Source organism: Panthera tigris, chromosome F3 (assembly GCF_018350195.1).
Source record: "Panthera tigris isolate Pti1 chromosome F3, P.tigris_Pti1_mat1.1, whole genome shotgun sequence".
Taxonomy (NCBI): domain Eukaryota; kingdom Metazoa; phylum Chordata; class Mammalia; order Carnivora; family Felidae; genus Panthera; species Panthera tigris.
The window spans coordinates 26,442,321-27,019,036 of record NC_056678.1 but is presented as its reverse complement, the minus strand read 5'-3'; the positions used below and the strand labels follow the sequence as shown (position 1 = coordinate 27,019,036).

Sequence of the window (576,716 nt, the reverse complement as noted above, 5' to 3'; positions counted from 1 at the left end):
CTTTCTTTAAATACACAATCATGGACTGCAAAAGAAAGAAAGAAAGAAAGAAAGAAAAGAAAGAAGAGAGAAAGAAAGAGAGAGAGGTGGTACTGTCCACTTCCATTAGAAGTGATGTGATATTTAATTGTCTTTGTGTAATATTAGTAGCCCTTAATGATCAGTACTCATATTTAATTCATTAGAACTTGCAAATTTAAGATATCCTAAAATTTCTCTTTCTTTCTTTCTTTCTTTCTTTCTTTCTTTCTTTCTTTCTTTCTTTCTTTCTTCTTTCTTTCTTTCTTTTGCAGTCCATGATTGTGTATTTAACTTTCCACACAGGTTTGTCTAGATGGAGTGAAGATACCAAAATGGAGTAGGAGACAGATCAGAAACCTCAAGAGGGGAAGCTCAAGGCATATAGGAGCGAATTATGGTGAGAACTTGCCTAGTTTCCAAGAGGTGGATAGGAATGGGAGAAGGCATGCTAATGTTGCACAGAGAGGGCTACATGGGGACCCCAGTTAGTTTCCCTACACATTGATCTGTTCAGTTGAAAGCTCTTGTCATGCCCTCAAATAGCTCTTCCCATGGAATCATTATGAACCCAAAGATGGCTTTGGCCTCTTGCCCACCCTCCCAGCAATGAACACACACAGCCTGTTGGTCAGTGTTGTGAGAGAGACTCCCATACTTGAGACCTGGACTCAGTGTGTGGGTTGTGCTTCTCCAGGCACTGCCTGTGACCAGATAGCACCAGACCTAGACATTGGGCATCTGCTCCTGCTGGGTCTGCAGATGAAGATAGGACAGTAGAAGGTGAGATGTACCCTGCTCTGAATCAGAGTACAATGACAGGCAGATAAACACATGTAAAATGAAACCATCAAACCCACTCCTACTTCTGATCACTGAGCAGCCACCTCAGAAATGTAATAGGAAAATTATTTGGAAGCTAGTTCTCTGGATCAAGACAGATTTGTATGAGGAGAATGGAGTTAGGGTGTCATCTCCTGGTTCTGTGGTCTCCCTGTATTTCCTTGGCCAACAACACTTTTAGCCTTTGCTTCTTCACTTCCTCTTTCTTTTGGTTTGCCTTTCATCCCCCAATGCTTGATCTCCAATTGGGGTTCTCTGAGTTTCAGTTTTGCATCCCAGTAAAAAATGGGATTCTCCCTCCAGAGGAGGACCTAGGTTTTTCTTTGTAATTTACTATATCTTTATAAAGTTCAGAGAACATCCTCAGATCCTAGACTGTTTATAACTTCTGAGTTTCACTTTCTCTCAGCAGGTTTTCTTATGGAGCAGGTTTGTTAGAATAGAATGAGCTGCTGATAGATAAGTGAAATATGCAGAAAGATTTCACATATTAACAGGATTGATTAATCCATGTGTAGATACCATGACATCAGGGTTCTGAGGGAACAGTATGAAGTTTGGAAAAGTTTTTATGGGGCTTAGCCTCTAATAGGTGATAATAGGACCCAGGAGGCTCTCAGATACACTAATTATAATTACAATGCTAATGAACATGTTACATATAACTTCCTGAATTACTTTTTGAATGGATAGCCATGATCTTTTATTTTTATACATGTATTTTATTTCTGTAATTTGGGGGAGAGGGCTTCAGGTTTAGAGAGTTGCATTAATTACCCTCCTCTGTTTGTGGAATATAATTATCATCACTCATTGCATTTACTTTCTTATATTATTATTTTTATTACATATTATTTATAACATATTATGTTGTATTACACAACATTGACATTTGTGCTGGAATGCTCAATCTATGACTATAAGAATGCACATATCTATGAGGAATAGGATGTTTTGTTTATGTTTCTTTAAAAAAATTATTATGGAGAATTTAAAACATTTACTGAAAAAGACAGATGGCCTAATGAATCCCCTACTATTATCCTTATCCTACCTATCCTGCCTATCCCTTATCCTACCTATCACTCAGCTTGAATGTTTATAAATGCATGGCTCCTATTTTCCCCTACTATATTGTTCCTTTCCATCTCCTCATTTTTTTAAGGCAATCCCAGGTGTACAATTTAATCTATATATTTCAGTATCTCTTTCTGAAAGACAAAGACTTCCCTTTTTAAACATGACCATAATGCCATTGTCGGACCTCAAAAATCATCAATAACCTGTAATAGTACCAAGTATCCAGTCATTGTCCACAATTTCCTGATTGTACTATAAATGTTCTTTTCTTTTGTTTATTTTTATTTGTTTATACTATGTTTGAATCAAGATCCAAACAAGGTCTATGTATGGTAATTGGTGACTATGTTTCTTAAATTTCTTTTAAGCTATAGTTTCCATTCCATTTCTTTTTGTCCTTGGCAGTTTTTGTTGTTGATGAGATGCAGTGGTTTCCTAGTAAGAGTTTCCCACCACTTTTTGTTGTTTTTGTTGTTGATTGCATCCTTTGATAGTGTTTATTTAACATGTTCCTCTGTCTCTGGTATTTCTACAAATTATATATTAGATCTAGAGGTTTGATCAGATTCAAGTTTGATTTTGGAAAAGGACTGACTACTTCATAGGTGGTACTGTGCACTTCCATTAGAAGTGATGTGATATTTAATTGTCTTTGTGTAATATTAGTAGCCCTTAATGATCAGTACTCATATTTAATTCATTAGAACTTGCAAATTTAAGATATCCTAATTCTATGATTTCTTTTTCAACATTACTTTGGCTATTCGGGGTCTTTTCTGGTTCCATACAAATTTTAGAATTGTTTGTTTTAGCTCTGTGAAGAATGCTGGTGTTATTTTGATAAGGATTGCATTAAATGTGTAGATTGCTTTGGTTAGTATAGACATTTTAACAATATTTGTTCTTCCAATCCATGAGCATGGAATGTTTTTCCATTTCTTTGTGTCTTCTTCAATTTCTTTCATAAGCATTCCATAGTTTTCAGTATACAGATCTTTTACCTTTTTGATTAGGTTTATTCCTATGTATCTCATGTTTGTTTGTGTGCGTGTGTGTGTGTGCAATTGTACATGGGATCAATTCCTTGATTTCTCTTTCTGCTGCTTCATTATTGGTGTGTAGAAATGCAACAGATTTCTACAGGCAACACAATGGCACTAAATTCATGTCTTTCAATAATCACTCTAAATGTAAATGGACCAAATGCTCCAATCAGAAGACATAGGGTATCAGAATGGATAAAAAACAAGATCCATCTATATGCTGCCTACAAGAGACTCAGTTTAGACCTAAAGACACCTGCAGATTGAAAGTGAGGGGATGGGGAAAAATCTTTCATGATAATGGATGTCAAAAGAAAGCAAGAGTAGCCATACTTATATCAGACAAACTAGATTTTAAAACAAAGACTGTAACAAGAAATGAAGAAGGGCATTGTATCATAATTAGGGGGTCTATCCACCAAGATCTAACAATTGTAAATATTTATGACCTCAATTTGAAAGCATCCAAATATTTAAATCAACTAATAACAAAAATAAAGAAGTTCAGTGATAATAATACAATTAAAATAGGGGACTTTAACATCCCACTTACAACAATGGACAGATCATCTAAGCAGAAAATTAACAAGGAAACAATGGCTTTGAATGACACACTGGACCAGATAGACTTAACAGATATATTCAGAACATTTCATCCTAAAGCAGCAGAATACACATTCTTCTTGAGTACACATGGAACATTCTCCAGAATAGACTACATACTGGGTCACAAGTCAGCCCTCAGCAAGTACAAAAACACTGAGATCATACAGTGTGTATTTTCAGACCACAACTCTATGAAACTTGAAATCAACAAGAAGAAAAAATTTGGAAAGACCACAAATACTTGGAGGTTAAAGAACATCTCACTAAAAAATGAATGGGTTAACCAAGAAATTGAAGAGGAAATTAAAAAGTACATGGGAGCCAATGAAAATGATAACACCACAGCCCCAAACCTCTGGGACGCAGCAAAGGTGGTCATAAGAGGAAGTATATAGTGCTCCAGGCCTTCCTAAAGAAGGAAGAAATGTCTCAAATACACAACTAACCTTATAGCTAAAGGAGCTGGAAAAAGAACAGCAAATAAAGCCTAAAGCCAGAAGAAGAAGGGAAATAATAAGGATTAGAGCAGATATCAATCAAAATAATAATAAAAAATACCAGAACAGATCAATGAAACTAGGAGCTGGTTCTTTGAAAGACTTCACAAAATTGGTAAACCCTTAGCTAAACCTATGAAAAAGAAAAGTAAAGGACCCAAATAAATAAAGTCACAAATGAAAGAGGAGAGATCACAACCAACACTGCAGAAATACAAACAATAATACAAGAATATTATAAGCAATTATATGCCATCAAATTGGGTAATCTGGAAGAAATGGATAAATTCCTAGAAACATATAAACTACCAAACTGAAACAAGAAGAAATAGAAACTTTGAACAGACCCATGATCAGTAAAGAAATTGAATCAGTAATCAAAAATCTCCCAATAAACAAGACTCCAGGGCCAGATGGCATCCCAGGAGAATTCTATAAACCATTAAAGAAGAGTTAATACTTATTATTTTGAAACTGTTCCAAAAAATAGAAATGGAAAGGAAACTTCCAAACTCATTCTGTGAGGCCTGCATTACCTTGATTCCAAAACTAGACAGAGACCCCACTAAAAAGGCAAACTACAGACCAATTTCCCTGATGAACATGGATGCAAAAATCCTTAAAAAGATACTAGCAAACAGAATCCAACAGTATATTAAAAGAATTATTCACTATGATTGAGAGGGATTTCTTCCTCAGCTGCAAGGGTGGTTCAATCTCTGCAAATCAATCAATGTGACACACCACATTAATAAATGAAATAATAAGAACTACATGATCCTCTCGATAGATGCAGAAAAGGCATTTGACAAAATACAGCATCTTTTCTTGATAAAGACCCTCAAGAAAGTAGGCATAGAAGGAACACACTTCAACATCGTAAAGGTCATATATGGAAGACCCACAGCTAATATCATCCTCAGTGGGGAAAAACTGAGTTTCCCCCTAGGGTCAGGAACACGACAGGGATGTCTACTCTCATCACTGTTGTTTCACATAGTACTGGAAGTCCTAGCCTCAGCAATAAGACAACAAAAAGAAAGAAAAGGCATCCAAATTGACAAGGAAGAAGTCAAACTTTCACTCTTCACAGACATGATACTTCACATGGAAAATTCAAAAGACTCCACCAAAAAACTGTTAGAACTGATATGTGAATGCATGAAGTGAAGTAAGTCACAGATCCATTTGAAATTTATTCTGGAATGCAGTATGAACAATAGATTTGATCTTATCTTTTCCTATATTACTATATAGTTATACTAAGTTTTTCCACTGATTTGAGATGCTGTCATTACCATATACTAAATGCTTGTGTCATATATGTTAATATCTAGGTCATTTTCCAGGTTTTATTTTATGTTCATATAAGAATACCAAACATATGTAAAAAAAAAATATATATATATATATATATAAATTTGTGATACATATATATTTATTTTTTTTTGTAACTAACATGCAGTGTTATATTAGCATCATGTGTACAATATAATGATTCAACAATTCTATACATTGCTCATTGCTCCAGATATTTTATTAGAGAGGTTTATTGTAGAGTTGAATTCCGACAGGACTATTCCCCTTACTCTGACATAGTCATTTCTCCTCATTTTAAGGCTTTTTTCCTGGTGATTCTTGCTTGTTTGTTCTTCTAAATGAACTTCATAATCAATGTGTCTGACCCAAAAGAGAATTAGCTGATGGCACTTTTTATTGAGATTGCATTACACTTAGAAAATATCTTATAAAAAACAGACATCTTTGGGGGCACCTGGGTGGGTCAATCAGTTAAGCATCCAACTCTTGGTTTGGGGTAGGTCACGATCTCATGGTTTGTGAGTTCAAGCCCCACACTGGGCTCGGCACTGACAGCACGGAGCCTGCTTGGGAATCTCTCTTTCTCCCTCTCTCTCTGCTCCTCCTACTCTTCCTCTCTCAAAATAAATAAATAAAAATTTAAAAAGTGTATAGAAAATAAAACCCTGACATCTTTGAGATGCTGATCCTTCCTATCCCCACACATGGTATTTCATTTCATTTGTTCAAATCTACATTTGTTTTTTTCTGAATGTTTTATGGTTTTCCTTGTACAGATTTTGGGCATTTCTTGTAGGTTTATGGCTAGGTATTTTATTTTATTTTTGCTACAATGAAAGGGGTTTTAAAGAGAAAAACCTCTTCCTTTAGCCTTCTAACTGGGTCTCTTGGTTTATGATAATTTTAATGCCTGCTATTTTACTAAGTTTTCTTATTATTTGTAGTAGTTTTCTCAGGGATGCTTTTCAAATTTTTAGATAATATTATATACAGGTGAAGAGTTTTTACCTCTTTTGTTCCAATTCTTTTTCCTCTAGATGCTTTCTCTCATCTAATTAAATTAGTTCTAAGACAGTGTGAAATATAGGAAGAGATAGTGCTTGTGTTGTTCCTGAATTTAGCAGAGAAGCTTTTGGTGTTTCCTTATTTGTAAGACGTTGGATTTGGGACTTTTTGTTTTTTGGTTTCTTTTTATGTCTATTGGGTCAGCATTGATATTAGCTAATAATCTCTTCTTTCCCCTCCCTTTCCTTCCACTCAATCTATTTTGAAATAGCCTCCTTTTAGTCCTAATTAATTCCCAATCAGTGAGCTTATTTTACTCTTCACATATTCTTTCCGGCCTCCCTCTGTTTTTTCATGGTTATACTGCACAGGAGTTGTCAAAACATATAGCTCTAACATATCACCTTATGTATCTTACATACCCTCCTTTGTAACTATAGCTTAGTCTTAGATTTACCAATTAATATACACTTAATGTTAAAAAATTCATTTTTAGTTGTTTGTCCCTAGTGTATAAAAGTGGAATTAATTTTTGTAAATTGACCTTGTAACCTGCAACCTTGCTATAACTTATTTATTAGTTCTAGGGAGTATTTGTGGCTTCCTGGGGACTTTTTTACATATATAATGTAAAAAATGTCTATTTCATTGTAGATATTTCCTACCTTTTAATTCATTGCAAGTCTATTTCCTTTACCTCCCTCAGCATATTTATACTAGTTGCTTTAAAGTGTTTGAGAATTCTAACATCTGGGTCATCTCAGGGTTGGCATATATTGATTACCTTTTTCTTTGAGAGTGGGTCACATTTTCCTGAGTCTTCCTTTGTTGCATAACTTGGGATTGTACACTGGACATTGTGAATGTTATATTGCAGAAACTCTGCATTCTGTTATGTTTCTCTGAGGAGAGCTGGTGTTTTGTTTTGTTTTAGCAGATGATTAATTCAGTTTAGACTCAGATCGCCAGCTGTCATGCCTGTGCTGCGTGGTAGTTCAGATCTTACCTCAGTTCTTCACAATTTACTTTCAGTTTGTTCCACGTATGCATGGTTCAAGTGTCAGCCAGAGACTTGGGCTGGGTTTATATGTAGAGTTTGAGATTCTCCTTTTCTTAATCTGTCTCTTTTCTTGGGTTCCCCCTTACTTTCTGGCAGCCCCGGTTGTCCTGGCTTTTTTGCATGGGTCCCATGGTCAGAAAGATGGTGGACCTGCTACCAGAATGTCAGCTAGCTCACACCAGCATTGCTGCAACTGTGTTTTCCCTCAGGGAAAAGCCACCATAGGCACAGAACTCATTCTGTACTGGTCACTTGCTTCAATTTTTACTCTTCTCCAAATAGGCCTGCCTCCGTTCAGTCTTCAGAGTTCCCTGAATTTTTTGTTGTACTTTTTCTCAGGGTTTATAGCTGTTATTTGGTAAGGTAAGTGTTTACTCCTCCTCCCCGGAAGCAGCACTTCTTTTAGTACTTGAAAAGGCTTTGAAAGGGAATCTAGCCTGGGGCAGGCCCAGTGGGGATTATTTTTGGTCATAAGAGTCTTTCAACAATGATTTCTCCACTCCGTCTATGGCAAAGCCTGCCTTCTCTGGATTGAGGCTGTTCACTGTTTTAACAAGTCTCCAAAGGAGTATTTCCTGCCTCTTATGTTCTGAGCCTCACAGTGACCTTTGCCAGCCGTGGAGCATGATGAAATCAGGACAGTAGCAGGTGTCATATCTCCCACCTCTGAGCTTACAGGCTTAGCAAGCATCCCAGTTTTCAGAGCAGGTGTAGAGTCAATATGAACAATATCTCTTTAAATCTTCCATGTATGGCAGTGAGAGGATCACCTTGCCTCCATAGGGGAATGACGTGTACAAAAGCACAGAGAAAGGGAATCAGGAGTAGGGCTCCATTTCTTCAATCTTGAGAAATGCAGTAACTGGATTGGCACATTTGTTGTTGTTGTTGTTGTATTTTTGTATGATGTTCATGCTATATTATGGTCTCTTTCACATCCCACTTTTTTTTCATAAAGCCTTTTTAAATCATCACTAACCTCATTCTTTTCAAGTCTCTTAAAGAAAGGAGTGTCTGTGGACTAGATTGCCTTTGCATTGTCTTTTAATAATTTCACATGTGCAAGTCCTGGTTTTTCTACCAGTCTGTAATAATTTTGAGGGCTGGGTCACATTTCTTAAACAATTGATCCACCTAGCAGTGCCTAGCCTAAGACATGTTGTCCCTGTAGAGTTGAACTGAGTCTGAAACCAGGAACCAATTTTGACAGCTCAGAGCTCTGGGTTTGTGGCAGAAAATAATGTCAGTAAATTTCAAAGTAAGTGGCCTTAAAACTGTGTTGAGAATGCAGCATGAAGGACAGGCCAATTTTGCCAGTTGGGTACTGAGCATGCAGTGCAGGATATTAGAAATGAAGCTTTAAAATATAAGTAAATGATAGTTTCGTGTATCTGAAGTTTTCAAGTTAAAAGGCTTAAAGCCAAGATGAGAATTATCAAGGAAGTAAACATGGCTATTTCAACAGTTTAGGGATTTAACAAAATTAAATCTTGGGCCATGATCCTGACACTTTAATTGAAATTAAAATTTAACATCAATAAAATAATCACAGCACTGAAAAAGAGCAACACTTTATTGTCATTCTGAACACTGGCAACTTGACTTTTTTTTATCCAAAAGATTTGGTGAGTCCAAGGAATTCTCCAAGCAGGCCACCTCAAGATCAGCAATTATAGTTACATTATTGTTATTCTCACCATAGTGGTTTTTGGACATTCTGTCTGACTTATTGCTTCCTGACCCAATGGGATATACTCTTTAAATTGTTTTGCCAGGAGTGTTATTGGCTTTGTTTTATTCCATATGTTTTTTCTCCTGATCCATCTTATGAATAAACCTCACTGATTTCTCCCTCCTCTGAAATCCCAACACTTATTGTCCATTCTGCCCATAGACTCAAGTCATTTTGTCCTTGATACTCAACTTGCTCAACTCAGTCACATTATGCATGAGAAAACCAATGTCCAGAGTGCCATAGTTAGTTTCCCAATGTCACATAGTAATTTGATGGCAAAACTGTGATGAGAATCTAAGCCTTTCATGAATAAAGAAGATGTGTTATATACATGTACATATATGTATATATCATGCATATTACTCAGTCATCAAGATGAATGAAATCTTGCCATTTGCAATGACATGGATGGAACTACAGTGTATTATGCTAAGCAAAATGTCAGAGAAAGACAAATACCATATGATTTCACTCATTTGTGGAATTTAAGAAACAAAACAGATGAACATATGAGGGGGGTGGAACAAAAAAGAGAGAGAGAGAAACAAATCACAAGAGACTCTTAGAGAACAAACTGAGGATTGATGGAGGGGTGTGGGTGGGTGATGGGTGTTAAGGAGTGCACTTGTTGGGATGAGCACTGGGTGTTATATATAAGGGATAAATCACTGAATTCTATTCCTGAAGCCAATATTGCACTGTGTGTTAACTAACTGGAATTTAAATAAAAATTTGGAAAGAAAAAAAGAATCTAAGTCTTTACAGATGACTCAGTATGCTTCACCTGTATGGCACTACCCACACTTGTTGTTACAAACATTTAATAATAATAACAACAATAATAATGTGATACTTCTGTAAAAAGCATTATGCTTTATTTCTGTTTTTTTTTAAGGCTGAATATTATTCCATTGTATGGGCATACCACATTTTCTTTATCCATTCATAACTTGGAGGATTTTAAGCAAGTGTGTAACACAGTCTGTGATTTAGGACAATCACTCTGAGGATGCAGGGTGCAGTGTGGTTCTAGAATGAGGTGGAGGGGATAGAGGAGCAGCAGGGAGACCAGACAGGGGCTGGTGGAGTTGTCCAGGCAAGATGATGGTGGTCTGACCTCAGGCATCATAGAAGACTTGGATTCCAGAGACATTTAAGAGGTAGAATTGGTGGGATTTGTAAAAGTGACAAGATATTTGTCCTAGCTTTAGAACTCCAGAGGTATCTTTGTGCTTAAAGTTTATGCTTTATTTCTTAAACTAAAATTAAAATTTTTTTAATTAAGATAATTTGGTTAGAGTGCTAGCCCCTAAGATGGCTAACACTATACCAATATTTGGTACTAGAATCAAGCTCTGTTTTTGGATGGGGATACTTATTAGGATATTCCATGGCCTGGATAAAATGCACCTACCCTGTCCTTCTTTCTTTGCTATGATTCTGCGCTCACCAAATAGCTTCTGATGACTAATTTGGTCTTGCAGATACACTGATAACAAGAAGGAGGTATGCTGGCTACAGAATTTGTGTATATTACTCCAGGCCCCAGGCAGGACAACCTCCTGTATAAATTGATAAACTGGCATTCTGGTTTTTCAGTCTCTAGAGCTTTGGTTTATGTGATACCCCACACCCTGAAACTGGTTAATTTTGAGGGAAGTAACAAAACTGAGTTACTGAAACTGCCCAGCTGAGGTCAGATTCTAAATGGAGGTGATTCTGCTGAGCTGTGAGTGCCTGGTGGGGTCCACCTCAGGCAGTAGCCAGCCTCCCTCTGCCATTTATAAAGATGTGTTGAACTGTAGCAGCCAAGAATCACAGCCTTCCAAAGAGTTACTTAGTTGATGTTTTCTGTTCAGAATGTTCTATTTTATGCCTAGCTAAGATTCTTTCACAGGCTGGGTTTGGTACTAACAAGGCCTGAGGACAGGGTCAGTTAGAGAACAGACTCAGAGGGCCTGGCCAATATCCTAGAGAGCTGGGAGATAGGGAGATGCCTGGTTTTTAATTCAGATTAGGGTGTATTTAAAATTTTTTTAATGTTTATTTTTGACAGAGAGAGAGACAGAGCATGAGTGGGGGAGGGGCAGAGAGAGAGAGGAAAACAGAATCCGAAGCAGGCTCCAGGCTCTGGGCTGGCAGCACAGAGCCCGACACAGGGCTAGAACTCACAGACTGCAAGATCATGACCTGAGCCGAAGTCGGATGTTCAACCGACTGAGCCACCCAGGCGCCCACAGATTAGGGCATATTAAAAAAAAAATCTTGGAGCCATGAGATTCCTATACTGATTACCAACTCTCCAGAAATTTCATTCTCACTGACATTTAGGATAAGGAAGAGATGGGCCTGTACTTATACTGGCAACTTTGCCATAACAACACTCTGTCCTAAGCCACCCTCCAAATCAGAATAATTTCTTTTCAAAGAGCAGCATATCAGCTGAGCCAGCTTTGCTTCAGTTTGCAGTAACTGGGCTAGATCTGCATCCAGGGTCTCCTCTCTTCCTCCTGGGACCAGTGGGCCAAGCAAGGCACGTTCTCTTCACAGTGGTAGTAGAGAGGCAGCCTAATGCGAGCACATTTCAAGCTTCTGCTTGTATCACAACTGCTGGCATCCCATTGGCGAAACCAAGTCACATGTCTGAGCCAATTTCATTGGGCAGGGAGGGGAGTTCCCTGCCTTCTTGTGGGAGGGGCCACCAAGCTACCGAGCAAGCTACAGCAAAGGGTATGGATATGGGAGGGGCCAAGGACTGAGGACGTTAAGGCAGTCTACCCCAGACCCAGTTTGGTATTCTTGGAAACGTGATGTTGTTTATGTCCCTGGGAGAGATTTTTCTGCAGATTAGAACCTTTTAAAAGAGACTGTGGTAACAATTAGGTGGGGCCTCGAAAAGTTAAACATAGAATTGCCATTTGATCCAGCAATTTCACTCTTAGGTATAGATCCAAAAGACTTAAAAGCAGGGTCTCAAATCAGTGTTCATAGCAGCATCATTCACAATAGCCCAAAGGGGGAATAATCCAAATGTCCATCAATACAGATGAATGGGAAAATAAAATATGGTATATATGTACATTGGAATGTTAGTGATAAAAAATGACATTTTGACACATGCTACAAATGGATGAACCTTGAGGACATTCTATTAAGTGAAAAAAGCCAGATACAAAGGACAAATATTATATGACTCCACTTATATGAAGCACTGAGAGTAGGTAAATCCATCAAGGTGAATATTTGATGGAAAGATGCCCAAATCTTCCTATTGTGATGATTGGGCTATTAATATGTTTCCTGGGAAGAAACAGTGAATGGGTGTCTCAGTAACTACCAGTGGACAGGGAACTAGATTCATCCATCAAAATATTTGTGTATTCCTTTTTTTCCTTCCCATAAAAGCTCTTTGAAAATATGCCAATATCATTGATATCAGTGTGGTGAGAAAAGCAAGGTGGCATTTGTCTTGTTCATTAACAACCGAGGAGGTCTTCCCTTGTACAAAGATATCATGCCTTTTTCATTTTCTCTTTCTTCCTCTCTCTCCGGCCCCTCACCTCCATGGACTTGGAAAGCCATAGGTTCTAAATTGCCGTCTTTGCATGTAACATTTTAAGAGTGTCCACCTGGAAAGACAGGGTTGGCACATCCCAGGGAAGCAGTGCACCGTCTGATTAGCTATACCTGCTGTCAGGCTCCAGGGAAGCATGCACTATGGGCCTAGGAAAGCATTTTTAACTCTCCCTCTGATAACTCATTAGCTCTTTGTTCAAGGATCCCAGGCCTTGATAACTTGGATACTGCTGAGTTCTCTGAATGGACAAATTGCCGTTTTTGGACATTCCCTGAAGATGTGAAACTAAATGTTGTCTCTTTAGCCTTGGACTCTTCCTTAGGCAGATATGGTGCATAGAAGTCTGGGTATTACCAGAATCCCAAGGACTGTAAGTCTGGGTTTCCTGCCATGTTTCCTAAGTGCAACAGAGGCTAAAGAGATTGTAGAACAGAACCAGCAGCAACTAAATCAAAATTCCCAAAGTGGATAATTAACTGGGTGGCCTGGGGTCCAGGTGATGGAAAGAGAGGAGACATTTGGTGAGTTATTGTCAGAGTGTGATGCTCAAGCAGAGGCTGTTGGGAGCACACCACCTGCTCTTTTTAGGACCTTTTAACCACCATCCATACCTGATCCATGGAAATGAACCCGCTTGTGCTATTCTAGTGTCATTAAGTGAAATGCCCAGTCCCAGTCCCCCTTCCTGCCCCCCAACCTCTAAACATCCCACAGACACAGAGTGGAGAATAAATCAGATCAGTTGTCCTTGGAGTGGAGAGAGCTGGAGGGATCTGTAAGGGATAATATGTTCACAGGGAGGGAAAATGAAAATCTGAGAAGCCTTGAGTGGGCTCTAGAGGAGGAATGAGTGCATCTGTGGGGAATAGTTTACAGACTGTGATGTTTTGAAAAATTATGGCTAATTCTGGTTTAGTGATCCTTTCTAAAGTAATCTATATGTGTAGGATTTAGGGATTAAAATCTGCAGCCTTCCCTGAAAGGTAGCAAGTGGTTCTCAGACTTCTGTGTGATTTCAGAGCTAGGAGGGTGCCTGATAAGTTATGTTATCCATTTCCTTGTCCTCAGGCAGGACCAACCCAGATACTTGACTTAATTCCAGCTTTTTGAGGAAACAAAAAAAGACCCATCCCCCTTCCCCCCAAAAACCCTTCAATTAAAACATTACTTGGCTGTCTCTGTAATAATGAATATAATATTTATTGAGTATAGGTAAATAATATTTATTGCATATTTTCTTTTTAAAACTTTTTAAATTTTTTAAATTTTTTAAATTTATATCCAACTTAGTTAGCATATAGTGCAATCATGATTTCAGGAATAGATTCCAGTGACTCATACGCTATGTATAACACCCAGTGCTCATCCCAACAAGTGTCTTCCTTAATGCCCCTTCCCCATTAAGCCCATCCTCCCAAACAACCCCTCCAGCAACCTTCAGTTTATTCTCTGTACTTAAGAGTCTTATTGAGTATTTTCTATGTTCCAGGCAGTGTTCTAAGTACTTGACAGACAATATCTCCTAGAATCCTCACGATCACCCTCACGATCACGTATGAAGGTTACGTAGATGAGGAACCCAGATACACCCTATTATCCAGTTACGTAGATGAGGAAACTGAGGCATAGAGAGGTCACATGTTATTTAGTTAGTAGGCAGTGAGTGGGGAGTGAACTGCAGGTTCTGACTCCAGAGCCCGCGGTCTGGATCACTGTTTGGGAGACATTCCTCACGGTCTCATTTCAGCGCACCTGGTCTTAGCTTGTATTAATTTGCTTCGGCTACTATAACAGAGTACCATAGACTGTGTGGCTTACACAACAGAAATTTATTTTCTCACAACTCTGGGAGCTAGAAGTCTGAGATCAAGGTATTGGTGGGGTTGGTTTCTTCTGAGGCCTGTCTCCCTGGCTTGTAGAGGGCCATCTTCTCCTTCTGTCTTCAGTGGTCTTCTCTCTGTGTATGTCTGTGTCCTAGTCTCTTTTTTATAAGGACATCAGTCATATTAGATTAAGGTCCACCCTAATTACCTCATGTAACCTTAATGACCTCTTTACAGATCCTATCTCCAAAAATACAGTCATATTCTGAGGTACTATGGGTTATGACTCCAATATGTGAATTTTGGGAGGGGATACAATTCAGCCCATAACACAGGAGGATGGACAGTGTAGGTCCCATTGAGGTCCACAATGATTAAATTGTTTCTTGCCCTTCTCTTCTGGATGGGGGAATAGTTCCTACCTCTGCTGTTTGCTTTCTCTTTCCAACTGGTTAATTATGTACACGGTTCTTTTCTCCACTGAGTGCATCAAGTTTCATGTCCTGCTTCATAAGTACTTGGATTCAAATTGAAAGCATGCTATACCATTTAAACTTAATTTTCCTCTTCCCTCCTACTGATTCATAGAGAATGCCCATTCTGAGTTGGAGGAGAAAATTCAGGGTGGAAATGCAGGAGATAGGCGAGTATAAAAGAATGTGGGCATTCAGAAAAGTGTTCTTTTCTACCTTTACCTATCATTCAGGTGCCCCCTTAACTGGGTCCTTTCTGCCCTATATCACATGTTGAATTACCAAGCCAAAGGGTTTGTCCCATATGTGGCAAACTGTTTAGGACCTCTAGAAACCAGGAATCATAGGCACACAAGATGCTGAGACTGAGGGAAGCTAAGAGGATTGCTTGGGGGCCTCCAGGCTGGCAATGGATGAAATGAGACAGGAAATTAGGCTCCTATACTACTAAATGATTTTCCCTCTTCTTGTCTATCACTTGAGCCTTACTGTATTACTCTGTTGATTAAATGAAATTATGTTTTTTCTTTACTCCTTTAGGTAATCAAAGTCTGAAGAAGAATCTGGCAATTACTTCCCAATAGGTTTTGTTTGTCTTTTTAGACTCATTGGAGGAAATGAGACATTAGCATATGAATTGTGTTGAAGTATTTTATCTGACAATCCAATTTGGGCAGTTTCATGTATACATGTGTGTATGTATATATATATACACACACACACACACACACACACACATATATATATACACACCTACATATATATATGTACACATATATGTGTACATATATATACATACATATATACGTATATATGTATGTATATATACATACATATATACGTATATATACATACATATATATATATATATATATATATATATAGACAGGTTCTATCTATCTATACATATATATACATATCTATGGATAGATAAATAGGACCATGTCTGAGGCTAATACTATCCTGAGAAGTTATTTTGCCTCAAATTGATATAATATAACCATTGTATTTTATTTTTTTGAGGGAGAGAGCATGTGAGAGTGTGAATGGGGGAAGAGCAGAGGAGGAGGGAGAGAGAATCTTAAGTAGGCTCCACACCCAGCATGAAATCTGACTTGAGACTTGATCTCATGACAGTGAGATCATGACCTGAGCCAAAATCAAGAGTCAGATACTTAACAGGCTGGGCCACCCAGGAGCCCCTATAAGATAACTATTTTAGAGGGGCCTCCTGGAAAGGGCTGTGGAAAGGAGAGAAAACACCAGTGTTGGAGCCCTGACCCCATTCCTGTGGTTAATGCTGGCCCTTAGAGTTTATTCTCTTAGAGCTTTTTATTAATTAGTAAATATGGTTTTATTCACCCATGCTGGAATGGTTATCTTTCCTGTATGATAAGAAAGGGTGGGTGTGACCCACCTTGGCTTGACCTTGGCTGCCCCTAGACCCTAGTTAGTCTGAGACCTTTTGAGGGTAACCTATATACTGCAGTCAGAGTTTTCAATACTCTCCTTCCAAGGTAAAGCCAGAGCCTCAGGAAGGTTTGACTCTGTTACAGTGTACTTGACTTGAAACTGTAACTAAACAGTGATGGTGCTGGAATGCAGACAAAGCATGCCAGTGAGCGAGTGAGTGAGCGTGTGAGTGAGTGTGCAGGACTGAGCAAGCCGCATCTGTTGAATGGTGAACCCCAAGAGTTCAATTACCCCAGTTCCCTCCACAGAAGGTAACCATGGAAACCTCATAATCCAAAGCATCACCAGTCTCCAAGCATCATACACACACACACTCACTCACGCCCCGGGAGGGCAGTGTGTGTGTGTGTGTGTATGTGTGTGTGTGTGTGTGTGTATATATATATATATATATATATATATATATATGGATGACTATGTCTGCATGTGCTCATGTTTTCCTTATTCTGTATGTGGGGTGTGTTTGTGTGATGGCTTGGCAGTTTGTGTGTGTGTGTGCATCAAATGGAATTAGCATGGGCGTTTGCTGCCACATGCTTTCCGGTTCTGCTCTCAGGGGTGGTGAGAGAGTGTAGGTTTGTCCTAATGTTTGGGTGGTGCGCTCGGAGCTGGTTAGAAGACACGCATTTTCAATTTAGTGGAGGGCGATGTAGTGGCGTGATTGAGGCATACAGGAAGGTTTTTAACTTATTTTTCCCATATCAGATTTCTATTGCACAAAAGTGTACAGGAGGTGGATTTTTCACCAGCTGGGAGGTATTATTCCCCCAGGATGGGAAAACTCAGCTTGGATCCATATTAAGCTGCTCAAACAATCTAGTGTGGATGCAGATTCAGGTTTGGGAAACAGTGTCTCCCCCACCCCCCACCCCCCACCCCCCACCCAGGGTATGTGTTGGCCTTTTATTTATTCTCTTCTAGCTTCCTGCTATAAACCTTTCCCTTTTTCTGAAGCTTGGGCTAGCCTGATTATGGCAACAGGAGTATGAGAATGTGGCACTTGGGGAGCGGGTGGTGAGGACAACTCACGGAAGTCTGCTAATGAAATGTGTCATTCAGTATGTGCATGATATCGAGAAGATTGTGTGTCACTTGGCAGATCTTTGAGGGTAAGGCAGCTCCATCTGGATTAAGGATTATTTGGGGGAAAAGCTATATGAAGCCTGGGGCTTCAGAGAGGCATGCCTGGGTCTCTGAGCTATGATTGAGGTCTTCATACTGCGTGAAGCCTGACCCCGGGCTTGAGGCTGTCCTGACTTCACTGGGCTCTGGGCACGCAAGTGTGAGAGCCTGCACGTCTGTGTGCTTATCAGCTCTATCCCTTCTTTATGTAATGTATAAACAAAGAGAATTCTCCAGGGAATGTTGAGAAGAAACCCTTGTCTTCTGAATTTTTGCCTTTCTTTCACATTTGCAGCTACGGTTTCCCAAATGGAGAGGTCTTGTTTGTCTATTAAAAAACGCCTATCAAAAGAATATTTTCTTTTCTCCTTTGAAAATAGCCACTTCCCGGATGACAGAAATCCACACTGGCATCTCCCAGCAGGGGCCTGAAACACTGCCCATGTCCTCTGACTCCTCAGCCCATGGCCCGTGTGCTTCTGGCATCACCATCTCAGCCTCCGTCTGCTTTCCCCATGGCTCTGCTCCCAGAAGGAAGGAGTCAGGCTAAAAGGCTACGAGATGTTTGATGTCAGGCAGTTGCCTGAAGCACTGACACCTTGGACGGAACTTCTTATTACTGCGTGGGCAGAGTTCCTTGTTGACTTTGCCCAAATGGTGGCATAGCGCCCTCAGAGATGAGCTGAAGGGAACCACCCACTTGGTGCTGTTCACTTTCCCCACTCCTGCTGGAGCCCATTTCAGGCCCCCTGGAAGCTACTGCCATAATGGATCATCCCCACCAACGTGGCTGAAAGATCCCATCGCTGTTGGCTCACCACCTCATCAAAACAGTTTGGGAAGGATGTCTCCTTCACCCCATCTATGGTAGTAGAGGGGAGGCTGCGACTTGAATGGTTCCCCCTCTTGCTTCCTCACCCTGTGCCCTTTTTGGGGGGTATGTTGAGTTTCTCACAAGCAGTGATTCAGAAACCTGTGGTTTGAGGCTTTTCCATCCTGTCATCCAACCACTACTTGTTAAATGCCGCTGGGCATATGGCAATGAACGAGACACTATTTTGGCCCTTAGCAAGCTCACTGGTGGAGAGGTATCAGCCTCCCAGCAGTGAGATAAGACACAACAGGGGCTAACCCAGAACACAGATAAGGGGGGCGGGGCAGGAGGCTTCTTAGAGAAACTGGTATCTGATCTGCAACCTGAAGGATGAGGGAAAGCTAGCTAGGTAAAGCGGGGTGATGACACCACTTCAGGCAAGAGGGAATGAAATATTTGTTAAAAAATAACTGCTTCACAGGTGAAACCTCATGGAAAGTGATATTCATGAGAGAGAAAAATGGAGGGGGGAGAGAGAGAGAGAGAGAGGCAGGCATAGGAAACAAAGAGACAAAGAGAAGGAGAAACAGAGACAGCTGGACAAGACAAAAGGCTGAAAGGTGGACAGGTGCCAGAGACAGAGGGATGACCATAGACTCATGGATTGTTAGAGCTGGAAGGAACCATAGTGAACGGACAAGGAATAATTTCACAGATATGGAAACTGAGGCAAAGAAAGTCGTTTGCCAGAGTCACAAAGATATTTCATCTGAGTGCTGAGTCAGGAAGCTAGATCTTGGCTTCCAGGAGGTTGGAGAGAAGAGCTGGGGAAGGAGAAGATGGGGAGAGTGGGAAGTCAGAGATGGAGGTCAGGGAGCTTGGGAGAGGCACAGAGAGATGATATTCACTGATACCACATAGTCAGGTTCACCGGAGTGAATGCAGGGAAAGTTTAGATGAAATCTGAACTGGCTTTCTTTTTCCTCTCTCCTTTACCTTCCTATTTCTCTCCTTCTCTTTTTCCTTCCAACCATATCCTGCCTACAACCAGATATCAGAGAACTGGTTGCCATGGCTACTAAATGGCATTCAAGCAGGCTGAATTATTAAACCAGGGTCTTTTCTTTGAAGCCAAGGCCCCAGTGTGAAGTACCGTTAGGGGGCGCAGTATGGGGTATAGGTTGGCATCCGGGCTGTCCTAGGTGCTCCCTTGCTGGTCTGGCTCAGAGAGGACTGCGGTGGTCTTGAGCACTGAACCTTCTCCCCACCGCTGGGTATTATAGAGGGTTGGGAGTGGGGAGGAGGTGCGTCTGCTGGGGAGGGGGACAGCCCTGTGTGCCCAACCGAATCCCTACATCCAAGAGTATCTCCCCCACCTGCTCTGCCTAGAGCAAAAGGCACTGGGCAACAGCCACAACTCATTCAAATGGGATAAGAACCAAAGCCAATATTTTTGTTATATCTGCAATGACAGCATATTGTTCTAATTAGTTGTTACTGGTAGCCAGAGAGGCAAGAAATAAAATGGCAGGTATGTCCAAGGGGTCATACTTGGGCATCTGGGCTTATGATGCCTCCTTGGACAGGTTAAGGAAATCTGTCATGGAACATTCCAGTTGGTGGGCATGGCCTTATCCCAATAGTATCAGTGGGCTATCAAGGAGAATCTTGTTTGTGGGTACAATTGTTGTTTGTTTTGATGATGGCTTCCAAGCCAGGAAAACCATCAGCCTTCTGGTATCCTAGCTCTTTAAACTTTTTCATTATAAAAAGAAAACCAAACGTTGTCCTGTCGATGCTCCTGCCTATGGAGTAGCTGGTAACTGCCCTCTATGTATGCGTATGCTGGGGTGGGGTGGGGGGCATGAAGGGCACATTTTGGAGTTAATGGAGTCATTCTCCTTTCCTCTAACAGATTCAATAGGTTCTGAGGTTAATTTCCCACAGTGGGAAAATTTCTCCCTCTTCCTCTCCACTTGGTGGTTTTTCTCCCTTGAAAGGAGGGCTGCTGATTTCCCAGGCCTAGGATTCTGACCTCCCTTAGACCTTAGATCTCCTCAAGAGAGGCTCCCACTGCACTCTGATGCTTGCACTGAAAAAGAAAAAGAATTCTTAATGGGGGAAACTAGACTTGTAAGACTTTCTCAAAATCTATCAGCCTCAGAAAAACCGATGTGTAGCCCTGATTCCCCCCTCCCCTTCCCCCAATGCCCTGCGTGAGCAGTTTTTAACATCAGGCCTAAAGTCCTGGTTTTCTGAAAGTCTAGTTCATAGAGACCAGACTCCCTTCTTTTCAGTGTTGGCGATAATTTTCACGACTTACCTGACTCTGGGGTTGAAGTTGGGTCCTCACAGAGTGACCCTCCTGAATAGACCTTTAGAGGGGGGTAGGGGGGGAGTGAGAAAAAGCCAAGGAGGCCGCAAAGCCCTTGGTCTTCACTTCCTTTCCCTGCCCTAAACTAAAGGGAGAGGGACAGGAGTCATCAGCCTTGTGGCTATTTTGTTCCCTTCAGTGAACGTTTTCTAAGAAGTGTCAGGTCCTTGGGTGGGTGGGGTGTACAGGGTGCAAAGTTGACTAAGTAGAATCCCTGCTCTTGGCCATGGGACACTCCTAGCTAAGTAGGAATGGCCGACTGTCCTCATTCAAAGATGGAAACACCCAAAGCAAGCCTCAGAGGACTTGCCGCACCTGTGCCAAGGACAGGCCCAAGGAACAAGAGCAGTGAGGGAGAGAACCCTCCCCTTTCTCCTCCTCCTCCTCCCCTACTTCTTCCTCAATCCTACTGCCTTTCTGGGGGGGGGGGGGGGCGGGTGCCCTTCTGTGCTCTGATTCTGAGCCTTTGGTGGAGGGTGGGCATTTGCTTATAGCTAGCCAGCAAAGCCCCCCTGGGGACCTACTTGGACTGAAGAGATGAGCTGCCGGAGCCCAACGTCGTCACCAGCAATGGCTCTGGGAGGCATTTCTGTTAATTCTTGAGGAAACATAACAGCAGAGAGCCGGAGAAATAGGGGAAGAAAGAGCCCTCCGAGAGATTCAGATCTAGAAAATCTTCCAAATGACAGTTCGACTGGCTTTTCGGGCTGTTTGTGTGTTCCTTAACTCCCCCAGGGGGCAGGGTCTTCCTTGGAGCCCTCACCTGGCCCCTGGCAGCACTCGCAGAGGACCTGTAGGCCCCTCCAGGGGCAGCGAGAGACTTCCCCCCGCGGCCGGGGCCCCCTGTCCTTGGGCAGCTTCTGGCTCAGAAACTGGCCCCTCCACACTTTCCCCTCCCCCTTACTCCTTAAAGCCCTCGATTCGCTTCTGTTTCTTTTGGGATATAATCCTACTCTCGCATCACCGTTCCCCCAGGCCTGGCAACGGAGACTCCTGCCCACAAACCCGGAGGGTGTTCTTGGAGTGGAATCGCCTGGGGGAAAGTTCGAGGTCCCTGAACTTTTCCGCAGGAACCCTGACCTGGATTTCTCGCCCCCAAGCCGTTTACTACCCCGAGCGCCGCGTCACCAACCTGCTCCCCGCTGCCCCCCCTGCCCCGCCCCATCGGCCCCGCCGCCCAGCCCCGCCCGCAGCCCCCGGAGTGCGCGCGCCCGCCGGCGCGCCGTCGCCGCGCCTCCCCGCCCGCTCCCTCGCCGACCTGCGCGCGCTGCCCGAGCCGGACCGCCGCCGCTTCCCCGGGAGCCGGCTCCGGGCCGCCCTGCTCCTTTGTTTCCCCCCGTCTGGCCTCTCTGGGGGGCATGTGTGCGAGTTGTCTCGCTGTCAGAAATTTCCTTTCCACGGTGTGGGCAGGAGGCAGATTTTTCCCCCCTGTTAACTGCTTCCCTTCTGTTTTATCGATTTTATTTTCCGTTTCTCCCCCTTACCTCCTCCTGCCTGCCTTCCCCCTTCTTTCTTTGGGTTGCTCCTTCGGCCCCCTTCCATTTCACCGTCTTTCCTCCCCGCCCCCCTCTCTCGGGGCCCCTCCCCCCACCCGTTTGCTCTTTTAAAATAATTCAGGGATGCTTCGGGAATACTAGCACGCCCTGCCCATTCAGCCGAGCGCGGGACCCTGCGTGAATTCCAGGTAAGCCCGGGGTCCGGCCGCCGCGGGAACAGTGGTCCGCGCCGGTGCCGGCTGCTGCCTGCCGCGCTGCCCGCTCCTGCCCGGCGGCGGGGGCGCCGCGCCTCGCTCCCGGCGCTGCTACCTGTTGGGGGATGATGGACCGCGGGGATTCCTAGTTTGCCCAGACCTTCTCGGAATCTGGCTCTCCGCCGGCTTTGCCTCTCTACACGCTACCCTTTCCTGGCAACTTCGGTGGCGACTTCCCGGGCGTGAGAAAGCCCGTGCCGTCCCGCGTTTCGGGGTGTGAGTGGTGTGCCCCTGCCAGGCGCCCGGCCGGCGTCTCGCTGGCCCAGCCCGCAGCCAGGGAGGCTCGCGCGCCCCGGGAGCGCCGCCAGGCTCGGTGCAGGTGCCGGCCGCGGGGTCTTAGCGAGCCTCCCCGGACCCTGCCGCGCGTTCGCCAGCCACCGCCCCCCGTACCGGGCATTTTTGTGCGCGGGAGACCCCCTCGATGGGAGGGGCTTGCCGAGCAAGGACGGAGCTTCCAGCGAAGTTTCTGTGAAGGAAGCTGCGTGCACCCTTGGAGGCGTCCCGGGAACGGTAGGCTGGGTGGCCGGAGCCGCGGGTTGGGCGGGTGGCCGGCAGACCCACTCCTGGGAGAGGGCTGACAGTTGGGCTCAGAGGAGGGAGGGGAGTGCGGAGAAGAAGTCAGGCTTCTTAGAGTGACTTGCTTTTTGACAGAATTTGGGTCTCCCGGTGTGAGAGTGGCTGTGCGTTCTTTTCCTGGGATGGAGCTCCCAGTTCTCTGAGCCTCTTTGTTTTGAGTCCTTGCCTGGGAGAGAATGATGGGAAACACTACCCCTTCTGGTTTCTCTGAGATTGAGGCATCCACCTCACCCTGGGGGTCAGGGTGGCAGTTTGGCCACTTGCCCCAGGAGGGGATCCTCCCTCACGCTGGGTCTGTGACTCTGGCGGCTCAGAGCGCGAGATTCAGGCTGAATGGGTGGGCTGGTGACCAAAATCTGGGGGCTTGTGATGATTCACCAGCTCTTCCCTTTGGAGGCCATGGTGGTGGATTCGTACTCTTGGGCGCCCAGAGCTGCACATGTCACAGAGGCATCATGGTTAGAAGAAAAGCTGGAGGAGTCAGGATGGCTAGGTCCAGAGAAGAGTCTTCCTGAAAGGATAGGATGTTTGTGATGCTTAAATAAAGGCATGACTTTATCTTCACCAACATCAGAGCCGGAGAAAAGGGGCTCTCTTTACTGGGCTGGGAATGAGGGTAGATGCCAGGGGAAAAGTTCCAGTTGACAGTTCCAAGAGGAATCACCAACGGAAAATATAGAAGTTCGTTTCTGCAAGTGTATAGATCTTGTAGGATTGTGCGGCTGTCTCGAGAGCCTAGAAGAAGGCAATCTTTTCTTGTTTGATTCCATTCTAGAGTTTTCTTCACACGCTGAGTCTCTGGCCTGGTAAGAGGTTTTCTTTTGTTTTTGTTTATTTACTTATTTTTTAATACCACTTGGTAGTAATGGGTGATCATGTAATTTATTGTTCAAGCCAGGGCACTTTTGAAAGTGGACAGAGACATTAGTAATGGTTATGTAGGGACAATAGAGGCTGTCCAGACAGGGATGAATGATTGCCCTAAGAGTGACTATATGGTCAGAGGTAGGGACAGTTGATGACATAATATGTGTTACTTTCATGTCATTTGGATCTTGCATGTTCCCTCCTGGCATGGTTCTTTCTGACTCAGATCTCAGATGGACTTTATTTCAGTTCCATCTAAGAGTCCAGCTCTGAATACGAATCTCTTGCCCTTGATGAACTTTTTCCCCCCAGCTCCATCAGTCCCTCTGAAAATCCCATTCCCAGCATGGGACTTCATGCTTTGACTTCAGGGATTGCAAGCAGAGGGTGATTTACATGGAACTGTTTCTATCCCTCTGTCTGCTTCTCTGTGGTATTTATGAGCATGGGGATCCAAGGAGGTGATCCATCTGCCAGGAATTCAAGTGTTGTGTTGACGGCAGTGTGATATACAGTGACCCTCAGAATCACATAGTTGAGTCATTGGATTACTGCCGTCATACCTCCTTGGCTCTCCTGCAACTGGGAATGAGGTGTGTGTGCTTTGGTTTCAAACTGAGAAACCTGTGTTCAGGAAATGTCCTGTTACAGGGTAATACCTGGCTTTGACTTCTCTCGCTTGTGTGCAGGAGTGATGGGGATTCTTAGGGGGATTCTTCATTCCTCTGGGGGCCCATGGGTCTTTCAGGCAGCCAAGTCCTTGCAGGGCTTCAAAAACTTGGCCACCGCTTATTAAGTGCTTATTATTTTCCAAGCAATTTCTAGACTTTATCATAATTAATCCTTATTCAACCTTGTTCAGGAGGTATCTCCATTTTATAGATGAGGAAACTGAAGCTCAGAAAAGTTAGTAACTTGCTCAAGTTCACGCAGATAGTAGGGGGCAGAGCTGGGATTCAAACCCAAAGCTAGCTGACTCCCTCCATGCAGTGGTGCTTTTTTGTGACTTTGATGTGGTCAGTGTTTGGCTCACAGAAATAATCCCACCTATTTGGGGTTTGGGGGGTGAGGGGCAATTCTAGAGTGGGGTGGATAGGGCAGTGCATTTGTCCATCCTGCCTGGTTCTTGACTCATGTTGCCCCTGTCCTTTCTGTCAGCGTTGTTCTTTCTTGGTCTCCATGAAGTTTGTGTCTCTTGTTACCTGCGTTGCTGCTTAGACCATCACTGGAGGGGTCTCTTTCCTGGATCCTACTGCAGTGAACTCATGATTACCTGGGATGGTAGGATTGTTTCTTGGAAAGATAGAACATGTCACCATCTGGTTTTTAGGGTCTGTCTACACCTTAGTTATTAAAGCCTAAGGTCTCTCACTGTCACAGTTCACTGAGTCCAGTTTTTTTCAGAGATTGACCATGACCTGGGCTTGGAGAGATCATCACTACTCAGAAGTAATTCTACAGATTAGCAAAGGAATGGTTGCCCCGAAGTAATTTTATAGATCAGCAAGGAAAGCTGACCATACCCGCTGGCAGTGTCTTGGCCAGGTCCCTCAGATTCTTTCTCTATCATATGGGTGAAAATATACCATTAAGTAGATAGTCCCAGACATTGTTTACACCTAGTCATCATTCTTATTGACCTTGTAGCACCACAGTCAGCCAGACCAAGAACAGCATGCTTGGGGGGAAGGAGGGCATTATCAGGTGGGGGGGGGGTAGATAAAAAAAGCACTGCTCTGGAAGACTTGATTTCTAGCCTTGGCTCAGCCCCATTAAGTAGCCATGTGACCTTGGGCAAATCATTCACCTCCCTGGGCCTCTTTTACCTTGCCTGAAAATGGAGGTTGGGCAGATGCTCCCCAGGTATGTCCTTGTTCAACCATCTAAGATCTCACAGTTCAGGAGGGCTTTGTGCTCTGTGCTCGCTCTGCAAATCCTAGGCAGAGCCCTCCTTCCTTCTCCTCTCTTGGTGAGGCTAGGGGTGGGTGGGTGGGGTTGATGGATAGGTGTTAGATGGAGGGGCTATGAAAGAGGCATCCTGGGGAGGAACAGAAACAGTGACTGCCCTTGGCCTCTTGTGGGCAGGCCTGAGTCCAGTTTGTGTCTGGAGAAATGAGGTGGTTTATCTGGCCAGGGGAGACTCTTTGCTCCCGCCTTGTGTTACCTTGGCATCCCGAATAAGTTATATTACCTTGCATCCTCAATAAGTGGCAGAGAATTGAGAAGAGCAGGAAATACAACACTTTACTAACCAACATCTACAATATGCCCTGAATGATGAGCTAAGCACTGAAGGAGGAGTGGGTTAGGGAGCAGGACAGTGGGAGATGGTCTACCAAAAAAAGGTGGAGGGGGCACAGTTTTTGTTCTCATGGCACTTATAGTGTGGTGGGGAGCCTGCATCTAGGCCATTGGATGAAGTATACATGTGACAAATTATAAAGCCATGTGGAACCAAAAGGCTCATTTAAAACTATTTGTTACAGTAGATAGTTGGTTATGTGCATGTCAGGTATCTTCCTGGTGGAAGCAAAGGTATGTGGTACCTTTCTCACTGTCACCTGGAAAACATATACCAGGCTATAATCCTCATCTCTGACAGGAGGATTCTAAAGGGTTCTGTTGTCTCCTTACATGCATGGACATGGAGGAACCACAGTGAATGAGATTCTAGAACAGAATTGGGCTTTACCAAGGAAAGGCCTTCCCATTTACATTCCCATGGTATTATTGGAAAGATTCATCCTGTGGAATCACAGAGCCTCTGTAACTACTTTGATCACACTTGAAAAAAACATTTTCTCCCTATAAATGCTAGCCTGGGACTGGAGTAAAGAGAGAGTGCTCTAGATTATTAATATGGAGTTAGTGTTGGCAGCAGCTCCTAAATGGGTTTTCCGGAAGGGCATAGAACTGGGGAGCACCAGGAGGAAGGCGTGATGCTGTCTTGGGCACAGTCCAGGCACCACGGCCTGTGGCAGGGCAGTGAATCTATCCCTGTGACTTTTTACGTAATTTCTAACCTGGGTAACAAAGTCTAGGGCTGTACTCACGGACATATCTGTCAGCGATGGAAGTATCACTGTTGTTGCAAAAATCCAACTTGATGCCAAAGTAGTTCTTTGTGTCTTCTGTACTACAGAGGCTATATTTATTCTCTCGTATATCTTTTGGGGTTTCCCCCCTTTCTCATGAACCACATGTGTACATGGCCTTTTTCTAGGAGGAGTGGGAAAAAAAGATGAAAATGACATGGTTCTCACTTTCAAATAATTGGTTTCTAGCTCTCAGTACAGTACTTTGAAGAAGTCTTTTTTCTTTTACTAAATTGTATGTTATCTGGCCATGATGTAGGGGATCTGGTCTTGCTCCAGTCCTTACTGGCTGTAGACCACAGACAAATCACTTAACCCCTTGGGCCTCAGCTATGTTATCACTACACAGGCCCAGTACCCCACCTTACAGAGAAGGGGCCTGGAGCCTGTGGTTGCTGGAGATTCCTGCCCATTTTAAGAGTAATGACTGTTCTATGATTTTGTCTCCCATCCCTTTTCTCCTCCTCTCTTTGTTCTTTGTCTCTCCCTCTTACCCTGACACATAATAGAATTTTTTTTTGTTTGCTCTATTTACTGAATAGGAATTTTATTCTTTTTCCTTAATTTAAAAAGTGACGAAGAACATTTTATATTTCTGCCTCTTAAAAGAAGGTAAATTGAATCTCTGTTGACTTATTTGGTTCTTGATTGATGTTTTCTTGAGTATAATGAACCTAGATACAAAGTTTCATGCCTTCCTTAGTGAAGGGATTTGTAATGACAGGTGAACACGTATCCAACAACTTGCTTCTCTTTTTGTCGCATCTCAGACTCTGGGTTAATGAGCTGTTCAGCGCTGATGTCTGAGTCCTGGATACATCTGCCTCTGTACCCAGGCAAGGAAAGTCAGCCTGCCAACCTCAGAACCTGGGCACTGGCCCAGAGTGGTCCCCAAGGTGTGTGGAGGGGAAGGAGTCTGGGCTGGGGAGGGGATAAACCCCCAGATGTAAGCCTCATCTCTGTTATTCTCTGCTGTTAAGCAGCCTCTCTCTGCTTGCCCCCTCCCTCCCTTCTCTTTTCCCACCCTCTCTCCCCACCCTCTTTCCTTTTGCAAATATATCCCGAGTGCCTGTTCTGGGCCAGGCAGTGATTTGGGTACTGGGAATATAGCAGTGCACGAGGCAGAAAAATCTCCTACTTTTGTGAAATTTATATTCTGTTGCAGGGAGAGAGGGGGAGGGGGAGGGAGGGAGGGGGAGAGAGAGAGAGAGAGAGAGAGAGAGAGAGAGAGAGAGAGAGAAAATAGACAAGTAAATTTAAAAAAATGTGGTAAATGTCACCCAGAAAATTAGTATAGGGTGACGTGGCAGTGACTGAGTAGCTCTTTAGATTGGAATGTCAGGGAAGGCTTCCGAGGACGTAATATTTAAGTGGAAGATCAGAATGACAAAAAACGAGATAGGATCCATATCACTGATTCTCTGTGGCCATTATGAGGAATAACTACCACTGCACAAGAAAGTGTTCTGTAGACTATAAAATAAATGCAGCACATTTTATATCTCATTAGCGAAATTCCTTAAGGGCAAGCATTGTGATTAATTAATATTTGCAATCTCAGTACCTAGCATGGTAGTAAATGTGAATTGAAAAAATTTAGGCTTATAAAATTGGGAGTTCAGAGGGGATTTTTAAGAAATAAAATAAGGTGGTGTCTGTGGCAGGCCTTTGTTAAAAGAAAATTCCTTCTGCTCTTGCAATGCCTGGGATTTCCTGGAGATTTCTATACACACTGCTCTGGGGAGAATGGAGAATTTCTCAGAGAAGGGCATCCCCAGGGCAGAGAGGGATGGGCAATACTGAGGAAGTAGACTTCTTGAGGAGATTCCATGTTGCTTTTCTTGCTTTTCGTGGTCTTCTTGACCCAGAGCCGAGGTTAATTTATTTGAAATTGGGAAAAGATGCCATAGGCTCACTCTTGCCCTCCATGTCTGGGAGGAAGACTTCCTTTCCCACACATCTGCATCCTTTGTCTTCCTCCAGTCCTGGAGCCTGGCTTGTTAGGTGCCCAGAAGACCTCAGGCCATTCTGCTGATTGTTGGCTGTGACTCTATAGACCTGCTCCCCTCTCTGCCACCCTCTCTGAGACTTGAGTCAATGTAGCCCACCTACTGTATCCAGTGAGTCATGGCTTTCAAACACCCAGGTATGAATCACTCAACTTGTAGCCTTTGAGATGTCTTGGGTGACAGCTGAGGGAGAAGACTGTGTGCCTGCCCGTTCCTCACCTTGCTGTTGCTTTATCACACTTCCTGTACTTAGAACCTAGAGCTCTAATCCCACAGCCCAACTCAACGAGACCAGTTGTTGGGGTATGTGGGCTATTCACTGACATGGTAGAGGTCCTTCAGGGAGACCATCTTGTCCCAAAGTATGGTTCCTGGACTAGCAGGATCAGCATCAGCCCGGACATCCTGAATCAGAAACTTGGGTTGAGACAAACCTTCCAGGTGAGTCTGACTCATGTTAAAGTTTGAGAACCACAGTTAGAGGTATTGGTGAAGGGATGTACCAGAAACATGACATATGTTACACCTGTCTGAGATATAGGAATTGTTGTTCTCGTTTTATAGGAGCAAAACCCTCCAGAATCCAAGATCACCAGAGGTGGTAGAGCCCAAATTTGACTAAAGTCTTGGTTCCAAAGCCATAATTACTATGAGGTTTAGATGATAATATTTCTAGAGACTTCTGTTACTAACCATTAAACACTTTAGTGCTGATTGCTTTATTATCCATTTACTATAGGCTTCTAAGAAGAGATCTGGAGCAACCCAGGTATCATTGGTATTTCCTGGGTGCTTTAGCTGCTTGGTAATTTCACTTCTGATTAGCTCTGCCTGGGTTCCTCTTCCAGATGGGAACTGAGAGACTGCTTCTTAAAGGTAGGTCCTGCTGGTCCCAACCTGGGTCCTTTCCACTTCTTATGATATACACTCTTCCAGAGGGATTTTCTCCCCTCCCTTTGCTTGAGCCATCACCCATATACTGATGACTTTCCAACTCAGGATTGTCTTTTGAGTTTCAGAATTTCCCTCTAACTGACTACTGGACATTTCTACTTCAACACTCCATAGTATCTCAAGCTTACCTTGCCCCAAACTGAACCCATTATTATTTACAATATCTTGTCTTCTGCTTGTGTCACATTTGCTGTCGTTTCATTGGCTAAAGCAAGTCACAGGGCCAAGCTCAGTTTCAGTGTGCAAAGCTCCTCCAAGAAGCAGACACCAAGATGGGATTCAATATACAAGGACTTTATTAGGGGAAATACCTACGAAAGGTAGTGGGCAACGCTGGAAGAGCTATCAGGGCACCAAATGAATCTGACCCTGAGTGATGAGTAGAGGGAAGGAAGATTGAGTGCAAGGATCCCAGCCTGCTGTAAATCTAAGAAGGCTCAGCAAGGCTTCTGGGAAGCCCTTGGACCAAAGTCAGTCATTAGATGGGTTTCATGTCTTCTAGGAGTGGCCTGCCTTAGTGTGCTTGCCCTGTTCCTCTGTGCAAATGCAGTGATGGATTTCAGAGCCCAGAAGCTGGGGCTCTTGGTTAATTAAGTGTCCTATAGTTACACGTCTGCCAGGCACATTCTTATGTCCTGCTGCATAGCCATTAGTCAAATGGTTTCTCATATGTCCCATATTTACACTTGTAGCTCAGACCTCTGTGATAAGCTCCAGACATCCTTATCCAACAACTTTCCTTATTTTTAATACTTATTTATTTTTGGGGGGGGCGAGGGGCAGAGAGAGGAGGACAGAGGATCCAAAGCAGGCTCCGAGCTGTCAGCGCAGAGCCCGATGCTAGGCTTGAACTCATGAACGATGAGATTGTGACCTGAGCCGAAGTTTGACGCTTAACCGACTGAGCCACCCAGGCGTCCATCCAAAAGCTTTCTTAATGTCTCCACTTGGCTGTCTTAGGGGCATCTCAAACTTATGATAGGACTCAATTCTTGATCTCTGCCACCAAATGCTTCTCCTCCAGCTTTCTTTGTCTTGGTGAATGGTGTCTTCATCCACCTAACAGTTCAGGGGACACTGTTGATACTTGCACCTCTCTATACCCTTAGGCAATCCATTATGAAATCCTGCCAGTCTAACTACCTGAATGCTGTTTGACCCTGTACTCTCTTCTCCACTCCTACTGCCACAACCTAGACCAAGCCCTCATCATCTTGTACTTAGATGACCATAAGAGCCTCCTAACTGATCTCTCCACTTCCTGTCTTGTCCCTGTTGCAGCTCTCTGCTCTACCTGGTAGCTCATATAATGTTGGATAATAAACATGATCATGCCACTTCTCAGCTAGAAATCCAAGATCTTAGTGATGGCCCATGTGCCATGCATGTTTTAGATCTCTACTTTCTTCAGCTTGAACTCCTACATCTCCTTCACCTACCACTCTGTAGCCATATTGGACTCCTTTGGAATATGCCAAGCTCTCTCAGGGCCTTTGTACATGCTGTTCCCTCTCTTTGTAATTCTTCCAACCTCTAACTCTCCAGTTACCTGGTGAATGGCTGTTCATCATTCCGTTCATCATTCATACCTACTCATCATTCTATTCTCAATTTGATGTCATTTCTTCAGTGAGATCTTCCCAGACAACTGTCCTCCCCCACAGTCTAATTTAGACTCTTCCATTGCACACTTTTATAGCATCCTACACTTTTATAGAACTCATCCCAGTTTATGTGTGTACACTTAATATCTGTGTCCCCAAGGCAGAAAGTTTCTTGAGGATTGGGACCATGTCCCTGTTGTCCACTGCTGTGTCCCAGAGCTCAGCACAGTGCTGGCACATAGCAGTAGCTTAGTAACCCTCACTCTTGGTTGAATGGATACAGGTCCAAGAGAGGGAAGGAGGTAGGGGAGACTGGGTCTTATGGTGATTCACCCCTCCTAGCCCCTGGCTCAGGGTTGGGAAGGACCTGGGTTGCCCAGGAAGAATTGAATGCTCTGATTCTAGACTGTGAGTTCCTTAAGGGGAAATTGTGTTTCTTCTTGCATACTGCTTCCCTTCCTTCTTCATCCTCTCCTCTCCCTCACCCCCCCTTTCGCCACTGGACTGAGGATGCTTCCATGCTGAACAACCAGCTTCCAAAAAGATAGTGTTGATCAGCTGCTCTGGGATGACCCAGTGAAGCTGCGGCCTCTTTCTTAGCCTACCCTCTAACCTGTGAGGGTCTCCTGGTGTTAGGTCTGCATTATGCCTCCAGCTTCCTCTGGCTTTTGCCCATCCTGTCTCCCTGCTATGGCCACCACTTCCCAGCCCTCTATCTTTCCCTCTTCTCTGCCTGCTTCCAGTTCATTATGGCTGAAACTAAAGGCCAAAGCACCTCCAAAATGTCCTAAGTGGCTTTGCATAGGTGACTTGTTTTCTCTGAATCTCAGCTTCCTTGGATATGTGTAGGAGTAGTCCCTCCCTCACAGGATTTGTGTGAAGTTTGAATCACTATAAGCAATGAACAGATATTAGCTACAGATTATTGAGACTTGTTTTGGGTCAGAGGAGGTGGTGGTGAGCTCTCAGGGGAGGGGACAGAAGGCACAATGGTAGGAAGATCTGGCTGGGCACTGCCATAGTGCACTTGGGCCGCCCTCTTAATGTGCCATATTATAGCATCTCAGAACCTCGAGCCCGTAGGTATCCAGTAAACACTGACTAAATGAGCATATATAAAGTATTTGAGGGAGAGAGTCAGAGCATGTTAATCTCACATCCTGTTAGGCATGGCTTTTGTAGGCGTGTATAGTTGTGAGGGTTTGGGGATGCTTATTTGTAGAGGCCATTCAAACCATTAAGACAAACACAATTCAATTAAAAAAATACAGATTGCACCCGCATTTTATTCCTTCATTCTGCTTTTTAAAGTTTTCATAGCAAAATTCTCAAAGCCCAAATATGAAGTGCCAATGAAATTATTTGCCTTGTAAACTGTAGGGCTTGAAAAATAGGTATAATTGTAGTGGTTATGTGGGAAATGGCTCCTGGTAGTTTTGCTATTTTGTTCTGCCTATAAAGGTAGAGGTTGCTTGAGGTTTGCATTGCTGTTAGCCTGACATTGAGGAATTGCAATTAAAAATTGAAGAATTTTAACTTTTGTTTTCACTGATCCCGATTTCTATTTTGAGGGGTGGGAGGACCTTGGAGGGAGCCCTAGCAGATGTGATTAGACCCCAGACATTACCCAAAATCTAATACATCAAAAAATTGTTAAACTCCTACTACAGTGATTCTTAGGCTTTGCCATCATAGAATCCTTTGAACATTTGATGAAGGCTGTGGACTCAACTTGGTGAAATGCACATCTCAAATATTCATACAATATCAGGGGACCCCAGAACCTCATGAAGCACTTCCTACTTACCCCAGGTTGAGAATATTCTTAGCATCGTGAATCAGCCACAAGAGGACTGGGCAGAGCTCAGAGGACAGAGATGCCAGGTGGAGAGGCAGGTCTGGGCCTTGCCCTCACCGGAGCTTCTGGTGTACAGGACTCATGCAGAGAAGTTTCCATCCTCAGCATGCAAACTTGACCTCCCTGAGGATGCTTCCTGCACCTCACCTGGACAGAGGTTCCCTTCTGCAATTGTGAGCCCTGACGCTGTCTAGAAGGCTGGCTGTGGGTCAGCTTGGCCCATAGGAAATGATCCATAGTGACACAGCAAAGGGTGGCCTGGAGGGTGGATGACAACATTTCTCAGCCCCTTCCAACATGAGCTCTGTAAATAGTCTGTGGAAGAGGTTTCCCTTGGGACTTAGCCTTAGCTTGAATTCCTTTCATTCCTAAAATGCCCTGCTCTTTCCTCTTTGCCCATCTTCCAGAGGCTCATCTCCTCTGGGAAACATTTGGCATCTCTCCCAGGTGGCCCCTGTCCATCACTGCTGTGAACCCCAATATAATTATGGTCCTCCCATCCTCTGTGCTATGTGTTCCCATATTCCTTGCCATTTTTGGTTAACCTTTCAGCTGTAGGACTTGACTTAGCAGTTAGAGGGCAGTTTCTCAAAGTCAGAGACTATACCTTCTGCCTGGCTACCTGGAGGCTCAGAGTGGGAAGTTTAAGAAGAAACCAAATATGTTATTTAGGAGAGCAGCCGGGAGAAGCAATAGAGCTCCAGTGACAGCTGCAGGGGCTGTGAAGGGCGAGTCTGCTGGAAATGACTGCGTTTTTGAAACTCCTCCTTCCTCCCCCAGAAATGGCTTCATTTCTCTTCTCAATGCAGTACGATTCCTCCAAAGAGTTACCTGTACTTGTTGGGTCTAAATTCTCTCCCTTTATTTTCTCCTTTTCCTTTCCTCTTCCTCCTTTTCCTCCTCCTTTTCCTCTTTCTTTTTCTTTAGTTTTTTTTTAATTGAAGTATAATTAATATATAACATATATATTGATTCAATATAATGATTCAACAATTCTATACATTACTCAGTGTTCATTACAATAAGTATATCCTCTTCTTATTGATTAGTTAATTCTATTGAATTAGCTTCTTATTGTGGAAAATTTCACCCAAACATATACTAGAGAGAATAGTATAATAATCCCTCAAATACCCACTACTCAGCTTCAGTAATTATTGACTCATTTGTTTTCACCTGAATCTCCCCACTGGATTATTTTGAAGCGAATTCCAGTCCTCCCATAATTTGATAAATATTTAGGTGCCAATCTCCAAAAGATAATGGACTAGAAGAATAACCAGCATTATCACACTCCTCCAAGTTAATTAATAATAATTTCTTCCGGGTATCTAGTTGGTATTCAAATTTCTCCAATTGTGTCTTCTTCTTCTTGTTATTATGTATATTATTATTATTTTTTTGTTTGAATCAGAATTCAGGGGCGCCTGGGTGGCTCAGTCGGTTAAAGCGTCTGACTTTGGCTCAGGTCATGATCTCACAGTTTGTGGGTTTGAGCCCTGCATTGGGCTCTATGCTGACAGCTCGGAGCCTGGAGCCTGCTTCTGATTCTGTGTCTCCCTCTCTCTCTGCTCCTCCCCTGCTCACGCTGTCTGTCTCTGTCTCTCAAAAATAAATAAATGTGAAAAAAAAAAAGAATTCAAAGAAGGGTCACACATTATATTTGATTTAAAGGTTCCTTGGGGCGCCTGGGTAGCTCAGTCAGTTGAGCGTCCGACTTCAGCTCAGGTCACCATCCCGCGGTCCGAGAGTTCGAGCCCCGCATCTGGCTCTGTGCTGATGGCTCAGAGCCTGGAGCCTGCTTCCGATTCTGTGTCTCACTCGCTCTCTGCCCCTCCCCCGCTCATGCTCTGTCTCTCTCTGTCTCAAAAATAAATAAACGTTAAAAAAAAAAAATAAAGGTTCCTTAAGTCAAAATCTGTATGTTTCCTCCCCCACTTTGTTTTTGGCTTTATAGTTGATTTGTTGACAAAACTCGGTTGCTTTTCTATAGATCTTTCCATTCTTGCATCTCCATTGTGTTGTTGAATGTTTTTGTTTCCTGTATTTCCTATAAACTGGCGCTGATTTAGATTTGATTTTTTACTGTTTTGTAAGTAGACTTCCTAGGGAGTAGTACGCACTTCCATCAGAGGTTGTTTCTCTTCTTATGACATTAGCAACTACCGAGGATCATTATCTAGATCAGGGTTGGAAAACCTTTTCTATGAAGGTCAGAAAATATTTTAGTCCGGACGCCATGCAGTCTCTATCACAGTTTTTTAACACTGCCACTATAGTGCATCGGCAGCCATGGCCAATATGTAGACAAATGAGCATACTTGAGTTCCGATAAAACTTTGTATACAAAACCAAGCAGGCCACAGATAGCCCAAGGTCCATGGTTTGCTGACCCCTGCCTAGATTGTTTATTTCATTAGGGGCTTGCAAAATATTATTATAATCCTCTTATTCCTTCTTCATTTATTAGTTGGAATAACTTTTTTTTTTTTTGGAGATTTAAAAAAATTTAAATCCAAGTTAGTTAGCATTTAGAATAATAATGATTTCAGAAATAGGATTTAGTGATTCATCACTTACATATAACACCCAGTGCTCATTCCAACAAGTGCCCTCCTTAAAGACCCTTGCCCATTTAGCCAGTTCCCCTACCCAGACCCCTCCAGCAACCCTGTTTGTTCTCTGTATTTAAGAGTCTCTTCTGGTTTGTCTCCCTCTCTGTTTTTATATTATTTTTGCTTCCCTTCCCTTATGTTCATCTGTTTTGCATCTTAAATTCCACTTATGAGTGAAATTATATATTTGTCTTTCTCTGATTGACTTATTTCACTTAGCATTATACACTCTAGTTCCATCCACGTTGTTGCAAATGGCAAGATTTCATTTTTATCACTGAGTAATATTCCATTGTATATATACACCACATCTTTTTTAAAAAAATTATTATTATTATTTTTTTAGTTTTGAGAGAGAGAGAGTGCAAGCAGGGGAAGGACAGAGAGAGACGGAGGCAGAATCCAAAGCAGGCTCCAGGCTCTGAGCTGTCAGCACAGAGCCCAATGTGGGGCTTGAACTTATGAGCCGTGAGATCATGATCTGAGCTGAAGTTGGACGCTTACTTGACTGAGCCATCCAGGTACCCCTACCACATCTTCTTTATCCATTCATCAGTTAATGGATATTTGGGCTCTTTTCATACTTTGGCTATTGGTGATAGTGCTTCTATGAACATTGGGGTACATGTGCCCCTTCGAAACAGCAGGCCTGTATCCTTTGGATAAATACCTAGTAGTGCAGTTGCTGGGTCATAGGGTAGTTCTATTTTAAATTTTTTGAGGAACTTCCATACAGTTGTCTAGAGTGGCTGCACCAGTTTGCATTTCCACCAGCAGTGTAAAAGCATTCCTCTTTCTCTTCATTCTCACCAACATCTGTTGTTTACTGAATTGTTAATTTTAGCCATTCTGACAGGTGTGAGGTAATATCTCATTGTGGTTTTGATTTGTATTTCCCTGATAATGAATGATGTTGAGCATTTTTTTTTTCATGTGTCTTTAGCCATCTGAATGTCTTCTTTGGAGAAGTGTCTTTTCATGCGTTTTGCCCATTTCTTTACTGGAGTATTTTTTGGGTGTTGAGTTTGATAAATTCTTTATAGATTTTGGATACTAACCCTTTATCTGATATGTCATTTGCAAATATCTTCTCCCATTCCATTCGTTACCTTTTAGTTTTGCTGATTGTTTCCTTCACTGTGCAGAAGCTTTTTGTCTTGATAAAGTCCCAGTAGTTCATTTTTGCATTTGTTTCCCTTGCTTCTGGAGACATGTCAAGTAAGAAGTTGCTAGTGCTGAGGCCAAAGAGGTTGTTGCCTGTTTTCTCCTTTAGTATTTTGATGGCTTCCTGTCTTACATTGAGGTCTTTCATCCATTTTGAGTTTATTTTTGTGTGTGGTGTAAGAAAGTGGTCCAGGTTCATTCTTCTGCATGTTGCCGTCCAGTTTTCCCAACACCATTTGCTGAAGAGACTGTCTTATTCCATTGGATATTCTTTCCTGCTTTGTCAAAGATTAGTTGGCCATAGTTTTGTGGGGACATTTCTGGGTTCTCTATTCTGTTCCATTGATCTATGTGTCTGTTTTTGTGCCAGTACCATACTGTCTTGATGATTATAGCTTTGTAATACATCTTGAAGTCTGGAATTATGATGCCTTCAGCTTTGGTTTTCTTTTTCAAGATCACTTTTGCTATTCAGGGTCTTTTCTGGTTCCATACAAATTTTATGATTGTTCTAGCTCTGTGAAGAATACTGCTGTCATTTTTATAGAGATTGCATTGAATATGTAGATTGCTTTGAGTAGTATTGACATTTTAAGAACAATATTTGTTTTTGCAATCCATAAGCATGGAATGTTTTTCCATTTTTTTTATGAGTCATCTTCACTTTCTTTCATAAACTTTCTGTGGTTTTCAGTGTATATATTTTTCACCTCTTTGGTTAGGTTTATTCCTAGGTATTTTATATTTTTTTTGGTGCAATTGTGAATGGGGATGATTCCTTGATTTCTCTTTCTGCTGCTTCATTGTTGGTGTATAGAAATGCAACTGATTTCTATGCATTGATTTTATATCCTGCGACTTTGCTGAATTCATGTATCAGTTCTAGCAGTTTTTTGGTGGAGTCTTTTGGGTTTTCCACATAGAGTATCATGTCGTCTGTAAAGAGTGAAAGTTTGACTTCCTCCTTGCTGATCTGGATTGCCTCCTTGCCTTTTATTTCTTTGTGTTGTCTGATTGTTGAGGCTAGGACTTCCAACACTATGTTGAATAACAGTGGTGAGAGTGGACATTAGTTGGAATAACTTATAAAGAGAGATTTTCTCTGCATTATTTGGCTCCCTCCATTCTTTTTGAATCTTCTTTAATGAGGCTCTCCCTTGCCCTCACTCTACCAAAATTGTTCCAAGGTCATCAATGGCTATCCTGTTGCTACATCCAGTGGTTAATTTTCAGTTCTCATCTGGACATACTTGACCTAACAGCAGTGTCTGACAAAGCTATTACTCCCTCTTCCTTGAAATGCTTCACTTGGCTTTCAGGATGTACATCCTTTCCCAGTATTCTTTCCATGTTATTGGTAACTCCTTCTCGGTGGCTTTGTTAATTTTTCCTCATTAGCCAACCTGTAAGTGTTGGATATCCTAGGTTTAGTTCTCAGACCTCTTCTTTATGCACATTCTTTTATCCAGGACCCTATATGCAGAGGATTTCTAAATATATAAACGTATAGCTACATGTAGGTACATATTAAGCATCATATTAATAGTATATTAAATATATAGCTTTAGCCTGGCCTTCTCTCTGAACACTACATCCAGTTGCATGAGACATTTCCACATGGATGTCTAATGAGACACGCCAAACGTTACTCATTCAAATATTAAGTTGATCTTCATAAAACCTTTTTCTTCTTCAGTCTTCTCTGTCTTGGTGAATGACTCCACCCTTTTAGCTGCTTAGGCCAAAAAAATATGAGCATCATCGTTGATACCTCTCTTTCTTTCACTCCCCACATCCAATCTGTCAGCAGTTCCTCTTGGCTGAATCGTCAAATATATCCACGTCTCACCAAGCTGTCAGCCTGGTTCAAGCTATTGTCACTCCTCTCCAGGATTGTTGCAGTAGGCTACTACTAACTGAGGGTGGTCAGGTGGTCATGCTTCCCTACTTGGAGTAAATTCTGAACCTGGCAGCTTTTGAGGATCTTTTGAAATCTGTGTCAGTATATCTCATTCTTTTGCTCAAAACCCTCCAGTGGCTTCCCATCTCATTAAAAGTAGAAGCCAGCATCCTTAAAATGGCCTATAGAACCCTACAAGGTCTGAAAGTCACCCCCATCCCTTACCTCTCTGACTTCCTGTCTTGTAACTTCCCATACCTCTCTGCTCCAATCACACGAACTCCTGATAGGCCAGGCACACTCTTTGTCTCTGGCTCTTTGCACTTGCTGTTTCCTCTGCTTAGAATTCTCTTCTGCAGGTATTAGCATGGCTTGCCCCTTACCACCTTCAGGTCTTTGCTCAAATGTCACCTTGTCAAGGAGGCCTTTCCTAGGTTATTCCCCTGACCCCTGCACTCCAGGGAAGAAGAAAGTCAGGATCTCCAGCAAAGAGAAGCCGGGCTGAAGTCAGGATCTCCAGCAAAGAGAAGCTGGGCTATTTTTCTCTGGGACCCTTAGGGAACTGACTGGCTGAGATCATGTAGCAGTTTCTTCCTGCCCATTCTTTTCATCAGCCCTGAGTTGGCCCTGCAACTGATGTGTGGACTGCAGATGAAGCCTCAAGACTGAAAGGGGAGTCCTGCCTTTCTCTCTCTCTCTCCATGCAGGACACCCTGAAACACCTCAGAAAGAGAACTTTTGCGCTTTATTTAAAAACCTGACTCTCAGAATCCTCTGGGTTGCTGGACTAGCTGTGGTTCCCAGAGCTTGGGGCTTGTGTAGAGGTACCATCTTTGGATTCACAGACAACCTTGGGGTGTTTTCTTCTTGATCTTCACTCATGAATTCTGTTGCAATGTTTTATTCCTAGACCTGGATCCTGCAGCTTGTGCTGGCCCAGAAAAAAGCTGTGGTGGCCTTCTCTTAGGGCCTTTCTGCCCTTCTCTCTGTCTTCTGGGGATGATTGTGCTTTGGTTCCTCTCCATTCATCTATGAGAAAATCGTGTCTGTCATTTTGACTTTGAGTCCACACCAGACATATGGACACTTCTGGCCCCTGCTGGGGGGAATTTGGATGATGTCATGAAGCAGATATGTCTGCAAGGCTGAAACCCTGGAGCCTTTCCCCAGCCAAGCTGCTCATAGTCTAGTCCTTGGCCCTCACCTTATAGCATCACAGACTCTCTGAACCAGATGGGGTCATAGTGATCACCTAGTCTAACCCTCTGAATCTCTTCTGCAACGTATCTGATAAGTAGTTATCCAGACTACTTACTACTTTTAAAGATAGCCCATTCTGTTTTCAGACAGGTCTAATCGTTAGAAAGCAATTTAGACTTTCACCCTAATTGAGTCTTTTATGTATCTTCTTGAGGAATACTTCCATAATGGCTTTTTAAACACTTATTCCTAAAGTGAGGGCTTGAGTGAAGATGGAATCAGTTAAGGTCTCATTTACTTAGTGGTGAGGCTTTTAAAGGCAGGAACCCATTCTGTTGATCTCTGTATGCCCAGCACTTGGCATAGTGCCTGAATATAGTAGGTACTCAATAAATATTTGTTAAAGATAATAATAAGTGAGGAACCACTACTTATGAAGCACATACAGTGTGGCAGTTACTATTCTAAAGGGCTTTATGTTCCTCAGACCAGCCCAGTGTAGTAGGTAGTGCTATTATTTTCATTTTATGGATGAGGAAACTGAGGTGTAGAAAGGCTAAGTACCTTACCAAGTATGTTAAACGAAGGTGACATAGCTCTGAAAAGGAGAGTATGTATATCAATATATATACAATATACATATTGTATATATATCAATATATATACTTATATATGTCAGTATATTCCACCTTTTGGCTATTGTGAATGATACTGCTATGAATATGAGTGTACAAATATCTGTTCTAGTCTCTGCTTTAATTCTTTTGGGTATATACCCGGAAATGGCATTGCTGTATTATATGGTAATTCTATGTTTAATTGTTTTGAGGAACTCTTTTACAATTTTCCACAGTGGCTATACCATTTTACATTACTACTGGCAATGTACAAGGGTTCCAATTTCTCCACATCCTCACCTATTTATTTATTTATTTGTTTGTTTATTGGCCATCTTAATGGGTATAAAATGGTATCTCATTGTGGCTTTGATTTGCATTTCCCTAATGATTAGTGATATTGAGAATCTTTTCATGTGTTTATTGGTTATTTGCATATCTTCTTTGGAGAAATGTCTATTCAAGTTTTTTGCCCATTAAAAAAATTTATTTATTTAAAAAATGTTTCTTTTTAGAGAGAGAGAGAGCAAGGGAGGGGCGGAGAGAGAGGGAGAGAGAGAATCTCCAACATGCTCTGTGCTGCCAGTGCAGAGCCTGATGCAGGGCTCCATCTCATGAACTATGAGATCATGCCCTGAGCTGAAATCAAGAGTTGGACGCTTAACCCACTGAGCCACACAAGCGCCCCTCTGTCCATTTTTAAATTGTGCTGTTTGAGTTTTTTGTTGTTGAGTCATAGGGGTGCTTTAGATATTTTGGATATTAACCCCATATCAGATATATGATTTGCAAATATTTTCTCCCATTCCATAGATTGCTTTTTCACTCTGTTGATACTGTCCCTCGGTGTCCAACAGTTTTAAATTTTGATGAAGTTGACTTTTCCTTTTTTTTCATTTATTGCTTGTGCTTTTGGTGTCATATCCAAGAAATCATTGTAAAATCCAATGTCATGAAGTTTTTCTCTTATGTTTTCTTCTAAGAGTGTTATGATTTTAGCTCCTACTTTTAGGTCCTTTTTTTTTTTTTGAGTTAATTTTTATATGGTGTAAGATAAGGGTCCAGATTTATTCTCTTACATGTGAATTTCCAGTTTTTCTAATACCATTTGAAGAGACTATTCTTTCCCCATTGAATGGTCTTGGGACCCTTGTGAAAATCATTTGATCATATACATGAGGGTTTATTTCTGGGCTCTTTAATATATTCCATTTAGCTATATGTCTGTTTTTAAGTTGTACCACATTTGCAATAAATTTTGAAATTAGAAAGTGTGAGACCTCTAACTTTGTTCTTTTTAAAGATTGTTTTGGCTATTTCAGGTCTCTTAAGTTTCCGTGTGAAGTTTAGGCCTGAATTTTCTATTTCTGCAAAAACTGTAGTTGGGATTTTGATAGGGATTTCATTGAATTTGTAGGTTATTTTAGATAGCATCAACATCTTAAGAATGTTACGTCAGGGTGCCTGGGGACCTCAGTCGGCTAAGTGCCTAACCCTTGGTTTCTGCTCAGGTCATGATCTCATGGTTCATGGGATGGAGCCCTGTGTCAGGGTCTGTGCTGATAGCATGGAGCCTGCTTGGGATTCTCTCTCTCCTGTTCTCTCTGCCCCTCCACTGTGCTCGTGCATGCTCTCTCTCTCTCTCTCTCTCTCTCAAAATAAATAAATAAATAAACACTAAAAAAAGAATATCAAGTCTTTCAGTTTCTGAACACAGGATGTGTTTCCATTTTTTACTATCTTCTTTAATTTCTTTAAGCAGTGTTTTGCAGTTTTCAGGGTCTATTCTTAAAATTTCTCTTTATTTTGAAAATTTCCCCTAGCTACCTACCTCCCCTCCTAGAAGACAAGTACTATTACCATTTCTTGTGTATCCTTCCATTTCTAGATACATAAATAAAAGTATAATGTTTAGCGTTTTAAAAACCAAATAGTAACATACATAATTTAGCTGTTATGTGCTTAGATATTTTTCCACTTAATAATTAATCTTGGAGATCCTTCCAAATCAGGGCACTGAGATTTGTCTCAATCTTTTTAAAGGCTGTATATATTTTATAATTTATTTAGTGGATCCCTGCTTAATGGATATGTAATGCTTCTTTTTTTGTAATATTTCACTATTATATTAATGCTTCAATAGATAAACATATAAATGAATAAACATATATGTGCACCTATAAAAACATATATTTGCATACATGCAAATATATATATGATGGAAATTTTCCTACAAGTAGAATTGTGGAGCCAAAGAGTGAATTTAGAATTTTGCAGTATAGTCCCAAATTACCTCTCATGGAAGTACCAGTTTATCAATCTAGTAGTACAGTGCCTGTTTCCTTGCATTTTTGCCAACACAGTGTGTATTAGGCCATTGACTATCTAAGGGATTAAAGTGGTATCTCCTAGTTTCAATGTGTCTTTCTCTTATTATGAGATTAAACATCTTTCAGATAAATTAGAGTCATTGATATTTCCCTTTCTGTCAATTGATTGTTCATATCCTTTATATATTTTCTTATTGATTTGTAGAAGTTCTTTATATATTAAGAAAATTAGCCTTTTGTCTATAGTATAGATGCAGAAAATATTTTCCTAATTTGTAATTTGCCTTTTGAAGTTATGCTTTTATGGTAGTATTTACATTTTTATGTAATTAAATGCATCAGTCTTTTTTATTTTATTACTATGTTTTGGTTTTATATTATACTAACAAAGACCTTCACAACTACAAAATTTATACTTTTTTTACTTTTAGAATTTTTAGGGTTTCATGTAGATCTTTGATTCATTGATAATTTTTTTTAAATATAATTCATTGTCAAATTGGCTTACATACAACACCTAGTGCTCATCCCAACAAGTGCCCTCCTCAATGCCCATCACCCGTTTTCCCTCTCCCCCACCCCCCATCCACCTACAGTATGTTCTCTGTATTTAAGAATCTCTTGTGGTTTGCCTCCCTTCCTCTCCATTTGTATCTATTTTTTCCCCCCTCTCCTCTCTCCTGGTCTTCTGTTAAGTTTTTCAAGATCCACGTATGAGTGAAAAACATATGATATCTGTCCTTTTCTGACTGACTTATTTCACTACAAAGGCAAGGGAATTAAAAGCAAAAATGAACTGTTGGGACCTCATCAAGATAAACGCTTCTGCACTGCAGAGGATTCATTGATAATTTATTTTAGTGTAAGACTTGTGGGAAGGATCCTACTTAATTTTTTCCTGTATGTTTATGCAGTTGTCCCAATATCATTTTTTCAATATTCATCTTTTCCTCAATGATCTTTATTCTTCCTCCATTGTTCTCAAAAGTATTCACTGCTCTCTATTCTGCTTCCTCCATCTAACTACCACTAGATTGGTTATGCTGACATCTTTCCTGGTGCATTCATTCATCATTCATTCATTCGTTCATTCATCCAACAAGCTTTTATTGAATGCCCACTCTATGTCAGACATGGTTCCAGGTGCAGGCAATACAGAAGTGAACAAGACAGTGTCCCTGAGCTCAGGGGGGTTGGAGGAGACAGAGTAAGCGACTAACCAGACGTTTAGATAAGATGGCTTTCCATAGTAAAGGGTACCATTAGAAAACAAAACAAAGGGATGTGTGAGAGCGTGCATTGAGGGTGTCTTCCAAAGTAGGTGGTCAAAGGAGTTGTCTGAAGAGGTGATATTTGACTCAAAACTTGAACGACAGAAGCCGGCTATACAAGATCTGCATTCTAGGCAAAGGGAAGAGTTAAGTGTGAGGGCCCTGAGGTAGATGCTAGTATAGTGTGTTCCAGCAGTAGAAAGACTGATGAGGTGGGAACATTGTGAGTAGGGGTGTGAGAGAGAGAAGAGGATGTCAAAGAAGGAAGACCTTATAGGCCATGATAAGGAGTTTGGATTTGAAGTAGGGCAGGAGGCTTTTGGAGAGTTTTAAACAGAGGAGTGATGTCTGATTTGTGAGTTAAGACTATTGTGGCATCAAGAGACAAATAAACTGTTTGTAGCAACCTTACTCATATTATCTGAAAAACTAGAAGCATTCCAATGAGTGAAGAGAGTAGGAGGCATAGGTTCCCAGTTATGGAATGAATGAGCCACAGGAATAAAAGGTACAACAAGGGGAATATGGTCACTGGTATTGTAATGGTGTTGTATGGTGACAGATGGTAGCTACCCTTGTGGTGAGCAGAGCATAACATATAGAGATACGGAATCACTCTGTTGTACACCTAAAGCTGATGTAGCATTGTGTGTCAACTGTACTTCAATTAAAAAAAACAGAAGCAATCCAAATGCCCATCAACAGTAGAATGGATAAATAATGGGCTGCCATAAAACAATAAAAATAAGCAAACTAGAGCTACCCACACAACATGAATGAATCTCATAAACATAATGCTGAATGAAAGAAGTCCCGTACAAAATAACAAATGCAGTAGGATTCCATTTATATAGAGCTAAAACATTAGCCAAAACCTAAACTATTGCTTTTAGAGATTTGTGCTTAGTAAACTTTAAGGAAAGTCAAAGAAGGGATCACCTTAAAAGGTAGGATAGTGAGAAGGAGGAGCAGTGATAGGGAGAGAGGACAAGGAGGGCTTCAGGGTAGAACTGCTAATGCTTTATTCCTTGACCTTGGGGATGAGTTCATGTACGTTTACTTTGTGATAAACCATTGATTTATACACTTGGTTTTTGTACTTTACTGCATATGTGTTATATTTCACAATAAAAATGTATAAAAGCGTCCTTTGGCTGCCATGTGGCAAGTGTGTTGAGGGGAATGAAGAGTGGAGGGAGGACCATTACTTAGGTGACTGCATACATCTAGGTGAATGGTGAGACATCCAGAGTCTGGAACTGTGTTAGTTTTGATGGATTGGATTTGGGATGTGTTTTGGAGATAAAGTCTGCAGGGCTTGTTGATAGATTGGTTACAGTTAGAGTTCGTGATGAGGGAAGCAGCAATCAGGATGCCTCCGGGATATTTGGCTTGAGCGTCTAGTACCATTTACTGAGAAACAGAGGACTTTGGAGGGGCAGTCTTGAAGGGGAGATAAAGAATTCTGCTTCAGTTCTATAAAGCTTGAGATGCTTATATGCATGTAAGTGGAGAAATCAATTAGACACCAGCTTCCTACCTGGCTAGTTGGCCTCCAGGAGGCTGGCTTCATTGTATTCTTGCCCCCATGGTTCAGGTAGTATATCCAAAAAGTAAATCTGGAATGCTGCTTCTCTTCTCAAAAATTCCCCAGTGACTGTTGCTCAGTGGCTACAGGCTGAATTCATCATTGTTGTCCCAAACCTGTGTCTGGCTGGGTCCTGCCTTTCCAGCTTTGTCTCTCCCAGCCGCTCCTCTGTCACTCAGGTCATGTAAAAGATGGCATGCTTTTCCTTGGGCTGTCTTCTTTCTCTTCAGCTTCTTCCCTCACCCTTCATCTATCACCTAGGTGACTGCAGACAACCGGGTGAGTGATGAGGGGACTGGGGCTCATTCTTCAAGTCTCACCTGAAATACTTGTTCCTCTAGGAAGCCTTTCAGCACTTCTGAGCCCCCAGGACTGGGTGAGGTGCCTGCCTATGTGCTCCCAACCCCGACTTCACCTGCTCTTCTGTTAGCAGTCATTCCATTGCCCTACAGGTATCCCTTCTTTTTCTTTTTTGTTCAACCGCAAGCTATTTGAGGGCAGTGACTGGGCCCTGTTCACAGTTACGTCCCAAGCAGTTGCACCACACCTGTTGAGGCAAACTCTGAACAAACACCTCTTGATATTAGTATTTAATATACACCCTGCCCCGCACACATTCCAGGCATGTGCTCTTTCTCTTCTACCAGCACAACTTCCTTTTGGACTGTCTCCATGCTGAGGCACACTTCATACTGCTCCTTTCACAAGAGTCCTGTCTTGGGCTAAACCACTGAGGCTCTAAGGCAGACCTTCAAGGAGAGAGAACACTGGGAACTTGGTGTCATCCCCTGAAGTCTTCTGAGAGTGCAGATGCTTTTCTGCCTAAGGGCTTGGAGGGTCCCTAAGGAGGAGGCAAGGATGTTATCGGAGCAGCTGCAAAGAAGAGAAGGGAGAACAGAACTCAGCTTTTCTGGTGTCCTCCCGAACAAAATGACTGAAAAATTGCCTCCGGGGGAAAACCTGGGTCTAAGTGGTTGAAAATGCTGTCTGTCCTAGGAAGAGATCTGGCAAGGGCAGTTGAATTATATTATGTGTATCTACCCTGCTTAACACCCCCACTTCCGTTTAGCTTGAATTCTGCAGGAGTCATTAAGTGGAAGAAGAGCCACACAGAGTGCACAATACAGGTTGGCCTTTTGTGGGCTGATAGTGATAAGGTTTCTGGGCTTGCTGTTTGTCTGGGAACCTGAAGTATTTTTTTTAAAGAACCTGTTGGCAGAGCCCTGGTTGCCCCTGCAGTTCATACTGACCAAGTCAGCCTAGGGATTTTGCCAGATCTGAGGTCATTCTTGCAATTATACTATGTCCCTCCTCTGGCTCCACTGCTACCTGCCATCCATAGGTGGCCCAGGTATGATAAACTGAGAAAAAGGTGAGCCACCCCAAACCCTAGAGTGAACGACAGTGGAGTAGGGCTGTCTCAGTGTCAGCTAGCTCCCCATTACCCACTTCAACCGAGGTGCCTGGGCAGGGAGCCCCCGCCTCAGCCTAGATGCACAGACTGCAGAGTCAGCTGCTCAGCTCTCCGTGCACGGAGCTGTGGCGAAGCTGCCTCACAGGGTGAGCTGTCACCTGCCGTGCTGATTGACGATGACTGCCTTGGAGTGCTGGTGGCTCATTTCCTTGTAAAGCCTTTTCATGAGAGTCCGCAGACCCTGGGATTGGAGGCTCTCATGGTCGGTGTGAGCCTTGGCAATGAAAACACTGGCTGATGAAGGGTCTCTCTACATGGAATCGCTTCATTACTCCTCATTGTTTGGCGTGGCCACACACTAAGGGGCTGGGCTGGGTGGCTGTGCTTGTGGTGTGAGGGGCCACTGAGAAGGTCATGGGCTTAAAACAAAAGCCCCCTGGCCTGCTGGCTTCAGAGCCTCCCTTGGGCACCTGGCCATGTGACGTAGGGCCACTGTTAGCATGTCGGCTCGTGGCCTGAGAGGAGACGCAGATGAACACACTGGCAAGGAGGGGTTTATCGGCACAGCGTAGGGCTCACCAAGGGCTAGAAGAGGTATTAGAGGTAAGCAACGCAATGTTCTCATTTTACAACGAACAAGCTGAGGCTGGGAAGGTCTGATGGCTTGCTGAGCCCAGATCTTCTACCTAGCCAAGGACCCTCTCGACACTTTTGGGCTCTGACAGAGGGAGGAGTGGGCTCCTGGGCACTGAGTGCTACTGGAGGAGGGGCTGGAGGCACTGAGGGCAAGCTTCACCTGCCCCACGGCTGTGAGAGGCTGCACTCCTCATCACACCTCCCGCTCACGTAGGGCAAGGTGTTCCCAACATTTCACATGGGCAGTTGGGTGTGGAAGGCTAAGCCCAAGACTTTCCCAAAGTAGGTGAGCCCTGGAAGGGTAGGTAATCGAGACCCCTGCATGGCTGGAGTGGGCAGCAGGATGTCAGGAGAACTGGGAGGAGGGTCACTGAAGGTCAGTGGGGGCCACGAGCCTGTCTTCCCTCACCCCGTCACTTAGCTCTCCTTGACCTTCCCTCTGCTTCAGCCAGCAGCCTCCTCCTGTCTCTCACCTCTCTCCTAGGTCTGCTTTCTCAGGGTACCTGCATAGCTCTTCCCTTTGTCTGGAATGTACTTCCTCAGATATTTCCATGGTTCCATCCTCTACACCCTTCAGATCTTTACTCAGAAGTAACCTTCTCTAGAAGAGCTTCCTTGGTTATCTTTTCTAAAAATGTAGGCCAGTATATCTCCCTCCTTTATTTTTACTCCTTAACTCTTACCACCATCTAAAATGCCATTTGTTGTGCTTGAAACAAAATCTTGGATATTGTCTGTATACCTCATTCAAAGCAGGCGATAGGAAGACAGGGATCTCGGTAGGGTTTGTTGCTTGCTATCAGCCAGGATGCCAGGCAGCCCCCTGTTAGAGGGAGGGGGCCACTGTGGGGTCACCAACCATAGCTGCTATAGGGTGCTTTTGTAGGTCCCTGTTATCCCTAATTAGTGCAGGTTACTTTAACCTTCCCTAAATCCCTCCTCACAGCTCTCTGGGCAGGGATCCATTTTCCTCAGGGCGCTTCCCGACAGAGAGTCAGACAGTCTGAGGTGTGGGTTATTGCCTTTACCTTCTGTTGGCTTTTTTATTTTTTTTTATTTTTTTTTATTTTTGAGACAGAGAGAGACAGAGCATGAACAGGGGAGGGGCAGAGAGAGAGGGAGACACAGAATCTGAAGCAGGCTCCAGGCTCTGAGCTGTCAGCACAGAGCCCGACGCGGGGCTCGAACTCACGGACCGCGAGATCGTGACCTGAGCCGAAGTCGGCCGCTCAACCGACTGAGCCACCCAGGCGCCCCTACCTTCTGTTGGCTTTTAACAGAAGGCTCTTGGGACCACATTTCCTTTATGCAAAGGGCATTCCAAGCATGCTAACAGGGACAGGGCCCTCTTGACCCCAGGCCTCCAGGGGTTGCCTCTCATACCGGGGCAAGTGCTGGTTGTCGCCACCTGTCACAGGACCACTGTTTGGACCTTCAGGGAAGTCCTTTTATGGAAACAAACCCTGGGCAGGGCACTCTGAGGGCAGCCTGCCCTATGCCTGGCGTACAGAGTTCCTTGTAGACTTGCTGAGAATAGAGCCAGGCACACAAGAAATACTTGTTGCTTGAATGTCCTGGGCTAATCAGGGAGGACCACAGCACTTAATAGGAAAATCTTAGCATTGCTTTATTAGGAATAAGGAAATTGCTTAGTTAGGAATAAGGAAATCTTTATTCTCCCACATTCCTTTATTTGGATCCCTTGTCTTTGAAGAATGGCCACCACCTTCCTGCACGTTCACCAAGGTCACAGAAGTGAAGCATACCATAGGCTTATTTCAGCTCTCACCTGATTTTTATTAGGACTGGTCTCCTTATCTGTAAAGCATGATTGTTCATGAAGCCAGAAGGTCCCAGAATCTTCCCAAGCTGAAGAGATACAAAATGGGGAGTAAACAATAAAATAAGGATATATTTGCAATTCTTCTCTTCTTTGTTTTTTCTTCATTCCTCCCATCCCCAGATGGTCGTTTGGTGTTTTTGCCCATGAATAATGTGTGGCTTGCTTTTGCATGGTAAGGCAGGCAGGCTTCCTCTTCAAGAAGGCTCCCATCCAAATTCAGAGCCCTTCCTTCATCTCCAACCCCAAACTAAAAATTCACAGGTTCAGGGATGGTAGGTAGTAGGATCTGTACCTACTTCTGCACCTGATTCTCCTCCATTTGTGACTCTGGGGCTTCCCAGGCTCAGGCCTTAATTCATTTTGCTTTAGTCATTTGTGGGGCCAGTGGCAATCTGAACTCAATGATGGTGTCTGCTTTCCCTGGTGACAGAGTTGTGGACAGCAAAAGGGCCTCCGCCTGTTAGGTGGGGCTGGGAGTGGCCCCTTCCACAAAGGGCTTTTCCCCTTATTGTGCTCTGTGGGGATTCCAGTCAGAGTGTTTTAAGATCATAAATATTTTCCCTTCTTGTCAAGAAATAATATCCCAGCTGGAAACATAAAAGGCACTTTGCATACTGTTAATTATTGACACTGCACGACAGTTCACCTTAGGGTGCCAGTGCAGAGGTGGCTGCCCCCCTTACAGTCAGGAGCACAAAAGCAATCCCTGGGAGAGCCCATCCGGGGCCAACCTGGGCTAGGATGTGAGCTGAGCTCTGTACCCTCACCTGCTCAGGTGACTGGTAGGTGACATTTGGGCACTATTGAGGTGGGCCGACTTTCTGCTGGATCACGCCTTTGTTTTGTTTTGTTTTTAAAGTGTATTTATTTATTTTGAGGGATGGGAGGGGCTGAGAGAGAGAGGGAGAGAGAATCCCAAGTAGGTTCCATGCTGTTAGCCCAGAGCCCGACTCGGGGCTTGATTGCACAAACTGTGAGATCACAACCTGAACCGAGATCAAGGGTTGGATGCTTAACTGACTGAGCCACCCAGGCACCCCCGGATCATACCTTGGGATTGCCACAATCTGGTCATTGATATGGACGTCTGTGGGGGTTGGAGTATGGGAAGGAGATGGGCAGGGTCATCTTCTCCAGATGCCTTCTACCTGGTGACTTGTAGTTTTAAAGTGACGAGTTGGCATGACAGGTGTAGCAATGGACTCAACCCTGTTCCTTGAAGTCATTTGTTTTGGGGGTGGGGTGTTAATGTGCCCCAGCACTAAGCTATCGTCTGGGGTCTAGGCAGATAGGATGGCCTTTAGTGGAGATGAAGGGTCATATTTGGGCACAGTTGATCACCAGAGGAAAGCAAGGGTCATATATAATGTGGGACTTCCAAACCTAAAGTCTTTGAGGGTTCCCCACGTCTGAGCCTCCTGTGAGGTTCCCCCACATCTAGTTCATTCCTCCTCATCCCTCCTTTTACAGTCAAAGAAAACATCTGTTACCTGAGGAGCTGACTTAGAGGGCCAGTGTGGTTTGTTTAATAGCAGTTCTGCTTGTTACTGTCTTAGTGATGAGCCTTGGTACAAGTTGCTGGGCCACAGATCTAATTAACCATTGCCACGCTCCTGGGAAGCTGTGTGCGGTGGTGATCGAGTGTGTGTGTATCAGGTGGGTGTATTGTTGCCTCAGAGGTTTCCGTGCCTTCTAGTGTTTACTGCACATTCTCTTCTGGGAAAAGCAAGCCAGATTTCCAGGAAAAGGGCTAATTTTCCTCCTTCTCTTCTTCCATACGTCAGACTTTTAAAGCTACGTTGTGCTCTCAGCTGCTCTGCTTGTCATTTGTGCACAGAGACATTGCTGTCTAATTAAGACTTTAAAAAGTATAAGGCAGTGAACCTTTAGGGAGCAGCAGTGACCTGTAACACCCTCATTTAACAGACAAGAACCCGCAGTGAGTGAACAAGGGCATGTGGCACTGGTCCCCTTTGTTCCACTCCCCACCCCTGTCAGGCAGGCAGGAGTGGGGAGTGGAACAAAACCCGGGACCCAGCCCAGAGCTCCCCATCCAGTGCTCTTCACACCAGCCACACTGCTCCTCTTCATCTCCAGGGCAGATCCAGAGAGAACACAGAATATGGGCAGGGAAGCAAGGCAGTTGTTGAATGTGCTGTAATGGAGTTCCTTAGACAGCAGTATCCTGGGGGTGCTTTGGGGGACATGCAGAGAAAGCAAGGATGTGGCAGGACTGGGCTGGCTGTTAGAAGGTGCAGAGAGACATCATAATGTGGAATAAAGTTGGTCCTTGGTTGAGTACATGTCCATTGTTTGGGTGGGGGTGGAGACACAGGTCTACTGTGGGGCTTATCCAAGGCTGCAGAAGGCAACAAAACCTGGACCGGCCTTGAATCTCTGATTTTCAAGGAGCAGACAGTGATGGTGCTCTCAATGTGTGCTGGGCTGCGGGTGGGGAGGTTGGGTAGGGGGCTGCTGAGAGAAAATCTGCATGAAATTTGCTGTCTTGTTCAGAATACGAGGTGAAACAGCTCTGCACCATATGAAACAGGGTAGAATTCAGGGCTAACGTCCAAGTGCTAGAGTTGTTCAAAGAAGGGAATGAAGGATATTAAAAGGGAAGACAGTGGAGAAGAGTGGTCTTCAACTAAGGCCTCAAGGATGGGTGAAATTGGGATGGGATGGCAGTGAAGGTGTAAGGGCTCCAAGTTCAGGGAGCATCTTGAACAAAAGCATGTAGTTACTGAGTGACATTGGGGAGACAGCTTGTATAGAAAGGATTCACACATGTGAGGGCTTGTGGGTGCATGTATGTGTGTGTGTGTGTGTGTGTGTGTGTGTGTATGCGTGCATGTGTGTGGGGGTTTTATGGATGAAGCTCCAAGAAGTGTGTGATGTAACAAGGTTGGAATAGGTATTATCCTGATAGCAAGACATTTGAATACTGGTCTCCACTCTTTCTTTCTTTCTTTCTTTCTTTCTTTCTTTCTTTCTTTCTTTCTTTCTTTCTTTCTTAACGTTTTATTTATTTTTGAGACAGGGAGAGACAGAGCATGAACAGGGGAGGGTCAGAGAGAGGGAGACACAGAATCTGAAACAGGCTCCAGGCTCTGAGCTGTCAGCACAGAGCCCGACGCGGGGCTCAAACTCACGGACCGTGAGATCATGACCTGAGCCAAAGTTGGCCGCTTAACCGACTAAGCCACCCAAGCACCCCTCCACTCTTTCTTACCAACAGCTATGTGACCTTAAGCAAGTCACTTACCTTTTTCCACCTTGGTTTCCTGGTGCATAGTTCTTTCCAGACCTTCCAGACCTAACTTTGAAGAGGGACATTTTGAGTGAAGACCCTCAACTCCCTGACTTTATCACCTCTGGATATTTCCCCAAGGATGACAGGTAGAGACCTGGAGGGAAGGCGTCTTTTATGACTCTGCACCCTGGCTGGAAGACCGCCTCAGAGCCATCAGTATTTATTGGGAGAGATTTAATGGAGCTCTCAGAAGCCTGTTGCTCTCAGGCAAACCAGAGGCTGAATTAATGCTTTAATTATCCAGACAGCCTTCCCAAAGGCCCTATTCTCCATTTTAATTTTGGAAAACTCATGTATGTGATATTCTTCTTCTCTTGATCTTCCATCAGTCAGGCTGAAAACACTCCCTGGTTCCTGAGTGGAAGTGATCAACATTTCACATCAGTGCCCAAAGGGGTTCTGAACTGGGCCCAAGAGCATCTGATGAGTGGGGATATTACAGCAAGAGTTTCTAGATGGTGCCATGCTTATCAGGTAGAGGTGAGTATGTACAGATGCCGTGGGTCCTGTGGTTGGACAGCTATCTGGATTGGAGCAGGACAGGGGCTAATAGGCAAATCAGGAAGTGGACGCAGCCTTAGGAATTATACAAATCTAGCTAGGGAAGAGGGTAGTCTGCCAGTCCAGAGAGCCTGTGAGGCCAACCTTGAGCATGTAAGTCCTTGGTCTTACAGTGGCCCCATTCTGCACGGGATGAAGTTGCTGGGGTCTTTGCAGGCATGGCTGAGGCTGTAGGAGACAGGCTGAAGGTGCTGGAAGAGGACCTTGGGGGGACCCCTTGGGGACTGATGGACCTTGAAGGATGGTGGAGAGGGGAGAGAGGAAGTATAGAAAGGCACAGTCAGAACAAGCAAGGGTCAGTGAGCACACACACCGTTAGCCATTCAGGCTGGGCTTCTGTCTCAACAGGGCCATCCCCCGTGACTCATACTTGGAAATGGTTGGATATGCCTCCCTACCTCCTTTGCCTCATATATCCCCATTTTTTTCATCCCTAACGTCTGCAGTTAAGGGATTAACTAAGTAATTTTACAAGTATTTATTAGGTGCCTACCATTTACCAGGCACTGTGTTGGTGCTGAGGATATAGGAGGGAACAGGACAAATGCAAACCCCTGCATTGTGGGAGGGAGGTAACCCCAAATTAAAAAAAAATCAAATAAATAATTATAAAAGGTGGTAAATCCTGTGAAGAAAGCAAACAGGAAGATGGCAGAGAACAACCAGGAGGAGAACTCTTTTTGATGCTGTGTTAGGAAAGGATTCTCTAAGAATCATTTTAGTTTAGATCTGAGGAAGGAGCCAGCCACTTGGAGAGCAGGAGGAGCAGAATTCCAGCTAGAGGGAGTGGCAGGGAACTTCAGAATAACTGAAGGAGGATTGATGTGTCTGGATTCCTCACTCATGAACAGTGATGGAGTTAAGGTTGAAGGGGTGGTGGTTTATATAGGGGTGAGCAAAGCATGGGGTTTCAGCCTGGGCAACTCCCAGTGCTGAGGTCCCAAGGTCCACAAAAAGTGTTCAGGGTCCATGTATATGTCATGGAACATGGCGGGTACCCTGGACTCTTCAAGATTGAGGAATATGGCTTCAAGTTCCTGGGAATTGCAGAACTTTGGGTTTCTACTATGGAGAAAGACTGATTTGGATGTTGTATCTGTCTTTTTTTTTTTTTGGTGGCAATTGTATCCAATTACCATGCACTCAGTGTATGGTAAGAAACAGAAATTTATTCTCTTATAATTTTGGAAGAAGTCATAAATCAGTATCATGGAGCCAAAATCAAGGTGCTGTCAGGGCCAAGCTCCTTCTGGAAGCTCTAGAGAAGAATCTGTTCCTTGCCTCTTCTGGCTTTGGTGGCTACTGGCATTCCTTAGCCGTGGTTGCATCACCCTGATTTCTATTTCTGTGGTCACATTGCTTTCTTCTTTCTTGCCTTCTGTGTCCAGTATCCCTTTGCCTCTTTTTTTATAAGGATGCTTGTCATTGCATGGGGGACTACCCAGATAATTCTGGATATCTACCCGTCTCAAGATCTGTAATCACATCTGCAAAGTCCCTTTTGCCATATAAGGCAACATCCACAGGCCCTGGGAATATTGGAGTGTGGACATATTTGGGGCCTATTATTCCGCCTACCACAGATGTGCTTGTAAAGGAGTGGGGGGAGGAGTGAGGCAGGATCCACATACCAGCTTCTGGAGTAGATGATTCTTGGGGCTTGGTTGAAGCCCCAGTAAGCACTGGTAAAAATACTTGAGGCCATCTGCAGCTATGATATTTTAATTTTTCATTACATCTTAATCCTGTTATTCCCAGAAGAGAATTTGACCAGCAGGATGGAGGGATGAGAAGTTTGGGGTGGCAGAAACCCTGGGCCTTTCAGCTTTATCAACTCTTTGTGTTTTTAACAGAAAGCCTCCTGACACAGGGTAAAATGGCACAGAGCAGTGGGAAATGATGGTGTCCATGTGAGTGGGGGTGGCAGAGGGTGGCAGAGGGTTGGGACTTCCATTGGCATTAACAGGGTCCTTTGCTGACTTCAGTTCTGAGTTACTTATGGTTAGATTTTAAGAATTTATGGACTTAAATAATTATATGAGACAAGATTAAGTAAATAAGAGAATACTGTATTTCCTAGATCTGTCAAAGAAACGTTAAGGTCTCCTACCTAGACAGTCTTTTCAGAAATATTGAATTTCTTTTTATTATTCCTGAAGTTAAACAAGAATAAATTTGAATAATTAATGCATTGGTCTCCCTCTTCACCGCCTCCTCTGCCACTTGTTAGCATCTATATCATCTTAAGGTGCTGAGAGGAAAGAAATAGATCAAAGATGTGGCAGTGCAATTTGTAGGCATCAGCTAAATTGCTCACTGGGCTGTGGGTGGAGGTGGTGGTTATGATTAGAGGGTGAGGGGTCTTGGCTATAAGCTCCAGGGGGACTGTGCCAAGGTCTGCTGTCACTGATCTATCTCACTATAGGACTTGGGTTGGTAAGCCTGTTAAAATAAGACTTTCTGGGGTGCCTGGGTGGCTCAGTCAGGTGAGCATCCAGCTTTGGCTCAGGTCACGATCTTGCGGTTTGTGAGTTCGAGCCCTGTGTCGGGCTCTGTGCTGACAGCTCAGAGCCTGGAACCTGCTTTGGATTCTGTGTTTCCCTCTCTCTCTGCCCCTCCCCTGCTCATGCTCTGTCTCTTAAAAATAAATAAATCTTAAAAAAAATTTAAAAAAAAGACTTTCTCTTTAATTGTTTTTTATTTTTGGGAGAGAGAGAGAGCGAGCGAGTGCATGAGCCAGGGAGGGAGTCAGAGGGAGAGAGAGAGAATCCCAAACAGGCTCCACACACGCTCAGTGTGGAGCCCGACACAGGGCTTGATGCAGGCTTGATCTCATGACCCTGGGATCATGACTTAAGCCAAAATCAAAAGTCGAACACTCAACCAACTGAGCCACTCAGGCACCCCAAGACTTTCTTTCTGATTGGGTTGGAGAATGGAGCTAAGTGTGGGCCAGGGAAGATGAACAGATGGGTTGGTGCCACCCAGGATCTGAGGGAGGGCAGGACAAGGTCTTGGATTGACCCTGAATGTCCCCTTCAAGGGGGGCTTCTATCATGCTGCCTTGGCTTCTGGACAACTGCTGATTATTGGCTGTGCCAATGCCTGCTGTATCTAATGCAGGTCATTGCCAGCTATACATATTGGGAATTAATGAGATGGCCACTGTTCGGCTTTTGATGAACTGATGGCTTCCTCCACTAACCTAGAAGGGCATGTGGTATATCATTTCTCTGGGGTCCTGCAATAGGCCTTTATTTATATATCCCACAAGCATTTAATGGGAGTCTACTATGGGTCAGGCTGTGGGTATACCACAAGCCTTGGTACAAGCTTGGTCATACCACAAGCTTGGCCCTAAGTAGCTTACATCTGTCACCTTGGCGGAGATGGCTGGAAGTCCAGGCTCAGCTCAGACTCTCCAAGAAAGCTGTCTAAAGGTGGCTGAGCTTCCGGCGTGGAAGCTCAGGATTTCCAGATTGAATATATTCCATGAGAGAAGAATTAGAAATTGTCAGTGTCTCAAGGCAGGGGCTCAGAAACTAGCACTGTATTATTTCCAGTGCATTCTGTTGATGAAAGCAGTCACAAAACCATTCATCGAGATTCAAGGCTAGGGGCGGAGACTATGTTTTGATAGAGGAGTGTCCTATTTGTCAAATTTGTGGCCGCCATACTAAGGAAGGAAGGCATTGGAAGGCTGTAGGAGAAAAGGCTATCCTTATTTATAGGCAAGAAGTTGGAAGAGATTCCTTGACTATTAGTTGATAATTTGTATGCACCAGTACTGCTATATTGGGTTGTCAACAATGAAATATTATTATACATATTTGATAAATAGCCACTGCCCTGAGCTCCTGAGTGTTGTCTAACTGCCCTGGAGGACTTGGTCCTTCTGCTACACAGAAATTGGAATTTTACTTTATTTTTTTATTATTTACATTTAATATTTATCTCCATATCAGACTGTAAGATGAGTAAGTGAAGAAGAGTAATATCTTCTTTTCTTTTTTTAAACCAATGTCCACTGTAATGTGCTTGCCACATAGTAGGCACTCAATCAGTGTTCGCTCAATGAATAAATGAGTGAAATGTGTATTGAATATCTGCTATGTCCCAGGCATGTTCTGGGCGTAGAGACAGACAGAACGTAAACAAAATAAATAGGTGAAATCCATAGTATTTATGTTTATAGTATCTATGTTGATAAGTGCTGTGGAGAAAATCCAGGCAGGAGTACAGGGAGCACAAGGGAGAAGTTGCTATTTAAATTGGGCTCTCAGGGAAGCCCTTAATGAGAAGGTAAATTTTGAGAGAAGATCTGAAGGAATGAATGAACAGGTTTTGGGGCCCTGGGAATCGACCTCATCAAAATCCAGACCTTCCTGGGTCAGAAATGTTATAAGTAGAGATCCCTTCCTGTGGTTTGGGTTGTCTGTATTTCAGCCTGTCTTTCTTTCTTTCTTTCTTTCTTTCTTTCTTTCTTTCTTTCTTTCTTTCTTTCTTTCTTTCTTTCTTTCTTTCTTTCTCTTTCTCTCTCTCTCTCTCTCTCTCTCTCTCTTTCTTTCTTTCTTTCTTTCTTTCTTTCTTTCTTTCTTTCTTATGTTTATTTTTGAGAGAGACAGAGTGTGAATGGGGAAGGGGCAGAGAGGGAGAGGGAGTTACAGAATCTGAAACAGGCTCCAGGCTCTGAGCTGTCAGCACAGAGCCGGATGCAGGACTCGAACTCGGGGAACGGGGAGATCATGCCGTAGGCTGAAGTCAGATGCTTAAGCACCTGAGCTGCCCAGGCGCCCCTCAGCCTGTTTCTTTAGAGGGAGACTGAGCCGCAGGTATAGTTAGAGCTTCACTGTGGAAGATGTGGCTGAAGCCACCCCAAGAGTAGGTTTTCATAGAGTGAGAAGGAAAGAGCCGTAAGGCGCTGGCTGCCTCACAGGGTTCTGAGGAGTAGAGGGTCTAATCGATAGGGTATAGGAGGACAGGGCAGCTCACATTCCTTTCTGGAAAGAGGAAGAGGGAAGAGGGGAAAAGGAAGATTTGTCCATGAAGAACCCCAAACAGAAAAATAAATATGGCTAACCTAAAGCCTAGTGAATGGTATTAACAAGTGAGGTTCTGGATCTTACAACCTTCTGTGCAAGACTCCCAGGAAGTGTGTTCAGTTGTGTGAAGAAAGATGACCAGGGTCTCATGGAGCCCTGCTCCATGAGGAGAGAGAAGTCTCACTGGGAGAAAAACCACAGAGGAAGGGGTGCACTTGACAAAGTAGACTAGTCCTTAGGGGAAAGAGTCCAATGGGGTGGTTAAGCTGGCCCTGACTGCTTGGGTTCGAATCCGGACCCTGCCACACACTAGCTGGTGGCCTTCGGCAAGATTATTCCCCTTTCCCTATCAGTTTCCTCATCTGAAAAATGTGGAAAAATAATGAGACCTACCTCACAGGGTGGAGGTGGGGGTTACATGAGGCATGGTGTGGGGACTTATTAGCCCTGGACATCCTATGATGCTTATTTTACTAATGATTAGAAATTAAATCCACCTTGAAGGCCTCCTTTAAAAGAGAGCTCCCAACCACAATGCTTGTTTACAGACCAGTAACTGCTTGACAGTTGCTGGAGGATAGAGATTAAAGCTAAATTGACAGAAGGCATTGCCAAGTATGGAGACATCAGGGACGGGGGACTGTGAGGCAAGCCATCAGATCACTGAGACCCACTTTATAAGACAGTGTCCACACTACTTTGTGATCCAAAATTTCATGCCGTGTTGTTTTAGTGGCTTATTTCCCCCTCTCCTTTTCTGCAGAACCCCTCTTGTACCTTATGTTGACAGGGCATCTCTTCCCACGTCCACAACCGGATGTACCTGGGATGGGGTCCTATTACATAATCCATATTGTGGGGAGAGCTCGCAGGTGTTTCTGGTGAGATGTGGACTGATAACCTGAGCTAACCCCACTGTGCTGTGGTTAAGATAATGCTTTTAGGACAACCTGCCAGCCTGTGAGCCCTACAAAAGGAGGTACAGGTAGATGTGTTGAGAAGCTAGAGCTGGTGTGAATTAAGAATATGCATATTATGACCTGCTGTGTGAGAAGGCACGAGTTACCCACCCAGGGTAGGCAGGTAGCTCTCTTAGCATCCAAGGTCTCACTTGGGGGAAATGAACCATCCCCCCCGCCACCAGGATTGTATTGGTTAAAGGTGCACTTTCAATACACCCACATAAAGGAATTCATGTCACAAGATTTATTACTTCCAGATCCCAGAAACCAGGGGGTTAGGGGCTGTAATGAGCCCTCTGTCCTGGGTCACCAGTGAGCAGGAGATAGAGAGCAGGCTAGCAAGCATTTGTTACTTATAACAAAGTTGGGGTGGAAGTCACTAACTTCTCTCAACTCTAAGTGGTTATTTTAAAAGGTGCCCTGGGGGAAAAGCAAAGTGAGGATTTGGGGCAGGAATCCTAAGCTTAGGTCTTTATCTAAGTATGCGTACTTTGAATGTGAGCAGGGTTGCTATGCTGTAAAATGCCAAGGCTGTGAAAGTCTTCTCACCTTTGCATCCCCAGGCCTGTGTGGTGCCTGGTGCCAGTGGGAGCAGGCACATTGAAAATGCTTGGTTGGTCTTGGTACATGGCCAACATGTGACTTCCTTGACTCATGTGGTTGCTCCTGTGGGCAGATATATAGGGAATGTCCTAGATGGCTTGGAGGTGTCATGGCTGAGTTACTTTCCTTGAACTGTTGAGAAGTGGAGCATGAGGACATAGGGATGGAGAAGGGTAGTGGGACTCTCTCTAGCCACTCTATTCCCTGGCTGTTGCTTTCCAATTGTGTATGTGTGCGTATGCGTGTGTCTAGGTTGATTGTGACCTAATAGAAGGTGGCTCCTATATCATCTATTTGCTCTCTATCTAATCCACACCATCTCCTCTTTCCCTAGTTTAACCTATGGCTTTGTGCCTAGTGCTTGGGACACAATGATGCTTGATAGACTCCTGGTCTGACCTTGTCCCTTAGTGGCTGGACCCACCCCAGCACCGTGCCCTCCCTAGAAGACATGCATGCCCTGGCCTCTGTACCATCTGTCACCAGGCCTTGCTACCAGAAGAGACTTGGAGCCTGCAGGCCTCAGCCTTATTTAGACCCCTCTGCCATCAGCTTCAGAGCCAGAGCCATCTCTGAGGCTGTTCCAGACTCCTCTGCTGTACTCTGTTCCTGCCAGGGTGGGCTCCTGCTGTACCCTGGGAGTTTCCTTGTCCTGGGGCTTGAAGTGGGGGAAGGCTAACTTCTTTACACCCTTGTCTCTTCCTCCTCCCTCCTCCCAAGCCCTGGTAGGAGCCCTTAGAATATTCTTTGGCTCCAGTAGACAAAATAAGTAGTTGCTTAAATAGGTTCTAAATATAACCAGTGCAGCAAAGAAGCTCAGTTAGAGGGTATGGAGAAGTTGTACTTGGGTAAATGACTATTTATTTCTGATTATTTTACCAGTAATTGGACCTGCCCTCTCCCAGGCATCCTCTTTGCCTGTTTTAGCAGCAAATGTATTTGTTTCCATTGAAGCTGTTCCCCTCCTCCCTTTCCACCTGCTGCTTCCTCACCCACCCACTGTTAGAAAGGAGTCTTTACTCTTGTTCTTGTTCTTGGATGAACCCCAACAGCTCAATGAGCAGAAAGATGGGCTGGGGAAAGTCTCTGGGAGCCGTGGCTGATGGAGCTAAGCCCACTCTTGCGTGGCTCACAGCCCTCGGGAATGGGCGTGACCTCACATTGCTATGCTCAGAAGTCCTCTATCAGGCACTTTGGGGACTTCTAAACATCAAAACCACTACTTCTTCCTACCTCCATATGAGAAAACTGAAGTAGGTGCATAATTCTGACTCTTTTTGGGCTCCCTGGTGAGTAGAACTGGTGCCTGCATCCTTGTCCTGGGCCACTAGCCTCTGTAGTGGGGACGGACTTCTGTTCTTGTTTCCCTACTTTCATTTTTCTTGTTTGGAAATAAGGGATGCTGCCAGGCACCCTGTGCGAGCTCAGTAGGAGTAGGCCAATGATGGTAATTCATGGATAGCATTGCCTGGGTATTGCCCAAAGGAAACCTCCCCCTGCTCTACAGGGAAATGCAGCCCTGCCTAACCCATCACTGTTCAATTTGAGGCCAATAAAAGAGTATCTGGTTTTTCCTAGATTTCAAAGCTATATGGATTAACCCCCAAACATCTGAATGACATTTGGTATCGAGATGCTGTGGATATTTGGTGTTTAGATGCCCAGCCCCTGAGGGAGCCTGGGGGGCCCACACTGGTTGGACACCAAACCTGGAATCTCTGCCTCTTGGAGTTATGAATGAGGGCCGCAGGGAGGTCATGTCTACTCCCTGAGGGATTTTTTTCCTGCTGCTCTTTCATTGTGGGCAGAGGAAACGGTGGTGGGCTACTGACATTTGCCATGCAAGGGAGTAAGAGATTTGCTACTGGAGGGTTCTGTTGGTGAGAAAGCAGAGGTCTGGTCATCTGATGAGTATACGGGGAGGGGAGGCAGAGTAGAGAGACCTGAGATGCCTTTCACGAGAACAGGAGAGTGCTGGCTATAGGAACAGACCGGACTGTGTCTGATGGAGGCTCGCTGTCTGTGTGGAGGATGCCATGTCTTCTTCAGAGCAGTGTTAACACTCCTCAGATTTTGAGGGGGACTAGGTGGAAGTAGCCTTTCTTTTGTTTGGAGCGGGTTTTACCAACTACTCCTGTTCGGTGGTCAGAAGCTATTTCTGACTTAGCTAAGACCTTGGAAGCGTGCAGAAACAACTCAGTTTTGTTTTGCTGCAAGATGTAACAATGGGGTTTGTAATGATTTCTCTTCCAGTGTATAAAGGAACATTTTAAAGAGTATCTGGTGAAATCGTATTCAATGTGTAATCTTACGAGAGTTTACAAGGCTGCAGAGGGATTTATTTTGGATAGTAGAAAGAGCTTTGTTATTGTAGGCTGGTGATCCAATGAACTAAGGAACATTCAGGCTTGTCCTTCCATGGAGATTACTCAGAAAAGCCTGGACAGCTGCTCTCTTGTAATGGGTTAAATGTGAATATTCTGTTTTGCAGGAGGAGTGTTGCTGAGTGGGGAATCTGGCTATTGCAGAGCTGTGTGTTATGGCTGATTTATTCATCATGAACTATCATTTCACATCAATGTAAAGCAGACTTCTAGAAACTGTCCTCCCTCAGAAGTACACCCAGCACACTACATAATGTCCTTGTAACATTTCCCCCATATGTCTCTTCCTCAAATGCCAGTCTAATGCATATGCCAGCAATGTTCCCCACTTGTAACACTCTTTACTTCTATCATTTTATCAGAAACTCAGGAAAGCAATTGTGGGATCAACAGGAATTTTGGATGACACCAAAATTGAATGAGAAAGTATTCATTTGGATGCAACTTCATTTGGAAAGCACTCTGGATGTGCTGGGTTCGAGCACTGGCTCAGCCATACATTAACTGTCAGAATCTTTGATAAGTCTCTTACCTTTCTTGGCCTTGGGCCCCTATTTATATAATAGAGGGTTGGCCTGATTAATTCACTTAATAGGTATTTATGGAACACCAGCTCTGTGCTAAAAAGCATGGGATGTGTAGTCCAATAAGATACAGCTCTTTAGCTGGAGGGACTCAGAGGGGCTTTGGACAGAAGACAGAGACAGATAAACAAATTACAATGCCAAGTGTGTAACATGCTGAGAGGCATTAATGAGAGATGGATTAATTCTGCCTGAGAGGTCAGGAAACAACTCATTGATGGAAGAGACATTTGCACTTGGCCTTGACAGGGGAAGACAGAAAGAACAGCATGGGCATAGACATAGAGGTTCAAACATGCACCATGGATGTGGGGAAGAGCAAGCAGTCCATTGTGGCTGAAGGGGGAGGTGATGCTGGAAAGGAACTTGGACACCAGCTAAAATGGGTCCAGTTGGCCATTCTAAGGAACACAGGCTTGCACTCCCACTAACGGCCTTCTAGTTCTGATATTCTGCAGATGTGTGCATTTTAAAATGGTGCATATTATGTGATGTGAATTTTATCTCTATTTTGAAGATTGCAGAGAGAGAGAGAGAGAGAAACCCACTATCTCCATGGACACACCACACAATTATTTCTTCTCTGAGATCTTGTTGCCTCTCTAGGGCTCTACTGGGTAAAGGGGGCAAGGACCCTTAGTGCTCAGATCTCCTAAACCTGTGAGGAGGGTGGTTCTAGTGTCCTCCATGGGTGGGGGGACAGGACATAACATTCCCCTTTCTTAGAGGCTCACTACACTTCTCCACTCCTTGCTTCAGTACTGATGGCTCCCCACTCCCCGGGGGGTGAGAACCTGTGAACTTCTTCATGTTGTCTCCTGGGTCTGCCATCTGGGCACTGAATCTTCTCTGCTTCTTCCTGAGGGCTGAACTCTGGAAACCGCAAGCTAGGAACTGACTCTTTTTCTTCCTCCGCGATTTTTCTGTGTCGTCCTTCCTGAGGCCACGCCCACAGACTGTCTTGGCAGACCCAGTGCGGGAAGGACAGAAACATGGAGGTGGGTTTGAAAAGTTGGGTTTGGAAATTTCAGAATATTATCCTACCACATGCATCCTGACCTTCTGCTTCATACAGGGCCTCTCCCCCAAGTAGCAGAGAAGGTCTCAGAAGTTTTGTGGGCCAGGAGATTTGCCTGCTTCACTCCTTTTCCCAGGACCCTCTGGGAACACTGGAGGACTGCCATTAGAAGTGAGGGACTGACTCCAGAGAGAGGCAGCATGAAAAGGGGCTTTTCAATACCCTTGAAACCACCCACGGAGGCAGCTGTTTGCTGTCCTGCTCTGTCACCTGCAAATGTATCTTCCCCAGCTGCCTGTCCCCTCCTGCAGGTGCATGCCTTGGTGCCCGCCAGTCAGCCTCTGGCCAACCACTGCTCCACTGTGGATCTGAGGATGTTATAGGGAAGGAGACTCAGCTTGATCTTGAAACCTTCAAGATGGCTCCGTTACCCAAAGACTACACGGCCTTGAGCAAATTGACGAGACTCAGTATCCACATCTGTGAACAGTGACATGATTACTTAATGCATTCGGCCTTCAGTCTATGAATTAAGGATCATTAGGATTAAGTGCGTATGTTACTCAGCACAGTGCCTGGAGTGAGGCGGGAGCTCTGTAAATGGCTGAGACCGTATTGACTGTTACCACTGGATGTGTGATCTTGATCGTCACTTACCCTCTCTGAGCTTGTTTTCTCATCTGTCAAGTGGGGCCATTGTTACCTTCTTTACAGGGCTGTTTGGAAGACTAGTTACATGTGGCATTCAGTAGGTAGGTGTTAGACAATCCTTAATCTGCCCCCACATGTTTTCTCCAGCAGCTCTGTCCCTTCCTCTTCAGAGACCAAAAGGGGAGGTGCCTTGTCCCCATCATGACCTCACAACTCTGGGTCTGTTTTACTGACTCTGTTTTTCCCAGAGGCCTAGAGCCCCATGTATTTTCCCAGTGGGTACAGAGATAAAAGGATAGACTCATTTGTGTGCCTGTCTGCCGTGGCTGACAGCAAGACTTCCTCATTATGGGAATGAGCCTTCGCCTTTGTTGCTGTTGCTGACATGGTACCCTCCTTATCTAGCCTTGTCTTTGCTGCTTAGTAGGTATGTGGTCTTGGGCGAGGTACTCCCCCTCTTTAGACCTCAGTTTCCTTGTCTGTAGGATGGGGATAATGGTACTATTTGCGTCACCCATCTTATAGGATTACCGGCACCTCATGGAATGTGAAGGTGAAAAGTATTTTGTAAAGTGTTGGGCAGTTGTAGGGGATTAGTGTTCTGGACTCCCTGACGACCTAAAGTGTTGCCATCCCTCTTGAAACACAAGTGTCTCCCAGAAGTGGCTCATAGCAGTGCTTATAGCAGTAGGATTGAGAGCAAAGGCTGGGAGTAAGATTTAGACATGCACATCAAGGAAGGGAAATGGGTGGGGGCGTTGGGGAGAAATGTGAAAGATAGATCTTTTGACCTTATACTTTGTCTCTGGATGACCTAGCGCCTTTGCTGGAACCTTCACCCTGGGGCATCCTCAGGAGCACCATTATGGGTTCACTGAAGAGGCTGAAGGGGAGACTGACAGGGTATAAACATTCCAGCCCAGCTCTGACATCCTGCCTCTTACAGCTCCCCAAAGGCCTTAGGGGCACAGTCTCCGGAGGGTCAAAGCTGCGTGCTGTGGATGGTCATCTGTCATTGCCTTCTTTGAAGCCCCTATTCCAGGTTGCTGTGCTACATACAGGACACAGATAAGCATGCATTCATTTCAGGTTTCATTCTGTAGGTCTTGAAAACATATTTTGTGCCTAGTCTGGTGCAGAAGGTTATAAAGAAGCCAAAAGATCCATCGCTGTTCTCAGGGTAGCCTGATCTCATTAGGAAGGTAAGAAATAGATCTATGAGGAGCGCCTGGGTGGCTCAGTCGGTTGAGCGGCCGACTTCGGCTCAGGTCATGATCTCGCGGTCCGTGAGTTCGAGCCCCGCGTCGGGCTCTGTGCTGACAGCTCAGAGCCTGGAGCCTGTTTCAGATTCTGTGTCTCCCTCTCTCTGACCCTCCCCTGTTCATGCTCTGTCTCTCCCTGTCTCAAAAATAAATAAAAACGTTAAAAAATTAAAAAAAAAAGAAATAGATCTATGAAAACCATGAGCAAACCCAAACCCAAACCAACCCCCTTGTGAACACTTGCCAAAATGTGTGTGAGATGTCTATTGCTATAATTCAGAGAGTGCTGCCAGAGTGGCTGAGGGAGGAAGGAGGGAATCTGTGTTTGGCAGTGGTAGAAGCTAAATTTGGACAGTGTCTTAGGTCATTTTTCTGGAAGTAGATCCTGCAATAAAGACTGGTATGCAAGTGATTTGTCAAGGAAGTGCTTCCAGGAGAAACGAGTGAGGGGCCAGGGGGAGCAGGACAGGGCAGGGAAGACACCAAGCAAGGCTGACATTCCAGGTGATGTTGCAGCCTCCATCTGCTCCCTCTGGGAATTCTGGGTCATAAATGACATGGCCGACTTTGTCCAACCTCTAGGCAAGGCTTTTATAGTCCTGCTCATTGTCTGCAGGGTGGGAGACACAGACCCTGAGCATTTCTGGCTCTCTGCATAGCAGTGGCAGGGCTCACAGGTGCCAGGGGTTGGGAAAAAGGCACGCAGAACGGAGGGCGGTGCACAGAAGCGGGGAGAGAAATTCAGGTATGGCTGCCAGCAGTGCTCACTATGTAGACAGAGGGGTGGGGGCTAGGGTTAGAAGTCAGTACCAGGGTTAGAAGTCTAGACTGGGTCCTCTGTTAACTATAAGCCCTCATAAATTCCTGAGTAGGTGATTGGCACAAGGAAAGCATAGATTAATCCAGTGGCAAAGTTCAAGGGGATGGGGGGTGTAGGGCAGAGCCTAGAGGCTGGGCAGGCCAGGCATGCACTTTCCTTTGGGGCCTTTGCACTGGCTTTTCCCCAGTGCCTGGATCCTTCACTTCCCATGGACTTGACTGGTGAACTCCCTCACTTCCTTCAGGTTTTTGTTCAGAGTATCTCTCACCAACGCCCATCCTGCGCCTTCCCCTGAATCCTGCGCCGTGCTCTCCTTGCAGCTCACACTCCTAATTCCCTTTCTCCTGCTCTGCATTTTCCTTTTTCAGTAACACGGACCAGTTTCCAACGTACTTTATAACCTGTCTAATTATTACAACTTTTGTTGCTGGTCTCCCCTTCTTAGAAAATGTGAGCTCCATGTGGGCAAGGCTCTCTGTTTTGCTCACTGATTCATCTTGAGTGGGCGAGTGGCGGCTGGCCCACGGCACGTATGCAGCACACATTTCATATAATGGATTGTTGTGAGCCAGAGGTGGGTGGAGGCTGGCAGGGAAAGAGCTAGGTGGGGAGGCCTGGACCTCAGTGATACTTGGGGGGATGATGCAATAGGGTGGGTCGACACGGGGGTCGAGTGGAAGGAGGGAGCAGGCATGCTCATGAAGATTTGGACCAGGGAAAGCAGGATGATGCTGTGTCATTGGTGAATCGCTGTACCCTAGGACAGAGTTCTGGCTGGAGCAGCATTGTTGGAGCAACAGGCACAGTGAGGTTCCAGGGGGAAGATTTTCCCTGGAGGGGGCTGTGGGGTGTGGGAGGGGGAAGTATCTGTTCTGAGATTCGTTTGGGCCTGAGTCTGACGCCTGTGGTGGGGAAAGCCAGGTGCCACAGTGGGGGCAGACGGGAGACCTTTCCTGCTCTCCTGCCTGTGGCCTCCTTCCTGCTGACAGGGCTGCTAGGATAATGAGTGGTTCCCCAGGCCTTCCCTCTGCACAAAGGCCTTGGCATATGTTCATCAGCCAAGCTTTGCCACTCCCACTGAGTGGCCCTGGGTAGGTTTCATTTACTGCTGGCATGGTTGAGTAGCAGCGTTGAGCTTGCACTTTGGTGAGGTCAAGCTGTTTAATAGTGCATGTGTGAGCGTGGAGGCAGGTGGGGACAGCCCTACTGTGATGGGGATCCCAGACTGTAGAGCTACCTGGAGTTCAGAAGCACCAGGGTCAATCTGAGGAGCTGGGGTGGGGCGGCCACAGCCTGTGGGTATGATTTGTTGTTGTTGCACTGAAAAGTCAGCAAGGGAAGAGCTGGGCTGGGACAGCCGCTTCTCCCTTCCCACCCCAAACGCAGGGACACGTGATCTGGGCAGCACTGGGAAGGGAGCCTTGGCAGGAGCTTGAGGACTTGAATTTGCCTTGGTGGGCAGGAAAGGGCCTTCCCCTTGTGGACCCCCTCGCGCCCTGACATTTAGCAGGAAATGCCTCACCAGCCTGTTTGCGAGCACCCCCTTGTGAGGAAGTGGGTGAGGGGGGCAGAGTGGGAGAGCAAGACCGGGGCAGATGCTCTGTGGAAACTGGCTGGTGAGCGCATGTGACTTGCTCCTTGGAGATTGTCTCCTGTGATTGGGGATGGCTTGCCAGAGCCTGTGAACTTGGGGTTACTACCTTGTCCCTCCGCCTCCACACCCCCAGGCTGGTGAGAGCTGGAGACAGGCTGTCAAAAGGAACTAGGATCAGAGCCCCCAGAGGATCTGGTTGTCACATGATGATCCAGCCATCCTCTGGATGGCTGTTCCACCTTACTCCTTCTGTTTCAGAGTTGGAGGAAAAGATTGGCACACTTGCACATATTACATCCTCCCTCTCCAGCGTAATCTGGTCATTTGCCTCTGCTTTCCCCATCTGTCCCTTTTGTCCCTGGCCACACGAGAGGCGAGCTGCCAGCCTGTCAAGTCCAAGCCTGCTGGGATGGCATTCACAGGAGCTGCTGCAGAAGGAGAGAGCATCCCCGCATATGGGTGTACTAAGTCGCAGACTGCAAATGCAAGGAGCAGCAGCGTGAACCCTGACCCCACCACCCGTTTGCTGTGTGACCCCAGACAACGTGTATCACTTCTCTGAATTTTAGACTTTTCTTCAAAGATGGGAGAGGAAACCTGTGCCTTTATGTCAGCCAACTAAAGAGATGATCGATCATTATTAATAATAATAGTAGCTACTGTCCCTTGAGGCCTGTTTTGTGCCAGGTGCTTACTTATATGATCTGTAATCTTCTCAACTGGCATCTGCGTTTTATAAGTGGAAGGACAATGTCTTGGAGGCTTGCTTGTTTTAAAACTTGCTTCTCTTTCCATCATGTGATCCTGTGTCTGTATTGAAAGAGGTGTTCCCTCCCCCCAGCCTAACATATCCTGTTAGCTCCTTTTGGGGCTACCACAGGTGTGGGCCCCAACTGGGCCCTGGACACCCCAGCTTCCTGGGACAGCACTGCACCTCCTGCTCCCCCATCCTGGAAGAGTTGCCATTCAAAAGAGTATTGTCATAGCACCTTTTACATTTGGGGACACTACTGCTCCTTGGGATCAAGGCAATTTTTAGCACAATTCATAATTTGTCAAAGATCTTTGGCCTGGTGGCTGATCCAAAGTGCTGCTTAAGAAGCTCTTTTTTGAATTGAATTGGCACCTTCTCATCTCTCCTTTTAAATTTTCTTTTTCCCATCTCAGGCCTCAGGAGTTACTTTCTTAGTTTGTCCCAGGGTCACCTGGACATTCATGTTTGTTGTGCACCACAATCTTGAAAAACATTTAGGATGCTTGCCATATTGAATGCACATTGTAGAAAAAAATAATAAAATACCCCGAAGCTTGAAGCTTTCCAGGTGAAGTTGATTTGGGTTAATAATTATGTTTATAATTTAGTTACAAGTGAAAATAGCAAAGGGTAACTAGTAGACTACTTAAAAGATTATTTCATAAGGGATGAGTAAGATATGGTAAATTTGCTTTTATCTTTTCATTATTTTCCAATGTAACATATAGAATTCTGTTCTAGAACCATGAGAAATATGCCAGCTTATTTGTTTTATATATATATATATGTGTGTGTGTGTGTGTGTATACACACACATATATATGTACACACACACACACACATATATATACACACACACACACATATATATATATATATATATATATATATATATATATATATATATATAAAAGTCAAGTTAGCTAACATACAGTGTATACAGTGTGCTCTTGGTTTTGGGGGTAGATTCCTGTGGTTCATTGCTTATATACAACATCCAGTGCTCATCCCAACAAGTGCCCTCCTCAATGCCCATCACCCATTTTCCCCTCCTGCCCACCCCCCCATCAACCCTCAGTTTGTTCTCTGTATTTAAGAGTCTCTTATGGTTTGCCTCCCTCTCTGTTTGAAACTAATTTTTCCCCTTCCCTCCCCCCATGGTCTTCTGTTAAGTTTCTCAAGTTCCACATATGAATATGCCAGCTTCTTTGTAATTTACTCTGCTTCCCTTGAACATGATGCCTTATTTCTCATATAGCATTTCGAATAACCTTACCAGTCCTTTTGATAGATAGCCATGTGAAGTGGTTGGCAAAGAGAAAATGCATCACAGATCTACCAGAATAACTGAAATGAAGATATTTATAACTAGGTGACAAATGAAAACTGTCTCCACAGAGAACCTGTGGTACAAATTTTGTTATCAAAAGGATCTCTAAAAAATTGTTAAAGATACCTGAATTAGAAATAATAAAAGCAGTTGAAAATCAAAATTAGCCAGAAATAAGAATATCAGTTTTAATGGGAAAAAAGGTTGTTTGGTTGTGTGACAGAAACTCTTCAGACATCCTTATGGGGCTTTAGTAAAATTGCTTTTCAAAATTTACATCTGACATTTTCCCTCTTTTGTTTTGTGAAGACAGAGAAAAGCAGATAGTGGTGGAGGATAGGCAGTGAGGAGGGTAGTGGCATTTGCCCCACACTCAGCATGAAGACAAGTGGCCGTGGAACTAATTTTGAAAAAAGATTTGTATAAAGAAAGCAAGAAAAAAAGGAAAACCTTAAAAAAATTCTATTTACACTGAATTTGTTTCCAGCTTTCCAAAGGGAGAAAAGAAATATGTTAGAGGCAGTCAGTGTGAATGCACATGGGTTTTGGAATCAGATTGCTCAGTCCCACAGCTATAGAATGGATCTAATAATACTCTCCCTGTGGATTCTTAAAGGAGTGGAGAACATGTGTGTAAGCACTCAGGATACAGTAGGCTCATTTTAAATTACCATCAGGATTTGTATTGATGCTGACTTATCAAGATGATGACTCCGCTAAAAGAAGCATAATCAAGAAGTACATGCTGTAGAAGAGAGCGGATTCTTTTGTCTAAGTGACTCCACTAGTTCAGGTTGGGATATTTCCTCACTTAATTATGCAGGAGGACAAGCACACCAGTGAATAGTTGCATGTCAGCATTTCAAAGCTAGTTGACTTTAAGGTATTTCTAGCTTGGAAATTTCCACTAATTCAAGCCTTGCACAAAATGCAGTGTGGAGGCTGAAAACTGGAGAAATTACCTGGCTCGCTCCCAAGTCTTTTTAATGGCAGCATTCTTCAGTCTCTGTTTCCCAGTCTGACTGGGCCACAGGAGAAAATGAATACCTGTTGTGTCATAAACCTTGCTATGACTATCAATCAAAGTTCCCCTCAGAGGGAATGTAATTCTCTACCCATTAACTAAAGTGTTCTGGGACATGCCACAGTCACAGAACTTTCTCTCAAATGAATTTCTGAAAGTCGTCCTATAGTTCCAGTACATTGACCTCAAAGATGGGGACCTCATGCCTGGAGGTAGTTCCTTAGCAATTGGTGCCGGCATGAAATATGACAGCCAGAAGAGCCAAGGAGTTTCAGGTCCCTGGGGCCAGGCTGAACCAGTCACACTGCACTGAAGATCTGGGAAAACCTTGGTCCCTTCTGCAATGCCATCAACATGCCTGAGTGTCTCCTGAGACTCTAACATCACTTAATTAGTAGAAACAGTCTTGGTAGGAAATTCAACTCTGAATTGATTCAATTTTTGCCCCTAGAAGCCTGAGATAATCTAAAAGAAACTCTTTTAGGTCAATAGAGTCTAAAATAACTTGAAACAGCAAGCTTACATTCCCCACTACTACTCAAGGAATCAGGGCTCAAAAATAAAAATGAATTTGGCTTTAAAAAGAAAGGTATGTTTTTACATATCTGAGTTGTGAATATAATTTTTGCATCTCTATGTATATCAAGTAATAAAGATAAAAGACACCAAAGGATGACTACAGTGAAGGGAAAGTAATACAACATAGTTCAGGTCAAACAAAAAGCTGGCACACTGTGCACTATAAATGCCTTCATAGGACTATAAAAGTCCATCAAATGGACTTCAGATTTGGCTCTGAGCTCCTCTGCAGTCAGAATAAGAAGAAAAGCACAATTAGTCCCAGGTGTCACATTTTCATAAGGTCAGAGAAAAAGTTACTTTGGAGAAGATTTCCAGACACCAAAGATGGAGAGACCAGAGGTGTTGAGTTATATAGGGGATGCATAACAATACAATGGACATTTGTTACTTCACTCAACCAATATTTATAGAATGTGAACAGTTTGCTTACCATGTCAGGTGCTGGGGATGGAACAATATGTAAGACTCAGGCATTACCCTCATACAACATACAGCCTAGTGGATTTCCAGGTAGTTGTTTTCTGTAGGTTCGTCATGCAGACTGGGAGCATAAACCTGAAAAGCCATTCTGGCAGAAGAGGTTTCGTTAGGGGTCATATTCATCTCAGTTGGGTTTGTAGCTATTATTAGTCTTGTCTGTGTATTTATATTTTAATAGGCATCTCTTTAAAACTTAAATGGAATTCATTTGTTCCTTAAATATTAGCACTTATTTGTGCCAGTTACCAGGAGAGGCACTGAGAGCACAAAGATGAATATCAGATGTTGTCAAGGCTTCCTAGAACCTCAAATGACAGTGAGGGTAACACACACAGGCAAGCAAATCAGAGTGGAGCATGGCAGATGCTGTTATAGATATGTGAACTGAGATTTCTGGAGATGTCTGACTCTTCCAAAGGGAGTCAAGGAGGGTCTTCCAAGAGGAGGAACTTGAGCTCCTTCCTGAAGGATCAAGAACAACCACAAGGACAATAGCAAACACTTGGTACTTATCTTTTTCAGGAACTATTCTAAACCCTTTGTACATATAATATGTGTTGAATTAACTCATTTTAATCTTCACAACAGCTCTGTGAAGTAGGCACAAAGAACTTAAGCATCATGCCCTGGCTCACCTTGCTGGTAAATGATGGAGCCTCAAGCATGGAGCCTCTCATTCTTCTTGCCTCCTCTGAGTGACCTCTCCTGAGACCCAAATGAAGCCGGGTTTCCTGGTTGCATGCTGCAATGACACTGTATTTTCTTTCTTAGAACTTACTATGTTGTGTAATTACATGCTTATCTGTGCCATTATTCATTTAATGTCTACTTCGTGTAGACTACTATCTCCATTGGGGCTAGAAACTGTGTGAGCATTTTCTTTCTATTTAATCACCAGAGCAAGAATTTGGCACATAGAGGGCACTCAGCAAATACTCATTGAGTGAGTGCAGCCAGGGAAGGACAATGTGAAGAATGTACAGTGGAAACCTAGGTGGCAGAGAAGTGAGAGTGGGGTTTAGAGATGTTTGGGGCAAACTTCCTACAAATGAGGTCATCTGTGTAGATACCGTTGTTCTTGTTTTTGTTCTTGTTGCTGTTTGATTTAGAATAAACCTTGACTGGGGTGCCTGGGTGGCTCAGTCAGTAGAGTATCTGACTCTTGATCTCGGCTCAGGTCTTGATCTCAGGGTTGTGAGTTTGGGCCTTACATTGGGCTCTGTGCTGGGCATAAAGCCTACTTAAAAAATAAAAATAAAAAATAAATAAAACAAATCTTGACTAGGATTGCTCACCCAGGAAGGTAAGCCATTTACTTTCCTGGAGCAGAGACAAGAAATAGGGAAGGAGGTTGGGCAGTGCCAGTTTGCATTCTTTGACGGCATTGGCCTACCTGATGCTTCCTGAGCTAGGTAGGGGCACAGAACCTGCAAGGATGGGTTTTTATATCCTAATTCTCTGTTCCTCCCTCACTCTCTGAGAGACAGAGGCAGAGAACACCTCATGGTGGGAGGTAGCTTGTGACATGCCTTATTTGTTCTCTCTTTTCCCAACCTTTTGGGAAGGCCCCTCAGAGCTTGGGAAGTGGGAAGTGGTTCCCATCCATGGTTTCTCTCTTGCTCACTGCAGGGCTGGCAGGAATAGGCTGGTTCCCACCCTGTGACATCATGTCAATCTTCCTTTGCATCTTGAGCTTCTGCTGCCTCCCAGTTTCTATTTCCAGGGGAACATGGCGGCTGAGTCTATATTTGGTGGGATGTTCTGCTTCCCTTTGGCACATTTGACTCAGGCTGTGTTAATTAGACAAATTCAAGAGCCTGGAAACTGGAAACTGGAGTTCTGTAGCCTTTGCTACTTGTGTACCCCTGAGGCTGCCAGGGATAATGTGGCTGTTTTGGGCATAGTTCTTCCTGCCATTTGCATGATGAGGAATTCATCTTCTTCCAGGAAAAACTGTCTTAGTAAAGAATTTATTGTATGGTCTTTTGCCTTGAATGGCCTCATGAGTCTTCTGAGTCAAATTTATTTGTTCATTGAGTAGATATTTATTGAGTACTGGGTACACAGGTCTCTGATAACAAGTACTAATAAAGGAAGTAAATAAGAGTCATGTGAAAACCATAGATAGTTGTTTCCAAGGGTGTTGAGAGGATATAGAGATTATATTTTGAAAGTGATCAGTATGGGCTTTATAAGAAGGTGGAGTTTGAGTTGGACTCTCAAGGGTAGGATTTTGATTGGGGGCAGACTTGGGTGGAGGGGGGCTATAAAATGGAATTCCAGGTAGAGGAGATTGTGTGAGCAAAGGTGGGAGAAGGATGTATATGGGATCTGGCAAATGGATCAATATTATTTGAGCAAAGGATTTGTGTGGTGATGTGGTGGTAAGATGAATTCAGAAATGAAGGCTGGGGCTAGACAGTGGGAGCACTTTGGGGGTTACATGGGGCACCACAGAAGGTTTTACAGCAGGGATGTAGTAGATGAAATTTGGATTTTAGGAAGCATCTTCTAAAAGAGCTATCTCCTGGAGGATAAATTAAAGGGAGGAGAAACTGAAAGCAAGGAGACCAGTTCAGCTCAAGTCAATAATATATGCTAATATTTATTTCACATAGGTTAAATCATTTAATTTGCACAGCAATCCTCTGAGGTTGATACTATTATTACCTCTCTGTTTTAGCCGAGAAAATGAATGCATAGTGAGGTTAGATGACTTATCCAATGTTATATAGCTGGTGAACCATGTCACTAGGATTTGCACTGAGGCAGTCTGGCTCTAGCATTTACATGCTCTTTACACTGCATGATACATTTTTCTGTATGTGTTGAACCCAAACCACGTGGAAGGAGCTACTAGCAACACAGACATGTCAATAAAACACAGTAAAACACATATAGTTTTGTCTTTCATCACTTAGTTGAGAGGTAATTATTTGGATAGTTCGAATGATAATTAAGTCTTGAACTATGGTGATAGTAACAGAAAAAGGGGAATGATTGACAGAATATGGTGCATCTCTGTGAGATGCATCTCTTAAAGATTACTTACGGTCCTTTTTTTTTTTTGCCTGATGTCCTGTGTCTTACAAACCATTATTTCATATGTTGTGTCTAATTTATGGCATTTCAAATGGTAGTTTAAATATGCTCCCTTTTGTTTCATCTTGGCCAGAAGCCAAATCTCTGTCATTTTTATTACACCTATATTTCAAATGAGTAAATTGAATAAAGAGCCAGCCCAAGATTCCAAATTGTAAGTGTCCTTAAACCTAATAGCAAGCAAAAAAAAAAAAAAAAAAAAAACACAAAAAAAACACAAAAAAAAACCTAATAGCAAGCAGTCTTTAAGCACGTTCTGGTAGTTATTCTGCTTTTCTGTTACCATCACCGTAGTTCAAAATTTAATTATCATCTGAACTGTCCAAATAATGGCTTAATTATTAAGAAGGACAAAACTATGTGTATTTTGTTTACACTTACGTGTTTACATGAAGTGAACTCTATGCTTGTCCCAGTTTATTATCTTGAAAATTTCCAGGCCACACTGCAGAGAAGGGAAAATCAAATAGATGTCAGACTCCTTGAAATGAGGGGACAAAGCTGAGAGTCTGGTCAGTTGTAGTTCTCAGGACAGAATAGCAGAGAGGGGAGAGTTGCATATAGATCTCCAGAGATTTTTAGGTCCCTTTTGAGGATTCAGCTGAGTACTTATGAGTGCCTGTGTGTGAGAAAACTACCTAAGCCTGGATAAAGAACTGCCTGAAAGGATTAGAGGTAACAGCCCTTACACAGAGTCAGAAATAGTGCCTATTCCCAATAGCCACACTAGAAACCTCAAGGTTCAAGGGCATTGAGTGGAGTACACAAAAGAGTTTTCTTCAGCGCTTGGGATTAATGAGCTCTAGATTGGGGCGCCTGGGTGGCGCAGTCGGTTAAGCGTCCGACTTCAGCCAGGTCACGATCTCGCGGTCCGTGAGTTCCAGCCCCGCGTCAGGCTCTGGGCTGATGGCTCGGAGCCTGGAGCCTGTTTCTGATTCTGTGTCTCCCTCTCTCTCTCTGCCCCTCCCCCGTTCATGCTCTGTCTCTCTCTGTCCCAAAAATAAATAAAAAACGTTGAAAAAAAATTAAAAAAAAAATGAGCTCTAGATTAGATACTACTCTGGTTCTGCATAACAAATGTTAAAAGCAGGACACAAAAGGACTGAATTGTTTCCAAGAAACTGCATCAAAAACAAAGATCACAAATACTTGTGGGTAAAAATTTTAGCAAAGAGTAAGATAAAATTTACAGTGTCAGCTATCCAATCAAAAATGATCAGCCATGCAAAGAAGATACAGTCTGTAATGAGATGAGTCAATCAACTGACATTGAATCAGAATTGACCCAGATGTTAGAATTAGCAGACAAGGCCATTAAAAATAATTACAACAGTATGCCATATGTTAAAAAAGTTAAGACACGGAAGATATAAAAGGCCAGATTCAACTTTTAAAAATGAGAATTACAATGTGTGGATAATACACTGGATGAGACTAGTGGTAGGTAAGACTTTGCAGAAGGAAAGTTTGGTGAACTTAAAGTCATAGCAACAGAAAATATCCAGAAAGAAAGAAAGAAAGAAAGAAAGAAAGAAAGAAAGAAAGAAAGAAAGAAAGAAAGAAAACGAACGAATGGAGGGAGGAAAAGAAACAAAGAAAAAGAAAGAAAGAATAAAAGAAAGAAGAAAGAAAGGAAGGAAGAAGGGAGGGAGGGAGGAAAAGAAAGAAAAAGAAAGAAAGAATGAAAGAAATAAAAGAAAGAAAAAGAAAAAAGGAAGGGAGAATTTTAAGAATGAATAAAGCATTAGTAAGCTGTGGAGCAACTTCAAGTGACCTAATATGCATGTAATTGGAGTTTTACAAAGGAGAAGAGAGAGAGAGAGAGAGAGAGAGAGGACAGAAAAAATTATTTGGAGAAATAATGGGTGAAATTTCTAAATTTGTTGAAAACTATAAACTCTCAGCTCCAAGAAGCTCACAAACTCCAAGCACAAGGAACCTGAAGAAAACTACACCAAGTCACATGACAAGCAAGTTGCTCAAAACCATCAGTAAAGAGAAAATCTGAAAAGCAGCCAGAGGAAGGAGACACATATGTACAGAGTTGGGACAAAGATAAGGATGAGAGCAGATTTCTTTTGGAAAAACAAGCAAATTAAAGGAAGAAGTACTGAAAGACAAGTACCCCTGTCAACCTAGAATTTTATGTCCAAAGAACATATCTTTCAAATATGAAGGAAAAATGAAGATTTTTCAGACATGGAAAAGACATACTTATTATTAAAAACTCTTTAAATTCTTTAAGAGAAAGTAAACTGTTTAAACAAAAGCAGTAACAGTGTAGTGTAGTGTGGGATTTGTAGTATATATAAAAATGATAGGTAGGAGAGCAGCAAAACAAGGGTTAGGAAGAGAAAATAGAAATGCACAATTATAATGTTCTTACACTATATGAAGTAGTATGCTCTCACTTTACTGCATAAGGTAAATATGCATACTATAAACCCTAAAGCAACCATGAAAATAACAAAGCAAAGAGTTATAGAGTAAACTGTGTATAAAATGGAAATAAAATAGAATCATACAAATATTCAACTTATCCAAGATAAGGCAGAAAAAGAAGAGGGAAAGAACTACTAGAATGGACAAATAGAAAGATAAAAAGATAATAGATTAATACAACCATATCCATAAATACCCCAATTAAACAACAGAGATTGTCAGGTTGGAAAAAAACTATATATACTGCCTATAGGAAATACACTGAATATAAAGACACAAACTTTATAGCACTAAAAACCTATATTAGAAAAAAAAAAAGTCTCAGATCAGTGACTCAGATTTTGTCCTAAGAAACTAGAAAGAGCAAAGTAAACCCCAAGTAAGTAGGAAAGAAAGAATAAGAGCAGAAATAAATTAGAAAACAGAAAAATAGAAAAAAATTAATGAAACCAAAAGCTAGTTCTTTGAGAAGGCCAATAAAATTGATAAACTTCTAGCCAGACTGATCAGGGAAACAATGAGGGAACATACAATTACCAGTTTCAGGAGAGGTGACATCACTGTAGATTTTACAGGTGTTAAAAAAAGAATAAGGATAATGTTATGAACAATTTTTTACCAGTAAATTCTACAATTTAGATCAAATTGACAAATTCCTTGAAAGATAGAAGCTAACAAAGCTAGCTTAGAAAGAGACAACCTGAATAGCTGCATTATGTATTTAATTTTTGGCTGAAAACGTTTCTACAAAGACAATTCTAGGGCCAGATAATGTCACCAGTGAATTTTACCAAACATTTAAATAGGAAACTTACACAAACTCTTCCCAGAAAATTGAAGAGGAAGGAATACTTCCCAACTCATTTTATAAGGCCAGCATTGCACTGATAACCGAAAACAGACAAAAACACCGGAAGGAAAGAACATTACAAACCATTATCCCTCATGGACATAATTGCAAACATTCTGAACAAAATTTTAACAAACTGAATTCAAAAAGGTGGTAGATAAACCATGAAAATATGCTCAGCGTCATCAGTCATTTGAGAAAGACAAAACTTCTGTATGTCTACCAGAATGACTAAAATTAAAAATGCTGATGATATGAAGTATTGGGAGGTGTGTGGAAGAATTGGAGCTCTTAAATGTTGGTGGTGGGAATGCAAAATGGCACACCACACTGAAAGACAGTTTAGCAATTTTTTAAAAAAGCTAATCATATATCTGCAATATGATACTGGCATTTCACCCATTACTCACCCAAGAACAATGAAAGCATATGCTTATACAATGACTTGTACACAAATGTTCACTGAGGCTTTTTTTTTGGAATAGCCCCAAACTGGAAACAACCCAAATACCCATCAACTAAAGAATGGACAAACTGTTACATCAGTACAATGGAATACTACACAGTAATAAAAAGGAACAAACTATTGATATAAGCTATAACATGGGGTGAATCTCAAAATAATTATGCTGAGTAGAAAAACAGACAAAAATGAGTATATAATGTGTGATTCTATAGATCTCCATTCTAGGAGATACACACTGATGTATAGTGGCAGGAAACAGTGCTTTCCAGGAGAGAATGGAGAAGTGGGGAAGGATGAGGGGGAGATTACCAAGGGGCACAAGAAAACCATTTGGGTCAATGGATATGTTCATTGTCTTGATTTTGGTAATAGTTTGATATCTTATTCAATTATACTTCAGTAGAGCTCTTAAAAAATAATAATGACAACCTCAATGATTAAGAAGATATTGTGTGAAAACTGTATACTACACAGTGCTCCAGAAAAGTTAGTCATTAATTATATATAAGGGATTAAAGATGATATGTGATTGTAAGATTAGGAAATTGTAAGGATGGTGGTAGAAGTAATAGAAATAAAGGATAGGAAATGATTTGCAAAAGATGGTGATTCTGTTTTCCCAACTGTGACATATTGGTGGAATACCCAGAAGCTAGTTGGGAATGTGGAACCACAGCTGCAGAGATGTGAGTGTGGCCACAAATACGTGCAAATGTTCACAGAGGTGAGGCTGGAGGCAGGAGGGTAGAGGAGATATTTGCAAGGACAGCATAGGGCAAGGGGAGAGTAGAAGTCTGTGGACACTCCTAGCAGATTGTATAGCAGTAATTGGGGTACTGTTGATAGAGTAATTAGAGGTTATCTGAAATGACGACATTGGAGTTGAGCCAGCCATGTAGAGATAAAAAAGAAAAGTGTTCCAGGCTGAGGAACAACTGGAGAGACCTAGAGATGGGAAAGACTTTGATGTGTTTTAGCAACTGTTTAGGAGGCCAGCGTGGCTAGAGTTGGTAAAGGAGGAAGAAAGTAGTTTAAGCCTTGGTTAGGTTGATAGGATGTAATGAGTTTAGATTTTATCTTCAGGGTAAAATCTATGATGTGTTTTTAGAAAGGTCATTATGGATAAGTTGCAGGTGGATAAGTACTTGTGGAGGAGACAAGTGAGAAGTTTCTTTCAGTAGTTCAGATGGGGAATGGTAGTGACTTGGACTAGGATCACCATGGAGTGGATAGATTAAAGGTAGAAAGATCAGGGCTTGATAAAAACCAAGGTCAGGAATCTTGCCAGTGACAAAATCATCGGGCCTTAAAATATTAGAGTTGGAAGTGGTATTAAGGATTGCTCGGTAGAACTCCTTAACCAACTACCATGTTTCCCATTTTGCTCTGGACACATACCTTAGCACATAGCAATAATTATCTTTCAAATTAGTGTGGTCCTTCAAAGTTTCCAATGTGTGTTCATATATGGTGTTTCCTTCAAGGGCATGGTCCTACCCTCCCTTTATCTCAGCTCGTTGCTCTGGTGTTCTGCTCCAGCCTATTTGGTCATAGCTTGGTACTCAGGTGCAGGGAATGGTGGTTCTTGTGTTATAAAGTGGGACCTGGGGAAGGGTAGGAGATACAGATGATGGAACAGAAGCTGAGGGAAGCAATTCCTCTCGAGACTGACTTCCAAGTACACAACCAGCCATCTTGTCTTCAGAGAAAGGCTAGCACTGCCTCCCTCTCTTCTTCGAAGCTTCTCCTTACATCCCAACCTATTGAAACCAGTCTCAGCATTCAGAAAGCATGCTATACTGTCTTCTCTTCTAGGGAGTCTTTCCCTGCTTCCCTTATCTGTTCTCATCTCACATTGTTTTGAACTCTCACTTTTGTATCTCTCTGGGCATTTGTCTCAGCTCAACATATTATTAATTATTTCAAACTTTCCCTGAGTGATTGTGTCTTTCACCTTTTTTTATGCCCTATGATCCTTACTGCATATAACTCATGCATATAGCAGGGACCTGGTGAAGGATGTTGAATTGAACCCATTCAAGTTCAAATACAAGCTTCAGACATGGTAGGTACAGAGAAAAGTTAGAAGGGAACTAAGATTCCTATGTGAATGTTTGTTGATTCGAGAGAGAAAGAGAGAGTGCAAGCAGGAGGGAGGGAGGGAGGAAGGGAGAGAGGGAGAGGGAGAGGGAGAGGGAGAGGGAGAGGGAGAGAGAGAGAGAGAGAGAGAGAGAGAGAGAGAGAGAGAGAATGAATCCCAAGCAGGCTCCACACTCAGCATAGAACCTGACATGGGGCTTGATCCCATGACCCTGGGATCATGACCTGAGCCAAAATTAAGAGTCAGATGCTCAACCAACTGAGCAACCCAGGTGCTTCTGAATGTTTATTTTTTTAATTAAAGTTTTTCTGGCTGAGATATAATTGACACATATCATTGTATTAGTTTTAGGTGTGCAACATAATGATTTGATATATCTATATACTGCAAAATGATTATCACAGTAAGTTTATTACTATCTGTCACCACATATAGTTACAATTTTTTTTTTCTGGAGATGAGACTTTTAAGATAGATCTATTCTTTTAACAACTTTCAAATATACAATACGATATTGGTAATTATAGTCTTCATGTTGTCCATCGCATTCCCAAGGCTTATTTATCTTATAACTGGAAGTTTGTGCTTTTACACCACCTTCCTTCATTTCACCCACCCCCCACTCCCTGCCTCTGGAAACCAAGAGTCTGTTCTCTGTAGCTATGAGTTTGTTTTGTTTTAGATTCTACATATAAGTGAAATCATATGATATTTGTCTTTCTCTGTTTGACTTATTTCACTTAGCATAACATCCTGTAGTTCCATTCGTTGTTGCAAATGGCAAGATCTCATTCCAATGTGTATAGAATATTGGAATGTTCCAATGTACACACACACACACACACACACACACACACACACACGCACCACATCTTCTTTATCCATTCATCTACTGATGGACACTGGGGTGGCTTCCATATCTTGACTATTGTAAATGATGCTACAATAAACCTATGTCTTTTCAAGTTAGTGTTTTCATTTCTTTGGGTAAATAACCCAGTAGTGGCAGTAGTAGAATTACTGGGTCATATGGTATTTCTATTTTTAATTTTTGAGGAACCTCCATTCTGTTTTCCACAGTGGCTGCACCAGTTTATGTTCCCACCAACAATGCACAAGGATTCCCTTTTCTCCACATTCTCACCAACACTTGTTATTTCTTGTCATTTGATGATGGACATTCTAACTGGTGTGAGGTGATATCTCATTGTGGTTTTGATTTTCATTTCCCTGTTGATTAATGATGTTCAGCATCTTTTTCATGTATCCGTTGACCATCTGTATGTCATTTTTGAAAAAATGTCTATGTAGATCCTCTGCTCATTTTTAAATCATATATATGTGTGTATATACATATGTGTGTGTCTGCGCGTGTGTGAGTGTGCACGCGTGTGTGCACACACATATTTTTGGTGTTGAGTTGTATTAGTTCTTTATATATTTTGGATATTAATCCAGTATAAGATATATCATTAGCAAATATCATCTCCCATTTAGTAGGTTGCTCTTTCAATTTGTTGATGGTTTCCCTCCCTGTGCAAAAGCTTTTATTTTGGTGTAGTATTTCCCTTGCCTAGAAGACATATCTAGAAAAATGTTGCTAAGGCTAATGTTAAAGACATTACTACCTATGTTTTCTTCTAGGAGTTTTGTGTCTTCATGTCTAACAATTAGGGGTTTAATCCATTTTGAGTTCATTTTTGTGTATGGTATATAAAAATGATCTAGTCTCATTCTTTTGCATGTAGCTATCCAGTTTTCCCAACACCATTTATTGAAGAGACTGTCTTTTCCCCATTGTATATTCTTACCTCTTTTATTATGGATTAGTTGACCAAATAAACAGGTTTATTTCTGGGTTCTGTATTCTGTCCCATTCATCTGTATGTCTGTTTTTGTCAGCACCATACTTTTCTTTATTACTATAGCTTTGTAGTATATACTGAAATCTGGGATTGTGATACCTTAAGTTTCATTCTTCTTTCTCAAGATTGTTTTGATAATTTGTGGTCTTTTGTGGTTCCATAGAAATTTTAGGATTATTTTTTCTAGTTCTGTGAAAACTGTTGTTGGTGTTTTGATAGGGAATGCATTGAATCTGTAGATTTCTTTGGGTAGTATGGACATTTTAACAATATTGATTATTCCAATCCATGGACATGGTAGGTCTTTCCATTTGTTTATATTCTCTTCAGTGTCTTTCATAGTTTTAAGAGTACAGGTCTTTCACCTCCTTGGTTAACTTATTCCTAGGTATTTTATTCCTTTTGATGCAATTTTAAATGGAATTGTTTTCTTAATTTCTCTTTCTGATAGTTTGTTATTAGTTTATGGAAAAGCAACAAATTTTTGTATATTAGTTTTATATCCTGCAGCTTGGCTAAATTAATTACTTCTAATAGTTTTTTTTTGTAGTCTTTAGGGTTTCCTATGTGTAGAATCATGTCATCTGCAAATAGTGACAAATAAGGACAGTCTAACTTATCCTTTCCCAACTTGGATTCCTTTTATTTCTTTTTCTTGTGTGATGGTTGTGGCCAGGACTTCCAGGACCATGTTGAATAAAAGTGAGAATGGACATCCATATCTTGTTCTAATCTCAGAGGAAAAGCTCTCAGTTTCTCACCACTGAATATGATGTTAGCTATGAGTTTCTCATTTATGGCCTTTATTATGTTAAAGTATGTTCCCTCTAAACCCATTTTGTTGAGAGTTCTTACCATGAACAGATATTGCTTTTCTTAAATACTTTCTCAGTATCTATTTATATGATCATATGATTTTTATCTTTCATTTTGTTAATGTGTATCATATTGATTGATTTATGGATATTGAATCATTTTGCATCCCTGAAATAAATCTCACTTGATTGTGGTGAATGGTCCTTTTAATTTATTGTTGAATGTGGTTTGCTAATATTTTGTTGAGGATTTTTGCATATGTGCTCATCAGAGATATTGGCCTGTAGTTTTCTATCTCTCCCTCCCTCCCTCCCTCCCTCCCTCCCTCCCTCCCTCCCTCCCTCCTTTCTTTCTTTCTTTCTTTCTTTCTTTCTTTCTTTCTTTCTTTCTTTCTTTCTTTCTTTCCTATCAGGGTAATGCTGGCCTCATAGAATGCATTTATTTGGAAGCTTTTTTTTACCTCTGCTATATTTTGGAATAGTTTGAGGAGAATAGGTATTAACTCTTCTTGAAATGTTTGGTAGAATTTATCTATGAATCCCTCTGGTCCTGAACTGTTGTTTGTTGGGAGTGTTTTGATTACCAGTTCAATTTTGTTACTAGGCCAATTGGCCTGTTCATATTTTTTATTTCTCTTGATTCAGTTTTGGAAGATTGTATGCTTCTAGGATTTTATCCATTTCTTCTAGGTTGTTCAATTTGTTGGCATATAATTTTTCATTGTAGTCTCCTATAGCCTTTTATGTTTCTGTGGTGTTGGTTATTTCTCTTCTTTGATTTCTCATTTTATTTATTTGGGTTCTCTCTCTTTTTTTCTTGATGAGTCTGGTAAAAGATTTATCAACTTTATCTTTTCAAAGAACCAGCTCTTGGTTTCATTGATTTTTTCTATTGTTTTTTTAAATCTCCATTTCATTTATTTCTGCTCTTACATTTATTATTTGCTTCCTTCTGCTAACTTTGGGTTTTGTTTGTTCTTTTCTAGTTCCTTGAAGTGTAGGGTTAGCTTGTTTATTTGAGATTTTTCTTGTTTCTTGAGGCAGGCCTATATCACTACACATTTTTCTCTTAGAACTACTTTTGCTGTGTCCCAAAGATGTTGGACTATACTGTTTTCATTTTCATTTATCTTCATGTATTTTTTCTTTCCTCTTTGATTTCTTCATTGACTCACTGGTTGCTTAGTAGCATGTTGTTTAACTTGCATGTGCTTGTGTTTTTTTCCAGTTTTTTTTTCTTGTTTCCAACACCGTTGTAGTTGGAAAAAATGTGTGATATGATTTCAGTTTTCTTAAATTTAGTGAGATTTATTTTGCGGCCTAACATATGATTTATCCTGGTGACTGTTTCATGTACAGTTGAAATGAATTAGTATTATGTTGTTTTGGGATATATACCCGTATATACCTGTTAAGTTCACCTTGTCTAATGTGATATTCACAGACTGTACCCTTATTGATTTTTTTGTCTGAATGATGTATCCATTGATGTGAGTTAAAGTTTCCTTCTATTATTGTAATACTGTCAATTTTCTCCTTTATGTCTATTAGTATTTGCTTTATGTGTGTTTAGGTTCTCCAGTATTGGGTACATAGATATTTACAACTGTTATATCCTCTTGTTGTGTAATAATTTTATTATTCCTAATTATAGCCTTTTCTTTTCCACTTAAAGAAGTCTGTTTCACACTTCCTATAAGGCCAGTTTAGTGGTGATAAACTCCTTTAACTTTTGTTTGGGAAACTCTTTACTTCTCCTTCAATTGTCATAGATAACCTTGTCAGGTGGAGTATTCTTAGTTGTAGGTTTTTTTTTTCCTTTCAGCACTTTGATATATCATGCCATTCCCTTCTGGCCTGCAAAGTTTCTGCTGAAAACCTAACTGATAGCCTTATGGGGTTTTCCTTGTGGTTTACTAGTTGCTTCTTTCTTGATGCTTTAAAAATTCTCTTTATCTTTAACTTTGACATTTTCATTAAAATGTATTGTGGTGTGGACCTGCTTGGGTTCATATTGTTTGGAACTCTCTGTACTTCCAGAATCTGGATGTTCGTTTCCTTCCCCAGGTTAGGGAGGTTTTTAGCTATTATTTTTTCAAAGAACTTTTTTTTTTCTTTGCCACTTTTTCTTTTTCTTTTTTCTCTGGGACACCTGTAATGCAAATGTTTGTTTGCTTGATGTTCAAGAGATCTATTCTTATTTTGTTTTATTCTTTTCTCTTTTTGCTGTTAAGCTTGGGTGATTCTTATTACCCTGTTTTCCAGATCACTGATCTGTTTCTGCATCCTCTAATCTACTGTTGAGTCCCTTTAGTGTATTTTTCATTTCAGTTTTTGTATCCTTCAACTACTATTGGTTCTTTTTTATATGTTTTTTGTCTTTTTTGAAGTACTCACTATGTTCATCTACTCTTCCCTCCACTCCAGTGAGCATCTTTATGACCATTATTTTGAAATCTTTGTCAGGTAAGTTGGTTGTCTCCATTTCATTTAGCTTATTTTCTGAGGTTTTGTCTTGTTTTTTTTTTTTTCCATTTGGTATGTATTCTTCTGTCTCATTTTGCTTGACTTTCTGTGTTTGTTTCTATTAATTAGGCAGAAGAGCTACTTCTCCTAAACTTGAAGAAATTGTCTGGTGTATGGTCACCCCTGTGCAGACTGTGTGTGCCTGGTAATTTTGGCTGGCTGGCTGGAGTTGTGGCTGACTTGGGTTGTGGGTCCTGGGGCACTTCATGCTGTGGTTGCCCTGGTAGGATGACTAGAGTTGAAGTGGGCATGGGCCAGGGTGGCCCGAGGGTTCCCTGGCAGGACAGCTGAACTTGAAGTGGGTACATGCTGGTGGAGTGCTGGGGCTCTCCATGAAGAAGATATCCTGGGAGGACAGTTGAAGCTGACATAGGTACAGGCTAGGGTGTTGTGTGGCACCCTGTGCATGGGGAGTCCTGGTGGGGTAGCTGGAGGTGAAGTAGAGTGTGGGTTGAGGGGTCCTGGCACTCTGTACTGAAGATGTCCTTGTTACTTGTCTGGAGCTGAAGTGGTATGAGCTAGGAGTGGTTCTGGAATGCTTTGTGCCTGGGTCATCTTGGTGATCTGGCTGGAGCTGTAGAGAGCACTGACCAGGGGTTTCCTGCACTGGGGCCACTGTGATAGGAGGATTGGGTTAGTGTGGCCTAGAGGCCTGTGGCTCACTGAGGTGCTAGGCTGGCTGGTCTCTGCTCCCATCCATACTGTCAAGGTAGAGGGGAAATGTAAACTGTGGCTCCCACCAACTTCTTCAACCTGAAGAGAGTTCTAGCAGCTACCCCACATTTGGCAGAGTTCTAGGGCTGGTTCTGTTATATTTTAGTTGCCCTTTTATTTTCTTTTATTCCCCCCCCCAAATTTATATTTAAATTCCAGTTAGTTTCAGGTGTAGAATTTAATGATTAACACTTACATACAATACCCAGTGCTCATCGCAAGTACCCTTCTTAATACCCATTGCCTATTTAACTGGTCTCCCTGACCACCTCCTCTCCAACAACCCTCAGTTTGTTCTCTATAGTTAAGAGTCTGTTTCCTGATTTGCATCTTTTGTTTCCCCCTCACTATGTTCATCTGTTTTGTTTCTTAAATTCAAACTGCGGCATTTTTTTTTCTGTGCCCTGGGGCAAATGAATCTACTCACAGTCTCTTAGTACTATTCCTCCCTACTGCAGTTTGCAATGTTGGGGATGAAGGTTTCCTTTGTTACCTCTGTCTCTTTTGCCATTCTCTCTGTAGTCTGTCTTTCATTGTACAGAAGCTATTAAGTCAGCCCTCTGTTCTTCAGGAGGAACTGTTCTATATATAGGTGTGGATTTGGTATGTCTATGGAGAAGGTGAGTTCAGGGTTTTCTTATGTCACCATCTTGGCTCAGAAGTCCATATTTTATTTATTTATTCATCTGTTGATGGACACTTGAGTTATTTCCATGTTTGGTTATTGTAAACAATGCTGCAGTGAACATGAAGGTGTAGATATGTTTTCAAAAGAGTGATTTCATTCCATTGGGATAAATACCCAGTAGTGTAGTTGCTGGATCATATGGTAATTATATTTTTAATATTTTGAGGAACCTCCATTCTATTTTCCATGCTGGCTACTCCAATTTACATTACCACCAACTTCGTACAAAGGTTACCTTTTCTCCACATGCTTGCCAAGGCTTATTATTTCTTGTTATTTTAATGATAACCATTTTAACAGGTGTGAGGTGATAGCTCATTGTGGTTTTGATTTGCATTTCCCAAATGATTAGTGAGGTTGAGCACCTTTTCATTTACCTGTTGGCCATTTTGTGTATCTCCTTTGGAAAAATTCCTGTTTAGATCCTCTGCTCATTTTTTGGTTAGAGTGGTTTCTTTTTTCCTTTTGAGTTGTATGAGTTTTTTTTTTATATTTTTGATATTAACCCCTTATCAGATATATGATTTATAAATATTTTCTCCTATTCAGTGTGTTGCCTTTTCATTTTGTTGGTGGTTTTCTTTAATGTGCAGAAGCTTTTTAGTGTGATGTAGTCCTACTTGTTTATCTTTTCTTTGTTGCCTCTGTAAGGGTTAAATTGTAGTGTAGGGCTAATGCTTAGCTCGAAAAATAACAGCTTTGTGTTGACACTGAAGGTTAAGAGATAACAGCCTTGCTTTGCTCTGGTAAACTACGCCTCATACTCTTGTAAATTAGGCTTCACCAATTAAGGAAACAAAAGTTCAAAGAAAAGAGCTTCAGAGGCAGGGTCAAGGAGATCCACTGGTTGCAACTTAGAGGCAGAAAGTCTAAAGTAAACACCTCATTAGGCAACTGTTTCTAACTCATCTGGAAACTGTTTCTTTGTTCTGTTCCCAGGTGATGATAAAACGATGTGATCGGTTATAAAAACTCTGTACCCCGGCTGTTCGAGGCTGCACTCTTATCAAGAGTGTTGGTCCTGATCGGTCGGCCTTGCCTCTCATTGTAATAAACTTTGTTGTGACTGTCACTGGTGCCTGTAGCATTCTGTTTCAGGAGTCGTGTGGATGCAACAGCCTCCCCTGTGAATTTTGATTATAGTATCTCTACGCCAGGTATAAATGATGGAGTAGGAGTGGAGGTGGGGACAGAAAGGAAATAAAGGGAATAAATGGAGCACTTGGGGGTGCTAGAATTAGGAAAGTATGTATGTGGCAAAATGCCCTTAGAGAACTACAATTCTGAGTATGAGCCTGACCACCATCCTAACTCTTCCTTGTTTAAAATTTAAAATAGTCTATGGGGAGATATTCTCTTTTTAGGATCATTATTCTGATTTTATTACAGAGCTCAGTTGGGAAATTAATTTTTTATTTTAGGAATTTGCTAGAATATATCTGTGGCAGAAACTGGTAAATACTCAATAAGCTCATTTCCTCCTCTTCCTGGGCATATAGCTTGACTACATTTCTCTGTCTTTCTTCTCCCTTGTAGTTAGGTATGGATGTAAAATGGAGCCCTGGCCAGTGGAATATGGGCAAAAGTAATGGCTGGCTAGGTCTGGCCCTTCCTGCATTATCATCTATGCTTTTTCTCTTCTTGTGTGCTGGCTGAATGCCAGAGATCCAGTCTAGAGGAGCACTATCCAGTAGAACTTTTGTGGTGATGAAATGTTCTAGAGCTCTGCTATCCAATATGGTAGCCATGCATTTACTGTGCACGTCAAATACAGCTAACAGGACTGGGGTACTGAATTTTTAATTTTATTTAATTTTAGTTAATTTAAATGGCTACAAGTAGCGAGTAGCCACCATGCTGGATAGCACAGCTTTTAATGGAAGGAGTCTGGTCTCTGAGTGACTGGATTGAGCAGAGTTCTTGGCCTACCTGCACAACATGGTAAAGTGCATGAGAAATACATATTTACTGTGTTAAGACACTGAGATATAATATCTGTTCCATAAAATGAGGGATACCTGCTGATATACCTACACTAAAAATTCATATGGTATGCATCTTCAACTGGAAAGCAATGTGGCTGGACAACCCAATATCTAATATCAAACCTAATTATCTAGTGTCATTCCTAAATAGACAATTTAATCTTATTTCACCTCCCTTAAGCTCCCAGTTTTGCCCCCCATCCTATTTTCTTGGAGGGAAGTGATGAACAAAAGGCCATGAGGCAAACACTACCTCCTTTTCCTACTCAGGGTAGAAGAAACTGCTCAGGGTTCTGGTTTCCTCTCCATCCTAGCTCACTGTGTAGGCTTGGGCAAATCACTTGTTATTATCTCTTGTTATTGACTTCCTTACCTATAAAATTATGATTTCAGAATTTGCTTTTTTTTTTTTTTTTTTTTAAATATATGCTCTCTTCAGCATCCTGTTTCTTCTTCTTTGCTTGGGTGATCCTTACTCCAAGTGCTTCTGGCTCAGGGCCCTTCCAGGCCTTTCTAAGTTCTATTCTGTGCCTCTGTCTTCACACCTTCATGTCTTTCCTCTTTGTCATTGATTATGCCCATACCTGTTAATACTGCCTCACACCTCACTCACTTTCAGCCTCTCCAGCCTCATTTCCATGTCAAACTCTGCTCAGATGGCTTTTAGGAATATCACTATAATGCCCTTCTGTTCATCTTCAAAAGGGTGGGATCTGGGAACAGATGAGTCTCCCCTGTCTGAGTACTTAATCCTGTGACATGGTTTTTCTCCCATATCTATAAATTCTAGGCTTTTACTTCCTTCACTCCCAGAGTGTCTGAAGAATTAAAAGTTTGTAAATTGCCTTGAATTCCTTGGGGATAACTAGCAAGTGTAAAGAATAAAAATCATTTCATATAAAGCTGTTGAAAAACAGGCAGTGAATTGATTCACAGTCTCCCCCATTGGGCTATGATTATGAGTGTCTCAGATGAAATATCACATTTCAGCAAGACAGGTGATGCCTGTGTTAGGCTGCTAATTGTAATAAAAAGCTTAATTTGCACTTCTGTTTCTCATTCCAGTGGGTTGGGGAGTGGGGGTGGCAAGGATGGGGCTATTCAGGGAGTCTTTATAAGCTTGTCCTTGAGTTGGTGATGGGAAAATGATTGTTCCAGCATTGTACAGTCAAAGCTTGACTGCTGTGTGCCATTAGCTCCCCAGCTATTCTGTTTCTCAATAACATTATCATTTTTCCTGTCTCCTAAGGTATAAGCTTTGCATTCATCACTTACTCACCTACCTCTTCCTTTTATTTTCCTTACGCTTGTCCTCCCCTCCTTTCTCCTTTTCTTGTACCCCCCTTTCTCTTTTCTTTCCTTCCTTTCTTTTACCATAATTCCTTAATAATTTTGATTATCTGTTATATTGAAGAGACTGAAATAAGGTGATGAATGAGATAAAAAAGTTCCCTGCCATTGTGTAATTGCAAACTATGATGGTTGACAAACAATGATACAAGGAATTCTGACAAAGAGTTATTTAGTTGTTCATTCAACAAATAATTAAAGAGAGCTTACTGTGAGCCAGGCAGTGTTCTACAGACTTAGGATACACCAGTGAACAACTGATAGTGGGGATATGATGGGCAAAGCACAGCCTTCTCTGAGATTGCAAAGCAGGTAATCTTGTCTCACCTAAAGGGTCGAGAGGGTCCGCAGAGAAGAGGTGCTTTGATTGAACCCAGCAGGATGAGAAGAAATTAGGTTGGCCAAAAGGGTCAGGGGAAATGGTTCGGCTAGCTGTTGCAGGGGAGGAGCTTGTGAGAAAGAAGGAAAAGAGTTTCTTCACTGCTAGTGCATATGGTGTATGGGTCCAGGGTGGCAAAAATGAGTCCTGAGACCCAGGCAGGGACCAATCCATAACGGCCATCTAAGCCACCGCAGTGAGTCCAGAATTCATTCAGGGCATTTGAAGACCACTGAAGGTAAGGACAATTTGTATTGGAACTGTCCAACAGAACTTTCTGTGATGGTGGAGATTCTGCGATGCCCAATATGGTAGCAACTAAGCATGGTAACTTTTGCACACTTGAAATATGGACTATTGTGCCTAAGGAACTGAATTTTATTTATTTTATTTTATTTTATTTAAATTTAAATGGCCACACGTGGCTAAAAGCTACCTTATTGGACAGTGCATATCTGAATCATCTTTTCAAATCATATCCAGAATTACAACCACATGTTTTCTGCACTGCACCGCCGTGTGGCCTTCTGCTCCTGTGAAGCCTTTCCCAACCACTGAGGCCCGAGGTACCAATCAAATCTCCCAGTTAATTGGATAGCAACTTCCTACAGGTTCTTATGTGTGTCTGCCTTCTTCCTTCACACTCTCAGACTGAGGACTACTCTTGGCTTTTGTTGTTATCCTATGGCAGGGCACATAGCCTCTGTTCACTGAGTAATTTTTGTTTCGGGATTGACTCTTGTTTTCCTTCCTGGGCTGATTATGCGTAAAAAGCTCAAGGATGCAGACACTAGCTTGGTCTATGGGCTGCCCCATTAGATTTGTATATCCCAGCCCCCTGAATGTGCATGGGGGACATCTGCCTGAGAAGCCAACCTGCATGGCCTCTCAGAGTCCTGCCAGAATCTCTCACTTGTCCACCCCTTGGACATTTCAATTCTGTGAATGAAGTGAGGTAGAGGGATTCTCTGCTTCTTCATGGAAAGGCAAGATGTCACTTCATGGCGCCTTGTTGCCACCCAGAAGAACTGTTGGGTTGCTCTTCTAAAAGCCTTATGGTGACAGGGGGCTTGCTTTCCATTCCTGTATTTTCTCTTGACAGTCAAATCACTTTCCCACTGGGGTTTACAGCCTAAAACTGATTGGGAAAGGGTCTTATTTCCACGCTTATGTTTTCAGCTTGAAGCATAAAAGAAACTGTTCTTATGCTTTCAATTGATTTGGGGATAATCAATGATCCACCACTTTTCTTGCTTCCCTCAGTCACCAGAGCCAAAGATGTGTGAAGCTCCCACCTGAGTTCTCTCATGTGATTAGCCCAGGGCTAGTTCTTCTCTCTCTGGAAGTACAGATAGTGTTGCCCCATTTTCAGAGTACATAGAAGATAAGGGACGTGGTAATTTTAGTGATGGCATGAAGATTTTGCCCTGGCAGAGTCTCAGTTCCCACTTGGAGAATGTATCTTCATAGAATTAACAACAGACTGTTGCAAATATCATTTAGTCAGTGCTTATATTTTCTCAGTGTCCCTTCGGTTGTTGTCACCTGCAGTGACGGGGCCTCATTGCCACTTGAGGCTGTCCTCCTGTCCTCAGGCCCTTCTGACTATTGGAACATACTTCACTGGGCTGAACTAAAATCTGCCCATGGGAGCTTTCACTCCTGGCTTCTGGCCTTCCTCTGGGGACCTGATAAGCCCAGCCTCATCATCCCTCCTTCACATGAATACCCCTGAGTATTTGATGATAGCCCAGTCTTCTCTTCTCTACTAGGCTCCCAGAGTTCTTTTAATGATTTCTTAGCGGATGGGATATCAAGCCCCAGTCCTCTTGGCTGACCATTTTTAGTTTCTCCTCAGAGCAAGCACCCAGAAAAAAACAGATCAGCTTTATGTAGAGATGTGGAGAATTAGCATCCTGGGCAGAAATGGCATGAAATCTTGTGTAGTTGTGTATCACAGGGAGGCCCAAAGTAGTGGTCCTGCCTGCATAGTGAGGGAATCTTACTTTTTGTCCTGTGTCCTCAGACAGACTCAGCTGTGGGAGGATATGTCTCTCATTTGCATCAACACTGTCTGGCACAGTGTCTCATCCAGAGTGGGTACTTGGTGAATATTTGCTGTTGGGCTGTGGGGATGATATCAGTCCTGCTTTAGAGCAGAGGGCGTCCAGAGAGAGAATGAAATGAGATGGGATGCATGTAGGATCTAAAGAGCACTTAAAGTGAGGACACAGAGCTTACAATTAATTCAAAAAATAAATGAAGAGGCAGTGGAAGGAACTGAAGGAAGAGACTGAAGTGGCTGCAGCCACAAGAAAGATGATATTAGGAGAGGCAGACTCTGTATTGGGATGGGAGAGGTGAGAAGCAGAATGCTTGTTTTCCATTTCTCCAGGAGACTCCTTGAGGCCTCCCCCTCTGCATAAATGATGGCCACTCCTTACAGTGGCTCTCAGAAGCAGGAGACAGGGCAGGACTGTTGTGTTCTTTGTTCAGATGAGCAAAGGGCCCAGGGGATTTGCCTCACCTTCCCAAGGGAACAGGATCAGTTATGGACCCAGCGTTCCTGCGGCCATTCATGTCACTGTGGGGATTGGCTTCAGTGAATTCAGGAATGGCCAGAAATGAGAGGTTAGGAAACTGGAGAAAGTTGAGAGAGCTTTTAAAAGAAGCCATGCTGTTCGTGGTGTTTGGTGGTGCCAGTTTGATTCAGTTCAGTAGCTATTTGTTGAGTCTCTGTGTGTCCTTCCTGCTGGAAAGAATAGTCATGCGCTCTATTCCTTCAGAAAAGCAATATGGGCATGAAGGTCAGTGACAGCTACCCATCAACAGGGAAATGCGTTTAATTTATGAGTTGGGGAAAGATGTAACAGGCTCAAAGTGGTTGCTGAAAGCCATACCCTTTTGTATAATAAGAGATTAGAACTTGGTGTCTCTGGCTTAGAGGTGATTCTCTTAGGCTGCCAGCTCAGTGCTTGGCCCTGTGGCTCCACGTCTGAGAGCCCTAGGTCCTGGGGAAGTCACAAAGATGAACAAGATATGGTGAGCCACAACAAATTACAATCTAGCAAGGGAAGTAAGTCAAATGGACATGTAGCTATATAATTGTATTATTCCACTATGCTGTTTTTACAAGGGAGGGAGAAATTGCTTCCTACTGAGAGGATAACTAGAAGCTTCATGAAGCAGGAGATAATTTGACATGCTGTTTGACCTCCAAACTTCCCCTGCCCTTATCTTTCCATCTCTATACTTTCCACCCAGGTAGTCAAACCAAAATTCCAGAGGAGTCATTACTGATGCTTCTCTTTTTCCTCTTCTCTGACATCCAATCTGTTGCTGGTTTGCTTAGCATCTGTCTCCAGCATAGAACTTGATTCTATCCATTTCACTCTATTCACTGTCATCACTGAAACCCTGGACACAACCACCTGTTGCTGGGATTGTTGAAAGAACTTTCTAGGTGGCTTAAAATTCTGCTCATTTTCTTAGCCTATCAACAGTTTTTTTTCAGCAGCCAGAGTAATCTCCCCAAAAGGTAATTCAAGATCCTGGCACTACTCTGCTCACAAAACCTATGTGGCTTCTTATATTAGTCAGTGAAATATTTTTTCACAGGTTTTTTTTTCCAGTTTGCATTTTATTGATGTCAGTTTTCAGACCTTGACCACATATTCCTGCAGTGGGAACAGCTTCTCCTCCTCCTGTTGCTGCTTCTTGGTCTTCAGGTTCTCCTTGTGCTTGGTCAGCTGGCAGCACCTGGCATATGTCTTCCTGGGCTGCAGATCCAGGGGCTTTTACTTCTTCTTCTTCTAATGTTTCTTTATTTTTGAGAGGGAGGGAGGGAGAGAGAGAGAGAGAGGGAGAGAGAGAGGGGGGGAGAGAGAGAAAGAGAGAAAGTGGGGGGGGGGACAGAGAGAGAGGGAGACAGATCCCAAGCAGGCCCCTTGCTGTCAGTGCAGATCCTGATGTGGGTCTCAAACCTGAGCCAAACTGTGAGATCATGACCTGAGCCAAAACCAAGAATTGGATGCTTAACTGACTGAACTAGCCAGGTGCCCCAGTGGCTTGTACTTCTTTCCCTTGTACACTTTCCTGAGGTTCCCTTTCTGAGTCTGGTTAATGACAGTGAGAACATGGGCAATAGATTTGCTAACAACTCAGATCTTGGAGAGTTTGGAAGGAAGCTGTGTGGCCTGTCACTTTGGTGACATACAGCTGGGACAGTTCCATCTTCAGGTTTTCTAGCTGTTTAGACAGCTCCCTCTTCTTGCTATGAAGGTATTGAGCCTTAATCCTGGCCATGGCTACACAAGCTGCTGCCACCTGCTCCTTGGGGAAGAGAGCAATTTTAGATATTTCAAATAAGGAATATTAATATAAGATTTTGTTGCATAGATGAAATAGAGGATGGGAGGCAACCAGAGAAGGAAACCGCTTCTAACTCTAGGTTGGTAGGACCCAAACCCCAGAACCTAGAAGCTGCTCAAACCATGATGCATCCTGCCTGGTGGGAGCTGTGACCTTAGAGGAAGGGGATGTCTTGTGGGAAGCTGCAAGGACAAAGGAGATGCCACCATTGTTGTAAAATGCCAATTGAAACCAAGAAGAGGGGAATACTCCGGCCTCTCTCTTCTTCCTGTATATTAGTCTTCCATTATCAAGACACCTTGAGAAAGGCTGAATGGTAGAAATAGATTGACAGAAAGTAGGTGAAGACTGGCATACTCCCAGCTCTCTGCCATTGCCTGCAGGGCCTCACCTGATCTGCCCCTGACCACCTGTCCATCCTTGCCTTGTACCAACCTGTTTTCCTCCTGCTCTGCCAGGCCTGCTCTGCCAGTCTCCTTTCTGGTCCTGGAGTATCCCAGGCTCTTCTTTCCATACTCCTTTGGATAATGTTCTCTCTTTCTGGAATGGGCATCCCTTGGTCACTTTCATGGTTGGCTCCTTCTTTGCATCCTTCAGTCTTAGCTCAAATGGTATCTCCCCAGGGGGCCTTACCTGACCACTTTATTTATTTATTTATTTATTTATTTATTTATTTAAAGTTTATTTATTTTTTAGAGAGAGAGAGAGAGAACAGGGGAGGGGAGAGAGAGAGGGAGACACAGAATCCGAAACAGGCTCCAGGCTCTGAGCTGTCAGCACAGAGCCTGACGCGGGGCTTGAACCCATGACTCATGAGATGATGACCTGAACCAAAGTCAGATGCTCAACCAACTGAGCCACCCAGGTGCCACCCCATTTAAAGTATCTGCCCTCACCTTACAAATGACTACTCTGTGATATCACCCTGGCATTTTGTTGTGGTGCTTATCATAATCAAACTTATTTATTTGTTTGCTATTTATTAGTTGTCTTTCCTGAGTTCATTCAGGTCTGTGCTCAAATATCACCTCCACAGGAAGGCCCTCTATGACCACCCAAGCTGAGGAGTGCCCCTTTCCTATCACATTCTATTTCACTACACAGCTTAATCAATATTCTTTTTTATATAGTTAGTCATTGCTTGGCAAACACACCCACTCCTCTCAGCCCCACCCCAACCCATACATTTTTCTTCCCCACTAGATTATAAACTCTGTGAAAGCAGTGTGTAGATATTCACTTGAAAGGAAAGCCCCATGAAGGAAGGGGACTTAGGTGTCCCATTCAGCTGCATGAACTGTTATAAACGTCTCCAGCACTTAGAATGATGCCAGACGTGGTACACACTTAGTGAATACCTGTGGCATGAACGAATAAATAGTGTTGAAGTTGAGTAGAATCTCAAAAAGCAGTGATGGGAGAGAAGAAAGAAGATTCTCAACCAATGGAAAAGCAGAGATATTGGAAAGTGTACATTTTGGGAAAGACGAGAACTTGGTTTGTTGGAATGTAAAGACCGTGATGGGTGTTAGGTAGGGGTTAAGTCAAAAAAAGGCAGGTTGAGGCCAGATTATGGAAGACCTTAAAGGCTGTTCATGAGTTTATTCAGTTAGGTATGAGGGAGCTGTGAAATATTCAGACTAAGCCCTGAAATACACATAGAAAGTGTCTGAAGATTTACTTCACTTTTAACACCAGTGACAATTCTGTGGCTTTCTGAGAGTCATAATTGGTTTAGACAGAGGGATGCCATTAGCAAAGATTGGTGAGCTTAAGAGGAATTCTAGTTTGGTTAATTGGTTGAATCATTTATTCATCAAGGATTGAGATACCTGGTAATAACCAAGTTCTGTGCAAGGGAAGAGACATTTAAATGTAAAGCAGGATATTAATGTAAATGTAGAAATGGGATCCCTTCCCTTGGGCTCACTGTCTAATAAGGGAGGTAAACCTGTAAACAGGTCATTAATGCACTGTGATATGTGCTGTTAGAACTCTGTGTACCATGGGTGGGCGCAGAGCAGGGGGTAGCAGCCAGCTCTTCCTGGGGCTGTTAGGAAGGCTGTTCACATCCCAGGCCAAGCTTGGAAGGTGAGCAGGCAATGGCAGGAGAACAAAAGTGTGAAGGGAAATGAAAACAGAGGGGGCAGTATAAAACGTAGAGGGGTACAAGAGCCTGGCTGTCTGGGAAACAGGAAGCAGCAGTTTTGTGTGCAGAGTGTATGGGGGCTGGGCAAGTGACCAGGGCACCATGGATTGGATGTGATGAAATGTGTGAGGTCAGAAATATGGGAGGGGCCAGGTAATGAAGACCTTTATCACCTTGAGGTAAGGAGTTTGAAGAAGAGGTCTGTTTCCTCCCACTCCCTGACTTCTTCTTATAGCAGAAATGCTCTCTTTGTGGCCCCATCATACCCAATTTACACTCATTCGTGTTCAGTTTTTTGCTAAAAGTATTGAATAAGTTTCTATTATATGCCAGACACTATTGTATACATTGAAGATACGGTGGTGAATAAGGTAAACAAGTTGCCCTCATGGAGTTTATAGTCTAATGGGGAAGGTACATACATCTATATGTGTGTATGTACATATTGTGTATATTTATTTGTTACCAAGTAATGATCAATTTTGTGAAAATAACATTTATGTGTGTATATGTGTATACATTATTTTGCCAAGTGAATTATTAGTTCTTGGAAAAATAAAACTCTGTAAAGAAATAAAACACAATGAAAGGGGGTGTTTAAGTTTTGGAAGGTATTTCTGTTCTGTGGAAGTGACATGAAAAAGATCTGAATAGAGGAGCAAGCCAGGTATCATGGGGAAGAGTGTTTTAGTCAGAGAAGACAGCAAGTGCAAAGGCCCTGAGGCAGGAGGTGTTCCAGGAAGAGCAAGGAGGACAGTGTAGCTGAAGTACAGTGAATAAAGAAAGAGGGATAGCAATAAAGGAAGCAGTTAGCAACCAATCATGGTGGGCTTGCAGGTGATGGATGAAGTTACAGATTTTATTCTAAATGTGATGAGAAGTCATTGGAAAGTTTTGAACAATACATTATGAAAGAATCATGCTAATTGTTTGTAAGTAATAGCCTTTAGTGGGACAGGGGTGGAAGCCAAGAGGTAGGTTGGGAGGCTGTTGCAGTAGTGTAGGTGAGAGATGATGGTGGCTTGTTGCAGCTTAGCATTGATGCTGTTGTTGAGAAATGGTCAGATTCTAGATATATTTGAAGATGGAGCCAGTAAGTTTGCTGATGGATTGAATGTGGGGTGTTAAGGAAAGAAAGAGGGAAATCAAGGATGATTCCCATGGTTTTTGACTTGAGCACCTGGGTGAACAGCGGTGCCATTTACTGAGACAAGAGACAGTGATGGAAAAGCAGATTTGTAAGAATGTAAAGAGCAGGGAAGTCAAAAGTGTTAATTTGGAGATGCCTATCAGGCACCCAAGTGGAGATGCCGTGTGGGTAGCTGGATGCACAAATCAGAAGTTAAGGGGCAAAGTCAGAGGTGGAGGTAGAGTTTTGGGAGCATGTACATGTTGGGGTTAAATGCTGTCCCTGTGGTCCTGACCATTTTTCCAGCACAGAGCAGTGCTGCTCCTTCCATGAAGCCTTCCTTGACTGTCCTGGGCCTTTCCTTTGCCTTTCTGTTATTTCCTTTAAGCTGAAGACTTTCATTTGGGCAAGCTGTGCCTTCACCTTTGATTTATATCTCTTGAAGCTTCACAGGACCTTGAATGGGGTGCTTAGGCTGAGGGGTGCCGACCTTTTATGTCTAGAGGCAGGTGGGCCATGTTTCCCAAGGTTGTCTATGGCTGATATTTGGGTCTATCAGACACGCATAAAGACAGATTCAAAACATCATCATAGAAACTAAAGGCAAAAGGACACATACTGTATGATTCTGTTTATATGAAATACCCAAAATAGGCAAATCTGTAGAGACCGAAAGCACATTAGTGGTTGCAGGAGCTGGGGCAGGGGGATTGGCAAAAGCCTGCTTAATGAGTAGAGTTTCCTCTGAAGTAATGAGAAAGTTCTGTAAGTTGGTGATGGTTGCACAACATTGTGAATATGCTTAATGCTGTTGAATTGTATACTTTTAAGTGGTGAATTTTATGTATGTCAATGTTACCAAAATGAAAACAAAAATACCCCAACTATGTCATCAGGGATGGTTTCCACAAGACTCCTCATTGTCTTCCCTTTGAGGAAGCTTCCCCACTCACCCTGACTCCCTGTACTTAGGTAGGGATGGAGGCTAGGGGCTAGGCACTGGGGATGGGGGAGGTTGGATGTGTGTGGCTGGGGGCTGGCACTGATCTGCTTCAAAGGGCAATCTGTCTATTTATAGAGAGAAGTGGAGGAAGGCAAGGTCAGGATTACAGAGCAGGGTCAATTTATTCCTACCCAGTCTGAGGTCTGGTATGCACATGGGGTGGGATAAGGGCTGGCCACAGGGGCTAACAAGCTGGCAGCTGTGATGGCCAGTCATTTGTGGCCCACCAGTACATATCAGGGTGGTTACTGACACCCTTTCTTGCTAAGTCCTTGCTGCCAGAGGTATCTGGGAAGCTCTGGGTGACTTGTGTTGCTGTTTGCAAAGTCTGGCCTTTCTCTTTCCAAGCTGGGGAAGGAGCCCACTAGAGAACCCCATGAGAGAAGCTGGAAAAACCAAGACATTCCTAATGATCTGATTGCCCATCCCCCTATTGGGTGATCACCTTTAGATTTTTAGGGCAAGGTTCTGTGGGCTGTGCTTTGGGGTTTCCTAAGGAACCATTAGCTTGTCAAGCACCTGAAATTACCAGGTAAAATGTAAGATGTTTTTATTTTCGGGCATATATAGTGTTGCCTTTGGTAGACTCTTAGCATATGTGTTACTTGGGAGGAAGAACTTACTAGCTATTGCATTAGCACGGATGAGTGAATCAGTCCAGGGACAGTCACAGGGGGCACCAATGGATTTGAATGAGGAGGGTGGTGATATTTCCAGAGATAGAAGTGGAGGACAGAGATGGAGATCCAGAAAAGTTTGAGACCATGTGGAGTCTTCAATGAAAATAAGCAAAATAAGGGAAATTGTATAAAGATATCTGGTATGCTGATATTTCCAGCATTACTATATTAGGACTGGGTGTTTGCAGCCCCAGGTCTGTAACTTGGGTGTGACTCTGGAAATAGGAGTTGTCTTAGTCAGCTTGGGCTGCCATGACAAAACACCTTAGGCTGGGTGGCTTAAACAACATACATGTACTTCTCACAGTTCTGGAGCTGGAAGTCTAAGACGAAAGTGCTGGCAGAATTGGTGTCTGGTGAGAGCTCTCTTCCTGGCTTGCAGACAGCCACCTTCTTGCTGTGGCCTCACATGGCAGAAAGAGAGGGAGAGAGAGAAAGAGAGCAAGAGCTCTCTGGTGTCTTTTCTTAAAAGGTAACTAATCCTATCAGACCAGCACTCCACTTTATGATCTCATCCTTTCTGACACCTTAATTACTTCCTAATGACCCTATCTCCCAGTGTAGTCACATTGAGAGATAGGACTTCATCATATGAACCAGAGCGGGACAAACTCAGCCCATGGCAGGAGTGATAACCACACAGCCCCAGGAATGCTCTCTGGCAGGGTCCAGAAGTCTAGAGATGAGGCCCAGTGGCCTGGGTTCAGAAACCCACTCTAGGGATTGTGAGTTGTATCCTGGGGTGTTCTTTGTGAAAACCAGCTCAGCTTAGGACTCACCATGTAGATGAAAACTGAGGAGACCGCAGACCTGGAGACCCTGTGTCTCAGGGATGAGTCACAGGTGGACCAAGCTCCCCCTGGTATTCTGAAACACCTTGTAGGGGTCGGGACACACGTGGGGCTAGGGGCCAAGGCAGTCCTGTAGTGAACTGTGTCTGGAAAATAGAGTGCAGTAAATTCTTGGCTTATGGAATGTCTTTAAGGCTCTGGTTGAATAATATATGCAGACTGGGTTTGACTCCTAGGTGGAACAGAAAGCTGCTGAAATTGTCTGTCAGAAAGTGCCATAGCCCAGGAATCTGGTTAATGATTACAGGTGTGTGTGTGTGTGTGTGTGTGTGTGTGTGTGTGTGGTGGAGAGACAGATCTATCCTGGGCCAAGTGCTGGGTAAATGAAGGAGAGCCTCTTGTTGACCCTAGGATGATAGGCACAGAATATTATTCTTAAGAAAATTACATGGCAGGTCAGCACAGAAGGCGTAAAGCCCAGGCAGTTTGGTGCTTCCAGAATACAATCTCAGTGTCTTTTCATTCGACATTAAGATGATCTGATCTTCTGATCTTACCTCCCATTTTTCTCTACAGGGAAAATCTTTAAAAATGTTTATTTATTTATTTGAGAGAGAGAGAGGGAGAGAGAGAGAAAACAGGTGAGTGTGGGGAGGGGCAGAGAGAGAGGGCAAGAGTCCCAAGCAAGCTCCGTGCTGTCAGTACTGAGCCCCACGTGGGGCTCAATCTCATGAGCCTGTGAGATCATGACCGGAGCTTAAATTAAGAGTCAGGCGCTTAACTGACTGAACCACCCAGGTGCCTTGCCACTGGAAATCTGTTTTCTGATACTTGACTAAACCTTACTAACTTCAACCTTCTTACCTTTGCATATAAGCTTCCTTTTGGCCAAATCCGACCTTCCTATTCTTTCTATTCTTTAAGAACATCTCAATCCTCACCTCCTCCATCCTTCTGATTCCTCTAGCCCACAGGGATCACTCTCTCTTTAGACATCTTAAAAGGTTTAAAATTGCTTTCACTTCTTGGTAAAATCATAGCTTTTCCAAAAAGAGAGATTTCAGAGATGTCACCACTATAGTCAGCGACAGAGTGGATGACCGACCAACATCCACTGAATGGCAATTTATGCAATCCTAAAACTCAAGCAGTCAGTGTTTAAAAAAGAAGGAAAAGCTAGGCAGGTGGAAATATGTGTGATCAATGATTAATGAGCCTCCTGAAAGGGAGTGCTTTAGGAATAAGAGCAGTACCATCACTGGAAGCAAATATGAAATTGTGGCTCTTGGAGCAAAAGAAAGCTTCCCTTAATTAATGGGTAGCTGGCAAAAAATAAAGAAAACCAGTCATGAGAGGGGCTGAAATGGGGAGCAGACTGAGAAAGGATAGCTTGAAGATGTAGGTAGGTGATGGTGGCAATTTTGAAATGTCATGTTTATCAATGAATAATAAATGACTGATGTAGTGGAAGATGGAGGGCTGGTTCTTTAGAAAGGTAAGGATGGGGTTTGTGAAATGATAAGGGAGTTAAGTGTAGATAGCTCTATTAGAAGATATGTCAGTTTGCTTCCATTCTAGGTGTTGTCTGTGAGCATGAATGGATTTGCTCTGTGGAGTGCTGGAGGCTTCAACAGCTGCAGGTGTTGTTTACATGTTCCGCTCGCTTTCATGCTGAAGTGTGGTGTATCTGTTAAATACAGGCTGTGGGGGTAGGCTGTTTGGGCTCAAATTCTGGCTCTATTACTTACTAATTATGGTTCCTTAGGAATGTTACCAAACCTCCCCATGCCTCAGTTTTTCTCGTCTATAAAATGGGACTAATAATAGTAACCCCCTCATAGTGTTTTTGTGAAGATTATAAGAAGTGTAATGTATGTAAGCATTCAGGAAGGTCTGGGATGTTGAAAGAGCCAGTACAGCGTTAATTCTTATTACCATTGGTTGTGAGTGACTTCACTGATTTTATGCTGTCTTCACGTCTTTGAGGATTGGACTGATAAAGGGCTAGTGCTCTTTTTTGGTGGAGGCATTAAGAAGTTGTGGGCCAGTGTGTACTCATCTGGCCTTAAAGGCTTTGAAAGCCCTGATATTTCAAATGTTTGAAAAAAATGTTTACAACTTTTGAAAAGCGAATACCAAGAACCTCTTCCCAGGTTTGTGGGTTTGAGGGGCTGGAGCTGTTTGTGTCTCTGTCAGTCACCATGTGTCACAGGGGGGACTGGTGCCTGCACCTGGGGACAGAAAGTAAGGTAGAGATTGACTGTTGGCCTTCAGACAGGACCCTTAAGGGATGCCATGGATTGTGATATGGTGGATTCTCTGGGCCAAAGACAGTTGTTTCATGTGACTTTTGATCCCTGACCAGTCTAGGGTATGGGGAGTGTTTACTGAAAGAATGGTATCCTCAGGGGCTTGAATTCACATCAGGAATTGACTCCTCACCACTTGTGTGACTTTAGACAGCTACCTAACTTCTCTGGGCCTTGAAAAATAGGCGGAATAAATAAGATAATGTATGTAGAGTGTCTGGCACATAGTAAGACTGAGAAATGTTAATTCCCTTTTCCTCAGTGTCCTCATCTCTAAAATGTGGATAATAAAAAATTCTGAGGCTTTAATAATAATTATAGATAGTAGGTATAAATTCATTCATTCAACAAGGTTTTTTTGTGTGTGTGTGTCATCTATATGTCAGGCACCATCTTAAGGGCTTAGGACATAACAGTGAATTAAAGATACTTGCCCTTTGTAGTTTAAATTTTAGAAAGAGAAGATAGACAATAATACAAATGAATAAAGTTTCTAGTGTGTTAAAAGATGCTAAGTGCTGTGGAAAAAATAAAGGTAGGATAAGGAGGCTTGGGGCCGCTAGGGGTGGGGGCAGTGTGCAGTATTAAATAGGATGGCCAAGACAGGCTTCATTGACAAGGTGGTATTTGTGCAAAGACTTAAGATGAGGAACTGAATCATAATGATATTTAGGGGAAGAGCACTCCATGCAGAAGAAAGAGCAGTGCAGATGCTGTGGGAGTGTGTGTGGCATATTCCAAGAACAGCATGGAGGTCAGTGTGGCTGGAGCAGAGTAAGGGGAGAATAGAAGGAGACCAATTCAGGGGAGTAAGAGAGAGCCAGACCATGTAGGGCTTTGCTGGCTGTTGGGAGGGCTTTGGCTTTTACTCTAAATAAAATGAGGATATGTCGCAGGATTTTGAGTAGAGAGGAATGATTATATCTGCCTATTTAAGGGAATCACACTGCACACTAGCTACTGTATCCAAAACTGACTGCAGAAAGGCAAGGGTGGAAACAGGGAGACCAGTTAGAAGGCTATTGCTGTGTCCAGGTGAGAGATGATGGTGGCTTGAACCAAAATGGTAGCAATGGTAGGTGAGAAGCAACTGGATCTCATATTCTTGAAGGTGGAGTCAATAGGATTCATTGATGATTGGATATGGGGTATGAGAGAAAGATAGGAATCAAGGATAGTCTGAATAACTAGGAGAATGCCATCAATGAAGAAGAATATGGAATCAGTTTGGGTGGGGAAAATTAGGAGTTTACTTTTGATCAGGTTGAATTTGTGCTAATATTAAATATCTAAGTGGAAAAGTCATACAGATAATTGGTTATATGAGTCAGAAATTTGGGAGCGAGAAATGGGCCAAAATATACATTTTGGAATTGACAACATATAATTGGTGATAATTAAAGTCATGAAGCTGGATGAGGTCACCAAGAAAGTGAGTGTAGACATAGAAGAAAAGGTACCCAGGGCTAGCTCTGGGCCTCCTTAACTTAAAAAAGTTGGGCAGAAGTACAAGAATCAGCGAAGGAAGTTGAGGGGAAGTGATCCATGAGTTAGAAGGAAAACCAAGGGTGGTTTAATGGAAGCTGAACTTAAGAAAGTGTTTCAAGGAGGGAGGAGTGATCAACTGTGTCAAATGATGTGACAGGTCAAGTATATTAGTAACCTATTGTGTAACAAATCACTACAAAACTTAGTAGCTTAAAATAATAAACATTTACTGTATCACAGAGTTTCTGAGGGTCAGAAATCTGGGAGTGGCTAAATTGGGTGCCTCTGACACAAGATCTCTTACAAGGTTGTGGTCAAGCTCTCATCTGGGGCTTCTGTCATCTCAAGTCTAGACTGGGGCTGGAGAATCCTACTCCAAATTCTTATAGTTTTTGGAAGTCCTCAGTTCCTCATTGGCTGTTGTCCAGATATCTCAGTTCCTCACCATGTGGGCTCTTCCATAGGCTGTCTGAGTGGCCTCATGACATAGTAGCAGCTTCTTCTCATGTGATCCAAGAGAAATAGAGAGAGTGTAAAAGAGCACCTAAGAGGGTAGTAATGGTCTTCTGTAACCTACTTTTAGAAGTGTTATACCATCACCTCTGGATGTTCTTGGGAAGAGAGGACACAAGAGCATGAGTACCAGAGGGTGGGGAGTCATTTTGGAAGTTGATTACCACACCAAGTATGACAAGAGGAATTGATCATTGGGTTTAGCAATGTGGAGATTATTGGTGACCTTAACAAAATCTGTGAAGAGAAATGTTTGATTGAAGTTGATGTGAGAAATATTGGGAAGAGGAGTACTGGGACAATGAGTATAGACAACTCTTTTGAAGAGTTTTCTGCAGCGAGGAGAAAAGAAATGGGGTAATAGCTGGAGAAGGAAGTGTTTTTTCCTAGGATGAGAGAATAACACTATGCTTGTATGTTGATGGGAATAGTCCAATAGAGAGTAGAAAATAGATTACATAGAAGAGAAAGTACTGTCCTTGAGTGGGAGAGATAAGAACTTGTGTCAGGAAGGAGGGGTTGACTTTAATGTATTTTTATTTTTATTTTTATTTTTATTTTTTTTTATTTTTATTTTTTTTTTTAACGTTTATTTATTTTTGGGACAGAGAGAGACAGAACATGAATGGGGGAGGGGCAGAGAGAGAGGGAGACACAGAATCAGAAGCAGGCTCCAGGTTCTGAGCCATCAGCCCAGAGCCCGACGCGGGGCTCGAACTCACGAACCGCGAGATCGTGACCTGAGCCGAAGTCGGACGCTCAACCGACTGAGCCACCCAGGCGCCCCATCTTTAATGTATTTTTAAATGTTTATTTGTTTTTGAGAGAGTGCAAGCAAGAGAGGGGCAGAGAGAAGGGGACAGAGGGTCAGAAGTGGGCTGTGCACTGACAGGCTGACAGCAGCGAGCCTGATGTGGGGCTCAAACTCACGAATTGCAAGGTCATGACCTGAACTGAAGTCAGTCGCTCAACTGACTGAGCCACCCAGGTGCCCCTAGGAGGGGTTGACTTTAGATGGAGGCAGGCTGGATTTTATCTATAGCGTTATTTGGGAAGATAACTATGTGGTATGTGGGCAGATATGGTTATGAGAGTTTGTGGAATTATCTTCTGGTTGCTCCATGTTTCTCAGTGAAGTATCATCAGTTGGGCTTGTTAGATAGTGTGTGTGTGTGTGTGTGTGTGTGTGTGTGTGTGTGTATACATATATAAATATAAATATAAATATAAATATAAATATATATATATAATTTTTGAGAGAGAGAGAGGCAAAAGAGAGAGAGAGAGAGAGAGAGAGAGAGGAGGAGGAGGGATAGATGGAAAGGGAGAAAGAGAGTCTTAGGCTCCATGCCCAGCACAGAGCCCCATGTGCATTGACTGTGGCATCATGACCTGAGCCAAAATCGAGAGTCAGACACTTAACCGACTGAGCCATCCAGGTCCCCTAGATGGTATATGTTTTAAAAAATCATGGCTTTGATAGCTTTGGTAACTTTGATGATGATGAGTAACTGTGGCCACAGTAAAAGCCCCTTCCCTGCTTTAAGTTAAAAGTAGAATTTTTGTTCTCATAACTTGTCCAGATAGTGGGACATCTACTCTTCGTAGAGTAACATGGAAACAAAGAGCTATTTAACCTAAAATAAATAACTTATGCTAAGAAACTATAATAGACAAAATTAGAGGTCAATATTCTTGATGAACATAGATGCAAAACATTTCAACAAAATATTAATAAGCTGGATTCAACAATACATTAAAAAGATCATACACCATGATCAAGTGGGATTAATTCCAGGGATGTGAGGATAGTTCAATATCCATAAATCAATTAATGTGATATGCCACATTAACACAATGAAGGATAAAAATCATACAATCATATCAATAGATGCACAAAAAGCATTTGACAGAATTCAACAACCATGTATGATAAAACTCTCAACAGAGTGTATATAGAAGGAGTGTACCTCAACATGATAAAGGTCATATATGACAAACCCACAGTTAATGTTACACTTAATGGTGAAAAGCTGAAAACTTTTCTTCCAAGATTAGAAACAAGACAAGGATGTCCACTTTTGTCACCTTTATTCAACATAATTTTGGAAATCCTAGCCACAGCAATTAGGCAAGAAAAAGAAATAAAATCATTTAAATTGGAAAGGTAGAAGCAAAACTCACTATTTGCAGATGACATGATATTATACATAGAAAATCCTAAAGCTGACAACCAAAAGCTATTAGAACAAATAAATGAACTCAGTAAAGTTGCAGGATACAAAATGAATATATAGAAATCTGTTGCATTTCTATCACCATAATAATGAACTATCAAAAAGGTAAATTAAGAAAACAAGACCAAATACAATTGCATCAAAAAGAAGATACCTAGGAATAAATTTAAGGAGGTGAAAACCTGCACTATGAAAGCTCTAAGATGTTGATGAAAGAAACTGAAGATGAAACAAATAAATGGAAAGATATATTCTGCTGATGGATTGGAAAAGTCAGTATTGTTAAAATGTCTATACTACTCCCCAAAATCTACAGATTCAATGTACCCCTATGAAAATATCAATGACATTTTTCATAGAACTAGAACAAATAATCCTAGAATTTTTATGGAACTACAAAAGACCCCAAATAGTCAAAGCAATCTTGAGCAAGAAGAACAGAGCTGGAGGTATGCTCTCAGATTTCAAACTATACTACAAAACTGTAGTAACCAAAGCAGTATGGTACTGGCGTTGAAATAGACATGTAGATAAATGGGACAAAATTGACAGCTCAGAAATAAACCCACACTTTTATGATCCATTAGTCTACAGCAAAGGAAGCAAGAATATACAATGGGAGAAAGTGTCTTCAATAAGTGGCGTTAGGAAAACAGGACAGCTACATGAAAAAGAATGAAACTGGACTACTTTCTTGTACCATATACAAAAATAAACTCAAAATGGATTAAAGACTTAGTGTAAGACCTAAAATCATGACATGCCTAAAAGAAAACAGATAGTAAACTCTTTAACATTGGTCTTAGTGATTTTTTGGGGGGTGGGGATCTGCCACCTGAAGTGAAGACAAAAACAAAAGTAAACAAGTGGAACTACATAAAACTAAAAAAAAATCGCGCAATGACAGAAACCATTAACAAAATAAGGCAGTGTACTGAATGAGAGAAGATATTTGAAAATGATGTATCTAAGAAAGGGTTAACATTCAAAATATATAAAGAACAAAAAAACCCCCAGAATATATAAAGAACTCATACAACTCAATATAAAAAAAATCCAATAAAAATGGGTAGAGGATCTGCATAGACATTTTTCCAAAGAAGACATAGAGATAGCCAATAGGCATGTGAAGATGTTCAACATAATTATCCATCAAGGAAGTGCAAATCAAAACCACAATGAACTATTACCTTACTCCTGTTAGAATGGCTATTACCAACAAGACAAGAAATAGCAAGCACTGGAAAGGATGCAGAGAAAAGGAAACACTTGTGCACTGTTTGGTGGGAATGTAAATTGGCACAGCCACGGTGGAAAACAATATGGAGGTTCCTTAAAAAATTAAAAATAGAAATACCATACAATCCAGCAAGTCCACATCTAGGTATTTATATGAAGAAAACAAAAACACTAATTTGAAAAGACTTATGTACCTCTATGTTCATTGCAGCATCATATTTACAACAGTCAAGATATGGAAGCAAGTTGGGTGTCCATTGATAGATGAATGACTAAAGATGATGCCAGACACACACACACACACACACACACACACACACACACACACACACGAATACTACTCAATCATAAAACCAAGAATTCTTGCCATGTGTGGCAACATAGGTGGACATAGAAGGTAGTATACTAAGCAAAATAAGTCAGAGAAAGGCAAATACCATATGATTTCACTTATATATAGAATCTAAAAAATCAAACAAATGAATAAACTCATATGAAAAACAAATGAGATAGACTCATAGATACAGAGAACAAACTGATGGTTGCCAGAAGAAAGGGGAGTGGGGGAATGGATGACATAGGTGAAGGGGATCAAGAGATACAGTGTTCCAGTTATAAAATAAATAGGACATGCAATGCAATGTTCAGCCATAGGGAATAGAGTTAATAATATTGTAACAACTTTGTATGGTATCATATGATAACTAGACTTACTGTGTTGACCATTTCAAAATGTATATAAGTATTAAATCTCTATGTTGTGTACCTGAAACTAATAAAATATTATGTCAATTATTCTTCATCAAGAAACAATTTTTATTTTTTAATTATTTACTTTTTAAAAGTTTTATTTATTTATTTTGAGAGAGGGAGAGGGAGGGAGGGTCAGAGAGAGAGGAAAAGAGATAGTCCCAAGCAGGTTTTGTGCTGACAATGCAGAGCCTGATGTGGGGCTTGATCTCATGAACTGTGAGATTGTGATCTGAGCCAAAATCAAGAGTCAGATGCTTAACAAACTGAGTAACCCAGGTGCCCCAAGAAGAAGAAACAATTTTTAAAAATAGTTTATGCTAAAACAGACAAAATCACTCACCACATTCTTATGTAGACAAGGAGTAACATCTCAAGAATTTAAGAAAAAAATTGCAGAAGAGAAATCTTAATATTGAGAAGATTCGTTCCATTAACTAATTTTTCCTCTGGGAATTGGGAAAAGACTGGACTCTTTATTTCAGGAGTATAATATACCTGTTCAACCTGGTTTGAAAACCTCTGTAAATGGAAAAACCTTGCGAGCAGAATGGCTGGGACTTTTAGGGTAGTTCAGAGCTCTGAAGATAGGCTTTCTGTCTTTGGATGAGGGAATTGAAGAGCTGACCAGAATACACAGTCAAAAAGGGCAGGGGCCTGTGGGAGCTCTCAGAATGTTTCTGGAAGAGGCAGGAGCACCAGCCCCACCTCAGCACCTCCTGTGCTCCCTTTCTGCTCATTGGATCTCACTAAAATAAATAGCAGTTAGGACTCTTCCCTGGACCCCTCAGCTGCCCAGCATCCTGCCTGGACCAGGTGACTTAATCTCCTCTTGAGCCCACTGGGAAGGCTCCAGAGAAGGAGGAGAGTGAGAGAAGCTTTTGAATGGGTCACATTAATGATGCTTAGAATCCATTTTCAGAAATGGCATCCCTCCCCTTCTGCCTTCTTGTCCTCCCTATCTCCTGCCCAGCTCCTCAGCTCTAGAATCTCCAGGTGCAGGCCTGACCATGGGGTCAGCCCTTGCCCCTCTTGTCCTGCAGGCAGTTCCCATGGGCACTCTCCTGGTTCTCAAAAAGCCCTTGCCCCATTGGCTGGGACAAAGTAACCCTGGAGATCCTGGATGCTCTCCTAGCAACCATGACAGAGCTGGTGGCCACCTCATTTTTGCAGAAACAGGTGCTCCTGTAACAGGAACAAAATCAATTAGCCAGCCTGATGCTAGTGTGCTAATGTTGCCCTATAAATGGCACTTGGCTCAGGAGAGTGACCTCTTCCTCCTAGGCCTCCTATCCCTGTTTTGGTGCTCAGTTTTCCATTGTTGCTTCACCCCCAGACTTCTGTGGGGCTGCACAGGCCACAGGGGTCCTGCAGAGGGCTAACTCTTGACCTCTCTTTATTCTGAAGTCAGTTGTAAAATCAAACGGCTGCCATCTCCACACCTATGAAGACCACAGGCTCTGCCCAGATGCTTCAGCTGAGGGGAGGGTCAGCTTAATTCCCATTTCTCATAAGGTCTCAGGAGTATGAGGAACAACTACTCTTTTCCTCTTTATTTCTTTAAAAACAGGAAAAAGATACAATAAAACTTTAAATTAGGTGATAACACTTTCCTCCTTAAAACATGCTTTCTCACGTTTATCTTATTTGATCCTTATAATCTGTTGGAGGCAAGGGCAGTATCCCCATTTTGCAGATGAGGGAACTGAGGCCCAGAGAGGGGGCTAACTTACTTACTGACATTAAGCTGGTAAATGGCAAAGCTAGGGATGCAGGAAAGGGCAGAAGGGCCAGGAGGACGATCTCTTTTTGTGACTTCTGGAGGGAAATCCTCCTGGCAGCTGGAGCTGGGCTGTGTGTGGGGAGTGCTCTCCCTCCTTGGGCCTCATTGAAGGAGACTGGGGTTCTATGGAGCACTAACACCTCTCTGCCCTCCCACACCCAACCTGGGTCACCTTTCACTGTGACAACCTGGGTCACCTTTCACTGTGACAACTTTCCATTCGGTCTCATTTTCAAGAAAGATGTCTGAACAGCACGGCTGGACCTACTCTTGTATTAGTTTCCAAGGACTTTCACTTTGTCAAGCAAAACGAGGCACCTCTTTTACATCTGTACCCCATCCCTACAGATCAGCTTTTCAGCTAGATCAAAGGGCAAACAGCAACAGAGAGAGAACTAGAAACAGAACTCTCTTCCTTCCAGGTGGTCTTGCTGTGCAGAATATCACTTCAGAAATTCTGTCTACACTATGAGGGTATGACTGTGAGGGAGCATCTCCTCTATGGATTTTAGGTGAACCTTGATCTTTCAGTGAGTCCCCTCAGGCCACCTTCTGAATCCCTTAAACATTCATCCTCATATTGTGCCCTTTGTGCCCTTCTTCTGAAGTTGTGGGAGTTGATTCTTCCCAAAATAACCTGAATCAAAAAGTAATGGCTTGCAGGAAAGTTACAATTAGCTTTTCATTGGGAAAAAAAAGCTCAAAGATTTTTTTTTAAAGGAAGAGGTGAAGGAAGGAAAAGAAGCCACTGAAAAATCTGTGGTCTTCTGAGTCAATTGAGAAAACGCTGAATTATTTCAGTGGAGAGCTATTTCGACAGGAGACACATTGATTTTTGGCTTCTCTTCATTGTTTTTATTGTTGATTACATCCTCTTTTTCTAGAGTGTCAGCAGTGGGCAGAGGTGAATGAATTACTTTTCCTCACAGTCCATTGATTTCTGTGTTGACACACATTGATTTCAACTCAGAATAAGAAAGCACATCCTAATAGAGCTATCTAAAGTTGGAATAGTTGCCTTGGGGGTTGTGAGATCCCTGTCAATGGAGGTGTTCACACATAGGCTGAATGCCTGTGCAGGGAACATCTAGAGCTGATTTGAGCAGTGACTGGGAGGATAGCTTAGGTAATCTTTAATGTCCTCTATTTCGTGTTCAGCATTAAAACCTTGGATGACTTACTCACTTTAGGTAGAGCCTGCCTGTCAACAAGGACAATGTTTCCCACATGGTGGTATGCTAGATGATTTTCATTGGTGAGGATTTATTATTAAAAACAGGAAAAATGTAAAACAATGAGATATCATTATATACCTATTATAATGGTAAAAATCCAAAACACTGACAACACCAAATGCTAGCAAGAATTGGTCCAACAGGAACACTCATTCATTGCAGGTGGGAATGCAAAATGGTACGGCTAGTTTGGAAGATAGTTTTGCAATTCCTTACAAAAATAAATATAGTATTACCATGTGATCCAACAATCAAGGTTGTTGGTATTTACCCAAAGGAGCTGAAACTTATGTCCCTACAAAAACCTGTACACCGAAGTTTTTAGCTTTATTCGTAATTGCCAAAACTTGGAAGCAAGACATTTTTCAGTAAGTGAATGGATAAACTATGGTAATCAGACAATGGAGTATTATTCAGGGCTAAGAAGAAATGAACTATCAAGTCATGAAAAGACAGGAAGTGACCTTAAATGCATATTACTAAGTGATAGAAGTCAATCCCAAAAGGCTAAATCCTGCATTATTCCAACTATATGACATTCTCGAAAAGGCAAGACTATAGGAACAGTAAAAAGACAAGTGGTTGCCAGGGGTTGTGGGGGTTAGGAGTGGATGAATAGGCAGAACAATACTTTTTTTAAGGCAGTAAAAATACTCTGTATGATGCTATAGTGGTTGATACATGTTATTATACATTTGTCCAAACCTACAGAATGCAGGCCACCTAGAGTGAACCATAATGTAAATTCTTAAAAAAAATTTTTTTTAATGTTTATTTATTTTGAGAGAGAGAGGGAGAGAGAGAGAGAGAGAGAGAGAGAGACAGAGACAGAGGCAGAGACAGACATGGAGTGTGAATGGGGGAGGGGCAGAGATAGAGGGAGACACAATCTGAAGCAGGCTGCAGCCTCTGAGCTGTCAGCACAGAGCCCGACGTGGGGCTCAAACTCATGGACTGCAAGATCATGACCTGAGCTGAAGTGGGATGCTTAACCAACTGAGTCCCAGGTGCCCCAACCTTAATGTAAATTCTTTACTATGGGTGATTGTAACGTGTCAATGCAGGTTCATCAATTATAACAAATGTACTGCTCTGGTGGGGGGTGTTGACAATGGGGGAAGACTGTGTATGTGTGAGGCAGGAGGTATATGGGAACTCTCTGTGCCTTCCTCTCAATTTTTCTTTGAACCTAAAATTGGTATAAAATATAAAGTCTTAAAAAAACTGAAAAAAAGAGTAAAAATATAATTAGCATATCAGATCATGATTTTATATATATCATTGCCAAGGATGGAGCTAAGACAATCAATGCCATGGTAACCCACATTAAGACTGTACAAATTACAGGTGGAGTCCTAAAACTTGACCTTGAATATTTAAAACCTTCATTGCTGAATTTCTGCCCTGATCGTTCCAAAGAATGGATAGTACAGATGATCCAGATAAATCATATGGAGTTAGATCTACTGTTTCTCTATGCTGTATCTCAGTGCTCTTTTCAGTGATACATTGGAAGCAGATTTGAATTTGCACAGCCACAGAACTCAGGTTATAAAAATGTAGCTTTCATTAGTTCTAGAAACCTGTTTGATTTCTGAGTCCCTAGCTGCATTAATGGAAAACAACTTCATTTTTATAAATTCCTGTTTTTGTTAGTTCTGGCCAGAGGTTTTCAGGTTAATTCGCAATTTATCATTCTTTTTAAAAGAATTTTTGTAAGCAATCTCTACACCCAGTGTGGGGCTAAAACACAACTCTGAGATCAAGAGTCACGTGCTGTACCGACTGAGCCAGCCAGGTGCAATTAACTAATATTTTGCCCCCCACTTTTTCCTTCTTGGAGCTTACATGCCCTTGTATTGGGGTGGGGCATCAGGCCTATAGACCTGCAGGAGCTGACTGCAGACTGGCCATGGCTGACATGTAGGTGTCCTCCCTGTGAATGGGCATTGGCGTCTTGGCTGCTACAGCAGCTGCACACCCCGCCATGCTGCTGGTCCTTATCTGAACCTTGAGCCCCTTCAGGACAGTTGCAAGATCCCCCTGCTCCTCTCGGTGGGCAGGAGTGTGTGTAACAGATAGGAAATCTTCAGAGATTATTCTTCACCACTCAGGGGACATGGGAGCTTTAGGGGGTGGGCCCAGGCTATCTCAAGACCTCTCTCCCTGCCTCTGCCCAGGCCTGCCCTCCCTCCGTTTTTCCTTGCGGTGTGTTGAACTCCTACTTATCATAACACGTTGAATGGCTGTCTCTGCCCAGGATTCCAGAGAGGAAGCAGGCACATTTACTGGATTATTATTGTAATAGCTGCCAACTGATCTCCTGGCCTCTTACCTTGATCCCTGACTATTCTCAGTAGTAGCTAGGGTCGTGTCATAACTCTGCTTCAAGCCTTCCAGTGGCTTCCCATTTCACTCAGAGCAAAAGGAAAAGGGCCTCTGTGTATCAGCCCTTCCCAGTATGTCTCTGACTCTGTCTCTTGCTTCTTCTGTTGGAGCCACATGGTCTCCTGGTTGCTCCTGGAACATGCTAGGCATGTTCCTTCAATACTGTCTTGGCACCTCCTTTTCTGTCTTCCTGAATATCTGAATTGCTCATGCCTTCTCTTTCTTCAAGTTTACTCAAGTTACTTTCTCACTGAGGCCTACCCTGACTGCAACCCACCCCAACTCCCAGCCTCTCTGCCAGGCCCATTCTTACATAATGTACATTCTAAGCTTAAATATCCTATCTTTCAAGCAAACTCTGCAACTCCCCAGTGCCCTTTGTGGACTCTGAAATCACTTCTTCTTTGTTCCCATTTGAGCCCTTACCACAGTGGCCTGTCAGGATTGGTTTACTGGTCTGTTTTTGGCCCTAATGCTAGCACAATGCTTGGCATGTAATAGGTGCTCGTCATAAGTGTGTTGTATACATAAGGGATCAGATGAATGAGTGTGTGATTTCAGTTCATTTAAAAAAAATTAAGGACTGTTGAGAAGATTAGCTAGAAGGCTTACAAAGCCTACAGTATGGTGCTTGGCTCAAAAGGAGTTAATTCATATTTATAATTTATATGCTAAGGAAGGTCTTCTTGCCACAGAGCTTCCATATCGTCTAGAGTTCAACTAGTTCCAGTGAAAATGACACCGATTTTATATAGAAATCAGACTAAAATGCATGGAAAACATGTGTTGGATGGAATGGGCAGTCCTATATTTTTATGGTATCAAGACTAGCAGAGGCCCCTCTTCTTGCCTCACGTCCTTTTATCACTGCCTGGCTGTCAAAGAGCCCACTCTCCCTGGGGCACTGGCACCTTCGATTGTGCGAAGGTATTTCAGTGATTTTGATTTCACCTCTGAGAGCCTGGTGTTGGGGAACTCAAGTTCGAGGTGGGAAAAAAAGGTAGAAGAAAGACAGGGTCAGCTACTTTGGAGCATGTGTGTGGTGATTACATGGTCCAGTCTTTCTGGTGCTTCCCAATTTCATATAATTCTATTTTTTTTCCAACACAGGTAATTATATGAGATGTTCCATATTTGTTAAAACTTTGAAAATCAGAAAAACATCTTGTTTTCAGACCAGTTTTAATTTTTGGATAAAATTTTCTGTAGTAATGGGGAATTTTTTTTTTTTTTTTTTTTTTTTTTGTTTTTTTTGTAAAACATTATGGTGAAGACACGCAGGAATTTGGCAACAGCCAGGCGGCAATATCAGGGTCCTGGCAGCTAAAGGGTGGAGGTGTAGTGGCGAGAAAGAGCTCAGGGACTAAGGAAGGAGTTGGAAAGACCCCAAGCTCGTTTTGTCCATTTCTTTCTTGTTTCATCCCAGAGCAGAGCAGTTCCTTGATTCTTGTCACATGATGCCATGATCTCAAGTGTCACTTCCCCTTTTCCACACATCTGGGCAGTCCTGTGATCATCCTGCATGGTGCTGCCTGGGGATGCCTGGGACTCTGTGCCATGCCAAGAGCATGCTCTGCTCCCACGAAGTGCTGTGCTTATTTAGAGTGTCCCATTGACCATGGCTCTACATCTTCTACACAGACCTGTATAAAGCACAGAGCCAAGCCTGTGGGAGGACTGGGTAGAATCTGTCATAAACGTGCAGGGCTTGTTACCCCCTATACATACAGGTACACGTACATACAACCACTGAAACATGCAGATGCTCAAAGAAAGAAGAAAAGGAAGGAAGGAAGGAAGGAAGGAAGGAAGAAAGAAAAGACAAGACGCAGATGGTCTTGTACTTAAGAGATAGGACCATTCGAAATCCCATTCACTTATTTTTTTTTAATGTTTATTTATTTTTAAGACAGAGAGAGACAGAGCATGAACGGGGGAGGGTCAGAGAGAGAGGGAGACACAGAATCCGAAGCAGGCTCCAGGCTCTGAGCTGTCAGCACAGAGTCCGACATGGGGCTCGAACTCACGGACTGTGAGATCATGACCTGAGCTGAAGTTGGATGCTTAACTGACGGAGCCACCCAGGCACCCCAATCCCATTCACTTTCAAGTGAAGAGACATTGGATGAGGAATCAGATATTGAAGTCCAGATTCAGTGTTTACTAGCTAGGTGACTTTAGGTAAGTTTCTGTTATTAAATGAGAATAGTAATAATATTTATCTTATAGGGTGGTTAATAAACATGAATTTCTAGTCCTGAATATGAGTCCAATTAAGTGAAAGTTATCATTACCATTGTTATTGTCTTAGTACTACCATTATTAGAGCCCAGTTGGTACAGTGGGTGACAGAATGGCATTTGGGGTCAAACATGGATCAGATGCTCTACCATTTAACCACAGTATGAACCTAACATTGGGGATATTAATTAGCCCTTTTAAGTCTTAGTTTTCTCATTCATAAAACTGGGTTAATAATAATTGTTTCATAAGACCTTTTCAAGAATTAAATGAATTCTTTAAATGATTTATTCCATGAAAGTCCCTTGCTGGAATATCTAGCATAAAATAAAAATTCAATAAATATTAGCCATTATATTTATTGATGATAATGATGATGGTGGTAGTGCCTACTATGACCACTAAATCCTTTTATACTGTATTTAGTTGCAACAAGTCCTTTTCCATACAATCCAATGCAGTGTTTCCTTCCCTACCTAAAACATACTGCTTGCTCGATTGGATTTAACTTTATTCTATTTGGGTTAAGTCATTTTCCCATTATACCAAGGATTCTTAGAATTAAAATCCTAGTCTTGAGAATTTTATGCAAGACTTAAGTCCCAATGTCTATGTATAAAAGATGAATTACAACCAAAACATATATGGAGGAGTGTGAGGAGACTTTCCCCCTGCTGTGATCAAAACAATTAAGTGGTTTTGTGGCCTTGTGGAGTAGTAAATCTTATCATTGTGTAGAGCATGTGGGGGCCCCTTCAGTTAGTATATTTGGGGTAGAAGTAACAGAAAATGTAACTCCAACAAATAGGCTTTAACCATCAGGATCTGTATTGCCTCATATTGCTAGTGGTGTAGAGGAGGGGTGGCTTCCAGGTTGACTGAATCTGGTGGCTTTATTTCCATTGCTTGTGATCGTCTTGGCCCTGCTTTTCTGCAGGTGGCAGCTTCATTCTTAGGTTGGTGGAGAGGTAAACAGCTCCACTGTTTACATCTGTGCAGGACGACAAGGCACTTCCCCCAAAATCTTTCCTTACAAGTTGGGAGAATTTTCCTAAAAGCCCCAGTAAGCTTTACTTCATATTTCATTGGCCTTAAATGGGTCATGTGCCCTCCTCTTACTTCATCACTGGCGAAAGGATGGGATTCTCCAGACTGGCTTAATCTAACCAGAATCCACCCTGGAGCCCATTGCCCACACTGTACAGATACTTCACAAGGGTGGGGAATGGCAGGGTCTTGAAGAGGTAACCATAATGCTTGCTACAAGTTTTCTTTTTAAGGGTTTTTATTTTTATTTTTTATTTTAGAGAGAGAGAGAGAGCATAAGTGGGGGACAGAGAGAGAGAGAGAGAGAGAGAGAGAGAGAATCTTAAGCAGTCTCCATGCTGAGCAGAACTCAATCCCACGACTCTGGCATCATAACCTGAGCTGAAATCAAGAGTCAGACGCTCAGGTGACTGAGCCACCCAGGCGCCCCACTATGAGTTTTCTTTTTAGTTTATTGGAGGTATGCAGGTGCTTTCAATTTGGTTGTAATTGTTGGTCTAATCTTACAAGTGCTCTGTGTCATATTGCACAACTCCAAGGGGCACCAGTCTGAGTTGCACACGTGGGATTGCCCACACTGTACTCTGTTGTGTATTTATTGAGCAAAAAATCCTTCAGGTCATGTTATCCCTGGAAATGCAAATTTTGTTCTCAATGAATTCTTTGGCTTAAAAAACAGGTTAATTATAATATCATTATTAGTAGTTATGTGGTGAACTACACAATAAATGACCAGAAAGAAAATGCATAAAATTGAACACAGAGTACAGAGATTTTGGTACAATGAAGGAGAGAGTATAAAAGCTTTCAGAAACCAGATGGGCTCTGGAGTCATCGGTGTGTCCTTCTTCCATTCCACTGGTGTCTGAATGTCCAGCTCATAACCTGTCATCTTTCTACGTGTTGGCGGGCTTCTTTGTATCTTCCATATCTTTGATCACAGCTGAGGAGGTGGCTGGACAGAGGCTGGGCTCTGACACAGGTCTGACATCTGGACTTGACCCCTAGGAGGAGCCAGCCCCAGCAGACAGATGCGGCAGAGCTCAGGATCTGGAATGGACAGCCACCACCATAGGGGCTCATGCCTGGCTAACATGCAAAGCCCTTAGGGGTATAGGCTTTTCCTTCTTCCTGAGGCCACACTATGGAGACCTTGAATGCCGGGCTCAGAGCTTTGCACTTGTTTCTCTATGTGGCATTTCAGACTGGCTCTCCCAGTACAAACAGAGTTCCCTGCTTCCAGCTGAAGAGTGAGGGACTGCTGCTGAGCTGGTGTCTTTGCAAGCACGCAAAGGGACTCTGATCAGAGAAGAGATTCTATCTGGCTGCACCAACGCTGCTATCTCCCACCCATAACTTTACCACGGCAGTAACTTACTCTTATTTAAAAGAGGGCTTCTTAGGAAATCAATTCAAGTAATCTGGGTCTGCATAGGTGGGAAGGATATTATCAGGCTCTAGTTGAAGACTCCTGGTGCTCCTGAGACTGATACTTGAGAAGTGTTTTGATGGAAATGAGGCTAGTGGAGAAGTTTCTGCAGCATTGTGGATTGAGTTGTCTGAGCCTGATGCTGCAGTGGTTTGGACAGATACCTTTCAGAGACCTGTGGTCTCTTAGATGTTTGCCCACCAGGCCTTCTTTGTCCCAGGTCAGGCAGTTGTGGACCTTGACTCTGTTTCCGCAAGTCCAGGGGGGTGGAAATACTTGTTTTTCTCCCGCTGTAACCATTACTGACTCCTGGTGGGTGTTTTTTCCAGACACTATCTGAGGAGTGGTATCCTGTTCTTTGTTTTCTACTCCCTTTCAGGTCCTCAGAAAAAGGACTTGTTTTGTCTTTGTCTATCTGTCTGTCTGTTTTATCTGTGTGCTTTAGGGAAATAGAAGGACTAAGAGAAGTAATAAATTCCAGAAAAGTCACAAATGCTCAAGGAATCTCAAGATAGTCTTGCAGAAGTAATTCTTACTTTATATTAAAAAGTAACTGTGCTAAAACATTTTTTTTTAATTCTGCTAGGTCTAACCTCTTGTGTTTCCTCTTGGACTCCTGTTGTGATATCATAAAGAGTTTCCAGTGCCTTTCTCAGTTCCCAGTACATAGTAGGTGCTCAATAAATATTTGTTGAATGAATCTGTTGTCTTTTTCTGATGATTTCTGCACATCATGTATTAAGTCCCCTTTCCTTATTAAAGAGTTTTCCTTCCCTCTTTAAGTCGGGCAGATCCTGTGGAGGTTTGAAGCAGCTTCTAAAGCAGAATAGTAAAGATGAATATTTAAGCAAATTGAAAAGTTGCAGGTAAAAGCCTCTTAAAACCACTTCTATCCACTCAGTGTAGTTGTAAGGTTTTTTGCAGAAGGTAACTCTTAAAGAGGACTAATGTGCCACGTAGCAAAATTGTAGTATGGGAGACTGCATAGCGTCTTTTCTCTCTGCTTCCTGTCCCTGCCCTCTCTTTCCCATGCATTCCTTCCTTTTATAACTATTTACTGAATGCCTATAAGGGCTAGGTGCTAGGGGTACAGTGCTGAATAAAGCAAGTGTGGTTTCTGCCTTCATGTAGCTAAAAGGCCAGTGTGGGAAGGCGTGCCATTAATCAAATGACTGTAGAGATAGATATGTCTATGATGTGAGCTTGCTCTGTAATTTATTAGGACTCACCCACAGTATACATTTTTGAGGTCTTGTTTTCCAAATCATCAAGATCCTTTGGTGAATCGATCATTTGTCACAGTGTTTAGGGTTTCTCCTTTTACATAAAATATATCTGTTTACCTGTGTCTGTATATATTATGATGTTGCTAATTTCCAGCAGTTAATTAATACCCCAGTAAATTGGCCAATATTCAGTGTATTTGATATATTTGTTTCCAGAGACTATCTGGAATATGTGGAATATATGGCTTTGTGTTACTTTTGGGGTTATATCACAATACAGATATTATAGTGTAATGGAGATTGCTAGTGCTTATTAGTACTAGTTTTCTCCTCTTCTTACTTGGCATGTAAGTAAACTCACAGTCTCCAGGTTCTTTCCCAGATGCTATCTTATTTGATTCCCACCACAGACTTCTGTAGGACAGATTATATTATTATCCTCATGGAAGAAACTGACTTAGAGAAGAGAAGAGAAGAGCGTTGCCAAAGGTTACTTGACTAGCAAGTGGAAGAACTGTACCCTGAACCCTGAGATTCTGACACCAGATCATGGGCTCTTTTGACTCCTCCATAGGGACTCTGGCAGACTTAGTGATCATTCCATATTTGAAGCAGAGTGTTTTCCTTGGTCTTGGTTTACATTCAAGATGAACCAGCCTGTCAAATTGCAGTTGGACATTAGCCCGTCCTTGAACAGTCACCATAACAACATAGACATATGGAGAAGAATGTGGGATGGGCAAAACCGATGCCAGTCTAGGCAAGGATAGAGTTTTGCAGGGAGTGGGGGTGGGTCAAGGAACTCCTGGATATGTAGATATAGACTGAAGATGGGTGAGAGGGACACTGTCCCAGGGGCATTTAATATCCTAATTCATCCAGGACAACACCTCTTACCAACTTAGCACAACCTCTCATAACTACTTAATGCTTTTAGGACAGTGTTTCTTAAGACATGATTAATAGAGGAGATGTTTATTAAAACTACAGATTCCTGAGTGCACCAAAGAACTATTGCATGAGAATCTCTGGAGGGAGGTCCCAGGAATCTGCATTTAAAAACCAGCAGTGAAGATGATTCTGGGGTACACTAAAGCTTGAGCACCACAGTCTTGGGAGGTCACAGCGAATGAAAATAACATATAGCTTTTGTTCCTCCCTTGTGGTTGGGTAGCAAGCTGACTCAGAAAAGAAAAATCCCTGGATGAATATTTCTGCACCAGGAATGTCTCCTCTCTGAACAGGTGGGTGAGGATGATGAATAGGGTCATTCTCTGCCTTCCCTTTTGCTTTACAGAAAACCCATGAACCCTATCGGTTCTCATCTCTAGAGAATCGTTTTTAGAGAGGAACTCAACGTGGCATCTCAATCGTGTAGTGTCGCATTTTTAAAAAATGTTTCCTCCTTGTGATTTTTCACTTCTAATAGTTAGGGAATGGGATCCTTATGCCCTCTTCTTGTGCAGGGCAGACAGAAGGAACAAAGCCAGGAGAGCTTCAGGGCCACCACTCACCTTTTAGTACCATCAGTCTTATTTCTGCCCACTGTCTCCCAGCCTGTGCTAGGTGGTGTTTGCAGTGGAGACTTCCTCCTCATTGTAGGACTCAAGACTTTCAGGGTATGAAGACAGTACATTCACAAGAGCATAGGCTTTGTTGACTTACTGGTGTATCTATTTTTCAGAAGGTGGCTTGAGGATGCACATGTTCTGGAGAAATGAGAAAGTGAGCAGTGGAGGGGTGGGAGTGGGATGGACATGAACCCAATGAGAGAAGGATGCATGTCCTCAATGTGGTAGACTCCCCTGCTGGGCCTGGGAGGCATGGACAAGCCAATGGGATGCATAGGCCATTATTTCTGAAGTAATCAAAAGTAGACAAATAAAAATTAAAACTGATACTGTATAAAGGGAAGGATGGTGCAAATGACGTAATATTTCTCCATGGAGGAAGATCTCGACTCCAACACTGGAAGGCAGAGAGGAGTGAAGATTTTGGAGGCAGGCAGGAGTGGCTCAAGTGGCTTTGGCAGTGCTACATGCTTGGGGTGGGGGTGGGAAGGAGATCCCTTACCCTGCTACTCTGTGTGGACTGACAAGCAAGGGAACAGTTTTTAATGGGGCTACTGGGTTTCAGATATGTCATTTTTCCTCCTTAGGACCGCTGTAATTAAAAATCCCATCCCTAGAGTGCCTGGGTGGCTCTTAGGCATCTGACTGTTGATTTTGGCTCAGGTCGTGAAGTCATAGTTTGTGGGTTTGAGCCCCATGGTTAGTGCAGAGCCTGCTTGGGATTCTCTGTCTCCCTCTCTCTATGCTTCTCTCTCTTTCCCTCTCTCTCTCTCAAAATAAACAAATCAAAAAAATTCTATCCTCTGCCCATTAGCCAAACAAAGCAATAAAGAATAAGAAGAGGGGCGCCTGGGTGGCTTGGTCAGTTGAGAGTCCAGCTCTTGATTTCCACTGGGTCACGTAATCAGGGTTCATGGGACCAAGCCCCACATCAGTCCCAAGGCCTGATTGGGATTCTGTCTCTCCCTCTCTTTCTGCCCCTCCCTTGCTCACTTGAATGCACAGGTACATTCTCTCAAAATAAATAAAGAAAAAAAAAGAAAAAGAAGAGAGGTGGATAGAAAGCAAGGGTTAGAGGAATGAGATGGGTGCCCTTGGAGATTTCATTAGCTTATTCTTGGGCTAGTATCTCAGAACAGCAAGTCCTGTTTTCTTTCCATTAGGGGCTGGGGCTGGGGGCCACAGGACACCAACTTTGCCCTCAGGAAGCTTCTTATTTAGTATGTCCACCCGTGATTCTGTTTTATGGGTCTCCATTTCCTCTTTTTGCCCGCTGCTGTAGAACCTGCCCCCGTGGACATAGACTGAGTAACAATGATGGAGTCCAAGAGATGCAGTTGAAAGAGCAAAGTTTACAAAAGTTTATAAATAAAGTTCTGTGAGAATACAGTCACACACATTTGTTTACATATTATCTGTGTTCATGCTATAAGAACAGAGTTTGAGTAGTTGAACAAAAATTACATGGCCTGCAATATGTAAACTATTTATTATCTGGTCTTTATAGAAACAGTCTGCCAGCCCCTCTAGATCTAGAGATCTCACACTGTATTTAAATGCTTAGCCTTGAAGTGAAATACATCACTCTACTCACAACTCATTGGCCAAAATGGTCACGTGACCCCACTCAACCACAGGGGCCAGGAAGTGCATGCTACTATGTGCCCAGGATGGAGGATGACCAGAATATTTGGCAAACAGTTCTAATGGCCACCACAACAGCCTACTATGTGTTGAACTCAATACTAGGTTCTGGATATAGAAAGATAAGACTTGAGGAAGTCCAGGGATGCCAGAACTTTGGGGCTGGGTGGGGGGAAGACTAAGTATAGAGTACACTCGAATGTCCTTCCCTGGAATATGTAGACTCCAACTCACCTAAATTGCCTGAGATAATAAATGTTTTCTCAGTTTGATGATAGCCAGAGCAGGAGACTGGCCGGCTTGTCAGGCAGTGGGGGTGACAGATTCCCTTGATGAACATTTATATCAATAATAGAAGGGTTGTTTAACAGGAATTCTTAAAGGAAAGATGAGATAATTTCATGTTTTGATATTCGTAAAATTGATTCCGTTGAAGCGGAGCTCTGCAGTGCATATTATTGCTGCTGTAATTTTGGCAAAGATGTGATTCAGATTGGCAAAGTGTCTGGGAAAGGGAAATCCAGTAAGGAGACAGAGAGGGTGGGGTGGGCCAGGAAGCAGATGCCAGGAGCCAGGTCCCGGTGGCCTGGCGAGAGCTGGGAGGGTAGCCCAGGAATCTCAGCCATGTAGGACCATGAGGGAGAGGAGGCTCCTGGTGGCAGAACCGGAGGTTGCTTGAGTTTCTGGTAGTGCTGAAGCCTGGCAGAGGGAGTGGGAGCACCCCAGGGAGGGGTGCGTGCATGTGTGTGGTGAGGGAGAGACATTTAAACATCGTAGGAATGAAGGATAAATTTAAAATCCATCAAGCAGAGTTGAGACAGAATGACAATGTGAAGAACATGAATCACTCTTTCTAGGGACCCACCCAACTGTTTGCAGTTCTGAAATGTATTTTTCCCGTCATTTCTCTTCCCTACCGAGCTTATCCTGGACCCTTACCTTCCTTTCCTTTTGCTCCTTTGACCCGGACTTGGTGGCCGAGTATCTAGCACTGACCAGCACATTCCCAGAACCTCCAGCCCAGCATCACCGAAGCCTTGGGGTATGGTGCTGGCAGGGCTGGGAAGAGCAGGCCAGGTGCTAGAGATACTGGCAGGGACAGAAGAGGAGGATATCGTAAGGTCCTCTCTCCAGGGAAGTCAGGTCTATTCAGTGTTCACATCAGGCTTTATCACACAGGCAGGAAGATCATCCTGGCTTCTTCTTGTCTACCTGCTACTTTAGTGTGATGTGGGGGTGGCTGGGAGAGGCATCTATTTATTCTGTTTCATGTGGTAGAGCAGTGTGGTCAATATAGTGGGAAAAACTATGAGCCAGGACTTGAAACCTGAGCTCTCTCCCAGCTCTGACTTTGAGTGGTGATGTGACCTGGGGCAAGTGTCTACCTCTCTGCACATCAGCGTCCTCACTGACAACATGGTATGGCTACACCACAAAGATTCCACTTTAGTATTCGCTATTTTTGAGACTTTCAGTTCAGACCAGGGGAGGTGGTGGGGGTTCTGGAGGGTAGCATTCTGGAAAGATGCCTCCCTAGGGGGCCTAGCACAGTCCCCAGTGCACACTAAGCACGGTTGAGTGATCTGGATACCAGGCCTTTTCTGAGCATGTAGAGCATGTGGCACTGCTTAGTGCCAAGGGGCGTGTGTGTGTGTGTGTGTGTGTGTGTGTGTGTGTGTGTGTCTCACTTGTGGTCACTAGTGGTGTGGCTTGGAATGTGGGTGGGGAGGAGGCCAAGAATTCAGGTGTTGGGCTCTTGGCTGGGAAGGAGATAGTAAGAAGATATCTCAAAAAGGTCCTCTTGTATCAGAAGGTCTGTCCCCCAGACCTCAGACTTATCAAGGGAGCTCTCGATCCTTGAGTTCCCTGAATCCTCTTTGCACATGCTCTTCCTTTTGTCTGTACTCTGGTCCCATTTCTCACCTGGCAAGCTCTGTTTAAATGCAGAATGAGGGCCATTTCCTCCACATAGCCCTTCCGGCCACCTCCAAGTGGGTTTCCGTGTCCCTACTGTGAGCTCCTACAGCAATCAGGCCTGCCTCAATCAGAGCACATCATGTTGTGTGGTCAAAATCGATGTTCTTCCCGTTTCTCCCACAAGGAGGATGTGGACTAAATCCAGCTCATGTCAGTGTGCCCAGTCCCTGGCACAGTGCCTGGCACATGGTAAACCCTGTCAGTGTGGACTGAATGAGTACATCTTTCAGAGGCAAATCTGGCCACATCCTCCTTGGCATGGAAAAGGGAAAGGAGGCTCAAAGATGCTAGCAGAGGCATCTGATTCTACACCTGCTCCCCAGATCCTGCGGTGGATGTGCATTAGGAAAGGAGGAAGGAACCTGTACATGGGATCCAGTTCTCAACGCTAGGTTGCCTGTGTCTTGTCCTGGGGAGAGAGTGTTAGAATCAGGGCAGCAGGTGGTGGGTGGGGTTTCCCCAGAGGACGTGGGACACTAGGGAAAGGGTTAGAGAGATTCTTTCACTACAAATGGGAGAGAACAGCCAGCTAGCTTGTCTGAAGTTGGGGCAAGGACAGCCTTTGGTATTCTCTCCTTGTAGCAGTACCCTGAGACATTCATCACTATTGCACATGACTGTTGCTGTAACTTCCGTCTTCTACACTAGCCTGTGAAGTTCTTGGGGCAAAAATCAAGTGTACTTTGTTTAACTCTGGGTAACTCAGCACCTGGCACCCAGCCTGGTCCACAGTGGATTCTTCTGAGTTCAGTGATCATTTACAGAGTTCCTACTGTGTGCCAGTTTCTGGACCAGGCCTGGGCCGTAGCACCGAGTCAGCCCAAAGCCTTGCTGTGAAGGACGACTTCATTAACCTCTTTCTCTTCTCTATTTCCCTCTTGCCCGCCTCTCCCTCCCCCCCCTCCCCGCCCATCCCGTCTCCCTTCTGTCTCCCCCGCCTCCCCTGCGCAGAGCAATGTTCTGGGATGGTGCCGGAGATGCGTGGACCGAGCCCAGGCCGCAGGCTGCCCGAGCCCGCCCCCTGCCCCGCCGCAGGCGGGAACCCTGAGCCCTGGGCCTTGGGCCGCCGCCACCGCCACGTCCTAGCCCTGCCTGAGGAGGAGGCATGGCGGCCCCAGCAGTGCGCCCTGCTCGAGGCCGATGCCTCGGACGAGGTGGGCATGCTACCCGCCTCCCCGCGTGCCGTCGCCGCGGGCTTCGACAACTTCTTCCCGGTGCAGGAGGGCGAGGGCCATGGCTGGGAGGGCGGCGCGGCCCTGGAAGCTGGCTCCAGCCCGTTCCTCCCGGTGAGCCCCGAGGTGATGAAGCGGCGGCGCGGGGGGCTCATCGAGCAGCGCGACATCATCAAGGCCCACGAGGCGCACAAGATGCAGAGCACCCCGCAGGCCCGGCGCAAGGAGTGGGAGTGAGTACGGGAAGGTGGGCGCGGGTGGGGGGGGCACGGGGGCTGGCCCAGTGCGGCGGCGGGGAGGATGGGGTGCGCGTGGCCCTGCTGGGGCGTCCAGTGGGAAAGGGTGGGCCCAGGGAGGCAGGTGCCTTTGTCTCTGCTGCCGCTCAAGAGGGATTTGACCCAGGGAGAGAGGTCCCTGGGGTCAGCCACAATCTCACTAACCAGCTGTAGGCTGCATTCACCGTCACTGAGGTCTATAGCCGTCAGATGGGGGCAGTCACGCCTGCCCTCTAAAGCATACCTGTTTACTGAGATCTGGAGAAAGAGCTGGGGTCTGTGTCACACTCTGAGCTTCCCTGAAAAGAGGAGCTGTATAAAGCCGGGGAGAAGCCACCAAAGCATGAATGAATCATCCGTCACCTTTCCTTCTGTAATGTAGCCAACCCTGCTCTTTCTAAGGTCAGCTTTGGGTGAATGATTACATTTTGGGGCACGTCTTCAGTGGTGGAAGAGATTGTGGCCTCCGTGACTTTATCACTGACCATTTTGGGGAGAGCAAAAGGATTTATGTTCTTAGACTGCCTTTAACCCAGTTCATACCTGTTGGAAACTTAGGCTTCATTCCAAGGAATCCTACATTAAAGGGAGATAGGATTTCATTTGATTCTCAATTGGTGCTCCAGGTTTACACCCCACCTAGGGACTTTGTTTTGTCCTTTGGATGCCAGTGTATATTTTGCACGTTTGCATGTCTTGTGGTTTGTATGTCTTTAGCTCCTCTTCCTTAGACTGTTGAGTTGTTAAATGTCATCAGGTGCAAAAAGGCAAATAATCAATGTGTTTTGATGGTGATGGTCATGGTAGGCTTTATCTAACTGGTTTCAGTGGACATTCTAGGTGGTACAAAGGGGTGTAGGTTAGCTGATCTCTGGATGTCTTTTCGTATGGATGTTAAAATATTTATTGGCTCATTCATTCATTCATTCAGTCAGTGAGCCCTGATATGTGCCAGGCTCCTAGGATTTAGACAGGAGTCGGGCATCCAGCATTCAACTTCTCTCCTGTTGTTCACCTCCAAGTACTGCTGGTCTTTAAAACCCTACAGAGCTCTAAGAGCCAGGCAACATCCTAAGCACCTATATTAATTTATGTTAATCCTCACCATTACTGTGAGATAGGTACAGTTATTATCCATGTTTAACCAGTGAGGCACAGAAAAGTTAGGCGACTTTCCCAAAGTCACTCCAATAATAACTATGTTGTTACTGTGATTTGCTATTGATTCATGATTTGAACCCTGGCAGTCTGGTTCTCGAATTCATGCTTTCCACAATGGCACAGGACCTTTCCTTCCAGTTCCCACAGTATTTAACTTCTATCTCAACCACCAATTGAGATGCCACAAGAGCACCGACTTGGGGGTTAAGAGACTTGGGTCTAATTCCCAGGGTGACCAAACTAGTGGTATGATGTCAAGTCAGTTACCTCATGGCTTTGAAAAATGAGGAGGAGAAAGTAGACTGTGGAAATACTGTGCAGCTCTGATAGTTGGTATTTCTTCATATTCAGAAGTATTATATTTTTCTGTACCTCTGTCTTGTTTTCCTAAGAGGGTCTGAACGATTCGAGGGCAGAGACTCTTAACATTTTTCATGTCACTCAGTGCCTGTCATATGGCCTAACTCAAGAATGTCTATAATACTCACTGAAAAACTAGCTTCACCATGACTAGCAATGCATGAGTAACTCTTATGTCTTTCTTAAAGTTAAACTTTTGCTAGTTGGGGGATATCAAGGTCTAGTAGCAGCCAACTACTTGGAGTGGTGGTGGGGATGGTTGGGAGACTGCTTTCACCTGGACAGGTGCATAAGGAAGTGAAACAGGGCAGACACATCAATGGCCTGGGGGCATGTCAACCTTCCTGAGTGTGGCTGTGGAGGAATTGAGAAGGAGGGGTCAGGGAAATAGGAGGAAAGCCAGAGAGTAAAGGGACAAGGAAGTGAAGAGAGGGGCATGTGTTCAGAAGGAAGGAGTCATCATCTGTGTAGGAGGTTGCTGAAAGGGCAAATAAAATGAGGATTGAGAAGGGATTACTGCTTTCAGCAATATGGAGGTGACCTTAGTGGGAGCAGTTTCAGTAGGGTTATGGGCCCAGGGTCCAGGTGGAATGGGTTGAGGAGAAAGTGAGAGATGATGGAGATGGTGATGTTACCCGACTCTCTGCCCTGCAACACTCACAGCCTCATCGCTGCAGCCCATATGGAGGCCTCCATGGTTAATATCATCATGCCTTTTTTCCTTACCATCCAAACTCCATCCTCATATGGCTCTCCATGCCTTAATCTGACCCACTTCCTGCTCCTCACCAGCTCCCCAGACCCTAATATTACATTGTCTGGAACTCATTCCATCATCAGAAAATTCTTCTACATTCTCCCACCTTCTCTGGACATTCCCGTTACCTCCTTGTTCTAACTGGTACCTGCCTCTCCCCCCGCAAGAACATGGCTTGATGAGCAGCTGCCTCATGTGGTGGTTGCCTTTCCTCCCACACTTCCTGATACTCTTGAGCCTGGAGGTGGGGTAGGTGGCTCCTTCCTCCCTATTATTGCTTCCAGACCATTATTCCTCACGCCTGTCCTAAAATGCCAGCTCTGGAGCTCGTGTCATCATACAATAGCACCTGCTACTCTTTCTTGAAGCCATCTACAGACTCCCAGGTCACTCCCCTTCATTCCAGAAAGATTTTAGCTCTCGGTTTACCACCTGTCTCCCATCTCCTCTCTTGTCATCAGTCTTGGTGATTTTTGTATCCACTTAAATGATCTCTGTGGGACCCTGGCCTCTTGGATCCTTAATCTCTTTTCCCTGATGATTTTCCCTCCATGTTTGCTGCCAAGACCTCACTTGCATGGCCTGCCTGGACCTCGTAACGGGCATGGCTCCCTAATCTCAGTTTCAACCATCCTGTTGTCTGGCCACCACCTCTTTTATGTCCAGTTCACTCCCTCTAATGCTTGATTCCTAAGGTTCTTTAACCTCGCTGGCATCCACAAGAGATCGATTGTATTACGTTTTTGCTGCTCCCCTTCTCAATCATATCCTTACTTCTCATAAAAAAAAAAAATAAATAAAATAAAATAAAATAAAATAATCACATTAAATCCCATTGTAAGAACCAAAAAATACTTTCTGAGCAAAATGGTGATGTTGCCCTTGAAGTCTCCTCCTACCCTCTCAACCCTTTCTCCTGCCAGCTTCTCATACAGAGCCAGTCATCAGCCAAGGGCAAGGATGCTGGATGCCTCCCAAACGGCTCTAGTCTACTTCATGCTTCATCATCCTTGTTTTCACCCTCAACTTCTTTGCCCCTCTGTTGCTCCGCTATACTGGTCTGGCAAGACTCCACCTCTGCTTAAATCCCACTTGCCACCTATTCCTCCCCTGCCCTTGGGTAGTAGAGCTTGCTGTAGAAAGCTGTAGAAATCTCTACAGGGCTTGCTATAAATTCATGTAAATTCTTGACCCCCCTACCACAAGTCGGCCCTTGATCTTGCCCAGAAATCCTGCTACTTTTCCCCTTTCCATTTTACCCTCACACTCTTTTAGAGATTATTTCACATACTTACCCCTTCGTGCTCAGACCCCAACGTCTCCTGCCAGCCCATTTCTAGCTCATAACTGCAACTGCCTTCCTACTTCATTGGGAAAAGAGCAGCAGTCAAAGAGGCTTGGAGGAGCTCTTTGACCACATTGACCACCTGCACCTGGACCCCTGTTACAGGCCTTTCCTCCTGTTTCTGTGACTATCTACTCTGGATGCTCCATGCGGAGGTCTAGATGTAGAGCATGATGAGCCCTTTTGCAGTTCCCTCTAGAGCCCCTTGCAGTCAGGCCTTTGTCCCAGTCAAGCCCACAGCTCTGGCATACTCACACCATCCTCCACGTTGCTGAGTACAGTTGGCAGGTCTCTGTGTCCATCTTCTTTGATCTGGTGGCAGCAGCAGTACCATCTGTCCACTATCACACTGTCTTTCTTGGAACTCTTTTCTCACATGGCCTTTAGGACCCCACTCTAGGTTTTCTTCCTACCTTGACAGTCTTCCCTCTACCTCTTTTGCTGGTTTCCTCTTCCTTTTTCCAATCCCTAAACACCAGGGAACCCGGGGCTCAGTCCTCTACCTGTTTTCTTCTCACCAACCCTTACTTCCTGGTGACCTCACCCTGGCCTGGACCTCTAGTGACCATCACAGACTGCTGACTCTCAAATTTGTATCTTTGGTCAAGACCTCTTCCCTGGATTTTACATGCTACTCACTTAATCAGCACCTTTACTTGTACATCCACAGGCAACTCAAGCAAAACCTGTCCAACAGCAAAAGATTTTTCTCCAAATCTTCTTCTCTTCTAGTCTTTTCTTTCTCAGAAAATGGAATCTGATTCATTCTTTCTTTCTTTTTTAAGTTTTTAATATTTATTTATTTATTTTTGAGAGCGAAAGAGCACGCATAGGGGAAAGGCAGAGAGAGAGGGAGACACAGAACCCAAAGCAGGCTCCAGGCTCCGAGCTGTCAGCAGAGAGCCCAACGCAGGGCTTGAACCCAAGAACTGCGGGATCATGACCTGAGCTGAAGTTGGATGCTTGATCAACTGAGCCACCCAGGCACCCCTACATTCATTCTTTCTGTTGCTGGAGCCAGAAGCATTGGAGTCATCTTGATTTCTCTCACACTGACTCCCTATTCTTGCCAGTCCCCATCAGTTTTCCCTTCGAAATGTATCAGATCACATTTTACCATTTCTGCTACTATCTCCCTGGTCCAAATCACCTTTTATTTTTATTTTTATTATGTAGACACTTATACAGTACTTCCTAGATACTCAGCACTATTCTTAATACTTTACACTTGATCTTAGCCAAAAGGCCGAGAGCGATTTTTCTTAATACTTTAATTCCTTTAATCCTTCTAACAGTTGGATGAGACTGGTACTATTATTATCCCCATATATGCAGTTGAGGCACAGAGTTTGAGTAACTTGTGTAAGAGGGTTACTACAGCCATTCTTAACTAACCAGCCTCCCTGTCTCCATGAATCCCTGGTAGAGTCTCTTTCCCCCACTGGAGCTAAGGATTCTTCTTTGCCTTTTTTTCCTTAAGATTTGCAGAGGAATTGGAAAGACAGTACGTGGAGTTTCCATCAGAGAGTCTTCAGAATTTATCACACTAGTCCTCTGTTGAAACCCTCTAGTGGCTGGCTCCCCATGTCCCGCAGAACAAAGTCCTTAGCACGGTCTTTAAGGCTCTACATGATCTCCCTCCCCTACCACTTGGACCTCTCTCCCACGTCCCTAAACACACACAGGCATTGTTGGCTGCATCCCTTAATCTCTTCCCATTCATTCTGCTCACCTACACTGGCCCCATGCCATTCCTTGAATATGTTCAGACCATTCCCACCTCAGGGAATTTTGCTTTTGCTGTTCCCTCCACCTGGAAAGCTCTTTCCCCATAGACTTTCATGACTCTCATTCACTTCATTTAGGTCTTTGCTCAGAGAGACCTTCCTGATCACCCTATGTAGCATACCATTCCTCCATTGTCACTCTCTTTCTCTCTTTATTTTGCTTTTTCCCCATTGCAGCCCTTGTTGCTACTCACACACGCACACACACAGGCACGTAAAGACTCTCTCTCTCTTTCTATATATGTCTGTCTCCCTCCACTGAAGTGTAAGCTTTTTTTAAAATTTTTTTTTAACATTTATTTATTTTTGAGAGAGAGACAGAGAGACAGAGAGACAGAGTACAAGCAGGGGAGGGGCAGAGAGAGAGGGAGACACAGAATCCGAAGCAGGCTGCAGGCTCCGAGCTGTCAGCACAGAGCCCGATGTGGGGCTCGAACTCACGAACAGTGAGACCATGACCTGAGGTGAAGTTGGACGCTCAACCCACTGAGCCACCCAGCTGCCCCTGAAGTGTAAGCTTCTTAAAAGGAGGGACTTGGTCTTATCTTCAGAGTATAGGACAGTACCTTGTATGTAGTTGGCTCACAATAAGTATCAGTTGAAGGAATGATGAAGTAAATGCACTGAGGGGAATTGATACCCATTCCAGTCAGCTAGCTTCCAGGGAAAGAGGAGTGTGGTTGTGCAGGTTGCTGACCGCCCAAGGCCCTCCAGTTAAATAATCAGCAGAGGAAGTGGGGAGTCTGTTCTCTGCCCTCCTTCAAGGCTGCTCAGGACCCTGTGTCTACTTAGTGCACCTTGGAGAGGTGGAGTCTTCTGCTCCCTCCTGCCTCCTGCCTCCTGGCTTCTCCTGACTTATATTCTATAGTCAGGATCTTCCTGGCACGAGGACAGGGGCAGCCTGGTCCTTAAGAAATGGATTTGCTGCAGTAGGAAGTCAGGAAGGATTCTCTGTCGGTGGCCCTGCCAGCTTCCTGTACCTCCCTCAGCTCCAGCCCCTCCCATGGCCCTGTCCACCGCCCACACAGCTGACAGCCCATGGCACACATGCCAGCCTTACAAATCCTGCCTCCTTGGCACTGACTCAGGACTCTAGTGATGCACGAAGCAGACTAGAAACCAGCCTGGGAGGTTTCCAGCTTTTTTTGCCTTTGGCTGGGTGAGCCCAATGTGGTAGGGGAATGAATTAAGAGGATAGGAAGAGCCCTCAAGTAAAGGGTCTTTGTTTTTCTGTGGACAGAGTATAGGTGATTCAGATGAAGCAGAATTTCTTGTGCAGAATGCTATTTCCCAAAGAACCTGTTAAAAGGTTTCCTCAGGCCCACTGTATGGGCTACGAGGACCTCTTGGGTAACACTACTCCTCATGGACTGAGTTTTGTAGCTTTAGTGACTGGCCATGAAAACATGTTTTACTCATACTTTAATAGAATTTCTCCCCAGCTTGCCAAATATTATCATGTATCTCATCTTTCTCTCACAAGGACCCTGTGGACTAGCTATTATTATTCGTAATTTACAAAGGAGAAAAATGAGCCCAAAAGTCAGAGGTGGTGCTAGTCCAAAAAACCGTGTCTTAATAAAGACTGTCACCATTTATTGAGCACTGCCTATGGGCTGGGTGCTTTGCATGTATTATTTATTCCAATGAAAATCATAGGTACTATTATAAAGAGTAGAAACATTTCATATGGGACTATTATTGCATATGAATTTGGAAGAAAGAAAATTATGTGTAACTTTCAAGTCTGCGTAGGTTGGTACAACATACTCTAAAAAGAGGGAAGCAGTATTTCCATAATCATAGTACTTATCACACTACATTCTAATTGCCTATTTACATGTCTGTATCCCCCACTACACTGTATAGCAGAGCAGTCTGTCTGCTCCCCATGGGTCTCCATCCCTTGGTATAGTGTCCGGCATGCAAGAGACACTTAACAGGTATTTGCAGAATGAAAAAAAAAAAAACCAACTCATGATTTTATACACCCGAAAACTCAGGCTCAGTGAGGTTATCTTTGTTGTCCAGTATCACATAGCTACTGAGGTTTCACTCCAGGCTTTCTGACTTCATTGTGTATCTTGTTCCACTGAGGCCTTATGCCCATATTAGTATCCACCTGCAGTGATTATATAGTGGTAAGCAAGTGACAGGAACCCAGTCATACTATTTAGCGTTAATTCTTGCCATGCTGCTTGTAAACTATGGGACCTGGGGCAAGGTGTAACCTGTCTGCACTTTTAGAGCAAAGATGAATAATAATACTCACCTTGTAGGCCTGTTGTGAATTTGGACCATGTTTACTAGGTCACATATGCTGGTGTGGGTCCTCAAGACGTTGATGAGCCCCACTGTTACTCAGGGACTCTACTCTGCCTACACAGTCTCTGACCTCAATCAGGCCCACACATCTGCAGATGACTCCCGAATGTGGATTTCCCAAGAACCCCAGACTCTTGTAGCCAAATGCGAGGCTGGCATCTCCACACGGTGGTCTACCATAATCTAAAGCTTAGCAGGGCTAAAGGAAAACTCTAGATCCTCTCCTGACCCAACCCAGACTCCTCCCATCTCAGTAGGCAGCACCACATCTACCCGGTTGCTCAAGCCAAAGATTCCCATTGTCTTTTATTACTTTCTTTCCCTTTTCTTCCACTTCCAATCAGTTGGCAAGCCTTGTCAACACATCTCCCGAACATATTCCAAGTCTGAACACTTCTGCTGCCAAGTCCCCAGTGCTACCAATCTCTTCCAAGCCACTGTCACTTAGACCAGTGCAGTGGTCTCCTAATTGGCCTCTCTCCTTATGGCTTTGTTTTTCTGTAACCAGGAATGTGTCTGTTCATACAACAGACAGGGGCATTTAAAAAAGATGTAAATTGAATCATGCTTTTGTGATGTAACTTCTCTTTGCACCTAGCCTTCCTTGGGTGACTCCCGACCTCAGCCCTACAATTCGCTCCCTTGCTCCCTACACTCCTGCCCACTTTCAGGCCAGACCCCTGCCTGCTATGTCTCTGCCTCGTCCTTCTGCCTGGAATGTTTTTTCTCCAGATCTTTATAAGGTTGGCTCATTCTTGTCATTTAGACCTCAACTTAAGTGATACCTCCTCAGTGATGTTAGTCTTCACCAAACAGTCTAAAATAGACATCTGGAAACTCTAGGTCACATCACCCTGTGCTGCTGCCTCCCCCCAAGAAGAGTGGAAATGACACACAACCCTGTCCACTCCATAGCCTCAGTGCTGGGAGCAGTGCCTGACATCTAGGCTCTCAGTGAATATTTGTGAGTGCATGAATGAATGAATGAATGCCCAAGGAATGGTTGGTGTGGTAATAATTATGATCTGGATGCTCACTAGCCCCTGCCAGCACCCAGACATACTGTCAAGTCTAGTCTAGGGAGCTCAGGACATCAGGGGCTCTAGGTCTAGACCAGGTCAGCCCCTGGGGTGTGAAGCTTCATGGGCTGTGGAAACCCAGGTTGGTTAGGTTGCAGGTTGTTGGGGCACTGTCTCCCTTCTCACCGCTGATCATTACCGAGCTGTGTGTTATTCCACCTTGGGAAAAAGATTCAACCTTTCTGAACCTCAATATTCAACATCATCTTTGTCTATTTGCTGGATTGTGGTTGAGGACAGTCACCTTTCTGAACTGCAATGAGCATATATAGAGTACTTAGTCCAGGGTTTGGTTGGCCCCCCGATCCCCCAATGTCTGGTTCCTCATCTTAGGTGTCCGTCACATGCTATCTACAGCAGGGCACCAGAGGCTGCAGTCAGGGTTGCGATCAGCTGTGTACATCAGTGGACCCCTTCAGGTCATGAAATGAGGAAATGCACAGTGCCCAACACATAGCACAGAGTCCATGCATATCAGCCATTATTGTTATTATTATTATCACCACCACTACCACCATCATCATCTAGTCCAGCTGCCTCATTTACAGATGAGGAAACTAGGGTCCTGAGGGCTGGGTGACTGCTGGTGCTTTACACAAACTGTTCTTCTGATTGCAAGGTCAGCAGGCTACAGTGAGTGACAGGCTCTGAGGAACCAGCCTTGTAAGTCCCATCCGCTTCTCCCTGCTGCTACCCTGCTGACCAGGTGGGATGAAAACTCAAATGTCCAACCACATTCTCACCAGCTTTCACACCACACCCAGCATTGCAGACAAATTCTGTCAGGAAACAAGTGTGCTAACCTTGAAGCTTTCCCATTGAATTAAAAAAAATTTTTAATGTTTATTTTTGAAAGAGAGAGAGACAGAGTGCAATGGGGGTGGGGCAGAGAGGGGGGCACAGAATCTGAAGCAGGCTCCAGGCTCTGAGCTGTCAGCACAGAGCCTGATGCATGCAGGGCTTGAACTCACAAACTGTGAGATCACGACCTGAGCTTAACCGACTGAGCCACCCAGGCATGCCTCAGGCCATTGAATTTTAAAAGCCAGTGGGCCAATATATGAAAGACCCATAGCTAATATCATCTTCAATGGGGAAAAAATGAAAGCCTTTCCCCTATGGTCAGGAACAAGACAAGGATGTCCACTCTCACCATTACTATTTAACATCGTACTGGAAGTGTTAGCCTTAGCGATCAGACAGCACAAAGAAATAAAAGGCATCCAAATTGGCAAGGAGGAAATCAAATTCTCACCCTTCACAGATGACATGATACTCTATGGAGAAAATCCAAAAGGCACCAACAAACTGCTAGAAGTGATATATGAATTCAGCAAGGTTGCAGGATATAAAAACATGCAGAAATTGGTTGCATTTCCATACACCAATAATAAAGCAGCAGAAAAAGAAACTAAGGAATCGATCCCATTTACAACTGTACCAAGAACAAAAAGATACCTAGGAATAAACCTAACTAAAGAGGTAAAAGATCTGTACTCTGAAAACTATAGAAAACTTAGGAAAGAAATTGAAAAGGACACAAAGAAATGGAAAAGCATTTCATGCTCATGGATTGGAAGAACAAACATTGTTAAAATGTCTATACTACCCCAAGCAATCTGCACATTAACACAATCCCTATCAAAATACCACCAGCATTTTTTTGCAGAGCTAGAACAAACAATCCTAAAATTTGTATGGAACCACAAAAGACCCCAAGTAGCCAAAGCAATCCTGAAGAAGAAAAACAAAACTGGAGGCATCACAATTCTGGAATTCAAGCTGTATTAACAAAGCTGTAGCCATCAAGATAGTATGATACTGGCACAAAAACAGACACATAGATTAATGGGACAGAATACAAAACCCAGAGACAGACCCATAACTATATGGTCAACTAATCTTAAACAAAGCAGGAAAGAATATTCAATGGGAAGATTGTCTCTTCAACAAATGGTGCTGGGAAAACTGGACAGCGACATGCAGAAGAATGAACATGGACCACTTTCTTACACCATACACAAAAATAAATTCAAAATGGATGAAGGACCTGAATGTGAGACTGGAAACCATCAAATCCTTAGAGGAAAACACAGGCAGGAACCTGTTTGACTTCAGCTGGAGCAGCTTCTTACTAAACATATTGCCAAAGGCAAGGGAAACAAAAGCAAACATAACTATTGTGACTTCATCAAAATAAAAAGCTTCTGCACAGTGAAGAAAACAATCAACAAAACTAAACATCAGCCTACAGAATGGGAGAAGATATTCACAAATGACATATCTGATAAAGGGTTAGTATCCTAAATCTATAAAGAACTTATCAAACTCAACACCCAAAAAACAAACAAAAAAACTCAGTTCAGAAATGGGTAAAAGACATGAATAGACATTTTTCCAAAGAAGACATCCAGATGGCTAACAGACACATGAAAAGATGCTCAGCATCACTCACCATCAGGGAAATACAAATCAAAACCATGATGAGATACCACCTCACACCTGTTAGAATGGCAAACATTAACAACTCAGGCAACAGCAGATGCTGGTGAGGATGCGGAGAAAGGGGAATCCTCTTGCACTGTTGGTGGAATGCAAATTGGTCAGCCACTCTGGAGAACAGTATGGAGGTTCCTCAAAAAAACTAAAAATAGAACTACCCTATGATCCAGCAATTGTAGTATTAGGTATTTACCCAAAGGACATGAAAATATAGATTCAAAGGGTGCATGCACCCAATGTTTATAGCAACATTATCAACAATAGCCAAACTATGAGAGAGCCCAAATGTCCACTGACTGATAAACGGATACAGAAGATGTGGTATATAAATATATAGAAAGGAATATTACTCAGCCATCAAAAAGAATGAAATCTTGCCATTTGCAACAGTATGGATGGAGCTAGAATGTATTATACTAAGTGAAGTAAGTCAATCAGAGAAAGACAAATACCATATGATTTCACTCATATGTGGAATTTAAGAAACAAAACAGATGAACATATGGGAAGGGGAGGGAGAGAAGAGAGGGAAACAAACCACAAGAGCCTCTTAATGATAGAGAACACACTGAAAGCTGATGGAGGGAAGTGGATAGGAGACGGGCTAGAAGAGTGATGGGTATTAAGGAGCGCACTTGTGATGAGCACTGGGTGTTACATGTAAGTGATGAATCACTGAAATATCCTGAAACCAATATTGCGCTGTATGTTAACTATGTAAAATTTAAATTAAAAAAAAAAGCCAGTGGGTCAGTTTTTTTCTGAGCTCTTGAAAGGCAGCTAATGTCATGCAGATCTAGTTTGATTGAGTGGGGACATCATTCCACATGCTGCCACTTGCTGGTAAAAGCAGGCATCATTTGGTTTCCTTGAATGCTAGTGTCTATAGAAATGTCATTGCCAGAAAGGTGCATGGGCAGAATTTGTTCAGTTAAATAGAAATGCCTTGTTGACTGATCTGGTAATTTTAATACAATTTATTTGTATACTCTTAGGAGGGGTGGGAATTCTTGAGGTCACTGCAGTCCCCACCCCTCTGCACTGCCTTAGATAGGGTTGATTCACTCATTAGAGGACTGGCTTGGCCCTGAGGATGCCTGAGTCTGTAACCCTGCTGGATTTCACCCCCTTGCTCAAAGATGAGGCATTTCAGGCTTATAGGGTTATAGTATAACAGACTTGCAGAAACCAGAACATATGCCAATGGAATACAAAAATCACTAGACTTCAACACACTGTGCTATCACTAGTCAACAACACGTTTGAAAACCACAAACCAAGTAGGGCCCTGTAGCATATGCCCTGCCTTTTTGGAATTCTGAGCAGAATAGGAAGTCACTGAGAATCCAGAGAACCGGGCTCCTCCTGGGAACTGACACAATTTGGGTGACTCCTTAGAGATTTAAGATGGGCCTTTTGAGGAAATGTCAACACACATTGTTGATTTTTTTTTTTTTTTTTTTTTTTTTGTCCTCCAGGGATTTGAAAATAAGGGTCTCTTTCTAGGTCTGGTCTCTAGTGACTTTCCTTTTCCCACATTTTTTTCCCTCTACAGTTCTATAAATGCTTCTTGTAGGGAATAGGCTATGGGGATATGCAGGGTGGTAAGCATGCGCAGTGGGGTTCCTGTGCAGGTGCCCAGCCCCTCACTCAGTGCCTGGTGACGATCACTTCTCAAAGTAAATGAAAGCATTACCTCTCTGCTCCTTTGGCGAAGCCATCGCTTGCCCTAAACGAAAGCAGAATCCTTTCTCCTTCTCCAGAGCATGGTTCCAGGAGCCAAGGTTTAGTGGGGTCAAATGTTTCTCTGCTGTCCTGGCTGTACCCTTCCAGGCCATGCCAGAAAGGAGGAGGCAAGGGAGAAGAGTCTGTGACTCTGCAGCCCTGCTCTCAGTCCTGATATACCCCCTGGGGTCCATTTGATGTCTGTGCCTCCTTTTCCACCACCATCAGAGTTAGGTCCCTGTTTTAGGGAGCAGGTGAGCTAATCTCCCCTCCACCACCCTAAACTCGGCAACCTCTACTCTCCTGGCTTGGGCCATGCCTCAGTATCTTCAAAAGGAGACTGTTCAACCTCTGGACTGTCAAGATCCGAACCAATTCTGCACCCTTCCTGAGTCACCCTTTTGAACAAAATGGGACAAACAGCGCCCTCTAGTGTCAGATGCACAATTTGTCACACTCCCTTTTTCTTGAGATTATTTTTCCTGTTTTACGATGCCTCCGAGTGGTCACTTTTGTGTACTGCATCCACCGTCTCTGACTTGGAAGCTTCACAGAATGCTGTGCCGCTGGAACCAGCTGAGGCAGCCTCGTGACCACCCAGCATATCACAGGTGAGGACACCGCAGCAGAGTGAGAACCCTGAGGGTTCTGGTTCCAGTCCAGCGCTACCATTTTCCTCACCTCCATTCAAGAACTTAACCTGGATGAGTAGCTGCAGATGAGTCAAGGGGGTTTTTCTTTTGGATGCGAAGGGATGGATGAAGACACTTGTAGAAAAGGAAATACTCGGTGCTGAAGCGTTGAAGTGTGAGCGCGTGCACGCGCACACGCGCGCGCGCGCACAACACACACACACACACACACACACACACACACACACACTCTACAGTATTCCAGGCACTGCGATAAACAAGACCTTTAGAAACATCATCTCACATAATTTCACATGTAATGTTCAGGTGAGAAAGCGGAGGCGCGCAGAATGAAGCGCATCGCCCTGGGCCAAGCAGCCGGTCTGTCTGACCTTTAGACGCTGCTGTTTTCAGTGCAGCTCCTGCTTTCCGTCTCCGGGGGACTGCTCCCTAGCCTGCTCCTACCCCACCGCCCCCTCTTCCTCCTCTGCTCTGCTCTTGGCCCCTCTCACCACCTCTCTTCCTCGTTTGCTCTCCAAAGCCCAGAGTGAAGAAGGAATGGATAAACACAGGGTTGGAGTCTTTTTGTGCCTCTTTTCCTTCCCTCCACTCCTACCTAGGAACCTCCGTGTGGACTCTATGGCGGTGCACCACCCCTCCCCCCCCCTCCCCCCCAACCTCAGCGCACTGCTCTGGTCAGAATGCAGCCCGTTCCCTACTGATTTCTGTGATGGCAAAGCCACATCCCTTCCCAGATTTATGAAGAAAACAGGAGGAGTCGGGCAAATTCCCTCTGTGTTCTTAGAGTGGAGAAATAATATACAGAAAGGCTTACTTGGGGACCATGCTCTTCCGGGCGGGGCAGTGCTGGCCAGGCACCCTTGGCTTGGGTATACCGGGGTCTAGCCCATCTTCAACCTCCTCTGCCTCATCTGGACCTTTCTCCAGCCACCATCCATTGTGCTTACTCTCTCCCCTCATCCCTGTGCTTTAGCTGAGAGAAACGTGTCCCTCACTTTCTGTCGTGAAAATGGAGTCACAGTACACATATAGGTCTACATTTTGCATTTATTTATTTATTTGCTTTTTAAAGATTAACACTGTATCAGGAGCATCTTCTGTGGCAGTTTCTAGAAAGATGTCCATAATGTCTCTTCAATGCTGCGTAGTATTCCCTAGCATGGGAGTCTCCAGTTACCAGCAGTGCTGTAGTGACCCTCAGCGTTTGTGCCTTTATGATGTGTATTTTCATTTCTCCCACAGAGAGGCCTAGAAGCCGGTCTGTGGAGCAGGCTTTCCCACACTGCACTCTTGCCTCTTGAGGACTGATGCTTTTCCCCAGCACCCTTCCTCTCATCTCAGCTTCAAATTGAAATGTGAACTTTTGCAGTCTGAGTTATCTCTCTGGCCCCACGGGAGAAGCCCCATAAATTAATAACAGACCAGCAGGAAACAGAGAGATGGAGTCATTAATAGTCAGTGTGCCCAACCTCTCCCGGTTGCTAATTAGCACACCGACAGCTAGGGTTTTATCCAGAGCCAGGGAAATACTTTGGGAGGCTTGTGGCTCAGCTTGTGGCATCCGGCACCGAGAGGGAACCCTGGAACCTTCCTGGGTGGGGTGGGGGCGACCTTGCAAGAGACTGGCTGAATTCAGAAGTTCCTTCGGAGAGCCCTGTGTGCCTCCTGGTGGGGGAAAGGAGACAGACATGGGGGTTAACGTCCAGGTGTGTGTTATTCTCAGGGCCCACGTGGCGGGTTTGTGACTCTGGTGCTGGTAAAGGTGAGTGACACTTGCCGAGCTGTGTTGAGCGTAGTTGTCTCAGGAAGGATCCTGCCTCCAAAACATAGGCTCTCTTGAGGGGGAGGAGGCCCAAAAAGATTGCTTCGGCATAAAGACTATTGTCACCATCCCCCACCTCTGTCATCTTTCACAACAGATACACTCTTAGGTGGTCTCACATTAAATCCTGCACTGGCACAGTGCCAGGCTCCTATAGGGTTGCTCAAGAAATGTTTCTGTAATGGAAGCTGCCACCAAGAAGCTACGAGACCCCGGCCAAGCCTGTTTACCTCTCTGGCCCTTTGTAATGTGGCTTAGAGGTAGCCTTCCTTTGCTGTCTGAGGTAGTGGGGACCAATGGTTAAGAGCACAAATTTTAGGACAGACTGCCTGTTTTTAATCCTGGCTGTAGCCCCTGGAAGCTGGGTGGCCTTAGGTAAGTTCCTTCACCTCTCTGGGCTTTTGTTCCCTCATCCCTTTAACATACAGCTAATTTCAGTTTGATACTGAGGTGAATTCGAATCTGATGAAGATAAGAGTTTGTTTGTAAGCTGTTTGACAGATGGACTCCAGCTGAAGTATTTTAGGCCACCTGGTAGGGCCTCAGCCCTCTTCCTTCCCAATGCCCCCCACTCCCCTTTTTCCCAAGCAGGCTGTGGAGCCACTTTGGGACCATGGAACTGAAGACAGACCACAACCCCCAGGCTGGGACGTGGGCCTGGCCTCGTCCTCCACTCGGCCCTGCTTGCTGAGGGCCAGGCTCTGTCAAGCCCACCATCTGGCTTCCCATGCCAGGACACCTGCCGTCCCGGCTCTGCTCCCGTGCTGCTGCAGGGAGGATGAGGCTGCTTGTGGCGGACTGTGTTCCGGGAAACAGACTCTGAGATTTGGATCGATGTGCAGGGGGTTTAGGGGGCTCTTGGGATCCACACTTGGGGAAAGGAAGGGAGGGACGCAGGATTGAATGGAAAGAGAAGTCAGGCTATGATGTGTCTCAATAAAGATCTCAGGGGACCTCCTGGGGTGGGGGTTGGGGGGGTCTTCTAGAGTTGTCTCGAGTTGGGACAGAGGCCAGGCCTTTCTTTCCCTCACTGATCAGTTATTGGATGCAGACTTCCTCAGGAAGGTGTCATGACCTTGGTCCAGGTGGCTAGCTTTAGCTAAGGCAGTTCCTGTGGTGGGCCGACAGCCACAGGGGACGGGGCCCGCAGTCTTGAAGGGAGATGGGCACATCACAGCATCCACTGAGCTGCTCTAAGGGCTGCTGGCCCAGAAACTTCTGTACCACATAGAAGGATGCCTTTGTGTCCCACCATCCCCACAGCCCAGACTTGCTTGTGAGCAGACGCACAGTAGCTAGCCAGAACCTTCTGGAACACCAGCCAGGCCCTGCTGTTCTGAGGGCGCTCCTCTGTTGTGAGTGCTTGCCTCTTTGCTCTCACCCCTCCTCATACCTGTGGAGATGGTTGGAACCTCTCGGACTCAGAGGACCTGAGTCTTCTCACTTTCGCCAGCGAGGATCATGTGCCCCACCATCCATGCCTGGCTCTGCATCTCAGGCTCCTCTGAGATGTTTCTGGAAGCAGAGCTTAGTAGAAGCTGAAAGCCTTTGGAATTAGGTAGACCTGGTCTGTTGTTCACTAGCCTGGCATGTCTCTTAATCTTTCTGGGATCGAGGACAGCGACGTCTCAGGGTTGCTTTTGTCTGTGTATTTACCTTTACCGATGAGTCTCATACATTCTTACACTCTTGTGATGTGCTTAATATCATTTTCACTAGTGTTTGTTATTAGTCTTTGTCTTCCTTTGTTTGGGATGCTATGACGAAGTACCACAGACTGGGTAGCTTATAAACAACAGAAATTTATTGCTCATAGTTCTGGAGGCTGGAAGTCTGAGGTCAGGGTGCCAGCGCAGTCAGGTTCTGGTGGGGACTTACTTTGGGTTGTAGATGGCTGACTTCTTGCTGTGTCCTCAGAGGGTGGGTAGAGTTCTCTGGGTTCTTCCTAGAAGGGCACTAAAACCATTCACAGAGGATCTACCCTCATGACCTAATTACCTTCCAAAGTCCTTACCAAAAACCATCATGTTAGGATTAGGATTTCAACATAGTAATTTCAGGGACACACAAACATTCAGTCCATGGTAGTCTTTTTGTCCTGCTTCCCTCAGGCTGTGGCTGGGAAGCAGAACAAGTATTTACACAGTGAACTGCCCAGTGGCCCTACCTTCCTCCCTTCTCAGTTTGCTTTAAAAAATGCAGGTGTCTAGATTCCAACTCTGAGAGAGTCATATTCAGGTATGTGTGGTTGGAGTTTTCGCATTGATAGATCTATGTGTATACATATATGTATATTGATAAATATACTTTTATGGTTCTTCAGGTGATTCTAAGGTGCAGTCATGGTTGAGAACTATTGATCTTTACAGGGTGGACAGGCACCTTTGCCTAGCCTTTGTCAGGAGTGAGTCCCACTGTTGTCTTTCCTGGGATACAGCAGATTGTCTGAGACTATCTCCTGGTGACCTCCACATAATTCTGTTCTGAGACTGGGATGTTCATCTGGGTCTTTTGGAAGGCAGTTAGAACTTCTCTGAGAGGTTCTAGGTCTCTGTACATGTAAAATAAGGGGGCAGGGCTCACTAGATGATATCTTATGTCCCTTAGGCTGAGTCTGGGGCTTAATGGAGTGCAGGAGTCTTATCTGGATTTGAGTCCAGTTTTAATCCAGCAGTTCTGAGTTAGCTGTCTGATCTTGGGTAATTACTGAGCCTTCTTGAAACTCATTTTCCTCATCTACAGGGAAATATGTGCCTTACAGCAGTAATATTACATTTCTGGAACATTGTATAGTTGACAAAGCACATTCACTACCTTATCTAATTTAGGTTGGTAATGATGCAATTGAGGTTGTAATGGATAAAGAAAAGGCTCAGAGAGATTAAATATCTTACCCAAGATCACACAGCTAGAACTAGGATTGAACCCACATTTTCATTTACCTTACAATTATGCTGACCTTGCCATTCCGTATGATAGTAAATAAGTAGAATCACAGACAGTTCAAGGACTAAGAGACTGTAATAAAGGAACAAGGCTACTTAGCACTTTTTGTAGGCTCAGTAGTTATGAGTTAGTCCTGGAACTGTAATGACCTCATCTGGGTTTTGGAATCCTTCAAGTACCCAGGAAAGCTGTGGAACTCTCCCCACCCCAGAAACACATATACATATACACCATCATGAACAATTTGCCCATAATTAATTTTATTAATTTATTTTACATACAATAAAATACTTTATTTTACATACATAAAAAACTCGGTTAAGCATCTGACTTCAGGTCAGGTCATAATCTCACAGTTCATGGGTTCAGGCACTGTGTTGGGCTCTGTGCTGACAACTCAGAGCCTGGAGCTCACTTTAGATTCTGTGTCTTCCTCTCTCTGTGCACCTCCCTTGCTTGCACGCTCTCAAAAATAAATAAATATTAAAAAAATTAAAGTAAAAAATTGTTTAAGTAAAACAAAAGATATATTGAAGCTCTGCCTAAAAGTAACTTTCAATAGAAGATTATTGTCATTTGCTTGCATAAGGAGCCAAAATTGTGGAGTAATTTTAGACATGTCAGGGTGTAAAACATCTTTTCTCTCTAGCTGCTTTTGACTTGGTTTTGATGGCAAACAAATATTGACCCTGAAACTCAGAGGTATGTAATCATCATTTTGAAGACATCATGACTCTTAAAGTTTCCCAAAGATGCTCCCCAAATAAACAATTCTTTTGAGGTGGCATTGACATGTTCCACACCACTGAAACCCAGGGATTGACCGCCTGGCTAGAACTGGCAGTTTCAGATAGTTTAAGTTGAAGAAAACTGGCAGAGGTAATCCCTTCGTGACCTGCTTCAGGAATCTGACAAAAATACCAATGACCCTGGGTACTTACTAGATGTTACTGGACAGCAACATCACTTTCATTTTTTTCCCCCTCTGCACCAAACCACAAAGCAGTTCAGTTGTTTCCAGGGCACGTGGCTTCGGTGGGGGGTGGGGGGATGGGGTGGGGTATCTGCAGCTGCATTTGTTCTCTCTTGTTTGGCAGTCCATAGGATTTCTCAGGGCAAAGCTTTTGCCTTAGGGCACCTGAGATTAGCCATGTTCTGCTTTTTAAAAGAGTGTTCTCATAAAAGCATTTCATGATTTCATGTGATGGATACATGTAAGATGTATTTGTGTTCTGTTGTTTTGGAAATTGAGTTTGGACTTTTGAGTACAGTGACCTGAAGAACAAATTGGGGTCTTATTTTTTTCATTACAGTAAGTAGGCAGGAGGCAGGCTGGGGCTGGTGTGGCAGTTCTGTGATGTTATCAGGGTCTTTCCACCCAGCCATCTTTAGTGTGGGCTTGTTGCCTCATGGTCCCAAGCAGTAGATCTGTGTCCAGCACCATGGGGAATATGGGAAGAAAGAAAAGGAAGGGCAAAGGGAAGCATGGTATTGGAGTCAGCCTCTTCCTGAAGAACTTCCCCGACAGCATCTATCTAGTAACTTGTGGTTATATCTCCTTGGCCTCATCTGTATCACATGACTTCCTTTAGGAGACAAAGGGGGATGGGAAGTATAGTTTTACTAGTGGGGCACCCAGCTGTTCCTTATGGAATCAGGTTTCTGTTAGGAAGAAAGGAGTAAAAGGCTATTGGGTAGGCAGTTCTCAGCTATAGAACCTTGTAAAGCAAGAAATAGTGCAGCATCGCCTATGTTTGGGAATGAAAGTAAAATCAAAACCTATGTAAGCTTTGTCTTACTGTCATTTTCCAACTTAAACTAGACCTAGTGTTAAATAAAGAATATTTCCCTAAACAAAATGGCAGGATCTAGCTTAATTTTTATCAATGGAAAACTCTTCCAGACCTCATTCCAGGGTGATAGTTTGGACTGGACTCTATCTGATGGTTTATAGAACGTCCCACACAACCCTACATTTGCTTGGGTTGAAACAATACATGAATGAAAGCATTTTTAAAATGTTGTCACAAAGACAGTTTTTGAAATAACCAAAGGACATTGGGGAAAAAAATCCTTAGTTGTTCCAAGTTGCCCAGACCTCAGATGACAATAACCTCAGTTGTCTGTAGGAACGAAGTACACCATTTATATGTCCCTAAAGTCAAACATGTGATGTGTATGTTGGGTCAAGAGGCAAGAGCACTGGATTGGGTGTTAAGAAATGTGAGATTTGGTCTCATCTTTCAGTAACTAGCTGTGTGGCAGTCACTAAATAGCTCTAGCCACTTACCTTCTCTAACTTCAAGTTGGTCATCTTTAAATGAAAGGGTTGGTCTAGATCACATCAAGTTGAAATTTTATTTGAGTCACAAATGCAGGCCACATATATAATTTTAAGATTTTTAGTAGCTATATTAAAAAGGTAAAAAGAAACACGTGAAATTCATGATATATTTTATTAATCCTACACATCAGAAATAGTCATTTAAACATGTAGCCAATAAAAATTGAGGTATTTTACATTTTATTCCTACTAAGTCTTTGAAATCAATGTATAGCTACCAATTGATGAAACAGCCACATTTCAAATGCTCATAGTGCATATGGCCATTGGCTACTGGCTACTGTTTTGGACTCTGCACTGTTCTGAATGAGCTTCAGTGTCTTTCATTCTGACCCTTGGGGATTTTACACTTGGGTACTCAAATTTAGAGTATCCTTTCTACCCTAGAATATCCTTACTGTCCTTTCTGATTCAGTCTCTGAGTGTCATAGCTCCTTCTTCCAGATGGCTATCCTGCCTGGGATATTGTGATTTATAAGAAAAACATGTATTTGGTCATTTGATGACCAAAATCTATTACTCATATATATTTGGTCTTTGTCTAGTTCCCAACTCACAGCTCCCCAAATCCTTGGAATTTCCTATATGATGAGAGTGATAAAGATGTCACCGGTTGTTAATGAAGTGACTTTTGGAAAGCACTTAAGGTTGGGGGTTGGTTGCTAGGAGAACCAACCATGTGATTAGAAGGTTGGGACTTTCAGTCCCATTGCAACCTCCTTTTAGGAGAGGCGAGGGGCTAGAGATTGAATCAATCTTCAATGGCCAACGAGTTTAACTGCATCTATGGAATAGACCCAAATGAGGAGAAAACTTCTGGTTTGCTGAACACTTGGAGATTGGGGAGAGTTGGTGTTCCTGGAGAGGACATAGAAGCTTCCTGCCTTTCCCCCCATTCCTTGCCCCATGCACCTCTTCCATCTAGCTGTTCCTGAATTATATCCTTTTATAATCAACTAGTAATCTAGTAAGTAATTTTTTTCCGTGAGCTTGTGAGCTGCTCTAGAAAATTAATTGAATCCAAGGGGTAGGTCCTGGGAACTTGTGATTTATAACCAGCAGGTCAGAAATACAGGTAACAACCTGGGTTTGCAGTTGGCATCTGAAGTGTGTCCCAGGGAGGCAGTCTTACAAGACTGAGCCCTTAACCTGTGGAATCTGTTATTTTCTGTGGGTACATAATGTCAGAATTGAATTGGATAGTAGGACACCCAGCTAATATCCAGAGGATTGTTGTTGGTGGAGGAATCCCCTCTCCCCCACCCTTTGACACACATGTTGGAATTGTGTCCAGGAACCTAGAAGACTACCCTGACATGGAACTCACTTCCCTTCTGATGTTGGGGGAGTGGGGACCAACTCTTGAAATATAACCTGTCATCTTTCTTCACCTTCACCTCTCTGTCCTGTGCTTACCTCATTTGTAACTACTTCCCTTGCTGCTTTTTCTCAGGTTAAGTGGATGAGACCTCTCCCCACACATCTGGTCTTAGCCTGACCCTGGAGAAACCCTATTTATAGCCCCCCCCATCCCTGCTTTATCTGGGCTGTTTAACATCTCTCAATTTTGCTTTCCATTACCTTTAAAATCTTCACCCATTAAAAAAAATGCACTGATAGAGTTTTTTTTTTTTCTCTCTCATTACAAAAGACATGCTTATTGGGAAACAATTGGAAAATAGGGAAAAGTATAAAGAAGAATATAAAAATCATTCACAATCCAATCACTTTAATCCAAACACTGCTAGCACTTGGTGTATTTTTCCCTCTGGTATTTTTCTAAGTATTGTATATACATACAAATGTGTTTTTAATTTCTTTGTTTTCCCCAGAATTGAGCTCTTACAGAACACATAGTTTTCTATTCTGGGTCTTTCACTTTTTATTATATTGTGAGCATTATAACAATATTGTGAAATATTGTTTGAAAACCTGATTTTTAATGGCTAATGGTCGAAGTTCAGAGAGAGATTTTGGTGCTATCATGCTGCTGTTAAGCTAGCAACTCATATAAACTTAGTTCCTGCCCTGCTTCTTAATTCTTCCTCCTCAAAGAGCTCTTGACCAAGGGAACCACCCATATAAAGAGAAGAAGCCAACTGTGAAATAAGGAACTACTTTATTAATAGCTCAGTGAACACCTGAAGCCAGCACTTCCACATTTCTGTGCTCACTGGTCTAAGTGAAGCTTAATCCCCATCCCTGGAATCTTAGATGGTCTATCTAGGTAGGCCTGTGGAACTGACTTGGAATTTACTTACTTGGCTCCCTGTGGCTTTGGACAGATAACCTCTTTGGATATTTGCTCATATGTAAAACGAGCATCACAAGAGTGCTTTCCCCATAGAGTTTTGTACAGATCAGGTGAGGTGAACATATCCTGTGCTTATCACAGTACCTGGAAGATGGTAAATGATCAACAAATGTTAGTTTTATCATTTCCCTCTCATTGGACATTTATGTGGTTTAAACATTCTCACTATTGTAAACTAATCAATGTGTCAGTATTCAACAAATATGTATCAAGTATTTACCGTGTTCCGAGTATTTCCTAAATGCTGGGAGTTACAGGTGTCTGACCTTACGGAGTTTAAATTTTAGTGGAGAAGCATGATAAATAAGCAAGGTAAGTTCAGGTGGTGACAGGGACTGTACAAGGTAAATAGTGAACTAGGGGGTGGCAACTTCAGGTAGGGTGGTCATGGGGGACCTTTCAGAATATGTGACTTGAATGACAGGAAGAAAATCTGGGAAAGGTCAAGTTGAAAGACTGTGAAGTGGAAGTGAACGTGGGGAGTTTAGTCAAATTCAGGAGCAGTGAGTGAGCAAAGAGGGGATGGGGGGGCACCTTGTCATGGAGAGCTTTGGAGGACAAGGTAAGCAGGGTGGACTTGATTGCAAATGTGCTGGACCTGGCTCACATGGGCTTGTGAGAGCCAATTACACCTATCTCTTCCCAACTCCTGTGTGGTGACATCACATGTTGATAATTTGAAACGGCCACAGTAAGAATATTTATACCACAGAAATCTGTAGCAGATGTTACGAATCAGGGCTTTATCCTTCAGAGAGCCAGTTGTTAAACCTTTACAAGCACACCCCTGGAGCGAGCTGATCTAGGTTTTAAAAACACTTTCGTTATCTTCCCTGTGGAAAATGAGTTGTATAGAAGTGATACAGCAATGACCATTCTTCAACATATGGTTTTGAATGCAGGTCTGAATATTTCCTTAGGAGAAATTATTAGAAGTGAAATGACTGCATAAAATTATCTAATTGCTCCCTACTGGAAATTTTCACCAATTTGTTTAATTTTTTTTTAACGTTTATTTATTTTTGAGACAGAGAGACAGAGCATGAACAGGGGAGGGGCAGAGAGAGAAGGAGATACAGAATCTGAAACAGGCTCCAGGCTCTGAGCTGTCAGCACAGAGCCCGACGTGGGGCTTGAGCTCACGGACCGTGAGATCATGACCTGAGCCGAAGTTGGATGCTTAACTGACTGAGCCACCCAGGCGCCCCTAGTTTTCACCAATTTGTATATCCACCAGCTAGGAGAGACAATTTTCCTGTGCCCTTATTGATTACTGATCACTAACAAGGGAGAAAAAAAAAGAAAAAGAAAAAAATGTGTTAGATGAAAAATGGTATTCTATTTGGTTATTAGTGATTAGATGTTTATTGATCATTTGTCTATCTTCTTTTTTTTTATTTTTTAATGTTTATTTTTGACAGAGAGAGCGAGCGAGAGAGAGCAAAAATGAGTGGGGGAGGGGCAGAGAGAGAGGGAGACACAGAATCTGAAGCAGACTCCAGGCTCCGAGCTGTCTGCATCAAGCCCGACACGGGGCTCGAACTTTGGACCACGAGATCATGACCTGAGCTGAAGTCAGACGGTCAACTGACTGAGCCACCCAGGCACCCCTCATTTGTCTGTCTTCTTTATGGAATTATTTATTCATGTCCTATGCTCCTTTATGAGAACATTGGGTGTTTGTGTTTTTCTTATTGATTTGTCAGAACTCTTCATAAGTTAAAAGTACTACTTTTTGTTTGCATTATGTTACAAATATTTTCCTTAGTTCACTCTTCTTTCCTTAGTTCACTTTTTAATTTTTTTTTAGTATATAAAAGCTTAGCATTTGTATGGAATGGGATCTATACTGTTTCTGCCAGTGCTTTCAAGTTTGAAAAACTCTTCTCTAGTGGTCTGAGGAATGTTCATTTATGTTTATGTATATTTTCATAAAAAATACATCTTTAGTCAATTTGGAATTGATTTTGGTTTAAGATCTTAGGTAATAATTCAATTTCATTTTATTCTAAATGGTTTACCAATTTTCCCAGCACTAGTTACTGAACATGTATTTCTTTTCCCACTGAATTTTAATTTTACCTCTATCATCATCTACAATTTCATGTATAGTAAGGTCTGTTTCTGTTTCTATTTAGTTCCATTGATCTTTTTATTTCCTCATTAGCATGCTGTTTTAATTTTTAGCTTTATATTAGAATATTTGATAAGGCCACATCCGGTTTAGTACACTTTAGAATCACTTCGCAGTAATATAAAATAAATTACAACTTGGCTGGGAATTGCAACAGTCTTTTATTGGTTTAGTCAGAAAGGACATTTATAGAAAGGACATCTTGGAACTTGGTGTTTATTAAAGGCTTCTCTTACCTTTCGCAGTCAAATATTATTTCCAGTTTCCTTCCTTGAGGCAAATTCTGTTTCTATGTATCTTGTTAAGGTTTTTTTTTTTTCTCTAGATACAGTTTTTATTGCTATATGAGCAGGATACTTTTTCTGATGTGTCTGGCAAGCTATAATTTTTTTGTTTGTTTGTTTCTGTATATTGATCACTTACATTGGTGTCCCAGTGAAATCTAAACTTCCAGGACCTATAAACAGCTGTCTCATCTGGCACCATCTGCCCTCCGGTTCCATCTCCTGCTTCTTCTGTGTTTTCTATACCCTAGGCTCCCTGACTTTCTCCAACTTCCTCCAACACCCTAAGGTCTTTGTTTTACTACTTTGTGTGATCTGTTCCTTGCATCTCAGACTTCCCAGTCTCTTCTCTATGCAGATAATCCCTTTTTATTCTTCAGGTCTGGGCTTATGTGTCCTCTCCTTCCAGAGGGCTTTACTGACCACGCTATCAATCCGTAATTACTTATTTGCAAGAATCTTGGCTATTTATTTAATTATTTATTTGTTCCTACTGCCCAGGACAGTATCTGTCAGTTAGTAGGCTCTCAGTCTATGTTCTTGGAGTAAATAAATGCATCTGGCTACCTTTCTGTACTTTCTAATTAGTTCTTATATTGACAAAGGAGTTCTTTTACTTGAAATGTCCAGAATTGGCTTATTGCAGCTTCATGATTATTTCTCGAGTTGGGGTAGATTGTAGTGATTGATAAAAAAATATTATGCAATAAAATGCAGCTAAACATCGGTTATCCATGAACACATGATCAACTAAGAAATGGTGCTAACTGTGTGATTGAGAAAGACTGCCAGGTCTTCCCTTTGTGCTCGCCAGTGGCCCCTCTGACCAGCAGACCACCTCATCACCATGGTCACATGTGGGCCTTCCCATTTCTCTAAGTGGCTGAGGGTGTAATCTCACTTCTGCCGGTTATGTTTCCACATCTACTCTCAGTCACAGCCGTTAATTTTCCTGTGTTTTCAGTTTCTTTCTAAGAGATCACTTCCACCAGTGTAAATACATGCTATTGAATCTCACATAAAAAAAGCAACCTTCCCTTGACTTCATACCCCTCTCTATCCTCTGTCCCATTTCTCTGCTCTTCTCTGCGGAGTTCTCTTATCAAGAGTTGTCAGTAGCTGTCTCCATTTTCTCATCTGCTGTTACCCTCCTCAAGCTACTCTGAAAGGCTTCAGTTTGCTAAAACTGCTCTTGTGAAGGTCCTCAGGGGTACCATGGTTCCCCTGCATTTTCAGGTTCCTTCTCTGACTTGATTTTATTTGACTTCTTATTTGGTACAGCTGACTATTCTCTCATTCTGGAAACATTTACTTCTCTCTGCTTTGGGGATAGCATGCTCTTCTGTAGGGTTTCCCTCCCAGCTCTGTGGCTGTTCCTGATAGTCTCTGTTGCTGACTCCTCCTCTCTGCTAGACCCCTAAGAAAGGTGCGCCCCAGGGCTGGGTTCTGGCCGCCTCTTGTCTGCCTATACTCATCCCTAGGAGCTCATCCATTCTTGTGGGTTTATGCAAATCTGTATGCAGATGACTTCTCCATTTGTAGATCTAGCCTTCGCCTCTCCTCTGAGCTGTAAGTCCAACTGCCTCCTTGACATCTTAACTCAGGTGTCTCGTAGGCATCTTCACCTTAATGTGTCCAAACCAGAACTTTCAGCTTATCCCATCTTCCAATCTGTTCCTCCACTGTGTCTTCCCTGTTCCACAAATGACACCACCATCTATAGTGTGGCTCCAATCCCAGCTTGTGTCAAAGAGTTAAGGAAGGCGTGTGGTGGGAGTAATAGCTCTGTTCTCCAGGGGTGCTCTTACCAGGACGTGTCCTTTCTCCCATGTGACTCTCCTCATTTTGTAGTGGATGTCTCAGAACGCAGGGTGTACAGCCAGTTCTACCCACCCACCCCTCCTACTTTCTCTCCCTTCTTAGGAGTTTTGGACTCATAATGGCTCTAGAAGCAGAGGCACTGAAGGCTGGAGTGGGCAATGGTATTCGGTCTACTTGAAAGTTATACTCATGCAAGAAAAGGTTGGCCTCTTGCTTTTCTGGGTAGCGCAGCCTCTGGGTTCCTGTGATGTGGAATAGGAATTGTGGGTGATGGATGGAACATTTATGGAAATTCTTTTAGGCTGGTAGGTTTGTTCTGTTCAATTCCATTCTCAGTTGTTGTTGTTTTTTAAATGCTATTTGTTTTTTTTTTTTCTTTATCATCATATGCATTTTGGTGGGGAATGAGTGAGTGTAAATCAAAGACTGTCAGTCAGATGGTATTTTAAGATAGAAATCCCCAGGGAACTGCAAATATAAACAATCATGAGAAACGTCTTCATACTCGTCAGACTGGCAGAATTCAGAAATGTGGATAATTCTCTTATTGGCACTGATGTGGGGAGATGGGAACTTTCATGTATTGCTGGTGAGGACACAATTGGTACAATGATTCTGGAAAGTAATTTGGTGGAATCTAGTGAAATGAAACATGTGTATGACCTACAATCTAGAAACCCCACTCAGGTATACGTATCCTAGAGAAATTCTTTGTATGGGCCATGTACAGAGATTTCATTATTGTATAGCTTGTAAAAATAGCAGGGAGTTAATGGCAACCTAAGTGCCCATTGCAAAGGGCACCCAGGTGTCTCAGTCAGTTAAGAATCTGACTCGATTTCAGCTCAGGTCTTGATCTCAGGGTCTTGATGTCAGGGTTGTGAGTTCAAGCCCCGTGTTGGACGCCATGTTGGGCATGGAGCGTACTTAAAAAAAAAAAAAAAAAAAAGAAAAAGAAAAAAAGCAACCAACAACAAAGGGAATAGGTAAGTAAAGTGTGGTGGGAACAGCTGTGGGACATGCAGTAGAGAACCAAGATCCTACATGCAGCAAGAGGGATAGGTTTTAAAAACATTGTTGAGTGAACAAAAATAGAAACTGAATGAAATTGGTAACATAATGTGACTTACATAACTGAAAAACATCCCAGCATCTTATGTTTTATAAAGACAAATGGATACTTAAGATGATGTGTTAAATATATCAGAGAGGGTGCCCATGCTGGGGGAGGGGCTTAAAAGTGTTTTTTAAGGATGAAGAGGGAAAAGCCCTGTTGCCCTCTGAGTCATTTTAGGAACAGGGAATAACAACATGTCTAAAATCACTCACAGAAAGTTCAGATTTGAAATATTTCCTCCGCAAATTTCAGAAAGCTAGATTTCTATTTCGCAAATGTGGTATCTTTTCTTCACAGAGTCATCTTTAAAACCCTGGTCCAGGACGAGTGTGAGTAAGACATGCCTTAGGTAATGGAAGTTTGGGGTGGGCTTTGTCTCTTTTCTGTCCCCAACCTGCTCCAAGTTGCAGAAGGTGTGAAACCACTCTGTGTAGTCACCCTATTGTCTAGGAAATGAGCACTTACAGACAGAGACTGCACCCATTCACTTCGGTGTCCCCGGCATCGGGCTACCGAATGGCAGGGAATAGTCTGTCAGCACTTCTTGCCAGTTTTAGTTGCGTAACCTCATTGGCAACTTTCCTAGTATATATGCTTGCCTTGAAAGAGGCTTATCAAAGTAATCTCCCTACCTTCCACCCGAAAAGGGTGGTCTCACACCAAGAGACAGTATGGCACTGTCTACCCAGAGCATAACATGTCATCTGGTCACAGGTGAAAAGCATAAAAATAGGCTTTACTGAATGATAGACAGATCTATCCCCACAAGGAGACAGCATCTTTTCCATTTAAGAAATACCTTTGTGGAATTCTGCTCAAGTTCATTCAATATCGCAAATATATGTGAATGCCTACTAAGTGCAAGGGAACAGAAACCTAGGGAGCAGTTTCAGTGAGATGACCAGAATGCTCTAGAGCGAGCAGTATACAGAGTGGTACATCGAGTACAATCTTTTATGCAACGGTAGGAATAATAGGAAATAATAAGGCCTTACATTTATAGAATGCTTTATACCTTTCAAAAGTACTTGCATGTCAATTATCTCAGCATGGATTGGCGACCACAATCTCAAGCAGTACCTGTGATCAGGTAGATATTTTCTTTGGAAAATGGTCTCCAGCATTGGACATCCTACTTTTTTGGGGTTGTGTGAGTGTGCGGGGGAAAGAGTCAATTGTCGTGTGCTTCCATAGAAGGATATGGAGGAGCCAAGACTGAAAAGTTTCCCATCCCTAGGAGTGAGACCTTGCATCACTGATTCCCAGCCCTGCTTATTGATTCCCCAGGGGTGTCTTAAAATTCTTCAAAGGAAATTAATTGTAATTCACTTCAATTTTTAAAATACACATATAGACTGCATAGCACAAAGCTTCTGGGCAGGGGTGGACCAAGGGAGGTGGACTTGAAGTTGTATGTGTGTCAAAGAAACTGTCAACCAGGCAAAGAACAATAGGAATCTGAAACTCCCCCAAACTTGGGGGAGTGATTGGTCTGTGTTCACACCTGCAGGGTAGGCAGAGGCAAAAGTGGGTGGTGTTGGTTACTGAAAAAGTTGACATAACTTGTTGGATAACTGCAGTGACTCCAAACTCTCAACAGAAGATGCCCTGCTGTTCCCAGAGTCTGGAAAAGCAGTCTTCCTGGCCCCAGGAAATATATTAAATCTATGTTCTACAGTGGGTGGCAGGGCCTCATTTTGCCATTATTATTTTTAATTGGCTAATTTAATTGTTCAATGCTTTTATTGTTTTTAAGTTTATTTACTTATTTTTGAGAGAGAGACAGCATGAGCAGGGGAGGGGCAGAGAGAGAGGGAGACAGAGAGAGAATCCCAAGCAGCCTCTGCACTGTCTGTTGTGGGGCTTGAACCCACAAAATTGTGAGATCTGCTCTGAGCCGAAAACAAGAGTCAGATGCTTAACTGACTGAGCCGCCCAAGTGCCCCAATGATTCAATGATTTTAACATTTGTTTGTTGAAACCAAGAAAATGCTGTTGGGTGGCTTGGTTTAAGAACACAACCATGGTGTTGGTCATTCTTTTCCTTTCCTACCCAAATTAGAAATGCTAGGTTTGCTCTGTTGTGGCATCTGGTTAATGCAGACACATGGATCACTGCATGTTTTGGTGCTCAGAACTTAAGAGGCATCCTACCAGATGGGGAGGAACTCACTGATGACTGGGTCTCAAAGGACTGTATCAAATGCTGCCCCTGCTTTTCTCCTCTTGCCTTGCTGGGTTTGCATGGGAAGTGGGATTTGAGGGCAGCCAAAAGTATGTTTGGGCTATGTGTTCTTAGCCTGGTTCTGCACAGGAAGGGGGGCAGAGAGGCTAGCAGTAGGGGAGCCTCTGCTTTGGGAACATGAAGCAGTCTGGGAGAGGAAGAAGGAAGTTAAGGCAGGGAGTGTTAGGGAAGCCTTAATTCATTTCATCCAATAGCTCAGAAACAGAAGTTGCAATGTCTCCTCATCTGCAGGTAGTGCCATGAATGGAGTCACAGCATTTTAGAGCCCTCACGGACCTTGGACTACGGCATGTGCATTAATTGGCTGTAAGAAGAGCAATTGTTCTTCCCATTTCCCTGGGGCACAGTGTTCTGGGTTTTGGGAAGAAGAGCACAGGTGTGAAGGGCACAGGATTTCATCTTTGCTCCTCATTTTGTTCCTGGACCTTTTCTTTCCAGCTGCTCTAAAAGAACTTCTCAGTGGCCTGTCTCTCCACTTCCTCTGTTGGAAGCAGGCCAACTGCCTAGCACCCAGATGGCAGGAGGCATCAAAGGCCTCATATAGCTTCAGAATGTCCTGGTTCTATAATATCCCAGAAGGAGTGTGAGGATATGATGATGTCTTGTTTCTTAGTCTTCAGATAAATTCAAACTCCCTTCATTTTCAATTTTTCCATACCCTGCTGTGCTCTTTCTTTCTACCACTCCCCAGAAGGTGGTGAATGTGGTGGGCCATTGGGCTCAATGAGGGATGTTTCTCCCTTTTGAGAGAAGGCATCTCAGTCTGCTATACCCAGCTACCTCATCCTTGGGCCACTCCCTCAGTGGAGGATCTGTTTCTGCAGACCTGCCCTACCCCTACGACTGCCTTGCTCACCCTAACTTCTCTGGCTCATTGTGACTTTTGTCCTCTCCCTCGGCATAGAGGGGGCAGAACAGAATGCTCAAAAGCCAAGGAGAAGAAAAGCACCAACACAGATGAGCTGGCCAAGAGCAAAGGGCAGCTAACATGACAGGAAACATGATAGGTGGGTTCTAGTCCTGCCTGGCTTTGCAAACTATGGAAGTTTGCATGAGTCACTTCACTTTTTGGACTCAGTTTCTTCCTCTACAAAATGCTTCTGCTTCCTCTGCCTTCTGCCTCACAGAATCCATATATAAAGTATGCAAAAGCACTTTGGAGAATATTAAATACTAGATGAAGGTAAGGTACTGGACAGGATTGTACACCTCAGGCTTCTCAACCAGGGTTCCAGGTGCAGTCCTCAGTCTGCCATGAGTAGATGTGCACTGTCCATTCCCATTGTTCCAATCTTTTAAAATTTTTTATTTAAAATCCACTTAGTTGACATACTGTGTGATATTAGTTTCAGGTGTACATTGTAGTGATTCAGCACTTCCATACATCACCTAATGCTCATCACAACAAGTGCACTGCTTAATCCCCATCACATATTTAACCCATCCCCCTTGCCACCTCCCTTCTGGTAACCATCAGTTTGTTCTACATAGTTAAAAGTCTGTTTCTTGGTTTGCCTCTCTCTCCTTCCCCCCCCCCCTTGCTCATTTGTTTTGTTTCTTGAATGAAATATGAATGAAATCATATGGTATTTGTCTTTCTCTGACTGACTTATTTTGCTTCATATAATACTCTCTAGCTCCATCCACGTCATTGCAAATGGCATGGTTTTATTCATTTAAGGCTGAGTAATATTCCATTGTGTGTGTGCGTGTATCTCCATTATATATATGTATCTGTCTATATATGCCATGTCTTATTTATCCATTCAGCAATTGATGCAAACTTGTGCTGTTTCCATAATTTGGCTATTGTTGATAATGCTGCTATAAACATTGGGGTGCATGTATCCCTTTGAATTAGTATTTTTGTATTCACTGGGTAAATACTTAGTAGTATGATTGCTGGATCATAGGGTAGTTCTACTTTGAGCTTTTTGAGGAACCTCCATAGTGTTCTCCAGAGTGGCTGCACCGGTTTGCATTCCCACCAGCAGTGCAAGAGGGTTCTCTTTTCTCCACATCCTCGCCAACACCTATTGTTTCTTGTGTTGTTGATTTTAGCCATTAAGTGTGAGGTGATAGCTCACCGTAGTTTTGATTTGGTAATAAGTGATATTGAGCATCTTTTCATGTGTCTGTTGGCCATCTGGGTGTCTTCTTTGGAAAAATGTCTATTCATGTCTTCTGCCCATTTTGTAAATTGGATTATTTGTTTTTCAGGTGTTGAGTTTTATAAGTTCTTTATATATTTTAGATATTAACCCTTTATCAGATATGTCATTTGCAAGTATCTTCTCCCATTCCACAGATTGCCTTTTAGTTTTGTTGATTGTTTTTTCTTTGCTGTGCAGAAGCTTTTTATTTTGAAGTAGTCCCAATAGTTTATTTTTGATTTTGTTTCCTTTGCTTTAGGAGACATATTTAGAAAAAAGTTGGTATGGCCAATGTCAAAGAGGTTATTATTGCCTATCTGCCTGTGTTCTCTTCTAGAATTTCTATGGTTTCAGGTCTCATATTTAGGTCTTTAATCCATTTTGAGTTTATTTTTGTGTATGGTGTAAGAAAATGGCTCAGTTTCATTCTTCTGCATGTTGCTGCCCAGTTTTCCAAACACCATTTGTTGAAGAGACTTTATTTTTCCATTGGATATTCTTTCCTGCTTTGTCAAAGATTGACCATATAACTGTGGGTTCATTTTTGGGTTTTCTATTCTGTTCCTTTGATCTGCATGTCTGCTTTTGTGCCAGTACCATACTGTTTTGATTACTTTAGCTTTGTAATATAACTTGAAGTCTGGAATTTTGATGCCTCAGCTTTGTTTTCCTTTTTCAAGGTCTTTGGCTATTTGGGATATTTTGTGCTTCCACATAAATTTTAGTATTGTTTCTTCTAGCTTTGTGAAAAATTCTGTTGGTATTTTGATAGGGATTGCATTAAATATGTAGATTGATTTGGGTAGGATAGACTTTTTAATGATTTTTTTTTTCAATCTATGAACATGAAATGTCTTTCCATTTCTTTATGTCATCTTCAATTTCTTTCATCAGAGTTTTCAAAGCACAGGTCTTTCACCTTTTCCTCATTGCCCCAATCTTGACCTTACACTTCATGGCTGTCTCTTCCCTGGATTTCCCTCCCTGACAGAAGAGAGATCAGAAAATGTGCTTATTTTGTCTCTGAGATATTGAAATTGACTAAGAAAATGCCTTAAACACATTTTTCAGTCTTGGCACTTTAAAACAAAGTCAATTGTTGAGAAAAAGTACGAGGGGTGTTTGTTGCGGGTTTAAAAAGAGGCAGGTAACCTTTGCAGGCTGGACCACCAGTCTTATCACCTCACTACACTCTTGAGGACAACAGGTTCTGAGATGGGTGTCCCATAGCAATTGTGTAAGGCAGGGATTCTTATTCCTCTTTTACAGATAAGAAAACTGAGCCTGTGTGAGCAGACAGAGCTCATCCCAGTGGTAAGTGGTGAAGACAGGATTTGATCCTAAGCCTGTTAAGCTCCAGAATTCATCTTCTTCCCACTGCAGCATAACGCTGACTGTGCATATGATGTAGATAGGACAGCTCTCATCCTGCTGCTCCAAAATAGTTCAAAGCAGGACTTAGAACTTTGATGAATCTGCAAGATAAATCTAACTTCAAAGCACACAGATGAAAAATAGAGCTTTTACTGAATATTTTCTTGGCCAGATGAGGAAGACATTTGCACTGTATATCATCTAGAAAAACTTTCTTGAATTCCTTGAATTCATTTTTAACATCTCTATTCTCCCTAATGCTTTTCTCTCAGCTCCACTTTTAGGGTTGCTTCATCTATTTTCTCTCCCTCTTTTCCTTTGACTCCTCGGTACTCCCTCCATTGTTCTAAGCGATTCACCGCCCACCCAGGCCAACATGCACAAGGCGGCCAAGCAGAATCTCTGCAGTTAGTTGAGCTGACTTCCTTTGATAGCAATCCAGCGAGCATCTGCAGTTACTTCAGCATGTCCCCAAGTGGCTTAACAAAGTATTCACCCAAAAGAGCTGGTGTCTTCCAGGGGTAGGGAGGACTATGCTGTTAAAAATACAGGATTTTTCTCTGTGCTGTTTCACGTGGGAGAGCATGAAGAAGAAGAGACAGTTCAAAGATGAGAATTAAGCTACAGGGAGGCCAGTGGGGACGGAGAGGAGGAGACCGCCATGAGACACTGAAAGGTAGAATTATAGGACTTGGAGATTATCTGGAGAGATAGAGAAAGGGAAGAATTTTTACTACAGCAAAGAGTAGGATGAGCTGGAGAATTCCAGAAGAGAAACAGATTTGAGATGGAGTGAGAGGAAAATAGTTTAGGGAAGATAATGTATTTTCAGAACATAGGGCTTCCTTGCTATCAACTTGGGACACTGCTCCACCTGTCTGGCCCTAGCAGATGCACTCCCTGCTTTAGCCTTGGATCATCTGCTGGGGAGCTCAGCACCAGTGGGGGAGATGGGAATGGCTGGCTCAGGAGACCGGAATGCAGTTCTGCAGTTCCCCACTGTGAGTGCTCCTTAGACTGAGGACTCTGCTTGGAGTCCCCTGGAGCTGCTCCCTCTGGTAACCTCTGGGGTTACCATTTTTTTCTGGGCATGGTTCCTCAGTCTTCTCTGTCAATTTGTACTCATTGGCTTTTGATCTTTTAGAAATTTCTTGATGATGGCATTTTTGTTTTCTATTTCTAGTTATAGACTAATTCTTAAACAAAACAAAGCAACTGAAGGGAAAGAAAGGGAGACATGCACTTAGACTGCTCTCTTGATCAACTCTCCTACAGTTGTTTTCCTGGCTTGTTCCCTTCCTGACTGAATTCCTTGAGGTCAGGAAAGATAGCTTATTCATCTTTTTGTTCCCAAGCACTGGCTGATTCTTTTTTTTACATGCACTGGGGAACTTAGTATTTAAGGAATTGTATGTTTACTTCTTTTATAAACTAGAAAAAAAAAGATAAAAATATAACACATCATCTCCAACTCAAGATATACCCCCATCCCCGTATTTTCAATTCAACACTATTTCTGAGTGCCTCTTCTGTCTTTAGCATGAGTTAATCACAAATGTGAGAAGAATATGAATACTTCAGAAGACTTAAAGCCTTGAAGCTATTTCGCCTGTTCCTGCCTCTAGATTTGAGGGATAGAGAGGATGAAGGATGGGTGATCAGGATGAAGGATGGCAGTGAGGATGAAGAGTGGTGGCAATTCTCTGACTAAAGGAAGTTCTTTGCGTGGCTGTCTGGTGGGGGAGCTTTTCTCAGTCCACCCATGTGTCTTTGTTGCATACCTGCCCTGTGATCAGGATGTGGTAGAGATATGTGGTGCAATGCATGATGCACCACACAGGGTCCTGGCCCTCCTGGAGCCAAAGGGATAAGCCTGACACACAGGTAACAATTGAAAAACATTCAGAATCAGAGAGTTAAAAAATCATAGCATTTGTAAATTTTGTCTCAGCCTTACTGTACTTGCTAAATTAGTAGCTCATGCAGCAAGAATCATTCAGGTTTCAAAAAGGGAGATATCAGAGTAGGGAAAGCATCTTTGTATCTTTGCATATGGTTCCTGAATTCCCATTGGCTCCAAGAGAATCCTCAGCAATCCTAATTTTGTGAGGTAATTGCTCTCACAGCCCACCATATTGAGCACCCCCAATATACATGGGGGAAACATACATGGGGGAAGAAGAATATAAGGATGCATTCACATTTTTTTTTCTGCAAATGACTGTCACTGAGTCATCTTGGAGCCTACCTGGCAGTCTGTTATCAAGGTAAAATAGTATCCTGTTTCTAGAATGACTCCTTATATGCTCACCAGCAGTTCTGACCTCAGAGTTTGGGGAATGGGTCAGTCTTAATTACCTTGCTGAACTGTGGCGTTCTTTGGGGGGACTTCCAGGACTGGGAGAAACATGTGACAAGGACCAGTCTGGGGTCTTCCCCCATCTGCGAGGTTACCACATAGGTGTCACTGGACTTGTAGCACAGCCTACATTCTGCTTCTGCCTGTGATAGGGAATGCAGTGAATCTTAGCCGAATGGCTCAGGATTGCTTGATGCCAAGTATTGCATTCTGAGCACGTCAGAATACAGTGGGCCTAATGGATAAAGCTATTATAAATGATCTAATTAATACAGCAGACCGCTGTTTTATTATGGGGGCTGTGGTCTCCCATCAGTGCACGCCGCTTAGAGTTACTGCCATCAGCTTCTTCTTGTTCTTGGTGTTCGGGTGGCTAATGCACTATATAGAGATTCAGAGGCATTTAATAAGATGATAAAATGCCATGCTGAATTAATGTTTAGAGCTTCTTGGCTCAGCCTCTCTAAATCTAGAAGTACTCAGGACTGAAAACTAAGAATTTGTCTTGGTCCCAATGCTCTCTCTGCTCACCCCCATTATTCTTTTGCAGCATGTCCCTCGAAGACTCTTGCATTCTGTCATCCAGTTGGAGAAAACCTTCTAACATGATGGGACATATCATGGAATGTGCCATACATGTTACCAGGGAAGCTCTACTGGTAACTCACGGGGCTGTGGCACTTCCTGGATCATTCTTATTTCCAGATACCCATGTTTGGTACAAATGGCATCTAGTTTGTTTCCTCTCTCCAAACCACACCATTCCTAAAGTGTTGTTCTTTGGAACTGTACCTGTTGGAGCCTTTCTTAATCCCAGAAGAATCTGGTCCATTGCATTTTGAGCTTGTGATGTTATCTTGGATTATAGGGTGATTTGGTAAGGCTATTGTCCCAAGGGTGTCAAATTCTTTCTAGGCGTTGTGCTACATTTCGCTAGTGGACATCAAGGGGGAGTGGCCTGTATTAGAGCCTCAGGGTTCAAATATCCAGAATATCCTGGCTTCTCTAGGAGGGGTTAACTGAGTGAAAAATAAAACAAACCTGATCATTTTTCTATTTGGGTATTTTTTTTTTTATCAAAATAGAACTCTATTAAAAAGTTAAATCACTATATACATAGTGTAGTGTATTAATTTTTCTATTGCTGCTGTAACAAATTCCTGTGAGGTTAACACCTTAAAAAACCCACAGATTTATTACCTTCCAGTTCTATGCAGCAGAAGTCTGGTATGGGTATCACTGGATTAAACTCAAGGTGTCAGCAGATTGTTCCCTTCTAGAGGCTCTGGGGGAGAATTTGTTTCCTGGTCTTTCTGGTTGTTGGCAGAATTCATTTCTTTGGAGCTATAGGATTACAGTCTCCATTCTCTTGCTAGCTATAACCAGAGGGCATCTCCTTCTGGAGGCTGCTTTATTCTCTGGCTTGTGACCCTCTTCCTCCTTCTTCAAAGCCAACAAGAGCAGGTGGACTTTTCTCATGCTACATCTTTGGCCCAATTTTTTGACTTCCTCATCTACTTTTAAGAGCTCATATGATTGGATTAGAGATTGTGTAAATAGGTAGATGAGACCTTGATAACCCAGGATAATCTCTCCACTTTAAGGTCAGCTGAGTAGCCACTTTAATTCCACCTCCAATCTTAATTCTCTTAATTTATAGGTCCTGGAGATAAGGATGTGGACATCTCTGGGAGGGGTATTATTCTGCCTGCCACATATAGTTTCTTTGCAAAGCCTACATTACATTTAATTTAAATTCTAGAAGTTTACAATAAGGAGGAGGGAAATTGATGCTTATTGAGCACCTGCTGTATGCCAAGCATCATGCTAGACCTGCACATGCATTATGTGCATTAGGTAAGTACTGTCCTCACTCTGTTGATGAGTTAACTAAGATTTGTAGAAATTAAGTTACGTGCCTAAGATCCAAAAGGTAGTAATGACAGAGTCAGGATTTGAGCCCAGGAGGGTAACACTCCAACATCTGAATCCTGCTCTTTCTAACACATCGTATTGTTCTCTCTTGGGATTTCAACCAAGAGCCTCAGAATTAATGTCTTATTTAAACATACATGTTTTCTCTAGATTGGAGTTAGTATGTTTGAGGCCTGGGCTTCAGGTGGAGTGTAGATCTCTAATTTCCCCCTACTTCAGTCTCTCATAAGAGCAGGACTAATTTTATGTTACTCAGGTCTGGGGAAGGACAATGTAGGAAGTGAGGAAACTGTCCTGGAGCCTTTGGCTGGGCCAAGCTCAAAGTCACTTGAGTGCTTAAAGTGGAACCAGGCATCTTGTCCCTGTAGTGCCCAAACTTAGGTGTTGGAAAGCCGCTTGAAGCTCCTCCTCTGTTCTGCTCATCTCAGCTTGCCTGGGACTCTGCAGGAGGCTGGTCTTGGGCAAGTGGCACCTGCTTTCTCAGTTGACTGCAACCCATACACCCATGGTCATCTTGCCACACGTGTCAGAAATGCAGGAGCTCTGCAGGGAAAAACCTTCCAGGAATTGCAGGAACAAAGGAGACGGTACAGCAGAAGGAGGTGACAGATTTGGGACAGCTGTTGGCAGGGTCACATTTGGACACCTCCAGGTCTGTAAAACACCCCACTGATGTGATCATTGATGTCCTACAGATACACTTGGTTTGGATATGGGTAGACTGTTGATACTGTGGTATTTTGGAGGCTCACAGTTCAAGTCAGAGTTATTTGGCTTCTGCATCAATTAGAAAGATCATCAGAGATGTGCAGCCCCATCCCTGAGATAATCGCCAGAGTAATGACTCAGGGGGGGCTGCAGCTATTTCAGTCTTCAGTACATACATGTGTACACTCATGTACATAGTTTAAATAATGTGATCAGCTTATGTCCTGCCTCAGTATTCTTGTTTTTCTCTTCCAATTTTGGTACTGCTCTGACAGGCTGGCAGGGCACCATGATTCTGTCTTTGCATGTTGATTAAAGCAACTGACAGATCAGGATTACAAGTTGCTAACTCGCTTTTGGGCCCTGGCTGCTGAGGAATTTATAATGTCTATCTGAATCTCTTCTCCCTCTTAGCTTCTGTGCTGAGAGTCAGCAGTGTTGCATGAACTGATGTCAGCGTCTTCTGTTAGCATCCAGGAGGGCAGAAGCCTGGGTGAGCAGACACTGGGGACCTCTTTCTATTGATGACCAATTCCTACCCACAAATCACCTGAGTGTGAAGGTGCTGGGCTGTGGGCTCCTTTGTTTCATTTCAGCAAATACTGATTAAACCTCTACTTTGGATATTCAATGACAAACCTCTCCCTTAATTAAAAAGGCAAATACAATAGAGTGTTATAAATGTTATGGGAGGTAGGGAAGTATAGGGTATTATGGGGCCACATAGGCAGGTACCCAGCCCAGTCTTGGCAGTGGATGGGCAGGAAAGGCTTTTCTTAAGGAACTGGCATACAAACTAGACCTGAAGACAAATTTGAGACATCCAGGTAAGGGAGGAATGTGTGTGTTTGTGTGTGTGTGTGTGTGTGTGTGTGTGTGTGTGTGTGTTTAGAGGGGTCAAGAAGAAGTGAAGAGCTCTAAGCAGAATAAAGTCATGAGTAAAAGCCCAGAGGCCAGAGAGAGGTAGGGAAGTGAAGGAATTAGAAGCAGAGATTAGAGGTGGGACCTAGCACACAGTAGGACAATGGATGGGAGGTAGAGAGAGATTAGATTAGCAGGAACTGAAACACCAGGTAATGATACATGGGCCATGGGAAGAAACTTGTGCTTTAACCTCAGAGAAATGGGATAATGATAGAAGAGTAGTTACATGAACAAATCATCCTTAAAGAAGATTATTTTAGCTGGGATGTGGTGAGTGGCTTGGAGGAGGCAGCACCAGTCAGGGAGACACACTGAAATAGTCTTAAGTGAAAAAAGCAGTGGTCAGACTTAAGGATTGGGCTGGAGAAAGTGTTTGTATTTGAGAACTATTCAGGAATAGCAAAGAACAGGACTTGCTGATTGGTTCAGTGGGGTTCATGGAGAGGAGGTGGCCACAAGAATACCCAAATTTCTGCCTTAGGCAACTAAATATAGTAGAGCCATTAATTGCTCCAGGGACATAAAAGGCAGAGCAGGTGTGGGAGGCTGGGGTGGAAAAGATGAACGTAGTAGGGACATGTTGAGTGTGAGGAGCTGTGGGATAGCCAGGATGGAGTTTGAGTTGGTCCTGATTGATGTGGCTGGTTGGTTATTGAAATAACAAAATACTTCTGTACTGTTGATAAAGAACTGGTACCCTGAGAAGCTCCTCATCCATGTTCCCCTGTCACTGTCTTGTCTGCCCTAACTTACCCAGTCACTAATAGATCTTCCCAAGATCTGGAAACTAAATGTATAATGAGGATAATGTGCGGCGTAGTAGGACATGTATTCTGACTGGTTAGTGCCCTTGCCATCCCAGTTCAATAATTTTAACATCTCCCCTTGGAGACAGCTAAGTGTCCTGCAGGCAGTTGGTTTTAAAAAGTCAAGAGCTGAGGAGAAAGAGAGGTCATGGCTACAAATACTCTATTTCAAGCCACCAGCCTGAAGGTTGAAGCCTTGAAGTGGCCGAGAGTCTTCAGAAAGAGTGTATAGAGTAAGAAGAGAGGGTCTAGGGCTAATGAATTTGGACTTGACCCTACAGGAAGTGAGGAGCCAATAAAGTATTTTAGGCAGGGGCACAAAGCAACTAGGGAACCCTCAGGACTAAGAAGAATGCCAAAGAAGTCTGACAAGGTTGCTGTCCTCAAGGACATGCTGCTCCAGTTGGGGAAGATGAGATAAGTTGTGGTAGGCGAGATAAATACTGCCCCTTGGAAAGGAACCAGCTCACCACATGTGACGACTGAGTAGCAGGTGAGTAGCACTGTCCCACAGTAAGTAGTTCTGTCCCACAATGTGGTCCAGAGCCATCAGTGGTAAGGATCTTCCTCAACCTGATGGTTAATCTATCAATTTTCCTTTGTTAGAATCTTCAATAAAGGTTGTTCCTTGGGACTAACTGACTTCTGAGTTCCCCGCCAAAGCCTAGATTCTTGAATAAGTGGGAAGGGTTCTGAATAAAAAGAAATGCTTTGGCACTTTGGAGTTTACCAAACCCTTTGATGTATATTACCTCATTTTAGCATTTCAGCAGGTAAGTTATAGAGGATATTGCAGAGAAGGAGCTAAGATGTACAGAAGTTTGAAGGTAATTCATAGGTAATGGAGCCAGCTTTTAAATCTTAGTCACTGGGTCCAAAAGTTGGTGCTTTCATGCTTCTCCAGTGGTTTGCACACCATATTCCTTGAAACACTTAAGGGACTGTGTTAGGTTGCGGGTGTTGGGAAGCATCTAGAAAGCAGCGCTCAACTCCTAGCCTACCTCAGCCAGGGCTGTCAGGTATTTGTCAGTTTTCTGTATCAGCCTTCTTGGGAAGTTTTCTCTCAGGAAAGCATTTCGCAGTGTGGGAAACCTCTCCTGTCTTCAAGACTTTTCTAGTTAGACCTGACTAAACCATCCTCTAAAGTTGTTGTTGGTTCCTTTATCATCTCCAAGACTTAGCAAGCCATGCCTGTTGTTCTTACCCTAACCCTTTGGCTCCAGCTCCAGCCTCTTCCATCTGGACCATGTTCCCTGGTGCTGGTTCTTCTCAGCAGGATGGCTGCCTTGTTTCTGTCCCTCCACCCCTCCTGTGGATTCCTGGCACCCCGGACACTCTAAGAATGAATATAAAATTTTACCACTTGGAGTCTTTCCTGGACGTGCATTGATGCTGAACTTGTGACCACCAGCAGTCCACTTTTAGTATCTTTAAATCCTGTTGGACTTGTATTTGGACCTTTCGTGGCAGTGTTTTCCTGAAACCATTGCATCTCAAACATTTCAATGTACCAATTTCTTTGTTCTCAGAAATTGTACCTTCATTAAAACAATCCCTTTTCCATTAAAGTGTTCTTTAAAAGGCTGAAGTTTGCCTTGATGCACCAGTAGTTATGAGTTAGAGGGTAAAGAGGAAGGACCCAGAGGGAAAGGAAATAATTTTATTTCCTAATTATACAGCAAAATTAAGAGTTCATATTTCTCCGGTTTCCATTTCTGAGAACTGCCTAGAATTTAATGGCAACTTTATAACTCACAATTTGTAAAATACAGGCCTAAGCCTTTCTCCTTTTCTCAGATACTTATTGAGCAACTATAGTGTCAGTGCAAAACTAAGGCTCTCAGTAAGTGTAGTTTGAGTGCAAGTTTTAGTCTCCATAGAGGATGCAAAGATTTTAAGAAATGGTTTCTGCCCTCAAAGGAGTTTATAATCCCAGCATGCACTTAACTAATACAAAGAGGAGGCAGGGAGGGAGGAGTAGATGGGTAAGTGCTGAGGGTAGCCTGAACATGGAAGTAAACAGACTATCTCTAGGTTCCGAATTAGAACATTGGTGATATGACAGGCGACCCTTTTATATCCTACTCCAGAAGTGTGGGGGTTGATGGCAGAGTTTCACTGCAGACAGAGTGGGAAAGATCCCGCCAAGGATTGTTGACACTGGTAAACCAATTTCAAATGCTGGTGGGGTTGATGGTGGGGAGTTCTGGACTCAAGTGGAATTTTTACACTAAGGCAAACTCAAGATATTTCAATCGTATGTTTTTGAAGATCCACATGAACACTAATAGTTCTTGACTTCTTAGCCTCTGACAGACTGAAGTGTGGGAGCACCACCCTCTGGAGCAGCTCACCCAGCAGATCCACTGCTAGGAGAACACAGGCTCTGGAATTGGATACCTGGGTTCAAGTCCCTGCTGTCCTTTTCCACTCTGTTGGTTGCTTAACTTCTCTTGCCTCAGTTTTCTTATGGTGCAAAAGGGGACTAATTCCTACCTTGCTGGGTTGTTGAGAGGGTGCAGAATAGTGCAGGGAAAGTACTTGGCATATGGTAGGCCCTCAGTAAATAGTACCTCATTACTTTTACTGTGAATCCAGCAGTTTCATAGTGGAAACAAGGCACACAAGGCTGAGGTGACCTAGCACGGATGTTACCCTTTACTCTTACAAGTGGATTGAGGGTCTAGAGATCAGGCTCCTCTCCAGAGTTTCTGGGGGAACTTAGATAAGCCTGTTAACCTTCTCTGTGTGTTATTCATGTTCATATACTGATAAAATGGGAGTGAAAGAAAGTCACAGCATTCTGAGTTGGAAAGGAACTTCCAGTACAAGTGTAAAATAAGGGCATTTAACAGGAGAGGCAGCTGAGGCTAGAAGAGATAAAATGACGCCCTGAAGACAAAGCAAGAATGTAACCCTGTCTTGCCTCTCAATATAATACTCCTCCTCTACATAGTTGCTCCTAAAATTGGTGACAGCTCAGAGGTTTGGGAGGTAGTTCATGCATCATGAACTAATGAACTAATGATCCCTTGGGATGGACCAGCCAAATTTGTCAGATTTATTATATACAAATCTGTTTTCATCAGCATAATTCAAGGATTCAAAGCATAAATGTAGTATAAAATGGTAGTGGAAATGTGCTATCTTTCCCATCTTCTATTTTTACTTTTATTTTTATTGCTTAACTCCCTCCTTACCTTTGGTTTCTTAAGTATTTCCCTGCTCTAATCTGGAATTCACTTACTTGGTATTTATTCCATGTACTGTGTATACTATGAGGGATACAAAGAAATATACGACAGACCTTGACCTGAAGGGTCTTACTATCTAGCATGTAGGGAAGATGTGCGCAGTTGAAAAGTTGGGTAAACAATATGAGAGCAAGTAAAAGGAAACAAAACATGCAAGGCACTATATGATTAAGTGTCAAATGAGACATCGAGATCTGTGGTTCCCAAATGCTAATTTATGGGTTGGTGCTTGTTGATGACAACATTTTCATCAGTTTTCTGTGAAATGAGGAAAATAGGGCAAGTAGTGATTATCTCATAGGTCTAAATTTATTTGTTTTATAGGATTTTCTGAGAGTATATCCTTCCAACATTTTAGTGCTAAAATGCCCTTTCTTTTTTAAAATGGTGGGGTATAAATAGTGATGGCTTTTTTTGAAAGCCCATACTTAGAAAATAAAAAGTTGGCCACGTTATATTTATTCCCTTTGAAATTTCGCTCATCCTTGAAAGCCAAAAGCAAGGAACCACTGATGTGCACAAATGTCTGGAGTCAAAGAGAGGAACAAATGTGGAGTAGTGGAGTGTTCAGGGAAAGCTCCCAGGGCAAAGACAAACATTGATAAGGAGTTGGAAGGATGGAAGGATTTGATACAGTGGAGAGGTATGAGGAGCCTCCCTGTTGAGGAATAATGTGAGAAGAGCTTTGGGAATAAGACTGGAGGGTTTATTTAGGGTGGTAGGGAGAAAGTTTTGGAAGCCTTATCCATTCACCTGCTATGGCCATAAAAAATTTGCTCTGCTGTTATCACAATAAAAACAGATCTTGGACTCCTTTGAAATAACCAAAGTCCATATCTTGAACCACTTACTCCAGTCAATGAGTCAATGACCCAGTTCATCTTGTATTCCAGTTCTGGCCTGCTCTCTAACATGCCAAATTTGACCTTGCTTTAATACTCACATGCAGTGAGAAGTATCTCATTTTCAGTTCTGACCTCATTTTCAGTTTCAGGACCCATCCTAGACCATAATGCAGACTCATTATTGGGTTAGACTGACCTTGCTCATTCTGGGTTTGTTCTGAGATGTGCACCATAGGCCATGCCCTTGAGGATGGCACACACACTGAGTTAGTCCCAGCTCCTGAGGAGGGCACAGTGAGCAGTGGCATGCAGGGTGCATTGTGGGGGAGACTGAGAGACGGAAGGAAGCCTCAATAGGACATGTATCTAGGTGGAAAGGGAGGAACCGGTGGCCTAAGCTAGGAGGTCTGAGGCTGGAATGTTCACCATTTACTACAGTGGGAAGACAGCCTGTTCAGAGGAGCAAAAGTATTTGTTTCAGGGTTATTGAGCCCAGCAATGGGAAGGGAGATAAACTGAGACTGGAGGAAAAAGATGAGGTCCATTTGGAGCCAAGATGTATTCATGATCGAGAACTTCTGTAGGGAGAATGCAATGCTGCTGCAGCTCCAAGTGAGCATAGGGGAGAAGGAGACTGAAAGGAGTATAGCTTCACATGAAGGCTGGAAAGTAGTGTAGGAAGGACTGGGCAGATGGGCAGGAGGGACTGGGTACATGGGCAGGAGCCTGGGGAGCTCATGGGGGACATGATGAGGGGCAGGATGGATTGGGCACATGGGCAGGAGGCTGGAAAGCCCATGGGGGACAAGATGAGGGAAACCACCAACTTAGAGACCATAAACTTGGATCTTGGCAAGGACCCATACTTTCTGGACTGGAAGGCATGTTTCACTATAGATGAGCAGCCTGAAGATGAGAGAGAAGTGGGCTTATTTCATGGGCCCAAGTGTGATCTGTGGTATTCCCTTGGCACAAACCTCTACCTTCTTTGCTTGCTGTCTTCACACCTTTCCCTGCCTCCTATTCCTCAAGGTAAAGAAGTCCTTGCTTCTAGGAACTGAGTGGCTATAGGACACAGAGAGGGTAGGAGCCTAAGGGGCCGTCCTTCTTTGGGCCTCCCTCATGGGGTGCTAGAAGCAGTGGATCTGTTTGAGCTTATTTATGTGCCTGGAGCTGAGAGCCCATGTTTGCTTATTCAACCAGCTTCCCACGCTGCCAGAAAGGTGCTAAGCAGCAGAAATTCATATTCACCCTCTCCCCTCTCCCTCTCTCTCACACTTTCTCTGGTATTCTTCAACTCCAATGGGAGCTAATATTTACCTGCAGCATTGGCTGTGGGGCCGTGGGATGTGACAGCTGGAGGTGGAGACAACTTTTTTCTCCCTTCCTCCTCCACCTGTCTTTCTCTAGAGGTTTGAAAATGAAAAAAAATTGTAATTGTAATCTTCAAGACTGCCTGGTTGAGAATTCAGAGATTGCAGGGAAGAGTCAGGGGGTCTTGAGTTAGCTTCTCTACTAAAAGGCAAGGAAGGAAGATGAATTTGGTGGGCAAAGGGCTTTTGGGAGATGCTCTGAAGATTCAGCCAGCTACTGGGCAGCCCGGGAGGGGGAGTAGTTGCCAGCCAAGGGACACTGTTACTTACCAGGTGAAGGACTCTAGTATTGGGTATTAGAGAGTATGGATGACACTCTCAGGTATTTCTGTGACTGGTCTCACTTGGTGCTGGCCACACAGGCAACCTCTACAGGGGAGGCTTAGGAGGCTTCACACGACTAGGTGCAGAACTACCTCCTACGCCCTGGGAATATGCATAAAGGGCAAGTTCCCTCCAAGCCCACTGCCTGGTGCTGACTCAGCCTTAGTATTTACCTGCTCACCTATCAGGAGTCAAGCATATATAGTAAGTGGAACAAATGTCTGAGGCCAGGAATAGGAGAAATGCCTCAGCTCAACATGGTTTGTGAATGACAGAAAGATGAATAACTGATGATGTTCTAAGACTTGTTATGTTCCTGCAGTGGGAAAAGAGGTTTCCCAGGAATGCTGGAGGAAGGGACATGCAGGGAGATGGGGGTAGGGATGAAAAAAGGAGTCTCAAAGTTGAGAGTGGGTAGGGATGTCACTCCACGTAGGTTCTGGACATGGTGTGGGTCCATCTGTGTCTGTGAGCTGGCTCCCCACAGTGGGCCAGATGCCCTCCTCCACTCACTCCTCTAGCTGCCTTTTCCTGCCTTTCTAGCCATTTACCAGAAAGCCTGTTTCTGTTCTTTAAACTGCTCTTTTAAGCTGTGTGTCATAATTCTCTCTGCTTCAATTTGTCCTCTCGTTGCCATGGTAGCTGGCTAGGGGTCTCCAGCTGGCCGGGGGTGTCCTGCTGGCAGAGCATGGAGGCAGAAGACACAGGTGATCCTGGGCTGGCACTTCTGGAACTCCTCGTGCTACAAGTCCCCTCCTTGTCTCTCTGCCCCTGCCCCCACATCCATGAAGTTCCCACAACCTATGCCTACCAAAAGGCAAAAGCAGGGGAGGAAACAGTAGTAACATTTGTTGTTGTTGTTCTGGCCATTTCACAAATAGCCTGACAAGACATGGACAGCCTCTTTCAGGGTAGAGCTATAGGAGACCTGAGATGGGATGGCTGTTTGGGGGAAGAACCCTAAGGGATCATGATAGGCTGACTTGTCCCATCCATGACTAGGAAGAGAAAAGGAGGCAGTGGAGAGAGAGCCAGGATTTAGCCTATGAAAAGCAATTTCTAAGAAGCATGCATAATCTGACGTGCAGTGGGCTCTTGACATCTGAGCTGAGCAGCCCTAGCTGGGGCTTTCCAAGCCCATGTATACAGACATTTTCATATGGACTTGTGACTTTACTTTTGAAGGTCATGTGTTTTTGGTGCCTTGTGTCACATGTTAGCCTTTTTAGCTTTCACCCTGGCTTTTTATCATACTTCATGGCTATTTTTCATAAGACAAGATACATTGTAAATAACTTATTTACACATCTGTTAATTTATCCATCTATATCCATCTATCCATTTTTCCATCCATCTATCTATTTATTCAATAAATAGTCAAGAAATAATTATCAACTACCCACAACTATGTACTGATCCAACTATGGAGATACAGCAGTGAACGATATTGACAATCTTTGCTCTCAAGTAGTTTACATTATTTTGAGACAGATCAACAAAAAATAAACAAGAAATTACCAGATAGTAAAAAGTGGAAGATTAATAAAGGGTGATGTCATAAAGGGTATCTGGGTGCATGGTCCAGAAAGGCCACTGACAAGGTAGCATGTTAACTTGAGATCAGAGCACTGGGAAGTAGCCTTTATAAGAAGAGGAGGGAAGAACATTTCCAGCACAGAAAACAACTAGCTTAGATGCCCTAAGGCAGAATATAGCTTGTGACATTTATCAATGTCAGTATGAGTGGAATGAGTGAGGGAGAGGGAGGTAGGTGATATGGTCAAGATAACAAGGTCATTGGGTCATACATGGGCCACGTCAGAGCCTCTTGGCTTTACCTGTCCCTGGGACCTTTGGCCTTTTGCTCTACCCCAGCCACCACTGCAGTGACTGACCAATTCCATGTATGTAAAACCTGACAGCCCCTCACTTCATGCTTTGCATCTCCTACCTCTTACCCTGGAACTTCCCTGTTGACACAGACTCATGAGATACTCAGAACTCTCTTGGGCAACTGCAAGTTGGAGAAGGAAATTAACTCCCTGAATGATGAACTTTTGACCAATAGGAGAATCAGCAGATAAATTTCTTTGGTTTCCTCTTATGGACTGTCCCAAGATGCAGTTACTTGGGTTTTTAGTTCAGCCAGCTTGTAATACATACTTGTATTGGCTCTAGCTTTTGCGGGCCTTACTACCCTTTCCCCTCACTCCTGCTTTCGTGTGATTGCATGCCTTAATAAGAGGCATCTAAGCCCCTGCCTCAGGCTCTGCTTCTTGGGAAGCTGGGATAAGACAGGCAGCCTTTAGCTGAAGTAGGGTTTTGTAGGACATAGTAAGGCATTTGCATTTCATTCTGAGAATTAGGGCCACCGTCCTCGTTACTTTGGTGGTGAGTATCCCCGCCTGTCATTCTGAGAATTAGAGGAGGTGGTTAGAGAGTATTAAACAGAGGATTATTGATCTGACTTACTTTTTAAGAAGATGACTCTGGTTGCAGTTGGTAGAATAATTTGAAGGGAGGCAAGAGTGGAACTACACTGTAGTTCAGGTGAGAGATGAATGATAGCTCAAATGAGTGGGAGCAGTGGAGGTCATAAGCATGTGTGTCTGTGACAAGGGCAATCATAAGGTAATGCAACATTGACATTGGTGCTGGGTGGTAGGCCAGGTTGCTCTCAGTAATGGACTCACCTCTGCACAGCCTCCTTTATGCTTGGAATTCCAATATGTGCTTCAGCAAAATGACAAATTGCAACCTGCCATGGACCTTCATCTTTGTTGAAATAGAGAGGCTTCCCCTTGAACCCTGCCAGGGCAAACCAAAGACCTTTACAACAACCTCAGGCCAGCATTATTCAAACTGTTGCTTGCTCAGGAAAAAGGGGCTTGTGTTTCACACTCTCAGCTGAATCAGAGTAGTCCTCTGCCTTTATCTGTTTAATTAATTTATACTTAGAGTAGTATTTCTTTTGCAGAAAAATCTCCATGGCTCAAAATTTAAGGAGATATTGCTTCCATTGGTGAGAAGTAATTTAGCTTAATAAAACAAGACTGAATCTTGGATTCAGATAGCTCTGTGTTTCAATGTCAGCTTGACCAGTTCCTAGCTATATAGCCTAAGTCCATCTGCACTGTCAAGATTAATGACACCAGCTGCCTGGAGTTGTGAGAATTGAATGGTTTAGATGTGTAAAGTGCTTGATAAATGCCTTTTCTATCCCCTTACTGCACCCATCATAAATAAATCCCATGGAAGGTGAAGTTCAGTGGGGTTGACTTGAGGTGGGCTCAGCCTCCTTCCATGGTTGAGGCTGGAGATTCTGGAGTTTGTACCATTAAGCAGGGTAATAGATCCTTACCAACCATTCCCCTGGAGATATTCAGGAGGCTGGAATCTTGCCCTTTCTTTTGAGAGGCTCAGAGCAGCATCCATCTATGAATTACTGTGATGGTGCCCGTGTGAGATCGTTTATTGAGACAAGTGTTGTTCAATCCATTTTATAGATGGAAGATTCTAATACTTTAGGCAGTTGTGCCTTTGCAGTCAAATGCTGAGGAATTTCTCCCTTGAAGCTGTATTCTTCACTTGCTCAACCAAAAATAATGGCAGCTCTTGCAGAGTAAATTATCAGATGTTAACAGTGGCTGATGTGAACAACTCTTATGAACCTTAGACCCATCTTAGATATAGTAATGTGGTTATTTTGACATTACAAAAGTATTTTGTGTTTATTTTATAAAACAAGAAAAAGCACACAGAAAAAAAATCTAAGTTATCTATAATCCTGTCATCTAAATTTAATCACTCATATTGGCTAACTATTTCTTTTAGGGTTTCTCTCCCCCTCCCATACATACATATGTACAATTGTGTGTGTGTGTGTGTGTGTGTGTGTGTATACACACACACACACACACACACACCCCTATATACAATTTTATTATATTAAATGGGATTATGGTCTGTACATACTGCTTTTGTAATCTGCTTTACTAATTAATAGTATACTGTGAACAATTTCCTGTTCTTAAATATTATGTTACCATATGGTTTATTTTAGCATATGATTTTTAATAATTGTAAAATATTCCATTATATAACCACATTATAATATGTTAACCAGTTCCTTATTGTTGTTTATTTGGATTATAGTTTTTAATATTCAAATTAACAACCCAATGGGCAATTTTACAAATGCATCTTTGTGTACAAGTTCAATGATCTTATAAGGACCGACTTTTACAATTGGAATTACTGGGGCAAAGGCTATGCATATATTTATGACTCTTTAGAAGCATTGCCCAGTCTCCCTCAGGAGAGTTTGTACTAATTACATCCCTTGCCAGTAGTGGATGAGATTGCCCACATCTTTGCCAACTCTATGTGCTTTAATTAGTAAGAATATCTCCTGAATCTCTCTTAAACATTTATTTGAATTGTGATATATTTCAAACACTTAGTATAAAAAACAGTTAAGAAACACCCATACACCACCATTAAGATTAAATAGATCATAACATTTGTCATATTTGCTTCATCTAGCTCCCATTTTTAAAGGAATAAAATGTTATAGATGTATTTATGCACCCTCATCCCTTATCCCTCTCTCCAGAAGTCACCACTTCTCTGAAATTAAAATTTCATTACCATGTGCATTTTTGTAATTTTACTACATATATATGCATTAATAAAGTATGTGTGTGATTTTGTGTGAGTTTTAAAATTTTATATAAATGATATATTAAATCTGTCCCATTGCAGCAAAGTGAACATTAATTTTTAAGATTAACCAGTGTTATTACATGCACACTTAGTTCATTATTTCACTTTCTGCATAGAACTGCACTGTATGAATAAATTGCAGGTTGGTCATTTACTTCCCTTCTGATGAGAGCCAGGTTGTTCCAGTTCTTTTGCCTATTATAAACAGTGTTAAAACGATCATCCTTTCCCATGTCTCCTTGGGTGCCAGTGTGAGATTTTCTCTAGGATAGATGCCTAAAAGTGGAATTGCTGAGTTTTGGAATGCACATGTCCAACTTTATTAAGTATCACCACATTGCTTTCCAGAGTGACTGCCATCTACATACTCCTGCTGTCATAGACTCTGGGTCTAAAGTTCTCTCTTGTCTAGCAAGAGAATGGGACACAGGATGAAAAGCGAGAGATGGCTAATGTCTGGGAAAAGACAAGGGCCCTGAATAAGTGTCCTTGCCTTGTTTTTATTAGGATCAGAAGGCTTACAAACATCGTGATGGATGTGCACAAAGGGACAATCTGTGAACATTAACTTGCAGATGTGAGGGAAAGGGGTCTTGAAGATATTTGGGGTTAGGGGTTTGGGTTAATACAAAGCAAAATCCTGATGCTGGGCAGTTGGGCAGAAGGTTGTTTACAGAGGACATGAGGCACCACCTCTGTTTATCTTAGCTAGCCTAGGGGATGAGACAGGTAGGACAAATAACCTTAGAGTTAACAAGGCACCTTTTCTTTTGTTAATCATCTCCACTCTGGGCTGCTTCACCTGCAGCGCAGTGGTCTATAGCCCAATTTACCTGTTTACCTAACTTGGTCTTTTCTTCCTGTAAAAGCAGCTTTCTGCTATAGTACTAAATTAGGGGTGCATCCATCCTGAATATCTAATCTTGTTTGTTTCATATATCTATGTATTGGGCGCCTTTGCACTCCTCTATTTTGGGGCCTTTGCCCCTCCCTCTCTATTCTAGGGGCTCTGCACCCCCTCTGTATTCTGGGGTGCCTTTGCACCTCCTTATTCTTGGTTGCCTTGTCTTGTTTACCCAAACTTGGGTGTGAGCATCCTATGGCTTTGTAATTCTTTATGACTTGTTAATCCATTGGTGTAAGCCCAAGGAATTTCTAAACTTATTCCCCACACCTGCCATATGTAGAGTCCCCATTTCTGTGTGTCTTCCACAACACTTGATGAGAATTAGTAAAGTTTGACAATCTGATGGGTGTGAAATGAAATCCAATCATTGCATTAATTGCCTTTTCCCTGATTACTAATGAAGTTGCGCATTTATTATTATTATTATTTTTTAATGTTTATTCAGTTTTGAGAGACAGAGAGAGACAGAGCGTGAGCGGGGGAGGGACAGAGAGAGAGGGAGACACAGAATCCGAAGCAGGCTCTGGGCTCCGAGCCATCAGCACAGAGCCCGACGCGGGGCTCGAACCCACGAACGAACCGCGAGATCATGACCTGAGCCGAAGTCGGACGCTTAACCGACTGAGCCACCCAGGCGCCCCTGAAGTTGAGCATTTAACATATGTTTATTGGCCATTTGGATTTTTTTCATATGTGAATCATAGTTTCATATCCTTTTCCCATATTTCTATTAGGTAGTCTGTGTTTTTTTCTTTTGACGTGTTAGGGTTCTTGTATGTACTCTAGATATGATTTGTGGGTTGTAAATATCTTCTCCCTCACATAGCTTGTCTTTTTCGCTTTGTTTATGGTGCTTTTTGTCACACAGAGTTATTAATTTTAGTGTGATAAAACTTACCTGCTTTTTTTTATAACTTTAGTTGATTTTGTCTTGTTCAAAAATTATTTCCATATACTGAGATAAAAAAGAAGTTATTTGTATTGTATTAAACTTTTTTTTCAGTTTTGCTTATTGTATTTGACTCTTTCAATCCATCCATAATTAATTTTTGTGTATAGTGTGAGGTAGGCTCTAATTTCATCTTTTATCCTATGATTAGTCCTTTGTCCCAACACCATTTAGTGACTAGTCAATTGGTTTCCACTGTTTCTGGGCACCTTATTTTATTGCACTGGTCTAATTGTATATTCCCTGTAGCTGTGTCTCACTAATTTAGTTTTTATGGCTGTGTAGTTTTGCTGCATTAGGGTAATTCTCTCCATACCTCTGCTAGATTGTCTTGGATATTGGCCCTTTATTCATCCATATAACTTTTAGGATCAGCTTGTCACATTTCATTTTAAAAAATGGGATTTTGATTGTAACTGAACTTATGGATTTATTTGGGGGAGGATTGTTATCTTTAAGCTCTTTTGTTTCTTCATCTCCCAATAGGACATGTTTCTTCCTATGCTTAGCTCTATCTTAAAATCCCTCAAGAGAGTTAAAATTTTTTTCTCTACATTTTTATTACATATCTTTTATTATTAAATTTGTTTTTATATGCCATATAGTTTTGATGCTATTGCATGGTATCTTTTTATCATTGTATTTTCTGGTTCTTTGCTGTAGTTATAATAGAACCTGTATGTTTATGTATTGATTTCATATCCAGCATCCTTGTAGAACTCTTCTGTTACTTTGAATTTTTCTTTCTGTTTGTTCTTTTATGTGTATACAGCATTAACCGTGAATAATGACAGCTTTGTGTTTTCCTTAACACTCTATATACCTTTTCTTTCCTTTTTTTTTTCTCTTTGTTGATTACATTGACTAGTATTTCATGTACAGTATTGAATAGAAACAGTTTTTTTAGTAAGTGTCCTGGTCACATACCTTCCTTCACTTGCTTAATTGCAAGTCTGTCCTTCTGAATAATACTTTACCTCTGATCACCCTTCCCACCTTACATGCCCTGTTGTCTAGTGGTATAGCTCTATCTTGTGTGTTTGTGTGTGTGTTCAAAATTAAACTATCTACCTAACCATCTATCTATCTAATCATTTATCTTTATTGTAGATTTCTCCTTAAATTTAGCATTATCTTTTGCTCATCATGCCATTTTCTTGCAAGCCATTCTTTTCTTCCATCTAAATTTCCTGCTTGAGGAATACTGTATAGTACTTTTCTCTTTTAAACCTGAGTAGTAAACCTTTCATTTTTCTGAGAAAGTCTTTATTCTAACCTCAATTTTGAGAAGTAATTTAGCTGAGTGTTTTTAATACTTGAAGGTATTATTCCATTTTTTTCTGGTCTCTGTTATTATAGCTGATAAGCAAATTGCTGTTTCATGTAGGTAATCTGTCTCTTTTCTCAGGATGCTTTTAGGAATTTCTCTTCATAATTTTAGATCTTTTGATATTTCACTGGAATGTGTATAAGTTGGGTTTATTTTTGTTCATCCTGCTTAGAACTCATTGATGGATTTATATCTTTCATTAATACTGGAAAATTTATCCTTTGTCTTAAAATACTGTCTCTACTTTCTCTCCATTCTCTCCTTCTAGAACTCCCATGAGACATATTTCGGATTTTTCATTCTGTTCTCTCTGCCTCTTAACTTGATATTTTCCATCTCTTATCTCTCTGGCTATATTCCAGGGAGCTTTCTTCATATGTGTCTACCTGTTCACTAACACTCTCCTTAGCTGTGTCTAACCTAATAGTGAACTTGCCTATTGCCTTTAATTTCAATAATTACATTTTTCATGACAAGAAATTATATTTGCCACTTAATATTTTTTCATTGTATCCTATTTCTTTATATACATTTTCTATTGTTTCAAGCTCTAGTGCTCTAATTCTCTTATTTATTGTACCAACTAACTTTTCCTTATAGTGAATTGTTTCCTTGCATGATTTAAAAGTTTTGATTGTAAGCTCATGTCTAGTGGTACTTCTTTTCCCTATGGAAATGCAGGAGAGTAAGAGTTGTGAGAGTAGCCTCATAGAATGGTTCATTTGTTCTCTTACTTGATCGAGGGGAGTTACTAGGACTAATTTTTACATTTATTATTATTGGCTTCAGGGGTTCTGAATCCTCCTGAACATGTAGTGTGAATTCAGTCACCCATGTAACATGCAGTCTTGGGTTTTGATTTCTCAGAGTTTTGCTTTTCATTCACTCAGAGACAGGAGCTTCATCATTATCTCCTCTTGCTTGTACAGTTGATTTTTTTTGCAGTTGATTGTTTAACTCAGGGTGTAGTCTTTCAAGGGTTCCTGCTTAACACAAGTTTTAGTTTCAAATTCTGTTCACATATGCTGTTAAGACCTCATCTCTTGCTCTTAAATGGGCATTAAATCCATCCATTAAGTCCTTGAGATTACCAGGACTAATCACTGCCCATGGGATAGTAGCTGTGTTGGTTCACATGCTTAGTTTTATGTTTTTCATTTCTTCCTGGGAGTTTCCTTTCATATTTTACAAGTTCACCAATATATATTTTAAAATATATTTTTGAAAATGCATTTATTTTTTAATTTTTTAAATGTTTTTATTTTATTTTTGAGAGAGAAAGAGCACAAGTGGGGAAGGGGCAAAGAGAGAGGGAAACACAGAATCGGAAGCAGGTTCCAGACTCTGAGCTGTTGGCACAGAGCCTGATGTGGGGCTCGAACTCATGAACTGTAAGATCATGACCTGAGCTGAGGTCGAATGCTTAACCAACTGAGCCAACCAGGTGCCCCTGAACATGCATTTCTGTACTTTACCTAGTTTTCTAGAAATTTATAGCAAGTAGTTTCTCTTATTCTACCATTTTGCCAGTTCTAGATCCTTGAATGTCTTTTATAAAGAGAATACTCTAAAATAGGAGAACAGAAGATATTTCTTGGGGGATACACAAAGTCCTCCAGGACTTATAAGTGTGATATTCCTAATGGAGAGGTTAGTCAGAGTGCTGGGCTGAGCATAAGGGAAGGTTTGAGGAAGGAAGTTGGGGAGAAAGAGCAGCACATTAACGGACAGTCATTTTCTGCCTCCCTCAGATGGTACACAGGTGCTTAGCTAAGCAATTCACTTAGGAAAGTGATAATTGATTAGTCTTTACCAGCAGCTCCTAAAAATAGCTTGCCGGAAGTGATTGAGACTTTTTAGGAAATGAAAGATCAGTACCTGGAAGCAGGGAGATGGCTTTCAAATTCTAGTGAAGACAAATTCTAGAAGCAAAGTGGGGGCCACAGAGGGTGTTGGTGAAAGGAGAAGCTTTACAACTTAGAAGGGGAAGCAAATAGAAGGAGAAGCATGGGATGAGGGTGTAAAGAAAGGATTGAGTTGAAAACATGAGTGTAGTAGTTTTCCCTGAAGACAAAGCTGATTTGAGGAGGAGAACCTATTTTCAATGGGGGCCTTGTGACCACATTTCTTAGTATGCAAAGCATCAGGAAAAATGCTACTTGTCTGAGATCCAGTTGCTAAGACTTAAGCAGATAATGTTGGGTTGTGATCACCCTTATATTTTTGCCCTGAGTTTTTCCTTCAGCCACTGCTAAGAATATGTCTTTTTTATATTGAGTTGTGGAACCCCATGTAGGGCTATGAGGCATTAGAAAACCAGAGGTCCTGTTCTGAGTTCACTCCAGCTCCCAAAGGTTGTGTCTTACTAAATATGAGGGATAGCAAAGAAGGCAGTGTGTGGTATGGCCAGAGCATTCCACTGGGAGTTACTGCATTCCTGGTCAGATTACTGATGAATTGCATGATCTAGAGCAACTCAGTTAGTTATTCTGCACCAGTGGTCTCAACCTGGGGCATTTTTGTCCCCCTAAAGGACATTAGGAAACCTGGAAACATTTTTATTTATTTATTTATTTATTTATTTATTTATTTATTTTATTTTTATTTTTTTAATATAAAACTTATTGTCAAATTGGTTTCCATACAACACCCAGTGCTCATCCCAACAGGTGCCCTCCTCAATGCCCATCACCCACTTTCCCCTCCCTCCCACCCCCCATCAACCGTCAGTTTGTTCTCAGTTTTTAAGAGTCTCTTATGGTTTGCCTCCTTCCCTCTCCGTAACATTTTTTTTCCCTTCCCCTCCCCCGTGGTCTTCTGTTAAGTTTCTCAGGATCCACATAAGAGTGAAAACATATGGTATCTGTTTTTCTCTGTATGACTTATTTCACTTAGCATAACACTCTCCAGTTCCATCCATGTTGCTACAAAAGGCCATATTTCATTCTTTCTCATTGCCAAGTAGTATTCCATTGTGTATATAAACCACAACTTCTTTATCCATTCATCAGTTGATGGACATTTAGGTTCTTTTCATAATTTGGCTGTTGTTGAAAGTGCTGCTGTAAATATTGGGGTACAAGTGCCCCTATGCATCAGTACTCCTATATCCCTTGGGTAAATTCCTAGCAATGCTATTGCTGGGTCATAGGGTAGATGTATTTTTAATTTTTTGAGGAACCTCCACAATGTTTTGGGCAGCTGCACTAGTTTGCATTCCCACCAACAGTCCAAGAAGTTTCCCATTTCTCCACATCCTGTCCAGCATCTATAGTCCTGACTGGCATGAGGTGATACCTCAGTGTGGTTTTGATTTGTATTTCCCTCATGAGGAGTGACGTTGAGCATTTTTTCATGTGCCTGTTGGCCATCTGGATCTCTTCTTTAGAGAAGTGTCTATTCATGTCTTTTGCCCATTTCTTCACTGGATTATTTGTTTTTCAGGTGTGGAGTTTGCTGAGTTCTTTATAGATTTTGGATACTAGCCCTTTGTCCGATATGTCATTTGCAAATATCTTTTCCCATTCTGTCGGTTGCCTTTTAGTTTTGTTGATTGTTTCCTTTGCAGTGCAGAAGCTTTTTATCTTGATGAGGTCCCAATAGTTCATTTTTGCTTTTAATTCCCTTGCCTTTGGAGATGTGTCAAGTAAGAAATTGCTGCGGCTGAGGTCAGAGAGGTTTTTTCCTGCTTCCTGCAAACATTTTTAATTGTCACAAGTTGGGGGTGCATTTGGCATCTAGTGGTAAGAGGCCGGGAATGCTGCTAAACATCCTGCACTGCATAGGACGGCCCCCAACCACCTTTGCAAAGAATGATCTGACTTAAAAATTTCAATAGTGCTGGGGTTGACAAACCCTGGTCTAGATGTCTTTTCTCATCTATAAAGTGGAGGGGTTAGAAGAGGAGGTTGATAATGTGTGTAGCTAGATTAGGTAAACACTATATTCAAATTACCTGTCTACCTGACACAGAATACTTCTGCCCACATCACATGCATAGAAATATGAATCAAATGAAATGAGTTAAAAAAAATCCCTCCCTTTTCTAGCAAACAACAAAATCTAAAACTCAAAATGCTATGAGCTTTGCAGGCTCATATTCACCACTGTGTTTGCTTCCATGCCCTAGGTCATTCATCTTAACATGTTACGTTTGCAGATTGCACTTATACCTGTGAGGTAAGGGTTGAGGGCCATCTTCCTTAAGCTGAACTGATTGTTTCTAGAACAGGTTTATCACTTCTAGATTTTCCCATACAAACTTCCCGGTATGGTGCAGGTCCTAAGATGTCCATGTCCTATTTGTATCCACTTGGCTTTGCATATAATTATCACTCATTCATTCATTCATTCCGTAAATATGCAGTTAGTACCCACAGTGTACAGGCATTGGTTGCTGTGGGGAACAGAAGGGTATGTAAATATAAGTCAAGCCCCTTACGGTGTAATGGGGGAGAAGAGATACATACACCACAGTATCTGATGCAGGGGGACATAAAGTGCCAGAGGTGCTCAGAGGAGAGACAGATTATGTTTGTTGTATGATCACAAAATGCTTCATGAAGGAGGTATAGTATGAACTGGGCTTTTAAGTCTGTCCTGTTTTTTAACAGGTGGATAGGAAAGGAGGAGAAGGAAGGGAGAAAGAATGAGAAATGAAATGCAGGAGGATTATTTCAAGGTGTGCTTGTGGAATGATAAGCAGTCCTGCTTCACTGGAGCAGGCAGTGAGCACTGCAGAGTGGTAGGAGATATTGCTGGGAGCACAGACAGGGTGGGGGCGGAACATTTTGTTCAGTCCTGGTCCTTAAAATAAGGACTTGGATTGGATGACATTTAAGTTTCCTTTTAACCCTAAGATTGTAAGATCTCATCATTCCGTCGTGATATTTGATAGGCATTAGAAACTCATTTATTTATCCAATAAATACATTTGTTTAGTGACCTCGTACCAGATGCTGTACTAGACACAGGCAATGCAACACTGAACACGCTCTTGAATTTTATTACACTGAAGGGTGGGACCAGGGTCAGAGTTGAGTTATGCAGTGAACCTCTGAACCAGGTAGAATGTGGAGGAGAAGGAAGCCTCAGAAGGCTCTTTTCCTCCTCTGAGGAGGTTTAAAGTTCTGAGCCTGAGAGGTGGTGGTGCAAACAGAAAAGAAAGGAAGATTATGAGCGTGGAATAAAGAACAAAGAGTGACAGGGCTTGGGGGATGGTTGCTGTGGGAAATGTGCAGGAGAAGAATCAAAGATGCACCTGAAGTTTCTGCCTGAGTTAGGGGGAGTCTGTGATGTTGCAAACAAAATGAGAGACCTGGGAAGGAGCTGGTTTGGAGGCAAAGAGGATGAGTGTTTTTAAATCAGTGTATTGATTCACGGTGCCATCAGGTTATCCAGGTGGGGGAGCCCATTTGAGCAGTTGTAAATGTGGCACCCGACTTTAAAAAGAATAGGGCTAAAGATAAAGATTTGGGCATCTTTTGGGTATTAGCTTTAGTTGCAGCCAGCCAGATGGATGAGATCACCGAGAGAGTGTATATACTTAGAGAAAAGGTAGGAAACAGGCTCTGAAGAATGCACACGTTTAGGAGATGGAAGAAGAAAAGGTGGAGAAGAAGATGAAGGGGCAGTTAGGGAGGTGGGATTAGAATATAGATGGGAAATGCTCCTGAGGGGGAAGCAGGGAGGCAGAGAAGCCAATTCCTGCTGAGTCCCGGATGCAGCAGAATGTGTATACACCCTAATAGCCTCCAGGGAAACAGACTCTGGTTTTAAAAATCCCTTGGATGCATTTAGCTGTAAAAGTGTTGAGCCACCTGATCATTTTATCACTTCTGGGTGCCTCAGCCAGAGGGTGAGGAGGGAGAGGGAAAGGAGGAGGCTCTCCAGTGACTCATCCCTCGTGTGTGTTAAGAGTTTTGGTTAAAAGGTTTGCTGTAAGAGAAAGCTGCTTGACTTATTTTATAATAGGTTCCTGGAGCACTGTGGCAACAGTAGGAAGCTATAGCTTCTGCCTCTGAGAGGGATGCCACCGAAGGGAAGACATTTGGGGACTGTTTGTGATCGATTATGTTTGTGCCATTTTGGAGGGTCGAGTGGTGTGGCAGGGTTTGTAGCTCATTCAAAGCCTATGGTTTCCAGGTAAAGGGACTTTTCATCTTGTAACTTTGGCTGTGGAGGAGGCTCTGTGCCCAGGGCTTGACCCTCACTGACTCCCGAGTGACTCTACACTTGTCTACCATGGTGTCTTGCAGCCATTCCTGTCTGGCCTCAGGGTTCAGGCCACACTCACTCCTGCAGCTTGTCTCTTGCAGTGAGGTGTAGTGGTGGGATGTAAACTCTGGCATCAGGTAGAACCAGGTTCCAGGTCTAGCTCTGCCACTTACTAGCTGTGTGATCTTAGTTTAGAGACTTGGTTTCTCTGATCTCAGTTGCCCCACCTGAAAAATGGTTGAAGCTAAACATAACCTACCTCATAGGATTCTTGTGCAGAGCAAATGAGGTAACATATACACAGTGCTTTCTTAGATCTTCCACAAATGTTACTTATTGTTGCTGCTTTGGAATTTTTTCTTTTTTCTGTTGAATTGTTTTCAGAATTCCTTTCCCTTTCTCCCAGTGTTTTCCACTTTTTTTTTTTTTAAGTACTATATTGAAGAAAATTGATACCTAACACCCATTAGCCAGCTTCTGTCTGGATCCCTATGGAGGGCCTTGAATGCTTTGATTGTTCAGATATAATTCTCTTTTGGAAATAGGGAGCTGTCTTTTGACATCACCTGTAATGTCTGGTGTCTGTCCCTGTAAATATAACAATGATACCACCTACAGTGGTGTGACAATGTAAGTTTACAAAGCATTTTCACACACCCAGATTTAACAATCTTAGCATCATTTGGGAAGCTGGGTCTTTCACCCCATTAAGCTGGTGACTGTCTTCAGTTTTTAGATGTTCGCGCATGCCTCTGTGTGTGTGTGTGTGTGTGTGTGTGTGCATGCATGCACGCGCATGCGTGCGCATGCATGCACACACGTGCAATCTTGAAGGATTGTTTCTTTTCTTTTAACACAAAAAGCTAAAGTTTCAAAGCAGGTGGGGTGTGGGTTAAACACTGTTCTAAATGGCAGGCCTGCTGTTCGTGGGGAGGGAAAGTGGCCTGAAAGTTTAAAAATAACCCGAACATTATAGACTCCTGTGAATTCTACAGCCCGGAGCACTGTGAGTCTGTGGGTGTCTTACCTGCTGGAGTGCAGGCAGGAAAACAACAAGTTGAGAGGCAGGAGGATTTAAATTTGCTGAATCCTTTAGTGGCATGCGTTGGCAGCAGAAGTTTTCATTAAAAAAATGAAAGCCATACCTAATAATCAGGATCGATATTCCTGAATGGTAGGAATAGTGCTACCCGTGGATTTGTTGAACACCGAACACTGGCTAATATTTGGGGCTGCAGTAAAGCAGACCCTCCTTTCCTACTGCTGAACACCATCTCTCCATCTGTTCCTTACCTTCCTTACTGACCCCTCCAGAGTTTGTCTGATAGCATTTCTGGGAAGCTGCCTAAGACTGACCCACCAGGGAGCTCAGGGGGTAGGGCATTTTGGGTAGAGTTGGCCATTCATTGAAGAAACAGGTAAATGGTGTGTAAAACCATATTCATCATGAGTAAATTGTGCACAATAATATACCCTTTGGATTTTAAGAAGTTTTGAAGAGTGTAAACAGGTTTTGAAGTAAGACTTGGTTCCCCTTGGCATGCCCATGCTGCCCTGGGACATTGAAATGCAGAACCGCAGCAGCAGGTCAGGCTAATTACACCAGCACATATTGGAATACGATGCACTTGGGCATCTGTTGTCCCGGTTGGTCTATCAATAGTCTCCTGAGATTTAGAGGGCAGGCATTACTGTTGTCATTTTTGCACATGTGGTAATAAGCCAAACAAAGATTGAGGTGCAAGTCTCCTGTCTTGTCTCACACTCATTACTTGCTTATGCTGAGACCCTTCAACACCTGCTGTAGTCTCTGGACATTTTCTTGCATCTTGGAATTGTATGATGGTCATGAAATGAAGTGACTAGCCCATGTCTCTATTAATGGTATCAGTGAGAAGCCTACATTATGGTGGTTAAGAAAATGGATTTTGGAGTCAAATAGACCTAGGGTTGACCTTCTGCTATGTCCTTTACCACCTATCTGACCTTGAGGGAAATTATTTCATTTCTCTCAGTTTTGCTTTTCTTATCTATAAAATGCTTATTATAATAGTACATACCATACAGGATTATTCTGAGAAATAAGGAAAGCAAAGAGCTTAGTGTAGTGCCTTTTTATTAAATAATAAGTGTTTAATACCCATTAAAATTAATATCATTAACCAAATTGCCTATACTCTTCTTTGTAATTATTCTTTATTTGTTTGATGCATGTCCATTTTTCTCTTGGATTTTTATAGTCTTGGAATTTGCACTATGAAATCAGGATCTATTAGAGAATAGAGATTATTTTAACAAAGAAAAACTAGCATAATAGGAAACTTTGGGTTATTATATTAATAATACTTGACCACTTCACATCCAGCAGAAGTTTTTTGAAGAATGTGACTAAGGGATCGAATGATTATGTGAAAAAAAACAAGAAAAGTCTCTAAGGGAGAAGACTGTAGTATGAGCACATCCATGTGTGTGTTGGGGTTGGTTTGTTAAGGGTCTTAGAGAGGAGTATTTCAGAAATTCTCCCTTTTGATTGAGAATTACATTTTCATCTTTCCCATTTTTAAATGGCTCATTAGGAATATTTAAAAATCTTCAAAAGAACTTGTGATTCTTCCCATTTAAATATAATGGGTTACATTTATGTATAGGTCTGTCTGATAGCTCCCAACAGCATAGGAAGATCAGTTTATATATTTATACAGTTGGCTGGCAGAATGAGATCAGACCAGAATGGAATGTGTGTCTTTGCATATAGGCAAAAGTGTGTGTGTCTCTTCCACATATAATTCTTCATAAGGGAAAGAGGTCTGATGATAACATTTGCCTTTTTGTAGAGAGAAGAGATAGAACTAGTTTAAGATGATGATTGATTTCGAAGCAGAATTTTATTCTTCTGTGTTTTGTATTCTGTGGAAAGAGACCTGAAAATGTTCTTTATATGAGGGTCTGAATGTCTTTTTAAAATACGTGATTCCCTAAATCTTATTTCAACCATATTTTTAAAGAGCGGGAGATATTCCTCATATGAAAATGAACCCTATAATTTGATGATTGATCAAATGAGGGTGAGGCTGTTATTGTGCTGGAAAAGTTCCTGAGTTAGAATATCTGATCTCCTACAGGAGAGGTAGGCATCCTTTCATGCTGTAAGGGGGAGGATGAACACTAAACCCAGGATGAACAGCTGGAAACAGCTGACAAAAGAGCAGAGATTCAGTCTAGTCTAGCTAGACTAGCAGGTTCACAGTCTAGTCAGAGCTAGACTGTGTTAGGGGAAGGGCAGCCCCTCAGACAGGCACCAGCTAACCAGCTGATGCTAAGATCTTTTTCACCAAAAAGAGTTGCAGGAGACTCAATGATTCATTCATTGACGATGTATTTAATAAAGGCCTGCTATGAGTATAACATAATGCAGGCACTCTAGGTAATAAAATGAAGGGGAAGATATGTCCTTTGTACTTGAAAAGCTTATACCATAGTGAAGAAGACAAGGCACACATAATTGAAAAATTAAATAGGAATTTAGTGGTGAAGTTATACCCATGACAACAATGACAGTTAGTAAACAGGTACTATATGAATGACACAGAAGTTCTGTGAGTTTATAGGAGGTAGAGATCACAGATAGAGTTGGAGAGGTTATGTAAGGCTTCATGGAAGAGGCAGAATTGAACTGAACCATACTTTCAAGGATACCTAGGAGTTAGAGAAGCAGAAAAGATGAAAGATGTTCTTGGGTCAGTCTGAAGCAGGTGCTCTGAGCAAGAGTTTTGAGGCAGGAGTGGGCATGACATGTTATAGCTATGTTGATACTATGGCACATGGGGAGATGGTGTTAGAAAGGTAGGTTGAATTCATATTTTCTTGAATTGTCAGGCTTAGGAGTTTGGCCATTTTTTAGGCAGGAAGGAACCACAGAAGTTAAGTGATTGACAGGGAGAATGACGTCACCCCAGTAGAAACTGGAATTTTTGGAGGGGAGCTTGCTTTGAAGGAATTACAATGAATTCACTTTTTAACACATTGAGTTTGAGATGACGAAGGACAGTCTATGTAGAGATACTCATTCCTTAGTTGGGCATTTGGATCTGGAAAGAAGGTGGAAAGGTAAGGATGAGACTAGATGTGGAAGCAGAGGGGATAGTAGAAAGTGTAAGGATATGACCCTGAAAGGAAAGATGTCAGAGAAGATGCAGTTGAGAACAGCCCCTTGGGGGTATTCCCACAATAAAGAGAGGAATAAAAGGAGCAAAAGAAGGAAACAGATATTGAGAAACTGGGAGGTGGGGTGCTAAGATAGGGGAACTCTGAGAAGTAGGGGCAGTCAGTGGTGCCAGATGCTACAGAGGAGTCAAGGGGGGGGAAGGGGGAAAACAGGACCACAGGAGGTCAGTGGGGGTCTCAGTGCAGTTTCAGGGGAGTGGAAGGGGCAGAACCAGCACATGGCCTGCCCAGGTGCACATTTCAAAACTGGCCTTAAGTCCATATCATATGGGAATGCCTTATTCACTCTGATTATTTTATACCAGGTGGGTGTAACCAGCTGCTCAGCGTAGGAGAGAGTGGGAGAGAAAGGGTGTGGTGATGGACAGGTGGTGGCTTAATCTGCTGATGATTCCAACCCAAAGAGTCCTGTAAGAGGCAAGACTGGTGGGTGTGGTAGAAATGAGTTCCCTTCTCTGGGCCTTTAGGGTCCTCTAGGCTCTGTTTCAGCTGTGAGCTGCTTTTCCTGCTAATCAGGACACTGTCTTCAAGAGTGAAGTGTGGGGAATGGATTAAGATCAGCAAGTTCAGGTTATAACTCAGGTACCTTCTCGTCCTGGGCACTGCCTCCTTTGCTCTAGCACCTGACATCATGCCTGACACATGGAAGGTGCTCATTTTATGTTTGCTGAATGAATGAATCAGACTAAACCCACCCAGGCTGAGCAAGCTTTGCAATGTGTGGGCTGTATTTTGTTTTCTGAGTCAAGAGGCCAAGGGGGCGGATGGATGGGCGTGCTTCCGTCGGTTGTTCTCACCCTTAGATACTGAAGCATCCTCCGCTCACCCCTACCAGTCAGAGCTGGAGCTCTGCAGAGTCCTCCTGCTGCACTTTGCCTTGACCAGGAAGCAAGGCTGGACCCTGAGGATAGGTGCTGAGGTGAAGTAATGGGGCAGGGATCCTTTGACATCTGGGAATAAACATTGAAGCTCCAAAGGGACCTTCCCAGTAAGGGTTAATGTTTGTTTGATTGAATATATTTGACTTTTGTTCAGATTGAAAAGTCAGCTCGTCTTAGGGAAAAGAAAGGATCGAAGTGGTAATAGATTTTTTGTGATCCTAGTTACACTGAAACACAGTAAACATGCTGACTGGTTAATCAGTCCCGTGCATCTAGCGTTCGCTCCATAGCCTGGGCATTCATGTTCCATGCTGCTGTTCCATGCTGCTGTTCCATGCTGCTTCTCCCCACCTCCGGTGCCATCTCTTTCAAAGGGATCTCCCTAGTTCTTCCCTTTTCCTGGCTGCTCCCAGCTGGAGGGGATGTCTCCTTTCTCTGTTCTCCCCCTTATGGGGTACACTATTATGGTGCACACTACATTCTGCTTTGTATCAGAGCCCTTCATGGGTATGTTTCACCCTTCCTCTCTCTAAAAATGTAAGCTGTCAGAGGCTGTGACTATGTCTGATTTATCCTTGAACCTCAGAATTCCTGAGAAAAATGCCTGGCACATGAGAATGCTTTCATGAGTATTCATTAAGGGGACTTATGTATTAATGAATAAGTAAATTAATGAATACCTCTCCCAGGTACCAAGGCCTTTGGGCTCTTTGGACTCCGATCTCTAATGTTTTTCTTTCTTTTCTCTTTTTCTCCATTTGTCCTTCTGAGCAAGTCTCAGACACTTCTATTTCTCTGCGCCTCCGTCCACCCCATACACACCAAAGTCATCTCTGACCTGCACTTCTGAAATCTGCTTTCGGAAACGAAAGCTGCCAGATATGTGATTTGCTATGTGTTACTGTGGTCACAGCTACCATTGCTGAAATGTATTTAACAAACACATATATAGCGCTTGTGTGCCAGGTAGGTAGTGTTCTAAGAGCTTTACACATACTAACTAACTTCATCTTCATAACGGTCCTGAGACAGGTGGCATGTTTTCCTAAATTTAACCCTTTGGGAGGCTTTCTGGCTCAGGGTCATGCTCCACCTTACAAGATCAGGCCTGTAATGGGCTCTGAAGCAAGGAAACCATTATTTTGACATGCAGAATGTTAATAATGGCCACCGATTGTGAAGAGTCCTGACCTTATTATCAGGAGATCCAACTCTGCTATTTCCTAGCTCTGTGCACTTGAACAAATACCTGACCCTTTGGGCCGCAGATAACAGAATGTGCCTTACAGTCCTGCAGCAAAGATGCAGTGAGATGACATTATCACAGTTGGCACTCAGGAAATATTGAGTTGTCATAAATGAATGGTTTTAAAAACATTTTTAAGCAAAATTTGCACATCTATAGTTAGCTGGTGGAGTGTTAGAGCTGTGGAGTTTCTCAAGCATGGGTTTGAGAAATGCTGCTTCTAGGGATGGACATTACATAAGGATGTAAAGTTATGTTTTCACCCAAGTGAGGGCTGTAAGGTATTGTGGAAGCCACCAGATTCCCAAGATGTCTGCATTGCCATAATGCTCCTCTGCTCTGCAATGAATTTGCACATGGTCTCCTGCCAACTTTTTTCTTAAGAACCCACTCCCAAATCCTCTCTGCATTATGTTCCTTAGAGCACTGCTTTGCATAAGAGTCTATTTCTTGGAAAAGCTCAACAGGGGGAAAAATAGAACAAAAGGGGCTCTGATAGCTTAAGCATAAGTTATCTGAGTGTAATTGTTGGAGGGGCGGGGTTGGGGGTGGGGTATGAGGAAGCCGGGCTGGTGGGAGGGGCACACGCATTTTGGATGAGGTTAGATTTACAGACTCTGCAGTGACGGGCTAAAATCCCATTTGAAGATGGCCCAAGGCCTGACAGATCTGGGAAGAGCTTTATGAATGAGGGGAATAGGCTAAGTGCCTCTCCAATCGCGATGCTCATTCTATTCATCTTAGTACAACCTCCCATGGCCTTCCTGGTCTGCGGGAGTGCAGCCAACTGGTTTCATCCCTTTTCCAAAGGTAACTGGAGGGACCCTCTACCAGTAGCCTTCCCTCCTGCTTGCATTTTGGATGGTACACTGGAATTGAGGGGCTACAGGGTGAAAGCTTTGAGATTAAACCATCTATATGGGGTTAATAATCTAGGGAAGTTTTTCACTTGCTTCCTCAGACCCTGTTGGGTTTCTAGTTTGCAGGTGACTGCTTGCCGAAAAACATGCAGGTGGAAAAACATTTGCTTGCACCATCTTAACTGTGTGCGTATTGTCCATATGTGTGCATGTACACATGTGCATGTGCATGCAGTGTGTCGACTTTGTGCCCAGTGTGTGGGGCTGTACTTTCTAAATACTGTGAGATGGGCTGGTTGTATTATAGTGAATTTTGGGGCTTGGACCTCAGCAAAGTCCCACATGGGAGTAGAGGGCTGGTGACAAGAGGTCACTTCTTTAGGCATTACCTAGGCTCTGGAATATCTGGGTGTGCTGGGCTGCCAAGTACCTGAGCTCACAGTGATGTGCTCACAAGTGACCAGTAGATGGTGCTCTAACAACAGGGAAATATGGCCTCTGTTCCTCATGGGCTGGAAAGCGATTTTAGGAAACCGGTTTCCAATCAGTTATGACCAAATGCTGATTTTCTGCATTTCCATATGTGGGTCTTTAAGACATTGGAAAGAGGGACACTGTAAGGAGAATTCCCACCAAGTTCTCTTATGAAGAGCATCATGGCAATGACCTGTTTTTTTCTAAGGATCCTCCTGGATCTTGAGGGCAATAGATGTGTTTAGTTTAGCATCTTCCCAGCATGGTCCCAGGAACGTGTGGCCACTGATCAAATCCAAATTGAGGATGGCAAGCATAGAATTCCCATGGGCTTAGTGTGAGTGTAGAGTTTCTTCTCTTGACAGTGAGAAATTTGGAATTACACTCTTACCATCCACAAGAGATTAGACTGGGTGTTAGAAAGAGTCATAAAGTGCAAGTCAGAAGATCTGTTAGAAGCCCAGGGAAAATTACTTAATGTTTCTGAAACTGCTAATTTGTCCACCAAATCAGGGTCATAATACATGGGTTAGCGGGCTGATCTCAGAGATTTGTTGTGAGGTTTCTGTAAGCTGAAAACTATTAAACACACATAAAATGTAATTCGGCCATTAAAATTCTAGCCCTCTGGGGGCTGGAAGAATGGGGGCATTAGAGAGTCACAGATCTCAAAGGTCTGAAGAGCTGTGACTGTAGGGTGGGGGATGGTAGATGTGGTGAAATATGAGTGTATGCCTCCCTCTCAGCATTGCTGCCCTCGGACCAAGTCCATTACCAAAGACTTTTATACCGTCATGCTTGCCTCTTTCCTCTTGGGCTGCACCCTCCAGGAATTCCCCATTTATAACCTCGCTACAGAGGAGCTCGTACTCGCTGGCATAGTCTACATTATCCCCAACAGATGTGCTCGTGACTGCTGTCTCAGAATGCAAGGAAGGCAGGCCTCAATTCCACTGGGGCTACACATCTCCAAGTCTAATATCCTGTCTTGGGGATCCTAGGTCTCTAAAGAATTACAGCAGCCACAGAGAACACAGAACATTGTAGAGAGAGGAAGCAGAATTAGTACTGCCTCTCTGCTGAGTGGGTGACATTGAAGACCCAAGTCTGGGTGTTCCAGATCTTCCAGGAACCTCTTCCAGGAGGTAAAGCTCAGAGAACCCTGCTTCCTCTGAGCATTAACAAATGGGCACACCACCCTGAAGCCTGCTACGGCCCAGACACAGAGGACAGGGGTGAAGTCGTACTCTGAGAATGAGGTCTTTCAGGCACTCTGGTCGGTAAGGTTATAGAATCTAATTTAATCCAGGAAGAGGACACGTTTTTGGGGGTCATCATTTATTTTGTTCATTATTATATCCTCAGTGCCAACAGTGTCTGGTGCTCAAAAATATTTATCAGATGATTGATTTGAATAAATTTTGTACTATGGATTATGGTTCTGCCTGAAAGCACGAGTTTGCTCACTTCTGAAAGCCCTTTCTAATCTACACAGTTTGCAGGGTTACTGAGACGACCACTTGTGACCATTGTGAGTGACGAACAGGGACCTCATGGTTCATAGCAACATCTTCCCTTTTACTTCTGACTAGGTATCTAACTGAAAAGGACCCTCCAATTAAGGTAGGTAGAATGACAGAGTAAGGCAGTAATGTGAAATCAAAATAATAATTAGAGCTGACACACCTTGTGTAGTAATTTGGCCTGAAACAGGCTACCCTGAATCAAAAGGTCAACATGCCATCCCAAAGGCAGCAGTGACATCATTCCTTTGGGTTTCCAGTACCCAGAGAATTTCCCTTCACACATGTTCTCATATGTTCTCACACAGTAGACCTTGCGTCAGTGCTCACGTGGCCTTGCCCACAGACACATACACATACACATAGGAACACACGTGCCTCTCACTCAGATGTCCCCTCCCTTCCCCTCAGTTAATCTCACACACAGGGACACACTGCCTTTCAGACACATGAAGCTGCATTCACCCAACCTCTTGGACTTGGTCAGACTCTGTTTTTTTCCTCAGCCACCCGCCCCTTCCTTTTCTCTAACATTGCTCATGTGGGGAGAATTTGGATAGAGCTGTGTGTTGAGGCTGAGATTGGAAAAAAGCAGAGGCAAGTGTGTTCCAGCTACTGGAGACATGAAAGGGGGCGGCTGGTACCTGTGTTCCGTTCAAACCACTGAGTCACCTGTGGACAAGGGCATGGTTGCTAAACCCTCTTTCTCAGGGCCTTGGAGTCCACCTTTCCCACTTAACGCAGCTCAGATACTAATTGTTTTTTTCTTCATTAACAGGGTGGGTTTGAGGAAGTCAGTGGAGCGGACTTATGAATAAAAGGGGTGGGTGGGAGGATCTCCTGATAAGACTTTGAGAAGGGTAGTGTTAGCCCCAAACTACCATCCCCGGCCCCAGTATCTGGGCCACTCTTCCAGAAATGGATGCGCAGGGCTCCTCCAGAGCTGAACCCAAGAAGCCGCCCCAGATCGCATTTGCCTAGGGAGGGCAGAAGCTCCCGCGGGGAGCTGGCACCAACAGCAGGGTGCGGAGCCCCCAGTGGTCCCAGCGTGCCTCACGGGGCCTGCGGGTTGCTAAGTGGGGAGACAGGGAGAGGGTGCTGCCTTCTCCGCGGAAATCCCTGGGCAGCGTTCCTTGGAGACTGGGAGGTGTGGAGAAGCAGCGACCGGGCCCTGGAGCGCGGCGCGCACGGCGCAAAGGCTTCGACTACCCGCCTGGGCGGGCACTGCGCGGGGCATAGCACCGGCCGGCGCCTCGGCGGGGACGGAAGGCGCGAGTGCGTGCGCGCGTGCGTGTGCGCCCCCGCCGGGCCTGGGCTCGGCTGTCTTGCGGGGACCGTGCCGCGCCGCCAGCTGCGCCTGCCTCTCTCCTCTGGCGTTACTTGCGGGAGAGGCGACTCTTGCTGGACCTCTGCGGAGGTGGCCCGCTACCTTCTGGCTAAATAAATCTATGAGCCAAACCAACCTCACTTCCCAGGCCCCTGCAGCTGCGGCCGGCCGGGGTCCTTCCGGCTCCATCCCCGCCCCTCCTGTCCTCACCGGCCCCGCCCCCGCCTCTCCAGGCGCTCCAACGCGCGCCTCGCTGCGCCTCTGCGCTCCGCTCGCCCCCCCTCCCACCCCCAACTCCTCGCCTTCTCCTTTCCTTCCCCACCTCTCCTCTGCTTCCCGGAGTGGGGCTGTCGGTGGCAGAAGACGCCGAGCCGTTCGGCAGGAAGTTCGGTCCTTGGACAACTCCCGTGCCAGGCCACGGCTAGGCTCGCCTGCAACCTGTTCCTCCCTCGCCCAAGTGCTCGCTGCCCGCCCGCTCCCGCCCTCGCCCCGGCGCAGCCGCGGATCGCTGTTGCATGCTGATCCGGGGAGGCGGCGGCGACGGCGGCGGCGGCGGCGAGCGCTCCGGCAGGATGCTGGCACTCGGGCTCCGCTGCTCTCCGGAGGCTGCTCAACTTCTATCCCAAGCGCAGGAGCTTTGAAGTCGTTTGTCCCTCTCCGGTTGGATTGACTTCTTCTTTTGATATTTTGGGCGTTGCGGTTTGCGCAGGAACCTCAGTATCGCTCCCCCCTCCCTCTCTGTCAACCTTTGGATGCGTCTGTGCTGGCAGATTTAAAGACCCAAGTCTTGGCTGTGGAATTTCTTAGTTGGACTTGCCGGGGCTGGCGTTATAAACCATGTCACCATAACCCCGTCCTTGTCTTTTTTTTTTTTTTTTAACTTCTTTTGTTTTCATTTTTCCCTTCCTCCCCAACCCCCACCCCCAATAAATCACCAAACTGTTACCTAGCGGGCCGGTGCCTGCCTCTCTTCCAGAACTAGGTGGTGCGTCTGCCAGAAGAGGAGCTATGTTTGAAGAGCAGCCTACTCCACCCCTCTCTTCTTCAGTCCCCGAATGCCACCGCACACTGGCATTTTGAAAAAAAAAATTGCCTCCAGAAACTGAGCACCCCCAAGCCCTCCCCCCGTTTTTTTTTTTTTTTTCTTTCCTCCTTGAGGAATGGAGCTTCGCAGAGGTTGCATTTAGATTCAACAGTTCAGAGCAGCGGGGCTGCTGCTGCCGCCGCCTCTCTCAAGAGCTCGCGAGGCTCCCCGGAGGCGGTGGTCCCCGTGCTCGTCTGGATGCGGCTCTGAGTCTCCGTGTCTCTCTGCTTGTTGCTGTGTGCGGGTGTCCGGCCGCGATCACCTTTGTGTGTCTTCTGTCTGTTTAAACTTCAGGATGGCTCGCTTCGGGGAGGCGGTGGTCGGCAGGCCGGGGTCGGGCGATGGAGACTCGGACCAGAGCAGGAACCGGCAAGGAACCCCGGTGCCGGCCTCGGGGCCAGCGGCCGCCTACAAGCAGTCGAAAGCGCAGAGGGCGCGGACTATGGCTTTGTACAACCCCATTCCCGTCCGGCAGAACTGTTTCACCGTCAACAGATCCCTGTTCATCTTCGGAGAAGATAATATTGTCAGGAAATACGCCAAGAAGCTCATCGATTGGCCATATCCTTTCTTGCCCACCATAACTCCCCTCTCTCCCTTTGCATTTCTTCCGGTAAGGGGGGAAATCTAGCATGGAATTTATCCCCCATCCCCTTCCTGGTGCCAATTTGCCCCTTTGCTGGAGTGCACTCTACTTCGGTGCACCTGAGGGGCAAGCTTGGTGTCTGTAGAGACCAGTGTGGGCACTAGTGCTTTTCAAGGTAAGACTTGGTTTTTGATTTTTCCTATGTGGAAATCTCTGGTGTCCCTGGGTGCATGGTGTTGCTGTGTCTGCCCCTTTCTGGGCTGGGCTTTGTCTGATTTTCAGGCCCCCTCAGGCCCTTCACATAGAATGGATTGCCCCAAATCTCAGGGTTTTCTTTCATACTCACTCCCCTTTCCTCCCTCAAAGACACCCCCTCTGTCTGCATCCCCACCCTCTGGAAAGACACCTGCACTGTCTGCTTGTGGGGAAGTCAAGGCTCCCTGAGGGGATTTATCAGTTCAGAAGCTTCAAGAGTCTGGGCCAAAACCCTGTAGACAAATAGACAAATGGACAAATAAAACAGCCATTTGGCTGGGGATTCAGCTAACTCTGGGGACTGAGTTTAAGTTCCACTGAGAGTGGAGTGAATGAATGTGTCAGCAGAGGCAATCTCTAATGATACAGCCCAGACAGCTCAGAGTGGAGTTTTCTTTTCAGCCAAAGAACAGCTCATCGGAGTCCATCCTTTTCTTAGTCCTGGGTTGGGTACTCCTGCCTCTGAATGTTTGACTCAGCTGAGTGCTCTCCTTGTGCCCAAGATTCACGTTGATCTGCTGGGCTTGAATTCATCAGCTGTGCCCAGAGATGTGCAAGCTGTCTGTCTCTCCCTACCTCCAAAGGAACTGCTCTCCACAAAGAGCTGGTGGGGGTGTCTCTGATGGTGGCAGTTTCAGGGTGAACAGGCATACAAGCAGCTTCTTTGCAGGTTTAATCAAGTGCACCAAATACAGGCTGCTGATTAGGCATCTCACCGCCTTGTTCTTCACTAAGAATTTGGGCACCTGGCAAGGTCTTTAGGAATTGGGGGTTGGTGGGGAGGGTGCTTAATAGGAAGCAAGCCAGTGGCATGGCTTTAAATAGGGGAGTAGGTTTGGAGACATGGGACTTTGATGCTTGTGGAAAGAAATTTCTTGGGAAGGATGTACCTGTAAAGGAGGCCCCTAGTCATCTTCTCTAGCCTCCTCTCTCCCCACCCCTACCCTCCAGGTGTGCAGCAGTGAGACAGCTGGAGCTGCATTGGGTCTCTAGTATCAGTGAGGCACGTGGCTCGCTTCCTCCAGGGCCTGGGCATCTCCCTACTACCCCCACCCCAGTCTCTGGCCTTCCCCTCCTTCTTCCCTAGTTCTCTGCCTCAGCAGCACTGCGATTGGCTGGTGCATGGTGCTTCTAGGCAGCACCCCTCATTAGAAACGAAGGAGCATCTCGAAGCAGATATTCTTCCTGCTGCTGCTCAAATCCTCCCACAACCACCCCTGGCTGGGCTTCCTCTCTCCTCCTTTCTGTGCTCCCCTCCTCCTCCCACCCCCACAGAGTGCTTCGGGGCCATTCCGTGCTGAGTTAAACGTATCTAGGGGTGGGGATACTGGGGAGGAGGAAGGGTCCTGTCCCTGCAGTCCCGTTTGCCCGGTGCGCAGCACAAAGCGGACAGATCTCATTGTGTTGCGTGCTGCGGCAGCAAACACTCCTCTAGTCAGGTTTCCACGGATTTCTCCCGCGGGGCTCCGTTCCCCTGTCCGCCTCTACAGTTCTCTAAAATTCCCCACACTCCAGGTGCTGCTTTACTGTGCCCCTCTCTTAGGGTCGTGTTTACCGAGGCGCCTCTCGGTTTCCTGGCGGTAGACAAAGCCGCCTATCCACCCCGCGGGTGGCAAAGGGTGCCAGCAGCCATCGTTGGCACCTAGGACAGCGCCACCGAAACTCCCCAGGCGTGCGCATGGCAGTGGGATCAGCCCGGTTCAGCACCTCGGGCACTTCCGGCTGGGCCCAGACTGGGGCGGGGGGGGGGGGGGGGGGGGCGGGGGTTGGGAAATGAAGCAAGGGGTCCATACTACGCGGTTGGCGCTTTACACGTTTTCTCTTCCGCTGCAAAGACACCGCCTTTCTGCCAGGCGTTGCGAGCGCAAGGTGCGACAGTGGTTTTTACTCCGCCCTTTCCTTGTCTTTGGCCAGGATGGACCAAAGAGAGTCAAAGGAGAGAATGGGGAGTTGATTTCAGCATCGTACTCTGCGATGGCCCAGAGCCTGGTCCCAGTGGCCTCTTCTATCCCCATAGCTGGAAGTTTCTCAGTGGTTCTTCAGCGTGTAGGCTGTTGTAACAGTGTTCAGAGAACATCTGCTAAGGTGTGTAGAGGAGCCTGGTTGGAAAATTTAAAATACACCATGTTTGCTTCTTTTCCCCCTCCTGGCTGTACAGCGAGACTGTCTAATATATATTCCCTCTGGTGGTGACCATGTGGAAACATTGCGCTTCTTTGGGTTCTGCGTTTTCTCCAGTACTGCATCTGAGATGCTGGTCTCGCTTTCCTTCCTACCTGGACACCCAGCTTCCTGAAATCGCTCCCTTTTTCTTACTGGGTGGCACTGTGAGCCTTGGTTAACCAGTAAAACTTTGGAGCCAGGCTGTCTGCATTCAAATTCCCCGTTCCTTCACCAGCTCTGTGACCTTGAAAAGTTACTTCATTACTTTGTGACTCAGTTTCCTTATCTGTAAAGTGAAGGTGATAATAATGAGTTACTGGGAGAACTAAATGAGGTAGTAAAAGTCCAGTTTGTAGAACATTGCCTAATTACCCAGTAAACGCCAGCTGTTATTTTAATGGGGTCCTTCAGAAATTTCAGCATACCTGAAGAGAGGGGTCTCAGTTCTAAATGAAGGGTGCCTTCTAGATTTTGCTTCTCAAAAAAAGCAAAGAGCCAACAACCAAATCATCTGGGGGCCTGTTCCTGTTAAAAATTCCGGACCTTGAGCCCCACCTCAGATTTACTGTATCAGAATCTGCATTTTAATAAAATCCCCAGGTGGTTAGTACGCACATTAAAGTCTGGAAAGTACTTCTTTACTGTTTGTAAGGGCCAGATTTTTGGAAAAAAGAAAGATTGTTCAGAAAATGTGTTAAGACCTCCTGCTTTGAACTGACATAGGAACATGTAACATGCTTGAGGACTTTGATTATTTGTGCACTATGTCTCTGAGACTTACACATCTTTTATGGGCTGCAGAAAGTCACTGTGGGTCTAGGAGGAAAGGAACACTTCTGTGTGCTGTGTTAGCCTCTCTTCATGCTGCCTATTACTCGTCTTTAACAAATTGGCCTGAAAAGATCAGTTAAGTGAAAGGAATTATTTAATTTATACTTGTAGCATTCTCTGGCTTTCGTGGGTGGGTGGGGTAATCTTTTCCAGTTATTTAATAGGGGAAGTCTAGTTCTTATGGAAAGAAATGCCCACAATAACCCTGATTTGGCATGAAAGATGGTGGTAAGTTACAGCTCACTCTGAATGTGTTTCAGTTTTCTTGGAAGCTACATCTGCATAGGGAGATAATTTTATTTTCTTATGGCACTCTTTTCTGCAGTGGATACCGTAACCTTTTTGAAAATGCTAATCTGATTTAAAATGTGATATTACATTCTATATGATTCTTCCATTTACTTCTTGTTCATCTAATAGATGTAACAAAAGGATTTTCTTTTCCTCGCGGAATTGGCTGCTCTGAGTGTCATCCCACATTCACTGCCATATGCTAACCAGCTCTAACCCTTCCATTCCCAGACCCAGTTATTCTATGGACACATACAATGTTTCCCTCATGGTTTGTGAGATTCCCCACACTTGTTCGTACTTTTTTAGGTCAGAGGATGAGAGGAGGAAATATATCTGACTTGGGGACTCTGTGCCATTGATGGGCAGTGGGAGATTTCCTCCCCACTGATGATGTGGGTCATCTCAGCAGGGGAACACATGTTTCATGCAGAAATGTACAGGGCCTAAAGTAGGAAGATCAAATGTGTTTGCAGCCGCTGAGATGTTGAAGCTCATTATAATGAACTTGTAGATATTCATCCATGATTTCTTGTTGCAGAGAATTTCATTGTAGTCTCAAAAGACTCTGGCTCTGGGTCAGAGGTTATGTGCTTTATTATGGTAAATTTCCCATTGAAAAATGTGCATTTATTTTGGAGGATTTTGGTGAGGATTACTAAAAGCTTTAGTGTCCACATCTCCCATTTTGACATAAACTTTTCTGCTGTTCTGGTTGTCTATAAATATACAGCACCTTGCAGGATAGTAGACTGTAATCTTGGCAAGAATTTCAGGTTTGATGTAACGCTAATGGATCATGAGTCAGAGTGCCTTGATTAGGGCAGAGGGTGGCAGCTAACAAGGACAGAGTCTGTAATTATATCCTATGATCACATAATGCAGAAGGGTTTCGCATCTTCTGTGTACCTGGGCACAGATGCAGACAATGAAGCAGACAGTGACTGTCACTGGCCCTGCGGCTGCTAGAGAAAGGTCTTCATTTCCTCTGGAAACCAGGCTATGCCTTGTCGTGGGGACCAGTTGCCATTGGGATGCAGCCTGGAAAGCGAGCTGGAGCGAAGGAGTTTGACAGAAATGAAATGACGGGAGGCTGGAGATGAAAATATCTTGGACGCGATAGTTTTGTCTATTGGCTTGCGTGTCACCATGTCTCCTCTTCCCTCCACTTGCTTTCCCTGTAACAGGCGGGATGCACACTATGAATTAAAGGAGGAGGAGGGAAATAATGAGCACAGGTCTTTTTTATCTTCTGAAAGATTCAGACTTTGGAGTTTATTAGCTCCATCCAGAATTGCTGATCTCTTTTTAGCTGCTGCTGTATAAAATGTAGGGTTCCCCCCCCCAATCTCTGCAGCTTCCCCCCTCTTCATAGGAACATCTGGTTTCCTCCTATCTTCATGTTCTTAGTTAAAATAAAACGGAGTCAAGATTTGCTAAGCTGTCAGAACTCCTGCAAACCCTTGACTCCTTGGTTTCCACCAGCAGCCCAGCAGCCTCCCTTTTGTCGTTCGCAAGGCTGCACAGGAAGCTGCGGGTCTCCAAAAGCCCAGCCATGCAAGCCAGCTATCAGAGGCCACTCTGTTTCTCACTGACCACACAGACAGGAAAGAGGGAACCTGGACGTGACTGTAATGAATACCCTTTTATTCAAAGAGAGAGACTTTCTCTTTCTGCTGTCCTCTGTCCCTTTTCCATCTTTCTGTATTTCTCCCTCACTCATTTTTAGGTTCAGCCTTTGTGAATAATTCATTATATGTGTGGGTTTTCTCTAGGATTTTCAGAAAAGGAAGGTTATTTGTCTACTTTGGATACAAGCAAGGTCTCTTGCCGAGGACTGGCTTCACAGATGGACTTTTTCGTCTACATCCTCTGTTTTTTTGCAGTGGGACTAGGACACAAAGAAAGGTAGTGGGGGAGCTGGCTGGGGAGGGGGGTAGAGCTCTCTTTTAACATGCTTTTTCTTGCTGCTTTTATAATGACTGCCTCCTACCCAGTCCTGTTACATTTGGGTGCCCCATAAATATGCAGCTACCTCCCCTCTTCTATTCAGAGAAATGGTTAACTAGGAGATATTTATGTCCCCCAAGTACTTGTCACTCTGAACCCTCTTGTCATCCCAGGTCTTACGCTAATAAATGCTGAACCATAGAGCTCAGGAGGCTTCTGTAATTGTTTCTTTTCAAATTTGAGTGGGACTTCACACAGGAATTTGGAAGGGTGAGCAGGTACTGAAATTAATGTGTACCACTCCCCATCCGCTCTGTCATCTGCAACGCTACGTGGCTTTTAAAGCAGTCCCTTTTGGGGGTGCCTGGGTGGCTCAGTCCATTGAGCATCTGATTCAGCTCAGGTCATGATGTCACAGTTCATGAGTTCAAGCCCCACATTGGGCTCTGTGCTGACAGATCAGAACCTGGAACCTGCTTCAGATTCTGTGTCTCCCTCTCTGCCCCTCCCCTGCTTCTACTCTGTCTCTCTCTCAAAAATAAATAAACATTAAAAAAATCTGAAAAAGGGGTGCCTGGGTGGCTCAGTCAGTTAAGCGTCTGACTTTGGCTCATGTCACGATCTCACAGTTCATGAGTTCGAGCCCCATGTCAGGCTCTGTGCTAATAGCTCAGAGCCTGGTGCCTGCTTCAGATTCTGTGTCTCCCTCTCTCTCTCTGCCTCTCCCCCACTCTCTCTCTCTCACTCTCTCTCTCTCCCCCCCTCAAAAAATAAATAAACATAAAAAAAAAATTTTAAGCAATTCCTGTCGAGGAAGGATAGACATGCCAGTGACGTGTGGCAACACTTCCCCTCCCAAGCATTCTGGACCAGCACAGAGAGGACTTGTGTATGGGCTCACTAGCTCGTTTCCAGCATCACTCTTACTTAAGGGCAGAAAGTACAGCACTGAGTTTTTAGGCTCCTCCAACCTGATGGTCTCTTATGTGTCAGTCCTACTTTCGGGGGATGGCTGTGGTTACTTTTGCTCACTGAATAGCCCAGGTATGTTTACTTAATCTTCCATTCCCTGTATCTTTGGCCAGTCTTTGGCTATAAACCCTAATGAGCCCCCCATATCACTGTTTCTGGAAAGCAAGGAGCAGCCAGGAGGTGTGTACTTAAGGAAAAATGGGCCAGATTAAGGAGAATGGCACTGAATGACTAAAACTTGTCAGTTATCCACGATACTTCCCACCCTGCCCCTGGCAGAGCAGTGGGTACTTCTTAGGAGTGCCTTTTTTTTTTAATTGCATGTTGAGTTCCAAATTTGTAGGACTAGGCAGTTCCACTCTTAGTCCTTTGGAATATTAAAAAAAAAAAAAAAAAGGTGCATTTTTAAAGTGGTAGTTCATCCCTGACGCAGGTGGGCAGGGCTTGGGAATGTGACTCCAGGCTAGGCTCCAGCTACAGGCTCCTACCGTCTAGCCAGTGCAGGGCTTCAGGGAGAGGCTGTGCATGGCACCTGTGCCAAGTGTGGTCTTTTTGCCTGTGGGTGGTTGATTTGAACTGCTGTTGCAACTCTGCATAATTTTGAGGCTACATTTTTTTTTTTTTTTTTGCTGCATTTGTTCATGCTGCATTTGTGGTGCCTCTGTTCTCCCCATCCCTGGAGAATTTGGAAAGCCTGTGTCAGATGTATGCCTTAGCTTTCTAAAGGCTTCTGTCAGTAGAGCCGGGAGTGGGGTGTCTATATACCTCCCCCCTTTAAAGAAGGGATGAAGAGGATGTGGCTGATTGGTGGGTAACAGATTAGAGGGGAAAGGAAGAAATTCTCTAGTCAATGTCAAGAACTGAGGCTTGTAGTAATTAGATTCTGCTGTAATTTCTGTGGCTGAGATGCCAGACACTGTGTGTGCCTTGTGGACCCAGAGAAGAGGCTCTGAAAACCAATGCAGGGGGGAGATTAGTTCTCATAAGCCTTTCTCAACCTTCAACTTAGTGTAGGTTTGAAGTGTTTCAAACTTTCTGTGCCTCTTTCTCAATTTCCACACCATTGTCTCATGGGGCTGGTCAGAGTCAAAAAGCATGAAATGGATTTTCAACAGTCACTCACCAGCATCCTGGCAATTTCCAGCTGTGTGTTGTTGGGAACTGTTTAGCTACTATTCTTTCAGAGACTGTTCCTTCCAGCAGGTGACTTCCATCAGCATCAAGGCTAATTCCTCATCTTGTTTCTTTGTGTCGAAGTCATACATATGCACTGCCCATTTTATCTACATCACTGGTTCTCTAGCTTAGTGGCACTCAGGATCTACTGAAGGCATCATAAAATACAGATTTCTGGGCCCTGTGGCCAGAGTTTCAGATTCAGTAGGTCTGAAGTAGGTCCTGGGAATATGCATTTGTCACAAGTCCCCAGTTCACACTGATGCTGCTGACCGTACTTTGAGAACCGCTGTTTGACACGGTTTCATTATCTGCCCTGCATTGCCTTTAGAGAAGGCCAGTTTTATAAATCACTGAGGAGAGTCTTCATCCCAGATTTCTCTCTCATATTCCAGCCTGAAGCCTTGCTGCTACCTTTAGGTTCAGATAGTGAGGCTTCAGGACTTCTCTGTCATAATACAGATGATCTTGGGAGCAGTGATATAGTAGCTCATACATGGCATTAACACCTTATAAGTGAAGGCAGGCTCTTCTGAGAACTGACACTGGACATTCCCCCTTTAATTTCAGCATCTAATGCAAGACTGGCTCATGTTGAGCATTTGGTAAAATTATGTTGGATGAATTAATTAATTGGTTACTCTTGGTTAACAACAAACATCAATGTGCCCAGTGTTGCAAACATTATGTGCCTAGTGTTGCAGTGACCTGGACCTGTAGGAACAGGTGTGGCCCTAGTGTGGGGAGAGGAGGTTGCTAGGAGGTAGTGAGGGCACAGGATGGCTGGTGGGGTCATTACAATGGGAATTTGGAGGTTGGAAAGACGAACTTCATCTACTTCACAATCTTGGTATCAACCACTTCAGTTTCTATGTTACCCAATAATGACTGTGAAAAAACTACACGATATTTGTTATCTGGCATTTTATTATATAGAGCTCTTTATTAATTGGTACAGAGGTCTGTAGTATAATAACAATTGAGATTTGTTCCAGTGGCCCCCAGGCACCACAAAATGCCATAGTGCTTTCTGGATTTTACCAATGAAGCATTCGTTACATTGTGATCAGCTTGGTTTGAATGGTGTGTGCACTTTGTTGTGTTCAGAGATTTTGCAAATTATAATCCATTTTGATTATTTAAAGTAGCTCTTTATCACTTTTTTTGTTAAATTGACCAAAGTGTCCTTCTCTAGCTACGCCAGATAACAGAGGAATCCCTGCATTGTTCTAGAAATCAGTCCTTTCAGCTCTATAAATACTCTAGGACCTGGAGATGAATCCTGGTACAATTGTCATATTGTCAGGTGGTGATTAGAACAAAAGTCCTAATTTTTGAAATGGATTGATAGTTCAGCAAGATTTGGATTCACTGGGCAAGTTCTCCAGCTGGTAAACTTGTATTCTATCCGACTGGGTGTGCTTGTTTCTGTGGGCTGTCACTGAAAATGAGCCATCAAGATTTCTGAGAGAGCTTCCAATGGGCATCTCCAGAAGAGGTTGACAAATTCTCTTCTTTCTTCCTACCCCGACTTGACTGAATTATCCAACTTTAGTGCCTTGGGTTGTTTCCATGTCCTTTTATACTCATCTCATCTCTTTTCTCCTTGAACAAGGTCAGGGGATGTTTGACTCGAAATTGCTCAGTTGCAGGGTGATGGTCTTTAGATGCTCAGGTTATAGAACCTTAGAGTCAGGAATGACCTGAGTCTTTTTGGACTCAGTTGGATGATTCTGCCAAGTTGCAATTCTCAGTTGCTATTCTGCCAACTGCCAAGTCCCTCAAGTACAGCGTTTATTTGCTTTCTGTACTGGGGTCACAACTTTGATTGAAATCTGATTGGTGCTATGCACCCCTCTTTCCTGAAAGAAATAACACATACAATTTGCATTCAGTTTCAGGGGGTTCATGGATCACAACTTAAAAATGCTGACTATGTTAAAAAATTCCCACATTCTGGGATGTTGGGATGCTGGACCATCAGGAATAGTGACTCCCAAACTAGCATCATATTCTTTAGATTCAAGTGTGACAGGAACTCCATGTGAAGGATCTACAGAGATATGTTTGCACTAGTGAATCAGCTGTACTGCCACGGTCAAACGCAAGCATTCTCACCAAAGAGTGTTAAGTCAATACAGGAATCACTGTAATAGTTGGCCACCAAGCTTCTAGTGATGAGATGCTCTTCTGTCACTGAGGTGTAGGACATTGAAATATTCTTCCTTGTAGCTTCCACCTACTTATTTTGTTTCCTGTTTCTATTCTGTAAAGCAATACAAACCCAGTCTACTTCTCATTCACTTAATGGTCCTATGGTGCTGTAGACTACGACTTTCTGTGATGATGGGTATGTTTTTATCTGTGCTTCTACAGTAGCAGTAGCCACATGTGGCTCTTGAGCACTTGACGTGTGGCTATTATGTTTGAGTACTAAATTTTCAATTGCATTTAACTTTAATTAATTTAAATTAAATAGCTACCTATGGCTAGTGTTACAGTATATGACAGCAGAGGTAGAGAGAATAGATAGATAATGAGTCAGAAAGCCTAAGTTCCTATCTGGGTTCTGTCATTTGTTTGCTTTGTATCGGGCAAGATTTCCCTACCTTGGTGTGCAGGGCTCTACTCTACACATGGTGGCAATGTGCCTGAACCACCATAATCACCTTCTTTTCAACTGTTCCAGTGGGCTGCTAATGTCTCATGGCACCAGCCTCCCCCAGGCCTCCATGCCTGTGCACTTACTGCTTGCAGTGCCTGAAACGTCTTTCTCCCCCCTTGACTTCCTGGCTTTAAGACTATACTCAGTCACTTCCTACATGAAGCCTTCCTTGATTTCTCTTGGCAGAGTAAGACCAACCCCCTCCTCTGGGCTCCCATATGGCACCCGGTTTATTGCTTTATTGTAACAGTTACCACAAAGCTTTAGTACTGGTTTATTAAAATCCCTGGAAAGGACATTGTTTATTAGTATTTAAATTACTAGAACACAGAGCATTGCTTATTAACATTGACACGTAATACATTTGTTTAAATTAAAATTTTTAGTTGTTTTGTTTTGTTTTAGAAATGGCATTGTGCTTCTGACTTGATTTGATGTTCCAATCAGCTATAAACCCTAGATCTTTTATATGAATTGATGACAGAGTTAGTTTTCTCTCACTCTCTTCTCAATTTAATTTTTGAGTCTAAATTCAGGACTCCATGTTTATTTCAAGTACATTTTATCTCCTTTTGGTGCAACAGCTCTTCCTGTAGAGATTCTTTGTAAGTGGGGACAGGGAATTAACATTCATTGAGTATCCACCAAATTTGAGACTCTCTGCATTTATACAAAACAGCAATCCAGTGAGAGAAATATTATTTATATTTTAACTATAGAAGATTAAGTCACTTGCCCAAGGTCACCACCAGTGATCTTGAACCTCAGTAGTCTAAGATTTAAGTGATTTCCACTACACATGGTCTTCAGACTCTGCTGTTTAATGAGTGAGCTCTCTACCCGGAGCTCCACATCATCTGCAGACTGGATAAACATATGCTTTATGCTTTCATTCGAGTAACTGATAAGAATATCATTAGAATTGGGGGACCTCCCTTCTGCTTATGATTAGTGCATTGGTCAGTGCCCATCAACTGTTCAGCTTTTCTCAAATTTCCCGTACTCTTCTTTAGCCAGCTTATATTTCTTTATTTAGTAAGAATTTTGTGCAAGATATTCTTGTCACATGCCTTGCTGAATCAATACGTACTTTTATGACTATTTCATGTCTATTTTAGGCTAGGGTATAGCATTCTACTTTCTCCAAAGTCCACGCTAAATATCATTTCCAGAGACTCGCTTAGACACTATTTTATCTCTTTACTAGCAAATAGAAGTGTCAAAGCCTAGAACCTCGGCATTTGAAGGGATTAGACATCATCTAATCCAGTGCCCAGCTGGTGAAAGCATCACCTTACTATTAGGATATGGCAGTCGCTGCTTGGAAGCATTAGAGTGTCAACATTAAGAACATGGCCTCTGGATTCAAATCTTGGTACCATCTCCACAGCTTCCTAGCTGTGTGCCTTGGGGAAGCTACTCAACCTTGCTGTGCTTCAGATGCCTCAAACGCAAAATGGAAATAGGACTTTTAACCTATAAGGTGTATTGTATAGAGTTTTTCAGAAGATCAGGTGGGATAATACATATAAAATGTTAGAACAATGTTTGGCACATAGCTGTGACTACAGCTTAATCGATAGTCTCTGGTTAACTCTGGGTAAATCGACATTAAACTTAAGTGTTCTTCTAACAATACCATCTCCTTTCTTCTGACTTTTGTCAGGTTTCAACCTGAGCACTGCCATTACCCAACATTTTTGTGACCTCACGGTGGTTTTGCAACCTCTTTGAGCCTCAGTGATTTCAGGTGTGAGGGGGAAATAGCTATCTCTACTTTGTCTACCTTTCAAGGCTGATATGTATGAAAGCCTTTTGTAAACATGATCTGTATTAGTGCCAGCGCTAATGTTGATAGAGTTAACAAATATCTAACATTTATTGAGTATTTATGAGGTGCCAGATTACTGTGCTAAGTTTGTCCCGCAGACTATTACATTGATTCCTCGTGGCAATTCTGTAGAGATACCCATTCTTGTTTTCCACATCCCACAGTTGGGGGATTGAGGTGTGGAGAGGTTAACTCACTTGCCCACTTACACAGCAAGCGAGAGCTGGAAGCCTGGGGTCCGGGCCCTCAACAACTGCAGATAGAAGGTTTTTGCATGAGCCTTTTTTTCTTTTCAAAGTTACTGAGTTTACTTTTTTTTTTCAGATGAGTTTTTTAAAAACCTACATCAAAGCCTATATTTCTTTGCATGTGTCTCATACAGATTTTATATTGATATTGCCCCTAAGGGCACATTAGGATTTACAGCCAAGAAAAGATATCTTCAGGAGCAATACGATGTGGAATTTTCCCAGCAAGTTTTTTATAAAAGCAGATCAGATACTCAGAACCCTCAGCTTTAAACAAACACAGATTTTGTTTTTGTTTGTACCAAGATGGTAGCCACAGTTTTCAGATAGCTTGATTGATGGCAAGTGGAAGGATCCATCCTAGAATCCAAGCTTGGCCTCTGAGCAGATTTCCTTCTAAGGGGTTGTTGGCCTTCTGGTGAACTACTCCTTACCTGTTTGGGTTTCAGTGTATTCTGGGTCTCCACCTCTGTTCTGTCAGAAGAGGGAGTCAGGATTGGACTCCCTGAACTGTGAAGGAAGCTTCTGAGAGGATTAGAGGGATGTGGGGAGGGGGAACCTCCATGGGTTAGAGCCCTTGGAAATTTGCCTAATGAGCTTGGTGAAGGCATCCAACTGGGATACCAGAGGACATTTTACCTGAGGGCACTGGATACTGGTGTGGATGTGAATGGAGAAGTAGGATGTACCACTTGGCTTCTGGAAACCAGGTGGAAGATTTAAAAGAAATTGAGGAATATTAAAGAATTGTCTCTTCTTTCTGTTAACTTTGGATTGTATTTGCATGGGAATTTGTATTTATGAAATAACTGAGCCATATGGAGGTACAAGGATGCATGTGTTCTCCTGATCTGTTGATATGAGGAGCAGTTGAAGGGTGTGGGCTTGTCTGGAGGTGGGGTGGGTGGGTAGAAGTGGTAACACGAGGAGGCAGGGCTGGGGAATATGGGCCCATGTAAATTCAGAGATCTGAGCCTTTTGGCAAAATAGCATTCCCTTCTCAAAGAGAGTTATGTATGTATATATTTATTTATTTTTGAGATCACCATCTGCCCCCCCACCCAAGTTCTATGGATAAGGATGTTACATAATCTCTGGGTAACCTCTTTCCCTGGTGATGATTAGAGAGTACCAGATGCCCACCCCTGAATATACAGGCTCATAAATACTGAGCTCATTTCTGCTGCAAATATCAATAGACAGGCTCAAAAGAGCAAAACAAAGGAATAGATTGTAGGAAATGAGAACTGTCCCAATAGCTATCCACACTTCTACTGTGAAAGAGGCTGGGTTCACAACAATCTTGGACAGTCATAAGGGTTATCATCTCTCCTTTTCTCTTACTTTCATATATTTTTGTCATATAATTTTACTGACATTCCATATGAACCATGATCCAGGCCTAGAGAGTCATCCACTCCTCAGTATGCTTTTAATAAATGCCTATTGTGTGACACTCTAAGTGTGTTTTAGAGACATGTATCATTTAACCTAACCTCATGTGAAGTGGACATTGTTGTTCTCCTATTACTGATGATTAGCACAAGGTCACAGGTAAATGTGATCTGACCAATTCCATTGGCTGCTCTCTTTCCATTGTAGCACACTGCCTCTGGTCAGAGTAGACACTGGCACTCTTCCCTAACAGAGCATTTTTTCAGGATGACTGTGAACTGCTTACCTGTATCTGTAGCACCCGCTGGTTATGGAAGAGTAAAGGATCACTAGATGGTAGAAGAACAAAGATCTTTTATCCATCATCATGACCATCATTAAACGGATCTGAGACATCTGGCTCTGTGTCATTGGAATGTGAGCTTGGGTTGGAATTGGGGCATTTTGCCGTTTTGTTTTCCCTTTACCAAAAGTTCCATTGCCACACTTCCTTCATTGCAAAGGACCTTTGTTTTGGAAATGCCATTTCTCACTCTCTTTTTAACATTAACATGTGAAGTCCCGCTTCTTTTTTCCAGCCCTCAAAGAAGTCTACTCTTTTCTGGGATGCCCGTAGTTGTAAGTTACGGTGTGGAGGAGTCAACTTTAATGACTTTTTCTTGAATTTTCATCTTACTGAATGCTTTTGCCTTTGCATATTTTTAAAGAAATGGGAGTTCGGGGGACAGAAAAGACTCTTAGACTCTAATAGAGAGTGTAGAAAAGGCTTACAATAAATTTTTGGAGAAGCAGCTCTGTGTTCACCCCCAGGCCACCATTGCGAACATTCTACCTTTTTATTAACTATCTTTTAGTCAAGTTTTTGGCCAATTCAGCTGTTCTTCTCAGGCCAATGAAGCTCCTGTTCTTGAAAATTTAGAAACATTTCCATTGACTTTGGACACTTTCAAAGTATTCCTAGGTGTGCCAGGATTTCCATTTTGGATGTTATTGTTGGATGTCCTCATTACTAGCTTCATCAAAAATGGCTTCTCTCAGTTGTAACAATAGATACTCCTCCTTTATCCTCTACTCTCCTCCCATCATATTGCCTATTAGCACTATAGAATAATAATGTATTAGAGTAACAGTGACCTAAGAGAAACTTTTAGTGAATGACAATGAACCCAGGGCTCCTGACTCTACATCCAGGGATTCTTTGATCACATTTCCTCTTTTCTTCCCTCAGTACCCTCTCTCTGCTCAGTCATCTTCCTTTTAGCCCTTTCATCCTTTTCTGGGGCTTCTCATCCTTTTATTAGCTAGCAAGTATGTGTTTTGTTGTTCATCTTGGTTTGGGGCATAGAAGGCTGGATGTAGGGATTGTGATTGATAAGAAAGGGTTTAATTAAGGAGCAGGAATGGATAAGAGAAAGTTGAAGAGAGGCCAATCAGCACTGATCCAACAAGAATAGGAAGCAATGATTCAGAACAATGGTTAATGTTCTCCTTTCCCAGAAATGTTGCTAGAGAGTATCCCTTGTGAGTTGCTGGAGAACTTTATGAATTGATAGTACTGTACTCAGTAGGCACTGGGCTTCTCCCAAGTGTAAAACCAAGACTGTGTTTCAGCATATGGGAGAATGGATGCTCAGGCAAACACACATCTCAGAAATGTTTTCTGTACTCTTAAGTGGCCTTAGGAAAGGTAAACCATCCAGACCCTGCCTTAAGAAATACACTCTTGAGAACAATTGAGTATTCTGGGGATGGAGTCAGTAAATGCAAATCAAAAGATCCTTTTTCTTTTAGAATCCTCAATTCAAGCCAAGAAACCAGGGAGTTTTATTTGATTGTTTTGATAATAAGTTCCTAAGCTTTTCAGGGTATGGGGCTATGAATCCAGAGAGGTTTCTAGTTCTGGCTCTGGAAAAGTCTCCTTCCACCTTGGGTCTCAATATCTACATCTTAAAATGAATATAATGGAGTAGTAAGTAGAACTCTAAGGCACCTTTCAGTTCTTACCTTTGTGCCCCTGAAAATCTAGTTTCTTAGTTTCTTTAGTTGTTATGCCACCTGAGTTGAGGACACCATTACCTTTCATGGCCTCCAGAATCTACAGAAGTGTTCTTTACCCTGGCTGTACATTAGAATCAGCTTGGAAACTTCTAGAAATGCTGATGCCCATATGGCAGCTGAGGCAAATCAGAATTTCTAGAGATAGGATACCTGTATCCTTGATTTTTTGTTTTGTAAATGTTTATTTTTGAGAAAGAGAGCATGAGCAGGGAAGGGGCAGGGAGAGGAAGACAGAGGGTCTGAAGCGGGCTCTGCACTGACAGCAGCTAGCCTGATGTGGGGCTCGAACTCATGAACTGTGAGATCATAACCTGAGCTGAAGTCTGACACTCAACTAACTGAACCACCCAGGCACCCCTGGTATCCTTGATTTTTAAAAGCTTCCCAAGTCTGAGGCGCCTGGGTGGCTCAGTCAGTTGAGCGTCTGACTTCTGCTCAGGTCATGAGCTCGCAGTTTGTGAGTCTGAGCCCCTCGTCGGGCTCTGTGCTGACAGCTCAGAGCCTGGAGCCTGCTTTAGATTCTGTGTGTGTGTGTGTCTCTCTCTCTCTCTCTGCCGCTCCTTCACTCACGCTCTGTCTCTCTCCCCTTCGGAAATAAATAAACATTAAAAAAAAAATTAAAAGCTTCCCAGGTGATTCTGTATGCAGCCAAGGCTGAGATCTACCAGTCTTCTAGGAGGAGAGATGAGCCTTTTACCTGATGTATTTCTATCTCTTGGGATTGTACTTTCTTCAGGTGTGTTGTCAGATTCCTCTCTATTCTTTTGTAGGCTGTGGTGAAATAGCAGGAGCCCCTGGGTATCCCAGAATTCAGCATGAGAGAATGGGGTGATTAATTAATTGTTATGTCTATGGCACTGGCAAACAATTCACCTGTGCTGCTTCTGGCACACATCCAGCTGCATAGGTACCAGCCTTCTGTGATAAGGGTGATTTTCCAAACTTCATGAATGCAGGACTAGCTAATTGGGCAAGTTGAAGCTCATGGACAGAGTGAGTCATCTGACCCAGGAGGCCCTTGAGCAAGTAACTGAAGACCATTGACCTTGCTTCCTACCCATTTGTTAACCCCTTGTTAGCAACAAGGGTTGATCCAGCTTGACTACTATCAAATACAGGAACCTCCTTCTCAATAGCCTTGATGGTCTCCCAGAGTCATAGAACTTAACAGTGAATGATGTATTCAAACTGGCCGGCCCCAACCCCAACTCTTGGGTGTTTATTGTATCTTTGTACCTCCGTGTGCATTGATGTCAAATTGGTAGCTTGAAATTAGTTATGGAGAGAATATTTATACTAGAAATTGGCAAATGCTATACTTAGAGAGACTAGTTGTTAAACATTTATTAGTATAACATTCAGTTTACTACTTAACGAAACAGTCTATTCATATGTGGAAAAGTGATGTTGCTTCTCTGTATTCCCTGAGATCTGCCTTTGGATGGGTATTCTACCCTTTGGCCTTAGTCTTACCTTCTGGAATAACTTACACAATGTTTAAGTCCCCATTATAAGTCAGTCCTTCGGATATTTGAAAACAGCTATGACGTCTCTCTCAAGTCTTCCTCTCCCAAGCTGTATACCCTTAGTACCTTTAACATTTTCTCATGTGATTTGGAGGCTCAGTGTGTGTCTTTGAACTCCGGGGTATAGTTGCTGGGTTTTCAAAGAAAAACAAGTGTTCTCTCACAGATGATCTTTGGACCCTTTCATAAAAGACTTTTCATTTTCTTTATACATTCAAGTACTGCCTATCACCCCATGAAGCAAGTGTAGATGTGAAGGAGGGTACAATCTTGGGTGTGGTTCCTGGCTGCAGCCCACATTCTTCTCCCCTTGATGCACACTGCTGCCAGAACTCTTGATGGGCTCGAATGTGTCAGAGTGTCATCAAAACACAGATTTTGGTTTCTGAAACAGGTAATCTTCCCACTGCTGTTTTGTTTTCTTCCAGAGGCTTTTGATACTCCCCTTTTCTTTCTTCCCTTTTCTGTAGCGTTCAATCATCTGTCCCCTAATCACCAAAACTGTGTGTTGAATGACAGCATTTTGAGTCCAGGATTCAGTCAGATACATAAAAAGTGAATTGTTAAGATATATCCACCTGACTGAAACTGAGGCAAAAGGAGGAGGAAAGCGGGTGCTGTCTTAATTCCTCAGAAATTCCACTCCCCATTCTCTTGGAATTGGGGCCCAGATGAGTCTGGAACAGAGCTCAGTATTGGTTAACCAAATTAGCAATAATGTGAACTTCTTTTCACTCATTATGTATAGAGGCAGGGATACAGGAGTCAGATGAGAATTCTTTGGTCTAAAAGCAATGGAAGGTTGAATGTGGCTTCCTTCACAGCCAACATTGAAAGGTTAGTGCTAGGGATCTTTTTTGTTGAGTAACTGAGTCCTCTGACCCTCTCCATAAGAGAGCAGTGGGACTGTGCCAGCAAGAGAGAGCCTTTTGGGAGAGGGGGTCTCTGCCTCTTTGCTATGTTGTCAACATTGCTTTCTTTGTCTTTCATTCATTAGGATTTAAGTCTTTCAGAGTAGGTGTAATGGCATCTCCATGTTCTTGACAGAGAGAGAGAGAGAGAGAGAGAGAGAGAGAGAGATCGAGAATGGGAGAGGTGTGTATGTATGTTCAGGACTGCCTGTCAGATGGTGAATTTGAACAGAAGCAGCTGTTGTCATGGTGATGGCAGGTTGCATCCCACCACCATGGAAACCAAAGTTAAAAAACTGATGTTAAGGCTGGAAGTCACATGATACATTTTTGTTTTGTTTTGTTTTAAAAAAAGAAAAGGGGTTTGGTTTTTCAATCTGATCTTTTTTTTTTTTTTTAAGACAAAGTTGGGTGGTGAGAAAAACTGCAATAAGGAAAGCAATGAGATAATGAAATGGGATGACATGAAGTACACAGAGTCTTCCACCTCATTTTTCTGTTTGTTAACAGTGCATTTCTCCTGACATGGGGGTAGGAAAGGAGGAGGGAATACAGTGTGATTTTCCAAATTTGCACCCTGTGCACTGCTAACTGTCACATGAAGAAGCCCAGGGGGGTTAGCTCTCCTGCCCTTTGGTGGCAGTGCGTGGTCTGCCCTCTGTTGATCAGCCCAGGAAGGGAAACCTAAAATTAAGAACTGAGAAAAGAGATGGAAATGGAATTGAAGGTGTGACTTCCTCCATAGATGAGGGTGGTTTATACATTGATAAGTTTAGATGATTAAAAATTGAAAAATTCATCTATAGCCGTCAGAACCCCAAGGAATACAATCCCTCTGCCTATTTCCTTTTCTGGATTGGTTTTTGGGCTACACTGTCCTGCTAGGTCAGCCACAGGAGCAAGTACAAGTAAGTCTGGAAGGAGCCGAGCCAGGAGCACATTAGCCTCCGAGCCAGGTTCCTTGGACTTCAGCTTACCTCTTAACCTGGCCTTTCCCCTGCGTGGGAAGAGGTATGGTGGAGAAAGCTTGCTGAGAGGCCTCAGGAGGCCCTCTTGGATCTCCATCTTTTTGTCTCATACTTGCTCCTACTTCCTACCATGATCTGGACAAAAAGCGAGGCATCCTTCCACAAAGGGAGATGGCCTCAGGCCTGTTTTAACAGGGTGGGATTTAATTTTCTTTTCAATCTGAAAGGTTGAAGACCTGTATGCATGGCATATTCCTATGAGAATATCAGCCTCTAGAAGGGCTGAAGAATATGAGGGGTGCAGACACCCTCTGTGGAAATAATTATGGTGGCTCTAGCCATGTCTGGGTTTGAGACATGAAATCTGTCTCTTCAGTATTACTGGTCCCTCCAGGACAGATGTATCGTTCTTAGCAGCCCAGGCAAGGGGGATGTGATCTCACCAGCATGATCTCACTGTATTTCCATCAGGGTCTGTAGGAGCTGGAGCCGAACTTCTGTGATGGTTCAATCCCTCCTGTTCTTAGCGCTGGCCTTGGGTGTGATTAATGCCCCTTCTAATCACTGGGAGAGATTGCATCAGAGCCATCAGCTTCATAAATCCTGCTCTGGGGACTGGTGTTTGGATGTGCTTTCCATATTCCCAGGAGGTTCTGGGCCAAATGTCTTTGCTCTCTTCCCGGAGGCCCATTACCATATATTTTTTTTTTTTTTAAATCCTTTATTGCAGTTGGTCTCTTCAGTGTCAGCTCCTGGCTGCAGCCAGCCAGCCCACTCCCGGAGGCTGTGACCACTAACAGTTGCTTATCCCAAAGCTTTAGAACCACAGCAGATGCTTAAAGAGTGATTTAGTAGGATAATAAAAATGACTGTGCATTTGTGTAGCACCTTATGGTTTTCAAAGGATTTTATATTCATGGATGGTTTTAGACTTTGATCCTTTTGTATTTCATGTTTGGTTCCTTGGGAATGGATGGTGGTGATTTTCCCTGCTGTGAGTACCATGTTGGGGCAGATTTTACAGTGGGAACCCTGGCTCTTGTTTCCTATTACCAAGCTACGTTTCTCCATTGCATTGTAGGTCTCAAGGAAGATTCTGATTTTGGTCATAGAAAGAAAGTAGTGGGAAAGCCTTGGATAGCTGCATTTCATTATTGTTCATGTTTAAAATGTCTCTTTGGTGTAGTTCTTGAGGGACTCACAGACTAGGCAGTAACCCTTCCCTATGACTGTCTTTGAGTCAACATCCAACTTGTTTAGAATGGCCCAGGTCATCTTATGAGACTCTTTCATTTCTTAGAATTATACCTCAAAAAAATAGGCAGCGGGGATGGGAGGGAGGGAAAAGAAATAGATCTTTCAGGGAGAGTGTTCTGGGCCTGGGGTGAGAGGTGGAAATGGGTAAAGGAGGCTGAGACAAGCCTTCTCTGAGTCTGTGGGCTATTCTAGACTCTCCCAGGAGTTTACAGGAAGTGCATGAGTGGCCACAGACTGCTCCCCACAAAAGTGCAATCTTCATTAGGCCTGAAGTCGGGGAGAGAGCACAGCAGTCTGTCCCTGGTGGCCTCTCAGCCTCTCTGAGTATATTCAGTCTCCTTAGTGTGCTTTGATGCCATAGCTCTGAGAGGACACAGCTGAGAGTGGAGGAGATCTAGGGTCAGCATCCTGATGGTAGTGGAGATGCATGTTTCCCCTGGGATTCCCCAGGTGTGCTCCTTGAGCCTAAGTCTCTCCCAGTCTTGTCTACAAGGCCCTCCCAGTCTATAGACCTACCCCTGAGAGGGGCTGACAGGGGAAGCTCTGCTGCTCTGGGCAGAAGGTGGCTCATCTCCCAGGCCAGGTCCCCAGGGCTCTGTTGATGAGCAGGGCCAGCACCACAACTGTGGCCTATAGGGCAGCCCTCTTCCTTGTCCTGGCTTTCTGTGCCTTCAGGAAGGAAATGAACAAATGGTAGGTGTGCAGGCCAAGTAGCGCTGCTCAAATTAGCTGTGTTGCTAAGGAAACAAGTCAACCGTTGGAAGGAAGGAGCGTTGGGTAAAGGAGATAAATCAATAAGCAAACCTATTTTTATCATTTCCCTAATGATTGTCTTGAAGCTGCTAGACGGGAAAGGGAGAGATGGAATGGCACAGGTCCTCATTAAGGGGCTCAGAGTGAAGGGGTGTTTGGGGAGATTGCCAGAGAAGATGATGAAATGAGGCCCATAGTGAGCAGATAGTGAGACAGGTAAGGGATAGGAGGTATCTTGGCAGGGCTCAAGGTACTGCCATGGCCATTTCCTCATTGGATCCGGTCCCTTTGTCCTCCTTCATTAGATCCTCTCGGAAATCTTGCATTGATTTCCATGACCCTCAGGTTGGAATGGTGTTTTTGTGTTGTTTTGTTTTGTTTTCAAAATACCTATAGCTTTGATTGATTTTATAATTCTAAATCAATACATACTCATAGCCCTCAAGACAGTACATAAAGGAGTAAAGAAGAAAGTGGAAATACCCCTTGTACCCCAAGAAAGCTCATTATCATTCTAGTATGACAGATTTTTTTCTTTGCTTCTTTTTCAAAACTCTTGTTACATTCAAGGGATCTTCTATGCATGCTGCTTTCTATTTTTGAATAGTTAATGTGTATACATAATATATAGTACAGAAAGTTCAAGTGGGTACACGGTGTGGAGAAAGTGTGAGATACCTTTTGCAAGGATACCTCTGGCTCTGGTTTCTCTGTGCAATTCACTAATCAACTGATTAATTTATTAATTAATTAGAAAGCAGTTATTGGGTGCTTACCATGTGGTGGACACCAGGGTTCCAGAGGTGAATAATACAGGCAAAGCTCCTGCCCTAAGGCTCCCACACCTCACTGCCCTGGTAGTTCCATTTATTCAGGATCTCTGTCTATAGCTGACACCAGGGAGAGATACTGTTCTGCAAAATGTGTTTGGTGTCAAGCACAGAATGTAATGGGAGCCACTGAGTTCCTGGGCAGAAGGAATCAAGAGTCCTGGACCGACTTCCATTACTGTCTCATGAAGGGCCTTGTTCTTTGAGGCCTTGGCAACATGGAGCTTCCTTTGACCTTTCCCGGTCACGTCTTTGTCTAGCCTGAGGTGCATTCCCTTGGCCTATGGGCTGTTATTTGCCATCCAGGCTCTTCCCTTTGGAGATGTAGCAGAGCCTCAAGCCTTAGAGCCACGCTTATTTGGCTTGAAGTTATGATGGTAAAGGAGAAGCCATGGGAGCGGCAGCTCTGAGTCGGCTCCCAAGGGTGGGGGTAAGCTGGAGCCCGGGCCTGAGCCAGAGTGAGTGACTACCCTGCAGTCTCTGTGATGGCTCCTCCATGGAGCTGCCGCTCTAGGGGCTGGCTCCCGTTCATTCATGCCTGCGTTTAACACGGAGTCTGCTCCTGTGTACCAGGGGCTCTGGTAAGCACTGCCCTGTGGAGAGGTAAACAAGAGCACGTCCTTGCTTTCAAGGTGCAGTTTCTGGGGGAAGGAAACTATGAGGAGAGATGATAAAGTCATACAGTGTAAAGGAGTAGTGGGGCACAGAGAGAAACCTTCACAAACAAGGTGATATTTTAGCTTGCTCTTGACATATGACCAGAAAAGAGGAGAAAGACCATTGCAGGTGGAGGCAAAAGCACCAAGATATAGGTGCCCATTCTTCATGCTTTCTTCAGAAAGAGGGGGACAGAAGGGGGGAAAGGAAAGAGCTGGAAGGGAGAGTGACTGGGCCTCAGATGGAACTGGATGTTCTCTCCTGTTCTTCTCTCCCCAAATTTCCCAGTCACCGTCCTTTCTGTCATGTAGTCCACAGATACACAGGATTCCCATAGTCTCCCCTCTTCTGCAGCAAAATCTCACCTCAGATTCTTAATTGCCCCAAACATGAATTCATCCTGAGGTTGAGATGATCTGTAACGCCCAAAGGGATATCACTTCTGAGGATATATGCATTTAAATAGTTTTCAAAATTTCTTTCTTTAAAAATTTTTTTTAATGTTTATTGTTGAGAGAGAGAGAACGTGTGTGTAAGCTACACGTCAGGGAGGGGCAGAGAGACAGGGAGACAGAGAATCCAAAGCAGGCTCTGCACTGTCAGCACAGAGCCCAGTGTGGGGCTTAAACCCTAGAACTGTGAGATCATGATCTGAGCCGAAGTCAGACGCTCAACTGACTGAGCCACCCAGATGGCCTTCAAAATTTCAAGCCAAAGGATTGCTGCTCTGCATGGTCCTTAGACATCAGACTCTAGGCAGAGGATTTGGATGGGGGAGGGCGTGGCAGTGGGGTGTTCTCAGAAGCAATGCATTACCAAACCTTCCTGCTTTGATTGTAGCCTCCAGGGCTTTAGGCAGTGCTATTAGTTGAGACCTCATGAATTCCCAGCCATCCAGATATCTGGCCAGTCGCAGGAAGTTTGGTTCCTTAGCACCTGGAGCCAAGAGCCTTTCTCCTGCCCTAAACACCCTGGGGCGTTCTGGGGTGTGATGGCCACACCTTCCTGTGTTTCTCAGAAGCCTCCTATATCTGCCACTGGGCATTCTGGACTAGGTGAGCTTAAAGGTCCTTGCAGGGAGTTGTATGCTCAGGTGATCTGGCTAGAGAAACACAGGTGTGGAAGCAGGGAACAAGGAGTGGGGGCCACAGAGGGGCTGCGACAGTCCAAGCGAGTATTGTGGGGTAGAGAGGCCTGGGGGCACATAGCTGCCATGACCTGTTGTGCCTGCAAGTCAGCAACTATGAGATCATGAACTTTTAAGTCTGTGGTTATCACTTTAAGGTTTTCAGGGGAAGAAGCCCGAATCCCAGAAAGCAATCCTCGAACCCAAGCAGACCGAGGAGAGCTCCTGATGTGGGCTGCTTGAGTGAGAGCATCGTGGTCCCCAGCCCTGCTTCCCAGGTCACTTGCTGGGCTCCTTGGACCTTTTGGGCAGCTTTTGTGAACTTGCTCAGGGCACTTCCGGCCATGGTGAAGGGCAGCTGAGCCTCACACTTTGTGAACAGTTTTGCTGGGAACAAGGATGAGGTGAGAGGTGGCAGAGGCACTAGTGTCACTCCTGCCGGAGCACCGGCCCTCCTCCTCACACCTGGGGACCGGCAGTGAGATATGCCCTTTGTGTCTGAGCTCCCCAAATACGTTCCGCCAACACCATTCCCAAGAGAGATGTTCTGATAGAAGGATGATACAGTGGAGCGAGTCGGGGAATGCTGTGTACCATTCTCACCCCCTTTGGGGGAGGCGGTGCACACTGTTTACAATAGTACAGTCGTGCGAAAGGCTCCAGGAAGTCCTGCTGGGAGGACACCTGCTCGCTTTCCTGAATTCCGGCTTTCCCTCATTGATGTGATTGCAAGTTCCTGTAGTGCTCGTATCCCGTGGGCTGCATTTTAGGAACACTGCCCTAAATGCCCTCAACTTCTGTTGACGTGTGTCGTGACTGGTAGGCATGACGTGTGTCCGTGACTGGTAGGCATGTTCTCAGGAAAAGGCCTGGGTGCCTCAGCAACCACTTCCTGGCACTCCCATCTTCATTCTGCCACTTGGTTCTGGGGGATCTTGGGTGGCCCAGGACCAGCTAGCCTCTTCAGAGGGCTTATGGGACAGCAGGTCCCACACTGTCTCTGGACAGTGTGATCCCTGGTCGCTCTACACTTGGTTGGAGCTCTGGGCCAGAGCCCGTGATGGGAGTGAAGAGAACCCCCTTTGTGATCAGTGGGTACTGGGGGCCCTAGGTAGGTTGTGGGTGGGGCTTGTCCCAAGAAAGTGGGCATGCACGCTAGCCGGGCATCTGTGGAGTGTGTCTGCTGGCATGTTTAGCTCTCAGGGGCCTACTTTGGTTTCCAGAGAGACTGCGTGAGGAGGAATGGCTGGGTGTGCTGAGGGACGATCCCTGAGGTTAGATTTCCCTCTGCCTGGGAGGGTTAAACAGACACAGTGGCATGTGGGAGGCAGGGTGCTGGCTCTGAGGTCCTCTGAGCCCATCCAGTTTTCAGATCTGGGGGCAGAGCCACAGAGCAGCCAAAGCCAGCAGAGCTGTCCCTAGAGTACGGGTCTTGGATGAACTGGGGGTGTGTGGGAAGGAAGGATGGCCAGCTGCAGAAGAGTGGGCGGTGACTCAGGGGTGCATAGTCTTGGGGAGGAGAAGGCCCTGGACACTGCTGAGTATGATGAAAATGTCTGGAGACTCAGATGCAGCTGGCTGCCTCACCAACTGCAGCCTCCCATTCCTGCACCAGGGCAGCTCACAGCTCCTCGCACAGCACACGCACCTCTGCCTGTAGGTGCCCTGTGCCCTGCCCTTCCTCACAGACACCCTGAATGTCTACCTACCACTGATGGGCACTAACATATCATGGAAGGGATGAGGACGCATCTGGGGCATGTTTATGACTTGTACTCCCTAGGGAAGGTCAAGGCCCTACATGCTACACCGGAGGCCTGGATATGTGGGGAGATAAGGAGCATGGTCCCTTGCCTTGTCCCCACTTGGCCAGATCTACTCTTTTTTCCTGCCTGGATGCTAGAATCTGCCAGAGCATAGGTTGCTTGGTAAGACCAGTGGCAACAGCTCACTTGTGTTTGTTACAACAACAGTTATGGAATGAAATCCAATGTTTAGAATCACTTGACTCCGGAAACTGGTGATTCCCTCTCTCTCTGGTAACAGTCCTCCTTCTAACTCTCCCAGGGCTTGTGACACAACCTTTCTTCAGGATAGGCAGGATGCAGGCTCTTGAATCATAGTCCTGTCTTTCAGAGAGGCCCAGGGAGCCCCCTCATTGGTCTTCAGAAAAATGGAACACAAAAAAGCCTGAATCCGTTAGCCATTCATTTGTACTTTGGTTTTTAGATGCCTTGACTTCACTGTCCTGGATTCAGACTCATGATGTGTGTCTCTGTTTGCTATCCATGTAGAAACTTAGGAGAAAATAAGGTGGGACAAGGCAAGCTTCTCCTGACCCCATTAAATATTTTTCTGGATTGGATATTGAAATAGAAGAGAGCTCACATGGAGAGAATTGTTCTTCTTCCAAGGGCTCTTCCACTCAGTTGAGCAGAGGTTCTAGAGGAGGAGACCCCAGACGTGATGCCCAGAGGCAGCAACGGACAGCCACAGCTGGATCCTTGCTGAAGCATCATCGTACAGTGCGGTGGTTTGAAGCCTGGGAAGAACAGCCTGCCACAACATCAGTGTTTCTTCTTCCCTTCTTTCTGTTTCCATTTTCAGCCCTGCTTAATTCCCGGATATGTCATTGAATTCACGAAGTATCTGAAGTATCAACCGTATGTCTAACTGTATTATTTATTGGCTACATTCTTCCTTTTCTTGGACAAGATGCTTTGTGTTTAGAGCCCAGTCAGAAATGGTTATGGGTTCCCATGCTAAGGACCATCCACTGCCTTGCCTGCCTGTTTGCTGATCTAGATCTTGCAGACTGTGCAGACATAACATGGATTTTGATGAATTTTGTGTATTTATGTGCACAGCCATCTTGGAGGCTGCATCCCTGTCTCTTTGGTGAATCTGTTCCTTAACTTCACCTTTCCTACGCCGTTTGAGTACATGATTTTGGCCACCATCATTGCCAACTGCATTGTCTTGGCCCTGGAACAGCATCTTCCTGAGGATGACAAGACCCCGATGTCCCGCAGACTGGTATGTGCCTCCTTCCTTCTCGTCTTTCCCCCTGTCCTTCCCTTCCCTGGTTTCTTCTCCTTTGCTTCATCTCCTGGCCCCCTCCCACCTACAGTTCTGTGAACCTACAGTTCTGTGAGGAGTTTGTTCTTTGCCGAGGGACAAGCTCGTGACAGATCCCACTGGGCTGTATAAGGACGAGAGGACTGACCTTTGTAACTCCTGCTCCCAGGAAATTCTCAGGGCACCACAAACACTTGTGTATACACTGCATGGAAGCCAGACAAGATGGAAGGGGGGGCACAAGGGCCATTCAGTTCGCTCCCCTTTCTAAGGGACTTTTGAAGTGAGAGGGAGAAGGGAGGGTAGAGAAGAGAAGCTGAGGGATCTCAAAGCCTATGTGCGTTCACGGTGGTGAACTTCCTAGATCTTATGTCCATATTCACCTTAAAGCAACGATTCATATGTCTGATGTATTCCCCCTAGAGAGGGCAAATTAATTGCTTAAACTCCAAATGTGTGGATAAGTGGCTCCAGCCTGATTACTAGCAGATGAGAACCCTTGAGCTTCCAATGTAAGTGAAGATCAGCGATGGAAAAGCCACCCCCTTCAAGGCAAAGCTAGAAGCATCAGTTATGCCCCTGGGAAGAAGCCTGGCCTTGGTGTTACCCCTACATCCATCCATTTCTGCAGCTGGCTTTCCTGAGCCTTCCCTTGCTCCTGTGCACTCCCTAAGTCCTTCCCACCTGTACATGGGGCTGGCCCAGGGCAGATGTCCAGCCGTCCTGTAGGAGACAGGACTGGCCAGAGTGGAGGGGGTGGCCAGGATGTGCCTTTGTCTGAATCTGATGAAGTATATTCCCTGCCTTACCGGCACCTCTGCTCCTCATCCCACAGGAGAAGACAGAACCATATTTCATTGGGATCTTTTGCTTTGAAGCTGGTATCAAAATTGTGGCCCTGGGGTTCATCTTCCATAAGGGCTCGTACCTCCGCAATGGCTGGAATGTCATGGATTTCATCGTGGTCCTCAGTGGGTGAGTCTTCTTCCTGTCTTTTTTTTTTTTGGGTGTGAAGATGCACCTATGTTGTCATGAAGTGGCTGGTGCAAGGAACTCAAGTGTGGGAAGGCAGCAGCCCATGGAATAGGGACAGAGGAAAAAAGTTCAAGGACAAGATTCCCCATGGGGCTAGACCATAGGTAACCCACCTGCAGGGGAGTATGGGTACTCTGCGGAGATGCATGTGGTATTCTACAGAGGTTATAGAACCAAGGTATGGCTGCTACTGCTTCCGGTTTTCCATTCTGTGCTTGGCTAGTGCTGGACACATATATCCCAGTGAGTCTTTTACTAAAGCAAGCAGCTTGCCATAGCCTGAGGGGCACCCCCAAAAGCTGGGCCCAAAGTGCAGTTTTTCTTTGAATATTGGAGAAGAACCCCAAGGATATTTACTTAACTGAGAATTGAGACTTGTGTCCTGAAAACAGAATTTTTTATGATTTGCAGATTTATTAACGTGAGGAGGTATAAAATTGAATCACATTAAAATGTTTGATATGCAGTACTAAATTGTTGCACATGCACTGTCATAGGCAGCATGTATTTATTGGCAGATTTATTTGAATACTTGATACATCGTTTTTTTGAAAATGAGTATAGTATACCTCTATTGGGGCCTGTCCAGCACCGTCAGCAGCATACGTGATGGACCTTAGGACTGGTGATAATAGGTATGTCTCACTGGGCTTTGTGTCAGGTGGTTTTCGGTTCCTGTATGAAAGGGAAGTGGTCCAGGCCTGATGGGGGTGCCCATGTCCTGTGTGGGTATGACAGCAAGGGGTGTGGAAATCACCACACCCAGATGCTTGTCAGACAGTAGCTCAAATCTGTGTGGGAAAGAAGAGAATGTAGTAGAAAAGTGAGGAGGGGGGCACTAGGAGCCACCATTATGATTGACCAAAAGGAGGGGGAGCAAAGAGGAAATTATTTTCCACAGAACAGAGGAGTGGAAGTCAATAAAGTCTGAGGAGAACAAGAGCTTGAGAATGTTCACGTCTACTCATTGTCTTGTGGAATAGACATAACACTTATACTTTTAACCTTCACACCAATTGTGAGCACGAGAAAGAGAAAAAAGTCAAAGGTGTAAAGGACTGGAATGTTCGAATGGAGCTCATAAGCAGCCAACCCCTCAATATAGGGAACAGATAAATAGGTAGAGACAATGACAACGATGTTTAAAAACATCTGTTGCCTTACAAAAGGATTTTCTGAAGGTTACTCTTCTAAAAGAAACTTCTACTGAATTTTAAGTATGATTTAGTGTATAAAGATAATTTGTACATAGTGTTTCAGAAGTGCATGGTCATAGACGATGCAGCACACCTGGGCAATGTGTTTTATGGTTTATTTTTTTCAGCTTTATTGAGGTATGATTGACAAAAATTGTGTGTATTTAAGGTGTGCAATGTGATGTTTTGATATACATTGCACAATAATTACCACAATCAGGCTAATTAACATCTCCATCATCTCTCATAGTTACCTGATTTGTGTGTGTGTTGAGAGTACTTGAGTTCTACTCTCTCAGCAGATTCAGGTGTATAATACATTATTATCAACTATAGTCACCATGATGCACATTGGGTCTCCAGGACTTACTCATCAATAGATGACAGTTTGTACTCTTTGACCAATGTCTCCCTCACCCCCAATACCTAGTAACCACCATTCATTTCTCTGTTACTGTGAGTCTGATTTTTTCTTTAAGACTCTACATGTAAGTGAAATCATGCACTATGTATCTTTCTTTTTAGTACTTAAATTATTTCACTTAGCATAATGCCCTCCAGGTTTATCTATGTCATTACAAATGGCAGGGTTTCCTTACTTCCTTTTTTTTTTTTTGAGGCTACATAACATTCCATTGTGCGTGTGTGTGTGTGTGCGCGCGCGTGTGTGTGTGTGTCTGTGCACGCACGCGCACGCACATATGTGTGTATTTCTTTATCCATTCATCCATCAGTGGACATTTAGGATGTTGTCATATCTTGGCTATTGTGAATAATGCTGCAATGAATGTGGGGGTGTAAGTATCTCTTCAAGATAGTGATTTTATTTCCTTTGGATATATACTCAGAAGTGGGATTGCTGCATTCATGGTATTTCTATTTTTAATTTTTTGAGGAACCTCTGTACTGTTTTCTATCGTGGCTGTACCAATTTGTATTCCCACTCGCAGTGCACAGGGGCTGCCTTTTTTCCACATCTTCAGCAATGCTTGTTATCTTTTGACTTTTTGATAATAGCTTGGCGATATTTTTAATGTCCCTAAAATAAGTAATACATACTATATAGTGAAAGGTATAAAAGAGAATCTGAGTCATTTAGAAATGTGATTCTGTCTGGAAGAAAAATACTATTACGCATGTGTATTATATGTTAGGATTGTGTGAATTCTTGGTCCTGCTGAATTTTATATTCAGAGGTCATTTGAAATTTCTCATCTAGTCCGTTTATTTTTATTTTAAGCTATTAAGTGTCCATTAAAGAAAATAGGTAAAATACTGGAAAGTCAAAAGAAAAAAGCAGTTCACGGATTAAGAAAAGTTCTTATTGTTTTGTGGTGTTTCCTTCCAACCCTTTTAATGCTAAGGAAGCTTTTCAGTGTTTGTAATTTTGCTGCCTTTTCTGAACATAGTATGGGCATAGTACATGTTACTCCATATTTTGGTAAAAAAGCAATTTATTAAATGGATATACATAGAAGACATGCATTTCTCCATTTTTACAATTATTTGACACCTAGATTGCTTTCTGGTTTGGGCTATTGTGATTAATTATTAGAAGTGCTCCAATGTACATCTTTCGGCTGTCACATTTTAAGAGGCATTGTGACAGGTTGAAGTGCTTCTAAAGGAGAATCCACCATTCTGGTGTGGGGTCTGGGAGCGAGAATGTGTGGGAAGGAGGAGGAGTGGACTCTGACAGGAGGAGAGAAGACTGAGATTGATGGAAGCTGTAAGCACTGCCTTCCCGTTAGGGTTGCCATGTGGCCTGAGGAACAGATCTGTAGGAGTCAGCGGGGTCCTTCTGTTGTAACATGGCCAGGAAGGACCTCTGTGTCCTCTCCTGCATGTGTGGGGGTGCACATGAGTGGGCACAGGTGGTGAACTCTAAGCCAAGTTACTTGTCCTCTTTGTTCTTTCCCTACTCAGCCCTCCAATATCCCATTCTTAGCGGCTCTTCAGACTTTGCCAAAAGGCCACTGCTGTCCATCTGAACCAATAAGACTGTCCATCTTCTTTCTACACCTACTGATTTCCTTCTCCCTTTAATTGGCATGTGAATGTGCTCCATGGGAGGGGCTTGACACTCTTGAGATTTGTGCTGAGGGTGCTGAGGGTTGTGGTTCTATCCCACAGGGATGGATCATCAGATTTAGTCTTACGCTCATACAGCGCCCTCATGTACCACATTGCATGGCTTCTGCAATGCACATTTCTCAAGCTGGAGCATCTTCAACATCAGCCTATCTCTTACGATAATGACATCATATAGTTTCATCGACAGCATTTTTCTTTCTTTCTTCACTAAGAAGGAAATCATGGGGCATCTTACAACTGTTAGGGTCTTAGAAGCAGTGAAATACCAATAAATACCAGTTGTTATAATGCCAACCCAGGGAGGCAGGCAGATCAGGCTTTAGATGTGAATTGTCTAGCATGCAGGGTGAGTGCTCAGTGTAAGATCAGCTGCTTCTCGATGGCAGATCCAGGAGTTGGAACTGTGCCTTTTGACCCAGGCCGGTGCTTTGCCTGGCACAGCTCCCTCTCCACACTTCTTGACATCCGCTTCTGTAGTAGTCCCTGAAGGCAGCTCCTGCTTCCCACCTCAGCTCCAGGTGTCACCTCTCATTCTCCTCCTGTATACAGGGGGGATGACAAGTGCTGGAGCATGACACAGCACCTCAGGCTGAGGCTGCACAACTTCTCAGCTCTCAGTGTGTGACTAGAGGGGAGGGAGCAAGGAAGGGGGTGCTGAGGTGTCAGACAGCTGGGTCAGTGAAACACCTTCTGTCACTGACCTTTGCCAAGGAATGGGTAGCTGATGACCTGAGCCACTACATTTTGCCTGTCCTCTGACCTTCTAACCTTCTGTATTCTTAGGTCTGTAAATTGAGAGAGTTCATGGTTTAGAAAGTATATATATGTGCATTCTTCGTCTAATCCTCACAGTCCGCCAAATGAGATCTTGTTCTCCTCATTTTAGATGGAGAAACTGAGGTTCAGAGAGGGTAGGTGATGTACTGGGAGGTATTTGATCCAAGACTTGAGCCCACATCTTCTCACACCACGTTCCTTCTTCAGCACTCGTTTTCTCACACCATCAGCCACCACCCAACCTCACAGCCTCCGTGGTTCTACAGCTGCATGATTGCATGTTCCTTCAGTTCCACTGAAGTAGTGTGGGCTGGGCAGAGAGGGGCATAATTTGGCAGATGTCCCCGACCCAGAGGTAGGGCTTCACGTGTGACTTGAGGAGGACCAGAGTCCCATCTGTCCATCCTAGGACTTCTCTCTGTGGGCTTGTAATAAAACCCCCAGCTCTGTGGTTAAGAAGGCATGTTACTTAACTCCTGTGGGTTTAGTGTACAAAAACTGAATCATCAGTTCATTAATTGCCTTGTTCATTCATTCATTCATTCATTTATCCATTTATTAAACAGACTCGTATTGTTGAATACGCAAGCAAATGTTGTAACTAAGGAACACCAAAGTTAATGTATTCTCATTTCTTCTAAAAGACAGTGGAATTTGCCATTCCTTTAACAAACTATTACCTTACATAACTTGGGATCTCTTGTATTGGTAACAATTCGGGACATGCTGTTTCTAAACATTTGTTAGGCCACCCGGAGGATTTTAAATTATTTGAAGTCATTATTGTATATTGGTTTTTGTAATAAATCAGAATACCAGCAATATGGGCAAATTACAGAGGGGACGGAACACTCAAAGATGCTCCTAAACCCTGGCTAAGAACAGGGAAGTGAAGGCGAGGACTGCCTTTCAACCCTGTTCATGTCTGTCGCCCCAGTGCCTGGATTGTAGTAGGTACTTAGTAAATGCTAATTGAGTCAAATCACTGGCTTCATCTCAGATTCTCTTGTCACCTATGGGATACAAAAGAGAGTGCTGAGGGAAGCCTGGGACTAAAAGTAGGGAATGATTGTCTATTCTCAGTTCTTCCCCTAGGTCTACAGCATCTCTCTCTCTCTCTCTCTCTCTCTCTCTCTTTTTCTCTCTCTCGACTCCTGCGAGCTTGCTCACATTCTGATCACTCTGTTAGAGAAAAGAAAACTGGGAACTCAATCTGTAGGTTATTAACAAGTATGGGGATTTTAGTCATTTGGGCCTATTTACAGGGTTCTCAGGGTTACCTTCTGGGGATTGCTCCCTGGGTGATGGGGGTGGGGGCAGGGCCAGGGCTGAATATTGAAGACACAGCCTTCCAGAACTGACTATAGGAGGGTGGTAAGGAGGAAGCAGCAGTATCGGATCACCTGATATTTGCTATAGAGAGAAAGCTGGCATTTGTTAAGCTATATGCCAAAGACTGTAATACACACACACACACACACACACACACACACACACACACACACACACACGTTTGTATGTATGTATGTTACTGCTCAGAATATGCCATGCCGTCAGCATGGCCAGCCTTGCTGTGGGAGATGACCTGTTATGACTATTCCCTTAACTGTGAGTACATGTGTGCAGACTCTGGATTATGGGCAGGTGTATCGGAGCCTGGGGCTTTTCTCCTTTTTTCTACCAAGGCCCTCATTCCAGGGCCTGAGTGATCACCTGTCCCTACCCTACTGTCTTCCTTCAAGAGACATGGCTGAGTACCCACAATGTGCCAGGCCCTGTAAGGAGTGTGGGTGGGATGGGGTTGAGCGTCCCCTACTGGGAACCACATGTCATGAAAACCCAGAAGAAGGGCACCCACCCTAGCTCTTGCAGGGGGGTGGTTTGGGAAAGACACATTTAAATTGGGATTGAAGATGGGCAGGTGGGGCTTAGACGAGGAAAGAGAAGAGCTTTCTTTTCTGGGGAAAGAATACCATGTCCAAATCCTTGAAGGTGAGAGAGTGAGAGCAGGCATGACAGCTCTGGGGAGTTGGCTGGCAGAGTCTGAGAGCTGAGCCCGCAAAGGTCAGCAGGGGCCAGGGCCGGCCGTGCTCTGGAGCTTGTTCGTTAGCCGGAGGGCAGTGGGGAACCGCTGAAGGCTTTGAGCAGGGCTGGGATGACTCATTCTAGCTCTGTTCTGGATGCTGCACAGGTCTTTTTTCTCCTGGACTCAGTCCACTCCCAGGAAGGGGCATGAAGAGGGGAAGGGAGCCTTTGCCGAGTCTTTAGCTGTAGTTTGGGGAGGACTTGCATAACCAAGCAGAGAGAGGAAAGACAAAAGAAGAGGGAACAGGGGAGAGAAAAGCCTGAGGAAATGCAGCAGAAGAAATGCTGGGGGCTGTCCGTGCATGTCCCCAGTTTCTTTCCAGTGGCACACGCACAGCGGTTCAGCCTGAAGCCTGTTGGCAGGAGGATGGTATCTGGAGCTAAATATACATTGATAAGTATTTTTAGAGGGTTTCTGTGAGAAGGCCGCCCTAATACACGAGTTTCCCGAGCAGCTAAAGATCGAGGAAAGCACAGTTTTCCCATTGGAGCACTGTCTCTCCGGTGCTGCGAATGTGGAGGAGGTATTGTGAACGCAGTCCCGGGGCCCCCAGCCCAATTTAAATCTCTGTGGTAATAGGACGATAACACTTGGTATTTATATAGCATCTTCCTGCCAGTGAGCCTGGCAGGATTTTACAGACCTGTCTTGTACTCATCCTCTCGCTCTGAGTGGGCGAAGCAGGGAGGTGGGGAGCAAGCAAGGGCTGGCTGGAGGGAGGGGGCATTGGAGCTTATCATTCTGGAGATGGGGCAGCAGGCTGAGTGAGGTGCGGGGCTCGGCTTCGGAGGAGCCGAGTCAGGAGAAGGGGCCGAGGTCTCCGGTGCTTTAATGCTGGTGGCGGGGTGCTCTGCTGAACTGCTTCTCACGTCTTACTCCCAGCGCAGTTGGTGGCTGCTCACACGAAGACCTCCACCTCCTCACGGGCTCCGTTTTCACGTCTAGCTCCGCACCAGGGGGGACACAGCTCTGCTTGCCGCACCTCCTTTCATCAGGACCTTAGTGTGTTTTTCTAATGCATTCTCCTCCAGATGGGTGAATGGTGGGAACCCCGGAGTTAGAATTAGGAGTTTTGGTTGGGGGCAGAGGGGGCCAGAAGGCAAAAAGTGGAGCTTAGAGGGCTCTTCTCAGCTCTGCGCTGATGACAAGCCCAGTTCCTCCAGGGAGGCCCCGAATGAGAATCCCAGTTGGTAGTTGACAAGCAGTTGAGTTGGGATTCCTCCTGGGGTGGTGGGTAATTTTGTTCTCATGTATGAACTCTGTCTTTTTTCTATCTTGAGAGCCATCATTGATTCACTCAGCAGATATTTATTGAGTAGCTACTTTGTTCTGCAAGTAAACCACTGATATTGGCACGGTTTCTCTTTCCTGAAAGACTGCCTCTTGCCTCCCCCACTGAGTGACAGAAGCTCAAACTGGAAAGAACTGAGGCCTGTATTGGCCTCCGTGTCAATAAGGAGGAGGTGGGAAAGGGACTAGAAGAGCCTTCAGAATCCACAGGGAGATTGGTTTCGGGCTACTTTTCTGGATTTACATCCACTTAGAGTTGCGTAAGGAAAACAATTATGGCAAGTTGCTTTCTAAGTCAGACCAAGGCACTGAAATGCGAACGCTCTTAGTTATGTGCATGAGTGTGTGTGGAAGAGGGTGGCAGGGGTGAAAATTCCGAGGCATGTTTGCAAAGCAGAGATGGATATGGCATAAATGTTCATTCTATAGATTTACAAGGTAGAGTTGAGAATTAAAGGGACTGTTTACATTTCCATCTTGTGGATGATACATGTCTCCTCACTTGGGCAGAGATCTGTGCACTGGTGTCTATGTTGTAAATATAGTCCACAGTTAAGTACAAATGCGTCAGTGTGAAATGTGAAATTCAACAGCACGGTTTAATGTATGTTTCACTGAAGTCAGGAAATAGCAGATGTGATGAGTGCAGAGTGGTTGCCAACAGGAAGGGGTGAGGTGGAGCAGTGCAGATGTTGAAAGGAAAAAGGGGGTGTACTGGTCTTAAAGAGAACATATAAAGGAAAGTCAAGTCTACGGTCACTAAGACTTAATCACTGAACTTTAGGTTTACGAGGATGCTCAATTCATCCAGCTTTCCCTTATTTACTGTTTGTCACAGAAGAAAAAAACTGAGACCCGGTGGTGGCTAAGCAACTTGTGGAGGGTCTTGTAGCTGGAATGTGGTGAGCGGGGGCCCGGCTGCTGGTTTGCTAACTCCAGATCTGGGGTGTGGTTCTGGTTAAGCTTCGCTGTCGCTGACAGTGAGAAGCTGCTGTTGCTTGATCGCACTCAGGCCATCAAGCTGGGGGTTAGGAAACAAATATGATTTTTTATTAGGTAGCTGGAATATATATGTGAATTTATATGAAAACAGTTTAATCTAGTGGATTAAATTATTCGGGTATCCTGCGTTCTGGTCCTGACTGTAATATGTGTTCTCTCCGTGATGCCGGGTGATAACGTAGATGATCTTAGCTTCCGTTTCCTTTACGGAGTGAAGACAACACCTGGCCTAGCTTCTTCACCACCTCTGGTGACAAGCACAATAATGTAATGATGATGCTGATGCTGATGGTGATGGCTCCCATTTTACCAGGAGCTTACGTTGTCTTATTTTATTTTATTTTAAATTTTTTAATGTTTATTTATTTCTGAGGCAGAGAGAGACAGAGCATGAGTGGGGGAGGGTCAGAGAGAGAGGGAGACACAGAATCAGAAGCAGGCTTCAGGCTCTGAGCTGGCAGCACAGAGCCTGACGCGGGGCTCGAACTCACGGACCGTGAGATCATGACCTGAGCTGAAGTCGGTCGCTCAACTGACTGAGCCACCCAGGCGCCCCAACGTTGTCCTATTTTAAATGGGAAAGGCTTCACATACCAGCTCAGCCCTTGCACAGATCATTTTAAATATAGAAACAAAGCAAGGCAGATTCCATCTCCATTTTGCAGGTGAGGAAACCAAAACTCAAAGAGGCTAAGTCACATGCTCATGCCAGATATTTACTAAGGGGAGGAATGCTATTTTAATTCTATTAGCAACAATTCCAAAGCCCGTGCTGTATCCACTGTATGCACAGCTGCCTCAGCATAATGTTTTGGAAGGTAAAGAAGTGAAATACCAAATCAGTGAGTGGTAATACCTCCCCCCAGGACAGTGATATTATGAAGATAAATGTTTAAATACACATGAAGTACCTTTTGGACCTTTAAAAAAAAAAAGGTGTGTAAACAAGGAAAGCATTCAAAATACTATGGTTCTGTTGAGCTCATTCAGAATAGTCATTTATCTCCATATAACTTGCAGCCACAGAGACCAGTTTCACTACAATCTATTGCAGTTTCCAAAACTGTGGCTAATTAACAAATTTCCATTAGTTGTCATTTTGTTTCAAGACAGAAGTTTACCACAACTTGAACACACTGTATCTCTTACTTCCTGTTAGTAGTATATCTAATTGCATCAGAACTAGTCAAATCCTGGGGTGCCTGGGTGACTCAGCTGGCTAAGCCTCTGACTTCAGCTCAGGTCATGATCGAATGGTTCGTGAATTTGAGCCCTCCATTGGGCTCTGTGCTGACAGCTTGGAGCCTGGAGCCTGCTTCAGATTCTGTGTCACCCTCTCTCTCTGCCCCTCCCCGGCTTGCATTCTGTCTCTGTCTCTCAAAAATAAATAAACCTAAAAAAAACCAAAACAACAGTAGTCAAATCCTTCTACAGTTATTATCAACAGCAACAAAGAAATTCCCAGAGTAAAAGCTGAAACAAAGCCCTTTATTTTTAATCTTATCAATAGTGAAAATATTATATTACCCAGATCCCCTCCCCCTTTTTTATTTATTTTTCTTGGCTTTGACTTCAGGTCCTCCATACTCCTTCCTACTTTGCACAGACACACACACATCAGAGGGGTCTGATTGTTACAAAGAAAGGCTGAAGAAATTACCCCTCTTCCTTCAGGAGGAATGTCCCATTGGAGAACTCTAGTTATCGCCGAGGAGAGCTGACAGGAAAGTCTGAGCTCCTACATCCTCCCACCCTTGTCTTTCATTTCCTTCTGTCTCGGCTGCCACTCTTCTGTCAGGAGCCTGGCCCTTGGTGACACAGTGGTTAGGAGAGGAGCTCAAGGCCATGGCTCTTCTCCCTGGCCTCTCACTCTGGGACTAGGACTGGGAGGTTGAATGACAGGTGTGGCTGCTTCACGCTTGAGATGGCATTTGCATTGAAGTCTCATGACTTATGTCACTATGGGAGTCCCCTGCATCTTACCTCCTTCTCCCACCCCTATGGAGCCAAGCTGGTCTTACCTTAGGGGGTAAAGCTGGTCTTAGGGAGTTGTTCCTTAGCCCAAGGCCACATGACTGGCCATGGGGAGGCTGAAACTAAAATGGACTGGTCTAGTGAGTCTTTGTTGTTGAGTCTGAGTAAAAAATCTGGTGGGTGGAGGGGATGACTAGGATGATGTCTCTCCCAGCCTGGGCCACTCAGGGCTGAGCATGCCTAGTACCCACATCTGAAACTCTGAATTACGGGGTGGGGAAGACACCGGAGGGGTCAGTAGAAGACAGGGAAGAAGGAAGGGTGAAGGCAGCCAGTATTAGTTGAGCACCTTCCATGTTCCAGACATTGTGCTGGCTATGAGGGATATGACCACAGATGGAGATGTCATTTCTATTATCTTAGAGCTTGCTGCCTAGCAGAGAAGACAGACACTAAATATGCTTAACTTTAATGGTGTCTAAAGTGCTGCAAAGGAGAAATTTTAGGGGCCTGGGAGGGTGGTTAAATTGAGAACCTAACCTCATCTGAGAGAGAATGCTCAAGAAGTTGCTGTTGATGTGGCCACCTGGAGACTGAGTAGCATTTGGCTGGAAAAAGAAGAAAAGAGGGAAGGGGCCAGGATGAGGAGAATATAGGCAGAGGGTAGCGTGGGTGGGAGAGGGCATGGCAGGTCTGGGAAACAGACAGAAGGCCAACGGTCTTGTTGTATAGTGACTGGGGTGATGGTAAGCAAGGGTGGCTGGGGAGTGGGAGAGGGGCCACATCATTCATCCAGTGCCTTGTTGGCATCACCAGGGTTGTTCCATGGGGGGCCACTGCATGGTTTGAAGCAGGGAAGTGGACAGGTTTACAGTAAATGAATGGAGATGGAGTAATGCTTGCCGAGAAGACAGAACAACTTCCCTGATTGGTTTTGTGTCTGCTCAAAATTAGGTACATAGAATTAGTGTCCTCAAAGAGTCCCCCTCTTCTATCTTGCCTCCTCCTTCCAACACTGGCCCTCAACTATAATTTTGTTTAACCTATTGGAGTTGTACCAAAACCCAGTCTGTAGACCTTATAATGTAGCCCATTATATGCTAAAGATCTGTTAACCCTGCCCAGAGCAGAGACATAGTCTTGCCTCCCGGGTTCACAGTCTGAGCATCTCCTACTGATTCAAATAATGGGTAAGAATTGATGAGTGTGTGGGCTTTTATTTTTGATATTCAGCAGAGAGATTATTTTAAAAACGCTTTGCTGAGAACATTGCTATATGATTATTACGACTTTTATTTTTCTGATAGAACAATAGTCAAAAGATCAAGCCAACCCACATGCTTGTTTATGGGATGTTTCTCTTTTTCCTGCTTTCATAGCCTGTGACACATGATGCTGGATCTGGATCCTAATTGAACTCTGGTTGATAACCACCATAAACATAACCCTTTGTGGTTTAGGGGCCCCATCTGGTGAGAGTTCACAGTGCTCTCTTGTTTATTCTCTACTCACTCCTCATTTGGAAAAGGGAAATACAGGCCTCCTCCTGGTTCCCTTTCTGGGTAAGTGTTATATCCTTTGTTATAGAGAGACAGGTCACCCAGATGGATGCTTCACATCTAGGCTCTGGTGCTGGAGATGGGGAGGTGCTTACTGCCTACTCCAGTCTTTCCCAATGACTACTTGAATTCCACATCCCCTCTTCAGATGAGTGCAGCCAGCTCCTTAATGTTCTGGCTTCCTCCTCCCTGCTCTTCCCTTGTCCTCTCCTGACTCTCCCTACCTCTTCTCTGTTTTCATTTTTCACCCTCATTCAAAATAAAAGACTGGGTAAGGTGGAGGCAGGTGCCATGGAGGGTGGTTGTGTGTGTGTGTGTGTGTGTGTGTGTGTGTGTGTGTGTGTGTGTGTGAGATGTGTGTGTATGTATGATGACAGTTCTCACTGACTCATGTTTTTAAATGTTTATTCAATTTTGAGAGAGAGAGTTAGAGGCGGGGGGGGGGGGGGGACAGAGGATCCAAAGCAGGCTCTCTGCTGATAGCAGTGAGCCCAAGGTGGAGCTCGAACTCACGAACCATGAGATCATGAGCTGAGCTGAAGTTGGATACTCAATGGACTGAGCTACCCATCCACCCCAGAAACTGGCTCCTTCTTAAAGTTCTATTAAAGTGAATTTGACATCCAGCTCCTCTTCTCCAACAAACAACTTCAAGTTTGGGGTGGATCCCCCCCTATTTCTAATAGGATGACTCAAAGGTTTGATAAGATACTACTACAAATAAAGAAGGAACTTCCTTGACTTTAACTCCCCTGAGCTGTGCCTGACTGGAAGCCAGGCTGAAGCTACACACTAAGAAGTCACCCAGAAATTCAGATTTTAGAACCACAGAAAGTTAAAGAAGCAATGTATGTAATGTGTCAGCTAGCTATTCCAGTGGTTTTCTGTCTGTGGGCTATGGGACTCTGGAGACCTCTGGGATTATTGCAGTGGGCGTGCAGATCCATGGCCACACTCAACATTGGCTTTTTTCTGAACAATGTCTCCCACAGATATGTGCCACGGTATCATTTTTCTAAAGTGTGTAAGTGCCATTGTGATTTATAAAATATAAATATATTTAAAGGCATTGTTAATAAGTAGTGGTTTTTTTCCCTCCCATTTAGTCAGTATAGCATAGTGGTTATCAATTTGAGCTTTGTGGACAACCAAAGCTGAATTCAAATTTCTGCTCTGTTGTTTAGTAGCTCAGTGGTTGTAGGCAAGTGACCCAGCTTTTGTAAGCCTCAATGTCTACAGGACATTATATAGAGGATCTCTATAAAAAAGGAGGTGGATAATGACATCTATTTAACAAAATTGTTAGGGGGCTGTATTAATGAAATAACTCCTCCAGGGGGCAAAGTAGGTCTTGGATTTTTGACATTAAAAAAGAGAGTCTCACACTTGAAAGATATGAGCTGATCCAGTCTGATCCATTGTTACAGATGAAGGGGTTGAGGCCCTGAGAGGGCCAGTGTATGCCTGGTACTCTTGTCTCTGGTTGTAAGTTACTTGCCTGAAGCTAAAGCCTGCTTTCAGTCAAGCTTATAGATTTCTGGTATTTAGTCTGGAGTAGGTGTGATGGGGGAAGTAGAAGTAGAAGTTAGACACAGTGCTCTCACTCATGAATGGAACTGTCTGGTTGGAGTAGAATATATATATGGATATAAGGCAGCTAAGTACAATGTGGTCAAGACATAGCCTCGTTCTGGCTTGGGTGGTCCAGTATCTAGGAGTGGCTAGAAGGGAAGGATGTAGTTTGGGCCAGAGACACCCAGATCCCTCTCCAGAGTTAGGTATTCCATGGTCAGCCTTTGGGATCTTTGTCTTTTATCATTGATGAGAAATGGCTTCTTGGATGAGTAACTCTCTTTCAGTGGTTACATGCCCATCTTTCCTTCACCCTGTGTGTGTATATATCTTGTTTTACTGTCCTAAAAGAGAAAAGCATATTTTTCTCAAGATTTTTCAGTTTGAATATAGATCTTGATTTGATTACTGCTTGATAGTGGAGAGCAATATTAGATCTTTAAAGGTACAGCTTTTTTCCCTGGAATGCAGGGCAAGAAGGTATAATAGAGAGTCTGCAAAGACTCTCAGCATCCTTGGCCCTTGCTTTAGGAGGATGTGGGATAGGGGAAGAGGTGGTTGGCCCCCTTTCATCATATGTATCCTAGTATAATATTTATCCAAGTGATACTCCTTTCCCACATGCCTACCCATCCACCTATCCATCTCTCCACCTAACCATCAATCCATCCATCTAAAAAAAGATCATATGTTATTTAAGTGTATACAGAATTCCAAGCACTATATAGGATACTGAATATATCAGTAATGTAACTGCTGTATTCCCTGCCCACCTGGAGCTTACTGTCAATTCAGGGTTAAGGAAGAATGAGAAAGTTTAGTCTGATGTTGCCTGGATTGTACCTGGTAGTGGGGTAAGTAGTGGTTTCATAAGTGTGTATCCATCCATTACCAACATCAAATCATCTTAATAGTACTCTGTGGTGGAAAGACTGAGGACTTTAGTGTTAGGCAGAGCTTGAACTTTAGTGAAGTTGAGCTTGAACTTCAGCTTTGCCATTGCAATGTTACTTTGGGCAAGTTATTTAACCTATCTGAACCTTTTTTTTTTTTTAATCTAAAATATCCCATTTGCAAGATTTTATGTACTATATTGAGGAGCACTTGATGCTCTCAGAAACAACCCCTCCCCCCGCAAGACTGCAGTGGCTTAGGTTTATGTCTTTCCCCTTAAATAGGCCAGTGCATTCTTGGCTTTCCTTTACTTTCTGTTCCCTTCTATCTGGTGGCCCTGCCATCTTTTAGGTTCCCATGGTTTACATCCCTTGATGGGAGTAGAAAGAGAGAGTATGAAGAAGATATACTCATCTTTTACATTTTTTGGCATAGAAGTGACATACATAACTTCTACTAACATCCCATTGGCAAGGACCAGCTTCATGACTCAACCTAGTTGCAAAGGAGACTGAGAGATCTCATCTCTAATTGTGTGGCTGCTTCCCAACAACAACCCTACACGATGGGAAAGAGACCATCAATTTTAGAGGAAGGTAGTGACCTTTTCATCGTCTATATGAGAGTTAAATAAGAAAATGCACGTAAATTGTCTGATGTATAGCAGATTTACAATAAATGTCTTCTTCTAATTACTAGTAATACTTATTGATTCAAGGAATATTTGCCATGCATGTACAGAACATTTTACCAAGTATTGGGTCTAAAATGATATATAATAAGATATCTACCCTCAAAGAGCTTTCAGTCTGATATAGAGATAGTGGATAGATAGATTAGATAGATAGATAGATAGATAGATAGATAGATAGATAGATAGATAATGTTGATTTGGACTCAACACCATTTGATCAGGAGGAAAGACTGTGCACATAAATTTGTTCTGTCCATTTAGCTTTCTCTTTGTCCCATCTATCCACCTTTATTAAGTGCTTAACATGTAAAAGGCCTACTTGTGAGTAGTAGGAGGCACAACAGCAGAGTTAAATGAGAAGGAGATGGGAAGCCACTGGGAATTTGGTTTCATTTTGCTCTGTTGACACATTAACTAGATGCCAGTATAAGCAGTCCCTGAACTCTTTTTGCTACCTCTTCTGATCACACTTTGAAGATAAGATTGAGAAGCAAGTAGTTTATTTTATTTCATTTAATTTTTGTATTTTTTTTCCTCTTTAAGATGACAAAGCCCAGAGGTAGTCAGCCCGGTGAGCTGTTTCTAAAATATGCATGTTGGCCTGGATATCGCTGCTAGTTAACATTTGTCAAGCTTGAAACTCTGTGGCCACTAGGACAGGGTATCAGAAGCAAGTTTCAGAGGGAAAACCAGCATTTCATTTCACTAACATTTTTTTCTGTACAAGATTAAGAAGTCAGAAGTTTACTTCATGTACATCTACAACAAATAAATTGGGGAGTCAGTAACAAGTAAATGGTTGTGGCAGGTCTTTGGAGAAAGATTTATTATTGTGGCCAGAGTATTGGAAGAGTCCTTGAGGATGTTAATTATATCGCTCCTTGCTCCAGTGTATAACATGCCTTTTGTAAGGGGATTATGTAACTGATCTAGGAGAGCTGTCTTTTTCCAAGAGAAGAGGCCAGTTTGGTCCCAAGTTCATGAACTTAAGGAAAGGAGTTGCCTTGATACTTCCTATGTCTAACTCTGGAAGAGGGCTTTTTCATTCACCAGTTGGCCCTTGTCAGTGATGTCAGGTCAGGAGGCAGGGATGAGACGAATGGATAGAGAGCTGGGATTACCTAGTTATTCAAGACTGCTGACTTAGTTAAAAGCTGATTGTCAGTGCTAAGCACTGCATTAAACGTTTTAAAGTGTTTTCTCATTTAATTCTCACAACAGCCGTATAAGGTAGTATTATTACCACTGTTGGATTAGGAAACCAGGGACCTCAGTGGGTTGGGCAATTTCCCCCTTATCACACTGCTAGTAGTTGGTGGAATTAGGATTCAAATGAGGTAGTCTGATTCCAAAGCCCTTATCATTAGCCATGATGCTATCCTGTCTTCCTAATGCATATATCGTGGTGGTTGCCTGCTCTGTAGTGTTTGATCTTGATGCATCGTAACTAACAAAAGTAAAGGGATGTATCTATTGGTATGCCAGAATCCATCCAGGAGAATGTGAAACTCACTATTTGGTTTCAGTTACTGGGAAAACATCTTTTATTGAAAGGGATTAAAAAAACAATATATTATTGGATTTTCTAGAACACTTTGACCTTGAAATCATTTTAGACAGGTTTTCCATTTAGTTCTTAAAAATAGGTTAGTGTTACAATGCAGGATGGGAAGAACAAAGGCTATGGAATTACGTAGTTCTGCATTTGAAGTCTGCATCTGGCTCTGTGACTGACCACGTTATTTAACCTCTTAGCCTCAGTTTCCTCATTAGGAAATTAAGGATTCAGGGTATTTCTGGGTGTTTTATGAGCATCATAATACAGTGTATGTAGAGCACTTGGCACAGCACCTTGCGCATAGTAGGTTTTTAATAAATGGCTTCTGTTACTATTCTCTAGTTTATTGATGCTGAAAGGGAAGCACAAAATGAGCAAATATATTCCCTGAGTTACTCTAAGCCCCACAGAAATGCTTGGTATAGTTGAGATGGAGTTGATGTCCCTGTATTTCTAGTCTGTTGTTACTTGCCCTGGGTCATACTAGCTTCTACAATGTCCTGAATCTTGGGCTTCACGGTCCCAGAATCACTTCAATTTGATCTGTATTCACAACTCTTAGTTTACCTAGTAGAATAACTATATTCACCTAACAATAATAAAGCAGGTCTGTATCAAATAAGGGACACTATCAGTTGGCTATGAGCAATAGCAATGCTAGGGTGATGTGTGTGGTTTTCTTTTTCTCTCCTTACCCCCCCCCCCTTTTTTTTTAATTCCCTTTTCGGTTCTGGTTTTAAATTTATTTACTCCAAGAAACCGATCCATTTTATTTCTTCTCTACTTCCTTGTTTGCTTCCCAACCCTTCAAACTTAAATAATCAAAATCCTGTGATAGCTCAGTTTTTTTGTGTTGCTTTCCAGTGACATGCTTGAATCTTCCTCTTTTGAGAGAATATACACATCAGTATTTTTTGTAATAGGTTGTTTTCATTTCTTTCATCTATATTCTTGCTATTCTTAGATTTTTTTCATTTTTCTTTTCTTATTCTATATTGATCAGAATGTTGTAAATCAGTTTCTTATTAATTATCAGCCAAATTATTAAGTTCTTATGATGGAGAATCTACGTTTTATCTTTTTTGTTTTAGCTCCCATCCCCTTCCCCACTCCTTTGTGAGCTGTAAGCATACATACATATACAGAACTAAGCTTGATCCTGCATTCGTAGAGTTTTAATACTAACTATATAACTTGGGGCACCTGGGTGGCTGAGTCGGTTGAGTGTCAGACTTCAGCTCAGGTCATGATCTCACGGTTTGTGGGTTCGGGCCCCGCATTGGGCTCTGTGCTGACAACTCAGAGCCTGGAGCCCGCTTCAGATTCTGTGTCTCCTGCTCTCTCTGCCCCTCCCCCATGCATACTCTGTCTTTCTTTGTCTCTCTGTCTCTCAAAAATGAATGAATATTAAAAAAAAATACTAACTGTATAACTGACAGTTTGGCAGTCAGACTTAGTCAATTGCAGTGAGAGACCATGTTTTGGGGTAGAATGCCCATCCAGGTCAAAACTGATCAAATACTGCTACTGGGCCTTATTGGTGATATGACTGTAGGCTAATTGCTGCACCTTTCTGAGTCTTAATTTTCTGCTCTACAAAAAGAAACAGAAATACTAGTCTTCTAGAAGAGTTGAGATGAAATGGAATGGCATATCTGAGAGTGTCTGGTACCTGCCCTGCCGCTAGTACTTTTGTCTGCCTTTTTGCATGCCAATCACCCGTCGGTAGAAGGAGTCATGGAGACACCTTATGCAGTTCTCTGTATTCAGGCCATGGTGCTGCAGAGAAGGGAGTCCATTAAAGTTTGATGGTGCTCCCAGCAGCTGCCAGGCTGGAGAGGTGAGGTAGAATAAAAAGAATAAGAAGTAAGAATAAGAACTCTTGCAGCTCTTGAAGAAGATCGGCACAGGCTTATAGTTTAAGATCTGTCCATATGTGTGTTTGCTGATATGTCACATAGATTCCTGCCTGAAGTTGCAGCAAAGTACAGCCACATCTATACTCACTCGCATCTGTATCCTCCTCACCATGCATTACAGTAAGGAGAAGCCTAAATGCAAACAGCATGGCAGTGTGTTCCCTTAGCAACTTGCTTCCTTTATCAGTGGTTATTTTGTTAAAAGGATTTAAAAGCCTTTTCCTTCCTTTGGAGAGACCATAGCTTATTTCTATGAACTATTCTAGGGCTGGATTCCCCTGCCTTTCTGTGATCTGCTCCCTTCTTCTCCCCGCCTTAGCATCCCTAGTCCCTGACCGTGACCACTTTGGTCTTTTGCCAGGACCCAATGCTAAGAATTTACTGGGAATAAACTCTCCCAGGTCACCAGTTCTGGAATGCAAATCGTAGGCCTGGGTGGACATTTGGAAATGAATTTGCCACAGCAAGGACAGCAATTCAGCCCTAATTTTATTCATGACCCTGGCCTGCTGTTTGAAGGCAGACCCGTTTCCCAACAGAGCACACTGAGATTGTCTTCTCTCTACTTATGTGAAGGGAGGGAGAATGGAAAACCTGCCTGATGATTTTTGAAAGACAAACCCCTTCCAAAATTAATTGTATATTAAAAACAAAAGCAAAAACAGAAAGTCAAGAGTTTATAAAAAAAGGTGACTTTTTTTGAGTAAGTGCAAACAGAGATTCCAGAAAGAGTAATGACTTCTCTCACTACAATTTTTTATTTCGTCTTTTTTACCTCCTTGATTTTTCTCATTGAACAGGAAATCCTTTCCTACAAAATGACACGCTTTCCACCATCACTGTTTCTATCAGTAATGTCACTAGTCTGCATGGTTATGAGGAAAAGACCTTTAGGTGTGTCAGAAATACTGGGATCTGTTCCAGGCACTGTCTGTCCCTTCTAAGGAAAACCCCGTCTACAATTTACTCACCTGCAGCCTGGAAGCTTTGGATGGATGGACTTTAGGGAACCTTGAGTCACTTGAAATGCTATTAAAGGCTAGTATATGTGAGCATTTCCCCCCAGGGTAAGGGTTCATAGATTTTATCAAAGGAGCCTGTGAGCCACATTTCAGGACTATTCTGTTAAATGATCTCGAAGGAACCTACAAGCTTGAGAATTTATTTGGGTTTTATTACCCTTCCTGTCATGTAGACTTTTCTGTTATGTTTGATGTCTTCATCAATCCAAGACTTTGTTTTTCTCTCTGGCTATTTCCATCTCTGTCCTTGTCAGGATTATCATCAGTGGATCTATTCCCTGCAAGAGCATCACAACTTGACTTCCAGCCTCAGGTTTGCCACTGCCCTGGTCTGTCATGGGAGGTGCAACTGAATCATTTCTTTATTCATATCTCTGTCATGATCAGGACCTTTGGAAAAACTTTTCTTCTTTTATGTGGAAAAGGAACACTTTAGTGTGACATCCCGGATGTGCGTCAGCTGAATGTCCTGCTCCCTGTCCTCATGTCTGTTGCCTGACTTGTGTCATTACTGCCACGGGCCAGACTCGATGCCTTTCTCATCTCAAAGCTTCTCCCCATGCTCTTTTACTTGCTGTCACCCTACCTTGTTTATATACTGTCTGCCTTTTGCCAATCCATGCCATGATGTTTTGTCTGTGGGAACCAGCTCAAGACCCAACTCCTCAGGAAGGTAGCCTTCCTTTCCTGGACTCACTCAACACTTATCTGTGTTTGCCCTTTATTAGCAAACACTGTGCCCCTTCTCTGGTTATTCGGGTCACCCTCTTGTTACTCCATTGGGATTGCGTGTCATATTCTTCTTTCCCTCTTCTAGGGTGACTTGGGTTTTCTCAGACTTGTAATAGATGCTCAACAAATGTGGGATGAATGAGGAGGTGAAAAGCAAGGGTCAGTGTGTGCCTGCCCACGGAGCTGAGGAGTAAGGTGGGTGTGGGAATCACACAGCATAAGCCTTGTACTCTAGTTTCACTTGTAGTCTTTCCAGGTGTGTTTCCCAGCCCTAAGCCCATGTAGCAGGAATAAAAATGTGGGCCATGAACCTACGTTAGGCCCAGTAGCCATGTGTCTATGGATATTGACCTCCCAGTCAAGCTAAGGGTGGTGAGGCTAAAAGTAGAGAATGAGGTGCCATGGGGTTGAATGCTTTGATTAGGGCTCTGGGGGAAGGCAGTATGTTTCTCCCCTCCTGTTTCAGAGGCAGCCTGTATCCCATATTAGTTATCCAATTAATGTAGAAGAGGCTATTTTCTTTCTCGTTGTGCTTTTTTTTTAATTGTTGTTTTTGTTTAAAATAAATGATGTATTAATACTGCCAATTGTCAAATTGGCACAGATTCCATTTCCTTCGATCAGTCTCTTTTCCCCCTTCACCCCTCCTTCCTGGACAATTAGCAAAACGTTTGGTCTTTGGTTTGGATGAATAATTGATTCAGAAGCTTTCTGAATGATTCATGGCCCATATGGTGGGACAACAGGATGTGTGTGTGTGTGTGTGTGTGTGTGTGTGTGTGCCCAGCACTTCATACAAAAGGTCGGAGGTTTCTCCCTTGCTCAGTAGAGGGCCGGTGCAGACCACTCCCCAGGGGCAGAGAAGGTTGCACATGGTCTTTCTCTCTGTATTCTATGAAAGGTAAGACTATTGGAGCTTCTTCTAGGAAAGCAAGATTCTCCATGAGTGTATGCATTTCAGTTCTTCATCAGTGGTTCTTTTTTTGTTTGTTTGATTAGTCAATGAATTGGAGTTTATCCTCTTTAAACCAGCTTGTCACCTTCCCCAAGATGAATGGCTAATTTGATTTTCAAAGCAGTTGAGGAAAGGGGATACATTACCTTTATTCCTTTGCATTACAATATTTCAAACCTTCCTGGTTAGGGGACATTTTTTCTTAACCTAGAGTCTTAACCTAGACACTCCCTGCTACTACATTAATTTGGTTTCCTTGTGTGTCTCCTTCACTAGAGATGGAGAACATCTGGTTACCATTCATTTTGTAGCTTTTCCTTATCTTTAAAAACTGTTAAGAAATACTTGTGTGCATGGGAAAAATGAGACGGATGCCTAGCTTATATTATAAAAGAGTGACATTCCCTACTTACAAACCCTTTCAGTTTTAGTCATTTTGTAGGAAAAATTGGGAGTCCTGAGTATGTCCTGGTGTTCGGAAGTCTGCTAAGAAAATATAATTTTGTTACCTGAACAGAGTTCATTGCCTCCTAGGCAGTCAGACTCCATCCACATTTTATAATAGGAAGTTGGTACAGGTACAGTATATGAGTAAGATGCAAGATTATGATGAAGATATGGCATGTTTATTGGTCATTCAGTTTTTTTTTTTCAGGGAGGCTATAAAGATTATTTCTGTATATTTTCTAGTATAATTTAAAAAACTATGCTTTTCCTATGTAGGTCCTCATCCTTGTCAAATTTATTTTTGTGTGTTGTGTGAAGTCTGAATATGCCTGTGTATTTCCCCATAGGTTCCCAACTCCATTTAGAGAATAGTACATCTTTTGTCCACTGACTTGTAATGCCACTTCTGTTCATATACAAAGTTCCCACAGGTGAATGGTTTGGCTTTAGGCTCTCAGTTCTATCCCACTGATCATTATTTGCCTATCCTATTAATGAATGTATTTTTATAATGGTTTTTGATAACCAGGAATGCTAATCATCCCCTTTCCATTTGTCTTTAAGATTGGCTAATCTAGGGGCACCTGGGTGGCTCAGTCCGTTGAGCAACCGACTTTGGCTCAGGTCATGATCTCATGGTTTGTGAGTTCGAGCCCCGTGTCAGGCTCTGTGCTGACAGCTCAGAGCCTGGAGCCTGCTTCTGATTCTGTGTCTCCCTCTCTCTCTGCCCCTCTCCCACTCATGCTCTGTCTCTGTCTCAGAAATAAATAGAAACATTAAAAAAAAATTAAAATTAGCTAACCTTGAGCCTTATAGTCTCATATGAATTTAGAATTAATTTGTTCAAATCTTGAGATTTTCTTAGGAAATACAGCAATAATGAAGTCATAGAAAAATTAAGAAAACAACCCCATTTGCAATTGCGCCAAAAATAATAAAATACTTAGGAGTAAACTTAACAAAAGTAATGAGAGATCTGTACTCTAAAAACTATAAAACACTGATGAAATAAATTCAAGATGACACACAAATGTAAAGATATTCCATGCTCATGGATAGAAAGAATCAATGTTGTTAAAATGCTCATACTACCCAAAGTTATCTACAGATTTAATGCAATCCCTATCAAAATACCAACAACATTTTTCACAGAACTAGAGAGAATAATCCTAAAGTTTGTATGAAACCACAAAATATCCCCATAGCAAAAACAATCTTAAGAAAGAACAAAGCTAGAGGTATTACAATTCCAGATTTCAAGGTATACCACAAAATTGTAATAATCAAAACAGCATGGTACTGGCACAAAAATAGACACATAGATCAATGGAATGAAATAAAGAATTCAGAAATAAACCCACGCTTTTATGGTCAATTAATCTTCAACAAAAGAGGCAAGAATATATAATGGGAAAAAGACCATGTCTTCAACAAATGGTGTTGGGAAAACTGGACAGCTACACAAAAGAATGAAATTATATTACCTTCTACACCATACACAAAAATAAACCCAAAATGGAAATGCAGTGTGTTTACTGACTAATATGGGGAGAACTGACATTTTCACAATGTTAAGTCTTGCCAGTATCTCTTCATTTATTTGGGATATGTTTGACGTCTTATAAGAGTCTGGGAGATTTCTCCATTTAGGATTTGTACATCTTTTATAAGGGTTATTGATTGATTGATTGATTGGAGTGCATGTATGCAATCTGGGGAAAGGGAGAAGGGGAGAAAGAATCTTAAGTAGGCTTCATGCCCAGCATAGAACCCAACATGGGGCTCAATCTCATTACTGTGAGATCATGACCTGAGCTGAAATCAAGAGTCGGATGCTTAAGTGACTGAGCCACCCATTTGCCTCTTATTAAGGTTATTTCTAAGTGTCTTTATAATTTTATTGCTCTTGCAAAGGAATTGGTATTTTTTTTGCATTTCTAATTAAACATTGCTAATGTGTAAAAATGTTACTGTTTTTGTTTATCGATGTTATATCCAGTAATCATGTCAAAGCCTTTCATTAATTGAAATCATTTATTTGTGGATTGTCTTGGGTTATCTATGTAGAAAATTGCATCAACTGCAAATAACTGTCATTGTATTTCTTTCTTTCCAATTTACTCACTATATATATTCTTTTCTTATTGCATTAACTAGAACTTCTAGTACAATGTTGAGTAACAGCAGCATAGAGGCTTTCATATCTTTGTTTTTGATATTAAAAGAAATGTTTTTAAAGCATCTGCATTAAGACAGATGTTATGGTGGGTACCTTTTCTAAAGTAACTAAAGGGTGACAGTTAAATTAGTTTTATGAATATCTTAATGTTTTCATTTAACTTCTAAATTCAAAGTTTATAGAAGTTCATTCTCTAGAAGATAAGACATTGAAATTATTGTGAATGCCATTGAAAATTCTGTTTAAAGGTTTAAAAATAAGCTTACTTATTTTTGGAGTTATAATATGCATACAATTTTGATGCTATGTGGTGTTAGTGTATAAACAAATTTTTTTCTAAATTAAGAAACCTATGGAATGCAAATCTATGGGGTAGTGACAGGCGCATAATTCTCAGTCATAGCCAACAAGGTTTGGTATTCTATGAGTTGAGATAGAAGCTGTAGACAAATACAACCTATAAAGAAAAAAGATAACAAAATTCAGAAAGTCCACTGAAAAGTGAGAAACAAGAGAAAAGAAACAGTTGGTAAGACAAATAAAGAATATGAATGTACAAGTAAGTCCTAACTTAATAGCAATCAGAACAAACGTAAACCAATTAAACTTAAAAACTAGAGACCCTGTGATTTTATTTAATTTTAACCTCATATTGGAAAGATTTAGCTAAATATAAATGATACTAGAAAATGGAAAATAGAGATGGTAAAAGATATGCTAGACAAATACCAACCAAAAGAAAGCAGATATGACAGGTGGTAAAAACATTAAGATGAAAGCATTAAAGGGGACAGTGGTGACTATTTTCTATAAAAAGAAAATCATTCAAGAAGATGTAAAAGTTATGAGTCCTTATGTGCCATCAGCATAAATGTCTGATAAATATTGAAGGGTAACTACTAAAGAGGCTTCCAACTGGTTTTGAACAAAATGCAAGCAAAATTTCTTCTTCATAAAAAACTTCCATACCATTTCAATACACACACACACACACGCGTGCGCGCACGCACACGATTATCTTTACTACTTACTGTCTTTTATCTTCTGTGATTGACAGCCATTCTAATATCCACCTGGTTATTTCTTTACAGAAAACTGACATTTTCCTCTTATCTTTGGTGTAAAATTTCACTAATATGTCTTATCTGATGGTTTTTATTTTATTTTTTTAATTTTTTTATGCCTCTTTGGGGGCCCCTTTCAAACTGAAGATTCATATTTTATTCAGTTCATTTATGGGATGTGCTTTTTGAATTGTTTTTCCCTCCCTTCAAATTGCTCCCTCCTGTCTTTCATTAAATATTGGTCTCTTTCCCTTTTTTCTGTTATTTCTAGCATTTATTATATGTGATGCTGAGACGTTTCTATATATCCTCTGTCTTTTAACTCTGCTTTTTTTCAGCTTTTTATTGCTCTATGTTGATTTCTGGGAACATTGCTCAGTTTCACTTTCCAGGTCTCTAAGTCCAGTCATCTCTTTAGCCATGTAATCTGTTTTATCATTTTTTAAATTTTCAGTTACCGAAATTTTCATTTGCACCATCTATAGCTAATTTTTAAAAATGTTTTCAATGTTCTCACACTTTTCCTAAGTTAGTAATTATATGTATTCATTCTTGTTGATTATAAGTTCTTTGGTGGTTCAGTTTCTTCTCTTTGTGTTATTGAATTTCCTCAAGCATTGGGTGACTCTTGATTGTAATGTCATCTGTCATATCTGTTTGTACTAGCTGCTTAAAGGGACTTTAGGCTTTGAGCCTAGCAGTCTAGTGAGAATTTGGGTGGGGTGAGACCTGCTGTTGGGTGGGTCACTTTGGTGGCCAGTCACCTGTTGCTTTCGGGAATAGAAAGACACAAAGATGCTGGGCTACTTCTTACCCAACTTCCACACCCATTGCTCTGGCTTATGGGTAGATATCCCCCTATTGCTGCTTTGATCTGAGGAGGGGAAGGAGGAGAGAGTAAAGTGCTTGCTTGATCTTTCTGCTACTATACCTAGACTGTCACCACATTGGTCATCCCTGGATCAACCCAGACCCCACTGTTCACCATCTGCAAGCAGGGTTACTCATGAAGCCAGACTGTATTTATGGCAGTCTCATCCTCCTCTGGGAGCTGGAGGCTGTGGTGTCCTTTTAAACATCAGACTGCATCTACTTTCTGTCCTAAGGGTATTCATCACAGTCTCTAGTCTACCAAGGGTTTGTTTCCCTTCGTGCTTTTCAGTGTGGTTTGTATTTGTAAAACGATTTCTAGGAATTTCAGGGAAGAAGAGGTCACAGTGTGTGCTCATGCTGCCTGTCTGAGAGAACTTGGGGAAACTTCTCCTAACCTCACTGTGCCTCAGTTTTCTTGTGTCCCAAGTGAGGGTGGTGGTAGTGCGGTGATACTTAGCTAATATTTAAAAGTAGAGTATATGTCAGGCATTATTCACACTGCACATGTGCGAACTCATCTGATTCCTCAACAACATTCTGTTATATATTATTGGCATTTTATAAGATGAAGCAGCTACCTACTTAATACGGCTAGTTTGAGGATTATTGAATTAATACATATGAAGCACTTAACAGGGTGCTTGAAACATATTAAAATCACAAAAGTGGCAGTTGTTATTTTTCTCAGAGCCAACCTGAGCTGGTTGAAACAGAGCTGGCTGAAAATAGGCACTAATAAAATAATATGGTGAGTGAAAAGACACCAAAAAGCTACACAGTCTTCTTGGTCTGCAGACCCCAAACTCTGAGTGTTTTCTTACATAATAAAAATAAACTGGGTTTTTGGACTTTGGCTGCTTGGTTCCAGCCCTACCAGCTCAAAAAATTTTAGATTTTTACGTATTGAGTTCTTGGTTCTTGAAACCGTTTTAACTTTTTCTGCTTTTGTCATGTGATATGACCTAACTTATAACTTAGTTAATAAGTTTTTAAAAATCACTAGCTTTTCATTTCTCATGTTCAGAATACTGGGAAAAAAACTGACTTTTGCTTTAAGGGAATTTACACTTCAGTTTCTATATACATATGTATTATATACACATTTACATATACTGCACGAGAACAGTGTCTTTCTCTTTCATCTGGTACTGTCGTATTGAAAATCAGCGTCTAGCACAATGTCTGGTAGAGAGCAGGTGTTCGATAAACTACTGCGGAGTAAATGAGCATGTATATGTAAATTAGAAGGCAAGTCTCTGCCTTCATGGGATCCATAGTATAATAGAAGGGAGAGACTTGTAAAAAGTAATTAGAACGTATCACCGCAGTTACGTTCTGTAGCATGTATCCTGGGAGGTTGGAGGAAGAAGAAGGTGACTATGTTTGAGGGGAAGAAGAAGTCACAGGGGAGGTGGTGTTTGTTTTAACTGCACTTTGAAGATGGGCGAGGGGTTGCCATGGAGAATGTGGTGATGGGCACTCAATCAGGGCAAGTGGAGGATATCATGTGATATACAAGCAAAGTGAATTGTCAAATCCTGAGAATCTACAAAGTGAATCTATTCAATGATATCCTGTTAATTTAAAAGGCTTCTGTTGAATTTTGAAAAAAAAAATCTTGCAGAAGATGATAACCAAAATGAGATATGATCATGTAATCCTTTGCCTAAAGGCCTTCAGTGATTTGTTGTTGTGTGTGGCAAAGTACAGGAGCTGTTCAGGATCCTTCCTGACCTGACCACATGCGACCTGCTCTTTAGTTATACTGGATTACTTGTAGTTCCTTGAGTTTTGTGCTATTTTATGCCTCTTTCCTTTTGAATATGCTCTTTTGCCTGCTGTTACACCGTCCTTGCCATTCCCTTAGCCAATTCCTCATTTCCCTCCACCTCCCCTTCCTTCCTGGCCAGGTTCTCTCTGAACTTTACTCCCACAGCTGACTTTGGTGTCTCATCCACTAGATGGGTTGCTTGCTGGAGGCTTGAGGGCAGGGTTATATCTTACTCTTATTTGAATTCCTTGTGTGCCTGGCATTGATTCAGCAAATACTACTGAAAAACAGATGAATGAACAAGCTAATGCATAAATTAAGGAACGGCAGATATGAAAGGAAGAAAAATTCAAGAAAGCAGGCAAAATGTTTCAAGGACATTCTTAAGGCCAAACAAAGAAATGCCAGATTGATCCAATCTATGTCCAAGGAATACCTGCATGGGAGGAAGAATGTTATCATTTCTAGTCATCTATGCCTTCCCCCTTCTCTAAAGGTCCTTTTTAATATTACTAATGCTGCATGTGAGCCCTTCAGTCCCACATGTTCTACATTGTCTGAGTCCCACTAAAGCCTTTCTTGGCTGAGTAAAAGCAACCTGAAAAAAACTGATAAGCTTTTTTCTTAGTTAATAGAAATCCTTCCTCAGAGCAATGATCTCTGAATATGAGATACAATAAGACCATTACAGTATTTAATGGGTGAAACTCCTGTTAAAATTCACTTTTTCTCCATAGAAGACAGGGAGAGTCTAGGTTTTGCTGTCAATCTCAATGTATACAAAATGGTGTGCCGTGAAGCTGTGCTGTTTGACCGGGAGGTCTTAAGTTAAAATAGGACATGGGTGAAATCAGAAACCAGGATGTCCGATTTAAGGTCCTCAGTCTTATAACAAATGCTTCCTACAAAAAAATGTTTCTTATTTGTCCTTCTTTGGTTTCCATCCTCATTTCCACCGTCAGTAGACACCAAACAAACACCTACTATTTGGGTATGATGTCCTGTTGTATCCTGGTGATGCCATGTTGTACTTAGAATCTGTTTATAATGAGGGAAATGGAAGATCTTCACAAAATCCACTTTAATGTAACCACGTTTCCAACATGCTTTGTGGAGTCCGTCTTAATTACATGCGTAGACACAACAAACATCAGAGGTCTTTGATTAGATGTCTCATCATCAGGGGTTTCCTGTATCCTCATCCCTTATGTTCACTGCTGTAGTCTTCATACCCTAAGGTAAATGGTGTATTATGTGAATTTATATTGGTAATTTTTATTCCCTGTGTGCCTGTATTTAGTAGTCATTCAGCAATATCTAATGAATACTAAACGAGCTAATGAATGAGTGGCAGATATGAAAAAGAGGAGAATTTAACAAAGCAGGCAGGCAAGTATTTCAAGAATCCTTGTTTGTTTGTTTGTTTAAAGTTTATTTATGTATCCTGAGAGAGACAGAGACAGAGACAGCACGAATGGGGGAAGCACAGAGAGAGAGAGGGAGACAGAATCTCAGGCAGGCTCCATGCTGCCAGCACAGCATCCAACGTGGGGCTCAAACTCACAAAACCACGAGATCATGACCTGAGCTGAAACCAAGAGTCAGACACTCAATCAACTGAGCCACCCAGGTGCCCCTCAAGAATGTTTTTAAAGTCCTAATAATTTTAGGATTTAACATGGTTTTAGGCAAAAATGTTGTAATTTACATCTGGAAAGAAGCTGAGGCTTTATATCAACAGTCTACCGCCATAATAATAGTGGTTAAAGCTTCACCCAAAAAAGAACAGAGGCAATTTCTAAGGAATGGGATTTTTAGGAGCTAGATGTATTAGGAGTTATGAGTTTCCCAATTAGATAGGTGGACAATGAAAGAAAAAAGAGGGGGGGTATGATTTATAGTTTACTAGTAGCCGGATTCTTGAGAGCACAAACAGAAGTGAATTGATACTTATCTCCCAGATTAGTTAAGAACAGCCCAATTAGCTAATGAACAGTTCCAGCCCTATGTTCTAAAAAGTTTGGTTTCTGGGCAAGCTGTAATGCTCAGCAGCAGCTGTAAGTATATAAACATGCTAACACCAAGCAGAAGAACACATTCTGAATTCTGACCTATAAAGGCTGGTCTTTTTGAAGTGCCCATTCTTAAAGGAGTATCAGAGAGTGTGGTTAGTAAGAATAACAGTCACAGGCACAGTGGCCTGGACTCTGGAGCCAGACTGCCTCAGGTCAAGTTGCAGCCTCGTCAGTTACTAGCAGAGCAATGCTCACCTCCTGATCCTTGTGGCCTTGTGTAGTTCTTCCCACATTGTGTCAGGGCTGGTCCATGTGACCAAGAGAACATGGCGGGCATAAGGGTGTGACTTTTGAGACTCAGTCACAAAAGACATTGTCACTTCTGCCTTGGATCCCTTGCTCTGGGGGAAGCCAGCTGCCATCTCGTAAGGGCACTCAGTGAGCTCTACAGAAGGTCACGCTGTGAGGAACTGGGCACTCCAGCCAATGCCATGTGAGTGAGCCATCTTAGAAATCTGGGACAGAGTCAAACGTTCAGATAACCACAGCCCGTGGTTACATCTTGACAGCGAGATCATGAAACATCCTGAGCAAGAACCATGTAGCTAAGCCTCTTTCAGATTCCTGTCCCCCTATGTGAGATAATAAATGCTTATTGCTCTGTTAAGACACTATTGCTCTGCTGCAATAGACAACTTAAGCAAAAGCCTTTGTAAAGCACTAGTTTAAAGGATATTGTTAACAATAGACTTGATTTGATAAATAGTAGCATACCCTTTTAATTTCTTTAACAGAAGACCTTTGAAGGAGTATTTCTCAAAGGAACCTCTAGGGAACCTCTAGGCCTATGAGATGTTCCATGTAAAAGAGGTTTCATGCTTATATAGTATTGGGAAATGCTGCACATTAGATCTCTATCTTGGAGATCCACCTGTGCATACACATTAAAGAAGCTGAGAAGTCCTGAGTAAAGGGTTTTTTGATTAGCCTAATGTTTCCCAAATTTTTGTCACTAAAACATTTCTTTATCAAATATCACCTGGTAAAATACTGTGGAGCACCCTATAAGAGATGCTATTCTACAGCACTGATTTTCGGACTGAAACCTATATCAGAATCACTTGGAGAGCTTTTAAACACACATCGCTGGGCCCCACCCCAGAATTTCTGGTTCAGGAGATTTGAGGTAGGGCCTGGGAATTTGCATTTCTTTCTTTCTTTTTTTTTTTTTTTTAACATTTATTCATTATTAAGAGACAGAGACAGAGAGAGACAGAGCATGAGCAGGGGAGGGGCAGAGAGAGAGGTAGACACAGAATCCAAAGCAGGCTCCAGGCTCTGAGCTGTCAGCACAGAGCCTGACGTGGGGCTCAGACCCATGACCCGTGAGATCATGACCTGAGCCAAAGTCAGATACTTAACCGACTGAGCCACCCAGGCACCCCAGGAATTTGCATTTCTAATAAGATTTATGGTTGTGATGATGCTGCCGGTGTGTGTGTGTGTGTGTGTGGACTGCACTTTGAAACCCACTATTTAATATGGTTCCAGGTTCTTAGGTAAAAGCTTTAAAGAATAAGTATGCAAATGGACAATAAGCACTGGAAAGGGTGCTCAACATTATTAGCCATTAAAGAAATGCAAAGCTAAACCTCAAGGGGATACCTCTTCACATCCACTAGAATGATTATGATAAAAAAAGACGGACAATAGTAAGTGTTGGGCAGGACTGTGGAGAAATTAGCACCCTTAGACATTGCTGGTGGGAATGTAAAATTGTACAGCCACTTTGCAGAACAGTTTGTCAGCTTCTCAAAATATTAACCATAGAGTTACCATATGCCGCAGCGATTTCACTTTTAGGCATATCCTTAAGAAAAATGAAAACATGTGCCTATCAAAAACTTGTACCTGAATGCCCTTAACAGCATTATTCATAGTAGCAAAAAACTGCTAAGCACCCAGGTGTCCATTAGCTGATGAATGGACAAACAAAATATGATTTATTATATAATGGAATACTATTTGATGATGAAAAGGAAGGAAGTACTGATTTCATGCTACAACATGAATGAACCTGAAAACTGCAAAGTGGAAGTCCTTCAAAAAGGCGACATACTATATGATTCCATTTATATGAGAAGTTCAGGATGGACAAATTCATAGAAACAGAAAATAGAATAGTGGTTACCAAAGGGTGGGGGGAGGCTGGATGGGGAGTGACTGCTAATGGGTATGGGATTTGTTTTTGGAGTGATTAAAATGTCCTGGAATTATATAGCGGTGATGGTTGGACAACTCTTTGAATATATTAAAAACCACTGGATGGGAGAAAACCACTTTAAATGGGAGAATTTTATGATTGTAAACAAACTTAATAAAGCTGGTATATAAACCTGATAAATTAAGAGAGCAACAAAAATACAAATATCCAATTACAGCATATACTGTTACTCTGTTACAATCTATAAGGTGCCAGAGATGTGCTACACGTGGTGGCAGCGGTGGGATGATGGGAACGGGACACATGATAGATATGGGGGACCTTTTAGCTCTATTCTCTCCCTGTCTCCCTTTCTGAAGATAATAACTATCATTCTTGTTTTATTGTGGCTCTAAGTGAGCCATGGAAGTGACAGGGAAGCAGCAAGCTGACCCATTGGACAGAGTAGAAGGCCTGCTTCTGATCTGTCATTTACATGGAGTAGTAAGTGACAGCAGTTTAAAGGGTCACCCTTCCCAGGGTTAGTTGGTTTGTTTTGGTCAATGTTTTTTTTGTTTTGTTTTGTTTTGGTTTTGGTTTTTTGGCATTTTAAGAAGGCTTAAAGACCTAAGCTAGAACAGTGGCCCTTAAAGCTTTAGTGTGCATTAAAAACATCTGGAGTGCTTATTTAAAGAGCACAATTTTGGCCTTACTCCAAGAAGGTCGGGAATCTGCATGTTAAGCAAGTACCCAGATAACTCTGATGCAGGTGGTTCTTCGACTGTGTTGAAAACAACTGAGCTAGAAAACACCTAGCTCTACTGGGAAGGTGCATAGATCTGTATACAACTGGTACAACCAATTCCACAACAGTGATTACTCTGGATCTAACACCTTCATATCTTTTAAAAAATGATTCGAAGCAAATACCAAAATGGTAAACCCTTGTTAAATAGGAGACTGTAGGACTGTGTACGTTGTGGTGTATGTTTTATTTTCTGAATTTCTGAAATATCTCATCGGGAATATAGTATTTTATAGTCTTCGGAATTTTAGGTTTTAGGGCCCTTTCAGGGACTCTCACATTGGGCTCCGTGTTTCCGGTAGGGCTGCAGGTGATGGTAGTTCTCAGCTGGAAAGCCCACTGGTGGGCCTGGCCCTGCCCCTCTTCTCCCCACTCTGCCTTCTGCATTGAGGGCACCCTTACAACTACTCCTGGCTCCACACAGGCTCCCAGGGTAGGACACAGGAACTCTAGGAGCCTGAGGAGAGAATTTCTCCTGATACAACAGGAAAGAGAAGAGAAGCCAGGAAACCACAGCCTGCCTGCTTGGTCCTAGGAGCTCTCTGTTGCTGGAGTTCTGGACAATTCCTCATGTAGATCTCTATGGTTATGGATTTCCTTCCTTTTCCCTCATGGGTTTCAAGGCCTTTGCCTTTTACCCCTGTTTCTAGGAGAGAGGAGTTTTTATTTTTTGCTCAAAAGCTATCACTGGGACCCCCTCAACCCCCCATCCCCCAGTCTAACCTCTTTCTTTGCTGTTTTCCTAAAGTATATTCTTTCCTTGGTCCCCTTTTACATGGCAGTATACTGATGTGCAGATGAGGTGACCAAATGCTACTCCAGGGTGGCCACTTTGTGGGGGTGGGGCTCCGAACCTCAAACAGTCATCTTGGGGTGTAGGGAGAGGGTGGGCAGAGGCTGTGGAGCTCTGGGCTAGTCAGCCACTATGAGAGGAAAGCCCGTGCCAGTGGTGGGAAGGCGGCAGGCTGGCCTTTGACAGTTTGGTAGCTGGAGAGTTTGCATCCAGCAGACACAAAGCTTGGCTTGAAGGCAGATGTATGCCAAGTCATCAAGTTCTGAAGCGGTCCCAGGCCAGTTGGGAAGCCTGCCAGTGTGTGCCATCCCTGAGGAGCCCGGAGGCCTGGCAGAGAGCTCTCTGGCCTGAGTATTGAGACTCAGGCTCTTGCCAGCTTCTTCTTTCCCTGAACCTCTGCCCTCCTGTCTGAAAGCAGGCAGTACCCTCCTCCTGCCTTGTGGAGGTGATGACACTAAGGTAGGGCATTTGGAAGCCTGCTGATTTATAATCCTATAGTTGCTGCAAGGCCTTACCTCTATCACCTTTTCTTCCCTCTTCCTGTTGCCCTTGGTGTCTTCACATGAGCCCCTGCTGAGGCTGTGCCCTCTGTTTTCTACCTCAGATTGTCCCCTTTCCCTTCTCAGACTTGCTCTCTTCTATGTTTGACGCCTCTTAAGGTTTCTAAAGTTAAATGAGGGATTACTTAAGATTCAGAGTAGGAAGCTCTCAATTAAGCAACTGCTGATCATCCATTCTGTGCCAAGCACCGTGCTAGCTGCTGTCGGAGACACGATGTTAAGTAGTCCCTCTTCTCCATACAAAAGTGTCTGTGGGGTCAGTGCACACTCGTCGGTTGCTATCCTGCCTCTCTATGTCAGCTGCCCATCGCACAGAGCACAGACATTGGTGTTGGGCTATTTCAAACTCGGGGGATTTAGAGTCTGGTGTCAGCCTGGGGTCAGGAGTGATAAGATAGGTATTGGACTCCTCACTTTTCTGCATTCTTCATACCTATATGTTCCAAGTCCCAAGTCTTGTCTTTTAGAATAAGCCCTTTGTTCTTTCCTTCAGTGTCCTCCTCCCAGCCACCAGCCTGCACCCTTATCACCTCAGTAATACAGGTGATTTAATGGCTCATTGGTTGGCTTCTTGCCTTCGTTTCCTCCATGATTTCAGTCTGTTGACTGTCATATCTCCTTAATGCCCCTTCTGTGGCAAGACATGACCCTGAGTGGGAACCTAGAATGGCTGGCTATTTCCTGTTGCCTTGGGTCTGACCTCTTCTGAAGGTCTGAAGCCTTTCTCAGTTGGTGATGTTGTCTTCACACTGCCTCGAACACTGTAGCCACGAGCTCAGCTCAGTTCTCTTAAACATGCTTCCTTTCTGACCTTCACATCCCTGCTCAGGATCCACCCTCACCTGGAACCCCTTCTGTCATCCCTCCTTCCTCCTCCTTTGCATCCTTTGTCCTTCTCAAAGCTTTGCACCACGATGTCAGCTGGTTCTTCTGCATTCAGAACCACATTTGAATTGGAAGGGACCTCAGAGATCCTTGAGTCCTGCTTCTCTCTAGAGGCCCCAACAGAGGAAGTAACCTGCTCATGAGTATATACCAGGTGATTGATTCCTGGACCAAGCCCCCCAGTCCCAGGCCAGCACTCCTTTCATCACATGTGGCCTGAAGCCAAAGAGGAAGTGTTGTCATCCATAGCTAGTGAGGATGTTGCCGTTAACAGCAACGGAGATGTGGCAGAAGTAGATAACCATATTTGTGGAGGATTTCTTATTCATTGCCTTTGCCATGCAATTAGCACCTTATTCTAGCCTGATCTCATTCTTATTGTCAGTTCCACACATTGAGTCCTTTTATATCAGAATATAACATTACCTTGTTCACTAATTACTTTATGCACAGAAGTCAAAACTGTCTTAAATATCTTTTGTAGCCCAAAGCATCTCCCATGGTTCCAGGCATGGAATAGAACTCACTGTCTATTTGTTGTTTCACTGGGTTTCAAGGACAGTTCCAGGCAAAGCTCACATTTAAGCTATTAGCTGTGATGGGGATCTGTCCACCCACACCAGTGTTGCCTCTGCAACTTCTCAGAACCACCTGGTTAGAATTAGGTACCCCCCTCTCTGTTCTCATAGCACTTCATTAGCACCTTGATTGTTGCTCAGATCGTGTGGATAATTTATGAACAAACCCCTGCTTCTTTCTGGATTCTGAGTTTCCAGGGACAATAAGAAGTCTTTCTCTGTATGGCCTGGAGGTTTCTTTGGCCACACAATTTCTTGCACATGGTTGTGCTCCATACATTGTTGTTGAATTGAATATTATGAATGATGACACAGTCAACACCATCTTATCCACATGTGGTCTATCTACACAGCCCAGGACCTCTTTCCACACTGTGGCCAAACCCCAGGCTGGGATGAAGGCCAGGTTGGAAGGGTTTGGGATGGTTTCCAGATGGGCAGAGATAGTTGTATGTCTCTGAGTGTGTCTCTAACTGCCTCTCAAAGTCAAATGCACAATAAATGACTTTGGTTTTATCCATTATGGTTAGTTGGCTAGGTTTCTTCCTACTTTTATCAGCCCAGATAATGAAGAGATGACATTTTATTGTTTACTTTGTGGTACAGAGAATAGAGCAAGTTCCCAGGTAACAGGAGACAGGCAGCATTTTCCAAGCACCTCAACCAATATGGTCTGGGAAGGAAAGGTATGTCTAGAGGAAAAGGAAAGGAAATGCTAGACAGAAAGAGGAGTTGTTCTTCTTTGATTCCAATTCAAAGGTGGAAAGTGTGACCTCATTTTGTGAATAAGGAAATGGAGGTCCAAATAAGGAAAGCCAGCCTAAAGTCACTGGTGGTAAAGGTGTGGGTTATGACTAGCAGAAGGAGCAAGGACTTCTGAGTTATCAGCCTGGTAGCATGGTTTTAGTTTCCTTAACCCCAAAGCTCCATTAGGTGGTTAGGAGAAATGTCACATGACTGGATGGTCAAGCCATGCTTTGAGGGTATTAAGAAAAGAACAGAAGCGGGGTGCCTGGGTGGCTCGGTCAGTTAAACATCCAATTTTTGATTTTGGCTCAGGTCATGATCTCATGGTTTGTGAGTTTGAGCCCCACATTGGGCTCTGCACTAGCCATGCAGCGCCTGCTTGGGATTCTCTTTCTCCCTCTCTCTGCCCCTCCCCTGATTGTTCTCTATCTCTCTCTCCCAAATAAGTAAACATTAAAAACATTTTTTTAAAGAAAAGGACAGAAGTGAATGGATTAGGATAGGAGTACAGGGAATGACTGAAGGGCTAGAGAGAGAAGGGAGGAAGAAAGGCTGAAGAGAAAGGGGCCAGCTGTGTTTGCTTTTAATTCAGCCTACTTCCTCTCTCTGGAAAGAGGAATAACTAAGGGACTAAGAGAAGGCCACATTCATGTCACTTATCTTCAGAGGTAGGGAGGTGTAGATATAACAGCTCACCTTCAGGCTGCTTCCAGATTCACTTATCTCTCCTTTACAATGATACTGCCTCAATTTTAGAACTTTTTGAAAACTTATGGGGCGTGAATCTGTCCAAAACAGAAGGATGGAAGAGGGGTGTTGCCCTTGGGGCCCCAAAATACTTGCTGGAGGAGCTATAAATAAGTGGAACCCCATGGGGCTTAGATATGTGTCTTCTGGTAGGGGAAGGGAGTGAATAACAATGACTAGATGTCCCCAGATCCCTAGTTAAGTAGATCCATAGTCCTAAATAAGTAATAAAATGAAAGGGGGAAATTGTAAAGAGCTGAATTAGGATTTTATAATTGAATAACTTAAGAACCAGATAGCAGAGCTATGACTTTCCAGCAATTCACATAAGATTTGTGTTTTTATGGTTTAATATTGTCTTAGTTTGTATTGGTAGAAATGTAGGGTCCAGATAAAAGATAGTAGCAATACATGTGTTCTATTAACTTCACTCCCCATATAAGTGATGTGCTAATTCAAGGGTCATGCTGTATAAGAGATGCTAACCATCTGGAATGCCCTCAGAGGAGGGCAGTGGGACAGTGTGGGGCTCTGGAAACTGGAGCACCTTTTTGACAGGTGTAAGTACTTATAAAGTGGTAAAACTTCTGATAAGTTCAGGAGACACAAAGGTGGTAGATAGCCCTTCCTGCAGGATTCAGAATATCTTAGAAAATTAGACCTTGAATCCAACCATTACAATAAGGGTGATAGGGCTATGAGAAAGGAAAGTCCAAGGTGCTCAGGGAGTGTGAAGGATGAACTATCTAGCTCTTCTGGGAGGAGACAGGGAAAGAAACCATGCAGAGGAGGTGTTGCTTGAATGGAGACTTATTCAGAGGGGCTTCCTCCACAGTGTGACTGGGAAATAAAGCCACAGAGAGGGAACACAGGCAAAGGCACAGAAGCGAGAGCAGACATGCCGCATTGGAGAATGGCCTGCATATGTAGTGTGCAGGGCTGGAGTGTTGGGAGCATGAGGGAGGGTGGTTCCAGATATAGCTGAGCAGCCAGGTAGGAAGAGTGGGGTCTTGTGTACCATGATAACATGTTTGGATTTTATTGTGAAGGCAATAGAGGGTCATTAAAGGGTTTAAAGCAGGAGAGTAGTAGAATCCCTGGGTGGGTAGACCTTCCAACCTTCAGAGGCTGGTGCATGTGTGTGATTAGGAAGAAAGGTCCTCAGACTGGAACCCTGAGGACCAGTTAGGGGCTATCCTTTATATTCTTTATTGTCTAGAGACAAAATGAAGATATGAACCTGGATTGTGTCAGTGAGACCAGACTGAAGGGGACAGATACAATGTTGGGATCTTTAAATTTATGTGATGAGGGAGAGGGAAGAAGCAAAGATGAATCCAGGTTTGGTGGATGGAATCCCTTCCCTGAGAGATAATACACTGGATGAGGAGTAGTCTGGAGGTGTGAGGTATTTCTGTCTTTGTTGGTTTGGATATGCCTTCTGGACTACTGGGTGTGGAGCTCAGCACAGGCATCTGTGTGGACATCTGTGGTTCATCAGTGTGTGGCTGGCAGGTGAGACCATAGACATTGGTCAGATTGCCCCAGAGGAGGGGAGAGACAGAGAGAGAAGAGGCCAAGGATAGACTCCAGGGGAAAATATGGGGGACCTAAGAGGGAGCCCCAGGTGCAGCAGGAAAAGGAAGGGGAGGCAGATTAGTGGAGACCATTAGCAGGGAAATGAAAGAGGCGTTTCTACAAGAAAAGAATTGTTAACAGGGTCAAATGTAAGGAAAGAATCCACTGTTGGCATTTGTCTGAGAAACGCTGCCCTTTTTATTCTTCCTTGCTAGAAATAAGAGCTTTCTCTTAATGGCAGACAGTGATATACAGGGGCCCTGTCTCTGTGGGATGGAATTATTATTGCTTGGGGTGTTCAATTCCATACATAAAGTCCATCCTGGTTCTAGGCTTTTGTCAAAGAGCAGAGAACTTTTGCAGTTTGCAGTGAGAGGCAAGGGGGCTGGGTGTGAAGGATGAGCACCTCAATTTTAGCAAGACAGTCTGAGCTCCTTGGAAGGCAAGCTTTATTTCTGTGTAAATAGAAAGCATTATTATTATTATATCCTTACACTGTATCAGAGCCAAACACTGGAGTCCTTAATACTGCATTTATTTCTCTAGGCTTTTGGAGGGGTGGCGAAGAATGGGACATTTAGGTTGCTAAGTGATTTTGCTTCTAAAAATAATGAAATTCCCCAGTGGCGCTCTCTCTCTCCCTCTCTCTTTCTCTCTCCCTCTCTCTCTCCCTCTCTCTTTTGGTTAGAGTAAGAGAATGAGAAGGTCAAGCTATGGATTTATGGATTTATGGATGACAGTCTGTGTCTTGAGGTAGCCTCAGGGCAGCCTGTTGGGGAAGGACAGGAGAAACTTCCCCTCTTCAGTCCTCCTACCTGCATCCCCTTAGGGCTCACTACTTTGGGAAATGACAGGAAAAACTGGGCCTCCCTCTGCCTGAATTGAAATGCCTTGCGAGGTAGTCAGCCCCAGTGGTTGCTATGGTGATGGTGGGCGGTTGGGGGTGGGGAGCTGGTGATGCAGCATTTGGCCTGTGTGGCTGAGGTCCCCAATGCAGGCTGCTTGGAGCCAAGGCTGCTGATGCTCTCTCGACAATTCATTGGGATTCCAGAGGGTCACTTGCTGCGGTGTTGAAATCTTCAGACAGGCCAACCAGTTCAGCCAGCTGAATCCTTCACTGTTGAATAGACATTTCACAGGCCAAATTTTGGCAGGTGTTCATGGGATTGGGAGCTCCACAGTGACCTTGATGGGAGAAGGGGTATGTGGAAGAAAGTTATGAGGAGGGCAGAGGGTGGGGATCATAGCCTCTGAGAATTGAAAATGGCTTTTAAGATCATTTCGTTCATCAGTCTCCTCAACAATATTCCTGACAGCTGGTCACCAAGCCCCTGCTTGGACTTTTCTTATAATGGAGAGCTCACTACTGGGCAAGCCACACTATTCCATTGTTGTTAGATAGCTCCTAGATTTCTTTCCTCCCTCCCTGTCTGTCTTTGTCTTTTTTTGCAAAATCTGGCCCTTTCTAATTTGATCTACTGGCTTACATTATGCCAAGAAGAAAAGCAGTGTAAGTCTTCATCCAAATGACAACCACTTGGTGCCAAACAGAATATTCATACCTTTCTCAACTATTTCTCACCTGACATCACCTCAAGACCCCCTGTGCTAACCTTTTCCCCCACATTTCTCCATTTGGTTCTTAAAATATGCCATCCAGAACTGAACCTAGTATTCTAATGGTCTGAGTCACATAGAGTGCTTTTGGATGATACCATACATCTACAAACACAGTCTGAGCTTACTGTCTATCCCTTTCATCACACCGTTGGCTGATATGAAGCTTGTGATTGTCATTCTCAAATCTTTCATATACGAACAGTTGTCACTCCCCTCTAGTTTTCTACATTTTTCTACATTTTTGCTGTTTTCATCTAAGCTGTTGATAACTATGTTGAAATGGATAGAAGTGGTGATAAAACTCAGTAGCGTACCTCTAGGAACCTCCTAAAGGATATAATTACATCAACAGCTAACATTTGCTGTGTGTCTGTTTGTCTATCTAATCACTGGTCTTTTGAGATGGTTGTTGTTGTTGTTGTTGTTGTTGTTGTCGTTATTATTATTATTATTATTATTATTATTATTATTATTTCTGATGAGGAAATGGAACTACAGAGAGGTTAGATAAGTTGCCCAAGCTCTCACAAGCTCTAAATAGCAAACTCGATACTTTAACTCCATCTTTTATTCAGTGATCAGTATAATTTGAGCAAGACTTTTCAAATGTCAGCAACTCTGATCCAATGGTACTCTCTACCGTTCTAAAAGTGTAAGAGATTTCGTCAAGGGCTGGTGAAACATAGGAATACCAGATCTTTAGCATTTATTTGATCTATTCTTCCAATAACCCTATTAAAAAAGAAGCAAGGTTAGCTTGGATGGGTTTGTTCCAAGCAATGTCTTGCTAATTCCAGATAATAAGAAACAGTGATAATAGTGACAGTAATAGCCCTTAACGTTTACTGAGCCCTCCTCACCTGTACAAGGCACTGAGTGAAGCTTTCCCAGTCAGTGTTTGACCAGCTTGCTTTCTCATTGCTCATAAACAGTTTAGCCATCTATTGTGGAATTCTTCTGGGATTGACAGTGGGCTCACTGGTTATTTTTATTATTTACTTATTATATTTATATATTATTTATTATTATTTTATTATTCTAGATTTTTTTAAATCAAGATATTTGTTTGGGTTTGGGTTGTTTTGGGTTTCTACAATCTTTGCTTTTATCTTCACTTTCTTACAAATTCTCTTTCAATTTTCTATATTTTTGTTGTGTTTTCAGTGCTGAGTCTAAATGAGCATTCGACTTGGGAGTTAAAGACTGGATTCAAGTCTAGTTTTACTATGGCTTTTTATCTGTGAGACTAACAGCAAATCACTCAACCATCTTGGGTTTTGGTCCTTTCATTTTTTTAAATGGGGACACTAATCCCTGCAAAGAATATTTCTAAGGATGTCGAGATGTTCTTGTAAGAGAATGTTTATGTAAAAGTGCTTCTCAGGTTTTAAAGTTTCAGACATATTTGGGCCATTGTTATTATTGAAAATGATTAGGTAGTCTTTCTTATATTATATCCTATTTGGTTTTTACTTTTCTCATAGTAGAATTTGTTTTACTTTTTTAAAGTTACTTTATATATTTATAAGACACACAGTGGTATATGGCCAAATGTTGGTCATCAGGCACAGGAAGATATACTCACCAGCCATCTCCCCACTGATTAGTGCTTGAAGTGGAAGAAATGGAGTTGCAGACTCAAGGAGGGAGAGGGTGTAGTTTTAGAATTCTTTTGTCCACAAAAAAGCTTCTCTGTATTCCACTAAATAGCAGAAGTCCTCAAAGAAGCAAGCCACATTGATCCTGGAAGAAGAGTGCCATAGGCATTGATTTTCATGTTCTTATTTTTCCTTTTACCCACCCCCCCAACCGTGTCCACAGGATAATCTGGTGCCCCCTGAAATTTCTTCTGGTGTTACTGTGGGAGGGATGGCTGCATACAGAAGCAAGCAGCTTTTTAACCCTGAAGCATTAGCAGCCCCATTTTCTCACTGGGAAAACTAAGGCACAAAAAACCAGGCAGGAACTTCCATGGTGTCCTGCTACCAGCAGAGCTAGGAGCTGCCCTGGTCGCTCCTTGGTCTTGGTCTGCTGGATTGTCAGCTCTATGAGGGCAGGACCATGACCGTCTTGCTTAGCTCCTCACATTGTCTGGTACCTCATACACATGAAATGAAAACGTACAGGCTTGCAGGAATGAAGGAATGAATAAATGAGGGGAGAATTCATTTCCATGGGGACTGTGGCTCCTGTGGGCCTGAGCACCATGCAGCCTTTAAGCTCTGTGAAGAGGGAGCCCAGAAAGAAATTCACCAGAAAGTCTCCACCAAACTTTATTCCTTAAACCCTGTCAGAAAGAATGGAAATGTTCTGAGATTATTGGAAACACGGCCCTAGACTAGCAAATGATTTTCGAGTGATGTAGGTATGCTTGGTTGTCCAGCTGCTGTCACCAGTGAAGGACACTGCAGAAGTAAGGATGTAGGATGGGCTTTCTGCTTCAGATATGGTTCTGTACCACAGTAGCTCAGGCATCTTCTTACTGGTCTCGCAGCATGACACTGACACGACTTCTTCCTCTGGGATGGGAGGGGTGCAGGATACCTTCATGCAGGTTTACACTAAATACTGCTGATCCCAGAATAGTGAATTCTCATGAATTCTCATTCCACAAAACCCTTGAGAGGTACTCTTAGCTCTTTGTGTCCCCATAATAGCCACCTCTGAAGCAAGAATAGAAATAAGATGCAAAAGTTCAGGCTCCCTTCACGATCACAGCAGATCTGAACTGCTGGAAGGGACAGAGATGGGGGGTATGTGTGGGTGGGGAGGTATGGGAAGGGTTGGAGCAGCCTGTCTCATTGTCTCTGGATAGCTCAGTCCCAGAAAACGTCTGTGGGCACTGGTCTTTTGAGCACACCCCTTCCCACAATAGTACCAGGCGTTCGGCCTCAGGCCACATTTTGGGGCTGGTGGGAAGAATTTGAGGAGGTATGAGGAGGCGCTGTGGTCATATTGAGGTAACGAAATGCTAAAGCTTCCAGTTCTGAGGGGCTCAGGTTCCTAATTACCTGAACAGTGACCAGAATGTGTGTAGTACCACTGCCACCGAGACGTGTAAAACCAGTTTGGAGGGAGAACTAGAGAATCTGCTAGTTCGTGACTTTTCTCATGGTTTGCACAGAATTTTTAGTCCCCCACCCATTTCTTTCAAATATGTCAGAAGCAGTGTGATGAGCAGGCACGCAGCCTTACAAGGTGCAAGAACAGGGTGCTGAGTGAGCCCCTCCTTGGCTCTGGGAGAAGACGCGTTGGCGGGGGCCCGTGGAGTGTTAGAGAATCTGCTCAGGTGGGGTCACCATTCCCTCTGCTCTCCCCCCTGTGGCCCTGGTTGCTGCCTCATGGAAAGCCCAGCCTGTGGGCCTTCAGCAGGGCTTTTCTGACAGTGCCATCCAGGGTACCCTAAGCATGAGGTTCTGAGAGGAACAAATGGCCAATGCAGTGGGATCCATGGAGGGGATGGCTTGGGAGGCTCTCCTGAGCACCGCCTAATTTTTCTGTCTAGCCTTCGTTTTCCCCTCTGGAAAATTACACCAGCAACTCTCACCTTACTGTAGTCACCCTTTGCCATATAGTGGCTGCCTTGATTCTTTTTGACAGCTTCAGACATTTTAATAGTCCTGCTGACAACCATGTGGAGCAGGCACGTCCTGTCGGCAAGCTGAGTATTCGGAGAAGTCGGGGATAATGGACTTCCTTTTCATCCCAGTTACTGCCCCAAGTTCAGAGCCTCCCAGCAAGACTGTGGCAGAACTTCTCCCAGCAACTGTGCCCCTGCAGCTGTCCTCTCTCTGGCCACTCCGTCAACCACTGCTGGATGACCTTATAAAAGCATAGCTTTGCTCACATTGTTCTCCTAGTCCAGAACCATCCATGCCTCCCCATACTGAAAAGGGGAGGAAACAGAACCGTCTTAGCAGCATTTTGTGAGGAAAGGATTCACAGTACATTAAAACAGAATGGCTGCTAGAAGGGATAATGCTATGTGGACCTGCTGTAAACGGAGTTTAGGGCCCCAAACAAGATTCAGACTGGTCACACTTTTCAACTCAGTCCTGGTTTTTGAATTGGGTGCTACCTTTGAAGAGGCAGAAAACTTTGTCCTAATTTTGGAGCATGGACTTAAAATAATTTCCTACACCTACTGGATCAGAGAAAGTGAACATCTTCAATGCCTGCATACACATTGTCCGATACCTTTGCAAAATAGTTGTACCAATATGCTTTCTTTCTAGTCATGGCAATTTGACAGCAGAACAGCCTATTGTGTTGCTTTAATTTGAATTTCTTTGACTATAATGCTATGGAATTCTTTTATATAATCCTTAAATATTCTATCTTTCTTCTTTTGTGAATTGTATATAGCTTGCTTTTTTTTGATGCTAGATTGGTACAGAAATTTGCCATGGTTCTATCTATACAGGATAGTTATAGAGTATGTGAAGATCAGAGCCAGGATCAGTGGCTTGCAGTATTTTCATTTTTTCATAAAATATTAACCTGGTCTCAGCCTGGTTTCTTTCATGCTCTGAGGCCATGAGCTAATTTGCATAGCTGGCAAGGTAAAAATAACTTCAGAGCTGAAAAGAAAGTTCATTGCCATTGAGTTAAACTTGGACCCTGGGTGCCAGCTCTTCTACAGGGGGCAGCAGTCCCTTGGTCTAGACTCCATTATTAATAAACACACTCCATTGTTCCTTAGAAAAAGAAAAAGGTCCTTTTTAAAATTTGTGTCTGAGAAAATAGCCATGCCTCTTAGCTCTTCTGCTGGGAGAGTAACCTCTTGATTCTTCCAACAATTCAGCATTTTATTTATTCACAACGAAAGTACAATTAAAACCACTGACTTTGTGCTTACATATCTGTATCAAGTAGATTTGGGTAACAATTAAAGAGTTCCTGTATATAGGTACAATTCTTTTTAATTATTAAAATTGCTTGTATGTTATTGTATTCCAAATAGGTAGTATGGGATGTGATATGACTCAGAAGTACTAGAATGAATTTTGGTTTAATGAATCTGAAATGTAAAAAGCACTTTGTTTTCTCTAACAAACAACTCTAGTTCATTTGGGGGCTCTACAGACAGTTGATATTTTATAACAACTTAAAGCTGTCTCTTCATCATGCACTATAATTGTGGGTTTGTCTGCTGTGCAAGTGTGGGAAATTATCTGGTATTTTTTTTTAATACTTGTCATCCTAGAATACAGATGGCATATGCCTGTCATGCAAATCAATCTCTTCGGCATTATAGGCAGAACGAGGAGAGTGGAACAATGGACAAAGATGTTTTATCTAAAATTTATGGATCCATGATTTTTCTGAAAGAGTCACTGATTTGAAAAGGTTTTATAAACTCAGATTCTTTCAGCTAGATATTCCTCATACATCCAAAAAAAAAAAAAAAAAAAAAAAGCTCCCTACCCCAATACATTATGAGAAGGTAGAATTTTATTACTTAGATTTTTCTTTTCCTCCTATTTTGAAGTATCCCTTCAGTCAGTCCACCATCAAATGTTAACCTCCACTCATCCACATTTGACTTCTTGGCAGCAGGACTCTGGCTCTCCCCAGAATCATGAACATATATAATTTTTCAGTCTTTCCAAAGCTGAAGAGGGAGCAGAGCAGTGTTTCAGTATCTTAGGAGGTAAGTCACTTGCTAAGATGACATCAAGAAAAAGGTTGCACAGGGGCGCCTGGGTGGCGCAGTCAGTTAAGCGTCTGACTTCAGCCAGGTCACGATCTCGCGGTCCGTGAGTTCGAGCCCCGCGTCAGGCTCTGGGCTGATGGCTCGGAGCCTGGAGCCTGTTTCCGATTCTGTCTCTGCCCCTCCCCTGTTCATGCTCTGTCTCTCTCTGTCCCAAAAATAAATAAAAAATGTTGAAAAAAAAATGTTTCAAGAAAAAGTTTGCACATTCTCTAATTGGTGTATTGGCTCCATGCCAGGGGCATGGTTCTGAGTTTTTCCTTGTTTTTCATGTATCTTACTTAGCTCTTGTCTGGCCAGGCCAGTTATATCAACTTTCACTTTGGTTTCTTATCCAGATAGTATTATCTGGATATAATAGGTGAGTGGGTCATTGTGAGTGCCAGAAACCAAAGGTGGAGTCATTTAAGTGAGGAGGACTTTTCAAGGAAGATGTGTCTCACCAAACCATCAAGTTGCAGAAATACCAGGAAGTAGTTGGGTCTCAGGAATTTCAGGATCAAGGTGCTAGCTCCTATCTCCGGAGTCAGCTTTATTCTTCTCTCACACTACAGCCAGCTTTATTCTCTGAGAGAAAACATGAACAGTGACATCTCCTGAAGCCTTTTATTTTAGGGCTTTACTTGCTTCAGGAGAGCTCAGCCAAACTATAGTCCCAAGTCCAAACATCCCAGGGGAGGAACTGTTCACTGGCCAGCAGTGGCATGTAAGAGCATTACAGTTTTTAAAAAGAACTGTAGGGGGCGAAATGGATGATGGGCATTGAAGAGGGCACTTGCTGGGATTAGCACTGTTCGTTGTATGTAAGTGATAAATCACAGGAATCTACCCCCAAAACCAAGAGCACGCTGTACACACTGTATGTTAGCCAACTTGACAGAAAATGCTATTTAAAAATAAAATAAGATAAAATAAAAATAAATAAAAAGTCTTATCTTTATAAGAAACAAAAAAATAAAATAAACGCAGAAAAAAATAAGAACTGTAGGGGTAGAGTATTATTGCTGGAGGAAAAGGCGGTACTGGCTGTTCAAACAATCGGTGGCCGCTGTGTGTGGGCAGTGTTGGATTATACAGCTGGTCTCTGTCATGTGATACTGGAGGTCACTAGTGCATCCTTCTAATGTGGCCTGCATTAAGAGCTTGGCCCCTACATGGATAATTATCTGGGTTCTGTGTCTTCCCTGGCTTCTGCTCTATCCCAGGCTAGCCATCTCACAAATGCTTGTCCCTGGACCTAAGGGAGACCTGGTGAGAGAAAGTGTGTGGGTGGTGGATCAATAGAAATCCCTCACCGCTACTAGAAAAACAACTGAAAGAACATGTATTTATGTTAGCGAGTTCTTATAATATGGGATTTCCCTCTCCAGCAATTCTCCGTCTTTGCCAGCTCTCTGAAGTATAGTTTTGGTAACATTCATATGATCCTGCAATCACAGGACACCATAAGGCTCTGCAGAGAGGTAGCTCTGTGGTTGTCCTAGAGAAGACATTTGTCAAATACATGTGCCTTTGGGATGTATTTCTAGCTATTAGCCATTATCTTTTGTAGCTACTGAAAGCACTCCAAATTTGGAATCTAAATTTCTGGGCTTGAGTCTCAGTTTGACCATTTACTCTCTCAGTGATCTTGGGCCAGCCAGTTTCTCTCTCTGAGCCTTAATTCTCAAACTTACAAAATGGAGGATAATGGTACCTTTATGAGACAGGGTTATGTAAACTATGAAACAACAAGGTATTTATGTTTTTATCATGATCATCACCTGGACCTGAATGACACTCATAGAGTTTCTACCCATTGCTTGGCATTTCTCCTTGTGGTATCTGAGTGAATAACCAGGGACTTTCTCATAAAAAAGGGAAGAAACCTAGGGCTATTGGTAGGAACTAGACCTTTGTTTCCATTACACTGAAGCTAAGTAGACAAAACTCTCCTTTGTACGTTATTGTGTTCTTTACCTTGCATGATTTGGGGAAATTTTTGGATTACAGCTTCCTTGGTAGATATACTGGGGTTAAGCTTCATGTAACTACTAGGAGATGTTTAAAGAAGAAGGCAGAGGGTATTTTTATCAATGTTGGCATCATTGCATTTTCATCAAAATTATGACTTTGTGGCTTGGGGTCACCCTGGCAACATCTTCCTCTCTGCCTGAGGAGCTATGTGTGCGTCTCCCAGAGTGGATGAGGACTGGTTGTGAAACACACACATTGCATTTAATCAGGCTATTGCTCAGTTAAAAAAAATTTTTAGTGTTTACTTATTTCTGAGACAGAGAGACAGAGCATGAGTGGGGGAGGGGCAGAGAGAAAGGGAGACACAGAATCTGAAGCAGGCTCCAGGCTCTGAGCTGTAGGCACAGAGCCCGACGCGGGGCTCGAACCCACAGACCATGAGATCATGACCTGACCAGATGCTCAACAGACTGAGCCACCCAAGAGCCCCAGGCTATTGCTCAGTCTAAAGCTATCACTATCTGAGAGGTTCTCCTTTAGCAGTAGTTTCCAACCAGGGATGTCCCCCCAAAGGACATGTAACAATGTCTAGAGACATTTTTGGTTGTTACAACCTGGGGGGGGGGGATTGGAGGATGGGTTGCTATTGGCATCTAGTGGCTAGAGGTGGAGGATGCTATTAAACATCCTACAATGCACAGAACAGCTTCCTACAACAAAGAATTATCTGATCTCAAATGTCAATACAAACTCTTCTTGGTGTGACATGCTTTGATTGTTGAACTTTCTTTTGGTGGGAAAGGAATGGGAGAATTTTTAGGCCATGACTTTTCTGTTCATCAAAAGACATATTTGTGGACCACTTCATATCCACTAAGATTCTTAGGAAATTTAATTAGGAGCCCCATTTTAAATTCCAGAAAGGGGGGGGGCTTACCTTTATTAAATACAGAACCACTTATCTCTTCTGGAAATGGCATAGACTTTTCTCTTTTGGAAAGGGGAAAATTGACCCTATTGTCCTTCTCATTCTCCCAAGAAATACTGTGACTTCTTGCTTAGAATCTTAGAAGGAAGTTCATGTTCCACTTTGGTCATAAATCAACTTGGGCCCAAGCCTTAATAAATAAATAACAGCCAACCAACCAACCAAACCCCAGAAATAGCTGCCTCGTGACAGTTTTGGAGTTAGTAGTCTTTCTTTGAGATTATCCATTCTGAAGGGTAGCAAGATGCTGTTGCTATTTCTGGTAACAGAGGAGGGAACAGGGTCTTTCCTAGACCACTGTGTGTGCAGTTATTAGAAAAGTACAGGAAAACTTTTCAAGGCAAACTGTTTCATCATTTCTAGGAAAACACCAAGATGCTACATGGTGCTATTAAAACAGCAGTTCATGTTGGTCCATCTTGTCCTCTTTAGAACAGTCTCCTTAGAATGAGCATGTGTAATGCACCCCAATGTTTATAGCAGCACTATCAACAATAGCCAAAGTATGGAAAGAGCCCAAATGTCCATTGATGGATGAATGGATAAAGAAGATGTGGGAAATATATACAATGGAGTATTACTCAGCAACCAAAAAGAATGAAATCTTCCCATTTACAACTATGTGGATGGAACTGGAGGGTATTATGCTAAGTGAAATTAGTCAGAGAAAGACAAATATCATATGACTTCACTCATATGAGGACTTTAGGAGACAAAACAGATGAACATAAGGGAAGGGAAACAAAAATAATATAAAAACAGGGAGGGGGACAAAACATAAGAGACTCACAAATATGGAGAACCAACTGAGGGTTACTGGAGGGGTTGTGGGCGGAAGGATGGGCTAAATGAGTAAAGGGCACTAAGGAATCTACTCCTGAAATCATTGTTGCACTATATGCTAATTTGGATGTAAATTATTAAAAAAATTAAAAGAAAAAAATTATTGAATTCAACATGTACTCTCAACAGTAATTCAGTAAATTTTAATATTTAGATCCTTAAAAAAAAGAATGAGCATGTGTATTAGCTAGTCTCTACATTTGGGTTTTTCAAAATGTAGGTCAACCCCATTAGAGAGTCATGGCATCAATTTAATTGGTTGCAACCAGAGTGAAACAAAAGATAGCTAGGAAGAATTGAAGAGGAAATATGAATATATCATACACAGAAAGAGTATTATTTTATGAAGCATTATGTAATTTTACATACACATAACGTATATATATATATTACATATTATATATACACATAATCATACATATTGCATACATACATACAAACATACATACATATATTCACCCTGGCTTGTGATGTAAAATGTATTTTGTACTGCAGGCTGTGTTCAAAAGAAGTTTGAAAATCATTGCTCTATACGCTTTTATTTTTGTTCTAAGAACATGGGTGAATTGAAGCAACACAGCATATTTTCCCTTAAAGGCCTTTCATTCCTAAATCAGTCACTATTCAGAACAATGGATGATTTGCTTACGATAATCTAGATTCAGTCTCTGGGCTAGAGAGGGACCTAGTCTTTCTAGCAGGTGTGACTATAGGATATTTCTGTTATTAGGAAAGATTACTGTAGAGGAGGTAGGCAGCAGCAGCTGTTCCAGGAGGGGCCTAAAGGAATAGAAGTTGGCATTAATTCTGGCACAGTGACCAAGGTAGACAGTCATTCATAGCAACTGGAGCTTGGGCTTGGGGATAGGGTAAGAGACCATTTGTTCAATCAGGGGACTTCTGTGGAGCTCAGAGTAGCAGGGTGGGTGACCTGATGTTCCATTACCAAATGTAACCTGGAGCTTTTAAGCACTGCCAGGCTTGGTCCAATTTCTAATATAGGCTATGAAGTTTCCTTTATTTTACATTTTTCATACTCACCTGCCTCTCTGGTCTCCATTCTTTCCTGGATCACTAAGTTCCAGCCACACCAGCCCTTGTTTGAATTTCTCAAGTATGCCAATCTCCTTTGTGCCTCTGTCCCTTCTACGCATGCCTTTTCATATACCTGGGATGCTCTTCCCGCATTGTTTCCTCTGGCCTACTCATACTTCACCTTTGAGTTCATATGTCATTTCCATAGTGAATCCTTCCTTTCCTGACCTTCCACTTACTAAACTTGTGATCTATTTAATGTCTTTTTCATTAAGTTTCATGAGGATTGCCACCATCTCCATTTTGTTCTCTGTTATAATGCCAATGCCTACTGCATGGCATACGTTCAGTAAATATCAGTTGATTGTAGATGGGCTCTGGGTTCTGGGATTGAGCTAAGCCTGAATGGGATCCAAGAGCCCTAGCATAGGGTCTGGGGAGGAACAGGGGGCAGCTTGCAGAGACTATGTACTGTGCAAGACCTGTCACCTATTTTCCCCTTCGCAGCCTCATCCTTTTCCCTCAAATGTATTTTAGTCAAGTTGAATTTTGGGGGGAGCTTGTCTCCATTGAACAGTTTAACACACAGGGGCTTTTTTGTTTTTGATAAAATGAAGTAAAATCTTTAGAAATTGATTCCAAAATCAAATTACACTTTCGGTAATTTATTTAAAAGAAATGGAGAGCCAAACATTGGGGGTAATTTAGATTTTTGATAGATCATCATTATTTGCACACATAGTTAAATCTCCTTCAGTTTGGATATCTAATTATATAGTTGCCTGTGGGCTCATTCACAGCTCCAGAGAAGTCCATCCAATCTGCCCCAGTGAGGAGGTATTAACACTCATTTATCCCTGAGTCAAGGGTACTTCTTGGGCACCGCTGTTGAATATTGTTAGAGAAGGGACCATAGTAGATGGAAATGTGAAAGGTACTTTCTGCCATCAAGGAGATGGCTTTGAACTGAGTTATGAGGATCTAGCTAATTATCATTAATAATCAGACTTTCGTTCTAAGACCTAAGAACAGTATGCAGTCAGGTATTAAATGTTGTACAGCTTTCAAGATGTTCAGAGAAAGGGGAGATTGCATGGGCTGGAGAAGTGTAGCAGCGTCTGGACAGGTTTTGGGTCAGAGTCTTAGAGCCAGGAGGGATCTGAGAGGTCCCTCTAGTTGATTCCTTCATTTTAGAGATTAAAAAGCAAACAAAACCCCAGATATGTTCTTTCTCCTCTTCCTTCATGACACCTATTTATTAAGTACTTTCTATGAGTCAGACTTAGTAAACACTGTTGTTTTAGCTTTCCCATGTCCAACTTCCCCAGTGGCCTCCAGTCTTCCTTTTGGGGGTATCTTTCATTGTGTGTGCTCTTGGTGGGTGTCTTGCACACTTTGGAAGTAGTAGAAGACTGTCCCAGTGCAGCCAGATGGGATATAAGGGGACATGTGACTTAAGCTCGACCACATGGTTTTCCCCCTATGACTTTTAAGCTGTTGATGTTATGATATTGATACGGTTGGTGGTGATGTGTCTAGCAATATCCACAGTGGCCTAAGAATCAGACTTCCTGGAGTCTCTGACCTTTGCCAAGTGTGTAAGTTTTTTATTCCTGCTGTAACAAATTGCCAGAAACTTGGTGGCTTAAAGCAGATGTATTCTCTTACAGTTCTAGAGGTCAGAACTCTAAAATCAGTTTACCTGGGCTGCATCAGGTATCAGTAGGACTGTACTCTCACCTGAGCCTTTAGGAAGGAAGACATTTCTTTACCTTCCCTGGCTTCTAGGGCTGGGTTTCTTTCATGTTTCCTCCATCTCCAAAGCCAGCAGCATAGCACCATGCTTCAGTCACTACATTGCAACCTTCTTTCTAGCCAGATCTTCCTGTGCCTGCCTCTTATAAGGGCACTTGTGATTGCATTTAGGGCCTACGCAGATAATCCAGAAAAATCTTCCCATCTCAAGATTCTTAATCACCTCTGCAACATCACTTTTGCCATATTAGGTAACATTCACAGCTTCCAGGGTTTAGGATATGGATATCTTTGAATCTGTTTTTCAGCCTACCACACCAAGATTTCTGCTTTCCTATTTTTCCTGCCTGGTCTTCCAGTATCCCTTCAATTCTGTGGGCTCCTGATATCTTTTTAAGTCAGTGCTATGTGAAGAAGTTTATAAGCATCTTACCTTTTTTATTTTATTATTTTTTTCAATATATGAAATTTATTGTCAAATTGGTTTCCATACAACACCCAGTGCTCATCCCAAAAGGTGCCCTCCTCAATACCCATCACCCACCCTCCCCTCCCTCCCACCCCCCATCAACCCTCAGTTTGTTCTCAGTTTTTAACAGTCTCTTATGCTTTGGCTCTCTCCCACCCTAACCTCTTTTTTTTTTTTTTCCTTCCCCTCCCCCATGGGTTTCTGTTAAGTTTCTCAGGATCCACATAAGAGTGAAAATATATGGTATCTGTCTTTCTCTGTATGGCTTATTTCACTTAGCATCACACTCTCCAGTTCCATCCATGTTGCTACAAAAGGCCATATTTCATTCTTTCTCATTGCCACGTAGTATTCCATTGTGTATATAAAGCACAATTTCTTTATCCATTCATCAGTTGATGGACATTTAGGCTCTTTCCATAATTTGGCTATTGTTGAGAGTGCTGCTATAAACATTGGGGTACAAGTGCCCCTATGCATCAGTACTCCTGTATCCCTTGGATAAATTCCTAGCAGTGCTATTGCTGGGTCATAGGGTAGGTCTATTTTTAATTTTCTGAGGAACCTCCACACTGCTTTCCAGAGCGGCTGCACCAATTTGCATTCCCACCAACAGTGCAAGAGGGTTCCTGTTTCTCCACATCCTCTCCAGCATCTATAGTCTCCTGATTTGTTCATTTTGGCCACTCTGACTGGCATGAGGTGATATCTGAGTGTGGTTTTGATTTGTATTTCCCTGATAAGGAGCAACATTGAACATCTTTTCATGTGCCTGTTGGCCATCCGAATGTCTTCTTTAGAGAAGTGTCTATTCATGTTTTCTGCCCATTTCTTCACTGGGTTATTTGTTTTTCGGGTGTGGAGTTTGGTGAGCTCTTTATGGATACTAGCCCTTTGTCCAATATGTCATTTGCAAATATCTTTTCCCATTCCGTTGGTTGCCTTTTAGTTTTGTTGGTTGTTTCCTTTGCTGTGCAGAAGCTTTTTATCTTCATAAGGTCCCAGTAATTCATTTTTGCTTTTAATTCCCTTGCTTTTGGGGATGTGTCGAGTAAGAGATTGCTACGGCTGAGGTCAGAGAGGTCTTTTCCTGCTTTCTCCTCTAGGGTTTTGATGGTTTCCTGTCTCACATTCGCATCTTATCTTTTTTAATCCTTACATCAACCCTCTTAGGAAAATATTGTCCCCATTTTACAGATAATAACACTATAGCTCAGAGAGGCAGTTGCATAAGGCAAGACAGCTGTGTGAGGGAACAGGCATTTGAAACCAGCCAGTATGACTGGAGAGCATGTGCTTTACCACTTCCTCATCATCCTAGTTCAACTCTCTTTTGCCTGTAGATCTTTTCCAAGGAGGAGTTAGGATGCCATCTGGCTCTGAAGTCTGGATCATATTATTTAGGCAGGGAGACAAGGCAAGGGGGTGGGCATTCCAGGCAAGAAAGAGGTGGGAGAATAAGAGGTGAATCCAAGAGATGTGTTAAAGGAAGGATATGTTAGACTTTGGTGCCTCGGTGGAGGTAAAATTATAGAAGAGAAGAAGGAGCCAATCACCTCTGAAACACTTCTAAGTGGACACAACAACTCATTTTGGTGGATTACCCATGGAAATGATATCCTGGCTCAAACTGTGTTAGGAATCCAATTTGAATTAGGTCCCTCCCTGTCTCCTCTTGGTTTCTTATAATGTGGGCTGGTTAAGCACCTAATACCTTTTGCTAGTATTAATCAGCCTTTTTGCACAGATGCTGATGAACAATTTGCCTTTCGAAGGCTCATGAACTTCTCCCTTGGGATTTATATGGGCGGAAGCAAAGAAGTAATTTTGGGAGCTCAGGAGGAACTTTTGGGCCTAAGGGTAGGAGACCCCTGGTTTGTATCTCCTCTTCAAAAGAGAACTTACACACTTGTTTAAGGCTAGTGCAACAACTGGGAGGGAAGCTATTTACCTGGTCATCCCTTGAATAGAGTTGCCAGATTTAGCAAATAAAAATACAGGATGCCCAGTTAAATTTGAATTGCAGATAAGCAACGGATAATTTTTTAGTGTAATATTTGCATAATGCTTCAGGGAATTTTTAGCCATGGAAGTGTGAAAAGAGACTGTTAGACCTGGGTTGATGAGGAGGCTAAGGCAGAACCCAAGGTCAAAGGGACTCCAGGGTGGGAGAATTCTTTGCGTAATTGACTCGGGGAGAGGTCATTTGGTTGTGATTGCTCAGAGCATTCCTTCCATCTTCTGCCACTGCTGTAATGGGCACACAAGACCCTCAGGATCATATCAGGCTCTAGACTCTTCTTACTTGCTGACAGCTAAGAGCGAAAGCATTAGAGGTAGGTCTGAACCATGACATCCGCTAGGAAACAGTTTTTGAACATTTATAGTGTGCAGAATCCTGCATCTGTCCTGGTCGTAGTCAGAGGTTTGTGTCTGTCCTCTGCTTTGGGGGTAGTCACTAAGCACCCCTCTATGTACAGAGCTCTCCACCCAGACCCTGTGCTCATAGTGACAAAAGAAATGGAAAACACAGCTGCTGTTTCTGAAGAGTACTCGCATATGCTGCATGGGATTGCAGAGCTTAGGCTTTTATTAACTGAGAATTAGAGTTTTGCGCAGCGGCCTCACTCTGATTCTGTGGCACAACTGTCTCTTCATGTGTGTATATGTGGATATTATAGCCGTTGTCACCTTAGGTGCAAGGAGCCTCTGTCTGACCTGCTCGTCCGGAGAGGTGTCAGTGACAAGTCTGTGGGAGTTAGTAATTTGTGGTTTGGGGATAAAGGGAACCGAGCTCACTGGCTTGTTGGGAGGCTAAGTATTGTGACCTTGGTATTTTTAGCAATGTACTGGACTAAAGAACAGTGGAGCTATGCAGTACTGAGAAGACATTGCATGGCATAATGGCAGAGTGGGGAAAGGCTTGGCTTTGATATCAGAAGAGAAAGGACCTTAATGCCTAGTCTTGCCATTTATTAGCATAATTTTTTCAAAGTCCCGATTTCCTCTTCTATGAAGTGGAAACAGTAGTAATATCAGGATATGTTTGAGAATTTAATGAGATAACATATGTGAAAGATGTTAGTAGATAGTGAGCCCTATGTGTGTTCCTGCAGTGTTCCCATTCTTGAAACATTTTGTAAACATCTCTGTTATGACACTCTTCATGGTGAATTATAATTATTTCATTTCTGTGTCTGTCTACTTCCACCAGACTGAGGACCTGGGCCGTTTCCTACTGTGGACTTACCCTGAACCTCCTGCATACATCTGAGGCCCAGAGTTTTGCCGAGAATATAGACTTTAGCACTGAGGCTTTGCTGAAGGGCAGGTCTTTACATTTTGAGTCTTCTTCCTTCCCTCTCTAACTCTCTTCCTGAGAAGATCCTGTCCTGTGGAATCTCCTTGAGAGCAGGAGTCCTAAACTATATTGGAAGATCCTTATTAGACTCTAAAATGCTCAGGGACAGATTTCTGGTACACGTGCTCCAACAGGCATGTGTTGGAACAGCATCCTGGCTTGCCACCTGCCGTTATCATTGGTAAACTCTAGGGTTTCTCTGGTACTTCTTTCCTTTTGGTTTCTGCTTCAACACATTTACTACCTTCATCAGTGCAGTTCAATCCATCAAGTATTCATTGAGCACCTTTTAACTTTCCAGACCCTGGGCTAGGTGTGGGGATAGAGATGGGGAGGACAGTGCCTCCACTTGAGGTGTTTTGGATCTTGTGGGAGAGACAGATGAGAAACCAGAGAAAACAGAGAATTTCTCTAAGATGTGGTAAGGGCAGTGATGGCAGTGGACACAGAATTCTATGGGGACTTTTTCCTCAATTATCTTTACCCCCTAAGAATTCCATTGCCCCTACTTCTAGCAGGTGGACAGGAACTCCTACCCTCACACATGATGTGAACACTAGGAAGCAGCCATTGGCCAATGGGCATGAGCTAAAGACCTGGTTTATGAGGAGGCTAAGACAGAACCCAAGGTCAAAGGGTTGGATGAAGGAAAAGAAAATTCCAAGGGCTGGGGGGAGCATGGGCCCCAGGCAGCACAGTCCTGGCTAAAGTTTGGGGCAGCTTAGATGACTTGGGGGGCAGGTTGGTTCAGCTGAAGGCCACACTTGGTGAAAAGAGCATGGATGTGTCTTGTGGGTCACTACTCAAGCTTCTGGCAACAAATGCCATATTTTTGCCTCTCTCTCTTTCAAATTAGCTTCACTGTTATTTTCTTTCCCACATGAGAATTCTTATTTCTCTGACATTTGCTTCTCCACAAGCTCTTATTTCTTCTTATTTCCTTCCTGTTTTCATGTCCCTGTTTCCTTTCACCATTCACTTCCCTGTCCTCTTATCCTCCCTCCCCTCTACCAGTTTTATTTCTCTCTACACTTGTGCCTTCTTGCTTTTTAATTTTGTCTTTTGAACTCTACCTCCATGTTCTGAAATACACCTCCTTCAGCTCAGGGTTGGGGAGGAAATTTTCCTTTTCAGTAGCTCTTTCTTATGATATGAAAGAGCATCTCGTGTGTATCTGGGTATCCTTGGAAACAAAACTCTGGTTTCTGAACAGGGCGGATTCTCCCCACCGCGTTTGTAAGACAGAGCAAACCATAGGGAGAGCTGTCTCCCATGTGCAGTGCACCTCAGAAGACTCAGAGTATGGTGCTTCTTCCTCTGTTAGTGGATTCAGCGGAACAATGACCCCGTTTTCCTGGGGTTCTGGTTCTCTATCACTATGCTTAGCCTTGAGGTTTGTCTGTCTCCTCTTCCCTTTATTTGCTTCTTTGCCTGTTTTATTTTTTAGTCCCGTTTTCTACATTTCTTCTGCTCTCTTTTCTCTTCAGGTTTTCCCTACTTATTGGAAATAATATCACTTCCCTCCCTAATTTCTCTCTTTGGCATTGGCAGATAGAGTCAAAAGCAGCATCAGAGATGTGGCTCCTCTAAATCCCTTTTTTTCAGAGGGCAGTATGGAAGTTTGGGTCAGGAGAGGTAGAGAAGACCTGAGAAGCTTGCCTAGCTCCTGAGATCTTTTATGCGAGTAGAGTTTCTTTCTGGTTCTTATCTTGAGGTTGGGTTAATGTAGGATTATAGTCTTAAAGTTGAGAGAAATCTCTACTGGTTTTTTAGATAACCTTCAATCAATGTTGGAACATTTTTAACTTCCTAATAGAAAGTTCTACAGTCTGTGTTTGAGTACGTTTAATGTTGGGAAGTGTACTACCACATGAACAGTCCCCCTGTTCTTGGGCAGCATGGCTTGTTTCAAAGTTATTGCTCACAATTGTAGAGTCTTGGATCTGTGTCATTTGTACCCATCGATACTCTAGCTGCTTTCTAGAGGTGTACAGCATAAACCTTTCATTCAAGTTAGATTTCAAGTATTGAAGGAAATATTTCATCCAAAAATAATTAAATGACATAAACTCTTCCCACCACCCTTTGACTATGTAGAAAACTCAGTTTTCTGAGTGACTTATTTGCCCATGGCTCCAGACAGCTGAAATTGTTGTGGAGAGGTTGGGAGGGAAGACAGGTACTATTCCACAGAAAGAAGACTAAAATTAGACAAAGTTGCAAAAATAGTATTATTAATATTTGTGTTGGACGTAATATCCAGTTTGCACATTATAGCTATAGAACACTCATAGTTATAGCATCAGTGTGATTGATTTGTTTGGTAAAAACTCTTGATTGCCAAGGTGAACAAGAGTGAGTTACTCCTTTACTGCAGCTGATCCAGGGAAATTCCCTGAAGTAGCCAGGAGACAGGGGAACCTACGAATTCTGATATAAAAAATCCAGGGGCCTCAGTAGGTTGGAAAGGGAGAAAGGAGGTTGGTGAGGGATAGAGAGGAGAGGAGGGGGCAAAGATTGGAGGCAGGAATGGGATAGATGCTAGAGAGCTTGTATTTTACTCATGATTGGGAACCAGGATTCTGATGTAATGACGAGTTTTCCCTCTTTGCAAAGTAAAACCCAGATGTGGCTAAATATAATTTCAGTCGGAACCACTGATGATTCACCCCAGTTCAGGTGCACCCACACGCAGCTGGCATCAGCTCTGTGTACTTTCCAGGCTGATCCTTCTTCAACCCAGCTTCCCCCATGGAACAGGAGGAGAAAGCCAGACGGTGATAACCTTGACCTTCTTTGTTTCCATCTGCAGCATCCTGGCTACGGCAGGAACCCACTTCAACACACATGTGGACCTGAGGACCCTTCGGGCTGTGCGTGTCCTGAGGCCCCTGAAGCTCGTGTCAGGGATACCTAGTGAGCACTTGCCTTTCTTCCTTCTCCTCTGTTAATGGCTTTCCTGAAATGATAAACAGGAAGCTATTTCTCCAGTGGTAAAAAAGAATGGGGATGCAGCAATCTGGCAAAACATTTCACTCTAAAACTTAGCAACTTTTTTTCCAGAATTTAAAGATAGTGGAAGATCTTTGGAGAAAATTTTCAAAGTAAAAAAATATATGTAAAATGAAAAGGAAACACCCTCGTTATCCTATTTTTTAATTCATTTTTTCCTGTGCATTTTAACATGATTGTGATCATACTGTGTGTATACTTTTGGATCCTATCATATAAGCATTTGATTTTCCTGACACTAAAAATTCCTCAAAAATATATTTTAAAAAGTCTGTACTATAGCCCATCTTATACAAGATGACTTATTTAGTCATTTCTACTGGACATTAGATTATTTTCATTTTCCCCCCACTAGAAATAGCACAGCGACATACATCTCTTTTCTTAAATCTTATTCAAATTATTATTTGAAGTATTATTTTCTTAGGCTAGGATCTTAGAAGTACAACTTCTGGGTCAAAGTATATGGTATTTTGTGAATAGTGATTGTACTAATTGTTATCCTAAAACAGTGGATGGAAAGCCAGGTTTCAGGTAGAGTAGTGGGGGAGGTAAACTTTGTCTTTACTCTCATAAGATTTAGAGCCTAGCAAGGCCAGTCTTAATTTCCTTTAGGAAAGAAGCACGTTCTAATAAGTTTATAAGAGATAAGCAGAAAGCAACATGGGCGAAACAAATAAGGGAGGAGTAACAGGTGTGTAAAGGATCAGGGAATGGTGAGAAGGAACATGGAATTGATTCCAGGGGAAGTAGTGATGGCAGTCTTCGGCTCAACTTGCTCTGGTTGTCCCTTTGCAAATTGTCTTCATTGTCTTAGGACCAGTGGTTCTTTTCCCTCAAAGACTTGCCCCTCTCCTCCTAGAAGAGAGTAAAGGGAGCCTCCTATATCACATGGTGCTCTAGGAGGCTCCATTTGTCATTCACTTCCTTTCCTTCTAGGCCTACAGATTGTGTTGAAGTCCATCATGAAGGCCATGGTGCCTCTTCTGCAAATTGGCCTTCTGCTCTTCTTTGCCATCTTGATGTTCGCCATCATTGGCTTGGAGTTCTACAGTGGGAAGTTGCACCGGGCATGTTTCACGAACAGTTCAGGTAGGATCGTTGTTCCTGGCCTTCTCCTTCTTTCCTTCCTCTCCCCTCTGGTCATTGGAGTAATTTCAGGTCATTGGGGGACTGAGTGGAAAAGTATATTCTATCCCAGCCCTGGGATTAGAATCACAAACTTCTTAGCAGCTTTTTGAGGCACAAGCAGCCTAGACTAAGGATCCCCAGGGGACACTGATATTGCACAGCAAATGGCCTCTTAAGTTTGCAGTCAGAGGATTTCAAACAGGAGGTTTCAGTTCCCCCATCCCATGGTAGAAGGCTATCAGACTGACTGTCAAACACCACCTGTCTGAAGAAATACCCTTTGTACAATAGCCTCTTTGGCCCACAGGCCAGGTGGGCCTTGGAGCCCAGAGTCAGACTTGGGTCTCTCTAGGTCTGTGGAGACATTTTCCCTCCATGATCCACCTCATGACCTTCCTCCTTCCCTGCTGTGACCCACACACAGTGTGGAAAAGCTGAGAGAGCTCTGAGCGTGACTTGCCAGGGGTGCTTGTGAAATTTGCGGGGTTCACAGACCTCAAATCCGTACCTCTTTGTATCTTATTTGTTCCTTTCAAGTCCAGTAGAATACCCTAGCAGGAAAGGGGGTCAGGGAGAGGTTGAAGAAGCCCAATTTAGTATCATGTGGGTTTTTTTGTTTGTTTGTTTGGTTGGTTTTGGTTTTTGGTTTTTGTTTTGTTTTGTTTTGTTTTTAAATCTTCAAAGGACACCTTCTACCTTGGGAGTTTTGTTTTGTTTTGTTTTTTTCTTATTCAAGACCAGGAACTTAGGCCAGAAAAACAAGGAGTTGAGACCCACTGAAGGGACTTAGTTTATAATTGTCCCCAAGAAACCCGAGAAGAACTCAGGGTCTGTACTGAGTCTGAAGTTGGAAAATCAGGAAGATTCTGCCTTCACCTCAGATTGTTCTATGTGATCCAGTCTGTCCATGCCTGTGGTACTCAGGCAAGGGTAGAAGATGTAGCCTGAAGAAAGTGAAGGCCATGTGGCCTCAGAGGAAGCTGGGAAGCACTGGGATGAACACACAGTATGTAAGCTGTGAGGTATAAAGAAGCCAGAGGTGGGAGCCCGAGACAAAGAAATAGAATTGAGTGTTTGTGGCTTCCTGGGGGTCATTTCTAGGTCATGCTAAAATATCATGTGGTTTATCCCCTACCCTCTGAATGTGTCTGCAGGTATTCTGGAAGGATTTGACCCTCCTCACCCATGTGGTGTGCAGGGCTGCCCAGCTGGTTATGAATGCAAGGACTGGATTGGCCCCAACGATGGGATCACCCAGTTTGATAACATCCTTTTTGCTGTGCTGACTGTCTTCCAATGCATCACCATGGAAGGATGGACCACCGTGCTGTACAATGTGAGTAGAGCTGGCAGGGGGCTGGATCCAGAGGGAAGAGCCCTAGAATGGGGCTTCTGGCATTGTTTGGACTGGTTAGTCTGGGGAAAGGGAAGGCTGGGGATATGTCTGTGTATATGTCAGTTTGTGTGCGTGGGGGCGGTGGGGACAGTGGGGCTGGACTCCACTGTGAGAAGTCATAGCACTTCGTATCCTGTGTCTGGCCTCTTGCTGAGTGGAAGTATACAGTTTCTCAACAGAGTTAGGAAGCTACATCCCATTGGATGGGTGAACAAAGCTAGTTATATCAGATCAACTTAGTAGTGATAGAGTATGTTTCACTACAGGTTCAGCATGGTGGTGGGGTTCAGTGAGGAGTACCAAAAGGTATAGATTTCTTGGTTGCTTCAAAGAGTTTGCCATCAGGTTGGAAAGATATTACGGTAGTTCTCAACCCTGGCTGCAGATTAGAATCAGCTAGGAGCTTTAAAAATTTATACCTTCTGGGCTTCACTCCAGACAAATTAAGTAGGAATGGCTAGGGGTAAAGGCCCATCATTGATTTTTTTTAAACTTCCTAGCTGATTGTAATATGCAGCTACTGTCAAGAACCACTGCATTATATGCACATAAGAAACATGCTTAATTGTAAGACTCACTGGGGATGCTTGTTAAAAATTCAGGTTCACAGGCCCTTTTATGCAGGTGTTGATCTTGTGTAGTTTTGAATCGTTAGTGGGCTATACTTTTTACAAGTGCTTCTGGTGATTCATATGATCAGGTATGTTTGGAAGGTTCTGAGTTAGTGCATAAGACAAAGCTGCCTAACTGCCTGTCAGGGATGGCAAGGGACTCCTGCATGGGACACAAGTTAGACAGGGTGACCACTGAAGTGTCTTCTGCCTCTCAGAGTCCTATTTTAACAAGTTATGAAAGGCATGGGCAAAGTTCAAGTTCTAAAATGACAGGGGTCGGGGAGGTGTGTGCTTTGATGCAAAGGGAACCTAAGTGGGCAAAACAGTTTGGGTAGGTTGCCTTTGTACAGGTGCTTACAAGGTCTGTACTCTCATATGAATCCAGCCAGCCCACGCTGAAGCAGGTACTTTGGAATGATCATGCCTCTTATCTCTACTTTCACAGGCTGCCTTTACCCTAAGGTGCCCTCTGTTTCCTTTTAACCTGATTCCATCTGTATAAAACTTACTGGGTGGGGCACAGTATAGTTTACACAAAACACCCTTGGCTTTTGTTTTTGTGCTTTGTCTTTGGTTTCACTTTTGTGGATCTCTAGATATAATCCACACTGGAGGGAAAGGAAGTGCTATGTCCCAGGAGAGACTCAACCAGATTGTAATGCCCGAAGAGCCAGGATTTGTGTAAGGCCTGTAGTGGGTGTTTAGTAAATGTTTACCAACCTAGATCCATTTCCATGCAGGTGAGCAATTCAGGCCTGAGGTTTACAGAATAGAGCCACAAGCTGTTATGCTAAAGCTCTAAAGGGCAGTGAAGAAGTCCCAAAGACAAGCTTATGCCCAGCAACCCTAAGGGTTATTTGTGACCTAGAAACACCTTGAGGACATTCTGAGATTCTCACCAGTTGTGGGGGGTAGCAGGAGGGAGGGAAGGGAGAAGAGACTGATGAGTATAGTTGTTCCCTATTTGAGATATGAAGGATGTCTTTAGGCCATGTCACTCAGATTAGCCAGGCATCTCTGCACTGGCCCCACAGTGGCTGGTGTCATTTTGGGGCTCTGGAAGTGATGTATTTCAATTATATGTGTAGACTCACCTAAGTGATGTGATAAATGCATTGAAAGCCTAGAAGGAGAAGTGTTGCATTTGAACATACAGGTGTGATCCGTTGGTCCTCCTGAGCCAGGGCTCAAATAGTGCTGAGACAAGTATGAACACAGTTGAAGAATGACCAGTCATTTGCATTAGATCCTTTGTTCATTCATTCATTCAACAAATAATTAAGTGAGCGTCTACTATATGCCAAGCACTGTACTAGGTACTAGGGAAATGTGGAGGGAAAAAGGGTGCTATGATGCTTGCTTTCATGGTGCTCTCTTTAAATTCCCATTTGTCTCCAGTTACCTGTATAACACAGGTATGGAGGTCACACAGAGACAATGATCTTGCCCTCTTCTCTAGTTTTGGTCCAGTGAGGAAGCAGGGAGGAGAAGAGGTCAAGATGCTAATTCTCTGAAACTTTTCATTACACGGGCTCCCAGGACCACAGGCTCACACTCCCTCTGACTTCTAGTTTGTCGCCGCCGAATTTCAGTTTACTGACCTCCTGCTACCCCCTGTGGCTGAAAAACAAGGGTTGAGGGAATTAGTTGAGTTGTGGGGCTGGTTTCCAAAAGTAGCTTGCTGCTCACGGGGCAGAATGAACGTATGTCCACTTTGAAATGAAGTTACTTTCCAAAACATTAGCTCTAGGGGCAGGGAGCCAGGAATCCATAGGAAGAAGTGATAGTCAGAGGTGGGTAACTATACCTTGATTCAGGAGAAACTGGATAAAAAAGACACCCATTTTTCAGCCAGTGGAACAAGGACAAGGTCTGGCTCCTTAGGAAGAAAGAGCCGGCAAAGGCTGGGCGTCAGCTGAGCAGGGAACTGGGGCGTGAAGAATGACCCAGGCAGAACTCTGTTACAGAAGCTGGATGCTCATCCTGGCGTTAGCACTGTCTGCTACAGGAAGAGCAGGTTCAGAGTAGTCCATTCTGCATGGTGCTGGGGAGAGGTAGACTTACATCATACACAGTGGAGTTACATCACACATGCTTTTAATTTATCCCAATCCAGCCATTCCGCTTGGAGAGGAGATCAGGGGCTCAGGGAGAGAGGAAGATAAATAGTACAGCCTAATTCATTTACCATTCATTTCAGTGTTCCTATACATTGTAAGTGTGAGATGAGAGATGCCCAAGAAAGATGTTGGCTGAAAAAAATTGCAAGAAATAGCCAACTCAGCATTTCCTGAGTATTTGTCCTCTTTTTATTTTAACTCAAGACTTGGTAATGACAAAATTTCACATAGCTATTAGCAGTGGTTGCACACAATGGAATTAACCATGCACAACTAATAAACTCAGTATTATAAATATAGGTAATACATATGCATAGGTTTCTTCGTGTAGAAAATCTCTCTCTGCCATTATCACCGCCACCACCAATAAGATGCAAATGTAACTGTTGGTTGCCCTTCCTGCCACTCATTCTGGGAAGGTTCAATTCGCCCCGTTGGTGGATTTTCTCACATAGGCCACAAGGAACAGGGGAGCTCCTATTTCCCTGTCCAGCACCTCTTCTATTCCATGATGGCAACAAATATGTAAGACATACTGGCGCCAGTTATGCTCAAACCAGTTATTAGAACCTTCAGATTTACACGGTACACAGAAGTTCTCTCAAGCATATGGACCTAGGTTAGCCGCTTTAGATACAATTTAAATGTTTCATCCTGTTTGCATCCCTTTTCTGCTACACAGACTCTTTCCCAATGCCTCCTATGACCTTGTATACTCTGCTGCTGGTTACTTTTAACTTCATTTGCATATAGCTTTTCTCATGATAATACATTTTTGTAAGGGGCTGGGAGGGTTCTTACTGTCAGGGCAACTTGGTGTCATGCTTGCTCAACTTAGTCTACCCAAATTTCAACTCTGCTTGGTCCAACTCCAACTGTATTCTTGGCTTCCCTCCCTCTTGTGGTAGAAAGAATGCAAAGCAGTCTACAATCCTGCTGGCTGCTTCTTCCTGTTTTGACTGTCTCTGTGAAGGTCTCCTCAACTTGCAAATCCTCCCTTATTCTTACTAGTTTAATTCATTTTATTTCTCCTAACCTTGATAGGTATTCTTCAGTACAGTATATTTTCTCTCTGATCAGTGGAGTTCATTCTATAAATGCTACTGTGGCTCTCGTATTAACTTCCAACATTGGTCACCTGGATTGGATGTGGCCCTGAGAACTGGTTGTCTACTGATCTGGTCTGAGTCTTATTTCTGTGTTGTATATCTGGTTTCGTTTTGTCTGCTGTTTGTGTTGCCAGGACTAATATACAGATTGCAGGGGTTCCCAGTCTCTGTCTGCAGTTACTGAAACCTCTGTTCTTAAAGTCCATTATTTTTCATCTATATTTCCATAGCTTGAGCTATTTCTCTTCTCACTGGGTATTGATAAACTCATGCAGGTGTGCAAATTTCTTGGAGACATGCCCTTTCTCCTGGTATGCCACCTGTATCTGTTATGACTGAATAGGATGCTCTGTGCTGCTGTGGGAGAAGAGATTTTTACAGACTTTACTGGTTTTTTGTAAGAAGAGGGAACTTGTAGTCTGGATGCTTTCTGAGTCTTCCTCGTGTCTCAGTTCTTTGGTCTATAACAGCCTATGGCTCTGTTTTAAGTTGCCTGCTTCCAGATGCACATAGTCAATATTTGTTAAATAGTTAACAGTTATTCACTTTTTGCCTGTAGATTTTGTTCAAGTGTGTTATGCCCAATGCTAAAAAATAAAATTCAGCTGAGTAAATTTGAAGATCAAGTTGGCTTTATTCAATGATTCATGAATCAGGCAGTATCCCATCTAGCAAATAGAAAGGAACTCCCAGGAGCTATACAAAACGGAAGGCTTTTATAAGCAGACGAGAGCTGAAAACAGAAGTTTCTAAAAAGAGTGGAACGTTTCAGACAAGGTCACCTTCCTTTGGGGGCAGGGTGGGACTCTGTCAGGCAGATTACCTCACTAGTGCTGATCAGGTAATTCTAGATACACTGGTTAAAAATTACATTCCTGGGAGAGGCTGAAACTATATAATGAACCTGATTTCCTGATGTGGGGCTCAGCACAAGTGACTCCACTTGAGGTCCTTCCTTCCTTCCTTCCTTCCTCCCTTCCTTCCTTCCTTCCTCCCTTCCTCCCTCCCTCCCTCCCTCCCTCCCTTCCTCCCTTCCTCCCTTCCTCCCTTCCTCCCTTCCTCCCTTCCTTCTTTCCTTCCTTCTTTCTTTCCTTCCTTCCTTCCTTCCTTCCTTCCTTCCTTCCTTCCTTCCTTCCTTCTCTTCCTCCTCCTCCTCCTTTCTCTTTTTCTTTAACAATTCCCCCTTTTTGATCAGAATTGTGATTCAGAATTAACTGAAAGGTGTGATGAAAATTTAAAGCATTAGTGCCACTTGCAGCTACTGCCCTGAAGTTCTTATAGCTTTTACTGGTCCTCTATATGATATTCACAGGTCCTGATTTTTTTTCCCCCTGAATCTCAATGGTATTTATAGGCCAAAACTTCAGTTTTGACTTCAGTCATTTTCTTTGTTCCTTTTCTGGCATTTCTGGTCTTAGGGAGATTATTTGCTTGGTGGTTCATGGCTGTAAATTTGCATTTAAAGCTTTTGAGAGAATATAGTGTGCCAGGGAGACTACTACTGCTACTAATATAAGCAGGATAGTTACCAATGTCTAGAGTGTACTTTAGAGCGATGGTCCCCAAGATTCAAACCAATCAAAATCCAATAAATCAAAGAAATACCCTGTTGAAGGAGTCAAGGCTTCTTGACTTGGCTCCTTAAGCCAAGTTCAGTGATCTTATATAGCTAAGTTCCAACTTTCCTAGAAGTGTTAGTCTAGTTCAGCAAGTGGTATTGTCCACAGCACAGACACCTTCTTGCTCAGCTAAGACAATCTAGGGCTGCCCTATTATCAAGAAAAACTTTGGCTAGAGAGTCTAAGGACCTTTGTTGGGCAGCTGTTGCTTTACCAGCAGAATCTTAACTTTCAAGAGTTAAGGAGAGTTTCTTGACCAGAGCCTCATTGTACTTGCTCCTAACCAGGGAAGTAGAAAGCTGACAAAAGAAGCAAATCCTGAGTCATAAAACACCTCCTGGTAGGTCTTTTCTAACTCAATCTTGTATATTCAGGGGAGTTGACCAATGAAGTAGCACAGTCTATTAGTGAAAAAGTAGGGGCACAGTTAGATAACCTAAAAGGTATTGCCGAGTTATATACCAGCTATCTAGGCATTCTTAGACTGTGAATGATAACCACTACAGACAAAGATAAATTCTCTGGGGCACAAACCATTCCCACTAAGGAGGCACTGTTAATGGACAAATTAGAGTTTTCGATGACAATTCTAGCTGTCTGAAAGATCACTTCTCTTAGCAATGGCCTAGGAGATACAGATGATGGCATTATCTTTCAAGACCAACGCCAGAACTAAGGAAAGAAAGAAAAGAAGAGTTTTATGTTTAGTTAAAGTATGAAGTCTTGATCCAGCGTCTTGGGTGGTCTCTTCCTCATCAATTTGATTTTGAGGTCTGTAACTGGTGTACAGGACCAGATGTTAGGTGGACCTTCTTCAGCTGTGAGGTGTATATTCAAGGTTTAAATCCCTGAAGTTTGATGTAAGCGATGAACCACAGGAATCTACCCCAAAAACCAAGAGCACACTTTACCCGCTGTATGTTAGCCAATTTGACAATAAATTATATTAAAAAAAAAAAATTCCTGAAGGTTGGCTGGGTAGTAAGGACGATCTAGTATAATGCCTTTCAAGGACATTCAAGGACAGTCTCTGTTTATAGTGATTCCAAATCAGAAGGGAACTAATTGGAAACATTAGTTTGGAGAGTTGTAACCAGATATTTGAGGAAACTAGAACAATTCAGGATCCAGTCCAGTTTATAGGTATATAATAAAACCTCAAAGACAATTAACAAGACTAGAATCTCATACCTACAAAGGTGCAGACTAATTTTTCTCTCTATAATTACCCCTAGTTTTCTAACCAAAGATAATCGTAGTAATACTACTTTGTTTGCATTAAACATGGCCTGATTATTTACATAAGTGCAGCAAGAATAGTTATTGACTATATATAAGCTTTTTAAAAGACTGCTATGCTGGAACTTTTCATAGGAAATCTCAGACTGAATTCTTAAAATTCTCTGAGGCCGGGAAGCTAAGCCAAGGGCTTGCCATAGATTTTGCCTGTAATACCTATAGTTTGGGTAAATTCTTCTCTTCTCAAGGTCCCTCAAAGGATCTTGATGTTCCTGGGTCTACCAGGCAGTGACATTCCTTAATTAACCTGGTAAAGCTGCCAGGAACCTTATAAGCAAAGTATCAGGATGATTTTTCCAAGTAGTTACTTAAGGTCTGTGGTCATATCTGAGTCTGTACATATCTCTCAAATATGACATTCTAATCAAAACCTTGGGAATACTACCAGTGTTTCCATTGTGTCCTTTTACAAAGAGAATGGATTCTTGTTGAACTTGTGCACATAACTAATTATATTGCCATGGAAAAAATAATGAAGAGTTTCCAATTTCTGGACATATTGGGTAGGGAGAAAAAGTAAATGTTTCATCTTTGTTTACAAAGATATACTTTACCAAATTGTGTAAGCCATAGATAGCTTAAGAAAAGGTTTTCTTATATCTAGAAAAACAAAACATTAAAGAACCAGCAATGTTTCAAACAAAAAGTCATAAAGAATTGTAACTATTATAATTAAACTATTATAACTAAAGAATAAACACTATCCTTGGTTTATTCAGTCCCATGTACTTAATACTTGTTCTGCTTGAATACAGTTTTTCCATTAGTTATAGAAATTCTTACCTAGTTAAGTTCTATTATCTTAAAGTTATCAGAACCTGTGCTTGCCAAATCAAAGTCCTTCCAATGGATCTCTTTGAAGATGAAACACCTTTGTGGAACATTTTTGCAAAAGCATCTAAGTAAAACAATAAATGCCTATTATAAATGACAAAAGTGTCCATTGTTAAAGGTCTGATAAGAGTTTGTCATGATGAAATTAAGAAGGAAATTTGGTTATTTCTATCACACATAGCATTTTAACATTTATCATTATGACTTATAACATTATATACCAGGACATATGAGATTTCTAGGAATTTCATACAATTTCTAGAACACTTATAAGATTTCCCTATACAAATACAGCATAAGGACTTAGTATTACTTCTTTTTGACAGTGCTTCCTATGTAATTTAGCATATCAAATAAGCCTAATTAGTTTAACATCTCATTTTTATAAGAAAACAATCTTTTCATATGTTCTAGGGACCTTCTAAAAAATCCCAAAGATAGTTCTAAGTAAAAAACAAAACAAAACAAAAAAAACAAACAAATTTCATTTAGGATTTAATTTTGTGAAGTTTGTCAAAAATATCAAAGGTTTTAAAACAGTCAAATTGGATTATAAATCATTGTGAAACAATACTTAGTTACACATTTAATCATAGTGACACTTAAAGACTTTATAGGCAATTACAGAAAATTAAGTAGTTGGGGGGAAAAAACTTAGCTTTTAAATAGAGAAGACTCAGTTTTCTTAGGTAATCAATGACCTGACATATTGTAAAGATAACATGAAGCATGGCAAATTATTTTGGTAAGACACAAAATCTTTGCTGTTCAGGCAGATTACTTAAAAAGAGAAACTTTTTACAGTATGTTATCAAGAGCAGGCCCATAGTCCAATAAAACTTTGTTCTTTTAAGAGAGAGAAAACCAAATTCTAATTTCGCACCAGCTTACTTTTGATATTAAAACACATTCACTTAATTAAATTCATTCCAATCTTAGCCAGTCCTGACCATGCATAAAATTCCTTTCCAAAGATTCCTATTCTACCAACCTTAGTGGCTTTAATTACATATATTAGAATTTTTAACCCTCAAAAATCTTACCTTGTAGAGGCGCCTGGGTGGCTCAGTAAGTTGGACGTTTGACTTCAGCTCACGTCATGATCTCATGGTTCATGGGTTCAAGCCCCACATGGGTCTGTGTGCTGACAGCTGAGAACCTGGAGCCTGCTTCAGATTCTGTGTCTCCTTCTCTCTCTGCCCCTCCCCAGTTTGTGCTCTCTTGCTCTCTCTCTCTCTCTCTCAAAAATAAATAAACATTAAAAAAAATCTTACCTTTTAGTAAGAATAAAGAAGTAAACAATTATGAGGTGTTTCTTACCCTAGCATTCTGTGGATTAGCAGACATACTTTTTTTATAATTTCTAGAAACATAGGCATTCTCATAGTAAATTTTTCAGCACGGCACAAAACTAATAGAACCAAATATCTTTAGTTCATCTGTAAAAGGAAGTCAAAAGTGGATAAACTTATATTCAGTAATTAGTATTTCAGTATTTTATCTTATTTGGAAATGATCCAGATATTTAATGACTATCCATAATTTAATTTAACTTAGCTAAATCTTAAGGTTTCAGGTTACCAAAAAGGATTTGTGGAAACTATTAAAAACATCTTAAGACTTTTATCCCACTTACATCTATTTAATTCACTTCTTCTTAATGAATATGTTTAGACCACTTATGAAAATTTCATCATACCAAGTTATTTTTCTTGCTGACAAGTTTTGTAACAGAAATAATATGAGTTTGCTTGACTAGTAAACCCAGGTAGAATAAAAGTTGTATATCTGCATTATTTTTAATGTTGGTAACTTTAAAGACATGTCTATTTAATTAAACAAACAAACTAGCGTTTAATTACTAAAGATTATTTGAGATCATGGGAACCTGAAAAACATTTGGTTAGTTTTCATTATAATTCTGAGAATTTTATGAATACGGGATTCATATAAGCACTTAATTTTCTTTAGGCCAATCAAATAGAGCTCTTTTACAAATTGTTTTTGGTAATACCATCCCAAGATAGAAAGTTATCATACATGTGTAACACATATATGTAGATACACATAAATGGAGGGATGCAAAAAGACCTTATATCTTCCATTTAAAATTTTAGACATGAGTCAAGTAGTTATAGAAGAGGTTGGATCCAAAATACCTTTCTAGCAGATGGAATAATTTAAGATTACCTGCTCAGATGGCTATGCGTTTTATTAGTATTTATGGAGAAGACACTTAAGATTTTTATTTGCCTAAATTTTATTTTTTTTTATTTTATTTTTTTTAACAATTTATTTATTTATTTTTATTTATTTATTTATTTTTTTTAATTTTTTTTTTTATTTTTGGGACAGAGAGACAGAGCATGAATGGGGGAGGGGCAGAGAGAGAGGGAGACACAGAATCGGAAACAGGCTCCAGGCTCCGAGCCATCAGCCCAGAGCCTGACGCGGGGCTCGAACTCACAGACCGCGAGATCGTGACCTGGCTGAAGTCGGACGCTTAACCGACTGCGCCACCCAGGCGCCCCTATTTGCCTAAATTTTAAAGTAACATTTCCCCTTTCTGTTCTTCTTTTGGTAAGAATTACCTTCCTGATGTTTGCATTTCAAAGAGATGGCCTAGCTAAGAGTTCTTGAAGAAGACCAGGTAGGACACTTATACCTCAAAGGTACAGGGAAAAAATTAAGTTCCTCCAAAGATTTTTGTTTCCCGAGGCCAGAATTTTACAATGTCTACAAGCCTTTTGAAATGAATAGGTGAGGTTGGTTGCTTATCAGAGGACTGACATACCCATTCACTTGTGTTGGAATGTTTTTTCCTTTCGTCTGGGTACATATAATTTAGGGGACAAGGTCTAAAAATATTGCTATTAGGCTCTGAGTATTAGCTTCCAACTGGGCCAGATTTCTGATCATAGTTACTAATTTATTTCAAATATCTTACAGATTTCAGCGGACAGTAAAACTTCTGGCAGTATTAAACAACCTCATAGACCCAAGAGGTGTCCTCAAAGACAGTACAAAAGATAATATCTTCGCAAGATGTAGAGTTACTCCAAAGATAGCCAAAAGAAGGAACTGACAGCTTGCATGTTTCAGGTAGGCAGATAGCCAAGCCAAATTCTTAGGGCACAGAACAAGACAAGGAGGCAGTCATCCTTGGGAGAGAAAAGATCAATAACCAATAAGTCTAGATTTGGAAAGAAAGAGACAAAGTGAAATTTTATCCTCCTTTTTCAACTGGGCCCTACAAACAGAGATCTGAGAGAGCTGACTCTGGCAAGAATTTTTACACTTAGCTGGCTTCTGCCAGTTTCCCTAGGATGTCCTCTGTAGCCTCCATATCTAGCAGAATTTGGCAAGATTTTTCATTAACTTCAATTTAGATTCTCTTGCTATTTAAGAGAATAACAGCAGTTTACCAGAAAATTCCTCAGAGTCCCATCAATCCCGGGAGGGAGCCATATGGGGGCTCTCCTTCAAGAGTAGATGAGGATATCTATAAGCCTACTAACTTGACAGACTTTGTTTACAGTTTTGTAGCCTCTTCAGAGTGGAAAGGTAATTTGGTTGGGGGATTAGACTGTGAGTACTCAGGTAAAGAAGGATAGAGGGGAGCATGTCTCATTTTAGGTACCTCCTGTCTCTAATTTTTCATTAGCCTTTGCAACAAATTTTTTTAATGTTTATTTATTTTTGAGAGAGAGAGAAAGAGACAGAGCATGAGCAGGGGAGGGGCAGAGAGAGCTGGAGACACAGAATCTGAAGCAGGCTCCAGGCTCTGAGCTGTCAGCACAGAGCCCCACATGGGGCTTGAACTCACAAGTGGTAAGATCATGACCCGAGCTGAAGTCCAATGCTTAACCAACTGAGTCACCCAGGAGGTCATACAACAATTTTTTTTTTTAATGAAGCCATTTTAGAATCTAGAAGCCTTTGGAATCTTTTGCATAGCAATTAAAATAGGTCTACAGTCTGTTTAATTCAGGAACCCTTACTTTCAAGTGTACTTCTGAAATGAATGATCTTTTCTGATTGGAATATTCCCCATAATGGCCATTGTAATTCTAGGTGGTCTTTAGTAAGATTTTGCCATTTTTGTAGATATTTATATTCTGGAACCATAGTTTGTAGACATAAAATAAGCTAGTGTGCTGGAAAGTGACAACTCAACTCTTTGGAATTTAAGGATACTATTTGTATTATTTGTTTATTTTTTAGCTAAGCCTTTGGTTGTCTTGGAGACAAATTAATCCCTAAATGAGATATACTGCTGGATTGGGGATTGTGCCATGTTTCACAGTGTACCTCATTGCACAGAAATTTTCTTGAGGTTGGCAGGTTGGCCTGTGCCTATCTAACCTGTCCTGTGACCAGCTTATCCTAACAGGAGTTTGGGGTTATGTGGTAAGTACTCCAACAGCTTTTAAATGCTCTATGTATGCGCACCAATTTTGCAGCTGCTTCTAAGCTTCCCATTAGCAATAGCGTTGGCCTACACAAAATAAGACAAACGAACATGTGCACCTTAACATAGTGGCGGTAACCAAGAGATGTTACTGCGTCTTGGCTAGGAGAAGGCCTTGTGCACACCACCAGCAATTGCTACCATGAAAGGACTGGGGAAGGGACAGAACCAGCAGACTTCAACAAATGGGGTCTGTGGGCTGGGGCTCCACATAAGTGGGGAGTTGTGACCTGCCACTAACAATTCCCATGTAGATCTTGGGACAAAATCAAGGGCTGCGAGTTTCCACCAGTTAAATGAGTACTGCAGTCTGAACTACCAGTAGTTCCCAACATGGAAATGACTCAAAGCCAATTAGGTCTGGAGCTTGATGCAAAGCTGTCAGAGCTCAGAACCAAGTGGCATTTAGCAACAGCACTCAGAAATGGTGAGAAAGACAAAGAGCTCAAATAGGTTTGCAGGCATCATACCTGTGTCTCTTCTTGTCCCCAAAGCCCTCAGAAGTACCTATAACTGCCACCAAATCTGTTAAAGAACAAAATTCAGCTGAGTAAATTTGAAGATCAAATTGGCTTTATTTAATGATTCATGAATCAGGCAGCATCCCATCTAATAAACAGAAAGAAGCCCCAAATTGCTATGCAAAAGAGAAGGCTTTTATAGGCAGAAGGGAGTAGAAAAAAAAAAGTTTCTAACAAATAATGGACTGTTTCAGGCAAAGTCACCTTCTTTTGGGGGAAAAGGAGGGCTCTATCAGTCAGATTACCTCACTAATACTGATCAGGTAATTCCAGATAATACTGGTTAAAGGTTACATTGCTGGGAGAGGTTGAAACTACAATTAGATTAGATGTTAAGCCTTGTTTGCTGATGTGGGGCTTAGCACAAGTGACTCCATTTGGGGTCTGTTGTCCCCCTCCCCTCCCCTCCCCTCCCCTCCCCTCCCCTCCCCTCTCCTCTCCTCTCCTCTCCTTTCCTTCCATCCTTTCTTCCCCAAGCAATAACATTGAAAGAATAACACCATATCCAAGGTTGATGAAAAACTGCCATTCTCTAGCTTCCTAAAGTTTCTCTGATTTTATGGGATCTATAGAGAATGTTTTTGGTTCTATAATCCATGAGACTAGGGAATGTGTCTACTCATCTTTGCTTTAGTCTTCTCTCACTACCTCCTCTATGTGTCCTGGGAGCAGAACATACTCAAAACTCATTTGACAAAGAGCAGACAGGAAGGAGCCTGCCATCATTGGGTGGTGCTAGAATGGTAAGGTTCACTAGCTGACCTAGGATTACAGATATAGTTGATAAAATTTGTAGACTCCTGTATCCAGGATCAGTCATGCTCTGGAATATATTGTTTGTTTATTTGTCCCCCCACCCCATCTGCACTATCCTCTTCCTGTGTTCTTGCAGGTGTCTGGGACCCATAATACAGATGACACTTGGAATCTGATACTAGTGTTTGTTCACCTGTGACTTGTCTTACCCACAGAGGGATTGATAAATGGATGTTAGACGTTAGTCTGTCTCCTTTTCTGTTAAGGTTGAGAGGCAAGGTGTGTGTGCTTATAAAGAACTATGATACTTTCCCTTAATTCCTCCCAAGTGATGGGCAAGACACATTGCTTGCCAGACTCTTCAAGGAGGGGAAAGAGCAGAGGCAGGAGAAAGCTATTTTCTAAACTCAAAGCAAATTCTTCTGAATCTCCACCTTTTCTCTATTTACATTTTCTCTATTTACATAGATTCATTCATTAACTCATTTATTTAATAAATATCGATTGTTACATGCTAGGAGCTGTCTCGATGTTGGGGATGCAGTAGAGAATAAAATAGAAAAAAGTCCCTGCCCTCATGGAGCTTACATTCTATTGGGAAATACATGCAGGATAAATAACTAAAGCATGCAGTATATCTGTTGTGGTAGGTGTTGTGGAGAAAAATAAAGTGGAGAAGGAGGAAGTTGGTTGCAATTTTAAACTGAGATGTCAGGGAGGACTGTGCTGAGAAGATGGCATTTGAGCAAAGACCTGGAGCCGATGAAGTATTGAACTGGGGAGAAGTGTCCCAGGTAGATGGAACAGCCACTGCAGAGATGCTGAGATGGACACATTCTGGGTCTATTTGAAGAACAACAAAGAGGCCAGTGGGTTGGAGTGTAGAGTGAGAGGTAAAGTAGGAGACCATCAGGTCAGGAGGAGACAGAACAGCCAGCCAGATGGTGTGGAGCCTTCTAGGCCACTGTAAATGCTCTGGTTGGTACTCTGCATCCAATGGAAGCAATGGGAGGGTTTGGGGAAGAAGAGTGACATGACCTGAGTTATGTTTCAAAAGGATCCTTCTAGCTGCTTTGCTGAGTATAGACCATAAAGGAGCAAGGCCAGAAGCATGGAGACAAGTTAAGCGGTATTACAGTGATTTAAGACAGGGATGATGAGACTTGGGCCAGGGAGGTAGCAGTGGGGGAGGTGAAAGTGGCTAGATTCTGGTATTTTTTTAAGGTTAAGCCTGTGATATTCTCTAGTGAATTGGATGCATGGGGAAAGACAACCAGAAAGAAAGGTGGAGTTGATATTAACTAACTTGGGGGAAGACTGTAGGTGAAGTAGGTTGGGGGAAAGTTAAGAACTTGAATTTGCAAATGAACTCAGACTTTGTGATGCTTATTTGACATGGTGGTGTAAGAGGAAGTTGGTTAAATAAGTTCAGGGTAGAGCCTAGGGTAGAGATGTCAAGTTGGGAGTTTTCCGTGTATAGATGGTATTTAAAGTCACAAGACTGGATAAACCATCAAGGATGTGAATCTCTAACTATAGAGAAGAGATTCCAGAACTGAGTTCCAATTCTGATGAATTGAGAAGGTAGCAGTAAAAAGACTAATCAGGAGCAGTAGGGAGGAAAGATGGAAATCAGGGGGTGTGGTGTCTTGGAGGCCAAGTTGAGAGAATGCAAGAAAGGGAAAGTGACCAGTTGAGTCAAATACTGCTCCTGGATCAATCTGAGAGCTGGGGCAGTTTGAGTGGAGTAGGAACAGGGAAAGCTTGATTGGAGAAGGGTGAAGATTGGAAACAGTAAGTACAGACCGACCGTTGTGTTGAGGAGCTCAGCAAAATTGTACAGACCATTTTGTTTGAAAGGGAAGCAGAGATGATGGGGCAAGTGGAAGAAATCCCATTTCTTGACTGATCAGAATGATCTAGTTGAGATAAAAAAAATCATTGCTGTTGTAGGAGAGGGAGGACCGTGAGTGGAGCCTCGTACTGCAGCTGAGAGAATGGGGTTGGAGCACAGGTGGGGAGGGTTCTGCTTGGCTCATGCTCCGATGGTTCATCCACAGTCCTAGAGGGAAAGACTGCAGAGGCTGCCATGTGGGTAGATGAGGTAATGGAAACTTGTGGAAATTCTCCTCCTATTGCTTCTGTTTTCTCAATGAAATAAGTAGTAAGGTCATCAGCAGAGGCTGGGAGGAGGAAGAGGTTGAGGTTGGAAGAGAGAGTGTAACATAGTTTTCGAGGAGAGTGGGGGGTGAATGGAGTGGGGATCTGATCAGGGGCAGCATCCAGGACCCACTTGGGGTTAGCGTCGATGAGGGTGAGGTGAGACCAGTGAACGTGTGTATTTTCCTCTGGTCACATTCCATTACTGAGCTTCAGGCAGGGAGTAGCTAGAGAGCTGGCTTTTTTTTTTTTTTTTTTTTTTTTTACCTGGGCAGTTTTGCCAGGTGAGTAAAATAAAATGAGAGGGTCAAGAGAGGGGTCTTAGCATGGTAGTGGAATTTGAGCAAGGTAGGGAGGAAAAGAGGTGGGGGAGAGACTGAAAGGGGAGTAGAATAATGGATTCTGGAATAATGGAATATATATAGAATACATATTATATTCAAACATGATTTGGAATGTTACTCTTAAATCTGCTGGACATATTCAGTCTGTGGAATAAGTTGCGAAACCTGTCTCATTGCATATAGGAAGTAGGAAGTGAGTTTTGAAACCAAATGTTCTGATTTCTAATTTGGTGCTCTAACTGCCCCCAGTAGAGAGAGAATGAGTGTGTGTGTGCCTGTGTGAGTGAGGTATGTGTGTGCCCATGTGCAGGGCAAGCTGTGACTAGAAGTTTCGCCACACCTCCTGTGCCCTCTGACTTAACTCCTGGCCTTGCTTCTGCCTGATTCAGAACACTGATTTGGGGAACATTTGGGCGCCCCAAACCACAGGCCCTCCCACCTTCCTCACTAGCACTGTACTCTGTAATCTTGTTTTCTTCCTCAGAGTGTGTGTCTAACTGTTTTTTAAAATGCATTATGTTTGCTGCTTCTGCTGATGCCTTTGGCAGCCTGTTCTCTACATTAATTGCTTGTCCTCTCACTAAACCCTGAAATGCCTTCCTCCTGCACCCTGCCGGCTGGGCTGGAGCCTGGGGTCTACAGTGCTCCCTGCCCTGGCTCCCTCCACGGGAAGATGCTGTAATTTTCTTTCTTTCTCCCTCATGCTCACATATTCCCATCCATAGTTTCCTCCATCCTGAAATTATCCCTACTCTTTCATATCCATCTTGCTTTCTTAATAATTTAGCAAACTAGAGATGCCATAGTGTTTGGGGTTTATTCCAAATATGCTAAGTTTGCCTCCTGATCGGGTGCCTGAATTTCACACCATGCACCAGGCCAATCTCCAGATCTTTTGTTTGCACAGCGCAATTAGGCTGGCTCATGGTTTCTTTCCTTTCTTTTAGCCTGCTCTAATATACAGCTTAATTTCTGATCCAAGGCCAGAGGCCTCAGGTGCCTGATGTGTCATGCAGCCTTAGGCTATGATCTCTCTAGTTTGAGGCAACACTAAGCCTTAGGACTAAGGGGCAGAAATTAACTGGGGGTGGCGCATTGGTGGCTCAGCGGCTGTTTCAGGTGCTTTCCACTGGATCATTCTGGAGCCCAAAATCCTTATGAAATCTCAGCCAAACAAGGATGGTACAGGGCCATTCTCTGGTACACTGGACAAGCCAAGAGGTCTCTATTATTTTTTCCCTTAATTTATCATTCACTGGAAAAGTATTTATTGAGTACTTACTTTCAGTGCCCCTCAGAGTTTGGTCCACCTTAGAATCACCTGGGGGTAATTATTAGAACTGCAGTTTCTGGAGCCCTGCCCCAATCTAATGAACCAGAAGCTCCAGAGGTAGGAGGAAGGAATCTGTATTTCTAACAGTTCCCTCATGTTTGTGAGGCCACACTAAAGTTGGAGAACCAGCCAGTGTTGTACATGACTGTAACTGCTAGGCATGAGGAGGGTAGTGTGGGGTGCAAAGTAGGAGATAGTGAACAAAAAGCCTTCAGCCTGTCTCTCCCACTAGATGGATTTCTGTGAGGTCATGCTTTATTCAATATTTGTCTAATATAACGTGGTTGACACACAGTGGACTCTCAGGAAAAGAGTTAATTTATTCATTTGAGTCTGAAAGTGGTGATCAGTGACCTGCATGGAAACACATTCTTGTAACAAGGCAAAACAATTGGGACATACATAAGCAAAGGTCTTTTGGGAGGATTGAGGAGGGAATGGCTCATTTATAGGGAGCTTCGAGGAGCCTGTGTAGACTGAGCCTGTTTTCAGTGAGGGCCTGTGAACTCAAGGAGGGTTAGTGATATTGAATTGCAGCCATTGGACAGGCTGCTGGACAAAGAAGTCAGAGCAACTGAAAGTAGATCAGGGACATCATTTGCCTACTGTGCACTTAGAAGCTATTTTACATTTTTGCTTTCTTTCAGAGCTAACACTCAGAAACTGACTTTAAAGTTGCAGGGTATTGGGAGAGAACTAACTCTCTTAAGGACCCTCTCCTTTTCCCTTCCTTGCTTCATGTCTGTTCAAAACAGTACATCTAGATTTACATATCTTTGCCTTCTTCGAGTTTTACATTTTGCAGATGTCAACTTTTTCTGTGTTGAAGTTCCAGCCAATGCTTTTATGCTTTTCCTCTTGACCTACACTCCTACCCTCAATTATACCTCGGTTCCCTCCCAAAGAAAGGGAAGGCCTGAACAGGAGTCTCTTTCCTCCAAGGTGCTAGGCATCATGAGGCCCCCTTTTACGTTTTGGGAACACTTTTTAAAGGGACTCCTGAGAAAGCCCACTTTCCACCGCCTTCCTCCCCCTGCTACCAGCTCCCATTATCTGTCTACAAGAGAAAACGAAGTATCCCCTGTACTCATGGAGAGACAGAGTAGTGGAATTAGTCACAAGGAATAGATTTTATATTTGACTAATAAGTTAGTTTTGGTTTATCATCTGCATATGACTATCTCTGATCTTGTGGGAAATCACAACACTTGCAATAAAACAAAGAAGCCACAGTGTTGAGACCATTCCCTAGGGCACCTGGGATGACCTTTTGATTTTTATCCCTACCAGCGTCTCTTCATTTCCTCCTTTTTTTTTTTTAAGTTTTTATTATTTATTTTGGGAGACAGTGCAAGCAGGGTAGGGGCAGATAGAGGGGAGAGAGAGAATCCCAAGCAGTCTCTGAACTGTCAGCGCAGAGCCTGATGCAGGGCTCAAACTCATGAACCGTGAAATCATGACCTGAGTGGAAACCAGGAGTCGGACACTTAACCAACTGAGCCACCCAGGTGCCCCTCTTAGTTTCCTTCCTCTTGAGGAGCAGCAGCCTAAGGCTAAGCCCTTCACCCTTAGGAGCAGACCAATCACAGCAGCCAGCGATGGTCAGAGAACTGTTGGCATTTCCATCCCCTTGAGGGTGCTTTGTCAGGTGCCTCTTTCCCCTGCCCTCTGGACATTTTGCCCTAGACTGGGGACTTGTCAACTGACATCCATAGACAGGCTTTGGAGGCTTCTACAAAAATGGATTCAAATTTTGTTTTTAAAATACATCTTTTAACTGCGACATTTCCTTAAATCCAAGACACCATTGATTATCAGATTTACTAAAAACATAATAACACCATTTCATGGTGGAAGTGAGGGAGGCCTTACTACACTCTATATGTTATATATTCATATATTTGAGTTCTAAAACTTTCAACTATGAAGAAAGGTATATTGGAGTTGAGGACGTTGGAAATTATGAAAAGAAAAAAAACAATTAAAAAGTCACATATCGTCAATGAGTTATAGACCACATTTTCATACTTGGAGACCACCTGTGGTCATACCGGAATAATTCCATTTTCTGCAGACCTCAGAGTAAAGCTCGCTATTCCATCTTCTGCATTCATTTGAACTTTGTGTAAATGTGCTGTTGATTAGAAAGCGTGTATTCTGTGTTAGCCTTTTAAAAAATTCAGGCTTGAGCTTGTTTGCTCATGTAAAGTGATACCAGCAAGTGCGCCATTACTTTGCTGTGTGATTCAGGATTTTCTCAATACTGTGAAACTAAAACAAAATACAGAAATAAACTGGATGCCAATGCTGATTCAAGACTGCAACTGTCATCTGTAGCCCTGACTTCACATTTGCATCTTTCTAAAAATCATCTCATTTTTTGAGTGAACAATTCCTTATTGAATAAATGCTTTGTATTATAAACCTGTTTACAGGTTTACAGTAGATAAAATGCTTTCATGTTGGAAGGTGTCCTTTTCCAGCAAGTTTTCTGCACTAATGTTCTAATAAGGTCTTTTTTGAAAAACTGTTTTATGGTGCTAGCGGTGGTTTAACAGTGGTTAGGAAGCCTGGTCCCACCTTTATACTGTCTGTGGGATTTGGACAACTTACTTAACCTCTGTGTTTTAGTTTCCTTATCTGTGAAGTGAGGGTAATTATGGGACCCACCTCATGGCATGGTGGGTTTTTAAGTGAGATCACATGGATAAAGCCCTTGGCACCTGCCTGGCACATAGGAAGCACTATGGTGATATGATTCTTACTTGTAACATCTTGTGCCAACCATTCACCCAGAGTACACAGGCAGAACATCTCTGCTCCCGACCCACCATATGGATCTGCTCCTTCCCGTCCCTCTGCTACCTTCCATTTGCATCTTTGCCGATCTTGCACCCATGTTTTCCCCCCAAGATTTTGGTGCTATCTCTTCTAGTGAACCTTCTCTGACTATCCCTGAGAAATTCAAAGGAGAGGGGATCTTTCTGCTGAGCTGTCTCCCCCAGACCTAAATGCGAGTGGCATTTATTTGGTGCTTTTCTCCCCAGATCCTCCTACTTTGACTTGTCTTTTAGGTGTCTCTGTCCCTTTTCCATATGGGAATATCCTTCTGTCTTCTGGCATCAGTTACAGTTCCCCACACATGATTAAATATTCAGCAAATATCCACTGATGGACTGATTTCACAGAGTGTCTGTGTGAACCCACTGAAGGTGCCATGGCTTCCGGACTGCACAGGGTACGTGGTACAGGTTCTGTGTTTGGGTGAGTGAGCCACTGTCAGGAGACACAATGCTGAGGCACCACAGTGGGCTGGCACCTCTCTTACAGTCTGCTTTTCCTGCTTCACTCCAGCTCAGCTCCCTGCTCCCTTTTTCCAGTGGCAGGTAGAGGGAAAAAAATAGTGAAAAGTAGGGGGACGGTAATTATTGTGTTTACAGAGCATTTGCATGTAATTAGCAGTTTATTTCCATGACACAGTTGGCGGCCAGGCTTGGAACCTGGCTCTGAAATGCTCTTAAAGAGACCCACACCTAAGCAATCTGAGAGGTAGTTAAGGTTTTGGAACATAACAAAGAAAAAGCATGCTCTGCCTTTTGTGATGAAAGGTGACCAAGAACAGCCCCCAAATTGAAGACTACACACACACACACACACACACACACACACACACACACACACACACCAGTTTTGTTTCTTGAATCAGTTTCTGTAACTGAATCCACCTTTGACTTGAACCTTTTACAAGCTTCATTTTTTATTTTTGGCTTGGGATTTGATACTCAACTGAGGGTAGGGGCATGGCCATTGGATCTGCTCCTGCCAGGAGCCCTGTGATTGCTGGCAAAACACTTACCTCTCTTTTTAAGTGTTGAGTGGATGAATAAATAAATGTGCATTAGTCTGCTCATTAGTAATATGGGGGTAATACCACCTAATGTTCCTACCTTAGAAGAGTCTTGGAGTAATAACGTGAGATAAAACATGCAAAAGTACTTTGAAAAACACACTTATCACTTACCCTCTGAATTTTCTTTTCATGACTTTTTGCTTGAATGAGCTGTGCACTTCTAAACTCAGTTTTGCTAAGTGAGCAAATTTTATTTTATTTTATTTTATTTTATTTTATTTTATTTTATTTTATTTTATTTTTTTGCTTATTCAAAGAAAGTGTATGGTGGTTTCAAGGGCATGCAAGGTGAATTCTCCCATCACGTTTTCTGTTCCTTTGCATCTGTTTGCTGTTTAAGTCTCTGCTCTGTGTACTGGATTCTCTAGTGTCTTGTGTTTTGGTTTAGAAATATAGTGTTTATATTATGTGCATATTGAAAACCATACCTGTATTTGGTGAAAAATGGTTTCTGAATGCATTTGAAGACAGTTGTGTTCTTGCCAACTTGTATAACCTCTGAGTAACTGGCAAAATGCTGATACTGCACCGGTACCAAATTCTAACATGCTGCAGGACTTTTTGCACTTGAACTTTATCTACAGCCATATTTCTGAATGGTCTGGGGCTGAGCTCTTGGTAAACTTCTTACTGGTCTGGTACAATTAGACAATAATGGCAGTATAGTTTTTCATGAAACTGAACTTATTCAACTTGATCTTGAATTAAAATTTTAAATATTAATGGCTTTTCTTGGCAAAATAAAATGTTGACCCTATTGCAAGGCCATATTCTTTTGTTTTTGTTCTGTGAAAATTCTCTGATCTGTGAAAGGTAAAAAACATAGGTAATATAGATTTTGTCTGCATCATAGATCGATCTGTTAATATAATCACGTTGATGGAAATCATTTACTGTGAATGCACAATATTACTATTAGCAGCTTGGTACTTAGGTTTTCTTTTCCATTCTAGTGACACTGAGTTTTTTACATTAATTTTAACAGAACTTAGTAGTTGCTTATGTGATGTCATTGAAGAATGAATGTCTTAGAAAACCAATGATGCTGGTATAGTGACTGCCATAAGGAATAAAGTAGTATTAGACATGGGATTGTGCTCAGGAGGCTTGGGTTCAATTCAAGGTTTTGTTTCTTATCAACTCCCTGGTTCCCACCGGTCATGAGTTAGACAAGTCACTTGACCTCAATGAGACTCATTTTACTCTTCTGTTAAATTGTAATACCAATTCAGTCCTTAGTTCATATATGGATGTAAGAATTAAGGAAGAATGTATGTGTGAAAGTACTTTGTGCACCGAGATACGCTTTATAAATGTAAGGTATTATTAAAATACTTTAAGGTTATGAAGAGTTATGTTAGGAGGACTTCTATTGAGCTTAACCATGCAGATTTTTCATGTAGCATCTTTAAATGTGTTTTGACAGATATGGTCAATGGGATCCCTTGGAATAAAGGTAGAATATATATTCAAAATATCGTTAGCATCTTTCTCTTTCCTTGGTGCACAACACATCGTACTACCGTGACCTTTTTCAACCGTTTCCTTGATGATGTAAAACAAAGCTGCCACCCCCCAAGTAATTTGTATAAAAGCAGCAGATTTCTAGATGAAGCAGAAAAGAAAGGGAGTGTGGGAACTGGAGTCCTTCCCCAGGAGCCTCCACCTGTATCTGAATGGTTGTGGTATGTCCCCCACCTGCCTTCATGGGCGCTGCTGGTTGTAACTGTCCTATTGGATCAGAGAGCCTGCCCATAATGATTTGGCAGGAGAGGCAGGAGTCAAAGGGCAGCAGGCACATGCATACCCATCCAGGTGATCATGCTTCCTGCACCACCAGTCACAGTCACATTCAAGTTCTTGGTAGTACATGCCCCCCTGCCCCCCCCCCCAAACACAGATGGGGCTGGGGTAGTCAATCAGGCTGGCACATCTCTGTCACAAGCTTCCCATTCTCCCTGGGTTTTCATCCAGGGCTCTCTCTCTTCACCTTCCTCCCCTTTCCCAGATCTCCCACTTCTTCTCTCTGTGAAGGGTTCCTGTTAGCAGGTTGCACTGGAGTGGCATAACATGCCCTCATGGGGCATGCCACCTGAGTGAGTTGGGAAGGAATAGCAGAGAGGCACCCATGGCTGGCCGAGTCACCGGGATCATGCTCCCGAAAGAGGTAGGCATCCATGGCTCCAGTCCTCCTGGGATTACAAACTCCATTGCCTCATTGAGCCAGTCATTTTGGTCTACCATCTAGGACCTTAGTCTACCTGGGAACATGAAATCTGGCCTGCCATCCTATGCTACTGGAAGCAGCTGAGACTCTCAGCAGGCCGTGCCCAGGAAGGGTTACCACGGAGAGTAATTGCCCGTGTTTAGTCTGTATGTGCATGTGTGTGACAGAGTGAGAGGGAGGGTACGTGCCTCTCTTTTGTGCCCAAGTTATTTATTGCATTTGTCTTACGACTTCCATTTAGAGCTAAATAAACTGTGAAGTAGGTTATTTAAACTGGATCTTGGGTGCCTTTAGGAAGTGGGTAAGTGGGCGGTGAGGAGGGAGAAAGACAGGAGATTGGGCAGAGGAGATTCAGAGGGGCCGAAGAAACATAATGTGGCTTTTCCCCTCCTTTCAGTAGGGCAAGCCATGTGTGCTGCAGCTTGCTACACACAGAGCCCCTGTGCTGGAGGGTCTTCAAGACTATCTGTCTCAGGCATTTGGGAAGCAGTCTCCTGTGGACTTATCTTGATTACAATTTATAAATAAAGCTAAGGCACTGCCTAGGGCTGCAGATTGCACGAAATCTGCAGTGAGCTTCCCCACCCGGAAAGGTAGGTTCCACCTGACGCGATCCCCTATGTGCCACGGCTTTAAGTAGCCTGCCACAGGCAGATGTGTACGGGAGAAAGAATGTCCTTTGAGTATCTTATACTCAAACAAGTATCCAAACAAGGATTTGGGGGTCTCATCCAGGGTACCACATCTCCCTCCCACCCCTCCCACCCTGCAGGTGGCTGTATATGTACATATTCAAGCTGGAACTCTCTGCAGGCCTGGGTAGCCCTTTGTCTTTTCAAGAGGCTCTTGGTGGATCAAAATCACTCATGAATTCTCTCTTGTACAGATTTGATAAAGGGTCTTTCTTGAGTACCAGAAGTACCGTACATAATTCATAACATGAAGCAAGATGAAGTAGAAAGAGCAAGAAAAGATAATAACTGGGGAATTAAAAGTTTAAGCTTTGTTACAAGCTGGGAGAATGAGTCAGCAGCACATATGTCTTGAGGGAGAGCTTTGCACAAGGCTGGTTTTGGGGTAGGGGCCTAGGTGTCCAAAAAAGGAGGAAGAGGGATGCCAAGGAGGAGTCAGAAGGAGAGGGTGGGAGGAGATGGGTTGAGGGGCAGAGGGAGGAGAGGGGGGTGAACTCTAGCTCTGACCTGCCTTCTCCCTTCCCCTCCAAGGAAGGAAATATCCTGGGGCCTTCATCATCTCCTCATCTCTCATTTCTCTCTTGGTTTAATTAAATTCCTGTTCTAATTTAGAAGAGCCTGAATATCCCTTTCTGCTGTGGCAACCAGTCTCTTTTATGAGGCCCACCCTGGCACTCAGAAGAGCTATGACCACCATGGGGATGTGGATCCTCCGTGGCTTTTGCAGTCACGGTCACTTCAGTAAGCAGGGGATGGCTCAAGGGGAGAAAGGGAATATCTTGCTCTTGTCAGTCATCTTGCTTCCCATGACTTCACTCTGCCAATTCTTCTTCCGTCACCTGGAGTGAAGCCTCTCCTCCCATCCATATGCCTTTGCATCTTTCTCATTGTGTTACCTCTTTTGTCTCAGGACAAAACGCATTCTGTTGGGATCTCTTTGAACATTAGGGAGTTCTGGAAAGAGAGATGAAAGACAAGAAACGTAGATGATCATACTAATCACCATTTATCTTATACCTACTGTGTTCCAGGCACTGTGCTGGGCACTTTATGTGTATGACCTCTAATTCTTACAGTAGCCTTGAAGTTGACTCTCATCATGCCTTGTTTTACAAATGAGGCAGTTGAAGCCCAGAGAGGGTAAGTGATCTGCCCAAGGTTGTACAGCTATTAAGGTGGAAAGCTTGGGTTGGAACCTAGTTTTGCCTAACTAGAGAAGCCTGGATTCTTTCCACTACTCCTTGCTGCCATTTGTTAGTGCAGAAGGGGAGAGAGAATTGTGGATGATCAGGCAATTTAATTCAACTTAATTTATACACCAAACGTTAGAGGACCTACTGATTTCCAGGAAAAGGGATTTTGTTCCTGGCCTCAGGGAGGGAAGACAGACTATGTTCAATGAATGCCATGATAAAGTGTTTAATCACTTTTAGCATTAGGGATGGAGTGCTATGGGCACATAAAAATGATGGCCATATTCTATCTGAAGTGGTGAAGAAAGGCTTTGTAGAGAAACCTTACAGTGCCTTGCTTGGCAAAGTGGTTGCTTGATAGGTTCAAAGAACAGCAGGAATGTCAGAACACTCCAAGGGCAGCAGAGAAAGAGAGTTGGGGACAGATCACATTGTGCCTGGTTGGATTTTGTTTCTCATGTAATGGGAAGTCTTTGAAGTATTTTGAGCAGATGACTGTTATGATCTGATAGATGTCAAAAGTTCACCCTGATTACTGTGTGGAGGACTGGTCATGGTGGAGGCAAGAGTAGAGGTGGTTAGAAGGCAATGGTGGTGAAGTTTGGGGTGGTTGTGCTGGTGGGTGATGAGCAGTAGTCAGACTAGGATGTATTCTGAAGGTAGAGCTGGTAGGACTTGCTGATGGGCTCATGGTAGGCTGTGAGAGAAAGGCAGGGACCAATGATGGCTCCTCAGCAACATTAATGAATCAACAGCAGTGCCATTTACCAAGACAGGGAAACCTAGAGAAGGACCCTGGTTGGGCAGGGTCAGGAGTTCAGTCAGGGGCATGTTAAATTGGAGATGCCTATTGGATATACAAGTTAGAGATGTCATGATGAGTGAGTGGTTGAATAGATGAGTCTGGAGTTCAGAGGAGAGGTCAAGGCAGAACATACACATTTAAGAAGCATCAATTTATTAATCATTTTAGAGTTGTGAGATTGACAGGCTGATGTCCCATAGCGGGAAGGTGTACATAAAGAAGAGGGCCGAGGACTGAGCTCTGAGAAGCTACAACTTACTGTGTGTTAGGATGGCAGTAGGCCTGTTACTAAGCCTCTGAGAGCTTGGGGGTTTTCTCTTGGAGGTATTTCTTCTGGAATTTAACCCAAATTTAACATTATTACTCCTGTTAGGAAGTTATTAGGATACTAACATGCTCTAGGTCCAGTGTCTTCATTATGAAGGACTGCTTGGCCCTAGCAAATGAAAATAGAGGAGTTTCCATTACCAGCCAATGAGCCAGCTGCAGGTGTAGGGCAGATAGAATCTCAGGTGTGGAGAATGTTCTTCAATTTGAGTTTGTTCTGGTTTGGTTCATCTTCCTTTTGTTTGCGCCTCTTCTCCTATAGAAGTTATATTTTCCCTCGAGATGATGTTGTTTGTACAGCTTGGTTTTTAGTCTGTAACTGTACTTCTTTTCATTCCACAAACTTGCATTGGAGGCTCACGGCATGCTGGACACTGTGCTCCCTTTTAAAACACATGGTTCTTCTCCTGATTCCTGTATTGCCCTCAGGGTCCTCTGCTGTCTCCAAGCTCCTCTTGATTTCTTTACATTTGTTGCATCATTCACATACCTGTTATATCATTCATTAGTAGACACTGTAGCTACCCAAACTGGAAACCACTCTTGACCTCTTTTCTTCTCATACCCCACAGTTAATTAATCAATAATTCCTGTTGGCCCCACATTTTGTACTTGTCCAGAATCTGACCACCCCCAGTTCTTACCTCCAGCATTACACCCTGCTCCAAGCCTGAGTTGCTGCAGTGCCTCCCTGATTGCATGATTGTCCCATGTCAGTCTGTCCCTATAACCCTGTTAAGTTTAAGTCAGAGCTTGTCACTCCTTCAGGGAACCCTCTGGTGGCTCCTTCTCCCTTGCTGAGAAATAACCAAAGCTCTCACCAAGTTCCACAGGACTCTATGTGATCTGTTCCCCTCACCCACCTGTTCATCTCCTACTCCCCCCACCCCCTTCATGTATGTGCTCCACCCACAGTGGTTTTCTTGTGCAGACACATCAGACATGCTTCTGCCTTGAAATCTTGGTGTTATGCTGTCTTACTGAAGTGTTCTTCCCCAGTTACCACAGTGGGCTCACTCTTTCACCTCCTCAGGTCTTTACTCAGTGAGCCCTTTCACAACCACTCCATTTAAAATTCAATATCCCCCTTCCCATTTTCTCTTTCCAGAGAATTTACCACAGTGTGTATTTTACCCATTTATTTTGTCTGTAGGTTCATTCGTCTCACTAGAATATAAGCCCCATGAGGGTTGGAATTTTGTCTCACTATTCATAGCACATTGGCACAAGGTAAGTTCTTAATAAATATTTGCTGAATAATTAAATGACAGACTGTGAGTTCGTGGCAGGTGGGTTGGTCAGTGCATTGTCTGTTACCCTCTGGTGACCTTTAGAGTGCCTTTTTGAATTGGCTGGCTGCTATAAGGGATGTGATCTGTGCTCTCAGAACAGCATTCCCATGTTAGAAGTCAGCTGGCCTCCACAGAGTTGAGCTGTTCACCTAGATGTACTTAGTATTATTAGCAAACTGCCCATCCCATTTCTGAGCTTAGATGAATCCACAGAGGGGCTTATTGAGGTCATATTAACCAAAGAAATAGTGATTTATTTGAGGGTCCACAAGAGTCGTATTTATGCATGAAGATAACTGTGGGGTCTCTGGATGGGGGATGGGGAAGAGATCAGAATTCCCAAGGGATTTGTCATGAAGCCTTCATCTAGACTCACAGCTGATGCCATAGTGAGCTTTCAACACCACTGGCTAGAGTTTGAATCTGTGAACGAACTGGAGATATTTGAACCTTAAAACCAGGAAGGGAAACCTACTGGCCTTAAGAATTGGAAAACCTCTTGTTTATATCCTTGGGGATATTTAGTGTTGGGAAAGGTCCAGGGTGAGGAATCACCCTCGTACGTCACGTATTGTGTGCCAGGCAATGTTCTAAGCATATTAGAAATATACATTCACTTAATTTTCTCAGCAACCCTTTCAGGTAGGACTTTTAGGTCCCCACTTTACAGTTGAGAAAATCAAGGCAGTCTGTGCCCAGAGTCTATGCTCTTAACCATTATGCTACAACTGTTTTAAAATAAGTGTTGCCGAAGGGCCATTTAGGAGAACAGACAACTTGTTTAATATGCTTACTTCTTATATTTTTATTTGTGATATAGTTGTAGGGAGTAGCTGTGTGTAAAAACTGACTTTTTAATGAGGTATGCATGTGTGAACACTGTAATTAGTATTTCTAAGAGAGAACAGGTTTTTTTTCCCCCCCCACTGTGCCTAGCTGGAGACTTTGCTCATGACACATCTTTTTTCTTTTCCTGCTTTCTTTTATATTTTTAGTATTTTCATAAGAGAGAATGTTAAAGTAGGGCTGTCCTTTTGATGAAAGTCCTGGAAGGTCTGGGACACTTAAAGACTGGTCAGATGCTAGTAAGCATTTTTCACTTTTGATCCTTGGTACTAAGGAATTCTTGATTACCAGGAAGGATTCCATAGTTTTTAGAGGGGGCTATTTTTTATCCTCTCCTGTTTTTGCCTCCGCCTGCCTGCCTTTCCATCTCTGGTGATGTGTTCTGGCTCACCATCAGGTGTCTGGGGCAAGAGGACAGTCAGGTTTGCAGCAGCCCACCTTCTAGACCTCTGAAGGCAGCTCAGGTGGAGAGTGATGGTCAAAGATGTGCAACACTTAACTGAATTGAAGCTTGAAAATGGCCCTCTGATCCATTCCCCTCTGCACTTTGCTCTCCCCCATGGAAGACAGAGCTGGGCAACTATTCTCATTCTGGAAGCACTGATTTTCAGAGAATAGTCAAGGTTGTATTTGCTGGACTCATCCTGATTGAGAGGAAGGGTCTTGACTCCCATGAATGGTGCACACGTATCTAAACTTCCAAGTGTCATTGCACTTTGAGGCCGGTAGTAGGTGAGTATTTCCACCCTCACCCTGTCTCAGACGGAGGTCCCATCTAATTCCAGAGTGGGAGCATTAGGGAACTTGCCTCACCTTGGTCAGCCTTCCTTTCGGAGAAGTAATCAGGACCCTTAGACCCTACTGCTATCTTCACAACACATTCTTTTCATGGAAAGAGGCTGGCATAGAGTTGTTTAGGAATAGGAGCTGAGGTTGGCTATACTTCCCTTGGATAAAGCTGGAAAGTGGGAAGAGATGGAGTGGTTATGCTTGGAGGCAGTGTTTACATCAGGGCTGGTGGGTTCTCTCTGCACAGTGCCAGGCCTCACGCTCATGTAATTAGGCTCCTAACGCCACTTTCTACTGACAAGGGTGAGGCTGCTGCCGAGTCACTTGAGATGAAATTAGGTCACCTGTCATAATTCCTGTGGGACTGAGGTAGAAAGGTTCTTACTATACACCTTACCCTACTTTAACCTCCAACTGGATCTGATCCCACATCCCAGCTGGAGGGAGGAGAGGAAGCCTCTCTGGGCCACTCTCATCTCCTTGGGGTGGGGATCTGCCCAAGGATGCCTCCCTTAACCTAGCACAGAGTTTCTTAATGGAGGTCAAAGTGAGTCTTTTACCATTTTTGTAGTCCAATTTGTAGAACGAGGGGGAGACAGTGACCCTGAAACCCTCCTAGTGTGGGAGAGATGAGAGAGGCCCCATTTGTCATTCTGAACGTGGAGGAAGGAATGGATGATTGTTTGTCTTCTCTTAGAGAGTCATGATCTCTGGTTGATGGCTCTTCTCTGAGAAGGGAAATAAGGAGAGCTGTCCAGAGACTGAGTGAGCAAGGGAGGAGAGGGAGAGAAAAGAAAGTTATCTTGAGTGAGTGCATGCCCATACACTCAAGTGTTTAACTTAGGATGCAATTGAGGAGGAAATGGAGAGGAATTAGAGCAAGTGGGAAGATGTCCCAAGGGGGGGTGGCGAGGGAGGCAGAATGTGGACAAAAGGCTGCCTGAAGAGGTAGTGAAAAACTGCTGTAAGAGAAAAGAAAGAGAGAAGCAGGGGATGGAGGGAGGAACAGGGGCAGCGGGGGATGGGGGGGGGCATTGGGCTGGGGACTGGGAGGAAGTGTCTGCCTGCTGTGTCCCAGATGCTGGGACACCACTCATCCTGTGAGCCAGCACTTAAACCTCGAGCCAATACATGTGCAAGAAAAGAATTCCTTTTGTTGCGCTTTCCTTATGTTTTTGAAACAGGAATAACAACCGAGAAAGAAACACAGAAAAAAGAAAAGAGAGACAGGCAAAAAAGTCTGTCATGGAGGTATGAAAATTCAGTCAACATCCAGCATTCCTAGCAGTTCAGGAGCAAGCACAGATCTTATTATCTATGTGGCTATTTCGGTCACCTTGAGGGGGCCTCAGAGCTGTGTCCACCACTGCCCAGGCTCTGGGACACAGCCAGCACATGGGATCCACTGGCCTGGCCCTGCAGTGGGTAGGGGAAGACAGGGTGACCTTGGGAAGTTTCAGCACAGGGAGGTTTCAGGCTTTACACAGTAGGTTTTTATGCTTCATAGACTGATATCCTGAGGTGCTGGATATAATAATAAATAAACTTGTGATTTGAGCATTTAAACTCAACCATGTTCCCTTCAGTATGTGGATATGGATCAGTCTACCTCTCAGTGACATTCAACATAGCTCCTTCCCTCCCTCTTGAAGCTCCTGGCTTCAGGGCCATCACATCATCCTGTTTCTTTCCATTTTTCTGGTTGCTTCTTCTCCTTCGAGCCCTCATTTCTTCTCATACACTCTTTCCCTTGGGAATGCTGTTGAAAGTCCCTTGACTATATGCTGATGATTCTATTTTATATTTCTAGCCCAGAACTCTCTTCTGAGCTCCAGGCGTGTATAGCTAATTACCTACCACCAGCGCGGTTGCTAAATACCTCAGATTAACAAGCCTTAAACAGAAGTATTGATCTTCCTGCTGTCCTGTTTTCTAGCCCCCCATCCTAGTACAAGAGCCCCACCAACTATTTGGTTGCGGGGCGGGAGCCAAAAACCTCCTTTTCATCCTTGTTTCCTCCTACTCCTTCACCATGTATGGCTATCACCATGTATGCCAAGTCCCATGGATGCTCCCTGCAAAATGGGTCCCAGTCCCCAGGTCTCTGTCTATGCTACAGTGACTTTGGTCCAGTAACTGTCTCCTTTCCCAGCTTACAGCAGGGACCTCCTGACTGCCAGTCCAGTTTTCTCTCTTGTGCCTCTTCAGTCCACTGTCTACTCTGCAGCCAGAATGATATTTAACAATGCACATCTCCCGTGTCACTTCCCTTTTCAAATGCTGTATTGGGTTCCTTTGCACTTGAAATATAGACAAAATTCTGTAATGGCACATGATCTGCAAGGCATATGGCCTCTGCTAGCATTTCTAGCCTTGCTGGCACTTGCTTTGTGTGCTGTGGCCATGCTGGTCTTTGTTAGAATCACAGACTTCCCACATCACCATCCTCAGAAAGTTTGATATGGAATTTCTTCCTTCAGTAGCCTCCTTGCTTTTTGGTTAAACTTCTACTTATCTTTTAGATCCTAGTTTACTTTATTTATTTTTTTTAAGTTTGTTTATTTTGAGAGAGAGAGAGTGGAGGAGGGGCAGAGAGGGAGACGGAGACAGAGAACCTCAAGCTGGCTCTGCACTGTCAGTGCAAAACAGAGCTCAAACTCATAAACCGCGACATCACGACCTGAGCCGAAGTCAAGAGTCAGATGCTTAACCAACTGAGCCACCCAGGTGCCCCTAGGCCCCAGTTTAAAGGGCATACCGTGAGGAAAATCTTTTCTGAACACTAGCCCTAAACAAAGTCAGCTCTCCCAGGAAATCATACTCATGGCTCTATTTTCCTTTGGAGCACTTATACCATCATTATATTATTCCAGTTATTTGTGTAATTTTTTTTTTTTAGCATTTGTTTGTTTTTGAGAGAGAGAAGGAGAGACAGAAAGAGTGCGGGGAAGGGGCAGAGAGAAAGAGGGAGACAGAGGATCCCAATCTGGCTGTGTGCTGACAGCAGAAAGCCGGATGCCGGGCTTAAACTCATGAACCATGAGATCATGACCTAAGCCTAGGTTGGAGGCTTAACTGACTGAGCCACTCAGGCACCCCTGTGTAATGTTTTACGTAATACCATCCCTGCTACTAATCGTAAGCCCCATGACAGCTGGCTGTGTCTGTCCTGTTCACTGTGGTGTCTGGGATATGCCACTCCATTGTAGAAACTGAACACGTGAATGAATTTGTCTTGAATACCTCTGTTCAAGGTGCTTTGATTCAAGTGCCTTGGGGGCACTTTCCTTGATTCAAGTGCCTCCCACAGGGTTGGGGAGGAGCAGGACATTCAGAAAGGTGTAACAAAGAGCCCTTGGCCTTAAGGCCCCTTCCTACCTAGTCCTATTCTGTTTTGTGTTATATTATCAGCTTGTGTTCACATGCATGTTTTCTCCCAAATAAACCTTATATATTTCTTGAGTACTCTGTCTTCCACTTTGTGGTCACACATACAGTGGGTTTTATTTTCTTGAATCTCGAGTATACATAGATACCTCCAAGCCCCTGTCTTGCTGGATGCATCTTCCTCCCCTTCAACACTGGCCTGTATCTGTGGGATTTCAGTTCATCCTGTAGCCCAAACTGCCTGCATTATGACAACCTAATAGCTGCGTGTTCTCTGCCATGGCTCTTATTCTCTAGAAGCTTCAGCTCTCTGCAAAATGCGAATGAGATTATTAATGGTAATAATACCTTGTCTATCTTTCAGGGTTGTTGTGAGGAAAAGATGAGTTCATTTATGTCAAATACTTTGAAAACCGTAAAGCTCCATAAGAGTGTTGGAATTAAGTAAGAATGTTGGGGAGTGACGAGAGATGAGCAATCACTCTTAACTGCAGCGCAAAAGAAAGTTTCTTGGAGGAGGTGGGATTTGGAATGAGGCTGGAAAGATGGTGTTTCAGGCAGATCCTGATGGGGAACAGAAAACAGCTTCGGCTGGGATTTGAAGAGTATTTAACAGAGGGAGTATTTAAGATATGTGGACAGGGCCAACAAGGAGTGTTTAGATCCCAGGGACCAGCTACCGTGGGACATAATTTCCATTCCTTCCTGGGTCTGAAGGAGCCAGGGAGGACAGGGGGTTGTCAGAGCCCCAGTGAGATCTGGGAGCAGGAAGATGGACTGCCAGACTGTGATCACAGAGGGACCTTGCTTCAGGCAACAGAATTGTTGCCCTGAAGCTGGGGGGAGCTGGGAAAGACCTACATCCAACCTTCTCCTGCTGCAGGTGCCTCCTGTGAGAAGCAACAGGGCCAAGGAGCCAGGTGAGGAAGTTTGAAGGCGCTACCCTCTCAGGGCACAGGGAAGGGCTGAACATAGATGGGGGAGGGGCAGCACAGATGGGTATAGTTGGCGAAGATAGGAACAAAGAACAGTGAGGATGTCCAGGTGAGGATAATGATGTAAGAAAAGCCAAAAGCTGGAAGTTATTTAGGGGGCAGCTAAAGAAACCAATGGAAAATAGGGTCTAAGAAGTAGGTAACCTCCGCCAAGCCATGAAAAGCTGTTGTCAGACTTGGAAGTTTGGGTTTTATCCTACTGACAACAGAAGTTATGGAAGATGTTTCAACAGAGAAGATCCATTATGAAAACTGTGTGTGGAGAAATGTTTCAGGCAGAGGTATGTGGGTCAGGTTGAGGGAAGCAAGGAATGTCTGGAAGGCTGTTGTATTAGGTGCTGTTGTAAGGAGACAGGGGACCCAGACTGAATGGTGGCCGTGTGAGGATGGAAAGTGCTACATGGACATGAGGAACCATTGGGAACGGGTGAGATTTGGATGTGGAGGCTGTCAACCAGTGGGTGTGTCCATAGGACACCCCGGGGCACAGAGAGGCCCCCAATCCTGGCATTTCTGGGTAGGATCCCTTTGCTTGCCCCTTTATGTCCTTCCCATCTCTTCCACTCCCATACCAGGGGTCTTTGTGACCAGAGCTTTTCTCTTCTTTTCCTTGGGGCATCGCTGCTGCAGCTGCCTGCCATCTTGTTTCTGGGGGCTCCTTCCACATCCCTGATCACACTTTATTACCATAAGACTCAGGACTCATGGTCCGAGGCTTCTGAGCCTGCGGGGCTGAGGCAGTCGTGTCTCCTGACTGTATTCCAAAACTTCTGCAGCAGCCTGGACCAGGCCTGCAATTTGGGATTCCAAGGAGACAGCCACACCCAGAGGTGGGCCCCCAGGGTGTGGGAAGCTCAGGAAGAAGAAATGAAGAGGGAATATTTTCCCCTGGCTTTTTCCTTAGCACCTGAAAGGCTGCTTTACCAAGCAGGGCCACTTCCTGCCCATCTATCTGGTGTCATTCCTTTATTTTGATGCTAGTTCTTATTTAACATCCACTAAGCACAAAAGGCACATCAGGGCCACATGGAAACAAAGTGAAATACTGGAGGTGCTCCTTGGGTTTAGGCCTGAAATAAGACAAACAAGAAAGTAAAACATAACCCCAGGAGATGAGGGCCCCAGAGAAAGAAGGGCAGTGGGGCTTGCTTGCTTGTTTTCAGGCTGGCAGTGTCCTTCTATTCTCCTTTCCTTAAAACCTCTTATTTGAGAAATGTTTGTATTTTATTTGTTTCTTTTGTTTTTGTCAATGGTAACTGGAGACAAGATGTTTGGAAGTGATGAATTTTGAGAGGGGTTGCCAAACAGAAAACAGGCAGGTGTGATGGGGAAGCATTAGGAATGATAGCCCCACATGGGACAGAAAAGAGAGAAACAGAGTGGGCAAATGAACAGGGCACACCAGACACAGTGTGGTAGAGGGGCTCTGGGACAGGATGGGGAGTCAGTGAGGCCTTTGCCTAAGAACTTGTGTGCAAGTTATAAGAAAATTGCTAAATGATCCAAAAGAAATCATAATCATGTATTCATTATGTCATTAAGCACTATGGTTTAGTTCCTTTGTGTATTATCTCCTTTAATTCTCACAGCAGTTTTGTGAGATAGAACTACTATTAGCTTTAGTTTGTAGATAACAAAACTGAGTCTGAAAGTGAGTATCTTGCCTAAGGTCACACAGCTGGTAAGTGGCATAAATGGATCTCAAACTCAAGTGGGCGAACCCAGCATTGTCGAGGGATTGTTCCACCTGGATGTGGTTCCTTAGCGAGAACTCCTAATTGGTCTTAGATGGAGTTAAAGAAGAGTTAGTAGGACAGAGCACGTCTCCGCCCTTATCACAACCACCTCCCATGTGCTTGGAGCTGGCCCAGAGATTCCAGCACAAGTGTTCATTAGATGGATGGTCAGGAAAAGTTGGGAAAAGCCCCATCAGTTTGGTGGGTAGAAAGCATCTTCCTGACCTGTAACAGATCTTCTTACTCTAAAATCCCTGATAGTCTACTCCCCATATTGTACAAGAAAAGGGGAGCAAGCCTTTAGCGCCAGGGCTACATAGAGGGTCTGTGGCTTGAGCAGACTTCCTGAAGACCAGCCCATTCACAGGGGGGCCTGGGTGGCTCAGTCGGTTAAGCATCTGACTTTGGCTCAGGTCATGATCTCACGGTTTCTGAGTTCGAGCGCCATGTCAGGCTTTGTGCAGACAGCTCGAAACCTGGAGCCTCCTTCAGATTCTGTGTCTCCTTCGTGCTCTCTGCCCCTCCCCCACTAGTGCTCTTTCTCTCTCAGAAATAAAATAAATATTAAAAAAAAAGACCATCCCTTTCACAGTACCTACACATAATTTTTCCAGCCATTCCTCTCACTCCTATCCCAAATCATAGATAAGTGACCTAAGCAAATAAAGTTGAGAGGTCTCCTTCCAAACGTGTCTTTAGGTAATTAGGGTTCTACCGAATGTATATGAGGTTTTTTCGGGAAATACCAAGAACATTTCTTTTTCTATAGCACTTTCTACTTTGCCTATTTTAAAAAAGACAACCAGCCTCAGAGTAGAGTATTGTGTACCTTTGGATTTTAAGCTTGATGTGCCAAATATCCTTAATCATTTTTGGAATAGAGCAAAACATTCTCGTGCAAACATTGTTTCTCACACTCAAATCACTGAAAGAGTTGAAAGCAATCCTTGTGAACTTGATCATCTAAAGGTCTTATTTGCAAAGACACATCCTTAGGTAACTCTGTCAACACTGGTGTTCTGAGGCTCAAGAAAGCCCTGTTTTGTGGTGAGCTATGGAAAATGGCTATTGAACTTTTACGATACACTAGGCACTGTGTTGACGTCTTTAAATCTATTATTTCCAACTCTTAAAACAACTACAATGTAACATCATTACCATTTTTTAGATGAGGGAGCTGAAATTTAGAAAAATTAATAACTTACCAAGGTCACATAGTAGTAAGTCTATCTGAGGATTCTTTGGTCCATGCCCTTAACCTCCACCCCAGTATGAAAGAGCTGCCTCCTGCTGCATAGTAGTTCCTGGGGAATAGTTCACATGCTAAATCCATTTCCACGGTCATGAGCATCAGAGCCAGACCTTGAAAGAATGGTAAAGTGTGTCTTCTAGCTGCGAACCTTCCTTTCCTTTCCCATATAGACCTTTTGTAAAACTCCCCACTCCCCTCACCATGGTCAGCACAGTTTTGTCAGTCAGTGCCTCTCCTATCAAATTTTATTCATTCATTCATTCGTTCATTCATTCATTCATTCCATCAAGTGATACTTGTTAAATGCTCACTGTACTGGGTACCATTGTGGGCATTGCTCTAAGGAAACGTACTCATTTTAGTTGCTTACACTTTTGCTTGATTTTAAGTCCATCTTCTCTTTTGGAAAAAAGTTCATACTAAGCACTTACTTCTAATCAGAGAATGGAAGATCTGGTCAGTTACCAGCAGGCACATGGTGAGGTGTTCTGGGCAGGTGCACCTCTGCTGTCAAGCCAGACAGCAGCCTTCATTCCTCAAGGATAAGATGAGGAGGGCACCTGTTGGGAGGAGCACTGGGTCTTGTATGGAAACCAATTTGACAATAAATTTCATATTAAAAAAGATAGGTTTGAGGTACACAGAGATTTCAAGCATGATTTGGATCTACCTGCAGAGGCTCTATCTCACTTGGTGATTTGTAGATTCAATCAGCAATCATCCCCCCCGGCCCCATCCCAGTATTGGCAGCTGGGGAGAACCAGTGGTGTCATGTTTACTGCCATAATTATTCTAATGTATTAAAAGCCACAACATTGTGGTTGTGCAACTGTGTCATTAGTAGATTTTTCATTGCCAGTTGGCTCATGTTACAATTCTTAAGTGAGGACCACCATATCTAGTCATTCTGGAATGCAACCAACTCTCTCTGTTACCCTTGGTAAAATTTTAGCTATGGAAAAACTGTTCTTTATTGCATACAGGAGGTAAAATAAGGTATCCTCTAAAATCACAAAAATAAGAGACGATCTCCTTCTGAACATCAGTGTTCAAAGCTAAGAGTAGAAATTGCTAAATCATGTTCCAATCTCCCTCCCAGGACAAATCACAATACTGTTGGTCGATTAACATACCTGAACAAAATATGGCCCTCAGAGGTGTGCTGGCCACCTGCAGAAGCAAGGGAAAGAAGAAGCCTGGAGAGAAGCATAAGTAGGACCCATCCCAGCATCTGTAATGCAGGAGGTGCTCTGCCTAAGGAATAGATTTCCAGATCTATCTGGGGCTTCTACTCTCCTGGAGGGAAGTGGTTAATGCCATGAACCTTTCTAATCATGTAACTCAACTTGTTTTGAGAAATATTTCGATTAGAAATTGAAATTAGAAAAATTTCAATTAGAAATTAGCTTCACAGGTAGCTTCTCTGTAGGAGAGTGATGGGTTAACCTGAGCTCATGTGGGCCATGGTTCTTTTATAGTTCTGTCATTGTAAAGTTTGCTGATGCTGAGTCTGACCTGAGAAATCAATTCTTGAGGTGAATGAATCATGTTTGTAAGCAACCCATGCTCAGGTCCAGACTCTGGAGTATATGGAGTTTCCTCGGGGAAGTTTACCACTGGGGGCCTCCTAAAAGTCTGTCTGACTCCCAAGCAATATCCCTTGGCACTGTCCCTTTCTGGTTTGATGCCACCAGCTTCTAGACCTTCTTTAGTAGCAATTATTTGGGACACTCCCATGGAGTGTAGACATGTGCACACACATGCACGCACACACGCAAATTACATTTAAAATGGTCTTTCCTTCTTAGCTAGTATGATCTACAATGCCAAGCAAGATACACCCCTCCATTCACTTGTTGAGTATACACACAAGTGTCAGGTTGATTGAGGAACTTTTCCCACCTCGAGGTCAAGAAGGCCTTATTTCCTAGAAGTTTTACTTAAGGTTTATTTTTCACATTTAGTTTTCAATGCACTCAGAATTGATTTTTATGTATGTTACACATGGGAGTTAAGATTCATTATTTTCCAGGGGTGCCTGGGTGGCTCAGTCAGTTAAGTGTCTAACTCTCTCTTTTAGCTCAGGTCATGATCTCATAGCTTGTGAGTTTGAGCCCTGCATCAGACTCCATGCTACTGACATTATAGAGCCTGCTTGGGATTCTCTCTCTCTCTCAACCCCCCTCCCTCCCTCTCTCCCTCTCTCTCTCTCTTCCCCTTCCCTGCTCATGTGCTCTGTCTCTCAAAATAAATAAATAAACTTAAAAAAAATCATTTTTTATATGAACAGCCAATTGAGCCAACACTATTGAAAAGGCTATTTATCATACCACTTTTATCATAAATGGAGTGACTATATGTGTATGAGTCTGTTTCTGGATAATCTGTCCTGTCGTATTGTGTCTCTTTGCACCAAACACCACCATTTCTTAATAATTATAGCTTTATAATGTATTTTGATGTGGGATAATGTAATTCCTCTAAATTTGTTCTCCTTTTTCAGATTTGTCTTGGCTATTAATTTTTCTCCCAATATTTCCATGTATATATTTGAGAATTAACTTGTCAATTTCCATCACAAAAATTCCTGCTAGAACTGCTTTGAATCTGTAGATTTTGGAGGAGAATCAACATCTTTATAATACAGGGCCGTCCCATTCATGCACTAGTATATCCCTCTATATATTATATCTACTTTTTCTCAGTAATGTTTTATAGTATGCTATGTAGAAGTCTGATGTATCTTTTCTTAATCAATGTTTTTAATGTTATAATTGGCATTATTTTTAATAATAACAATAAAAACTTTCTATCACTTATGTATTATAATAGTATATCTGAAACCCTTTTGGATTTTCTACATATGTAATCATGCCAGGTGCAAATAATGATAGTTTTATTTCTTCCTTTCCAATCCTTATACCATTATTTTTCTTGTCTTATTGCAGTGGCTAGGACCTCTACTACAAATTAAATCAGTGGTAAAAATGAATGTTCCTATTTACAGTCTCATTGAAAAAGCTTTCAATATTTTCTCATTAGTTTGTTGTAGGTTTTTCACATATATTGTTTTTTACGCTAAGAAAGTTTTCTTCTGTTCCTAAATTGATAATTTTTTTAATCATGAATAGAGATTAAACTTTCTTAAATTCATTTTCTCATATTTATTGCATTGATCCTATTATTTTTTGCCCATATTTTAATATAATGAATTACACTGATTTTGCTAGTGTTAAACTTTCAATGCTTGATTAATACCAACTTTATTGTGCTATGCTTTTTCCAGATCACTAGGTTTGATTTGTTATATTCTGGTTTCGAATTGTATTCTTTATGTTTATAATAGAATTGGCCTGTAATTTTCCTTTTCTTGAAATGTCCTAGTTAGATTTTGATATCAAGTTTTGGTTTCTCTCCTGAAACAAGATATGTTCCTTCTTTATTCTTTGAAAGAATTTGTAAGATTGAAGGATTAGGGTTATTTCTCCCCTTAGTATTCACCCATGAAGTCATCTGGGCTTGGTGGGTTTTTTTTAAGCTTTATTTTGTTTTTATCCAACTTAAAAGTTTATTTAACAGTGGAAAATTAATTAATGGAATTCACTGTATTGAAAGAATGAAGGAGAAAAATTGTGATCAATGCAAACATCAATATAGAAAAAATTTAATAAGGTTCAAGTTTTGTTTTTGTGGTTTTTTTAAGTACAGATTTAATTCTTTTCTAGACATCAAGCTTTTGAGTTTTCCTCCTTCTTGTGTTGGTTATTTTAAGTTGTAGTTAAAAAATTATTTATGCATTGCATCTTAATTTTAAAATTTAGTTGCATAAAATTGTTAATTATTATCTTATTTGATGTTCATAGGATCTGCAGTAATGTCCTCTTGTTTTCATTCCTGATATTAGTAATCTCTGCCTTTTATTCTCTTTTATTTTTTATCAGTCTTGATAGAGTTTTGTGAAACTTATCCTTCTCAGAGAACCAATTCTTGATTTTGTTGATTTTATGCATTGCAGATTTATTTTTAAGTTTATTATTTTGTTCTTATTTTGGAGGTTTTAATATGCTATTGTATTCCCAACCTTTCTATGTATCTCTATGTCTAAGGGGTGTTTTTTAAAGCGATTTTTGTCTTTTAATTGGCACTTTTAGTGTCTGTTTTGTTCATGGTGGTAAGTTGTACCTGGAATAGTACTTAGCATATCCTAAGTGTTTCGCCAGAAAATACTGAGCGAATGAGCACCTAGGTCTTTGTGAAGAGCATGCGTTGGGACAGAGATAGTCAGGGATCTGAGTTTGTCCAACCACAAATGAATTGGTGGAATTCCTTTGGGCACCTTTGTTCTGTGTTTAGTTGCTTCTCTGACTCTCTGACTGTGATTTAGCCAGCTTTCATGCTTATCTGCTTTATACCAGTGCCCCCATCAAGGACTTGTGTTTCCCTTCCTCCCCACCCCATCACCCACAATTATAACAGTTAGAGGTGCTGCCGGCTTAAGTATATAACATATTCTTTGCCAACATTCTCATCAGCCCCTCCTTGTCAGTGTTCTTCCAAGGAAAGATTGCCTCCCACACCTCTCTCCATTACAAAAGAGCCCAAATGACTCTGGGTATTTTAAGGGGCACAACGTTGTGACAGTGACAGAGTGATGTGGTATTAGCACAGTGACTCCATTGGAAGTACCATTAGGACTTTTCATGTCATCTGGGTGACTGCTGCTTTGTCCACATTTAGCTGGGTGAGCCCCAGAGCTGAGGGAGTTTATTTTCAGTGTGGGAAGAAAAGCTTCTTGGATCTGCATGGCAGCTCCTTTTTTTTTTTTTTTTTTTTTTTTTTTTTTTTTTTTTTTTAAGACTCTAAACTCAGCATGGCTTTTCCTCCCTGCCTTGTCTCTGAGGCCTAAAGCTGCAGACAATGAGTCCCCGTATGACATTTAATTTGCCTACAATGTTGTTTTGAATGTTAAAGATAAACTAAGTATGAATTGGCTATATGTCTATGTTTATGTGGTTATGTGAGACAGGGGAACTCTGTGAACCAGAAACATTATTAGGAAAGGTAGGAAGATGCCAGAGAGGGGATGACAGTGGGCATGCCAGGTGAGATTCACGGTGGTAGAAGGGACATCAGAAGATCATCTGGTTGAGTCCTCTGTCTTTGGGTAGGTAAAGCATCCTTGTTCATATTTTATAGATAACACAACTGATATCCAGAGACATTCCATTACTTGATAAAAAAATGAAAATTGGATTCTGCTAGATTGCAAATTTCAGGGGTCAAAGACTATTTGCCATGATCAATGTTGTATCCCCACACCTATTTCAGTAACTAGCACATAAGTGCTCAACAAATGTTTGTTGAATGAACACCAAATACATAGCTACTGCTAGTAAAAATTGCTTCAAGGTTACTCTTTAACATGTTCTTCAGAGTACTTGCCTAATCTGGTTCTGAAGTCCTTACTGCAAGATTATGAAATTTTTTGATTCAATAGATAAACAGTTATAACAGGTAAAATAAGTGGATTTCAGTTTATTCAATTAAGTTTATTCGTATAACAAATTTTTAGCAAGCATCTGTTATGTACTACGCACTGATCTAGGTAATGGGGGTATAGCAGGGAGCAAAACAACCCGAATACCTGCATTCATGGAACTTATATTCTAAATAATGTAAAAGCTAAATAAATAAATGATATACATAGTATTATAGAAAGGGATATAATCCTTGGGGATATGGGCAGGTTTGGTAGAAGTGTCTGGTAATGTGATTTTCTAAAAGGCCCCAGAGAGAAGTTGACTTTTGGATAAGGCCTGAAGAAAGTAGAGATTGAGACCTATGCATACCTAGGTAAACAAGCATTTTGAGAAGGAACAGCACATGTGAAAGCCGTGAGGTAGAAGTAGATCTAGAGAGGTCAAGGAAGAGCTAAGGGGAAAGTGTGGGTGGAACTTATCAACAGGAGGCAGTAATAGAAGATGAGGTCAGCTATGGGCGTCAGATCATGTGGGATCCTATAGGTCATGATGAGGCTTTGAGGGGTGAGACAGGAAGCCTTTGGAGAAGGCAGTGGTGTGATTCACCTTCTACTTTAACAGAGTCAGTCTCGCTGCCGTGTTGAGAGTAGACTGGAAGAGGACAGTGGTGAAAGCAGGAAGACCCAGGTAGGAGGCTATTTTGATAGTCCAAGTAAGAGATGATGGTGACTTGGACCAGGATTGAAGCAGTATGGGTGATGAGGAGCAAAATCCTGAAGGTTCTGAAGGAAAGTTTGATAGATTTATTGACGGGCGGAAATTGGATATGAGAGATAAAGAGAAGTCAAGAATGATTTGAAGGTTTTTGGCTTGAACAACTAGTAGGATTGTATTGTAAGGGGAATATCAGGAACTCAGATTTAGATATGTTAAGTTTGAGATAGATATTGGTCATCCACAGAGGAACTTGACTAGGTAGCTGGATATCTGACTCTGAACTTCAGAGAAAAGATTTGTGATAAACATAATATTTCTGGGCTATTATAACATATAAATGACTTTATTATTTTGTATTTTATTTATATTATGTTATGATTATATCATCATTTTAGCATATACATGGCCATTAAAGTTAGATGGGAGCAAAGCTGTTATGCATTCCATTTGGATATGGCCCAGATAGGTTTTATTTTTTTTTCTTTTTTATAAATTTTTTTAATGTTTATTTATTTTGAGGGAGCGAGAGACAGAATGTGAGCAGGGGAGGGGCAGAGAAAGAGGGAGATACAGAATCCAAAGGCTCCAGGCTCCGAGCTGTCAGCACAGAGCCCAATGAGGGGCCCGAACTCACGAAACGTGAGATCATGACCTGAGCCGAAGTCAGACGCCTAACCGACTGAGCCACCCAGGCGCCCCTAGGTAGGTTTTCTTGTTTGAAGGAGAGGGCACTGAATTGTTTCAGGGCCACTAGCCAGGCTAGCTGTATAGTATAGTACAAGTATGTGTTAACCTTACAGGTTAGCCTCATGAGAGTAGGGGAATAGATCGGCATAAGCCAGCCTCGCTACTGGGAAAGCAGCCTCATGTGGTGAGTCAGCCGTCATCGACGTCCTTTCTGTGAAGGGGAGCACATCCTGATTGCTGTGACAGATATGCAGATACAACTCACCTGGATAATGTCATTTCACCATGCTGACACCCCCTCATCCACATGTTGAGACATGGGCTGACATGTGCAATTGAATTCATTTCTTATTTTTCTTAGGGTTCATTCATCTCAAGGTGAGACTTTGAAATAGAGCTGACAAATGGGCCAGAGTAAACACAGATCAAAGCATACTAGGACTGGTGAACACTGCCTATTAAACTGGGAAGACAGCTTCTCCCAATTTATTGTCAGAAGGCATTTCCTTCAAAGGAGTCCCACATGGGTTGCACTGCCGTCAGCAATGTGGTGGGCATTGGGGGTGCAAAGAGGTAAAAGGCTTAGAGGGCCCTCTTAGGGGACTTATTATCTAATGGACTTATATGAAAGTTCAAATAATAAATAATGCAAGATGGAGGGTGCTAGAAGGCAAGGGCACAGCAAAGGCAGTGTGTGCCATGAGGAACACAGATAAGAGAGAGGCTCCTGAGTGCCATGGAGTCGGAAAAGTCTTATTTCCACAGGATATGAGGCTTGAGCTGGTCTTTGAGGAGTGGAGGCTCTTAAGTAAGAGAAGGAGGAGAAAGCCTCCCATATGTGGTTGTTCAGGCAGTACATAACAACTCTAAATAGCACCATATATATACTAATCATGTGCATAGTCAGTGACCCCAAGACAGAGAGACACTCCAGGAGGTAAGAAGCAGCATGAACAAAAACAAAAAGGTAGAATTGGGTATGATCTGGTGATTTTTTTTATGGTTATCAAACACCCATCTACTTATTCAGCAAGTACTTATTGTCTGGCATCAACGAGCAGGCCACATTGACCATAGCAGAAGATCTGTGTAGGAAGGTAGTGACAAATAATGTGTGCTTGGTGTGCTATATTATGTGAGGCTTTGAATGTCAAACTAAGGAGTTAAGTACTTTATGCTATGGGCAGTTAGTAGCTGACAAAATCTTTTTGCACAAGAGATTGAATGTTTTAAAAATAATGTGCTAGAAAGCTGTCTTGGTAGCACCGTGCTCTCTGGCTTCGGTTATGAGGTAACTCACGGTAGAGAAGTGAAGGAAGGCCATAGGCTAGGAGAAGAGTTGAGAGTCCTAGTATGCTAGTTACGGTTAATGGAAAGACATGGAACCATGGGGTTGATTGTGTATTAGCCAAAGAGGTGCTTGTTAAGTGTTTACACTGCTTGAGTCCACAGTTCTCTAATACATATAAAGGGGAGACTGGAAAAAATTGAACATATGGGTCTCTCTCTCAGTTGCTCAAAGTCTAATTGAATATAAAATGCATGTCCACGTTGCAAGTCAATCTGTCAGTAAGAGAGGACAGAACTTAGATAAGCAGAAGTTGTAGTAAGTAAATTTAATAATTGCCAGGGTAACTAGTATTTATGGAGTCCTTAATGGCTTAAAACATGACCATATATTATTACACTTGATTCTCACTACAACCTTATGAGATTGGCATCATCATCCCCATCTTACAGTAAGGAAAGCAGAATGCTGAGAGGCTGAAGAACCAATTTTGTCACCCAGCTTGTGAGTGGCAGGGCATATCTCAAGCTCTTAACTGATAGTTCCAGAAATTATGCTTTTCTACTCTTATGTTGTCTTGTGCTGCATTTTGTGTATCTCTTCTATAGCCATGGGAGACCCTGGAGGAAGTGTTGGTAGTGTGAGGAGGGGAAGGGGACATTTTCCACTACTAGCTCTATGGGGTGGTGTGGTCCCTGACCCTTGCCAGAGCCTTTGCCTGTGCCAAGTGGTCTCATCTACTCACAGAGACAGCTTTGTCAGCTGTGGTGAGGATCATGCTCAGGCCCACCATGAGTATATGCTTTTCTCAAGATGCATACAGGACCCTGCTGATCTAAGACAGTCAGTATGGGACCTCTCACTGCTCAGAATTCCCTTAGACTAATTATATAGTATCCTTGAGTCACAGAGCCCCTACTCCTTTCTCCTGGGTATGTTTGGTTGACAAGGACTCCACCAACTCTCCTTGGCACAGATCCATCAGAACTGTCTCATGTCTGTTTCCATTCTCAAGTTATGCTTGGCATATCCAAGGTAAGACCCTCTGTTTCCTTCCCCCCAAGAGTCTTCTTCCACAGTGTCTTGGAAAGCCAGCTCTTGGCTCAGTAGAGGGCTATTCTCTTTCAAGGAGTCAAGGCTCCTTCATTATTGAGCCATCCTTGATTATGAGGGCAATGTTAGAGTAACTGATAGCTGTGTTCGTTTGCTAGAGAAGCCAAAAATTACCACAGGCTGTGTGGCTTAAACAACAGAAAATTTATTTTCTTGCCCTTCTAGAAGCTAGAAGTCCAAGATGAAGGTGTTGGCAGATTTGGTTTCTCCTGAGATTTCCATCCTTGGCTTGCAGACGGCCACCTTCTTGTTGCATCCTCAGTGTGTATATGCATACCTGGTGTCCCTTCATGTGTCCATAGGAAGGTTGAATTAGGGCCCATCCTAATGGCCTTATTTTAATATAATCACCTGTCTAAATACATCCTATCTCCAAATATAGTCACATGTGGTCATACTGGGAGTATGAATTTTGGAGGGACACAATTCAGACCGTAAGAGTGGGGAAACTCTCCACACTTCATCTTTCTCTTGTCTCCACTTCCCCCAACACCTTTTCTGGAAGTTCATTTGGGCTGGATCCAGAGGATAAAGGGTGAAATCTGAAGTGGTTGCTTAAAAACTACACAGTAAGTTCCTTAAGGACAAGGACTACACCTTAAATGATTTTTTCTGCCAGCGTTTAGCAAAGAGTAGACACAGAGTAGGTTCCCAAATGTTTGCTGAATGATTAAATGATTAGGGGATTTGTCTGAAGCAGGAGTATAAATTTATAAATTTCTGTTTAATCAAATACAGTGCTTAAGATTTGTATAGATTTTGTAGATTATAAATTAAAACATATCAAAATGCAATAAAATACCTTTTAAATTCAAATAATACAAAACAAATCTCATCTTTCTTAGATGTGTGGTATAAAGCAAATAATGCAAAGCTAGAAAGTTTTGCTTCCTGCTCTACTCCTCATGGGCTTTTGGATCTTGGGGGATTAGTCTCTCTCAGGACCTTTTATCATCAGCAAAACCAGGGATGGAATCTCAGATGACAACTAGGCTTCACATTGTATGCAATTTTTAGTCAATGGACACAGTTGTCTGGAAAAAGATTCTGAGGTCATGTGTAAACTCATCTTTGAAGAGTAGCTTGAATGATTAGCCTTATCTACCAAATGCACAGGAGAGAAAAGAGGTGGCATTGATGGAGATGTTCTCTGAGGTCACTCTGAGAAATAAAGTTCTATGAATTTATGATTCAGAGAAGGCACTTCAGAAACTTGCTGGGCCCAAAGTCATCACCAAGAACATCTGCTTGCATTGTACTGTTGATATGTAGGAGTGCTCATTGGCAGCGATTTCTGGTCAACCAAATGCTGGGTGAGTACAGAGTATGTGACTTGATCTAAATTCAGGAAAACATGCACAGGGCGTGGGACTTCCATATGTAAATTTATTTAATTGCATTGATGTAAAATGTGCAATTAAGAGGGTAATGAGAGTGGTTATCTCTAGGTGATGATTGTGGGTAATTTTTGTTTTTCTGTTTATGCTTTTCTTTTCATATGTTCATATATTACTTTTATGACTAGCAGAACAAAATCTTATAAAAATAATTGACATTCTAGCTCTATGGTGAAAGAACAATGAAAAATTTCAAAATTCAGTTCTTTCCAACAAACATTATCTGTCTCATTCAATAAACATTTATTTAGCATTTACAGTGTTACAATAGTACTGTGAGGGTTATAAGTAATTATCATTCAAGATGGATAGCACAGGATAAGATGTTTTACAGAAGAGAAAGCTATTGAACTAGGTCTTATGGGAAGAGTGAGCAATGGATGGAATGTGTAAGGTGGAAATCTCAGTTGAAGGAAATAGCACCTGTATCTAAAAAATGTATGTTATCAAGGGACTGTAAAAGGTCAGGTTTAGGTGTATGGCAGGGATCCTATCAGAGAGTAGGGAGAGGTAAGGTTTGACATGCACGTCAAGCCCAGATGGTTGTGCTCATGGTCTCCAGTTGGTGAGCAGGGCATAGCTACTGCAGAGCTGTGAGCAGAAGAAGGCCATAACAGAGCTGTAGATTGGAAGAATTGACTGTGGTCACAGAGTAGGTTAGAGGGGACTCATCAGTCCAGCACAGTTGCTCAGGTATGGGGGAATGTTGTCTAGGCATTCCAGAGTTTAGAAAAATATCTTTCAAGGTGGTAAATACATCTGGGGACATCAGACTTCTTCCACTGTGTTCATAGTTATTACAAATTAAGGAAAATGAGGTTTAAGCTGTGTCACTAACATGCTTATCCAGTGGGTGAGGCTAAAGGTTGCTAAATTTTTGGAATCGTGATACAATAATTTCATTGTTTTAGTGTCGTGTCTTGTCAACCCACCTCTGCTTTCTCTGTCTAGCCTTTTTCCACCCCGTTATTGACATTTAGTTCATATTCATTTTAGTACTAAAGTGAACTAAATTATTTCTGTATTATGAAATTCACATTTGAGATCATTTAGACATATTCTGTAATTCTGGAAGCCAGAATCATAAGACTAGTTAAATCATATTCTTTAAAAAAAAAAAAAATCACACTAAGAAGCTAGATGGAGTGATGAAGTGCTGAGATCTGTGTCCCTTAGATGACTGGCCAAGGTCAATAACCTGCCCCAGGTGAACCCTGCTCTAGGTGAAGAGCTCAGCTGTTCTACTGCAAAAGCATGTGTCCAGTTATGATCTTTGAGGGTATTTCAAGAAGCTTTCCTTTTCTTAGATTCTTCAGCAACCCCCAGGAATGGAAACACTTTCAGGGAAAACATGAGACTAATTCAGGAAGTAAATGTCCACAGCAATTACAGAGAAGAAGCAGGGGCTGTATTCCTAAAGAAGAACTCTGTGCAACAAGATTATCTTTCTTCTATTAAAAATTGGAAATCCTTTCTCCTAGGAGTTCATTGGCAGACTTCTTTGTAGTCTTATAGTCAATTTAAAAATATATCGCTTCTGAAAGATGTGAGCTTGAAGTGAATGCTATCACATGAATCATTTTTTTTTTTTATCATAGAAAAGTCTTTTAGGTGGGGTGTTGATGTCAAGATTAACTCAGAGAAAATTGGCTGCAGTTAGGGCTAAATGATAGTGATCATTCCAAAACTCATTAAGAGTCTGAAAAATGAATATTTAGACTTTATCCTTGACCAAAAACCATTTGTCCCAGAGTGAAACATGGTAGCTGGAGAATGGCAGTTCAACAACCTGAAGTGTAGGCGGGCCTTTCTTTATGAACTAGGCATGTTCTTGACATTTTGTGTGTCAATCAGCTTTTTGTAAATGGAATCTTTTTTTTTTTTCATTAACTTACCCTGTAATTTCAGCAATGTTTAACATTCTTTCCTGATTGATGTTGAGTTGGCAGTTAACTGTGAACATTCAGCTTTGGAGTTTAGTGCTTCGTTCTCAATTTCTTGCTCTTTTGCTTTGCTCTCTTTCTTTTAATGACTGCTTGAGGAACAAATACTCTGTCAGGTGTAGTCATAGGTGTTGGGGATATAAATATGCATGACAGGTAAATAATTACCAAACGATAGGTAAGTGCAATACTGGGAAATGCAGGGAGCCCATGATAGCACAGTGGTCCTCTGTCTAAGGAGGTGAGGGAAGTGTAGGTGTCTGAGCTGAGTGCTGAAGGAGATGAAGATTAAGAGGAGGAGCTTGCTTGGGTGATGCCCACCCCAAAATGACCAGGATCAGAGGCCTGGCTGAGATCAATTGGCTGGAAGGACTTTGATGTTGAGTAGTTTCGGCATTGGGACAGGCACTTAGCAGTGGATGGTTTTTGCTTAGCCTTCTACATGGAGTGAATATCGGTGGAAATTTGTTCCCAGTCTTTGTTTCTCTAATGGTTGGGAGGAGTTGTTTTACTGTTATTTCCTCCTAACTTTTCCGTCAAATACACTTGTGGAGTTTCTATAATATGGATTGTCTTGCTTCAAGCTGTAATTCAACCTGTAAGACCAAATCTTAATATTCATGAAACAGAGCCACCCCAAATAAGATGAAAGGGAAAAGAATATCAATCTTTTCATTTCCAGTAGGAATTTGATTCTGCAACTTTAAGAAATGGTTATATAGAAATTACAATTTTTTCAGTGGCAGAGGACACCCACCGTAAGTAATGTCAAAAGACAATTGATAGACTGAGAAAAATGACACAAAATAAGCTTCTAACATAACTGATACACAAAGTTTCTACAAATTCATAAGAAAAAGTCACCTAGAAAAAAGGACAAAGGATGTGAACAAGAAATTCAAAGAAAAGGAAATCTATATGGCTAATAAACACCTGAAATGATACTAATACTCAGAAAATGCAAATTTCATAGGGTGCATTTTTGTCCATCTGATTGGCCGACATTTAAGGGTCATAACATCCAGTACCTGTGAGCATGTGGAGGAAAAGTCATTTATGAATTTATGGTGGGGAGTATTTGATGGATTGCTACAACCTTTGAGGGAATTAATACTAAAAACAAGTATTCTCTTTGATTGCGTAAGCCCATTGTTGAGACATCCACCTACTGAAATAAAAAGCTGGTTGATAAGGACATAATAGGTAAGAGAGAATATTTCAGCCTTATTTTATAGCACCAAAAACAAAAGCAAATGCCCCTGTGGTGTGTGTATTTTAACGAATTCAATCTATATGTTTTTCCTGGAGGGATATTCCTAATGTGTTTTAAATAAGAAAAGCAAGTTAGAGTAATGTGTATAGTAGGATTCCATTAAAAAATAGCAAAACACTATACATAAGTTTGAATGTGCATGGAGGTGGGTGGGAAAAGTGTGCACATCAGGCCATAAACACATGCGTAAACACAGCAGGATGGGAAGGGAGATGAGGGGAAGCTAAAGTTTTTCTTTTCTTTTTTTTTTAATGTTTATTTATTTTTGAAAGAGAGTGTGAGCGGGACAGGGGCAGAGAGAAAGGGAGACAGAATCCGGAGCAGCCTCCAGGCTCTGAGCAAGCTGTCAGCACCCAGCCTGATGTGGGGGCCTGAACTCACAAACTGCGAGATCATGACCTGAGCCGAAGTCAGACGCTCAACCCACTGAGCCACCCAGGCGCCCCTAAACTTTTTCTCTACACATCTTTGTAGTGTTTGACTATCAGTTATTCCTAATATACATTGCTTTTGCAATTTAAAATATCACAAGTAAAACTGAAGTAATTGCTTAAAAATTAAGAACTGATTAGGACACCTTTGTTACTACTGTTGTTCAAACCAGCTAAAAAAGTTACATGATGCCGGGTGAGGTGAACTCCTTGGCTCACCATCCCATGGAACAGAGTATAATTGACAGTACCCACTGCACCTGTTTTAGCCTCTCTGCTTTTAGGACCTAACATTTATTCATTAATCCATTCTTCAATTTCTTACTTTAGTTATAATTTTAATAAATATGTAAACAAATATATATGTATGTATGTACACACACACACATATATGTTTATCTATATGTAGATAGGTAGGTAGATAGGTAGGTAGGTAGATTGCCTACTATGTGCTAGGCTTTCCACACGTACTTGCTTTGAGTCCTGCACACTTCCCAAGCGGTAGTGTTGTGTTTTTCTAACTCTGACCTAATTCTTCCTAGGCCAGACAGGCTAGCACCTGCTGGAATTGCCCTCAGGTAGCTGAAAGGCCCTACTGGAAGGAGCTTGGTTTTTGTCACCCTCAGCTGGGTGTTGCTCCTTGGAGGCCAGCTCTCCAAGAACAAACCAACCAGGCCTACACTGCATAATAGGGGCATTTTCACAAGCTTGGTGCCCACGGTGGTGGTGGTGGTGGGGTGCCAGCCAGGTGCAGGGTCCTTGGTTAATTAGGCGATTATGGTGGTCCTGCAGTCCGGCTGTGTGCTAATGAGTCTGGGAAGCCTCAGGCTATGAATGGACTTCTCTGCAAAGAGCTTGAATATTTCAGGTCCCAGGGTGACTTTTCTTTCGGGATAGTTTCATAGGACCACTCACACCCTTAGACCCTATCCTACCCTCTCTGAATGCCTTTTTTGGGGGGTATATCCTGTGTAATGCCATCAATTATTACACTTTCCAGTCTCCTTGGCTGGATCTTGGGCAGTCTGAGGTCAGGAATTTTCTCTAGGCATTTGCTCCCCCCAGCACTGTGCTTTGGGCATAGTTGGTGCTCAGTCAGATGACAGATGCCTGAAGTGTTTGAGGATCCTGGGGCAGGCCTGGGGCTGTATCCCAGAGGCGGGGGCTTGTCCTAGTAGGCTTAGTGGAGATAGTGAGGATGGGCCTTTCAGCCCAGGAACTCCTGTTAGCCCCTCAGAGGGAAGTGAACCCTGGAGAAGGTGAGGAGAGGGAGAAGCTGAGTCCTCGATTTCCAGGGAGAATGCTGAAAGCTCACCTATTAAAATGCCCACTTTATTCCCACTCACTGAAGCTGAAAGGAGAGAGTTGAGGAACCTTCCATGTGCCCACTTGTCCTGATTCATGGTGGCTGGGCCCCCAGGAGAGACGTCTGACCCACACGGCCTTTCCCAGGGCCCTTGACTGACCACAAGCCCAGAGAGATGAGGTGTGGTGTGTGTGTGTGTGTGTGTGTGTGTGTGTGCGCGTGCATATATGCATATATATATACAGACACTACATACACATACACAGAGAGCTCAGATTTCACGTAGCAATAGGAATACTGCTCAGTGGATCTGAAGGCCCCAAAAACTCTATTTTGGGGAATCTCAGAGTACACGAAGCAAGAGACGGGTATAAGTAACAGCAAGTTGGTCTTGGAGTCCTGAGGTAGAGTTCACCCTAGTGTGGCCCCAAGGATTTTAGACTGAACCAGAGTCACCTTGGACTGAATGAGCTGATGCAGTATTGACAGCTACACATTCTCTATGGAACATCTTTTCTCACTCTCTCTCCACCTTGTAGCCAATGCAGGGATGCCACTGAGGGAGATCAACAGGGATTTGTTGATCCCTGGCTCAGAAGGAACGATGGGTGTGCATTTTCCCCTTTATACCGACATTCCAGAGGAGCTAGTTATAAAGGCATAGTGTAACCCAAGAATGCAGGTTTCAAAATAAGAGAGCTCACTTCTATTCCAAGCACTGTCAGCAGCTTTCTGTGTCACCTTGGTAGGAGGTGGGGCAGAGGGAGAATTCTGGGATCAGCTATCCTCCAAGGAGCTTATGCCATTCTCACCGGGATGCTGGAGGATCAGGTCAGCAACACCTGTCTTTACATAAGTGAGTTTTGTTTAATATTTAACTCTTAAAGAACCAATGATAATAATAGCCTGTATAACCTACTCCCCTGCTTGATTTGTGTAGCCCATTTTTACAAAGCTAATCTGTCAGAGGAACTTCATTTATAAAGTTCCTTACTGCTGAGGCTGTGTGTCCCGACTGTGAGCCATGTATGTGGATACTGTGGAAATGAAATTTGTACCTTCTGAACCCATGCCGGGTGATTTGATTCTGAGCTGAATAGAAATATAGCCTGTACAAATCAAATATGCTTCTAGAGGATCTGTTGTCTTGAAGGTGCTTGGAGGAAAGATAAAGACATTCAAGACACAGTCCTTCTCCTCAAAGAATATGCAGCCCAGCCAATAATTTTATAAAGCTTCTAGGGGTTGCATATGCAATATGATAGTCTTTTGAGTTTGAAGACTATTATGATTACTGTTATCAATTATTCTTTATTGAATACTCTCTAAGATACAGATATTCCCTTAGATTGAGGTCCATGGAAGTCAGTTCTGCACTGGAGAATTGCGTGCATAATGTGTATTGGGTGTACCTTGGGAAATGTACCTGAGGAAGCCTGGAGGCCAAAGTTGGACAGAGGGAGAACTGACCCACACCAACAGAGCTAGCTAGATGTGAGGTACAAAGGCAATTCCACTGAGGGGTGCAGCTGTGAGCTGTCAGAAGCAGATGTTCCCAGCAGCAGGAAGATGGGAGTGTGTCCTCTCTGAGGAAAAGAATTGGCTAGAACACATAGTGTCCACCTGCAGAATGCTTTCTGCCTGCCATACCTTGAGTTGGGTGTTTTAGCTACATTATTTTTAGTTCATATTTTTTTTAAAGGTGAGGCAATTGTTGCGCAGAAAAGCCAAGTAACTTACCTAAGAATGCACAGCTAATACATGATGGGCTGTTAACTATCAGACTGTACTCCTCATTTGGTCTTCACAGCACTGTTCCATGATAGAGATTATCATCCCATTATACAGATTGAGAAATTGAGGCATGGAGAGTTTAAATGATTTGCCCAATGTCACATAACTAATAAGAGATGAAGCCATTGTTTTCTCATTGTCCTATAGTGTCTCACAGAGGTAGCCTGTCCAGTGAAAGACATCAGTTTGGGCTGGAATAAACATCACAGCCCTTGGGTAATATATGGACCACCAGTTGTCTCCCCTCTCCATTTACTGTAGACAGAATCATGTCCTCTGTTGTGGACAAATGAGCATGGTCTTTGAAGTCAGGCAGACATGGGTTTGAATCCTGGCTCTTTGTTTTACTACTTCTCTGAGTTCAGTTTCATCATCCATAAAATGGGAGTAATAATGACCACTTTATTGGGTCATTATGAGGATTAAAAGAAATCAAATACGAGAACTCTCTCAGCACATCCTTTCCCATCCTCCTTGCCCCCCAAAGAGGGATCAAAGCTCCGCAAGGATTTTCTGAGGGCAGATACTTTGAACATAATGGTGGTTTATTAATTTATCTTTTCCAAATTTGCTTTCTTCTCTCACACCAAGGGATAGCAAGACTAAGTCTTCCATGCAGTTTGCTCAGAATTCTAACACTAGCCTGTTAGTCTAATCATAACAGAGTTCTTGGAAACAAACATAGCAACAGCAATTATATTTTACTTTTAATGTCTGATTAGCTGAAATTTCCTTTTACTAAGTTATTTCCATCAAATGTATGGAGCATTGTGCATTTGGCTTATCTCTGTGTCCTCCTCTTGCAGCCCCATCTAGCCTCATCTAAGGCCTCATCTAGCCTTTATTGTGGAAGCTGATTTGATATGTGTTTGCCTTGTGGGTGCCCTCGAAGCTCCAGCCATTCCCAGCAAAGGGCTGGGATGATCTTGTGAGTCTTCTGTTTCTCATTATCCCTCTGCTCTCCACCAGAATCTCTGGCCTTGAATCTTCATGTGAGTTCTGCTCCTGTGCCCCTTCCCCACTGGGCCTCCTCCCCTGGCTTCTAGACTAATCCTTCCCCAGTCTCTGAGCCCTGCCTCATTGACCTCTTCTGCTTCCGGCCCTGCAGGAAGGTGGGCTCCATTCCTTTCCTCTTAAGTTACTCCTCTTTTCTCACAGTGTGTCCCACAGGGTACCTGAGCCATCTGCCCAAGCCAGGCTGTGTTAGGGTATGAGCCTAGAGCAAACCCAAGTGCCTCTACATTGCTGGGTCTTCACTCCCTGTCAGGACCTATAACTATTCTGCCCTTACAAAGAAATGGTCTTTGCAGGTGGCCCAGCTGGGGGCCAGACCCCATGTGGGGAGCTTTTCCCTTAAGTTTTCCCCTCACTATGTCCTTCCTACTCAAGCTTAGATCCTTCTGCAGAGCTCAGGCCTCAGCGTAGGTGTGTCTAGTGCCTGCCTATCTTGGGGGGCAGAGCAGGGGTGGTGAGAGGAGCTGTACCTGTTGCTATGGCAGCGCCCAGCTGAGATCATGAACCCATTTCATTCCCAGGAGATTTCAAGGTGAATCAGTCTCTCCTCACCCACTCTTTCTCTTCCCTCTCCACCTCTCACCACATCCCTCAGTTATCTTCCCTCCCCTTCACTCAACCTCAGGCTTTCTCCTTCCTCAGATTTCTCTTCCTTTTGCTCCAAGATACATCTGCGGAGCAACTGAGGCTGTGCATGGCAGACTTATTTTGTTTATTTTCCTAGACCAGTGTTTCTCAAACTTTAGCAGGCATCCCCTGAAGAGCGTGTTAGAACACAGTTTCTGAGTGTTGAGTTTTATCCCTAGAGTTCTGATCTGAAGGGCTTCGTTGGGGCCCAAGAATGTGCATTTCCAATAAGGTTCCAAAAGATGCTGATGCTGTAGGGCCAAGGACCATCCTTTAAGAATCACTATTCTGGACTAGGTTTGCCCATGTTGAACTAGTTATGGCTGGAATATTCCTTTGTGCTTTGATTCTACATGGTTTGATTAGCTCATTCATCCATTCATACAACATGTTTATTGAGCACCTTTTCAGAGTACTGTGGCAGCTACTCTCTATACAAAGAAACAAAAAACCTTGTCCTCCAAGAGTTCACAGATTTGTACAGCGGACAGACAAGTAAATAATTATTATATGGTGTGATAAATATTATAATAACCTGCAAATAATGAAAAAGGTTTATAAGTAGGCACTGATCTTGTACAAGGAATGTAAAATATTTAAATCAGATGAACATAAATTCATTCATATAAAGTGATTCATTCTTTTTTTTCTTTCCCTCCTTTTCCAGGGTTAGGGGAATCAGAGCTTAACCTACTTAAATAACATTAACATCTAGTATGTGTGGAGCATTTACTATGTTTCAATTACTGAACCACGTACAGAATATATTGATTAAAACTGCTGGGGTCAGACTTCTAGCTGTAACCTGGTCACTTACTCTCTGTGCGGTTTGAGACAGGTTACTCAACCACTCTGTGTCTCAGTTTCCTCGTCAGAGAAAAATGCTATGGAACTAGGATCTGCTTCAAAAGATCTTGAGAAGATTATAGGTGCAAAAAGGGGCAAGATGAACATAGTAATTGCTCTAATAAAAAGTTGCCTCTTACTATCAATATTTTGTAACCTCATGCTGAATATCAAACAGTTTGCTTAAAGAAATGTATACCCTCCAGACTAAATAAATCACCAGGATTTAGCCAAGAGAATGGTTTGGGGCTAGGTCTGAATGTGGGGATTGGAGGAACTCAGAGCAAGCCTGAAAAGTGCCTGGGGCTCTACCCCTACCGGGAAGCAGCCTTAGCTGGGGCAACCAGGGACTCACTTTATCCAGATGAGGCATAAGAAAGGCCTTGAAAAGGGGCACCTGGGTGACTCAGTAGGTTAAGCCTCCCATTTAGGCTTAGGTCATTATCTCCCCATTCATGAGTTCGAGCCCTGTGTAGAGCTCTGTGCTGACAGCTCAGAGGCTGGAGCCCGCTTCAGATTCTGTGTTCCCCCCTCTCTCTCTCTCTCTCTCCCCCTCCCCCGCTTGTGATGCCTCTCTGTCTTTCTCAAAAATAAACAAACAAACAAAAGGCCTGGAAGGATGGCCAGGATTTTGACTATGCTTTTTTTCTTTTTTCTTTTTCTCCTTCTCAGGGTTAATTATCAGGATTGATTCTTAAAAGCATTTTTAGCAGAGAGAACATCCCTACCCAACAAATCTTAAGAGGGAAGAATCCTCAGGCTGGGATGTAGAATTTCAAACTCAGCTTTGCCATTGAGACAGCCAGGTTCACCTTCCTTGAGAGATGCTTTCTCCCCCATCCCCCATCACCTTCATGCCCAAATGCCATATGGTTGGTGCTGTCAGCATTAACTGGGTATTTCCTAGCAATGCCCTCCAGAGAGGCAATGTTTTCTATTGCTTCCCCTGAAGCATAGTCCTCTCCCCTCCTAGATACCCTCCCCAGCTCCAAGGGATGTGATTCTCCGTTGTGTTTTTATCCTAAGATCAGGGAGTGTTCCCTTAATCTTTGGGGCCCTCTATGGACTGCAGTCCACATTGATGCTGTGTGTCAAGTCTGAATTTTCTGCCTCCCTCAGACCTAACTTTCCAGCTGAAACTGTAGCTGGATGGGAAGGCAGAATCATAGCAGTTTTGTTTTAATCCTTTCCTGACCTCCTCAGAAATAAGGGTGACACAGCCTTTCTTCTTCCAGAGAGGATTAGAAGCTAAAGTCCTTCCTGGAAGATACACCTGGGAAGGGCTTATTAAGTGATAATCCCTGATCAACCCCCTCACATCATCTACTAACTCTGCCCTCTTAGTAATGAAATAGACTTCTAGGTATCTAATTAGCTCTTTGAGAAATTTTCTTTCTCATCACCTTTTCTTTCTTTTCTCCTTTCTGCTTCCCTTGAATTTAATCAGAGCCATGCATTCGGCTTATTAACTTATTTATTCATTCATTCATTCATTCATTCAGCAAGCACTTGCTGAGCACCTACTGAGAGCTAATTTGGGTTCTGGGGCAGATGCATGGACAAATAACACCTATTACTTGTTCTTAAGGGGTATCAAGTCTTGGAGAGGAAGATGACATTCAAGCAGTAATTACAGTACAAAGTTAAGTGGTATGACAGCACCAAGTGCAGGGAGTAATGAGGGTGAATGACTCTGGGAAGGTTTCCCAGCATAGGTAACATTTATGCAGGGTATGTGTAGAGGCTTTCCAGGTGGGAAAAGTGGAGGTTTTCCAGGCGGTGAGGACAACATGACCAAAAGCACAGAGGTATGAAAGAACGTGAAATATGAGGGCATTGCAAGAAGCAGGGTGTGGTCATGTGACTTGGTCTAGGGAGAGGCAGCAGCTGTGAAGTCAACTGGAGAGTTTAGGCTGGGGTCAGTCCTGGGAGGGGATTTGGCAAGGGCGACCATTCGAGGGTGTTAAGCACAGAAGAGACAGAGTGAGATATGTTGGTTACAAAGAACACCTTTCCCCTGCTCTGAAGACTGAAGCCGACTGTGACTGGGAATCACTTGTCCCACTTTACAGGGTTACCCTGGCAACAGAGTGGCATTTGGCCTACTAGCCAAGGAACTAGCTGTGACAGTCTTCCTACCTTATGAAATGTCCATGGCTCAAAATAATCCCATGAGTTAAGATGTGCACACCAAATTACTTGAAGCAATATACCATTGGATGGGATTACCATATGCAGTTGGTCGGAAAGTATTTACCCTGCTAGCATTGCTGTTGTAAATACTTGCATTCATAACTCTGTTCTCAAGAATGTTCCAAATTAAAACAACATTGTTATTTTTGTCTCCCACCCCTAATACAAGAAGCAACACAATATAATATCTTGAGAAGAGGCCAAATAAGAGTTTGGATATTGGTTCTATAATATACTGACTGTATAGCCTTTCTGAGCTTGGATTTTGTTGCTGTTGTTTGTTTTTAACATGTAAACTTAAAATTGCACCTCTCTTGTACATAGTTGTGAAGATTAGATTTAATGTATATTATGCACCTGGTTCAGTGTCTAGCATAGAGTAGATACGTAACAAGTGGAAGCCATGATTATTTTTCCTCCTAAGCTACACTGGAGTCTTAGGCTATAAGTCACAGGAAAATATTTAGGTAAAGATGTTTTAATCAGGTCCTCTTCATACTTCTAGAAATAGGTTTGACTGGGCCCATGTTGGAGCTGTCATTCAATAGCTTATATAGATTCTTGTATTAATCACCTATCATCATTAATCGTGGTGCATTCCACCTTACTGAGCAACAAAGATAGTTCTGCAGAGAATGGTAAAGGCAAAAACTGATTCTTTCCAGTGACTCCTAGATTGGACAAACAATGAACATCATTGTTCTGTTATCTGTATTGTTTCAACCTTGTTATACCCCAAAACCAAGGGGAATGCTCAATTGCAATGAACTTTGTGTGTCTTACGGGAGTGAGGAAGAACAAGAAGAATTTCTAGCAGCGGAGTGAAGAAGACAGTACAAAATCAAGAGATGAGAAAAGAGAAGGGTTTGGGAGAGTGGTAGACTTGGAACCTAGGAATGAAAGTCCATGAGGGAGAGGAGAAGCAAAGTGAGGAATATGGTCTGAGTGGGAAGGGATCTCACATCTGTTGTCTGATGTAGGCACCTACTCAAGTGAGGAACTCCCTCCTCAGTGTCCCTAACAGATGGTAATCTTGCACAGTTATTCCCATTTTTTTTCACATCATGGCACACATAGAAAATAATATTTGTATAACACTGAGGTAAATGGATGAGGCTGCTTACAAGTGGAGGTGACCAACCTGGGGACTCTGACAGGTGAGTAGAGCAATACCTTGAGTACACCTGTAACCCAGTGTGCTTTGAGAAACTCTAACCCAGCAGGACCAGAGTGGAGAACCTCACCCATGCACTCTCAGGACAGCACCTCAGGTGCTAAATAGACACATTGGACTGGGTATTTCATTATAATCATTCATACAAATGCAAATTTACTGAGCATGTTTTCCAGAGATATGTCTTGGATTCTGAAGTTGGAGAATCCATGGTTTCTTAAAAGCCATGGTTTCTTGCTTTCACAGTGTTCTCACTAGGAAGTAAGACAGTTTCCTCTGGCCACCAAACTTGCCTGTAGCTTCTTCAGGGAACCAACTGGGCTTACCAGCCTTGTGTAGTGTTTGACACACAGTCATTAATTAAGATAGGGATGTTCAATGATACATTAATTCACCTGCTCAGAAGCCAATGTGGAGGGAAAAATGAAAGCCAAGAAAAATTATTTGAAGCTTTTTTTCTTGAGTGTCTGCTCTTATGTGCTGTGCTAAATATTTGTTAGCTAAGTGTACTTGCTATACGTCAACAGAGATGCCATTTTACAGGTGATGTATTTATTTCCAGAGAATGAAACTCTTCCAGGCCTGTGACACAGAAGAATGCTAGGGGTGTTATAATCTCCTATGAGACAGCAACATTATTGAGAATCTCTTGTTTGAAGAATAATATTCTAGGCATTAGCAGAGTGAACAGAGAAATAAAAGTTGCAGTTCTGTTCTTGAGAAACATTTAACCCTAATGGGAACGTAGGACCAATATATGAAAGAGACAGAATATATATATCTTTACATATATGTATCTTTATCTATCTATCTATCTAGATAGATAGATAGATAAAGATGGTCTGTAAATAAGCACACATAAAAAACTCAAGTGCAGCACTTAATGTTCTCTTTTCTATTGTAGGTGTTCCTACTCATGACTTAGCCTAGCCTTCCTGCAGATACCAAGGCCCCTGAGGACTGTTTTACATTCTTATTCCTCTTGTGCAGAGTACACACTCAAAAGTGTTAAATGTATATGCTGTGTGGGGTGTGCCTAAGTGCTGGGGCAATTCCAGAGTGAAGTAGAGTGGTGTGCTTAAGGCAAGCCTTATAAAGGCCAAGCAGTGTTTTCCAGTATGAGAAAGCTCATGGTTTGGCAGAGGGAGGGGATAGGGAGTGAGCAGATCTAAATAAACACTTAGGCCACCATTCAGGGTCGTCCATGACCTGCTGCTTCTTGTCTTGCTGTCCTAACTACTGCCAACAGCAACTATTTGTGGTCTCATTATTCCCACCCCTTTCTTTCTCCTTAGATTTTGTTCTTCCATTGATTGACCAATCTAAATCCTCCTCCTGCTTTGAGTCCAGGTACAGCCCCAGGAAGCCTTCCATGACACTTTTGCTCTCACTCCTTTCTTCATTAAATCAGATGAGAGTATTCACAGGTCTGAGCTCTGTGTTCTTAATGTTCAGAAAAAGTGGGAGACAGCATCAAATGTCTTCAACATTTGTCTTCAAATGTCTTGGTGTAGCTTCCAAATGAGATCATGAGGCTAGGTTAATTACATAAAAAATAGCCAGAGGGAATGGTGCCATGGATACATAGTTTGAGTACTGAACTAAGTGGTATAGAAGTGCTGTGCAGAGTGGGCTGCAGGACAGAAGTCCTGCATCTCAGTTAGACTTTTTTTTTAAGTGTATTTGTTTTGAAAGAGAGGGAGAGAGAGAGAGAACATGAATGGGGGAGTGGCTGATGGAGAAAGAGAGAATCCTAAGGGCTCGAGTTCACAAAACCATGAGATCATGACCTGAGTTGAAATCCAGAGTTGGATCCTTAACTGACTGAACCACCCAGGTACCACCCCCCGCCCAGTTCTTCTATAGCCAAGTAGTGGAGTATCTTTCAGCATTCACCCAGCTTTCGATCCTCAGTTCTTCACCTGTGAAATGAGGGGTGTGTGCTATCTCTGTAATCTGCAAGATGATAAAGATTTGAGTTCTTATACTGAATGGAAAGCAGTCATTAGTTAGCTGGAGGGGACAGGGGACCAATGGAAATGCAACAAATGGTTATAATTAGAAGGATTGATCCCTGAGGACCATAAGATAGAGAAGAGAATCAGCTAGGAACTGGTGAAAGACCTGTTGCCCTGGTGTCATCAGCACAGTTTTCTGGAATACAAAGGACTCTCCACAAAGCTCTGCCAGTGTACAGATTCGATCAAGCCTCATGTACCCTTTGTCCCTGAGCCTCAAAGGAATAGTCTTCTGAGACTCTTCCTTCAATCTCTGAGCACTTTTTGCTTCCCGACTTTCTGGAAACAGTACATCAAGTCTCTCATCAGCAAGCCCTGTAGAACGGGTCAAAGGGTGAGGTGTTGTAGCTAATCATCGTAGGATGCATCCTCTTCAGTTTCCTCTTTCAGTCACGTACTTTGGCCAGGCAGCATATGGTGCTTTCAGAACAACACACTCACCTTTTCCCAGAGCAAAGCAGCATCCCAGTCTGGATGGCTTCGCATAGGGTCAGCTGTCCCTGGCCTGGCTTTTCAGTGACTCCAAAAATGCCTGCCTGCCTGCCTAGTATCTGGGGCTGCAGTTGCAGGGAGGACCTCTCCCCCCACCTCTCTCTTTCTCACCCCACCCCCTCCTTTCCTCACACTCTCTCTCTCCCGCCCTCCCTCTTTTTTTTCCCCAATAGTCTTTGTTTTCTTTCATTATTAAAAAAAAGTTACTGCAGGTAAGTTTCAAAGTATAGAAAGGTATAAAAACTTTTATTTTAATTGCTTGTTTCTACCCCCACCCCCGTTACCATCACTGTTAACATTTTTCACTATTTTGACTAAAACAGAACTTACTGTTAAAATTTGTACATGACCCTGAACTACTTAAGTAAATTGTTCCATTTAATTTTGGAAAAATTGAAAACATTTTATTATAGAAATTTGCAAACATACACAAAGCTAGGGAGAAGAAAATATTGAGCCCCCCCTTTAACCCAAGCCCAGTCTCATAGATACAAGATCTTCCTCCGTGTTGGGCTTCTGGCCTAGAGCTCCAAAAGGGAGATGACAGGATAAACATCACATAACCATGATATTGGAATTATTAGGATTTATCCAAAGAGATTTTAAGGATTTCAGGGCCCTGGGCCATGTGGGTTTTTAAGGCCCTTGCTTATATGGACACATACAGTCATGGCTGCCTTCCTGGTCTTTTGCGGCACCACTTACACTCTCTAAGTTTGATGGCAATTACTTGAGTCCTCTTCCCAGCATCAAGCTGTATGGATGGGTTTTCACTGACGCATCAATGCTTGTATCCCCAGTGCCAACGGTGATCACCACCCATGCCCAGGATGGGGCACTGCTTGCCCGTGATGCTGAGCAGAGCTCCCTGGTATGCAGCTCCTGACCCTGGTCTCATTCACATCATACTGCTGCCTGTGGATGAGGGTGGGAGTGCTGTTTTTTTTCCTGGCTTTTGTTGCCAAACTGGTTCTGCTGTTTTCCCACTGGCAAGAGTAGGAGAGGAATACGTGGTGAAATATCCAATAGGAAGTTACTCCTCGAGGTGCTTTTGCATTGGACTAAGGCACTGCTGCATCCTTGGTGACAGTCAGTGACAATCCAGGCAAGCAAGAGAAAGTGGCTCCTGGCCATCAAGTTCAGGGGCTTGGAATAACCAGAATGTGTGCTGAGTCTTGAGTACTTGTAACGGGCCCCTAGCTAAGCCAGATGCTGCCTTTGGAGCTTGTTTGTATGGGGAAGCTTACAGTGTTGATTAAATATGCTCAGGAATCTGAGACATAATAAAATGCTTTGCCTTCAGGACTGACAGGTTCAGCCTCCTTGCCAGGTAGCAGCAGGTGGTTGTGTTTTACTTGGAGCTCTCTGTCCTCACTCTTTCCACCTGCTCCTCTACCCTTATTTCTTGCCTGAGGACTGGGAAGACAGCTCTTACTTTCTGGCTGCCAGATCCTAGTTTTTGGCTTTCCTATTCATTTTTGTTCTCCCCCAGAAAGTGGTAACAGTATGGCTAGGATTGTATTTAAGAGACCTGGGACTAGGGGCGCCTGGGTGTCTCAGTCGGTTAAGCGTCTGACTTCAGCTCAGGTCATGATCTCACAGTTCATGGGTTCGAGCCCTGCGTTGGGCTCTGTGCTGACAGCTCAGAGCCTGGAGCCTGCTTCAGATTCTGTGTCTCCCTCTCTCTCTGCCCCTCCCCCACTGGTACTCTGTCTCCCTCTGTCTCAAAAATAAATAAACATTGTTAAAAAAAATTTAAAAAGAGAGACCTGGGACTACATGAGATATGGAGAGTGAAGAGTTCTAAAGCAGTTGACCAACTGTGGTTCTACATTGTGACTCCAGGTCACTTTGCTCATTTGGGCCTCAGTTTCCTCTTCCACCAAATGATGGGTTGGATAGCATGTTCTCATAATCTTCCAAGACCATTGCTGGAATTCTTGGTATGCAGGGAACCAGGTTGGATAATCCATATGCCTTTAATAGCCCAGTAGTTTTAGAGTCAGCATTTTGTGTCCTTTTCCTGGAATGTGAGTGTGGTCAGAGGAGTATAAATGGCTCTTCCCTTAGAAACACCATCCAACTCTTGACCCAGGGGTGGGGTGTTGCCTCTTTGTAAAGTTGGTCAAAACCCTGATGAGAGAGGCGCCTGGGTGGCTCAGTTGGTTAAGCATCTGACTTTGGCTCAGGTCATGATCTTGCAGTCTGTGGGTTCGAGCCTGTGTTGGGCTCTGTATGGACAGCTCAGAGCCTGGAGCCTGCTTCAGATCCTGTGTCTCCTTCTCTCTGCCCCTCCTCGCTCCTGCCCTGTCTTTCTCAAAAATAAATAAATGTTACAACAACAACAACAACCTGATGAGAAAAGGTATAATGTATTAAGTCAGATTCCCTGTAAACAGGTACTGGGACAGATTCCTGGGGCAATGATTTCTTGAGTGACTGCTTTCCAGAGAAAGCAGTAAAGGTATGAGGGAACCAGGATAGGTCAGGGGAAAATATTATACAGACGTGATTTCAGAAGTTTTAACCTCAGCCATATCCCACAGGCAGGTCAGGAGTGTGAATTGCAACCCAGAGTTGGTCCCACCCAGAGGAAGAGGGGCTGTGCCATTGATACCCATATGTCAGTTAGTCATTGGATATAGGTCCCCCAACTCCAAGGGCAGGTATAGACTCCCAGGTGAGGCAGTTTTGTCATCCAAGGCCAAACTTCTGAGAAGGGTCCAGGTGCGAGCCAACACATATGGCTGCTGGAGGATGGGTGCACCTGCAGGTGAAGGGTACCTAATGGGAGCGGCACAGAACTTATGGCATCCAGGTTGGTGAGAGCCAGGCAGGGATCAGGGTAGGAGGCAGGGTGGGAGAGGGCTATTCTGAATGTAAATTCCTGAGCAAGCTAAAGTCCTAAGCAAAGATGGCTCAATGGATGGCTCAGCATATGCGGGAAAGTGCTTAGATACGGCTTTCCAATTAAACTGACATAATTGATGATAATAGAAGTCAGGCTAATGTTATATTTGAGGAAAGGGAGATGGTGTCTAGGATGGGGCATGAGGGAAGCACTGGGCTTATCTGGATGCTGGTCAGACAATTATGTACACTTTGAAAAAATCCATCAAGGGGTGCCCTTACGGTGCATAGATGTTTCAGTATAACATCCATAAAGGAGCAAGGAGACTGCTGTTACAGGGTGGTAGGAGTTCATTCTGAGAGGGCATCCCTATCCTCCTTTTTCTCTTACGTGCCCCCTCCTTGGCACTTCTTAATCACCTTTTTCTCCTCTTTGTTTCCCTTCCATAATAAACCCTTCATCTGCCTTTCTGACCTCTGCTGTCTCAGCCAGGGGTTGTGTGTTAGACTATCATGTGATTCTTTTCTCTCAAAGCTTCATTGAAAGTTCCAGGGAATCCTTGCCTGACCACCTAGACCAGATCAAATGCCCCTTTGCATCCCTGCCCAGTGTGGCCCCTTTATAGCAAACAGCTGAAGGTCGTAGGTGTATGTGTTCCTCATCTATTTAATGCAGGTCCCTTGTTGTGCTGTGTTTCACAACAGCCAGGACCTGATGCTGTTTTGCTCATCATTTATCCCCAACACCTAGGAGACTATCTGTCACAAAGTACATGGTCCACAAATTTGTTGAACAAAATATGGCATTCTGGCTCCGAAACATGAACCCCAGGTCCCTTGAGGGTAGAAGAGGAGCTGTCACACTTGGTGCTGGAATTAAGCAGAGGCCAGGGAAGGCCATCCACTGGGGGATTCCTGGTATGCTGCCCTTTGAGGAAGGTGGTACTTGGTGGAGCCAGCCTTTGGCTTCTGTTCCTTTCATTCCCATGCTTGCCCTTCCTGAACTTTCTCTCCCTGGGGTGTCAGCAGAGGCCTTGGACAGATGCTTTTGCTGAAATGGATGGGCTGGCCTTTTTGGAAGCCTACAGTGGCCATTCCGACCATGTCTTGACCCGAGATTGGTTGGTGATTCCAAAGATTTCTCCTTGGGACAAAGCCTCTCAGCCTGTCATTCTCCACTGGAAACTGTTTTTATTCCTCAGGACATTTGGCAATTCCAGAAACACCTTTGGTTGTCACAGGTGGGGGAGTGCTACTGGCATCTAGTGGGTAGAAGCCAGGGATCCTGCAAATGCACCACATGGGACAGAATTAACCAGAATTACCCTCCAACAAAGAATTATCCAGCCCAAAATGCCAACAGTGCCCTGGCTGAGAAACCCTTCTGTAGGCCAGCCCAGGCTCGCCAACAGATGCTGTCTCCAGCCTAGGAAGCAGGTGTGTCCCAGAGACCCTCTCCTTTCCTGAAATGACCCTAGAATCCATATCCCCCATTTCCCCAGTCCCAGCTCACTCAGTCTCTTGATGAGACTTGCTCTATGAGAGGCATGTACATAGAAGAGGCCCTCCTCTATGAAAGGCATGTACATAGAAGGAAAACAGTATATTCTCCAGAGCCCTGTGGAACCCTGATAGAGACCTGAGTTCAAGGTTGGGGGCTTGGCTCTGCATATACAGCTTCAGTCTGGGAGAACCATTGGACCTCCTCCCTTCATCTTGCTGTCTCCATCCTCCTCTTTCTCCTCAATCCTGCTCCTCCCACCCCACCTTGTACCATTTCCCCCAGTCCTCCAGAGATTAATGTGATAATTGCCATGTGTGCCTGTTTACACAGGGAGTGGGTGCACTCACCACCCCCAATCAGGCAGGTTCCCAAAGGAACACATTTCACGGTGTCAGGACTGGTACCCGCTGAGCACACCCTGTGCAGGCGGGCTGCCACCCCCAACTGCTTTCTCTGTCTGTCATTACCCCCATCATGCGCACGTGTACATGTGTGTGTCACTTGGGGAATCAGCAGGTGAGAAAGACAGCAGTCTAGGGGCTTGGCTGGGTTGGGTGGGAGGAGAATCAGCGCTTTAAGTAAGAGGACATTGCCCCAAAGAAAAACACTGTTCTGTAATGGCTGACAAAGAGTAGGTGTTCCATGAATGGTGGGGAATGAAGAGGCTGGCACTCCTTGTGCAGCCTTCTTTGCAGGGAGGAGCCTGGTTTATACTTACTTAGCTGCTCCACAGCAGCGGTCTGGGCAGGGAAGGTTCTACTGTGAGACTCTTGGGCCAGAATCTAGTGGAACATGTTCAGAAGGCTGTGGGTCTCCTTCCCCAGAATCTCGCTCAGAACATTTAGCATGGCCATCCTCTGTTCCTGAAGGAAGAATCACCAGGGTAAGTAGAGTGTGTTGATCCCGCATGCAAGCAGCTTGTCAGAGTCACAGAAGCAGAGGAGTTTGGAGAAAGGATGAGAGAGAGAGAGCTTCTCACCTAGGCAGCCTTCCTCTCTTCCCCCTCCTACTGTGACACAGGCACAGGGACACCTGAGAGAAAACACACTCATAGCTCTGAGGTTATTACACTGGCAACTTTCTCCTTGGTGTTCCTGACTCCCACCTCACATGGTTTCGGGGCTTTTGCTCACTTGAGAGTTGTCGATAACTTTCTTTTTTTTCAGTCTCAAAAGACACTTTAGTAGTTGTCTCTCCTCCACTGGATAATTTTAAGGTTTTAATAATGAATCAGAAGGAGATTGGAGTTCTAATTAGCATCAGAAAGAACCATGTCATTGTGGGGGAGGGAAATGGGAAGTCCTTTGCTCACTTCCTGCTGAGCTATGTCCCCTTGTCCTGATGGATTTGTCATTGATCCACTGAAGGGCATGTGAGATGAGGGTGAGGCCTCCTGGTGGGGAAAGATGGGAGGGAAAGAAATGGGAGGAAACCCAAGGGAGAGGAGAAAGGTGTAGAGAGGGTGCGGCAAGTCTATTAAAAGGTTTGTGAATAATCTCAGGGCGCTGTCAAGCTGCTTTCTCCAGAAGAACCTTTTAAGCTGTCAGACATCTATAATAATTCCCTCAGGGGATAGTGCCCCTGGCCTTGGTGTCCTCCTAGTCTTTCTCTTTCTCTTCCCCTTCCTCCTCTTCTTCTCATCAGACAGGTCCCAATGCCATAGTGGAGGACAGTTTTTCTTAAAAAAACAATTCAGACAAAGCTTGAAAGGAGACTATCAGAATGAAAGTTTTGTGGTTTTTTGTTTTTTGGTTTTTTTTTGGTTCATTTTAAACACGAGAATTCTCTTATTCAAATTGTGGTTGTTTATTGAGTAGTTGAACCACACACACTCCATGTGCCAAACACTTCATTAGGTGCCAGGTATAGAAATGAACAGACAGTTAAGATTCTTGCCTTAAGGTGGGTTAAACCCAAACCAAAACATTCTCACAACACGTGGATAAAGAGACACTGTCCTTGTCATTGTTTTTTTCTGGGAGAACTGGGAAGTGCGTTCTAGACTTTGGGCTCATGAGAAGAGTCTTCTTATCCCTGCATTTCACAGGCTGTATTTCCTCATGTGTTAATAGATTTTCTTCAAAAAGAGGGGTTTCATAATCACGGAAGTGTATGAAATGATATTGAAGTTAATAATGTGCCTTTCGTGAGTCTTCCCACAGGCTAAGGGGAAAGTATAATCTGTTGTGTTTCCTAAGTCTCTTTGGTCACAGAAGCTCATTTTCCACAGAACACATTAACATCTTGCAGATCACTAGCAGTGAGAACACTTTTTGGGAAATGTTATTCACTCTACAGTGTCTCTGGCAAATCATCACCCAACTGAAATTGCTCTAGCCATTCTCAAACAGTAGCTCAGTCACTCCTGGGACCAAAGACACCTTAACAGTCACAATTTCATCCTTTCCATTGCTGGTACCAACTAATGTTTATTGGCAGCTGAGCCCTGATCTGGGTGCTGGGAGCAGACTTAGTCCTTGCTGCCAAAGAATGCTGGGGGGAGGGGGGGGGACTCTGGCTAAACCATATAGTCACTCCAACTTCTGGTGCACCACTGGTGAGCCCTCCAAGCTAACCAGTCTTTACAAAAATGTTGCATTTGTAATCATGAATAAAGGTAGAGCTATTTATACATGGATCCTGTGATCCTATCCTTCAGCTCACAGGAAGGACCATGTCTCAACTGTCCCGGAAAAAAAAAAAAAAAACCAGCTTCTTATGTTCTTTAAAATCCCTTGTGGCCCTTGATAACTAGTTCTTCTGCATCTTCTTTCTGATAATCAGGAGCAGCTTTCTTTGAGGTCTGGCCCACATGTTCCCTGCTTGCATTTAACTGATCAGACCTGTTTGAACCAAAGAGTTAGAACTTACAGACTGAAACTGGCAGATCCCCACTTTTGTCCCATACAGTTCAGAGGGTGTTTGTTTTTAACTTATATTCTGCTTCATTTGCAATCATCCGTCTCTGAACAGTGTGGGGGCAAGACAAAAGATACAAGTTTTGGTGAAAGAGGTTTTCTTAAAAGCTATTTTTAATGGAAAATTCTACTGTGCAGTGATAGCTTCCATGATCAGTGGGAAGCTATATTCTGTGGACTGACATATTTCAATAGGAGGCAGAAAGAAAATTAGATAATTTGAGAGAAAAGAAAGAATGTCCTCAGAGACCACCAGAAGCATGAGGGCAATGAACCAAAAATATGTTTGTAAAGCTTAGCAGTGAGAAGAGGAAAAGGTAAATCACAGGGATAAGAAGCATTTTGTCATAGAAATTCTGAGTTCAGATCTTAATTTTAGTAATTTAGCCTGTGAATTTTAGTCATGGCATTTGACTTTCATGGCGTTGTTTCTCCAGTGAATTAAGAATAAAATATCTTTTAATTGTTTCAAATGGGTATTACAGTTTGCATGTGAGGGGCTGGTGTGGGGTTGGAGGGGGATTTCAAAAGCCTGCATATATAAAATGCAATTCAAGGAGACTGTTTAGAAAGATTTGGGATTGATATTATGGGGAGGAAGGGTCAAGGTGAAGTTTAGTTGAGAGGCTGAAGTGTTAGAGAAGACTTTTCAAAATGCTCCCAAACGGTTCCTAGGTCCTAATAAGACATCCATCCTGCCAAGGGTTGCTTCTTTTGGCTAAGCCATGTGGTGTAATCCTCCCTCAGCCTCTAAGTATTCAGGGGCCATGAATCTCACTTGTAGCATAAGAATCCAGAATATGGATTTCCATGCATTTTTCACTTCACTGTGTGTTCGGATTAGAGAGGAAAGGATTGATCTTTAAATCTAGATTTATTCCTTATTCTGTCCAGAGCCTTGTTGGGCCCAAGCCTGAGCCAGTTCTGTACTATTGGACTGTGATAGAAGAAAGAAAGAGTGCAGGGTCAAGGACTGAGCAGGATGTGGATGACAATAATGTCTCCCAAGCAGTCCTGTCCAGGCTTTTGCCAGCATCCATGGAGTAGATGGACACAGCTTGCCTCTGATTTTTGAGAATTTGCCCAATTTAGACTGCAAAAGCTTAGAACCCACTTCGTTAAACACTATAAAAACCAGCAATTGTTTGTATGATCTTGGAAAAGTACTTGACCTCTCTGGGTTCAGTTATCTTAGCTGTTAATAAGTAAGGGTGTTGGACCACTCCTACTCAGGGTGTTGTGTGAGGCTAATGCAGTGTCCTATACTGTGTACATGGGAGAATATGAGTTAACCCACAATAACACCAAACTGGGAATAAAGCAGGCAGTGTTTAACTGTATTGCTCCATGCTTGTTATATCACCCTATATGTGAAACTTCAGGAACGGAAGCCTTCTTCTGGCACATGGTTTTGGTAAAATATTAAGGAAGCGTTATTCTTTCTTTCAGACCAATGATGCCTTAGGAGCCACCTGGAATTGGCTGTACTTCATCCCCCTCATCATCATTGGATCCTTCTTTGTTCTCAACCTCGTTCTGGGAGTGCTTTCCGGGTAAGCCAGATGTTCCTCTCTCCTCTTAACTTCTTTCCAACTGTAAACTAATGCTCTGGACTACTGGCCAGTTCATTCATTTAACCTCCCTTTAGGGCAGCCCCTGTGTGAGGTGCTATTCGAGATGCTGGAAATGCAGTAGTGCACATTGTTTAATCGTCTTTATTTTTCTTACGAGTTAAAAAAATATTTAAGCCAGGTACAACGTTGAATATAGTATCCAGTGAGAGTTCATTGATTCATATACATCCTTTCATTCAGTCATTCAGCAGTCATAGATCTTCTTTGTCCAACACCAAGCTAGTTGTGAGGGATGTGAGGTTGAATAAGATAGAGGTTTTACCCTCAAAGATTCTTACTCTATCATTTATTGAACATCAAATTCCATATTTGTAGCTTGGATTAGTGTACATCAGTCAGCAAGTACTCAGTGTCTAAAGCCATGGTAAGCATAGCAAAGAGCACATAAAGTCTAAGGCATGGTTCCTATCCAACGTGGATGGAACTGGAGAGTGTTATGCTAAGTGAAATAAGTCAGGCAGAGAAAGATACCATATGTTTCACTCATATGTGGATCCTGAGAAACTTAACAGAAGACCAGTGGGGAGGGGAAGGGGACAAAAATGTTAGAGACGGAAGGAGGCAAACCATAAGAGACTCTTAAATACTGAGAACAAACTGAGGGTTGATGGGGGGTGGGGGAGAGGGGAAAGTGGGTGTGGGCATTGAGGAGGGCACCTGTTGGGATGAGCACTGGGTGTTGTATGGAAACCAATTTGACAATAAATTTTATATATATAATAAAAAATTTTATATAACTGTGTTTTGGGGACAGGGCACAAACATTTAGACAGGAAATGGAGTTCTTTTACTGACTAATATGAGATACAGATAATTTGGGGCAAGGAACAAATCTATTATATAGTCTGAGATTATTAGGAATTGCTTCATGAAGGACTGAGATTTTGCCTGGGACACACAATATGTAATAGGATAAAATAGGTTATATGTGAGTGAACATTCCATGAATGAGAGCACCACACCATAAGAAAAATTGAAGAAATGGGACTCATCTTGCAATAGGACAGGATTATAATGAGCCTAATTTACCTAGAGCATTTGGGAAATGTAAAGTGTAAAATAGAGCTACAACAGGGGTTGATTTTAGAAGGTCTTACATTTTTCTAAGCAAAAATGAATTTAATTTCTTCTCTGAGTAGCATAAGTTCTTCAAATGGAAATTACAAGGTAGTGCTTCTGTTAAACATAGAAGGTTGAATGAAATTCACCATGTCTTGTAATTCTACTAACACAGGAAAAAAATAATTTAAGAAGGGCACAGTGACAGAACGGGAGAGGAAATGACAACAGATGAGAGAGGTCAACAAAATTTTTGAAGGCAGAGAGTAAATGGTAACTGATCTAGTGGTGGGAAAGCTGAGGTTTAACTGCCTTTGGTGAGGAATGCCAATAAAAAGGCAAAATAATTTTCCTTCCGAACCTTCCACAGTCCTGGAAAGCCTCCAGAATTCAAGGCACTACATATGTCTGAGAGATGAAATATGGATGGCACTAAAAACAAGAGGATTGGTCAAAAGTCCTCATAAGGAACACTTAGAGGACATCTATCCAACACCCTAGATCTCTATCCCCATCTATCCAACACCCTAGATATCTAGCCCCAAACAAGTCTCACAGGTGTCTGCCCTGTCCAACCCCCACCCCAGCCAAAGTCAGAAGACTTACTATCTCTGTAGAGTCTGAATCAAAAATTTGCAATGGTAACATCAGGTGCTTCTGAGGGTAGGGTTGATATGCTGGAATGAAAGTCCACAAACTGAATGTCATGCTTCCAGCCCACATCTGCCTACTCTTAACTCTCAGAAGTGGATCAATCTGGTATGGTAAGGGTTAGTAGGGTTCCTCTGTGGGGAAACCATCCATCTTAAGAGAAGAATATTATGTGTACTGATACCTGAGGATGGCCAGAGAAACGGTTCCCACCCATTGCCCTCAGTGAGGCTCATATTAGTTTCCTGTGGCTGCCACAACAAATGAACACAACTAGGTGGCTTCACACTGTGAATAAAATTAATTCTCTCACAGTTCTGGATGCTAGAGGTCCAAAATATGGCAGGGTCTTACTTCCTCTAAGGGCTCTAGGGGTGAATTTATTTCCTTCCTTTTCCAGTCACTGGTGACTCCCAAGTATTCCTTGGCTAGTGGCTACATCACCCTGGTCTCTGCCTCTGTGGTCACATTGCCTCCTTGTCTTTTGTCTAAAATCTCCCTGGGCCTCTTTCTTATGAGGACATTTGTCATTGGATTTAGGGTTTCTCAAGACCCTTAACTTAATTACATCTGCAAGGACTTTTTTCCCAAATAAGGTAACATTCATAGGATACAGGAATTAGGATGTGGACATACATTTTTTTGCAGGGTCATTCAACCCATTACACTTATCATTCTACAAGCTCCAGCCATCCACACACAAGAGTTTCTAATAAGCTTTTTTGACACTGCTCTTAAATATTAAGGCAGAGTAGGGATCATCAGCATTGGAAAAAGATATCCAAAACAAAAGACAAAAACAAAATAATATACAGAAAAAAGGAACTTGAGGGGGCGCCTGGTTAGTCAGTTGAGCATCTGACACTTGATTTCAGCTTCAGTCATGATCCCGAGGTCATGAAATTGAGTACAGTGTTGGGCTCTGTGCTGAGCATGGAGCCTGCTTAAGATTCTCTCTCTCCCCCACTCCCTCTACCCCTCTCCCTGGCATGCACTCCCTCTCTCTTAAAAAAAAAAAAGGACTTGAGGGAATATGAATGATGGAGGATATAAAAGATAACTCTTAAAAAGTGTAATTGATATTAGCAGAGGTCGAAGAGAAATAATTTTAATCACAAAATAAAAAATAAAAAAAGGAGAACATTTAGCAGTTAAGAAGAGCCCTTGGAAATTAATGTAAAATAAATAATGTAAAATTTCATTAATGCAACATGAATTAATGTAAAAAAATATAAATATGTAATGAAAATAATGAGGAGTAAATGGTTGGAATACAAGATTAATGAAATCACCTAGAAAGTAGAACAAAAATTTTTAAAAAATCAGAGGGTTAGTCCAACATTCAGCTTATAAGAGTCCATAAAGAGAACAGGGAAGAGGGCAGGGGGAAACTTACAAGTAAAAATACTAAAAATGTTTCCAGAATCAGTAAACACACATTGCCAGAGTAAAAGTCTGTTGAAACATGCGCAAGGATATTCTTTCCAGCATTAGTTTTTGGTGATGGGAAGTTGGAGAGAACCTGGGCATCCACAGTTGGTAAAGTACATGGGTAAACTGTGAGATGCATCCCATGACATACTATGCAGCAGTTAGGAGCAACAAATACTATGTACACACGAAAACATAGAGTATCTTAAAAGCATAAAATTTAGTGAAAACAAGATATAGTATAGTATAATGCATGTAAAAATACATGCACACAAAATACATAGATTGTAAGAATGCATTCAATAAAAAGTATACATTGAGTACAAGTTTCTCTTGAAAGTAGAGCATTCTTTGTTGTTTTTTTTTTAAGTTTATTTAATTTTGGAGGAGAGAGAGACAGAGTGTGAGCAGGGGAGGGGCAGAGAGAGAGGGAGACACAGAATCCTAAGTGGGCTCCAGGCTCTGGGCTGTCAGCACAGAGCCCGACACAGAGCTCGAACCCACAAGCCATGAGATAATGACCTGAGCCGAAGTCGAACACTTAACTGACTGAGCCACCCAGATGCCCCCTTTAACATAAAATTTTAAAGTAGTTTCAGATTTACAGTCTATTGATTCAACAATTCTATACGTTAGTTGGCACTTACTATGATAAGTGTAGTCACCATACAACATTATTACAATATAATTGATTATATTCCTTTGCTATACTATTTGGCTTCATGACTTACTTGTTTTATAACTGAAAATGTGTAACTCTTAATATTTTTATCGGTTTTGCACCCCCCACCCCACTTACTTCCCCTCTCTGACAACCACGAGTTGTCTATATTTAAGAATCTGGTTTTTGTTTGTTTTTTCATTTGTTTTGTTTTTTTATATTTCACATATAAGTTGAAATCATGTGGCGTTTTTCTTTCTCTGACTTATTTCACTTCACATAATATACCCTATGTCCATCCATGTTGTCACAAGTGGCAAGACCCCATTCTTTTTTATAACTTAGTAATATTCCATTGTCTATGTATGCCACATATTCTTTATCCATTTCTCTGTGGATGGACACTTGAGTTACTTCCATATCCTGGCTGTTGTAAATAGTGCTGCAATAACATAGGGGTGCTTATATCTTTTCAAATTAGTGTTTTAATTTTTGGGGGGTAAATATCTGGTAGTGGAATTAATGGATCATATGGTGTTTCTGTTTTTAAATTTTTGAGGAAACTCCATATTATTTACCACAGTGGTTGAACCAACTTACATCCCTACCAACAGTGCACAAGGGTTCACTTTTCTCCTTGCTAACACTTATTTCTTATCCTTTTTGCTACTAGCCATTCTGACTGGTGTGGTATGATACCTAATTATGGTTTTGACTTTCATTTCTTTGATTAGTGATGTTGAGCATCTTTGTGACTGTTGGCCATCTGTACATTGTCTCTGGAAAAAAATATCTATTCAGGTCCTCTCGATTTTTTAATCAGATTTTTTTTGCTGTTTATTTGAAAGTAGAGCATTCTTGTGAAAACTTTCATATACCAATGTGGTGTAAAACAAAGAAACAATTACCATTTTGTAAAAGCAAAAATGCCCTTTGGATTTTTTTCATTTATCAAAAATATGTACTAATGTGGGTTTTTCATGAAAGTGAAGTGGTGTAAAGTAAACTTTCAGATAGCAGAGGAAACCTGTCTATTGTAAGGGCAGTTTGTATAGCAGAAATATGGGAAGAGGGTATGGATATAAAAGGGAACAAATTAATTTAATTAATTAATAATAAAAATGCCCACTGAGCATTTGACACAACTAATGAAAAGAGACCACACACCAAGGTAAACCATCATAAAATTTCAGAACATCTGAATAAAGATAATATTCCAAAAGCTTCTGGTTATTGGGAAGGCAATATATTTTAACAACAAAGAATCAGGAGTTAGGGTGGCTTTGGGCTTCTCAATGATACTTAAAGTTAGAATTGAACAGAGAAGTTCCTAAATATTTCTTAAGGAAAAAAAATTTCCAAGATAGAAATCTATACCCAGCCAAAATAGCAATAATTTCTGAGAATGGAATGGCAGTATTTTGAGACTGTCTTTCTGAAGAAGTTACTGGAGAATGTGAATCTCTAAAAATAAGGAATTAATTGAAGAAAGAGAAGGACATGATATTCATGCAAACAAGGGATTCGATAGAGAAAACAGGCAAAGGGGATTCCAGGATGATTATGAAGGGAAGTCTACAATGATAACTGTCAGAAGACCTAGAGAGCAGCAAATTCAGATTTGGATAGGATGACAGAGAGCTTAAGAATGATATCTTTAAGGAAAGAATTAAGCAAGTTATTCCCTGATGTACATTGTATTCAGAAAAGTTCAAAGGTTTTGTGAAGATTATATATATGAATATATAATTTATATATATGTGTATATATATATATATATAAATGTTTGAATTGTGTATAAACATATTCATATATGTATTTATATGCACACACCTCCATCTGAGCAACTCCACAAAATACAAAAGGGTTACCACTAGAGACATGTAAGCATCGTAAGTTAGTTTTGTGTGTAGCTGAGCCTTAATGGATTGTGAAATGACCCCGTATGGTGTTATAATTGCCTTGAGAGGATGGAGGAAGATAAATAAGGGGAGGGGAAGGGAATGTCAAAGACTAAAATCTTAGGTTCCATAGTAAGAAAGTCTTTAAGCAGTATCCTAAATTGAAAAATAGGGGTGCCTGCGTGGCTCAGTTGGTTAAACGACCAACTTTGCCTCAGGTCATAATCTTGCAAGCCCCACATTGGGCTCTGTTCTGACAGATCAGAGCCTGGATCCTGCTTCAGATTCTGTCTGTCTGTCTGTCTGCCTCTCTGTCTCTCTGCCCCTCCCCCACTCTTCCTCTGTCTCTCTCTCAAAAGTAAACAAACATTAAAATTTTTAAAGATAAATATCAATTATGGAGGTATAATATTAAAAAATTAAAAAAGGATACTAGAAAAAAATACAGGTAAAACTTACAAATGATGGTTTCTGGGGAGTGAGAGTCAGGGGTGGGGAGAGGTGTGGCAGTAGATGGCTATCTCTTCATGATAAGTTTTTAGAAAATATTTGAGTTTAAAAGTCAATGTGCATACCTTGAGAAAAATAGAAATAAAATTTTAAAGTAAAATTACTGCATATACAGAAAAGTGTGGGGTGAAAGGAATATATAAGACCATTCATCTAGCATCAGTGGGGGAAGCATTGACATGGAGAGAGACCAGATTCACTAGGATTAAGGGGGAAATGACCATACTAGTCCAAGTATGTGGTATTGAGAGCCTGTGGTGACTTGTGAAATGGTTATGAAATAAAAGCAGGAAGCACTGTGAAGACATTCTTAATACTGTGCATCTTGAGTGGAAAGTCAAAAGATGTAATGGGACTTCTTATATATTTACTCATTCAGTGAGCATTTATTGACATCCTTTATGTCCAAGCACTGCTCTAGGTCATTTGCTCCATATTGCCTGTACCTACAGCTCAGATACTATCTCTCAGTGACTACATATGGAAGGAGCTTGACCATAGACTTCATTTGTCATGTATTTATGCAGAAGGGATAATCTCTTATTTATGTAATCTTACTTGATGTTCTTTATCCCTACTTGTTTCCAAAGTGTGTCCATGGTTAATTTAGAAAATTCAAGCCCTGTTCTTACTATTTGAAGAGGGAGGGAAATAGATGCTATGCGAACAAATCAACCATGTTCCAAATAAGGCTTCTATATGGGTTCAAGACATACTTTAACAGAGCTGGAACTAGGACAGAACACTGCCCTCCAGGACAATTTCTATGTCTAACTGTATCCAGTCTGATAGACCATCTCTGGTTTGGAGTTGTTTCTTTTAGTTCTCCTATGTCCTTCTCTGGATGGGAAAGAGTGGCACATTGGTGGAATCGTGATCTTTTGGCATGTGACAGTCATGAGTGAGACCCTAATCTTGCCACTTACCAGCATTGTGCATTTGAATAAATTACTCTGAGCTCACCTCCTTCTCTGTAAAATGGGATAGTAATGTCTTTCATTGACAGAGACCTAGCCCAGGGTCTGGCATCGAGTAGCCATTAGCTCTTATGTCCTTTGATAATACTGACATTCATTTTCTCCACCTGTTAGGTCTAGGTGGCTATCATCTGAGTAGCAGCCTGTGATATTTTGTGTGAACAGGCTGTAAGACCATCAGCTCCCCTCTGATGGGGAGACAGCCTCCTCAGGTTGGGAGATGAAACAGACCCGGGATGGCATATGTCTCCTTAGCACTTCTGGAGTAGCCTAGGAAGTGAAAACAGCAGCTGGGAACAGCTGGTGTAAATAAATTCTGACATTTAAAAGAGTGTTAACAATAGGGGCCTTACAGGCTGGGAGTGAAATATTTCTGTCCCTGTTTCTTTTTCACATTCTGATGCTCAACACATATGGAGTTTTACCAGTGTCTGCAGAGGGTTTAGCAGTAGCTAGTTCTGTGTACAGAGGGCCAAGGATGCTCTCTTCTGCTTGGTCTGGTTCTCACATGCCTCTGGAGGGGATGTAGACTTTCTCTTTTGAGTAAGCATTTGGTTGGGAGTTGCACTTGAAAGCTAGAGAAAAGCTCTGGAGATTTTATTTCCAGGGGACATGTTCCCAGTGACCTGAAGGCAGTTTGAATGTTATATGAGAAGGCTTTCCTAAAGCAGAGAGAGAAGGCTTTCCTAAAGCAGAGAAAGAAGGCAGTGTAAGGAAGAGCCCCTATGTTGGGCAAGTGACGAGATGAGTCTGAGCGAGAGGGGGCAGGCAGCCTATGCCAGTGCTCACGACTCACTGGATACGAAGTGTGCAAGTAACTGAGCCACCCATCTCAGAGGCATGGGACTCAGTGAAAGGAGGGCTGTGAGGTAAGTTGGTCACCCTCGATGTATTTAAAGAGGAAGTATAGATAGAAGCATTGCAGTGTTTTTACTTGTCTCAGAGGAAATGGGATTTGATGAAAACCATTAGCTTAGGTTTGAAGAGAAACAGAGCTTCCTGTCTCCATGGAAACAAACCAGAACTGCATAAGCACAGGACTACAGGGCAGAAGGTGCACACAAACAGAAAATGGCCCTAAGCTAGCCCATTGCCTCTATCCACTGCTCCCAGGGCTTCTGGAGGGAGGAAGGTAGGCTTGGGGGAGCAGTTGTGCTGTCTCCAAACTGGGACAGGGACAGCCAGGCCAGAGATGCTTACAAATGCACACCGGAAGCAATTGGAAACCTCATGTATGTGAAGCATGTCATAGTTTTCAAAGCATCTTTGCTTCCATGTGTTTTTAAACGTATCATGTGGCCTCCATCCAGGGATATTGACAACATGGCACAACTAGAGAAAGGTTGCTGAGGGTTAGCCTAGAGTATCCTGTCCATACAGACTTTAGTGTGAGTTTTAATCTGCACATGCATTCACGCACACACTTATTCACATACACTAGTCTTCATGTACACAGTGTGACCTGGTACATACAGGGTATAAAATGCCAAGACCCACTGTCCAGATCCTCTTGCCTTAAGGACTAATGGGGAGTGGTGAACTTTCCCTATTAGAGGAGGAATTCTTCTGGTTCCATCTCTTGAGTGAGTGGAATGGCTCCCATAACAAGCATGGTTACAGCTGTCTGTCTGTCCTGCCACCAACTCATTTGCTGAGTGGGTTTGAGAATTAAGTGCAATTCAGCAAATGCTTATTGAGTATTTACTATACACAAGACACTTTGCTAGACTGAGATCACAAAGATAAAATAAGGAGATTGTAGATTGATTAAGGAAATAATTTAAAATATATGTAATGGAATCTAAATTCAAACAGATCCAGGGTTTTAGCCCTATCCAAAGCAATTTATTTAATATATATACCGTATATTTTTTTTAAGATTTGTAGATGTCACATATTTTGAGCACCTACTATCTTGCAAGGCATAACTGAGGATACAAAATTGAATAGGACCTAGGTCCTGTCCAGAAGGAAGAGACCAACAAGTGTATCTTCAATATTAAACTTTGGATCTCCTGAATCACCTGTCATTGCTTCTCTTTGGATATTAGAAGATGGCACCTCAGCATCTCCCAGACCTGACTTGTGTGTAGGTGAACTATACAGTAATTTTCCTGCCGGGATTCAGACACTGGAATCAACCATAGAAATTCAATTATTCATGCAGCTAATATTACTGAGTTCTTGCTGTACATCACCTGCTTCTAGGGGCTGAGGATATATCAAACAAGGACAGAGAGCTGTTACCCTCAAGGAGCTTGTAGTCTAGGTAGAAAGATAGCACAGGGAAAGCATTTAGATTAGAAGAGGCAAACATCAGTCAAGGCCAAGTGAAGAAATTGCCATTGAGACGTAGTTTAAAAGAATGAGTAATGGTTGACTAGAAGCAAAAGGGAGGACATCCCAGCAGGTTAGTAGTCAAGAAGGTATAAAAGGTATATTCTGAGTAACTTGAATGAATCAAGTCAGGAAAAGTAGAGAACATGAAACTTGAGGCAAAGGCAGAGGCTCATCATGAGGCTAAGCTATATGGGCTAAGCTAATGAGTTTAAATCTGATTCCGGAAGCTCTTGGGAGGTTCTCAAGTTTTAAGCAGGGAAGATGACCAGTTTACAATCAAAGATGATCATCCTGAACATAAGGGAAGGGAAGCAAAAATAATGTAAAAACAGGGAGGGGGACAAAACACAAGAGACTCTTAAATATGGAGAACAAACAAAGGGTTACTGGAGGGGTTGTGGGAGCGGGGATGGGCTAAATGGGTAAAGGGCTTTAAGGAATCTACTCCTGAAATCATTGTACTGTATGCTAACAAACTTAGATGTAAATTAAAAAAATAAATTAAAAAAAAAGATGATCATCCTGAAGAAATTATTTAGAGAAACAAGACTGAAGACAGGGAGACACTTTAGGAGCAAAGCAGAAGAAGCAGTGAGGCCCAAAGCAACCCAGTGGTGTGGCTATGGACAGGATGGGCCAGATCCAAGAGGTGTTGGTTAGACAGCACGTGCATGTCTTGGTGACTCTTTGGGTGTGTCTGAGTGTGGACTGGGGGTAAAAATAAGAGGGAAGTCTCTTGGACTGCTTCTAGATTTCTGAATTGAGTCACTATGTGGCTAGGGGAGAACACAGGACAAAGAGGTTTTGAGGGAAGGAGGATAGGTTTTAGATCTGTTGAGTTGGAGAAAGCATAACACACTTTACACCTGTTGGCTAGTTTACAGCAGTAATATAGGGCTTGTTTCAGGTTGATTTTTTTAAGCTGTAATTTTTTGAGATTGTGCTATACATTGAAAATTACACCAATGCCATGACACACATTGTTTCATTTAATCCTCACAATGACCCTATAAGGTATTACTATCTTCTTTTATGAATAGGGTAACCAAGAGGGAAGTTTGGTAATTTGCCTAAGCTCACAAAGCTGTTAGGCAGCAGGTTCAGAATTTGGAAATGAGAGATGCCATGGCCAAACACCTATGCTGTTAAACACATCCTGCATATGGTTAAATGTCCTTTTTGGAAGGAAACTAGCTGGCATACAGAACAGCACATCTTGATAGAAATGAAGGGGTCTTTGGTGGCTGGCAAGACATGTAGAACTTTCTGGCCCTGCAGACAGAGATTTTATGTTCAACACCAGTAATCACCAGAGTAGTGTTCGAAGTCCCTCCCTTGACTACAAGGACCCTTTCTTGGATGAGTTGTGTGACCATGAAGGTCACATATAAAGCTATGAGAGCTTGTTGGGAGCATCTGCATTTCCCCAAGACACTGTTTCGTATATCAGTTGTCAGAGTTGTATCTTAGATTGGGATAAAAATTATTTGAGGTAGAAGGGACTGTAAGAGACTATAAGTGGCCTCTGTGTTACAATCGAGGAAACCTGAATAGAAAGTGAAGCAACTTGCCCAAGTTATAGTCAGCTATTTAGTGGAGGATCTTGACTGGAACCTAGGTTCTCTGGCTCTCTGTCCAGAGTGCTTTCTTCCTCTGTACAATAGGTGTAGTTTAGTAGTAAAATATGGACACTGTAAACAGTATATCTGGGTTTGAATCCCATCTCTATTACTTGTCATCTTTGTGAACTTAGACAAGTCACTTCATATTTTCATACCCTTAATTACCCAACTGCAAACAAGGATACTAGTATCCACCATGTAGGATGGTTGAGAAAACTAAATCAGATCATGCATGTGAAGTGTTTAGTACCTGGGAGAGAGTTAATACTTAATCAGTGTTAGCTATTAATAGCAGATTTCTTCTCTCCAGAACCTAGTCTACACCTCAGAAGGTAGAGCTGGGAAAGAGTCATTCTTCTTACCTACCAAGTAACCCCTCTGAGTCAGTTACAGGAGCTGAGATGTTTTGGGATACCACTGGTAGGGCTAATTGACTATGGCACCCTTCAGGGAATAGTAATAACATACCAGTGGACCACATGCTTGTGCCCCACATGTGGCCATCACCTTAGACATTCCTCTTCTTGCAGTTTCTTGGAAATGCCCTAGACTTTCTGCCTTCTGCTCCTTTGGTCTAGAGTAGGCCCCTGCCCCTTTAGTTTTCCTTGTTGAATTCTTGCCCTCACAGCCTGTTTCAACTTTGACCTCTTTCATGAGATATTTCCAGATCCATACCCCTCCTCCCATTCTTCAATTAGGATTAAAATCTTCCTCACATATACTCTCATAATACTATGCATCTGTCTATTATAGAATCTATTACTCATAATAACATGCAATTTTGTTATAGAACTTAATAATATTCAAGACAAGAGCTAACATTTATTGAAAGCTCATCTGCCAGATGCTATGCTAAATACTTTATATACATTATTTCAGTTAATTTTTATAACAGCCTTATGAGTAAGGTACTGTTGTTAACCCCAGTTTATAAATGAGAAAATGGAGACTGAGAGACTTTGAGCCATGCCTAAGGCTGCACATTTAAGTGAGTGGAGTGTATTGGAACCGTAAATGTTCCTGTCACCTGTTAGTTTTTGTTTCTTGTGCTAGAGATGGCTTTCCCTATAATTGGATCTCTCCTAAGATCTTAGTGCCTGGTTCTTGACTCAATAAATAATTGCTGAATTGAAGGGAGATCCAGTAACACCAGGCCCCTCTTAGAGGATGCCATACCCACTGTGACTTTCTGGAGAATAATATTGCAGAGATGAAGGAAGATGCTGGTATCTTAAAAGTAAGGAGCATAGTCACTGGCACTGGAGATCCAGATGGCAGCCTCAGAGAGACTGTTTATTCTGCAGAGTGATGGCCCCTACCTGCATCTTCCAGACAAGTAATTGTCTCACATTGAGCAGTTTTTTCATGTGGCTATTGCTAGTAATATTTTTTTTTTAGTTATTGATCATGTTCCTTGCCACTTTCTTATTGACATGTTTATCTTTTTTATATGAACTGAAAAGACCCATTTGTTTAGCAAAGATATTAACCTTTTTTATCATATGTAGCAATATTTAGGGAATAAATAATTGCTTTTCAAGGATAAAGTTGTTATCATATCAGTAGTTGTGGGCAACTAAGTCTGTTGGAAGCAGAAAAAGACTATAAAATGGTTATTCTTTTTAAATTTAGAGCACTTCATTTAGAAAGCATTCCATATGTGTTCTTTTGTTTGATTCTCACAGTGGTCCTAGGAATTGTGTTACCATTATTTTACAAATAAGGATATTAAAGCTCAAAGTGAACAAGTATTATGCCCTAAGTCATAAATCTGAAAGTGTGGTATTCTGGTGTGGTGGAAGCCAACCATCGTATCCAGAAAGGTCACCTTCCAGGGGCTGGGTCGAAGTGTTCAGGGAAAAGAAACAGAGAAATCAGTAAGTAGGACAATCAAGATAAATTATCAAGATGAGGGACTGTTCTATCCGTACTCACCATTTTATAGAGACATTTGAACTATTATATTGGGACTTCATTAGGTGCCTATTTGGTGATGTTGAGACAGTAGCCAAATATAAAAAGGCCTGATTGTCTTTTGAAGAATTTTTTACACATGGAATTTCTGGTTGGCTAAGTTCTTAAATTTTTTTTTTAACGTTTATTTATTTTTGAGACAGAGAGAGACAGAGCATGAATGGGGGAGGGTCAGAGAGAGAGGGAGACACAGAATCTGAAACAGGCTCCAGGCTCTGAGCTGTCAGTACAGAGCCCGACGCGGGGCTCGAACTCACGGACCGCGAGATCATGACCTGAGCCGAAGTCGGACGCTTAACCGACTGAGCCACCCAGGCGCCCCTAGTTGGCTAAGTTCTTAAATGGCTGAAACAATCGTGGCATCTCTTCTGCCACACCCTAACTAACTTCGTACAGATTCATCCTTTAATACTCTGATACCTTTATTTAATGTGTGTATATGTGTGTGTGTGTATATATACACACTGCACATATGCACACATATTTATATACATACTTAATAATACACATATTTTCACATGTTTGTGATGCTCTGTATTCATGCTGCAACTCTAATGCACACAATACTGTTCTTCAGTGTTTGTCCTTCCATGAAGTACTTAAGGACCCAGCAGAAGACTGTACCATTCTGAATTCACCTTGAACAGCATACACTATATTGTATACTTGTACAATATATTTAAGCCTATTCCAAGAATGTTTCCATCTAAAAATCCCATTTTTCTTACCTGTCTTTCAGAAGAGGAGTTAATGTTTACTTAATAGAATAATATAATAAGAAATAATGTTTAAGAAGATGGCTTTGCTAACATATAGACCTGGATTTAATTTCCTGTCTGCCACTGAGCTGCAAAGAGTACCTCTTTTCTTAGATATCCCTTAGACATCTCACATTCAGAATGCTCTAAAGTGAATTCATTGTCTCATTCTTCTACCCTAAACTCAGCACTCTCCCTTTGTTACCTTTTACCACATTTATTACACAAGATAGCAACCTTAGTTAATGCCTTCTTTTCACTTATTCTCTGCATCTAATTGCTCATCAAGACCTGCTGATTCCACCCTTGAAAGGTTTCATGAACTGTATCCTGGATTGTAGGAATTGTCTCTTTAAGTGCTCTCCTTACTGGAATCTGGCCTGTTGTCCATCACCAAAGCAGTCTTTCCAAAGTAGACATTTAATTACATGATTTGTATATCTTAACTATTTATAATGGCTTCCTATTGCCTAAGTAATGGACTCATTCATGTTTTCACTTGTTCAGGTTTTCAACAAATAGATATTGAACTTCTGCTATGTGCCAGCCAGTGTTCTAGATGCTGCCTGCACAGCAGAGAACAAAACAAACAAAAAGTCCTGTACTCATGAAGCTTGAATTCTAATATGAGCATATCCAATTGTTGCATATTTTCATTTAGATAAATGAAAAGGCAAACCCTGTTCTTGAAAAGGAATATTTTAAATCACAAAGATGTTTCTTTTCTCTAACTTTAATATTAATAAACACAAATAAGACTTTCCTTTTTTAAATGTTTATTTATTTTTGAGAGAGAGAGAACATGCATGCAATGGAGGGGCAGAGGATCTGAAGTGGGCTCTGAGCTGGCAGCAGTGAGCCTGACATGGGACTCCAGTCTCATGAACCATGAGATCATGACCTGAGCTGAAGTCAGACACTCAACCGATTGAGCCACCCAGGGGTCCCCAAATAAGATTTTCACTTTACTAAATTGAAACTTACTTGAACACTTATATATCTAAGAATAACCAGGGTATTGCTTATTGCTTAGAACATGAGGAACAGAGACTTTTTCTACAAGTAGTAAATTATATTCTAAAGCTATAGTAATTGAAACAATGTGGTAGGATGTAGAAATAGGAGGACCAAAAAGATGTGTGTGTGTGTGTGTGTGTGTGTGTGTGTGTGTGTGTGTATGCATGTCTGTGTGTGTGTGTTGATATATACATATATATATATATCAACACACACACATATATATGAATTTACAATAGTATATATGTCATTTCAAATTAGTGAAAATGACCTATTCAATAAAAGGTGTTAATCTGTGGCCAGCACTTAAAAAGAAAAAATTGAATTAGATCCCTAACTCTCATATCTTATACCATAATAAACTGCAGGTGGAGCTAGTACATATGTATATTTTTTAAGTAAATCATAAAAGTATTCAAAGAGATTATGCACAATTTAAAATTCTTCAAGGGGAAGGCTTTTATAAGGATGATACAAATTAATAAGCCATTAAGGAAATAATTAATACATTTGAATTTGAAAAAATAAAAATATACTACCATAATTCATTAATAAAATCAAAAGACAAAACGAGTTAGTTTTGAATTTTATTTTAATTTTTTATTTTAGAGAAGAAGAGAGTGTGAGGGTGAGTAGGGGAGGGCAGAGGAAGAAAGAGAACATCTTAAGCAGGCTCTGCTCTTAGCATGGAGCCTGATGTGGGGCTGGATCCCACAACCCTGGGACCATGACCCGAGCTGAAATCAAGAGTGGGACGCTCAACCAACTGAGCCACCCAAGTGCCCCTAGTTTTGAATTTTAGATTGAGTCTGTAGTGGATTAGATGTAAATTTTTTTTAAAGGTGATTGGCTAGTAATAAGACTATAAAAAGATCTGTTTGTGAACAGAAGGTGAGGATATCAAGCACTGATGACTGAAATATAAAGAGAAAACTCGTGAAGATTTTAGGCGGTAAAATTGTCAGGATATGGTAAATGAGCGACTGTATTGGGTGAGGAAAGATCATGGAGGATATCCCAAGATTCAGTTGTAAATGTCTTGGAGAACTTTGTTGTCATTTACTGAGATGAATAATAGAGGAGAAAAGAAAAAAAGAAAAAAAAAGCTCTTGTTCTGGGAGAAAGATGCTTTCGATTTTAGACAGAGTTTGAGGTTGGCAAGGGCCAAATAAGTAGATAAGATTAGCCAATATCTGTGTTTTAAGAACAGAGAGAGAAAAGATGTGACATGCTATCAGGACATGGTAGAGCAAATGGTAAGAATAGACAAGTTTATCCAGGGAGGACATATAGGAAAGAAAAAAAGGGGCGCCTGGGTGGCTCGGTCGGTTAAGCGTCCAATTTCGGCTCAGGTCATGATCTCACGGTCCGTGAGTTCGAGCCCCGCGTCGGACTCTGTGCTGACCGCTCAGAGCCTGGAACCTGTTTCAGATTCTGTGTCTCCCTCTCTCTCTGCCCCTCCCCTGTTCATGCTCTGTCTCTCTCTGTCTCAAAAATAAATAAACGTTAAAAAAATTAAAAAAAAAAAAGAAAAAAAAAAACAGAGCCAGAGATAGAGATTTATCAAAAATACTAACCATTAAAGAGTTGGAATATCAAGATTGGTCAAAAGGAGATCATGAAAACACCACATCATGAAAGATGAAAAAGTACAGGGTTTCAAAAAGGAAGAAGAAAATCCCAAATGTTGAATGAGTCCTAGAGTCATTTTCAGTCAGTCATCTTCAGTCAGTACAAACATGACTGAAAAATAGCTGTTGAAGTGGGCAATGTGAGGACCTGGCTGGTTTTTAAAATTTTTTTTTTAATTTTGAAATAATAGAGAACCCAGGAAATTGCAAGAAAAAAAGTACAGAGAACTCTTCATGTACCTTTTACCTGGTTTCCCTCAGTGATAACCTCATGCATAACACCATAGAACAATACCAAAACCAGGAAGTCGGCATTGGTACAATCCAAAGAACTAATTCTGACTTTGCAGGTTTTACATGCGTGTGTGTGTGTGTGTGCATGCACACACGTGTGTATAGTCTCATGCAGTTTTATCAGGTGTAGAACCTGAATTGGGCAGCCACCCCTACAATCAAGATGCAGACATGTTTCATCACCACAAGACTTGCTCATGCTCTCCCTTTATAACACACCATTGTCCCTTAGCCATTCCCCACAACCCCTGGTGACCACTAATGTGTTCTCCATTTCTAATTCTGTCATTTTAAGAATGCCATATAAATAGAATTATATAGTAGGTAACCTTTTGAAATGGGCAGTTTTTTTCACTAGGTAGAATTTCCTTAAATTCTCCCCAGATTGTTCCATGTAACAATAGCCCATGCCTTTTTACTTCTGAATAGTATTCCATGGTGTGGATGTACCACTGTTTGTTTAACCATAAACCCGTTGGAGGACATTTGGGTTGTTTTTAGTTTGGAGCTATTACAGATAAAGTTAGGATGAATATTTCTGCATAGATTTTTGTGCAAACAAGTTTTCTTTCCTCTGAGATAAATGCTCAAGAGTACAATTGCTAGGTCATATGGTAAGTGCATGTTTAGTTTTATAAGAAACTGTCAATCTTTCTAGCATGGCTGTACCATTTGATATTCCTGCCAGCAATATATGAGAGTCCTATGTTTTCCAGGTCCTCACTGGCTAGCTTAAAAATAAATAATAGACCATGAACATTAATATCACAACTTTATGTTGATATTGTAAGACAATATAAGTAATGTTGGCTAACGATGATTAAATATGTGACTTTTTAAACAATATTATGAAACAGTAAATTCTTAGAAAAAGAGAATAAACAAAAACAGAAAGGTAACGTTGAGTGTGTAGAACAGATGAATAACTTTTAATTTTAACAATTAAAGGCTTTAAAGCAAACAGATTAATCAGCACAGCTTCCAATAACTTCCCTCTTCATCTGTTTATTAAAGAATCCAAATTAATGTTCCTTATCTTGCATGACCTCTCAAAGTTTAGCAGAACCTACTTTTCCACCCTTGATCCTACATTCCTCTCCTTTAGCCTTGCCACACACCTGCTGCTACTGGATTTCCCAGGTACACATACCTCCATTTTTTGCTTTGCTTAGAAGAAGCCACCTCTCATAACCCCCTCCACTTGCGTGCTTTATTTGATTGGGGATTCATCTTGTAAGGTGAAATTCCCCATAAGTTTCCTCATCTGTTTCCATCGCACTATGTAAAATCCTCTATTAGAGCCCTTGTCTTATAGTTATTTGTGGATGTCTTTGTCCCTTTCATAAAATTATGAAGGCAGGCACCATGGTGAGTTCATCTTTCTTTCCCTAGCACTTAGCAAGCATAATTAGTATGCACACAGTAGGCTCCCAGTAAATGCCCTCATGTAAACAAATCAAAGGCCATCTTCCTGTTTGTGGGATGTCTGTATTTGTCAGAAATTTTCCTGAGATCTTGGGCATTGTTTTCAATGGGTATAATGCCCTTGAAGCCCAAGTTTAATATTGGCTAAAGAGCTGAGCACAGATTAGTGTAATAGAACTCCCATTATTTTGCTAGTATCAAGGGACAACTCTAAGAGCTGTGTAGACCTTCTCCATTACAGGGAGAAAGAGGGAACATTTGTCATTATCAGTATGGTGGACATGACCCAGTGTAATCAAATCGTTGCTATTTGAGAGGCTTTTAAATGGCTTTCTTTGATGTCATAATTTGTCCCACATGCTCATTTCACTGTAGCATTTGTGTCAAAATCTTATGCTTTTCAAGATTAGAAAAGAATTTTATGCTTGAACCTAGGTCTCTTTTTCTGGTCTGTGGAATCTCATAGTAATTGCTTTCACCACATGGAAATTTGTAATAGTGTTAGAACCTCACTTCATTCTGAGCTTATGGCCCATAGTCAAGCCCCTATAATTAGACATGTTTTCTGTGCACTTGCAGACATGGGCACACTGAGGTGGCTGAAATAATACCTCCCAATTTCCCCAGTTGATAATCACAGTCTTTACAACTTGGTTATATACTGGGTACTTGGCATTTCTAGCTGTTAAGTTCTGATTCTGTTAGAGTTGTGGTTGAATTAAAAGTTCTTTATTTTCCCCTTGGTGTTAAGTGAGCCACGACATTCTCAACACTTAATTATCATTGCATCCTAAAATATTCCTCATTTAGCAAAAATATTGAAATTACTTTTTCCCAGTTGAAGAAGCAAACTCAGATATGTAGGGAGAACACTGAGATGTGTTCCACAGAGAACCCAGGAAATGGACAGCAACTGAGAGCATTTGGAAGAATAAGAGGGACCTCAAAGCCAGTTTAGGGGTTCACGTTACTATTACCCATATTAAACTAAACTTGATAATCAGTCTGTTTAGCCAGAGGGCACATCCATAAGCTGAAGTTCACCAGTCCAGAGGAGTTCCCCTAACCCTCACCAGAGTTGACTGAAATGGCAATAAAATAGGTTATGATCTTCCTCCCTTCTCCTCCCGTGGCCTTCTGTGCTATACACAGGGCAGTGTCTCCTCTATCACCTTGCCACTACATTTTCACATTACACTATTCCCTTAGATCAAGGTTGCCAGGGGTCAAATACAATACGAGGGAGGGGTGACCTTATTTGCAAATGTTAATATCTCAGTCAGCAAATGTCTCTGACCAAGAACTGAGGGAAGAAGATACAGATAATTTAAGTGGAGGTAGACAAGGAGACGAAACATTTATCAAGCACATGTGTGTTGGGCACTCTGGGTTTGATAGTGAACGAGAAGATGAGGCCCAACCCCCTCATGAGCTTTATATTCTAAGACAGAAAACGAGTGAGTAAACATACAAATACCATGATATTAATGGTAAATGTCATGAAGAAAATGAGCAGGCTTTTGGAATAGCAGCTCTAACTCTCATCTTAGAATGGGGAAGAAAATCAGACTTAAGAGAATAGCTACCATTCCTGGACAGTCTGCATGGGTCTGACCTCTATGTCAGATCTGTGGATAATGCTTTTCTCAGTTGACACAGCCTCTTCCTCACTGTTCCCTACAGGAGAACTGTGTGCTTTTCTCTAAGGGATGGTGCATTTACTCTGAAAATGTCAGTTTCCAGCCAACTTGGCTACAAAAAATAACCAAGCAATAGTATCTTGAATGTATTAATTAACCTGTGTGGATCTCAGTGTCCTTTGCTCAGTGGTGTTCAAAAGGACGCCTCTGTGTTAACTAGTGGTGAAAGATACCCGAGTGGATAAAACAACTTAATATTCTTTCCAGAGATAAGGAGCCAGAATCCAGGACTGTGCTGTTACTGGCATACCCACCCTCTACATTCCCTGTGCATACACCTATGAATAGAAAAAAAAAAAAAGTCTAAAACGGTCAGAGGGAACCTCAAGGCCAAGTTGTGTCCCAGATTGGGTACCCCCCAGAGAGGAGGTGTGTTATTCATTCAGTCACACGTTTCTGGCCTCTTTCCTCAGCACTGTCCTCAGAAGTGGTAGCAAATCACTGTCCCTAGGTTGGGCTGTGCTGGTCATTTTCACAGATGAATTAAGCATAAGTTACCCCTTCTTTCTAGGAATTCTTGTCCATCTAGTCTTTCAACCTTGGTCAAGATTTGCTCCTGGCTAAATTTGAGAAGTAGGTGGTATTTATATTTGAAATCATGCACACTTGCTCTCCCCCAGTTTACTGTCACTCCTTCCTTTTCCCCATGCTTTTGTCAGCAAGGAAAATGATTTGATAGACTAACTAGTTCACATGCGGTGTTTTGGTCTGGGGTTTTCTGAAAGAAGACCCTAAGAAAAGGATTGGGTATTCGTGGTTTATTTGGGAGGTGCTCCCTAACTGCAAAAGGGAGAAAGTGGGAGAAACCAAGACAGAGAAGAGGGAAAAGCCAAAGAATACACATTAATTGAGAGGGTTACTAGTATGGACAGCTGAGGCTTAATCTACTGGGAACCTTCTAAAGAACCATATAGAATGTACCTCAGAATTGCTCTACCAGGGCTTGAGAAATTAGGATATATATTTATATATAATCTCCAACTCCTGTCCCTCCTTGAGTGATGATACTTTTGGGTTGCCCTGTTTGTGAGCTGAGCAAGCTCCCGGGGCACTGGAGAAATCCCTTAGGCAGAGAAACAGAAAGATGTGAGCACCTGAGGTAAGAGCTGTCACATCTGTCAAAGTACACAGGATCTGTCAACTGCAGCTTTAGGACAACTCAGAGGTGGTCTGAGAGGATTTGAGGTGGGACATCCAGGGCATACGCTGTATGTGGTCCATTCAAGGAGTATTTCATTTGTTCAACATTTGTTGAGCACCTATTGTGTGCCATGAATAGTTTTTCTGAGGTTAGTGTCCAGGCGAATTAAAAGAAGCAGGGTGAGAACAGATCTGAGGCATGGAGAGTCTGGGAGAGCAGGTGTTTCGCTGCCCCGAATGATGAGATCCCTCAAAGGGCTGGAAAGATAGGTGCCCTGGGAATAGGTATGTGCTTAGAAGCCATGGGCTGGGTAAGACACATCTGTCACATCCTGCAAGGCCAATCAGAGACCTGAACGTTTAGGTCAACATGACCCTACCCCTCCCCTATAACCTTATTCCTCTTCCCAAGCCCACTTGATGGTCCATGCCCTGACACCTGCCATGCCAGCTTGAGGTCACTACCCTTTCCTCTTCTTCCTCCCCTCACCAGCACACCCACGATTGCATTTAATCCCAGTCTGTACTTTTCCTGCTCAGCCTTCCTGCCCTTTTCACCCTTCTCCTCACCGTGAAGTACAGTATTCCCATTATCATTACTTAGTTCCCCATCTACACAGCTAATCCTGTTAAGGACCAATTTATGCAATGCTAGAGTCTGGAGCTTTTATGACTTAAGCAATTGAGGATCTCCTTATGTTACCAATGATGAATGCTATAATAAATAAGCAGTCTCAATTAAAATACTCATTCATCATGTTTGATGTCACAGAAGTCTAATATCGAACTCAATAGGTCTGTAAATTAAAAATATTGCATTTCAGTAGCCAGATGGTCATTCCTTCTTAGAACTTCTGGATTCTGTCCCCTAATCTGTGTCTGGCCCCATATATCAGTTTCATGCCCCCAGACTGTGTCTTCTAGCCCCAGTCCACTTCTGTTTCCCAGGGGTAAGAGAGCAGAGGAGGGCTATCAGGAAGGAGGGACTCTACTACAGTCCACAGCACTGTGCTCGTCCTACCCACCTGTCTTGGGTCACCTGGAACGCAGTCCAGACAGCCAGAGCCGAGATCCTCAGAGTACCAACCCTTTGGCAGCTGTACAAACCAAACAACCATTTCACCTGTAATACCCCCTCAGCTCCCTGTGGGTGAATGAAGCAGATGGGAGCAAGCGCTAGCCTTTCTCAGGTGGCTTCCGTGCAGAGTGGAAGTTCGGGCTCTTTCTGCCCTATTTTGGTTTCCTTTCCCTCTCTGTCTCCACCTGCCTTTTGATAGTAAAGGTTAACATTATAATTAAACAATCAATTTAGCAGATTTTCTTTGGGGATTTCCTTTCTTTTCCTTTTGGCAACTGTAGCTTCTCTTATCTCCAGAGATTCCCTGTGAAGTATGTCTGAGGTGTTTGTACTTTCCTTCATCTACCATTGTTATTTTCATATTCTTAAAAAAAATTTTTAAGATTATTTATTTATTGAGAGAGAGAGAGAGAGAGAGAGAGAGAGAATGCATGAGCAGGGGAGGAGCAGAGAGAGAGAGGGAGACAGAGAATCCCAAGCAGGCTCCATGCTGTCAGTGCAGAGCCTGACATGGGGCTGGATCCCACGAACCATGAGATCATGACCTGAGCCAAAATTAAGAGACAGATGCTCAACCAACTAAGCCACCCAGGTGCCCCCATTGTTGTTTTTTTTTAATGCTGTTTTCCAGGACTAACAAATGGTAAATAAGAAATAGCATATGCATGATTTATATAAGCAGGAAGGAATATATTTACTTCTCTCTGCAGGAGAAGAGACGGAGGCAAGCTAATGGCTGTTACCCAAGGCCTTGCTCCCAAACATCATGGGGATTTGGGAGTCTAAGAATATTAATTGGATATAGCAAGAACAGTGGCAATTTCAAGTACCCAGTAGGAACATGCTGTGCTGAAGTAGAGTGTACGAAAAATTTACCTGGTGGTGATTTGGTCTTAATTTCTTCCATGTTTTGTTTCTTGTACAAAACATATATGTGGCAAGAGATGGGAACAGGAAAAGAGAGTTCATGGAGGGGAGAAGAGAAGAAATAAACTTTGAAAATTCTAGTTGCCATGGTAACATAATGAGCTCCAAAAGTGGTATCTCTGAACTAGTTTTGCATGGAAAGGCAGGGGAGCCCAGAAGGAAGGAATTAAAATAATACAAATAATAAAACTGATCATGAAGCAAAAAGCACCTCAGAAGAGCCACTGCTTGCCACTCTCTGGGGGCCTGGACTGCTGAAGCTGCTTGCTCCTGGTTGACCACAGCAGAGCTGGTGGGATTATGCTTTGGGGCTAGAATGCTTTTCACAACCTCCTGGGCTTTGGGCGAGGCGCAGCTCAGAGACTCTGACAAAAGAAATTGTCAGAATTGTGTGTGAAGGTTAGCATGCTGAGAGCCCCCTTAAAGCCAGTCTCTCCTCCTGCCCTGTTCTCCTGCCTTTCCTCCCTCCCACCTGCCATCCTTCATAGCCCAGCATTAGACCTTCCAGTGGATTTCACTGCAGCCCAAGTGACAATGTGTGCTGTATCACTTTTACTGCAGCAGTTTGGAGCAGAGCCCCCACTGCTGAGCATTCATTGTAACTGTAAAGCTCTTCTCCCCAGCCAAGTGCCCCAGAGCTGTGTGAGCTTTAGAAAAGAGCAGGCAGCATTTAGAAGCATAAAATTAGAAGGTTGAGAAGGAGTTGTAAGTAATGGTTTATTGACCACCCTTAAATTGGAAATGCACCTAAAGCATCTTAGAAATGTTTACTCTAAAAAAAAATGTATTTTAATAAATCCCTCAAAACCCCCTTATTTCATTCAAATGTTGTTCCATTTTTTTCCTCATTAGACTAGCTATGGACATTGCGATACATATTCTTTTCTCATATAATCAGCATTTATTTTACAGCATTTTGAACAAATCTGTGAGTTAACTCACTTGGGCTTAGAACTGGGTGAATTTGGGGATCCTGCTGCCACCTTGTGCTTGCTTGATACTGGTCCTCACTAGTCTCGTATGTTATTAAATCTCTACCACCAAGCACAGTAGCTGGCACACAATAATTACTTAATATATGTTTGTTGAGTGAATAGAATGAGTGCTTGATTCTGGTTGAAGTATCAGGCCCTCTTTATTATATGTGCTCTGGCTAGACTCCAACAAAGAACTCTCTGGCAATGATCCACATCAAGTTCAACAGATGACATATAGGTGTATATATACATGAACTAATACCCCCGAGGAGGGCAGCACCTCTATGGAAATAAGCAAATCATTGAGTGAGTTGTTTGGATCAGCAAATACTAATCAACTAAATTTCCAGCCCCTTTCACATATTATTGTGTGCCTAATACTTCTTCTGCCTTAGAACCATTTGTTAGCGAGGGGAACCTCCTTTTCCCTGACTTCATGTTTCCATATGGTGGAACTTCCTCTAGAAAAGTCTAGGCTTCTTTCCTCACCCTTCATTCATTCCTCCTGACTTGTAATTGATGAGCTTAGAAGAACTGGCTATGCTTTTGTCAGCCTGTCTCTTTTTAGAACTGATCTGCCCTCCAGGTATATGTATTCTCTCTTCCGCTTTGTTCTGAGCTTATGGGGCCAGCACCCTGGAACAGGGCAGGCCTGGGATCATGTGGTTGTGCCTATGACAAGGTGGCTCAAAATGTTGGGGTAAACATTAGTGATAGAACTAAAGCCACATTATCCAATGGGCTTTATCGAAATATTGCTGATATCTTTGTCTTTATTTATCTGACTCCTGCATATCCTTTTTCTCTCAGTTATAGTTAAGAGAATAAATATATTGATCCCCATAGTACTGTTGTGTTTGATTAGAAAGGCTTTTTTTTCCCCTTTAAACGTGCCATTTTCAATAATATAGTGTAGTCTCCAATGTGATTTTCATCACATCCAAGGAATCTAGAAATTCCAGTGCACATACCTTAGGATGTCTATTTTGAAGGTCAGTTGGGAAAGAGTAGTTAGAGAATAGAAATTATCTTTATTGCACACTTGATTAGTGTGTGACCTTCTGGTCACTGAAAATAGGAGAATGTAAAAGAAGTATGGGAACTGGTTCTTTCTCTTGGGGGCTTATATCCTCCCCAGGAAGCTAAAACCCACTGTTCTTTCATATTGGGGGCATCACCGCAGTAGGTGTTGTGTGGCTTTTATCATAACAGCAGCTTTACAGAAGATGTGGAATTTGAGCTGGGCTTTGAAGGGTGCCTAAAGTTTACATAAGCCAGGGATGGTGTGGAGTTCAGGGAAGGAGCATTAGGTGTGGGAGTATTAGGTGGGCACCAGCTTTGAGGCAGGTCCTAATCTATTTGTGGGATAGAGAGGGCACTGCATTTGGGAGTGGGGCAGACAAGGTTGGATCTGTTGATTCTGGCCAGATTTGGGAGAGTCTCACAAAAGAGGGGATTAGGCTTGATCCTGCAGGTGGGTGAGTTATTGTGGGTACCAGATAAAGGATACAGGATGGCCATGTGGGTCATAGAATTTTCGTAAAATTATCTTGCAGACCTGTCCTATGCAAGGATATCTGCTTATCTAGCTCCCCATCTTCTTACTCCTCCAGAAACCTCTGAGCTGCTATGGCATGAGGACCATGGCTGGGTCTCTCAGTCAGCCACTCGGAACTGTTGGCTCGATGTGCCTGGCGCAGAAGTTAGGTTAGGCTGCTTCTATAAAGACAGAGCACTTATTTTGCCCAGACCATGGCTTTGAGATTTGAGATTAGATATCAGGATGTGCATTGTTTCAAATGAAAGGTGTTTGCTTTTTGTTTAGATAAATGAAAAATCTGAAATAATAGTCAGCCTTCACCTGTAAACACACCACTATCTGGGAGCCATAGCAAAGGGCTGTATGCAATAACAATAATGGTAATAATAGCTTCTCTCTGTAAAGTGTTTCCTGCTTGCTAGGCCTTTTACTGTATTTTGCTGCATCTCTAATATGTAGGTCTCTGACAAGGACATGCCAAACTGGTGTTAGGATTTTAATGTGCTGGAAATAAATACAGACAAAAAGGCAACACCTGATGGGAAGGTTTTGGAAGGGACCCTTACCAAAAGTGGGAGGTAGTCCAGCATGGTGGTTTCGGAATTAGAGGGCTCAAACTTGACTCCTGACTCTTCATTTTACTAGTTATACGGCCATGGGTGGATTTCTCCACCTCTATAATATAGTTTCAGTTTCCCAGTCTGTAAAATGGGGGTCATAATACGTCATAGTTTTGTTGTTGTTGTTGTTGTTGTTGTTGTTGTTGTTATTGTTATTGTTGTTGTTGCAAGTGAGATAATTAATGCAACGAACTTAGCACAGTGCCTGGAACATAATAAATGTTCAGTAATTATTATTAAGGGTCTCCTTAACTAGCCTCCTGTGAATCATAATTTTTCTGTCATCCATTGTATCTTTGAGTTGAGGCTTTGAAAAAGCCTCTAAATAACTAAAAATATGATATATCATCAAAGTTACACATTTTCTCCCTCATGTTCCTTGAGCATCTTTGTGCAATTCGTTTATTAGCACCTCAGAATAACAGAGCATCGGGAAAAAGGTACCCAGGAAGGACAAAATCATTTTGATAGCTAAGGACTGGAGTTGTAAAAGGTAGAGAAATCTGGGGGGGAAAAGAGGCAGGTTAAAAAAATGTACTGAATAACCACAGTATGGTAGGAAAAAGTCATGTATTATCTATTTAATCCTCATGACAACTCAGTAAGATAGGCTAGGTTCTCCTCACAGTACAGATAGGGAAATATGAACCATTGAAATTAAGTAACTTGCCCAAGAATCCCCAGATACTGAGTGGGGGGATCAGGATCTGAACTCAGATCTCTCTTCATCCAAAGCCTGTGTGCTTTGTCTTATATTATGCTGGCCCTTGGGGGAATGCACAGAACAGCAATGCCTATTGTAAGAAGTCAAGCATCCTGGGGAAGCCAAGGGGAGGCTAAGAACATGGTGCCACAGAGCCCAATGTAAATGTGTAAAAGAGGCAAACATTTCCCATTAACAGGTAAGTGGGGGAAGGGTGACGAAAGATATATTTTCACCATTTCTCCTTCCAGTGTCCCTTAGGACTCATGTGGTCTGAGGAAGACAGAGGGACTGAGTCCCTGACCACACTCCCAAGTCACACAGGACAGTGCTTCAGGGACTGGGGTTCTGAGAGGGCTATTCAACATCCTTCCCCTGTCAGTGGCTGGGCATGAGCAGGCCTGACTAGGCAGGGGCCTAGGGAACTTACAATAAAGCAGGCCACCTGTTACTTGCCACAGCAGCGTAAAGAATTGACATGTCCATGTTCAGAAGGGTACCAAAGTCAGAGTGAAGGCTGATGTTCTAAAGCTGGGTCCCTAATCTGAAGAGCTAGACAAAGAACAGGAGTCAAGATACAGGCTGGGGGAGCCAGTGGGTAGGAAGGGGGATGTGAGTGAGGAGAAGCAACATGGGAATTGGGACTTGGTGTTAGAGGTATCCTCTGGGCAGGGAGTGGGCTTTCAGTGTGGTTCCTGTGTCCTTGTGAAGGTGGGCTGGACACTTTTGAAGGAGCCAGGTCTGATGTGCTGTGATGTATGAATCTCCGAACCACTGGGATAAGGGGTACGTTTTGGGGTAAGAGTACAAGCCAAAGATATGACACCCAAATGGGCTTGAGTGAGCGAAAACTGCCACAATGAGAAATGTGTAGGCTTCCAACCAACAGGGCCAAAGAGAGTCAAGGAATCATGTGTTCCACCAGTGCATGTTCTCTAATTCACATGCAAACCAGTGCCAGCCCAGCCGACCCTGCTTTTCATACTCCCTGCTTCCAGAAATGAAGAGCCAAAGAAAGAAACCTCAAGAGAATGATCTATGCTTTTTCCAGATGTAAGTCCTCTCAACAGCAAATTTCACCACACTCTTCTACCTGCCCTCAGTTATCCCCAGTGAAGCCACATCACCAAGTCACATCTCCTTCTGGCATGAAGCCCTTTCACTTCCTTGAAGTGTTTAAATACACTGAGGATCTCACTGAGACCTTTCTTTTAAGTTTCTCTTTCACTGCCTGCATTTCTGATCACCCCCTCTCAGCATTAGTCAGTGTAGATTAGGCTATATTGCTGAAACAACCCCCAAATCTCATTAGCTTAAAACAACAGAGGTTTATTTTTTGTTCAGGCTTCAAGGTTGAAGTTGCATATCATAGATGCCTCTAGAGATTTCGGCTGACAGTTAAGTGTTTTGGCACAGAAGTGCCACCCAACAATCCTTCTCCCATTTCATTGGTCAGAACTAGTCACATGGTCTTACTAACATCAAGAGGGAAGAAGAACTGTCTTCCGTGTGCCTGGAAGTCAAGGAGAATGGGTATGAGTGGATATCAGTAATGTCTACCTCACTCTCTTTGCTGATTTCTTTTTCTCTAAGTCCTGGTGAAACATTGGTTCTCCACAAGGTACCATTCTGAGCCATATTGCCCTGCTCTTCCTGGGAGGTCCAATGTACTTCCATTGCTATAAGCTATTCATGCCCTATGACTCTTGGATCCATATCCCCAACTTTTGCCTCTCTCCAGGGCTACAAAGCCATATTTTCTACTGTGTGATTACTTCAAGTTCATCATGCTGCAAAACAAATTAACTTTCTATACCAAAATCCCCACCTCCTCTCTCTACTAACACACCCACTTAGCCATCGTGGGGGCCTTGGGAATTTCTGGCTCTTCTAATCTGGTCTACAGGTTCCTTTTTTTAATCTTTTATATGTCTGTTGATCTGTCCATCCTCCTTTCCATTTTCAGTGCCCTTGACCATATGAGGCCCAGGTTCCTGTCATAATTTATCAAATAATGACCCCCTCATCTTTAGTCTATGGCACAAACATAGCTATTTTCCTAAAAATAGATTTAATCATGTTACTCCCTTGTGAAAAAACCTTTGAGAATTTCCTGCGACCCACAGAATAAATTAAATCACATAAAGTCCTTGGGGAACAGGGTTATATTTGAACAGAGCCAGACAAGGATTTGAATCCTGGTCTACCACCTACTAGCTATGAGTAAGTTATTTAATCTCATTGATTCTAAGTTTTTCAATCTATAAAAAAGAAGACAATAATACCTACCTCTCAGGGTTGCTTTATTTTTGTTCATGTTACATGTCCATCATCCAGTTGGCTGGGGACTCCATACCAAGTTGTTGTATTTCCTCTAGAACTTGGGCTGATGGAGTACCCACTCTCTGACCTCATCACCTCCTGCTCTGTATTGGCCCACTGCTCTTCAGCCATACTTTCTCACACTGGGGTAAGGAAAAAGAGAGCTCTGAAGGTTCTAACTCTGGCAGTGAAGTATTTGGCCTCAAATTTATTTGCCAGAGTTGTTCATATGTTCATATCCAAGCTTAGGGGCTAAGAAGGCAGCAAAAGTATTATGTGAGCAGCATTAATCACTACCCCATAATCCCATAGAAGTTACCTCAGATCATTGCCCTTTGGATTGCCTCCTGACCTGATCAAGCTCTGACACAGGGACTCTATGTGACCATTAGTTAGTCAATTGGTTTCAAAGGAGGATGGATGGGATACTTTAAATATGTCAAGGACTTGAGTATAAAAACTGACCCTCAAAGATACTCTAACTAGAAGGGAGAGAAACCATTTTTTAGTCAGTTCTACTCATCACAGATGAGGAAACTAAAGGACCAAGAAGAGTAAGACATCTCCACCTAGTGCTCCCTGGCATCTTAGACTCTGCATGTCCATCTCTGAACCCCCATTATCACTTCCAGCAAGCCCCACAACCCAGCCTGTATTTTCTCTGTGGCTGGTGTCATCACTGATTGTGTGTTTATCCTTTGGAACACAATATCTTCTTTCCTAGACACCTTCCCTAGTTCCTCCCATAGAGTCACAGCCTCTCCTCCTTATGTCATCCATGTTCCATTTATAGCATATGCCATTTTGCATTGATTTCTTTGTCTGTATCCTGGGAATATTGGATTTACTTGAATAAGGAATAGTATCTTACACATCTCTGTATTTTTCAATCTAGCAAGTAGTATTTTATCCAGTAAATTGACTAAGAGTCTGTGTCTGAATGATGGGATCGGGGGGGAAGATTTCCTACAGCCACCCAGGCAGTAGCAGAGTTGGTACCAAAACCCAATACTTTTGATGTTTGTCTCCAATAATTTTCTACTGAATTTTATTCAGCTTGTAATTTTTCAGTCTCTTACAGAATTGTGTCCTGTGCTCTTCTGCTTGGGTGTAAGAGACTGTTTCTTACCAGACTTTTTTTCTTTCTATTCTTCATTAGATTTGCTAACTTGTTTTTTTGTTTGTTTGTTTCTTATTTGGTGATAATACCACATTCCCATTCAAGATGGATATCATCCATAAACAAAAGATGTCTTGTTTTCATTTTTTGCCTTTTCAGTATCATGCTACAAGATATACACAAGTTAGTTGTAATTTGCAATCTGGCAGACTTTGAATTAAAGGGGTCTATATAGCTTTGGGGGCTTTAATGTATTGAAAATACTGAGTTACTCTTGAGATACTCTGTATGAAAGTTTTTTTACAAACTGTAAAGTGGCATACTGTTAAAAGTGTTATATTTAACATTATACTTAATGCCCAGCATCACGTCTGGCAGGTGGTAGATGCCGAATGAGAATTTGGTGAACAAATGAAGACTTTTTTCCCCCAGATCTATTATTTCATGTTGTCCTCATGATAAGTTGTTTGCATCCATAGACTGCACCCCTCAGGTCAGTCAGTACTGTGTTCTAAAGGCCTTGTACAGGTCTCCAGGGGAACCATGCTGGACACTGTAGATAACTAACCCAGTGCAGTTTATTTTCTACTGACAGTAGGTTCACTGCACCTGCTTCTTCCTTCTTGGAGGTCAGTCTTCTTACCCCCCTCCCCCGACTTACTCTTTTGGGATGCCTCTTTATCACCCAGATCTTTCTCCTGATGTTCCAAATTGTCATGTTTTGGGCATGTGGTTCCATTTGTAAAAACCATATCAGAAACCCTTCTTTAGCAGATGTTCTCAGTCCTGGCCTCATTGATTCAGTAAACATATATAGTTCCTCCTCTGAGCCAGGTGCTATGTTCTGTAGGAAAAGCACAAATAGACCTACTTTTAAGAGACCCTCTCAAACTTTGCCTACAAGACTTTTTTAGAATAATTCACCTATATCCCATTATTTTATTACCCCTCACTTCCCAAATCTTCCTCATTTTATACACTGATTGTTTTGCATTTTATATAACATGGCCTTTCCTTCATATACTTCATGCCCTGCATTTTTGTCCTCTACATTTTACTCCCTGGGAGCAATCAGATGTCACTAACATTGGGCTTCATTTGACTTATAACCATAAAGTGCTCAAGCTAGCAAGTCTCTGAGAGAAAGGACATTTACCAGCTGAGGTAAAGCCCCCTGGACCCCACGTTTTGTCTCGACAAAGACCTAGAAGTGGTGAGTGGCAGAGTAGGGCTAGAATCGTAGCCCCCTGGCTGTTATTCAGTACTCTTTGACTGCCTATCCTTATCAGATGAACATTTTGATACTTGACTTCCATCCTTGTTGTCCCTTTCTCTTGATTTGGTGCCAAGACCATGGTTTCCATCCCTCATTAGATTGATTACAGAACCTTAGAGGCCAATAAGAACCCAGGTTTCCAAGCGATGGCTTCATGTCTCTGTGTGTCAGTCTTTGAGGCTGATGTGCTATGGTTGGTAGCAAGATGGTAAGCCTTTTTAAAGTCTTACTGCTATCTAGATGATGCAGCTTGGATTGCCACTGGTAGTAAATATAAGGCCCTTCTAATCTGGTGAGGACACGTTCAGAGGACAAGGTAGGGATGCTAGCAGGACTTTCATGTGAAGAGTTCTCATGTACAGAATTGTTTGGGAAGCAGGCTCATTGGTGAGGGGCAAAGAGAATTCTAAAAAGACTCTACATCATATTTCCTCTAGCTCACCTCAAAGACAGGTGTAGATCCTGAGTGACTTGTGATGCTAATTTTTATTGTTATGCATACTGGAACTATGTGTGTGTCTTTTGTTGTCTCTTTGGCAAGATAATGTGATTGGCTTGATTGGGAATATGAGAGGTTGAGGTTCAAGAGTCTCCCTCTAATTCACAGATTTCAAGAGAGATTTCAAGAAGGGCTCCCACTGAAGGGAGAAGAGCATCACCTAACCTCCATTTACCAAAGGGGAATGGGATGCTGGAGTTACTAGGGCAGCAGGTGTGGAGACAGGGAGAAGAACACATGACCACCAATCTTCACAGTCTTCTATTGGGATTTTTCTATTTTCTGTCATGCCCTTTAGTTTTCCCTTAATGATGTCTGGAATCTGTGGCTCCTTATGCTCTGGAGAGTGACGAGAGCAAAATATACTGAGATGTCAAGTTTGTTATGTACAGATTTAAATGTCCTGAGTGGATGTGTGTGTGTGTGGGGGGGGGGGGTTCCTCACCACACTTCTTGTCAGACTCACCCCTCAGGTGGCTGGGCCTTAGTCCTTTGAGAGGGTGTGTGCAGGAGAGGACAGTGGACCTAAGGTTCTATTCAAGTGAATACAAAGCATCAAGGTTTGAGAACCTCAGAGGTTTGCTCCTGTACTTGGTGAGGGTAAAAATTAAGATGACTTCTAACTGCATTTTTATATTTTTGAAAGAAGGGGCATTGGGGCAGATGTAAAAGATAGAGCTGACCATTTCTTGAGCTGGGAGGAAAATTTACCTTCTCTTTGTGTTTTTAGGCTTTCTGTATTCATCTATGATAATATATGGTTTATTACAATTTCTAGATCACCTTTGTATATATTTTATTCTTTATCCCCACCATAACCTCAAAAGAAATGATCATCCATTTTGTAAGAAATAGGCCATTTGGTGACTTACCTAGAATCTCCTAACTAGATTATGTTAAACTTGGGACCAAAAACCAGCCCTTCTTCCAGTCTGGTCCTTTTCTTCTTATTATTCAAGACAGCTCAACTGCCTCTTAACCATGAAGCAGTGTGTTTTCATGACTCATGGTTCATTGAGAAAAACCTTCTTCCTGAAATATTTCATTTATATCCCCCCAATATTTGTATAAAGTTTTATATATGCTTTCCACCATATATGCGATATAAACATAAATAAAATATCCAGGTACTCACAATGATGCTTAAGAGAGGAAATATTACCAATAGTGGAAAACCCAGTGGCCTTTCTCCAACTTTATCTCTCCACCTCCCTCTTAATGGTAGTGCTTATTATGCCTTTGCTTTTCATTAGTTTTACTACACACAAACACACACACATATATTTCCATACACAATAAATAATTGAATGTTGGAAAATGTTGGGGGGAAGATGGCGGCATAGGAGGACGCTGGGCTCACCACGTCCTGCTGATCACTTAGATTCCACCTACACCTGCCTAAATAACCCAGAAAACCACCAGAAGACTAGCAGAATGGAGTCTCCGGAGCCAAGCGAAGACAAGAGGCCCACGGAAGAGGGTAGGAAGGGCAGTGAGGTGCGCGCTACACGGACTGGCGGGAGGGAGCCGGGGTGGAGGGGCAGCCCGCTGGCAAAGCAGAGCCCCCGAGTCTGGCTGGCAAAAGCGGAGGGGCCAGACGGAGTGTGTTTGGACAGCAAGCAGGACTTAACATCTGGAAGGTTATAAGCTAACAGCTCTGCTCGGAGAGCGGGAAGGCTGGAGGACAACAGGAGGGAGAGTTGTTGAGCCCCGGATGACAGAGCACAGCTTGGCAGGGAACAAAAGTGCTCGCCAGCGCCATCTCCCTTACCCATCCCCCACCCCAGCCAAAATCCCAAAGGGAACCTGTTCCTGCCAGGGAACTTGATTGCACTGCACAAACACCCAATGCTGTGCTTCTGCAGATCCATCCCTCCGGCAGGTCTGACTCCATCCCGGTGCTGCAGGGCCCCTCCTGAAGCAGATCTCGGAAGGAAAAGTGAGCTGAGCCTGCCCCTCTTGCCCCTGTGTACCTTGCCGATCCACCCCAGCTAATACGCCAGATCCCCAGCACCACAAGCCTGGCAGGGTGCAAGTAGCCCAGACGGGCCACGCCACCCCATGGTGAATCCCGACCCTAGGAGAGACAAAGAGAAGGCACACACCAGTCTGACTGTGGCCCCAGCGGTGGGTTAGGGGCAGACATCAGGTCTGACTGCGGCCCCGCCCACCAACGGAAGTTATTCAAGACAGCACAGGGGAAGTGCCCCGCAGTTCCGCACCACTCCAGGGACTATCCAAAATGACGAAACGGAAGAATTCCCCTCAAAAAAAATGTCCAGAAAATAACGACAGCTAACGAACTTATCAAAAAGGATTTAAACAATATAACAGAAAGTGAATTTAGAATAATAGTCATAAAATTTATTACTGGGCTTGAAAACAGTATAAAGGACAGCAGAGAATCTATTGCTACAGAGATCAAGGGACTAAGAAACAGCCAGGAGGAGCTAAAAAATGCTATTAATGAGCTCCAAAATAAAATGGAGACAAACACGGCGCGGATTGAAGAGGCAGAGGAGAGAATAGGTGAACTAGAAGATAAAATTATGGAAAAAGAAGAAGCTAAGAAAAAGATAACAAAAATCCAGGAGTATGAGGGGAAAATTAGAGAACTAAGTGATGCACTAAAGAGAAATACGCATAATTGGTATTCCAGAGGAGGAAGAGACAGGGAAAGGTGCTGAAGGTGTACTTGAAGAAATCATAGCTGAGAACTTCCCTGATCTGGGGAAGGAAAAAGGCATTGAAATCCAAGAGGCACAGAGAACTCCCTTCAGACGTAACTTGAATCGATCTTCTGCACAACATATCATAGTGAAACTGGCAAAATACAAGGATAAAGAGAAAATTCTGAAAGCAGCTAGAGATAAACGTGCTCTAACATATAAAGGGAGACCTATAAGACTCGTGACTGATCTCTCTACTGAAACTTGGCAGGCCAGAAAGGAATGGCAGAAGATCTTCAATGTGATGAACAGAAAAAAATATATGCAGCCGAGAATCCTTTATCCAGCAAGTCTGTCATTTAGAATAGAAGGAGAGAGAAAGGTCTTCCCAAACAAACAAAAACTGAAGGAATTTGTCACCACTAAACTAGCCCTACAAGAGATCCTAAGGGGGATCCTGTGAGACAAAGTACCAGAGACATCGCTACAAGCATGAAACCTATGGACATCACAATGACTCTAAACCCATATCTTTCTATAATAACACTGAATGTAAATGGACTAAATGCACCAACCAAAAGACATAGGGTATCAGAATGGATAAAAAAACAAGACCCATCTATTTGCTGTCTACAAGAGACTCATTTTAGATCTGAGGACACCTTCAGATTGAGAGTGAGGGGATGGAGAACTATTTATCATGCCACTGGAAGTCAGAAGAAAGCTGGAGTAGCCATACTTATATCAGACAAACTAGACTTTAAATTAAAGGCTGTAACAAGAGATGAAGACGGGCATTATGTAATAATCACAGGGTCTATCCATCAGGAAGAGCTAACAATTATAAATGTCTATGCGCCGAATACAGGAGCCCCCAAATATATAAAACAATTAATCACAAACATAAGCAACCTTATTGATAAGAATGTGGTCATTGCAGGGGACTTTAACATTCCACTTACAGAAATGGATGGATCATCTAGACACACGGTCAATAAAGAAACAAGGGCCCTGAATGATACATTGGATCAGATGGACTTGACAGATATATTTAGAACTCTGCATCCCAAAGCAACAGAATATACTTTCTTCTCCAGTGCACATGGAACATTCTCCAAGATAGATCACATACTGGGTCACAAAACAGCCCTTCATAAGTATACAAGAATTGAAATCATACCATGCATACTTTCAGACCACAGTGATATGAAACTTGAAATCAACCACAGGAAAAAGTCTGGAAAACCTCCAAAAGCATGGAGGTTAAAGAACACCCTACTGAAGAATGAGTGGGTCAACCAGGCTCTTAGAGAAGAAATTCAAAAATATATGGAAACAAACGAAAATGAAAATACAACAATCCAAACGCTTTGGGATGCAGTGAAGGCAGTCCTGAGAGGAAAATACATTGCAATCCAGGCCTATCTCAAGAAACAAGAAAAATCCCAAATATAAAATCTAACAGCACACGTAAAGGAAATAGAAGCAGAACAGCAAAGACAGCCTAAACCCAGCAGAAGAAGAGAAATAATAAAGATCAGAGCAGAAATAAACAATATAGAATCTAAAAAAACTGTGGAGCAGATCAACGAAACCAAGAGTTGGTTTTTTGAAAAAATAAACAAAATTGATAAACGTCTACCCAGGCTTCTCAAAAAGAAAAGGGAGATGACCCAAATAGATAAAATCATGAATGAAAATGGAATTATTACAACCAATCCCTCAGAGATACAAGAAATTATCAGGGAATACTATGAAAAACTATATGCCAACAAACTGGACAACCTGGAAGAAATGGACAAATTCCTAATAACCCACACACTTCCAAAACTCAATCGGGAGGAAATAGAAAGCTTGAACATACCCATAACCAGTGAAGAAATTGAATCAGTCATCAAAAATCTCCCAACAAATAAGAGTCCAGGACCAGATGGCTTCCCAGGGGAGTTCTACCAAACATTTAAAGCAGAGATAATACCTATCCTTCTCAAGCTATTCCAAAAAGTAGAAGGGAAGGAAAACTTCCAGACTCATTCTATGAAGCCAGTATTACTTTGACTCCTAAACCAGAGACCCAGTAAAAAAAGAGAACTACAGGCCAATATCCCTGATGAATATGGATGCAGAAATTCTCAATAAGATACCAGCAAATCGAATTCAACAGCATATAAAAAGAATTATTCACCATGATCAAGTGGGATTCATTCCTGGCATGAAGGGCTGGTTCAACATTCGCAAATCAATCAACGTGATACATCACATTAATAAAAGAAAAGATAAGAACCATATGATCCTGTCAATCGATGCAGAAAAGGCATTTGACAAAATTCAGCAAACTTTCTTAATAAAAACCCTCGAGAAAGTCGGGATAGAAGGAACATACTTAAAGATCATAAAAGCCATTTATGAAAACGCCACAGCTACCATCATCCTCAATGGGGAAAAACTGAGAGCTTTCCCCCTGAGATCAGGAACATGACAGGGATGTCCACTCTCACCGCTGTTGTTTAACATAGTGCTGGAAGTTCTAGCATCAGCAATCAGACAACAAAAGGAAATCAAAGGCATCAAAATTGGCAAAGATGAAGTTAAGCTTTCACTATTTGCAGATGACATATTATACATGGAAAATCCGATAGACTCCACCAAAAGTCTGCTAGAACTGATACATGAATTTAGCAAAGTTGCAGGATACAAAATCAATGTACAGAAATCAGTTGCATTCTTATACACTAATAATGAAGCAACAGAAAGACAAATAAAGAAACTGATCCCATTTACAATTGCACCAAGAAGCATAAAATACCTAGGAATAAATCTAACCAAAGATGTAAAACATCTGTATGCTGAAAACTATAGAAAGCTTATGAAGGAAATTGAAGAAGATATAAAGAAATGGAAGATCATTCCGTGCTCATGGGTTGGAAGAATAAATATTGTCAAAATGTCAATACTACCCAAAGCTATCTACACATTCAATGCAATCCCAATCAAAATTGCACCAGCATTCTTCTCGAAACTAGAACAAGCAATCCTAAAATTCATATGGAACCACAAAAGGCCCCGAATAGCCAAAGTAATTTTGAAGAAGAAGACCAAAGCAGGAGGCATCACAATCCCGGACTTTAGCCTCTACTACAAAGCTGTAATCATCAAGACAGCATGGTATTGGCACAAAAACAGACACATAGACCAATGGAATAGAATAGAAACCCCAGAACTAGACCCACAAACGTATGGCCAACTAATCTTTGACAAAGCAGGAAAGAACATCCAATGGAAAAAAGACAGTCTCTTTAACAAATGGTGCTGTGAGAACTGGACAGCAACATGCAGAAGATTGAAACTAGACCACTTTCTCATACCATTCACAAAAATAAACTCAAAATGGATAAAGGACCTGAGTGTGAGACAGGAAACCATCAAAACACTAGAGGAGAAAACAGGAAAAGACCTCTCTGACCTCAGTCGTAGCAGTTTCTTACTTGACACATCCCCAAAGACAAGGAAATTAAAAGCAAAAATGAACTACTGGGACCTTATGAAGATAAGAAGCTTCTGCACAGCAAAGGAAACAACCAACAAAACTAAAAGGCATCCAACGGAATGGGAAAATATATTTGCAAATTACATATCGGACCAAGGGCTAGTATCCAAAATCTATAAAGAGCTCACCAAACTCCACACCCAAAAAACAAATAACCCAGTGAAGAAATGGGCAGAAAACATGAATAGACACTTCTCTAAAGAAGACATTTGGATGGCCAACAGGCACATGAAAAGATGCTCAACGTCGCTCCTCATCAAGGGAATACAAATCAAAACCACACTCAGATATCACCTCATGCCAGTCAGAGTGGCCAAAATGAACAAATCAGGAGACTATAGATGCTGGAGAGGATGTGGAGAAACAGGAACCCTCTTGCACTGTTGGTGGGAATGCAAATTGGTGCAGCCACTCTGGAAAACATTGTGGAGGTTCCTCAAAAAATTAAAAATAGACCTACCCTATGACCCAAGAGTAGCACTGCTAGGTATTTACCCAAGGGATACAGGAGTACTGATGCATAGGGGCACCTGTACCCCAATGTTTATAGCAGCACTCTCAACAATAGCCAAATTATGGAAAGAGCCTAAATGTCCATCAACTGATGAATGGATAAAGAAATTGTGGTTTATATACACAATGGAGTACTACGTGGCAATGAGAAAGAATGAAATATGGCCCTTTGTAGCAACGTGGATGGAACTGGAGACTGTGATGCTAAGTGAAATAAGTCATACAGAGAAAGGCAGATACCATATGTTTTCACTCTTATGTGGACCCTGAGAAACTTAACAGAAACCATGGGGGAGGGGAAGGAAAAAAAAAGGTTAGAGTGGGAGAGAGCCAAAGCATAAGAGACTCTTAAACACTGAGAAGAGACTAAGGGTTGATGGGGGGTGGGTGGGAGGGGAGGGTGGGTGATGGGTATTGAGGAGGGCACCTTTTGGGATGAGCACTGGGTGTTGTATGGAAACCAATTTGACAATAAATTTCATATATTGAAAAAAAAGAAATTCAAAATCTAAATAAACCCATATCTATTTAAAAATTAATCAAAAACCTTCACACCAAAAAAACAAAACATAAGTCCAGGTCACATGTCAATTCTATCAAACATAATACCATTTCTCATGAACTCCTTTAGAATATAGAGGGGTATAGAACACTTCCCAACTCATTTGGTGTGGCAAGCATAGCCCCAGTATGTAAACCTGACAAATATGTTAAAAGAAAATTACAGAAGAGCAGCCATCATGAACATAGATGCAAAATTTCTGAATAAAATATTATTGGTCAAATCTGGCAGAATATAAAGATAATACATAATTAATAACTAATATTTAATCCATGAATGCAAGATGGGCTTAGCATTTGAAAATCAATGTAATATGCCATCGTAACAGTATGAAAGGGAAAAAACACAGAACATCTTGATAGATGCACAAAAAGAATTTAACAAAACCTAATACTTCTTTATGATAAAAACTCACAGTAAACTTCTGATAGGAGAGAACTTTCTCAATTTGATAAAAGATCATCTAAAAAACCTACAAGCTAGTACCATACTTAATGGTAAAATATTAATACCTTTTCCCCTATGATGTAGAAATAGGCAAATAATTTGCACTTTTAGCACGTCTTAACACTATTCTGTAGATCTGAGCCTTTTAATAAGGCAGGAAAAGGAAATAAAAGGTAATATTGGAAAGGAAGAAAGAAAATTGTAATTTTTTCACAATATGATCATATATTTTGAAACTAACAATGCAATGTGCCAACTACTAGAGCTAATAAACAAATTTAGCAAGATTACAGGACATAAAGTCAATATAAAAAATTAATTGGGTTTTATATGCTTGCAATGATCAGTTTCAACTTGAATGAAAAATGAATTTAAAATTTTTTTAAAGTAACATAAAATCAAATACCTAGGAATAAATCTAACAAAAGATGTGCAAAACCTTTATTCTGAAAAGTACAGAACATTGCTGAAATAAATTTAAGTCCTTTAAGAAATGGAGACATAATATCTTTATAGATTGACAGACTGAATATCATTACGATATCCATTATCCCTAAATCAATATGTAGATTCAGTATATTCCCCATCAAAATTCCAACAGGCTAATTTGAAAAAATAGGCAAGGTGTTTCAAAAATTAAGATGTCAGTGCAAAAGCCTTAGAGAGGCCAGTTTTGTAAAAGGAAAATAAATTTGTGGGACTTGCATTACTTGATTTTAAGATTTACTATAATGCTACTGTATCAAGACAATATGATATTGGTACAAGGATAGAGAAACAGATTAGTGGAACAGAATAGAGAGCCCTCATATATGTGGTTGGTTGATTTTTGACAAAAGTCAGTTTAATAAGAAAAGGAAAGTTTTTAATACATGATTAATAAATGATTAAATCAATGATTTATTTTTATTGCATACTAGATATTGGCATGTGGGGGCAGGGTGGGGTAGTGAATCCAGACCCCTGTCTCTCTCTGAGAGAGAATGTCTATGAGAATTTGGGGTAGGCAAATATTTCTTGGGCAGAATACAAAGAGCACAAACAATGAAATAAAAACATTGGTAAGTTGTGCTTTTTCCACAATCAAAAATTCTGTTCATCCAATAGGCAACATTAAGAAAAGGAAATTAGACAAGCCACAGACTGGGAGAAAATATTTTTATAGCATGTATCTATTTTTTATTTTTTGAACATGGTGATTTCTATTACTTTCAGCTTAGGAATGCATTAATTGCCATGCTTATTGCCACTTTACCCAGCATCTGGGAATTTGGGGTAAAAGGTATTTCAGAACACCAGTGGATCATTCTGCCAGAAGTAGAATCCAGTTTTTTGACTTTTCAGATGCTCTGTAAAATGCAATCACTTTCTGAGTAGCATTAGGTAGAAATACAATCTTAGCATCATAGTTACTACCTTATTTCACATTTAAGCAGAATTATTTAGCCAATTCTATCTAGTTTTTTAGAAGTAAAGCCTATGCTTACTAGCTTCCCAGGTAGGAGGCATATCTACAAAGAAGTAGGTGAACCTCTGGAAAAAAACATTGGCATGGTATATCTTTTCAGGTGCCAACCTTCCTGTAAGTGGGATCTGGCAATATATGTGTGTAACCACATGGGTACGTGTACTTTTTCGTAACTATGGAGCCATATGTATGCACAGATAATGTTTTCAAATAAGACGTATTTTCAGGTAAGAATGAAGATTTGGAAAGAAGTAATAGTTAGAATTCGTTGTAATATTTGAATGTAGGATAGCTAAAGAATGATCAATGTTTATTAACAGATCATGTTTACTTGCAAAAGGATATAGCTATTATTTATGCTATTGAAAACTGGTGCTTTTAATGAGAATCACCTTCTCTTAACTGCTGTTGGATAATAAAAGGGCAATATACATCCCTTGTTTCCTGCATATAATAAGAATGTGAATTTAATGCCTCCGTATGATTCCATCCCCTCAACTGTACGGGGCAGGGTAGAACAGAAATATTCTGTAGCAAAGTTCAGGGGCTTTTGTGACTTCAGGTCCTATCCTTTCAACTGAGTCCATCCTCAGGGATGAGAGACAGAAGAGAAGACAGAAAATAATAAGGTAGAAAAAAAAAGAGTAACAAAAAGCAAAGGAGGGGGTCACACAGAAGGAAAGAAGAAAAAGGTACGTTGAAAAGATGTGGTCAAGTACTTCCTGGATAATCTTAAGGACCTCAAGTGGCACATGCCTCCTGCCTTCTAGATCTATTTGTGGTCAGAAGAATATTGGTTCTGTCACTGCTTCATAATGATCTTGAAGCAGGTTTTGTTTTTGTTTTTGTTTTTCAACATCCTTTGGCCTCTTTTTGAAAATAAGATGACATCCTGTATTTTGGATATTTGTGAAAATTAGACGGTGCTTAGGAAACATTTAGCAGACTTTCTGGTACAGCATAAACACAAAATAAATCGTAATTAGTATGATGATCTTAATACCACATGTTCTAGCCACAAAGAAATGGTTTTACTCTAAGAAGCACTTCTCCAACTCTCTGTGGTGAAGAATCACTTTTTAACATTCACCTGTCTAGTGTGTATGGATAGTTTTGTGAAATGCAATTGTAACAAAAATGATTACCATACAAATGAAAAAATACAAAGAGATATAAAATATAAGCCCCAATTTTTACTCTTATATTCCATAGATTAAAAAATCTATCAAATTGTTATAGAAGTTACTAACCACTTTCAATTTCTGAATGCATTTCATCATGAACTAGTAACCGTATGCATATGGGCATCAGTCCATGGACCACACTTAGAGTAACACTGCTCCGTGAGGGGCAGATATGCCAATGGCATTAAATGCATAATGGCGGACTTCAGTAAAAGAAGGACCTTGGAAATTCTTAGAAGTCTGTGCTGAGGTGGGGGTTATAGTCCAGGCTGGCAGCTCCTTCCTTAATGCATTCATTTATACATATATCCCTGATTGGTCCAAACCCTGGGAAATCTTCTCTGATGGAAATCTTCATCAAAAAGCCCTATTAAAAATTTTTATCTCTTTTGAATATGGCAGTGTTACTAAAAACGTCTGTGAGGTGGGGCCCCTGGGTGGCTTAGTCAGTTGAGCATCCGACTCTTGATTTCGACTTGGATCATGATCCCAGGGTCCTGGGATTGAACCCCGCATCAGGCTCCTTGCTGAGCATGGAACTCACTTAAGACTCATATTTCTCTCCCTTTCTCTCTCTCTCTCTCTCTCTCTCTCTCTCTCTCTCTCTCTCTGTCTGTAGTCTTTCCTTTCTGGTGTTATTTATATTATCCTTTACTCAAATGTCTATTTTAAGTTAACATCGAAAGGTGATAAAATAGCAGGAGTCATCCACTGATAGTGCTTTGGACTTTAAGAGTACCAGCTACTTTGAGCTTCAGATTCAACTCAAATGTATTTCAGATCTACCATACTAGGTGCTCTTGTGAGCCCACTAACACAACACCTCAGTGAGCCTGGTATTTTTATCAATGCTGTATATTAGAAAATTGAACCTCAGAAAGGTTAAATGATTTGCCTGTGGTCTGTGATTCAAAGCTAGGCATACCTAGCTTCTTTTTTTTTTTTTTTACTACGTGTTTAATTATCTTTTATGACATACAGTTCTTTTTTTTTTTTTTTACTACGTGTTTAATTATCTTTTATGACATCTTGTTACTTTCCTTGTGTATTTATTGTGACAGAGTCCTCATTGGAAAGTGCATAGCCTACAATAGCCCTAAGCATGAAGGTCCACCACATACATGCTAGCCTTTCAGAAGGAGAACATCTTTGCTGGTACATCACCTGCTTTTGTAGCATTTGTCTCTAATAGATGTTGGAATTCAATGAAATACTAATTAATTACATTTTATCAAAGTACTTAGGCTAACTGTAAGGTAAGTTAAAGAAGTTGATGATTTATTAAATATCTCCAATTTAATGAAGACCTCTAAATAAAAGATAATAACCATCAACTTAAGTGAGTCGACAGAGGGATGAGTTGTCAATTGCAGCAAAAAAATTGAATTCCCTGCAGTGTTGACACTTCGCAGCTTTGGCATGGTTTTGAAAGTTCACATAAAGTGTCAAAGATGTACAGCTTGCTTTCAGAGTGGCTTAGTTGAGAATTAATTCTTAGAGGTAGAAGGATTGATCACACCACCAATAGATGGGATCCACAGTGGTCATGACTCATAAAGGTAACTTGCCATCAGAGAAAAGAATGCATAATTCTGAATGTTATGTTCTGTTACCTTTATTCATTCATTCAACAAGTATTTGCTGAGTTCCTTCTAAGGAACTGGGCACTGAGGACATAATGTTGAACATTGTAGAAGAGACACTTTCCTCAGATAGGTTATATTCTTCTGGAAAGAAAAGTAAAAGGTGAAAAAGATCATCTTTTCATGACAAATGTTATTAATGAAATTAAACAGGCTGATATAGTAGAATATGACAACTAATGGGACTATTAACTTAGATTCTGTGATCGGGGAAGGCCCCTGGAAATCAGGGAAATAGACGAGGATCCAACCATCCGACCCATTTAGGGTCTCACAGACTAAAGAGTTTGGATTTTACCAGTGAGATGCCAGGGGGAGCGAGTGTGAAGCAGAGGGTAACATGACTATTTTGTATCTCAAAAGTCACCCCCCAGTTTTCCTTCCATGAAGGAAATAGGGGACCAGGATAAAGATGGAAATAAGAAGTCACTTAGTGAGATTATTGTAGGTTACTGATGGTAGGAAGCATCCAGGAAAGAGAGCAGAGTAGCCTGGGTTCAGGTGGTAGCAATGAGTTGGAGAGAAGGCAGTAGGTAGGACAGCAAGGAATTGCTTATAGATTGGATTGGGCATGCAGTGGGCATTAAAAATGACTATTAGCCTGGGTAGTAGTATTTATTTATTGAGATGGGAAAGACTAGAAGAGGAACAGTTTGGGGGAGAAATCAAAAGTTCTGCTTTGGCCATGTTAAGTTTGAGATGCCAGCTTGACATTCGTGAAGCAAATATCAGGTAGACAGTTGCATAAATGGCTTTGGAGTTCACTGGTGAGTTGGGGCTGGAGGTATATGTAAATTTGGTCATTAGTATAGGATGGTGTTGACTCCATGGGGCTTTCTGAGATCACCTAGAGGCAGAATGCTCAAGGAGAAAACCCAGGTCTGGATCCTGGGACACACCAGTGGTTGAAGGAGATGCAAAGGAGACTGAGAAGAAGCATCTCCTGGGAAAAATAAGGGGGAGTCACAGATCCCCCTGCACCACCCCCCTCCTGTTGACTCTGCATATCCTGGAGCCACACATCTTCAGGACTGAGACCCAGGGTGTATGCCACTAGACCCTCTCTCTCCTCTTGTTCCAAAATATGAAACTTCTCTTTGCCCAGTGGTTGCATGTGGTGTGGGGTACAGTTCATTCACTTAGCAAACGTTTCCTGAGCAGTCAGTGCTAAGTGTGACTATGAGTGTGACATTGAACAAGAACATTTTTTTTAATATATGAAATTTATTGTCATATATTGTAATATATGAAATTTAATATATGAAATGTATTGGTTTCTATACAACACCCAGTGCTCATCCCAATAGGTGCCCTCCTCAATGCCCATCACCCACCCTCCCCTCCCTCCCCTCCCCCATCAGCCCTCAGTTCTCAGTTTTTCCCCCTGAAAATATTTTTATTTATTTATTTATTTATTTATTTATTTATTTATTTATTTATTTATTTTTATTTTTTTTAAGTTTCTTTTTTTAGATATATGAAATTTATTGTCAAATTGGTTTTTCTTTCTTTTTCTTTCTTTCTTTCTTTCTTTCTTTCTTTCTTTCTTTCTTTCTTTCTTTCTTTCTTTCTTTCTCAATATATGAAATTTATTGTCAGATTGGTTTCCATACAACACCCAGTGCTCATCCCAACAGATGCCCTCCTCAATGCCTATCACCCACCCTCCCCTCCCTCCCACCCCCATCAACCCTCAATTTGTTCTCAGTTTTTAAGAGTCTCTTATGCTTTGGCTCTCTTCCACTCTAACCTCTTTTTTTTTTCCTTCCCCTCCCCCATGGGTTCCTGTTAAGTTTCTCAGGATCCACATAAGCGTGAAAACATATGGTATCTGTCTTTCTCTGTATGGCTTATTTCACTTAGCATCACACTCTCCAGTTCCATCCACGTTGCTACGAAGGGCCATATTTCATTCTTTCTCATTGCCATGTAGTACTCCATTGTGTATATAAACCACAATTTCTTTATCCATTCATCAGTTGATGGACATTTAGGCGAACAAGAGCATTTTGACACAGTCCCTACCCTCAGACAGTGGACAACATGATAGGGCCACCAACGAGTAAGTGGACAGTTATAAGTAACAGAAAGGTTTGAGGTACGGCTGTTGCTAGTACAGACTGTGATTTGGGCAAGTTTAGTCGTTGTTCTGAGCCTAGATTTTTCTGTCTGAAAAATGGAACTGAGTTTGAGGGGCTTTTTAATAAACCCTGAAGATGTGAATGTATACATGTGAGTAAAGACTCCTATATAGCCCATCATGGAGATGTTTAAAAGGATAGTGACTGGAAAAGCCTGGTCAACCTTTCTGGGTGGTAAGCTCACATTTGGTGCATCAGCCAATACCAGGTCTGCAAACCTTGTTCCCCTCCCTCGGGACTCTCTCCTTATCAGGTTCTCTCCAGCCCAGGTTTTCCTTCAGATTTCTGCTCTGTATCTCACCTCCACCACTCCCGTTCTCTCATCTGGGCCTTCTCTTTCTTCCACTTGTCCATTCTAAAGCAGAAGAAAGGATTTGTTGTAACAGGGAAGAATCTTTTGATGCTGAACCAGAAGGATTTTACCTCCCTGACAGGAATCTTTAATGTTTAAATTATCTGGGGCTGTTGAACAAAGGATTCTGGGAAATTCAAAGCTTTTTACAAAGAAAAAGGGGAAAAAAGCCCACACAGTGTTAAGTGTATAACGACTCAACTTGGTAATAAACTCTCAGTCACTCCCCTGAAGGCAGCCACACCCGTTCCTCAGAAGCCTCCAAACTTTGGGGGTGGGGGGGAGGCACTGGTTGCTGCAGCTTCTCAGAAGAGTGCAAAAGTGTCTCTTAAAAGAACAGCCATTTGTTCTCTGTCAAGATGCCTCTTAACTGGTGTAATTAGAGTGCTGGCAGGGGGAGGGGAAGAGGTGGAAATGAGGGAAAAAGAATATGAAATCCCTTACTTCCCCTGGCTCATTCTTCCTGCACCACAGGGCTTTGAACCCACTGAAATATTGTGACTCAAACATACACTATTCTGTACAGAGAGAGAAAGAGGCTTGTGTGCCCCTGAGTTCGTGCCTTGATAGTATCCATGTGCTACAGTGGGGTGGTGCAGACTGTAGGTAATTATACAGAGCAGGGAGATCTGAATTCCACTATGTAACTCTGTGTCTTTCATTAAGTCACACTGATCCTTGAGGCTTTTAATTTTGTGATCTGTCAAATAGGGAGAGAAGTATGATGCCCTAGTTCCCATCTTAAAAGCTGGCAAGGACAAGCATGTGAGACCTTGTGACTTTCCCACGTCCACAGTCCATGCTATCCCTTGATCATCCCTGCTAATGGCAGGAGATGTGAAATAGTTAGAGTGGAATAATGCAGGATTCAAGAATATTTGTGGAGTTGTGTTCTCTTTTGAATTTTATTTGCAGCAATAGCAACAATAATTTCTTGGTTATATTTTGCTGAAAAATCAGTCACCATCTTTCTAGCCCATGACAGCAGGGGAGAAGGAGGAGGGGTGGTAGGGAGACAGTCTAATGTGGCTCCACAACAGATACTCCTTGAAGCAGCTGGCACATACCATGTGGATAACAGAGTCGGTGCTATGGGGTAATGATTTTGATGTGAATATGTCTGGATATCCAGCTGACTTATATACACAGCTGAACTTTTGATTCCCAGCCCCCCGGAAACCTGCTCCTCTCTGTGTCTTTTCCATTGTAGTTCATTTAACTCCATCCTTTGCCTTGCTCAAGCTAAAAAGCCTTGGGGGTCATCTTTGACGCAGATCTCTCTCTCTCTTTCTCTCAATGTTTGTTTATTTTTGAGAGAAAGAGCCAAGCAGGGGAAGGACAGAGAGAGGGAGACGTAGAATCTGAAGCAGGCTCCAGGCTCTGAGTTGTCAGCACAGAGCCCAATGTGGGGCTTGAACACACAAGCTATGAGATTATGGCCTGAGCCAAAGTCGGATGCTTAACCAACTGAGCCACCCAGGCGCCCCTGACACAGATCTCTCTTATACTCCACAAAGTGTCAGCAAGTCCTCTTAGTCCTGCCTTCACAATGTGCCCAGAACCCTGGTGTTTCTCAACATCCGCACACCTACAACTCTGTCCAAGGAAACCATGATCTGGATATAACCTGTAGGGTCTCCCTGCTTCCACCCTTAGCCCTCATCTGCCTGTTATCAACAGGGTGACAAGAGACATTCTATGAAAATTTAGGTCATTGACTTCTCTGCGGCAACCCCACCAATGGCTTCCAGATCATATCTAGTAAAAGTCAAATCATTAAGGGTCTCTAAAGCCCTACGTCCTCTAGCCCTCCACCTCCCTGCAGCCTGTTAACCACTCTGACCTCATCTCATTATTGTTCTGTTTATTCAGTCCACTTCAAGCCATATTGGCCCCTTTCTGTTTTTGGAACTCTCCTCCAGGATGTTCCCTACCTCACAGCTTTGCCCTGGCTATTGCCTCTCCTGGAATGCTCTCCCTTGGATACCTGCTTGGCTCACTCCCTCATGCCTCTGAAGTCATTTCTCAGGCCTGGGCTTCCCTGGCCACTCTACCCCAAATCCCAGACCTCCTCCCCATATTTACTATTTCTCTTCCATGCCTTATCTTCCCCCTTAGCACTTAGAAGTTTATAACATACTTTATATTGCTTATTTATGTTGTTTATCGTGTGTCTCCTGCACTAGAATGTAAGTTCCATGAAGGCAAAGATTTCTGCTTTTATGGTTGCTGTAGTATCCCATATTCTAAAATAATGCCAACCACACGGCAGGCACTCAATCATATTTTGGAGGCAGAATGAATATGTGTAGATCGTTGAATGGATGGATGGATGGATGGATGGGTAGATGGATGAAGGCCTTGATGTAATACGTTATATGTATTATGATACATTCTCAGGAGGGTCAGTGATACTTCAAATAGGCACTTGAAAACACCTACTCTGTACTAAATACTTTGCGTTTTCCCTCTATTATTTAATTTAATACTCACAATGCTTTGAGACAGGTATGGTATTTATTCCTATTTTACAAATGAATAAACTGAAGATTCAGATGTTAACTTGCCCCAGATCACACCCTGATGTAGGCAGGATTCAAATCCAGTTTGGTTCAGTTTCAGAGCTTCTAATTATTATGCTCCAATGGTCTGCATTATACCAACTTCAAGGTTAAAAAGCAAAGCAGGAAACATATTCCAGCTTCTTCATTATCCCCTTTGTGTTCATTGCCAGGCCTTCCCCTGCATCTACTCAAACAAATAAATGAAATTTCAATGTAGGGAAGACCAAGGAAAAAAGTAAAAAGACCACACATTCCCCAAGATCCTAAAAGAATATGCCTCTTTGCTTTCTCATGACTGAAATGTCATGAAGATGTGGTATGCACTGGCTTTGGAATCCAGAGATCCAAGTGTCCAGACGAGCCATCACGTGCTGTAGGCCTTGGACTGGCAAGCCATCTGACCCATCTGTACCTCGGTCTCCTTGCATGTCAAAGGCAAGACTTGGAGAATTAATTTGTTGGACATACCCCACCTGATATTCTGGTCTGTGAGACCCATGGCCTTTGTTTCATTGCTGTGGGTGTAGGGTGGAGGAGTAGGGGTGGGATGCAGCGTTCTGTGTAAGGCAATGCATTTGCCTTAAAGAAGGACTTCTTCTCATTGGAGGAGCCCTCCCAAAGCTCCTGATCTCTGAGGAAGAGTGACATGGTATGAGACAGCACCTGAGTTAAGCATCCCTCACCCTTCTGGACTCACATCCATCCTGCTTATTGGAGTCAACATTGGATGGCATTTAGAGAATTGGGCACTGCTGTGGCCTTTATTTATTAGCAATGTAAGGCTCCTTAAATCCCTTCTGGAATAAGTCAAGGGATAAGGCATAAATAACTAAAATATAGCTGAACTGTGTGACCTTCAGTAAGGTGTTTACCTTCTCTGGGCTGTGTTTGCTTCTCTCAAAAATGGGAGAAAAATTTCCCCAGAGTCTTAAGAAAAACCAAAAGCTGTTTTACCCTCCATCTTCCAGCCCTCGTTCCAATGAGACTGAAATTAAACCACAGCCAACACACAATTGCCTGTCTGACTTCCCCCAATTTCTCTTAGTTTCAGAATATATAGGGTCTAAGAGGTTTTTCTTGGTGTCTAACCCCAATTCCTCCTCCTGAAGCAAACGTCTTGCAGAAGACTGGCCAAGTTCCTTTGAGAGCAGTGAAGCATTTTGAAAATGTGGTCTTTGAAGAGTAATAGGAATATGACCATGTGGCCATTAGTGTGCTTGGCAAAGTGTCTGCATATGCTTCTCCGTGCCGGTGTGAGCATGCGTGTATTTGTGCCAGTGTGTGTGTGTGATGAAGTGTACAAGTGTGTACAGGAGTGTGGGTAAACAGATCTTTGAGTCACACAGGCCAGCCCATCCTGGAGGGCTTTGTCTTCCTTTTGGTTGCCATGACAGCAGCAAAAGGCCTCAGCATCAGTAAACAAAGCTCCCTGTGTGTACTGAATCAGGAGGAGGGGTCTGGAGCTAGAGGCTAAAACAGGAGCCAGAGTCCTCCAACAGAGTGTTTCTTGTCACAGCTTCTTGTCACCAGAACGTTTTCCTCACTAGGTAAACAGATATCTGTCCAGGTGCCCTGTGACTCTGAGGTGACCCAACACGGGCAGGAATTTCAGGCTGCAGCAAGGCTTCATTGAACCTCCCAAGAGTTAGTCCCCATGAGTTAGTCAGTCACCTCATGATAAATTCTAGCAATGTGAACGACCAGGCATCCTCCCAACACCCCATGGATCAAAACCAGCCACTTTAATGTATCAATATACAGATTAGCACTTTGTGAATTATCTGAGGCAGTGGCTCCTTTATAGATGTGTGAGTTCATAAAAGAGAAATCATTTTAATATTAACCTAAATATGATTTAAAAGACAACTCTGCTTTCTTCCTATACACCACCCACCAGTCACACATGACAAATATTTTAGGTGTTATACCTTGTCTGAGATTATCTATATCATCCTTCTACTTCAACTGTGAATAATTTGTAAATAATTGGCTATATAGGAATTGTTGATTTTTACAAATTATGCCTCTCATATAAAGTGCTAGAAAACAAAAGCAGTCACAAATGCAAATTCACTGACTAGACTGAGAATTGTATTTAACCAAGCAGAACAAGGAGATCAGCTTTCTTCTTAGTTCCCATAACTGAAATTTAGAAACTCAAACCTTGCATACTTAACTGACAAATAGAATAGAGGCTCATCCATGCTTAGCTTCAACTCACTTTCATCTAGGTGAGAGCTATCATAGGGGGGAACTGCAAGTTATTGTCTTGCACAAAATAAGAGGTGGGGGGGTGGTAATAACTAAAAACTATGGATAGCAGAATTGGGTAGAAGTATCTCTAACGAAACAGAATTTGGATTTTTACTATTATATAGTCTCTTACAAGAACCCAGTCAGGACTACCAGAGTAACCAGATTTATTCCTGTTCTTGGTCACGAGCAGAGGGTTTTTTGTGACTTTCTAATGATTGACAGGGAAATTGAAGCAGAGAGGTTACTGCCCAGTTTATTAGCACAGAAGTTACCTAGAAACCTAACTCTGAGGATAGACCTGATAGTATTTCTGTTATATCACATGGGACTTATTTTTTTTTCCCCTTGTTTGGGATTCTGGAGTCTAGATGCATCCTGTCTTGAGTTCTGTGACATCTGTGGGTGCTGCTGCCAGATGGAGCAAATGAAGAGGAGTAATTTACCCATCCTCTCACCTTAAGCCACAGGCCAATACAAAAAGGGCTGAGGGGTCATGAGCACTCTTTTATAGGCCATATTTCCTCCTTTTAAACTTCCTGTTGCTTGATTCAAAGGAATTAAATAAATTGAGATATTTGGAGGGTCACTCTTTGAGAGTGGTCATCTGGATGGCTAAGTAAGGTAGCAGCCATATACTTTATCTTTGCAAAAGTATCATCATCCAAATAATTCCAGGATCCTCTGTGAAAAGGAGAGAGAGAGTACTCAGGTCTTCAGGGAAGAGAGGAGATCAGTGGAGGGGCATGCTTCCCTTCCCTTGGGGCCAGCCACGTATATACACAATGAGAATGGTGGACACATTGGATCTAAGGTCAGAATAGATACCTATTTTGGGGAGGTAATGGAACTGAATCTTGTCTGTCCCTGTTCTCTCTAGAATGTAATATGCATAAATAAATGATGGCTATATTATGGACACAAGATCAAGCAGTACATCACTAGCTTGACTAATGCTATGAGTTTTATACTGGGTCTTTATTAACCCAACACAGAACAATGGATTTTTGTGCTGTTCTCTCAATTAAAAAGATAGTCCTTTTAGAAAAAGCAAAGCAAAACAAAACAAAACAAATCAACAAAAAAAAACTGTGTTTATGTCCTTATTTTCTTTGACCTTAAGCTGAAACTAAATCTCTTTTGTAGACTTTTAATGTTGAGTTCTAGATAGCATGGAAGACAGCTGAGGCATTGTAGAAACAGCCTAGCTTGAATTCCGGCCCTGCCTTCTGCTAATTAGGTAATCTTGGGCAAGAACCTTTCTGAATCTCCCAGAGTTTTTACATATATAAATGAAATGGTTTACATGCAAGTGATTTGTAAATTAAAACTTTCACAAATGTGTTATGTGAATATTAGCTGTTCTTTATATTTAACTTCCATAATCTGTGGAACCTACTGTAATGCCAAGCCTCGGATCCAGATTCATAGGGCCTTGTTGGAATGTGATATGATGTAGGTTCTGCTTGGCCTTGTGAAGCCTGTAGACTAGTCAGGGAGATAAGCCAGGGCACGAGTATGACAGCAAAGGAGGGGTGACAGATTTTATGAAAGACACTGGTGCCATACTCTCTGCTCTAGGCTCCCAGTAGAAAGAGAAAACAGAAAAGTCCCCTTGATAAACATAGTACAGAACCCTCCCCCTACCCAACCCTTCTTTGTCCACTGACACAGGGGCTGCTCAGGAAGTATCCCCACTGGTGCAGATTCTTTGCTTTACTGATTTTAGCCAAGAGGCTTCTTTAAAAGACCAGGGCAGTTTTATTGGGCTCTGGACCCTTGAGCACTGCCAAGGGGCTAGGTGGAAGGATGAGAGGACACAGGGACCTGCAGTGACAGTAGAGGAGAGCAGGAAAGCCAGCTGAAGAGACCCGGAGCCAGGAAACTGCCAAACATGCAAGGAGGCTAGACTGGGGTTTGTTGGTCTCCTTCACGGAAAATCAAGGTATGTGGTCATTTTGGGGGCCAGGTAGAAGTGACGCACTGTGTACTTCGTACACTAATTCTATGGAGATCTTCGTGGAGACGAACAAAAGAACAGTGGTGGCAGCATCCAGGAGTTACCTGGCAACTGCTGCTCTCTGGCTTGTTCACCTGCCTCCCTTTGAGTCAGTGCAGAGACGGAACGTTTCTTCATTTGAGCCTTTGGGAACCAGGGTAGAGCTATCAGTATGCTCTCCAAGTCAGCCTGGATATTTTTAATTAACAAAAAATCTATTGGACATATACCATGTGCCAGGCCTAGTCTAGTCTGGGAGGATACAGAGTTGAGTAAGACATGGAATATTTTCACAAGAGGCTCGCATAGAGGGAGAGGCAGTCACATGTACAGCTTACCACAGTGAAGCCTGGCTGTGAGATGAACTGTAAAGGCACAGAGGAAAGAAAGAATGGAGGCTGGAGACTGGGAAAGGGAGAGAGGGAGAGGAGAGGAAAGCTGAACAGAAGAAGTGACATTTCACACTGGACTTGGAGAAGGATTTTGACAGATTTGGGCAGACAAGAAGAGAAACAGTGTGGACCAAGCCTTGATAGCCATACTGCATTCTCCAGAACAGGGAGATGGGTGCTGCCGCTGGAGCATGGCCGTGGTGACTGCAGGCAGGTGGGCGGGTGGGAATGATGGGAGGTGAGGTTTGGAGGAAAGGTTAGGATCAGGCTGTGAAAAACCGTGAAGGTCATGTTAAGTGTTTGTACTTCATTTAGCAGAGGGTGGAGGAGGCTGTGGAGGAGCAGGGGAAGAATAGAAAGAAAATGGAATGTATAGGATCTGAGGGTCATGGTTCCTTTTAGTGACTCTGTGTCCTTGGATGCTTGCTCTCTCACAGGGCCACTTAACTCTCCTTAGATTTAGTGCTCTGAGCTAGAAAATGGTGATGTTGGTAATAATGCTTATCCTTGATGCTAAAGGATTATTGTGTTCCTCTGCTCATAGCCTGCTTAAATCCTCCTTTTTTCAAGGTCTTCCTCAAAATATTACCTCCTTGTTAAACCTTCCCGGATCCCTAGAGTGTATTTGAAAAATCAAGACACATACATATGAAACAATAAAGAAAACAGCATATAAATATGCCATTGGACTAGGGAGACATGTGTGCCGCATGAAGAGCTTGGGCTCTTAGAGCAGACAGGCTTAGGGTCCAATCCTGGATCTGCTTCTTACTTAAATTATCACAAGTTGTTTAACTTTTCTTTTTTTTTTTTTTTTTTTTTGAGAGAGCACGAGAGTGAGAATGTGAGCAAGTGGGGGAGGGGCAGAGAGAGAGGGAGACACAGAATCTGAAGCAGGCTCCGAGCTCCAGCTGTCAGCACAGAGCCCGACATGGGGCTCAAACCCGTGAACCATGAGATCATGACCTGAGCCGAAGTCAGATGCTCAACTGACTAAGCCACTCAGGCGCCCCGTTTAACTTTTAAATTGGGGACAAAAATACCTGTTCCACCTTCTTCTCAGAGTGATTATAAAAAAAATATGAGCAAAATGTATGAAGGTGCTCAGAAACTAGAAAGGGCCTCACAAGTGCTACTCACTGTGATTATTGTTTTAGGTTTAGAAGTGATCAGATCTAATGTGTGTTTCAGAAAGAGTGAGTGAGATGGATAAAACGAAGAGAAGAGAAACAGGTGGTTGCGAGACCATGTAAGTGCTATTGCAATAATCCAGGCATAAAATGATGAGGTCCTGGACCAAGGCAGTTAGGACAAAGAGGAAAGGTTGATCCAAGTGCTGTTTTGAAGATAGAACCAACAGAACATGGCACACTAATTGGACAGGAAGGATAGAAAGAAAACAAAGAGCCAAAGGTAAAAACCTTGATAGATGGTGTTACCATGAACCAATCCAACCCCTTGTTTCTTTCTAATTGTTGACATCCAGGGAAGAAGGCAAGGAAAGGCCGTGCCCCACGGCTTGTATTCTGTTATTCTGACTCTCAATGGCCCTGGACTCTTCATTTTGACTGTCTCCCTCTCCATTCCCCCAAAACAGTGTTGATAGAACCATCTGAACCTGAAGACAAGCTCATGATTTCTCCTTTTAATATGCCTTATTCCCATGCCCTCAGCCTGACCATGACCATGATAAGGTGTCTGTGCCAAGGAATCCATCTATCTTGGTAGGAGAGGGTGAATGAGGTGCCTCCTCTTCCTCTGCCCTGGGGCTGTGACACATCCCTCAACCCCTGGCTGGTATCTTCCTCCCTGGATATGAGCAATGTTTTATTTTGGAAGAAAAATTACGCTCAGAGACTGAGTTTGACTTTTCCAGCAATTTATTTAACGAAAGTGCACTGCAGGAATTTGACAAGCCAATAGTACACAGGATAATTTCTGTTAATAAGCCAATAAAGAAATAACATACTCACCGGGGCGCCTGTGTGGCTTAGTCGGTTGAGCGTCCAACTTCAGCTCAAGTCATGATCTCGTGGTTTGTGGGTTCAAGCCCCGCATCCGGCTCTGTGCTGACAGCTTAGAGCCCGGAGCCTGCTTCGGATTCTGTGTCTTCTCCTCTCTCTGCCCCTCCCATGCTCATGCTTTGTCTCTCTGTCTCTCAATAATAAATACACGCTAAGAAAAAAAATTTTTTTAGAGAAATAACATACTCGAAATCAATGATAGATCAATCACACTGTTGTTCCAGGCAAGAGGAGGTGAAAGGAATAAAGTGCAAATTTAGTTGAGGTGTACCTTTATACAAGTTGGTACTGGGGAGAGACAGCTTAGCCAAACTGGGAGCTGACGTCCAGGTACTAGTGCAAAAGTAAAAGCCCCGTGTGGCTGGAGCATGTTGCTATGGAATGGGGCCTGGTGTTGATGGGCAAGATGATCTTCATGGGGCCTCTGCACAACTCATCACTGCCTGTAAGTGACACCTTTACAGATGTAAAGTTTTATTCAACTTACTACTGGAAGCCCTAGCCACAGAAGTCAGACAAGAACAAGAAATCAAAGTCATGGAAATTGGTAAGGAAGAAGTAAAACTTTCACTATTTGCAGATGACATGATGCTATATACAGAACACCCTCAAGACTCCCTCAAGAAACTACTAGAACTGATCAGTGAATTCAGTAAAGTCCCAGGATACAAAACCTATATACCGATATCCATTGCATTTCTATACACTAATAATGAAATAACAGAAAGAGAAAGTAAGAGAACAATCCCATTTACAGTTGCACCGAAAATAATACCATACCTAGGAATAAACTTAACAAATGAGGTGAAAGACCTGGCTTCTGAAAACTATAAAACATTGATGCAAGAAGTTGAAGAGGACAAAAAGAAATAGAGAGACATTCCATGCTCACAGATTGGGAGAACAAATACTGTTAAAATGTCTATACTACCCAAAGTAATCTACAGATTTAATGAAATCCCTATCAAAATACCAACAGCATTTTTCACAGAGACAGAACAAACAATTCTAACATTTGTATGGAAACACCAGAAACTAATATGACACTGTATGCTAGTTGGAATTAAAATAAACTTCAAAACAAAAGTGTCACTGTTACCAAGGCTGGAGCTGATTGCCCAGGATCTTCAAGAAGCTATCTTAGATCAGCAAAGTATAGCCTTGCTCAGACCAAGCACTCTTGGGTCATCCTCACAAATTCTGCATTCATAGGCTAATGTGCCCTTGCCATAGTTGTTTCTTCATATGCTTTTATTGTTAAGCCCCCAGTGTGGCCCCTCAGCAGCTGAGCGACTGAGTTCTGATACGTGAGAACAGAGATGATGACACCCGGAGACAGCTTACTTCATTCTTAAAGCAAAGCAACTTTCCTTCAAAATACAACTTTTTACAGTGGGTGCTGGGCTCCCTCATTGTCAGGCTGAAGCTCTCTAGTTGTGGGGAGCACCTTGACTAAGGGCAACAGCTTCCAGGTAGTAGGGACCATGCCTGAGCCGAGGCTGGAGAGGCACTACACTACTAAGGGCATTGTAGCCTGGAGGGGTGTTTGATGAGAAGGGCCTTGGTAGAGGTGGTTGCTAGAGAGGCCTATTAGCAAATGAATATTTCTTTAACCCCATTTGCTCAGCCATTGAATTTGCTCATCTTCCTCTCTACCAGGAAACCCTTGTGTCTCTTTTCCCTTTCCACGCCACCCACCCTCTCCCCCCCACCCGCCACCCAGGGGTTTAGTCTTTTCACTGTCTTGTGCCACAGAGTGGCTCTGGTCCCTTGCACCTGTCAGTGGACTGTGTCTTCTCCCTGACCCTGACCTTGGCTTTCCATCTATCTCATTATCTCCTCTCATATCCCTCCCATCTTCCTACTCTCTTTCTTTTGGAGCCAAGTGCCCTTCCCGTGTCCTTCCCTTTCCTATTTAACCTCCACTAGCCATCTTCACACAGCACTCAGTCCTTCAAGGCATTGGTGTCAATGGTCTTCAGTGGCAGCCCTTATAGAGTGTCACAGGATGCAGGATGCCAGAGGAAGCATTGCACTATGGTTAGACTTTAGATCCCAGCAAGTTACTTCCCTTCTCTAATCCTTGGTTTCCCCATCAGTTAAGTAGGAATTTTAATAGTACTTATTACTTCACATGGTGACTGTAATGGATTAAATTAGAGTCCATGGGTATGAAAAACTTCATATAGGGCTGGCACATAATTGGTCCATATAGATTAATCACTGTTGTTATTAAAAGCATAAAGGGTAGGTGTGCCCCTCAGGAGGGTTAAGGGCCTTATGTTGTAGCTGGGGAAACAGAACATAGCATTTTGAACCCTAGTTTGTCACCTGACTAAGAAAGCACCTTTCAAAATAGAGCAAGCAGAGGGTGTTAGTGATGACTGGGATGAAACTGATCTGGGAAAGCTTCTTGAGTGAGGCCGAACAAAGTATGTTTCTGAACAGCATTTTAAGGAGGTGATAGTTGCAGCCTGGAACAAAGGAAAGGGGAAATGGGGCATAGAGAGTCACCTGCTCAAACACTCTCTTGCTCCTACTTGCTTCACCCTTCCTTTTAGTCACGGCATTACCCAGTTCCCTGCTTATGAATCTCATCCTTCTCATCCACAGGGAATTTGCCAAAGAGAGAGAGAGAGTGGAGAACCGGAGAGCTTTCATGAAATTGCGGCGGCAGCAGCAGATTGAGCGTGAGCTGAACGGGTACCGCGCCTGGATAGACAAAGCAGGTGAGGCCTGGCAGGCTGCACAGACATCAGTGTAGACGTCCCCCTGAGCACCCCCGGTGCCTCCATTCACAGGAGCAGCCTTGGCCAGAGCAGAGAGTAGCTCTGGATGCCTCACCGGCTTTGTGGGCTGCATGCTGGTCCCTCTTTCTTCCTCGGGGACTAAGTGTTCCTATTCTTCTACCGAACACCTTCACGAGGCTCACAGTTTAGCAAGGTGAACTGAGTGAAAGGTAACATAGCTAGCTCCTGGAGCTGGGTTGGGTGGGTGACATTGTACACTACTGCTGATAATTATAATGACCACCAGCAGCAGCAACAACAGTCCATTCATTCCACAAATATTTGAGCGCTTGCTTTGTGCCAGCCCCTGTCCTAGGTACTTGAGATACAGCAATGAACCAAACAGACCACCAGCTCACCAAAGCCCCTTTCATGTGAAGCCCATTCCCCTCTATTGGAGAAGGCAGGGATAAACAAAATAATAAATGAATAACTTGTAAGAAGGTGACAAGTACCATGGAAAACAGATCAAGGTAGGGTTATGGGGTGTAGGGTAGGTTGTGTTTTGAAATAGGGAGATCAGGGAGACCCTTTTGGGGAGAGACTTGAAGGAGTTGAGGTGGTAAGTCATGGGAAGGTCTGAGGGGGGATATCTCAGTGCTAAGACTCTAGTATGGAAGCAAGCCAGGAATATTCCAGGAATAGAAGGAAGAATGAGTAAAGGGAGAGGGGCAGGAAGACAGGGTGGGGCCAGTGATGAGAGGAGTGGACAGAACTTATGGGCCATTGTAAGGGTTCGGGGCTGTGCTGTTAGTGATGCAAGAACCATTGGAGGGTTTGGAGCTGAGGTGGGACATGGTCTGATTGAAGATTTTGAGGGAGCCCTTTGGCTGCTGCATTGAGACTACACTGTAGGAGGGCAAGGTCAGAAGCAGGGGACCGACGGCGAGGCCACTGCAGTGAGACGGGTAATACGTGATGGTGAGAACTGGTGATTCCTGTTTCCTGAGCTATCACCAGTTCCTCACTATGAGGCTCCGCCTTGAGGATAGGTCCAAACCTATCATGATTTTGTTAACCCACAGAACCACCAGCTTCAAGTTTGACTGTGGCTCAGCTGCTCATGAAGGGGTATCGATCACCGCGTATCTGTCAGTAAAATGGATGCATTTGCTTTCCTTATTATTTTAAAGATTACATTGCATTGGTGTTATATATCTTTATTTTCATCCTGAGCAAAGAGGAATTTATTTTAATAAAAAGATACACATGACAGCATTTTTCCCCCTCTATTCTTGGTAGAAAGCATAGCACAGATGTGAGGTCTCTCCAGAAAAATTTGGAATATGATTTGATGCTTAGTTGCCTGAGACTTATTCTTCCATAGCAGCTTAGGAATGATACCATGGCAGTCCTCTTCTACCCACCAAGACAAAAAAGCTCTGTCTCAGCTCTGGAGTCAACTTTTGATCATCTGTCAGGGATGAGAGAGTACGTATGATTAAAAGTGCCATTTCAAAGCCAGACAATAAGCACCTCCCATTTAGGACCATCTGTATTTCTTCGCTGCTTCTAGAAGCATGTACCATACCCACTGACTATACTTTCAATTTGCCCTTTCTCCTCCGAGGTTCTCGGGTAGGGGTGAATGTGAACCTCTCCTCCTTTCCGGAATGTTAACTCAGCCTTACTGAGCAGATTTGTCTCCAGGTCTGGCAGGCAGCTTGAAGTTCCCCACTGTCCTTGGCTTCCTGGGTGGAGGAGCCATCTGACAGACCACCCCAGGGAGCAGTCTGGCAGCAGAACTGGAAAAGAACGTTGCCCGCCCTGTCCATGACCCGACTCGTGGTCAGGCAGCACAGGACGCTGTTCTTTGTGGCTCTGCTTTTCAGATACATGCAGAATTCCAAGGCTCCACTTTCTTCCAGTTGGCAAAGCCAGCTCTCTCCTTCTAAGAAAAAAGACGCACTGCAACGTCAGATTGGGCTTCCTGGCCCTTCCCTTTGCAAATGGGGTGTGAGTGAATCAGAGACATATGGGTTACATTTCCCTGGAAAGAGACTCTCAAGTTCGAGAGAGAACTTGGCAAAAGGCTATGGGGGAAGGTGGGGGCAGCTTCCGCACATCCAGAGCCCTCAAGCACTTCCCAGAGATACTCAGCAGCACCACGCACCCTCCTTCTGCCTTGGGGGTCCTCAGATTAGCCCACCCAGCACCCAGGCACGGTACAGAGCAGATGTGCCTCCCTGGCTGAGGTCATTCATGTTGCTATGAGGTATTTTAACGAGTACCTAATCTTTAAATGATGTCCTCTGAACAACGTGTGCTGTAAATGACTTTAAAACCTCTATGTCTGCATAAAGGAGCATCTCACCAATAACATTTAACCTGTTAACTTAGAGTTTTGCCAGAGGCTGTACTAAAAAGGAAAGCTAAACATTTATGCCTTGGTATAATAGCTATCCTGAGTGGTACCCTCCGAGCTTCAAAATGTTCCCCTCCCTGGGAAATACATTATATGCTCTCAGTTTTATATGCAGGTGGAATTATGGTAATGACTTTACCCTCTTCTGCTTGTCCTTTTACTTGTTACAATTGCTTAAATGAAACCATCATTTAATAGGGCCTGCTGCAAGCTTTTCCCCAGCAGCTGGGATCTTAAGGACTGATGGCTTCCAGCTTCCGGCTTCCTGCCTATGGCTGAGGTTGGGGTGAGGATTAAACTCATCCGCATCACTCCCAATGGAGACACAGAATCCTGTCAGATATGGGACAGAAGGGCTAGTTTGTAAGTTTGGAGGAATGCTAGTGAGGTTTATCCTAACAAGTCTTACTAGAAAATAGCCCACTAGTGATGATACCTCCCTAGAATACAGGACTGTTCCTCGGGAGGTCAAGAGGAAAATCCAAGGAACCATTTGATTCTTTTCCAAATACTGACAACCAGACACAGCATTCCAACACTGGCCAGTCCTTCAGTTCTCCAATTGGGTATCCAAAAATTCAATTCAATTCTGACACTAAACACCATCAGAAGTTAGTGCAGATCCCACAGATTAGGGACTCAGTCCCACAAGCCTGCCATCATTTCACACACCAGCCACAAGTGGAGTCCCCAAGTGACTTGCATTTTTACCCACTCAGCTGCCAATTTAGAGGGTTCCAGGTTGATCATTCCTTGAATGATTTCCAGAACTCAGGAAAGCTATACTTCCTATCACCAGTTTATTACAAAGGATCCAACTCAGGAATAACCAAATGGAAGAGATTCCTCGGGTAAGGTGGAGGGTAGAGGGGGACACAGACTCTCCATGCCCCTTTCAGGCATGTTACTCTCCCAGCACCTTGACATATTCACTAACTCCGAAGCTCCTTGAGCCCCCTCATGGAGGGTTTGTTGTTGTTGTTGTTGTTGTTTTTCCTGAAGATTCCATTATGTAGACATACTTGATTAAATCATTGGGCATTGGTGACTGTGCATTCTCCAGCCTCTCTCCCATCATGGGAACTGGGAGGGGGAATGAGGCTGAAAGTTATAACCTAATCATAGGGTTGGTTTTTCTGGTGACCGATGCAGATCCGTAAGTAATGTAGGCATTGTCGACATTGAGTTGTCTAGTTAGCATACAGAAGACAGTAAACTCCAAGGGTTTTTGGAGCTCTGTGCCAGGAAGGTGGACAAAAACCAGATATTTATTTTTCATTCTGTCAGAGGGCCAAATTCACGACAGACCTGAGCCTCTTTTGCCCAAGCAAGGCAGACTGTAGTGTGGGGGTAAGAGGAAGCAAGCCCACAAGATGCCATTAGCATCTTCCGCTGCTCCTCCTCAAAGAAATAGACTGGCTGGAGCTCAAAACATGGTTTTATCTCCTGAACGAGGCAGTAGATGTTGCCCTGGTATGCCTTGTATGTGCTGCCGACAAGAAAAACCAAGGAAGCGCCTACTGCTAGAAAAAGTTTAAAGAACCTGGATAGAAGGAAAAAAATAGAAATGGAAAATTTTCATTGCTATCAGTTTAGGAGATTTTGGTTAGAAAGAGGTAAGTTCTTCCTCTCAACAAGTATTACCCGACACAGGGCTGAATTTTAACAGTCAACCTCCAAGTGCCCCCTTACTACAAGAACTTCCTTTCTGTTCTCATCTGCCCTTGGGAGCTCCCTCTGTGACCCTTGATGTCTTTCTGAAGCTGGTGCCTGCATGGAGCTATGAACTCTTTGCTCTCTCTCTGTTGCCCTGGGGCCACAGCTGGCCCTAGAGGATTTTTCATCTTGTGAAATAATTTGACATTTACAGATAATTTACTAAACCATTTATTTCCATATAGAGGAAGTCATGCTTGCTGAAGAAAATAAAAACGCTGGAACATCAGCCTTAGAAGGTAAGGAAGTGCTCCAACACTTTACTGCATTTGCGCCCTCTTACGCTGTGGCAATCTCTTGATCAAAAGAGAAAGAAATAAAAAGAGTGGTGCTCTGGGATTTGAAATGAAAGTCTCTCTGTCATAAAATCCCTCATGCTTTAAAATGAAGGGAATTGAGTCATGGATTTAAATGCTTTTTGAAGTGATGAAAATGAACTCCAAGAGCTGCTTTGTTCTAGGGCGTGTGATTGCTACTGTACAATGAAAAGACCATCATACAACCAGTGGCATGGAAAGGGATCTTCTTTGAAAATTTGCAGGGATCGTCTTGGGACCACTTTCATTAGCAGGAAGTGGCATTATTTTGTTTTTTATTTTTTTAATGTTTATTTATTATTGAGAGACAGACAGAGACAGAGCATGAGCAGGGGAGGGGCAGAGGGAGAGGGAGATACAGAATCTGAAGCAGGCTCCAGGCTCTGAGCTGTCAGCACAGAGCCCAGTGCGGGGCTCGAACTCATGAACCGTGAGATCATGACCTGAGCCGAAGTCAGATGCTTAACCGACTGAGCCACCCAGGCGCCCCAGGAAATGGTATTGTTTATGAAGAACCAGGACAAATAGATATGGAGTGCCTATTTACAACTGCGTGTAGATAGGGTCTGGCAAGGATTCTGGAGCACATGTGTTTCAAGGTGCTGCTGAGCACACAAGTCATGTTTCTATAGACATTCGTGACTTCTGTAACCATGGCTCAGCTGTTTCAAGGCAGTCGCCTGTGTCAAGAGGCCTCTGGCACACAGTCCTCAGCTTTGACCTGAATGATCTGATTGTTCTTGTGTTCTTTCACTGGACTTCCCCTTCCCTGGTACAGTGCTTCGAAGGGCAACCATCAAAAGGAGCCGGACAGAGGCCATGACGCGAGACTCCAGCGATGAGCACTGTGTTGATATCTCCTCTGTGGGTGAGTGGAACCAGTTAGATCTTCTTTTATTGGTCTGAATCTTCTATGTAAAGAAAGATCATGTCTTTTGAGAAGCGCCACAAAGAGGAACAGAATCCAAAGAATCCAGAAAAAGAGAAAGTCTTAGAAATCTAATAGATGACAGTGAGTTGCAGAGAAAAATGGACCATGGGGTTGAGGGCTAAGAATCCAACCAGATTCTTCAAGTGTGTCAGATGTATCCCTTTTACATATATATATACTTTCTGTCCTGAATGTGATAATGAGAACCCACTTTGGGATATTGTTCAGAAGATCCTGAGGATCTGATGCTTCTAGTGACCCCCATTTGAGAACCTGGAATCATTTGCTTAGCCACAGTGGCACCTACCTACTTCCATGTGATGTTTAAACAGATTGTTACTGACAACCCTTAAAAACCCTCTTCAATCCCAGGTTCCCAGACACTCTGGTCAATGCAGATTTTACCTCCCCAGAAAAAGGGAAGGATCTCACTTCAACCTTTTTAAAAATATATATATATTATCAAATTGGCTTCCATACAACACCCAGTGCTCATCCCAACAAGTGCCCTCCTCATCGCCCGTCACCCACTTTCCCCTTTCCCTCACCTCCCCCATCAACCTCAGTTTGTTTTCTGTATTTAAGAGTCTCTAATGGTTTGCCTCCCTCCCTATCTGTTAGTAACTTTTTCTCCCCTTCCCTTCCCCCTGGTCTTCTGTTAAGTTGCTCAAGATCCACATATGAGTGAAAACATATAGTATCTGTCTTTATCTGACTGACTTGTTTCACTTAGCATGATACCCTCCAGTTCCATCCACATCGCAGCAAATGGCAGGATTTCATTCTTTCTCATTGCCAAGTAGCATTCCATTACACACACACACACACACACACACACACACACACCCCACATCTTTATCCATTCGTCAGTTGATGGACATTTAGGCTCTTTCTATAATTTGGCTATCGTTGAAAGCATCGCTGTAAATATTGGGGTATGTATGCCCCTATGCTTCGGCTTTCCTGTATTCCTTGGGTAAATTCCTAGCAGTGCTATTGCTGGGTCATAGGGTAAAAGCAGAAGAGTTGTACAGAGCTCATTGCTGCTTTAGGCTGCCAGTGGTAGAAATACCACAAATGCAGCCAATTGACTCCAATGCCTGAAGCATATTTAAAAGGAAAGGCCAGAAAGAAGCTTAATCTATGAAAAACATAAACATCATCCTGTTAGGATTCAGAACACTGGATGTATGTTTCATGTCATGCCCAGGGAATCTTTTGGTTTCCTAAAACTGAGAGTGTCCAGTGAGGATAACCAGGGATCTCTGCTATGGAAACACTTAGCCCATATCAAGGGGATTCCTTGGGCCTGCAACATGGTGGTCACTGAGCCGACTGAAGCTGTCCGTCTCCCCCTTTGAAGGCCCCCTTGCCATGGAGGGTGATCTGTTGTGCAGCCTCATTCTTCTTCTGTACTTGTCTCCCCTTAGGCACACCTCTTGCCCGAGCCAGCATCAAAAGTGCAAAGGTGGATGGGGCCTCCTATTTCCGGCACAAAGAAAGGCTTCTGCGCATCTCTATCCGCCACATGGTCAAATCCCAGGTGTTTTACTGGATTGTGTTGAGCCTTGTGGCTCTCAACACTGCCTGTGTGGCCATCGTCCATCACAACCAGCCCCAGTGGCTCACCCATCTCCTCTGTAAGTGAATAGTGACTACTGGCTGTCACAGGTGCTGCCGAATTGGAGTGTGAATGTAAGAGAGCAGGCATCCTGCTGGACCTGGCAGTGTTCTGTGAGGGAGGCTAGAGTTGTCCTCAAGGGGTTGGGATATCACATGACCATTCCCCTTGTCATTCATCATTGAACCACTAACTTATTGAGAAGTCAATAAGATAGTGTTAGCCTTGGGTACTTTAAAGCCTTCACTTAGGCTCAATGGTGTAGGCTCAGTGGTGTAGAGAGTTTGGTCACCTAAGTCCTGGGGAGAAAGTTCTTAGAGCAATGGTTACCTCCAGTAGACCAATAAGGGAACTTATAGGTCAGCTCTGAGTAAGGCTGCCACTGGGTGTCAATGAAGATCCAGGATGCTGTCACAGTTGGGTGTGTATAGGTCGAATCTGGCTCTTGCATCAAAGCCATGGTAAAGCTCTTTCTTTCTCTCCTGAGAGCTGTATACCATTTAAAGGATAGTGACAAATCCACCTATTGAAAAAGAGCAAAGCTAATATGCGGAGTGTGCTTGGGACTCCCAGATCAGAGTGTACGCAGGTATCATCAAGTTTTGCCTGGCTTTGACCTGACACGGTCAGCGAATGTCTTTGCATCATGGGTCCTGCTGGTGTTGAGGGCTCTTCTGTAGGTGAGAGTGTCGGGCTGGGGCATGCAGGAGCCCATGCCATCTATGGAACAAAGGCTTCTTCTTTTGATGCTTTCAGACTATGCAGAATTTCTGTTTCTGGGACTGTTCCTCTTGGAGATGTCCTTAAAGATGTATGGCATGGGGCCTCGACTTTACTTTCACTCTTCATTCAACTGTTTTGATTTTGGGGTAAGTGCTTTGGAGCCCGCCTGTCCTCCTGCTTCATGTTGATATGCCACGGTTTGAGATAAGCAGCTTGCTCCATTGCTCAGCATGAAGCACTGAAATCAGAATTTATAAAAGGGGAATAAGTAAGTTAGCTACAGGGAGGTCAGGAATGAGTGAATCCTTCCCACTGTAGGGTTGGTTTGTTTGTTTTTTTAAAGCTCTTTTACTTTTAATGTTTTTATTGAAGTATAACACGTATACCATGGTGTACACTTAAGTGGATAGCTGTATGAATTTGACAGATCTACCCATAGTAAGTTTTGAACCACTTATTGTCTTGGGGGAAGCCTGAGAGAGAACAAAGGAACTGATTCCAGAAGGTGGTTCAGTAAAAAAAAAAAAAAAAAAAAAAAAAGAAAAAAAAAAGAAAAAAAAGAGAGAGAGAGAGAAGCTTATATATTTGTGTATTTTTTAGTTCAGTTTAAAATTGGGAAAGTTACCTAGATATACCGTCATGCAAGCGTGCACACACACACACACACGCACACATACACACACACACACACACACACACACACACACACACACTTGTATTAGCAAGTTCCCACATAGACTATTTCATCCAGTGTTCACTTCCTAAATACTGTTGATATATAAATGTGTTGATATATAAATGTGTGCCTTCAAGATGTTTTGACATACATTTTTGTCCTCCACTGCTTTGGGGACTCCTAACCACTCTATTACATATCAGGAATTATCTTTCTCATTTGAAAATGAGTAAATAGAGAACATCGTGTGCAAGTTCACATAGCCAGTTAGCAGCAGAACTAGGTTGCAAAACTTTGGGTTCCTGAACCACTTCTCTTTCTGCCAAGCCCACTTCTGTTCCTGCCAAATCTTCAGTTATGTGCTAACGATTTTGAGCACTTGCCAATCTGCATTTTAACTTGGAACATATGCTTCTGGGTACGGGCAATTTTCAGGCATAACAGCTAGTGAAAGACCATTCCCTCTCTACATACTTCTCAGCATTGCAGTGAGGATTAATTTTTGTTATTTGTCCTAGAGCACTGTGTAGAATATAGTAGACATTCAGTGAAAATACAATGAAAACAAAAGCCAAAATGTTAATTTGACACTAGTCCTTCCCACGGCAATCAGATTCTGTGCCACCAAGTAGTACTGTCACATTGGGGTACATGGGACCTGTGTGGCTAAAAGATGCTTCACATATAGGTGAATGAACCTTGTTAGTGCTTCTTGTTAGTGATTCTTGTTAGTGCTAAATTCTCGGATGGTGAGAGAATGTGGACGTTCTCTGAGGTTTTTACATTGGGATGCAACCTGCATTAACTCAAATTTGTTTCTTTGCTTTGAGTATCACTCTTTTGTCTGTCTGTTCAAGGAGTTACTGTGTAAGAACGCTTGTGGCTATCAAATTTGTGCAGAGGCACACTGGCTCTTGTAGTTTTCACCAAGGACAAAACAGCAGTCAGTGAACCAATCTCCAGCATGAAGGATTGAAGTCAGGAAGAGGAGTGGAGAGAAGTGGGGAGGGAGGCAGTAGAGTCTCATTTTCCTTTGGCAGCCTTCACAAATAGGTAGTCCTGTTGGAGCTGTGCCGGGTGGGGTGGGGAGAGTTTCAATTTCACTGTAGCCCAATGAAAAGTGCTGACTGCTGAATGCCAGAAGGCTCTGCTCTTCTCCTCCTCCTCACTGTGGCTGGGTTTGGCTCTTTAGGTCACAGTGGGCAGTATCTTTGAAGTGGTCTGGGCAATCTTCAGACCTGGTACATCTTTTGGAATCAGTGTCTTGCGAGCTCTCCGGCTTCTAAGAATATTTAAAATAACCAAGTAAGTGATCATAAACTGGACTCTTCCCAACACCTGTGAGAGCGGAAGCTTCTCTCTCCCTTATTATATTATATTTCCTTCCATCCCCTGTTCTCCCTCGCCATATGTTCCCCTTCCCTACCATGTCCCCGCTCCATTCTTCAGTTCCTCCTTCCCCAAATATCAAACCAGAAAAGTATCTATGACGCCAGATCCCATGTCACATTCCCAAGGGGAGCCTCATTGTTGCTGACATCTCTCCTTCACACAAATATACAAATGCAGCACATTTCATACACTACCAGGCAGATTCCCGCTGGATTGGGGATAAGTTTATATTCAGTGTTCACTGCTACAGTGTTTGGGTTTTGTAGGTATTGGGCATCTCTGCGAAATCTGGTGGTCTCCTTGATGAGTTCTATGAAGTCTATCATCAGTTTGCTCTTCCTCCTCTTCCTCTTCATCGTTGTCTTTGCTCTCCTAGGAATGCAGCTGTTTGGCGGCAGGTAAGCACCAATGAACTTTCCATCCAAAGGAGCCTCAAAACCCAGTCTTCAGCCTGTGAGCACTCGGGTTTCTAATTTGATCACCATGATATCATCTTGTTTGCTTTTTTCCATGGCCCATCAACCACTGAGTGTGTGTGGTGGTCTCTGTTTTTAACCTTTTCACACTGTACAGGATTCTGGTTCTGGAAAAGACCCCTCTCTTGGGAACTGTCCCTGAAATGTACAGCATGGGGCCTTATAACTCAGGGTCAGCCCAAACCCTATCTCATTATCCATGCCCTTCAAAGTGCACAGTGCATCAGTAATAGCCACTAATAATGCCATCTTCATAAGTTACATTGAATAGGGAGAAATGAAGGAAGAAGAGGATGTGGAGAAAGAGTAAAAGAAGTGATAAAAAGGGAACAATCTCAGGAAGGGAAAAACTTGGTATGTGATATTTTCATTTTATTCTTCTCTCTGAACTTCTTTCTCAGGTTTAACTTTAATGATGGGACTCCTTCAGCAAACTTTGACACCTTTCCGGCAGCCATCATGACTGTATTCCAGGTATGAGGCCAACTGGCAGGTAAAAATGTTAAGTAAGATCTTTTGGAGCTCACACTGAAAAATGGTGATATGTTAATAGAATCCTACTTTTCCTTTCCAGGCTCATCCCAGGCAACTGGGATTCTTGTTGAATAATTATCAACACAATAATTCCTAGAATTTCTGTAACTACGTTCTTACCAATAATGGAAGAGCTCTATTATAACTACCTGATTGGCCTTTTCCCCATACTTGTGAGTTTGCAAGAGATATTAAGGCAAAGACATTCAGTAACTTATGGTATTTATGACCACCATCAAGTGGGCTTTATTCCAGGAATGCAAGGATGGTTTGATATCCATACATCAATTGATGTGATATACCACATTAACAAAATAAAGGATAAAAGTCATATGATTATTTTAATAGATGCAGAAAAAGCATGTAACAAAATTTAACATTCATTCATGATAAAACTCTCAACAAAGTGTATATAGGAGGAACATACCTCAACATAATAAAGGCCATATATGACAAACCCACAGCCAAATCATACTCACTGGTGAAAAGCTAAAACCTTTTTCTCTAAGACTAGGAACAAGACAAAGATGTCTACTTGCACCACTTTTTTTAATGTTTACTGTTATTTTATTTATTTTATTTTATCTTATTTTTAAATTTTAGTTAGCCAACATACAGTGCAATATTGGTTTTAGAAGGAAAATTCAGTGATTCATCACTTAACATACAACACCCAGTGCTCATCACAAGTGCCCTCCCTAATACCCATCACCATCTAGCCCATCCCCCACACACCTCCCTCCATCAACCCTCAGTTTGTTCTCTATTGTTAAGAGTCTCTTGTGGTTTGTTTCCCTCTCTCCTCTTTTTCCTCCCCCTACCATATGTTCATCTGTTTTGTTGATGAGTGAAATCATATGGTATTTGTCATTCTCTGATGTGTCTTACTTAGCATAATACCTTCTAGCTCCATCCACATCATTGCAAAATCAAGATTTTCTTTTTTTTGATGGTTGAGTAATATTCCATTGTATCTATGTAGCACATCTTCTTTATCCATTCATCAATCCATGGACATTTGGGCTCTCTCCATAGCTTGGCAATTGTTGATAATGCCTACTTGCACCACTTTTATCCTACATAGTACTGGAAGTCCTAGCCACCGCAGTCAGACAAGAAAAAGAGGTAAAAGTCATCCAAATTGGTAAGGAAGAAGTAAAACTATCATATCACATTTATGGTTTTCTAAAATTGGAAGCATCTTCTAACCCATGTGTCCATTTAATGAATTATGTTTTCCACCCACCCCCACTATCCCCCCCCACAAAAAAATATTTTTAAATCACGGGGGCAAACTCAAAAATAAATAATGCCGAATGCTATAGAAAACACTGTTTAGCTGGAATCTGAGGCTGAACCAGAACCCAGGTTTCCAGAACTGGAGCCCATGAGGCTCTTTCTAATAATGCTGCTATCTCAAGAACTATACACTTGGCTCCCCTGGCATAGTCTGGTAGTGACCAGACCACTTGATCTGTGTGATTACCATAGACTTGGCAAAGCTGGAGATGGAGGGAGTCTGTAGTCTGAGGAATAGAATCTTTCCTTTTGATGCTTTCTTTCTGTTTTTCAATGCCTTTCTTCCTTATCAGAAGAAAGTTTAGAATTGCTCATAAAAATGACTTTATTTTTTTCCCTGAAGAATAGCCAAGCAAGAGGTAGATGGAAAAAACCTAGGCGAGAATTTTCCTTTTTGCATTAGCCCCATTTTTTCAACCAACCCAGGTCTCTGACTTGCCTATTGTTTGCTTTGCCTAGATCCTAACAGGTGAGGACTGGAATGAGGTTATGTACAATGGGATCCGCTCCCAGGGTGGAGTTAGCTCAGGCATGTGGTCAGCTATCTATTTCATTGTGCTCACCTTGTTTGGAAACTGTATCCTTTTTAAGATGCTCCTCTTTGTGCTCTTTGCCTGCCTGGACCAGCATTTGAGGAGTGTGGTGATGGTGGTAGAGGTGGGTGGGTTTTTTTTTAGGGCATCAGGATAGCATTGGGGTGGATATAGTTCAGTGTACTAAGAGAAATAAGGATTCTGATTTTAAGGAAATTGTACAGTAGTTGGGTCAAGAAGACAAATATAAACAAGAAGATAAAATATTATCTATATCTACAACATACACAAATAATAACTTATGAGGCTCTTACATTGAACAGTTGGAGATGCTATCAGCTGGGGAAAATAAGAGTTGACAAAGATAACTGTAGGCTGAAATAGTGGCCACACTGTAATACTAATAAATTAATTACATGTTAATATAGAATAGGACTGGTCACATAGTAAGCTTTCAAAAATATTAGTACTATGACTAATACTAATACTCCTAAGCATAGCCAACATTTATTGTATTTGTGCTATTCATGAGACCCTGTACTAAGTGTTTTACAGGTACTATTTCATCTAATCCTTACCTTACCATCTAATCCTTAAGACTTAGATGAACTAACTTGACCAAAGTCAAACAATTATTAAATTATAAAGGGAGACTGGAAATTGAGTCCATTTAATTCCCAAACCTATGTCTGGTCATAATATATAGACTAGGAAGATTTATGTTTTAATCCCAACAATTCAGTTTACCAGCTGTGTGGCCTTGGGAAAGTCCCTTAGTCTCTCTGAACTTCTAGTTTTCACATCTGTGGGGAGGATGACAGCATTTACCCCTTTGTTGTGCATAGTAAATGATATAATTTCTTTGGATGCACCTTATAAACTGTGAACTTCTACACAATCATTAAATGTTTTGGGGGAATGAGATTTGCCTTAAAATGGGATTGGTGGAGTGAAAAAGGAGAGCCATGTGATATAGCTGGACTTTGGCTTTTCCCATAGCCTCACAGAGAGAAGATACTCCTTTAAGTTATCTGCTGTGAAAATTTCTAGGGGTCAGAGCAGACTATGAACCAAACATGAGAAACCCATAAAAAGAAAGTTAATGCAGTGCATCACAGAAACAGAAGGTCAGTTTGTCACAATGGCACCTTGATTTTCCTATTACGCTGAGGGTAGTTAGACCTGGACTTTTAAGCTGGAACCACTTCTGTGTTCCACAACACATGGACCCCAAAAACAGTTGGAAAATTGGGACTTCAGAGGTTAGAGGTTGGAATAGAAATAGGTTCTATAATGACCTTGTGTGCTCTGTGACATTTTTGTTAAATGAAATATGGAAGACTTCCAGGATAAGAAGAATGAGAGAAATAAGTTAGCATCCCATTATTGAGAACCAATCAGTGATGGAGCTGTGGAATCTCATTTCTTTTCGTCTTTAAGAACAGAGTAGTAGGATTGGTCTAGGTGGGCTTCAGTTCCAGCCTCTCAGAAAGGAGACGTGAGCTCCTGCATTGAGCTCCCTGTTGTCATGTTGTTCAGCCAATCTCTATTCAGTAAGCTGTGAGGAGAGGCCATAGCTATCTAAAGGCCTCCTTATTCCACCTTGGCCCCTGAGTGGTTGGATTTAGCTATTTCTTTGTCCTATGCAAAGAGAAGATAAGTGGAAGAGGGAATATATGTTCCCCTTCAGACAGGGCTGCATAACCCCTGCTTAATCAATGCTTTGGGGTAACTTCTGTTCCTGCTGGTATCCCAGGCAGGAAAGACCTAGAGATGCCGTCTCAGTCTTGCTGAAGCCTTTTGTTTTTCTTACTCACCCGTCCTTAACTCATCACCCCAGACACACTGCTGAATGTGTTCTTGGCCATTGCTGTAGACAATCTGGCCAATGCCCAAGAGCTGACCAAGGTAAGCATTCTCTGGGGATCTGATGGTTCTCTAATGCCATTGGGCACTTCATCAACTGGGTAGATGATGAAATGGGAATGATATATCTGTTTTGCATACCTCACAGGATTATTGTTAGGATCAAGTGAAATAATGTATGTGAAAAACAGAGCAGGCTAAGTAAGATGTGTGTTCTTAGTAGCTCTAGTCATTTCACCTGAACTGGCTTTCCCCAGTGTCATCACAAAGAGGAGACATTTACAACAGGAATATAGGTGAGGGGATGGGGTCCCTGCCTGATCACTTGGGATGATGCCACTCAGCTTGGCAGAGGAGAGGGCATGAGTAGAGGCACAGTCTCAGCATTTTACTTCACGGGGTTCTGCCTAGAAGGGCCCTGCTCCATCACTTCCAGATACTGCAGAACATCTGAGAGGTGTTGGCTCTAGCTTCTGACCTCCATAGCTGTGGGTAGCTCCACTGAGGGCTAGGAGCTTGGGGTAGAATTCTATGGATTTCCTGAAGAATTGTGAGGAAACCTTTGGGGCAAGGTGGAAACCAGAAACTGGCCATGCCAGGGCTGAAAGGGTTCTGTTTCCAAAAGGGCCTGGCGCCTGGCCTCCTGAAGTCTCTGAGCCAACCCACCTCAAACTGCCTTGGTTAACCTCTTCTCCTGCCTTCCTCATTTCACCTGGTCTCCAGAACTTGGGGGGAGAGCCAAGGCAGCTATTCTCCTTCACGGGGATACCAGCAAACCCATCCCTGTTCTGTGTCTAGGATGAACAAGAAGAAGAGGAGGCCTTCAACCAGAAACATGCATTGCAGAAGGCCAAGGAGGTCAGCCCGATGTCTGCACCCAACATGCCTTCTATCGAGTGAGTTGGCTGTCCCCACTTCAGTGACCCCTGGGCTCCTGTGCTAACAGCCAATTAATTCATCAACTCAGAATGGTGTATTATCAGAGGATGCCTACTCCATGCCAGGAGATGTCCTGTGAATATAGCAGTGACCAAGATGAAGTCTCTGTTCTCCCAGAGCTTTTATTTCAGTGAGCTAGATAAGAAACATACGTAAATAATTTTAGACAGTGATAATTGCAGTAAGGTAAATAAAACAGGGTAATAGTGCAGAGGAATAAGAATTGGGCGGAGTACTTATAGGCAGTCTGGGAGGGATTCCTTGACGAGGTGATATTCAAGCAGAGATCTAAATATGGAGAAGGCAGTCATGTAAAATTATGAAGGAAGAGTGTCCTCCAGCAAGGTGCAGTGAGGCTGATATGCAGGGAGCAAAGAAGACTAGGAGACAAGGCCAGGGAGATCCTGAAGGACCAGGTAAAGGATTTTAGCTTTTATTCTAGTGGCAACCATGGAAGGTCTAAAGTGGAAGGATGGGTATGACATGATTTACACTGATAGTAGGTCACTCTTCCCTGAGAGTGGATTTGTAGGGGCCAAGAGTGGAGGTGGGGAGACAGATTTGGCCATTAGAGTAAAGTAGGTGACATATGATGGTAGTTGAGACCATCGTAGCCATGGAGGAGATGAGAAGCAATCACATTCAGTCTGTGCTTTGGAAAGAGAACCAACGGGAAGAGGTGATAGATTAAATGTCATGGGGGTGGGGATAAAAAAATATTTCTCTCAAGTTTTAAGGTTTGATGCCTAAGCAACTGGGTAGATGGTGGTGGTATTTACTGATAGTCTAGAGAACAGTGCAAGATTCATTTTGGCCACATTAAATTTGAGATACTTAGAGGACATCCAAGTGAGGATGTTGAATAGGCCATTGGTTACATGAGTCTGAAGCTTAGAAGAGAAGTCAGGGTTAGAAATAAAGATTTGGGGGGAGCCATTTGTGTTTGGATGGCATTAAACTCTCAGCATGAATGAGCTGGCATGGAGTGAATCGTAGTGGAGACAGAGCTGCTAAGGACAGAAACCCAGAGCACTCCTGTGCCTCAAGGTCCAGCAGACGAGAAACCTGCAGAGGAGACTGATGGGGGCAATTAGGAGTAGGAAGAAAGAACAAGGAAGGGTCATGTCCTGGAGACCTGGAGAAGAAAACTCTTCAAGAAGTAGCGACTGGACAGTACAGCTAACTACTGTTGAGAGATCACATGAGATGAAGACAGAGAAGGGACCATTTCTTTTGGCAAAATGAAAGTTGTTGTGGACCTTCAGTTTCAGTGGCCCGGTGGGAACAGAATCCAGATGGAATGAATTAGGGGGAGGATGAGAGATTAGAGAGTGGAGCAGCAAGTATAGACTTTGAGGATCCAAGTCTGAACCTGTGGTTGCTGGTAGAACTAGCAGGAACTAGCAGGGTGTGGGCCCTGTGTGGAGCTGGAAGAAGGTGTTGGAGGAAGGGCTGAGAATCCCTGTTGTGACTTCTGAGCCTGTGCAAGGCCTATGTGGGCATCCCTGGGGATCGATGGGGAGACTTTGAGACCCCTGGTAGGTATAACTCTATCCTGACACCAGACCCCGTTATCTATTCCCTGAAGCTGGTAAAGGAGGAGCCTTTCTTTGCCAAGTGCTCATGGGAAGGTCTCTGAATGTCTGCTGCCTTTCCCTGTAGAGGCATTCTTGGTTTTATGTGGGGGTCTCCTTCCCCTGGATGATCCTCATCTTGCCCTCACCTTTCAGAACTGAAGGTTTGGCCTCTCAGCCCCTTCTTTGTGCGTGAGAAAATGCTGCCCTGAAAATTTGTTAAAGATTGATGGAGAAAGGCAGAACAACTCCTTCCTCTCTGGAATAATCTCTGGGCCTTGAGTAGTTCTTTCCCCACCTTCCTTGCACTCGTGAGTTTGGGTTAAAAATACACACACACACACAGGTATGCAAACATGCTGGTGGGTAGGGCTGGCTGTCACTTCGGAGTGGGTGGTTCTATTTACTGAGATGAGGAAGCCTGAGGAAGAGTGGGTTTGGAGACGTGAGTTGGGAAGATGCTTGGCCCAGAGTAGAAACTCACTATTTATAGAATGAAAGAATGAATGAAATGCTGGTAGGGCATAGGGCTGTAGGCAGTGAGCTGTGTGTGTATCTGGGCCTGGAGAGGTGGAGGAAGGTGCTGTAACTCTCCACGATGAACAGAGATACGGCTCTGGTTGCAGTACGTTGCTGTAGGGTATGTGCTGCTGCTGGGAACTATGTCAAGGTGGGTGTGTGCTGCTGGGGAGGGCAAACGAGACCCCTGATTTCTGGGCTGCTGTATAACCAAGGTGTGGCTGTCTATAAAGAAACATGAAAAGCGTGTTGTTACAAATCAGAAGGTCTGAGGGCTGGTTCTGTAACTCACATGCTCAGTATACTTGGAGAGAGAGCCACTTAGGATTCTAGAATGTCTGTTTCCCCATCTTTGAAATGGAAAGAACGCCAGCTGCCCTTCCTGATCCACAAGGTTCATGTAAGGTGTATGTGAGGTCACATATGCATGAGTTGGGAGATATGTCGATGCTTCTCTGTATGATTTTAAGAATGAAGGTATATTCATGATGGGGTGTGAATTTGGATCTTCGTATGTGTGAATGGAGGAGTGAAGAGGAGTTTGAAGTGTATCTGATTTGTGTGGGAATTAAAAGTTGGGTCTCTCTTTGACTGGTCTGTGTATGTGTGTGTGTGTGTGTGTGTGTGTGTGTGTGTGTGTGTGTGTGCGCGCGCGCACCTGTGTGCATTCACAAGAAAGAGAATTCTTCCATGTACTTAAACTCTTACACATGTGCTTCTGGAGAACGGCTATTTGAGTATTTGAGAATTTGCAAATAGACGGCAGAATCTGCCTTCCCTAGTGGGTGTGCATGCTGCCTGGCTAGTGTGTGTGCTTCTATTTCTATATGCTACCCATGCTCCTTGGCACCGCCAGCCCACGTGTGCCTTATTGCATTGCAGCTGCCTGTGCTGAAGGGTGCATGCAGACGGGGGGCTCACAGGCATCTCCACTCTGTGGATGCGTGTACACATTGTGCCTCTTCCAGATGCCAAGCGAGGCTCCAACCAGCTGCCTCTACTCCCTCCGCCCACCCCCATGTCAGGCTCCCCTGTGCATGTGAGACATGGCAGTTGAGCAGTGCCGCTTTACCTAGCATGTTCTCCATTGGTCAGGGAGGGCGCAGCACTTGCCAGCCTCCTAGGTCTAGTCAGGGGCCCACTGGGCCAAACTGGGGCTGTCAGCCCGGGACTTGGGGCGAGCTCACTCCACAGGTGTCCCAGATGTGTTGTCCTCTACCTGAGCATTGATCTTGCAGTGACGGCTTTGTTTGTACGAGTCCTTTTTGCCTTTGTGGGTGATTCCCACACCCTGCCTGTCTGACCTTCTATCGAGCTTGTAAACAAAAGGAAACAGCATGTGTATGTCTGTAGAAAGATTTTTTTTTTTCCCCTGTGCATGACTAAGAAGGTTATTACTGTGTTTTACCTGGATGAACAGATGGAACCTGGAAGACCTCTGGCCAGGGTCACTGTGTTGCACAGTTGCAGGGGACATGGCACATATCTTGAAGTACATGGACAGCAGCTCATGGAGTGGTGACCCTGCCTCTGGCCATGGGCTACTGCGTGGCTTTGATGGTGTGCATGGCAAAGCATTTGTTCTTGCATATTTTACAGTGATTGGAGTGATGAGTTGTGAAGTCACACCCCTGTGAATATCCTGGAAATGATGGAGGGAAATACAACTTTCATGCAAGTTTATGCGGTTTCCAGAATAGCTCTCTTGAAGGGTATTTAGGTACAGGTGTGAGTGCCGGGCATGATGATCGAGCACCTGAAGCTACGTACTCTACGAAATGACATATCCATTGTGTCCCTGCATGTACGCTTCAAAAACTAGATCCGCGTGTTTGCACAGAGTAAGAATCAAAGGTCACTCCCTTGGCAAATTGAAGGTCGGGAGTCTACGGAGGGCAGCAGGCATGTGGAGAACGTACGGGCACGTAGAGGACTCTGTGCCTCTTCCTGAAAATTGGCTGGTGGCTGTGGGGCTTGTGGTTCCAGGAGGTTGGGGTGAACTGAACCTGTTCGTTTTTCTTTCCCAGAAGAGACAGAAGGAGAAGACACCACATGTCGATGTGGGAGCCACGCAGCAGCCACCTGTATGTGTGTACCGGTCTGCGTGTTTGTGAGTGGTTATGTGTGTGTGTAGGGACACCGTGTCTTTGTTCTCACCACACAGTGGGCAGAGTGGCACTGGGTGTGTATGTCAGTGTGCGTTGTGGTGTGCGCGTGTGTTCCGTGCACATGGTTTGTGAACACTATCCTCTGCACCTTCCGACATGTGCTTATATCAGTGTGTGTCTAAGGTATGTGACCCTGTGTGTTGTTCACTCCTCTGCGCGGCCTGTGAGTGGGCACGCGTTGGTGTGGGTAATTGGTGTTGGTGGGTGTGCCTTGCACGTAGGCAGTTGTGTACAGCCAGGTGTGGGCCTCAGTGAGGATGCGTGTGGGCACATGTGAGTGAAAGAGTAGGTGACTACCCTTCCGCCCGTGTGAGCCCACTCCCGCGTGCTCTCCTGCGTGCATATGTCTGCGTGTTCCTGCCGCCACATGAGATGTTCAGCAGCGGCTTGGAGAATGAGCTGCTGGTGGGCTCTACACGTGCAGCCTGTGGCTTTTATCAGCTGTTGTGGAAGAGATCCACGGCACTCTTATTTTTTGAGGGGGATGACTCCGTGGGTCTGCCTGTCACTGCCGTCCGTCATCCTCCAAGAGTAGCCCACCATTGCGCCTTTCAGCCTGTGCTATCCCAGGCTGTCATCTGAGGGACCAAAGACAGGGAGAGTAGGAGGAAGAAAGATCTCTGACCTTGAATTAAGGGCCAGTGGTGAGCAGAGGGTGGGTACAGGTTGGTGCCCTGAGAGCAAAGGAGAACAGGGGAGTGAAAACCTGGTAAGCCTTCTACTCCTCTCCTGCAGGCCCTGGGGGCTCAGTCCTAGGCTGATCCCTGCCCGCCCTTCGACTACTGCAGAGCAGGGATTAGGGTGGGAAGCCCCACACACCAGGAGGCGCTGGTCCAACCACCTACTCGTGCGTGGCCCACTCGGCTCCTTGCATCTCTCTGTGCTTCCTGTCTGCAGGTCCTAGGCTCTCCCGTTTGCTGCCCCCCATGTGTCCCACCCCTTTCCCGTGGCTACTGAGGGCTGGTCTACACCCTTGTGGCTCCCTCCCTGGCCTTCAGCAGTCAGCTCCTGACCGTGGTCCTCACCCTTTCCTCTTTGGCAGGAGGGAGCGGAGGCGCCGGCACCACATGTCAGTGTGGGAGCAGCGCACCAGCCAGCTGAGAAGGCACATGCAGATGTCTAGCCAGGAGGCCCTCAACAAAGAGGAGGCCCCACCAATGAACCCCCTCAACCCCCTCAACCCACTGAGCCCCCTCAACCCACTCAACGCCCACCCGAGCCTCTACCGGAGACCCAGACCCATTGAGGGCCTGGGCCTGGGCCTGGAGAAATGTGAGGAGGAGCGCATTAGCCGCGGGGGGTCCCTCAAGGGGGACGGAGGGGACCTGCCGAGTGCCTTGGACAACCAGAGGAGCCCCTTGTCCTTGGGCAAACGGGAGCCACCATGGCTGGCCAGGCCGTGTCATGGGAACTGTGATTCGACCCAGCAGGAGGCTGGGGGAGGGGAGACTGTGGTGACCTTCGAGGACCGGGCCAGGCACAGGCAGAGCCAGCGGCGCAGCAGGCACCGTCGTGTCAGGACCGAAGGCAAGGAACCCTCCTCCACCTCCCGGAGCAGGTCTGCCAGCCAGGAGCGGAGTCTGGATGAAGGGGGGCCCACCGAGGGGGAGAAGGACCGCGAGCCCAGGGCCAGCCACGGGGGCAAGGAACCCACAATCCAGGAAGAGGAAAGAGGCCAAGACTTAAGGAGGTAAGTTAGCCGCAGGAGTGCCCTGGAGGCATCGAGCCCTCCTGGTGTTAAGGATGCTTCAGTACAATCCCGCCTGGCCCTCACTTTTCCCTTTTATAAAATGGAAATGATACTGACACAACCTTTATAAGGCATGTGTAAATATGACACACAGTGGGCTCTGTCCCCCTGAAACCCAGAGACTGGTCTTCTAGGGCATCTCCTGTTGGGTGTGGGTCATAGGTGGATGGATGGGAATAAGGCACGGACAGCGCCCGTGGGTCTTAGCTCCTCTCTGCCTGGGTGGGTGGGGGTGAGAGGCAGCAGATGCCATGCTCCGAGCGAGGCTCCTTGCGCTTCCCCCCACTTTCCCTCTTGCCTGGCTCACCAGCCACTTTAGAACATCTTCTTCTGATCTGAGCACCAGCCGTCTCCTCCTCTGTCTCCGCAGGACCAACAGTCTGATGGTGCCCAGAGGCTCCGGGCTGGCAGGAGCCCTCGATGAGGCCAGCACGCCCTTAGTCCAGCCGCAGCCAGAGTTGGAAATGGGGAAGGACACGGCTCTGACAGAGCAGGAGCCGGAGGGCAGCAGTGAGCAAGCTCTGCTGGGGGATGTGCAGTTGGACATGGGCCGGGCCATCAGTCAGAGTGAGCCCGACCTCTCCTGTGTCACGGCCAACACGGACAAGGCCACCACTGAGAGTACCAGCGTCACCGTCGCCATCCCCGACGTGGGCCCCTTGGTGGACTCAACTGTGGTTCACAGTGAGAACACAAGTCCCTGTCCCCCTTCACCCTCACCACCCATCCCACCCAGGGCTGGGGACAGTTATGGCTCCGGAGTCGCTCAGTAAAGCTACGTGAAAAACCCCACCAGCGGGACGAAATCATTCTTCAGCAAGGAAACAATAGGAGCAGTTTTATCTAGGTTTGCAGGAAAAATAAGTTAGAATTTTCTCCATCTTTAGTTTTATCTGTAAAATTTGCTTACGCCTTGGCCCCTGTGACCATCATAGAGACGTCAGAGAGATCACATGTGGTTTTGTAGCCAGATGTATATACGTGGCTATTTGATCTATCGTGTGAACACTCGATGGCACTCTCCAGGACCTCGGAGGGGCCATGTCACCCGGACAAGTTAGGGAACCCATGTGGAGCAGGAGATGGTCCAGACCGCTTAGTGTGTGGCTTCCAAACCTGTTTCTCCTGAGGCCTCAGTTTGTCAACCCTAAAGTGAAGCACTGAACTGGGTGATCACTGAGGTCTTCCTCAGCACTAACATTTTATGAATTTATTACTCTTATTTACTCTTTTCTCCTAGGAGCTTTTACTCAGTTTCTCTGATAGATTCCTCAGGCAATGGATGTTAATCTCCAGACCTCTAAAGGAAACAGCAGAAAGCCCCCATCTACCCCCATCCCTGCCCTAGCCTAACCTCACCCCTATCCTCACTTCAGCCCCACCCCCTTTCCTGCCCTAACCCTGCCTCTATCCCCGTACTAAACCCACCCCCACCCCAACTTCACCCCCACCCCTCACCCCACTTCCATTCCTGCATTAATTCTGGCTGCCGCCTCATGCTCACTGAATTATGACCAGAGGACTCTACCCTTGCTTTTTTTTCCTTCTGATTTTTCCCATATATTTCTATTTTCATAGGACAGTCTCCTCTTCCTGTTTTTCTTTCTTCTCCCTCTCCATTGCTTTACTTTCTGTACACTCAAAATGCCAGTACTGCTTTAAAAAGTGAAGTCTCCCATGTTCACTGCTCCTGAGGTTGGTTGACTTGGGCATGTCTCAGGATGTCAGACTCACAACCTCTTGTGGTGTGTGTTTAATTTTATGCTTTAATAAGTAAATCTTTTGGACCCTCTCTTATGAGAAACATCAAGAAAGTTTGGCCTTCCGCTGCTCCTGTCCTGGGGCTAGTCTATGGCCTTGGTCATAGGTAAGGGCATAATGTCAGAGGGATCTGGGATCATTTACCTTTTGGAAGGACCCAGAAAGCCAGAGCTTCAGAGCTCTGCTGCTTGCACAAGGCTCCAGGGTAGAGTTGGTCACTGTGAGAGAACAGTGGGAGAGTTTGACTGAATCCCTTGCCCACTCAACTTTAGCCTCCCTGCCACTTAACCCACACTGTAAGTTGCATGTGGAAACTGAGGGTGGCGGCCCAAGAGCTCCACTCAGTCTCTGACTCCTTCATCCTCCTAGCCCTGGAAGCCCGTCATGGTCCCATATTTGCATGAATATTGCATTCCCGTTTCAACATTAATCACGACTGGAAAAAGCACAGCCAGAGAGTCAGCTGCAAACAGAGTAATGGTTTCTTAAAATCTTCCATTGCAGTGTGATATCATTGAAAGGATATAGGATTTTGAGTTGGGAACTAGCTGTATGAACTGAAGATAGATAACTTGAATTCCCTGAACTTCACTTTTCCCATCTGTATAATGGACATAATGTATGCCGCTCAAGGTGTATTGTTGTGAAAATTCAGTAAGTAAATGTAGACAAAGAATCTAGATTTTTAGATATAACTTTGTAAGCCTTACAACAGAAATAATCGTTCTGTTACCCTGGGAAACATGATTATTACTATTTTTTTAATGTTTACTTATTTTTGAAAGAGTGAGACAGAGTGCAAGTGAGGGAGGGGCAGAGAGAAAGGGAGACCCAGAATCTGAAACAGGCTCCAGGCTCCGAGCTCTCAGCACAGAGCTCGACACAGGGCTTGAACTCATGAACCATAAGATCGTGACCTGAGCTGAAGTCGGACACTCAACCTACTGAGCCACCCAGGTGCCCCACATGATTATTATTTATATGCCCAAAAAGGCTGTCATGTAAAATTAGGGTGAGGGTCAGGCTAGGAGGAGAGTAAGGGCTTCACAGTGTAATCTAACAAACCCAGTGCCTGCAGGGTGCCTGGCTAGATGCATTCCTGTAACCCCTTCCCCTCGTCTCTATCCCATCCCTATGGAAAACAAAAGGTGCTATTCTCACATGCAGTGAGGTTTCTGATGATTTCAACATGTGCCTTTCACAGTCAGCAACAAGACTGATGGAGAAGCCAGTCCTTTGAAGGAGGCAGAGATCAAAGAGGAGGAGGAAGAGGTAGAGAAGAAGCAGCAAAAGAAGGAGAAGCGTGAGACGGGCAAAGCCATGGTTCCCCACAGCTCTATGTTCATCTTCAGCACCACCAACCCGTAAGGCACCTTCCTATCGCTCGCCCTTTGGCACCATGGTAGACGACCAGGGTTAGAGCCAGAGTTGGGGTGATGAGGAGGAGAGACGAGGGTCCGCTCGCCCCCCGATCCTTCTCAGTGAACTGTGGCCAGACATCTGAAACATGCGGGGTGCTCCCTGGTAGAAGTGTGTCATGAGGTTGAATCGCCTCTGAGCTCTGTGCTGCATCTGAAGAATAATTTAAGACTGAGAAGCATGAGCAATGTCATGAGAAAAGGACCCTTTACCTCAAATTGTTCAGTAGGTTGTGTCGAGGGCTGGGGTGGGAGCAAGGAAATCTACTTGGGATGTGTCACCAAATATTTCTGTGGTGGACAGAACTGAGAATATGGAGCCTGGAATAAATAGACCACCCACTGGAGTTTAAGAGGATTGGTCCCACTGCCCTATATGTGGATTTTGAAATGGCATGTTCCTCAAAGCAGAGGTAGGGCCATGAGATGGAGGTGGCAGAGAAGATTCTGGAAGGTTAGACTGAGCTGCCTTTGCCCTGGAAATGAGCAAGATGTACGCATAGACCAGCTTCTGAGGCTAGGAAGACAGAAAGGTTTTCAGTGACCACACGGGCAGTATTCAGACAAGCCTCTGGGAGGGAAGGAACTTGGGCTAAGGTATATCGGGTCACCTGAGTCCAGAATACAATCTATAGAATATGATCACTTTAATCAGAATACCTGGGGCTCATGAAAACCTGTTGTTCCTCTCATCAGGAATCTTAGAATCAAGGTCTATTTTTGCATTTCTGGCTTCCTATGATTTCCTTGCTATGCCCCAGTTTCTGTACAGTGGGGGAGGTGACACTGAGATACAATGGAGGGTCCCATGTAGCTATGCTGAGTGCGTGTAATCTGATGCTGGCTGCTCCCGTGCCTGCAGATAATGTATCTGGCTTGCGTACCGTAGCCTCTAACCGATCTGATTACCTTCTCCCACTGGAGCTTTAAATCAAGGGTGGTGCCTGAGAAATTAAATTGCTCTCCCCATGGCTTCCTCTGGCCAGGGCCTGGCTGTCTGGAAGAGGCTGATGAGCATGAGGGTGGGGAGTAAGAGATGGGGATGGGAGGGAAGCAGAGGCAGCTCAGAAGCCCCTTCCACCCCACAGGATTCGCAGGGCCTGCCACTACATTGTGAACCTGCGCTACTTTGAGATGTGCATTCTCCTGGTGATCGCAGCCAGCAGCATTGCCCTGGCAGCCGAGGACCCTGTCCTGACCAACTCGGAGCGCAACAAAGTGGGTGCACGGGAGCCGTTTGCAACCTCCGTAATACCCTGGTACCCACCCCATCCCAGCCCCTCCCCATCCCAGCATTAAAAGTGAATTAAGGCAGGTTCCTGGGGAGTGAAGAAGGGTTAAGAAATGGTCCATTCCAGTCCCTCAGGGCAAAGTAGGGACCATTTCAAGACCAGCCCCTTTTCTCCAGTCCCCACTCCCCAGCCACACTGTGTGCTGTTATGTTTCAGCAGTGGGCCTTCTCCCCCGAGCCAGCCAGGTCTTACAGAGTCATGTAGGGTCATGAGGGATGTACATGAAGTTGGGGAGCTGAAGCTCTACCCCAGGCTGCTGAGACATCTCCCGGAGGTCCTAAGGGTGTATGTTGGGAAGTATGAGGGAGGTCAGGAGGATTGGAACTGACAAGGATTCTACGTCCTGAGGGAGATATTTGTGGGGCCATTCAGACCCAAGAAGTGAAGTTCTGCCCAAGGGGAGGGAAGAGCCAAGGACTGACTGCTAAGTCATGCCGTTCCAGCAGTAACGCCTGGCCCCCCTCCTCCTGTGTCCAACTAGCAGGCCCAATCCCAAGCTTCTGTCCTGAGGTAGAAACGAGTTGGGGTGGGGGTGCAGGACTGCATGCACACGGGCAGTCAGGCATGTGTATAGCCTGGTGGCCACACGTGATGCTCTTCCCCTTCATGGATATGTGTCTTACAGGTCCTGAGGTATTTTGACTATGTTTTCACTGGCGTGTTCACCTTTGAGATGGTTATAAAGGTAAAAGCCCCTAGAGAAAAGCTGGGCTACGGGGTTTAGATGGGTCATGTGTCTGCTCCTTTAGTTTGGTGCCCTTCCCCAGTGCTGCCACCTACCAGCCAATGACAGAACCTCAGTAGGGCCTCCAGCCACGCCTCCTCTGGCCTCAGAATTCTGATGAAGTCTGTTATGATAAGATGTTGTGGTACAGCACGTCTGCGTGGATCTGTTTAGACTGGGGCAGACCTGTGGGTATGGCCCAAGGGGAGCCAGGCCCACTCTCAGGCAGGCAGTGGGAGTGCAGACAGGGGTGGGGATTGTACTCACCTCCCCAGTGTGCTCCCTGGTCTGAGCCTGGGCACGTGCCAAGGCAAAGGGTTGGCTAGGGATGGGTCTTCCTGGACACCATGTAGTTCAGCTGCCCTCACTGCCCCCCATTCTGTTTCCCACATCCTAACACCCCACATTTCTATTCTTTTCATAGTCTCCCTTATGTGGGGTTCCCTCTGTGCATATGTGGCGACGCCTGGTGCTCTGAGCCACTAATGGAGGAAGGAATGTGGCAGAGTTCTGTGAGAGCCAAGGAGTCTAGTTGAACCCTGGTGGCTATGACAAGGGGCCTCGGGCTTCAGAGTGAGGTGAAGAGAGACGTGAGACATGTCCTCTTGCTCTTCAGGTCCTTGTGCAGGGTTGATTGTAGAGACAATGGCAGTAGGGGCATTGTCATGGGGAGCCCTGAGCTCAGGGTGCATTGCCGACACCAGTGGGCTCATGCCTGGCTGTTCACATCTTTCTCCTTCAGATGATAGACCAGGGCTTGATCCTGCAGGATGGGTCCTACTTCCGAGACCTATGGAACATCCTGGACTTTGTGGTGGTGGTTGGCGCATTGGTGGCCTTTGCTTTGGCGTAAGTGTAACTCTTTCTTCTTGTTTGATTCCCTTTTGTCTCTTCTTCCTGAGACCTTGATTTTAAGGCCTCTCCAAGGCCAGCCTGAGAAACAGTTCACTCAGAGTGGTGCCAAAGAGAGCTGCCCTTGAAATCTGCTTCCCGCTTGCCCTCTGTGGTACTTCTAGGAGCCTTATATCTTCAGCTCACATGCCCGAAACAGTAGCACTGGTGAAGGAGGAGCTGGGAAAGTCCTTAGGGAGAAGTCAGAGGCCCTGGGGTTCCTTTCTTGGAGATGAGGAAGCATGGGCAGGTGCTCACCCATGTGGGCAGTGCCTCCAGGGGCTCAGGAAGGGACCCAGGGACAGCTTACATATCTCTCGTTTCTTGATTCTCTCAAACAAAGAATCAGCTTGAAAGAAGAATGTAGAGCGTAGAATAAAGTTAGGGAATCACAGAATCTTGAGCATGAGGAAACTCTCTGCTCATGAGCAGAGATACCCCAGAGAGATTTCAGGGACATCAGAACCATGTTAATACGTTTAACTCCAGAACGTAAGATTTAGGAACTTCCTTGATAACACACTGAGGAAGACAGTCTTAAACTGTTTAGGTAACTAAACCGTGTTCATTACATTTGGGGATTTTTTTCCCCCAAACATTGATCCAGCTGTAGCAGGTTTTCAACCACATTCCGACATTCCTGTGGAATCCGACGAAGGAAGGGGCTCTCATAACCCTCCAGGGTATAGCTGGGAAATACACATGGTGTCAGGGCCTTTTCCCTAAGCTGGTATGTCGAGTACCCTCAGATGAATGACAGCCTTTTGGGCTCTGTCTGTACCTTGTTCCACCACCAGAGCAGCCTCCCCCCCTTTCCTAGGTGGTGCAACAGGCTTCCCTCCAGACTCTTCAACTACAAGAGCTGAATCTTCTAAGCAAGTCTGGCTTCAGTGTGATGAGGCTGAAGAGAAACATTTGGGAGTTGTTGTCAGTGATAGCAACTGAAAGAGGGAAGGGGCAAAATACCTGCATAGGTTTGACCTTCCCAGGTCCAAGAAAGGGGTCATCCATCCCCCACCCCCCCGCTCCCCAAATACCATAAGCTTCCATTTCTGTCTACCCTGGCAGAGAAAGAGGTGGGGTGAGATTTAAGAAGAAACATTCCCCAAGTGGCTGAGGGTAGGGAGCTCTCTGTGGGAGAGATGAAAGGTCTCCAGCTGTCCTAAGAATCTAAGATCTCCCAGAACCTAGAAGTAGGCTATTTGAATTGCTGTCCCAGCCATGAGGGACCCCCCCAAAGGAGAGCCAGGGTGAATGTGGCTTATGACCCTGAGCTGACCTTGCAGATCAATTTCAGTGTCCCTTGTCCCCCGTGTACACCAGTATATTAACCCCTATTAGAGTCGCATGGAATCACCTGTGTCTCTCACAACAGGAAAGACTCCTGTTAGACATGACTGAGCTATTTCCAAGGAAATTTCACAAAAGCATGGCATTTTCCCAAACATCTCTACCTCATGTGAATTCTCACCTCAAGACAAAAATCAAGGCAGCTCTGGCTGTACCAGGGGGACTCCCAGCTCCTCTTCCTCCTTCTTAGAAAGAAGCATTAGAGTCCTTTTTCCTAAGGAGGCCTATTTATTTGGTAAGGGATAAATATCACCTTTGAGTTTCTAAAAGGTCAAGTTCCCTTTTCATTTTGTCAATTCATTTGCTTACATTATTCACCATATTGTTCTTCTTTCTTATTTTGATCTCAATAAAGTAGTTTGTGTCTTTTTGAAGAAATGAAAGACAAGGAGAGAAGTATATCAAGGAATCCACCCCATCTTTAGGAATCTCATTGGGGTGACAGGACATAGTGGGAGGAAGGTGTGGGCTGTGGACTTAGGCAGGCCCTGTTTTGAATCCCAGCCCCTCTATTTACCTGCATCATGTGCTAGAGCAACATAGCAAGACAGTAACCCTTTTATCCTCAATTTCTCATCTCTGAAATGGAGTGAAAATAATGTGTATAGAGTGCTTAGCATAGGGCCTGGCACAGTGTAAGTGATCAATAAATGTTAATTTCCTTCCTTATGCTTCCATTCTCTCACCAAGCCTAAACATGGAAGACAAGTATGTGTTGATATATAATGTGTGAAAATAGTTGAAGATGAACACAGAGTGGTTTCCAAGACTTGTTTTACACACACGCACGCACACACACACACACACACACACACACACACACACCACCTTGTGCCTACGTGCCAGGTATATAGGTGCCCATGGGAAAAAGTTGCATCTTAGAGGAAGCCTTTGCATGCCTGCCCCATGTCCACAGTCCAGCTGTCTCTCCTCAGATCCAGAGCGAGGACGATGGGCTGGAGGGTTGTCACCTGTCTTGTTCTCTTTTTGTACCCTTTGAAAACATGGCGGTGGTGGCTTTGGTGCTGGTGGCAGGGAAGCCTTAACAGCCCCGGAACCGAAGCCTGTCTGTTGGTCCTCAGACCAGGTACAGTGCAGGGAACCCCAAGAACCCTCGGGTTCTGGGGTCCACACTTATGTGATGGATTGAGAGTTATGATCCATCACTTGCTTTTAGTGATGTCACTTTCTGAACTTTTTCTTAATTTCCCTGGAAATGTAAATGGTACCTGCTCACCCTTCTCCATCCACTGTCTTTTGTTACCATCCTTCCAAGCTGGCCATGCACATTTCCTCTCCCCTTCCTCCTACTCATGGAACAGGCTCACACCCCTCTTCTCTGGCCTTCGTCACATTTGCTGAGGTCCAGGTAATGCTTTCTCTCGCTCATGTGCCATGCTTCCTAACTCTCTTCTCTCCCTTTCCTCATTAAGGGCACCGGAGAATTCAGCTCTTCCATCACTTTGGTAGGGTTGGCCAGGATCTCCCCTGCCAGCAGAGTGAGGGCCTGGCCTGGGGCAGACAGCGGAAGGAAGCCTGTGTTATACTCTGCCGGGCCATGGCAGGAGGCTCAAGCCAACAGGAAGCCAAATGTGGGGTTTTCTGCACACTTTTCAAGGACCTCCCTCCTTGTGGTTACAACTTCCATTGTTATAACCCATATGTTTGCCTCTGGGAATGTCCACCGTTCAGATGACCTTACTCTAGCCCTATCTCTCTCTCCTCTTTGCAATTGAACCTTGCCCTGCCGAGGTTTCTACTCAGGCTGTTGCTCAGTCTGAGTAGAACTGATGATGATTGCCATGGTAACACCTTTATGTGATGCCTTAGAAGTCATAGGTGACTTGGCATCCCTTCCAACACTACCAGCCAGGGCCCTCTCAGAACCCAGCCCAAGTCCCAAGAGCAATACCCCTAGCCAAGGGGAGGGAATGGCCTGTAGCTGAATTCTCAAAGAAAGCTGCGTGGTCCCCTGAGCCCTCCTGCAGAGGTCTGCACCTGCCATCATGTATGTTTTCTATAAGCATATATGCTGTTTGTGTAGTGGCTGAAGAGAACTCTCTCTTCTCTATAGCTGCGTACTTCAAGTGAAGGGATTCTTTATAATGTAAACCTGACAAATTCTGTTTGGGAACTTTTATTATTGACTTTTGAGGAGGAGGGGAAGGGGATTTATTTTCTAAGTGTGGGCATACCAGGAGATGAGAAAATAAACGGAAAGATACTCACATGGCCCCTTTCCTATTCTTCCCGGTACACTTTTACATTATAAAGCATTTATAAGAACACTCAGGTCTCCTGCCTTCAGCCAGATACCTGTGTAGGGAAGTGGGCAGAGTTTTGGCAGAGGTTGGATATGTTTCTCCTCATTCCACTGCCCTCACAACACCCCACTTTCTGGGCCATATGGAGACACAGAGTGTTTGCCAACTATAAATGTACTGACTGTGCCTTTTCCTCTGTGAGGTTTCAAGAAAAGTCTGGTGAGTGACTGGATCTATGAAACCTTTCTCTTTGATCTTTTTCTATCTGAAAAAGAGGGATTCTTCTGTTTGATAATTATTTTACACCAAAGGGCCAGAAACTGCTTTTCCCAGTGTCCTCACACCCTGTTGCCATCGTTTCTGCTTCCCAGCCTCCTGGATGGGAAAACAAAGATGGCTCCAGCCTTGGCATTTCTGGGTATCTGCATATCAGGTACATTCGGTCACTTTGGGGTGTCTTGCCGGAGTCAGCTGCCTTGTAGGGAAGTCATGTGGCCAACACGTCAGGGTGAGTTCATGAGCTTTATGGGATCTTGCACAGTCATGGTGATGCCCCCTGGCCCTCAGGTTTCATACCTTAAATGTTGAGTGAAGGGATTTGGACAGGCAGGTGGGCAGGGACAGGGTCATAGGAAGAAAGGTGAGGGACATATGTATGTGTGATCTTGCACTCCAACCCAAGCTCCTCACCTTCCTCATTCTCATTGTTCTACAACATGTTACTTGACTAGCTCAAGTCAGGTCACCAGGTGAGCTATCCTAGATTGGATTGTAAACAGTAAACTCACAGCTGATAACGGTTTGTCAACACAAACAATTAAAAAAAATAGCAATTTTGCTCCCATCTCCTCCCCCCATCTGGGGCCTGTGCATCAGTCAGAATCATGCAGGCTCTATGGCAGCTGAGGCCAAAGCTTCCCCTTGCTGTTTGCCATCTTAGCAGGGCACAAGGTAAGGTCAGGGCTCCCTGGCACACAGGGGACCTGGATCATAGCCACACTTGGCCTTTAATTATTCCATGCTTAGCCAGGAAGGAAAAACATGAGTCAATCTGCCTCTCGATGCCAGAAGGAACCAGAATTCCCACATTAGCTTTTATTGCATTCTTTTCATTGAAGTGTGTTGCTTTTCTGACATTTGACACTCTGCCCTAGTCTTTAAGATGAATAAGGCCTTCTGAATGCAGCCACAGTGGCAGAGCCAGTTCTGAATTCATTCAGTGAAATATGCAGATACAATTTTAGGTTCGGGAGGGTCCTCAGGAGCCACAGAATATGGTACCCCAGTTCTACTTTTGTATTTATAAAGGTGTGAATGCGTGCTCTGAAAAAGGAGTGGCTATTCAGAACTGAGATACTAGTGTGCACTTACACTCAGCACAGTAATAGTCGTACAGACATTTTACCCTATACCTGGCTCCTTCCTCCTCTTCCTCACTGTGCGCCTGTGTCTGAGGCAGTCCCCTCAAACCTCAAGCTTTGCTGTGCAACTTCTTTCTTGACAACCCCTATTTTTCTAGAACTGAGAGGGGTGTCTCCCAAAGGAAGCTGTGCCTACACATTCATCTTGTGGGGGAAGAAAAGGAGTGGACACAGTCCTGCTTCATGCAGAGAAGACCCATTTACCATTGAGCCAGACAGGTCATCCAGTCCCACTGTTCTGTGGAAGAAAATGAAGGATTAAAATTAAATTTAGCCATCAGGTAGCCAATTAACTGTGGATTTAGGATGCTGGCTGAGCTGGAGTTGGAAATTTCCAGCAGCGGGCAGAGAGAAGGATGTTGTTTCTTGAGACTCCAGCCTTAAGAGTCACCTCGAGAGTGACTTACCATGACTTTCTGCCCAGACAGGAACACTAAAGGTGATGAATGGCCGTGAAGTCTTGGGGTGCCTACTGCTGGATTGTATCTGAGCTGCCTTGAAAAACAGGTTTTGGGGGTGCCTGTGTGGCTCAGTCAGTTGAGTGTCCAACTCTTCATTTTGGCTCAGGTCATGATCTCATCGTTGATGAGATTGAGCCCTGCGTTGGCCTCTGTGCTATCAGCATAGAGCCTGCTTGGGATTCTCTCTCCCTCTCTTGTTGACCCTTGCCCACTTGTTCATTCTCACTCTCTCACTCTCTGTCTCTGTCTCTCTCTCAAAATAAATAAACATGTAAGAAGACATAGAAAATGGGTTTTGGCATGAATTAGGGGTGACAGAGTAGGAGCCACATGGAGGGGATACCTGAAAGAGATAAGTTCTCAGTCTACCTGCTCTTGGCATTAAGCCCCAGCATGCATGTTTTTTTTGTTTTGTTTTGGGGTTTTTTTTGACGAACACTGAAAAATGCGTTGTCTGTTATATACACCACTGGTGCTGCTGGGGAATGTGCATTTGGAGACCTTTATCATATGTAGGCAATGGGTGTGAATGCCCAAGCAATTCTCTTTATTAACAAGCACAAATTTGGGAGATGGTTGATTATAAATGGACCTCAGCCTGTGGCCACATAACCAAGCAAAATGAGACGGTCCAGTCAGGGAACACAGCCCCATTCACATAGTAGCCAACAATTTGGCTAACCAGCCTCAGATGCAAGAAACACCCTGCACGTGAGGCAAGCCTACACAGATGGAGGAACAGCGCAGTCCTGCAGGGTGAATAGAAATCCACCACAGTGCCCTCCGGATTTAAAAGTAAGTTTTAGAATAGCCCAGAGCAGATGTCATGATGGGACTAGGGAAGGATCCGCTCAGATCGTGTGACCTGCAAGCCATCTGCCTAATCCACACTCACAGAGCCACAGCATAGGGGAGTGTATTGGCTGGACTTTTCCAGCACCAAGGCCTTCTTGGGAAGATCAGCACATGAGGGATCTAGGGTATGTACAGAATGTGAACACTAAGAAGCAAAATCACCATTCCCCAGACCAAATAACAAAACTGCTAGGAGACAGTAAGGGGCTTTGCTGTCTCCTGCTCCTCAGTGCTTAGACCTTCCAGTTACAGCATGGTGCAGCATTTGCAAAGGAGAAAGTTTTCAGGAGCAATGCTGAATGTGTACGGGGAGCTCACTGAGATGCATTTGCCAGAAGGAAAGTACTATGCACTAACCACTTAGCATAGAGTTAGTGCCCTGGTCACAGAGCAAAGAAAGTTGGCAGAGTCACAAAGGATTTAGGGCTCATGGGAGACCCCAAGCAATGCTGAGGTGTGGGTGAGGAAGAAGAATACACAAATAGATGACCTAGTCTTACCTTACAGGTTCTAGACTTTTCTCTGGAGACTAGAATTGCCAACGCAAAGAGGTAAACTATCATTTCCATGGGTCTTTAGAATTTTTAAAGTGCTTTCTCACTAGTTGATTTATCACTCGAAAGTTTTATAGTTGAGAAGCAGATTGCTGGAGACTTTAACTACTTTGACTCATTGGATTAGCTGCAAAACCAGTTTTAAACAACTGGTGCTTTTTATTTCAAGTTTAGGGGCTTTCTCTGTCACATTAAACTTCCTTCTACCTCTGTTGTTGTAGTTATTTCTAAGCCATTAACCCCTGTAAACTCAACTTGGGGGCGTGGCATGGATCTCTTCTCAGCCTACAGGTCCATCTGTCTCTGCTTAGAGACAGACAAGACATATGGACCAGATTAAGAAGGGCGTCCCTGACCCTGTCCATCTTGCTATTCCATCTGTACCTTTTTCTTTCCATGAACCCTTGCAGACCCTAAACTGATTAAGGTTAACAGAGGATAGATAGGTCAATATTTGAGCTCAGGAACTGCTTTCTTTTGCTGTTCCTTCTTTGGTTAAAACCCCCTGTGATTCCCATCTGAAAAAGCACTGTAACATCACAAATAAGGACGTAGATTTCAGAGCCTGACTTAGTTCTGAATCCCAGCATGACGAATTATTCGCTGCCTTAACTGTCTCTATTTCCTCATCCATAGCGGGAATTAAAAATAACTGTGTTTTGGTCTTGTGAGAGACAAGATAAAATATATTCAGTGTCTGATATAGTGCCAAATACTTAGCAAGTGCATATTAAATTTTAGTTATTATTGCCTACCAAATAATAGTCCCAGACACTTTAGCAAGGCTCAAGGCTCCTCACAGTGTGACCTCCTCTCCCCGCCTTACACTCCAGCAAGCCTGGAGGCTCCTTCTTCTCATGCAAGAGATTCCCTCAAATCCCTGTGCTGTTCTCTCTGGGACTCATGGGGGAGGGCAGAAGGCTATTCCACTTAAGGAGGAAGAGCTCTTCAGACCCCGACTCTGCCCCCCATGGAAAGAGTGGTTCCTGGCAGAAATCACTTTGAGAACATGTCCTTTGAGAAAGGGTTGGAAGGGAGGGCGCTGGAAACTGAAGAGTGAAATTACAGTGAATGATGGGTAATTATACATGAAAGATTTGGAGGGCAACTTGACAATTGAGCTGGAAAAGTCTCATCTTTTACTGATGAGATGTAAGAGAAATGTGACTTTTTTTTTTCCTGGAGAGCAGCCAGTAACTTACCAAATAAGTAGGAAAGGCGTGGGGAAAACAGGTGGCCCAAATGAGTCCCAATTAAGGTGGGACCAGTACATCCTACCATGTGAAATTATCCTCAAATTTTAACATTAGAGTTAATTTTTAGACCTGATAAATTTCAGTAATTAGCTAGGCAGTATAAAAAAAAAATTCTGATTATACATGGAGTAGCAAAGACTAACAAAGTGTTATCAAATGATTATATTTAAATGATTTGTAAAAAAAGCACATGAATTATTTCAAAAATAATGTGCCTCAGTTTAAAGTGCTTTAAGAGTTTGTCCCCTGGTTTGATAAAACATTTTCCTTACAATCTTGTTAGCTTTGATAATGGCTTAAATAACTTGTATGCATGACTTTGGTAAAGGTACTTTAGCCTAGTGTATGTGTAAATTATGATATGTTTTAATTAATGTTAAAATTAATATTGGTGCTAAGTTGTTGAGACCTTTCTGGATTCTGTGGCTTTGTTATCCAGTATTCTTTTCATTTCAAATGGCAGTTTTCAAATCAGTGCTGAACATATGTTAACAAAACTGAGAAGCGAGTGTGCTTTTCTTCAACCACTCAAAATCTGAGCCTGAGTGGCTCCTCCTGTTTGAACAATGTGCAGAGCAATGACTAATCTTTATTTTGCTTTGGGCCTCTGTCTTATTACTATCCCTGGCTCAACTCTGTGGGAGTCAGGAGGGGACAAATCTCTCTCCCAACCCCTGCTGTATATTGGCGGCTACAATCAGTTGTTGAGATCAGAGTGTGCTGTTAAGGAACCCCATTGTCCAAAACAAGAGACACACACATCATACGAGCAATGGGTCAGAGATGCTCTTTGTTCCGTAGCAGAATATTTTACTAGGATCCTGGAGCAAAATTAATTATAGAGAACAAATTCTGTCCTTTATCCAGGTGTGTGGGAAGAGCAAGAAATTTGGGGCCTTCCTTCATAAAATGGGCATCTGTGAGTATGAACCTCTGAGAACCCGTTCAGATGCTACTGGACATAAAGGTCTCAGAGTTGAGGACCTGGGCTAAGCAACAGGTAAAAGCCTGGAGTGTGTGACCCTAAATCACCTGCCCATCCATTGATCCTACTCTGTTATCTCATTTTAGGGATATGGAAGAGTCTCCCTAAGCTTTTCCTTAAGATGAATGTAGCCTAGGGAAAGGAAGGTGACCTATGTAGTTGTTTTGGTGAAATTTTCAATCAAGTGATTACATTTTTCCATGGCATGTAGCTTAAAATTATACTTTTGTTTGCTTGTTTACTTGAGGTCTGTTCTCCCTACTAGACTTGGTAACTTTCAAGAAGCTAGGGACCTCAATTGTTTTATTTACGGTGGTAAACCCACACCTAGAAGAGTACCTGACATATGCTAAGGACTCCATCAGTGCTGTTATATGAGTGGATACAGGTGTGTTGGACCAATCCACCGTGAGTCCAGGCTCGTGTATGAGAAGACACTGTGATAGCTCAGGGGAAGATATTATCTTTGCCTTCTGAACACTCAGAGGGCATCACATGAGCAATGTAAGATTTATAAAACCTTGGGTTTAATTCCCAAATAAACATTAGTGTGTCAATTATATTGAAAATTAATGTAATTTTGAATATGACATCATTTACTAAGTAAAATAATGATTAGAAGTCTTTGCTCGTGACATATAGTGATGTAACCCAGGTTTGTGATACATTAAAAAAAATTAAGAAAGGAGAAAAAGTGCCGTTTAGAGCAACCAGCAACTAAGAACTGCAGCCTGAATTCTAGACAGTTCTACATGGCTGCAGACGGGTTCACCAGTGGCACTGTGGCTCACTTATTTAGTGATCTTATGCAAGGCACATCTTCCTGGGGATGCAGTTTCCTTTGCAATTAAGTGTATTTCAGGGGCCTTTTCCAGGTCTAGAATTTGGTGAGCTGTTTGACAGAGCTTGGAACCAAAACCTGCTGCAGAGGTTTACTGGTTCAGAGCAAGAGCTCCAACCATCATATAGTCTTGGGGATAGTCATTCCTATGTCCTAAAGTTATTAGAAAGTCTATATTTAAAGAGTCACACTAAAAGTTCTTAGCATAGAGTCTAGCCAAGAATTAATATTCAGAAAGTTGGCTCTCATTATTTCTATCTTAAGTATTACATATTTATGCTCTCACCCTTTTTGTTATTGGAAAGCCTCAAAATAGAGCTGGGATGATTTTTCTTCAAGCTGCACAGCAAAAACTCATGATAGACAGTCGGTCATTTAATTTATCAAAGCCATCCTCTGTGTGACATCAGGACCTTGAAGACTATGCTTTCCCCTATATTTTGAAGTGGTTTTAGGGTGTTGCTCATCTGTGCTTTTGAGGAGGTCATGCTATCCCTGACAGAGTGACTGTGTACCCCACTGCAAATGAACTCCTTCATAAGCATAGATACACCACTATGGCATGATATGCCTTTCCCAATAGAGTTTCTGGCCCAGAGCAGAGGAGTAATTCCTCTCTCCTGGTTTCTTATAAATTCCCTGGAAATTGAGTTTGTCTGAAGACTACTAAGGAAGTAAAAGGCTATATTTAGAAAACATCAATAGACTGGGCTCCATGAAAGAAAGCACATTGTGGGGAATGCCATCTGGTTAGAGGCAGCTTCACTAGCGCTTGCAAAGGGCCTTTGCCTTTCCAGGTTGGAGAGGGGGGTGTGGAGCAAATGGTGCGCTGGCCCTTCCTTTCACAAAGCGTGTGGACTCTGCAAGTGCCAAGGCTGTAAGCGGGATCTCCTGGGCCTGTGCTTGTCCAATTCCCTGTCGCTGTAAGGTTCCCTGTCCTCCCTGAAGTTTTCTAACTGTTTCCTTCTCTCCACCCCTCCTTCTTTTTTTTTTTTTTTTTTTTTTAAACTGCTTTCTGCTTGGATCCTCCATAGGAATGCCTTGGGGTAAATATTGTTTTCTCTTTTCTTTGAAGTAAAGAATACGGGAAGTGGGCTTGGAGGAGGGTGCAAGTACAGTTGGGAGGGAAGGAGCCTGCTCGTTGAGAAAGGAGCGGTGAGTTTATACGAGTGGTAAGTTCTCACTGACAACCAAGAGAACAAAAGTGGGGAGTCACCAAGCCTTCTTGGAAAGTGATCATTTTTATTGGTTGAGGTATGTATTTGGCTTAGAAGTTGCCTTTTTTAGGTAGGTAGCTATATGAATGTAATACAGTAAGAGAGTTTATAAAATATACAAAACCCCTGGATGCAAAAGACCTGATAATGCAATATTTTTGGATTATCTGTATTAAGAGTTCAAATGGAATAAAAGTGGCTTACAGGCCATGGCCTATAGCCATTAAGAGGGTCTTTAAATTCACATTCTGAGCAAAGCCAACATTCCTTGAATTCTATTAAATGTCTTCTTCCTACCTTGCCTTCTGTGGAAGAAGATGATCTTTTATCTCCCTGTCAGAGGGGATGCCGGCTATGGCAGAAGGACAGGGTAAAAGGCAGGCAGAAGCCCTTTAGTTCCCATCTGATGCTCTGGATCCCATTTCCCCGGGCTGTTGGTGTAATGGTACTCTGGGCCAACATGAGGAAAGAACCAGAGCCTGAGCTCAGTCTTTAGAGTCTCATTTCCTACCATCTGTGTCTTTTACAAATTGCAATTGTGTGAATTGAATGTAAAGATCTCAGGGGATAAGAAGGGTGGAGGGAGAAATGCAGGTTGATTTATTCATTTCATTCCTAAAACTAAAAAGGGAAGCATATTTTATCTATTAGGAGCAAACATTTCCAAGTGGCTGAATAGGGAAGCTCATTAGCTGTAGGGCAAGGATAAAAGGTGGGCAGGGACTGGAGTTTGGGCCTTCTCCAACTGTATGGCTCTCTGCAGCTTGTGCTAGGTATAGGGCACCTCTGATGAGAAGGGACCGCGGAAGGAGCCAGCCATCCACAGGTAGTGTGAGCCAGCGTCCTGGCAGCAAGCCTACGTGACATGCTTTCTCTGGAAGCGGCAGCCAACACAGCAGGGGTGTCCTGTCCCTACTGCCCTTCCTCACCCTGTTCTCCCCGGAACTAATGAGTTCTGCCAAGGTGGCAAATGTAGAGTCAAGGAAAGGACTAGCTTAAGTCCTCTGATGAGACTTGCTTTCAACCAGGGGTTCCCAGTCCATTCAACGAATATCATTTGAGAGCCTGCTACTCAAGAAGCACCAGACCAGGCACCATGGGGATCCAGAATGGGTTACCAGTCATATTCCATAGTCGATCTCTCTTCCATTCTCATTCTGCTAATGTGTTAATAACCAGCATTACTTTAGCCATTGGGGAGAGGAAGTGTTTATTAAAATACTTATTACATGGATGCCTTTGTGCATGCTCACGTGTTCTTCTGTGTGAATATACATGAGTGTGTGTGTGTGTGCACGCACACGTGCATAAGAGTGTGTTCAAAATAGGGAGTGAATTGAATCTTTTGTGGGGTCTTTCTGAAGGGGGTCTACTCTGACCCAATATCTGGCCTCTTGCCTCACTATCCCCCCTTTTACCTTGTTGTTAATGCGGTAGTGTGAATGCCACTTTCATTTCTCCCCGTCTTCTGATCCCTGGGGGCCTCTCCCCTGCAGAACTAACAAGGGGCGGGACATCAAGACCATCAAATCTCTGAGGGTGCTCCGAGTTCTGAGGCCGCTGAAGACCATCAAGCGCTTGCCCAAGCTCAAGGTAAGGTTTTCCGAGTCCCCTTCTCCCATCTTGGCTTTAGCCGTGGTCAGCCTACTTTCAGAGAATTATTTCTGAGAATAGTCCTTTGGCTCACACAGGGACTGGGGTCCTTTCATCGGCCTGAGTGAAAGGTCTTTGTTTAAAAGAAAAATAACCAACATGCCAAGAAATCTATGAGGGGGTCCAGACCCACGTGGTATTTTATACATATCTGGCTGTGGCATGTCACCCAGAAAGCACCCTGTGTCATTAAGGTGGACCCAGAACACCAAAATGGAAGTAGCAGAAGTCTTCTGTGTTGTGGCCGAACAGCAGGTCATGCTGAGTAACCAGGGATGGGTAATTCTAGAGAAGGAAAGGATTTACTAGCCCTGCCCCTTCATATTTTTAAGGCACAGATAGGTCAGCAACTTGCCCAAGAACATAGTCATTTTTGGCAGAAGCAGAGAATGGGGAGGAGCTAACATGGATTAAGTTCTTCCTGTTTCCAGGGCCTGCACTTCCATAGGTATATTACCTTGATTCCCCTCCTTTCTAACCAGTGTCTCCCTGCTCAACCCTCCTGGGGCTTCTTCCCTGGCTGAGCCTTCCTGCCCTCAGGGTGTGCTTTACCATTCAAGTCCAGTTGGCTAACACATTGAACCCTCCTCCCCCCACACATATACTGCTGTGAACAGAAGCTGAAGCCTCACTGGGGAAAAAGTTTTTCCTCCTGAATTCCTGTGAGTGAGAGTTAGCCACCCTGAGGGAGGAGGCCAGGACGCCTGGTTCACAGCCCTGAGGTCCACTCCCTGATGCCCAGGCCACATGGCCAGCCAGAGTGAGCCACAGCACCAGGCCTGAGCATGGTCTTCAGGGGCTACGCACACTGTTCACTACAACAACCTTGTACCTGGTAATAGACCCAGCATTGTTCCAGGCCTCGGTCCATGTCCATAAATATTCATTCCTTTCTGCTCCACCCCAACAATACCGCCAGGGGGCTGGGGCCTTAACCAATGTTGTTAGCTGCAGCCCAGGCTCCAACGGTCTCTTCTCTTCTGAGCTATGTTGGGGTCCTAAGGAGATTGCAGACCACATAATGAGATTAGTTAATAGGCTGGAGAATGCGACCCCAGCCTTGGCTAATTCCACTTAATTAGGAAGCGCTGGCTTCTTGCTTTCTCTGCAGCTCCATCACCTGGGGGAAGTGTAGGTGGCTCTGATGATTCTACAAGGCTGCGTGCCACTCACATACCCCGCAGTGTTGAACTAATTAAACCAGCGATAGTCACCCAGCGCTGTGAAGAAACAACTGTACCGATGTGGCAACTGCACAAATGCAGTCCCACCATGGGGCTCAACTCTCCAGTGAGCTAAACCTAAAAACCTAGAAAATAACCTAAAAATGGCTTGAAATGTGTCGAATTCCTGTGTAACTCCCCACAGCTCAGGGCCTAGAATGGATTCTGCAGAGTGACATCCAGGCTTGTGACCAAAGCACCAGTCTGATTCTATCCACCCAGTCCTCCCTTCTCTATGGGAAGGCTGCTCTCCATCCCTTCCTACATCACCTGTTGATTCCTCATCCCCAATACAGCTGGCTTTAAGCTAGAGAACATGTGAACATGTGAAGTATTGAACATGTTTTGATCGAATGTATGGATTAATTCAAATTATCACTAAAATAAAGGTGTAATTTACCGCGCTCTCTGATCCATTTAGAAAGGTAAAGAGAAAACCATATGCATGCAATATATAAACCAAATCTAAGAAGGCCACCAAATAGATGTAAGGTTAGGGACAAGCCATGTAATGGCTAAAATGGGCTAAATGCTCTCAGAGATCCTTTCTGCGATAGATTTCTGTGCCTCCCACTAACTGGAGTACACCTATTGGGATCCCACAAAGGACTTCCACCACTGCCTGGTGCCTTTTGGCCTCTACTGCTTTGGGGTTTACTTTCAGTTTCAGAGCACATGTGCCCTTCCAGGTGGTAGGTCCTGGCAGTGATGACCAGTTTGGAAGCCACCTCTGAATCCCATGAGGTCACTTGTTAGTAAGGTGATATCTCCTGAGGCACCTTCTCAGTGGGGCTGGCTGGTGGTGATGTGGCTCTAGCTCCGCTCTAGGCAAATGCACAGGCCATTCCAGGGACATACAGTACTCTTTACTTCTCTTTGCAGGCTGTCTTTGATTGCGTGGTGACTTCCTTGAAGAATGTCTTCAACATACTCATTGTCTACAAGCTCTTCATGTTCATCTTCGCTGTCATCGCAGTTCAGCTCTTCAAGGGAAAGTTCTTTTATTGCACGGACAGTTCCAAGGACACAGAGAAGGAGTGCATGTACGTGCAGCCAGCACAAGCCACTCACTTTCTGCTAAAGCATGTTCCAGTGATGCCCACTTAACCCTCCACAGATAGGTCTTCTCTTTCTCTCTTACCCATCTCTCATTTCTTCTTTTAGGAAAAAAGGCAAAATAGGAAACTGCTAAACTTTTGTGTCACCACACAGTACATGGCATTTTACATACTGTTTTTCATTATCAATCTTTACAGTGACCTTTTGAGATAGGTTTCATTTACATACTCTAGATGTGAAAGCTGAGGCTCAGGAAGTTTAAACTGCTCAAGGTTGCACGGTGACTAGTAAAAGGATTAGGATTTCATCTTCCATGTCTACTGGGCACCTAATACCACTTTTATTATGCAATGATAGACTGCCTTTAATAATACACTGCTTTCTTCCTTGCATTTGTATCCTGATTATGACTTAGCCACATGATTGAAGTTTGTAGAATTTCCTTACTCTCCCACGAGCTGTAGTGAAGAGGCCCTATTTCATTTGTACTCTTGTTTTAGAGGCAACTATGTAGATCATGAAAAAAACAAGATGGAGGTGAAAGGCCGGGAATGGAAGCGCCATGAATTCCACTACGACAACATTATCTGGGCCCTGCTGACCCTCTTCACTGTCTCCACAGGGGAAGGATGGCCTCAGTGAGTGATGGGTTTGAGTTGGCATGCTTGTCTGTGAGCTGGGATAGGGCCACATGGTTGCCTTGAGAAGCTTATTCAAGATGAATGAGGCTAACCCTTTGTTATTATACCAGGGAAAGTAAGTGGTTATGAGTGGGTGAGAGATGGAAGAGAGGAGGAATGAAAAAACCTAAAGCAAAAATCAAGAGGGAGATAACAAAGTCAGAGATGTTTGAAACTCTTCTTGTTTTAGCCAATTGAGTTGAGTGGAGTCATCTGACTCTTGTAGAGCAAATGAGTTTTGAATGGCTCTGCACCCCTTAGAAGAATTCCCTGGGGACTGTTTTGAATACATTTATCCTCCACATTGGCCCTTCACCTTGGGATTGAGGGTTAAGAATGAGTTGGAAGACTCAGAGACACTTTCTGTGGTCACACCTCTATGAAGAAGACAACAGAATGCAGTTTCTTAGGCTGCTAATGTCTGATTTTTCAGAGACTTGGCAATTATTAAGACCCCACTTTCTGGTGGCAGCATACTCTAGTTGGCAGTATGCCAGGAAGTCCAGGGGTCTCTTGGTATTGAATATGACAACCTAAGCTATAAACTAATGTCACTCTGTTGTTTAGCAGTTGGATGCATGATGGAACAGGGCATAGAAAAAGCAGTGGATCTGGGGTCACTGGATCTTCACCACCTTGATTATGGACCCTAAAAATTATGGTGGATCTGCAAAGTCAAAGAAGTCATATAAGAAAATATAATAGGTGGCACATCTCCTAATGAAGCCTTGATTCAGAGCCACTGCCAAGATTTCCATCCACCATCCAAGCCCCCTCATTCTGTCCCTACAGAGTCTTACAGCATTCTGTTGATGTGACAGAGGAAGACCGAGGACCAAGCCGCAGCAACCGCATGGAGATGTCCATCTTTTACGTGGTCTACTTTGTGGTCTTCCCTTTCTTCTTTGTCAATATCTTTGTGGCTCTCATCATCATCACCTTCCAGGAGCAAGGAGACAAGATGATGGAGGAGTGCAGCCTGGAGAAGAACGAGGTAAAAATAAGTGGTCTAGAGCATGGGACAGCAGGGGCTCCCGAAAGGGCTCTTGGACAGCAGTGGTAGGAAGGAGGACTGAGTTTTCTTGACTTTATGAAAAAGGACAAAGAGATGGGAAAGATTAATTATTCAGTCATTAAGTAAACATTTTTTTAAGAATCAGCTCTTTTAAGACTTAGGCATGAGGCACAGAGAACTGGAAGGTTTAAGATGTAGTCCCTACCCTTATGCCGTGAGTAGTCTAGAGGTGGTAGTAAAAGATGTGTGCCAAATTTACAACATTAAGACATTTGCGTACCTGGCTCTGTCCCTCTGTGGCATGTATTTGCTATAAGGATAGGGAATATGACTTGCTTATTGCTGCTTTTCCAGTAACAAGCATAGTTCTGGCACATTGTCGAGCTCATTATTTTTGTAATGGAAAGGAACCAGAGACTGTTAGAGACTATGAGAGAAATGCAAATAAAGTGCTCTGGGAATGCGTAGGGAGATAGTTTTACTTCTGACCGAGAGCATCAGGTAAGGCTTCCTGCCTAATCATCTCAGCCACAGGCTGTGTAAAAGGACATTACTAGGAACCATAAAGTCCACATCCCATATGATATCCCAGTGCTGTGTACAGTTAAAGTGACCATGCACCTGTAGTTTTGTCTACATAATCCCTGTTGCCATCTTTCCTTTTGCTTGTCTAGCCCTATCTTTGTTTTCATACACTGTCCTGTTTTTCTAGCCACCTAACAGAGAGCCCACCAATGTGCAAGGTTTAGGGAACTTGAGTTTGAGCTAATAGCTGTGACTTTCCTTCAGAGGGCGTGCATCGACTTTGCCATCAGTGCCAAACCTCTCACCCGCTACATGCCGCAGAACAGGCATACCTTCCAGTACCGCGTCTGGCACTTCGTGGTGTCGCCGTCCTTTGAGTACACCATTATGGCCATGATCGCCTTGAACACCGTCGTGCTGATGATGAAGGTGAGGGGGTGGTGGCTTGCAGGCATTCAGGAGACTGAGCCTTGGGGCCCGTTCCCTCACAGAGCAATTACATGTGCACTCAAGACACTGGGCAGACACTCCAGCATTCAAGTCTGTTGCCTCCTTACCTCCTTTAACACTGTGGAATCTCTTTTTGATCTTGTCCCATTCAACAGCCCAGCTTCTGGATCTTTAGAGCAAAATGCAGTGAGACACATTGTAGCAAAGAAGTACAGTAGCTCCCAGGACCAGAGATGCTGATGGCAGTCAGATTCAGTCAGATTCAGACAAGAGTGGAAATGTGTGATCTAGGTGATCATGGGGTTCTAAAGGAGTGTTGGAAGAGGTTCGATCTTATTTAATAAAAACTGGTAAAGTAATTAACTCCAGAAAATGTTTCTATCCTGCCCACCTTCATCTCTAGGAAGACTGGCTATTTTGCTAATAAGTAGCCACAGCTAGGCATGGTCTGTGCTCTCCTCTGTTTTGTTTTGTTCTGCTACATGGGATCCATCGTCCTTCTCTCCAGCACTCGATGCACGTCTCTCCTCTGACACCACACACCAGAGTGTCCCCCAAGGGCAGGGATGAGAGATGGCCAGCCTCAGTGACAAAGAATAACCCCCTTACCTTAAGGGTTTGATTCTTTTTCTCCTCTTTTCTCTTCTTGGCAGTACTACTCTGCTCCCTGTACCTATGAACTGGCCCTGAAGTACCTGAATATTGCCTTCACCATGGTGTTTTCTCTGGAATGTGTCCTAAAGATCATCGCGTTTGGCTTCTTGGTATGTCATGGCATTTATCCCAGCATCACACTTGTCTTCCCTTCCTTTTGGATGCATTCCCAGCCTTTGTTGGAAGGGGGGTGGTTACCGCTATTCCAAAAATGGTTCACCTGACCTAATTGTGGGCCTGTTTCAACTCTCAATAAACTGCCATAAAGACAAGAGGATGTGTGAGGGTGTTAGGAGAAAGGGCAAAGGATCCCCAGCTCCAAACTCATCTAGCCATCAGTTCTGGTCCTTTCAGGTTCTGTCAGTGGCTTAGGGGTGACAGTCATTGGGTCTTGCTAGAACTACAATTTATTTGTTGATAGGAACCAAACAAAGATTGGACTAATAAGCCTTGAGTGTTTGTTTATTGGTAAAAGGTATGAGATTTTATAATTCATATGGGAAAATACCTGTCCCTCTTAGCCTCAAACATAGCAGATACTAGATTTTACCTAATTGTCCTCCTCCCGTTAGTTACATGCAGCGTAATTTCTGCCTACAAAAATAAATGTTTATTGCTTAAGTTTACAAAGGCTAATGACCTTTAAAGTGCATGCGTGCGTGTGTGTGTGTGTGTGTGTGTGTGTGTGTGTGTGAAAGAGGGGGCGTGGAGGGAGAGAGAGGGAGGGAGAGAGAGGTTGATATGTAGGTATACTGGAATTAGGTTTGAGGGGGATTGGGATGAGTTTTTCTTGTATGAGTCTTTTACTTTTCTTCAACTATTAATTATAATTGCTTGGCACATTCTTGCATCTGCTCTCAACAGTGTTAAGCAAACCTAGCCCTTTGCTTCAGTGTCCTATAAACAAAATAATTCTCTCTGCACCCCCCCTCCTTGCTTCAGCGTTTACAGTGAGATCAGTGGGATGCAGATAAACCCACTTGACAGCTGTTTCACACTTATTTAGTGTGTGAGCTACCATTTCAAATTGTGTGTGTATGTGGCTTTCCCTGCAAGAAAAGAAACTTTGCTTATTATCTGAAAAAGGGCTTGTCTGGTAGCGGTTTTAGCAGGGACTCTGGGCTGGGCCTGATAATTGTGAGTGTTGATTGTAGGGGCTGCTTTTGGTCTCCTGATGGGTCTTTGAAAAGTCATTAACTTGATGGTTTGGGGAGGGGAGTTGAAGAGAACCCATTGCAGGTGGCTCTATTGTTGTTTGCTTGACTCCCCTTTGAGTATTTTGAGACTTGAGGAAATAAAAAAGTAAAAAGAAACTGCCACCAACAAAGATGCCTTTATAATACAGTCTAGCCGTGAGCAGGGTGAGCAGAGTGAGGGAGAAGCTGGTGCCACAACAGGGAAAGTTTTTCTATGCATCTTGATTACTTGCATGTACTATTGACATTGTCTGTGACTTAAGTCCCCAACTGTGTGTTAATTATGGTGAATGCTGAATACATACTTACAAGCTTAACTAGACTGGCCCCAGAGTCTGCCTCCTTCCCACCCTCACCTCCATATTTTTATTCAAGGTCTAGAGGCATTTTCACCCGTTAAAAGGCACATTAGGTCCAAACAAGTCTTTACACTGATATAGTACTCTAGGTTTCCAGAATATCCTAATGTATACTATTTTGTTAGATCTTCTCAGTGACTCTGAAATACACATGGCAGATGCCATCATTATCATTGTCGATGTTGTTCATTTAAATGAGGAAATTGAAGTTCAGAAAAATGGTATAGCTTTTTTTTTTTAATTTTTTTTTTAACATTTATTTATTTTTGAGACAGAGACAGAGCATGAACGGGGGAGGGGCAGAGAGAGAGGGAGACACAGAATCGGAAGCAGGCTCCAAGCTCTGAGCCATCAGCCCAGAGCCTGACGCGGGGCTCAAACTCACGGACCGCGAGATCGTGACCTGAGCTGAAGTTGGACGCTTAACCGACTGAGCCACCCAGGCGCCCCTGGTATAGCTTTTTTAAAGATGACACAATAGGGGCACCTGGGTGGCTCAGTCACGTAAGCATCTGACTCTTGATTTTGGCTCAGGTCATGATCTCATGGTTTGTGGGTTTGAGTCCCATGTTGGGCTCAAAGCAGTGCAGAGCCTGCTTGGGATTCTCTCTCCCTTTCTCTCTGTCCCCTGCGCCTCTCATTCTCATATTCTCTCTCTCTCTCTCTCTCTCTCTCTCTCTCTCTCTCTCTCTCTCTCTCAAAATGAAAAATAAATAAACTTAAAAAGAAGATGACCCAATAAAAGGCAGTAGAATTGGAAAGTAGGATGGGAATAAAAAAGGAAGAAGAAGAAAGAGGGAGAGAATGAACATATATTGTTTGCCATATTAAGTATTCATTTTAGCCTTATAACAGCTCTTTTAGATAGGTGATACAGTTTCTTGTATGGATGGGTTAGGGCTCGTGAAAATTCAGTACTTTGCCCAAGGTTACTAAAAGGCAGAGCCAGCATTCAGATCCTGGTCTAATCTGACTTGAAAGCCCATAATCTGTCCACAAGAATCTACTAGTCTACACTACACTAAAGCTCCTTCACCTGGAATCCAGAGCTTCTGTCCTCTAAGACCTAGAGTCGTGTTCTCTCTACTGTATGAGGGCCTAAGATCAAGAAGCTCACTCCAGGTTGGGAATAGTAGAGCCCTGAGAAATTATGAACTCGGAGACTCAACTTAGTTCAATTCCTGAGGAAGTAGGTACTCTTCATGGAAAGTGAGTTTGTGAGGCTGTGTAGCCTGTTTCTCTACATGCCCAGCAGATGAGCCTCTCTAAGCCTTAGTTTTGTCTTTCAAAACGAGGATCACAATAGCTATCTTAGAGGTTTATATACTTTATTGTGTATACCCAGTTAGGCAATGTACCCAAGGTCCTTAGGTTCTAGTCCTGAGAAGGTGTTCAATAAAGGTAGCTTTGCTCTTACCACACTCCTTTGCTCTCCAAACTGCATGTCTCTGCTGATTCTTCTTGCCACTCCTGCCACTGAGTGTTTTATGAACATAAGATATTGATCTTGACATACCTGTAGGATCTGTGGGAGACACAAATGAACTGAAAGAATGCCAAGGGACTACCCCATATCTGGGACATGTCATAAAATTCATTAATGCTCATTTTGAGGGTAGGGGAGTTAACTTCAGCTGTGCTCTGAGAGTCTCCTATGGGAGGTGCTGCCCAAGGACAAGCCAGTGACTTTGGAAACCCAAGTATTCTGTTTCTTTTAAGGAATGTAGTCCAAGGTCTGTGTTCACCTGAGCACTGGAGATAGGAGGAAAGCCTCCTCTCTCTGTTAAGCAGAGTGTTACATGGCTGGTGCATCTCCAGGTCCTTTATTTCTCCTCCATTTCCTTCAATACACTCATTTTATTACTCAAAAGCTGTAATAAAGCAGAGAAAGAGGGGAAAGATGAAGTCTTGTTTGTCCTATTGCCCTGTGGAGTTAGGAGGAGATTTTTGGCACATCTTTGACCTTTAATCACTTAGAACATCTCTGTGATTTTTATTAATAGTTGAAAGTCAGAACTGTATATTTATAGAATCACATGGTATAATATAGATGACTTAAAGTTGTAGAAAGCCTTAGAGTGATATTGTAAATAATTTTATTGCCTTATGGGTGACAATGATCTTGCCTTTTTTTGGACTTTATAATGTTCTTGGCCACAAATCTCTTTCTTACATATTTTTATGTAGCTTTTTAGTGACAGATTCAAAAACAAGGTCTTCAAGTAGTGATGAGACTGCTTCCCAAATGAGAAATGCCCAAATCAGTAAAGGAGAAATAGCATTTCCGATTAGACATAGGAAACTGAAGTCAAAGTTAGGATGACCTTGTACATGAACTGACAAGTTTTAATTCCAAGTTACAAACTTACGTAATGAAAGGTGTCTCTTCACCATTTCTTTTCCTCCTTTTTCTGATGCTCCCATGACCGAATTCACATGGCAGAACTATTTTCGAGATACCTGGAATATCTTTGACTTTATCACCGTGATTGGCAGTATCACAGAAATCATTCTGACAGACAGCAAGGTGAGTGGCTCATACATCCTTGTCTTTAAGCTTGGCCCTGGAATAGCAAAAAAAAAAAAAAAAAAAAAAAAAAAAAAAACCTTCTGTGCGTACAGCCCATTTTTAACTCATCCAGCCAAATGTGTAGCCCTCTTGGTGTTGGGAGTTCATTTCCTCACTCCTGAGCATCCACCAGAAAATGCAAACATTGGAGGGCACTGACTGGATCTCATGGAAGGTTCTGTTTCATTTGCGTGACTCAAAAAGCAGCTACTTAATGGGGTGAGTGCAATAGACCATACCAGAAGAGGGCTCGTGTACACAGTGTCCTGCTAGATTCTTTAGGAGGCACAAGAGAGGCATAGTATCTTTGCCATCAAGGTTGTTAGACCTGAATTGTTACCCTAAAACTGTTTATCCTAAAGAAGACTTGGAGGGTTCATTATAACTCTCTTTGAATGTTGACATGGCCACCATATGTCCTGGAGGGGTTATTAGGTATGTTCTTGGGCATCTAAGTGCAGTTAGGACCACTAGGCCTGCTTAGAAGACTAGGGAGGCTAGTTTTGTATGATATATGCAGGGCACTCTTCTGGGGTCCTACCCATACCCTTCTACCTGGGAATAGAGTGCAGGCCTGGGAAGGCTTAGAGAGATGGTCCTCACTGGCCCATCAGTTGACGATGGGGTTGAAAACAAGACAGAATCTGTGTCCAATTCCATGATCTGAATGAGGGATACATATGCAAATATTAGTGCTTAGTTTTTGCTAAATGACCGTAATGTCACTAATTATATGCTTCCTTTTGGTCCACCAGCTGGTGAACACCAGTGGCTTCAATATGAGCTTTCTGAAGCTCTTCCGAGCTGCTCGTCTCATCAAGCTTCTACGTCAGGGCTACACCATCCGTATTTTACTTTGGACTTTTGTACAGTCCTTTAAGGTAAGCAGCACCAGATCCTCCTCTCTGTCTTATCAGACAGCACAGCCGGGCCACACAGTGTCATTACACTGGTCCCTTCACCTCGAGGAATGAGTGTTTGTCAGAAGCATTAAATAGATACAGCAGTTCTTAGTTATAATGCAGCTCAGCCAGGCAGCAAGCAGCTTGTGTTTAACTGGAGAGAATCTCATTCTAGAAAAACACCTCCACATTATAACTCAGTTCCCTTCTTTGTTCACTTGAGGCCTATTTTATCAGGTGTGCTCCCTCTCGAGGTATTCCAAAGCGCCCCCAGCGATCCTGTCCATGTAGAGAGCCAGACACCTGTAGTAATGCATCTTCTGCATTTTGAGGGACTTGCCAATGGCTGTAGGTCACATTAAAAGTTTTTCAACGTGGGGCACCTGGGCGGCTCAGTCAGTTAAATGTCCGACTTCAGCTCAGGTCACGATCTTGTGGCTTGTGAGTTCGAGCCCTGTGTCGGGCTCTGCACTGACAGCTCGGAGCCAGGAGTCTGCTTCTGATTCTGTCTCCCTATCTCTTTACTCCTCCCCTGTTCACACTCTGTCTCTCCCTCTCCCTCAAAAATAAATAAACATTAAAAAAATTAAAAATAAAAAGTTCTGCGAGATAATTCATAAGTCCCATCCATGTCTTCATCAGTGTGTGTTTCCTGAACCCCTGAATGTATGGCATGCTAATGGTCACCTCTGTGTCTTACTATCTAATAGGATGCTTGGGCAAGGTTAATGTGGTGAGCTTCTTTGAATGGTCTCATGGGGCTATACAGAGGTATATGTGTAATAAATGTAAGTTTTAAAGATACCTGAAACCCACTTTAATGACAGAAACTTCCTATAAAAGAAGTTTTCCAAACATACTTAAATGTCTTCAGGCTGTAGCAGATATCATAGTTTGTTTTTAAGGCTTTGGGAGTCTAAGTGCTGCCCAAATGCCTACTATTTCCTCTTAAAGCTTTTGGGAGTACCTGGGTGGCTCAGCTGGTTAAGTGTCCGACTCTTGATTTTGGCTGAGGTTGTGATCTTATGGTCATGAGATTAAGCCCCAGGTTGGGTCCCGAGTCAGGCTCCATGCTGGCCATGAAGCCTGCTTAAGATTCTTTCTTTCCCTCTCCCTCTGCCCTTCCTCTGCTCACACATGCTCGTTCGCTTTCTCTCTCTCTCTCAAAAAAAGCTTTTCAATGAATGTGCTTTAAAAATAAATTTGATGAAATTGATTCAAAGATGAGAAATCATGAATTTACTAAATTGGCTCCTTTATTTTAATTGTTTATGTATTTTAATTGAACTAAAGAGGTTAAGCCAGTGAATTCAGTGATTTCTTCTTCATCATTTGGAAAAGTGTGCACCCTACACTATCATTACTGACTTATTCTCCATTGAGATCCTGCGGGTTTGATATATGAGAAGAGTTGTAAGGATGTTCAGCCTCCTACCAGCAACCTTGACATTTGTATCATATCCATAGTAATTGTTTGGTGTCATAACCCTCTCAATGGGGTTTCTCATCTATTCTCACCTCAATGGAAAGAATTTTTCCAAAGCCACATGACAGAGGAGAAATCTAAAACCTTAGCAAGAATTTACCGAGTCTCAGGTCAATTTGGATTTAGAATCTGATACACAAGCCACTCTTTAAAACCTTTTTGTTAGAGACCTTTCAAATAAGTTACAGTTAGTGAGTCTCTCAAGAAATATGTGTCAGCCTGTCACATTATCATGCTCGCCAGTTCTCTGTAAAACTGCATACTGTTGAGGGCAAAGAAAAGCATGTCAAAAAATTGATGGTCAAATGGTTGGCTTATTGCAGTGAATATAGAACAGTGAAGACAAGGTGAATCAGCCTCTAGGTGACACTGTGATGGATAGGTGTTTCCTTTTCAGAACAGTCCCAGGACACAGTATAGAAATTGTTTTCTGAAAGTCGGCTTAACAAAGGCTCCCTCTGCAAATACACAGCAAGGAGCCACACAATATAAACTGCCCCCTGGGGGCCATGGCATAGCCACGCCCTCCCCCCCCCCCACCACCAGCCGTGACCATAGCTCAGTTCTCCAACCAATGACTCCTACTTTGTTCTTCCCTCTTTATCCTTATTTTGAGTTAGAATTTATAACATGATAAGAAAGGAGATCAGAATAAATCTTTGATCTTTTCCCAAAAGCTGGCGGGGTGTGGTAGGGAGAGATGAGCTAGGGACTGGAGACCTTGGAGTATAGAAGGTAGAATAAGGGCAGAAAGTAAGCAGAAGGTGATAGAAGGTAGCGGCACCTCAAGTGGTAAGAAACCTGCCTCCCAGCCCTCTCCTTTCAGCAGACGGAGTCTTCACACGGCCCCTTGAAAGGCAGCCATTTCCCTTATAGATCCTGGGAGTCAGCACCTCTCTGGAGAAGGGATTCTCTAGGCAACTTGGTCGCATTTTAATTTTATCCTTTATTCTAAAGTCTGTTCTAAAAGTCTCCCAAGGCTCTTCATTTAGTTAGCTCTGTTGATAAGCCCTGCCCTGCCCCTGCAGTCTGAAAGCCTTCAACTAGTCTCCTGGGAGGTGCATTGCACACACTCAGGATAGAATGGAGACTGCAAGCTGCACGGTCCTCCAGGAAGCTTCCTGAATGGTAAAGGAGAGAGGCTTCCATGTCAGCATGGAGATCACCTCCAAATCATAGAGCCCTCCCTGGCCCCCAAAGGAAATTTCCCTACATCCTCCCCCAGCCAGTTCTCTGTAGGTAGGCAGTTCCCTACCTCGCATCTCTTTCACTTGCCCCCTTCACTCCTACAATTGAAATGTTATCATCCCACAGTGGCAGTTAGCTTACATGATATGGAATTTTGTGCCACATGGCTTCATGGCAGAGTTTTGCAGTGGCTAACACTTAAAGGGCTTTTCAGAATTTTGCATGATATGTAATGAAGTGCCAGGAGGCTTAAACATTGGAAAGAGAGTTTCATCGGAAGATGAAGGGGTCTTCTAGGAACTGACGAACAACTGAGACCCCTAGCTGGCTTCTTTGCTTCCAGATTCTCTATTATGGGCTTGGCATTGAGTGAGGGAGTGGGAAGGGGTAACATAGGTATATGAGGACCCAATCTAGGTGCTTTCTGTGTAATTTGCATCACAATTGCCCCAGTTATTAATATTCTGCATGCAAAGTGGGATGAATCTCAAGCCCAGGAAGTTTCCCTAGCTCTCCTTAAAGATCTGGGCCACACTTCTGGGTGAATGAACATTCTTGACAGAAAGTAAATGACAAGCCTGTCTATGGACAATAGCTTACATATTTGTCAGAGGACATGGACATCTGCAGAAGTGTGGCACTCCAAATCAGAATAGCCCCAGGGAATAGGGAGTCCCAGCCTTCCATTAAAATCAGCTTTAGGGCAAGAGTTCTAGTACTGCCTGTAACTGTGGGTGTGGAGCCTGTGAGCTGCCTCCCTTTGAATTTATGGTCCTATCTCTGCTTTCTCTCCAGGCCCTCCCCTATGTCTGCCTTTTGATTGCCATGCTTTTCTTCATCTATGCCATCATCGGGATGCAGGTGAGCTGGTATATTGGGGCCTGGTTGGGGACAGTGACAGATTGTTACTGGCTCACCAGCCTTAGCATCCAAGGTGGAGGGTGCTTCGAACCCCTTTTTGCCTATGGGCATGCTCCCAAGATCTTATTGCAATGTCACCTTGGGAATTTTACATATGCACGGTTCCCCACTCAGGTTACCAAGGTATTTGCAGTACAAATCTGGTACAGGGGTTTCATCTGAGGTTATCAGATCATGGTGCTGACTTACAAGTAGTGGGACTTCTGTGAACACAACAAAAGGACTAAAGCAAAAGTGACACCACTGTTCTTAGCCAGAGAGGTCTCGCATAAGACCAAGGAGGGGGTGAGGCTCATGATGATCCATTTCTCAGCATCTCCCGTATTTGAGCTAGACCTAAAAGAAGGTCAGATGGTTGTTCCCTCATACACAACAGCACAAAATATATCTGAGTTAAGTCTTGAATGGCTGAGATTTACACCCTAAGACCTACCACTGGGAACAACTCAAAGGGATCCTAGCAGCCTGCCTAATCCTAGGGACACCCAAGGGCCATGTTTCCATCCTGGATATTTATGCAGGTAGCCAGAGGTCCACTGAGCAGAAGATGTCATAAGATCTTCCTAAAGTGACTGTCATTTGTGGCAGGTGGACTCCTACTATAAACAGTCAGTGACACATCCCATGAACATATCCAGTTAGATACACTGGACTGTCTGCTTGTTTCAGGGGGGCTAACTTTCTGACTTGGAGATGTTGAGACTAAAGCCTAGCATGGAAATTCAGCCAAGTGGCAGTCTCCTGCAGTCAGGCAGTCTGGCTGCCTTTGGACTGCCAGCTGCCTTCTCAACAGTGCCTGCCATCTGGAGCCACTGCACACATCTCCCATGCTTGCTGTGTCAGCAGCCTTTTGCCAAAGCATCTCTGAAATGTCTCTTCTTTATGCTCCTCTCTCTTGCATGCACTTCTTAATTTTGTTCATCTCCTAACTGTATTACTGGAGAGATTTTTGTTCTCCCAAAATACAATAGAATGTCAAGTATCAAAAAGCATGAGACTTGGTTGAGAAGTAGTGAGTTCTCCTTTAATGAAGATATTTCAGGAGAAATGCCATGATGGCGTCAGAGCTGTGCTGTAAGCAGAATCCCTATGGAAATTTACGATCAGCTTGATGATGTCTATTAAGTCCCTTCTAACTCTCAAATATTTGATTCTAGAATTTAAATGTTCTTGAACAGCCAAATGAAACTTAAATTTTTGTCCATGATTAAAATATCTCTTACCTCCTTTCATCTTCAGTCAAAATAAACTAGAATAACACCATCTCTAGTAGTAAACTATTAGCATTATTGCTGATAATGATGATAATGCTATTTACCAATACTTGAATTCCTGGGTGTGCCAAACACTCTCCAAAACGTTCTAACCCCATTCTTCCTCCCTGTCTGCAGGCACACGCACAATACGTGACTAACGTATTTGAAAGTGATGTGAAAATGTTTATGGGTGGGTTTCATTGTCTCCATTGACACTTAACATGGTTAAGTAACTTATAACATACTGAAGGTCCCAGTAAGTGGGAGAGCTGAGTTTAATTAAATCTCAGCTCTGTCTGCTGTACAACCCATATTCTTAGTGTACTACGTGTTCTCTCTCCTCCCACTAACAAGCAAATACAAGTATTTATTTGACCTGTTGGTGGGAGGTGGGAGCTGTTCAGTCATGAAATTGTGTGCAATGTCTAATATCTTATTGCCCTTAGACTTCTTCCCCCAAAATAGGAGCACTGTTTCCATTACACAGGGACACAAATGGCTTTCCCACTGTGATTTGCCTTTAGAGAGCCATCCTCCTCCTGGTGCATGATAGAAACCCCACACTGTGCACAATGCAGATACGTAGCTTGTGGCTAAAGAAATTGTATCTGGTATAGTCACAACAAAGTAGAGGGATCCATCCAAACAGAAAGACATAAAGGCAGGAGACCAGTGTTGGAAAAATAAATAGGAACAGGATGAATCTGTGAGAAGAACCATTATTCTGAACTTTCACAGTCATCTTGGAAGAAGAGAATTTTGCAGAGGAATCTGAAGAGGGAAGGAAGGAGTAACTTGCTGGGTATGGGAAACAGTCCAGGGGCACAGATCATTAGGAGGTGAGGCTTTCCGCCTCAGCTCCTCCACTGACCAGCTCTACAAACTTGGTCAAGTCACCAAACCTCTCTGGGCCTTAACACCCTCACCGGAACCATAGACAAGTTGGATAGATGTCTTCACAGGTCATTTTATGTTCTAAAGTTCTGTGATTCCGAGTGAAAGTAGATTTAAGCTTGTGCTTCTGTTAAGCGTTCTGGTGGGTCTCAGTATCTCTTCTTTTTCTTTCATGCCCTTTTGGTGTAGGAAATTTGGTCTGGGACAAGGACTAAGTGAAAAGCTAAAAAATAAAAAATGAATAAATAAATAGAAGGTGGGATTTTAAAAACTGCCTTCACAATAAATATGTATTTATACATTTTTGGCTTGATAACTATAGTCGATTCAAAACAGCTTCAGTTTCTTTGACTGTTACCCACACACCTCATGCAGAATCACAGCATGCCCTCCCACTAGTTGATAACTGGATAAGGTGTTTGAGAAAATCATAGTGAGGACAATTAATGGTGGTTTCAGGACTGTCAGAGGTAGAAAAAAACATTGTAAGTTGTGTGGATGTGATGTGATAAATTGCAGATGTTGGGCCAAGAGAGTGAAAAGGAGAGAAGGTGATGTGAACACAGGCATAAGGATGTATGACAGTTTCCTCCTGGGGTGCCTGGAACTAAATGTGGTTGTTGGGGATTTTTTCAGTTCTACTGTCTGTCTGTTTGTGGGCCCTCCACCCTCTTATCTTCCTCCTTCCTTTCTTCCCCTGCGCTGCCTACCTTGCCACTTCCGTTCTCCCTGAGAAACAAGTAGTATTTGGGTTTTGAAAAACAGTGTGGAGAACAAATCCCCAAAGCAGGTGTCAGTGGGAGTTACTTGAGTAAAATAGCTGGGGGCAGAGATCGTTCCTCAACTGCACATTCTAAAAACTGTTCAGGGGAAAAATGTGTTCCATTTAGCATATATTAGATAAACTGAAGTATGTTAAATATAGTCTGGAAAGTGTCTCAAAGGGCTGGAAAAGTGACCTGTAAGCCTTCAGTTGTACCATCATTGACTTGTAGGAATAGATCCTGATACCTGAAACATGGTTGGGAGGAAAGTCCATGTGGAAGGGTACCCCTCTCATCCGAAGAGACTTAGGGTCTCAGAGTTCAACATTATTCACTGTCTGTGGATAAAGATCTCTGAGTTTTCCCTTCTTTTTTTTCTTTCATGTGAATTTGCATGGTGACCACATTCTGGGCTCAAAGACCGAAAGCGGATTAGCAAATTCATTCTATAGCCAGGTCTGCCCATTCTTTCTCCTTTTCTAAGTATCCAGTTGTCCTGACTTTCTTCATCCTATTGGTCTGGACTTTGCTTTGTGTGCATTCGTTGTCATGGACTCTAGATTATAGATGTTTTGACTTTCTGAAATTGGACTCTCTGGATGGAAACATATCCAAGGAAGATAGAGGTGCCCCTCTGTGACCCAAACCGCTTGCAAATTCCAGGGCAGCACCTGCCCAAGCTGTCAATCACATGTTCTACAAATACACATATTCCAATCATTACTACCTGAGACAGAAAGACAGGGGTAGCTCCTTCCCTGCACTTCTGTTATGGGGTATGTCTTTGATAGACTGCTTGAGTACCATGGTGACAGGTACCATGGAAATAAAAAGACCAAATTAGGTGTGGGAGGAACTATGTACAGGCAGAATGACTTCAAAAAGATCTTGCCTTCTATGGTCTTTGGTCCTCTCTGCTGCAGAAGAATATAATTACTTGTTCATGTCAGGCCAGGAGCATGGGATCCATCAGCCTATTTGGGTTTGAGTTGTCTGCTTCAGGATTGGGCCATTGGGAAAGGCCATGCATATAGATTTGCCAACCCCATTAGATGAGGTGCATCTAATATTCATATGCAGGACACATCACACAGCTCAAGTCATGCTCTTTGTTTTTTGTTTTTCTCTTCAAGGTATTCGGAAACATAAAATTAGATGAGGAGAGTCACATCAACCGACACAACAACTTCCGGAGTTTCTTCGGGTCCCTCATGTTACTCTTCAGGTATCTGGATGCAAAACTCTTATACTGTGGCTCTCTTGTCAAGGGAGACAGAGTTACTCTGCCTCCTCCTCCTATTTGTCTCCTTGTTCTGCGTGTTCTGATCCTATCAGGATGTACAGTAGACTAGAGGCAGGGGTGGGGAGGTCCAGTGCCTCTGAAAAAATGCTCTGATGACAAGAGAAAGTTTCCTTGACATCTTAGACTCAGCAGTTAGTTTGTAAATTGCAAGTTCAGAACACGCATGCCAGGACTCTGAGTAGGGAGGGTGGGGACAGTTTCCTGCGGACCAAATTCCATTTAAGGGCCGAAACCCTGGATGGCCAGGTTTATGTGGCCCTAGAGAGTCCCATCACTATCTCTACCACTGTCAGCAGAGACTCCTGAAAAGACAGAGAAGCAGTGGGTGAGGTGACAGAGCCCAAGAGAGACCTCCTGGGCCCTCTTCTCTGGATAGAAAGTACTGGAGGGACACTAACTGGTCACAAAAGGAACCTGCAGAGAAGAGAAAGGGGTGGGTGAGTTGGGGAAGAGGGCCAAGGAGAGGATGAGACACGCAGACCTGATACTACTAACCAAAATCTCTTTTGGGCTCAGGAGTGCCACAGGTGAGGCCTGGCAGGAGATAATGCTGTCGTGCCTCGGGGAGAAAGGCTGTGAGCCCGACACCACTGCGCCATCAGGGCAGAATGAGAATGAGCGCTGTGGCACCGATCTGGCCTATGTTTACTTTGTCTCCTTCATCTTCTTCTGCTCCTTCTTGGTGAGCAAACCCTGTGCTCTTGGCTTGAGATGTGGCCTACTCTACCCTATCCCGCCCCATCCTCCAAGAAACTCTTATTTATTTTGAAAGAGAGAGAGAGCAGGGAGGAGCAGAGAGAGAGAGGAGAGAGAGAGAATCCCAAGCAGTCTCCACACCATCAAGTACAGAGCCCGATGCGTGGCTCGAACTCATGAACCATGAGATCATGACCTGAGCCGAGATCAAGAGTCTCATGATCAACCAACCGAGCCACCCAGGTCCCCTCCCAAGGAACTTTTAAAGGCCAGGATCCTTAGCTGACTCCTGGGTGGGTGACTTCCCATGGCTGACACTGGACAGTTCTTGCTGCTTCTAGGGAAGGATTACTGTGAGAAGGAACAACAAGTGGAGTGGAGTTTAGGGAATAGAGTATTGAGCTTCATGTTGAATCTGTTGTGACCTGGAGTAAATCTGTCTTCTCTATACTTCAGGTATAGTATCTTACAGGGAGGACTAAGAATATCTTATCTCTCTTTTGGAGACTTTCAAAAGAGAAAAGGTACCTTGGAAATACAAAGTGGTAGCATTAATAAGGTAGAGTGATGACAATATATGATGTAATAGATGTGATCTCTCTTCTGTCATTTTGTTTGATGACAGTTGGCCAGCTTGAGAGGCATGAAAGGAAATGAAAGGAAATGGACTATTTTGGGCATTAGTAAATACTAAGTGATATTACAAATTACATAATACAAAGTGAAGCATACCCACTTTGAAAATGGTGAGAAGCCCTAGATGGCCTTCTTAATTCTTTTTGGGAGAAAGCATGAATTAGCACACCAGCATCCAGACATCCCTGCCCTGCACAGTCATGGACAAGGTGCTACCAGATAGGTTAAAGGGCCGGTCTGGTGTTTCTGGCCACCCTGACACCCCTCAGCTTGGCTTTGCTGCTAATGTCACTCGCTGAACAAGTCTAAAACTAAGGCAATACCACTGAAAAGTGGTTAATTTCACAGCCGTGCAGCAAGTGAATTATCTCATGGCCAAGCGTTTCTACTTCCCTAAAGTGATCATGAGGAGATCTGCCACATGTCTAGCTCTCTGGTGTGGAAAAGCAGCTTGCAGGCAGACTTTGGAGGGTGGTCAGCAGGTTAACGTAGCAGAGAGTGAGCCAGCTAGAGACTTGGGTAGCCTGCCTTGTGTCTTGGCTTTGTTGCTGTTCTAGAATGGGCAAGACACTTTCCCTTTTGTAGCTTCTGTAAATGGGAGGGAAAATGAGTCGATATAAGGGTATTATTTTCATGGTGAGCGGGGATTTGTTTGAATACACTCTCTTCTTGGGGGTGTGAAAGGTTTTCAATGAAAAAGAACACAAAACAGTGTCTTAGAGGCCCTGGGGAGAAACTGTGAGTGGGTTATAGTCGCTCTGTCGGCTGGAGTCCAAGGGAGAAAGGCATACGGGGATATGAGTGCTTGTTGACGGGGCTGCTGTGGGGGTGATACGGAGCAGGTAGAAGGGCATGTGGACATCTCAGCTTTATCCTACATGGTGTAAGTGTTTAATAATAAATATTAAAAGAAACCAAGATATAACTGGAAAATTAATTAGAGACTATAAAGGTACTCAGAATTTTGAGATGGAGGGTGCTGCATAATTCACATTAATGTTATTTTTAAAGAGGCTATATTCAGGATGAGATGATCTGCTTTCAAATCTCAGCCCTGCATGAGACCAACTTTGTGACCTGGGGCAAGTCACACAGCTTCTTAATTCAAACCAACCACTCTAGACTTACTGATCTGCTGTGATGAGCCAGGCTGTGTGCTTGGAGGTGAGAATACAAATGTGTCCTTGGAGGCACATGTGCCCTCGAAGGGCTGATGATAATTAAGCCTGCCTCACAAGGTGAGAGGAGCATTAAAGCAAATAATAGGTGTGAGTGTGCACACCACGCTATAAAAGACTATACAAATATGAAGCGAAGATAATACTGTTTTATTAACATTAATAATAAGTACCTTGAAAGGAGTGTAAAACAAACGTGTGGCTATGTGGAAACTCCTTTAGAACCCAGGCAGTGATTGAATATATGTATTCACGGCGGCTCCAATCTCAGTGACAGAAAGAAAGGCCCAGCCCATGATTAGGTTCAGGTTTCATGAGACAGAACCCCCCGAATAACAGTGATTTAACCAAAAGAGATGTTTGTTTCTCTTGCACACCAGTGAAGTCTGGAGGAAGGCAGTACAGGCTTGTTTCGGTCGTTCCACAGAGTGGTGAGCACCCCAGACATCACCTCCAGGGGCTACACGGCTAGGCATCTGCTTGTATTCTAGGCAGTGGGACAGAGGAAAACAGAGGAAGGCAAGCAGGAATGAGAGTGGTTGTTAGGAAATAGCCAGCAGTCTGTCTGTATTGCGGAGAAGACTCCAACCACGTCCTGTCTCCAGACTTTCTCCTTATCTTATATGCCGTCTGCATATCTGGCACCTCCATCCACCTGGCCATTTTGCCTGGGAATCAACAGAGATCCAATCCTCTTGTCCCCTCAGGCAGTTCTGTCTCTCAAGCAGGACTCTTTCACTCGTGAAAGACAGGACACGAGGCTACATCTGGCCTAAGCAAAAAGGGATTTTACAGGCATATGTAAATGAAGAGTCTTGGGGCAAGGAGAGGCATTAGCAGGCTTGATCTGGCCCTCAGATGACATCACCAGGACCAAGTTTCTTTATTTATGGATCTCTTCCTCCAGGCTCCTCCCTGTGAGCTCTTTTCCAAACACCCCCCAGCCTCTGGCTCCAAGATGGCTGTAGCAGCAGCTCTAGACCCCAGTCCTCACACATTCAAGACTCACAGGGAAGAACAAGTCTATTGCCCAGAAGGTTCAATACCATTTTATTGGCCTTGATTGGATCACCAATCACTGTGGCCCAGGAAAATGGGGTTCAGTGGCTGATTGAGACCTGGATCATAGGTGGTACCCCACTGAACCATATTAACTGGGTATAGGCGGCTGGGGGGATGCAGGGGGGGTGGTCCTCAAGAGACCAGATGTATAGTAAATGAGTTCTAGGCAGCCAAGAAACAATAAAACAGTGCTATTCAGGTGGTCTAGTTCTGTCAATACCATGTCCTTCGATTCTCCTATCTATACTACTCTCCTGCTACTGCCTTGGTTCAGAAGCACCACAAAACTCTCCCCTGCTTCCAGGGGCTCCTTCTGGATAAAATATATCTAGGTCTTTATCCTAGTTCAAAACCCTTTAGTGGATTCTGTTGCCTACTGCAAAATTGAGACCAGAAATGGGGGAAATATAGCCCGTGGATCATATCCAGCTTGCCACCTCTTTCTGTATGGCCCATGAGCTAGTGGTTTTTACATTCTTAAATGGTTAAGGAAAAAATAAAAGATGGATAATATTTCATGAACTGGAAATGATACGAAATTCACATTCATACCCCTTTCTGGTCCCATTGTAACCTGTCTGTGTATGCTTCTTAAAATGGCTCATAAAAAATTTTACACCATTTGTGTGTTCCTCATACATCACAGTCTGTGCTAAATACGAAGTCTTTAAGAATATTCAAGGAACAGGTGAAGGTCTGCTCTGTTTTAAGCAATGTGCTAGGCATAGGAATGTATCTCTGGACAAAACTTTCTTACTTCCCATCCTTAGCACCTGGATCTCTGCAGCACAGTGGGTGCACAATAAATGCTGTGCAAATGGTGTGCAAATAAGTGAGACAACGGGGTCTTGGAAGCCACTTCAGGGCGTGAACGGCTTCCAGGTCTTCACACAGTAAGCCACGCAGTCAGCTCTAAGGCATCTTACCAGTTCTTCTGTTGGCTCCTTTTGTGGAGCAGGGTTGGGGGTGGGGGAGGCTAGAAGGGAGGATTGGTGTCAGGCCTTGACTTCGAGAATGTTGTCGCTCTTACTGCTCCCTCTGCTGCAATAACAAATTAATTGAACAGATAATGAAGTGACTCTTTTTGTGGGGTTCTTTCCAAATATAAAGTGGCATGGAAGAGTGAAATAATACACAGTGAAATGTGTGGAAATTCTGATGAAAACATGTGGCATTCAACAAGATGAATAGGGCTTTAGTTAGGAACTTCGGCCTCACACACTTTTGAATTCTTTATTGGCCTTGAAACCTGTTTTACTGTGTTAGGTTTGTTTGCACTACTTAACTCTTCTTCTCCCCCATGCCCTCCAGATGCTCAACCTGTTTGTGGCCGTCATCATGGACAACTTTGAGTACCTGACTCGGGACTCATCCATCCTAGGGCCTCACCACTTGGACGAGTTTGTCCGCGTCTGGGCAGAATATGACAGAGCTGCATGGTGCGTAGGCCTCTCGACCATCCCAGTGGGGCCCATATCAAGGGCCTGTGGGGTTCCCAAGGAAGGGGTTGGAACCAGAGCCACCTAAAGGTCTGCCTGTTACAGAAGGAGAGGAGATTCCTCTCAGTCCTGGCCTGGGGAAGAGCTCAGGCCCTCAGATTGGCTCTGGTATCCAGCCAGCCAACAAAAACATAGCTTCTTTATCTTCCTTTTCCCTCTCATTCCTTCTGTGACAGGCCTTCCTTTTCTTTGCCAATCTCATCACACAGTCTGCACCTCAGAGTGCTTGGTTTCAATCACCAGAGGGGCTTCCAGTAATCTTTTTCTTTTTCTTCCCTACCAGTGGTTAGTGGACTCCTTTGAGTCATTGGGGCGGGGAGAGGGGTGGGTTGACAGGGGTCTTCTGGGCCAGAACATCTGGCCATCACAGTAAGTGACATTAGCATTTTATCTCACTCATCCCTCTCGAAAGACATGGTTTGAGATTGACTAAAATTATGTAGAAAACTGAGCAGGCTGTTCTTCCAACTGATCCCCTAAACACTTAAGGATTTTTATATACAGAATTGAATTAAATGGCAGGAATTTGCATGAATAACCTCCCCCGATTTCTTTCACCGTCCAGTATTTCTCAGATGATGTGCCTCCTGGGCTTCCGAGCAGGGGTTGGCAAACTTCAGCTTCAAGGCTAAACATGGTCCACTGCCTGTTTGTGTGAGTAAAGCTTATTAGAACACAGCCATCCACTCATTTATGTATAGTCTGTGGCAGCTTTCACACCATAAGGAAGAGTTGTGTAGTTGTGACAAAGACAGTGTGACCCTCAAAATACAAAGCATTACCTGATCCTTTACCAAATAAGTTTGCCGATCCCTGCTTTAGAGGACAGAAACAGCATTTTGGCCCCTCACGGTTGAGGACAGGGTGACTATTCTATAAGCACTTCCTTCACAGGAACTTTTCTGTCCCATGTCATTTTAGTTCTAGGATCTTATCTCACCAATCTACCCATTCTGGTCCCCCTCTGAAAATACTACAAGAAATGCCATCCTTCACAGGAATGGCCCACGTTGCTTCCACCTGGAGCCCCTTCATAATCTGAGACTCATCCTAAAATCTTCCCTCCTGTGAGGCTGTTGAACTTGGGTCAAATGTCAGAAGAGTGAATCAGAATTCCTCTTCCCCTCAGTAATTATTAATGACTTAGGGCACAGAGTTCCCTAAATCCATTCCTATTACGATGGCTGAGCAACAGCTTTTCCTCTCTGGATCTACTTTCTGGTAGATGGGCTGCTTAGAAAGCCATGGGTGCTGTGCTAGAGGGAATGTAGCCAGGGCTTGCATCAAATCAGCCCTGTGGCCTTGGACAAGTCACTTAACTACTCTGAGCTTCCTCATCTGTAAATGGTGTTGATACCTGCCTGCTTTGAAGGGTGGTAGTAGGGATGATATGAAATCATGTATGTAACTGTTGTTATAACTGACAATAACTATACAGGAAAACAACCAGAAACTATGGAAAATTGGTTTGGAAAGCATGGATGGCCATGGGATTGGGAGCCTGAGAAGGGATGTCTTCACTCAACCTGAGAGGAGAACTGCTAGCAGAGAAGTTCATTGCTCACCTGGCCTCACTCAGGTGTCTTTAGCTCTCTGAAACCACAGCTTCCTGTGCTTTCATATTATCTTGGGACCCAAATACTATGTGCATTAAATGTGTTCCTCCCGACTCATTCTGGCTGCTGGGAAGAAATGATTCCATGAGGACTAAAACAAACAAACAAAAAACCAAAAAAAAACCGTGAGACTCAGATATAGGAGCTGTGAGAGAGCAAAAATAGAATGGAGAATCTCTTCTGCTTTGAAATTCACAGCGTCATGTTCTGGTTAGAGTTTCATTGGCCTTCTTTTTGGGATACAGGGGAAAGAACTAACAGGGATAACGTGAGCCAATGTGTTCAAAAAGAAGACTCATACAGGATGCAGGGAACACCAGCCTATAGGCAGTACCAACCCACCCGCATCCCAATCTCAGTAAGAAACAAAGAGCAAATGGTTAAATGAACTTCCTCTCAAGAATCAAGAGACTTGAAGTACCGATGAGCTGTTATTTAGAAAAAGAGGAGGAATTAACACCAAAATCAAAAAAAGGCTGGAACGAGTAAAGCTGGGGCAAAGCCTCACGTGGCTGCTGTCAAGGACTGGATGCTCAGAGGTGAACATGTGTGTTTATAATTTCCAGTGGAAACCGTGGTCCATACTGGGATGTTGCTTCCTTGTTGTGGTCTCTGAAAGAGCAGATGCTGTAGTTGCTGAAAAGGAATCAGTTGTTGATTCTGTCCTTCTCACGGAAAGCCAGGACTCTCTAGCAGGCCCTTGTGAAAGAAGGTTGGCGAGATAGGTCACCTTGTTCCTGGAATTCTGGCTGGATCTGACCAGGCTGCCTGTGGGCTGGCCAGCAGGAGCAGAGCCGGAGGGAGAGTGTCCACGGCTCCCTCCCAGGCTGCTCTCCCAGCACAGATCCACGCGGGCTCCCACCGAGGGAGCAGAGCTCGCCCAAGCTGAACTCGGGAACAATATGCCACCAAGAGAAGCAAAGCCCTTTGCAAATTCCCTTGTGCCAACTGAGCTCCTTGCTAATTAGCCTAATGGGAAATTTGTCTCTCACAGTCTGCGGAAAGATGCTGACTTCCCACTGCCCCTGACAAGCGGGTCTGAGTAACTGACTGTAATCAATGTCTGCGAAAAGCAAACAGTTGGGCAGTCCACTTCACGGCAGCCTGGCATCTGCTCTTGACAGCTGTCAGAGGCATTTGTGTGAACTCTCAGGCTGTGCTCTTCAAGGCCTGGCTCGAGCCAGAGTCCATTTTCTGCATCTGACGAAGTGTGGGCCAGATAGGTGTCTCTGGGTGCTCTTGGTCATGCAGCAGCCCCTCTGGGCACTGGACGGGTTCTGATTTCCTTAGAAAATTGGGGGCAGTGCAGTTCAGCAAGGTGATGGTTCTCTGAGGCTCACTGCTCTCCGTCTCTCCTGGTTGGGTTTTACCAGGCCGGAGGGAAAAAGCTGCTCTCCCTCTTCCAGCCCTCAACATCATGGCTAAACTGTCCTGTCTTCCCCACCCTTCTCTGAGTGTCCTATTAACCCACCTGTGCTTCCTTTACAGCGGCAGGATCCCGTATAAGGATATGTACAAATTAGTGCGGGTGATCTCGCCGCCTCTGGGCCTGGGAGAGAACTGCCCCTACAGGGTGGCTTGCAAGGTTTGCCTCCCAGTCCCCAGCCATGACCGGCGGTGGGGTGCCACTTCGAACCCACCTCTCCGTTCTGCTCCACCACCGCTGCGCCACATGAGGGAACCTTCATGTTGCTTTCCTTTGAGTTTAAAGAGGTCCAAACACTCCCAGAACCAGCAGCTGTTACAGAAGGAAGAAGGGCACATTTTGGGGGGAAGACAGAAAAAAGGACTTGATATGGAAGGCCGATTTGACCTCTCTCACTTTTCTGCACATGCACACACTCAGTCATGTGTACACACACACAAACACACACACACACACACACACACACACACACACACACACACACACACACTGTCTCTCTCCCTCTCCCCACTCCATCTTAATCTGTAGATTTCACCAGAAGGACCTCCCGTCCTCCAGAGAATGCAGACATCTTCACTGGAGAACAGAGAACCTCCTTTTGGTGAAAAGCAGCAGCATCCTCCCATGTGCAATTTAGCAAAATGTGATTCTAGTTGTCCCTACCTTTGCCCATTCTCCAGCCCCTGGATAGTTTGGTCAGAAAGGACTGTAAAAGCCTGAGGACAGAAAGGAGGGGAGAAACCATAATGAATCAGGGCAGGAGGTGAGAGTGGTAAGCGAGGGTAGACTTGGGGTGTGTAGAAGAATGCAGTAGCTCAGGGGGTCTGTGAAGGTCTCTGCAGGGCAGCGGAGGCTCCCGAGCAGATTTCTTGCCTTAGGGGTCTTATGTGTAGCGTTGAGGGGATCGAGGGGGCCTGTCATAACTGCGACATCACTGCTTGTTTGTGAGACCAAGGACATTGCTCAGGGGCACATAGGACCCCCTCTTCAACTCTGCCAGACCCTGGGAACTGGAACAGGAGCGGCTCTGCCAAGCCACCGTCCGAGGCCAAACCCGCTAGCTAAGGAAGCATCTCCTGGTGCCGCAGGAGAGAAGGGTGGGCTCTCTGGGCGTAGCTCGGTCCGGCAGCTGGCAGAAGACTTAGGCCCAGGAAGATGCCAGCCAGGGCAATGGGAAGGAGCTGGCGTGGGGTGGTGACACAGTGATTCCTGTACTCAGGAGGCCAAACAGCTGCCTCTGCTGAGACTCTTTAAACTCCGCCCCGGTGAAACCTGCAGCCGCATGTGGGGAGAGCCGGGAGGGCAGCATGGCATGCAAGATGCTCTTCCTCCTCCTGGTTTGGTTTCTTCTGTCCCCAGCATGCCATTGCCCTGGGGCATGCCCGGAGTAGAGAGCACTCTTCCCCGCAGAGCCAGGTGGAAGCAACCGGCCGGCTCCGAAAAGCAGCGCGCCACTTTCAGTGCAAGTTGCCGCCTCCTTTCGCACACACACCACAGAGGGGGATACACGATGTTCCGCCTGTGGGTTCAGAGGAGGAGAAGGGCCTGACATGCAGGTCGGGGCCCCGCCCCAGCTGGGGCCAGAAATCCTAACCCGTGGCTGGAGCACCGTCTATCCGTTTTATACCGCTCGCACACAGCCCTGGGAATTGAAAACAGGCTTGTGTTGTATGGAGGATGGCTAGAGTGAGTAGCGAAGTAGGTAACAATCGACCACGAGGAGAAAACGCGTCCCCATGACTACGCAGCAGAGTCACGGGGACCAGAGGCTGCCACCAACGTTCCCGGGTCTGTGTGGGGCGTGATATAAATCCGCACCAGGATGGAGTCCCGTGTACGATTTGCCTCGATTAACAGGTTTCCTATTCTTTTTCTGTTTGTCCATTTTGTTTTGTTTCTCTTCTCCTGTTCTCTGTATTATTTTGTTTGTTTTGTTTTGGCTCTCTGGGAATGCCTGTTCTCCTTTCCTCCTGGTCTGCATCCTTCTCCTCACTTCCTTCCCTGCCCTGCCCACCCACCCCGTCTCCACTTACCACCCCTCCATGAGCAGTGGCCGCATCCATTACACTGAGATGTATGAAATGCTGACTCTCATGTCACCACCGCTAGGCCTCGGCAAGAGATGTCCCTCCAAAGTGGCATATAAGGTAGACCACCCCTTCCTTTGTTCTGGGCTAGAGACCAACAGGAGGGAGGCCAGAACATGGGGAGGAAGCTGGGCCGGGGAGGCGGAGGAGGGAACCAAGGGGAAAAGGAATGATGAGGTCAAAGGGCAAGGAAGGTTCCTGGAAGTATGGAGTCCCGAAACAATATGAGGAATGATTGGCAAGAGTCTTCACCGTGGGGCTTGTTATGTGTTCTTCTGCGTGTCTCCAAGCGTGTGGCTTCTTGTGAGCAGATGACTAGAAAGGAAGTGTTAAGTAGCGTGTTTGCTCAGAGGAGGCAGAGTGGTGGCCTGCAGGATAGCATATATGGGCAAGAAGGAAGCGAACAGCAAAACTGCTATCAGAGCCTAGAAAAAACCTCCAATCAGATAAGCTGAGGAAATGATGCAGAAATTTGTCTAAACATGGTTCATTTTTAGGAGAGAGGCAAACCCTTAATGCATGTCTTCTTCTTTGATAGAGGAAGGAACTGTGACATGGTTCCTTCTAGGTATTAGAAAAAAAGAAGAACGCGACTTCTAGGATACATGATGAAGGATCCAGGCCCCTTCCCCCACCAGCCCAGCTGCCCGGTTCTCTTGTCAGTACAAGGGAAAAGGTGACATTGGGCACAAGTTGCACTCAGCATTAGATTTGCATTATTGGCATGACTGATTTGGGGGCTGGCCCTGGAGTTATGGGTGGATTCCCCATGGCTTGCTCAGAGCAGCAGCATACATTGGAAGTCACCCGCCATTAGGGTACACAGAGCTTTGGGGCCTGATTTTTTTTCCTCCACCCATTAGTAATAGTTACTGTTTGGTGTTTAGACTGACCCAGAACTCTGGAGCTCTTTCATCTAGGAATATACCACAGCAATGTGGCCACTTCTCTAGAAGCTTAAGGAAGTGGGAGAGAGATGGAACTCAGATACAAACAAGAAACTGACTTTACACTCTAAGACATCATGTCTGTAGAATCACATTAGGCCAGATGTTCCACTGGAGCATTAGAGATCCTGCCTTGGGAAGAGACATGTCCCTCCCTGCTAGGCTGGTGGTTCTGCCAGAGGACCTGCTGCTGCTGCTGCCTCCAACTTGTACAGCTCCAGAGAGCATCTCCTTGGAACAGGGCCCTTGAGGGCCCAGTACATGGCTCTTCATGTGCAGCTTATGGGCTGGCATCCTTTTTGCTCATGATGGCCACATCCCAAAGTACCAGGTGGTAGAATGTGGCCTTGAGTTTTTTGAATGTCGGGGATGAAGCTTGGCGGGTTGAAGGGGCGTGGGGACTGGAGGAAAAGTTAAAGGATTCCAAAAGCAATATACTCTCTGGAAAGTGGATTTGGCCATTTCAGTTTGATCCCTTCTTTTGGGTGAGGGGAACAAGGCCTGCCCACTCTGCTCCTGCCTTGGTCACCCTTCTCTCATTCTCTCTCCTCTGCTGTTCCCAGCTTTCTTCCCCTGTACCCTGTTTGCACTCTCCTCCTTTTCCATCCTGCTCCACCTCATCCACCTTTGGATAAGTTGGACTTATGCATGTTCAATCACGTGCTGGCAAATTTCACCTTTTAAAGACTCAAAAAGGGGGGCATCAGGATGCATATTTCAACAGATAAGCAAAGCAAAATCTCTCCCATCACTACCTTTCCATGTGAGTTTTGGGGGTATCCATGGGACAAGGGGAAAGAGAGAGCAGCCTTGCATCAGGGAATGGAGCCACCTCCCAGAGCTGACTCCTTTCTCTGAGCCATTTCTTTTAGAAATCACTTTCCATCCCTATTAAAGACATTCTTAGGACCATGGAGGAGTCCTCAAGAATGATTAGTCCTCCTTCTTTTGGAATTTGGCAACATTCTCGGGGGGGGGGGGGTGGGGGGAACTAAACAGCAGCAAATGAGCCATAAGTGAGAAGCAGGGAGAGGAGGTGGGACCGGGGATGGGGAATCCTTGCCCTTCTTTTTTGTCTCAGCATTGACCTCCACACTTTTCTTCTCTTCTCACCAAGGTTTCTTTCGATATTTTTTTCCCTCCTGCTCTTTCTTTTCTCTCTTTCGCACAGAGGTTGGTCCTGATGAATATGCCAGTAGCTGAGGACATGACAGTCCACTTCACCTCCACACTCATGGCTCTGATACGGACAGCACTGGACATCAAAATCGCCAAAGGTAAGCCAGGAAAGGAAAATGGGACTCTGGAACGACTCACCCAAGGTGGCACAGGACAGAGCTGTTTGAACATTGCATCCATCTGACAATGTCGTGATCTGAAAATCAACTATCAGGGTCTAGTTTCACCTCTGACCCAATCACTATAATGTCTGCCATTTCTTCCTGGAAAATAAATGACTGGTCTGACAATCTCTAAGGCTCCTTTCAGCTTTACCAGGATGTGGTCTTCAGTGAATGGTACATAGTAGGCATCTTAGAAATATTTGTTTATTGAACAAATGAGTTTTAATTTTGTTCTTTTTGTTTCTTATGTGGTATCTCTAATGCTCTGGAAGGTTTGTGGCAGATACCATCAGGGCCGTTCTTTGCTCTTCTTGATTTCCGGTTCAGTGATTTAGGAGAAAAAAGGTTTATTACTTCCAGATGGGCATCCAGCCTTCCTGCTCTTGCCTGATCCAAATCCTTCTTAAAATCAGGTCACTCAGACTATGGAGTCAGAGTTGCCAGAAGAATGGATGTATGTATAATGAGGCAGGGGAGGTTCCTTGTGGCTCTTTTCATCTTTCCCTCTGATATATTAAGCACCTGGGAGGTATTTCAAATGAATGAGGAAGCTGATCTTGGTCTTGGGGCCTCAGATCTTGTGGCAGGATATCCCTGAGTCACTAAAAATGGGAGCCAAAATGTGTTCTGCTTCTTCAGCAGAAAGACGTGGTATTACAAGATCCACTATCACGAAGTGCCAAGATTTCCTCTGAGACTATGAGGTGCCATGCTGATTCAGCTCCTCCCCCCACCTGCTCCCTCGGTACTGGTTATTTGTATGTCTTTTTTATTTACTGAAGTTTATTTTATTCTAGGTGGTGCAGACAGACAGCAGCTAGACTCAGAACTACAAAAGGAGACCCTGGCCATCTGGCCTCACCTATCCCAGAAGATGCTAGATCTGCTCGTGCCCATGCCCAAAGGTGTGGGTCTCCTCCTGGGTGTCGTTGTCACTTTGAGCTCAGCATACCAAGGCCACATCTTTTAGGACACTGAGTGATCAAGGAGATAAGGGAAGGTTGCTCTTTTATTCTTAGGAAACCCAAATCTCCCACTCCTTAATCCCTTTGGCATGAATTGAAAACATTTTCTCAAGATAGGTCACTGTAGTTGTGGGTGAAACTTCTTGGGTGCATAGCTCTCTCCCTACCCATAATACTGTTCAGCAAACCCTCATGCAGGTGGGAATAGGGTGCCGTTACTTAGGCATGGAAATTTAGACCAGTGGAGGTGATGCCTACTTACTGTGGTTTCTCATCAGTACCCCTACTCTCACTGGGTGGCTATGGAAGCTCCCAAAGATAGATGTGCAACCTAGTCACTTTGTATCCTCAGGGTCTGGTGCATGTGGAGCTCTCAATAAATACTGGCTAGGTGGATGGCTGAGGGAGCAAACCTGGTTCAAAGAATGGGGAAGCTTGTGAGGTATCCTCACTCTCTGCCACCTGTCTTCTCCCTGTTCCCTTCCATGCCACATTTGTGTTTTTAGCCTCTGACCTGACTGTGGGCAAAATCTATGCAGCAATGATGATCATGGACTACTATAAACAGAGTAAGGTGAAGAAGCAGAGGCAGCAGCTGGAGGAACAGGTGAGGGTCACTGACAGTATGGGAGGTGGGTGGGCCGTGAGGAGTCACAGGACTCCCTATAGGGACGGGCCTATGCATAGCTGGGGCACAGTGCCCTGCAAGTGCTTAGAAGCAGAGGTAGGGGTGCAGTGTCCAGGAACTTTCTAGTTGTGGGGATTAGAAACCCAGTGGATCAGAGTATCAGGCATGTTCCTATCTTACCCAAGTGAATTGTATTCCCCACTCCACCAACACACCCCAGGGTCATATGAGTTCCTTTTTCCTCCTTCCTACTTTTAACACAGAAAAACGCACCCATGTTCCAGCGCATGGAGCCTTCATCTCTGCCTCAGGAGATCATTGCTAATGCCAAAGCCCTGCCTTATCTCCAGCAGGACCCTGTCTCAGGCTTGTGAGTATAACCAATGGGTCCACAGCTGCCCTGTTTGCATCCTGTCACCCATGCCATTGTGCAGGCCCAGAAATGCCCCAGAAATAATAGTCTGAGCCAAATGACCCTTTCTCTGAGGTGAAGACGTTTTTTATTTTTATTTATGTATTTAATTTTTTTAATGTTTATTTTTGATAGAAAGAGACAGAGTGCAAGTGGGGGAGGGGCAGAGAGGGAGACACAGAATCTGAAGCAGGATCCAAGCTGTCAGCGCTGAGCCCGATGTGGGGCCCAAACTCACAAAGGAAGTTGGACACCTGACCGACTGAGCCACCCAGGTGCCCCATTACAATTTTTATTTTAAAATGGTTATTCAGCAGGGGTAATAAAAGGCAGACAATGCATATTTGGTATTGTGGCCAGCTCAAGAGACAGCACTGGGAATGGGCAAAGGAAAAAGGGCATAAGTTAGTGTCATCATTCAAACAAATAAGAAATTGGACATTAAATTAGCTGCCGAAGCTGAACTGGAATTTAAGTTTGTTGTTCCTAACCTCTAGAGTATTCCCACTACGGTGCTATCTGTAATGAACAAAAGCAACCTTAGATCAGGCACAAAAAAAAAAAAAAAAAAGATGTGTATATTGGAAGCAGAAACAAAACCTCAATTAAGGAATTTGTCAACTCTTCTGAGTTACAAGCCTTAGCCCCTACTTGTTAGTCATAAATGCTTTATTATACCATCCCTATCTCATTATAACATGGTTTTTCTCTCCTCAACAAGCATGTACAAGTACCCAAAGGGCAGAAATTCCTCTACCCCATGTAAATGAGGTTTTGTTGTTGGGTTTAACCCAGTCCTGGTTCTCATGGAGCCAATAATGACTAAATATCATGACTTTAGGAATCATCAGGGGAATGAAAGCTATTTGGAGTCTCTCACCATGAGTTCCTTTCTGCCTGTGGTGTTGGACGCCTGTTTTTGAAAAACATTGATTTCAGAGGTCATAATCCAACACATTTACAAGAGAAGCAAAGGACCAACACCATGACCAAGGCAATTCCTCATTTTTACAAATATTTGATGTGATGAGGTAGCAAGGTATGGATTCTCCTGTCTACACAAAACCGGCAGATGTTTATCTTTGATCTGTGAGGGAAGGAGGTATGCCTGGAGCAGTGGAACCTTCCCAGTGGAAGGGTGTGCAGCATTTTTCAAGAGTCCTTGGCTTAGAAAGGAGGCCACCCCTCTACCTAGACCTCTCTCACCGAAACATTTTGCTCTACATAACTCCCATATGGCATCAGTCCAACTTCTCTCTGTTTATTGATTCATTTACTCATTGATTTGACCAATATTTATTAAAACCCAATATGATGGAAAAGCTGGCTCAGGCACTAAGTATTTAGCAGTCAACATGATCACAGTCCCTATGGAGACAAATCCTGAAAAAGAAATTTACAAAAGTGATGAAAGTTCAAATGGAGAAGGGTCGCCTATTGGAATACCACAGGAGGGAAGCAGCACACCTGGTCGGGGGGTCAGGGAAGTCTCTCTGCGGAAGTAATGTTTAAATGAGACTCAGAGGCATGTTCTTCAAGAGAAGGGAGAAGGTGATAAGCTTCAGGAGCCTGATGGCTGGCTGGAGCACAGAGAGCGCAGTGAGGCAGCAGGTGACGAACTCCACTGGGGCCAGCACATGGGAGCATTATAAATGGGATACGGGAGTGGGGTTTTACTCATCAGTGTGACATGATCAGACTTGAACTTTTCAAAGATCATTCTTGAATCCAGTGTGGGCTTGGATCAGAGGGGAGGAGTTTGAGAGACAGTACTGCTTTTGGTATGTGACTGCAATTGTGTAAATTATTAATGACTGTTCCTTAGACTAACAAGAGGGAGATGGGGAAAGATGCAAAGACTTGAAATATTATCAGTAGGGAGACTGGATGGGAGTTGGTGATTGATTTGCCTCAGGGAGTAAAGGAGGGGGAAAAATAAAAGATGACCCCCAAGTTTCTGGCATGAGCCTTTGGGATCGATGTTGGCACATGTCCTGAAAGGGGGACATTGGTCCCTCCGTACCTTCTGCCCTTACTGAGCTTACACCTGGTGGGAAGCCAGTCATGAAACACAATTATTGGAAAGAAGAAAAGCTGTCATTTTCAGTCATTTGTATAGGAAGAAAACAGCGTGGCAGAATCTGAGTCCATGTGAAAAGGGTACCTGCCAGTTCCAGCAGAGGGAGAGATCAGAGAGCATTTACTTAACAAAGTGAATTTTGAAGGATGAACTCAAAGTAACATGAACAGAGTTTGTGGAGGGCAGAGGAGTTGGAGAGAAGCATTCTGTTCTCTGGGAACAGCCTGTATTAACATCTTGAGGCAGAAAGAAGCCGGGTGGGCACATTCAGTGAACTTAAGAGCATGAAATTCAGGAGCGGGGGGTGAAGGGCAAGAGGAAGCTGGAAAAACAGGAACTAGATCATGAGCAGCCATGTTCCAGACTTTATCCTAACGATGAGAAGACAGACAAGGTTTTTAAAGTAGGAAGCCAATTCTCGGTTGAAGTTAGTCAACTCTGAGGTTGTTCAGTGATTCCAAGGGTCCTCTCTACCTATTAGGGATTCTGTGATTCCTCATACAGCAGTGCCTATCCTACTCCTAGTGGTTCTCAGGAGAAGACACGCTGAGTAAGATGAGTAACATGTAAGCAGGTCATTTAAATATCAGATCACTCTGTATCAGTTGTGAAAATTCAGCAAACCTCCTCCCGGCAGCAAGGGGCCAGACAGGGGGGATGACTCTCTGCTCTTCAGATCTCTCCTTGTGATCCAAGTCAAGGTAAGATTGTGCCTATGGATTATTTTCAAGTAACTGGAACCCCTTGTTTATGCCTCAAATTTTCCAGTGGATGCATTCATGAGTACAGTAGACTCAACCATGAAAGGGCTCTTCCTCGTAGCTCCACCATTACTCAGAGCTGTGGCCCAGCCCCTGACCTTCTTCCCACGATCAGGAAGCCCACTCTGCATCCTTGAGTAGGTCAGAGGGCACCTGTTATTTTACAGCAGCTATCTTCTCAGGAAAGACTGGCTATCTCTTTTTCTCCTAACCTGCCCCGTGGATCCCATTGGCTAAGAGTGTCCACAGGTACCCAACAGTGGTTTAATATCAGGCACACAGGGACAGCTGTCCATACCTTTCATTCAGAGGCCTCTTACCTCATCACCACTCAAGCATCCCCCTACATAGCCATCAACCCAGAAGTTACCACCTCCTCACCAGCACCTCTGAGATCACTCCACACGTTCATAAACCAACAGATACTATGTCTGGCACAGTCGTCCTTCAATAAATGTTCATAGCATTGAATTGTTTAGTTTGGCCAGGGATGTTGGCACAATAAAACCATATTTCTACTGAAACTGGAGGAAATTTTTTAAAAGACCATGACTGCTTAATATTTAAACAAATTGTTCGCTGTTTAAACTATGGCATTTTTTTTCTGCTGAAGGGAGAAACTGAGCAGAAACAGGTTTGCAATCCAGCATTGGTCTTCCATATGGCTGAGTGTGACAAATAATGTCATTTGTCACAGATACACCAGTCACCAGCAGAATACTGAATGGTTCCCAACACAGGTTGAAAACAGTGGTTTCTCCAGTTTCTCCTTTCCAATGCTTTTTTTTTTTTTTTTTTTTCACTTTTTTATTCTAGGGTCCAGCTGCCTGTCAGTTACCAGGCTTACAAGCCAGCCAGTTTTAAAGGGTGTTACCCTTGGTGGGAAGGAAGTCTTGTCTGGGGTGGGAATTAATAGTGGTGCCTATGACATGGCTTTCTCTCTTTTTCTCTCATGTACACATTACCTCCTACTTTGCCATTGCTTTTCAGGAGTGGCCGTAGTGGATACCCTTCGATGAGTCCGCTCTCCCCCCAGGAAATATTCCAGTTGGCTTGTATGGACCCAGCCGATGATGGACAGTTTCAGGAACAGCAGTCTCTGGTGAATGAATGAGTTACATGACCTCAAAAATCTTTCCTTGGTTTCCTGATCCCTCCCATTCTCATTTCCAAATTTTATTTCATAGCTATGGTTTATCAGGAAAACCCTTTCCAATAGTCCTGCCAGTTAGTTACCCCAGGAGTTTCCTGCTGTCTCTCCTTTCATAGCTGAATTTTTGATGTTCTGTGACAAATGCTTCCTCTGCAGATTTTACAATCCCAGAGGCGCCTTACCTACTGCAGGAACTTACACTGCTTCAGGCCAAACCTTCTTAACTTATGCCTGTAGGCAGCAAATGTAGAAGCAAGAATCAAAATCTTGCCTTGGATATGGGGCCTTAGGATGGACCGTCAGAATCAATGGCACCAAATGGACAGCTTAGTGTAGCCAGGTACTGCTTCTGGGAACACAGGAATACCCTACACCAGCCCTTGGGAGACACCCTGCTCCTGGATCACTCGGGAGCACATGTGAGTGACCGGCTGTCAGCCAAGAGTTACAGAACAATCTCTTACCTCTTTTCTGTGTGTCCCTTTGGGTCACAATTCTACCAGCCAAGTACATTCTAAGAGGTCCCTAAAATCCTTCCCATAAGCCTAGAGTTTTGTTTTTGTTTTAATGTTTGAGAGAGCGAAAACGGGGTAAGGACAAGAGAGATGGAGACACAGAATCCAAAGCAGGCTTCAGGCTCTGAGCTGTCAGCACAGAGCCTGATGCGGGGCTCAAACCCTCATGTGTGAGGTCATGACCTGAGCCAAAGTGGGACGCTTAAGCACATGAGCCACCCAGGTGCCCCAAGCCTATAGTTTTTTATTAGCATAAATGATAAAATTCCTGAGAAACCTCTTGAGTCAAGTTTAAGCTTGGAGAAGAGGGGGCACACTGACCTTTAGATTTTGCTAATACAAAGCTAACATGTGATTTCCAATGATAATAGACTTTACCATTATCCTTAGTTCAGGAGTCATCAGATCAGGTTCCTTCCTGAGCTTAGAATTAAACCCCAAGTGTTCATTGGCCTGGGAAGAAAAAGACAAAACCCAACATTTGCAAAAGTCCATATAGACAGCTTATAGTAAGTTCTATGCCATTTTGATTATAATTCATCTGTTTTTTCTCTCCCCTTCTCTCCTGACCCCTCTCCACTGCTACCGTGCACCTCAGAGCCATCCTAGATGGATGATGTGGGTGAAATGTGGGACTGATCTGTTTATGGAGTGCATGTCTGCTGGCATGAGTACCCTCAGAGCAGGGCAAAACCCTTTGGTAGCTCAAATGGGTGATTCCGTCTCCAGTGACTGCAGAGACAGGGAATTCTGCGTCGCTGTGTTTGGGAGACAGCTAGACCAGACCCTCGCATGGTATGAGTGCCTTAGGTGTTCTTGGTAAGGTAGGCAGGAAGCCTTGAACGAATTTCCTGCCTTTCTTTGTGAGGAATTTAGTACCATGGACTAATTGGTACAGATAGTTTGATTCTTAAAAGTGCCTCTCAGCATTTTACAGCTTGTCTGCCTCATGATGCATCTGGCTAGGAAAATCTCAATAATGTGTCCTTTCTTTCACAAGGAGGCTTTCTTTATTACATCATTATTTCTGTGGGTTCCCCAGGGCTGAGCCGTAGTGCCAGGACTTTTTGGATATGTGTTCATCTCATTGTCAGTGCTGGTGTCTGTAATTCAGTTCAGGTGTCAGCCCATGCTATACTCTCACCACTGTGTACTCCTGCCCATCCCTTGGGGCCCCCTGCTCCACGTCCAGAGGCGTGGCCATGATTTGTGCGTGTGTCTTAACACTACCTCTCACACCCCACAGCCTGTAGTGTTGTTACCACGTCTGTTTCAAGTCGGACCTGTGTGCTTTATAAAGCATGTACTACAAACACTATAATTCCCTCAAGTGCACGTATCACATGTCCTAGGAAGGCAGTCCTCCCATTCACCCCAGTAACCACCCAGCCACAGGGTCTTGGGCACGCTTCCTTCAGCAGTGCCCTATTCAGACAACTAGGTTGTTAAGGTATAATTTCCTAAATATAAAATAGCTTTTTTTTTCTGGTTTATAATCTCCAGATGTCCAGGATATTTCTAGGTCTCTTTGGTGGCCATGTAAACATTTCCAAGGCAGCCCTACCCTTTATGCAATGACAGTAGCTATCTGTATAGATCACGTACATTTGCCAAACTAACATTCTTTAGCCAGGAAAAAAGTTGCACAGAGACTTAGAAGGGTGGATTGGAAATCTCTAATTCTCTAGAGTGGCACAGCCCAGTATAACAGCCACTACCCACATGTGGCAGGTGAACATTTGAAATGTACTAGTCCAGACTGAGATGTGCGATAGGTAGACTTGGTGCAAAAAAAAAAAAAAAAAAAAAAAAAGTGAAATATCTTCATTTTTTAGATTGATTACATGTTGACATGAGAATATTTGGATATATTGGATTAAATAAAACACACTGTTTGATAAAACTACTCTTTTAAATGTAGTTACTAGGAAATTTAAAATTACATAGGTAGTTTGGATTATATCGGACTCTGCTAGTTTAGAGCATCCCTGACAGCATCACCTACCACATTTTTCAAATGGTTTCAATCTTAGGAAAGCTCTCAGCTAACAAAATCATGTCTTAAGGTTTGAGATGATATATTTGACACCAGAAATTGGTGACTTTCCTTAGAGTAGGAATTTCTATTTGTTTATTTTTCTTAATTTTATCTATTTATTTTGAGAGAGAAAGAGAGTACAAGCAGGGGAGGGCCTGAGAGAGAGGGAATCTGAAGCAGGCTCCCTACCAACAGCTCAGAGCCTGAAGCGGGGCTCAAACTCACGAACCGTGAGATCATGACCTGAGCCAAAACCAAGAGTTGGACGCTTAACTGACTGAGCCACCCAGGCGCCCCCAGTAATTTCTATTTAGTTGATAAATAGGCTTATTCTTTTAATCTGAGGAAGCCAACGCTACCAACTCTCAAAAAGTAGACTTCACATATCTAAGAAGTATTATGACTCATAATACTTTACAGAGCTATACAATCTGAAACATTGCTTAGTAGTAAATAAAAGTGATAAATACTAGACTAGGAAAGGTAATCTTTACCTTTTAATCCCAGGTAGAGCTTTCTGTTTGGGACATCTGGTATACCACATGTACATACATAAATGGACACATATATACACATACAACTGAGACCATAAAGATGCAAGTCTGTCTTCTAAAAGCCATTTTTGTTATGGAGGAGGCAGAATCATCCACTGGAGGTGAGAAGCAATGAGATGGAACCAAGTCCCACAAGCGTGGCTGTGTGTTTATTTCCAGGAGCCAGAGGTTAGTGAATTAAAAAGCGTGCAGTCCTCTAACCATGGCATCTACCTTCCTTCGGACACCCAGGAGCATACGGGATCTGGGAGGGCATCCTCTATGCCACGCCTGACTGTGGATCCCCAGGTAAAAAGCTATCACCACCTACCCTATGCAGTGGCATCCTGGGCTGTATTGAATTGGTGGGTTATGAAAAAAACATCTGATATTATCAGGTGAGCTCTTGACTTGCCCCCATCCCTTCCCTACAAGAAAAATCTGGCTCATGGGCCATCTTTAATAGAGCCTACTCCTCCACAGTGTGTTTTCAAGGAAGCCCTAACCATAACAGTCTAGCCAGCAAAATGGTATAACTCCTTCTGGATGGGATCAACATTCTCAAGACTCAACCAGCCATGCAAGAAATATTTTACAGGATTTTCCCTGTGTATTTTTCCTTTTCTCCTTTCCTGGTTCCCCCAGCACATATGCAATTACGTACACACACAGCTCTGTGTCAGGACTGTCTGTCCTAACCAGTGCAGGCCACGCCTCATTTGTCTGTTTTCCTGGCTTCTTTTTTTCTGTCTGTCTGTCTCACATCAAGTTTTGACAGAGACAAGAAGTTTTTGTGGATCTGTTTTAACATCTGTGGCAAATCAAAAATGCCAGAGTTTAAGGTGGGACTAGGATGGAACCCATGATAGAGAGCAGTTCAATCTTAGATGCTGCCCAGTGACAGGCTCTCCTAAGCTCTCAGGCTACATGGCAGGGCCTTCTCTGGCGAGGGGAAATAATAAAAGGCAAAGCTGTGCTTCTTGTGTGGTGCAGACTTTTTTTGACAATTGCCTTCACATATTCCAAGGTTCACTGCAGGTCCTGGCTGAGTTCTTCTGGTAAATGGCTGTATGGGAAGCTTACCCTGTATACTCAGCTGCTTGCTTTCCTGAGCACGAAGAAAAGACCCTAGTTAAGTCTCAATATCTGTGTTAATATAGCATAAGACACTTTCTGGAACAGCCTCCTTCAGCTCAGGTCTGAGCAAGAGGGATTCAAGGGAAGTTATGCTTTGCAATGTTCAATAATTTCTATCTCACTTCTTCCCTAATTTTAGAACCTTCCAGTAATTAATCCAGATTTTGTGTTCCTCTGGGGGGGGGTTCACGTTTCCAGGTGGTGACAGACCCTAGCTCCATGAGACGCTCATTTTCCACCATTCGGGATAAGCGTTCAAATTCCTCATGGTTGGAGGAATTCTCTATGGAGAGAAGCAGTGAAAACACCTACAAGTCACGTCGCCGGAGTTACCACTCCTCCCTGAGACTGTCAGCTCATCGCCTGAATTCTGACTCAGGTGAAGGGGTCTTCACTGTTCACCTCTTTTCAGGCTCCCGCCCTGACGACCAATTCTGGCAAGAACTGAAAATCACTGGAACAGGATTCAGATAAGGATGCAGGTTGAGGAGAGTGAGGGAAGGAAGAACACTCATGACCAGAAGTGGCTTCCCTTTGTGACTTATCCCAAAATGAAGTCCTCTATATTCATCATAAAGGCTGAAATTTCTTTCTTTCAGAGTAGGGCTATAGAAATCATTAAAATGTATAGCGTTATTAAAGCAATTATGTTGTATACCTGAAACTAATTTAACCTTGTATTTCAGTTATATTTCAATAATAAAAAAAATTGAGATTTTCAAATGTCCTTCTGCAAAACCCCTGGGGTTTGCTAGGGGGCCTCTAATATATTCCTGGCAGGGTCTGGGCTCTCACCTCCAACTCCACTTCAACTTCGATAGTGTTACCTGGAATTGTTTTAGGTATTTGAGTTTCATTTTTTGTTTTTTGTGTGTGTTTTTTTGTTTTGTTTTAAGGAAAAGGGTCATACTGATAACAATCATTAGCAAATCATTAGTCTACTTCAAACGCTGTTTTGCTAGATGAGGAAACAGATATTAAAAAGCAGTGACATGCCTGTAGCATAGGGCCAGTAATTCACAGAAATGGGACTAGAAGCCCTCAATGGGACTGAAACCCTTTGACCTCCATCCCTTCTACTGGTGCCATCTTGCCCCCCAAAAGTTACACACCCATGTTTAGGACGTAGAGAATTCCTGGGCCAGGGTGTTGGCAAAGATTCTATCTTAATTGTGTCTAGGGTTAACAGAAGCAGAAGAGAACCAATTGCATCCTTTGGCCTATGTGTCTGCACACTTACCTCTTCACAAAGGGTAGTTTTCCAACCTTTCCCTCCTGCCTCTGACATGCCTGGAGAAGCTGGGGTTCTTTAGGGGCTCAGTCCCAGGCTATATGACATCTCTTTATGTTCAGAGGCCAGTATGGGTAGAGTTGTGATCAGATGCTTTTGTCTTCTCTCCCAGGCCACAAGTCTGACACCCACCGCTCAGGGGGCAGAGAGCGGGGACGGTCAAAAGAGCGAAAGCATCTTCTCTCTCCCGATGTCTCCCGCTGCAACTCAGAGGAGCGAGGGACCCAGGCTGACTGGGAGTCCCCCGAGCGCCATGAGTCCAGGTCTCCCAGCGAGGGCAGGTCACAGACCCCCAACAGACAGGTGAGCATGGAGAGGAAGTAGAGCCTCTAGAAAGATAGGGAGGAGTGGTCTGTTAACATTAGGTGCAAAATATGGGCACCCACACAGACCTTGGTTTCACAGGAAACTATATCCATTGTGCGCAGAAGTTAGCTACTCATGCTTGTGTACTTACAAAGGATAGGAATTCACAGAAAACCAGATAGTTCCCCCAAGAAAGACAATGGTATTGAGAAGTCATTCCATCTCAGTCCTCAGAACCCAGAGGTACAAAGTCCCAACAAATACGTGCATGAATGTCTCAGCCAGATTTAGGAGGAAAAGATCACCTTTAGCCAGAAAAATTTCTTTGACCAATTACATGATCCTAAGTATTAGTTAGAATGGTGATTCATCCCTCAGCACAGGATTTATAAGTTGGATCAGTTCAACCTTACTGACCTAGCTTCCAGCCATCGCAAGAAGACCACCTTCTTCTTCCAGACTATTGTTGAAACACCATCCTTTGCCTAAAAAACAACTACCCGAGCTATGTGAAAACATGCTCTAGCCCTGCTCTCCTCCTCCCAGCCCTACCATGGGTGTCAGAGCCCAGATGGGAGATCCAGTCAACAGCAGTGAGCAGAGGGGAGGAGGAGGGGCTAATAGAGAATTTTAGAGGCAGTGGAGAACTTTCTTCTAGAGTAGTGGCTTTCAAATTTCAGTGCAGAACATAATCACCAAAGCATAGCCTTGGGGCCTAAAGCATTCTACTTCAGTAGTGAGACCAGCTAGAAAGGGAAACCCATAAGTCTGCAGTTGAAAGGACCCCTTTTTCCCCAAGAGTTTCTGAGCAGGTGGCTCATGGGTCACACCTACCTTGAGAAACACCTTCCAGAAAGTCCGTTTACTGGCACTGGGCTCAGGGACCCTTGGGAATAAATAGGTGAGCAGGTCACGTAAGGTCTGAGGAAGCAGCTGGTCATGTGGGTGAGTTAACATCAGCAAGCCACTGAAGACGCGAAGGCAAAAGTGAAGAGGAGGGAAGGTGTTTGCCATTCCTTCAGATCCACTTCCCAAGAAGGATTTCCCAGACACCAACCCTAGAGCATTCATTCACCTTTCCTGTAAGTGGTCTTTCTGAAAAGTCCCAAGGCTTTCTTTGGTGAGCCACTTGTAACATACATAGAGCTTCCAGATCTTCGCTACTTGAAGGGTTTGTCGCATGGTCCGGCACCTGGGAGCTTGTTAGAAGTGCAGAGTCTCAGGCCTCAGCTGCAGTTTAAATGGACCTGCCCTGGCCTATGTGGCAGAGACTCCTCAGTCTCAGTTAATCCCTGCATTCCTAGGGGAAGGGACTTGCAGATGGGACCCCAACTCAGCCCTCCCTCCCCCAGAGCCCAGACTCCACAGGCTCTCTGTCAGAAGGGTTAGGGGCTGTAACAGGGCCGCAAGTAGGGATCAGGCCCAGCCCCGTCTAACATGCCATGTCTGTCCCACTGCACAGGGCACGGGTTCCCTGAGTGAGAGCTCCATCCCCTCCATCTCTGACACCAGCACTCCAAGACGAAGTCGCCGGCAGCTCCCGCCCGTGCCACCAAAGCCTCGGCCCCTCCTTTCCTACAGCTCCCTGATTCGACACACCGGGAGCATGTCTCCACCGGCTGATGGAAGCGAGGGTGGCTCTCCTCTGGCCTCCCAAGCCCTGGAGAGCCCTGAGGCCGGCCTGGCAGAGTCTTCCAGCTCCCGGCACGTACAGCAGGGTCAGCACGCCTCCCCACAGCGCTACATCTCCGAGCCCTACCTGGCCCTGCACGAAGACTCCCACGCCTCGGACTGTGGCGAGGAGGAGACGCTCACCTTCGAAGCAGCTGTGGCCACCAGCCTGGGCCGCTCCAACACCATCGGCTCGGCCCCACCGCTGCGGCACAGCTGGCAGATGCCCAATGGGCACTATCGACGGCGGAGGCGCGGGGGGCCCGGGCCAGGTGTGATGTGTGGGGCTGTCAGCGACCTCCTGAGTGACACGGAAGAGGACGACAAGTGCTAGAGGCTGCTCCCCCCTCCGATGCATGCTCTTCTCTCACACGGAGAAAACCAGGACCGAATTGGGAAGCCAGTGCTGCCCGGGGGGGGAGGAAGAGGGAGGAGGAAGAGAGAAGGACACCATGCATTATTGGACAAGACGAAGGAAAGGACCCAAGGAAAACCAGTCGAACGTGCCCGATTGCTTTACTTCCCTTTGCAAGATGGGCACTGCCATAGTTTTGCCTCTTTGCTGGGGAAAGGAAATACAAGAACACAGAGGGTTATTCCCACGGCAGAAGGGACGTGAGGATGGCTTTGCTTCCCCTTGCCCCTTCCCACTTTTCTCTAAGCCGTGGAGGGATGGAGCTGGCCTGTGTCTACGCCCCTTGCCCTGAAAAGCCTGGAAGATTTTTCTGGCTCTTAACTGGGGAGTCGTGGAGGCCACAGGAGAGGAACCTCCTCCCTCACCAGCTCTTGCTCCCCGGCCAGCACCACTGCCATCAGGGCAACCGCAACAGCATCTCATGCATTACCCTCTGGCTTGCTTCCCCCAAAGAAGCACAGGCTAAGTTTAGGAGCCTTGGATGCCAAGGATAGGAGGCAAGGAGGGAGGGAAAAGCTGAAGTGGAACAAGGGGTCAGGGTGCCGTGGCAGCAGCAGCAAGGGCTGGTCTGGGTGAGCAAAGCCATAGTCCAGCAGCCCAGACCACAGGGGAGAGACTCAGAGAGATGATGAATGGGTGATGTTGGGGCAACAGTCCTGTCTCTTGGAAGCCTGTCACCCACTCAGTAGGTGCTGCATTAGGGTAGGCCAGGGAGGTCCCTCAGGCTCCACAGAGGTCCCTGACGCTCCAGGAAGGGTGATATTTTAAAAGCATTTAACCCCTCTGGCCAGCGCACCAGCTGGTGTGAGCAGAGTTTCAGCCTTCCTGCTGGGGCCCCGTGCTCTGCCAGGCCTTAGCCCTGCAAATGCTGGTCATAAGGGATCCCTGAGGGGGGTGGGGGCCATTTAAGGCACAGTCTGTTTTCCAACCAGTCTAGAAGAACGTGGAACAGTCCTACAGTTGTATCAGCACATACAGCCGAATGTCAACCTAGACTCTGGCCCAGGAGCCCGCGGGCCTCTCTGCCAGTCCCTGACCAGGCAGCACACATAAACCCAAGGTGGGCCCTACATCACCTGGTAGAGACTTCTAGAGAGAGAGGAAAGGCAGACAGATTGAAATGAGAAGCTTCCATGGGAGCATCAGTGTGAGTTTGCTGAGGACCTCCTGGGAGGAGGGGCCCTTGGTCTGGCAGCTTCCTCAGCCAGCTTGTGCTTAAGGGTCAGTTTGGCATGATACTTGGAAGGTGATCAGTAAATATACCTCAGCTTAGACCTGGGCTGCTCCTCCTAGCAAAGCAGGCTCTGACGGGGCCTCATCACATCATGTGATGAGACTGGGCTTTACCCCTCCCCAGAGTAAGAGCTGGGCAGAAGACAGCCTCAGGCCACTGTGTCCTTCTTAACTCCCCAATCTCAGAAGCATTACGAAAAAGAGAGCCTTTCTTGGCTAATCCGTGCTCCTCTTGTTTCGACTGTCCATTCAGGGAAGCACATCACTCTCTTTATCTGGTGGAATGCACCGTTCCCTTCACTTCCTCCCTGGGCTCATCACAGTAAGGAGAAGGATCCCCGGAGAAGGGCACCAGGCAGGGCTTTCCCTGCTCCACCAGGAGCAGATGGGGCTTGCCTCGCAGGACCCTCCCCTGGCCTGACATCACAGTGGACAAACACTCTTTTTTATCTTCCTCCAGCCAAAACAGACTCCACCTCTTGGGTAGGAGAAGTTAGGGGCTGTTGTTTTTCTTAGAAGGAGCCTCCTTTTACTTATGAAGCTTTTTGTTTGTTTTGGTTGAAATGGAACTAAGGAGTAGTTGCATCAACCCCGAAAAGCCAAATACAATCACGTGGCTGCAGGATCATTTGTGATGGCTCTGCCTTCTCTTCTAGATATTGATGTAGCTTCATGACCCACGGTCAGCCCCTCCGATCAAAGGACTCCCAGGGCAGGAGACCAGTGAGGCAGAACATAAGCTGCCTCCTCTCAGACCTTCCGCTCACTTTCATTTTCCTCTCCCGCTGAGCACTTGTGTACTCGGGAGTAGCTAGCAATGTGAACATGACCGTGGAACGCCCCGATCCTAACAGGCATGCACTTTACACAAGACTCAGGCGCTGGGCCTCATAGTGTGGTAAAGGTTTCCTCTGCTCAGCATCATTTCGTGCCAAAGTGCTGCTGTGGGCTGCTTTCTGTGCACAAAATTGCTTTCTTCCACCTCAGAAATGCAGCTTTCCCTGGGGACAGGCCCACAACAGGACAGCCGTTCTGAGTCAGCAAGTCTATTGCATTGTGTTTTGAGAAAAGGAATTGAAGCGATATCTTAAGCCATTTCAACAGCAGGAGAAATTTGGGCTGGCAGAGCAATTACCAGAAATGGAATTTGCCTGTAAACCACATTACGAACACTAAATTTACCATGCCAGGAAACCTTCCTGGACACCTGAACTCCTTAAACCCTTATACACACAAGAATTTGAGTCTTAAACGAAGTGCTGTAAAGCCCTGTAGATGCAGTCTCCCGACCAACCACCTGCGTTTTTCTAGATCAGTTTCCCCTGACCAAGAAATTGGGTTTCTTCTCCCTTAGCCTGCATTTATCTTTCCATTAAGACCAGAAAATAAAAGACAGTCTTCAGTTAAGTCACAGAACTCATTATCATAATCTTCTAACCATTTCCTTCTGCCTGTTGATAAGTATGAACTCTCACCTTCCCTCTAATAGTTGACCAGGACATCCCTTCCTACTTATCAGATTCTGCCTCTTCTCTTTCCCTTGTAAAGCAGCCCCTTGAGATCTCAAAACATGTGCTTCTCTTTGGATTAAAAAAGTATGGCAGCATCTCAAGAAATGCCAAGCAAACTGGGAACACTATCAGTGTTTCAGACACTCCGTGTTATCAGACTTCGTACTGCAGGTCCCCTCAGAAGAATCTTTATATATCCAGTTTCCCTTGCTAATATTAGTCTTCAGCATCCTCTCAAAACAAAGAAGTAATGAGGGAGAGAGGAAGGGGAAAAAAAAGAAGGAAAAGAAACCAAGGTGGAGAGATAGTCTATGTCTGTGTTTAGATACTCCTCTCTTCACTTACAGCTCCAGGCAGACTTCTAGTAACAAACTCACGTGTCTCCCTCTCTCAATCCCCATGAGGTCAGAATGCCAGTCGGCCTTCAGACATAGGAGTAGAGCTCTAGGTTAAGAGGCTCTGTGAACCAGGGTCAGGATAGAATTACCTCCACTATAAAGAGGGTGTACCCTTGAATGTCCCCCCCAGGGTCAACATAAGCCATGAACACAACTGCCCAATGTGGATCTATCCCTTCTTCTAGCTGAGGAATCAGTTTCTATTCTGGGCTTCACTTCTGCTCACTACTCACTGTCCCTACAGGGTACTGAAATCACAGACATTTCTCTGAAGCTGAAATCCAGATGTTCTGGATTTTGCGCTCTCTTGACTCTGGGACCACAAAAAGACAACCCCGTATCCCACCATTCAGCCGGCATCTTCTTTCCATACACACATCCACCTCTCCTACAACCTTTGTGATGAGCCTGTCTCTTGCCTTCTATTCTCCTATCCCAGCCCTTGCTCTGCTGCATGTTAGCACTGACCCAACTCCTGAGATGGTTAAATTCACCTAGTCCAGGCTTGTTTGTTGACGCGCCTGCCTCTGCTGTGGGGGAATGCTTTGATCTCATGAAAATGGTTGGGGACTCACCAGGTGATACTCACAAGGTGATCTGAAACAGTATAAGGTGCAGTACTATTGGGGCATGATGGGGATATGAAATGTCTGCATACTCAATGAAAGCCTACTGCAGGCAAATTAGGTCTCTCCTGGCATAATAGAACAAAATTTAATAATTTTGGTTTTTTTTTTTAAAGAAAGTTCTCAATTTTTCATTACATCCTATTTCTAAAGCCTGTTCTGGATGTCTCATTTTTGGACAGAGTTTGTCTTTAGTAGGTTGAGCCAAGGATACATGGAGATTCATTTCTCAGCTAAGCTATAATAAATATTATGAGGTCATATAAAGAAAAGGTATATGTGTAGCAGGCAGGGAGCAGATAGTCCTCTACCTTGGAGGGACTTTGTGAAACTTGAAGGTTAAGGAATTTTCACCCTTTTATTTTTTTGAATCAGTTTCATGTTTGTTATGATGTGAGACCTTCAAAGGCATGGTGCCAGTGTGCACAAAGATCATGGTGAGGAGAGGCATTTCCATGCCTTGGGGTAGCCTCTTCCTCATCAGATTCTCCCTTCCTGTCCATTCTTCCTCCCTAGATTCCCAGGCCTTGAGCATTGTCTGAGAGGTTTAGGTGAGGTCATTGTAAGGCAAGATAAAAGAGAGAAGTGGTCCCCCTGCAAGTGGCCAGTTGGAGTGTCATGTTTTAATTCCAGACAAGAGCCCCACAAGGAATCAGGTCTAGGTTTGGATAAATCAATCTTCATACTGAGACTCTTAATTTAATAAAAGCCAAACAGAATTAACTCAGGACTTAGGACCTAACCTTTACATGACAGGATCAGAAGAGATGCCACATTAATGAGTGCTGCCTGTATTTGCAGCTCTTTCTGTCTTTAGTTTTCTCTTCGGCGAACCACCCAGTATATTGTAGCCATTTATCCCAACGGAGCCCCAGCTGATGGCTTCTCTGCTGGTTGCAGTAGCAGGCTTAGCTAATGACAGCTGAGGTGATCGGTCAGCCATCATGTGCTGACTGACCCTCATTCAGTCAGAAGAACACAGACATACCACATGGGGGATTGGATAAAAAACTGAAAACAGAAAGAACTATCTTTGGTTTCTGATGGCCATCTTTTTCTTCCCTTAAATCCTTCCTGCTTTGACCCTCTGATGCTTAGGCATCCTGGAGAAATCACTCCAAGCCAAAGATAACAGATCCATAGATTGTCCCAGCCTACCCAAAGGGCCTGGAAAGCTTCGCTTAACAAAACTCAAGCCAGTTGGTAGAGAAATATGAATGAGACTCACACAGAGTCTAATGGAGAGCTGGGGTGCCTCCAAACTGCCCTTCTATTTTTGTAGTCTTCTTCCTTCTGCTCCCTTCCCTCATGATAAAAATGGGGAGAAAGGGACATTGACCCTTTAGACATTGACTCTCAAGGGGTCATTGTCTATGTCCAAAGGGACATTGACCCTCAAGAAAGGTATCTTGACCTAAATGCAAATGATTTTATAATAAGCCATGCTACTATGTAAATACATTATTGAGGCTTGAATTCTTATTTCTGGGGGTATGAAAGAGTTGAGCAAATCTGATTTTAAAAATGGTAAGGGGATCTATGTTTATTTTTATTTGGTATCTTTTTGTTTGGATTTTTTGTAACAGACCTGCTCTAGAATAACAATGAAGGATAAATATGTGCTCTGCAGTGTTTCTGAATCAGCTTCTAATTAATTTCCATCAAACTTAATATATTTAAACCAAAAATCTGAGGTTATATAGTACCAGTTCCCTCTTCTCTGTTTCTTTTGTCTTTCTTCTCCTTCTAAGTCAGTCTCTGTCTCTTGTTTCTAGGGACATAAAATGTAACCTACATTAATGTAAAGTTTCCTGAAAACTTCAGTGAGAGCCAAGGAAAGAATAGAATGAATATAGATTTTTTTCCCCAGTACATCTTTAATCAATAAGTAGGAAATTTAGGTCTTGAGAAGATAAAATGTTTAAGAGTATGGTAATCTGGAAATGAAAATTATTGGGGGTCAAAAATAATTCTATTTCAGCCTTCCATACTAGTGCCTTCAGCAAGGGTATTGCATCTACATGCTTTATTTCCCTCACTAGGAAAATTGAAATACTAAAGCTTGGCTAATTAATGGGTGTGTCATAGTGTTTGTAAGTAAATTACTATCACATCATTTAAAGTTCTTAGTCTCCACAAATCAACTTAGAAAAATCTTCTGTCCTTATATCCCACTAAGGACCTATGAAATTCTTGGCATTGCTATAAGCATTCCATTTTTTTGGAAGAAACTTCATGTTTACTGGAACCTGAATCCCAGATTTGCTTTATTTTCACCATCTCTTCTTCCCATTTTCCTTCCTCTTTTTTTTTTTTTTTTTTTTTTTTAGCTAAGAAAAAAAAAGTTGACTTTTGTTTTTAATGCAGGAAAGAAGTTGAGTTTTCATGGTCAGACCTTCCTGGTACCTTCTTTTTGTGGACACTTAAGCCAGTCCTAGATCAAATAACCATTCTCTAATGCTTAGGATCCTCACAAAGTCCTCTTCTCTAACCCAACATTGACACAGGAGTCTTTTCTCTCTCTCTTTGTTCTGCCAGTTTGTCAGAGGTAAGGGATTCTCTCTGTATTCTGGAAACAGATCGGTAGCATCTATACCAACTACTACTGTTTCCTCTTCGGTTCACTCAGAGGTGGGCCCTAAAACTGAAAGGACACTAAAACAAAGCTGCCAAATCCAAATTTGACCTTATTTGGTGACTCAGTTTTCTTTCCAGTACTCTGATTTCTTTTAGCACTGGTCTGTACCACATAGGAAACCCACTGCTCAAAGCAAGTCTGTTAGAAGTCTGTATAAGGGATGAGCAGGAAAAACACACTCCAGAATCTCAAGGTGCCATTAATCCATTTAAAAAATAAAGGTAAAATGAAATGAGGGCTAAACAATGTAATCTAACTGCCAATTAAAGTATACAGTAGTTCTGGTCTTAGCTACATTTGATATGGTGTTCTACCACATTAAGCAGATCCCAGCAGATATAGTAAAAACATAGGCATTGAATTTTAATGCCTACCAATGGGGATATATACTTAGCCTGCAGGCCAAACTTCAACCAGTGTTTTTCTATTCTGGTGTTTTGTGAACAAGCCAAAATTTATACAAAGCCACCGTAAGTGCTGCACTTGCAGAGGAACCTCCCACTCGGTGATATTAGAGAACAGTGCAACTCCACTCAAATTGAGTCCCAAATTTGAAACTCGTCCAGAAAAACCCAATGGAGGAGAAAAATCTAATGCATCAAGTATAGTTGGCATTTTGTAGCTGGGGCAATGTGGGCAGAGGCTAGGAAGACAAGCTATAGAACAAAGAGAAGGTTGAGATGGAAAATACCAGCTAGTCCCAGGAACAGAAGTGTGTGACCTGAGATCGTCTCTTATACTAGATCACTGGTAAACTTGTTAGCACGATACTGGATTCAGAGAAGTTCTCTCTGCTAAACTCACCAAAGGTAGTGGATTTGAAGCCCTCAAAGGATTAATAGAGAACTTTTCCAGAACTGGGAGATGGAGAGAAAGGAGGTTCTTGCTTTAAAGCAGCCCGAAGACCATCTCTGTGACTTTAGCAACTCTTCATTATAGTAGTGCCAATAGTGGAGAGATTTTACTGATCTTCCTAGTGGTACAAGTGCCACGGGAGGGGAGAGGGATGGTGAGTGGGACAGGGGATGAGCTTTATCAGGAACAGATTTCAAAACTGCAAAGGGTGCACCGGTACCAGCCTCAAAGGATAGCATTACAAAAAAGTAGACAACCGGGTGTCCAGGCCATGCCCTCTGTCCTTTGGGACTTAAGGTCAGGCCATTCCCACCTTGATTTGCTCTTAGAAGATGAGCATGTAAGACAGGATCAAGAGAAAAATTGGGTGCTTTGTCTTAGGCTGTTAAAACGCTGCCACCTGCATTACAAAACATACGTGAGTCAAGACACTAGAGACACTTCCTTACGGGCAGCATCCACTGCGGTGTGCCAGCCTGACACCCCTTCAGTAATGGTGGGGGAATGGCAGCCAGTGCTGGCCCACCTAGAGTATCGGTGCATCTTTCCTAAAGCCAGAGTTCAGCACTGCATGTTGACCAGGTGGATATCCTGTAATATAAATGCTCGTTTGGATCCAAAAGGAAAATTATTAAAAATAAAAGAAAGATGAACAAATTTAATGTTTTGGGGGGGGTGGTCAAAGAAAAGAATAAATAAAACCTTGTTGTAAAGAATTAATCGGCCTGATTGCCCTCACTCTTGTTTCTTTGCTCCCTAAAAAGGGAGGTCACAGGAGTGAAACCTCGCCAGAACTCTCGGGGTAAGTGGCAGCAGGTTCTGCAGTGCAGTTGGCTGACATCTAGTCAGCCCAGCTAATGAGGAATTCTAGAATTTCTCAAAGTTTTACCCTGGCCCTGAAAGATTTTCTTTTGTTAAAAGTATTGTCTTGGAGGAAACAAACAACAAAAATAGGTGACAAACTGGTTCCCTGAACACGTTATTTTCTGGCCAGAAAAATACTATCTCTAGGTAAGTAGTTTTAAATTAGACAGGGAATCTATGGAACACAAGGCTTTGTAAGTAAAAGAGCTACAACCAGCCTCCTCTCCAAGAGAGGACACTCACTTAGCTTCCAGGTTCAGGAAGGAGAAGAAACCCCAAGACTTGGAGGAGATACTGCCTATTCTTTCCCTCTGCCTGTATTACTCCTCATTCAGTCATAATAGCTCCTGAGTAAAGGAAAGCAGCAGTCCTCAGGTCCCTAGGGAAGCATCATCTTCTAATCCTAGTGTTGGGTTTATTGTTTGAATAAATTCTTCTATCAATTTAATGGAAACCAACTTCTAGAATGAGTCCTCTATCTCTGCAGTTCTATCAAAGATGACTTCTCAAGTCCTAACGTACATGATTTTTTAAAGAGTTTTCTTATGATTAAAACCAACAAAAAATATGTTGGGTGGCCAAGTAGTCAGAACCCTTGGAGTCTGGATTGGAAATCTCAAAGATCTTGTTCAACTCTCAGAGTTTATTTTCCAGTCATAATTTCTTTCCCATGGCTTCTACCTCCACTGAAGTTGGAAAGACGGAATTTGAAGAACAATTTTACCTAATTACACACTTCTATGGGATGACTAGTTGGTTTGGGCAAAGGCTGGTTTGTAAGAAATTTTTACATTGATTGATGAGGGGTTTGTTTTTGGTTTCTTTCTAATCCATAGTATCCATAGGTCCATAGTATTTCCCAGGCTAATGGCACAAGGAAACACATATAAAGGAAAATAGGCCCTACTCTGAACTTCTCTCTGGTGTTCCTGTATTATGCCTCTGAGCATCTATTGGTTACCCTAACACAACTTGTCCCTTAACCTAAGTTTTGCCTCTGGGATATTATAAAACTTGCCTTTACTTGTATACCATGTTCTTTTGCTAATAAACTAGGAAAGTTTGCAAACCAGAGACCAAGATTTCAGTTCCTTAGATACTTAAAACACAAAATGTTGGGACTAGTCACAAGTGCATGTAGCTTTAGAACACCATAAACATAATAGGCAACAAAGAGCAGGAAGACAAATGCAAGTTCTGGGGTCAGATCCGCCCGAATTCCAATCTGTGTACCACCATTCATGAACTGTGTGCCCTTGATCAAGCCATTTAGCCTTAAAGTCACTTTCTTCATCTTTACAATGGGAACAATTATCACAAGACCTGAAAGGGTTATAGTACACAGTGAATGTGTTTTCGCATATAAAGAGAACAGTGTGTTCCCATAAGAGGCACTCGGTACAAGTCAGGTACTACCATCATAGTCATCACTGTTGTCACTTACAAGTACATTCCCCAAACCCAAGAAACTGAATGCTTCAGAGACACAGTCCAAAAGGGAATAAATTAGCTTTGAAAAGCAAGCAAGTCATTATTATATATCTATTTTTAAATAATGCCTCCTCTCTTTTCTCAGCAACAAGCTCTAATTTGCTTATTCTTCACTTCTAATTTCCATATTCATTTAATAACAAAATGGGGGAGACATTAGTGGGAGATACTAATTGTAAAAGTAGCAATAAAGTTAATGGCAACATTAAAATACTGTACACATATAAACATAGCAATATTCAAGACAATTTGAAATATCAAGCAACTCCCAAATTAACAACACATGGAAGGGAATCATATATTCAGCATCAATGGCCTGATTATGACTCCACGGGGGTGCCTGGCTGGCTCAGTTGGTAGAACATGGGACTCTTGATCTCAAGGTCGTGAGTTCGAGCCCCACGTTGAACACAGAGATTAAAATATATAAAAAGTCCAAACTTAATCTGTAAACAGTAGTATACATCCCTGAAGACTACATTACTTGGAAATCAAAAAATACTCAACTATACAAAAGATAAACATGCTGAGGTTTATGGAGAAGATAAAATAAACTTCTAAACTACAGCATTTTTTTAAAAAAAAAAAAGGAAAAAAATAAGATCGATCCTTTTAAAAGATCATTCCTATGTGATCAGTAAAGAACCATTAGTTCATAAGTCATCAGCTCGGGACATAAATAAATTGCACAATACTGTGAAGGTGATTCCTGGGGAAGTATTCAGGATACCGGGCAGCGCAGCAGAAGACTGAAGCCAACCATTATGAGTCCATCCAGGATGGCAACTCCCAAGCCTCAGGGCACTGTTTCCAGATCTCTGGCCTCAGCTTCTGCATACAAGACATGTGCTCATAAAAAATAATAACTATAGTCTCCATCTGCTGGTATTTAAATGATCCTTTAACATACAGGGACCATAGAACCCAGAATGTTAGAGCAGGAAAGGGCCTCTGTATCAATTCTGTCCTAGTCTATTTCATATGTGAGGGATTTAAGACTTAGAAAAACTCTAATATGTGTTTTCCAGAGGACAAGGATGTCTCCTATGAATATAGTCAGCCACAGAAAGCTCTTGAGGTAGCCCCCAGAAACCCTAGCACAACCTTTTAAAAAACAAGAGAAGAAAATAACAGAGAAATACCCCAGGAGGCCCTTTGCTCATGTGTCTAGAATTAATAGACACTATGAACCCTCTCCCTTGTAAAGGGTACAAAGAAATCTGAGTCTTCACATCCCCCAGACCCACCCCAGAGCCTTTTTACAAACCCTGAAACAGTCCCAGGAGATATTAATGAAATACCAGGCATAAGAAAAGCTACTTGCACCAAAGAAAATCAAAGGAAGAGCTGTGACAGATCAAACTATGAGGCCTGAAAATAACAGTGTGGAATCCAGGCCCAGTCCCAAGGCATGTTAGAAACACTGCTTTCCTCTGCCTCCAGATCAGATGGCTTGACTTGGATAGAAATATAGTGTGGATGGCTGGGAGGGTGGTGAGAGGGGAAAAGGTGGTCTCACAAAATACAACTTGGTAAATGCATACATAAAGTATTAGGTAGACCTGGGTCCACATTCCAGTTGTGCACTGAATAGTGTGATCCCAGCCATGGCCATGTTACTTGGCTTCTCACCCTTGGTTTTTTGGGGTTTTTTTGTTTTTTTTTTTCAAATGTAGAATTAGGATAACAAGACCAACTGCATGTAGTTGTATTTAGGATAAGAGATTACACAAACACACTGAGTACTTAGCATGGTACCTATCATATTGTAGACATTCAATGAACCCATTGTTATCATTATGAATGTATTTACCCATCCATTAAATGTATTTATTAATCACATACTATGGCACCAAGTACTAGGGTTTCAATAATGAACAAGCCAGGTGAAGTAGTGATCTTGAGTTGTCCACAGCCTAATGGAAGTTCTATCAACAAACAAACCATTACATCATTGTGTGATTTTTGTTAGGGTGGGGAACTTTGATGGTACTATGACAGCTCCGAGGAATGACTTGGGGAGTCAAAAAAGGCTTCCTAAGAGAACTGGTATTTGAGCTGAGGCCTAAAGAATGACTGGGGTTAGCTGGGCCACAAGGAGGGAAAAGGGAATGACAGGTAGAGATGTGAGAGAAAATAGCTTGCTGCATTTCAAGGGTGAAGTTTGAGAGGACATACTAAGGGATAAGGCTGGAACATAATGGGGGAGCTCATAAACCATGTTCAGAGTTTAACCTTCAGGCATTCACTGTGTTGGCAAATGGTAATGACAAGTATCACATCATGAAAATACTAGAGGCAGACATAACATGGGTAAGCCAAAACAGCTTTGTTTACCTAAAGGATAAAGAAAAATGTCAGCATAGTCCATATACACCACAGAGAAATAATATTCTGAGGCATCCAACAATATAAGCTTCTGGCCACTGTATCCTACCTGCCCCAATAGCAATGCAGGTGCACAGCTGAAAATGATAATGTGAGGGAGGGAGGGTCACTTCAGACTCAATGGAGGCTGAACTATCTCCAGGTTCTACTCACAGACATGACAACAAAGCTGTTCTCAGTGTAGGTTAATCTGGAGAAGTGTCAGGGTGCGTCTCGGCTGGCTTGCCTCATCAATCTTGAAGTCTTGGTGACGGAGCTTGTGAAGAGCAGAACCCTCAGGCTGGAGAACAATTCACATTTATCACTCTCAACCTCAGCCCCTCCCCAGCCTAAGTAAATCCCCGAGTCTAGTGCCACAGAACCCAACAGTGCCCAGACTCCTGGTTGCCACTATGCCACAAAGTAGGGAGCCCTCTGACCTGTGACCCTGTGTATCACCCAAGCTTTATCCTGACAGCAGTGACCAGCCCCAGAGGTAAAAGAAGCAGAGGAATAACGTGGTCTGATTTGTAAAAACAAAACAAAAACACTTTAGCTGAAATGAGCAGACTGGTACTCAAAGGGGGAAAAAAATCCATTGTAGTAGAGCAGGTAAGAGGGGCCTGGGATAGAATAGTGACAGCAGAGATGGAAAAAGGTGGACACAATTGAGAAGTCTATTTACGGGAGGAATAGACAGGATTTGATGATTGGTTGGTGTATCACACTGACATATAAATCTGTGATTTCCAATAAATGAGGGAGCCAGTTAGTTGAGATGGCATATTAAGTCCTTTTGCTCCTGCAACAAATTATTAAAAAAAAAAAAAACAAAAACCAACGAGTGGATTAAAACAATTCTTATTACTTTCTTATAGTTCTGGAGGTCAGAAATCCAAAGTCCCTTTCAGTAGGCTTAGGTCAAAGTGTTGACCTGGCTGGTTCCTTCTGGAGTCTCTGAAAGAGATTTCCTTTCCCTGCCTTTTTCAGCTTCTAATGGTCATCTCTATCCCCTGGCTCTTGGCCCCTTCCTCCATTTTCAAAATGCATCACTCCAACCTCTGCTTCTAGAATCTCATTGCCTTCTCTGAGAGACTCTTCATATAAGAAATGTTGTGATTACATCAGCTCCCTCAGATCATCCAGGTCAGATTTCTCCATCTCAAGATTATTTAATCACATCCACAAAGTCCCTTTTGCCATGAAAGGTGATATTCACAAGTTCCAGGGGTTAGGATGTAGACATTTGGGGGGGGGGGGCATTTTTCAGCCACAGAGGGTTATCCTTCATCTGAGCAGCGGCGGCTCCACATATCTGTACCTCCTCATGGAAGGTGGTGGCCTTGACCAGCACCGTGGAGTCTTCTGGTCCTCCCATCTAGTTGTCCGCTGCTCAAAGAGACCCAAGGGACTCTCAGCAGGATAATTTCCATGTTTCTCTTAACAGCACATGCAGCTGTGTCACTCATATATTCAGCTTCTTTAGAATATTTCTTATAGGGCAAGATAAGGACCAAAAGAAGTCATACCAGCATCTCATTTTCCAATAAGAAATTCTGTCAGAATTCTGTCCGATTCTGTCTGATTCTGTCAGAATCACAACTAGTGGTCAAGATAAATTAAGCTTGTTTTGTCATCAAATCATTCTTTGCTTCATTAAATCCCAATAGTTGTCCCTTTGTGTGTTTAAAAATATGACTGAGTTTTACAATAAATTGATTCATAACTTACAGGAGTACATCTTAAGCAAAAAGTGAAATGCACCTCAAATGTTTGTCTCTGGAGAAGCAAACCTGTTGCAGAGGTCCCCGTCTTGCTCACTTTATAATTGAAAACCTCACTTTCAGGATTAAATCCCTCTATCAGGGACTCTTTATTTCCCTGTTATATTTCTGCCCCAGACCTATTCACCTTTCTTCTTTTCCAGGTATTTAGAATCTATGTTTTTTTTCTTAATCACTTGTATAAGTATAGACCTTTTCCTTTGGTTTGCACTGTGGGATTTTTAGTACAAATGGAAGACAGGGTCTTCATAAATAGATTGTACTGGGAACAGTCCATGAAGTTTTAAATAATTTACTTCTTAGATTGAATTCAAAATAAGTCACCTTGGAGGGGTCAAAGTGTTTCTTGGGGGGATTGGTAAGCCCTTCCCAGATAGGTACTAAGGGGAGGCAGATGACCTAACAAGGGGTCCCAGGAACTGGGTGGGCCACTTGGCTCCCCACTGAGACACACTGTGCTGTAGCCTTTGCACCCTGAGCCAGACTCCATGAAACACAAGCAGCTGCTGCTCAGATCTGAGCTGACAGGTGGTGGCTTTAACCTTGGCCAGTAATCAGAGTTCCAAATGACAGCTGCTTTGCCAGAAAGATGGATGAAGAGAGGGTTTTCAGGCACCATGACTGGTCACCAGCAGCAGAAATTTCTTAGAGACAAAGGACAGATAGAAGACGGAGGAAGAGAAAGAAGATTAAGGAGAAGTATTAACACAACCAAAGTGTAAATTTATCATTACCAAGCACCACAATCTAATCATCAAACATGGCAGAAAGGTTCTTTTGCAATTAGAAAAATCAGCAGGTTAGTCACACACTAATCGAGACCTATTTTTGCTTGAATTAGGTCAGTCTTCGTTAAATGCCTCTCTAGAAATAGGCGGAGGTCGAACTCCCCATGGGTGGTGTGCACTGATGAAGCAGAGATGACTCACGTTTGTTCATCTTTAAGCTGTACAGATGGCTGATGGAATTCTTCCTGCCAACTCCCCTGAGAATGAAGAACCCCTCCCCCATCTTCACTGGAAGCCCTGCCAATGGACTACAGAGTAGGCAGTGGTTTCTAAACAGATTTTCAGACCAATGGGGCACAAAGTTTCCTTTGGCCACTTGCTAACAGAGTGCCAGGAAATTATACTAGCAGCTAGGTGTGTACTTGTGGCTGGCACAGAGAGGTTCCTGATATCTTTGCAGACTGGTGGTTGCTGCAGTGAAATAAATAACCATTATAGCTGGGTCCTCATGGGGTGACCAACTTGTTCAATTTGCCTGAAAGTCTTGCATTCTGGGAATCCCCCGAGTCCTTGGAAAACCAGCCCTTGGTCACCATAGGCCTCTTCATAAAGGGTAAGATCTCTACCAAATCTTAACTTGACAGATACTTCAGGTTCTTCACAGAGGATACAAATTATTACATGAGAAAATGCAAGACTGAAGGACTATTAGTGACTAATCCAGTGTGCATCCAAATCCACTGGGCTAGTTTTTGAAAATACAGATTCCTGAGTTCTACCTCCACAAATACTAATTCAGTAGGTCTGGAGTGGAGTTCCATGTTTTGCAAGTTTATATTCACTCTGGATGATTCAGACTACAAGTGGTCCAAGAAGCCATGTTTGAGAAACAGGGATTTAATTCCAGCCCCTCATTTTATTGATAAGAAATCTGTGCTGTGTGAGGCTACACAATATGCTAGTTACAACCTGATCTAAAATAAAACCTCAAGAAACACACTCCCTACCTAGTCGAAAGCTATTTTCATTTAAAGCATTGGGGGGCTCTATGGTTCTTTTTTCTTGCAAAAGTCTGTTTACATTGTCCTTCTAGAATATATCATCTGAGAAAATATTTGACAAAAAGGAAAACTGAGACTCACTAGATATAGCCATATTTACAGTGGTTGGCATTTCTTCTCTGTGAGTAGCTGATGTCAGCTTCAAAGAAAAGAGGTATGTTTTGTTTTCCTTCTTGAGGAGTTTCTTAGAAGCATTAGCTGCTTTGAACCAGCCTGCTCTTATATACAACGTTCTCAGACCTCACACTGACTCAGCCAGGATAAAGGATGTTAATTATAAATATTCCTGGGATTAGACACAGGCAAAAAACATCTTAATTCAGGCTCCCAAATTTGTACCTTGTGGAACTGGACCCCGAGTATTTTGTGTCAGTGTGCTTCATCTCTGGTCTGCCCATACCATGTAGAACCAGTCTTTAAATATAAAAGTGTAAGATTTTGAAAGTAGTATTTTAAGGTTGTTCTGGCTAAAAAGATGGCAATTTGGTATGGGCCCCATTTTGTGCTGTTTCATTCCCTCTGGGTGTCACTTTCATCTATTGCAACAGACCTGTCCTCTGGAGCTACTGAAGTCTAATTTCTCTTCCAAAAGACAGTTTTTTAAATATTTGAAGATAGTAATAAGGACTTACTCAGGCTAAATATCTCGAATTTATTTAGGTGTCCCTTTTCCAAACTCTTTGTTCTCCTCCAGGTATGATGTATGTAATGCAGAACTGAACCCACTTCCTGAGTCCCACCCCCCTCCCACACACCAGCATCCATCACTAGAACTGGATGGAAAAGGTTAAGGGAAGGGACACCTCTCACTTGGAAACTTGATTTCCAAGACTAAAAAAGCATTTGTGAACATAGACCCATCCAAGGAACAGAGAAAGACTTCCACACCGCAATCAAAAACAAAAATTTTAAATATTATTCTAATCAATTTATTTTCTAATTATTGTTGCTCATTTATAAGACATCCACCATATGCAGTGATACTTGACATTCCAGTGAGGTACTAGATACTATAAGAACTCAATAGGAAGGAATGATGAAAAAAAGAGCAATGCACTTCTTAGACAATAAGTGACCCTATTGTACAATGTTAATATGCCACGTATTTCACAGTTTGTATACAGGCTAATAACAAGGACTTAGAGCCAAATTAGTTGAGTTCAAATACTGGATCCACCATTTACTGACCTTGGAAGAGTCAGTTCCATCTGTAAAATTAGGACAATAATTGTTCATACCTCATATGATTCTTATAATAATTAGATTAATATACACAGTGTTTGGATGTAGAACCTGGTTCTACAGGAGTGCTTGCTAACCTGATTATTGTATATAAGTTAATCACACACACACACACACACACACACACACTGACCTTCTACAAGGGTAACGCTTTATGATTGTATGGGTTGTGAGATTTTGTATTTAAACATCTAATCTGCTAGCAGTTTAGTATGTATTGAAAGTCTGTGGTTAGAATTAAGTCTGTGATATTATTGGTTATTGGATATTTTATTTGGAGGAAAAAATTAGATGGTCTAGTCTTACCTAATGAACACATAGACAAAAAAGAAGGAGGGGTCAAAGATGGTGGCATAGGAAATCCCTGACTTCATTTACTCCCACAAACACACTGAATCTACACCACATACATATACAGCAATTCCTCCTGAAGGTGAACTGATTGAGTAGCTTCTGCACAATAAAGGATAGAGGGACCATATAGAGAATGTTGGGAGAGAAGGAGACACAGTCACAATGGGAACCCCACCAATGATGCTATGAAATGCAGTAGAGAGGATAGCACTGAGGAGCCTATGATCAGATTTCCTGACCTGGGGTACAACAAACAAAAACAAGCAAAAAATCCAGTGATTTAAAGGGCACCTTGACTGTAACTGAAGGAAATCCATTTACTAACCCTAAAGCGTATGCCAAATAGTGGCGGAACTGCAGGAACTCTCTCTGGCTTGGGAGATGCTGACAAGCACCACTGTTTATGTTCCCTCCCAACCATCAATATAGGTAGCTCAGATAACAGCAGGGTCCAGGTGCTCTAACAGGTCTCCGGCAACACCAGGAGCTCTAAGAGGGCTCCTAGACCACACCACACCAGCTGTACACCCATAGAAGTTCACCTCCCCACTTTACCTGCTATAGTTTCAGCTGTCTAACCAAGGCTACTCCTGGCCTGGCACACACCAAGAAACCCCTTAGCCCATATTGCTCCAGCAAGCCAGCAAAGCTGCCAGAAACATTCAGTCTACACAGCAGACATTCCTACACAAGGACACTCCTTCAAGACTTGGAGAGGTAGTTGTTTTGCCTAATTCATAGAAACAACACAGAAGTCAATGTGAGGGGACGAAGGAATATGTTCCAAAAGAAAGAACAAGACAAAAGTTCAGAAAAAAAAGAACTAAGTTAAGTGGGGATAAGCAACCTACCTGGAAAAGAGTTTAAAGTAATGGTTATAGGGGCACCTGGGTGGCTCAGTCAGTTAACCATCTGACTTCAGCTCAGGTCATGATCTCACGGTTCCTGAGTTCAAGCCCCGCGTCGGGCTCTGTGCTGACAGCTCGGAGCCTGGTGCCTGCTTCAGATTCTGGGTCTCCCTCTCTTTCTGTCCCTCGCCTGCTCATGCACTGCCTCTCTCTCTCTCTCCTCTCTCTCTCTCAAAAATAAATAAATATTTTAAAAAAAAGTAATGGTTATAAAGATGTTCAACAGAGTTAAGAGTATATGAACTTAGTGAAACTTCAACAAAGAGATAGGAAATATAAAAAAAGAACCAATCAGAGTTGAAGAGTGAAATAAATGAATAAGTGAAATTAAAGTACACTAGAGGGAATCAACAGCAGATTAGGGGATGCAAAAGAATGAATCCATGATCTGGAAGACTTGGTATGAGAAAGCACCCAAGATGAACAGCAGAAAGTGAAAAGAACAGTAAAAATATGAGGACAGGATAGGAGACCTCTGCAACAATGTCAAGCATAATAGCATTCACATTATAGAGGTCCCAGAAGAAGAGGAGAGAGAGGAAAGGACAGAAAACTTATTTGAAGAAATAATAGCTGAAAATTTCCCTACCCTGGGAAAGGAAACAGACATCCAAGTTCAGGAAACACAGAGAGTTGTACACAAGGTGAACTAAAGGAGGTCTACACGAAGACACATAATAATTAATATATCAAAAAATAAAGATAAAATGTTAAAAGCAGCAAGAGAAAAGCAACTTGTTATATAGAAGGGAAATCACAGGAGACTAATAGCTGATTTTTCAGAACAAACTTTGCAGGCTAGAAGGGAGTGGCATGACATATTCAAAGTGCTGAGAGGAAAAAAAAAAACCCTACAGCCAAGAAAACTACTCAGCAAGCCTATAATTTTGAAAGAAGGATAGATTAAAGAATTTCCTAGAAAATAAAAGTTTAAAAAGTTCATAACCATTAAACTGGCCTTACAAGAAATGTTAAAGGAACTTTTTTAAGTGGGAAAGGAAAGGCATTAACTAGAAGAAAATTATGAAAGGAATAAACTTCATTCATAAAAGCAAACATACTACATAAAAATATGTAAAACATGACATTACATATAGAAAATGTGGAGAGGAAGGAGTAAAAATGTAGAGCTTTCAGAATGTGTTTGAACTTAAACAACGATTAACTTAATATAGAGTGCTATATACCTAGGATGTTATAAATTAATTTTATGGCAACCAAAAGCCTAAATAGATATCCAATAAAATAAAGAGAAAGGAACTAAGAATAAAACTAAAGAAAGCCATCAATCACAAAGAGAGTAAAAGAAAGAAACAGAAGAACTATAAAAAAATTTTTAATGACATACCCACCAATAATTATTTTATATTTAAAAGGTCTACATGCTTCAATCAAAAGATATTGGGTGACCAAATGGATAAAAATAAAGTCCATTTATATGCTGTCTATGAGAGACTCACTTCAGACCTAGAGACACATACAGACTGAAAGTAAAGAAATGGAAAAAGATTTTTCATGTAAATGGAAGTGAAAAAAAAAACACCCTGGGGTACCAATACTTCTATCAGACAAAATAGACCTTAAAACAAAGACTGTAACAAAGAAGAGGACTACATAGTGATAAAGGGATCAATTAAACAAAAGGATATAAGACTGTAAATATCTATGTATCCAATATAGGAGCACCTAATAGATAAAGCAAATATTAATAGACATAAAGGGAGAATTGACAATAATACAATAATAATAGGGGACATTAACACCCCACTTACATCAATAGATATATTACCAAGACAGAAAATCAATAAAGAAGCAATGGTTTTGAATGACACATTAGACCATATGGACTTAACAGATATATACAAAACATTCTATCCACACACACCAGAATACATATCCTTTTCAAGTGCACATGGAATATTCTCCAGGATAGATCACATGTTAGGCCATAAGACAAATCTCAACAAATTCAAGAAGACTTAAATCATATCAAGCATCTTTTCTGACCACAATGGTAAGATACTAGAAGTCAATTACAAGGGGGAAAAAAAACTGGAAAAAACACAAACACATGGAGACTGAACTACACACTACCAAAGAGAAAATAAAAAAATACCTGAAGACACATGAAAACGGGAGAAAATTGTTCAAAATCTTTGGGACACAGCAAAAACAGTTCAAAAAGAGAAGTTTATAATGATATAGGCCTCTCAAGAAACAAGAAAAAAATCTCAAATAAATAATCTAACCTTACACCTAAATTAACTAGAAAAAAAGGCAAAACAAAGCTCAAAGTTAGAAGGAAGGAAATAAAAATCAGAGCAGAAATAAGTTAAATTGAGACAAAGGAGTAGAAAATATCAATGAAACTAAAGCTGGTTTTGGAAAAATAAACAAAACTGATAAAACTTTAGCCAGACCCATCAGGTTAAAAAAGAGGAGACTCAAACACATAAAATTAGAAATGAAACAGGATGAATGGATAAAGAAGTTGTGGTTTATATACACAATGGAGTACTACGTGGCAATGAGAAAGAATGAAATATGGCCTTTTGTAGCAACATAGATGGAACTGGAGAGTGTGATGCTAAGTGAAATAAGCCATACAGAGAAAGACATACCATATGTGTTTTCACTCTTATGTGGATCCTGAGAAACTTAACAGAAGACCATGGGGGAGGGGAAGGAAAAAAAAAAGGTTAGAGAGGGAGGGAGCCAAAACATAAGAGACTCTTAAAAACTGAGAACAGACTGAGGGTTGATGGGGGGTGGGAGGGAGGGGAGGGTGGGTGTGGGGTATTGAGGAGGCCACCTGTTGGGATGAGCACTGGGTGTTGTATGGAAACCAATTTGACAATAAATTTCATATTTAAAAAAATAAAATGAAACAGGAGAAGTTAAAACTTATACCACAGAAACACAAAGAGACTACTCTTTGTATTATAAGAGACTACTACTGCAATGAATTATATACCAACAGTTTGGACAACTTAGAATAAATGGATAAATTCCTAGAAACATACAATCTTCCAAAATTGAATTGGGAGGAAATAGAAAACTTGATCAGATCAATTACTAGTAATTAAATTGAATTAATAATAATAATAATACTCTTAAGAAACAAAAATCCAGGACCAGAAGCCTTCACAGGTGAATTCCACAAAACCTTTCAAGAAAAGTTAATACCTATTCTTCTCAAACTATTCCAAAAAATAGAGAAAGGAAAACTTCCAAAATCATTCTATGCAGCCAGCATTACTCTGATACCAAAACCAAATAAAGACATTACAAAAATGAAAACTACAGCCAATATCTCTGATGAAGATAAATGCAAAAATTCTTGATAAAATGTTAGTAAATCAAATTCAACAATACTATAAATGATCATTCATCACGAAAAAGGAGATTTATTCCAGGGATACAGGGATGATTTGACATCAGCAAATCAATTAAGGTAATGCACCATATTAGCAAAATGAAGAACAGAAACCATATGATCATCCCAATAGATGCAGAAAAAGCATTTTACAAAATTCAATCTTTGTTTATAATAAACTCTCAAGAAAGTGGGTTTAGAGAGAACATAACTTAATAAAGGCCATATACGACAAACCCACAGCTAAGATCACACTCAATGTTAAAAAACAGAAAGCTCTTCCTCTAAAATCAGGAAGACCAAGATGTTCCTCTCATCATTTTTATTCAACATAGTACTAGAAGTCCTAGTCAGAGCAATCAGATGGAGAGAGAAAGGGGGGGGGAGGAGAGGAAGGAAGGAAAGGAGGGAGGGAGGAAGGGAGGAGACTGGTAAACAAGAAGTAAAACTCACTATTTACAGATGACATGATCTTCTATAAGAAAACTCTAAATACTTCACCAAAAAAAGCTATTAATATAAATGAATTCAATAAAGTTGCAGAATACACAATCAATATACAGATGTCTTGCATTTCAATACACTAATAATAAACTATCAGAAAGAGAAATTAAGAAAACAATCCTATTTACAATTGCATAAAAGAATAAAATACCCAGGAATAATTTTAACCAAGGAGGTATAAGACCTGTATTCTGAAAACTATAAGACATCAATGAAAGAAATTAAAGATAACACAAATAAATGGGAGAATATACCACACTCATGGTTTGGAACAATTAACATTGTTAAAATGTTCATATTACCCAAAGGAATACACAGAGTCAATGCAATCCCTATCAAAATACCAGTAGTATTTTCTTACAGAACTAGAACAATAATCCTAAAATGTGTATGGAACCACAAAAGTTTTCAAATATTCAAAGCAATCTTGGGAAAGAACAAAGCTGGATAAACAAACAAAATGCCAGATTTCAAGATAAGTCAAAAATTACAGTACTCAAAAGAGTATGGTACTGGCACAAAAATGACACATAAGTCAATGGAATAGAATAGAGAAGCCAGAAATAAACCCATACTTACATGGTCAATCTACAACAAAAGAGGCACGAATATACAATGGGAAAAAGATAGTGTCTTCAACAAATGGTGTTAGGAAAACTGGACAGCTACATACAAAAGAATGAAACTGGACCACTTTCTTCTTACACCATATACAAAAATAAACTCAAAATAGATTTAAGACCTAAATGTAAGATCTAAGGCCATAAAAGTTTTTTTTTCTCCTTATACTTTGGTTTAAAAACTACATGCTAGTTATGGGGTGCCTGGGTGATGCAGTCAGTTAAGCATCTGACTTTGGTTCATGTCATGATCTCACTGTTCGTGGGTTCAGGCCCCGTGTTGGACTCTGTGCTGACAGCTCAGAGTCTGGAGCCTGTTTCGGATTCTGTGTCTGCCTCTCTCTCTCTGCCCTTCCCCTGCTCATGCACGTGCTCGCTCTCTCTCTCTCTCAAAAATAAACAAACATAAAAAAAATTTAATTACATGCTAGTTAATTAACATACAGTACAATATTGGCTTCAGAAGTAGGATTCAGTGATTTATCACTTACATACACCACACAGTGCTCATCACAAGTGCCCTCCTTAACACCCATCACTCATCTAGCCCATCCCCCACCCACCTTCCTCCATCAGCCTTAAGTTTATTCTCTATCTTTAAAAACCTCTCATGGTTTGTTTCCTTCTTTTTTCCCCACTCCCATATGTTTGTTCACCTGTCATGTTTCTTAAATTCCATATATGAGTGAAATCATGTAGTATTTGTCTTTCTCTGGCTTATTTTACTTAATATACTCTAGCTCCATCCTGGTCATTGCAAATGGCAAAATTTCATTCTTTTTGATGTCTGAGTAATATTCCATTGTATGTATAGATATAGATATAAATATAGGCACATGTATAGATACAGACTACGTCTTTTTTATCCATTCATCAGTCAATGGACATTTTAGCTCTTTCCATAATTTGGCTATTGTTGATAATGCTGCTATAAACATTGGGTGCATGTGTTTCTTTGAATTAGTATTTTTTTAATGTTTATTAATTTTTGAGAGAGAGAGAGAGAGCATGAGCAGGGGAGGAGCACATAAAGGGGGACAGAGGATCCAAAGCAAGCTCTGCGCTGACAGCAGCCAGCCAGATGTGGGGCTCGAACACATGAATTGTGAGATCATGACCTGAGCTAAAGTTAGACACTCAACCGACTGAACTACCCAGGTGCCCCTTGAATTAGTATTTTTGTATCCTTTGGGTAAATACCTGGTAGTGCAATTGGTGGGTCATAGGGTAGTTCTATTCTTAACTTTATGAGGAACCTCCATACTATTTTCCAGAGTGGCTGCACCAGTTTGCATTCCCACCAACAGTGTAAGAGGGTTCCCCTTTTCTACATCCTCATCAACACCTATTATTTCCTGTATTGTTAATTTTAGCCATTCTAACAGGTGTGAAGTGGTATCTCATTATAATTTTGATTTGTATTCCCTTGATGATGAGTGATGTTGAACATCTCTTCAGGTGTCTGTTAGACATTTGTAGGTCTTCTTTGGAAAAATGTCTATTCATGTCTTCTGCCCATTTCTTAACTGGACTATTTGTGTCTTGGGTGTTGAGATTGATAAATTCTTTATATATTTTGTATACTGAACCTTTATCAGATATTACATTTGCAAATATCTTCTCCCATTCTTTAGACTGCCTTTAAGTTCTGTTGATTGTTTCCTTTGCTGTGCAGAAGGTTTTATCTTGATGAAGTCCCAATAGTTCATTTTTGCTTTTGTTTTCCTGTCTCTGGAGATATGTCTAGTAAGAAGTTGCTACAGTGGAGGGCAAAGAGTTTGCTGTGTTCTCCTCTAGGATTTTGATGATTTCCTGTCTCACATTTAGGTATTTCATCCATTTTTAATTTATTTTTGTGTATGGTGTAAAAAAAGTGGTCCAGTTTCATTCTTTTGCATGTTGCTGTCCAGTTTTCCCAACACCATTTGTTGAAGAGACTTTTTTCCATTGGATATTCTTTGCTGCTTTGCAAAACATTAGTGACCATATAGTTGTGGGCCCATTTCTGGGTTTTCTGTTCCATTGATCTATGTGTGTCTGTTTTTGTGCAAGTACCATATTGTCTTGATGACTATGGCTTTATAATATAGATTGAAATCCAGAATTGTTGATGCGTCCAGTTTTGTTTTTCTTTTTCAGGATTACTTTGGCTATTCAGGGTCTTTTGTGGTTCCATACAAATTTTAGGATTGTTTGTTCTACCTCTGTGAAAAATGTTGTTGGTATTTTGATGGGGATTGCATTAAATGTGTAGATTGCTTTGGGTAATATAGATATTTTAACAATGTGTGTTCTTCCCATTCATGAGCATGGAATGCTTTTCCATTTCCTTGTGTCCTCTTCAAGTTCTTTCATAAGTATTCTACAGTTTTCAGAGTACAGATCTTTTACCTCTTTGGTTAGGTTTATTCCTAGGTATCTATTTTTGGTGCAATTGCAAATGGGATTGATTCCTTGATTTCTCTTTCTGATGCCTCATTATTGGTGTATAGAAATGCAACAGATTTCTGCACATTGATTTTTTTTAGCCTGAAACTTTGTTGAATTCATGTATTAGTTCTAGCAATTTTTTGTTACAGTCTTTCAGGTTTTCTACATAGAGTATCATATTGTCTACAAATAGTGAAGTTTGACTTTTTCCTTGACGATTTGGATGCCTTTTATTTCTCTTTGTTGTCTGATTACTGAGGCTAAGACTTCCAGTACTATGTTAATAACAGTGGTGAGAGTGGACATCCTTGGAATTTTCCTGACTTTAGGGGAAAATCTCTCAGTTTTTCAGCATATTAGCTGTGGGTCTTTCATATATGTCCTTTATGATGTTGAGTTATCTTCCATATATCCCTACTTTTTTGAGGGTTTTTATCAAGAATGAATGCTGTATTTTGTCAAATGCTTTTTCTGCATCTATTGACAGGGTCATATGGTTCTTAGCCTTTATTCTTTTTAATGTGGTGTATCATATTGATTGATTTGCAAATATTAAACTACTCCTGCTGCCCAGGAATAAATCCCAATTGATCATGGTAATTCCTTTAATGTACTTTTGGGTTCAATTTGTTAGGATCTTGTTGAGAATTTTTTCATTCATCCTCATCAGGAATATTGACCTGTAATTCTCCTTTTTAGTGGGGTCTTTGGTTTTGGAATCAGGATAATGCTGGCCTCATACAAGGAGTTTGGAAGTTTTCCTTCCACTTCCATTCTTTGGAACTGTTTGAGAAGAATTGGTATTAACTCTCTTTTAAGTGTCTGGTAGAATTCCCCTGGGAAACCATATGGCCCTGGACTTTTGTTTGTTGGGAGATTTTTGATTACTGCTTCAATTTCTTTGCTGGTTATGGGTCTGTTCAAATTTTGTATATCTTTCTGTTTCAGTTTTGGTAGTTCATATGTTTCTAGGAATTTATCAATTTCTTCCAGATTGCCTAGTATTTTGGCATATAATTTTTCATAATATTTCCTTATAATTTTGTATTTCTGTGGTGTTGGTTGTGAACTCTCATTTCTCATTCAGGATTTTATTTATCTGTGTTCTTTATCTTTTCTTTTTGATAATTCTGGTTAAGGGACTTATCAGTTTTATTAAATCTTTCAAAGAGCCACTCCTTGTTTCATTGACCTGTTCTATTGTTCTTTTTGTTTGTTTCTATATCATTTATTTCTGCTCTAATATTTATTATTTCCCTTCTTTTGTTGGCTGTAGGCTTCATTGATTGTTCTTTTTTAGCTCCTTGAGGTGCCTGAATAATCAAAGCAATTTTGAAAAAGAAAAGCAAAGCTGGAGGCATCACTATTCTGGACTTCAAGTTATATTACAAAGCCATAGGAATCAAAATGGTATGGTACTGGCACAAAAGAGACACATAGATCAATGGAATAGAATAGGATAGAAAACCCAGAAATAAACCCACAGTTATACTGCCAATTAATCTTCAACAAAGGAGGCAAGGATGTGCCCATGGTGTTGGGAAAGCTGTATAGCAACATGCAAAAGAATGAAATTGGACCACTTTCTTACACCATACACAAAGATAAACTCAATATGGATTAAAGAACTAGATGTTAGACATGAAAGTATAAAAATTCTGGAAGAGATCACAGGTGGTAACTTCTCTGACATTGGCCATAGCAATTTTTTTCTAGTTATGTCTCCTGAGGCAAGGGAAACAAAATATTGGGACTACATCAAAATAAAGAGCTTGTACACAGAGAAGGAAACCATCAACAAAACTAAAAGACAACCTACAGAATGGGAGAAGATATTTGCAAGTGACATATCTGATAAAGGGTGTATCCAAAATATATAAAGAATTTGTACAACTCAATACCAAAAACCCAAGAATCCAATTAAAATAACCCAAATAATCCAATTTAAAAATGGGCAGAAGATATGAACAGACATTTTCCTAAAGAAGACAGATGGTTAATAGACACATGAAAGGATACTCAATATCACTCATCATCAGGGAAAATCACATCAAAACTATAATGAGATTATCTCCTCACACCTGTTAGGAAATGGCTAAAATCAACAACATAAGATACAACGGGTGCTGGCAAGGACTGGAGAAAAAGGGACCCTCTTGCACTGTTGGTGGGAAAGCAAGCCACTGTAGAAAACAGTATGGAGGTTTCTCAAGAAATTGAAAATAGAACTACCTTATTATCCAGAAATCACACTACTGGTGTTTACCCAAAGAATACAAAACACTAATTCAAAAGGATCATGCACCCCTATGTTTATAGCAGCATTATTTATAACAGTAAAGATATGGAAGCAGCCTAAGTGTCTATCGGTCAATGAATTGGTAAATAAGTGGTGTGTGTATGTATGCATGTATATATACGTAATGTATGTAATATATGCATATATATAATGTAAGTATGTATATGTGTATGTATCATATATATGTAATATATGTAATGTATGCATATATATAATGTAAGTACATATGTAATATATATAATGGATTACTCATCCATAAAAAATGAAATTATACCATTTGTAATACATAGATGGAATAGACCATATTATGCTAAGCAAAGTAAGTCAGTCAGAGAAAGACAAATGATTTCACTCATATATGGAATTTAAGAAACAAAACAAATATTTAAAGGGGAAAAAAGAGGGAGACAAATCAAGAAACAGGCTCTTAACTATAGAAAACAAACTGATGGTTACCAAGGGGAGGTGGGGGGAATGCGTGAAATAGGTGGTGGGGATGAAGGAGGTCACTTGTGATGAGCACCGGATATTGTATGGAAGTGTTGAACCACAGTGAAACTAACAACACTGCATGTTAATTATATGGGAATTTTCTGCCTTTGGGGATTAAGTACATTTCTATTCTGTTTAACTTCTATTCTTGGTATATTAGCTATAAGTTTTAAGTTTTTAGTGGTTGCTCTAAAATTGACAAAATACATCTTTAACTTTCACAATCCATCTCTAATTTTATTCTATGTTATATGTAGTATAAAGCCTATTCAATAGTATAAACCTATTTTTCTTTCCCAATCTTATGCTACTTTTTCCACTTATTTTACTTCTACATACATCTGTGATAACCTCCACAAAATATCCTAATTGATTTTAAGCAAGTATATTTTTTTTTGAGAGAGAGAGAGAGAGAATGAATAAATGAATGAGTGGGAGTGGGAGAGGAACAGAAGGAGAGGGAGAGAGAGAATCTTAAGCAGGCTCCACACTCTGTGTGGAGGCCTACATGGGGCTCAATCCCATGATCCTAGGATCGTGACCTGTGCCGAAATCAAGAGTCAGATGGTTAACAGGCTGAGCTACCCAGATGTCCCAGCAGTCATTTATGTTTCAAAGAATGTTGAAAATGAAAACAAAGCATTTCATATCTACCCCCATGTTTACTCTTCCTGGGCCTGTTGTTCTTTTGTACCAAATGTGCTTCAATCTATTGTTTTCCTTCTGCCTGAAGGACTTCCTAGAGCAATTCCTGTAGCATAGGTCTGCTACTAATTAAGTCTCTTAGGTTTTGTTTATCTAAAATTTTTTAAAATTTTACCTTGATGTTTTAAAGATATATTCACTGGGTATAGAATAATAGGTTGTTTTATTTTTCTTTCATACCCTTGAAACTGCTATTTTATTGTCTTCTGGATTATATAGTTGTCAGTGAGAAGACTGTAGAAATCCTTCTCTGTCTCCCTCTGTACATAATGTCTTTTTTTTCCCCTTTGGCTCTTGTTAGGCCTCACTTTGTACCGTTAGTTTTTATAAACTGTGCTTATACTATGCCTCAGTGTGGTGTGTGTACATACCTGTGTGTATGGGTATGTGTATTTATCTTACCTGGAGTTAATTGATTTTTTATCTGTGGGTTTAAAAACTTTCCATCAAATTTGGAAAATATTTACTATTTTTTCAAATATTTTTCTACCCTTCTTCCACTCCTACTCCTCTCCCATTTGTACCTATGTTAGACTACTTGTTAATATCTATAAGTCACTAAGGCTCTGACTTACACCTTAGTATTTTTTCCTCCTCTGTGCTTCATTTTATGAATAGGTTACCTTCCTATATCTTTGGGATCATTGATCTTTTCCTCTGCTGTGTCTAACCTGTTGTTAATCCTATTCAGTGAGACTTTAATTTCAAATATTTTAGTTTTTCATCTGAAGCTCCATTTGGTTATTTTTATATCACCATTGATTGCCTCATTATGTTCATCGTTTACTTTAAATATTTGAACATAGTTACAGTAACTATTTTAACATCCTTGTTTCTAATTCTATCATTTCTGCCATTTCTGCATCTGTTCCTATTGACTGATTTTTGCACTAATTATGAGTCATATTTTCCTTTTTCTTGGAATGCCTAGTAATTTTTATTGAATGATGGCCTTTGTGAATATTATGTTGTTGAGTGTCTACATTGCATGGTCTTTCTTTAAAGAGTGTTGGGCAGGCAGTTAAGTAATTTGCAGATGTTCGATCCTTTTGAGACCTGTCTGAACTTTTTAAGAGCAGGTCTAGAGTGCTCACCCTGTGATAGCACAGCCCTACGGTAGGGGTGTAACAGCTTGACTTTACCCTATGTGGTACAGCCCAGTGCTGAGCTGTGGGGTCTCCGATGAATGGCCCGGTATGATAACTAATGGCTCTCCTATCTAACTAGTCATAATTTGAATACCTCTTCACAGCTTAAACATCACACTAACCTGTGTAAGCTTCTAGGGATTATTTTGATTACAGTTCTCTGGGTAATCTGTGCCTGGCATTGTAAAGTTTTCCTTTATGAATGTGCAGCCTAGTACTAAGCAAAGACTCACAAGGATCCTTTTTTCAGGTTTCTGGAGGGTTTTTTCCCCCCAACTCACATCACATATTTTTGAAATTCTACACTAAGCATCCAACAACCTTAACTTCCTTGAACTTTAATTTTCTAGGTCAGAAGTCTATCTGAAATGAGAACATTTCTAGATAAGAAATTTCCATCTTCTGAATTCGCTAAGATCACTGGGCCCTACTTAGGTTGACCCCACCTCCACTTATGCACACCATCCAGAAATTGCCTATAGGCAGAAATCCAAGGTGATTATGGGGTTCACAAACCCCGAGGTGATTACGAGGCACAAACATATGCTGCCCATTTTACAATGACTGAAAATAGTTGTTTCATATTGCTATTGACTATTTGTATCCCACCACTGCCACCCTCCCCTCCAATTCATATGTTGAAATATAATGCACAATGTGATAGTATTTGGAGGTGGAGACTTTGGGAGGTGATTAGGTCATGAGAGTTGATTCTCATAAATAGAATTAATGCCTAATAAAAGAACTTCTTGGCCCCTTCTACCATGTGAGGACACAGTGAAAAGATGGCCATCAGTGAACCGGGAAGTGGGCTCTCCCCAGACACCAAATCTGCAGGCGCCTTGATCTCAGACTTTGAAGACTCTAGAATGATGAGAAATAAACTCCTATTGTTTATAAGCCACACAGTCTATGGAAATTGTTGTAACAACCTGGATGTGCTAAGACACATATTTAATGATGGGACGTTTGCCCTAGTCCTTTTTAGTTCATCATGGCTTTAAAGAGAAGCCCAGAGACCTTTTACTTAACCAGTTTCTATATATAAGCTAAATTTTTCATCTTGACTCATTCATGTAAATAGAAACTTCATATTAAGTGTAAATAGAGAAAGAATAGGCAAAGAGGAGGTGAAAAAGTGAGTTTTCAAGGTGTGAGTTTAGGTCCCTCATCTTTTAACCCAAATCTGACTTTGATCATCTTCAGTATTGTTTTCAAAGTATAAGAAGGGAATATTAAATTTCCTTTCATTGGCTTCTAGATAAATATTGCAGATTCTAAAAGTAATTAGGCTGAACTAGTAAGCAAAAGGGGTTTCATGCCTTGAGGAAGGTTTTGATATAGGCCTATAACTCCATAGATTCAGGATTAGTTACAAGCGATAAACCTATTCGGGTGTTTTCCAAAGTTCTTTCATCCTGAAGACTGATCAGCCTTCCCCGTAAGCCTGAAAGATTAGGAGAACAAAGATCCATTGATACAACCCTGAATGTCTGCAGAATAGTATATAAAGACAGATCCCAAAAGTTAATTCCCAGTCCTGGTAAAATTTATAAAATAACAAAATAGATACATCAATAGCGTCTAAATAAAGCTGAAAATAACCTCTGCTGCAAACTTTCCTTTACAAGCCTTCATTTGTGAGGTGGGTGGGGGATGGCTAGATGGATGATGGGTATTAAGGAGGGCACTTGTTTTGATGAGCACTGGGTGTTGTATGTAGGTGATAAATCACAGAATTCTACTCCTGAAACCAATATTGCACTGTATGTTAACTAATTAGACTGTAAATTTTTAAAAATTATAAAATAAAAGCCCTCATTTGTTACCATTTAGTCTGAGCTGAAAGCTAGTGGGAGAAAGAGATACTATCTGTATATTTCTGGATCACCCTTTCTATTTCTCAGAAGCTGAAGCCATAGTACATCCACAGGAAGGATTATGTCCAGTAGATATAAATTATTAGCATCATCACTCCCAGCATTTTCCTCTTATAAGTATTCATATTCATGGGAAACAAAACACTTTCCTTCCCAATTCAACAACCGGGGCCTCTTGGGGAGCTCTTCCCTTGATCACACTTGCAGAGTAGCAGCTGTTACAGCTGTGAAAGGATGAGTTTTAGAAAGAACTATGTTGTCTCCTCAAAACTGTTTTCTCTGTGAAAGCTGCAAGGTGGTAAGGAACACACATACAGGGTATAGGTCTATATACTCAAAAACACAAATGCATGTGTGTATTTAAAAGTTCATTTGCAAATGGAAAACTTTAATTGAGAATTTTCTAGACTCCAGAAACTGTAGTAAGTGCAGTGAGGGATATGTAGATGTTACATAAGGCAAGGACTTTTTAAAAATATTTATTTATTTATTTATTTATTTATTTCTGAGAGAGAGAGAGAGAGAATGAACACGAGAGGGGGAGAGGCAGAGAGAGGAACAGAGGATCTGAAGTGGGCTCCGTGCTGATAGCAGAAAGCCGATGTGGGCTCAAACTCAAGAACTGTGAGGTCGTGACCTGGGACAAAGTTGGATGCTTAACCAACTGAGCCACCCAGGCACCCCTATAGGACAAGGACTTTAAATTTTAAAAGCTCACAAATCAGATGAGATATGGACATTAAATACATAATTCTAAGACACAGCAAAAAGTAACAAGGTATAAAATGCCAAAGAGAGACACAAACCCAAGAGAGTGAAAGTGCCAACTAGTATCTGACACATAATAGGTTCTCAGTAAATATTTATTTAGTGGATGAATTGATGATGAATAAATTTCTCTCCCCTTCCCTTCAATGTAAAATAATTCTACTCTCAAAAATGAGGCCATAGGGACTTTTGCTTCACTCCAACATGGAATAATAGGGACCATATTTAACCTCTTATCTGAAACAATTTTTAAAAATTCAAATAGGGGCGCCTGGGTGGCTCAGTCGGTTGAGCGTCCGACTTTGGCTCAGGTCATGATCTCACAGTCCGTGGGTTCAAGCCCCGCGTCGGGCTCTGGGCTGATGGCTCGGAGCCTGGAGCCTGTTTCAGATTCTGTGTCTCCCTCTCTCTGACCCTCCCCGTTCATGCTCTGTCTCTCTCTGTCTCAAAAATAAATAATAAAAAAACGTTAAAAAAAATTAAAAAAAAATTCAAATCTATGAAACAATGGTTTGAAGACACTGAATATCAGCCAATAAAGGAGAGTGATTATAGAAATGCTGACAACACTAATTCCACCTTTGGCCCTCCATTGTGTGCTCCCCTCTGGACCACAGATGGCGCCACCTTAGATAACTACCCTGGGGTCTCACTACCATGCCCATCACTTTACAAAAGCTGGGAATTAAATCTGGAGAGGGGTGGGGAGTACCTGCATAGTACCCTGAATCAGCCCCAAGTGCCCACGTGCCCTGTCAGTAGGTTACTCTGAATGAAACTCTGTATAAACGATATGCAGTGTCTTGCTTTGTTTTCTGTTTGTTTTGTATTTAAGTGCTTCCTCATTCTGGAGGATGCATTATTGACCCTCTTCCAACTTCCAACAGTGATCTCGAGAGGTAGTGTAGAGTGATTCCTGTGAGAGAAAAAAAGGACTAAAACTAAGGCATATCAAAGTCAAATTGCTCAAAACCAGTGATACAAGAAAATCTTAAAAGCATCCAGAGAAAAAAGACATGATATATGCAGAATGTGGAAGGTAGAACAACAGCCTCCCAAAGATGTCCATGTAGTAATCCTTGGAATCTATAAATATGTAAGGTCACATAGCAAAAGGAATTAATGTAAAAGATGTAATACAGTTTGCTAATCAGGCAATCTGAAGACAGGAAGATTATCCTGGATTATGTGAATGGGCCCAGTGTAATCACAAAAGTCCTTGAAAGAGGGAAAGGGAGACAGAAGAGGGAACCAGAGAGATGAGGGTGTGAGAAGGACTTGTTCTGATTTTGCTGTCTTTAAACGTGGGGGAAATGGGCCATGAGCCAAGGAATGCTAGAGGTCTCTAGAAGCTGGAAAAGGCAAGAAAACGCATTATCTCCTGTAGCCTCTAGAAAGGAATGCAGTCTTGCCAACATCTTGATTTTAGCCCAGTGAGACCTATTTCAGACTTCAAGGTTTTTCCAGAATGATGAGATAATTCCACCACTTAATTTATTATTAAGATAATAAATTTGTGCTGTTTTAAGTCACCAAGGTTATCGTAAGTGAAAATATTGTAAGTGCACAGAAGCAAATAAAAACCAATACACAGAAGAACAAAAAAAGGATAAAAGTTGATTTCTTATCAGAAGCAATGCAAGAAAGAAAATATTTGAACAACATTTTTAAGTACTAAACTTAAAAATTCAACCTAGAATTCTATACCCAGGGAAATATCTCTTAAAAATAAAGGTGAAATAAAGTTTCTTTTAAATACAAAATCTGAATAGACCTTCAAAAAGAAATGTTAAAGGAGGAAAAGGACATCAGATGGAAATATGAATCTACACAAAGTAATAAGGAGCAATGTAAATAACTACATGAGTAAATACAAAATATTTTTATTACTTAAATATTTTTAAATATAATGTTTAAATAATGTATTCTGTGGCTTACAACATCTGTGAAAGTAAAATATGTGACACCAATAGGGCAAATATCAGAAGAGGGGAAATCAAAGTATGCCACTGGAAGTCTCTTGTATTTTATGAAAAGTGGTATAATATCACTTGAAAATAGGCAACTGATAAGTCATAAATTAAATATGTATACTATAAACTCTAAAGAAATCCCCAAAATGGTAAAACAAAGAGTTACATTGGATAGGACAAAAAATGAGATAAAATGGAATTATAAAAAGTGCTCACTAAATCCAAAAGAAGCTAAGAAAAAAGGAGAAGGGAATGAAAGCTACATTGGACAAACAAAAAACAATTACAAGATGATAAACAGTCTATCAATATCCCAGTTAAAAGGCAAAAAATGTCAAATTGACCTAAAAAAGCAAGATTCAGTTCTTTGCTACCTATAAGAAACACAATTCAAATACAAAGACACAAATAGATTAAAAGTGTGAAAAATACACAATGCTATCAATAGTAAAAGGTGAAAGAGTCATACAGTTTGAAGAGAAACCAGAGTATTACAACACTAACAATAGTAAAAAAATAAAAAGCTGAAGTGGCTGTACTATTATTAAACAAAATAGGTTGCAGAGAAAACATTATTATTATGTATAAAGATAGTTATTTCATAATAATAAAGGAGTCAATTAATGCAGTAGAAATAACTATCATAGAAATTTAGGCACTATTTAACAGAGTTGCAAAAAAACATGAGGCAAAAACTGACAACTAGAAGTATGAATAAATATTCACAGTTACTGTTGGACATTTCATTACCCTTCTCACAATACTTGATAAACAACTAAACAGGAAATAAGTAATGATATAGCATACTTGAATAACACTCTCATTTAATTTGATCTAGTTAAGACCATAGAGAATTCTATGCAATAGAATACACATTATTTTCAAATCCACAAATATTGGTAAACCATATTGTAGACCATAAAACATATCTCAAGAAATTGAAAAGTATTCAAGTTATACACAGTGTGTTGTCTGATTACTATAGATTTTAAGTGTATTTATTTATTTGGAGAGAGAGAAAGAGAGCGTGAGCATGAGTGGAGGAGGGGCAAAGAGAGAGGGAGAGAGAAACCCAAGCAGGCTCCACACTACCAGCGTGGAGTCCAACATGGGGTTCAAAGTCACGAACCATGAGATCATGACCTGAGCGGAAATCAAGAGTCAGAAGTTTAACCGACTGAACCACCTAGGCACCCCTGATTAATATGGATTTAAATTAAAATTTAATTTTAAATATCCCTGTAAATTTCCAAAGTAATTGGAAACTAACACACATATAAGTTACACATAGGTCAAAGAATAAATCAAAAAGGAAATTTAAAAATATTTCAAGCTTAATGAAAATGAAAACACTACATATAAAAATTTATGGGATGTCACAATTTTATAGAATTAATGCCAATATTAGAAGAGAAGACAGTACTCATATAAATGACCTCAGCTTCCACTTTAGGCAACTAGAGGAAGAAGAGCCAGTTAAACTCAAAGGAAGTAGAATAAAGGGAATAATAAGTGTCAGAGTATAAATCAACAAAATAGAGAACAGGAAAATAAAGAAAAATCAACACAACCAAAAGCTGATTCTTTGAGATCAAGTGATAAATATCTAGCTAGAGTGGGGATTAATATGAATTATAAATATTAAAAGGGTAATAAGTAAATATTATAAATAAATTTATGCCAATACATTTGACAGCTTAGATACAATTTGTAGTTAAGGGGCATCTGGGTAGCTCAGTCGGTTAAGCATTTGACTTTGGCTCAGTTCATGATCCAGAGCAGAGCCTGCTTTGGATCCTCGGTCTCCCTCTCTCTCCCTCTCTGCCCTTCCCTCACCCATGGTCTCTGTCTCTGTCAAAAATAAACATTACAAAAACTTATATGGGTGCCTGGGTGCTTCAGTCAGTTAGCATCTGACTTCAGCTCAGGTCATGATCTCACGGTTCATGAGTTCAAGCCCCAACTCAGGCTCTGTGCTGACTGTTCAGAGCCTGGAGCCTGCTTCAGATTCTGTGTCCCACTCTCTCTGCCCCTCCCCCACTTATGTTCTCTCTCTCTCTCTCTCTCTCAAAAATTATCTCTCTCTCTCTCTCTCTCTCTCAAAAAAAATTTAATTGCTAAAAAACCTTCAGAGTACTCCCAAGGTACTATGGGTTCATCTATGAGTTCATCATTAAACTGATACCAAAACGAGATAAAAAACATTATAAGAAGTAAATTACCAATCAATATCCCTCATAAACATAGTTGCAAATGTCCTAAACAAAATTTTAACAAATCAAATTTGATAAAATATAAAACAATAATATCAAATGACCAAATAGGGGTTTTCCAGAAATGCAAGGTTGGTCTGACATGGAAAATTCAATCAATGGAGGATTCTGAGAAAATGGCACAGTAGGAAGCACCAGAAATAGTTTTCTCACCTAGACAACAATTACACTGGTAGAATCTGTGTGATGTAACTACTTAATAACTCTGCAGTATAGACTCAAGGCTTGTAACTTCCAGGAAAGACTCTGATAAATTGCAGTTAATTTCAGTCAACTTCAGCTCTTAGCACAGAAGTAGCTATGCATTCCCACCCCCGCAGTCCCATTATGGCAAGTAGCTATGCATGTTTTCCTGCTGCAGCTTACAGGGGAAAAGGCAGGTAAGAAGAACCCTGTCCTCCAAATATTAGGGATCTGTGCTCTGACTGCAGATTCTGATCACAGAGGTGCAAATAAAGAAGTAGCAGCTAATGTCGTATCTCCTCCAATTTCTGCAAGCCCATGCCCCTCTGACTAAAGTGGCGTCTATGGCATTTAAAGAGCCAGCATAATTCGTAAAGAGTCAGAACCACTGTATTTCATTATTCACTTTTTGGGAGCTAGAAATTGAAGACTAGGACATTCACAAGCAACCACATATATGGAGGAAATTAGAAAGTCACTGTACATGCTGAGGGAAATGTACAGCTTCAGAAAAGACCTAGGAAGAAGTTAAATTTACACCTAAGGTGATCCTTAGCACAGAGATAGCCTACAACAATAAAAAAAGAAAAGAAAACCAAAACAATCTAAAAACAAACCAACAAAAACCAGGAAACCGTGGGGAAGGGTGAAAATCCAATTTTCAGAGTTACCATATTACCACATTATTAGATTCAAGTGCCCAGTTTACAACTAAAAATCCAGGCATACAAAGAAACAGGAAAACATGGCTCATTTAAAGGAAAAAGTAAACGACCAAAAAGTGTCCCTGAAAAAGAACTGATGATAGATCTACTAGACAAAGACTTCAAAATAGTGGTCTTAAAGATGCTCAAAGAATTAAATGAAGACAAGGATAAAAATCAAGAAAGTGATGAACAAAATGTAAATATCAAGAAAAAGAAAACCTTAAAAAATTAAACTAAGAAGTTTTGGAACTGAGAAGTACAGTAACTCAAAAAATTTACTAGAGGGATTCAAAGGCAGATATGAACAGACAGTAAAAAGAATCAGCAAATTTGATAATAGAATAATGAAATTATTGAGCCTGAGGAACAGAAAGAAAACAGATTGGAGAAAAAAGTATTCAGAGCGTAAGGAACCTGTGGGATACCAAGAGGACAAACATATACATTGTGGGAGTCCCAGAAGAAGAGAGAGAGAAATGAGCAGAGAGAATATTTGAAAAAGTAGTGGCTGAAAACTTCCCAAATTTGATGAAAGACATGAATGTAAACATCAAGAAGCTCAACAAACTCCAACTAGGATGAACTCAGACTCATGCTGAGCTTATTTATTTATATAATACTGAGACATATTATAATCAAAATGTCAAAAGTCAAAGACAGAATTTTGAAAACAGCAAGAAAGAAACAACTTGTGACATATAAGGGATCCTCAATAACATTATTAGCATAGTTCCCATCTGAAACTTTGGAGGCCAGAAGACAGTGGAGTGGGCTGATAGAATATGCTAAAAGGAAAAAATATCAACCAAGAATCCTATTATCTGGCAAAACTGTCCTTCAAAAGCAAGGGGAAATTTAAGCTATTTCAGATAAACAAAAGACGAAGAGTTTATTATGATAATATCCTTTCTTACTAAAAATTCTAAATGGGATCCTATGGTTTGAAATGAACAGATACTAAGAATATACATAAAAGAAGATCAGAAAGGAATTCAAATGTTTCACTACTAAAGGGGGGAAAAAAGTCAACACAAATGATCACAGTAATGCCATAAACAAAAGACCAAAAAGCTATAGGCATATAGAAAAAAAAAATCAAAATGACAGAAGTCAATCACTCCTTAGCAGTAATTACTTTGTTTTTTTTAATATATGAAATTTATTGTCAAATTGGTTTCCATACAACACCCAGTGCTCATCCCAAAAGGTGCCCTCTTCAATACCCATCTCCCACCCTCCCCTCCCTCCCACCCCCCATCAACCCTCAGTTTGTTCTCAGTTTTTAAGAGTCTCTTATGCTTTGGCTCTCTCTCCCACTCTAACCTCTTTTTTTTTATTTTTTTTCCTTCCCCTCCCCCATGGGTTTCTGTTAAGTTTCTCAGGATCCACATAAGAGTGAAAACATATGGTATCTGTCTCTCTCTGTATGGCTTATTTCACTTAGCATCACACTCTCCAGTCCCATCCACCTTGCTACAAAGGGCCATATTTCATTCTTTCTCATTGCCACGTAGTACTCCATTGTGTATATAAACCACAGTTTCTTTATCCATTCATCAGTTGATGGACATTTAGGCTCTTTCCACAATTTGGCTATTGTTGAGAGTGCTGCTATAAACATTGGGGTACAAGTGCCCCTATGCATCAGTATTCCTGTATCCCTTGGGTAAATTCCTAGCAGTGCTACTTCTGGGTCATAGGGTAGGTCTATTTTTAATTTTTTGAGGAACCTCCACACTGTTTTCCAGAGTGGCTGCACCAGTTTGCATTCCCACCAACAGTACAAGAGGGTTCCTGTTTCTCAACATCCTCTCCAGCATCTATAGTCTCCTGATTTCTTCATTTTGGCCACTCTGACTGGCGTGAGGTGACATCTGAGTGTGGTTTTGATTTGTATTTCCCTGATGAGGAGCGACGTTGAGCATCTTTTCATGTGCCTGTTGACCATCCGAATGTCTTCTTTAGAGAAGTGTCTGTTCATGTTTTCTGCCCATTTCTTCACTGGATTATTTGTTTTTCGGGTGTGGAATTTGGTGAGCTCTTTATAGATTTTGGATACTAGCCCTTTGTCTGATATGTCATTTGCAAATATCTTTTCCCATTCAGTTGGTTGCCTTTTAGTTTTGTTGATTGTTTCCTTTGCTGTGCAGAAGCTTTTTATCTTCATGAGGTCCCAATAGTTCATTTTTGCTTTTAATTCCCTTGCCTTTGGGGATGTGTCAAGTAAGAAATTGCTACGGCTGAGGTCAGAGAGGTCTTTTCCTGCTTTCTCCTCTAGGGTTTTGATGGTTTCCTGTCTCACATTCAAGTCCTTTATCCATTTTGAGTTAATTTTTGTGAATGATGTGAGAAAGTGGTCTAGTTTCATTCTTCTGCATGTTGCTGTCCAGTTCTCCCAGCACCATTTGTTAAAGAGACTGTCTTTTTTCCATTGGATATTCTTTCCTGCTTTGTCAAAGATTAGTTGGCTATACTTTTGTGGGTCTAGCTCTGGGGTTTCTATTCTATTCCATTGGTCTATGTGTCTGTTTTTGTGCCAATACCATGCTGTCTTGATGATTACAGCTTTGTAGTAGAGTCTAAAGTCTGGGATTGTGATGCCTCCTGCTTTGGTCTTCTTCTTCAAAATTACTTTGGCTATTCGGGGCCTTTTGTGGTTCCATATGAATTTTAGGATTGCTTGTTCTAGCTTCGAGAAGAATGCTGGTGCAATTTTGATTGGGATTGCATTGAATGTGTAGATAGCTTTGGGTAGTATTGACATTTTGACAATATTTATTCTTCCAACCCATGAGCATGGAATGTTTTTCCATTTCTTTATATCTTCTTCAATTTCCTTCATAAGCTTTCTATAGTTTTCAGCATACAGATCTTGTACATCTTTGGTTAGATTTATTCCTAGGTATTTTATGCTTCTTGGTGAAGTTGTGAATGGGATCAGTTTCTTTATTTGTCTTTCTGTTGCTTCATTATTAGTGTAGAAGAATGCAAGTGATTTCTGCACACTGATTTTGTATCAGCAGTGGTTACTTTGAATGTAAGTGGATTAAACTCTCATATCAAAAGACAGAGATTGGAAGAATGGATTAAAAAACAACAACAACAACAACAACAACAACATGATTCAAGTATGTGTTTTCTGGAAGAGACTTGCTTTAGATCCAAAGATACAAATAGATTGAAAGTGAAAAGCTAGGAAAATAATTTCATGTTAATAGTAACTAAAAGAGAGGAGTGGCTCTATGAATATCATATAAAATAGACTCTAAATTGAAAAACTATATAAAAGATAAAGAAAGATATTATATATTAATAAAAAATTCAAGGCTGCAAAAAGATATGATTATAAACACTTACTTATCCAATAACAGATTATCAAACCATATAATGAAAAAATTAGCAGGATGAAAGGGAAAAATAGTTATATAGTCATAGTTGACAAGTTCAATACCCTGGTCTCAATAATGTGTAGAACAACAAGATAGAGATAAGTAAGGAAAGAGAGGAGTTGACAACACAATAAATTAACTAGATCTAATAGACACACACAAAACACTCTACCCAACAGAATACTCATTCTTCTCAAGTACATATGGGATATTTTCCAGGATAGACCATAGGTTAGGCCACAAATTAAGTCTCAATAGATTTTAAAGGATATCATACAAAATATGTTCTCTGACCACAACAGGATGAAGTTAGAAATCAATAACCAGAAAAAACTAGAAAAGTCACATATTTGTGGAAATTAACAATACATTCTTAAACAACCAATGAGTGAAAGAAGAAATCACAAGAGAAATTAGAAAGTACTTAGAGATGAATAGAAACAAAGGCATAGCATACCCAAATTTACACAACATAGTGAAAGCAGTGTTAAAGGGGAAATTTATATCTATAATACTTGCATTAGAAAATAATAAAGATTTCAAACAACTAATTTCACAATCTAAGGAACTTGAAAAAGAAAAAAACTAAACCCTCAGCTAGCAGAAGGCAGACATAATAAACATTAGGAGAGAAACTAAGTAATAGAAAAATAGTAGAGAAAAATTAATGGAACCAAAAGTTGGCTCTTCAAAAAGAGCAACAAAATTAACAAACATTAGCTAGATGTAAGAAAAAAAAAACTCAAATTACTAAAAGCAGAAATTAACGTGGTATATTACCACAATTCTGTAGAAATAAAAAGAATTATAAGACAGTATACTGTGAGCAAATATATGCCAACAAATTGGACAACTACATGAAATGGAAAAATTCATAAAAACACAAAATCTACCAAGAATAGACCATGAAAAAATAGAAAATATAAATAGACTTATAACTACTAAGGGTATTGGCTCAGTAATAAAAATATCCCAACAACAATGAAAGAATTCTGGACTAATGGATTCATTGGTGAATTCTACCAAGTAATTAAAGAAAAGTTAACACCAATCCTTCTCAAACACCCATTCCCCCAAATTGAAGAGGATGGAACACTAACTCATCCTCTGAGGCAAGAATTAACCTAGTAGCAAAATCAGACACACGTTACAAGGAAAACAAAAACAAAAACAAAAACAAAACTACAGACCAATATTTATTATGAAAATTGATGTAAAAGTCCTCAATAAAATACTAAGCAAACCAAATTCAGCAGCATGTTAAAAATATTGTATATCACAACCAAGTGGGATTTATTCCTAAAACGCAAGGATGGTTCAAACATAAGAAAATTTATCAGTAGTAGCGCCTGGGTACCTCAGTTAAGCATCTAACTCTTGATTTCAGCTCAGGTCATGATCTCATTGTCATAAGATCAACCCTGGAGTTGCACTGAGTGCTTTGTGTGGAGTTTGTTTGAGATTGTCTCCCTCTCGCTCTGCCCCTTCCCCATTCATGTGCGTGAACACACCCCACAAACACACACACACACTTTCGCTCTCTCCCCCTCCAAAAAAAAAAAAAAATTTATCAGTATACTATACCACACTAACATAATGAAGGGGGAAAAGACTACATGATCATTTCAATTGATACAGAAAAAGCATTTAGCAAAATTCAATACTCTTTCACAATTAAAAAAGAAAAACATTTAAAAAACAAGAAAAAAAAAAGAAAACATTCAACATACTTGGAACAGAAGAAAACTATCTCAATATAATAAAAGCTATGTATAAAAAGCCCACAGCAAATATATTTGATGGTAAAAAAAAAAAAAAAAAAGCCTGAAAGCTTTTTCTGTAAGATCAAACAAGGCAAAAATGCCCACTTTCCCCACTTCCGTTCAACACAATACTGGAAATTCTAGCCAGAATAATTAGGTGAAGAAAGGAAGTTAAATGCACTAAAATTGGAAAGTAAATGATCTCTGTTGGCAGATTATATGATCTTATATGTAAAAAGCTAAAAATTCCACACACAAAAAAAACCTGTTAGAATTAATAAACAAATTCAGCAAAGTAGCAGGACACAAAGTCAATAAACAAAAATCAGTTGCATTTCTACACACTAACAATGAACTACCTGAAAAAAGAAATTAGGAAAACAATTCCATTTACAATAGCTTCCAAAAATATCCTTGAGAATTAACTAAGGTGGCAAAAGACTTGTATGATGAAAATGACATTTCCGAAAGAAAATAAAGACGACATAAATAAATGTACAGACATTCTATGTTCATAGATTAGAAAACTTAATATTGTTAAGATGCCAATATGACCCAAAATGACCTAAACATTTAATGTAATCCCCAATTCCCTTTTTTTTTCTTCTGCATAAATAGAAAAATCTGTCCTAAAATTTATATATAAATTAAAGTGATCTCAAATCACTAAAACAAGCTGGAAAAAGAACAAAGATAAAGATTCACACTTCCTGCTTCAAAACTTACTACAAAGCTACAGTAAGCAAAACTGTGGTACTTGCATGAATTCAGGCATATAGATCAACGGAATAAAGAGTCAGGAAATCAATCCTTGCATATACAGTCAAATGATTTTCAACAAGGGTGCCAAGACCATTCAATGGGGAAAAGGCCATCTTTTCAACAAATGGTTCTGGAAGAAGTGGATATCCACAATCAAAATAATGGAACTGAATCTTGAACTAAGATCATATACAAAAGTTAACTTAAAGTGGATTCATGACCAAAATATAGACCCTAAACTATCAAACTCTTAGAATAATCTGTAGGACAAAAGATTCATGACATTAGATTTGGCAATGATTTTTGTATATGGCAACAAAGGCACAGGCAACAAAAGAAAAAAATAGACAAATTGAACTTGATAAAAATTTTTAAAATTTGTACATCAAAAGACACTATCAATAGAGTAAACAGGCAATCCATAAAATGGGAAAAATATTTGCAAATTATGTATCTGATAAGAGATTAATATCCAGAATAGATAATTGCTAAACACCAAGGACAAAAATCAAACAACCCATTTAAAAAATAAGCAAAGAACTTGAATAGACATTTATCTAAAGAAGGTATATAAAAAGACAATAAGCATAATTAAAGATGCTAAATATCACTAATCATTAGGGAAATGCAAATCAAAACTACAATGAGGTAGCATCTCATACCCATTAGGATGACTAATATATATTAGAAGAAACAGGGAGCTAAGATGGCAGAGAAGTAGAAGGACCCTGGGCTTGCCCTTGAATACAGCTAGATAAATATCAAATCATTCTGAACACCCAAGAAATCAATCTGAGGACAGAAAGCACAAATGGCACAACTAGAAGGAGAGAAGAGGCCACATCATGGAAGATAGGAGGTGAGGAGACATGATTTGGGGGAGAAAAGGATCATGGGGTGCTGCAAAAGGGAAGGAGCCCTGATCATGGAGAGGAGAGGAGAGGAGAGGAGAGGAGAGGAGAGGAGAGGAGAGGAGAGGAGAGAGAGGGCACACAGGGGATCACACAAAGAAAACATTTCCCCAATGTCATTGACTGGGAAAACAGGAGGGATGATTGTCATGAGTTTTTACAACCAGTGTAGATCAAAGACTTCTAAGTTTTGGAGGTCCACATTGTGGCCTGTGTGGAGGCTGACAGGTGCTACAGAGCTCCTGTGGAGAAGAAGAACAGACAGTGGAAGGTGAGATCTGAAGATCCTCTGTTGTACTGGAAGGGATCGTTCCCCCTTCTTGGAGCACATCTGGGAGATATGGCATTGCCTCTCTGGGGACAAAAGAGCTGGCAGGTGCCATTACCCTCCCCTGCCCCTCAGCATAGGCACAGGGACACCTGCTGAGGGTGGCTAAACTGGACACCGCTTTTTGCTGCACTTTATTTCAAACTCCAAGTTCCTGCATTCTGGTGAGACTGCCCTTCTGGGACGAACCTGCATCAGCCCCATGTGGCAAGACTCTCCCCCAGAGGACCAGCATAGGTCCACACCATGCCAGGTCCCTAAAGTTGGAGGTTTTATTATTTTTTTAATGTTCATTTATTTGAGAAGGACAGGAGGCGCAGAGAGAGAGAGGGAGAGAGAAAATCCTAAGCAGGCTCTTGTTGTCAGCACAGAGTCCAATGCAGGGCTAGATCCCACAAAACATGAGATCATGACCTGAGCCAAAATCAAGAGTCAGATGCTCCACTGACTGAGCCACCCAGGTGCCCCACGTTTGAAGTTTTAAAACTCAGTCGGCCTGCCTGGGAAAAAACACAGGTACACTGCACCACCAGGTGGGCACACAGCCCAGACGCAGGGTGAAGGCAGGGATCTGAGGGATGGAGCGGAGATTGTTCACTGGTCTCTGAGGGCTATCCAAACAGTGACAGGCACAAACTCCTCTCTCTGGGGATGAAGGAGAACTCTGGTGCCATTTCTCTCCCATGCCCCTCAGCATAAACTAACTTCAGTAAGCAGAGCAATGCCAACAGTGGTGGCCTAAACCACGTATAACAAGCCCCGCCCCCCCCCCCTTTGTGCCACAGGTGCTGTTTTACTAGGGCAAGTACGCCTAAGAACCTGAGCAGCAGGCCCACCCTCCAAGAGGACCAGCACAAACCGCCCCCACACACCAAGTCTACTGACCATAGAGCACTGCAAAGTTTCAGCTCTGGTGAAAATACCATGAGGTCTCTTTTAACAGACTGGAGCACAGCTACTTAAAACTTGCCAAACTCTGGCCAAGGTCCAAACATTCCCCACTGAAGGCATGGAGAAACTCTGCAGAGGACTGACCTGAGGGAAAGAACAGCCAAAACGCGGCAGCAGAGTGCACACAGCATGCACCAGAAACATTTTCTGAAGCTCTGAGCCCTGGACAGTATATGACCTCTTCTTAATAAAGCCATTACTCTCAGGAGCAGAAAACATAACAGGCTTTCCTAACACAGGAGACAGAGACCTAGACAAAATGCCAAGACACAGGAATTTCACCCTAAAAGAGAACAAGAAAAGGTCACGGCCAGGGATCTAGGTGAAACAGATGTAAATAATATGCCTGATCCCAAATTAAAACAACAGCCATAAGGATACAAGCTGGGTTTGAGAAAAGCATAGAAGCAGGGAATCCCTTACTGCAGAGATAAAAGACCTAAAAACTAGTCAGGTGGAGATAAAAAAAATATTATAACTGAGATGCAAAACTTAACTGAATGTAATGACCACAAGGATTGGAAGACACGGAGGAAGGATTAAGTGACATAGAGAATAAAATTATGGAAAATAATGAAGCTGAAAAGAAGAGGGAAAAAATATTAGGTTATAGAGGTAGACTTGGGGAACTTAGTGATACAAAAGCATAATAACATTTGTATCAAAACAATCCCAGAAGAAGAGAAGGGAGAAGAAAGTTTACTTGAAGAAATTATAGCCGAAAACTTCCCTAATCTAGGAAAGGAAATAGACAGCCAAATCCAGGACCAGAGAAATCCCATTTAAAAAAAAGGGGGGGGTCAAGCCAACACCAAAGTAGATCATAATTAAATTTGCAAAATACAGAGATAAGGGAAAAAATTCTAAAAGCAGCAAGAGAAAAGAAGTCCCTAATTTACAAGGGAAGACAAGTCAGGTTAGCAACAGATCTCTCTGCAGAAAGTTGGCAGGCCAGAAGGGAGTGGCATGATAATATTCAATGTGCTGAATGGGAAAAATATGCAGCCAACATACTCTATCCAGCAAGGCTCTCATTCAGAATAGAAGGAGAGATAAAGAGTTTCCCAGACAAACAAAAACTAAAGGAGTTCATGGCCACTAAACCAGCCCTGCAAGAAATATTAAAGAGGACTCTTTGAGTGCAAAAAAAGACCAAAAGTGACAAGGACTAGAAAAGAACAGAGAAAACCTCCAGAAACGACTTAATAAGCAATACAATGGCACTAAATTCCTATCTATCAATAATCCCTCTGAATGTAAATGGTCTAACTGCTTCGATCAAAAAAACATAGGGTGTCCGAATGCATAAAAAAAACAAGACCCATCTATATGCTGGCTACAAGAGACCCATTTTAGACCTAAAGACACCTGCAGATTGAAAGGGAGGGGTTAGAGAACCATTTATCACGCTAATGGACATCAAAGAAAGCCAGAGGAGCCATACTTATATCAGACAAAGCAGACTTTTAAACCACAGACTGTAACCAAAGATGAAGAAGGGTACTGTATCATAATAAAGGGGCCTATTCAACAAGAGAATCCAATAATTGTAAATATTTAGGCCCTCAACTTGAAGCACCCAAATATATAAAACAAAAACAAAAAATTTTATTGATAATAATACAATAATAGTAGGGGAATTTAACACCCCACTTGCAGCAATGGATAGATCATCTAAGCAGAAAATCAAACAAAGAAATATATTTTTTATTAAAATTTTTTTCATGTTTATTTATTTTGAAAGAGAGAGAGAGAGGGAGAACATAAGTGGAGGAGGGGAAGAGAGAGGAGAGAGAGAATCCTAAGCAGGCTCTGCACTGTTAACACTGAGCCCAACATGGGGCCCAACAGTCCCACAACTGTGAGATCATGATCTAAGCTGAAATCAAGAGTTGGCTTCTTAACCAACAGAGTCTCCCAGGCACCCCCCTCCCCCCAACACACACTCTTTTTGAGGGCACATAGGACATTCTCCAGAAGAGATTGCATACTGGGTCACAAATCAGGTCTCAACAAGTACAAAAAGACTGAAATCATACCATGCACATTTCCAGACCACAACTCTATGAAACTTAAAGTCAATCACAAGAAAAAAATTTGGAAAAACCACAAATACACGGAAGTTAAAAAACATCTGACTAAAGAATGAATGGGTCAGTCAGGAAAATAAAAGAATTTAAAAAGTACATGGAAATAAAAATGAAAACACAATGGTCCCAAACCTTTGAGATGTAGAACAAGCAGTCATAAGGGGAAGTATATAGAGATATAACCTATAGAAATATAAACCTTATAGAAATACAAACCTCAAGGAACAAGAGGAATTTCAAATACACAACCTAACCTTACACCTCAAGAAGCTAGAAAAGAACAATAATTGAAGCCTACACTCAGCAGAAGAAAGGAAATAATAAAGATTAGAGCAGAAATAAATGATATAGAAACAAACAAAAAAGAACAGAGCAGATCGATGAAACCAGGAGCTGGTTCTTTGAAAGAATTAATAAAACTGATAAATCCCTAGGTAGACTTATCAAAAAGAAAAGAGAAAGGACACAAATAAATAAAATCATGAATGGGAAAGGTAAGATCACAACCAACACCACAGAAATACAAATAATTACAAGAGAATATTACCAAAAATTATATGCCAACAAATTGGGGAATCCAGAAGAAATGAATAAATCCCCTGAAATATATGAACTACCAAAACTGAAATAGGAATAAATAGAAAACTCAAACAGACTGATAGCCATCAAAGAAATCAAATCATTAATCAAATATCTCCCAACAAACACAAGTCCAGGGCCAAATGGCTTCCCAGGGGAATTCTACCAAACATTTAAAGAGGAGTTAATAACTATTATTCTCAAACTGTTCCAAAAAATTGAAATGGAAAGAAAACTTCCAAACTCACTCTATGAAGCCAGTGTTACCTTGATTCGAAAACCAGACTCCTCTAAAAAAGAAAATTACAGGCCAATATTCCTTATGAACATAAATGCAAAAATTCTCAAGAAGATCTTAGAAAAGCAAATCCAACAGTACATTAAAAGAATTATTCACCATGATCAAGTGGGATGTATGCCTGGGCTATAGAGGTGGTTCAATGTTCACAAATCAATCAACATGATATACCACATTAATAAAAGAAAGGATAAGAAGCAGCACTCTCAACAATAGCCAAATTATGGAAAGAGCCTAAATGTCCATCAACTGATGAATGGATAAAGAAATTGTGCTTTATATACACAATGGAATACTACGTGGCAATGAGAAAAAATGAAATATGGCCTTTTGTAGCAACGTGGATGGAACTGGAGAGTGTGATGCTAAGTGAAATAAGCCATACAGAGAAAGACAGATACCATATGGTTTCACTCTTATGTGGATCCTGAGAAACTTAACAGAAACCCATGGGGGAGGGGAAGGGGAAAAAAAAAAAAAAAGAGGTTAGAGTGGGAGAGAGCCAAAGCATAAGAGACTGTTGAAAGCTGAGAACAAACTGAGGGTTGATGGGGGGTGGGAGGGAGGGGAGGGTGGGTGATGGGTATTGAGGAGGGCACCTTTTGGGATGAGCACTGGGTGTTGTATGGAAACCAATTTGACAGTAAATTTCATATATTAAAAAATAAAAAATAAAAAAATAAAAAAATAAAAAAAATAAAAATAAAAGAAAGGATAAGAATCATACGATCCTCTCAATAGATGCAGAATAAATATTTGACCAAAGTACAGCATCCATTCTTGATAAAGACCTTCAACAAAGTAGGGATAGAGGGAACATACCACAACATCACAAAGACCATACAAAAAAGACCCACAGGTAATATCATCCTTAATGGGGAAAAACTGAGAGCTTTTCCTCTATGATCAGGAATAATATGGAGATGTCTACTCTCACCACTGTTATTTAACATAGTACTGTAAGTCTTAACCACAGCAATAAGGCAACAAAAAGAAATAAAAGGCATCCAAAACAGCAAGGAAGAAGTTAAACTTTTACTATTCACAGAAAATATGATACTGTATGTAGGAAACCGAAAAGACTTCACAAGAAATTTTCTAGAACTGGTACACAAGTTCAGTAAAGTCACAGGATAAAAAAATCAACATATAGAAATCTGTTGCATTTCTATACACCAAATAATAAAGCAGCAGAAAGAGAAGTCAAGGAATTGATCCCATTTACCATTGCACCAAAAACAATTAGACCTAAGGAATAAACCTAACCAAGAGGTAAAAAGATCTGTTCTCTGATAACTATAGAACACTTATAAAAGAAATTGAAGATGTCACCAAGAAATGGAAAACCATTCTATTCTCATGGATTGGAAGAAACCTATTGTTAAAATGTCAATACTACCCAAAAAAATCGACACATTTAATGCAATCCCTATCAAAATACTACCACGTTTTTTACAGAGCTATAAAAAACAATATTAAAACTCACACGGAACCACAAAAGACCCCAAATAGCCAAAGCTATCCTGAAAAAGAAGCCAAAGCTGGAGGCATTACAATTCTGGACTTCAAGCTATATTACAACCCTATAGTCATCAAGAGAGTATGGTACTGGTACAAAAATAGACCCATAGATCAATGGAACAGAATAGAAAACCAGAAATTGACCTACAACTATATGGTCAAAGCAGAAAAGAATATCCAGTGGGAAAAAAAGACAGTCTCTTCAACAAATGGTGGTGGGTAAACTGAACAGCAACATGCAGAAGAATGAACCTGGACCACTCTCTTACACCATACACAAAAATAAATTCAAAATGGATGAAAGACCTAAATGTGAGAGAGGAAACCATCAAAATCCTAGAGCAGGACATAGGGCCTAACCTCTTTGACATTGGCCACAGCAATTTCTTTCTAGACATGTCTCTGGAGGCAAGGGAAATAAAAGCAAAAATGAACTATTGGGACCTCATCAAGATAAAAAGCTTCAGCAAAGGAAACAATCACCAAAAAATAAAAGGTAACCTTCAGAATGGGAGAAGATATTTGCAAATGACGTATCTGATAAAGGCTTAGTATCCAAAATATATAAAGAACCTATCAATCTCAGTACCTCCCCCCGCCCCAAAAATAATCCAGTTAAGAAATGAGCAGAAGACATGAATAGACATTTTTCCAAAGACGACATCTAGATGGCTAATAGACACATGAGAAGATGCTCAACATCACTCATCATTAGGGAAACACAAATCAAAACCACAATGAGATATTATTTCATATCTGTCAGAATGGCTACAATTGACAATGAAGGAAACAACAGATGTTGGTGAGGATGCAGAGAACGGGGAACCCTCTTGCACTGATGGTGGGAATGAAGACTGGTGCAGCCACTCTGGAAAACAGTATGGAGGTTCCTCAAAAAGTTAAAAATAGAACTACCCTATGACTTAGCAATTGCACTACTAGGTATTTACCCAAAGGATACAAAAATACTGATTTGAAGGGACACATGCACCCTGACGTTTATAGCACCATTATCAGTAATAGCCAAACTATGGAAAAAGCCCAAATGTCCACCAACTGATGAATGGATAAAGAAGTTGTGGTATGTATGTGCGTACACACGCACACACACAAGGGAAGATTAGTTATAAAAAAGAATTAAATCTTGCCATTTGCAGTGATGTTGATGGAGCCAGATTATATTATGCTAAGTGTAATCAGTCAGAGAAAGAAATATACCTATGGTTTCACTCATTTGTGGAATTTAAGAAACAAAATAGATGGGGCACCTGGGTGGCTCAGTCTGTTGAGCATCCAACTTTGACTGAGGTCAAAGTGGCTTGTGGCTTGTGAGTTTGAGCCCCGTGTCGGGCTCTGCGTTGACAGCTCAGAGCCTGGATCCTGCTTCGAATTCTGTATCTCCCTCTCTCTCTGCCCCTCCCCTGCTCGTGCTCTGTCTCTGTGTCTCTGTCTCTGTCTCAAAGATAAACAAACAATAAAAAAAATATAGTACATGGAACTGGGAGGGGGGAAGGGAAGAGAGGTAAACCATACTTATAATTACAGAAAACAAACAGGATTGTTAGAGAGGAAGTGGGTGGGGAGATGGTTTAAATGGGTGATGGGTGTTAAGAAGGGCACTTGTGATGAGCACTGGGTGTCATATGTAATTGGTGAATTACTAAATTCTTTTTTTTTTAAATTTTTTAACATTTATTTATTGTTGAGAGACAGAGAGAGACAGAGTGTGAGCAGGAGAGGGGGCAGATAGAGAGGGAGACACAGAATCCAAAGCAGGCTCCAGGCTCCAGGCTCCGGGCTGTCAGCACAGAGCCCGATGTGGGGCTCAAAACCACAAATCGTGAGATCATGACCTGAGCCAAAGTTGGACACTCAACCGACTGAGCCACCCAGGTGCCCTATGAATCACCAAATTCTACTCCTGAAACTAATCTGACACCATATGTTAACTAACTGGATTGACTGATGAGAAAGAGAGCACAGGGGAGAGGGGCAAAGGGAGAGAGAGAGAATCTTAAGCAGGTTCCATGGTCAGCATGGAGTCCGACGTGGGCTCAATCCCATGACTCTGGGATCATGACCTTAGCTGAAACCAAGAGTCAGACGCTTAACTGGCTGAGCCACCCAAACACCCCCAAGTAATTGTAATTTAAATAAAAACCTGAAACAAAAAAAATGGAATAAAAAAACAGAAAGAAGTGATAGCAAGGTTGTGGAAAAACTGGAACCCTGGGTGAACTGTTCATTGGAACGTAAAATGGTACAGTCACTGTGGAAAACAGTATAGTGGACCCTCAAAAAATTAAAAATAGAATTACCATATGATCCAGCAATCCTAATTTTGGGTATTTACTCAAAAGAATTAAAATCAGGGTCTCAAAGAGATATTTGTGTACTATGTTCACAGCAGTACTCACAATAGCTAAAAATTGGAAGCAAGTGTCCACGGACAGATGAATGGATAAGCAAAATGGGGGGGGGATATATCTACATATATCTATGTAGATATATATAGATATCTCCAGCCTTACAAAGGAAATAAATTCTGACATATAATACCACATGAATGAACCTTGAGTACATTATCCTAAGTGAAATAAGCCAGTCACAAAAAAATAAGTACTGTATGATTCCACTTACACAAGGTACTTAGAGTCATCATAATCAGAGACAGAAAGTAGAATGGTGGTTGCTGAGGCTGGGGGCAGGGGGAAGAGGTAATCAGGATTTATTGTTTAATGCAAATAAAATTTCAATTTTGCAGGGTAAGAAGAGTTCTGGATTGATGATGTTGATGTTTGCACAATAATAAGAATGTACTTAATCCCACTGACTGTATACTTAAAAAGTGGCTAACATTGTAAATTTTGTTCTATGTATTTTACCAGCAAACTGTGAAAGATTTTCTTCTGCTTTTCTCCTCAGCTTCATTGAAATTAAACACTTACCTGACAGTTTCAACAGCAGACTGGACAGAGGAGAAGACAGAATTGGTGAAGCAAAGAAATATCAGGAGAAAATACTCAAGAAAAAGCATAATAAGGAAGAAGTTTTTAAAAACAGAGAAGAGAGTAATTGATGTATAGAATACAGTTTAAAAATAAACTTACAATATGTCTATAAATCCCAGAAGGAGAGGGAGAGATTGGGACAGAAATAATAACTGAGGAGATCATGGTCGAGAATCAAACTCCAAACAGGATAAATGCAAAGGCAACCAACCAAAGCACACGGAGTTAACATGCTGAAAACCAAAGACTGCTAATTTCAGTTTTCCCCAGTATCCAGCCTCTGCCTGGGCCCAAGCTAATATCCAGTCCTTTTCCTGATTTGTAAACTACCCTCAGGCAACAAAATGATGCCATTATCAGCTCACATAGGAATAGGTCTTCCCTTCTCAAGAATCTTTTATCTAGTTTGTCTGGTCCTATTGCTTCCACATTTCTCTGTCTTAAAAAATAATTTTTGCAATTTTTCCATTATTTCTTAATTGTTGCAGATGTAGTCTCCAATTCTCTAATGAAAATTGGAGTGCCAATCTTCTGCTAACAATCAATGGATATCAACTTTGGTACGGAAGCTCCCTTGTATTACATTTTATTTAGAGAAAAAAGCAATTAAAAGCATCATTTCAGAAATTTGAGAAGCCTAAACATCCATTAGTCTTAATGACATTTTATTTGAATGTCCATGAAAAATAAAGAAGTTTCATAAATTACTTAATCAGTGTTAAAAGCCCATAAAATCTCAAACATTAAAATTTTTTAAAAACATAGGTCATAGGAATATGGAAAGATGATATATAAGTGTTGTATTTAGACCTTGCTTCTATTCACAATATGATTATTATTATACACTTATAATGCAACAGGCTTGAATTAAGAAGCTCTTTTCAGTTTTCTGTGAAATATACAGGTGACTAGATCCCTATTTCAGTATCCTTTGACCTCATTGAGCTAACACATTGCTATGACCATAACTTTGGACAATAGTTTGCTGCTAAATGTCTGGCAACTGACACTTCAAGAAAAAAAAAACAAACAAACTTTAATTTGTAGCATTTGCCAATTTCCATGGTACAAATACTCCCATTATGTCTGTTTTTAAGCTACCAATATGAAGTTACTGAATATGGGGCTTGGGAAGAGATACGAACAATTGGTTTGTCATTTGTGACAACACGGAGAGACCTCAAGGGTAAATAAGTCAGACTGACAAAGACAAATACCATATGATTTCACTCATATATGGAATCTGAAAAAACAAATGAATAAACAAAAAGCAGAATTAGACCTATAAATACAGAGAACTGATGGTTACCAGAAAGAAAGGGGGGGGGATGGGGAGGAGATGGGCAAATGGGTAAAGGGGAGTGGGAGATTCAGGCTTCCAGGTATGGAATGGAGTAAGTCATGGGAATAAAAGAGCATAGGGAATATAGTCAGCAATATTGTATGCATGGTGACAGGTGGTAGCCCCCGTTGTGGTGAGCACAGCACAACATATAGAGAGGCTGAATCACTACCTTATACACCTGAAACTAATGCAACATTGTGTGTCAACTACACTCAAAACCAAAGAAGCAAACAATTGGCTTGCATAAGCCAATGCCAACCAGCCTCCCTATGCCCCTGAGTTCCCAGGATTGGCTAAGCACAGGGCAGTGAGAGGGAATGCTTTAACAAAGCCCATTCAGGCTCCCTTGAGGCCTTACCACAGCCATTCTTATGTGGTCTAAGTGAACAGAAGATGGCCTTGAATGATAACCCTCCTTATCCCTTGGCCCATTATTCATTTTACACAGGCAACTCAGAAACCTAGCATCTCCTATGGAAGCACTAAGAGAATAACAATAAAATGAAAAAAAAATCCTAAAATCCAGGGTGCTGCTCCACCTGGGACATTTATTAAGATGCTATACACAGATTTCAATTGAGAGCTAGTTCTCAATGGGAAAGGAATTTCAGTGGAAGGTGGGGAGAGGCCAGTGGCAAAAACATAGTCTGGAGCAGCTACTAGACATACAGTTACTCCAAGAAAAAGTGGCTGAGGAGCCTAAGAAGAGCCATTAAGCTCCAAAATGTCAGGGTTGGAAGAGCTCTTGATGATCACGTAAGTTTTACTTTCCACCCAGGACACTGGTGTCCCCCACAGAGCAATCTCAACATCCCCTGGAATTCAGAGATTTATTTTTCACTCTTTACTCAGTTTCTCTATATTTTAATCAAGTAATATCCAAACAAAATTATGACTCTGATAGTCTTAAAATATGTCGAGAATTTATGTCTTCACCAGTGACAAAACTTAAAAAGGGATAGGAATGTTTCATGTCGGTTGCAAAGTTCAGATGACTAACTCAGCCAAGATCCAGAACTGACACTGGCCACAGACACAGGAGAGGCAAGTGACTATGTTAACACCACAAATCTGTCATCCTTCCCTTAAAAGAGTCTATTCCTCTTGGGTCTTTCTAAGTCTGATAATTGATTAATACAGCATTAAGGGAGAAGAAATAAGGAGAAACCTCAAAGCAGAAGGAAGTTGTTTACTTCTTCTATGCCATACTTTATTTTTTTTTTTGTAATTTACAATGGATACTTAGAGGCAAAAAAAAGACACTATCCAGAATTTAGGAAGGCAGTAGATTTGCCTTACAGAATTATGACTCAGCACATAATAGGTTACAAGAGAGATATGCAAAAGCATCTTAAAAGACAGTAAACTTTGACTGTAACCCAAATGAATATATGAGTACAACTCAAGAAAGCATGTAATAGGGTGGGGTTGATTAGCAAAGGAAACTTAGAAAAAGGTAATTCAGAGGGATTAAACTTAAACTACATAAAAAGTATACAGCAGAAAGTATACAGCAAGAGGCCAATGTTGGCAGAACTTTTAAGTCCTTACTGGTAAGGTCCTCTCTATAGTGCACTAAAGGATTTTAAGCCTTCTTATCTGGGGAGCAGAACCTCACCTAAATAAATGCCTTTATTCTGTTTGCCTATTCCTGGAGCATTTAGCTTTCCAGAGAGCTCTGCTTCTTTATGGTGGATGTGGTTCAAGAGGAGAGAGTGGAAGATAGGGTGGTTATCTGAGAATCACCTAGTGTACTTTCTACAGGTTTTGGGGACACCACGATGGAGAAGGCAAGTAGGCATGTATGGGCTGAAATGCCCTTCAGGTGACTCCTGATATCCCACCCCTTTCATCCATCCCTGAATATCACCAGACTTTTAAAAAAGAGTATATTGGGGTACCTGGGTGGCTCAGTCAATTAAGTGGCCAACTCTTGGTTTTAGGTCAGGTCATTATCCCCTGGCTCATGAGTTCAAGCCCCACATCGGTCTCTGCACTGACAGTGCAGAGCCTGCTTGGGATTCTCTCTCTCTCCCCCTTCTCTCTGCCCCTTCCATACCTGTGCTCTCTCAAAATAAAGAAAAAAAAACTTTTTTACAGAGTACATCACACCTACATGAAATTCTAGCCAACATGACAATTATTTCTTTTCATAAGTTAGTAAATTATTAAAGTGACATACACAGCAATTCCTGTGAGTTTAGCTAATGTAAAGCTACTTTGAGTAACTAATTCACTCTCAGCAAGCCAAAATCACTTTCTGGTGCTCAGAATTGATGACTGAAATCTGGACTGAAGTGAGGTCACCTGGTTAAATGGTAGCCAGTTGTTCAACTTCCTTGATGCTACCTCATGAAGAGAACTCAATTTTGGGTAACACGATGTGGAGTGACTAAGAGTGTAAACTCTTTCCAGTCTCTGTCTATAAGACGGGGATAATGATACCTTCCACATAGGGTTGCTGTGAGGAATGAGATAACAATGATAAAGAACCTGGAACATCCTGGGGCGCCTGGCTGGCTCAGTTGGTTGAGTATCCAACTTTGGCTCAGGTTATGATCTCACAGTTTGTGGGTTCGAGCCCCGCATCAGGCTCTGTGCTGACAGCTCAGAGCCTGGAGCCTGCTTCAGATTCTGTGTCTCCTTCTATGTCTGTCCTTCCCCTACTTGTTCTCTGTCTCTCAAAAATAAATAAATGTAAACACACACACACACACACACACACACGCACGCACAAACCTGGAACATCCTTAGTGTGGCAGAAGGAGGCTAGATGCTCGTCAATCCAATTTCTTGTGCACAAAGAAATGCTACATTTCTCAGTCTCCTTTGAAATCAGATTGAGGCCACCACATTCTGCCTACTGGGATGTGGGGTAGAAGTGATACACATCACTTTCAGTACTGACCATAAAAATTTTCTGCACAATTACCCCTTCTCTCTCTTCCTTTTTAATGGTGCTTTTGGAAGCCACATGTTGTATGTGTTTTATGTATGTATGTATGTATGTATGTATTTTGAGAGAATGCATGAGCAGGGGAAATGGGGCAGAGGGAAAGAGAATCCCAACTAGGCTCCACACTCTGCATGGAGCCTTACATGGGGCTCAAACTCAAGAACCATGAGATCATGACCTGAGTTGAAATCAAGAGTTGGATGATTCACCAACTGAGCCACCAGGCACCCCAGAAGCCACATGTTTAAATGACAATTTCACAGGTTACAAAAAAACTGAGACCTGGAGTCACTGCCAAGCAGACAGCCCCCAAGCCAAGCCTTTAACCAGCACTGGATAAGGTGTAAGCAAGAAATGAACCTTTGTGGTGCTAAGCCACTGAGCCTTGCGAGCTGTGGTTAGAGCAGTGAGTATAAATTCCTCCAACATAGAAATTGGTATCCTGAATTGAGATGCTGCTGAAAGCAAAAGCCTAGAATTTGTGCCAGTGCCTAAAAAATCAGCACTGAGTGGCAAGCAAACCAATGTTGGAGGCTAAAAAAAAGAAAATCAAAATACATGTTAAGCAGTTCCATACATTTGGTGAAACATTAGAACTTGAAATACCATATTGTGACCTGGATGTCAGATCACGTGTCTAATGACCTTGGAGCTTTAGGGGAAGAATTCAGAAGGCAGGATGGTACTAGCATGTGTTGCCTACTATTGGCTGCATTTTACAAGGTATTAAAAGAAAGAGATGAATTCCTAAGAGAATCAGCTTGCTTGTAAGCAGAAATGAAATGAATAGAGAGTCCAGGAATTTTTCAGGATTGTAAAATCGGACTGCTTCTAACTCTAAAGTGTTAGAAGAAAGTGGGTATGGTTACTGGCATATGAAATAGACTGAAAATAGATTAGAAGCCCACTACATTTTTTGAGGGGATTAGATTGCCTAAGAAACCATGAATCTGGACTAAAAAAAGGCTTTGACTGTTCAAAACTTAGAACAATTCTTAAAATTTCCATGAGCCAGGCAAGCTTCAAAATCTGCACAATTCCCCCAAAGAGCATTTCATATGTGGTTAAGAAAAAATATGCACTGAGGGGTAGGGGGTGGGGTGGCTCCTGGTTCCTCCAGGAGGAGCCACCCCTGGAGGAACCAGGAGCCACAAAGAACAATGAACAAGAGAACTGTTCCCAGAATCAGGGTATAATCAAAGAATCACCCACCTCAAGCATGGATGCATTTATAACACCTGCCTACACTGAATTCCAGAATTGCTCCAGACAAGTAGTTGTACAGCGTCTCTACTCTTCCTGTTTCTGATGGAGTATTTACTGTAGTTATCCCAGCCCTTTTCCATCGGTTTATATTGGTGTAAGGGGGACAGACAAGGAGAAGCATATAAATTTCTATTTATTTTATCAGTTGCCAAGCTAATAAAAGCTGCATCTGGACTTGAGGAAGAAGACTGCATGACACCAGGGCTCCTGAACTTTAAGCAAGGTGCAGGCACTAAGTGAACCCTTGAGTGGTGAGTATGCGTTATGTGTGAAACAAGAGTAAAAAAAGACCTTTATGACCAGATGGACAATCTATGAAACAGGCTTGCTAGATGTTCACCAATTCTATTTTCCTCATCTTGAGCCCATGGAAGACTACATTTCCCAGTATAGTTTGCAATTAGGTTGAAACAATAAGAATGGGTTCTGGCCAGTGGGATGTCGATAGAAGTGATCCTGCATAGCCTCTGTGCTCTCTGATAATAGGACCACTAAACTTAAATTAAAAAAGACGAGGCGCCTGGGTGGCTCAGTCGGTTAAGCGTCTGACTTCAGCTCAGGTCATGATCTCACAGTTTGTGGGTTCGAGCCCTGCATCGGGCTCTGTGCTGACAGCTCAGAGCCTGGAGCCTGCTTCACATTCTGTGTCTCCCTCTCTCTCTGCCCCTTCCCTGCTCATGCTGTGTCTCTCTGTCTCAAAAATAAATAAAACATTAAAAAAATTAAAAAAAAAAAAGAATTCAGCTTCTCAGTCACATTATATTCCAAGTGCGCAATAGTCCTATACCTAGTGGCTACCACACTGAATAGAACAGATATGAAACATTTCTTTCATCGAAGAAGATTCTATTCAACAGTGTTGGTCTAGCCCTTCTGCAGTGAACTTGACAGTCATTCCCTAAATGAGATCAAGGCTCTGGAGGCCCAAATAGTGATTCTAAGGATTAGGACAAATTTCATAGGTTCAAGTGTCAATTGAAATAATAGATTCCTGAAAGTAATCAATTAAGTGGCCAATGGGTAGAACAGTCCTACTTATGTCTATAGCAGAAAGTTGGGGACAATGGGAATCTTTGCTACTTTAATAACAATGCTATCTTCCTCAACACTGAAAAATGTTTGTATCATTTATCTGATTATGGATTTGCAAAGTGCTATGAAAATAAGCCAACAGATTATCCTGACTTCTACACTGATATCCCTTCAGAAATCTTACGAGCACTCTTGAATTATGCTCTCTATGAAGGGAGAGTTTGTAAATCAAAGGTAAACCTCAGGGCTTGTTGAAACAAATTCCTAATCAGTGTAGTCCTAGGATGCCTGTAAAAATGCTTTTGGAACTATTGAATATTGTCCAAATTATTATTAGGGCCAATGACTGCCAGTGTGACTGAAAGATTCTCTGTGGGAGTCATAAAACTCCAACCTAGCAGAATCAGGTTAACCAGAGCATTTTGTGAACATTTTCAGAAGGAAATGAAGTGGATTGTTTTTCCTAAAGAAAACAGAATCCACATAATTTCCAACCTGAACTTGTTATCTTTCTTGATTTGGTTACTTGAACATTTCTCCAAAAGAACCTAATGGGTAACAAAGCATCATTTAGCACACTAGCGTTTTCTCTGATGATTCTGACAAGGTCAAATGGCCCATGTTATTCTGGAGCCACAGATGTTGTCTGTTTGTTTTTCATGTATGAGTATGTGTCTATATGTATCTAAATGTTATAGTCCCTTTTTAAGATTTTGCCCTTCTGCACATTCCTACACACAAACACATCATACTGGTAGCATTTTGAGGCTAAAGACAAACAGCATGATTCGACCACTATGTGGCCATATGCAAAGTCTCTTAATTATTCAGGACCTTGGTTCACTCTACTTTAAAAATGCATACATAAAAAATAAATAAAATGCCTGCATGAACAAAATAATCCCCAAGACACATTCTTATTAACTTACATTATTTATGACTTTAATATAAAGGAGAACCAAATAGAAAAATATATTAATAAATCTGCTACTTAAAATTTCATTGTCCAGTTTAACCATTTGTTAGTGTTAGGTAAGAATATTTGACTTATTTATTATGCCCATAAATAAATTAAACTTTGTTTGAATTTCCCTATGTATTCTTGAATTCACAAGAACCCCTGGCTATAATGGCAAACTATCACGCCATTGAATGCCATCTCACATTTGCCATGATACAGAATTTGACCAAACCAAATGTATATTTTTGTCCTATTAACTGAAAAATTGCCCTGCTGACATCGTTATCACATGTGAGGTTGCATCTATCTAACTTTGGGTCACTCTAATCTTTCAGATATCCCTCGTTCATCAGGTACTTTTGAAATACCACAAGTAATCATTGGTGCCTGGGTGACTCAGTTGGTTAAGTGTCCAACTTCGGCTCAGGTCATGATCTTGCAGTTTGTGGATTCAAGCCCCAGATCGGGCTCTGTGCTGACAGCTCGGAGCCTGGAGCCTGCTTCCCATTCTGTGTCTCCCTCTCTGTCTGCCCCTCCCCCCGCCCACACACTGTCATTCTCTCTCTCTCAAAAATAAATAAACATCAAAAAAAATTTTAATATAAACACCACAAGTAATCAGATGATCCTCAGAGAAAATACTTGATCTGTGTCAATATCCACTAACACCTTCATAGGAAAATAATGTTCAACCAGGACGCAAGACCATAGTGTGAAATAATGCCACACCAGGAACCAGAGAAACTAAATTTGGGTCCTGGTTTCCATTTAACCTAATAAATATATAGAGAGCAACCACTGCATCCAAAAATGATTGGCTGGCATTTGGAGCTATAGTAGGAAATAAGACAAAAATATCTTACTAATTTATTGGGGAATATAAGCATTAAACATGTAATTGCAAGTGTGATGAGCATTTCCAAGGGTGATAAAAAGGGTTCCATGGGAACATAGAAGGCTTTTACTCAGTCAAGGGGATAAGCTCAGAAAGAAAATTAAGTGAGAGTTCTCCAGACAAAGATAACGGAGAATTAATCCAAACAGTGGGAAAAGCATGTGCAAAGGCTTAGATGTAAAAGAGAGTATCATACCTATGAGGAATTAAAGGAAGTTCAGACCAGCTAGAGTATAGAGAATAGGGGAAATAGTCTGAGATAAAGATAAGGTACACAGGAGCAACAATGTAGAAGACCCCAAAAGAAAGTTAACCGTCTGCGGTTTTGGGAAGTCCTCCTAACCTCTCTAAGTCATTGTAGTATAGGAGATTAGGTAGATGGACTGTAAGGACCCTTCCAGCTCTGAGGTTCAAAGGATCCATGATGTCCAATTATTCCATGTCCCAGAAGTCCACTAGCTTAAAATCAAGGCTTGAAAGAAAAGCAGATATTTAGGGTAAACCTTAGCCTGACATCTCAAGCAATTTTTCAGTATTCCATGAATTTCATGGATGTCTCTGTATGTTGTTAGGGCAAAAAAAGCACAAAGATGCCAAATTTCCATGCTGTGTGGTCTAGTCATTGAGTGAAGATTCTGAGATTGTTAGATCTTTGGACCTGCTTTCGACCTTTGCTGACTCACCAAGTCTCTATTTGTCCCTCTGAAATCATCATGGGGTACTGAAATGCTTCTCATAGGACAGTCATGATGATTACACTGTATAAAATGTTTTAAGAATCTGAAATGAAAGGCATGGGCAGTATAATTTGTTCAGTTCAGCCTGGCCAAATAAGTTGCTTGAATTTCAGAGAGATGACATTTCCTGATATTCTTAGGTGCGAGGTAGAATAATTTGGCTCAGAACAAAGTTCCAGTAAGCACAGTCACAGCTGGCAAGTAACAACTGCCAGGACTGTGTGCCTTATAAAATCAGAAAAATATCTTTTTTGTTCTGCTATATTTGGGACAACTAGATGGTGTCAGGGCCAAAGCTCAATAAATATTTACAGAACATGCAAATTAATAACGGTATCTATTGATACAGTTTATGTTGACTCAATTTACCTTGAACATGCAGTAAGAACTCATAAAAATCATCAAGGATACTAACCCACATTTTCAAAACTGGCCCAGCCCCTCTTTTGTTGACCCATTCTGATTAACTTTGTGTAAATCTTGCTGACTTCCTTGGTTTTCCAAACTTAGTTTGGCTCAGTCACTCCACGTTAACTTTCCTTTAATGCACTCCTGTCTTGGAAAATCCATTTTTGATTCTCTACTCCAGCTTAACTTAGCATCTCACTTTTTTACCAAAAGCTAATATTAGACTTTTGGAATAACACACACCATGACTAGAACCTTTAACCTTCTAGTGATACAGAATAAGCCACTTAGGAAACCAAGGTCCATGCATCACTAGGAAGACCTTTGTTGCATTAATGGCAAAAATTGCTTCCTTTAAAATTTTTTTAATGTTTTATTTATTTTTGAGAGAGAGAGAGAGAGAGAGAGAGAGAGAGAGAACATGAGCAGGGGAGGGGCCGAGAGAGAGGGAGACACAGAATCCAAAGCAGGCTCCAGGCTTTGAGCTGTCAGCACAGAGTTTGATGCGGGACTCGAACCCACTAACTGTGAGATCATTATCTGAGCCAAAGTTGGCCGCTTAACTGACCGAGCCACCCATGCGCCCCTGTTGCTTCCTTTAAATTCAAGTCATTTAACCGAATTCTTTACCTTAGAGAAACACTAAATAAGTCTACCCCTCTTTCACACGATAGTCATTCAAATGTATAAATATTAGTGATCATATTCTATCTTAAGCCCTTTACTGGAAACTCAACCATCTTATAGGACATAGTTTTTAAATCATCTATCTTTCTGATAAATTTGAGTACAAAAAAATAGAAACTGTATGGCAAGAGCCACCATACCCTAAGTTATGGAAACTGGTAAACCAGGAGAAAGTGTTTACAAGACATATCACAAACAAAAGCTTATATCCCTAATATGTAAACAGTTCATAATAATTAAGAATAGAGGCCCCAAAATCTGATAAAAAGACAGGCCAGGTAAAATTAGACAATTTACAAAAATATATTTAAAATGGCCCTTAATCATATGAAAAGACATTCAATCTCAATTAGATTTTATCAAAATAAGTCAATGCAAATTAAACTATACTGAGATACTATCTCTTATCCATTAGAAGGGTAAAAGATAAAAAAATAAACAAAAATCAAATAAACAACACAAAACCCCACATTTTGTTAGTTGATGCTATGTAGAAACAGGTACTCTCATACACTGTTGATGGGAATATACACTAGTATAATTTTTTTTAGAGGGGAATTTAGGCTTATATAATAAAAATATATATATGTGCTTACTTATCGACCCAGCAAAAGAGTCAAGACAATTATTAGAAGCAGTTGGAGGAGTTTATACCAAAGATACACTCCGCAGTGTAAAAATACACATACAGAATTATAATTGCACAGTATTAGAAACAATTTAGATCCAGCAAAGTGATTGAATAAACTATGGTACATCCACACAATGCAATACTATGTAGCTATAAAAAGAATGAAGAAGTTATCTATGAACTGATACAGACTCATTTTTAGGGTATAATGTTAGGAGAATAGAAGCAGCCTTCATAAGAGAGTCTGTACTATGCTTAAAGTGTAAGAGGGAAAATACAAAAATATATATAAATGTGCTTATTTATGAAAAAAAGAAAATAGAATAAACCCTAAACTACTAAGATTTGAGATAGTAGGTTGAAACAGGGTAAAAAATGGAAATGTGGTACAAGAGACAGGAGAGTGACACTTCTTGATTAAAAAAGAAATTACAGTTTTGTCTTAGAATAAGGACAGTATCTCACATACTTAAAGGATAGGTGTATGATTAAAATGGATGGTGGGGAAGACGACCCCCAATGGGACATAAAATCGAATTCTATTATCAATAACATAACCACACTGAAGAGGTAGTGGTGGTGAATAACTCATCAAAGTAACTTTGGAAAACTTTGACTACATACTCTAGGGATAAAAATAAAGAAAGAAAAACTGTATATAAACATTGTACTTTCATTACTAGGTTTATTTCCCACAGGTTATGGGTTAGTTATTCTGAAACTCCTTTATGTGTATTCTGTGAGACAACAAATATATTGCGGATAATGAGAGTTAGGTTGCTCTTTGTCAGAAAGGGGTTGTGAATCAGGAAAGGAGGAAGGCTAGAGTAAGTCTTGTGGGCTTGGATTTATATGGGAAGCATCAGTATAAGCTCAAGGATTAAAAAATGTATACAGATAGATATACAAATACCTCTAGGTGTGTGTATACATTCATACATACAGTTCATAGCTCTACTGAGAATGCCTAAAAAGCAATTATACTCTTAGATCAATGAGCACAACTAGTGCCCATTCTCTCTAGAAAAAGTAACTGTCTTAATAAAATACGATTCTCAAAAAAAGAACCAGGGCTCCTCAAAGAAAGGGCACATTTCAGGCTAGGGTAGGAAAAGTACAAGATGAGCTTGGAACATCTTGTGAGGTTAGGATTTAGAAAATGCTCAAAGAATAAAAGGAGAAAAATACTCATATCAAAAGGACACCTTTGCAGCCAACAAAATGAGCTCCCAATGACCAAATCCTGAACAATTTGAGCATAAAAATAATTGATTATAATGTTGGGTTATAAGTCATAGATAAAAAATAAAATTCAGAGTCCACACAGATATAAATAAATAATTGAGGGGTGCTTGGGTGGCTCAGTCGGTTGGGCGTCCGACTTCAGCTCAGGTCATGATCTCACAGTCCGTGAGTGTGAGCCCCACGTCGGGCTCTGTGCTGACAGCTCGGAGCCTGGAGCCTACTTCAGATTCTGTGTCTCCCTCTCTCTCTACCCCTCCCCTGCTCATGCTCTCTCTGTCTCAAAAATAAAAACATTTTTAAAATAAATAAATAATTGAACAGTTACACAAAGGTGGGGGGAAGGAAATCTCTTCCTTGAATTAGACTAGAATTAATAAATGGAGAAGGAATATTAGAAATAGAAAATCATCATTTAACAAACACCAAAGTCATAGTTGTTAGGCAAGAATCATCAATGGAAGCTAAAATTAGACAAAAGTATGAGAAAAAATATACACTGTCTCAAAGTATCTCCCCATACTATACTTATTTATTACAAAGGAAAAAATACAGTGGAGAGCCTCACAGACACCACCCTTACCAAAGATAACATCACCAGCAATGGGACAAATAAACATTGTATGCCTCTTGATATGATGCACCAAGAGGGACAAAACATCATGTCTATGTCATTCTTAAAAATATGAATAAACTGAATTTAACCACAGGGAAACATCGTACAAATTAAGGGACATTGTCTAAAGTAACTGAACAGTACTCTTCAAAATGTTAAGGTCATGAAAGACAGAAAAATGGAAGAACTGTTCCAGACTAAGAGGCAAGATAACTAAATGCAATGTGTGATCCTGGATTGGATCCTCAATCGGGAGATGACATACCTATGGTAACTGGCAACATGTGAACAAGGTATATAGAATACCAAATAAAATTGTATCATTATTAACTTCCTGATTTTTATAACTGTACCATGGGTGTTATGGGCTGAATTGTGCCCCACCCACCCAAAAGTCATGTGTTGAATCCTAACCCCCCACTACCTCAGAGTGTGACTACATGGAGACAGGGCCTTTAAAGAGGTGATTAAGGTAAACTGAGGTCATATGGATAGGACCTAATCCCATATAACTGATGCTCTTATGAAAAGAGATTAGCGCCATGACAACACTGATGGAGGGATGACCATATGAGGATACAATGAGACTATATGAGGACACAATGACTATACGAGGCCATCTACAAGCCAAGGAGATGGGCCTTGAGAAGACTCCAAACCTGCTGACACTTTAATCTTAGATTTCTGACTTCCAGATCCATGAGAAGATAAATTTCTGTTGTCTAAGCCACCTAGTCTGTACTATTTTATAACGGCAGCCCCAGAAAACTAATACAACATACAATGGAATGTTATTTAGCCTTAAAAAGGAAGGAGATTTTGACACATGCTCTAACATGGATAAGCTTTGAAGATATCATAGCAAGTGAAATAAGCCAGTGACAAAAGGGCAGTACTGTATGATTCCACTCATATGAGACAACTAGAGTGGTCACATTCCTACAGACAGAAGGAAGAATGGTAGGAATGGAATGTCCTACAGACAGAAGGTAGAATGATGGCTGCCAGGGGCTGAGGGAGGAGGGGGATGGGGAGTTAGTATTTAATGGGTACAGAGTTTCAGCGATGCAAGATGGAGAGAGCTCTGGCAATTAACGTGGTGATGGTTGTACAACAGTGTGAATGCACTTAATGCCACTGAATCATATGCTTAAAAAATGGTTAAAGTGATAAATTTCATGTTTTATATACTTTACCAGAATTAAAAATAAAAATAGAGGGGCGCCTGGGTGGCTCAGTCGGTTAAGCGTCTGACTTCAGCTCAGGTCATGATCTCGCAGTTCATGGGTTCAAGCCCCGCTTCGGGCTCTGTGCTGACGGCTCAGAGCCTGGAGCCTGCTTCGGATTCTGTGTCTCCCTCTCTCTCTGCCCCTGCCCCGTTCATGCTCTGTCTCTCTCTGTCTCAAAAATAAATAAAACGGTATAAAAAAAATTAAAAAAAAATAAATAAAAATAGAGAAGAGGAGAATTTGGTTACATAGGGTGAAGACCAATGGGGAACAAAAACATGATGATAGAGGGAGAGACGAGGTGGTGCAGTATGAGCTAAGGAGCACCATGGATTTCTGGGAGGCCCCACAAGCTAGAAAAGGCAAGAAAGGATTCTCCCCTACAGTCCTCAGAGGGAGCATGGCCCCGCTGACACACCTGGTTTCCAGCCTTGAGAACCGTAAAACTATTTAGTTTTGTTGTTTTAAGCAAAGTAAAGAAGGGAGGGAAGGAGGGAAGGAAAGTGAGAGAAATAGGGAAAGAAAAGAAAAAGGAGGAAAAAAAAAAAAAAGGAAATCATGAGCCTGAGAGCCCGTCTGAAGTTCTGTGATACATAACACCATGTTATATATCTAGCCAGCTTGGAATGGGTTCAAGAGAGTGAACTATCATTATTTCATGTGGATTAAGTGCTTGAAATGTGCAGGTCTGAAGCATCTATAAGTGCATCTGCCCAAACAACAGCCAAGGATCATTCTTTTCCCTGGAGAATACACTTGTCTTTGTAAATCATTGCCTAAACACAGAATTACCCAGAAGAAAGGGTGAAGTAGATAAACTTTGTCTCCTGTGACCCCACTTCGACTTCTCCCATGCTTGCTTTTCACCAGAGCAATAACGGTGGTGGGCAAATTGTAAAACAGTTAGGAAACTTGCTTCTATTTGTTTTATGTTCACTTATCCTTTTACTTGCTCATATTCAACAAACAACTATTAAGTAACTTATATGTTCTAAGGAGCAATTCATTTAGTTGACAAACATTTATTGAGCATCTGCCATATGCTAGACATTGGCCTAGGTGTCAGAGATATGGTAGTGAACAAAACAATATCCCTGTGGCCACCATGAAAATGCACATCACAGAACTCCTACTGAGGGAATGCCATTAACTGCCAGCACCATCTGCTGTGCTCTGAAATCTATCACCATATTCCTGCCCGGGCTATACTTCCCACAGGCTGTTCCCAGATAATGACTAAACTTAGCAGAGGCACTAGAGCAAACCAGGTCCTAGAAGACATAAGACTCCTCTGACAGATGATTCTGACTGAGCTTCATGAAATTTTCTTCAAACTGTGCTGCCATCTATGGTCTTCCTCCTTTCCTTACTTCCTCCTTTTTTCCATCTCTCCTTCACAAGAGTCAAAACTGCACCATAGTCTAACCTCTCTTCCAGCTTCCTCTGGTTCCTTTCCCATACTCCTTTACTAGTGTTTCCCCAATAAACCTCTTGCAAGTGTAATCCCATCTTGGTGTCAGCTTTTGGAGGACCTTGACTAACACAGTCCCCACCTCCCTGCTGGAGGGGCCATAGGGAGCAGTTAAGAACATGCATTCTGGAATCAGACTGCCTGGGTTTGAAGCCCTACACTGCCACTTACCAACAGTTTATTTCATCTCTCTCCCTGCCTCAATTTCATTGCAGACTCTGACTCAGTTTCATCACCTGTAAAATGAAGGCAATAACAGTAACCTAAACTTGCAGGGTCATTGTTAGGACCAAACATATTATATGTAAGTTGCCTTGATTGGAGCAAGGGTGAATGGTCTGTGTACATGCTAATCATTAAAATAGGTTGCACTTTAGTGAAGGAGCTAGACAAAAGCACACAAATACCAGTTGATGATAATTATAAGGTGAATATAAGGAGAGTAATAAGATAGGGTGACTAATTAGATTAGGAAGTCAGGAAAAATCAATAAGAAAGAGTCCACCATGTTGAAATCTGGAGAAGGGCTGATCAGGCAAAGGAAACACCTTGTGCAAAGACCTTAAGGCAAGAATGTGCAGTCATGCTTTAGAAAGATCAAGAGGGTCAGAGAAACTAGACAGTAGTGAACAACAAGAAGGATGACAGGTAGGAAAACAAAAAGGTAGGCGGAGGCCAGATCAAGGAGGGCTGAGTAGGCTAGAAGGAGTTTCATTTCAAGCATGAATAGACACTTCTCTAAAGAAGACATCCAGATGGCCAACAGGCACATGAAAAGATGCTCAACGTTGCTCCTCATCAGGGAAATACAAATCAAAACCACACTCAGATATCACCTCACGCCAGTCAGAGTGGCCAAAATGAACAAATCAGGAGACTATAGATGCTGGAGAGGATGTGGAGAAACGGGAACCCTCTTGCACTGTTGGTGGGAATGCAAATTGGTGCAGCCACTCTGGAAAACAGTGTGGAGGTTCCTCAAAAAATTAAAAATAGACCTACCCTATGACCCAGCAATAGCACTGCTA

The 576,716-nt window shown here is 42.7% G+C and overlaps 1 protein-coding gene and 1 long non-coding RNA gene across 3 annotated transcripts; one reads left to right on the top strand and one right to left on the bottom strand.

Moving 5' to 3' along the window:
- The first annotated feature begins 201,864 nt into the window (after window positions 1-201,864).
- CACNA1E (calcium voltage-gated channel subunit alpha1 E) lies at window positions 201,865-511,195 on the top strand. Of its 2 annotated transcripts, XM_042976069.1 has the most exons (48): window positions 201,865-202,131; window positions 228,950-229,055; window positions 229,933-230,072; window positions 289,254-289,357; window positions 290,393-290,545; window positions 291,739-291,920; window positions 363,126-363,229; window positions 421,835-421,950; window positions 426,277-426,330; window positions 427,187-427,276; window positions 428,770-428,979; window positions 429,717-429,829; window positions 431,552-431,664; window positions 432,018-432,149; window positions 432,629-432,701; window positions 434,520-434,637; window positions 436,434-436,501; window positions 437,258-437,355; window positions 441,519-441,575; window positions 442,702-443,349; window positions 443,780-444,093; window positions 446,375-446,534; window positions 447,677-447,806; window positions 448,506-448,565; window positions 449,347-449,453; window positions 460,517-460,528; window positions 462,196-462,292; window positions 464,458-464,618; window positions 465,135-465,272; window positions 466,107-466,308; window positions 467,119-467,283; window positions 467,958-468,068; window positions 471,957-472,040; window positions 472,838-472,963; window positions 476,454-476,519; window positions 480,627-480,718; window positions 481,313-481,478; window positions 485,680-485,807; window positions 490,960-491,056; window positions 493,115-493,220; window positions 494,084-494,191; window positions 494,758-494,858; window positions 495,143-495,249; window positions 499,123-499,234; window positions 502,552-502,680; window positions 503,707-503,887; window positions 504,912-505,102; window positions 506,568-511,195. In XM_042976069.1, exons 1-48 carry the CDS (start codon window positions 201,866-201,868, stop codon window positions 507,108-507,110), a joined length of 6,939 nt encoding a protein of 2,312 aa, XP_042832003.1. In that variant the 5' UTR covers window position 201,865; the 3' UTR covers window positions 507,111-511,195. The 2 variants fall into 2 exon arrangements, with proteins under 2 accessions (XP_042832003.1, XP_042832004.1); XM_042976070.1 differs by lacking the exon at window positions 502,552-502,680 and having other exon boundaries at window positions 201,866-202,131.
- On the bottom strand, window positions 358,451-386,433 carry LOC122235818. The gene is made up of 3 exons (XR_006213881.1): window positions 386,356-386,433; window positions 359,477-359,621; window positions 358,451-358,539 (listed from the first exon to the last, which is right to left on the bottom strand). It is a non-coding gene; the product is annotated as an uncharacterized LOC122235818 (long non-coding RNA).
- Window positions 511,196-576,716: the final 65,521 nt, after the last annotated feature.

Excerpts from the sequence above, each read along its gene's own strand:
- CACNA1E (XM_042976069.1), top strand. The coding sequence starts at position 201,866 with ATGGCTCGCTTCGGGGAGGCGGTGGTCGGCAGGCCGGGGTCGGGCGAT. Across the intron at positions 202,132-228,949 it reads AAGAAGCTCATCGATTGGCC|GCCGTTTGAGTACATGATTT; the intron begins ATATCCTTTCTT and ends CACCTTTCCTAC. Across the intron at positions 230,073-289,253 it reads TTCATCGTGGTCCTCAGTGG|CATCCTGGCTACGGCAGGAA; the intron begins GTGAGTCTTCTT and ends TTCCATCTGCAG.